At 39.2% G+C, this 559,718-nt stretch overlaps 8 protein-coding genes, 1 long non-coding RNA gene, 4 other non-coding genes and 1 pseudogene across 18 annotated transcripts; 6 read left to right on the forward strand and 8 right to left on the reverse strand.

Moving 5' to 3' along the window:
- Positions 1 to 7,080: 7,080 nt before the first annotated feature.
- LOC103011000 (uncharacterized) lies at positions 7,081 to 78,496 on the reverse strand. The gene is made up of 5 exons (XR_009009238.1): positions 78,153 to 78,496; positions 69,435 to 69,701; positions 64,721 to 64,846; positions 34,399 to 34,661; positions 7,081 to 7,250 (listed from the first exon to the last, which is right to left on the reverse strand). It is a non-coding gene; the product is annotated as an uncharacterized LOC103011000 (long non-coding RNA).
- A 268-nt stretch (positions 78,497 to 78,764) lies between these two features.
- AQP11 (aquaporin 11) lies at positions 78,765 to 91,724 on the forward strand. Its single transcript, XM_007187578.3, has 3 exons — positions 78,765 to 79,408; positions 86,767 to 86,883; positions 90,517 to 91,724. Exons 1-3 carry the CDS (start codon positions 78,790 to 78,792, stop codon positions 90,594 to 90,596), a joined length of 816 nt encoding a protein of 271 aa, XP_007187640.1. The 5' UTR covers positions 78,765 to 78,789; the 3' UTR covers positions 90,597 to 91,724.
- A 10,845-nt stretch (positions 91,725 to 102,569) lies between these two features.
- Positions 102,570 to 122,282, reverse strand: CLNS1A (chloride nucleotide-sensitive channel 1A). 4 transcript variants are annotated; one of them, XR_451464.2, is made up of 8 exons: positions 122,082 to 122,282; positions 116,460 to 116,596; positions 112,259 to 112,360; positions 111,169 to 111,276; positions 109,231 to 109,404; positions 105,748 to 105,837; positions 103,929 to 103,980; positions 102,570 to 103,316 (listed from the first exon to the last, which is right to left on the reverse strand). XR_451464.2 is itself a non-coding variant. In XM_007187579.2 (7 exons), exons 1-6 carry the CDS (start codon positions 122,204 to 122,206, stop codon positions 105,770 to 105,772), a joined length of 714 nt encoding a protein of 237 aa, XP_007187641.1. In that variant the 5' UTR covers positions 122,207 to 122,282; the 3' UTR covers positions 102,570 to 103,316; positions 105,748 to 105,769. The 4 variants fall into 4 exon arrangements, 2 of the variants coding, with proteins under 2 accessions (XP_007187641.1, XP_028023640.1); XR_009009306.1 differs by lacking the exon at positions 109,231 to 109,404; XM_007187579.2 differs by lacking the exon at positions 103,929 to 103,980.
- Positions 122,283 to 137,087: 14,805 nt separating this feature from the next.
- RSF1 (remodeling and spacing factor 1) lies at positions 137,088 to 318,031 on the reverse strand. Its single transcript, XM_057552345.1, has 16 exons — positions 317,597 to 318,031; positions 272,171 to 272,262; positions 207,791 to 207,883; positions 206,240 to 206,445; positions 185,546 to 185,700; positions 167,876 to 169,641; positions 165,918 to 166,124; positions 161,104 to 161,208; positions 159,779 to 159,858; positions 154,964 to 155,018; positions 153,893 to 154,002; positions 147,864 to 147,931; positions 146,235 to 146,442; positions 144,337 to 144,557; positions 141,762 to 141,950; positions 137,088 to 139,660 (listed from the first exon to the last, which is right to left on the reverse strand). The coding sequence occupies exons 1-16, from the start codon at positions 317,781 to 317,783 to the stop codon at positions 139,092 to 139,094; spliced, it is 4,311 nt and encodes a 1,436-aa protein (XP_057408328.1). The 5' UTR covers positions 317,784 to 318,031; the 3' UTR covers positions 137,088 to 139,091.
- Positions 142,065 to 142,137, reverse strand: TRNAG-UCC (transfer RNA glycine (anticodon UCC)). Its single transcript has one exon. It is a non-coding gene; the product is annotated as a tRNA-Gly (tRNA).
- LOC130708968 (small nucleolar RNA SNORA5) lies at positions 142,331 to 142,453 on the forward strand. The gene has a single exon (XR_009009378.1). It is a non-coding gene; the product is annotated as a small nucleolar RNA SNORA5 (small nucleolar RNA).
- A 125-nt stretch (positions 318,032 to 318,156) lies between the features above and the next one.
- Positions 318,157 to 351,836, forward strand: AAMDC (adipogenesis associated Mth938 domain containing). The gene is made up of 4 exons (XM_057552347.1): positions 318,157 to 318,315; positions 327,149 to 327,298; positions 349,785 to 349,880; positions 351,662 to 351,836. Exons 2-4 carry the CDS (start codon positions 327,167 to 327,169, stop codon positions 351,800 to 351,802), a joined length of 369 nt encoding a protein of 122 aa, XP_057408330.1. The 5' UTR covers positions 318,157 to 318,315; positions 327,149 to 327,166; the 3' UTR covers positions 351,803 to 351,836.
- Positions 320,629 to 320,733, forward strand: LOC114238556 (U6 spliceosomal RNA). The gene has a single exon (XR_003623881.1). It is a non-coding gene; the product is annotated as a U6 spliceosomal RNA (small nuclear RNA).
- A 5,123-nt stretch (positions 351,837 to 356,959) lies between the features above and the next one.
- INTS4 (integrator complex subunit 4) lies at positions 356,960 to 480,229 on the reverse strand. Of its 2 annotated transcripts, XM_007187585.2 has the most exons (24): positions 480,089 to 480,229; positions 479,328 to 479,570; positions 473,436 to 473,630; positions 458,441 to 458,558; positions 437,357 to 437,463; positions 423,582 to 423,767; positions 422,893 to 422,943; positions 419,171 to 419,259; positions 417,898 to 418,018; positions 411,789 to 411,860; positions 409,867 to 410,041; positions 405,140 to 405,345; positions 395,350 to 395,492; positions 392,616 to 392,731; positions 390,267 to 390,400; positions 388,113 to 388,270; positions 380,049 to 380,142; positions 377,126 to 377,206; positions 375,148 to 375,278; positions 369,636 to 369,695; positions 367,715 to 367,874; positions 367,346 to 367,489; positions 362,694 to 362,814; positions 356,960 to 358,260 (listed from the first exon to the last, which is right to left on the reverse strand). In XM_007187585.2, exons 2-24 carry the CDS (start codon positions 479,379 to 479,381, stop codon positions 358,082 to 358,084), a joined length of 2,895 nt encoding a protein of 964 aa, XP_007187647.1. In that variant the 5' UTR covers positions 479,382 to 479,570; positions 480,089 to 480,229; the 3' UTR covers positions 356,960 to 358,081. The 2 variants fall into 2 exon arrangements, with proteins under 2 accessions (XP_007187647.1, XP_007187648.1); XM_007187586.2 differs by lacking the exon at positions 422,893 to 422,943.
- Positions 381,944 to 383,152, reverse strand: LOC130708807 (cytochrome b-c1 complex subunit 6, mitochondrial-like; annotated as a pseudogene).
- LOC114238558 (U6 spliceosomal RNA) lies at positions 462,798 to 462,904 on the forward strand. The gene has a single exon (XR_003623883.1). It is a non-coding gene; the product is annotated as a U6 spliceosomal RNA (small nuclear RNA).
- Positions 480,230 to 487,524: 7,295 nt separating the features above from the next.
- On the reverse strand, positions 487,525 to 497,599 carry KCTD14 (potassium channel tetramerization domain containing 14). Of its 2 annotated transcripts, XM_007187584.2 has the most exons (3): positions 497,390 to 497,599; positions 492,072 to 492,656; positions 487,525 to 491,351 (listed from the first exon to the last, which is right to left on the reverse strand). In XM_007187584.2, exons 1-3 carry the CDS (start codon positions 497,459 to 497,461, stop codon positions 491,346 to 491,348), a joined length of 663 nt encoding a protein of 220 aa, XP_007187646.2. In that variant the 5' UTR covers positions 497,462 to 497,599; the 3' UTR covers positions 487,525 to 491,345. The 2 variants fall into 2 exon arrangements, with proteins under 2 accessions (XP_007187646.2, XP_007187645.2); XM_007187583.2 differs by having other exon boundaries at positions 487,528 to 492,656.
- THRSP (thyroid hormone responsive) lies at positions 497,023 to 538,152 on the forward strand. The gene is given in 6 exon segments (XM_057552346.1): positions 497,023 to 497,216; positions 499,912 to 500,011; positions 512,859 to 512,947; positions 514,420 to 514,766; positions 533,238 to 534,132; positions 536,887 to 538,152. Coding segments are annotated over 2 exon segments (504 nt in total). The 5' UTR covers positions 497,023 to 497,216; positions 499,912 to 500,011; positions 512,859 to 512,947; positions 514,420 to 514,766; positions 533,238 to 533,642; the 3' UTR covers positions 536,901 to 538,152.
- Positions 538,153 to 538,816: 664 nt separating this feature from the next.
- Positions 538,817 to 546,286, reverse strand: NDUFC2 (NADH:ubiquinone oxidoreductase subunit C2). The gene is made up of 3 exons (XM_007187588.2): positions 545,959 to 546,286; positions 540,852 to 540,995; positions 538,817 to 538,996 (listed from the first exon to the last, which is right to left on the reverse strand). Exons 1-3 carry the CDS (start codon positions 546,125 to 546,127, stop codon positions 538,947 to 538,949), a joined length of 363 nt encoding a protein of 120 aa, XP_007187650.1. The 5' UTR covers positions 546,128 to 546,286; the 3' UTR covers positions 538,817 to 538,946.
- Positions 546,287 to 559,718: the final 13,432 nt, after the last annotated feature.

A 559,718-nucleotide genomic window follows, 5' to 3' on the forward strand; every position in this document is an offset into this window, starting at 1 on the left:
AAGGATCTCATTCAGATTCGATGGAGAAATTAAAACCTTTACAGACAAGCAAAAGCTGAGAGAGTTCAGCACCACCAAACCAGCTTTACAACAAATGCTAAAGGAACTTCTCTAGGCAAGAAACACAAGAGAAGGAAAACACCTACAATAACAAACCCAATACATTTAAGAAAATGGGAATAGGAACATACATATCGATAATTACCTTGAATGTAAATGGATTAAATGCTCCCACCAAAAGACACAGGCTGGCTGAATGGATACAAAAACAAGACCCATATATATGCTGTCTACAAGAGACCCACTTCAGACCTAGAGACACATACAGATTGAAAGTGAGGGGATGGAAAAAGATATTCCATGCAAATGGAAATCAAAAGAAAGCTGGAGTAGCAATTCTCATATCAGACAAAATAGACTTTAAAATAAAGACTATTACAAGAGACAAAGAAGGACACTATCTAATGATCAAGGGATCGATCCAAGAGGAAGGTATAACAATTGTAAATATTTATGCACCCAACATAGGAGCACCTCAATACATAAGGCAAATACTAACAGCCATAAAAGGGGAAATTGACAGCAACACAATCATAGTAGGGGACTTTAACACCCCACTTTCACCAATGGACAGATCATCCAAAATGAAAATAAATAAGGAAACACAAGCTTTAAATGATACATTAAACAATATGGACTTAATTGATATTTATAGGACATTCCACCCAAAAACAACAGAATTCACATTTTTCTCAAGTGCTCATGGAACATTCTCCAGGATAGATCATATCTTGGGTCACAAATCAAGCCTTGGTAAATTTAAGAAAATTGAAATCGTATCAAGTATCTTTTCCGACCACAACGCTATGAGACTAGATATCAATTACAGGAAAAGATCTGTAAAAAATACAAACACATGGAGGCTACACAATACATTACTTAATAACGAAGTGATTACTGAAGAAATCAAAGGGGAAATCAAAAAATACCTAGAAACAAATGACAACGGAGACACGACGACCCAAAACCTATGGGACGCAGCAAAAGCAGTGCTAAGAGGGAAGTGTATAGCAATACACGCCTACCTCAAGAAACAGGAAACATCTCGAATAAACAACCTAACCTTGCACCTAAAGCAATTAGAGACAGAAGAACAAAAAACCCCCAAAGCCAGCAGAAGGAAAGAAATTATAAAGATCAGGTCAGAAATAAATGAAAAAGAAATGAAGGAAACAATAGCAAAAATCAATGAAACTAAAAGCTGGTTCTTTGAGAAGATAAACAAAATTGATAAACCATTAGCCAGACTCATCAAGAAAAAAAGGGAGAAGACCCAGATCAATAGAATTAGAAATGAAAAAGGAGAAGTAACCACTGACACTGCAGAAATACAAAAGATCATGAGAGATTACTACAAGCAACTCTATGCCAATAAAATGGACAACCTGGAAGAAATGGACAGATTCTTAGAAATGCACAAACTGCCAAGACTGAACCAGGAAGAAATAGAAAATATGAACAGACCAATCACAAGCACTGAAATTGAAACTGTGATTAAAAACCTTCCAAAAAAAAAAAAAAAAAAAAAAAACCTTCCAACAAACAAAAGCCCAGGACCAGATGGCTTCACAGGTGAATTCTATCAAACATTTAGAGAAGAGCTAACACCTATCCTTCTCAAACTCTTCCAAAATATTGCAGAGGGAGGAACACTCCCAAACTCATTCTACGAGGCCACCATCACCCTGATACCAAAACCAGACAAAGATGTCACAAAGAAAGAAAACTACAGGCCAATATCACTGATGAACATAGATGCAAAAATCCTCAACAAAATACTAGCAAACAGAATCCAACAACACATTACAAGGATCATACACCATGATCAAGTGGGGTTTATCCCAGGAATGCAAGGATTCTTCAATATACGCAAATCAATCAATGTGATACACCATATTAACAAATTGAAGGAGAAAAACCATATGATCATCTCAATAGATGCAGAGAAAGCTTTCGACAAAATTCAACACCCATTTATGATAAAAGCCCTGCAGAAAGTAGGCATAGAGGGAACTTTCCTCAACATAATAAAGGCCATATATGACAAACCCACAGCCAACATTGTCCTCAATGGTGAAAAACTGAAACCATTTCCACTAAGATCAGGAACAAGACAAGGTTGCCCACTCTCACCACTATTATTCAACATAGTTCTGGAAGTCCTAGCCACAGCAATCAGAGAAGACAAAGAAATAAAAGGAATCCAAATCGGAAAAGAAGAAGTAAAGCTGTCACTATTTGCAGATGACATGATACTATACATAGAGAATCCTAAAGATGCTACCAGAAAACTCCTAGAGCTAATCAATGAATTTGGTAAAGTAGCAGGATACAAAATTAATGCACAGAAATCTCTTGCATTCCTATACACTAATGACGAAAAATCTGAAAGTGAAATTAAGAAAACACTCCCATTTACCATTGCAACAAAAAGAATAAAATATCTAGGAATAAACCTACCTAAGGAGACAAAAGACCTGTATGCAGAAAATTATAAGACACTGATGAAAGAAATTAAAGATGATACAAATAGATGGAGAGATATACCATGTTCCTGGATTGGAAGAATCAACATTGTGAAAATGACTCTACTTCCCAAAGCAATCTACAGATTCAATGCAATCCCTATCAAACTACCACTGGCATTTTTCACAGAACTAGAACAAAAAATTTCACAATTTGTATGGAAACACAAAAGACCCCGAATAGCCAAAGCCATCTTGAGAACGAAAAATGGAGCTGGGGGAATCAGGCTCCCTGACTTCAGACTATATTACAAAGCTTCAGTAATCAAGACAGTTTGGTACTGGCACAAAAACAGAAATATAGATCAATGGAACAGGATAGAAAGCCCAGAGATAAACCCACACACATATGGTCAACTTATCTTTGATAAAGGAGGCAAGCATATACAGTGGAGAAAAGACAGCCTCTTCAATAAGTGGTGCTGGGAAAACTGGACAGGAACATGTAAAAGTATGAAATTAGAACACTCCCTGACACCATGCACAAAAATAAACTCAAAATGGATTAAAGACCTAAGTGTAAGGCCAGACACTATCAAACTCTTAGAGGAAAACATAGGCAGAACACTCTATGACATACATCACAGCAAGATTCTTTTTGACCCAGCTCCCAGAGAAATGGAAATAAGAACACAAATAAACAAATGGGACCTAATGAAACTTAAAAGCTTTTGCACAGCAAAGGAAACCATAAACAAGACCAAAAGACAACCCTCAGAATGGGAGAAAATATTTGCAAATGAAGCAACTGACAAAGGATTAATCTCCAAGATTTACAAGCAGCTCATGCAGCTCAATAACAAAAAAACGAACAACCCAATCCAAAAATGGGCAGAAGATCTAAATAGACATTTCTCCAAAGAAGATATACAGATGGCCTACAGACACATGAAAGAATGCTCAACATCATTAATCATTAGAGAAATGCAAATCAAAACTACAATGAGATATCATCTCACACCGGTCAGAATGGCCATCATCAAAAAATCTAGAAACAATAAATGCTGGAGAGGGTGTGGAGGAAAGGGAACACTCTTGCACTGTTGGTGGGAATGTAAATTGATACAGCCACTATGGAGAACAGTATGGAGGTTCCTTCAAAAACTACAAATAGAACTACCATACGACCCAGCAATCCCACTACTGGGCATATACCGTGAGAAAACCATAAGTCAAAAAGAGTCATGTAGGGCTTCCCTGGTGGCGCAGTGGTTGAGAGTCTGCCTGCCAATGCAGAGGACACGGGTTCGAGCCCTGGCCTGGGAAGATCCCACATGCCGCGGAGCAGCTGGGCCCGTGAGCCACAATTACTGAGCCTGCGCGTCTGGAGCCTGTGCTCCGCAACAAGAGAGGCCGCGACAGTGAGAGGCCCGTGCACCGTGATGAAGAGTGGCCCCCACTTGCCACAACTAGAGAAAGCCCTCGCACACAAACGAAGACCCAACACAGCCATAAATAAATAAATTAATTAAAAAAAAAAAAGCCAGTTATAAAAAAAAAAAAAAAAAAAGAGTCATGTACCAAAATGTTCATTGCAGCTCTATTTACAATAGCCAGGACATGGAAGCAACCTAAATGTCCATTGACAGATGAATGGATAAAGAAGATGTGGCACATATATACAATGGAATATTACTCAGCCATAAAAAGAAATGAAATGGAGGTATTTGTAATGAGGTGGATGGAGTTAGAGTCTGTCATACAGAGTGAAGTAAGTCAGAAAGAGAAAAACAAATACAGTATGCTAACACATATATACGGAATCTAAGGGAAAAAAAAAAAAAAGGCCATGAAGAACCTAGTGGCAAGACGGGAATAAAGACACAGACCTACTAGAGAATGGACTTGAGGATATGGGGAGGGGGTGGGGTGAGATGTGACAGGGTAAGAGAGTGTCATGGACATATATACACTACCAAATGTAAAATAGATAACTAGTGGGAAGCAGCCGCATAGCACAGGGAGATCAGCTCGGTGCTTTGTGACCACCTAGAGGGGTGGGATGGGGAGGGTGGGAGGGAGGGAGATGCAAGAGGGAAGAGAAATGGGAACATATTGTATATGTATAACTGATTCACTTTGTTATAAAGCAGAAGCTAACACACTATTGTAAGGCAATTATACTTCAATAAAGATGCTTAAAAAAAAAAAACTTATCAAATTGTACCAATGTTCATCAACAAGTGAATGGATAAACAAATTGAGGTATATCCATACAATGGAATACTACTCAGCAATAAAAAAGAATGAACAATTTATGAATCTCAACAAATTATGCTGAGTGAAAGAAGACACATTAAAAAAAGAATATATAGCATATGATTCCATTGATAAAATATTCTAGAAAATGTGAACAAATCTATAGTGACAGAAAGGAGATCAGTTGTTGTCTGGGTTTGGGAGAAAGAGTGGGAGGGAGATCACAAAGGGCACCAAAAACTTTGGGGGTGACGGATATGTTTATGATCCTGATTGTGACAATGGCTTATTAAAACTAAACTCAAGTTTATTTTATTATTAACCCTGGTTTAAAAACAAAAGATAAAGGGTATAAGACTCAACCATTCTCAGTGATTATTTGTGAGGAAAATACAATTAGGTATTTTAAATGTTTTTGTGGAGGGCCTGCTCTATGGGAAAACTCACACATTGACTTATGAACCAGAAGTATTCATCAAACCAGCCAGAAGTGGGAATGTTAATTTATGTGAGCTGATATGGTCCTGAGTTCATACTGCTCCCTAAAACATTGAGTTGATATGTGCTGCCACCACACACACACACACACCACTGAACTTTCTGGCATTTGGGGCTTTTACAGACAGAACAGACACATCCTTGTTGATGTATTTTGCCCTCTTGACTTTTTCTTGCACTCGCCTTGCAAATCCACTATCCTGCATCAGCCAGCACTTCCATTCTCTGCTTCTACACCTGGCTCTGAGAGTGACTGGAAGGCCTTTGAATGCACATGTGTAAGATAAGTGAGTCTGACTGTAAGTGAGTGAAAGAAGTTTGTTCACTTGGAAAAAGTAGCTGTAATCACTGCATAAAAGTGAAAACCTGTGAACACAGATTCTTATAGCAAAGATGAATGTATGTAATTCAGTTCAGCTGGGGACCCTCCTCTTCTGAAAGGCTGAGATAAAATTGGCTTAAACTCCTCTTCTCTCCAACTCCCTATCTTGTGAAAATCCAAAGCCCTCTTCAAGATTTCAGTTTCCTCCCAGTGATCTTCTGTTATCATAACCACCTGGCCTCTAGGCTCCTGGCTCCACACCTCTTCCACTGTTCTGCAGTGCAAGAATCCAGACTCAGTCCTATTCTGTTTCAACCCCAACTATCCTGACATCATCTATGGTGCTGCAATTTCAATTCTGACACTAAGCAACCAGAGTTATTGTCAGACTCCACAGCTGTAAGGGCACAGTCCCCAACAAGACTGCCCCCACTCCAGACACCAGGAGCAAGTGCGGGCCCAGGCCACCCATACTTCCAACCAACTGGCTACAAATCCAGAGGGTTCCTCCAACCCCCCTCAGGTTCTATAATTCAGCAGAATGACACAAAACTGAGGATAGCACTATACTTACAATCAGAGTTTTAAAGGATACAAATCAGACCAACCAAATGAAGAGACACATAGGGCAAGGTCTGGAAGGGTCCTGAACACAGAGCTTCTGTGCCCTCTCCCCATGGGATGAGGGCACCTCATCTTCCCAACATGAGTTCACCAACAAGGAACCTCCACTGAGCTTTGCTGTCCAAAGGTTTATTGGAGTTTCATTGATTAAATCATGGACCATGCACTTGAACTCAATCTCCAATCCTTCTTCCCTCCCTGGAGGTTGGGCTGGCTCAAAGTCCCAACCTTCTAATCAGTGGTTGGTCTTTCTGGTGACCAGTCTCCATCTTGAAGCTATGCAGGGTCCCACCATGAGTCCCCTCATTAGCATAAACTCAGGAGTGATCCAAGGGACTCATGAATAATAAAGACATTTTAGTCACTCAGGAAATTCCAAGGGTTCTAGAAGCTCCATGCCAGGAACTCTGCAAATTATTTTTGGAATTTCTAAATGACTTGAGCAGGGCTGACCCTATCCTATTCCAGTGATCCAAACAAGTGACGAAACCCAGATAATCGGTACATTCCATCTCCCTGGCCAGACTGCTATTCAGGGATAGGCTTGAGGGAACTCTTGGTGAGTGAAGAACTCTTACCCCTGGGGTCACTGAGCTGGTAGAAAGGTCAGCCTAGCATTGCTAGTGCCCATCTTTGCCAGCACAAGTGAAGAGCCTGCTTGAGAGTGAATCAAGACAAAGGAAAACAGAATCAAGAGATGGAGAGAAAACACAAATATGGATGACAAAGTTTGACTTCCTGAATCCAACCATGTCTAACTAGATATCTGGGTTTTCCCTTAAGCCACATTGAGTTAAATTTCTGTCATTTGCAACTGCAAGAGTGTTGACCAATACCTTCTTTCTTCCCCCTCCTTTTCACAAGCAATAAACCATATTCCTCTCTTTGTTTCATGCAAAACAGCTTCCCCTTGTCTGAGCTGGGCATCTGCTGACATCTGTGTCTGCAAGGCATTTCAAAGAGTTTTCACAAAGACATTTTCCTCCATGTGAGATACATTGGTGTCATCCATTTTTTTCACTCTGTAACAAAAATATTTATACAATCAAGACTGTACTGTATGTATAGTTTCTTATCTGCTTTTTTCAATTTTCAGTCAACAAATATTTATATAAAAACTGTACGCTAGTCATATACTAAGCAACTAACACTCTATGTTGAGAATTTTCCCACATCATTAAAAAGATTTTGTAAATGTAATTTATTATTAAACAGCACAGAATATACAAGCACATAGACAGGTTTCTTTTTTAAGATTTTTATTTTTTAGAGCAGTTTTAGGTTCACAGCAAAATTGAGGGAAAAGTACAGAGATTTCCCATATACCCCTATTCCCTTATAGATAGTTTTTAAACTGAACGTTTATTGTAGAATATTTAGCTTGTTTCCAAGTTTTATGAATAATGATAGACACATAACACCATCTAAATCTCTCATCATTTCCTTAGAATAGATTCCCAGAAGTAGAATTTCCATAAGAACTTCATTTTTTACCTCCAAAAAATGCAGAAAAAATTTACCAATCTCTGTTGTAGTAAAGCGTCTATCCCCTCTGACCCCACTTTGCCTGGAGAGATCTGGCCTAAAATGCCTTCAGATAGCACAAGAATCATGTTCCTTGACAGCTTCCTGTTTCCTCTGAGTGCCCCTCCTCAGCTGTCCTTAAAGGGCTGGGGACTGACCAGGCAGCAGGCAGCCTGTCAACCTGGCAGACCGCTGGAGGCATAGTACACATAACTGCTTTAGGAATTGCTTGAAAAAAATGGCATTCAGGGCAAGCCTGAAAGGGAGCTAGATGCCAAGACAAGAAAGTCAGCATTAATCATGACCCCATTTTCATTTTTAAGTCTCTTTTTCCCTACTTTATTTTCCTTAAGAAGCATATGTGATTTATAATGGAAAATTTTAATTTATTGGTAAAAACAACTACAAAATGAGTTTCTCAAATTCAGTGTGGGACTGGAGATAATCTTCTGGTTCCTGGAAAAGCAGTTGTGAGCTATCTAGCTTGGCAATGCTTCCTACAAATCACTGGCTGACTCAGAAAAATACATATGCACTTTAGTCACACGAAAGACAGGGTGACTCCCTCTGGGGCCACCACAAAGGGGAATTGATGACTGTCTTCCAGACCTGGAAGAGGGTTCCAAATTGCAATGTGTGAAAATAAGGGGTGGGTCTAAGAACTGTCAGTGGGAGCCTCCAAAACAAAGATTTTTGACTCATTGCAAGAACTTTCTAAGAGGCAGAGTAGCCCAAAGATAAAACCAGCTGCTCCAGGAGGTGATGACCTCCCCATCCTGTGAAGTGTTAAAGCACAGACTGGAGGCCAGTTGTCCTGGGTGGTGTGGCAGGGATCCAACTGCAAGGCAGGACAGTGGTTCTCAATCTTGTTGGTCTCAGAACTCCTTTACACTCTTAAGAATTACTGAGGATCCAAAGAACATTGTTTATATAGGTTCTATCTATCAACATTTACCATATTAGAAATTAAAACTGAGAAAATTTTAAATACTTACTAATTCATTTTAAAATAACATTAGTAATTCCTTTGTACATTAACATAAAGAAAAAGTTTTACAGAAAATAACTATATTTACTCAAACAAAAAAAATCTAGCAAGAAGAGTAGCATTTTTTAAAAAATCTTTTTACTATCTAGACCAATGGAACACAACTGGATTATTATATCTGCTTCTACATTTAATCTGTTGCAATATGTTCTTCAAGGTTGGTTGCAATGTGGAATCTGAAACCATATCAATGAACTGTGACAGAGATCATAGAGCCTGTGCCCAAAGAGATCACAACTGAACAATAATAAGGGAAAACACTTATTGGGTGCTTACCATTATCCAGGTTATATGTCAAGTATTCTACACACATTACTTCAAACAACTTTATAAAGGAAATTTACCTAATTTTACAGATGAAGAAACTAAAACATAGAGAAGCTGTATACCTTACACCAGGTCACACAGCCTGGTGAAGCCAAGATTTAGAGCAATTTAGCCTAACTGTTCTAATCTTGGCTCTAAATCCTGGCTTATTTTACCTAGCACAATGTTTTCTAGGTTCATCCATGATGTACTTCATTCCTTCTTAAGGCGGAATAATATCCCATTGTATGTATATACCATATTTCGCTTATCCATTCATCTGTTGATGGATGCTTCTTAGTATGTTTTAAATAAACAATTACTACATTCTGTAATAGAGGCAAGCACAGGTTCTAAAAGGGAGAGACAGAGGAGGAGCCACGAATCCAACTTGGGCTGAGGCAGCCAGGGGCTGGTGCCTGAGCAGAGACTTGAAGGATCAGTGGGAGACATCCAGGAAAAAGACAGGAAAGGGAGGAACCAAGGGACGTGTAAGAAAGAGAACCATAGCCAGCCCCATAGGGCTGAGTCAGGTTTGTGTGGAAGAGGGGCAAGAAGTAAGGCTAGAGAGGCAACAACATTGACATTACAGAGTATTTAAGACAGGCTGGGTGCTGTGCAAATCCTCTTAGATGTTTTACCTTATTTAAACATTACAGCACCATCTAAAAGAAAACCAGCCTTCTTGAGTATATACTGAGGACCAGGCGCTGTTCTTAGTGCCTTGTGTGCAATAATAAATTTAATCCCCATAACAACTCGAGGTCAGTACTATTATCATTCCCATTTTATAGATGGGGAAGTAAGGCATGGAAAGGATAAAACAATTTTGCCCAAGGTTATGCTGGTAAGCAGGGACGTGAACCCAGGTTTCAGCAGCTATGCTTATATCCTGACAGCCGCGAATATGAGAACAAGGTAAGGAATTTAGACTTTCACTGGACAGGTTTAGGCAGAAAGCAACTTGTCCTGATTTGCATTTTATAATCATTCTAGCGGCTGTATGGAGAGTGATAGGCAGGAAGAAGACTGGAGGCAGAGAGACCAGTTAGTAAGCCAAATGGGAAAGAATGAGAATGAGGCAGGGCAGTGCAAATACAGACAAGTGGAGGGTTCTGAGAGATATTCAGGACATGGAATAGTCAGCCGATGGTGATTTGTTGAAGCGGGGTCAGGGATGATTCCGAGTTTCTGAGAGGATGACAGTGTAATCACAGAGATGGAGGATGCATGGGAAAAACAAGTTTGAGGTTAGGGAGAATCAAGAGATGAAGATAATGAGATCATTTGGGACATCCTGAGTCTTGGTAGGCCCAGGGAGAGCGATCTGGGCTCATAAGCTCCATGAAGGCAAAGATCTCTGTCTGTTTCATTGACTGACATGGACTAGTGCCAATAACAGTACTTGACATAAGACACCCAGTAAAGACAACCCAGTATGTAGTTGTTCAATGAATGAGTATGGGTACAGAGGAGAAAAGGGTGTGACCTGGAGGTTAGGAAATTGTGCTGGGAGTTGGAGCTACAGAGATTGTCAATAGTACGTAAAGTGAGGAGAGTTATAAGGACAGAACTCTGGGGACACATGCTTACAAGACAGGCAGAGAAAAGCCAACTGAACCTTAGAGAGACTGAGGAGTGGCCACAGAGAGGGAGAAACTAGGAGAAGGGAGGCTGTCAAAGGCATCTCAGATTTTTAAGGTAAAAGAGACTTTGAAGTGCTTCCCAGTTTATAAAACATACTTTCTCAGATTCTTCTTTTTCTTTTAATTTTAGTATAACATACCTTTTACTAAATTTTTTATTGAAGTAAAAATTACTTTTATGATAAAGTGCAATCATCTTAAGTGTATATTGTGATGAATCTTTGCATCTTTATGCATCTGTGTAACCCCCATCTGGATCACAATAGAGAAACGCTCCAGCACTCAAATGTTTCCTTCACACCCCTTCTCAGTCACCACTCTCCTCTCCACTGGAGATAAGTATTCTTCTGGCTTCTATAATCTTCCATCAGTTCTTGAACTTCTATCAGTTCTTAAATTTCATATAGATAAAATAATACAGTATGTATTATTTTGTGTCCGGCTTCTTCCATTCAATATAATAGCTGTGAAGTTCATCTGTAATGTTTTGAGCATCAGTAGTTTGTTCTCAGGTATTTTCAAAAATGTAATTCTCCTTGAGGATAATAACATCTACCTCTAAAGGAATTAAACGGGATCATGCCTAGTAGCCACCCTACAAAATGAATATTTATTGATTACCTAGCTTTGGTTCAATATCAAAACAATTTAATCCTCATAGAGGAATCATTATTCCTTTTTTGCAGAATTCGGTGATATTTTAGAGGGAAGGGAAGAATGAAACAATGGTATGCTGGTAAGCCAGTTTTCTGGGGGGTTGGGGGAAGTCCTTGACTTGGAGAATCTATAATAAATAGGCATTCTTCCAAAGAAAACAGACAGATGGCCAACAGGCAAATGAAAAGATGTACAACATCACTAATTATCAGGGAAATGCAAATCAAAACCACAACTGTTATAATGGCTATTATCAAAAAGACAAGAAATAACAAGTGGTAGAAAGGATATGGAGAAAAGAGAACATTTGTGCACTGTTGGCGGGAATGTAAACTGGTGCCACCACTATGGAGCTTCCTCAAAAAATTAAAAATAGAACTACCAGGACTTCCCTGGTGGTGCAGTGGTTAAGAATCCGCCTGCCAATGCAGGAGACATGGGTTTGATCCCTGGTCCAGGAAGATCCCACATGCCACACGGCAACTAAGCCTGTGTGCCACAGCTACTGAAGCCTGTGTGCCCTAGAGCATGCGCGCTGCAACTACTGAGCCCACATGCCACAACTACTGAAGCCCACCTGCTGCAACTACTGAAGCCTCTGCACCTAGAGTCCATGCTCTGCAACAAGAGAAGCCACCACAATGAGAAGCCTGCGGACTGCAGCAAAGAGTAGCCCCCGCTCACCACAACTAGAGAAAGCCCGCGCACAGCAACGAAGACCCAGAGCATCCAAAAAAAAAAAAAAAAAATAGAACTACCATATGATCCAGCAATTCCAGTTTTCCCAAGAAAACGAAATCACTAATTTGAAAAGATATATGTGCCCCCATGTTCACTGCGGCTTTATTTACAATAGCCAAGATATGGAAACAACTATGTCCAATGATGAATGAAGTGATAAAGAAATTGTTTTATATATATGGAATATATATAAAATATATATTTTTATATATCTTCCATATATATGGACTACTACTCAGCCATAAAAAAGAATTAAAAAGAATGAAATCTTGCCATTTTTGACAAATGGATGGATCTTGAGGGTATTATGCTAAGTGAAATAAGTCAGACAGAGAAAGACAAATACTGTATGATTCCACTTATATGTGGAATCTAAAGACCAAAATGCATGAACAAATAAAACAAAACAAAACTCATTGATACAGAGAACAGATTGATGGTTAACAGAGGTGTTGGGAGTTGAGGAATGGGAAAAATGGGTGAAAGGGATAAGCAATATGGTGACAGCTGGTAACTAGACTTACTGTGGAGATCACTTTGTAGTGTATATAAATATTAAATTATAATGTGCACCTCAAACTTATATAGTGTTATATACCAATTATACCACAATAAAAACAATTTTAAACCATCTTAAAAAAATCCCTGATTTGTAGTGTTTGCTGATTTTTGTAGTGTAATACTCCCATTGTTGCTGATATCAAGCTACCAATGGCTTAACAACTGGCCTGCAGAATTCTTGGAAATTTAACACTCAGCTCTCCAACACCGATATGAGCCAGTTCCAGCACACCACTGAGTGATTTGCAGACTCTCAAGCTCAGTCCAGCTGAGATTCTTGCTCAAGGTCTCAGACCTGGAAAGACCAGCCTTTTAAGACCAGCCTTTTCTGACCCTAATCCTCTCTGCTTTTTCCCCCTATGTAAAGGATTCTTTAAAAATGAGCTGGCATCTACTGATGGATGTGAGTCTTACTGATGGGCATCAAAATGACTCCAAAATTCAAAATTTTATAAACTTTCATTTTCATTAGTCACCTACTAAGTGAATTATCCATTAATAAAATGTGATATTCATAAACTAAAATTGGGTGGCTACTAGAATTTATTAAAGAGTCTAAATTCAGTATTCCACTAAGAAGTCTGTCTGCCAGGCCAATCTTCACAGCCCCGATTTGCCTCCTGCCGCTCATTACCTCACCCAGATAGCTGGAATGCTCTTAATTTGGGGAACGGACTCTCTGTTATCAGAGTACTAAATCCTCGTTGTAGTATTGTCTTCAGTTTGTTGTGATTTTCAATTGCTGATATTCTTCCTCTTTAATTTAAAATTACTGTTAGTTTAGCTTCCCCTTTTTTGTTTGTTAAGGTTGTTAAGTGTTAGAGAACACGCAGTGACACATATTTGCACCAGCAGCATTTTTGTCCTATAATCTTCTAATAAGTAGACTTTAAGATATGTATACATCATGGTTCAATCATGACTCATCCATACCCTCATTGCTGAAGCTGATGTAAATATTATCTCTCTAAATTTCATTTCTGCACTCACAGCTCTGTGGTGATGTGTGCGGCTGCCTCTGAAGTGGTGCTGTTTAAACAACTTGCAACATACTCTCAATATAAATGCAATTAAATTACTGGGTTATTATTAATTTACAAGGTGTTGTTTATAATACAAAATTATATGAAAGTACATGTTCCCCCATATGGAAATAATAAATGTAAATCCAATTATACCTATGCCTACATTCTTATATGTGGGAACAAGAGAAACAGGGAAGTTTACTGAGGTTTAGGAACAATTTCCACATGCCATACCAGGCAGTAAGGTGATATAGTTGAAGACACAGGCTTTGGAATCAAAATGACTTGAATACATTTTAGCCATGTGACCTAGGGCAAAACATTTCTCTCTGGCTCAGTTTCCTTGAGTTTAAATGAAGCAAATGCCAACTACCACAGAAAGATATCTTAAAGATTAAATGCATAAAAACAGGCACATAGACCAATGGAACAGAATCAAGAGCACAGAAATAAACCCATGCACGTTTGGTCAACTAATATTTGACGAGGGAGCCAAGAATACTCAACAGGGAAAGGACAGTCTTTTCAAATAAACGGTGCTAGGAAAACTGGATATTCCCATATAAAAGAATGACATTGGACCCCTATGTTTACACCATTCACAAAAATTAACTAGAAATGTATTAAAAACTTAAATGTAAGACCTTAAACCATAAAACTCCTAGAAAAAGAAAAACACATGTGGACAAAGCTAGTTGGCATTGGTCTTGGCAACAATTTTTTGGATATGACACCAAAACACACAACCGACAAAAGCAAAAACAAAGTGGGACATCAGACTAAAAAGCTTCTTCAGCAAAAGAAATGATCAACAAAATGCAAAGGCAAACAGTGGAATGGGAGAAAATATTTGCAAACCATATATCAGATAAGGGGTTAAAATACAAAATATATAAGGAACTCATACAGCTCAACAGCAAAAAGACTAATAATTTGATTTTAAAATGGGCAGAGATCTGAACATTTTCCCAAAGAAGACACACAGATGGCCAACAGGTATATGAAATGATGCTCAACACTCTAATCATCAGGGAAATGCAAATCAAAGCCACAATGAGATATCACCTCACATGTGTTAGAACGGCTATTATCAAAAAGACAGGAAATAACAAGTGATAGAGAGGATATAGAGAAAAGGGAACCTTTGTGCACTGATGGTGGAAATGTAAATTGTACAGCCACTTTGGAAAACAGTATGAAGGCTCTTCAAGAAACTGAAAATAAAACTATTACATGATTCAGCACTTCTACTTATGGTGATATGTCTGAAGGAAATGAAATCACTATCTTGAAGAGAGATCTGCACCCTAATGTTCATCGCAGCATTGTTTACAATAGCCAAGACATGGAAACAACCTAAGTGTCTGTCAATAGATGAATGGATAAAGAAAATGTCACACACACACACACACACACACACACACACACACACATTTTTTTTTAAATTCAACCATAAACAGATGGAAATCCTGCCATGTGCAACATGGAGGGACTTGAAGCTCACGGAAACTAGAGAAAGCCCGCGCACAGCAACGAACACCTAGCACAGCCAAAAATAATAAATAAATTAAATAAATAAATTCATAAATAAATAAAAACAAAATAAAGACTATTACAAGAGACAAAGAAGGACACTACATAATGATCAAGGGATCAATCCAAGAAGAAGATAAAACAATTGTAAATATTTATGCACCCAACATAGGAGCACCTCAATACCTAAGGCAAATGTTAACAGCCATAAAAGGGGAAATCGACAGTAACACAGTAATAGTAGGGTACTTTAACACCCCACTTTCACCAATGGACAGATCATCCAAAATGAAAATAAATAAGGAAACACAAGCTTTAAATGACACATTAAACAACATGGACTTAATTCATATTTATAAGACATTGTATCCAAAAACAACAGAATACACTTTCTTCTTAAGTGCTCATGGAACATTCTCCAGGATAGATCTTATCTTGGGTCACAAATCAAGTCTTGGTAAATTTAAGAAAATTGAACTCGTATCAAGTATCTTTTCTACCAACACGCTATGAGACTATTATCAATTATAGGAAAAAAAACTGCAAAAAATACAAACACATGGAGGCTAAAGAATACACTACTAAATAACCAAGAGATCACTGAAGAAATCACAGAGGAAATCAAAAAATACCTAGGAACAAATGACAATGAAAACACAATGACCCAAAACCTATGGGATGCAGCAAAAGCAGTTCTAAGAGGGAAGTTTATAGCAATACTATCCTACTTCAAGAAACAAGAAAAATCTCACATAAACAACCTAACCTTACACTTAAAGCAATTAGAGAAAGAAGAACAAAATAAAACCTAAAATTAGCAGAAGGAAAGAAATCATAAAGATGAGATCAGAAAGAAATGAAAAAGAAATGAAGGAAACAATAGCAAAGATCAATAAAACTAAAAGCTGGTTCTTTCAGAAGATAAACAAAATTGATAAACCATTAGCCAGACTCAGCAAGAAAAAAAGGGAGAAGACTCAAATCAACAGAATTTCAAATGAAAAAGGAGAAGTTACAACTGATACTGCAGAAATACAAAGGATCATGAGAGATTACTACAAGCAACTGTATGCCAATAAAATGGACGACCTGGAAGAAATGGAAAAATTCTTAGAAAAGCACAACTTTTCTGAACCAGGATAAATAGAAAATATAAACAGACCAATCACAAGTGCTGAAATTGAAACTGTCATTCAAAATCTTCCAACAAACAAAAGCCCAGGACAGATGGCTTCACAGGTGAATTCTATCAAACATTTAGAGAAGCGCTAACACCTATCCTTCTCAAACTCTTCCAAAATATAGCAGGGGGAGGAACACTCCCAAATTCATTCTATGAGGCCACCATCACGCGGATACCAAAACCAGACAAAGATGTCACAAAAAAATAAAACTACAGGCCAATATCACTGATGAATATAGATGCAAAAATCCTCAGCAAAATAGTAGCAAACAGAATCCAACAGCACATCAATAGGATCATACACCATGATCAAGTGGGGTTTATCCCAGGAATGCAAGGATTCTTCAATATACACAAATCAATCAATGTGATAAACCATATTAACAAATTGAAGAAAAACCATATGATCATCTCAATAGATGCAGAAAAAGCTTTTGACAAAATTCAACACCCATTTATGATAAAAACTCTCCAGAAAGTAGGCATTGAGTGAACTTACCTCAACATAATAAAGGCCATATATGACAAACTCACAGCCAACATCGTTCTCAATGCTGAAAAACTGAAACCATTTCCACTAAGATCAGGAACAAGACAAGGTTGCCCACTCTCACCACTATTATTCAACATAGTTTTGGAAGTTTTAGCCACAGCAATCAGAGAAGAAAAATAAATAAAAGAATCCAAATCGGAAAAGAAGAAGTAAAACTGTCACTGTTTGCAGATGACATGATACTATACACAGGGAATCCTAAAGATGCTACCAGAAAACTACTAGAGCTAATCAATGAATTTGGTAAAGTAGCAGGATACAAAATTAATGCACAGAAATCTCTTGCATTCCTATACACTAATGATGAAAAATCTGAAAGAGAAATTATGGAAACACTCCCATTTACCATTGCAACAAAAAGAATAAAATACCTAGGAATAAACCTACCTAAGGAGACAAAAGACCTGTATGCAGAAAACTATAAGATACTGATGAAAGAAATTAAAGATGATACAAACAGATGGAGAGATATATCATGTTTTTGGATTGGAAGAATCAAGATTGTGAAAATGACTATACTACCCAAAACAAACTACAGATTCAATGCAATCCCTATCAAACTACCAATGGCATTTTTCACAGAACTAGAACAAATAATTTCACAATTTGTATGGAAACACAAAAGACCCCAAATAGCCAAAGCAATCTTGAGAAAGAAAAATGGAGCTGGAGGAATCAGGCTCCCTGACTTCAGACTATACTACAAAGCTATAGTAATCAAGACAGTATGGTACTGGCACAAAAATAGAAATATAGATCAATGGAACAGGATAGAAAGCCCAGAGATAAACCCATGCACATATGGTCACCTTATTTTTGATAAAGGAGGCAAGCATATACAGTGGAGAAAAGACAGCCTCTTCAATAAGTGGTGCTGGGAAAACTGGACAGCTACCTGTAAAAGAATGAAATTAGAACACTCCCTAACACCATACACAAAAATAAACTCAAAATGGATTATAGAACTAAATGTAAGACTGGACACTATAAAACTCTTAGAGGAAAACATAGGCAGAACACTCTATGAAATAAATCACAGCAAGATCCCTTTTGACCCATCTCCTAGAGAAAGGGAAATAAAAACAAAAATAAACTAATGGGGCCTAATGTAGTGAGGTGGATGGACCTAGAGCCTGTCATACAGAGTGAAGTATGTCAGAAAGAGAAAAACAAATACCATATGCTAACACATATATATGGAATCTAAAAAAAAAAAGAAAATTGGTTCTGAAGAACCTAGGGGCAGGACAGGAATAAAGACGCAGACATAGAGAATGGACTTGAGGACACAGGGAGGGAGAAGGGTAAGCTGGGACAAAGTGAGAAAGTGGCGTGGACATATATACACTACCAAATGTAAAATAGCTAGTGGGAAGCAGCCTCATAGCACAGGGAGAATAACTCGGTGCTTCGTGACCACCTAGAGGGGTGGGATAGGGAGGGTGGGAGGGAGACCCAATATGGAGGGGATATGGGGATATATGTATACGTATAGCTGATTCACTTTGTTATACAGCAGAAACTAACACACCATTGTAAAGCAATTATACTCCAATAAAGATGTTAAAAAAAAAATTAAAAAAAAAAAGATGTTAAAGAAAAAAAGGAAAAAAGAAAAAACAAAAACCAAAAACAAAAAAATCACATTAATGCCTTTTATTTTATTACACGTTAAAGTGAAAATATTTAGGTTATATTGGGTTAAATCAAATATATTATTAAATTTTTTAAAAAAAAGAGTGACGGTCACAGAGTCAAGTGACCTGGGTTGGAGTCCCAATATGTAAAATCTAGCCTTCTCTGTGCCTCAGTTTTATCACCTAGAAAATGGTGATAATAATACCTAATAGTAATAACTAATACAGTTGACATGAAGACTAAATAATTTAATATAGGGGTTCCCTCATGGCGCGGTGGTTAAGAATCCACCTGCTAATGCAGGGGACACAGGTTTGAGCCCTGGTCCGGGAAGATACCACATGCCACAGAGCAATTAAGTCCGTGTGCCACAACTACTGAGCCTGCGCTCTAGAGCCCGTGTGCCACAACTACTGAGCCTGTGTTCTAGAGCCCGTGAGCCATAGTAACTGAAGCCCACATGCCTAGAGCCCATGCTCTGCAACAAGAGAAGCCACCACAATGAGAAGCCCGAGCACCGCAATGAAGAGTAGTCCCTGCTCGCCACAACTAAATAAAGTGCACAAGTGGCAATGAAGACCCAACGCAGCCAAAAATAAAATAAATAAATAAATTTATAAAAGAAAAAAAAACATCCCCTACTTGTGATTTGGTAGGTTTTGTTTTTAAAATAATAATAATAATAATTTAATACATGTAAAGCCCAATAGAAGTACCCAGGATATAGTAAACACCCAGTGAATGTTAGCTGTTATTGTTATGCATCAGGTCTGTTCTAGGCACTAGGGCATAATGAAGTATAAGATAGACGAGGTTACTGCATTAATGAGCATAACTTCTAGGCAAGGGATGTGCCAGATTTCTTGTTTGTTCTCCAGATCCACTTTCCACACTTCTCCACTCTGCTCAGTGCCTCCAGAGCTGACTGTAAGACCACACGAATGAGTTCCCCTGTCTTCTGGCTTCTAATTGTGTGCCCATGCTACCCACATTTTTTCCCAGCAGATTACAAATTCAGGGGTTCCCACGATCCCCTGCTCAGGTTTGATAATTCACTAGAATGATTCATAGAACTCAGAAAAGTGCTATACTTTCTCTTACAGTTTATTATAAAGGATACAAATGAATAGTGAGATGAGGATACAAATGAATAGTACATAGATCGAGGTCTGGTACGTAGGAACCTCTGTGCCCAGGGAGTCAGGCTTTGCCATCCTCCGGAAACATGGATGTGCTCACCAACTCAGAAGCTCTCTCAATCTTGTAGTTCAAGAGTTTTTATAACCCAATCTCCAGTCCCCATCATCATCCAGAAAGTCAGAGAGTGGGGATGAAAGTGGACATGAAATTGGTTGCTCTTTCAGCTGACCAGCCTCTATTCTAAAGCCATTTAGGGACCTCATTCTGAGTCATCCACTAGTATAAACTCAAGTGTGGTTGAAAGGGGCTCCTAACGAACAACAAAAGATAATCCTATCACTCAGGAAACTCCCATGGTTTTAGGAGCTCTGTGCCAGGAACTGGTGACAAAGACCAAGTATATATTATACCATAGTCTATATGAAGTTGTATACACATCCAAATCAGAACTCATTTCTCATTTATTTTATTGAAACCTTTAAAAACATCTTTCCAAATTTCAGTTAAAAATGATATATTAGGAAAAAATGATACATTAGAGTTTCATCAACTTTTTGAATAAACTTTCTTCATTTTGTTTGTGTCAGGTTTCTCGTCCAAGTTTTGAAAATATATTTTAGAATCCTTAAATGTTTCTGTATCTATATTGCAAGATTTGAACAATTTTATAACGGGTAAACTCTCACTACCCTTTGACTCTTTAAAGAAAAATCCACATTAGTATGTGTGTTTAAACTACCCCAACTGCAAAACAACACAAAAAAGAAACTGTTATAATTCAAACCATTTAATTAGTATCCTCATAGAAAACAGAGCATCTACAAAATAAAAACAGGATGCTATGAAAAGGAAAAAAGATTGGAAATTAAAAATATAAATGCCAAAATTTTTAACAAAAGAGTTGTAAGATGGAAAAGACATCTCCCATAAAGATGGGGGAAAAACCTGTATAAAATGTGAGACAAAAATATGAAGTCTAACATTTGACTAACATGAGATCCAGAAAGAGAACAGAAATGGCAAGGACAAAACTGACAGAGAACTAATAGAAAAGAAATACTTGGAGCTGAAGGACATGAGTCCTCAAGTTGGAAAGTTCACAAAAGTCTAGCACGATGAGGGACTCAAAGTCCATACTTAGACAGATTGTTGTGAAATAGGACCACAAGGAAAAAGAAGGGAAAATCAGGTCACCTGCAAAGGATGACCTGGATACCAGAAGACTATTGACAATGCCTTCCAAACTCTGAGGGAATCTGACTACAGTTATACAATTTAAATTGAAAAGAGAAAATCACCGAGAATAAAATAACATCCACTTGTCCACCATTCAAAATAAATACATGTTAACATTTTTTCATTTTTGCTTCAGAAAATAAGTGAAAACAGAGCACCCCATACTCCAAAGCAACCATTCTCGTAAACTAGATGTGTACCTCCTAGTCTATGTTTTCACACTTTTACTACCTGCATGTGTAGCTATAATCAATAGATAGTGAGAGTTGTGTATTTGAAAGGTATTTGAATTGAAATCTTATGGTATATCTCCTTCTGCATTTTGTTTGCCATCTTCTCTGTTCTATCTGCAAGCAATGCACTGCCAGGGGCAAATCCAGGCTTTGTGGGGCCTGAAAGTTAGAAAATTGGTGGTGGTGTGTGGAGTCAGGAAGAGGGAGGTCTCTTTAAGAAAAGAATATTAAATTATGAATACAAAATTATATCTGACAATAAATTTTTATTTAGAGTGAGAAAAGAAATTACAACAAATTACAAGTTTTAAAAAGCTGACACACCTCCATACACTTTTTCCCCTACAACTTTTAACTGTTTACTTTTTTTTTTTTTTTTTTAATTAATTTATTTATTTATTTTTGGCTGTGTTGGGTCTTCGTTTCTGTGCGAGGGCTTTCTTTGGTTGTGGCGAGCGGGGGCACTCTTCATCGCGGTGCGTGGGCCTCTCACTGTCGTGGCCTCTCTTGTTGAGGGGCACAGGCTCCAGACGCGCAGGCTCAGTAGTTGTGGCTCACGGGCCCAGTTGCTCCACGGCATGTGGGATCTTCCCAGACCAGGGCTCGAACCCGTGTCCCCTGCATTGGCAGGCAGATTCTCAACCACTGCGCCACCAGGGAAGCCCCTAACTGTTTACTTTTTGATAACCTCTTCATAGGACAATGATCTTATAATTTTCAATAGAGAGAATAGAAAGACAACTCAGTCTTGTCTCTATGGTTGATCAAAATTCATTCCCTGTAGCTGATAGTTTAGAAAAGTTTCTTTCTGCCTCACACATCATTATCAGTTAGGTCATATAAATTATTAGGATTATTGTCAACTTTGGGAAAGCCCTGATTTTGCACGCTGACATTTTCCTTTTTAATACCAAACGGTTCTTATTTTGTGGCTGCACCATCTTCTATGAGGATACTAATTAGATGATTCTTTTAAATGTTTATTTCATGTTTTGGTCTGTTCCCCTGAGTCATCTCTGCTTCCTGCAGCATTATTATTTTATGTTAGTTTATCTTGTCCTTTATGCCTAGTCATCATTGATTGTTTATACATGCTTGAGAATGAGGAGAGAGGAGAGCTTCCTGTGACTTCTGCGTGGGAGGGTGGTTGGGAGGCTGAAAACTTTGTTTTATAATGAGCAGGCAGAGAACCAGCCATTATACTTGGAAAGTCTAAAATCCAGACACAGGGACTTTCCTGGTGGTCCAGTGGTAAAGAATCCACCTTACAATGCAGGGCATGCGGGTTCGATCCCTGGTCAGGGAACAAAGATCCCACATGCCATGGGGCAACTAAGCCTGTGTGCCACAACTACTGAGCTCACGCACCTCAACTAGAGAGCCCGCATGCTGCAAACTACAGAGCCCACGTGCCCTGGAGCCTGTGTGCCACAACTAGAGAAGAGAAAACCCACACGCCACAACTAGAGAAGAGAAAACCCACACACCACAACTAGAGAGAAGCCCGCATGCTGCAACGAATGATCCCACATGCCCCAACGAATATCCCGCAAGCCACAACTAAGATCCAATGCAGCCAAAAATAAAAATAAAATAAATAAATAAAACCCAGACACAGAGGATAGTCCTAATTCATTCTGTTTCTTTAGAATAAACCACCAACTTTCCTGCAAGCTTTGGGGAGTATCCTGGCAACCAGACACTCTGTACGCAGGGATGGCATGGGAGGATTGATGATTAAGGTTTCAGCTCTATAGCTCACTTCTATCATTAGGCTAGTGGTGGCAAAAACATTGAGAACACAGCATAAACAACATCCTCTCTTATTTACCTCTAAAACTCATCTATTTTTAGAGGTCTATTTTGCCATCTTCCTTTCAACATGTGAAGGTAAATCTCAGGAAGAGCTATGCCTCTGGAATTTTGCTTGAGAGCAGGTCAATGCCCTCAGGCACAATGCCCTTCCTCCTCCATATGCTCACAGCTCAGAAAACACTTCTCAGTGCTCATCCTACAAGAGTGTGAGCAAGGTGCAAAGATGTGACAAATACCAATGCCACATTTTTAATTTTTAAAAACTAGGTCAGTCACAGATGTTAATAGCACCAAAACACAGCTGCTTTCAAGTTTCTTTTTGGTTTTTTTTTTCTGACAAGGTCTAATTATAAGCTGCAAGAACAGCTAAATCAGAAGTGTATGTTTGATTATAATATGAGCATCACCTGTGGCAGGTGGATTTTTGCCTTGACTGTATGGCTCCCAGTTCAGAGTGGGAGTAGCCTCCAATTTGACTTAGAAACACAGAGCCCTAAATCCATAGAGTTTGCAATTTGCATAAAAAGGTGGGGTGTTCCACCATCATCCCAACACAGAGGTCAGCTCAAACTGGTCCTGTCTATTCCCACTTTGACAGCAGGGTCAGGATTTCCTTTCAGGACATCATAACCCCTCCAGGAGGCCATATCCCCTCTCCCTATGTTCTGAGGCTGACAAGAGTCAACGTTGCTAACATGTGAAAAGTCAGATGGGGAAGGAAAGCTTGCCAAGCTCTCCAGGGCAAAAGAACTCATTCCAAATCAGATGCTCAGGGGCAGCCCAATTCTGTAGGCCGTGCATGGTCCCCTCCAGACAGCAGCATGAGGGACAGCTGGTCACTGAAGCAGTTCCCACTTCATGGTTCCTCCTCCCTTCAAACCTCCCTAACTACCTCCCCCCATTTCAGATCTCTCCACATCTTCCTCTTCTGTGGTCCATGGTGAATGCCACCCCCACCCTTTTCTCATCCTACTCTGGCCTGTGGTCATTTATCTGGTCTCTGAGCAGGAAAATCTGCAAGGTTGCAAACCAAACTTCATGCCTGGAGCAGAATTTCTAGCCTTTGTAGGTAGGTGACTCATGCCTGTCATACGGGCCAGGAATGGGGATGGGAGCCACCATTACGGATGAAGTCAACAGGTTTGATTATCTCAGTGGTACTGGGAGGACATGGTGAGGGAAGGAAAGATTGTATCCTTTTTTTTTAACGATTCCCTGCTTTTTTTTTAAATTAATTAATTTATTTATTGGCTGTGTTGGGTCTTTGTTGCTGCACTCAGGCTTTCTCCAGTTGCGGTGAGCAGGAGCTACTCTTCCTTGTGGTGCACAGGCTTCTCACTGCGGTGACTTCTCTTGTTGTGGAGCACGGGCTCTAGGTGCACGGGCTTCAGTAGTTGTGGCACACGGGCTCAGTAGTTGTGGCTCGTGGGCTCTAGAGCACAGGCTCAGTAGTTGTGGCACACAGGCTTAGTTGCTCCTCAGCATGTAGGATCTTCCCGGACCAGGGCTCAAACCCGTGTCCCCTGCATTGGCAGGTGGATTCTTAACCACTGTGTCACCAGGGAAGTCCTAAGACTCCCTGCTTTAATCAACTTTTTTGATCAATTGACCAACTTCTACTTAGATAAAGGCCTCCTACTATAATATAACTAGCCACAGTTCATTGAGTACCTGTGTCAGCACTCTTACATGCTTTTCATTATTTCTATTCCTTTCATAATTCTTGCAAGGTAGGCACTTATATCTGCATGTTATAAACAAACTGAGTCTCCCAGAGGCTGATTGTCTCACTCAAGACAACTCTGCAAGTTAAATAATGGAAGAAGAATGAGTATTAGTCATTTCCACTGGAAGACTAAGAGGAGACCGTGTGCAGGGTCAGACCAATGGGCTATCCAGACTAGAGTCTTTGTGATGATAGCACAAAGAAAGTGTTGAACAAAGGCCTACTTGCAATTCCTTAGCTCATGGTTAGCTGTGTGCCCACCACATTCCTACCTACTCATATTCACTTATTAGAAACTAACATTTATTAGGTATTGACTATGTGCCAAGTACTGTGCTGAACACTTGACACTTCATCTGTTTCTTGTTACCGCCTATGAAATGAGAATCATTACCCCCATTTTTCTGATGAAGAAATTGATACTCAGAGTTATTGTGTAAGTTTCCTGAGGTCAAAGAGCCATGATTTGAACCCAACGTGAAGAAATTCCAGAGCCTCCTCCATGTGGCCTCCATGATTTGGAACCTGTTCCTCTTGAAGGCATTCCAACGGCCCCTTTATGCTTCAGGACAAATCACTTAGTGACTAAATATAAGACGATCTCTGTGCTGATGCATTCCAGGCCTTCAGGATGAGTTACTCAAATGCTAACTGAGAACTTGGATGACATAATGGTGTCAGTGTCTAAAAACATCTAGAAAAGTTTCCATTTACATTTGTGAAAATCTGCTTCAGCTCACTAAAGGGCAAGTGGAGCCAAAAGCAGGCAGAGAGTCCTGTGCCAGTCTTCAGCTTCTGGAGCCAGGGACTGTCTCATTTATCTGTTTCCATAGCCCCCAGCAAAAGAACAAGCACACCATAATTTTTGCCGTTTGTTGAGTACTTACTATAGCCCAGATAACCCCACTTAATTTCTACAACAATCCTGCAAGGTAGATATTATTATCTCTGTCTCACAGATACAGACTCTAAGGTTCAGAGAGATTAAGCAACTTGCTGCTGAGTCACAGAACTGGTAAAACTCAGGCTACCTGAGAAGGCTTCTCAGAGGAGATCGATCTGGAGGAAGCATTTGAAGGAGGAAAACATAGAAAAGAACTTCTAATTAGCAGCAGCAGGCCCAGTCATAGAGACAGAAAAGAGCAGTGGTCTTGCTCATACCTAATTCAACAGCAACCTTTTTTTGTTAATACATCTTTACTGGAGTATAATTGCTTCACAATGCTGTGTTAGTTTCTGTTGTACAACAAAGTGAATCAGACATTATCAAGCCTTTCCAAAACATTCAATTTAGTTTTCATAGAAATAATAGCTCAATCTCCCTTTATACTCATATTTCACAGATTTACACTTGATTTAATTAAATTATACCATGTGTGCCTGGCAAAAATTGGTTTGTTAGCAAACATCACTGACTCCTGGTAAGCATCTAATTGGTGCTGAGTTATTTAACTTCCTCATGCTATATTTTTCTCACCTGTAAAATGGTGGTATTGTAAGGATTTAATGACTTAATCTATATAAAAAGCTTGGTAAGCACTCAGTAAATGTTTGGGTGCAGAAGCACACAGGTATGCCTTTGTTGATAAGTTTTCCAGAAGGAATGGAGAGCATCAGTTAATCCTGTGAGTTGGTTACATGGAGGTACCTTAAGAGCTTCTCCTGTATTGGGTGTGATTTTATTAGATAAAAATGCCTGTTAGGGATCATAGAAATCTCCCCCACTCCAAATACTGCCTTTTATTTCCTGGTTTTCTAATTAAATGTGCACTTTGTCCTCAATATACCTGACACATACCTTATCCAAGAGCCTTCTTATCCACAGATCTGGTCCGAAGGCAAAAACCAGAACAAAAGCAAGTTACTCCTTCTTCAACACTTGAATGGCTGCCACAGAAATGAACAAATAACATCCTTTTTATTCTCCCAAAGAGACACTTCCGATGAATTTCTTAATCTCCCTCCACTCCAGCAGATATATTCTCAGGACTATCAGGTTGCAAGGTATACACAAATTCCAAGAGCACTGCTGTGAACAAAATATGCCACACTCTCTGGCATTAAAGGACTCCCACTGTTGGCTCCATTTCCCAGTCACTGGCAGCCAGTCATAAGCATCCTAGACATGCCACAGCTCTAGGGGAAAAGCTAGAAGGTATGGTCCTTAGAGAAACATGACAGAAAGAGGAAAGCCTTTGGAAGCAGACATGTCTGGATCCAAATTTATGCTTTGCCATTTGTTACCTGTGTGATCTGGGCAAGTCACTTAGCCTCTCTGAGCCTCAGTTCCCTCAACTATACAATAAATAATCTTTGCATTAAGTTCTTGAAAATATTTAATGTGTTAAGGCAGGAATGCACCTAGCACAGGACTGGGCACATAAGAAGCATTCAGTGAATGGTGGCCATTATTATTGATTATTCTCCAGGATAACTCCAACATTGACCTTTAGGTATAATGAAGCTCTAGAATGTTGTGGTTAAATGCCAAGCTAGTTGGGTTTGAATCGCAGATCTTCTGTTTCTGAAGTGGGTAAACTTTGGCAATTTCCTTAACCTCTCTGTGCCTGATTTTCCCTATCTCTAAAATGGAAAAAGTAACAGAACCTTATATCAAAGGGTTGTTGTAAGAATTAAGTAAGTTAGTATATATAAAATGTTTAGAATAGTGCTCGGAACATATTAAGCACTATGTGTCATCTATTATATTAGTACTGTATCATAACTGTCTCTTTAACTGTAGACACCTTGAAATAATGATTGTCTTTTTTTTTTTCCCCGTATCTCCAGGGTGTCAAAGTGACTGCAACACCTTAATAAATGTTAATGGAATGAATGAAGCATCTCACATGCCATGCTAATTAAGACTTTCCCTGGAAATGACAATAACCCAATTCAAACTAACTAAGGGAGAAAAAAAAGACAATTTGCTCATATTTAAATTATCCAGGAGTTAATCTTGCTTCTAGCACAGTTAGAACCAAAGGGTCAAACGGTTTAAGGACGACTTTCTTTTCAACTGTTTCCAGCATTTCGGTTTTGTTGGCTCTCTCCATGTGAAGGGCATTGTAACCATCAGCAACCCAAGCTTCATAGCCAGCCACTTTATCAACTCAATGCTTTTTCTCCAACAGATCTGGCTGAAAAATGATGGCTAGAATTTAATGTGCCCAGCTAGAGTTATGTGCCCATCCATGTATTAACTTCTGTGTTCAAGGAAATGGGGTAATCCGACTGGCTAAGCCTGCTCACCCCATGTAGAAGAGAAGGGGCAGACCTATGCAAACAGACAGATTTCCTCAAAGTAAAGAGTATTCTTTTATAAGGAGGAGGGAAAAGGGATGCTGGGCAGGCAAAAATGCCAGATGCCCTGACATAGGCCAAAAGATGGTGCTCAACCTCATTAGTCCTAGACCACTCCAGACAATAAGAATCTGCCCAGAATTTAAAAAAAAAAAAAAAAAAAAAGGAATTCCCTGGTGGTCCAGTGGTTAGGACTCTGCACTTTCACTGCCGAGGGTACACGTTCTATCCCCTGGTCAGGGATCCCACAAGCAAAGTCATGTGGCCAAATTTAAAAAAAAAAAAAGAAAAAAAAGAATCTGCCCAGTTTTAATAGGTCTTTTAAGAAAAATATCTTAATATTTCTAAGTAATTATTCAGAGATTTCAACCTCCTCACATGAGGCTCTTCCTCAAATCCAATCTAATCTAAATTCCTTGAGTTTCTAGTCAAAGTATTTTTCTTCTTGTTTGTAAAAGTTAAAAAATACAGCTAAGCAAATGCTTTACTCTGTAATCTAGTCTGAAGATGTTTTTGAGTAGGGGTTGTTTTGTAGCCGAGCAGGACCCCATGCGGCCTTCCCAGAACAGGACCACCCCATCCCCCCCAACATCCTCTCCCTGCCTCTTGTCCATAGAAAAACTTTAGCCTCCTTCCCTAAGTTTCAAAGAATAAATTTAATCAGAGAAGTGAGAAAATGCAGAAAGAAAGGAAAACAGTCAAGTAAGACAAAATAATAATAGTTTAGCCATTAAACAAAGTCAAGAACTTTTAGTTCCTCCTAAAGGGCTATAGATAATATTTTGAGCCATGTCCTTTGAGCTGTTTTGCAGATACTGAAACCCCCACCAGGTGGAAGAAGTTAACTGGATGCTGCCCACAAGCATGTAGACCCCAGACCAGTTGGAACCAAAACGTTGATGATGTTGATTCCCAATTACCTTACCACCAACCAATCAGAAGAATGTCCATGAGCTGATCATACACCCCACAGCTCTCTTCCCTCCCCCTGTCTTTAAAAATCTTTCCCTGAACACAAGAGGGAGGGGATATGGGGATATATGTATACATATAGCTGATTCACTTTGTTATACAGCAGAAACTAACACAACACTGTAAAGCAACTATACTCCAATAAAGATGTTAAAAAAAAAAATCTTTCCCAGAAAGCCATTGGGGAGTTTGGGTCTTTTAAGCACTAGTTGCCTGGACTCCTTGCTTGGCCCCTGCAATAAATGCTGCCCTTTCCTTCACCACAACCTGGTGTCAGTAGATCGGCTTTACTGCATGCAGACGAGTGGACCCAAGTTTGGTTTGGTAACAATTTCATCAATATGGTGCTACCTGGAGTAGTATGGCAAGCAGAGTCCAGAGAAAAAGAAATCTGTGATCAATTTGTGATGTCTGCTTGCCCCAGGTTCTGGAATGGAGAGGGGCCACACACTTGGCTGAATTTGCATCCCTGATTTTTGTAATCCTTCATCTAAAAAAAAAAAAAAATTTCTTCTTCCTTCACCCAGCACCCTTACTCAAACAGGGCAGGCATGGAGGAAATGTCAGGAAACGTGGGATATGGGCAACATGCTTGTTAAATTCTTCCAAGTTCCGATTTCAATCTTGAGATCTACTTACAGGACTAAAAGTTATTCTTCAGTGAATCAGCAAAGGAACTGAGTGTAATTAGCAGTTTTTGGATGCAAAAGAACATTGCAAACTGCTCTATACTCTGCTTGGCTGTGCTGAGGTGCCACTTCAGGTGTTAGCAAAAAAAGAGAGGTGAAAGAGAAAGAACTGTCACACCCACCAACAGCCCTTCCTTTGGCCATGATCACATCATCCAAGGTGTGATCACTGACATCAGGTTGTTTTACCACATAGTGTGAGCTGACAACTAAAGAACAGCAAGTTAGTCTGTATTACAAAAACTTTTCCCATTTATTTGCTCCATTGACTTTCAAGAGTTAGGCTGAATTATCATCCAGAAGATTTCTATTTTGCCTGTTCCCACTACCTTTTTTTAATACAAAAAATTTCAAATAAATAAAATTGGAAAGAATATTATAAAAAATACCCATCATTCAGATTCAACAATTATTAGGATTTTGCCACACTTGCTTTATCTATCCTTCTCCTTTTTCTGTGGAAGTATTTTAAAGCAAATCCCAGCCCTCAGGACTTCCCTGGTGGTCCAGTGGTTAAGAATCTGTCTTCCAATGCAGGGGGCGTGGGTTCGATCCCTGGTTGGGGAACTAAGATCCCACATAACGTGGGGCAAATAAGCCTGTGCGCTCTAGAGCCTATGCGTGACAACTAGAGAGCCCACGTGCTGCAACAACTGAGCCCACATGCTCTGGAGCCCATGCACCACAACTAGAGAGCCTGCGTGCCACAACCAGAGAGCCCGCATGTCACAACTAAAGAGCTCGCGCACCGCAACGAAGAGCCTGCGTGCCACAACTAAGACCCGACACAGCTAAATAAATAAATTAATTAATTTTTAAAAAAATCCCAGTCCTCACGTTATTTCTTCTCTAGATACATCACTTCACGTCTCTAAAATATATGAAAGGATTGGTTCAAGATGGCAGGGTAGAAGGATGTGCGCTCACTTCCTCTTGTGAGAGCACCAGAATCACAACTAACTGCTGAACAATCATTGACAGGAAGACACTGGAACTCACTAAAATAGACACCCCACATTCAAAGACAAAGGAGAAGCCACAGGGAGAAGGTAGGAGGGGCACAATCACAATAAAATCAAATCCCATAACCACTGGGTGGGTGACTCACAAACTGGAGAAAAATTATGCCACAGAAGTCCACCCACTGGAGTGAAGGTTCTGAGCCCCACATCAGGCTTCCCAACCTGGGAGTCTGGCAATGGGAGAAGCAATTCCCAGAGAATTAGACTTTGAAGGTTAGCAGGATTTGATTGCAGGACTTCGACAGGACAGGGGCAAACAGAGACTCCACTCCTGGAGGGCACACACAAAGTAATGTGCACATGAGGACCCAGGGGGAAGGAGCAGTGACCCCCATAGGAGACTGAACCAGACCTACCTGCTGGTGTTGGAGGGACTCCTGCAGAGGCGGGGGGTGGCTGTGGCTCACCGGGGGGACAAGGACACTGGCAGCAGAAGTTCTGGGAAGTACTCCTTGGTGTGAGTCCTCCCGGAGTCTGCCATTAGCGCCACCAAAGAGCCTGTAGGCTCCAGTGCTGGGTCGCCTCAGGCCAAACAACCAACAGGGAGGGAACTCAGCCCCACCCATCAGCAGACAAGTGGATTAAAGTTTTACTGAGTTCTGCCCACCAGAGCAACACCCAGCTCTACCCACCACAAGTCCCTCCCATCAAGAACTTGCACAAGCCTCTTAGATAGCCTCATCCACCAGAGGGCAGACAGCAGAAGAAAAAAGAACTACAATCCTGTAGCCTGTGAAACGAAAACCACATTCACAGAAAGATAGACAAAATGAAAAGGCAGAGGACTATGTACCGTATGAAGGACAAGATAAAACCCCAGAAAAACAACTAAATGAAGTGGAGATAGGCAACCTTCCAGAAAAAGAATTCAGAATAACAAGAGTGAAGATGATCCAGGACCTCGGAAAAAGAATGGAGGCAAAGATTGAGAAGATGAAAGAAATGTTTAACAAAGACCTAGAAGAATTAAAGAAAAAACACCTAGAAGAATTAAAGAACAAACAAACAGAGATGAACAATACAATAACTGAAAAGAAAAATACACTACAAGGAATCAATAGCAGAATAACTGAGGCATAGAATGGATAAGTGACCTGGAAGACAGAATGGTGGAATTCACTGCTGCAGAACAGAATAAAGAAAAAAGAATGAAAAGAAATGAAGACAGCCTAAGAGAGAGCTGGGACAACATTAAACACATCAACATTCACATTATAGGGGTCCCAGAAGGAGAAGAGAGAGAGAAAGGACCAGAGAAAATATTTGAAGAGATTATAGTCAAAAACTTCCCTAACATGGGAAAGGAAATAGCCACTGAAGTCCAGGAAGCATAGAGAGTCCCAGGCAGGATAAACCCAAGGAGAAACATGCTGAGACACATAGTAATCAAACTGACAAAAATTAAAGACAAAGAAAAATTATTAAAAGCAAAAAGGGAGGATTTCCCTGGTGGCCCAGTGGTTAAGAGTCCGCCTGCCAATGCAGGGGACATGGGTTCGAGCCCTGGTCTGGGAAGATCCCACATGCCATGGAGCAACTAAGCCTGTGCACCACAACTACTGAGACGTGGATGGATCTAGAGACTGTCATACAGAGTGAAGTAAGTCAGAGAGAGAAAAACAAATATCGTATATTAACGCATATATGTGAATCTAGAAAAATGGTAGAGATGAATCAGTTTGCAAGGCAGAAATAGAGACACAGATGTAGAGAACAAACGTATGGGCACCAAGGGGGGAAAGCGGGGTGGGGGTGGTGGTCGTGGGATGAATTGGGAGATTGGGATTGACATGTATACACTAATATGTATAAAATAGATAACTAATAAGAACCTGCTGTATAAAATAAATAAATAAATAAATAAAATTAAAAAAAAAAGAACCTGAAGGTTTTGGGGTTTTATTTTTAAATAAAATAAAATAAAATATATGAATATTTTCTTATATAGCCACAGTGCCAGTAATACACCTAACAATAGTAGTAATTCCTTGATATCATCTGATTCTTAGACCATTTTCACAGTTCCCTAATATCTAAAGAAATATATTTCTTATAGTTGGCTCCTTAGAATCAGGATCCAGATGAGGTCCACACACTGCACTTGATGGCTATGTCTTTTGAGTCTTTTATAATCTAGAACAGTTTCTCCCCACCTTGCCCCAAGTTTTTATTTTTCTTTATGCCATTGACTTCTTGATTAAACTAGTTCAATTGTTCTATAGACTATCCTATATTCTGAATTCATCCATTTATGTCCTTGTGGCATCACTTAAACCTGAGCCTCTACCTCCTGTATTTCATGTAAACTGGAGGTTAGTTCTAAAAGGCTTGTTAGATTCAGGTTCTGTTTTCCATAAGGGGGCATCTCAAGAAGCACATATTTTCTGGTGGTCCCACTCTTAGGGAAGTTAAGATTGATCAGCAGATTCAGGTGGTGTCAGCTAGATCTCTCCACTGTAAAGTTCTCCATAAGCTGTTTTTCTAGGGAAGTGCCAAGATGTCAGAGTAGGAAGATCCTGAGGTCACTTCCTCCCCAAGGCACACCAAATTGCCACTATTTACAGAGCAACTATTGATGAGAACTACTTGAAGACTAGCAGAAAAGATCTTCTACAACTAAAGATATAAAGAAGGAACCACAATTAGACAGGTAGGAGGGGTGGAGTCGCATTATACTCAAGACACGTACCCCCAGGTGGGAAACCCACAAATGGGAGGTTAATTACAATTGCAGAGGTTCTCCCCAAGAAGGAAGTGGTCTGAGCCCCTGCCCAGGGGTCCTGCAACAAGAAGATGGGGCCACCTGAACGTTTGGCTTTGAAGGCCAGTGGGGCTTACTTTCAAGAGAGCCAGAGGGCTCTAGGCAATGGAGACTCCGCTCTTAAAGGGCACACACAAAATCTCACATGCTCCGAAATGCAGGGACACAGCTCTACCCACCAGCAGGCCAGCTGTGCAGTTAGCTACTTAGCCTGTGAAATCCCAGGACTGGTGCCCACCAGCTGGTGGGCCCCTCCAGGTCCTGGGACTAATAAGCTATAGGGAGGACTCCAAAATGGTGCCTGCCAGCACCAGTGGCCTCTTGATAGAATGAGCTCCCAAAAAAGTGATGTGAGGAGAAAACCTACAACCAAAAATACCCAGCAAGGCTATCATTCAGAGTTGAAGGAGAGATAAAGAGTTTTACAGACCAGCAAAAGCTAAAAGAGTTCAGCAACATGAAACGGGCTTGAAGCCTTTCATCTAATGCTTTCATCCTTTATTGATCTTTGCCTTAAATTATATCATTAGGATTATAAAATGGTGATTTTTCTGATTCTGTCATTCCTTTCACATTTATTAGCTGGGAATTGTGTGTAAGGAAGAACTTTTCCTCATTAATTAGGGCTACTTGGTCATCCTGAAATGCAGATTGAATTGGAAAAGCAGGATAATGCTTACTTATTTCTCTTAAATTGCCAGTTTTCAGAGTAAGGTCTGTGACCTACTTATCACCAATGTTACCCAAGAGTTTGTTAATTTGTTAAGACACTCCTCCACCCCACCCGCCCATGAACTCATTAGGTCTTTGCATATTCTATGTATTTCAATCAAATTCAATCACTACTTTTTTACGTACTTGAATTATCCCATCTTTGACCATTTGGAGCCCCTTCATGTTGGCTCTTGAGTCCTTTTGATAAAACACACCGATCTTTGGTAACTTCATAGTTTTGGGCTCCTCAAGATGTGTAAACCTTATCTTGTACATATACTGCCCCAAACTTGGAATCAGCCATGGAAGATCCTGGTTCCTTTAAATGCCGAATGTCATTCAGGGACCACAGTCTGGGCACTAGAGTTTGCCCATTGTCCATGGGGTTTTAATGCTTCTAGGCCTTTCTGAAAAGTATAGAAATAGAAGAAAAAAATCATAAGCATATACTGATATTTCTAATTCAAATTTAATATTAAAATCTATTTAGGGACTTCCCTGGTGGCACAGTGGTTAAGATCCTCCTGCCAATACATGGGACACAGGTTTGAGCCTTGGTCCAGGAAGATCCCACATGCTGCAGAGCAACTAAGCCCGTGCGCCAAAACTACTGAAGCCTGCGCGCCTAGAGCCCCTGCTCCACAACAAGAGAAGCCACTGCAATGAGAAGCCCACGCAGCGCAACGAAGAGTAGCCCCTGCTCGCCACAACTAGAGAAAAGCCTGCGCACAGCAACGAAGACCCAACGCAGCCAAAAATAAATAAATAAATTTATTTAAAAAAAAAAAAAAAAAAAGATCTGAACTCCTCATTCTGGCATTTAAAGCCCTCCCAATCCTGTTCAAAATAAATAAATAAATAAAATCTATTTATATTAATGCCTTTGATTTTATATTTCTCTTCTCTTACACTAAAAATTTTGGTTCCTAATAACATTAACATAATTACTTATTACTTTGTGCTACACTACATAAAAAATAGTTTCAAAATACTAATGTAAAGACCTACTAGTGACATAACTATTGAGTGAAGTGTTAGATTTCTTTGCAGCTCTATTCTCCCTTAAAATATATTCCACTATGTATGTACAGCAAATATACCATATTGTAGTCACTTGAAATAATTGTCTTCTCTGTGCAGCTACATAATTAACTTCATATACAGTTAAGTTCATTGTTTTTGGTTTGTTTTAAAATCTTAGGAATTGTCCTTTTAAATTAAATTTAATTTTGAATGCATAAAACACATTTTTATGATTCCAAAGTAAAAAATGCATAATAAATATATTCAGAAAAGTCTCTTTTCCATCCTTGTCTCCTCTGCCCTGTATTATGTTGAATTGTATGAAATTGCCAAAGATTAACCATTTTATTAGCAAAAATGGCAATTTCTGTGGTTGAACCATAAATATATCCCCACCTTTCTTACAGAAAAGACAGGTGCTATACATATTATTCTCTACTTTGCTTTTTTCACTTATATATTCTAGAGATCATTCCTTCCCCTTCATTCAGGTGCATTGTCTTCCATGTGTGTATTGATGTTCCACGATTTTTATTCAACCAAACCTCTATTACTGAACATTTGGATAGTTTCCAATCTTTTGCTATTAAAAATAATGCCTCCACAAATAACTTTGTATGTCATTCCATATTATAACTCAGTCCATATTTTAATTAGAAGGTATAAGGCCACCCCATCTATAAGTGACCACTCCATGCCATACCCAGCCTAAGTCATTCATTCTGGTAAACATTTGTCCTTGTCTTGTGGTACCCACTGCCTTTTGAACACCCTTCTGATGTTAGGAGAATTTTCCCTTTCTGAGTCCCACTAAGTTAGAATGCAAAATACTCATTCCCGTTCCCCTCCTTTGCAGTTAGGACACAGGCATGTGACTTGTGCTCCTCTAATCAGATGCATTTGTGTGAGATTCTGGTGAAGAAAGTGGCAGTGAGAGGGGAAAGGCTGCACAGTGCACTCCTTTTGCTGGTGAGGGGGGTAGCAGAGCTATGTGGTTTGGGGAAACTGGAATGGTCTGTAAGGTTGAGTTCCTGGTACAGAAGTAGCACTGATGCCTTTGGCAGCAGTGGCTGCGGTCAAATTGAGTTCCTGGCAGCATATAGTTACTGAGTGGTGACAGGGCATTGGCCTCAGTGTGCTTATTAGGCCAGCTGTGCTACTAATTTGGGGGGATTTTCTTGGAAACTTAGCCTCAAAATTGTTTCCTCCAGTCTTCCCAACAATTCTATGAGTTACCCAATATCCTTTAAATAAATCCCTTTTCTGCCTAATCTGCCAGCATCAGCTTCTGTCACTTGTGGCCAGGAAATAATTTATGCAGCAGATCCTGGGAGTCAGAGAGGGTAAAGTTTTAGCTACCACAGGGGCCTGATCATCCTCTGACTTGCACTTTCACCCTTCTTCCTTCCTCCTAAGAGTGCTTGTGAGTTCAGGGACAGAAGGTCTGTGGTCTAACAAAATTAACTGGGTCATGAGGGGCCCAGAAGCTCTTCTGCAGGAAGCTCCTTTGAAAGTAGTCAGTCATAAGAAGTAGAAAGTGTTTTCCTGATTGCTAGAAGAGAAGAAGAAAGACAGATGTCAGTGGTGGGAAGGAGGTCAGCAGTGGCCCAGCAGAGCTCCTGGGGTCAACAGAGCAGAAGGATGGTGAAACCAACAGACAGAACAGAGGGACTAAATGTGAGGAATCTTACCCTCACTCTTAAAGTTTCTCAAGTGAATAATTGGGGCAGGAGATCTAGAGAAAAAAATACAACTTCCAGATCATATGATATTGCTTATAGGTGGAATCTAAAAAAATGGTACAAATGAACTTATTTTCAAAACAGAAATAGAGTCACAGATGTAGAAAACAAACTTATGGTTACCAAAGAGGAGGGTGAGGGAGGGATAAATTGGGAGTTTGGGATTAGCAGATATAAACTACTATATATAAAATAGATAACAAATAAGGACCTACTGTATAGCACAGGGAACTCTGCTCAATACACTGTAATGACCTATATGGGGAAAGAATCTAAAAAAGAGTAGATATATGTATATGTATAACTGATTCACTTTGCTGTATACCTGAAACTAACACAGCATTGTAAATCAACTATACTCCAATAAAAATTTTTTAAAAAAGAAGATAGAGTCTAAAGAATCTCGACTTGGTGTCATCTTGTGAGTGGACCCATCCGGACCCAGTGACAATCTAGACAAGACCATGTGTATTAAAGCTACTAAACTATTGTCTCTCATAGATGGTAACTATTTCCTCCACCCAGTTTATCATTTGTCCTTTCATTTTGTGTTTGTTGACCAAAAAGTTTTAACAGCATATATTTGATTTTATTGATAACTTTTCTTTGTGATATTTTCCATTGCTTTTATGCTTAGGTAACATATTCCCTTTCCAAAAATATGTTCAATATTATATTTTATTTTAGTTTTTTATGGTTTTATTTATTCATATGTAACACTTTATTCCATCTAGAACTCATTTTGGTATATGGTGTGATCACCATGTGTCTCAGTGGTTGGATAAAGCTGACAGGATAAAAAAAGGTAACATTAGACATGATTTGCAAATTAAAAGAATGTTGTGCAATAATGAGATACAGTTTTGTACCTTAAAAATTATCAGGTGTTAAAAAAAACCTAGTGAAGGTGAGCATGAAGGAAAATGGCACACTTAAAGCGCTGTTTTCAACTTATCCATTCTGTTAAGAGCCTTTAGTTAAATAAATAACAAGCAAGGTAAGAAAAAAAAAGAAAAAGAGGGAACCTATTAATTAAAGAAAACTTATACAACCCAATACAAATGTGGACTTTAACTCATGATTCAAATAAGCCAACTTTAAAAAAAAGAGACAGTTGGAATTTGAGCACTGACTGTATATTTAATGACTGTAAAGAATAAAACTCCTTATTTTGTTAGCTGTAATAATTATGGATATGTTTTTAAACAAGTTCTTATCTTTTAGAGATACATACAAAAAGATCTGAAGTCTTGGATTTACTTCAAAATAATGCAGTGGTCGAGAAGAGGAAAGGATATAAATGAGACAAGATTGGCTGTAAGTTGTTAATTGTTGACGTTGGGTGGTAGGTATATGAGGGTTTCTTATACTACCCTTTCTATTTTTACATACATTAATATTTGGATTTTTCCATAATAAAAAGTGAAAAAAATGGAGATAAAAAAACATAGTGGCAATGATGCAGCAGGGGGAATTGTTAAATATTCCCAGTTAGGTAATGAAGCTCCAGTTTCTCGGAGTGGCACAATTGGGCCAGATCATGGCCTCACCTAAGCTGACTGCAACTTACCAGTGTCCATGGAATTTCAAAAACAGCAAATCTTTACTGAGAGACTTCTGTATGGCAGGTCCAATGTCTTTCCACTTTGAAGCAGAAAGAGATGTGCAAAGTACCATTTACAAAAATAGTATAATGAAATCATTGCTCCCACAAAAAGTCCATAAGAGTCATCTAAAATAAACATATGTCATTTGTGGAATTTTTTAAATACATTTTTATTAAGAAAAGAATAAAACAATCAGACCATGTCATATTGCCATTTAAAATGGTCCACAAATTTTCTAATTGTCATCAGGACAAAGCTCCTTAGCCAGACCTACCTCAAGTCCCGACCCTGCCTCCTTCCCCAGCCCCATCTCCTGCTTCTCATCCCCACACACTTTAAACTTCAGCCACAGGAAGGAACTTGCAGTTCCCAGAACATATCTCATGGAGTTTATGCTCTCCTGGGGAAGTTTCATTCATTCATTCAACAGCATTCATTGGTCTCCTCATCTGGCCCGGGCCCTATGCCATGCTCCGTCTCATCACCACCAGGTCTGCCTTTATCCCCCATCAGTTCATTCTTCCAGCCTCAACTTACTTGTTTGTTTACATGTTTCTCTGAGAAACATTCTTTGAACCACTCAACCTGAACGAGGTACCCCTCTTCTGTACTTTCTATATATGAGGGTATATGGCGGGCAGCAGGGGAGGACAGGGGGCATGTCTTACTTCTCCCACTAGACTCTGAGGGCAGGGATAAAATCCTATTTAGGCACAGTATGTAGTTTAAGGCCTGAGTTGTATTAGAAGATCAATAAATGCTTGTGGAATGAGTGAATGAATGAATGAAGCTTCCCAACTAGCATGTAAACCCACAAAGGCAAGAATTTTTGTTGTTTTATTCTGCTTTATCCTTAGCACCTAGGACAATACCTGGCACATTAAATATTTGTCAAAATAATTAAAGTTACCTGTCAAAGAAAAACAAACAAGGAGTTGTACATTAAGTCTCATGTGCAAACTGTCCATTTGTTGTGGTCGACCCATCTGTCGTTGGCAAAAGACTGATTCAGGACTAAAAAAGGAATTAGAGACAAAAAGTGTTCTGGAGGTCAGATGCAATGAATTGAGTTAGTACCTTGTATTTAAAACCTAACTCTAAGTCCAAGAAAGACGGGGACATTTATTTTTTTTACATGCATTGTTTTAGAAGTCACTAAGCAAAATGTTGATTGTACTTCACCTAAAAAAAAAGTCAGCATTTTTGGGGCTTAAGTAGATTCTCATCTGACACAGGTCATTTTCTATGTGCCCATATCGCCTATGGAGCTGGAGAAATATATCCAGCAATGGGGTAGCACATGATCTCCTACATCTGGAACAGCTGGGACCCAAGGAAAGCCATACGTCATGAATGATATCACCCTTATTGATCTAACTTTTAAAAGACAATGGAATAATTTCTTCTTGCCCAAACCTTACTACAGTGGTTTGGACCAGCAACTCCATAGCGGGATGATGGGAGGGCTGCATGCACAAAGGACAGTTGTTGAACTCCCACAGCAGAAGGATGGTTTACAAAGTGATCTTTCTTAGGAGTTCTGCCTGGGACTATTGTACACCACATGGCAGGTGCTCTGACATAAGTAAGGCCAAATTGGATTCCATTTGGATTTCTTTTCTTTTTGAAACCATCCTTCTCTAGAATTGTCCTCTCTAAAAGTCACTAGAACAACATGGGGGGAAAGTGAGATCTTGAACTCCCCAGGGAATCAAGGCAGACATTCCTTTCCCTTTCTTTACTCATCTACTTTTCCATGGCTGCCATTCACTGAGACCTCATTTGAGAGGAGGTTTTATTTCCCTGCTTTCTCTCAGGATTCTGCCTCAAATAATGTTCACTGGCTTTTCACAAAGAAAACTAGGACTCCCATTTATTTTATCCAATACACCACTACATTCCACCTTGAAAACAGTATGCAGTGCATTATCCTCTAACAGGAACAAATAGCAGAATGGAGCTTGACTATTTTCCATGAGGCTGATTTTTGCTAATCAAATACATTTATTCTCTGAACACTTTCAGAGCCTGTTGAGAAATAAGTGGTACCAGAAAGGACATATCTTCCAGAATGCAACTTAGAAATATATAGAAAATAGATAATATTGAGGTCTTCATGTGAAAATAACTCAGTAACTTGTAGAAGGGCAGTTGGACCATTTTGTAATACCATCAAGATATGCACTACACACACTCTTCCACCTAACAATTCTGTAGGATTCTATCTCACAGAAACGCTCATACCTGGGAGTAAAGGCATATGAATGGCACACTGATTGAATCACATGTAAGCACCACATGAACTGACAAAAAGAGACACACTATATATTGTAACGTGATAAAAGTAAATTGCCAAATAATATGTAATATAAGATTCCATTTTTGTTTTAAAAAAACCCACACTGTATGTATGTAGATGCATATTCCTATATATATTTATAGATGTAAAGAAAAAGTCCAGAAAGATACCAACACCAAACTGCTAACAGTGATTCCTTCCTCTGTAGAGTAAAATTGGGGGAGTATTACTTAAATTTATTTTTAAAAAACAATAAAGGAAATAACTGGATTAGTATAAGGTAGTTAACATTCACAGAGTATTTATTCTGTGGGGCACGTGATGGACACTCTGTATATCATCTCACTTATTCTGCAAATCTTCTGAAGTAGGTATTATTATCCCTGTTTGCGGATGAGAAAACAGATTCTGAGAAGTGAGTAACTTGCCCAACCTAACAGGGTTAGTAAGTAGCAGAGCTGGAATTCAAACCCAGGACTTTCTGACTCCAAGGCCCAAGATCTTCTCATTGGTCCAACAATGCCATCTCCTGTGACATAGTCTTGGCTCAGTAGATGGGCTTATAAATATTGCCACATGGCTGTTGAATGTTAGGTTTATTCTTTACAACTTTTTCTTATGGAAATTTTCAAACATACACGAGAGGGGAAGGAATAGTATAATGAATCCATGTGCCCGTTATCATCCAGAGTCAACAATTATTAATATTCTGCATTATTGTTTCATCTACCCCAACACACAGTTTTTAGGAAGCATTTAAATGCAAATTCAAGACATCATATCATTTCACCATTAACATTTCAATCTCTGAATATAAGAACTTAAATAAAAACATAATGGTGTGTTGTAAATCAACTATACCTCAATAAAATAAAAAATAAACTTTAGAAAAAAGAACAATGGTGTGATAATCACTGTTATCAAACATAATAGTTCACAATAATTCCTTAATAATATCAACACCCAATCCATGTAAATTTTCCTAGGTTGTCTCAAAAATATCTTTTTGCTTATTCAAGATTTATGTCTCAAATCTTTGTCTCCTTGAATTCTGATTTTCCCCTCCCTTTTTCTTCATAAAACTTATTCATTGAAGAAATTGTCATTTGTCTTATAGAATTTCTCATCTTTTTTTTTTTGGCCACACCATTGCATCATGCAGGGTCTTAGTTCCCTGACCAGGATTCGAACCTGTGTCCCCTGCATTGGAAGCACACAGTCTTAACCACTGGACTGCCAGGGAAGTCCCAAATTTCCCATCTTCTTGACTTGATTTCTTATACCTCAATGGGGTCATCTAACATGCTCCTCTTTCCTTTATATTTCTCACAACATGATGATTAGAGACGTTAAATTCAGGTTCAATTCTTTCGGCAAGACTGTTTCTTAAGCAGTGTACTTCCTACTGCATCTTATCAGGAGGCAATTAATGTCTGACTGTCCCACTTTTAGTAAATGCTAAGATTGAACAGTGGATTTAGGGGCTGCCAGCCTGATACATATGTTCCTCGTCAACATTTTACCTAATAGTTTTAGCAGCCATTGATCATTTTTTGGCCTAGATCCATGATTTCATTAGGAGCTTAGGTTCATTTAAAATCTTATAAGACTTAGGTATTTTTAAAAACCATCCTGAGATAGCAATACTATACTTAGTTTTGAGTCAAGGTATCAAAAAAAAAAAATCTCTTTTTTTTTTTAAATTTATTTATTTAATTTTTATTTATTTATGGCAAAAAAATCTCTTTTTATCTATTACCTATCATGGTTTTTTTGTTTTTGTTTTTGGATTTTTTTTTTTGCAAGAGTAATTGAGTTTTTAGGCATTTTCCTAAAACCATCAGTATTCTGCAACCCTCTATCCCCCATGTGGGACCATTTTGCTAATTAGATTGACATTTTTATTAACCTATCATTCAGAATTTTTATCATACTTCAATTCCTAAATAATTCATAAAAAGTAAGAAGAAAAAGAAAAGATATCCTCTTCCTCTATGATAAATACCATAGTAGGCCAGTTAAACATCTCTGAATCATTTTCAATTCCATGCCCAGGGTAACTACCTGTTTACATTAGAAAAGGTTGTTATTTTCAGTGATTTTAAGTCTGTTCTTATTCATTCTACATTCATAGTGGCTTCTGTCCTGGGCCAACTTTTGAAGCTAAAGAGAGGAATGGCCCAGGCCCGGTCCTCCAAAGATTCACAATCACCTACACTGATAAAATAAAGAAATGTCCAGAAGGTTCTTGGGGTATAAGGGAAGAGGTACCCAAGACTATGAAATCAGGGAAAGCTTCTCAAAGGAGGAGATGTTTAGCTGAGTTTTGAAGGTTGAGTGGAAACTAACTAGGGGAAGGGCATTCCAAGAAAAGCAAAGCCATACAAAGGCAGGAAAGAATAGGCCCTTTCAGAGCACTGCACATGGTTTTGTATGGCTGGAGAAGAAGGTTTATAGGAAGGGGTGGCTGTGGCGGAGCAACAGCAGGGCCAGGACGTGAAGAGCCTTGTTTGCCATGCTACAGAGTTAGGAAGTCCCTGAAGGATTTTAAGCAGAAGAGTGACGGAGTCTGATCTATGTTGTATGTTTTTCTCCTCAGTAGATTTTTTTCTTTTTTCTCTGTTGAGGTGAAATTCATATAACATAAAATTAATCATTTAAAGTGAACAACTCAGTGGCATTTAGTACATTCACAATGTTGTACAACCACTACCTCTATCTAGTTCTAAAACATTTTCATCTCCCCAAAAGGAAACCCACACCCATTAAGCAGTCACTTCCCATTCCTCCCTTCCTGCAGACCCTGGCAACCACCAGTCAGCTTTCTGGTAGATTTACGTATTCCCTCAGTACACTTTTATTTCTAAAAATTATATAAGTAATATGGATGCATTATAGAAGAATCAAAATACAGGTGAGCAAAAGAGGAAAATAAATAATGCTCATAATTTTAGCATCTTAAGTAACTTTTGCATACTGTGTATCCTTCTAAAGAATTTTCTCTTGAGTTTCTTCATCGCATGCACTTTATGGGTCTCCCCAACCTTTGAGATATAAAAGAATTCTGCTCAAACCTCTGTCCTATGAAAGGGTGTGAAGCCCAAGTCCCTACCAATATCTCTGAGGGTTCTTGGGGGGTTTTGTGGAGGTGACAGTGGGGATATGTTTCTTTTGATTACCTCTAGCTCTGATTTTCTGCCTTGATCTCCACTGCTCATTTCACTTTCTGGGCATGAAATGTCCCTTCTACATTTCCCCAACCCCTTCTCTCCCCAAAATATGGCCTAAACAAGGTGGTGTTGGCAAACTTTTAGGGAAAATTTGGGAGCAAGAAAGGATGGCTTATATTGAAGCTCAGCTTAGAGAATAACTTGAAACTGCATGTTAAGAGAGCAGTTCTTTTAAGAGTCCATTAGTCATTCATATCACTGGAAAATTCTCATTGACCATCCCTCCAGAGGCAGTACAGCAGCAACAGCTGTCCAGCTTCTCTCCCTGAGAAGGTAATGAATATCTTTTTCATTTTCCAAATTCAACCCCCTCTAGCTATAAACTCCAAAGCAATCATTTCCAGTTTCCATCCTCTTTTGCACAAGGCAATTCAATGCTTCTTCTGCTTTATTCTAAACTACAAAGAGATACGTTATTCTGCTAAATCAAAATAGTCCCTCCCTATCAGAACTCTAGTGTCAGGTTGTCAAAGTTACAACTTCTTTCCCCCTACTGGCTGCATTTTCATTATTGCTTTGTTATTTTAAATATATTTCCTGAAATATTTTTTGTTCCTAAATATTCTTCTACATCTTTTGAAACGGCTGCATACATCCCTTGTTTTTGGACACTTAGGTTGTTTCCAATTCTTTATTATTATAGAGAGTGCCATGTTATATATTAAGGAGATATATATATATATATATATATATATATATATATATATATACCCTTAATTATTTTTTCGCTGTACATTCCTAGTAGTAGCATTTCTAAACTAAAGAATAAATCCTGTCTTATGGCTTTTATACCCTCTAGAAGAACTGTATAAGTTTATGTATCCAGTAATGTTTGAAAGGGCCTGAATCTCCAAACTCCTCTTAATTATGGATATATTTATCCTTATTTTTTTCTTTATGGTTTAAATTTGTACTTCTTGACTGATAGTGAAGTTGAACTTTTTATGTTTATTGGGCATTTGAGGATTTTTCTTGTGTCAAATACCTTTCCTGGTCAGTTGTGTATCTTCATTTTTCTTTTATTGATTTGAAGAAGGTCTTTGAACATTAAGGATACAAACCTTTGGTTAAGGATACTTTCCTCCAATGTCATTTGTCTTTTAATTTGGTTTGTGGTAAATCTTCCTATATAAAAGTTTTATACTTTATATAATCACATCTATCATCCTTTATACTTTCTGCTTTTAGTTTCATGTGTAGAAAATCATTCCTTACTCCAAAGTTTTGTAAATATTCCTGTGTATTTTCTTCTACTAACGTTAAAATTTTTAATCCTTCTGGAATTTATCTTAGTGTAGTGTGTGAGTTTGGGTTTATTTTAACAGCTAGACAGCTTTTTTTTTTTTTTTTTTTTAACTTTTGGCTGCACCGTGGCATGTGGGATCATAGTTCCCTGACCAGGGATCGAACCCCTGCCCCCTGCACTGGAAGATGGAGTCTTAATCACTGGACTGCCAGGGAAGTCCCCTAGACTGTCATCTTAACACTCCCCCCACTGAATGAGGCACTAGCTTTATTATATACTAAATTCTTATATGTACTTGGATATATTTCTGAGCTGTCTATTTTTTTACGTAGAACAGTAATATTTTAATTACTCTATCTTGCTGACTTATTTTAATATCTGATAGGAAAAGGCCTTTTCACTACTATTCTTCCTAAAGATGTGCTTGCTTTCTTCATTTGTTGATTTTTCTAAATAAACTAAAAAATAGATTTATTTCACATTCTAAAAAACTTCCAGGTGTTTTTGTTGGGGTTTTGTTAAATTTATAGGCTTAGCTTGAGGAAAATTAATATCTTTATAATATTAAATCTTCCAGTACAGTAATATAGAATGTCTATCCCTTTATTCAAATCTCCTTTTAGATTCCATGGCAAAGTTTTGAGATTGGCACATTTATCTTTAAGTTTATTACTGGGTACTTTGATTTTATTTTTGATTGCCATGATATGGACTCTTTTTTTTCATTATCTTAACTAATTGTTGTTGATACATAAGGAAACTATTAATTTTTAAATATTGCTGTCATAATTGCCAATCGTTCTGAACTCTCCCACTAGTTCTAATAGTTTTTTAAGCAACCTTATAATCTTTAAATAATGATAATTTTGTCTCTTCCTGTCAGATATTTATACCTCCTTCACTTCTTTTTCTCATTACTGCATTGATTAGCACTTCTAGGAAAATTTTAAATAATGGTAATGACACTCAAATTATTAACTTTAGGGCTTCCCTGGTGGTGCAGTGGTTGAGAACCTGCCTGCCAATGCAGGGGACACGGGTTCGAGCCCTGGTCTGGGAAGATCCCACATGCCGCGGAGCAACTGGGCCCGTGAGCCACACCTACTGAGCCTGCGCGTCTGGAGCCTGTGCTCCGCAACAAGAGAGGCCGCGATAGTGAGAGGCCCGCGCACCGCGATGAAGAGTGGCCCCCACTTGCCACAACTAGAGAAAGCCCTCGCACAGAAACGAAGACCCAACACAGCCAAAAATAAATAAATTAATTAATTAAAAAAAAAAAAAAGCTAAGTTGACAAGCCTTGTTTAAAAAAAAAAATTATTAACTTTAATGAAAATGATTCTAATGTTTAACTGCTAAATAGAATACTGGCTGTTGGTTTGAGATCAATATTCTTTAACATATTAAGATTTGCTTAAATCAAAAATATATGGTGATTGTTATCAAAATATTTTGGCATTCTGTTAAAATGATCATATGATTTTTTCTCCCACATGCTACAGAACAACTAAGCCCATGTGCCACAACTACTGAGCCTGCACTCTAGAGCCTACGAGCCACAACTACTGAGCCCATGTGCCACAACTACTGAAGCCCGCATGCCTAGAGCCCTTGCTCCGCAACATGATAAGCCACCGCAATGAGAAGCCCGCACACCGCAATGAAGAAAAGCCCACACTCAACACAACTAGAGAAAGCCTGTGCACAGCAACAAAGACCCAATGCAGCCAAAAATAAATAAACATTTTTTAAAAAAAGATTAAAGTGCTGATTATTTCTGGGTGGGGGGGTAGATACAAATTTAGGAAGGTAAAAGTGAAGAAGAAGCTAGTCAACCAATGCATGTCCTAACTGTCCACTGACAGATGAATGGATAAAGAACATGTGGCTCATATATACAATGGAATATTACTCAGCCATAAAAAGAAACGAAATTGAGTTATTTGCAGTGAGGTGGATGGACCTAGAGTCTGTCATACAGAGTGAAGTAAGTCAGAAAGACAAAAACAAGTACTGTATGCTAACACATATATATAGAATCTAAAAAAAAAAAAAAAAGGTTCTGACTAACCTAGGGGCAGGACAGGAATAAGAATGCAGATGGACACACATATCCTGGCTATTGTAAATAGTGCTGCAATGAACATTGTGGTACATGACTCTTTTTGAATTATGGTTTTCTCAGGGTATATGTCCAGTAGTGGGATTGCTGGGTCCTATGGTAGTTCTATTTTCAGTTTTTTAAGGAACCTCCATACTGTTCTCCATAGTGGCTGTATCAATTTACATTCCCACCAGCAGTGCAAGAGGGTTCCCTTTTCTCCACACCCTCTCCAGCATTTATTGTTTGTAGATTTTTTGATGATGGCCATTCTGACCAGTGTAAGGTGATACCTCATTGTAGTTTTTTTTTTTAATTAGTACATTCTTTTTTTTTGTTACTTGCTTTTCTTTTATTTATTTATTTATTTATTTATTTATTTATTTATTTATGGCTGTGTTGGGTCTTCGTTTCTGTGCGAGGGCTTTCTCTAGTTGCGGCAAGCGGGGGCCACTCTTCATCGCGGTGCGCGGGCCTCTCACTATCGTGGCCTCTCTTGTTGCGGAGCACAGGCTCCAGACGCGCAGGCTCAGCAATTGTGGCTCACGGGCCCAGCTGCTCCGCGGCATGTGGGATCTTCCCAGACCAGGGCCCAAACCCGTATCCCCTGCATTGGCAGGCAGACCCTCAACCACTGCGCCACCAGGGAAGCCCCCTCATTGTAGTTTTGATTCGCATTTCTCTAATGATTAGTGATGTTGAGCATCCTTTCATGTGTTTGTTGGCAATCTGTACATCTTCTTTGGAGAAATGTCTATTTAGGTCTTCTGCCCATTTTTGGATTGGGTTGTGTTTCCTTAATTTCTCTTTCAGATTTTTCATCATTAGTATAGGAATGCAAGAGATTTCTGTGCATTAATTTTGTACCCTGCTACTTTACCAAATTCATTGATTAGCTTTAGTAGTTTTCTGGTAGCATCTTTAGGATTCTCTATGTATAGTATCATGTCATCTGCAAACAGTGACAGCTTTACTTCTTTTCTGATTTGGATTCCTTTTATTTCTTTTTCTTCTCTGATTGCTGTGGCTAAAACTTCCAAAACTATGTTGAATAATAGTGGTGAGAGTGGGCAACCTTGTCTTGTTCCTGACCTTAGAGGAAACGGTTTCAGTTTTTCACCATTGAGAACGTTGTTGGCTGTGGGTTTGTCATATATGGCCTTTATTATGTTGAGGTAGGTTCCCTCTGTGCCTACTTTCAGGAGAGTTTTTATCATAAATGGGTGTTGAATTTTGTCAAAAGCTTTTTCTCAATCTATTGAGATGATCATATGGTTTTTATTCTTCAATTTGTTAATATGGTTTATCACATTGATTTGTGTATATTGAAGAATCCTTGCATTCCTGGGATAAACCCTACTTGATCATGGTGTATGATCCTTTTCATGTGCTGTTGGATTCTGTTTGCTCATATTTTGTTGAGGATTTTTGCATCTGTGTTCATCAGTGATATTGGCCTGTAGTTTTCTTTCTTTGTGACATCTTTGTCTGGTTTTGGTATCAGCATGATGGTGGCCTCGTAGAATGAGTTTGGGAGTGTTCATCCCTCTGCTATATTTTGGAAGAGTTTGAGAGGATGGGTGTTAGCTCTTCTCTAAATGTCTGATGGAATTCTCCTGTGAAGCCATCTGGTCCTGGGCTTTTGTTTGCTGGAAGATTTTTAATCACATTTTCAATTTCAGTGCTTGTAATTGGTCTGTTTATATTTTCTATTTCTTCCTGGTTCAATCTTGGAAGGTTGTGCTTTTCTAAGAATTTGTCCATTTCTTCCAGGTTATCCATTTTATTGGCATATAGTTGCTTGTAGTAATCTCTCATGATCCTTTGTATTTCTGCAGTGTCAGCTGTTACTTCTCCTTTTTCATTTCTAATTCTGTTGATTTGAGTCTTCTCCCTGTTTTTTTGGATGAGTCTGGCTAATGGCTTATCAATTTTGTTTACCTTCTCAAAGAACCAGCTTTTAATTTTATTGATCTTTGCTATTGTTTCCTTCATTTCTTTTTCATTTATTTCTGATCTCATCCTTATGATTTCTTTCCTTCTGCTAACATTGGGGTTTTTTTGTTCTTCTTTCTCTAATTGCTTTAGGTGTAAGGTTAGGTTGTTTATTTGACATGTTTCTTGTTTCTTGAGGTAGGACTGCATTGCTATAAACTTCCCTCTAAGAACTACTTTTGCTGCATCCCATAGGTTTTGGGTCACCTGTTTTCATTGTCATTTGTTTCTAGCTATTTTTTGAATTCCTCTTTGATTTCTTCAATGATCACTTGGTTATTTAGTAGTGCATTCTTTAGCCTCCATGTGTTTCTATTTTTTACAGGTTTTTTTCCTGGAATTGATATCTAGTCTCATAGTGTTGTGGCTGGAAAAGATACTTGATATGATTTCAATTTTCTTAAATTTACCAAGGCTTGATTTGTGACCCAAGGTATGATCTATCCTGGAGAATGTTCCACGAGCACTTGAGAAGAAAGTGTATTCTGTTCTTTTTGGATGGAATGGCCATTAATATCAATTAAGTCCATCTTGTTTAATGTATCATTTAAAGCTTGTGTTTCCTTATTTATTTTCATTTTGGTTGATCTGCCCATTGGTGAAAGTGGGGTGTTAAAGTCCCCTAGTATGATTGTGTTATTGTCGATTTCCCCTTTTATGGCTGTTAGCATTTGCCTTATGTATTGAGGTGCTCCCATGTTGGATGCATAAATATTTACAACTGTTATATCTTCTTCTTGGAGTGCTCCCTTGATCATTATGTAGTGTCCTTTGTCTCTTTTAATAGTCTTGATTTTTTTTTTTTTAATAGTCTTGATTTTAAAGTCTATTTTGTCTGATATGAGTATTGCTACTCCAGCTTTCTTTTGATTTCCATTTGCATGGAATATCTTTTTCCATCCCCTCACTTTCAGTCTGTATGTGTCTCTAGGTCTGAAGTGGGTCTCTTGTAGACAGCATATATACGGGTCTTGTTTTTGTATCCATTCAGCCAGTCTATGTCTTTTGGTTGGAGCATTTAATCCATTTACATTTAAGGTATTTATCAATATGTATGTTCCTATTACCATTTTCTTAATTGTTTTGGGTTTGTTATTGTAGGTCTTTTCCTTCTCTTGTGTTTCCTGCCTAGAGAAGTTCCTTTAGCATTTGTTGTAAAGCTGGTTTGGTGGTGCTGAATTCCCTTAGCTTTTGCTTGTCTGTAAAGGTTTTAATTCTGTGTCGAATCTGAATGAGATCCTTGCTGGGTAGAGTAATCTTGGTTGTAGGTTTTTCCCTTCCATCACTTTAAATATATCATGCCACTCCCTTCTGGCTTGCAGATTTTCTGCTGAAAGATCAGCTGTTAACCTTATGGGGATTCCCTTGTATGTTATTTGTTGGTTTTCCCTTGCTGCTTTTTTTCTTCTTTTTTTAAATTAATTAATTAATTTATTTATTTTTGGCTGTGTTGGGTCTTTGTTTCTGTGCGAGGGCTTTCTCTAGTTTCGGCAAGCGGGGGCCACTCTTCATCGCGGTGCACGGGCTTCTCACTATCGTGGCCACTCTTGTTGAGGAGCACAGGCTCCAGACACGCAGGCTCAGTAGTTGTGGCTCACGGGCCCAGTTGCTCCGCGGCATGTGGGATCTTCCCAGACAAGGGCTCGAACCCGTGTCCCCTGCATTAGCAGGCAGATTCTCAACCACTGCGCCACCGGGGAAGCCCCCCCTTGCTGCTTTTAATATTTTTTCTTTGTATTTAATTTTTGATATCTTGATTACTATGTGTCTTGGCGTGTTTCTCCTTGGATTTATCCTGTATGGGACTCTCTGTGCTTCCTGGACTTGATTGACTATTTGCTTTCCCATATTAGGGAAGTTTTCACCTATTATCTCTTCAAATATTTTCTCAGACCCTTTCTTTTTCTCTTCTTCTTCTGGGACCCCTATAATTCAAACGTTGGTGCGTTTAATGTTGCCCCAGAAGTCTCTGAGACTGTCCTCAATTCTTTTCATTCTTTTTTCTTTATTCTGCTCTGCGGTAGTTATTTCCACTATCTTATCTTCCAGGTCACTTATCCGTTCTTCTGCCTCAGTTATTCTGCTATTGATTCCTTCCAGAGAATTTTTAATTTCATTTATTGTGTTGTTCATCATTGTTTGTTTGCTCTTTAGTTCATCTAGGTCCTTGTTAAATGTTTCTTGTATTTTCTCCATTCTGTTTCCAAGATTTTGCATCATCTTTACTATCGTTACTCTGAGTTCTTTTTCAGGTAGACTGCCTATTTCCTCTTCATTTGTTTGGTTTGGTGGGTTTTTGCCTTGCTCCTTCATCTGCTGTGTGTTTCTCTGTCTTCTCATTTTGCTTAACTTACTGTGTTTGGGTCCCCTTTTCACAGGCTGCAAGTTCATAGTTCCCGTTGTTTTTGGTGTCTGCCCCCAGTGGGTGAGTTTTGTTCAGTGGCTTGTGTAGGCTTCTGGTGGAGGGGACTGGTGCCTGTGTTCTGGTGGGTGGGGCTGGATATTGTCTTTCTGGTGGGCAGGGCTGTGTCCGGTGGTGTGTTTTGGGGTGTGTGTGAACTTAGTATGATTTTAGGCAGCCTGCTAATGGGTGGGGTTGTGTTCCTGTCTTGCTAGTTGTTTGGCATGGGGCATCCAGCACTGGAGCTTGCTGACCATTGGGTGGAGCTGGGTCTTAGCGTTGAGATGGAGATCTCTGGGAGAGCTCTCGTCAATTACATGGGGCTGGGAGGTCTCTGGTGGACCAGCGTCCTGAACTTGGCTCTCCCACCTCAGAGGCTCAGGCCTGACACCAGGCCGTAACACCAAGACCCTTTCAGCTATACAGCTCAGAAGAAAATTGAGAAAAAAGAAAGAAAAAAAATGCTTTTAATAATAAGCAAAAAAAATATTAAAATAATAATAATAAAAAGAAGAGCACAACAAAACCAATAAACAAATCCACCAATTATAACAAGCACTAAAAACTTTACTAAGTAAAACATAAAAATCAGAAACAAATCAGTTGCAGACAGCAAACCCCAAGTCTACAGTTGCTCCCAAAGTCCACTGCCTCAGTTTTGGGATGATTCATTGTCTGTTCAGGTATTCCACAGATGCAGGGTACATCAAGTTGATTGCGGAGATTTAATCCACTACTCCTGAGGCTGCTGGGAGAGATTTCCCTTTCTCTTCTCTGTTTGCACAGCTCCTGGGGTTCAGCTTTAGATTTGGCCCCGCCTCTGCATGTAGGTTGCCTTCAGGCATCTGTTCTCACCCAGACAGGATGGGGTTAAAGCAGTGGCTGATTAGGGGGCTCTTGATTATTCAGGCCTGGGGGGAGGGGGGTACGGAAGTTATAACTGGAATGCAGGGCGAGCCTGCAGCAGCAGAGGCCGGCGTGATATTGCAACAGCCTGAGGCACACCATGTGTTCTCCCAAGGAACTTGTCTCTGGATCATGGGACCCTGGCAGTGGCGGGCTGCACAGGCTCCCAGGGGGGTGTGGATAGTGACCTGTGCTTGCACACAGGCTTCTTGGTGGCTGCACAGCAGCGTTAGCATTTCATGCCCGTCTCTGTGGTCCGAGCTGATAGCCGTGCTCGCGCCTGTCTCTGGAGCTCGTTTAGGCAGTGCTCTGCCTTCTTTTTCAAAGTCTGAGGTCTTCTGCCAGCGTTCAGTAGGTGTTCTGTTGGAGTTGTTCCACATGTAGATGTATTTTTGACGTATTTGTGGGGAGGAAGGTGATCTCCACGTCTTACTCCTCCGCCATGTTGTAGGTCCCCCCTACTTTATTTTCTTGAAAATTTTCTTTGATATTATCACAGCAATTTATCAATTAAAGTAAATATAGTACAGAACTAATTCTAGAGGAAAAACAAACTGATGAATACCCAAATTACTGCTATTGATTTTCATATGCTTTGTCATGTGTCCAAATTTATGATGGAAAAGCATTGACAGGAAATTTGACTTCTATAGAAAATAACAACAAAGAAATCACCCTATAAACTTAAAACTTAGAATACAACAGAGGGAATTCCCTAGCAGTCCAGCGTTTAGGACTCCGTGTTTTCACTGCCAAGGGTGTGGGTTCAATCCCTGGCTGGGGAACTAAGATCCCGCAAGCCATGCAGTGCGGCCAAAAATAAAATAAAATGAAAGTAAAAATACAATAGAGAAAATGAGGGGTTTTGGTTAGAAAGCTTGAAGAAAAGCTTGATTTAAAGCAGTATTCATTCCAGACACACTACATGAAGGGACCATGATGTGCCTTCAGCTGTCCTACGGATTTTCATGTGATGCCCACAGCATGATGGGGAGGTCTGTAACCAGAGTCCAGCTCCACTGCTTACTAGTTATGTGTCCTTGGTCAACTTATTTAGGCTCTCTAAGCCTCAGCTTCTTTCTTTTTAAAATGGAGATGTAGATAACACACATCATGAGATGGTGGTAAGACTTAAACAATATATGGCAAGTAAAGCAAGCACCTAACACCTAGCCTGGTAGGCAGTCCATATTCAGTATGTGCTAGTTCCCTTATCTCTCCATTCCCTTCTCAGAAATCTACCATATAAAAGTGGATCTACCTTTGACTAAGTTAATCATCAGGTCATTAATACAGTAATACCATTTGCCACTTATTGTCTGTTTACTAGGAAACTCAGTGCCTGGCACATGGTAGGCTCCCAGTAAAGATATGCTTAATGGTTGGATAGTTGGATAAATGGATGGATGGAGGGATGGATGGCTTAATTTCCATCTTCAGATTCCTAGAGGAAGAGATACTGTGTTTGTTCTGTATATTACTAAAGAATACAATTGGGACCAGAAAACACAGTGGCAGTCCCTATTTATTTTTTGAGCAGAAAAATTGGGTTTCGCTAAGCAACAATCTAGCTATTGGACAGGAGCCCTTGGGAAGAACAGAAGTGAAAAGGAGGCTTCTTTGAGCAAGACACATATTCTCCAGGTCTTTGGACTCTGCTGTAAAGAGTCACCCTCTTCATCCCTGGGTCTGAGAGGACAGCAGTCTGCCAGAGGTGTGTTGCTTCCTTCCTTCCTTCCCCGATGTTCTGAGGGCCAACAATGCTTAGGTCATAAGGGAGGGGCTGATGGGCAGGATAGCCCAGAGCAGTGGGGCTCCCACTGATGCCACCAACATCCTTGAGTAATCAATCTTGTGTAGAAGGCCTGACTCAGCCACAGCAGGCTTCTCACATGCCCAGGCCCAGATGCAGTGCATGTGTTGTTTTCACTTAGTTGCCTTGTAGTGAAAGCTGAGGAGGCAGAGTTTCACAAAATCAAGAAGAGCATTCTAATAAAGCTGTCCAAACATTGAAGAGGCTACCTCAGAAACAGTGGGTTCCTCATCACCAGACCCTAGGCTGGAAGGAATGTTGCTATGGTTGTTGTTATGTTGGAGAGGGAATTCTAGCTTTAGGTTGATGATTGACATGAGAAAAAGTCCTTCTAGCCTGGGATTTTGATTTCATTTGAGACTCACTCTATCAAAACTAGGCTTTCTACTGACACCTAGAGGCTTACTTATATATATTATTACAAATCTGAGCCCGAGGAAAGCTCTATTCCTTCTTAGTTCAAATTTTCAACTCCATTTGGGCCTATAGGCTCTCCCTGTCTCCAGATATTCCCAGGGGAGGAGTCTCAGAAAAAACTAAGTATTATGATCTTGCAATAGCACCATATCTTGACACAGCTACAGGACCAGGACAGAAACATAGTCAGAGGAAGGTCCTTGTTCTTCCCAGCCTCAAGGAGAAGGAAACAGGTCATATACATGACAAAATAAGTTACCATGTGAGATGGACTCACCCAAACAGCTAATGTGGGTGATCAGTGCCATGAAAATTGAGTAAATAAAAAGATGGGCTGGAAGGGCTTTCAGGGAGGGTTTGAAACTAGAGCTGGTTCTAATGGAGAAATAACTCAGGAAGGTAAGGCAGGGTAGGAACAGATGGCAGTGAGTGTAGCTCAAGAGCCTGGGCTTTGGAGTCCAACAGAACTTTGTTAAATTCTTGCTTCTCCAGGACTTCCCTGGTGGTCCAGTGGTTACGACTTCGCCTTCTAATGTAGGTTTGACCCCTGGTCGGGGAGCTAAGATCCCACATACCTCACAGCCAAAAAAGCAAAACATAAAACAGAAGCAATATTGTAACAAATTCCATAAAGACTTTAAAAATGGTCAACATCAAAAAATCTTAAAAAAAAAAATTCTTGCTTCTCCTCACTAGCCAGTAGTGCAACTAGTCTCTTAGAGTCTCTGACATCAGGTTCCTCCTCTAACAATGGGGATACTCATGCTTTCCCTGAAAGCTTGATGTATGGATTAGAGGTAACACATGTAATTTGGTTTGCTCAGTTTGGGCACATAATAAGCACTCCAATGGCAGCTTGTACTGCTGTGGATTTGACACAGGGATGGATCTGGTATGTTCAGGGAATATAACATGAGACAATTTGACTGGGACAGAGTGTTTGTGTGGAAGCATAAGAAGTGAGCCTGAGGCACGTTATGTGCTAGACAGAACCCAGGACTAGGAGTCAGGAGACCTCAGTTTGAGTTCTTGATCTCATTTCACCAGACAAGTCACTCTCACTTTCTCTGAGCCTCTCTTTCCCATCTGTGAAGTGAGATATTAGTCTAGAAAAGTATTTCTCTCCCTAGCTACATATTAGAATCATCTAGAATGCTTATAAAATTCTAATGACCATGCTGTACCCCAGACCAGCTAAATCAGAACTTGTGGGGCTGGGACTCCAGACAGCAGACTTAAAAAAAAAAAAAAAACAGCTTTATTGAAGTATAATTGATATACCAAAAAAGGTACATATTTAATGTATTCAATTTGATGAGTTTGGACATATGCATACACCATGATATCACCACCACAATAAAGGTAATAAACATGTCCATCATCTCCAGAAGTTTCCTTGCGTCCCATTATTTTGTGTGTGTGTGTGGTAAGAATGCTTAACATGAGCTCTACCCTCTTAACATTTTAAAATGCACAACATTGTGCTGTTAACTGTGGGTACTATGTTGTACAACAGCTCGCTAGAATTTATTCATCTAGCATAACTGAAACTTTTACTCATTGAACAACTCCTCATTTTCCCCTTCCCCCAGCCCCTGGCAACCACCATTCTATTCTCTGCTTCTGTGAGTTTGACTATTCTAGATACCTCATATAAGGGGACTCATACAGTATTTGTCCTTATAACACTGGTTTATTTCACTTAGAATAATGTCCTCCAGGTTCATCCATGTTGTCACAAATGGTAGGCTTTCCATCTTTTTTAAGGCTGAATAATACTCCATTCTATGTATACACCACATTTTCATTGTCCATTCACCTGTTGATGAACATTTGGGTTGTTTTCATATCTTGGCTACTGTGAATAATGCTGCAATGAATATGAGAGTGCTAACATCTCCTCGACATCTTGATTTTAATTCTTCTGGATATATACCCAGAAGTGGAATTGCTGGATAATATGGTAGTTTTATATTTAATTTTTTGAGGAATCTCCAAACTGTTTTCCATAGTAGCTGAATCATTTAAATTCCCAGCAACAGTGTACAAGGGTTTCGGTTTCTGCACATCCTCACGAACACTAATCTTTTGGTTTTTTTGTGTGTTTTTTTTTTTAAGTTTTTGGCCATACCATGTGGCATGTGGAATCTTAGTTCCCCAACCAGGGATCAAACCCGCACCCCCTGCATTGGAAGTGCAGAGTCTCAACCACTGGACGGCCAGGGAAGTCCCGTAATCTTTTGTTTGTTTGTTTTTCAATAGCCATCTTAACAGATGTGAGGTGATTATCTCATTGTGGTTTTGATTTGCATTTCCCTGATGGTTAGTGATGTTGAGCACCTTTTCATATACCTGGTGGCCATATATATGTCTTCTTTGGAGAAATATATTTTTTAAGTCTTGTCCCATTTTTCAATCGGGTTATTTGTTTTTCTGCTACCAAGTTGTAGGAGTTTCTTGTGCATTTGGGATATTAACCCCTTATCAGATAAATGGTTTGCAAATATTTTCACATTCCATAGATTGCCTTTTCATTCTTGTGATTGTTCCCTTTACCTTAAAGAAGTTTTAAAATTTGATGCAGTCCCTACTTTCTCACCCCATGCACAAAAATAATTCAAAATGGATTAAAGACATAAATGTAAGACCTGAAACCATAAAACTTCTGGAAGAAAACATAGGAGGTATGCTCTGTGACATCAGTCTTAGTAATATCTTTTTGGATATGTCTCTTCAGGTAAGGGAAACAACAAATAAACAAATGTGAATACATCAAACTGAAAACCTTTTGTGCAACAAAGGCAACTATAAACAAGACAAAAAGCAGCCTACTGAATGGGAGAAGATATTTGCAAATGATTTATCTGATAAGGGGTTAATATCCAAAATATGCAAACAACTCATACAACTCAATATCTAAAAAACAAACAACCTGCTTAAAAAATGGGCAGAGAACTTGAATAGGAATTTTTCCAAAGAAGACATAAAGATGGCCAACAGGCACATTAAAACATCACAAATCATCAGGGAATTGCAAATCAAAACCACAATAAAATATCACCTCACACCTGTCAGAATGGCAATATCTGTTATCAAAAAGACAACAAATCACAAGTGTTGGTGAGGATGTGGAGAAAAGGGAACTCTTGTGCACTGTTGATGGGAATGTAAATTGGTACAGCCTCTATGGGAAACATTATGGAGGTTCCTCAAAAAATTAAAAATAGAAGTACCATATAATACAGCAATTCCACTTCTGGGTGTATATCTGAAGAAAATGAAAACACTAATTTGAAAAGATATATGCTCCCATATGTTCACTGCAGCATTATTTACAATAGCCAAGATATGGAAGCAAACCTAAGTGCCCATCAGTGGATGAATGGATAAAGATACAGTGGAATATTACTCAGCCATAAAAAAGAATGAAATCTTACCATCTGTGACAACATGGATGGACCTAGAGGCTAAGTGAAATAAGTCACAGAAAGACAAATACTGGACTTCCTTTGTGGTGCAGTGGCTAAGAATCCGCCTGCCAATGCAGTGGACATAGATTCAATCCCTGGTCCAGGAAAAGCTGACATGCCGCAAAGCAACTAAGCCCGTGCACCACAACTACTGAACCTGCACTCTAGAGCCCGCGAGCCACAGCTACTGAGCCTGCATGCTGCAACTACTGAAGCCCGCACACCTAGAGTCCATGTTCTGCAACGAGAAGCTACCACAGTGAGAAGCCCACGCACCGCAACAAAGAGTAGCCCCTGCTTGCTGCAACTAGAGAAAGCCCGTGTGCAGCAACGAAAACCCAATGCAGCCAAAAATAATTTTTTTAAAACTTAAAAAAAAGAAAGACAAATACTGTATGATTTCATTTATATGTGGAATCTAAAAAACAAAACAAATAAACAAACAGAACAAAACAGAAACATACTAATAGATACAGAGGACAAACAGGTGGTTGCCAGAGGGGAGAGGGGAAGGAGAGGAGAGAAATAGGTGAGGGAGATTAAGAGGTACAGATTCCAGTTACAAAATAAATTAGTCAGAGGTATGAAATGTAAAGCCTGGGGAATATAGTCAATAATTATGTAATATCTTTGAATGGTGACAGATCATAACTAGACTTCTTGGTGATTGTTTTAAAATGGAGAGAGGGAGTTCCCTGGTGGTGCAGTGGTTAAGAATCTGCCTGCCAATGCAGGGGACACAGGTTCAATCCCTGGTCTGGGAAGATCCCACATGTCACAGGGTAACTAAGCCCGTGCACTTCAACTACTGAGCCTGTGCTCTAGAGCCCGCGAGCCACAACTACTGAAGCCTGCGTGCCCTAGAGCCCATGTGCTGCAACTACTGAAGCCCACATGCCTAGAACCCCTGTTCCACAACAAGAGAAGCCACCGCAATAAGAAGGTCGCACACTGCAACGAAGAGTAGCCCCCGCTCGCTGCAACTAAAGAAAGCCTGCACGCAGCAATGAAGACCCAACGCCGGCAATAAGTAAATAAATAAATTAATTAATTAAACGGATAGAAATATTGAATCACTATATTGTATGCCAGGAACTAACACAGTGTTGTAGTTCAATTATACTTCAAAAACAAACAAATAAACTTATAGAAAAAGAGATCAGATTTGTGGTAACCAGAAGTGGGGGATGGGGAGAGGGGACTTGGATGAAGGTAGTCAAAAGGACCAAACTTCCAGTTATAAGATAAATATGTACTAGGGATGTAATGGACAACATGATAAATATAATTAACACTGCTGTATGTTATGTATGAAAGTTGTTAAGAGAGTAAATCCTAAGAGTTTTCATCACAAAGAAAAAATATTTTTCTCTTTTTCTTTTATTTTGTATCTATATGAGATGATGGATGTTCACTAAACTTACTGTGGTAATCATTTCATGATGTATGTAAATCAAATCATTATGCTGTACACCTTAAATTTATACAGTGCTGTAAGTCCATTATATCTCAATAAAACAGGAAGAAAATAAAAAGAAATTGAAGATGACAAACAAATGGAAAGATATACTGTGCTCACAGATTGGAAGAATTAATATTGTTAAAATTGCCATACTCCCCCAAACAATCCACAGATTCAATGCAATCCATATCAAAATATGAATAACATTTTTCACAGAACTAGAACAAATAGTTCTAAAATTTGTATGGAAACACAAAAGACTCTGAATAGCTAAAACAATCTTGAAAAAGAAGAACAAAGCTGGAGGCATCACACGTCCTGATTTCAAACTATACTACAAAGCTACAGTAATCAAAACAGTATGGTACTGGCACAAAAACACCTAGATCAATGGAACAGAAGAGAGAGCCCAGAAGTAAACCCACACCGATATGGGCAATTGATCTACAACAGAGGAGGCAAGAATATACAATGGCGAAAAGACAGCTTCTTCAATAAATGGTATTCAGAAAACAGCTATATGCAAAAGAATCAAATTGTGCTACTTTCTCACACCATATATGAAAATAAACTCAAAATGGATTAGAAACTGAAAATGTAAGAGCTGAAGCCATAAAACTCCTAGAAGAAAACAGGCAGTATGATCTTTGATATTGATCGTAGAAATATTTTTTAGATATGTCTCCTCATGGAAGGGAAATAAGAGAAAAAATTAATAAATAGGACTACATTAAAATCTTTTCACAGCAAAGGAAACTATCAGTAAAACCAAAGGCAGACTACTGACTAGAAGAAGATATTTGCAAATGATATATCTGATAAGTGGTTAATATCCAAAATATACAGATAACTCATATAACTCAACATCAAAAAAAACAAACAAACTGATTTTAAAAATGGGCAGAGGACCTGAACAGACATATTGCCAAAGAAGACATACAAATGGCCAACAGGTAAAACGATACTCAACAACACAAATCATCAGGGAAATGCAAATCAAAACCACAGTGAGGGACTTCCCTGGTGGTCCAGTGGTAAAGAATCCGCCTTACAATGCAGGGGACGTGGGTTTGATCCCTGGTCAGGGAACGAAGATCCCACATGCTGCAGGGCAACTAAGCCCAAGCGACACAACTACTGAGCTCACGAGCCTCAACTAGAGAGCCTGCATGACACAAACTACAGAGCCCATGCACCCAGGAGCCTGTGCTCCACAACTAGAGAGAAGCCTGCGTGCTGCAAAGAAGAGCCTGCGCACCGCAATGTAAAGATCTCTCATGCCTCAACAAAGATCCCAAGTGCCACAACTAAGACCCAACGCAGCCAAAAATAATTAAAAAGAAAAAAAAACACACACAATGAAATATCACCTCACACCTGTCAGAATGGCAATATCTGTTATCAAAGAGACAACAAATAAGTGTTGGTGAGGATGTGAAGAAAAGGGAATCCTTGTGCACTGTTGGTGGGAATGTAAACTGGTGTACCCACTATGTAAAACAGTATGGAGGTTCTTCAAAAAATTGAAAAGAGAACTATGATACAATCCAGCAATCCCATTTCTGGGTATTTATCCAAAGAATATGAAAAAACTAATTTGAAAAGATATATGTACTCGTATGTTCATTGCTGCACTATTTACAATAGCCAAGTATGAAAGCAAACTGAGTGATGATGGATGAATGAATAAAGAAGATGTGGAATATATATACAATGGGATACTACTCAGCCATTAAAAAGAGAAATCTTACCATATGGGACAACTTGGATGGATCTAGAGGGTATTATGCTAAGTGAAGTAAGTCAGACAAAGACAAACACTGTATGATTTTATTTGTATGTGGAATCTAAAAACCAAAACAAATGAACAAACATAACAAAACAGAAACAGACTCATAGATACAGAGAAGAAACAGGCGGTTGCCAGATGGGAGGGAGGGAGGGAGATGTGTGAAAGAGGTGAAGGAGATTAAGAGGTACAAACTTCCAGTTACAAAAAGAATGAGTCACAGGGATGAAATGTACAGTGTGGGGAATATGATCAATAATTATGTGATATCTTTGTATGGTGAGAGATTGTAACTACACTTACTGTGGTGATCATTTTGTAATGTATAGAAATAGCAAATCACTACATGTGTGCCAGGAACTAACATAGTGGTGTAGGTCAATTATACTTCAAAAGCAAACAAATAAACTCTTAGAAAAAGAGATCAGATTTGTGGTTACCAGAGGTGGGGATGTGAGGAGGGGGAATTGGATGAAGGTGGTCAAAAGGTACAAACTTCCAGTTAGATAATTACTAGATATGTAATGTACAACACGATTAATATAACGAACACTGCCATATATTATGTATGAAAGTTGTTAAGAGAGTAAATCCTAAGAGTTCTTGTAACCAAGCAGGACCCTATGGAGCTTTGCTGGGGGCAGAGCCCTCCCCCATATCCTCTGCTTTAGCTCTTCTCAGAAGTACCTAGATAGCAGTATCTGATGCATGTTTCCTGAGTTGTTTCACAGATGTGAAAACCCCCCACCAATGGAAGGTGTTAACTACTTGATGACCATGAGCACATAGCCCTCAGGCCTAAGGATTGATAATGTTAACCCCTGTGCCACCACCCTGTTACCTCACCATCACCCAATCAGAATTGTGCAGGAGCTGATCACATACTCTAGGACACCCTTCCCTCACCTTGCCCTTAAAAATGCTTTGCTGAAACCCTTCAGGGAGTTTGGGGTTTTTTGAGCTCAAGCCACCTGTTCTCCTTGTATTAGCACCTTTACAATAAAGTTGCACTTTCCTTCACCACAACCCGGTGTCAGTAGATTGGAGGTTGGCTTTACTGCACATGGGTGAGCAGACCCGAGTTTGGCTCGGTAACATTCTCATCACAAGGGAAAAAAACCTTTTTTTCTTTTATTTTGTATTCCTATGAGATGATGGATGCTCACTAAATTTATTGTGGTCATCATTTCATGATGTATGGAAGTCAAATCATTATGCTGTACACTTTAAACTTATACAGTGCTATATGTCAATTACATCCCAATAAAACTAGAAGAAAAAATATTTTAAAAAATTATGTGCAATCATAGATAAATGTATTATAGCCATTAGCTATGATTGTATTAGGGTAATGCTAGTTCTGCCATAGGTAGGTAGGTAGGTAGATAGATAGATAGATAGATAGATAGATAGATAGATAGATAGATATTATATAATGGCTACTATTTATTGAGTGGTAAGTGTCAGGCACTTTACCAAGAACTCTTTATGTGCTATTTAGTATTCACAATGAACTTAAGAGGTAGGGAATTTACCGATGAAGAAATTGCACAATACCATGTAGCTAAAGGTGGGAGACAGCATTTTAACACAGATCTCTCTGACGTCCCAGTGGAAACTTGACCACTACATTCTACCATGTCGCATAACCCCACACATCATTGGAAATGGTTTCTTTTATCCTGCTCACTTGGAGGCAAATGTCAAGATCCCAATGCCTATCAATGGATGTATTTCTGGGAACTTAGGGACTTTTACACTATTTCTCGACAAGTATTTCTGGTTAAGATAGGTCAGTTTCTAAATATCATCTATAAGTGATATATTACTTTTTATTCAATATTTTTATAATGAAACAGTTGGCCACAGGAGCAGGAGAGGCCCCCAAACCAAGGAGTAAGACGCTGACACCTTGTGGCCTTTTTTATAAGGCCAGGTGTGTAGTCCAACACTGAGGATTGACTGCCCAGGACAAAATTCTAACCATGCCAGCCACTTTGCCATCCTTCTGTTGTCTTCCTACCTGTAACATCATTTTGTTTCTCCAAATATAATATTAGGAATGAATCAACAGAGCAACATAAGAAAATAATAAGAACTGAAGACAAAATAATAAAGTTATCCTCTCCTACTATTTACTAGTAGCTTATCACCTTTATCGAGTTACTCAATTTTTCTGGGCTTGAAATTTTCTTATCTGCAAGATGGCGACAATAACATTCATCTTGTAGTACTGCTTTAAAATAAAATTAAAATATAAATGTAAGGATCCTGGCAAATTGTGGCCATGTGACAAATATTAGTTCCTTACTCCCTCCTCCTCTTTCCTAATCCTTCTCCCTTTCCTTGATTTCTAAGCTCTTCCCATTTAAGATATCCTAGTCTTCTGTTTTCTATTCACTTTCCTAAGTATTTTCTCCATTGTTCTTTCTGTTTCTGACTCCACCCTATCCCCACCCCCTCACACACACAGAACAGTGTCCATTAGTTAACCCTTACTTGGGTAAGGTCTGGCTCGGTAAGCCTCTCTATATTATCCAGCTAATCATCACAAAACATCCCCCACTGGGTTTCACGGAGCAGTTTTCCCATTACTAACAGCATTTTATGATCCTGAGTCTGGTACCCTCAGATTCTGCTTGTCCCTTACCTCTGACTCTTTCAATCCAACCCTTGGAGACCTGACACACACACACCTCAACTCCCTCCTGACCTCACTTCCCACCACGCTCCCTCTCTCATTACTCACTCCGCTCTGCTCACTGGCCTCCTTCCATTTGCTGCTCCATTTGGCTGAAAGGCTGTCCTGGATATTCACATGGTTTAATCCCCCACTTCTATAAATTCCTGCTCAAATATCACCTTATCAGAGACAACTTCCTTGACATTCTGTATAACTATATAAAATAGCACAAACACACAAAACCCCAGTTTCCATCCCCTTTACCCTACTTAGTTTTATAGTACCTCTTACCACCCATAATATGGGTACTGCACTAGAGCAAAGGTGAGTTGGTAGCTCCTTAAAGTGTTCTTCTGTGGGAGGCCAAGGTTCACTTTGTGGGGCATTGGGTCCTCAGTATTGGATTATTCCTGGAAACATTAATTATTACATATGTTAGCTGATGATAACACATGTAAGATAAAGCTATAGAAACTCACTTTTCATTCTTGCTGCTGCCACTCCTAAGCACTTAGTCTACCTTCCCCTCCATATATCTTAGAATGCCTGCTTCTTCTGGTTTCATCCAATTTTGGCGTTTATCATTTAGGGTAGGAATTCTAAACCCAGAATTCATGAAAGGGCTTCAAAGGATCCATGAGCAACTTAAAATTATTGGTAAGTTTTGGGGATATATTTGTTTTCTGGGGCAAGTGTTCATGACATTGACAAGATTCAAGGGGTCTATGACTCCCTCAAAAAAAAAAAGATTAAAAACCATAGTCTTAGGAATGACAGCACAATATTCCCTTAACTTAATATGCATAATATTTAATCATTCTGTAGTATTATCCTCTCTTTCTCAATAGCCAAACACCAAGAGTAATGGGATAGTATCTACTCATTGCTAGCAGACTGGCTGGCACCTAACTGATTCTCAATAAATACTTATTGAATGAATGAAGACTCCATGGTGGTAAGAGCCTATTAATTAGTCATTCTGTCCATAATCTTCATTGAGCAAGACTTGTTCTGGGGTAGGGGTGTCTTGATAGATCCAGTTAGATTGTTCACCATCTACAGATAAGGGAAGAATTAATCCTACTGAAAAACACAAATCTCACTTTTAACAGGGAAGAGCCAGTCACAATACACACTGTAAGAGAAGTTGATTAAAGATGAAATAGCTAGTTGAACCTCAGAAAGGGAACAGTGAATGGGAAGTTAGGTGGAGTGAAATTCAGAGAGAGGTAGCTCTCAAAACCAGAATTCAAAGAGTTTATAATCCTGGCAAGAATCAGGCTTGTCCAGTTAAATCCAATACTAGAAATTTAGGCATATGTTCAAACCACCAGTCCCATCATTAGAGACAAAAGGAAGTTGAAAAACCAGTTGGTTGAGGTTTATATTTCTAATAGATTAAGTATAATAAAAGGGATTTCTGGTATCTGTGTATTATGTTAGTTTTTAAGCTTTATATAAAAAAATACACTCTTTGACTCAGGTCATTAAGTTGCATTTACTGTGTGTGTGTGTATTTTATAGATTTTTATATTTTGCATTTTATAGTGTACTTTTATAGCAATAAGTACTCTTATTTTGTAGACCCCCTGTTTTTCAGGCAACAGCATCCTTCACAGTAAATAAAGGGCTGCAACAACAGCTACAAAACAGTGGTTCTTTGGCTCTGCTTCCATTCATTCTGCAGGAAAGCCAAACTTCCTTATTTTCTCTCAACTTGTTCTGTGAAGTCCCAAGTTCACCTGCAGAGCTCCTGTCTTCACCATTTTTTTCCAACTTGCTCTAGCTCTTGCTCTCTGCAGAAACCCCACTGTTTCTATTGAGGCTTAAAGGGCCGATGGACCTCTGGTACCTGCCCACATGTGCCTGCCCCAAGGCTATTAAGGTCCTACTTGAGGCCTTTCCTTTCTAAACCGTTGCTGAGGACTTCACCTTCTCTTAACATTGCCAAAACCACCAGTGCCAACTCCAAGCTCTGCTGAAACTTCCTGGTGTTCCAATTCCACTTAAAAAAATTAAGAGCAACTTCTATTTTGTGTGTATGATATATTATTTATTATTTTAAATAAACTTTTTACTTAAAACATAAATTAAAAAAAACAAAAAAAGTTACAGATTTACAGAAAAATTACAAATACAGTACAGAGAGTTCCTGTATACCCTATACCCAATTTTCTCTATTATTAACATCTTACATTAATATGGAACATTTGTCATAATTAATGAACCAATATTAATGTTATTAGCTAAATCCATATTTTACTCATATTTCCTTAATTTTTACCTGATGTCCTTTAGCTGTCCCAGGATCCCTTCCAAGATACATTACATGTAGTCATCATACCTCCTTAGGCTCCTCTTGGCTATGACAGTTTCTCGGACTCCCCTTATTTTTTACGACCTTGACAGTTTTGAGGAATACTGGTCAAGTATTTTGCAGAATGTCCCTCAATTGGAACTTGTCTTATGTTTTTCTCATGATTAGATTAGGGTTATATGTTTTGGGAAGGAAACCACAGAAGTAAAGTGCCATTCTCATTACCTCATATCAAGGGTACATACTATCAACATGACATCACTGTTGAGGTTAACCTTGATCATCTGGCTGAGGTAGTGTTTGTCAGGTTTCTCCACTGCAGAGTTACTCTTTTCAGTCTTCCCCTCTCCCCCTCTTCCAGACTAGTCTCTTTGAAAGGAAGTCAATGTGCAAAACCCACACTCAACCAGTGAGGAGCTATGCCCAGCCTCCTTGAAGGCAGAGTATCTACATAAATTATTTGAAATTCTTCTACACTGGAGATTTTTATATTCCCTCCCATTTATTTATTTATTCAATTATTTATGTATATCAGTGTGGCTTTATGGATAATTAATGTATACTTTGGGTATAATCCAACACTACTTTATTTATTGTATTTCTTAAATGGTCACTTTGGTCAGCTCTTTCAGTTGGCTACCATGTCCCTTTGACATAGCTCCATCTTTTTTCTTTTATTTTTAGAACTTTTACTTTCTGGCACTAAAAGATGTTCTGGCATTACAGATGCTCCTGTATATTCCCTGCCCCAGTCCTTGAATCAGCCATTTCTCCAAGGAGCCCTAGTTCCTTTTATGGGAGAATGGTATTAGAAACCAAGATCTGGGCAGTAGGTGCACTCATTGCTATTGGGGTATTCTTCCTTCTAGGCCCTCCCAGCTGACAACGTAAGGAAATGTATGTGTGTATACTAACCCACATATATACACACATAACTATAAATATTTCTGTATGTAACATCTGTATCTATATTAAGCTACACATGAGTTCATACTGATATCTCCAACTGTAATTCATTACCATATGGAGCTTTCTAGCCTCTTCCCCTTGATTATCTGTAAACTCCCACTCCAACAGTGAGAAACCTGGCTCCCACAATCTGCCATCCATTTACTTAATTATTCAGTTCCAGTATATATATATATATATATATATATATATATATATATATATATATATATATATTGAATTCAGAATTGTTAACTTATACCCCATGGGTACACAACTTTTTCAACTAGAGTACAGTGCTGATGTACAGTTCCTTTGGCATTTAATTTTACAGACTCCACTCATTTCCAAAGTTACTTGGGTCAGTACCTTTTCTCCCACCCCCGTCAGTGAGGCTGTTTCATAGATTGATTGAATGACTTATTTATTTTAAATAAATTTATTTATTTATTTTTGGCTGCATTGGGTCTTTGTTGCTGTGTGCGGGCTTTCTCTAGTTGTGGCGAGCGGGGGCTACTCTTCGTTGTGGTGCGTGAGCTTCTTATTGCAGTGGCTTCTCTTGTTGCGGAGCACGGGCTCTAGGCGTGTGGGCTTCAGCAGTTGTGGTGCATGGGCTCAGTAGGTGTGGCTCATGAGCTCTAGAGCTCAGGCTCAGTAGTTGTGGCGCATGGGCTTAGCTGCTCCGCAGCTTGTGGGATCTCTCTGGACCAGGGCTCAAACCCATGTCGCCTGCACTGGCAGGTGGATTCTTAACCACTGCACCACCAGGGAAGTCTCATGTCTCATAGATTTATAATATAGTTAGATTATTTTGTCCCATCCTTTATTCCATCTTGGGATCCTCCAATCTCCTAAATTATTTAAAAATTTTGCATATATTAAGGTTCTATGGGTATATGCATGGTATCATATATCCATCATTACGGTATTATACAAAATGGTTTCACCACTGTAAAATATCCTCTGTGCTTTATCTATTCAATCCTCCTCCCCATTGAATCCCTACTGATCTCTGCTAATGTATTTTATGGCTCTATAGTTTTGCCTTATCTAGAATGTCCTATTAATAGAATCATATAGTTTGTAGCCTTTCAGACCTGATTCTTTCATTTAGCAATATACATTCAAGATTCATCCATGTTTTTGCTTAGCTTGATAACTTATTTCTTTAAAAAATTTTTTTTTGTTTTAATTGTAGTAAAATACACATAAAATTTACCATCTTAACCATTTTTAAGTACACTTAGTGGTATTAAATATATTCATATCATTGTGCAATTCACCATCCATCTCCAGAACTCTTATTATCTTGCAAAACTAAAACTCTATGCCCATTAAATAATAACTCCCCATTTCTCCTTCCCCCAGTCCCTGGCAACCACTGTTCTGCTTTCTGTCTCTATGAATTTGACTACTCTAGGTCCCTCATATAAGTAGAATCTTACAGTATTTGTCTTTTTGTGACTAACATATTGCACTTAACATAATGTCCTCAAGGTTCATCCAACTTGTAGCATACGTCAGAAGTCCCTTCCTTTTTAAGGCTGAATAATATTACATTGTATGTTTATACCACATTTTGCTTATCCATTCATCTGTCAATGGACATTTGGGTTGCTTCCATCTTTTGGCTATTGTGACTAGCTTATCCCTTTTTCTCAGTGAATAGTATTCCACTGAATGGGTATTTCCCTTTAGTTTGAATTTTTTTTTTTCAATTGCAGCCCTTTTACCTTATGACAGAGGCATGAATCCATGAAGGCTGAGCTGGAGGCTGATCTAAATGACAGAGACCATGATGTTTTCACCATTTCTTCTCCTTTCTGACAGTGGCTCACATCCTTGAACCAGGCTTGGGGACTCAGCTCTCTCGTAGGATGGCTTCTTTCCTAAGATACTCCAGGAGCTACATATAAATAGAGTCCTGAAGTCCTGCTCCACCAGTCCTCCAGCAATGCTTGAATCCTAAGGACATACAGCATAGGCTCCAGCTGGGACCCCTGATAGAGAAAATGGAAGCACAAAGCAGTAGTCATTCCTTAGTGGCTGTTATAGACCAAATTGTGTTCCCTCCCCCCAAATTCATATGTTGAAGCCCTAACCCACAGTGTGACTATATTTTGAGATAGGACCTTTAGGGAGGTAGTGAAGGTTAAATGAGGTCAAAAGGCTGGACCTCTAATCTGATAGGACTGCTGTCCTTTTAAGAAGAGCAGAAAACACCAAAGATCTCTCTCTTTCTCCGTGAGAACACAGAGGAAAGCCATGTGAGGACAGAGTGAGAAGGCCACCGTCTACAAGCCAGGAAGACAGATCTCACCAGAAACTAACTCTGGCACCACAGTCTTGGACTTTCAGTCTCCAGAATTGTAAGAAAATAGACATCAGTTGTTTAAGCTACCCTGTCTATGGTATTTTGTAATGTCAGTCTTAGCAGACTTATAGAGTGGCAGAACTGCACCTAGTACTCAACCTGATTCTAATTTCAGAGTTCTTTCCATCTTTCCATTCAGAAACATTTTTTTTCTTTTCTTTTCTTTTTTGATTTCTATCAGTTTACTAATCATTTATATACATTTTTTAAAAAGGCATATATGGGGCTTCCCTGGTGGCGCAGTGGTTAAGAATCTGCCTGCCAATGCGGGGGACACGGGTTCAAGCCCTGGTCTGGGAAGATCCCACATGCCACGGAGCAACTAAGCCCGTGAGCCACAACTACTGAGCCTGCGCGTCTGGAGCCTGTGCTCCACAACGGGAGAGGCCGCGACAGTGAGAGGCCTGCGCACCGCAATGAAGAGTGGCCCCCGCTCGCCGCAACTGGAGAAAGCCCTTGCACAGAAACGAAGACCCAACACAGCCAAAAATAAAATTAAATAAATAAATAAATAAATAAAAAGTTGAACCTTCTTTAAAAAAAAAAAGGCATATATGCAGAACCAATGTTTCTCAGACAGATTGCAGTGACTGTGCTTGTGCTATCTCCTAATCCCTTTCATATCCTCTAGGATGATCAGAGAATCACTCCATAGGTGTCCTCAGACTATAGATGTCAGTTCCCAACATTGACGACAGGTTGTACAACATCGACATTAGTAAGCCCTGATTTTCTGCTGTCATGATGGACTGAGATGAAAAGATTTCCCTGCTCCCAGTCTCTATTTTACTGAAAATAGGGAAGCTAATTTTATTTTTTAAATCTGAGGCTGTCTCATTTTTTCCTCAGATATGTTTTATTTTCACTGAAATTCACAAAAACAAAGTTCTAAAATAATTCCACATCAACAACAAAATTCGTATTTATTAATTATTGGAGATTGTCATATTGAATTCTAAGAAGTTACAGAAACATTGCTTTTCTTTTCTTCTATTAGAAAAATATGAAAATAGAGATACTCACCTCTCCCTCCCCCATGATACTAGATCACAGGACCTGAGCACTTCAGCTGTTTATAAGTTATCAATACTTTTTTTGTTCAAATAAATGTAGAGTTTGATGAACCTTCCCTCCACACAATGGGAAAAGAGCAACTTTACAGTATAGAACCTGGCAGACACTACCTTCATCATGAGCTCAAAAGTAATTAACATCAGTAATAGGACAAACTGAAATCATGTCATCTGATAGGATACAATGAGAAGAGCATCCCATCACTTCTGTGGTATTCCTGTCAAAGATACATAACCTGAAACTAACATCTAGGCAACATCAGACTAACCCAAATTCAGAGAGGTGCTACAAAATAACTGACCTGTAATCCTCAAAACTGTCAAGGTCTGAAAGTCAAGGAGGGACTGAGGAACTTTTCCAGACTGAAGGAGATTAATGAGACATAATGAGTAAATGCAATGCATGATTCTGAACTGAATCTTTTTACTATAAAGGACAGTGCTGGGACTATTGGCCAAACTTGAATCAAGTCTGAGGGATAGACGGTAGAAATGTAAACAATGTTAATTTTCTGATTTAGTTGATCTTATTGTGGTTACATAGGAGTATGTTGTTGTTTGAGGAAATAAACATTAAAATATTTGGGTTAATGGGACATCATAATAATATCAGCACCTTGCTTTCAAATGGTTCAGGAAAAAACAGTTCTTTGTATATACTTGCAACTTTTCTGTAAGCTTGAGATTGTTACAAAATAGTTTTTTTAATGTAATGACTCAAATCTCTTCCCTAACATTCAGAGTTTTAAAGTTTCTGTCCCTGATAACATCAAGCCGAAGTACTTGCCTTTACAAGCTCTTAAACATCCTATCTCCCTCTCTGTTTACAGATGCCACTGTAACGTAATTCTAAATTTTGGTGAGGTTTTCTTCCGCCTTCATTTCTCTTTATCTTATGTGAGGCCTCAGTGCAAAATTCATCATTACATAACTTTCATCTGCTTGAACTCCATTTTTATATATTAGACTTTATTAAGCACTAACTATGTGCTGGCCATGTACTAAGTACTTTTTAGTACTTAACCAGTACAGCATTACCTCATTTAACCTTGATGTCTTGCTACTTCCCTCTTCACACCCCAGCCTAGAGTACCCTGACCACCCTGGGCTTTCTCTCTGGGATTTTACAAACTGCAATGGCTCTGTCTCTCTTTCCTTTCTCTTGACCTTTTAGCTCCTACTTATCCTAAAGGGATCAGCTAGAATGCCTCTTTTTCCAAGGAGCCTTTCCTTAAGTCTGAGTAGGAGGCACTTCCCTGTGCTCCTACAGAGTAATGTCCTCTTTTAACCATAGTAGTTTTACACTATATTTTAGTTTTTCTTCTCTCTTTTGTTCCCTCTTGTAAGCTAGGTAAAATCAAGGACTACATCTTCACTGTTATTTCACCAAAGCTAACAGGGTATGTTACACTGAGTAGGTCCTCAAAAAAAACATTTATTGAGTGAATAACTGAATGTATAAGCAAGGCTAGATGACTGGTCTCTATTGAGGGTCACCTCGATGAATCCACCATAGTCTAGGGTTATTTCTCAGTGTTGCAGGTCTGAAAACACAAGTGGATCGGTATCCAGAGTTGAGCTCTCTCTTCTCCTAAAGTTAAACTTTATTACACTAATAAAATCCAATAAAGGCCTAAAGGAATCAATGAAAAGGGGCTCTCACTGACCTAACATAGAAATAATAGCATATCAGAAATAATAATGATTAAATGTATTGAAACATATCAAATATACAAAAATCCATGAGTTCATCATGGTAACAAGGTAATTAGTCATAATTAAAGGCTGCTGGGGCACTAACTCATTATTCTGAATATTAATAAAGGATATTGATTAAATCCTGGATTTCCTTTACAAACTGAATTTTAGAGTGACCAAATTGTTACTAAGGGAAAATTCTTCTTTATAGAAGAAATTCAGCAGATAAAGGAAAAGGAATGAGGGATTCAGAAAATCACTAATTTTCAACCCCTAATAAGTTAATAGAGCTATGAAAATAATGGATACTAAATAGTGGAAGACTGATGGTATATTTATAAACCACTTGATCAATCTTAGTATTAGCAAAAGTAGGCATACATTATATGCCTTAAGTACACAGTGACACTTATGAAGTATTTTGCCTTAAAAAAATAGAAAAGAAAGAAACTAAACTTAATTAAACATTTAAATGTAGCCACCAGTTTGAAGGAAATGCAAGGGATAGAGGAAAAAGTTAAATGACACCATGTAGAAGCAGTCAGCCAAATCCAGAATGTGGCACATTTTACAGAACAAATGACTTGGTTTCTCCAATAAATCAACAACATAGACTAAAGAAAACGAAGAGGCACAATAATTTTTAAAGAATGGGTTTTGTTTGGATCTTAAACCAAAAGACATGTTTTTAGTCAATTGGAGAAATGTGAATTTGGACTGGGTATTAAATGATATTTAGAAAGTATCGTTAATTTGTTACATGTGATAGTAACATAGTGTTTACTTTTTTAAAAATAAATCTTTATCAATTAGGGATGCACCCTCAAGTATTTATGTGTAAAATGACGTTTCAGTCAGGTTTCTAGTAGAAAACAGTAGTAATCAAATCAGGTAATTTAAAGAGAATTTAATAAAAAGGATCCTTTTCAAAGATGCAGGAAGACTGTAGGGAAACTAGAAGGGATAACACAGTACCCCTGGACTAGTAACAACAACTGTTAACACCCCTAGGCCTAGGGGTGAGGAAAGGGTGTGGTTATCAGAACCCAGAGACAGAGAAGTCTTGTGACAAGAAGTTGTGACATTTGGTCCAAGGATACACCTGGCTGCCACAAACCCTCAGAAAGGGAGCCAGAAGAATAGTACCTCAAGGTATTAAGCTCCTGGTGATACTATCCATTAGCAGAACCCAACTAGATGCTATTGGGTAAGGAAGTCCTTATGCTATTGGGTAATGCAGTCCTTATCTGCATTCTGTACAGATAAGCCTCAAGGGAATCAGAGCAGGGATGAGAGGCAGAGAAAGAGTGGACTGGGAGGGGGACACAAGAGATATCCAGGAAAAATGACAAGATGTATAGAATTTGCTTTAAAATACTCCAACCTCCTCCCCACCAAAACTTTGAATAAATGAAACAAAATTGGCAAAGTATTGATAATCATTGAATAGTATATATAGTGAAAACTATATAGGAATTTACTATATATTCCCTCTGCTTTTGTATATGTTAGAAAATTCTCATAATTAAAAGTTAAAAAAATGATTTAGTCCCTTAAGCATGAACTGAAATATCATTTAATTATTTAATGTAAATCATATTCTTTCCTGATAGTTGAAATTCTTGTATCCTCTCTCCAAGGCTCCTTTTTCCTGGTATTAAGAAGCATGGGCCAATGTTCATTGCAGCACTATTTACAATAGCCAGGTCATGGAAGCAACCTAAATGCCCATTGACAGACGAATGGATAAAGAAGATGTGGTACATGTATACAATGGAATATTACTCAGCCATAAAAAAAACGAAATTGGGTCATTTGTAGAGACATGGATGGACCTAGAAACTGTCATACAGAGTGATATAAGTCAGAAAGAGAAAAACAAATACCGTATAGTAACGTATATATGTGGAATCTAGAAAAAATGGTACAGATGAACCAGTTTGCAAGGCAGAAATAGAGACATAGATGTAGAGAACAAAAGAAGCATGGGAAGTCAAATTAGTACATAACATGAAATCAGAGCAAAAGGAAAAAGACAATCTAGAGGGCTTTTTCAAACAAGCCAACTTCTGTAAAAATCTGATCTTATCCATTATATGCTGATTCAATTAGTCCAAATTTAAAGCATTGGTGATGCCTTAAAATAATTTTAATTTACCTGCACTCTTCTTCTTCCACCATATTAAATGATATCTGCTCTATTTTTTTTTAATCCTCTCTCGACCTATGTAAAGCAAGGCTAATAATATCCAATGTTTGGCACAAAGTAGTGCTCAATAAATATCACATATTATTATAAGATTGTGTTATTGAGGCAGACTGTGTCTTATTAATGTCTGTGGCTCAACAAATATTTTTTTTAACTGAAATTAGAATTAACAGGAAGATAGGGAATTCCTTGGCAGTCCAGTGATTAGGACACGGTGCTTTCACTGATGGGCCCAGATTCGATCCTTGGTTGGGGAACTAAGATCCCAAGCAAGCAGCATAGCACAGCCAAAAAGATAAGGAAGGAAGGGAGGGAGGAAGGAAGGGAGGGAGGGAGGAAAGAAAGAAAGGAAGGAAGGAAGGAAGGAAGGAAGGAAGGAAGGAAGGAAACATATTACTGAGATAGAAGCAAAAAGTTCTCACAAAAATTTAACTGATTATATGTGATAGAGCACTAGATAAGTATCTTCCATTTTAGGATCCACTGATTGCTATGGACCTCTTTAAAATTATAGTTTGGGTTTCCTCTCCACATAGGAAGCAGTGTATATAATAATAAGTCATAACTGTTTCATATTATATTTAAATAATTCATGGCAAAGATTATAGAGACAGTTGCATTATAAATTTAGGACTTCATTTCTAAGAATCACCACTCAAAATAACTATTGATAATTTGTGGTTACACAACTTTGTGAATATAATAAAACCACTAAATTGTACACTTTAAAAGGGTGAATTTTATGGTATGTGAATTACATCTCAATAAACATTTGTAATAACTCTTTACAAAGCACTTCATCTGTATTGTCTCATTCAATCTTTACAACAAAACCCTAAATTAGTTATTTACCATAATATTATGATGAGGAAACTGAAGCTCAGAGAAGTTTAATGATTTAACAATTTCCTCAAGATCTCACAGTAAGCATAGCGTAAGATGCAAACCCTCATTTTCAAATGCTAAATCCAGTGCTTTCACCAAACCTAGTATTATGTACTTCCTGCCTCACAGAAACATGATATCTCTGAAATGCACAGAAGCAAAGTGGTTAAAATGGGGCCAACATTGCTGAGGAAGCCAGACTCTTCTAATCTTCCAACCTATGGAAGAGTCGTTCTTCCTCATGAAGACACTGGTCTTAGAACTGGAATTTTGAGATCTGGGTTTGCAAGATGCAGCTCTGTCACCCATACCAACAAACATTTATGTTGAAGGAAATGGGGTGGATTAATTAGTGATTTTTTGTTTCTGAAAACAGAGATTCATGTGATGTGAAATAATCACAAGTAATTAATTGGGTTTATTTTGGCCTTGTTCTTTAATTGAAAGAATTACCAAAATCCTTTTAATAACAATGTATATTATAGTGTTATTAAAATTTCTAATCAAAGTCCAAAAGGCTAGTTTTCTACATGGCTTGTGCTAGTAAAAGTGAATTATCAGCAGAGCAGTAAACAAAATATATTCACATTAACTAAAACTCAAGTGACTTCTAGTAAAGGGGAGCGATAAAAGCGTTACACTCACAGTATTGATTTAAAAGCAACCTCTTTCAACAGCAGTGAGCAGACAATAGTTTTAATTTACTCTAAATTCTTTCCTGGTCAGGCACCAACACAGGAAAGAGGAAAGGACTTCATCTTTCTACACAGTTTGTGTGTTTTCTGAAAGAATTTATTTTTTTAATTCAAAGAATGCCTATTGGCACCACAGAAAACTTGGGAGTTATGAAGAGAACTTTCATTAGTTATTAGAGGACAAATTGAGATTGGGAAGGAAAGCTGAGGAGAATCAGCAAGAATGATAGGGACAGAGTAAAGGGACTAAGTAGGTAATTAAATAGTTAATCCCACTAGGGGATTGTAAGTAAAGAAAAAATATGGGAGACCCCTGTAAGTTAATGATCACTCAAGAAAGCAGGTTTGCTCAACCACGAAACCAAGCAGGCTTGCGTAGCAACAAAACCATGCAGCAGAAGCAGGAGACATGACCCAAAACAATAAAACAATGGTGGCATGAGACTCACATCCTGCCCAGTGAACTCAGTAAGTTAATGACCCCTAGGACATACTCTCTGCACACATAAAAAACAATACTTTATGGAAAAGTGACATTTCAAAGTGAAAGACCCTCACTGTACTGAGACCTGAAATAATTTTTCCATAGTGCCATGACAGTCCTGGCTTGACCATGTAGGGACAAGAAAACTCCCCTGCCCAACCTGCAGGAGGAGCTGATGATGGAAGCTTGGCGTCTACTGAAGAATGAGGAAGAAGGTGGGTTTTTCCCCCTCCCCACTTTTCCTTTGATTATAAAATTGTAGCCCACTAAGTTCTCAGGGCACAGCATCCTCTCGCCTGCCCACTTGTAAGCCTCACAAGCATCCTATTCTAATAAATCACTTCTTATCTATCACTTTGCCTCTGGCTGAATTCTTTCCGTGACGAGACAGAAAGGACTCGGGCTCCTTGGAGCCCCCCAGAGATGCCACCTAGTGGTTTCAAGAACACCTTCCAAGCGCTCTATCACTTGAAGCTCGGGCTAATTATTCCTCTCATTTTAGCTCTTCTCTCACTTCTCTCCAGCCCTCAGAAATGTGGACTTGTGTCTCAGCAGAGCCCAGGGGAGGCAGAACTGAGGCTGGAGAGTGCTGAGAAATTTGCACCCCTCTCCCCCAACTAAACCATGACACCCATTCCATTAGCAGAAAACCACGACAGGTGCAAGGTCTGAGGAATCCCAGACATTCCCTCCCAGCTGCACCCACAAAGGGCCGCCCAAGGGGGGCGAGCTGTTGTGAGTGAGGGGTGGTGGCAAGATGTCCTCTTTCAACTTCAGCCTAGCACTTCTTGAACACTTCCTGTCTGCCAGGCTCTGTGCTACTTGCCTTCCATGCTTTTTTAAAAACAAATCGATGAGGTGGGTCGTCTGACCCACAACTCTACGAGGTAAACGTCACAGGCAGGTGAAAAAAACTAAGGCTCAAGAAGACCCAGTTGCCTGCCCTTCTTCACACAGGTCAAGCTCTGGTTCGCTCTGAAATCTACTCCCGCCAAACCACCACCCAGCCCCACCCCCGACCTCCGCGCTGCACCTCCGTCACTTCCCGTCTTCTCAGTCGCCCCACAAATTAAAAACGAGGTGGTTGGTGGAGATGAGCTTTAGCGGTCTTTCCAGGCTGCCGGCTTTACAGTTTTAGGAGCGGGGAAGGAAAACACCTCAAGGTTCCCACGTCAAAGCACCTGTCAAAGCGCAAGGGGCGCGCGCCCTCCCGCTCAGCGCTGGGATTAACGCGCCCGGCGTCGCCGGGGGTCCGGCGGTCCCAAGTCTAGCCTCTCGCAAAGGCGCACGGGCCGCCGCGCGCATGCGCAATGGCCTCCGGACGCGCGCCGTCCCTCCACTCCCTGCCCCACCCGCGCCTGCTTCCAGTCCCTGAGGGAAGTGGCGAGGGCGTGTGCGTGTCCGGCTCCTGCTGACCGTTGGCCCCTCAGCCGGTGCCCTCGCAGAGGTGTCCTCGTCGTCCCTCCTCCCCGGCTCTGGTAACAACACCCTAGCTCAGAGCCGGGGAGGGGAGGAGTCCTTTCGCATAGCGCCCCCAGTGCCTCCAGCAAGCCTAGAGTCGGCCCGCCCCGAGGGGCGTGAGGGGGCGGGACTGAGGACTTAGGACTCCGGCCCATACATCGCCTCCTGCCGAGCCAGAGCAGGGATCCCAGCCTGGTGTTGAGAGAGCCATGACGGCGCTGCGGGGGCTCTGGCCCGAGATGCAGGACACCTGTACCTCGCTGGGGCTGATGCTGTCAATCGTGCTGTTCATGGGGCTGGCCCGCGTGGTCACCCGGCAGCAGCTGAACAGGCCCACTGCCCACGCCTTCGTCTTGGAGTTTCTGGCCACGTTCCAGCTCTGCTTCTGCACCCATGAGCTGCAAGTGCTGAGCGAGCAGGAACCCCTGCACCCCACCTGGCCGCTGACGCTAACCTACTTCTTCTCGTTGGTGCATGGCCTGACTCTGGTGGGCACCTCCAGCAACCCGTGCGGCGTGATGATGCAGATGATGCTGGGGGGAATGTCCGCTGAGACGGGTGCGATGAGGCTGTTAGCTCAGCTGATTGGTGCCCTGTGCAGCAGGTACTGCATGGGCGCCCTGTGGAGCCTGGGACTGACCAAGTATCACGTCAGCGAGAGGAGCTTCGCTTGCAGGAATCCCATCCAAGTGGACTTGCCCAAAGCGGTCATCATAGAGGCCGTCTCCTCCTTTATCTTCCACAGCGCTTTGCTGCACTTCCAGGAGGTCCGAACCAAGCTTCGTATCCACCTGCTGTCAGCACTCATCACCTTTTTGGTCTATGCAGGTTTGTTATTCCCACAAAACACTTGGCATGTCCGGAGCTTCTATGACTTGAGGCTCTAAGTTCTTTGCCAAGATACATTTTAAACCATTATGCCTCTGTGATGTCAAAATTGGTATCTCCGTAATTCTAATCATTTTGCAGCTCATTCTTTACCGATAGGGTCGAAATATTGATCCTCCATTCAGTGCTTTTTTTTTTTTTAACACCCAGAGAAAGCCACTTCTGTGCTGAAAGTGAGATCATGTGAGATATTGCCAAGGGTTCAAATATCCTACAAAGGGATTGTTGTAATGGTAGAAAGGAAAGATAACGTCAGCTACCTCTTGCCAACTTGGTATAGATCCTTTCTGAGACTCTCACTGAAACATGATCCTGGGTGTCAAAAGTTCCTTCCAATTTAAAGCACAAGCTACCTGATTGGTTAGTAGTAAGAGTGGGAAGTAGAAATTCTGTAGTTCTATTTCTTAGTTCTTTTTCTACAAAATTACTTAAAATCATTTCTTATCTCCTCAATAATTCATCTTGAGTTATAAGTGAATTTTTAATGGCCTATCAAGAAAGATGTGTTTTAAAATCAAAACGTGCTTGAAATCAAAGATGCTTTTTAAAAACTAATAATTCTTGAGAATTTGTTGATTTCTTGTAAACCATTTGTTTACCTTGACAGATCTCAGATTTAGTGGATAATCTGAATATTCTAAATGGGACAAGAAAATCCAAAAAACAAAAGTTTGATGATGAAGTGTGTTATTTTAAATGATCACAACAAAATATTTCATTAGGACTATATCTCAATTCTAAAATGTTTTGGAGGCAGGAATCTAATAAAAGGAATTAGTAGTAAGAGTCAGTCTTCTGCCCATTGAAAGAGAAACTATGAGTAGACGCAAACCTCAAGATAAGGACTTTGAAACATATGCTCGACTTCCTAGGTAGAAATGAAAGAATTTGCAATCCATTTCAACTTCTTTAGATCTAGTACCATTTTTTTTGGAGAGACAGATGGAAATAAATGGTATAGGAGAGAAGGAAGGATTTATGCATATTTGAGGGGTTGGTGAGTAGTTTCTTATTAAAGTTTTAGGTTTGGGCCAAAGCAGAAACATCCCTTGAAAAAAGTTATGCCACAATTTAGCTCTGTACTTATATAATTAGAAGTGGTAAACATTTAAAAGATGTTTTAAGTTAATAAAATGTTATACACAGTTCCTCCTCCCTCTCTTGATTATCCTTAAATTAGTATTCTTCCTTTTGTACTTTTAATACATATTTATGATTTCATAATAATACTGTATATAATATTAGCCAATACCTATTTTATAAGTGACAAAGATTTTGAGAGAAGAGAAACAAGATAATAATTGAAGTTATACATAAATATAAGGAGAGTTATTAGAAAGAACCCATAAAATAACAATTTAAGGTGTCAAAAAACACTGCTCTCTTTCTTCCCCTCACATTATTGACATAGACATTGCTGAAATGAGGATACTAATTGGTAGGGGAGGAGGAGAGAGTGAAGGGATCACTACAGCAGTGGTTCTCAACATTCTCTCTGCGTTACAATCACCTAGGGAGTGTTTTAAACATACCCATATCTGGGTGCCAAGATTAAGATTTAATTGCTGTGGGAAGGGGCCTAGGCAATAGTAGATTTAAAATTTTCCCAGGTGATCCCAATATGAAACCAGGGCTGAGAACCACTGCTCCAGTCTAGACTTTGCTGGCCATTTCAGTAGCCACTAGTCACATATGGTTATTTAGGTATAAATCAACTAAAATTAAATATTTACTTCTTCAGTTGCTATAGCCACATTTCAAGTACTCAATAGCCATATGTGGCTAGTGGGTACAATATTGGGCAGTGCTGGAGACGGTTTGCAGGGACAGAACCTAACAATTATTTACTACTGTTACAGAAATTGATACCCTATTATGATCTTCCTTTTCTGCCAATATAAGGGAGATAAGAATATTCATTGGGCAACATGCCAAGCATGTAGGAAATTTATATGAGTTATCCTAGTTAATCCTTACAGCAACCCACTGATGAATACATTATTCCCATTTTTATGTAAGTGAGGCTCAGAAAAGTGAAATGACCTGTCCAAGGTCACACAGCTAGAATGTTCTGGAACCATGATTTAAACTGACACTAAAGCTTATACTCATTTCATTATCAGCATTTCTACAGCATATTCCTCAAAAGTAACAAAAATATATACATACAATTGAATGTTGTTCAGCCATGAAAAGGAATGAAGTTCTGATACATACAATAGGAATGAACCTTGAAAACATTATGCTAAGCAAAATAAGTCAGACACAAAGGGACAAATGTTATATGACTCCACTTACATGAAATATTCAGAACAGGCAAATTCATAGAGTCAGAAAGTAGAATAGAGGTTACCATGGGCTGGGTAGCAGGGAGGAATAGGGACCTTTTGTTTAATGGGTACAGAGTTTCTGTTTGGGGTGATGGAAAAGTTTTGGAAATAGTGGTGATGATTGAACATTGTGACTGTAACTAATGCCATGAATATACACTTTCAAATGGTTAAAATGGCATATTTTATGTTATGTATATTTTAGCATAACTTAAAAAAATTTGTTACAAAAGGATTCTGTTGCCAAATAAATTTGGCAAACACTGGATTAAACAGATTTTCTAATTTAAGACTTCACAGAGCCTTTACTATGCTACTGTTTATTGTGAAACTCCAACAAGAGGAGCATGTGGAACACAGTTTTTCAAACTTACGGAATCCATTTGTCTAGGAGTGTGTAGCAGAAGAGAACATACTTTGGGAAGTGCTGCACTAAGCCATGTCACTCCCCATTTTTTCTATGGATATAAGTCATAACTTTAGATCAGTTATTCTAAATAGAGTGAACTGTTTGGGGACTAGTTGAGTGTGTGTCTTACCCGGCAGAGGTGAGGCTTTTGTAGGAAGGAGTTAAGAATGGATAGGGAAGGAAAGTCAGGGGAAGCATCTGCTAAATCAGGCATCGTTACAAGTTACTTTGATATGTCTTTCTCTCTCTTTTTTTTTTTTAAACTTCTAAGATACTATTAGTACTGGTTTGGCTAAGTTGCATGCTGGGATATTTCTTTAATCACTTGCATTTTGAGGACACCCAGAAGTCACTAATACAGGTCACATCAAAAGAACTGATAATTTAAGATTACAGAACATAACTGTCCAGCAGCGTAGCCACAGGCTCCTTGGATAGCCAATGATCAAGCGTCTGATTGTGTATTTATTGATTTAGCATCCTGCACTTTGATGTGCAGATGGAGGCCACTGATGTCATTACCACTTATCATGTATTTATTGACTTCCCAAATAAAGTGAAAAAAACTGTGTGATTTATTAACATATTAAAGCTGTTAAAACTATTAATGCAAATTTCAAGCAAATCTTCCTTAATTTAGGTTTTGGGAGAATTTGGTGCAATGACCAGGGTAAGAGAGAACTGCATTCATTTTTAAATTAATTACATATTGGGGAAAAAATCTGTTATTTTACATATCCAGATAGGTTGTCTTTATTACTGTACCCTGTTCATTTCCTTTGTAGAATTTTTAAATTATATACTTGTTTTCTGATGTAATGCCTGTCTTCCTCCACCAGACAGTAAGCTTTATGAGTACAGAGACTAAAATTGTTTTATTCATTATAAGTTATAATCAGGACTTAGCATGGTGTCGCCTGTTACAAATAAATACTCATTATTTTTAGAATGAGTGAATGAATGAATTAGCAAATACTCTATTCATTTAAAAATAGAAAGAAGTAATACATATCTGGGTATTCCATATTTTATGTCTAAGAGCTTTCAAAATAAGCCTAATATATTGTTTGAAGTAACTGTACTTTTACTTCATTTCATTACTCCATTCAGGAGGTTTTTGTATCCTTCTAAGTCACGAAGAATTTGGGTAAGATTATTTGTCAAAGGAGAAGGGAACTAAGTCCTTTACATACGTTCATTTTTAATACAATAACCATATGAAATAGGTGCCAATTTACAAATGAAAAACAGCTTCAAACGAAGGTCCAAAACTTTTTTTTTATCATGCCAGTATAATATAGTGGTTAAGCACACAGCCTTGGAGTTGGACTGTGTCCGTAGGAGAGATAACTTAATTTAGGTCTCAGTTTCCTCATCTTTAAAATGGAGAATAATACTATCTATCTCTTTAGACTATGATGAAGAATAATGTATTCCAAGTTCTTCCCACAGTAACTGGCACAAATGTTCTGGTTTTAACTGATTTTAACTGATTTTAACTAGTGTCATCCTGTCACAGAGAATTTGATTCCCTTTAGGAGTACTGAGAAACATTAGTGCCTATAATTACCAGATTTGGGACTCAGTCTTTGTGGTAATTTCACCAAGGTCATACTGTCTTCTAAGACTCTTGGCAGTCAGCCAGCTGGATCTCCCTGTTGATACCTCTTCTTCAACATATGTTATGGCTTCTCCCCTCCAGACATCAATATATAGTAACTTATGTTTCAAAGCCATTTTCTGTAAGTTCTGTGCCTGATGGATGATTCTTACTTTTTAAATAATTCACATTTAATTACACAATACATGAATGTGTTATTTTTGTAAAAAATGGAAATATTACCAATGAGACTTTTGATTGCTATCCTTCATGCCTGTCCCCTCTCCTTCCCTGCCTACTCTTCTCACCAGTGTAGTCCTGTGCATGCATATGTGTGTGTCCTTCCAAATTCTTATGTGCATTTATTATACATATTGATAGGACCCTATAGAAACTATTATATGTGTTCATGTTAACATGAAAGGTATCATACTTTACTTTCTGCAGTTTGCTTTTTTTAGTGGTGTGGTTCAATGATATTATCTTGGAGATCTATATTAGTAAAGAGATTTCGCTTGTTATTTCAGTACTGAATGGTATTCCAAATTAATAACAAAGTTGTATATTTAGCTACCTTCTTCTGAATAGACATTTAGGTTTTTCCCAGTTCATTGCTACTATAAACAACCTTATGTGTGTCTACTAGTATACAAGTACCAGTAGTTCTCTAGGACAGTGGTTTTCAATGGGACAATTTTGCCCCCCGCCCCCCCCCCCCAGGGGACTTTTAGCAATGTCTGGAGACATTTTTGGTTGTTACAAGGTGGGAGATGGATGTGCAACTGGCATCTAGTGGGTAAAGGCTAGGAATGCTGCTAAAAATCCTACAATGCAAAGGACAACTCCCAACAAAGAATTACCCAGTCTAAAACATCAAAGCCAATGCCACATTTTGGGCCTTTTGTTGACACAATGGATTTCTGAATCAGTTAACTTATCCTTAAAATAACAGTAATTTATTATTTTTCATGACTTTGTGGATTAGATAGGAAATTCCTGAGACCATATAGCTGGACAGTTGGTATGTCTGGAAGAGCCAAGGTGCTTCACTCGTGTCCAGCAGTTGGTACCAACAGCCATCTAAGATGCCTCAGTTTTCTTCCCTGTGGCCTGTCATCCTCCAGCAGCCTAGACCAACTCACTTACATGGTCAGGGCATTGTTCCAAGAGAGTAAAAAGTGGAAACCGACGATGGCTTTATTGAGACCTGAACCTAGAATTCACTCAGTGTTGCTTCTCACACTCAGAATTCACATAGCATCACTTCTGCTGCATTCTATTTGTCAGTGCAAGTTGTAAAGCCAATCCATATCCAAGACAGGGGAATAGACTGTACCTCTGGGTAGGAGGAGCAGCTTCTACCAAGTCACACTGAGCAGAATTGGTGATGTAAGGGTTAGAAGATAAGTGTGAAGTAGTTGGAGTTTTAGAATGGTATAAAACTGACTGACAGTGTTCTTAGACCTAATGGAAATACCAAAGACCTAATGGGAAAACTGAAGCAAACTAATTATGAGGGAAATGATTCAGTCTATTTTTATTGATAAATGCCAAAAAAAAAAATCACAGGTCACTTATATTATCACAGCACATATTACATTATATTTTATTATAAAGATCTGTGTGAATCCTTATCTTTTTGTCCATGGTGTCTAGAACATAAGAACTCAATAATTTTTTGTGGAATTAAGCTGAAATGACCACATGCCAACCAAACAATTCTGTTGGCCCTTGGCAGTTGCAGGTTTAACATTCCAGGATTTGACTATTCAAGAGTGGTCCTGAAGGTCCATGATGTGATGTCATTTATAATTGCTGAGGCATAAATATAAATCATGCTGTGAGGCTGGTATGCTAAAAAGGACTCTTAGCCATGGAGTGAACTCAGTTCAGTGTCAACATCTTTACCTCAACACAGCTTCAATGTTTTCAGCCTATCAGGAGTGAAATCTCATTAGTGAAATCTTATGAAAGTGTCTCTTAATTTTCAATTTTACTTCACTGCATTTTATAAAGACAATTAACATGCTATAGTGGCATATGTCCATGTAAAATTTGTGAAGATCTCCGGATCTGTAGCTGTGGCTGAGTCACAGGCAGACAAGTGTGCCCAAGCTTCCACATGGAACAACCACCAGAAATGTCTCTATCTCAGGGATACAATTAGAGTATGTTTTGAAAAGCGGAGCCACAGTTCTGGTGAGTACCACTGGACAGGCAGTCCAACCTCTTTTGCCTTTCCTTACTTGCTGTGTAGCCAGAACTATAAACTCCTGGGCCCAATCTCAGAGAGAGACCCTGTGTGCAGAGCTGGACCATGAATCCTGAAAAGTAGTCAACAGTTAGAATTTGTGCTTATCTCTCACGACTACTCAGTGACTTCTTTTTTTATTTTTAAAAATTTTGTAACCACGTTATTGAGATATAATTCACACACCATTCACAGTCACTTCTTCAGGGCTCTGCTGCCAAGTAAAAATGGAGTCAATGATAATGCTTTGGTCCATTTTATTTTTTGTTTTCAAAGCAAAGGTACTTCTGCTCAAGAGGATCCTGGGGTATTGTACCCATTTTAAATGTACTTTCGTTTTATTTTTATTATTATTCATTTAAGTTTATGAATGTTAAGGGCAGCCAAATCTGTTTTATAAAACTGTAGGAACAATAACAGAGCAGGGTAACTTTCAATGTGCATTTTATAATATACTATAGGAAAAGCATTGGATTAAAATTCTTGATGTCCTTTGTCCCCCCACCCCCGCTTTTTTGCACCTGGCATATTATAATCTATAATCTATTTTTATTCTCTATGCCAGGTGATTCTGCAAAGGAAGATTACAGAATAAGAATACTTAAATACCTAAAATGAAATAGTTACATTTAGTAATCCCTGTATTTCTAGTTGCAAGAAAATGTAAGATATATGGTTTGGTATCATTCTGTTTAAAATGTATTACAGGAGGAAGTCTAACAGGAGCTGTATTTAATCCAGCTTTGGCACTTTCACTACATTTCAAGTGTTTTGATGAAGCATTCCTTCAATTTTTTATAGTATATTGGCTGGCTCCTTCTTTAGGTAAGCATATTTTTATTTAATATGATTAAAATATTAGAATATTTTAAATATGATATGGAATGTCACTGTAACATGTCAATTTCCAAAGCCAGAGTAGGAACAGACAGAAAAGAAAAAAGGTAGGAAATGTTATGCCTGAAATAACATTTTATTTTGTGTAGTATCCTTTAAAACGTCTTTTATCTTCAAAGAAACAAATTACCTAGTTAAGGATAGTCAGTTTGAGGTCTGATACCACTTTAAGAAGCCCTCAGATATGAGGGCAAAAAAGTGAGGAGTAATTATTTCCATTAAAAAATAATCTTTTTTTTTTGCTAAAGGAATTTGTTTTTTTCAAGTGTGTGAGCTCCAAATAAAATAATATTTAGTTCATTTGACTCATTTTACAGAAGGGCATCTCATGAAACAATGCAGAACTATAATAAATGTAGTTTTAAAATTTTCCACAAGTTGCATTCCTATTATCTCTATCTGGATCAGATATGTAAAATTCCTCTTTTCAGGTAGGTCAAATAACATAAAAAAGTTATAACTGTAATCATGATATGCATTTCCTTATGTAAGTTATCAGCATTTCTTGATTTTGTTTAGTCATTTGCTTTAAGCCTGACTATAATTCATAACTATAAATGAATATGAGGATAGCTGGCCTTCTGTTAGTTCATCCTTCTTTTTATCCAGTTTGCATTTTGTTTCTTGTTGCTCATTTCTTTTTTTTTTTTTTTTTTTTTTTTTAAATTTTATTTATTTATTTATTTTTGGCTGTGTTGGGTCTTCGTTTCTGTGCGAGGGCTTTCTCCAGTTGCGGCGAGTGGGAGCCACCCTTCATCGCGGTGCGCGGGCCTCTCACTATCGCGGCCTCTCTTGTTGCGGAGCACAGGCTCCAGACGCGCAGGCTCAGTAGTTGTGGCTCACGGGCCCAGTCGCTCTGCGGCATGTGGGATCTTCCCAGACCAGGGCTCGAACCCGTGTCCCCTGCATTGGCAGGCAGATTCTCAACCACTGCGCCACCCGGGAAGCCCGTTGCTCATTTCTTTAAAAAAAAAAAGGGGGTGGGGAGGAGGGTACTTATAGGAGAGAACATAGGCATAACAGGTTTGAATAGCCATCATACTTCACTCCTTCCATTCACCTTCCATTCCTTTCATTTAGGAATTTTCCTCACATTTAGTATCTGTTATGCTCAGCAATATCTATAGGCCTAAACATGAAGAATATCAGAGAAAACCTGTATTTTAAAATGCTAATAATGGTAGCTTTTTTTCATCTATTGATTACTAGTATTTTCCAATAAGTTCTTTAAATTTTCTCTGCTCTTAACTTTTAAGAAGTAAAAAAGGTCACTGAAGTTCATGAAGAAGTTAAAAAGGTCACTAATTGGACCAGTCTACTTGTTTTTATATGGAAAAATTCTCTTAATATGTCTTATTTGAAATGAACATATATTATTAACATTATATATTTGTTAATGTGCTCCAACTACAATTTTAACAGTAGGCCCATGATACTAAGGAATTATGTCATTCACTACTTGAAAAAAACCTAAAAAGTAGGCCTTTCCAAAATAATTTTAAAAGAAAAAAGAAACAGAAGTCATTGCCATTCTCTGTAAAAAGACCATGACTTTTTTTTCATTAAACACATTTTCTAGCCTAAATCACTTGATAACTTCTTCCTGGAAGAACATACTGGAAAAAAGTCTCATGACAGATTAAAAAAAAGGAGCAATCACTTCTGCCCCTTTAGCAAATATACAGACCAGAGAGTAGTAGGGTAGGAAAACAGACTATATTCTCTTCATGATAGTGTGGTGCAAACAGGAAGATAACATTACTTGTTGCTGTTACCAAAACATTTTAAAGAACCCCTTATCCAAAAAACAATCCAAATATGAAAACGAAAAACAAATATACTTTTATTTCTTTGCTTCCTATTCAAGGGATCTTTTAAAAATGGAATTGGGATCAAACGTTTTTGCAATTATGTATGGCCCTAATTAGCTTGTTGAAAATATACATTCAAAGATTCTTCCTTTGTTAACCTAAGGATCTCCTAGCTTTTTCTAAACAGACCCAAACAAAATTTCTGTTCTAGTTCTTCATTTAAAGAGCCACGTTCCTATACTGCTTTAAGAGGTTTGTGAATGAGAAACAATATAGAAATAATTCGATAGATGTGGATAAAAGACATGTGACTAAATGGCAGTTTTTAGAATACTAAATTCTGGCTTGCCACTGACTTTTGTCATACACTGAAATTACATTCCCACTGGGGAAAAAAATGGCCTCAAATGAAGTAGGGTCACTATTTAACTCTAAGAAGGATAAGAAAAATAAATTTTATTTTTACAAGAGTCATTCAAAGAGCTAAGAGATGAGGAGTCGAAGCAAACAAACACTAGGCAGTGCCACAGAGTGCGACAGAGGAGAGTAATCGCAAGATACCTATCTTCTTTCCCTTCCTGACCAAGCAGGGAGCCAACTATTCTTGGAAGACACGGTCCTTGTTCTTTCTTGTTTCTCTTCATAGCGGAGATAATTATAATTCCTTTAATGGGCCCTGCCATCTTCCCCAATTAATAAAATGTTAGAAATGTGACTATAAGAATGTATATAAGTTCTCTAGCTTACACATTTCATATAATAAAAATTAGCAAATTCTATTTGCTTCTATGAAACTGCAACTCCATTTTTAGAAAGTTTTAAATGTAATGTCTTATTTTCTAGCTCTGACTTTATAAAGAATATGTCAAATTTTGTGGATTTATTAACAGATTGTTTCTGACTTTTTAAAAAATCTAAAGCCTTTGGTTGCAAATCAGATTCATCTTTCAAAAATATGTTAAGCTATCCAAATGCTAGTCAAACCTTAAGGTTTCCTCTTGTTAGCAAACAGGAGTAAACTATCAAATCTGCATGTGACAAAAACACATTCTTAATCTAAGTTTAAACTGATTTAGAGCTTTAAGCCTACATACCTTCAGATAAAAACATTAACCATTGCAGACTTCTCTGTTAGACAGTGATTTGAGTCCTGTGCCTAAATCTCCTCTGTCCCTATTTCCCACTGAAAAATTTTAAATCTTAAAAAATGTTTTTAAAAAAAATCACATTTTTTACATATATATATATGCTAGTTTAGATTTATCTGGCATGACCTCAAAAATGAAGATTTGCTAATATGTGATTTTTTAAAGAACATTTATATTTAAGGTTTAAAATGTCAACTGAAGTTTTCTTTCAGATACTTTGCTTATTAATACAGCTCTAAAAGCTATTAATGGTTGAGACTAAAATGGAGACCCAAGTCCAGAGTTTCTCACTCAGCAAGTCAGTAATGGAGCCAGAACTAGAACTCCAGATCTATTTTATTTATCCTTTGAATTCATTGTTTAGATCCTACTGGTTTTTCCAAGTACATACTGTTTTTAAGGATTCATGGTTGAAGAAAAATAATATGAGAATATTGTATTTTAAAATACCTACATGTTTCATGTAGAATTGATGTAGCTAATTCTTTTAAACATAGCTCTACAAATCTCTAGGTATGTAATTGTATATAATCTTAAATTATAACCACTGAATGATTATGAACTTCCTTAGGGATTTTGTTTTTACTGTATTTTTCTTTCAGGTATATTGCTGATGATTTTGATGTTCAGTTTTTTCCTTCCATGGCTGTATAACAACCATACAATTAATAAAAAGGAGTAACTATTCTAAAAGACTAAGTTTCAGGACAGTCAAGATGGATGTGATAAAGATTTTATCACCTAATACTCACACACTGGCTGCACTGGATTCGTCAATGTTATCTTCCTTTGAAGAAACTGCCTTAGAGTTTTCATCACTGGGACTTAAAAAAAAATTACTGTGAAAATAAGGTATCCTGTGTTTTTCAGTTAAGACTTGTTCTTTTAAGCGTGTATTAAATGCTGCTAGAAAAGACTCTTTAAATATAAATCTCAAGTGATAATTGTTAATTTTGATGAAAAAGAAATTGAGTACAGGGTGAGAAGGGAAGGGAAGGTGATGGTAGGACCAAGAAAGAGTATGTGTATCATGTGTCACTTGAATGAACAAGATTTTTAACCAAAGTACAAACAGTCATGCTTACAAAACTGGAGAGAAGATACTTTTCAGCCACTACCTCACACAGTGATACCATCAGCAGTGTCATCTTTCAATAGGAAAGTTGCTTTTGGAAGTAGATTATATACCTACTCATACTCAAGGGGGTTCCTGAATTTTTTTTTTTTTAACATCTTTATTGAAGTTTAATTGCCTTACAATAGTGTGTTAGCTTCTGCTTTATAACAAAGTGAATCAGTTATACATATACAATATGTTCCCATTTCTTTCCCCTCTTGCATCTCCCTCCCTCCCACCCTCCCCATCCCACCCCTCTAGGTGGTCACAAAGCACCGAGCTGATCTCCCTGTGCTGTGCGGCTGCTTCCCACTAGTTATCTATTTTACATTTGGTAGTGTATATATGTCCATGACACTCTCTTACCCTGTCACATCTCACCCCACCCCCTCCCCATATCCTCAAGTCCATTCTCTAGTAGGTCTGTGTCTTTATTCCCGTCTTGCCACTAGGTTCTTCATGGCCTTTTTTTTTTTTTTTTTCCCTTAGATTCCGTATATATGTGTTAGCATACTGTATTTGTTTTTCTCTTTCTGACTTACTTCACTCTGTATGACAGACTCTAACTCCACCCATCTCATTACAAATACCTCCATTTCATTTCTTTTTATGGCTGAGTAATATTCCATTGTATATATGTGCCACATCTTCTTCATCCATTCATCTGTCGATGGACATTTAGGTTGCTTCCATGTCCTGGCTATTGTAAATAGAGCTGCAATGAACATTTTGGTACATGACTCTTTTTTTTTTTTTTTTTTTTTTTTTTTTTTAATTTATGGCTGTGTTGGGTCTTAGTTTCTGTGCGAGGGCTTCCTCTAGTTGTGGCAAGCGGGGGCCACTCTTCATCGCGGTGCGCGGGCCTCTCACTCTCGCGGCCTCTCTTGTTGCGGAGCACAGGCTCCAGATGCGCAGGCTCAGTAATTATGGCTCACGGGCCCAGCTGCTCTGTGGCATGTGGGATCTTCCCAGACCAGGGCTCGAACCCGTGTCCCCTGCATCGGCAGGCAGATTCTCAACCACTGCACCACCAGGGAAGCCCCGTACATGACTCTTTTTGACCTATGGTTTTCTCAGGGTATATGCCCAGTAGTGGGATTGCTGGGTCATATGGTAGTTCTATTTGTAGTTTTTTAAGGAACCTCCATACTGTTCTCCATAGTGGCTGTATCAATTTACATTCCCACCAACAGTGCAAGAGTGTTCCCTTTCCTCCACACCCTCTCCAGCATTTATTGTTTCTAGATTTTTTGATGATGGCCATTCTGACCGGTGTGAGATGATATCTCATTGTAGTTTTGATTTGCATTTCTCTAATGATTAATGATGTTGAGCATTCTTTCATGTGTCTGTAGGCCATCTGTATATCTTCTTTGGAGAAATGTCTATTTAGATCTTCTGCCCATTTTTGGATTGGGTTGTTCGTTTTTTTGTTATTGAGCTGCATGAGCTGCTTGTAAATCTTGGAGATTAATCCTTTGTCAGTTGCTTCATTTGCAAATATTTTCTCCCATTCTGAGGGTTGTCTTTTGGTCTTGTTTATGGTTTCCTTTGCTGTGCAAAAGCTTTTCAGTTTCATTAGGTCCCATTTGTTTATTTGTGTTCTTATTTCCATTTCTCTGGGAGCTGGGTCAAAAAGAATCTTGCTGTGATGTATGTCATAGAGTGTTCTGCCTATGTTTTCCTCTAAGAGTTTGATAGTGTCTGGCCTTACACTTAGGTCTTTAATCCATTTTGAGTTTATTTTTGAGCATGGTGTCAGGGAGTGTTCTAATTTCATACTTTTACATGTTCCTGTCCAATTTTCCCAGCACCACTTATTGAAGAGGCTGTCTTTTCTCCACTGTATATGCTTGCCTCCTTTATCAAAGATAAGTTGACCATATGTGTGTGGGTTTATCTCTGGGCTTTCTATCCTGTTCCATTGATCTATATTTCTGTTTTTGTGCCAGTACCAAACTGTCTTGATTACTGAAGCTTTGTAATATAGTCTGAAGTCAGGGAGCCTGATTCCCCCAGCTCCATTTTTCGTTCTCAAGATGGCTTTGGCTATTCGGGGTCTTTTGTGGGTTCCTGAATTTTAAATATATTCTAATCTAAAATATTTTCTCTAAATAGACAATCTCACTAGCTTTAGGCAAACTGTCATTCTTTAGTAGAATAAAGCACTCATACAAAGTATAAGCTTTTCACATGCTCATCTGACTGAACAGCTACCTTATGAAGTAGGTAGGGCATGTATTTTTAATCTCCATTTAACAGATAAGGAAATGAAGTCTAGAAGGGGGTTTACTGCTTTGCCCAAGGTCAAATACAGCCAAATACCATCTTTAAACTTCTACTTCAATACAAAAAAATATTCTCCGTCATCAAGACTAAAGGAAAATTGAAGATTATAAAGAAACATTAAATACTTTATAATGTTACAATCTGTTTAGGAATTAACAGCTTTTTTTTTTTAGGCTTAAAGAACCTTCAAGTTTTCCTCTATTAGAAGCTTTCTTTTATTGTATATCTACTTTTTTTTTTTTTATTCCCCCCCTGTATGTCTACTTTTTATTAAAAGTTCAGATGATAAAAGGTTAAGTATGTTTCTCTTCAAAGGAATTCCATTATCAGAGTTAAAACTGAAAGCAAAAAAAAAGGGGGGGAGGGGTGAAATAAGATCTGTTTGAGTAATAATCAATTAAGCAACTGATAAACTGCCAGGTGATCTAAGTGCTGCTTGGTGATCAGCCTGTTATAGTCACTCTCTTTACACCTGCAGACTGAACCAGACTGCTGCAGGCTACCCAACAAGGCAGCCAGTTTGATGGTCATGGACTTTGACTCTTGAACTTATGAATACATACCGTAGTATTTTCTATTTTAAAAAGCAGAGTTCATAAAATTGCAACAATGGCTAAATGCAGTCTCTGACTTGTTTTATTTGGCCTGCACAGTATTTAAAACAAAATAACAAGCTAGTTATTGTAAGTTTTTAAACCACACAAAAATCCATAGTTCTAGCTTCTCTTGAAAAAAAATCAAAAGATCAGTCAAGGGCTTCCCTGGTGGCGCAGTGGTTGAGAGTCTGCCTGCCGATGCAGGGGACATGGGTTCGAGCCCTGGTCTGGGAAGATCCCACATGCCGCGGAGCAACTGGGCCCGTGAGCCACAGCTACTGAGCCTGCGCGTCTGGAGCCTGTGCTCCGCAACGAGAGAGGCCGCGATAGTGAGAGGCCCGCGCACCGTGATGAAGAGTGGGCCCCGCTCTCCGCAACTGGAGAAAGCCCTCGCGCAGAAACGAAGACCCAACACAACCAAAAAAAAAAAAAAAAAAAAAAAGGGCAGTCAATATTAGGCCTGACTTCTGCTATTACAAGGACACAAAATGACTGGTCCCTTCAAAATAGTCCCTTTGCCACTCCCTATGTCTTCCAAACATGAAGCTGAATTTCACTTATTATTTCATGGCTGTTTTTCTTATAGGAATTTTTTTTATTCATGTCTCTTTATCATGAGACTGTGGTTTAAGAAAATTGAGCATTAATTTGTGAAAATACCCAGCCCTCTAAACTTCACTTGTCAGAATTAGAGGTTGCGACTTCTGATGACACGGCTTCCCCTGCAGCCCTCTCAAATGGTAGCTTAGCTGTTTTCTCTCTCACACCTCTTGATACCACTGGGCCTGGAGATGGAACAGGTCCCTTTCTCCTCATCTATTCTCTGCTCCCCCCATTAAAAACATGTCATCAGACCATGCCACCTTCTACCTGGGTACTTCTTATTGCAGTTATCTACCGTACAGTCCCCTCAATTCCCTCTTGATCCTTTAGGAATTTAGTTCCTGTCTCACTCTCTCTCCACAACACTACTCCAGTTATATTTGTTGGTGATTTCAATACTTACAAAGATGATCCTTCCAATATCTTGGCCTCCCAGTTCATTGGCTGAACTTGAAAGGCTCTTCAATAATTTTTCCCTTCTCTTCTGCCTCAACTACAACTTTGGTCATAACCTTGAGCCTGTCATTACCAATAACTCAAACTCTTCTCTGATCTCAAATACCTCATTCCCCAACCACTAACCCCTCTCTCCAGCTCACTCGCCCTACTATCTCATCTCCAATGATCCTTTGAACCCCCATGGGGAACGTCTGTCCACTGATACCACCATGTTTTCACATCTTTCTCCCCTCTCAATTACTCTCGTCTCCTTCAGCAGCTTAAATTACACTCTTGCATAGAATCTTAACTCCCTTGTTCCTTTATCTCATCATACTCACATGGCTTAACCACAATTTGATTAAATCCAACTGTCTGCTTATTCCATGCCTGCACCCAAACATGAAATAGAAGAAAAATTGGAGATAGCAGTAGGACAGTTCTTTCAAAGACTTTTGCTGTAAGCAAAGAAAATGTGGGGGAAATTGGGTCAAGAAAGAATTTCCTTTTTTAAGGTGGGAAAGACATCAGCATGTTTACATGCTGAGGGGAATGATGCAGTAGAGAAAATAATGATGTAGGAAAGGGAGGGGAGATTTCCCAGGTCCATAGTTTTTAATTGGCTAGCAAAGATAGAAGCAAGTGCACAACTGAAGGGGCTGGCCTTGGCTAGAAGCACAAACAAATCATTCATAGTAACAGGAGAAAAGGTTAAGAATATATGGGCACAAGAAGAGTTGGTTGAACAGATGTGATGGTGGGAGTCTGAAGAAGTTCTTCAGTTTTCCTCTTCCCATTTTTTCTTGAAGCATTCTAGTCAGCCCTTCAACTCTACCATTCCACTGAAATTCCTGCCAAGGCCATCAATGACTTCCATGCTGTTAAATCAAGTTCTCATATTCCTTACCTATCAGCAGCATTTGATACAATTTATTGCTTTCTCCTCCTGATTCACTTCACTTCCAGAAAATTGCTTTCTCAGTTTATTCTTCCTCCTTTCCCCAAACTAAATGATAGTTTCCCAGGGCTCAGTCCTCTGAGCTCTTTTCTATTTATAATTACTCCCTTGGTAATTTTATCCAGTCTTGTGGCTTTATGGCAACTATATCCTAATAACTGCCAAATTTCTATCTCCAGCTTGTACAACTGTCCTGAACTCCAGACTCATATCCATCTGTAAATGTAACTCTATACTTGGTTGTCTAACATATAACTCAAGTTAATACATGCAGCTCCAGTTAATTCAAACTGCATAGTTTATCCATTCTATTGATGGTATTTGTACTTACTATTAAATCAATGCATGTGATAAACATTCTTGTGCAGGTCTTCTTGTGTACATGTGTTTTTCTAAGGTAGTAGGCTTTCATACTTTTCATTATGGCCTACTAGCATAGTTTGGTCAAGCCTCCATTTACTTACTCCTGTCCAGATTATTGCAGTAACTTCCTGTTTCTATTACCAGAGTGATCCTATTAAAACAATCAAATCATGCAACAGCTCTCTATTTCAGACTTAAAGGCATATATTCTTCAATTTAACTATTACAAAACTGTACGCAACTGTTGGTGCAAAATATTAATGTGCTGGGAAAAACTGCACATGAACCAATGTGATTTCTGGGTTATACGGACATCACTGCCCTACTTAGCAATCATTTGTGAGCTAGTTCACATTATTTAAAAACACACTGTAGCAAAACTGTACTAGAATGCTAGGGCTAGAATAACCACACTTGAAAGCATCCTACACAAGGAATAATTCCTAGCTTCTAAAAGCACACAGGATTCCACAACTTCTTGCTTTTAAAAGACACTGTAAACAAAATGAAAAGACAAGACACAGACTAGGAGACTGGAATCTAGAATATATAAAGGACAGATCAGTAAGAAAAAAATAAAACTGGGCAAAAAATATGTATAAGTCAAATGTACAAAGCAGGAAGGTGTTCAATTTCACTAATAATCAGGAACATGGAAATTACAATCTTGATGAAATTCTACTTTCATATTCATCAGGTTGGCAGAAATTCAGGAGTCTGGAAATATCAAAAATTGATAAGGGTATAGAGAAGCATTATTCCCTAATGGTGGAACTGTAAATAGCTACAATCGTTTTGGAGAACAGTTTAGCAAAATCTAGCAAACTTTAAGGTTTACATAAGTGGGGCTTCCCTGGTGGCACAGTGGTTAAGAATCCGCCTGCCAATGCAGGGTACATGGGTTAGAGCCCTGGTCCGGGAGGATCCCACATGCCGCAGAGCAACTAAGCCCGTGTGCCACAACTACTGAGCCTGTGCTCTAGAGCCTGCGAGCCACAACTACTGAGCCCACGTGCCACAACTACTGAAGCCCGCGCGCCTAGAGTCCGTGCTCTGCAAAAAGAGAAGCCACCACAAGGAGAAGTCTGTGCACCGCAACAAACAATAGCCTCTGCTTGCTACAACTAGAGAAAGCCCGCATGCAGCAACAAAGTACCCAACGTGGCCAAAATAAATAATTAAAATTTAAAATCTTTGAAGAAAAATAAAGTGCTTAAGTAGGAAAAGCAGCAGAAAGATTCAATTAATAAAAGTTAAAAAAAACCCATGCAACCCAATACTATATAGTGTTTATAGCATACATACACATTTGGCAAAAATGCAAACACATACATAGTTATGATCAATACCAAATCTGGGATAGTGGTTACCTCTGAAGAGGAGGAAGGGGACTGGGATCTGGGGAATACAAAGGGAGCTTCAACTGTATTTGTACAATTTTATTTCTTAGCTGCATGTGAGTATATGGGTATGTGTTAACATTAGTCTTTTTTTTTTTTTTTAACTGAAGTATAGTTGAGTTACAATATTACATTATTTTCAGGTGTATAGCATAGTGACTCAGTATTTTTGCAGATTTTACTCCATTGTAAGTTATTACAAGATAATGACTATAATTTCCTGTGCTACAAAATATATCCTTGTTGCCTGTCTACTTTTCACATGGTAGTTTGTATCTGTTAATCTCATACCCCTAATTTGTCCCTCCCTTACTTCTCTCTCCCCTTTGGTAACCACAAGTTTGTTTTCTATATCTGTGAGTCTGTTTCTGTTTGGCATATACATTCATTTGTATTATTTTTAGATTCCACATATAAGCGATATCATATAGTATTTGTCTTTTTCTGACTTATTCCACTAAGCATAATATTCTCTAGGTTACATTAATCTTTTTAATATGCCAAAAAAATTTCAGAACACAAATTATTTATAAAGTTAGGTAATGATAACCAACTTTTCCTTTACCTGCAGAGTTTTGCATTTAAACAATGAATGATAATTGTAAATTTTTTAATTCTTTGAAACTGTAAACTACGATATATAGCCCAGATCCCTACTCCTCAGATAAAAATTATGACCATGCAGGAGATGTGTTAGTTTTCTAGTACCACCGTAACAAAGTACCATCAACCAGGTGGTTTAGAATAACAGAAATTTATTCTCTCACAGTTCTGGAGGTCAGAAGTCCAAGCAAGGTGTCAGCAGAGCCATGATCCCTCTTAAAGGCACTAGGGAAGCATCTGTTCCAGACCTCTCTCCTAGCTTCTGGTAGCCTCAGGCATTCCTCTGCTTGTACATGGATCACTACAATCCCCCACCTTCACGTGGCTTTCCCTCTGCCATGTCTGTCTCTGTGTCCAAATTGTCCCTTCTGATAAGGACACCAGTAAATATTACATTAGGGCCCATCCTAGTGACTTCATTTTAACTTGATCACCTCTGTAAAGATCCTATTTCCAAATAAAGTCACATTCTGAGATGCTGGAGGTCACGATTTCAACATATTGTTCTGAGGGGACACAATTCAACCCACAAACAGGGAAAAAAAACTCAAGTCTCCCTCCTACCCCAATCCCCTACTTCTCCCAAAAACAACTTTCTTATGCATCATGTATATGCACATGATACGTAAAATCCCCATTGTAACCTCCAGCCCCTTTTCTTCAATACAAATATCTCTGTGTCTTGTTTTTAATCTAATGTATCTTGGAGCCTATTCATTATTGGTACATAGTATCTAACCAATTCTTTTTAAGGGATAGTTTTCCATTGCACAGAGGTACTGTAAATAACTGACCCAGGCTTAACTATAGACATTGAGGTTGTTTTCAGTCTTTTACAAATAAAGTTGCAATTACTATCCTTGTGCTTATGACTTTCCTAATGTGCAAATTTATCTTTTCGATAAATTCCTTTAAGTGAAGTCTCTGGGTCTCTCATGTGCATTTTAAGCTTTGACAAATATCAATAGTACGTTCCTCAGTTTCTATAAAAACCTTTCTTAACTTTAATTATATACAACCCCAATTTATAGTTTTTGTTGTTGTTGTTTCTGTTTTTTAAGGTTTCGGGTTGCAGTAAACAGCTGTAAATTTTTGCAAGCCAGCATCCAAGCATCCTTTCTATTTGGGATAATCCACCACTGTGAGAATCTGGGCAGGGGCAGTGCCCTCCCACTACAGAAGCTGAAAGGGCCAGATAGTCCTGTCTTCTGGCAATACACACAGTGCCAACCAGGACCCTGTGGGGACTCAAAGACACAGAAGCAATTCAATCAGTCTAACACCCAGAGGAATCACAACATCTTATGTAAACCAATCCTAGTTCCTAACCTTTTTCTGAGCCTGGTTTATTTCAGCTTTCATGTCCATTTTGTGAGCTACCAGATAGCCTTTTTTTTTGTTTTTCTGCTTAAATTAGCCAGATTTGGATATTTACAACCAGAATTTAGGCTGATCATTTTGGTCATACTTTTATGAACATAAATTGCTACACTATTCTCATATTTGCATTACACGCTATGAAGGCTTAGACTGCTATATTTTGGGATAATACATATTTGCTTTTCTTCATAATTCTGTCAGCTGTTTACTGATGCTATTGATATGCCTGATGCAACCACCCCTTTTCTCCTTTTCTAACCTGTTACATGACTAGAAACTAGATGAGCAAGTACATTGGACCTGTTTGTAGAGCAAGGGTAGAGACCTGCAGTGAAGGCCTGAAGGTCCTTCAAGAAAAATGCATAATATTATCACATCTGTTTTAATTGCTCAGTGGAATTTTAAATATCAGGCATCTCAGATGTATTCTAAGAGCTGAGTTAATATTACATCTGTAGCTGCTTCTTTCTGTTATAGAAAGAATTAACTACTTTTGGTAATAATTAACATTTATTGCATCATCTTCTACACACTGTTGTTAGTGATTCATACAATCTTCAAAATAATCCAAAAATAAAATCCTAAGAAGAACTAGCCTGTATACACTTTTATTTATTAGCCTTCTCATCCCCAAATTATGTATTTCTATTTTATCTTCTTAAAATTGTGCTAAAAACAATTCTAAGTTCACTGCTCTCCCCAAAGTTGTCCTGATTTCTCATCTGAAGTTATTAAGTCCCCGACATTAGATACTGATTTTATCTACGTAGATATGAGCAGACAAGAGTGAGATGCTAGTGAAAGTATTTTTCAATTTCAGCTTCTTTGTCAAGGGATGGCAATAATTCTATTAGAATCCTCCTAAGGGATTTTCTCAGATTTTAATTACGATCTATTAGCCACAGAAGATGGGTACCAGATGCAGATTCACCCATTCTAGAAATACTTTAAAAATATGACTTGTATGACAATTAACTATATAGTGATTCTATCTGAAATCCTGCAGATAAATAAAATTTTATCTAAATATCTAAAATTTCTCTGAACAATGAGTAATCACACTTGTCTTCTAAAAATAAAGGGCTATATACTATGATCATCTGTGCATAATCCCTCATCTTTAACAATACCGGCAAGATCCCAACAAGATCTCAAAATACATAATCAACAAACATTTAAACAAGCCTATCTGAAAAGTATCAATATCTGACAAAGTGACCTGAGGGAGGCAGAAATCCACTGGGATATTTTAATGAATACAATTTTAAACAATAAAACCTAGATCAGACAACCACTAACCCTAGCTATGGGGGCAGAATGTCTATGTCTTTTCTTAAAATTTCCTCTACACCAAGAAACAGTAAACAATTCCAGCAACCCTAAAACTAAGTTCAAATAGAATCAAGAAATGTTGGCTTGCTGATCATTATGAATTTCATTTTTAAAAAGTGTGACCTGATCTTTTCTTCTTTCTCTTATTTCCTCGAAGCTATGGGTACACCTGCCTACTATTACTTTTGAAGTCATTCAGACTTTGAAAGTCTAGTCCTCTCATTTTACAAAGATGAGGAAGTAGGTCCAGAGAGGTTAAATATCTTGTCTGCCAAGTCAGAACTAGATGCTTGGTCTTCTGCATCTTAGCTGACTGCATTATCCACAATACCAGGCCGACCGCAGCAGTGCCTACAGGAAACAGTGCACAGAACCTCAACATTTTGTTGATATGTTATCAAAGAGCACTTTATGTTTCACTAAAAGTCATGATTACAAGTATGTAAGCATGACTTTAAAAAGGAATTCAAATAGAATTGCTAAGATTAGCCCGTAAGAATACCCGGACTGCTTACTGAAGAATGGATAAACGTCTAGCATAGAATTATGAATGCTGCTGAGATTGGTAGCAGAGAAATTTGGGAACTTCCTGTGCTGTCTATTGAAATTTTAACACTGAAAACCCTGCAGTAAAGAGAAAATGTGCTTCCTTTCAGCTGTTGGTAGATGGTAAGGCTGAATGGTATTTGGGAGCATAGGCTTAAAAATCACAGCTCCCTATCTGTGTGACCTCAAGCGTTACTTTACCTCTCTCTGTAACTCAGTTTCCTCATCTCTAAAGTGGGATCATAAAAGCACCTATACCTCATAAAGTGGTTAAGAATATTATATGCATAATGCATGTAAAGAACCCAGGACAGTACAGAGAAGGTCTCAGTAAATTTCAGTTCCCATTTCCAAGCGGTCTTTATATTTGCTTGTTGTAACAAATTCAGTATTTATGAGAGTCTGGTCAGGAAAAGGAATATTCGTTTTTTTCAGTCTACCATGCAAGATGAGGGAAACCAAGTAAAAGTGCTGAAAAGAACACTGGGCTTAGTGGTGACACACCAGTCACTAATTAGCCAAGTAATTGTGAATAGCTTTCTTAACCTCTTTTTAAGGTCATAAAGTCCAAGTATAAACCTGTAATTACAAATCAGCCTGATAACTAGCCAGGTGTCTGTGAAAACAGAAAACTGAGAGTTGAAAAGTATGCTATGAGAAAGTACTCCTGATTCAAGTGGAAGCAGAAATCCCTTTGAAATGTGTTATGACCTTGCCCTACTAAACATTTGCCTGAAGCTCTAACTATACCATTTTCTTACTTATTTCATGTTCATGTTTCAACAAAAGTCAAACAAAAATAAGACCAACAAGATTCTCAGTTTTTGCCAACACTAATTTTTTAAGAAACGTTTCTCATTAATGGTTTTAGTCAAGAATGAAAATGGGAGGGAAGTCCAAAAGGGAGGGGATATCTGTATGCGTATGGCCGATTCATTCTGTTGTGCGGTGGAGGCTAACACAACATTGTTAAGCAACCATACGCCAATAAAAATTAATTAAAAGAAAAAAGAATGAGAGCACAATAATATAGAAAACCTAGATTTATTTGTTAAGCTATTACAAAGACAAAACAATTATCTGAAGTACTTTGAGAACTTCATCCCAATTTCACTTGTTCTTTTACAGAAACTGACCTAAGAGGTTGGAAATGAAAGGATATAACCTAAGAGGTTATAAGAGAACAGACTGGTGAAACATGGTGAAAGGAGCAAAGGCTAGGCAAAAGCACTTGTGTTAGTGGTAGTATGTGTGGCTGGGCTGTTTCTGAAAAGGCTCCCTAGAGTTAATTAATCTGGGTTCCCAATTAGTAAAAAGACCTTTATCCCTGTGGAGACTGTGCCAGGATTTATCTGTTTTTCTTTTTTTAAGGAGTAAGGGTATTCTTAGGCCCTAAGGTGTATATCTTGTATTCAGCCCCTCTCTTTCCCATGCAGTCTACCTACACCTTCAAGTGCCAGTGCATTTCCACCATGTGGTCCTGCTAGGTTATGAGGATGCATATAGTAAGGCAGCAATTATAAGCCTACAGAGGGTACACCTAGACACAAAGTGTTGGAGTAAATGATAAACTACAAATACCCTCTTGGTTAAGTTAATTCACCTTTGTTAATAAAGGTCATAGTTTCTTGTGCTGGTGACAACTTGTTGTCTCAGTATAATGTGTCTCAAGAAAGAACTGGTTCAGGTAAGTTTTGGAGAAGGAAAAAGACTTTCATCAATACCCACTCCACAGTGGAAGAGGCACCAAGTTCTCTCCTACAGTTATGAGCAGAATCTGAAAAACAAAAGGTTTACAGTGTTTATAATAATAATAGCTAATTTATTAAATGCCTAGTCAAGAGTGCCAGGGATTTAGATATATTATATCTCAGTCTTTGCAACAATCCTGCCAGGTATTTACTATCATCCTCATTTTTCGGAAGAGGTAACTGAGAATTAGAGAAGTTATACGCCTGTCCAAAGACACACAGCTGGTATGTGGTAGAGTTGTGATTCCACTATTCATGTGCCTTCCCCTCCACCCTATCTCATGTATTGAGAGGTCCTAGTTCCATTATCTTGACATTTTTAATAGTTGCATATACACTCTAATTATTCCTTGTTCACTCCTCAAAAGCAAATGTAATTTTAAATGATTAAAAATTTACAGACATTGTTTGGAATTGAGGTCAATTATCCAGATGAAGAACTTATATAAACTTTATGAATAAAGTATCTCTCTGCTCCAGCTGTAGCACAAAATGAACAGAAAACAAATCATCAGCTCATTAGAAAGTCTGGGCTATTTTACAGTTATTTCACCATAGAATTGCATTACAAAGAATCCTAAGAATTCTCGGCAGGAAAATACCGTAACATCCCATTTGTGTAACCATTAGTGACGTACCAAATAAGTTTCTCAATCTTATTAGTAGAGTAGTTGGTGTTCTCTGAATAGTCTGTTTTCAAGAAGAAATATGTTAAAGCCAGATCAAAAACTCTGTTTTCCAGTTTCAATAAAAGTTACTGAAAAAATCCATATGCTATAAAGAATGTAATAAATAAGAATCTGAGAAATAAGGGAAGAAGACTTATATTGGTACTGAAAGATTTCCCATGAAGTAGAATAGTGAAATACTGACATCTGGAACTGTGAGATCTGAAAATTAATGTTAACAGAGCTCCAGCAACATGAACACATAATTTTAGCTAACTTCAGAGGAGACATTGCTGATTTTAAACTATATGGCTACCAATGACAGAAGTAAATGTTGTGGAAATAAATATTTAAAGAAAGAGATATTAAATCACAGAACTCTTAAGATTATTTTCTAATAGTTTCACTGGCATCTAAGAGGAAGGCAGAGATCCATTATCACAATTCATGGGTACTATAAGAAGCGATGTTATATTCACAATGGCAATAATCTGGAAGGTAAATGGAACTTGAAAAACAAGGGATCTTACAACCTAATTGGATGACTGACAATGGTATAAAACTCAAGCCAAAATACATAAATCTTGCCATGTTATTACTATATGCTTTAATAAAACAAAGGACCTGGGTATAAGTACTCAAAGAATGGAAAACAGCTAGTATTCAAGAAAATGTTATAAGGTCAGCAGTAGAAGGACGTTGTAAAGGGGACAGTGGAACAACAATTTAACAATGTAAAAATCTTAAGAGTTTTTTTTTTTTTTTTTTTTGGCCACGCTGTACAGCTTGTGGGATCTTAGTTCCTGGACCAGGGATCAAACCCAGGCCCTCGGTGGTGAAAACACAGAGTCCCAACTGCTGAACTGCCAGGGTATTCCCGATCTTAGAGTTTTTAAAGGAAGGGCTGCTAATTACTAATCCTAGCTCTGTATGATATAAACTAGCTACATGACCTTCAGCTAGTATTTAACATACAGTTGAGATACTCAAACTGACAAAGGACAATTTATTTCTCAGAGTAGCATGTAACAAACAGTCAGGAACAAACTTCAGGCAAAGCTCATGAGAATGTGTCAGAGGAGAGAAATCTGGCAGTGAACTCATGTCTGTCAAGAAAAGCAGGAATGAAGCAACTTGGGAAATGATAGCTTTTGGGCAACTGTACATGGACTTGATATGGTTTGGCAAATCAGCCTTTAACGCTGAAGTGCCCAGGACCTTGGTCCTCCATTATATTCAAAAAGAGGGAAACTGATACAAGATTATGATTCAAGGCTTAAACTCAGATTGGAATGACTTCTACTTCCTCCCTCAACTGAAAAGTAGTGAGCTGCAGCAAATCTCTGCTTTGTGTTTTTTGATGAGTATGGTAATGTTTCAAACATCACAAGTGGGAAAAGGTGACTGAGCAGAACAGGACATGACCTCAGGCTCTGCTGTTCCCACCTGAGCCAACCAGGGAAATCTCTGTTTCTGAACAAAAGGTAATGTCCTTCTCCTGATTCACTGAAGATGGGTGTGTCTTATTCTTCCATGTACTCTCAATGCCTAGCATAGTGCTTGGCATGTAATAAGTGCTCAATAAATGTTAACCTGAACATTACCATGTTGGCAGATCTTGATTTCTTAGGGAAAAAACCTACACAATTTTAAATAATTTCATAAATGGATAACTAACATTTTTCCACAACTGCTAATTTTATAGAGTTCTCCTCAATTACGAAAATAAAAATCAATTATTTCACATGATTTTCATGTTCAGTGACAAGGGAGACAATAAACTACTCACCCTAAAGCAGCATCAGTCATTTTCAATGATCAACATCTGCATCCTCAAACTGTCCAGCAACTGTTGGTGTAGTATCTACCTCCATCCCATCTGAAGAAAAAATTAACCACTGAGCAACAGTCTACTAAGCACTTCACATAGGTAAAGATTCAGCTCATAGTTAGACCAGAAGGAAGCTAGTGCCCCCTGCTTGTAGGAGTTGCAGTTTCTTTCTCTTTTGAAAATTAAAAGTACCAACGAACAAACTGAGAAAGAAAAATGCCACCTGTGGATTTAGGCCAAGTTAAAATTAGTCTATATATTTAACATTTACTTCGCAATTCTCAACCTGAACACTGAAAGAACACTAGGTAGGGACTTTCAAATGCAGTAAGCATCCATTGTTCTCTCTTCACAGAACAGTGCTAGGTGTTTACTGTGTGACTTTTTTTTAAGGTATGAAGTCCTATCTTCATAAGCTTACAACGTAATTCAGGAGAGAAGACTAAGTAGAGCGAGGTTCTTACTTATCTCTTTTTCTTATCTCATTGAAAAAAAAGGAGGGGGGAGGACAAGAAAAAAAAAAAAAAGCCTTCTGGAAAGAGTTGCCTAAAGCCGCTTTCCCCACTTCTTCACTTCCCACTCACCCCTCAACTCTTTAGTCCACCACAAACTGGCTTCTGCCCGCAGCCCACTGGCACACCACCACCTTGGTATCCAGCAGGGCATGCAAAAACAACACTTATCTAAAATTAACTCATCATCTTTCCACGTAGAAAATGCTTCTCTTTCCAAAGAGTCTTGCAAAAGGATACCTTTTACCTGCCCAACGCAGAAACCCCTACCATGTCTCTAACTTCTGTTGCTTCTCTTAAATATCTCTCTAATCTGTTGTCTTTTGACTTTCACTGCCGCTCCGTAATTTAGGCCACTATCTCTTATCTAATTTAAATCATAAAGTACTTAACAGGGTTTGTCTTCTTTCCTCTAGTATTTCCCTCTGCAATTAATTTTTTGTATCATAGCCAGAGTCATCTTCTGAAACACTAATCAAACTAAAATTCTTCAATAGTTTCCAAATGACCTACGCATAAGTTGAAATTCTTGAACACAGCTTTCAAGTTCCTTTAATATACAGCCCAGTTCACTACTCCGCCTTTATCTGTTGCTATAATAACTACCCTTCACACTCAGAGTTCCAGACATATGAACTTTCAGTTCCCCAAAGCTAAATGGTCTCTTGAACCTTTGCACATGACTGATCCCTTTACCTGCCTCTCTCCCCAAACTGTATGCAATCCCTCTTCACTTGGTTCATTTTTATTCATCTTTAGATTCTGGCTTAAATGTCACTTACTCCATGAAGTTTGAATCTCTCCCTGACTATCCAAGCTGAGTGACAGGCCCAGTCTCTGATTCCACACTTCCTCAAGTCTCCCCTATATCTCAATGCTGTATCACAATGTACTATAACTACCTAATTAGTTAATTTATTTTTCTCTCCACTAGATTGCCATTGATAGATATAACCGCATCTCTCTTGAGCACTCCTGTATTCTCTGTACCTGACACTGTAGCTCAACAAACACCTCTTGCATAAATAAACACACAAAGCACTGAAATGCCAGCAGTAGAAATTTCACCATGTATATATCTAAACATCATGTTGTACACCTTGAATATATACAATTTTTATTTTAAAAATAAATTAAAAAAAAGAAAATGCACAGGTCAAATAAATAAATAAATGGCAAGAGAGTGATATGGGTACCCAGGACTTTAGAAGATAGAGAATGGTACAGGCTGAAGAAGTTTTATATATAGGCAAGTCTCCATATGCTAATGTACAAGCCCAAAAATCTCACTTTAGCAACAAGTGTTTGTGACCTTAAAATCACTTGCTACAAAGCATTAAATAAGGAATTTTACAATTAAAAACAACAAAAAACCTTCAGTGATGAAAGATTTTTCAATGTCCAAGGGTACTCTTCAGTTAATCATTATAATAAAAAAATATCTTGAATTCTTTCAGCTAAGAGTTTGGCAGAGCACTAGAAATCACCTGAGCCATCTCACCCTAAAGCCTGCGTTAGAGGCTCACAATCTAAGGCTTAAAATGGAGAGGAGACATAAGGAAAAACAGTGTGACCCAAAGCCTAAGTTTTTCCAAATTAAAAATCCCAGAACTTCAGGACCCCCAGGTCCGAATTCTATGTGCATGGAGATACTGATCACAACATTATGAGAGAAACATAAATGTACCAATAAAAGAAAAACCATGGTAACCCTCTTTAAGAACATTCTGCATCACTAAAAATTAGAAGTATTAAGACTCTGCAGCAACATAAAATACTGAAATGAATACGTGTAAGATGCAAGAAATGCTCACAACAGTGCCTGGCGTATTGTTTTTGCATATTAGTTCATTTAATCCTCTTACCACTTACTAGCTATTTGCCCTCAATCAAGCTATGTGACCTTTCTGTGCCTCAGTTTCTTCATCTGTAAAATGGGGATCATAACAGCATCTACCAGAGGGCTCTTGGAAGGATTCAATGAGCAAATACATATAATGTGCTTAAATCAGGACCTGGCACATAAGAGCACTATCTAAATGTTTTATTGAGGGTAGTAGGAACAAGACTGGAGACAAGTGGGGCGGAGACAGAGCTGTCTCTTCAGAGTCAGAGAGAAGAGTTTGAACTTCATATGGTGAGTATCAGACAATCACTGAGGGGACATCCTTATACAGGGATGACACAGAGTGTTCTCAGAAGATTAATATGGCACAGTGAGCTGGAGGAAGGAATGACTGAGGCAAAAAATTTACTATTGTAAATCCACTGTGAGAAGAAAAGGGCCTAGGTTTGAAGGATAGCAGTAGTTATAGCAAAGAGATCTGAAAAGTCATTTAAAGGAAAAATCCATAGAACTCAGTACTGGACTGGATAACGGAAAAAATGGTAAAGGCTGAGTCAACAGAAATACATTAAGATTCTAATTGAAATAGGACACTTAGAAAAGGGAACCAGTCTAATAGGTAAAATATTTACAAAGCGGCTTACAAATATGAGACAAATGAAACAGTTAAAGCCACTTGTGTAAGGTTCAAATGTCTGTCACTAAAAGAAAACCCAAGTTTCTTGAATGCTGTCTAGCCCTCTTAATCAACTGACTAGTTTTGCACATAATCAAGTAGGAATTCATTTAAAAAATTAAAATGGCAGCATCAATGTGTACCTGCACATACACTTACATAAGCAAGCCAACAAAAAGACTGGAAAGATATGCAGCAGGAAAGTAACAGATGTCTCTCAATTAGAATTCTACTTGATTTTTCATTTCTTCTTTGCCTGTGCCCATTAAAAATTTTTTTGACTATGAACATAGACTATCTTTGTAGTTAGGGAAAAAAGTTAAAAAAAAAATTTTACATAGAATTCCCATTCTATGTAATTCTACTTTTGCTTCCTATGCTATAAAGAGTTAATTCTGTGTACTCACCTTCATAATCTCTTATTGAATCTTCTGTCCGGACTCCAGCCATGTTATACTGGCTGCTTACAGACTGAGAAAGCATTCCTTCTAATCTCTCCAGTGTGGCTTGGCCTTCTGCTGTTAAATGGGATAATCCTTCTTCATAGGTATAAAATGTAGGGATGTCCCCCTGCCCTTGTTCTAAATAAATAAAAAGCTTTTAAGCTACTATAAAACAATTAGAAAGAAAAAAAGATAATCAATAATGCACTTACTGAAGATAAGCTAAAATGAAAAAAGGCTTCCAGGAAAACACTCAACATTCATTTAACATACATATATCAGCCATCTGTTGAAGACAGAGATACAAAGAAAATGTCTCTACTCTCTAGAATGAGAAGAGATTCCAAGACATAACAAGCCAGTAAACAGCAATTCCCAAAGAATCAAATGTCCAGAGACTAGAAGGAAAAGAGGGTGTTCCTAAGGTTAGGAAGTCTTATATTAACCCAAGGTGGGAATTTTACATGTAAGTGTTTTTTACTGATTAAAATACATGCTCCTTTTAAAAAATCAGAAATTCTGGGGACTTCCCTGGTGGTCCAGTGGTTAAGAATCCATCTTGCAATGCAGAGGACGCTGGTTCGATCCCTGGTCGGGGAACTAAGATCCCATATACCGTGGGGTAACTAAGTCCATGCACCACAACTACTGAGCCTGCACCCCACAACTAGAGAGCCCGCATGCCTCAACTAGAGAGCTTGTGCACTGCAACTAAAGAGCCAGTGCACTCTGGAGCCCGTGTGCCACAACAAGAGAGAAGCCCACATGCCACAACTAGAGAAAAGCCCATACACCACAATGAAGAGCCCGCACACAACTAAGACCCAACACAGCCAAAAATTAATTAATTAATTTAAAAAAATCAGAAATTCTGGAAAATACAGGATTAAAAAAATTAAATTGGGACTTCCCTGGTGGCACAGTGGTTAAGAATCCGCCTGCTAATGCAGGGGACACGGGTTCGAGCCCTGGTCCGGGAAGATCCCACATGCCGCGGAGCAACTAAGCCTGTGTGCCACAACTACTGAGCCTGCGCTCTAGAGCCTGCGAGCCACAACTACCGAGCCCGCACACCTAGATCCGGTGCTCTGCAACAGGAGAAGCCACTGCAATGAGAAGCCCACGCACCCCAACGAAGAGTAGTCCCCACTCACCGCAACTAGAGAAAGCCTATGCGCAGCAACGAAAACACAATGCAGCCAAAATAAATAAATTTATTTAAAAAAAACAAATTAAATTACCCCAAAATCTCAGCAAAGATGAGAATGTATTTAGATATATAAAGGGGAATCCCAGAAATGAGTGTTCTCAGGCCAGGAAGTGGTACATATGGAGGAAAAGGCTTTAGAGAGCCAAACTTGTATACAAACTTGAGACCAGAGGGAAAAAGAAAAGAGAACAGCAGGCACCTCAAGTAACAAGACTCTACACCAAGCTAGTGCCTGCATTATGCTCTGGGGAGGTAAAGGGAGATATTCTTAGATAAATCAAGTATGGTTCTGGGAAAAAGAAATTACTTTGGCAATGAGGTGTTTGATGGACTATGTTAAAGATGTAGATGACACAGGTTCCAAGCAATGGAGAGAGAAGGTTTGTTTTCTGAGAGCAACTGCATCAACTTAAAAGACTCTCCCGACTACCCACTATCCTATCATTTTCTTTCCTTCCATTTATCTCTATCTACTTTCTCCCCTGAGTAATCTCTATTTTTTGCTCTCAAGCCTCGGAAGCCCATGAAATTTTCTAATTTGTCTTAGACATGAATTGTGCCATTCGCTTTTATTAAAAACCAAGCTATATGGATACTTAGAGATATAAAGAACTATAATCCTATATCCTATACAAATAGATGCTTAAAATGAAACACATACACAAACACTTTAAAAAATCCACTTCACTAACCATGTGCTTCCACATCATATTCTTCTCCATCGTAATCATCTGAATCTTCATCCTCAGGATCTGGATGCAAAGCCTGGCATTCACACATTGCAGTGAACATGGCCTCCACTGAACAAGTAAATTAAAAATTTCTAATTAATTTTTTTCTGACCAATGTACAATAAAAATTTAATAAAATAACCATCAGGGCAAATAAATTTAATGAGTAGACATGAGGTATACTAGGGTCACAACATTTACAAAACCTGCCAAATTCCAAGGAGAATCAATCTTGAAAAGTGCTTGATAGCAATGGACACGCCACAAAATAATTAAGAGTTCATTTCGAAACATTATTGACATCCGTTCATGCCTGGCTGGATTTTCTAAAAAAAAAGTGTCAGGGCTTCCCTGGTGGTGCAGTGGTTGAGAATCTGCCTGCCGATGCAGGGGACACGGGTTCGAGCCCTGGTCTGGGAAGATCCCACATGCCGCGGAGCAGCTGGGCCCATGGGCCACAATTGCTGAGCCTGCGCGTCTGGAGCCTGTGCCCCACAACAAGAGAGGCCGCGACGGTGAGAGGCCCGCGCACCGCGATGAGGAGTGACCCCCGCTTGCCACAACTAGAGAAAGCCCTCGCACAGAAACGAGGACCCAACGCAGCCAAAAATAAAATAAATAAATAGATAATTTAAAAAAAAAGTGTCAGTGTCCTGGTCAGACCACTGGCCTCAGGGTGGAGCCCCTCAGCTGGCAGGGCTCTTTCCAGCTATCCTGGCATCTTCCACTTTGGAATTGCCATGAGTCCTCTGTCCTCTATCCAGTGAGATTCAGTCAACAGCATCAAGTCCATAAAAATAACATATTCCTCCACTCACAAAACATACCAGGCAACATGGCATCTACTGTACTATCACTTCATTCACAATCTTTATATTAATAGTTATCTGGTCCTCAATGATATTACTATCATTGATAGTAATGCTAGATGCTAAAATGAAGAAAAAGCAACAGAACAGAGGTAATGAGGGTGAAGGTAAGTGTGTGGGGGGAGGGATGAGGGAATGCTTTGTACTTAAAGGGAAAAGAATCAACTCTACAGAATACTCACAGGCTGATCTATCACTAGGCACAAATCTAAATTCAGCAATAGGTTCAATATCATCATCACTGTCTTCCTCTTCTTCATCAGCAACAGATTCTTTTGATTCTTCTAGAAAGGGAATAAAAAAATAGCTTTTTAATGATGTTGCTTGTTTTCAAAAATAGAAGCCTAAAAGAATTTCTTAAAGGATGCTTACTGATATATCTAAATACTGCAATTTTTTACTTCAAATTATAAGAACATTGTTATTTTAGAGCTAAAAAAGACTCTGGATAGTCTCTCTGGTCTAGTCACACTGTACTTTGAGCCCTAGGGATTCCAAGCCCCAACATCATGGTGGGGGTGAGGAAACCGATACAGTCAGGCCTCTATCAAGTAGAGTTCCATTGTCATGTCTGCTTCTTTCACCTTGAAACAAGGGGTTCAGCAGCAGTTTGTAAACCACTGATGTGATTCATCACCAACAATTTACAGATGAGAAAACTAAGGCCCATGAAAGTTAACTGACCCAAAAGATAAATTAACAAAGTCTGTTGGCAAGAAAAAAATACAAATGTTCAATAAAGAGAACTAGCACATGCTGCTGGTGGAAGCAGAAATTGCTAAAACCATTCCAGACATGTTTATCCTACTACCCAGAAATTCCTCATTTAACTACATATTATGTACACAAGGAGTTTGTACGTGAATGTTTACTGAACTACTATATGTACTATAGAAAACATAAAAAATAAATGTTAATTAAAAAAAGGAAATAGATGTATTGTAACCTGGTCATACTATGTTTGAGAGATAGCAGCTGAAAATGAATAAATGTGATTTATATGTACCAAAATGAAGAGATTTTAAAATATAAGTGAGTGAAAGAGCTCGTTGCAGAATATATATAATACCACTTACATTAAAATTTTAAACACAAAAGAGAACCATTAGAGTGCTTATGGGTATATACATATTCAGTAAAAATCTAAAAGCACAGACAAGAAGGACACACACCATCTTTAAGATGAACTCTGGAGACAGAGTTAGGAATGAAATGGGGAGGGGTACAAAAAAGATTTCCATAGTATTAATACAGTTTTATTTCTTTTAGACTAGAGTAATTATGAAAAATGTTAGAATTTACACTGGATATTAAATAATGGAAATTTTTTTATTATTCTGTACTTTTCAATGTTTGAATCACTTCATAATAATAATTTTTTTAAAAAAGGTCAATAAAACACTTAAAAAGACCCCAAAACCACCAAAATATGTTAAACCAATCATCTTAAAAATATAACTTTTGTTTAGCATATTACAGTTACCATTTTGAAAAAATGTTAATTCTCCATACAGATGAAGATAAGGTAGAGAGGTATTGAAAGTATAAACTTTCTGGAAAGCAACTTGACAATATATGTTAAGAGCTTTAAAAATGTTTACCTTTAATGCAGCAGTTCTACTCATAGGAATCAATAATAAGGGGGTATCCACTAAATTTTTTTTACCTTTTATAAGTCATACAAGTTCACTGCAGAATTATGAAAAAATACAGATAAGCAAAAAAGGAAAAAAATTTAAATGGCCACTGTTAGCAGTTTTAAAGAGCAGATTTAACAGGACGTTTTCTGTCCTGTTTCTAATGTTATTAAATTGTCAAATATAATAGAGGTGTCTTCTGTAAAAACTAAAATACAAAAATACTGGAGAGTTCCAAATAATTCTAAGTAGTTGAATACATTATGGTACTACCAAACTTTTTCAATGCATTTAAAAAAACAGTAGTATCATACTGTAATTATTATTCTATAACTGAATGGATATCACTTTTCAAATTATAAAAGTAACTCAGACCCAGCAATCCCACTCCTGGGCATATACCCAGAGAAAGCCGTAATGCAAAGCGATACATGCACCCCAATGTTCACTGCAGCACTATTTACAATAGCCAGGACACAGAAGCAATCTAAATGTCTATCAACAGAGGAATGGATAAAGAAGATGTGGTACGTATATACAATGGAATATTACTCAGCCATAAAAAGGAACAAAATAGTGCCATTTGCAGAGACGTGGATAGACCTAGAGACTGTCATACAGAGTGAAATAAGTCAAAAAGAGAAAAACAAATATCGTATAATATCGCTTGTATGTGGAATCTAGAAAAATGGTACAGATGAACTTATTTGCAAAGCAGAAACAGAGACAGATGTAAAGAACAAACTTACAGATACCAACGGCAGAGCGGGAATGGGATGAATTGGGAGATTGGGATTGACATATATACACTACTATATATAAAATAGGTAACTAATGAGAACCTACTGTATAGCACAGGGAACTGTACCCAGTGCTCTGTGGTGACCTAAATGGGAAGGAAATCTAAAAAAGAGGGGATAAATGTATACATATAACTGATTCACTTTGCTGTACAGCAGAAACTAACACAACATTGTAAAGCAACTATACTCCAATAAAAATTAAAAAAAAAAAAAGTAATTCATGCTGGTATAAAAATAAGTAAAAGAGTCAAGACGGATTCAAAGGAAAAAGTCCCTACCCTCTAGTCCTCCCCCTAGAAATAACTACTATTAATTAACACCTTCTTTTATATCTGCAGGAATCTATCTTAAGGCAGTAAACAGAAATGTAATATAGCATTTTTACAATTAGGAAAAGAAAATACTACCATGACAAACACTCATCATCTCACGCTGGATCATAGTGGCTGCCACACTCTGTCTCCTTAAAACTTTCTAAATTTTCAAAAATGGGAATGTAGTTTTAGTCATTTTAAAAATAATCTCATGTTCTCAACAATAAGCTGATGGTCCACTTTAGAGGTTAATGGAAGTAAGCCAAAGAGAAAAAAAAAGTCTGAATCAGGACCAGAGGAACGAAGGCTGGGAAAATAGGATCCACACCTGTGTAACAATATAAATGTTCATCTTATATCTGAAACCATATTAAAATCTCAAATTGAAGGAGCAATAGCTCAATAGGAAAACTCATGGGATTGTCTCTTATGTGCTATTTTAAAGAAAAGCAATCCACTATTTTAAAAGCAAAAGTTTACTAAAGATGTGACAATTGTCTTTTCAACCCCTAAGTTCTTCATTTCTACAAAAGATGAACATATTAAACTAACACAATATACTATATAAACTTCTTATTTAGTTATACTTACAAAAATCAAGCACAAGATTCTATTTCGTGCCTAACTTGTTTCTCATTCAGAATTCTTACAACTTATTGTGGACAGCCTAAAAAAATGGATTTTTAAAATCTTTCTTGCTTCTTTCATCAACTACACTAGATTTTTATGAATCTTTGTATTTTATGCAAGACTTGGGAATCCTGTACCCTAGGGTTTCTCAACCTTGGCACTATTGACATTAGGACTGGTTAATTCTTTGTTGTGGGAGCCTGTCCTATGCATTGTAGGATGTTTAGTACCATCCCTGGCCTCTTAACTAGATGCCAGTAGCACTCCTCTCCACCTCTAGTCATGACAATCAAAATGTCATTGCCAAATATGGGGGGAGGACAACATGTCCACCACTGAGAACCATTTCTGTAACAAAACATGTTCTATCCTAAACTCTTAGAAGCAAAGTACACTGATCCAAGCCTCTAAGGGTGCCAAATGTAAATGTCTTTACAAAGAGAAAGAATAAACAGTTAAACTCAAGAGGAAAAACTAGAAATACAAACACACAATAGCTAAATAATTCTAAGTCCAAGTATATAGAAAATACAAGGCAGTGTCCATGAGCTTCCCTGGTGGCACAGTGGATAAGAATCTGCCTGCCAATGCAGGGGACATGGGTACGATCCCTGGTCCAGGAAGGTCCCACATGCCGTGGAGCAACTAAGCCCATGCACCACAACTACTGAGCCTGCACACCTAGAGCCCATGCTCCGCAACAAGAGAAGCCGCTGCAATGTGAAGCCCGCGCACCACAGCCAAGATTAGGTCCTGCTAGCCGCAACTAGAGGAAGCCCATGTGCAGCAACAAAGACCCAACACAGCCAAAAATAATAAATAAAAAATAAAATAAAATTTTAAAAAAGGCCAAATTATTTTACTGTGCTGAAATTTTGCTTAAGAAAGTATTATCCGAAATAAGTCAATGGCTTATTACATTGATTATGATCAGAGACTGCTTTTTGAAATATAATATACTACCAAAGGAAGCTCAAGGTTAAATAATACCGTACATACCTCCAAATTTGGCGTTCACCATAACATACAAATGCTCTCGTGGATAGGCATTTAGGTCCCTGGACACCGCATGCAAACTAATGGTGGGGTATTCCAGTGAGAATCCTAATCCAGAGCCATCTAACCAAGACAGGCGGCTGAAAAACATGTTTTAAGTAGATTATTTTAAGAACTTAAATCCTAATTTAATGTCCTAACGTTTATAAAAGTTCAGCTTGGACATTTTTATACATGTGAATAAATTCAAGCATACTGTTTAGAAATATTCCTAAAATAAGAAAATTCAACAGCAGGAATTGAATTTCTTTAAGACCAATTCTGTTATAGTTAATTTTCCTCTATTCAAACAGATTTGAAATGCAATTTTTCTTAAGTCACAGAAAAGTGACTGTGTGTTTCTATGCCTCTTTATGCTTGTTCGTATTTGGAATGTCTTCTGGCACCTTTTTTGCTTTTGCAAATCCTCTTCATCTGAATAAGTCTCAGCCTCTCCAAGAGCCCTCCCTACAATTATTCCAGTCCATAATGATCTCTTCTTTTTCTAAACTGTAATTATGCTCAGTAATATACTATTGAGCACCTAACTCTGTGGTAAAGAATCTTATCTGTACCCTGACAGAATGTGAGCTACTCGACAAAACTTGTCATATTCCTTTATTTAACATTCTTCAAAACCACTACCATAGTGCTTAGCATGTAAGTATGCAATAAATACCTAGGAATCACTAATTTCTCCACTAATCCTACATTAAATGATATATACATGAAATGGCTGTAATCATACCACAAGCTGGAAAATAATAATCACATTGAAAGGCAGACTTTATGAAGCCTTTCATTTATTCTGCAGCTTTAACAGAAAGCCACAAATAAGCAACATCTAGTTTTCCCTCAAAAGTGGTCTAATGTAAATATTTTATTGGTATAACAAAGGAAATATATCAAGAAAATCTGTACGTTGAGTTTTGAGCAAAGACTGGCTAATTTTTTGGTAATACTTCACCACTTAGCAGGAAAAAAAGTAGGAAAAAGATGCTTAAGAAACCACACAAAAAATGTTAATGAAATAAAAGTTAATGCAATATAGTGGTTGCACAGGGCTGGAGGAAAATAGAAAGTGACTGCTAATGGGTGTCAGTTTTTGCGGGGGGAATGAAAATATTCTAAAATTGATTGTGTTGGGAATTCCCTGGTGGTCCAGTGGTTAGGACTCGGCACTTTCACTGCCGGGGCCCGGTTCAATCCCTGGTCAGGGAACTAAGATCCCACAAGCTGCGTGGCGTTGCCAAAAAAAATAAATTAATTAAAAATAAATAAAATTGTGTTGATGGCTGCACAACTCTGTAAATAGATTAAAAACCATTTAATTGTATACTTCAAATACATGGATTGCATGCTATGTAAATTATCTCAATGAAGCTTTTCTTTTAAAAAGAGGTTAACGCAATAAAACCCCCATATCGTTCTATTTTCTAAACAACTCTAACAAGCCTGGTGGTCTTATTTCTCATGAAGCAAAAACAAATACAAAAGTAGAACCCAGGACTCCCTTGTGCAGGAACAATGACAGTACAGCAGTCTGAGAGCATTCATATCTGATGTAAGGCGAGGCTGAACTTTATACCTTAGTCCCTAAAGGAAATCAACGTCTAATAGCACAAGTGTGCAACACTTGACCCTCACTTATCAAAAGCAAAGGCAGAATTAGATTGTGGTAAAATTGTACAACTCTGTAAATACACTAAAACAACATAAGGAACTGTACACTAAAAAAAGGAAAGCAAAAAATATGCACTGTCATTTAGAAAGATTTCCATTCAACATGCTTATTAAAAAAAGAGAAAAAGAAAATCTGGGAAGCTTAAAGTGATAAATCTTAAGATGCTTAAAGTAGTAAAAGCTCTACAAATGATTTTCCAGAATCACTCATCCCACTGGGTCCAAAGAAATAGATTTTATTATTGTAATTGGATTGTGTGTGTTCTATGGGCCTTTCCTCCACTGCTTTCCTCTTAATGTGTAGAAGAAATAGTGCTCATGTATCACAGAAATATTGCCAGTCCCTTACTAAAACTATATTACTTTAAGCAAATAAACTCCTTTTTCTCAGCTCAATAACCCCCTGGCATTATCACAAGTCAGAAAGGAGTATTCCAAATTTCGGTGTCCAAAATGATTTGAAATACCAAAGCCATAAAACTTTCTTTAATGACTCAATTAGGAGATGGAAAAACTGAAATATAAGCATAGATTCAGTGCCTATAAATTATGGCTTTTGGGCTTCCCTGGTGGCGCAGTGGTTGAGAATCTGCCTGCTAATGCAGGGGACACGGGTTCGAGCCCTGGTCTGGGAGGATACCACATGCCGCGGAGCAACTGGGCCCGTGAGCCACAGCTACTGAGCCTGCGCGTCTGGAGCCTGTGCCCCGCAACAGGAGAGGCCGCAATAGTGAAGGGGCCCGCGCACCGCGATGAAGAGTGGCCCCCACTTGCCACAACTAGAGAAAGCCCTAACACAGAAACGAAGACCCAACATAGCAATCAATCAATCAATAAAATAAATAAATCTTTAAAAAAAAAATTATGGCTTTCACTTTAAAAAGCACATAATAATTACTCTGTAGTTCCTTACTGCTGGCAGAACACAAATGCTACCTCACCACAGCATTTCCTATGGAGCTCTCATAATCTTATGCAGGAACATGGATTATGTACTCTACAGAAGAAAGTTTCAGCTAAAAGCAACGTTTACTCTGATTACTAAGTTTTCATTTTTATTTATTCTCTTCTCATATATTCTAGAAGAAAAGCCCTCAAAACCAAAATATCTAATTAACTATACCCAGTCCCAAAGAAACCATGAGTCACATACGGGAAAATCAAGAATTAGGAAGCCAGTAAAGATGCAGAGGAATGTTTTGCTAACCTCCAATGCTTTTGCAGAAGAATATCACTGTACTTTATTCCTGGCATGGGGAGAAAAACAGGACAGAAAGGTAAGAGAGGTTTTGAATTTGGGCTGGCTTAATTATTTGGTTTTAAATTAATTTTGGAATAAGATATAAAAAGAGCATAACTTGTAAGTTTAAGATACCTAGTTTTAAATTAATTAAATATTTTATTTCACTTGTTTCAAAATGATCTATTTTGAATGATTCATGCCTCTGTTCCCTTCCTTATTTGGACAAAGTCCAAAGAAGTCAACTTTCTATGAAAACTAAGCTTTGAAAATAAGCCCAAGAGTTCTAAATCTCTCAATACACATCTGAAAAACTACCTAAAACCAAATCAGACCCTGTTCCTCTTTGCCTAAAATCCTAAAATAGTTTCTGCAAAACCTTTGGGCTATAAGCTAAGCTCATAAACATGACTCCCTCCTTCTCCAGCTTTATTATGTTTCCACTCTTTCTCCCTCGGTCCCTCAGATGAAGAACTGCTGAACTGTGTGTGTGCATGTGTGCACACAGATATATACCCTGGCACACACAATACTGTTTCTCACCATTGCCTCTGAACATCCTGTTTCTTCTAATTATAATGTTTCCTCTTAGCCCCACCTCATTCACCTGACTGTTAATCCTCATTTGTCACATCCTCTAGGAAGCCTTCCCAGTTTATTGCGATCTTGAGTCTATCAACATTTGGAAATGCTAGGTGGGAAAGAACAGAAAGGGAAAGAGACCAAGGAGGTAACGCTAACAATCAGTAGAGAGACGAACAACGGTGTCCAAGGTGCTGGTAATATTCTATTCTTAACCTGGAGGTGTTATACAGGTGTCAGTTTAATTATAATTCCTTAAACCATATATTTATAATTTATATTCTTTTTGTATGTATATTTTATAAAAATAGTTTCTTAAAGAAAAAGATTTGTTAGTGAAAAGTTGAAATAAGTAAATTTTTTAAACAGATAAGAGCTAAAAAGGAGTCTGCACTTCCTCAGAGTGATAACTGTATTGTTACTGTGGTTATACAAGAGAATGTCCTTATTCTTAGATTTTTGCTCAAGTATTTACATGTGAAGTGATGACATGTCTGCAACTCTCAAGAAGCTCAGAAAAAAAAAGAGAAAGAGGTAAATGTGGCAAAATGTTAACAACTGATGGATCTTTGCAAAGGAGCCATGGGTATTAATTAACAACGCTTGCAACTTTTCTTTAGGTTTGAAATTTTTCCAAATGGAAAAACAAGTATAGGACCTTCCCAAAACAGGATTTATATTATAGAAGAGTGAATACACAGAGAAGCCATGGAGAAAAAGGGTATTGAGTAGGGGCTAGGAACATATCTGTGTTCCACTTTCCACCCCTTAAAAGAAATTGCTCTTCCAAGATCACTGAAGGTCTCCTTGTCAATACCCAATAGGTGCTTTTCAGATATTTTATTTGACTGCTCCTCTCTTCTCAAGCCTCTTCTTCTATAACCTACCTCTTAGTGTAGATGTGTCCCCAAGGGTCTACCCTTGGTCCTCTTCTCTTCTTGCGTATCTAATCTATCCATCTTTAATACCACTGTCCCAAGAAACATGCTCATATGTGCAATTAATCCACACATATATAGACCAAACTCATTCCCCAAACTTGCTTTTCCTCCCATCCATATTTCCTATCTCAGTCACTGGCCAAAAGCCTAAGCTTTGCTCAGTGACTAGATTTCCTTCTAAACCAAGGGTTCTTTACATCTTTTTGTGCCCTCTGTGGTAGGCAGAATTTTGGCCCCCATGACTCCAATATCCCCTGGTGTCAAACCTGTGAATGTGTTATGTTACAAGGCAAAAGGGACTTTGTGTATGTAATTCAGGTTACTAATCAGTTGACAATAAAATAAAGAGATTATCCTGGATTATCTGTGTGGGTCCAATATAATCATGTGACCTCTTAGAAGCAGAGAATTTTCTCTGGACGTAGACAAAACTGATGCAGAAGTCAGAGACGTTTGAAGGACAGAAGGATTCAATGTGTCACTGTTGGCCTGAAGATGAATGGAACCGTGTATCATGGAAATGGGAACCTCTATTCTACAATCTCAACATTTAACACAAGTCTATCTGACTGTGAAAGTACAAAGTGCCCCAGGTACCCAAATAAAAGGGCAATTCCTTCTAGGAATGAAAATGAGAGTCAGGTCCCTCTGGATATAACCCCAACCTGCGTGGCGTTGAAGGTGTTCCTCTCCCCACCCATACCCACAGAAGAAAACCTATACTCCTTAACCAAACTTTAAAAATACTGCACAATCTGCTCTAAACCTACATATCCTGCCCAGGACAACACCTCCCGCTCCTGTTCATCGAAAAGGCAAGCACACTGATGACTCTAACTCAGGGCCTGGAAACTCAAAACCTTAAAATGAGACCTTGAATAAAGAGCAACACCCCACCAGACCTCGGGTAAACAGGCGGGTAAAAAGCATAATGAATGAGGAAAAAGGAAGGCTCCGAAGAGACGACACTGGAACAGTCGAATCTTACCCCCAGCAGAGGCACCCCCAAGGGAACACGGAGCACGCGCTCCCCCGCCCCGCAGCCCCAGAGGTCGTGGTGTCGCCCCGCTCCTCCGCACCGCCCGCGCCCGTGGAGAAGGAGGCGCGCAGGAAGCCAGAACTCGGGACCAGAGACCCTACCTCTCAGCGATATAAAGGGTGCCGGTGCCAAGGCTTTTCCCGTTCAGCACGGCCTCAGTATCTGGCTGCTGCTGCCGGAGCCCCTCAGCCGACCCAGGCGGCGGGAAACTTTTGAGAAAGCTCATTGCAACAAGGAGCACGGAAACACGAGTCAACAGCAAACTAAAGCACAGCAAACTCCGCTCGCCGCGTCCCGACCCGGAAGCGGTAACAATTACCCCGGAAGAGCAAAATCTTTGCCCCGGAAATTCCAGCGCCATCTACCATAGAAATGAGACGTTCTAGGGCAAACTCTTGGAGGCCTGAGAGGACCGAGTTTGTCACGTGACTCCCTTTTCTCTCTCCCTTCCATTTCTGAGGCTCTAGGCTTGCAATAACGGAGTGTTCTCTCTCCGAAATCCTACCTCAGGGTCTTCACAGCAACCCTGTGAGAGAGGAAGCACCACAAATAATAAATTACTTTTTCTGCAGAAGGGGAAACGAAACCGTGAGACAGGGAGTCCTTGCCTGAGGTTGCGTAGGAAGTAGAGACCACACTGATTTACAGGTCGGAGGTCTCCTAACTGGGTTCTACTCTTCTCACCTGCGCCCTCCTCATCTAGGCCTGTTCACGTCTCAACAGCCACGCCCCAGACCTCAGTCTAGGTCCTAAGGCCGTCCTAGTGCACGAGTCACATATCCCCTGGTCTCAGACGGGCAAACGAGCGCAAAGAGGTATTTAATTATAGGTGAAGAGCTAGTTATGTCAGTAAGCAGATGGGGCGCTGAAGGGAAAAGAATTAATCCACTAGATTTGGATTTTTTGCTTTATTTCTTCGTTAGGCACCGAAGAGCAAAGTAATAAGAGCAAGAAAAACTTCTAAAATAATCTTAATAGTAGCTAATGGTAACTGGGTGTTATGTGTCAGGCACTGTTCTAAGCACTTTACCCTTATTATTTCTTCATTTCCTCTTAGTGACAACGATGTGGCAGAGATGGAGTTGAAAGAAGGAGAGCTAGTGGAAAGTATGTACCAGGAATAGATAGATCCTGAGATCCTGAGGCTTCCTTACTGATATGCGGACACATGGTGGCTGTCAGCTAGGACCTCTGTGGGAACTATCAGCTGGAACACATTTACATAGCCTCTCCCTGTGGCCTGAGCTTCCTCACAGCACAGCAGCTGGGTTTCGAAGTTGAGTATCCCAAGAAATAGACTGATAGAAGCTGCATGGCCTCTTCTCACTTAGCCTTGGAAGTTACAGAGTGTAACCACAGGTAGGATATGCTGGATTTTTCATCTTTTTTTTTTTTTAATGAACTTTGTAGTACTATATATGCCTTGAAATGCTTGCATCCCTGGCTAAACATCTTGACTGCAGGTTTGGGACAGACTTTGAGGCAGAGGCACCCAACTAAACTGTGCCCAGATTAATGACCAACAGAAACTGTGAGATAGTAGCTGCTAGGTTTTTGTTTTCTTTTCTTTTTTTTTTTGGCCGCACCACGCGGCATTCGGGATCTTAGTTCCCTGACCAGGGATCTAACATGAGCCACCTGCAGTGGAAGTGCAGATTCTTAACCACTGGGCCATCAGGGAAGTCCCAAATAGCTGTTGTTTTAAGTCACTGAGTTTTGGGGTAAACACAGCAACAGATAATTAATACACTAACTAAAGAGAGGAGAAAGAGAAAGAACCTTGAACAGTATTAGCCACTGTGCTGCTCCTTAAACACTTGACTTGGCAAGCTTATCCATGCCCATTATTTGAATTACCCTGTGTGGATGATTCCCAAATCTGTATCTCCATCCCAGAATTGTCTCATGAACTACAGACATTTACACCCTACAGCCTACTAGACACTTGGAAGTTCCACAGGCACCTGTCATTCAACTTATCAAAAATTGAACTTATAAAGTATGGACTTTGGGTGATGATGTGTCAATGTAGGTTCATCAGTTGTAACAAATGTACCACTCTGGTGGAGGATGTAGATAATGGGGGAGGCTATCATGAGTGGGAGGGGGAGTATATGAGAATCTCTGTACCATCCCCTCAAACTTGTCGTGAACCTACAACTGCTCTAAAAGAATAAAGTCTTAATGAAAAATGTTGAATTTACAGGAGTCCCCTGGTAGCCTAGTGGTTAGGATTCTGGGCTTTCACTGCCGTGGCCTGGGTTCAATCCCTGGTTGGGTAACTAAGATTCTGCAAGCAAAAAAAGCAAAAAAAAAAAAAAAAAAAAGTTGAATTTACAATCTTCTCACTCAATTCTGTTATTTCTTCAATGTCCTGTTTTATGAAAAAATACCACCTTCCATTTAGTTGCTCAGGTTAGAAACCTTGGACTTAGCCTTATTTCCTTCCTCTCTTTCACTCTTCATATCTAGTAATAATAACAATATTTATCATTATTATTATTATTTTAACAAGAAAATAGCAACTAACACTTATGGAGGGCTTATGTGCTAGGCACTGTTTTAGGCACTTTATATGTATCAACTCATTTAATCTTCACAGCAACCCTAGGAAATAAATGCTGTCATTATTCCTATTTTACAAATAAGAAAACAAGTAAGAAGGTTGAAGTAACTTGTCCAAGGTCCATAGCCACCAAGTGGCAGAGTATGATTTAGAACCTAAGCTGCTGGGCAGCACAGCCTACACCCTTCAACCACTACATTCTAATGCCTCCGATCAACCAAGTCCTGTCATTTCTTAACTCCTATCTCATGACCTGACCCCTCACTCTTCCTCCAGCCCACTTCAAGCCATGTCACCTCTTAATTAAACTGTTGTAAGAGCCTCCAAATTGGTCTTCATTCAGTGAACCCAGAGGCCCCATAGTCTTTGGGATAAGAGATACAGGAAGGATTATAATCTTGTGTGGTAAGTGTGGTATTGAAGTCTGCACAGACCCAAGTGCCATGGGATTGCTCTGCATGAGAATCCAGAGAGCACTTCATGGAGAACTGGGACTTGAGAGTGAGGAGTTCAAAGACAGAGAAGGAAAAGGAGGAGTGGAGGTGATTCCATTCAATGGCACAAAAGAGGCATGAGATGCTTGAGAACTGCAAGAATTTGTGTGTGGCACATGATGGCATGGTGGGGCTAGAAAGTAGGCAGGGACAATCTGGGAAGGGCTATGTACAGCAGGCCCTTGGCATTCATAGATAGCCTGCCACAAATTATCCCTCAAATCTGTAACAATTTCTAAGACAGATGGTGAGGTGATAAATGAGCCCAGGTGACTGCCCTGCAATGACACTCAACTTAGCTTTCTTGCCTCTTTCCATGACTTAACCTACCTTACCACTCTCACAAAACCATACTTCATTGTGTGGGTTTCTTTCTTTTGGGGAGGGGGTGGGAGGAGAGGATATTTATTTATTTATTTATTTATTTTTGTCTGTATTGGGTCTTCGGTTCGTGCGAGGGCTTTCTCCAGTTGCGGCAAGCGGGGGCCACTCTTCATCGCGGTGCGGGGACCGCTCTTCATCGCGGTGCGCGGGCCTTTCTCTATCGCGGCCCCTCCCGTCGCGGGGCACAGGCTCCAGACGCGCAGGCTCAGCAATTGTGGCTCACGGGCCCAGCTGCTCCGCGGCATGTGGGATCTTCCCAGACCAGGGCTCGAACCCGCGTCCCCTGCATTAGCAGGCAGACTCTCAACCACTGCGCCACCAGGGAAGCCCGGGAGGAGAGGATATGATATACGCTATCATATTCTTGAATTTAAGGTTTTGAGAAGGTCTCTATTAACATACTGGGACAATGTCAGGAGTCTGGTGTGAGCTAAAGTTAACTTTTATAATGTAGTGGATGAATAAACAGATAGACAAGTAAAATTAAATAGCTGAAGAAAAAAACATGAAGGGGGGAAACTCAGGAAAAAAACTATTAAAAAATTAAAATCATAAAGTGAGAAAATAAATTAGATAAAAGAAAATAGTGGTTTTGTATTCTATGCTAACCCAGGTTAGTCTTTCACTCTTCATATCCAGGAATAATAACAATCTTTATTATTATTATAATTTTAACAAGAAAATAGCAACTAACACTTATGGAGGGCTTGTGTGCTAGGTACTGTCAGTCTTTTTCATTTTAACCATTCTAGTGGGTGTGTAGTATACCTCATTGTGGTTTTAATTAGCATTTCTCTGATAACTAATGGTGTTAAAGCACTTTTTCATGTGTTTATTGGCCATTTGTGTATATATATACACACACACACACATATATATATATTTGGTTTGGTTAAGTATATTTTCTAATCTTTTGCCAATTAAAAAAAATTGGATTGTCTTTGTATTGTTGAGTTGTAGGAATTATTTATTCTGGATACAAATACTTTGTCAGATGCCTGTGTTATGAATGTTTTCTCCCAGTCCGTGGTTTGCCTTTGGATATTCTTAATGGTGTCTTCTGTTGAGCAGTTTTTAATTTTGATGAAGCCTAATTTACTCATATTTTCTTTCATGGTTATTGCTTTTAATATCCTGTCTAAGAAATGTTTGGTTACTCCAAGGTTGTGAAAATATTATCCTATTTTTTTCTAGAAACTTTATAGTTTTGGCTTTTCCTTTAAGGTATGTAGAGTGACTTGGAAGCCATATGGGCAGACAACCCTCTTTAGAAGTTTGGCTTGAAGGAGTGCAGGTGAATGGGGTTGGTAGCTAGAAAGGAAGGTAAAGAATCAGGGTAGTAAATGGATGAACTATGTGGAATGTTAATTATATGTCAATAAAGATGTTAAAGGATTAGGGTAGAGTTTTGTTTGTTTTTGCTTTTTGTGTGTGTGTTTGTTTTAGGGATAACAAGGAATATTACAGCATGTGTGTAGGCTGATGGCAATGATTTAGGTGAGAGAGAAAGAAGGAAGATAAAGAACTTAGCAGGGATGACTGCCTGAAATGTCCTTAACAAGGTGCAAAGGAATAGGATACTTCTGAGCTTATGTAAAGTGGTTGATATTTGTCCAGGGGAGACCCATCTGGGTGAGGTGATATCTTGTGATTTTGATTTGTATTTCCCTAATGATTAGTGAGGTTGAGCATCTTTTATTTGCTTTGTTGGCCATTTGTATATCTTCTTTGGAGAAATGTATGTTCAAGTTTTTTGCCTATTTAAAAATCAGATTTTGTTGTTGTTGTTGAGTTGCAGTAGTTCTTTATCTATTCTGGGTATTAACCCCTTATGAGATATATGATTTGCAAATATCTTCTCTATTCCATGGATTGCCTTTTCATGCTGTTGTTTGTGTCCTTTGATGTTCAGAAGTTTTTCATTTTGATGTAGTCAAATTTATCTGTTTTAGTTTTCTTTTGTTGCCTGTATTTTTGGTGTTATATCCAATGAATCACTGCCAAATCCAATGTCGTGAAGCTTTTCCTCTATGATTTCTTATAAGATTTTTATAGTTTCAAGTCTTTCATTTAGGTCCTTGATCCATTTGAGTTGATTTTTGCATATGGTGTTAGGTAAGGGCCTAACTTCATTCTTTTGCATGTGGATATCTAATTTTTTCAGCACTATTTGTTGAAAAAACTGTATTTTCCCCTATCAAATGGTGTTGGCACTCTTGTCAAAAATTATTTGACCATGTATGTGAGGGTTTTTCTGGGCTCTATATTTTGTTCCATTGGTCTATATGGCTGACTTTGTGCCATGTGTATTTTTACTATGCTGTTTGATTATTGTAGCTTTGTAGTAAGTTTTGAAAGCAGGAAGGGTGAGTCCTCCAACTTTTTTCCTTCTTTTTCAAGATTCTTTAGGCTATTCAGGGTCCCTTGAGATTCCATATGAATTTTAGGATTAATTTTTCTATTTCTGCTGAAAACATATCTTAGTGTATAGTATTAACATTTTAACTGTATTAAGTCTTCCAATCCATGACATGGGATGTCTTACCATTTATCTGTGTCTTCTTTAATTACTTTCAGCAACATTTTGTAGTTTTCAGTGTACAAGTCTTTCACTTCTTTGGTTAAGTTTATTCCTGAGTAAAAAATCAGTTGTATTTCTATACATTAGCAATGAACAACCTAAAAATAAAATTAAGAAAAACAATTCTATTTATAATACCATCAAAATGAATAAAATACATAGGAATATATTTAACAAAAGAAAACTACAAAACGTTCTTGAAAAAAATTAAGGAAGACCTAAAATAAAAGGAAAGACATCTCATGTTCATTTATTAAAAGACTTACTATTGTTAAGAAACCAATATTCCTTCAAATGATCTGCAGATTAAATGTAAGCCCTATCAAAATTCCAATTGCCTTTTTGACAGAAATTAATATACTGAACCTAAAATTCATATGAAAACTCAAGGTACCTAGAATAGTCAAAATAATCTTAAAAAAAAAAAAAGCCAAGTTGGAGGACTCACTTCCTGATGTCAAAACTTATTGCAAAGCTACAGTAATCAAAACTGTGTAGTACTGGCATAAGGATGAACATATGCATAAGTGGAATCAAATTGAGAGTACAGAAGTAAACTCATACATTTTTGGTCAGTTAAGTTTTGACAAGGATTCCAAGATAATTCAATGGGGGAAAGGACAGTCTTCAATAAATGGTGCTGGTACAACTGGATAGCCACATGCAAATAAATGAATTTTGATCTTTACCTCACATCATATACAAAAATAACTCAGAATGAATCAAAGATCTAAACATAAACTTATAAAACTCTTACAAATATAAAACATAAATCTTTGTAACATTGCATTAGGCAATGGTTTCTTAGGTAAAACATCTAAAGCACAAGCAAAGAAAAAACCCAGAAAAATATTGGATGTCATCAAAATGAAAAACCTTTGTGCGTCAAAGGACAACATCAAGAAAGTAAAAGACTAACCTGCAGAATCGGAGAAAATATTTGCAAATCATATATTTGGTAGGGGTGTGGTATCCAGAATATATAAAGGACACTCAACAATTTAAAAGACAGATAACCCAATTTAAAAATGGACAAAGGATTTAAATAGATGTTTCTGAAAAGAAGATTTACAACTGGCCAGTAAGCACATGAAAAGATGTTCAACATCATTAATCATCAGGGAAATGCAAATCGAAAACACACTGAGAAACCACTTGATATCCACTAGGATAGCTATAACAAAAAAAGACTGACAATAAGTGTTACTGATGTGGAGAAATACAAACCTTCGTGCATTGCTAAAATGTAAAAAGATGCAGATGCTGTGTAAAAGAGTTTAGCAGTTCCTTAAAACTTGAAACAAAGAGTTACCATATAATCTAGTAATTCCATTCCTAGCTATGTACTTAACAGAATTGAAAACATATGTCCACACAAAAACTTGTACACAAATGTTTATTATTCTTAATAGCCCAAGAGAAGAAACAATCCAGTATCTCTCCACTGATGAATGGATATACAAGATTTGGTATATCCATAGAATAGAATATTATTCATCCATGAAAAGGAATGAAGTGCTGATTCATGCTAAAATATAGGTGAAATCATGAAAACATGCTAAATAAAAGAAGTTAGACACAAAAGGCCACATATTGTATAATTCCATTTATATCAAATGTCCAGAATAGGCAAATCCTTACAGACAGAAAGTAGATTAGTGGTTGCCAGGGACTCGGGGGGAGGGATGGTGAGTGACTGCTAATAATATGGGGTTATTTTGGGGGGTGACAACAACCTTGTGAATATACTAAAGACCATTGAATTGTATACTTTAAAATGGTGAACTTTATGGCATGTGAATTATATCTCAGTTTTAAAAACCAAGAAGAAAGATTTTAAAATAAAATTGACAAGAACTTTTATTTTGGAAACCAGTGCATAAGCACATCCAGACTATTAAAAGTGGCTGTGTCATGGAGAGGACAATCATCCTGAAGGCTGCTTCCTAGCCTTCTCTCTCCTTCCAATGTGCCTTTTCTGGTTGTGGGTCCCTGCCTTTCATCCTTGCCTCTTTGGCAGTGTCCTGATTCTGCGTATAGTATCTCCCAGTAAAATTTCAGCCTTGCCTTCTCAATCAGTCTGAATCTGAAGCCAACTTTCTGATTTTCTAGAATTGAGTCAGCTTGCTTCTCTTTGATGTTGGTAAGCCCTAGTTAACCTCAAAATTAATCCTTAAAAAAAAAAAAGATGCAATTACTGGCATCCCACTAGCAAGCAATAATGCCAAAGAGAAAAGAAAATGGACATTTCAAAAGAAAAACATGAAACAATTGCAGGGAAAAGGGAGGACCATCTCCCATATTGTAAATTTCAGCTTTCTGTAACAATTGTTCCTCATGATGGAGTTCAGGTATGTTCTTGAGAAGCCTGCTAGGGTCCTAGAGTTTCTCTTCGGAATTTCTGACATTTCAGTGAGTTTTCAAATATAGTTTAATATTTCTATAACCTATTTATTTTAAAGACTGGTAGTCAAGTAGGAAACAGATTGCATGGGAGACAGGATGACACTTGTTTTCCATGATAAGGGAGAGCTTTGTATTGAGAAAGTGAATATAGAGGGATGGAGGTCAGAGAGAAATCAATGAGATGGGAAGACCCAGAGCAGGCAAGAGGGAAGGGGCCAGATCAAGGACACAGGCAGAGGGGATGTGGCAAAAACAGAGGTGACATCTGTTCCTTGGAGACTGGAGAGAAGGACGGGTGCTCGAGTGTGGATAAAGTGGCTCTGAAATGGGCAAAGAGGAACAATAAGGAAGCTATACGTGACCTATACCATGAACTAGTAAGTTCCTAGTTGACTTTGCTTTGGGGATGACTTTATGTGTAAAACTAATGTTGCAAATATGAATTCACATTTCCTTAGAGTGTTTTTTCTTTTTTGTTCATTTTAGACTTTTAGGACCTTAAAGAGCTTATGCAAAGTGATTGAAGAATCAGAATGACACACAAGCATTCATCTCACCCAACATTTAATTTAGTTTCACTAGAAAGTTTTCATTACTTTTTATAATTCTACTGCTACTAAATGATCACAGTATAGTAGACCAATTCTCAGATTTTAAAAGAAAAGAACTCTTTTACATTCTCTGGTCTCATAACCTGAAAGGGATGTGGGTCGACAGTCATGTTCTGGACCCCACTGTCAGCTCCAGAAAAGAGCTTTGAACTCTCTCAAGGCTGCCACAGCGCTGTCACCCTTAGCCTCCAACACAGCATCTCACTCGTATTTGACCAATTCAGTTTAAGTGAACATTTCAAATAAATCACTAAGCAGCACTGTAGCTGGTCATTTCTTGCCAGCATAGATCAGTTTTCACTCCACTAAGTGAAATTCTGATCCAAAAAGTTCTTTACCTAAATAGTTTATCAATATTTTAAATGAGAACTGCAAATAATGAACTCCACTAGTTTGTTGGGGGAAAAATGAGTTCGTTGTGCATCCTACTGTATTCCAAGAGTAAGGAAAATCTATCAAATCAACATTTGTAGATGAGAATTATACTCAGGATTGGAAGGGCCCCTTAAATGTCTAACCCCTTTTTAAATGTGTTGATCTATCATAGTCCTGCCAAATGGCAGTTCAGCCTAAACCCAAACATCCCCTATTGGTGACAGTTCACATCCAAGTTATTAGAGAACTCTGTAAAAAAGAGTTTCCATAGAATAAACGGAAAGCTTTTGCCTACGGCTTCTGCCCTCTGGCCTAGTTCTGTGCTCCCACAGGGCCACACAGAACAAGTCCAAGGCCTCTTTAATGTGTCCGTTCTCCAGAGGCTAAAGATAGAAATCAAGAATAGCTTTCTAATATCTATAATTCACATCCTTGGCAAATAGCCTTAAACATTATTTTGGGGAAATTGATGCACTTGCAAATTTACTTTCTAGATAGTAAGAGAACAATTCATCTATTCCCGGGGTGATAAACATTTTCAACCTTCATCAACTTAATGAAAATTCTTAACTTTCTATGTGCTACAAAGTTTAAAATAAACTAAGTTTGCAAACACATCATGCTAAATACATCAAATTATTTAATTTTTTTATTATGACAATTGACATATATTAAGTGAAAGAAATGACAGAAGTATTATAATAAAACATTTTGAAAGAAAATTTACACAATTAGGCCAATAGCCATCAAATAGCTTTGGGCCTATCTTATAACACCAAGAGTTTTGATCAGACTATAGTGAGACACTGAACATTTCATTAACAAAAATATTGGCATGAGCCACAATGTATTCTGGTTGTCACTAACAAGGAATATTGTATTTAAACAACTATGCACTGCAATTCTAACACACTAGGTGTTCATACACTGCAGTTAACCCCTGAAGCTTTAAGCTACCAGGAATTCCTATATTTTCTATGCACAAAATTTACTTTGTGCATTATTGGAATCACATTTCCAGTTTTCAAATCTCTTCCCCCCCCGATACATGCAGTATGTCATACGTGGCAGAGAGCATGCCAGCTTCTCCTGTTTAACTAATAGCACGTTCCTTATTACTTCAAGAGTTTTATGCTAATCTTGGAGTTTCTGCTTTAGCTCTCATCTCCTAGAAACAAAATAAAGCATTCTGAGAACCTATTCCAGGAATAATTTTTTATGCATAGGAAAATAAAGCATTTCATATAAGCATGTCTGAAAATCCAAGAGGCATTCTGATTAAACACTCCCTGGATCCTAGCTACTACTTTAAAATTAAAATGCAAATCTAACATAAGCCATCTACAAATTCTTATCTGAAATTTGTATTCTTTGCCTGGAAATAAATGATTCCCAGGCTTCATTTCTGAACGGATGAGGAGAGCAAAGAAACTGACATCCTACACTAACTGACAATAGATACAGGTAACTTAGGTAGAAGTTATGGATTTAATTCTTTACAAGAATACAGTTGCGCTACAAAGGTGAGAAATTAGAATGGTAAATTATCAGATGGCAAAAAGTAATGGCACGTAAACAAAGGTGTCAATATAACTTATGGTAAAATGTGCCATATAAGGCTTCTAGAATCAGCAGATTTACAAGATTTCAAAATACTTTTTATCAAGTAAGAAGGGAATTGGAATTTGAATCTGATATCCCTTCCTGCCATGCCTCCAGCAGACAGATATTCCTGTGGAATTAAGTCTACTGAATTGAGTCTACAAGAACCAAATCAAACAATTCTAGTTTCTCCTTCTTTTACAGATTGCAAAGAAACCAAGCTCTGTTCCACTCCCAAACCCCATCCCAGCACAGGACACATCCTTTCAAGGTGTATACAAAACCTCCTGGCAGGTTTGGGCAAGCTATAATTCAGATACCATTATCAAGACTCTACTTTGATAAGAGAACAAAACATCAGACCAACACTGAGAATACCCTAGTTAGGCATCACGAAAATCACGCACTTTAAGAATATGCTGCTAAATGCCAAATTTGGGCCATTATAGCTGTTCTTAAATTGAAAATCCATTTACACTAATATAAACTAGATCTGTGTATATATGTCTACATGTGTGTATATGTGCGTATGTGTGTGTGTGTGTGTAATTTTCATGCAATGATCTTAAAGCTTTGGAGACAGGGTTATTAGCCTAATTTCAAGGCTTGTCCATATAGCAGTATTGATGTGCACCAACTCTGCTAAAGGGCAGGATAATGAAAAAGACCATGGCACAAATTTTTAAACAATTTTAGGTTTAATTACATAATGCACCTGTAGATGTTCTAGCATAAACACAATTGTAAAAATCTACATCCTATTTTAGGGTATTTTTCCACCTCCCCTCCCTTAAAAGCTGTACAGTTATAAAAAAATGTGACTCTCAAGCAAAATAAACTTTTTTTTTTTGCAACATACAAAATAAGTTAAATGATTCAGAAGGTCTTGAGCCATTAAGTTTCCCAATGATTGTGTTCTTGGCCATTCATAAGCACAACATGCAGCTAGCTCCTGGTCTAAGAACAGAACTCAATAAATACATGTCAAACAAAACCCCAAACACTTGAATTAGATTTTAGAAACTGATGAAAGTCAAGAAAATATATAGTTAGGGTTAACAATTCCATTCTTAACTTACATCATCCAGTGGCAAAATGAACAAGGCAGGTCACTCAGTCCCTAGTGCATTTTCTAGCTTGTACCAGTTTGGCAAAAAACACAAATGTAGTTCCTTTAAAAATGTTTTTTCTCATTCAAAATGTCTAAGGAGCTTAATTAATAAATTTCTACTTGTCCAATAATTTGTTATGCCCTCTCATATAACTTATGCATAGGATAGACATCTTAGTTATTAAAATAAAAATCTTTATTAACTGAAATCACTACAATGTGTCAGAATAGGGTTTGCAGCATTTCCCAGAGCGAAATGGTATAAACATGAAAGGAAAAAAAATTGAGCTTACATGACAAAAATGGAAAAATTCACTAATGGAATCATATCCTAATCAATTTCTGAGAGGGTTTATATGAATTTTTAGAAAGTGTCGAGTGTACCACCTAAAGTAGCTATATACCAAGAGCACTACATTTTTGCTTATTAATGACTGCTTGCTTGCTGGAGAATGACAATCTTCAATATATGTTACATAGTTACTTAGCAATTCTTGGCACTCAAAATGTTAATGATAATTTAAGAGTGAAATATTTTGGAAACAAATTATTAAGTATACATGTAACAAAATAACTCAGTTTAAATACACTGATAGCAAAGGGTCTTGTCTTTCAGGATTGGTATAAAAACAATGAAGTAAATCAGCAGTTAGCTTGCCACTTCCAAGGTAGGTTTACAGGTACAAACTGGGAATGGTGGATAAAATAGGAATGGAATTTATTCTAAGAAAGTTTAATAACAGATATTAAGCAGAGGACTAGGTAGATACAGAAGGTATGCAGTCTTGGCATTCTTGCTTCTTGGGAGAACCAGGATGTTAAACCAAGAAGAGGAACTTCCCTATTTTTCTCTAGGCTTTGTGTAATTAAATGATGTTCATAATTTCACATCAGTTACAATTATGTCTTATTTTTTATAGTGTCAAATAATTTCAAAGGGTTCATTTTTATTTCTTCTAACATCTAAGATATGTATATACATATTAATTTATATATATATATATATACACATACATATATATGTTTATTCCATTTAAAAAAAGATCTGGGTCTTTGAATACTTGTCCTATAGCTGTGAGGCAATGCCATGAATCAGGGACCTGTTTGTTCCACTGTGTTGGTGAAGGGCAGTTCACAACTTTTTCTGAATATTAAACTTGTAAATTCATTAGGTTCCTTTCAATTGTATGGTAGAACTAGCGAACAGTTAACATCTCTTATCCCCACAAACATAAGCTAAAAAGGCATTCCTTGTGACAGAGGAAATTCCATCAGTCCCACTTAAAAATAGCTAACATCTCCCCACCTTTTAAACTCTAAATAACAGTAAACACCTACATTTTTCTTAATATATGTTCTTTGCCCAAATGCATATTATGGGATGGGTTCTATCAATCAAAAAGTAAAAACTGGAGTTTGTAATGTCCTGTTAAAGTTAATTTGTTTAAAAATCTTTTTTTCAACAACTTCTTTAGCATTTGAAGTCCTTGATTCTTTGGTAGATCATTTTTAAAAAATTATCAGTAGACATGAATTTATTCTAAATGAAACTCCTTTTAATTCTCGGAATCTGCAACCTTGACCAACTGGAAAAAGACGTGCCAAGGAAACCCGACCTCAATAAATCAGATATATTCTTGAGAATGTCGCTGCCGTCATTCTCTAGTAATGTGCCAACAACAGAAAACGTTTACACGAAACACTATTTCATCAGCACAAGTCTACAAAACCAAAACATGTTATTTTCAGTCTGAGTTCTTTTCACGTATTTTAATTCAAAGTTTCTGCTTTGTGAAAATTTGTCTAGTTTTCAAACCTTTACAGAAACTGCAAACTAAATATTCTGAGTACTAAACTACATCTCCCCTTAATATATTTGCTATAGACTGTGGAGTTTGATAATGGGAGTCCAATTTGTATTTCCAAAAAGGGGGTTTAAAGTATTAAAGGGCTCTGTTACATAGCAGCTATTGGGAGCCTAAATCCATGGTTAGTACTCTAATTACAAGGATCCAAGATGTTCTAAACTCTAGATGAATTGCTGCTTTCCTATACTCTGTCCAGTTCCTAGTGACTGAATTATGTCTTTGGAAATAGAAAATGCACTTTTTCCTACATTTTGTTCTTTTTTAACTTCTTCAAAGCATGTTCAGAGTTAGTATTTCAGCAAACACAGACTCTCTGAGGGACTGAATCTAAACACCAAGCAGCAGAATTGTTTTTGAACTGTTCAACATTTAATCAGCCATAATTAACCTACCTGCAATGATAACAATTTGTAACTATCAGGTGCTTAGATTGCACTCTTTGTAGATGAAGCGTAGTTAACTGGTTTAATCAGAATGTGAAGGGAATTTTCAAAGGGAAACACTATCAAGTTCACAAACACTGAATTCAAGTTTGGTAAATAACAGGCAGCAAAAATGGTATCAATGTCAGTGGGACATTTGCTAAATAGAATACTCAGTCCTTACTAAGATAAAAATTACCTTTTGCTCTCTATAGCAGAAGAGTAAAAAGAACTCCTTATTTCACATTAGGCATCCTGTAAAATAAATAATCTACCCATTTAATACTTCTTCTTGTCATTTGCTTAGCTGAAGAAAACTAATAGGCTGAAGCAGAAGCTGGTGTGTCCAGAGGTAGAGAGAGGGTACATGGGAGTTTCTGCACCTTAGTGGCTTTACCCAGCTGTGGGACTAAAATGGTAGCAGGAGACGGGGGGCAGGATAGGCCACCTGCACATTCTAACCACTTACCTTGCATTAATAGGAATCCTTCTATTGCCTGCCTGTTTTAGATAGTTAAAAAGGCCAACATTCTTAACTGACTTTCAAATAAATGAAACAAACCTAGCCAGAAAGCAGGCCTGGTAAGTGAATGTGGCTCCTTACATAGCCTTACTTACTGTCTGTGAATGTAAGCCCTTCCCTCCCTTCTGGTGGAACACTGTCTCAAAATAAAAATCACAACTTGCTTGGAACCACATGCTGTTGGTGCATCCTATTTTTAGGCTGCTTTCATTCTTTTATTTTTTATACAGATACATGTACACTGCTAGAATCAAAGCAAAAATGTTAATGGGTAGGTACTACAGAACTAAAGTGAAACAAAACAAAAAAAACCAAGAACCAACAAGTGAAAAACAACAGCTATAAACTTTCAAGGCCAAAAGATAAGATTTAAGGGCAACACCTGTGGAGGGAGGAAAAGGAGTATAAAGTTTCTAGAGAGGTATTTATAATGCAAGTCTAATGCCAGCTTTTTAATAATAAAAAAGAGAAGTGCTTTACTACGCACTGACTAGCACATATAATGCTTAATGGAAAGAAAAATTAATGAAGTTCCTTGGGCCAGCAGCAGATATGGTGTGTCCATTGCCGGCAACAGACACAACACTGGAACAGAAAACCCAATCCCAGGGCAAAAGTATTCACAGAAGTAATGGCTGAAGGTTTCAGAATTTGACAGGCAAGGTTTAATCACAAGTGCTACACTCTGTACAATGTTATTTATGGCTCTGCCTGAAATTTTACAGCTGTAACAGAAACTAAGACAAGTTCATATTTTAGTGTCAATTACACGTTAGATATTTAGTTAGTTACAAACCCCTTTTTCTTGAAACAAAGGGCTTATCTTTCTTTAAAGTGTTGAGATGTTTGAAAAGGATGTCATACCTATTAAGTACATTGGCGGTTTTCAATCAATTCTATATTGGTCGTGTGACTATTAATGAATTTTAATAGAAGTCTAATGGCCAAAGGCCAAAACTACATTCAAACCCTGCTAATATATCCAGGCAGATAGGAAATTCCAACACACACATACACACACACACACACACATAAACACACACACACACACACTAAAACTCAAACTAAAAACCTCCCAAAGGAACTGCTTTGTTTGTAGACTTCAATTTGAAGTAGATACTAAGGGCAAGAATAGACCAGTTAAAATTCACCTGAAAATCCTTTCCCCTTCTACAAATGTGCTAAAATACTGCGGTCAGCTTAGCATCCATCTCTTCATGTATGTTATGTATAGATGTACTTCTTTTAAAATGGTATTTCAGATATTTAAATATTAAGTGGCCAGAAGACAAGAGTTACACTATCTGCAAAGTTTACAGTCCACCTGGGCCTTATGAAAGACCACACTCATTTCACTAGTAATTCTCCATGATAGTATATTAAAGGCCACCTCATCACCACTGCATAAAGCTGTTTTAAAAAATTTTTTACTAGCACAATCTGGTTGTCAAAGCTTCATTATACATTTTACTGTACAAATGCTTTTCAGATGATTTTTTTTTTTTAAACAACAAACTCCGCTATAAGAGAAACTTAGGTTAGAGTTTTTTACGATGGTACTTTTTCAGTCTCTTCTTTATTAAGTGTGGTTATCTCCAATAGTAAACAAGCTGATTTCATGAATGCTGTTACTAAATGACTTATGTATGATGTTATCTACAATTCTCAAACTGCAACAATACAGACTTGAACTTTTAAGCAGTCTGTTAATCATCATCTATGCCATGAATGTTTAAATATAATATATATTTAATATGAAAAAGCTAAAGCACAAGTGCTTTCTCCCACCCCTAATTCTGTTTTTGGGCCCTCACAGATTCGGAATGCATTCTTATCCACCCTTTTCACAAAGTCAGGAGAGCTCAGGAAATATAAAGTCAAAAATATACAAATCTTTGTTGTTACAATAAGATTCTTTTCCCATGACTGAAATTACCAAGGACCATGAACTTGGAAAAAGAAAATCAAAAGGAATTTACAGCAATTATTTATCTTCAAAGTTCAAAACTGGTCACTTCACAGAAAGACTTCAAGGTCTGTTGAAATTTTTCTTCTAAAAAGTCATTCTGTAGTGGAGTTTTCTAGGAAAAATAAAACAGCTTTTAATAACTGGCCCGCTGGTGTGAGAGCTACCGTGGAATAAATTAGCACAAAAATGGAAAAAAGTCTTATAACTGTTCACTGTTACAGACATAATCAACAAGGTCAGTCACTCTCAAAAGCTCATCTTCCTCCTCTTCTGGTGCCCCTGCCTCCTGCCCACCACTTGTCCCATTGGGGGCCAGGCTTGCACTGGCCGTGCTGTTGTCCTTGGGGGTCTGAGGCTTCTCAGTTGGCTTGCCAATCAAGTTCTCAATGGCTTTGCCAGGACTCTGTCCATTGGTGGAAGGTAAGTCCACTAAGCTATAGTCCAAAGGGCTCCCCACCTTGCCTACATTTTCAAAGTCCTCTTCCTCATCACTGTCTATCCGATAGGGCTTTTTGGTGCTCTCTTGTTCTGAGGGCAGGACCCTGGGCTGGCTGTCATGGGCAGGCTGATCTGCATCTCCATGAGCATTGTCACAACTCTCCTCTTCGTCTGTCTCGATCCGGTGTAGCCGTTTTCGGGATGGTTTACCTTCCTCTTCCTCCTCATCTGCTTCTGAATACTCATCTGTGCTTCGACCCCGCTTTCGAACTGACCGCTTTGATTCTTTAGCTAGCTCATCATCTTCAGAGTTCTTGGATATATAGCTCTCTAGAATAAACAGCACATTTAAGCCACTGGCACAGTTAACCATTAACAGAGTTAAGTAATTCTCCTTTAACAGATTTAAGTAATTCTCCTTTTCCTCCCCATATTCATCCCATGTCCTGCTTTCAGACTTGCTTGTACGTAACTATTTCCCTTCAATAACTGGCCTTATTTCTCTCTCCTCTCAGTCCCACAACAATGCCCAATGTGATTCACAGTATACTTTGCCTGAGATTTTAGGAAAGAGCAGAATCCTTAAATTAAATGAAGATAGGCTGGTCACAAACTAAGCAACTCCTTCCCACTAGCCCTCAAATTAGGGAGTCATGTAAGCAAACCGATACGGAAAGAAACTAAGCACCCAATTCAGGACATCTGAAATACTGCGCTAACTCTCATTCCATGTTATTCAGTGTCCTTGGTGGTCTTGAAACGTCTTCTCTTGTTTATACTTGACTCACCTGGTCTCATGGCTTTGCATACCATCCATATGCCAGTGACTCTCACATTTTTTTTAGGCAACCAATCCATAGGTTCCAGACTCATGTATCAAACTGCCTGCTCAACATCTATGCCTGGATTTCTAAACAGGCAGAACCAAGCTCCTAAACTTCTTCCTCAAACCTGAGCCATTCTGGTCTCCACCATCTTCGTTATTGGCAACTCTATTCTTCCAATCGCTCAGTCATCCGTGATTCCTTTCTTTCTCCCATCTAACCCAGTAGTAAATCCTATGGGTCTACTTTCAAAGTATATCCATAATTTGACTGCTTTTCACCCCTTTACTGCTACTGCTCTAGTCTCACCCACCATCATCATCACCTGGCCTATTTCAATGGCCTCCCAACTAGATTCCTAGATTACCTCCCTGTCCCCTTCAATGTACTCATAACACAGATACCATAGCAAATTAAAATGTAAGTCAGATCATATCACTCCTCTGCTCAAAATCCTCCAATTATTTCTCATCTCACACAGAATAAATTCCAAAGTCTATACAATGGTCTACTGCACTATCTAATATGGTACCCACTAATCACATGTGGGTATCAACATTTCTTTCAGGTCTTTACTCAAATGTTATCTTCTGAGTGAGGCATTCCTTTGGTACCCTATCTGAAATTTCACCTATGCTCCTTTTCTCCTTTACTTTTCTCTGTAGCATTTATCTCCACCTAATATATATTCTACTTATTTATCATGTTTATTGTCTCTCTTCCCCCAACTAAAATAAGAGTTACATGACAGAGTTATATGTTTTTGGTTATTCTTTTCACTCTTCTATTCCCAGTGCCGAGGACAGTGACTAGTTCAGTAAGTATTTATTTTTAATAGTTGAATTAATTAATTTATATCTGTCTTTAATGACACATGAAGATAAATACACATTCACCCAGATGTTTACCTCCCTTCTTTAGTCTCCCATATCCAAACATTTTTTTCCCTTGCTCTCCTGGCTTGGGCTCAAACTTAAATGACAAGGATCTATGAAAGCAAATAATCTTCAAAACAGACCATAAACAATGGAGAATTAAATATATAAAAAAGAAATGGGGGAAGGTAAGGGTTAGACTCATTTAAAATGAACTTGGGAAGAACTCTGGAATAACTACAAAGACTAAATGGATATCACAAGTTCATATTTTAGATCTTTTCCTGTACTTCTGGTATGGGGCACAGCTAAAGCTATTAAGAAATAAAAGTTTACCAAGTAAAGCTCATTGTTACGGTGGAGAGAGACAGTAGGCACCCTTGGTTTGGAACTGTTCAGGTATTCAGGACATAGGAGGTTATTTCAAAATGAGGGCCATAAATAATAAGGGAGCAGAAGAAATCTTGTTCAGATCACAATTTTCTGATACTCTTCCAGTTTCAATGAAGAATTTAATTATTACAATGAAGACCTTAAAAGTTAGTATCTTATCAAGTATCAGTTATTTAAACTATAAGTTGACCAGGCATAAAATAATGGGTTTTGTCTCAAAGATATTACGGGTTTTATTAAATTTCTAAGAAATGGTACAGAATCATCATCCTGAGTCCACTTTATAATTTGTACTGCTGTCTTGTCCAAACTTCTGTAAACTGGAGAGCTATTCCTTACCTTCACTCTCTGAGCTGGAAAGCCTACGCTTGTGAACTCGTCTGATTTCTTTACCACGTCGTAAACTCTTCTGGGAACCATCACTTTCTGAATCTTCTTTATAGTTAATTTGTCTTTTCTGGTTCCTCCTTGACCGCCTTCGCCGAGTTTCTACAAAATCATCACTAAAACCATCACTAAAATCACTTTCTGTTAAAAAAAAAAAAAAAAAAAAAAGAGGAGAAAGGAAAAAGAAATCAAGCACAATTTTTTTTTTTTTTTTAATTTATTTCTGGCTGTGCCGTGCAGCATGTGGGATCTTAATTCCCCGCCCAGGGATTGAACCTGGGACTCCTGCATTGGAAGTGCAGAGTCTTAACCACTGGACCAGCAGGGAAGTCCCATCAAGTACAAATTTTAATTCCACTAAATAGAAAAGTAGTTAGCTTAGGTTATAAAAATATAAAGCTATTAGGCAGAGTTCAGTCATAACTTTTAAATGAACAGTAATCATGTCTCTCATTTTCTTCTTAATAATATGAGTACATCTGGGGGGGCTTTAATGCCAAACCTCACAAATGTATCCTATTAGCAGTCAACCCTCAAGATTAAAAAATGTTTTACACCAGATGACTGCCACAGCAAGTTCCACAGCTCATGGGCCCCGGGTCCCCTGCCCTGGGACCTGGGGATAAGTTTGGCTGCGGACATGGAAAAAAAAAAAAAAAAAATGTTTTACAGGGAATTCCCTGGCAGTCCAGTGGTTAGGACTCCACACTCTCACTGCCAAGGGCCTGGGTTCAATCCCTGGCGGGGGAACTGAGATCCTGCGGTGCAGCCAAAAAAAAAACAAAAAAACTTTTTACATAATCCTTATCTCATACAACCTAGAGCTACCCAGTGAGCTGCATGGCTGCCACAACTGCTCCTCTTGGTGGAGAGTTACTACGTTGCCGCATGATAATCTGCTTTTCCTATGTATGTAGCTATATGGCTACAGTCATAGCTTCACAATGTACTGCAGAGGTTAAACTTTCTAACCACAAAAAACTGATGCGCCTGTTTCAAATAAGTACAGAACTGGAGTTATATTTTTGCCTTTTTTCCATGCGGAATTAAAATCTGCTAAATACAGCTCATGGGGCTACTTTAACTTTCAAAGCACTGCTAAATAGCACTATTCTTGTCATGTCACCTCTGATCAATAAACCAAAGTCAGACTATGGCATTGTGTCAGAGCAGTTTTTCAGGAATGCTAACAAATTCCACTGAATCATCATATCTAGCTTTGTTTTCTAATGGATTTCAAATATTTCAAAACAGCTAGCCAACAGTTTAAAGGGGTCCCCACTGGCCAAATCTAGGGCAAAGTGTGTCAAAATAGTGATGGTAACATATATCCACCGACTGAAATAAGAATCTGTTAAGTCTACACTGATACAAAGAAATAAATATATAGGGGAGAAGAGAAAGCTCTTCCTTACAGAACACCAAGTATTAAATATAAAAGGAAGGAAGGAGTTAGAAAACTCATGAATAAATGCTAAAGCTAGTGGGTGAAACATCTGATATGGAACAGGATATTTACAGTCTCAAAATATCTTCCTATGAATTATTTATTAATTACAAAGGGAAAATAATAGAGAGACCTGGAGGACATACATTAACTCTGTGATATTCTTGCCGAAAATGTATAACTAGAATCTAATCACAAGGCTACAAAAACCCAAATGAGGTATGTTTTACAAAATAACGAGTGTGTATTTTTCAAAAATGCTACATTCAACAAAGTTTGAGGAATATTACAGATTAAAGGAGACTAAAGAGACGTGAATAAATGCAATATGTAATTCTGAACTATATCCTTGACCAGGAAAAGATGTTTATATAAAGGACAATATTGGGACACCTGATAAAATTTGAATGTATACTGTTGATTAGATAATAGTATTTTATCAATAAAATTCCTGATTCTGATACTGTACTGTGGTTATGTAAAACTCCACAAGCCTGGCCTAAGTTGGGGATATAATACTCCTGTCTGTGGCACTTCCTCAGGAGGATGACAGCTACCTATCTGCCAATCCCATAAAGCACTCCTATCTGTTCTTTTACCTGCTGTGCCTCTCATTATTTATTTAGTTAACAGAGATAAGCATAAGCTATAATAACATCAACGACTGATAATTTATAAAAACTAACAATCATAATCACCGATCATGATCTAAATGTTAGAGATAATTGGTAATCTTTCTCTAATAGCTAGACATCTGAGAAAAATGTTCTCAGATTATTAAGAATGATTCCCAAGAAACACTATGAAGGTAAAGTCTAGGCATGGAAACACTTGGCACCAAAAGGATTCATCACAATCCTAAATGAATCTGGCATGAAGTTAACATATCCATCTGTATCTATCTTCTCAGATGTGCTTTATGTGAAAGATTTAATTAGTGGTGAATCACAAGAACAGAACTCAAAGTTTCATCAGAAAGCTTATATTACAATTGAATGGAATTTTATTTTAAGAAATCTTAATTCCAGAAGTCATAAGAATTTACTGACTTCGTGAGATGTGGATACAAATTATTTTTACCAGAGTCTCTACTATTCTCCTCGGATTCCTCCTCTTCATCATCATCGGAGTACTTTTTCTTTGGAGTCTTTCTCCGCAAACGCCTGCTTTGCCTCATAGGCCGGGAGGGATGTCGCCTTAGTCTTCGGCTACAGAAATCAGTGTCGCTGTCATCATTAGATGGTGGGTCTTCTTCACTTTCATCTGGGTTCTCATCAGATACAACAAACTCATCTTGAGATCTGTCCAAGAGAAACCAAATGAATTATGATGGTACACTCAAAACCGTGAACCCGTTTTTGAGTTCTGAGTTCCAATTCTAACAAGTCCAGTGAATTATTAAGTAACGTTTAATGTAAAATATCCAGTTAACTGTATCAGTTTCCCTGTTTATAAAATGAAGAGATGTTTTGCCCCCTCTCCTTTTTTTAGAAGGAGTTATGAACATGAACTGATGCTGATTTTTGTACGTAAATTGCTTTGGCCTCTTGGGAAGTCCCCCACATACCTCAAATTCAACATGCCCAAAAGTGAACTCATTATTTCCTAACCTACTCCTCTCTTCTGTTCCCTAGCCTGGTATTTGGTACTGTCACCCATCCAGTAATTCAAAGCAGAAACCTGGTATTTATCCTAATTTCTTTCTCCCTTTTCATTTCTCACATCTAATCAATGACTCATTCCTCCGGAGTCTACCTCATAAAGGTAATATCTCAAACCTGATACCTCTTCTCAGTTCAGGCTCTCATATCCCATCTAAACTACTACAGCAATTCCCCAAAGTCTCTTTAATCTCTACACTCATTTTCCCTCAGTAAATCCTCCGAATGAATGCCAGGATGAATCTTTCTGAAACATAAACCTCATATTAGTCTGGTATTTTAAACCATTCAGTGGGTTTTCATCATCTTCAGGAAAGAGTCCAAATTCTTATGCATGACAAACAAAATACTCCATCATCTGGTTCCTTTTTATGTCTTGGCCACATTTCCAGCAGGGCACTTTCTGCTGCTTCCTCAATTCTTCTTATCCTGACACACCAGGAGTTTCCTAAATATTCTATGACGTTTTATGCCTGGCTGCCCTGGACAGGATTTCTCTGCTTAGAATACTTTCTTTCCTTCACTGCTTCTAATCTCAAATTCATCAATCTGCCCGATTCATTCTTCACATTTCAGATAAAACTTTATTTCTACTCTGAGGCTTTCCTTGACCTCCCTGGATTGATCTGGCCCTTCTCTGTACCCTGACTTATGTTTTAGTAGCTATCATATCATGCAGAATGACTTTTTTGTGGTTTATGTTTGTTTCCTCCACTAAACAATATGAGAGGAGAAACTTTGTGGTATTCTTTCCATACCTGCTCTGCAGGGAAGCCTTTCCTGATCTTCCATACTGAATTACTTGCCCCAACCCAAACCCCTATGGGTCACCAGAGAACAGTTTCTAAATACTCATACCTGTCCATTTCTCACATTTGACTGGGAACCTCTCATGGTCATGGTGGCAGAATGTGGCACAGAGGTACACCACAAATGAATGCTAAATGCTGTTCATGAAACTTAAATACAATGTTGAATATTAAACCAACAAGCATAGGGACTTCCCTTCCCTGGTCCAGTGGTTAAGACTCTGCACACCCAATGCAGGGGGCACAGGTTCGATCCCTAGTTGGGGAACTAAGATCCCACATGCCGCATCGTGTGGGCCCCCCCCAAAAAACAAACAATAACCCATAAAACTTCGTTTTAATCTAGAAAGAACCAAAATCAGCATCGCTGAATTTGTTTAAAGTATCCTGAAAACAGATTGTCTATGTGCATGAAGAACAAAAGCTCCATCAGAGCAGGGCCAAGCTCATCTGGTAGGCCTGTTCAAGCCTGGACCTAGAGAATGGGATCTACTGACAGACCACGCACCCATCACTGATCTTGAATTCATCCTCGCTCTCTTCTTCATCCAGGTTGCTGTCGCTGTCCAGATCATTTAGTCGCCGGCGTTTCTTCCGGCGAGCAGCAGCTGCCCTCTGGGGTCGTTTATTTTCTTTCCTTTCTTCATCCAAAATAGTAGAGATATCTTTTCCACGGTGGCCTGTGATAGTGGAGATATCTTTTCCTCGGCCAACTCCTGAGTCCAAGGGGAAGGGTGTAGGGCAGGTGAGGGGAAGAGAGGGAGGGAAAGAGAGAGAAAACTATGTTTATTAAAAGCTTCCCTTTAATATCTACAGATTGTCCTTAGCAGATTTTCATTTCTTTATTTTCTTCCTACAGATATGCAATTTTCTCACAACTTTAGCTGACAGAGCTCTCTTTTGTTTATCCTACTAAATAGAAGTTTACTATGTAGAGAACTTGCTTCTTCAAAAATTTTGAGGGCTTCCCTGGTGGCGCAGTGGTTGAGAGTCTGCCTGCCAATGCAGGGGACACGGGTTCAAGCCCTGGTCTGGGAAGATCCCACATGCCACGGAGCAGCTGGGCCCGTGAGCCGCAATTGCTGAGCCTGCGCGTCTGGAGCCTGTGCTTCGCGACGGGAGAGGCCGCGATAGTGAGAGGCCCCGCGCACCGCGATGAAGAGTAGCCCCTGCTTGCCACAGCTAGAGAAAGCCCTCGCACAGAAATGAGGACCTAACACAGCCATAAATAAATTAATTAATTAATTAAAAAAAATTTTTTTTGATATGATTCATGTACCATAATATTCACCCTTTTAAAGTGTATAATTCATAGGTTTTTAGTATAGTCACAAAGTTGTGCAACCATCACCACTAATTCCAGAGCATTTTTATCACCCCAAAAAGAAACCTCATACCTATCAGCAGTCACTCAAGAATCTCTTCTTGAAAGCTGTCTTTTGGACATGGCTTTATAGAAAGAGGCCAATCCATTTTTAAATTTTTTTTTTAAACTGTGTTTGCAGGGCAGAGAAAGTGAGAATTCAGCAGCAAAGATGTAAATAAGGCACACATGTCTGGAAAAGCTAGTGACTTCTTCAGTTTCACTACAAACAGCCTACTTATTATTAATCCTTTCTAGAGCTTTCATAATAACACTGTAGCACTGGTGATTTCCTACATAGCTCTTTAATTAAATTATCTTCAAATTCTTCTATTTTAATGTCACCCATTAAAGACTATGAAATTAATAAATTGATTTTTAATTGAAAGCAATCATTTAGATTCTGATTATCCATAATTTTTGTAACTTTGTAGCAGTAGTGATCTAAAAATGGAAAGACAACAGCAAAGTTTTCTGTTTGGAAGCAGAAGAAAATTTTTTAATCTAGGGAGGAACATTTAACCTAGGGAGGAACATTTATGTTTCATATCAGATTATAAAATAATACTACTTTTAAAATAATTAGAAGCTCTGAGTCTATACATTGACACCGTGTCCAGAGATTATTTTGAATCTCAGACAGTTAACATCAGTAGTGATCGTGATACATACTGAGGAGAGTAAGAAAATATGCTTGCTCACTGCTCTAATCAGGGCATCTTAGTTAACGTATTGGCCGAGTTAGATGAAAAAGAGAGAATGATAAACACATACCTCCTCCATCAGCCTCTTTGATATCATCTTCTATAGCTTCATCAATTGCTTCGTCAAACTCATCAAATCTAAAATACATACAACAATCACATTACAGCCTGTCCTGGCATATGGGTTAGGAAAATTGCCTCTGAAGTGAAAAAGGGCTGAATGTGAAACTGCTCTCTGCTACTTTGGGGCTGTGGGACTTGGATTAGACCACCTCAGTCCTGTTAACCTCAATTTCTTTGGTAAAACAGAGATTTATAAATCAGTATCTAATTCTAAGTTGTTTTTTCATTTTCAAAGATCATCTATACCAGGCAGCAACAAATATTTTTGTAATGGGCTTTGTAGACTGTACAATCTCTGTTGTAACTACTCAACTCTGCCATTGTAGTGCAAAATCAGCCACAGACAATTTAAGTGAATGAAAGTAGCTGTGTTCCAATATAACTCTATTTATAGACACTGTGATTTGAATTTCATGTAATTTTCAAATAATTTTATCCTTCTGGTTCTTTTTTCAACCATTTATCAATGTAAAAACCACTCCTAGGTCACGTGCTATACACAAACTGGCAGTGAGCTGGATTGGCCCACAGGCCAGTTTGCCAACCCGATTATACAAATCATATGACAAGGTAAACTGAACAAAATTCGTGTTCCAGAAATCATACTAAGTGTGAGGAGTATACTATTGTTGTTATTAAAGATTATATTATTATTATTACTGAAATTCATATACAGATGGTCAGAATTTTAAAACTAGCTAAACATACTTTTTGTCACAAGGGCTATTTCCTCCAACTTAAAGCAAAAAACCAAGACTAGATGATTCCTAAGATTTATTCACATACAAAACTCCTTTCACTTTAGAACTGAGGTGACCAAAAGATAAAGTGACTTGAAGATCATGCTAAATATGGTAATTACTAGCCACATGTGGCTATTTATATTTAAAATAATTAAAATAAAAAATGCTGTTCCTCACTAGCCATATTTCAAGGGCTCAACAGTGACATATGGCTACTGATTTCCATACTGGACAGCAAAGAAACAGAACATTTCCATAACCACAGTAAATTGGACAGCATTGGATTAAAGTTACACAGTGATTAACAACAGAGTTAAGACCAATAGCCAGGACTTCCCTGGTGGCGCAGTGGTTAAGAAATCCGCTTGCCAATGCAGGGGACACGGGTTTGATCCCTGGTCCAGGAAGATCCCACATGCCACGGAGCAACTAAGCCCGTGTGCCACAACTACTGAGCCTGTGCTCTAGAGCCCGCAAGCTACAACTACTGAACCCGTGCGCCACAACTACTGAGGCCCGCCAGCCTAGAGCCCGTGCTCCGCAACAAGAGAAGCCACCGCAATGAGAAGCCCGCACACGGCAACGAAGACCCAACGCAGGCAAAAAGAAAAAAAGAATAAAATCAAAAATCAAAAATCCTTTAAAAAAAAACAATGACTAATAGCCAAATATTTTGCCTTTTGAGTTGAGAAACTCATTACAGCTATAGATTTCCTCTCTAGGAAGATATATATACCTACACAAACATAACATTTTACATATAATTTCAGAGGATTCATAAGTTTCAGGTTAAGAACTTTTCTTCTACAACATATTTTTAAATGCAACAGTTTACTTCCAATTTTTTCATGATTATAAACAATGCTATGAAAAACATCCTTATAGATATAGCTTAGCTTTTCCTTAAGATAAATTCTGAGAAAGTAAAAATCTGTGCATCTATTCATCAGGCTAGAATAACAGATTCAGATAAAGCCGGATACAAAGTTAATGGAAAACAGGATTTCTCCCAAGGACAAGATGCAGCTGTAAAGTGCCGTAACAATCTATTTCTTTGAGCCACTACTACTTTCTTACTGAGACACTCTGTTTTCTAAATTCAGAGACCATCAGAACCCTTGGACAAAGGAAATTATAGCAGTAAGAATGAAACACCCACCCCTGCCTAGAGGATCTAAGTCACTTTTAACACAAATAAGCAGCCTTGATTTACATCCCAGATTCAGAGTTTGGATAAGGGGTTGGACACAACACTCCACACTCTTATCTTCATTGTTTTCAAGTAAATAGGACCCTGTGTCTACCATGCTGTCCACATATGATACTGACCCTTTCACAGTCCTGCTTTGCTTTGAGCCTTACTCTTCATTTAAATTTCATCTAAACTCTACCCTTCCTCAGTATCTTTTCATAACTTTATCTTTTCTTTTGTTTGGTGAGATGCCCCTTGGTTCCACTATGAGATTTTGTTGGATTATAGGTTTGTTCCTGGTATTCTTGCTACAAATAAAATTGTTGGCTTAAAGGGCATACAAATTGTTCTTCAAGGGTTGTAGCAATTTAAAATACAACCATGAAGTGAATTTTACCATTAAGATTTTTTTGCTAATATGGAAAAACAAAATTATTTTGTTCCTTAATTTTAATTTGAATACCCAGTAAAGCCAATATTATTTTCATGTTTACTGGTCATTTTTACTTTTTCATTTGCAAGTACTGGTTTGTGTCCTTTCCCCATTTTATTAGCCAGTACATTCATCTTTCCTTACAGATCTGTAAGAGCTTTTTATGTATTAAAGATTTTAACATCTTTGTCATATGTTGCAACTATTTCTATCCAAAGTGTATTCCCCACCCCCCCCTTTTTTTGGGCCACGCCATGGCATGCGGGATCTTAGTTCCCCAACCAGGGATCAAACCAATGCCCCCTGCAGTGGAAGTGCTGAGTCTAAACCACTGGACCACCAGGGAAGTCCCCAAAGTGTATTTCCCCTTTAACCTTTGCTTATTTTTTCAAGTTTTGAGACAGGAAAACTGACATTTTGTCCTGCTATCATTACAAATATGTGCCCATCACATCTCCAGTCAGCCTCCCTCCCAAATAAACAAACAAAACAAATCATGCTGTCTACTTCTAGTCTTCAAAATACATGGAAACTTAATTTTTCTTAAGGAACTGATTTCCTAACAAAAATGGCTTTTTATCCTTGACTTCAGCAATGTTAATGTCTGAAGTATGCAACAGTCTTTGCAGACACCATGTGGAAAAACTATTTCCACTATGAAAAAAACTATATACTCACTGTTATTTTAAAAACTCATAAGCCATTCCTTTTGAATTTTAACTCCTTTACAAAATTTCTTTGCAAGCAAACATTTTCTTTTGTAAATGCTTTTTGTCTGAGTCTTTCTTAATTTTATATAATCAAATATCCTTTTCACTGTTGTTTCTGTGTTTGGTGTTATGCTTAAAAAGTTGCTCCTTACATAAGAATATATATCTTCCTTACCTCCTTTTGGGAACTAGGCAGGGTATAAATAAATGAATCACAATACATATTATGCTAAAAAACATAGTTTATATTACTGTTATATAATTTTAAGCTGAAGGGATCATCTGGGTTAGTTCACCATCATAGGTATGTCAACCAAGACCCAGGGAAATGGACTAACCACTCAAAGATACATGGCTAATTAGTGGCGTGGTGAGGGCTATAATCTGAAGTCTTCTGGCCCCCAATCCAATGCTCCTTCTAGTCAACTTTGACATCATCCTCTGTTAGGAGCTATAAGAATCCGACAAACAATTATTAAATGATAGTAGTGATGAAATTTTTGGGGGGGGGGTTTTCTGTGTTGATATATTAAGTGCTTTAGATTTTATCCTCACAACAGTCCCATTGCACCCCATGTATAAAGTAAATTCTAGGTGTATTTAGAGCTTAAATATGACGAATAAAACTTTAAAAAATTAGAGCATATGGAGGACTCTATTAAATCTCTTTAAAAAGTACTAAGAAGCAGAAGGAAAAAAGAAAAATTGAGAAGAGACATACAAATGCCCAACAAGCACATGAAAAGATGCTCAACATCACCAACCATCAAGGAAATGCAAATCAAAATCATGAGACATCACCTCACATCTGCTAGGATGGCCGCCATGAAAAAAACAAAAGCCGACAAGTGTTGGTAAGGACGTGGAGAACCCAGAAACCCTGTACACTGTTGGTGGGAATGGAAAATGGTGCAGCTGCCATGGAAAACAGCATGGCGGTTCCTCAAAAAAACAAAAACAGAACTACCATATGATCCAGCAATCCCACTTCTGGGTATATACCCAAGATGAAATGCTAATAAAACAAATTTCTTCTCCCATTAAAAACCACAATTACATCAGGATTGAAAGACAATACAGTTCCCCTATGATGCTTGTTCTGATAATGTAAATTTGTTCCAACATAACTGATATATTAGGAAATAATTCAAGCATAACATGTATTTCATACTTGCTTATATGTAATTTTCCTTGTGAGAAACACTAGGTAAATGTAGAAAACTGCACCAGCTGCGTAGGAATACACAAAACAAACACGTGCACACACCTTACAAACGTTTACCAGCTACCCAAGCTCATCATGTGTGTTATAAGCTATAGCCATCTGCATCTGGTATTACAACTTTCTGGCTGATTTCAAATAACCCTCCTTCTACCACTACACAATAATTTACAAATTGCAACTCTCCTCACAATCACTTCCACAGACAAGCTTCAGGTCTTTTTTCAACATAAAATGTCGTATTTATTGTAGTATTTATGTTATTTCTTAACCACTTAAGATGTGTCAAATGGTACTACCGTTGTTATCTTTTTTTTTTTTAATGTGTCACTAATGAAGTTTTTGAGTGTGTGGCCCTAACTCCATATTTCCCATAATCCCTATAGTTTTTGTGCAATTTTGCACACAATGGCAATTTTTAGGAATGCATTTGTTGTGTTTTAGTAGAATTGACTTTAACACTTGCACTTTCCATTAGTAGGTTTTTACTTCACTAGTTTTAATGATTTTATAAAAAAACGGTACTTTTTCAAAGTTTTTTTTTTTTCTTAAGCAATAAGATGGACACCATTCCCATAAATATTAAGGATTTTACTCTTACTGATCCTACTGCATTTTATTTTATTTATAACATTTTATGGAAAAACCCAAACAAACTTTTCGGCCAACCCAAAATAAAGTTTTAACAATAACAACAGAAACTACACAAGGGGAACTCTTTCATGATCACTGACAAAAGTTTATAATCAGGAAACAAGCTTAAAGTTCTATAAAATCAACTCTGTTTTTCATCTCCAGTTATTCAAGTTAAAAGACTGTTTTGGTGTTGTCTAACAATGGTCTAAAATAACTAAAATATCATTTATTTATTATTTGAGTGAGACAGGGTGGTTTCGTGGAAAGAACACTAGATGAGCAAACAATTAGAAGATAAGGTTTTAGTCTAGGTTTAGCTACTAACAGAGTGACTATGGAAAAATCTCTCTCTGATATTTCTGGTGGCAGATGGTAAACCAGACTATATTTATTGAGTCTCTCAATAGGCACTGATGGAGCACTATGCTAGCTGTAAAGAACAGAGGGATGCATAACACGGACATGGTACTTACCTTCATGTTAACAGTATAGTGCGGGAGAGCAATATTAATCAAAAAATTAAAATCACGATTGTTACGACTATAGAAGTACTTTCAAGAAGACAAACTGGTTGCTATGAGGGCATATAATAGAGGGGTTTGATTAAGAGAAGACTGTTAACAAGGTAAAAAACAGGAGAGAAATTCTAGGCAGAGTAAACAGTCTACACAAAGGGACCAAAAGAAGACAGTGTGGCTAACCTGAGAGAGTAAGGAAAAACGTGGATGAGGTGGAGCTGAAAAGCTAAGTGCAGGGCAGGCTATGCAGTGCCTGTGGGCCTTGGTAAAGGCATCGGTTCTTATCCCCAGAGCTACAGAAATTGGACAAAGTATGTTAAACAGAAGAGGATAACATGAGCAAATTACATTTGGAAAAGATGATGTTGGCTGCTCTAAAATTCTATGATTCTAAAGACGGTAAGTAAGAAATATATATACAACTTCTAATCATCACTGTCATTGTAATGGGAAAAGCATATACTTTGGGGTCAGGTTGTTTCAAAAACATTTTCCACTCCTTCATTCTCACAGATTTCATACCTATAACTTATACATTTCCGTGTTCTTGTTGACCTCCTTTCAAGCAAGTTTGCTTTGGATTTTTTAGAATCTTTTTTCTTTTCTTCATGATCTTCAGAAAAATCTGGCTCCTGGTTTAAAAATATGATAATAAGTATATAGGTTATTACTCACAACAGAACAAAGTTCCTTGGAATTAATAGCTTTCTAATGTCCATCTAGGCAGCACATGTGAAAGGTTTAAAAAAAGTGAAATGATTCCCTCAAAACTGAAGAAACATGGCAACACTAAGTACAGAGATTAAAAAGAATATTGGTGATCAAAGGATGAAAACACTTCTGTATTAAACTTACGCTTTTGTGAGTTTATAATTACCTTTTTTAAAACAATCATGATGAAGTCTATCCACCGATAATGAAACTTAACACACATAAATCAAAAGATATGCTGAATAAATCTAATGGATTTAGAAGAAGAAAGGGGCATGGTGCTCCAGAAAAATAACTAACCAAGACAGGTTATTTCAGTGTGTGATTTAATTAAGCCTGAATGAAACTGCATATGAAACTAAGAAAATTTCTTCATTTCAAATGAATATCATGTTACATATACTTTCACTCATGAGATAGCTTTCTCAATTATAAATTAGATTAATAAATGCAAAACAATGGTATCCCTTCAAAGAAACTGAACTGTAAGAACACAAATTGAAGTTTCTGATAACCCCCAAAGCAGGGAATTAAAAACCAAATCTCCCTGAACTATTTTTTAGTCACTTTACATAAATAGCACATAAAGAAGCTAAAAACGAATTACCCAATTTAGGTTAAAAAAAAAAAAAAATAGAACATAAACTCCGTGGGGTGAGCTTTAAGCTTGGTTTGGATGTGATATTACATTTTGGGGCTATCTGCATACACGTAATTTCAATCATGAGGGAAATGGGTGATTTCTTTAAGGTGCTAAATTTTCATTTTTAATAAAATAGGTATACTATATATTTAAAAACACTCATGTTATATAAAGTGAGTTAAATTTTAGAACAATTTTGGCAGTCTCCTCTTTAAAAATACTATAAACCAGAAACTTACTTGTGGAGGAATGATGTTTTCAATACTGATACCCACATACACCAAGCGTTCTTTCCTTTAAGTAAAAAACAAAAAAGCACACAGTGAGATTTGCTAAAAATGAAATTGTAATGAAAACATTACTAACACAGATAATACTAAAATTATGATTCATGGTAACAGCAGAAGCTAGGTCACAGACATGTTAGTTATTATCCATGAAACTTATAATATTGGTATCTGTGGCAGGCACAAAACTTCCTAAAGGTATGAAAACTTAGCTTTAGAAGTGACTTATGCCAGGTAAAATAAAACCTGTAAGTGAAACAGACAAGGAAATCTGATGAAAAGAGTCATGCTTGTGACTCACTGATGAAGTGATTAGATGGAACACCAACTCTGGACAAACTGGATCTTTGTTATGCTGGAAGTTCTCAGTAATATTTTATGTGAATGATTCTAAGACCATCCACTTCTTGTTTGCAGAGAAGAAAAGCAGCAATACAGCCATATGTCTCTGCACTCTAGGATGCTTACAACAAAGATATCTTCAGAGCCAGTTAAGACTTCTCCAGAAAATGTGGATTTATGGACACTAATGACATAGAGTTTCATTTCAAAGAAATCTTTGTTGATTTTAATTCAACAGATTTTACACAACGAATTGCTATATAGAACAGAAGCTTTCTCTGGTTCTCCCAAAGTTAATTCAATTCACCAAGAACAGCTGAGCTTTTACATACATGCCAGTGTATGTTCAACTAAACAGAAATAGTAACCACTCTTCCTCCCTTTATTTGTGATGTCCCATATAGGACATTAATGATCCAGTTGTGTGGGTCCTTTAGAACACAGCCTTTATTGCCCCATAAACCCTGGGCTAACAAGAATTTTATACTCTTTTTAAGAGATGGGTTATGAAGCTATTAAATAAAAACTGGCATGTAAGAAAATAATAAAGTTATTTTAATCAAAACTTGTTTAAAAAAATTAGTACAGTTAATGAACTAAAAACTAGGAAAGGAAGAACAGTACTAGCTGAAATTAATAGGGAAGGCTACGTGGATAATTCAAAACTTCAGCTCTCTGTTATTAAATATGTTTGACATGTCTCTTTACATTAACCAAGTTTATTGTGGTATCAGTTTCCTCTTTCATACCTCAAAAGCTCTATTTTCACTTGACCATTATTTCTTTTCTCAACTCAATTGAAAAAACACTTAGTCATGTTCTACGTTAGGTCTTGACTTGTGTCAGGCTTGGAAATCGAAAGGTAAATGAGACATGGTTCTTGCCCTCACAATTATTTAACAACTAACTGTAGTCCATTATGAACAGGTATAATGGAAATGAGAAAAAGGAATGGATTTTCTCTGAAGAGCTGAGAAACTCAGGAAGGCTTTAAATAGGTGGTAATATCTGAGTAAGATCTTGAAGGTAGGTATGACTTCTCATCAAGGCATTCTCTTGCTCAGTAATCTTATGAAAGTTACATCTTCCATTCTATCTCACCACCTAGCTCAATGATCATATTGGGCCCAGACCTTATTATTACCAATAACCACACCCTTTTTAAAATTTCAATTTCAAGGAACCTGTTCTCTGACTTCTACTGACTCACTTTCCAGCTCACTCCCTCTGTTACACTGATCTCAACCATTCCCTGACTCCAGTGGGACCTCTATCCACTGACCCTGCCCTTTTTTCACTGTCCAGCACTCCCTTTGTGTCCTTACTTTCCCCCTTACCTGGCTTAGACTCCATGGTCCATCATTACAAATACTCCTTTGCATACACTCTCAAATTCCTTGTCTCTTTCTCTCCTTCCCTCTGTTATATTACCTGGAAAATTCCAACCCTGATTAAATCCAACTCTCTGCTAGCAAAGCACTAGTAATAGTACTTTGGAAGTACACAGCTGTTTGAATTCCCAATAATTTCTGGCACCAAGTCCAGGAAGGGACATTTACATATCAGCTGGATGGACTTCTGAAACATCAGATTTCACAGAGCATCACAGCTCCAGCTCTATAGACAGTTGCTGGCTAGTTACTAATTACTCACTGACACATCCTTCTTTTCCACCATACCGTAGAGCCACATATCATACACCTCATGTTGATTACATTGCCTGGCATAAAGCAGGTGCTCAATAAATGTTCATTAAATGTTGACTAAAAGAACAAACAAGGGGAAAGATACTCTAGCACTATGACATAGACAGTAAGCAAGGCTCTAAGTTGTTAGGATGAATGCTAGAGAAATTATTTCACAGATTTGAAACAGGATGAATAAAAATGCTCACTTTTAAAAAGAGATGAAGTCACCTGAATTTACAGGTAATATATTATTTGCTTTAGAAACATACATATTTTGCTATTTAGAGCTCCTAATGTATACATATATTAGGAGTTATAAATAATGAAAGCTTTGTTAACCAGATTTTTGGGGGAATTAACAAACAACACTAACAGTTAACTTGCCTTGTTAGAATGGTCTCATATAGGATTTAGTGTGTGATGTAAAGGCACAATTACAGATGTCCTCTTAAAGGATGACATTTAAGTAAAGAGGATTACCAAGGATAGAAGAGAAAGTAGATGAACTAGTAAATGGGAGACCAATAATATAAACAAATGTTGTGGCACATTTTAACATAAATTTCTAAAACTGAAAGTATTTCTTAACTGCAGCAGCATATTCTAAAGTGTGTGAGGCAAGAGTAAAATAAATGTTCACCAATCTTTCCACATATAAAACGTACAAGCATCACAGGCCTCCAAAGAATAAACGGATATAAGGTAAGTATGAGACAAATTCTTAGTGGTTTACATTCTTGGCTTTTAGAGAGAATCTACTTTCTTCCAAGTCCTTAAAGGGTGAGCCTATTAGCTATCTACACTGCTAAGTCAGATCAGCTTCAGAACATGAACTCATTTCTCAGAAGGGCAGGCAGATTGCAGGAAGACCGAGTCTAATTTTTAATTATGATTTAATTTGAAGCATCTTTAGTTAGATCTTTTCCAGTGTCAAAAATTAAGAAAGGAGCAGTTTGCACATCAAAATAGTCCTAATAACTGTATACAGGACTGTTAGTTCCTACATATAAAGGTATTTAGACAACTGATTAAAAAAAAAGTACTACTTTTATCTCCTAGTGAACTTCAGAGATAAACTTTGCCTTTAAACTAAGCAGCATACATTATGAGCCAGAGAGAGCTCAAGGTGAGCAGTAAAGAGGAAAAAGGATCTAGAAGCTGAACCCATTTTTAAGGTTCAACTTGGCACAGAGTAAAGTGTGTGGACTATGGAATGAGCAGACTGTCTCAACGCAAACTGAAGTTTTGAGGGGAACACTATGTGACGGAGGTAAAAGTTAAAGTAGCAGCAAATGAAGGGGCAATCAGGAGACACTGCTTAGATTTTTCTCATACCATGTACAGATGGGCATCAAGTCCTACTGATTAATCCTCTGAAAATTCTCTTCAACCTCTCTACTTTATTATCATGATGACTGCTCTAGTTCGGCCTCACTGGCTCTCATAGACTTTATTCCAACAGCCTCAACTCTAATTCCTTCTTCTTACTGTTACCAGGGCATTTTTTCTGAAATAAAAGTCTGATTATGCACATCCCTCCTTTGATGGCTCCCCCATGCCTCTAGAGAATAATTCAAATTTCCTAGCCAGTTATGCAAAGCTGTTCACAATTTGGCCTCGGTTTCCTTTATAGCTTCATCCCCCGCCACTCTTTTACTCTCACATTTACACTCTCTTTGCTTGTACTGTGCTCTTTGCCTGAAATATCCTTTCTCTGCATGTCCACCTATATAACCCCTAGTTATCTTCCAAGGACTTCCCTGATAACCCCAACTCCTAGGAGAACTAAAGTGCTCCTCCACAATGTTCTAGTATTGCTCCAAATATACCTCGATTTGTCTACTTTACTGAATCACTGGTTCATACATCTGCGTCCTCTGGTAGAAGGTGAACTCCAGGTAAGCAAGAGCTTTGTCTTACTCATATTTTCTCTTCAGTTTGGAACACAGTAGGAATGAATGAATGTTTAGCAATAGACTAATCAACAAAGGTACATATAAACATAAATAAATACAAACTTACTGTCTTGATTTTGAGCCCCCTTTAAAGATTAAGCTCAACTCCAATCTTACCTCCTCCAAGAAGCCTTCTTCAACTGCTTTAGACCACACTGCAGTGGCATATTGAAAAGGGAGGCATTGCTTACAGTCAGTAGGACACAGTTCAGTTCAGCATTTAAATGCTCTTTATTTCACCAGTGTTAATTCTGCCCACCCAAAGAGACGACATGGGTAACTAAACTGTAGACCAGTTCTTACAGTTTTCTTGTACTCCCTACATACTTAGCTACATATCCTCCACAATACTTGGGCCAATACTTATTCAGAGTAGGTTCTGATAAATATTTTAGATCAGGGATTGGCAAACTTTTCCTGTAAAAGGACAGATAATAAATTAGGTTTGGGTAATGAGGTCCCTGTTGCAACTACTCAACTCCGCTGCTATAGTGCAAAAGCAGTCACAGGCAACATATAAACCAATGAGCATGGCTGTGTTCCAATAAAACTTTATTTATGGACAATGAAATCAGAATATACAATTTTCATGTGCCATGACATATGATTTTTGATTTTTTTCTAATCATTTAAAAAAGAAAAAACCATTCTTAGCCGGGCCGTATTTGGCCCACAGGTCAGAGTTTGCCAAACCCTGCCTTAGACAGACACATTAGTCTACACTGGAAGACAATTCTGAGGTCAAATTCCCAAGTAAAACATTAACACATGTATCACAATACCTGCGTTCAGCACGTTCCTTCTTCTTTAAGGCAACATCCAAATCCTGCAATTGTTCCTCTAATTTTTCACACAGTAGTTTCTGAAAAAATAAAACAGATGAGTGTCATTTTACACACCTTTCCACAATAATTTTATCTTGCCTATTAGCTATAGATACCATGCTATGAGAGCTGATAAGGGGCCACGCAGTGAACACTGAAATGTTCCTTGTATTTAATTAAATAAAGACATGCCGCTTCAGTTCATCCACTGAACTGAAGATGAGCAGGGTATCTTTAAACTAACACACATGTTAAAGAAACTTATAGCTTTGCCAAGAAACATGTTCAATGCTTATCTTGCTGGCAGTAATCAATGTTTAAAATAGCATTTGGTTCACTGTATATACATGACAGTGATTAAAAAATTTTTTTAAATCCTAAGACTTTTTTAAGGAAGAAGGTTTATGTACAATAAAATACAATGGTGCCAATCACTATTTTTTAAAAAGAGAATGGAAAAAAATTTACAAAACCATGCCACATGGTTACTGGGTCAAAACAGAGCTGAAGAATGTAATTGCTAAAATGACGCTAAGCCAAAAAAATTCCACTTTACTAAGAAATGCAATAAAGGCCATCTTTTTTTTTTTTTTGGCTGTGCTGTGCGGCTTGCGGCATCTTAGTTCCCCAACCAGGGATCGAACCCATGCTCCCTGCAGTGGAAGTGCAGAGTCCTAACCACTGGACCGCCAGGGAAGTCCCAAGGCCATCATTTTTAAAGTAAAATGAGACTGGGCTTGTGAGAGAAAGGACCTCTTGGATGCAAAAAAATATCCTGTTCTTCATTTTTAAAAGAAATCCACCTGAATCGAGATACGAGAGAAACAGAATCCATGTTTCTATTCAAAGTACCATTATAATGGTGCATAATTCATAATATCATCTATAAAACTGACAAAAAGAAGGTAGGCAGAAATGAAAAAGAGAATGAAACAAAGGGATAAACAAAAGGAAGAAACTTATTTCTTCCCTTGTATATTATCTTAATTTGGGGGTTTTTGTGCCTTTAACGAACGTGAGAAAAAATAAACCAGAGATTATAATTTTACAAAACCCAGAGGTCTTCTAAGAATTGCTTTGGAAAAAAAATAAAGGGAAGACCTAAAAGATACTAATAAAAAGTAGTTTTTATCAATAGTCTCTTAATTTCACAGAAATTTAAACAAGAGATGAACAATATCTACAAATTGAAGATTAAAATGTTTAGTGGCTGTCAAGAAATATTATTAATTTAAATATAAAATCAAAGACTGGAAAAACAGAACTGTGCTGGGTCATCATACATGTTGGCAAGGGGGGCAGAACCATTCTCCATCTGGGATGATCATGAGAGGAGGGCGAAGGCAGGCAGTGTGGTATCCACTGTCACAAGAGTCGCACAGGAGAATCTGAAAAAAACCACAGATTAATAGTCAACCTAACTCTATGACTAATATTCAATGACTCAAGTTAAAATAAGGACATTTCTATATTTCTTAGCATAAAACTAAGTAATATACTACACTATACTCTTTATCTGCATAAAGCATAATAATAAAAAAGCTCTGATAGGGGCTTCCCTGGTGGCGCAGTGGTTGAGAATCTGCCTGCTAATGCAGGGGACACGGGTTCGAGCCCTGGTCTGGGAAGATCCCACATGCCACGGAGCAGCTGGGCCCGTGAGCCACAATTGCTGAGCCTGCGCGTCTGGAGCCTGTGCCCCGCGACGGGAGGGGCCGCGATAGAGAAAGGCCCGCGCACCGCAATGAAGAGCGGTCCCCGCACCGCGATGAAGAGTGGCCCCCGCTTGCCGCAACTGGAGAAAGCCCTCGCACGAACCGAAGACCCAATACAGACAAAAATAATAAATAAATAAATAAATAAATAAAAAAGAAAATCCTTTAAAAAAAAAAAAAAAAAAAAATCTCTGATAATTAGGAACCTAACATGTCTTTTTTTTTTTTTTGGGCCTCACTGCACAGCTTGTGGGATCTTAGTTCCCTGACCAGGGATTGAACCCGAGCCCTTGGCAGTGAGAGTGCGGAGTCCTAACCACTGGACCGCCAGGAAACTCCCCTCTAAGATATAATTAAAAAAAAAAATTTAAGAACCAAAAAAAATAAAATGTTAAGCTAACAAATTAAGTGAAAAATAAGTCTTTTCTGAACTAGAGTTACAATCCTTTTTTTGTATGCCATGAGGAATATGACAACACATTCTTTATAACAGAGTTTTATAGCTGAAGTACCATAAACTCCCCTACCACACAAAGGACTTTTAAAATACAAATAATTTCCACTGTAAATAGCATTTCAATTACCTATCTGTAAGAAACACTCATGGCTCCTTTTATCATGTAAATTCAAACATGAGAGGAATCGAACTACACTAAGGACAATCATGTTCAAATAAAAAAGCTACGAATAATTAATCTTAAGTTGATTATTTTTTGCTATTCGAGTTTCAGATGACCAGTTCTCTAAAACTTAAAATGGTACACACTCATGAATTAAACTTAAAAAAAATCCTTTATTTTAAAATAATTTTTGATTTATGGAAGAGTTGCCAAGATAGGACACTAACGTTAATATCTTACATAACCATGGTACATTTACCAAAACTTAAGAAATTAACATCAGTATAAAACTATTAACTAAACAACAGACATTATTCAGACTTCACCAGTTTTTCCACTATTGTCCTTTTTTTGATTCTAGGATCCAATCCAGGATATTACACTGCATTTCATCATCTCTTCTTAATTTCCTCTGATCTGTAACAGTTTCTTGGTCTTTCTTTGTTTTCCATGACTTTGACAGTTTTGCAGAGTACTAGTCAGATATTATGCAGACTGCCCTCAGTTTGGGTTTGTCTGATGTCTTCTCATGATTATGAAGTTATGGGTTTTTGAGAATACCATAGAGGTGAAATGCCCTGCTCACTACATCATATCTGGGGGTACATGATAGCAATATGACTTATTACTGGTGACATTAACTTTGATCACTTGGTTATAGTAGTGTCTGTTGTTTTTCATTACTGTAAAGTTACTTTTCACTTTCTATACTCTATTCTCATTAAAAGTGGTAACTCCAGCCCATACTCAAGGGGAAGGGAATTAAGCTCCACTTTTTGAAGAGAGGAGTATCAAAGAATTTGTAGAGATAAGTTAAAATCACCACAGTAATTAATAAATATTTGGGGGGAAGATATGTTGAAGTTATGCTATACCCTGTTTTTCCTTACAGTTTCACCCACTAGTTTTAGGACTCATCAGTGGATCTTGCTGCAATAATTATTACTGGGAATTCCCTGGTGGTCCAGTGGTTACGACTCTGTGCTTCCACTGCTTGGGACCTGGGTTCGATCCCTGGTCTGGGAACTAAGATCCCACAAGCAAAACAAAACAAAACAAAACAATTATTACTACAGTGTTCTAATGGTGATTTTCTGTTTTCCTCATGCCCTCAACATTTGCTATTTGGAATTCTTCTATAAAAAAAAAAAAAAAAGTCCCTCCCCCATTACCCCATTTTTTTGTTTATTCAATTATTTATTTGTATCAGAATGAACTAATGAATATTATTTTATTCTTTGGGTTGTAATCTAAAACAATTATTTAATTTATTGTTCAAATTGTTCTAGCTATTGATATACTAGGAGTTTTCAGGTTGGCCCCTGTGTCCTTAGGACTCATCTGCATGCTTTTATTTTTTTTTAAAGCACTTCCTTACTTTCTGGTAATACAGAATACTCTAGGCACATCTTATATTTTCCTTGCCCAAGCCTTAGAATCAGCCATTTTCCCCAGAAACACTGGTTCTTTTATTGGAGAATGGTATTTAGAAATCGAGATCTGGGTGCTGAGTGCTCACTGCTCCTGGGTATCCCTGATTCTAAGTTCTCACAGAGGACAGAGCTAGGAAATACATATATGTATAGCACCCCATGTATATACATATATCTATATTAAAATAAGCATGAGTTCATACTAATAACTCACCATCTAATCCAGCACCACAGGGTTCATTCTAGCCTTCAGCCTTATTTCTAACTTCTTTAACAGTGAGAAAGCTGGCTCCCATTATCTACACTTCATTTATTTGTATATAGTTTTATTTGTATATAGTTATATATAGTTTCTGAATTGCTAACATGTACCATGGGGAGGGTTTAGAGTGGGGAACAGAATGTGCACACATTTTAAAAGTGAAAAACTCCCTTCTCCATTTGCTACCAATAGCCAGAATTCAATTTAAGTTATATTAACATTATACTTCAGTTATGTGATTGATTGCTTACATAGGCATATGTGGACTAACCTGGGCACCTGATTCGATTTATCACATCATTTCTATCTTAAAATATAATCTAAATTTCAAATAACAAAATTAAAAATAAACTTTTAGAATTCAGTTTACTTCTAAAATGATGATTGTCTCTATTCTTCAAGAAAGGTAAAAACCCATTAAAATAAATACTACTACGTGAGATTTCCAAGCTTCAGGCAACGATCCCACTTATTTTCACTAAAGCATCTGAAAAACCCGATACAGTTCTATACTCATCTATGAATTTATTGCTTTTCTGCTGTAAGCTCAAAGAGAACAAGGACCACATCTAATTCAGCATCATTTCCCTACCACTTAACACACAACAGCTGCCTAACATTTTTATTTGAGGATTATGCTTAAATATCTAGCATAAGAAATCCACCATATTTGGGATCTTCAGTTTCCAATGTCATTCTCTTTGCCACAATAACCAGCAATGGGATTTTCAGAGCAGTTATTAAGATAACCAAATAAAAATCCTATGTGTGTTCCAAGAAGGGTGCAACTTTCTCTATCTCCTGGATGTCATTTCTGCTCACCTCATTTTACTTTTCATTTCTTCACACCCCTTTGTCATTGACGTCTATTGCTGCCTCAGTCAAAATGCATTCTCTCAGTATAAAAAAATATTAGGAAATGGTAGGGAAAGAACACAAATATTGATTTTTACTTGATTTAGGGGGCAGAAAAGACCACTATGTCAATCTTCTCTTTGCCTTTCTCCACACAAAAGTCTTGACCTAACTTTTATAGTTTGATGATCATAAAAACGCTTAGAAGGGTCTTCTCAGTGTAATTTTGACAACTGTTCTTCTCGGAGCTAAAGTTATTCTCTGGGTCTAAGTTATATCTTTTACTTGAACCCTCTGAAACTACTGGGATTTGATAAACTTCACTGATTTGGTTTCCAGATATAATTTTCACATTTAGGAAGAAAACTGCAAGTAAACCACAAACAGCTTAACCCCGGCACACAACAGATATCAGGAACTGTGCTTGGCAACTTTACATAACTTATTTCTGCTCCCATACAACTCAACCTATGTGGAAGTTTCTTTCTTTATGTCTCTTTCTACTTAATAGGTGGAGCTCGCTTTTAAAGTCAAATCTATTCCAAAGAACAGAACGGTTGCATAGAATTGAGCATAACAAGAGTGTTTCCTCAATAGGTTCTTTAGAAAGCACTTATGAACTGCAAAAATACATATATAGGTTAGGAACTGGTTTTCCTGATTTAGGCAATCTTTGAAGAACTTACTTCCTAAATAAGAAAGTCCCATGTAAATCTGTCACTATTTTTCTGAATATATCTGGTCTATAATTATCCTCCTAAATTTTTTTTTTTACAACTGTCCACTTTCTAAAGTTTAAAGCCCTACTAGGTTACTACTTGACTTACATGTTTTTACAGAAAGGCAACAGGCCCTTTAGGTCTTACTTATTTAAAGCTGCCACTTCAGAAATATCATTATAAAGTAACTTAAAGGAAAAGAAGAAAACTTTAAAGGAAAAAAACAGAATAGAAATATTTGAATAAACTAATTGATCTGTGAGAAGAGATTATAGGAGTGCATGCTTAAGTAGAGGAAATATCAATATAAAGCCAGGTAAGAATGAAAGCAAGATCCTAATCCTCCCTACAGTTGGGTTATTATCTGCGAAACAGAAATAAAGGCTATTTTGCACACATAAAACTGAAATCATGATCAAACCCAGAAGTTAGGCTGCTTCACACCACAGCATGCCAATAATTTGAATACTGTCCATTTAGATCAGGTACATACTAGTTCAGGATGGTTTGGAAGGCCACATTTTTTGCATGGTTCATCATCATCTGCTAGGATGGCATCTTCACTTTCCTTTTCTTCCTCCTCTTCCGAAGCTGCAGATGATTTTTCACTGTCAGACCCTTCACTTTCATCATTGCTGGAATATTTCCACCTGCCACGTGTTCGAGAACCAGTCCATCGAACTTTGCCTTTGGGTTTTACCTTGTATAAAATAAAACATTAGGATAATCTGATGTAATAAGAATGTTAAAAAAACAGTTCTGATTACATATGCATTGTAGAATATTTAGTGAATATACAAAGAAGAAAAGAAAAATTATTGTAGCTTCATCCACAGATATACCTACTATTAAATTTTGGTATATATTTCCATTAATTTTTTCTACTTTTTGGAAGGGAGAATTATAATGAACATTCTGTCTTATAACTATTTTCCCTAGTTATAAAATAGTCTCCTAACATCATGTGTGTGTGTATATATATGTATAAGCCATCACATAGCTATATTTATCCAATCCACTACTAGACAGACATTTAGGTAGTTTTCCATTTTTCACTTTCATAAACAATGTATCCTTGCAAATACAAACTTTTACACACACTTCTGTGGTTAGGATAAATTCCTTGAAGAGGATTCTGGGTCAAAGGTCATGCGCTTTTCAAAGGCTCTATAATAGAGCGCTGACTATATTCTCACATATTGTTACATAAAAAATTTAATTCCCATATTAGTGATGAATTTAAAAAATTTAATGGGTCAAAAATACATACAAAAATCCTGACAAACTTAAAAAATATTATTCAGAGAATAACTTTATAATGTTGGGAACTGCTTTTTATTGGCTGGCTTCACAATATTTTAAGTCATATTTCTGTTCACTCCTACAGTGTAAGTCCCCACCAGAGACCAAAATAATTCTAACAACAGAAGGGGAAATTTTTTTTAAGTAAAAATTCTAAAATTTAGTATTTCAGGGAACAAAGGATCACTTGCAATTAAGAACAATCTGACCACTTAAATATATCAAAAACAAAAGTAGCACTTTTAATTACAACAAACTCCCATAGGCTAGCCAAAGACTTGTACTAGATTTTGCTTAAAATAAGAGGGTCATAGAAAAAAAAAGTTCTGGCTCTATGACTAATGATTAAAATGGGGACACAGAGGCACTCTCAAACACTGGCAATGAGAGGGTACATTAACTGGGCCTTTTCTGGAGGGCAATATAGAGAAAGCTATCAAACCTTAAAACACATATGCCCCTTGACCCAGCAATTCCAATTCTAGGGGTCTATTCTAAAGAAATACTCACTCATGTCCAAAAGGATCTTCAGTGCAGCACTGCCTGTAATAGTGAAAAATTGGAAACGACCTAAATGTCAATCAAGCAGGGAGTGGTTAAATAAACTGAGGTACACCCACGCTATGGAATACTACGTGGCCACCAATAACCAAAAAGTACACTATATCTACTGATATGTAAAGAGTTCAGACACACACTGTTAAGTGAAAAGCTCATAGAAAAATACTTTGATTCGATCTATTTTTTAAAAGAATGGGAAGTATTTACGAACATGGACATGAATATATGGAAAAAGGACTGCAAAGAGATGTAGCCCAAACTGTTAATAGTGTTTCTAAGGAATTTTCATTTTTCAATCATACAGGTTAGGTATTACTTGGATAGTTTACAATACAGAGAATATATTTCTATATTGCCTACAACAGAGAAAAAGTTTAAAAGATGACAGGATTATACAGTCTGAAATTTAATGTCTGGAGATAACTACTAAGAAAAAACATCTCAGATATAGGAAGAGAGGCTTTTTTGTGGTTGTTGTTGTTTTAGTTATCTTTGAATGAGCTGATTTAGCCAAAAGCAAACAGGTACAAACACTCAGAGCCAAGTATTTCTAAGAAAAATTAAAACTCAGAGTAGAAGAAATTTTACCTTGGTTACTTTAGAATTTGTATCCTTCTCTGTTTTTTTCAAACTTTCTTTTTTCTCAGTTTTTTGCAAAGCTGCTGACTCTTCTTCTACTTCATCTTCTCCTTCCCCTCTTTTTTTATCAGCTTTCTGATCTCTGATTTCAGCTATTTTTGCTGTGGGTCTAGATATTCTTGGAGACCTCCTTAAAGTACGACCCACATTTGTTTTCTCTTCTTCCTTTTCTGTCTTCTCTTGCTTGGTTTCTGGCTCTAGAATTTTAGGAGGAGAATCTGGCTGCTTCTTCCTACTGGATATCCTAATTGTTAATTTGATGCCCTCTTTCTGCCTTTCAGAGGTTATTTCTGTGTTTTCTGAGGCAGTGGTTTCTTCTTCAGGAATCAACTTATATTTAAATTTGCTTTTTTGCATAGAACCCTTTGTCTGAGAAGGATCACCTGTGCCAGAGGTCTGGGCATTGTCCATATCATCCACTTCTACCTTTGTGGATTCAGAATCCACTTTTAAAATTTCTGGGTCTATTTTCTCCAAGGACTGACCTTCAGTGGAACTGGTATTCTGACACTCTACCACTTCTTTTTCTGAGGCTAGTTTCTCACAGTGCACAGTCACGTTAGATGATGGAGAAGTTTCAGCTGTCTCGGGAGACCCTGCGTTTACTGATTCTACAGTACTCTTTGGAACCTCCTCTGGTATTGGACTCAATCTTTGTGTGTCTTTATCAAGAAAAGTCTTTTTGGACTTCTCTAACTTTTCAAGACATTCTAGGACTGGTGTGCGCTTATCCTTCTTACTTTTGGGAGACCTCTCTTCAACTCTCATGCTACAGGATTCAGCAGTAGATAAAGCAGATTTTAAAGAGAGATCCTTTGCTATTTCAGTAGTCTCAAGAGAGGTTTCCATTTCTGGAGGACCAGTTTCCTCTATGTGCCCTTTGTGACTCTGTGTCTCTAAGGCTGATATTGAACTATCTGCATCTTTCCCTAAAGTGACCACTTCTTTCTCAAGATCACCTATTTTCATACTCGTTATGACAGAATTTAAAGACTCTGCTCCATTTCCCTCCATGATGACACTTCTGTCCTTAGAGGGGCTACAGCTATCTTCCTTTGTATCATAAAACTTCATCTCCATCTGTTCTGTCTTAAAATTTGGAGTTACCCTTTCATCACTAACTTCTCCATTTACCAGCTGTTTCCCTTCATGACCAAAAGTAGTGATTGTAGAGATCCTTTTACAAGTCTCTTCCTCTTGTTTTATTTCATCTTTAAAAAACTCTTTTGTTGGAGTAACTGATTTACACAAAGGTCCTTTGATTGGACTGTCAAAATCATCACTCAGTTTAATTTCTCGTTTTTTTAGTGGTATCTTGGCCTGCTGGTCATTTTTAAGTTTCTCGGTTTCCTCAGTAGACTTCTCAGTGATTTCTTGAGAAGATTTAACATTGCCAGCAAAATCTAGCCTCTCAGGCTCTAGCTTCTCCATGCTACCTTTGATATCTCTAGGATCTGCTCTACATTCCTTCACTTCGACTTTTATGGGTTTGACATTTTCCTTGAAGGAATCACTTTCTTCTTTGATAATCTTTTTTTCTTCGCTTTCTGGCAAAGGTTTTTCTAGCTTCACTATGACTGGCAGTTTTACAAGTTCCTTTTCATCTTCTTTTTCTATTTTCACAGTAGTCTCTTCTAGAGCATTGGGTGTAGAACAGTTTTCTGAATCTACTGGCTGCTCTTCACTTTTCATCTTTTCACTTTCCTTCTGTTCCTCTAAAAATCAGAAAACGTTCACATGAATCTAAGCATTCAAGATTATAAAATATATAAGGCATAACATAAAATATATTAAAATATATTTCCATTTGAAGTTTCTCTCTTAAAAGAGGTGGCTTCTGTCACTGGACATCTGACAATAAAAAATAAAATCGGACAGTAAAGAAAATTACCAAACTCTGAAGTACAACTTTTAGATATTAAAAAAACTATTGTTTAGAAAGACTCAGGTTTCTGCTTTATACTTTTAGCTTCAATGTTCTCAATGAAATATAAATATTTATACAGCTCAAATAATTTATTCAAGCTCCAGTGATGGCTCAAAAATATGAAACTAAGAATATATCATAAAACATTTCCAAAAGACCATATTTGTTTTAAAACCTGACAACTGTTCTTCTTTGCAAGTCACTGAGCACTTCATTTCACTGAGGTAACATGAGCAAGGCAGTGGGAAAATGTTTTATGTTTTATTCAGGTTATAAAAGTAACAATTCTGTACAGAAAATGAAAAACAGAGAAACAAAAAACATGCCCATAATCCAAATACCCAGAGGCAATCACTATTAATATTTTATTTTAGGTTACTTCCTTCTAGTCTTATATATTTTTGAGAATGTTGGGATCATGCTGCCCCATTTTTCTCACTGAAACATTAGCATTTTCTTATGATATTAAATGCCTTTACAGAAATTGGACTTAATTATGTAACATCTCTCAATATGGTTATATTACAATTTACTTTATCAAATGCCATTACTGAACATTTCAGAAGTTAGTATTTTATAAGGAAACTATTTGTGTTTATCTATCAACTCCTCTTTTTACCTTATCGGCTATATATTTCCAACTTTCACGGAGTACCTAATAGTGCAAATTTAAATATAACAAAAGTATGGGGCTTCCCTGGTGACGCAGTGGTTAAGAATCTGCCTGCCAATGCAGGGGACACGGGTTCGAGCCTTGGTCCGGGAAGATCCTACATGCCGTGGAGCAACTAAGCCCGTGCGCCACAACTACTGAGCCTGCGCTCTAGAGCCCGCGTGCCACAACTACTGAAGCCAGCGTGCCTAGAGCCCAAGCTCCGCAACAAGAGAAGCCATTGCAATGAGAAGCCCACACACCACAACGAAGAGTAGCTCCCGTGCACCACAACTAAAAGAAAGCCCGCGCTCAGCAACGAGGACCCAACGCAGCCAAAAATAAAATAAATAAATAAATTTATTAAAAATAAATAAATAAATATAACAAGAGTCATATTTAGTAAATATCATAATCTTTGAATGGAATTACAGAGAATGCATATATGCTTTAAACTTGTGCTCAGGGAATCTGAGCAGTGTTTTCAGAATTCTTTAACTACTAATTTTACCTAAATTTTCCTCACCCTATCCTTGCAACTGAAAAACCTCAATTCTAAACGAAGTTTTAGCAAGATAGGAATTAAAAACTTTTTTCTGAACAGATTCTTGCCAAGTTGATACACCAGACAGAGTTTCAACGTTTTCGTGGGAATAAAATATAATAGACAGAAGTGAGATGAAGTAGGACATATTCTTTAAAGTGATAATTCAACATTTCTTTTAAAAAGTTAAGTACTTTTATTACAAACCACCATTTCTTTTATGTTCAATCATACTGCAAATAAAAAATTCAAGAACCACTGATAACTACTGAGAACCTGAGATTAGAGTATTGCACCTCCCTCTTTAACTGTCATATACTTATTTAACATATGCATGTCACTAAGAAAATTAAAGACATGACAGAAATTACCTAGTTTGAATGTCTTCCCTTTCCCATTGATTAAGTAGGTTTAGTAAATTCCTATTCATTGAAATTGGTTAATGTATCAGGAAGTCTAATTAAATAAATATCTTGGTTAACAATTAAAATACAGATTACCATCTTTATAAATAACTTTAGCCTAATACAAAGAGCATACTAAACACAATTTCATATTTTTTCTATATATTTTGGTTCAAAAAGCAACTCAGGATTCTCACTGTGACTCCCACCCAAGCTAAAATGACACTTTGCTTTTGGGGTGGTAAACGAATAAGTCCTTTAAACTGATTTTGATTTGAGTAACAACGTGGCAAAATAAAATGAAGAGTAACATTAGGTTCAAGACTCCTAGATTCAGTAATCCTAATTCAGCTAGTGGTGTATCTTTAGATATGTCACAAACTCTCTGATCCTCATTTCTTCATGTATAAATAAAGCAGCTGGACTAAGCGACCTCAACAATTATTCTTCACTGGCTTATATTTCTCTTAACCCCAAAATATTCAATATTTTTTTTTGGCTTAGTTCTTATAAGAGAAAAACATAACAATTATAACTCTAGCTCCTGTAGATCACATGGATGTATCCCTAAAACCGAAGACACAAAAACCATGACATGAAATGAAACTTTAAGCACAATCATAATTGGTAAAAAGGTCATTCAGTTATACAAGCATTTTCAACAAGTTCTGTCAAAAGGAAACTAACTATAAAGGAAGATCCAAATGAGTTTAAGAGACATGAAATTTGAAGTAACAAAACTCAAGGAAAAATTTACCTCTAATATCACAATGCAACAGCAACACTGCTTGACAAACTTAAGGTGATTCAAGACAAGTGTTACTTACTGTGGGTTTTTAAAGCACATTCATTCATCTACTCAACAATTATCTATTAATCACCTATTGTGGGCTTTCCCACCCATCCCAATCACTATGTAATGAAACACTGAATGTTCTATGTAAGTTAACACTGAAGGACATTGCTAGTTACCTATCCAGTATCAATCTCCTCTTCTTTCTTACTACTACAACTCTGATTTTGTTCAAGAAAGTACTTGCCTCTTCAGACACCTTATAGCTAAGGGTCATGTGAACCAATTCTGGCCAATGAGATGCATGAGGAAATCTACTGGGTGAGACTTACAAGGTTCAGTTGACCTATGCCTTCTGCCCCTTCCCCTGCTTTTTGTCCAGAGTCTGCACACAATACCTGGAGAGGGAACAATCAAAGCCACGTGCTAAGGATGGCAGATTAGGAAGGGTACTTGACGGCTTCATGGAGCTGCTGAACCAGACCTGAACTGCTTACCACATGACTTTTTTTTTTTTAATTTATTTATTTATTTATTTATTTCTGGCTGTGTTGGGTCTTCGTTTCTGTGCGAGGGCTTTCTCCAGTTGCGGCGAGCGGGGGCCACTCTTCATCGTGGTGCGCGGGCCTCTTACTGTCGCGGCCTCTCCCGTTGCGGAGCACAAGCTCCAGACGCACAGGCTCAGTAGCTGTGGCTCACGGGCTTAGTTGCTCCGTGGCATGTGGGATCTTCCCAGACCAGGGCTCGAACCCGTGTCCCCTGCACTGGCAGGCAGATTCTTAACCACTGCGCCACCAGGGAAGCCCCCACATGACTTTTTATTACAAGAAAAAAATTTAACTCACGCTTGTCAGAATGGCCATCATCAAAAAGAAAACAAACAAATACTGGTGAGGATGTGAAGAAAAGGGAACCCTCATACACTGCTGGTGGGAAAGTAAACTGGTGCAACCACTGTGGAAAACAGAATGGAGGTTTCTCAGAAAACTAAAAGTAGAAATACCATATGACTCAGCAGTTCCACTCCTGGGTATATATATCTAAAAGAAACAACAACACTACTCTGAAAAGATACATGCACCCAATGTTCATAGCAGCATTATTTACAATTGCCAAGGTATGGAAGTAACCTAAGTGTCCATGAACAGATGAATGGATAAAGAAGATGTGGTAGATATATGCAATGGAATACTACTCAGCCATAAAAAAGAATGAAAGTTTGCCATTTGCAGCAACACAGATGGACTTGGAGGGCATTATGCTAAGTGAAATAAGTCAGAGAAAGACAAATACTGTCTGATGTCACATATATGTGGAATCTAAAAAATACAACATATAGCATTATTGATATATATCAATAAATTTAAAAATCTTTTATTTTATATTGGAATATAGTTGATTTACAATGTTGTGTTAGATTCAGTGTACAGCAAAGTGATTCAGTAATACATACACATATATCTATTCTTTTCCAGATTTTTTTCCCATTTAGGTTATTACAGAATATTGAGTTCCCTGTGCTATACAGTAGATCCCTGTTGATTATCTATTTTATATATAGTAGTGTGTATATGTTAATCCCAAACTCCTAATTTATTCCCCCCCCCACCTCTCCCTTTTGGTAACCAGAAGTTTGTTTTCAGAGTCTGTTTCTGTTTTTTAAATAAGTTCATTTATATCATTTTTTTTTAGATTCCACATATCAGTGATATCATATGATATTTGATCTTTCACGGTCCAACTTACTTCACTTAGTATGATAATCTTTAGGTCCATCCATGTTGCTGCAAATGGCATTATTTCATTCTTTTTCGTGGCTGAGTAATATTCGATTATATATATATGTGTGTACCACATCTTCTTTATCCATTCATCTGTTGACGGACATTTAGGTTGCTTCCATGTCTTGGCTATTGTAAATAGTGCTGCTATGAACATTGGGGGGCATGTATCTTTTTGAATTACAGTTTTCTCCGAATTTATGCCCAGGAGTGGGACTGCTGGATCATATGGTAGCCCTATTTTTACTTTTTTAAAGGAAACTCCATACTGTTCTCCCTAGTGGCTGTACCAATTTACATTCTCACCAACAGTGCAGGAGGGTTCCCTTTTCTCCACACCCTCTCCAGTATTTATTGTTTGTAGACTTTTTGATGATGGCCATTCTGACTGTGTGAGGTGATACCTCATTGTAGTTTTGATTTGTGTTTCTCTAATACTTAGCGATGTTAAGCATCTTTTCATGTGCTTTTTGTCCATCTGTATGTCTTTAGAGAAATGTCCCTTTAGATCTTCTGCCCATTTTCTGATTGGGTTGTTTTTTTTTTATATTGAGCTGCATGAGCTACTTGTATATTTGGAGATTAATCCCTTGTTGGTTGCATCGTTTGCAAATATTTTTTCCCATTCTGTGGGTCGTCTTTTCGTATTGTTTATGGTTTCCTTTGCTGTGCAAAATCTTTTAAGTTTAATTAGGTCCCATTTGTTTATTTTTGTTTTTGTTTTGGCCACACCCGTGCGGCATGAGGGACCTTAATTCCCCGACAAGGGATCGAACCCATGCCCCCTGCAGTGGAAGCAGAGTCTTAACCACTGGACTGCCAGGGAAGTCCCTGTTTTTATTTTTGTTACTCTAGGAGGTGGATCCAAAAATATATTGCTGGATTTATGTCAAAGAGTGCTCTGCCTGTGTTTTCCTCTAATAGTTATATAGTTTCCGGTCTTACATTTAGGTCTTCAATCCATTTTGAGTTTATTTTTGTGTATGGTGTTAGAGAATGTTCTAATTTCATTCTTTTACATGTAGCTGCCCAGCTTTCCCAGCACTTGTTGAAGAGGCTGTCTCTTCTCCATTGGATATTCTTGCCTTCTTTGTGGTAGATTAATTGGCCATAGGTGCGTGGGCTTATTTCTGGGCTTTCTAGCCTGTTCCATTGATCTGTATTTCTGTTTTTCTGCCAGTACCATACTGTTTTACTGACTGCAGCTTTATAGTATAGTCTGAAGTCAGGGAGCCTGATTCCTCCAGCTCCACTTTTCTTTCTCAAGATTGCTTTGGCTATTCGGGTCTTTTGTGTTTCCATACAAATTTTAAAACTTTTTTGTTCTAGTTCTGTTAAAAATGCCATTGGCAATTTGATAAGGATTGCACTGAATCTGTAGATTGCCTTGGGTAGTATAGTCATTTTGAGAATATTGATTCTTTCAATCCTAGAATATGGTGTATCTTTCCATCTGTTTTGCATCATCTTCGATGTCTTTCATCAGTGTCTTACCATTTTCAGAGTACAGGTCTTTTGCTTCCTTAGGTAGGTTTATTCCTAGGTATTTTATTCTTTTTGATGCGATGGTAAATGGGATTGTTTCCTTAAATTCTCTTTCTGATCTTTCATTGTTAGTGTACAGAAATGCAACAGTTTTGTGTGTATTCATTAATGAGCTCTAATAGTTTTCTGGACTCAAAATATTGAAATTATCATTTGATATTACCAACATGTATCTAATGGACAAATAATATGAGCTGCCTTCACTAAAACATCAGTACTATCATTTTATTGCATGTTAAAGGGATATGAACTGGTGCCAATCCTTTTGTAACTTATTTAAAAATTACATGGTAGATATCTGCCAAAAAGGTATCAAGAAGTTTTTTATAATTAAGTATAACAAAATAAAGCCACAGGGGACTTCCCTGGTAGTCCAGTGGTTAAGACTCCACGTTCCCAATGCAGGGGGCCCGGGTTCAATCCCTGGCCAGGGAATTAGATCCTACATGCCACAACTAAAGTTCCCACATGCCACAACAAAGATCCCACGTGACTCAACTAAAAGATCCCGCATGCCCCAACTAAAAAAAAAAGATCCCGCATGCTGCAACGAAGACCCTACATGCCACAACTAAGACCTGGTGCAGCCAAATAAATAAATAAATAAAAATTTAAAAAGTAAAGCCACCCACAGAAAACAAATGAACCACTTAATAAATTATTAGAAGGCAAACAGGAAATAGAACCCTGTCAGCACCCGAAAAGCCACACACAAGCCTTTTCCCGATAGTAATTCCTTCTTTAACAAGTATAACTATTACCTTGACTTTTATATTAATCACTTCCTTATTTTGCTTTATAGTTTAGTTTTACCTTTTATTTTCTTTTTTAGGTCTCTTTAACCTACTATTGTTCCTCCATCCTTTATTTTTTTTGCAATTTATTTGAGTCACCAAATCAAGTAATTTGATGGTGACTCAATTCTATAATTTCTGGATTTTGCTGACTGCATTCCCATATTCCTCTGTCCTTTTTTCCCTGTAAATCATCACTTTAATCTATAGCCTGCATCAGATTCAGGTTCAATTTCTGTGGCAAAACTACTTCAGTGGTGGTATGTTCTTTATCAAGAGGCATTAATGTCTGATCATCTCTTCATGTGATGTTAAGAGATGTTAATGCTGAGTATCTAAAACGTTTTCTCATTAGGGATTACAAAATGATATTCCCATTCTGTCAATCTTCCATCAGTGATTATAAACCCTATAAAAATAAACTTTACTAATTTATTGTTTTGTTATACAGTGGTACAGTTAATACTGAAAAGTCAGGATTAAAGTTCAATTCTTTTTGTTTATTTAACAATTTTCAAAATAATAATTTGGTCTCCACTGGCATCCTCCAAAGGTAACCAGTTTTTCTATTAGTATTATGATGAAGTCATAGGTTTAAGACATATTCAATGTGTTTTAATCCACTACAGTTATTTTCCTTGTGATGCTTAAATTGTCCCATCTTAGACAATGGAAACCTTTTTAAGTTGGCTCTTGAGTCTTTCTGAAATGACTTTGATACAGTCCATACTACTTGGAATGACAGGATGTTTCTTGGCTCATTATGCCCCAGAACTGGAATCAGCCACTTTTCCAAGACGCCTTGGTTTACTTTAATGGGAAACTGTATTTCAAGACCACGATCTGGGTGCTAAAGGATGCTCACTGCTACTGGGTTGGCCACTGTTTTTAAGTCTTTTCAGTGGACGGTGCTAGAAAATAATAAAATTAACCCATGAGTTCATAATGATATTTGTTTTTCCTTAACTTTTCTGTCTTACATCTTATTTCTTTTTCCCACACTGAGAATCTTGGTTTTCAAGGACACCACAGATGATATAATTAGAACATCAGTTATTTTTTCCTCATATTATGCACGTTTTCAGAATAACAATGACACCACCATCACCAAAGTGATTTAATGAAAGGTTCACAAGTTTTTTGCATGTACTCTTCCCATTCTTTCTCCATTTGTTTTGTCTTACTATAGCTCCACTGTGAAAACACATAGCCATTAAAGACTACATGTTCTCTGTATCTGTCATTTAGGTTTAGTTACATGTAACTACCAAGTTAATGCTCACCCAACATTCTTTTTTAAATCTTTATTTTGAAATAATTTTAGACATATAGATGTGTTACAAAAATAGTTCAAGTACATCATCACCCTGTTTCCCCTAAGTTAACAACTTACATACTCACAGCACAATTATCAAAACCAGGAAATTAACATTAGTAAAATACTATTAAACATAAACAGATTTTATTTAAATTTTGCCTTTCCTCCCAACCAACCCCCCATCAGATCCTTTCCGTTTGAGGATCCATGTCTCATTTTGTTCTTGTGTTTCCTTAGTCTCCTCCAATCTGTGACCATTCCTCATTCTTTCCTTGTCTTTTCTGATCTTGACAGTTATTTTGTAGAATACCTCTCACTTTGGTCTTGTTTGATGTTTTCTCTAGATTAAGATATACATTTTTGATGAAAAATTTCACAGAAGAATTGTTGTGCATTATATCAGAGGGTACATGATGATGTAAATACCTTGATCATTCGGTTACAGTGGTGTTGTTGGCTGCTCATTCCACTGTAAAGTTAACCATTTCCCCCTTTGTAACAGGTAAATGTCTTGGGGAGATACTTTGAGATTATGCTAATATCCTGTTTCTCCACAAATTTGCACCCACTAATTTTATTGTCTGTCAGAGATCTTGCCTGCAACAATTACTACTGCAGTATTTCCCTAATGGTAAATTTGTTATTATTCTCATTCCTTCTACACTGCAGGGAAATGTAATCCCTGCAGTGCAAAAGGAATTAATTGATATTCACCTGCAGGGAAGACCTGTCCCTTCACCTCAATTTATTTATTTATTCAATTAGGTACTTATATAAGTAGGAACTCATAGGTATTTCTTTTATTCTAAGATTTAAAGTCTATCATCATATAAATTTGTTGCTAAAACAGTTCTGCTTTCACCACTGAGAGCTCCTTCCAGTTGGCACTGTGTACTACTGAGATGCCTAAATTATTTTTTGAATATGTCCTTCATTTCTGTCATTCTAAGATATTCTAGGTTTATCCTGTATTTTCCCTGCCCATCTCCTGAATCAATCTTGTCTTTAAGGGGCACTAATTCCTTTTAATGGAAAACAATATTTTGAAATAAAAATCTAGAAGCTAACAGTGCTCATTGCTACTGGGGTATCATTGTTCTTAGATTCCTCTCATGAACAGAGGTAAGAAATACATGTATGTATATTAAAATGTACAAATGAATACTTTTATATTTATTTCTATATCACCCACCATTGAGGTTTTGTTAGTCTTTTTGGCTATCTGAAGCTCATTCACTAGAAGATCCCTATAAAAAGACTCATGGGGAGTTAGGTCTTCGATAGCAGTTTACCTGTAGTCTCTATCTAAAAGTCAGTTTGGCTAGACATAAAATCTCTGGTTCACATTTTTCCCCCTTACATATGTTATGGCATTTTCTTCTGGCATAAGTCATTGCTTTCAAATATAGTGATGGCAGTCTTATATTCTTTCCCCTATAAGTTACCTGGTCTTTTTGTCAGGATTGCCAAAGTACTTTCTTCAAAGCCCAATAATTTTACTAGAATATGTCTTGATGTTGGTTGTTCTGGGTTGATTTTCCAAGGTACGCAGTGTCTTTTAAATACGTAGTCTCATATCCTTTTTTTATTTCAAGAAGTTTTGTTAAGCATAGTCTTTAGCATTTTTGTCTGTTCCCTTACTTTGGTTTTCTTTTTTATGGACCTCTGTTGGATTTTCACTGCGTATCTTCAAATCCTTATCTCTTTCTCTCAAATCTTTATCTCTTTATTCATTTGCTTTTGTTTTTAACTTTTTAAAAAAACACACACCTTTCCATCTGCTATTTATTAAGGTCAATAATTCTTGTGTTTGTTGACTCAGATGTTATTCATAGATTTTTGAAAAATCATAACTCTACCACCTATTAAGTTTTCATATGTTTAGTAAGAATGTCTTTTGGGTAAGCTTTCATTCTCTGCAGTGATGTTATTCTACCTCTTATTCTCTTTTGTTATTATAATTCTGTGGGATTTGACCTGGATCTTTTTTAGTTGCTCATTTTCATGGCAAGTAGACAGTTTTTCTAATTCCACAGCTATAGAGCTCTGCATTTTTTATATTAAAAATTAAAGTGGGGGGCTTCCCTGGTGGCGCAGTGGTTGAGAGTCTGCCTGCTAATGCAGGGGACACGGGTTCGAGCCCTGGCCTGGGAGGATCCCACATGCCGCGGAGCAGCTGGGCCCGTGAGCCACAACTGCTGAGCCTGCGTGTCTGGAGCCTGTGCTCCGCAACGAGAGAGGCCGCGACGGTGAGAGGCCCGCGCATCGCGATGAAGAGTGGCCCCCGCTTGCCACAACTGGAGAAAGCCCTCGCACAGAAACGAAGACCCAACACAGCCAAAATCAATCAATCAATCAATCAATCAAACATACGCATCTGATTCAAGATCCTCATTAAAAAAAAAAAAAAAAATTAAAGTGGGGCTTCCCTGGTGGTGCAGTGGTTGAGAGTCTGCCTGCTAATGCAGGGGACACGGGTTCGAGCCCTGGTCTGGGAAGATCCCACATGCCATGGAGGAACTAGGCCCGTGAGCCACAACTACTGAGCCTGTGCGTCTGGAGCCTGTGCTTCGCAACGGGGGAGGCCACGATAGTGAGAGGTCCGCGCACGGCGATGAAGAGTGGCCCCCGCTTGCCGCAACTAGAGAAAGCCCTAGCACAGAAACGAAGACCCAACATAGCAACCAATCAATCAATAAAAAAATCTTAAAAGCAGAAACCTACCATTAAAAAAAAAAAAAAAAGAACTACCAGATTTTATTAAAAAAAAAAAATTAAAGTGATTTACTTTATGAGGTCACCTAACTCTAGCCTTCTCCCATACTTTTATTTGCACCTTCTTTTCTGCTTGTCTCCATTGTCCCTATTGTACTTAATTTAGATCCTATTCCCAGCAGATTGCACAAAGCTCTGTGTGGAGTTTAGTCCTGGAAGGGAGCTTTGGCTGGAGAAATTTGAGAAGTCATAAGGCCCAGAGTACCGAGTCCCTTTAAGATCTTAATTTCACATACTGTTAACAGTTTTTTATTTTTGCCATCAAAATGTTCCTTTTATAGGGGAATCTGTAGAGAGTCAAAAACCACGCCACTGACATTTTCAAAAAATTATGAATGATAACTTAAATTATCACCTTCTGATTCTAGTCACAACAAACTCAATCAGAAAAGAAAACTTCAACAGTTTCTCTAATCGTGAAATGTTTTTCTTTTCTTCTTCCTCCCTTCTCTCCCTTCCTTCCTTCCTAGAGTGGAATGAAGAGCTAGTATAATACTAAAAACTAAATAATGATGGTATTCAATTACAAAAATTGTATGAATATCCTGAGCATAGATGCCCTGTATACAAAACTATTCTTTAAAATTCTATCAGGCATTTTCAAATTGATAGAATTTTAAAGAATGGTTTTGTATAAATAGGGCATCTACACTCAGGATATTCACATAATTTTTGTAACTGAAGGTCATCATTAAGTTTTCAGTACTGTACTAGTAAACTTTGATTTAGTAATTTATCCTGTAGCTATTCTCTCCACTCTGTCAGTATTACTTCAGGAAGGCAAAGTAAACAATATTAATTATTCTCCTTAAGACTGAATTCAGGGCTTCCCTGGTGGCGCAGTGGTTAAGGATCTGCCTGCCAATGCAGGGGACACGGGTTTGAGCCCTGGTCCAGGAAGATCCCACACGCTGCGGAGCAACTGAGCCCATGCACCTAGAGCCCATGCTCCGCAACAAGACAAGCCACCGCAATGAGAAGCCCGTGCACTTCAACGAAGAGTAGCCCCTGCTTGCCGCAACTAAAGCAAGCTCACGCGCAGCAAGGAAGACCCAATGTAGCCCAAAAAAAAAAAAAAAAAAGACTGAATTCAGAAAACCTATTTCGGAATGCAGGCCATAACATCCATTTCTAGACACCAAATGCAGTATAGGAAAGTGTGCCAGATTATCCCTTAACTGCTACATTTCCTATTGAACCAATTTCACAAAAAATGAATAAATCAACTCATAAATTGCAATATCAAAAATGTTTCCATTGTATCACCAACCCAATAAATTGGAGTCTTTGGGAAAATATTAATTGATAAGGTAAAGATCCTTCCCTGAATGATATTAAAAGTTTTAATCCCTCCCCCCACCAAAGCTTCTTAGCAGCACACCATGACTAGGCCATCTATGTGCCATGGGCTAAGAAAAGCTTTTTTCCTTCTCCTGAGAACTTGACTGTTGGTTAAGTTCTGCTCCTCTTGTAAACCAAAAATTGGAATGTCAACTCAATCACTAGGCCACAGAGCTCATGTTATCAATAACTTCTAACGGACGAACTACATCTGGATTGAGAAAAAAAAAAAAAAATGTAAAGCACTGAGAACAGTGTTGGCACATTGTGATGATATACGTGTCAGCTATTTTATCCACTACAATGTAAGCTTCACGAAAGCAAGGATTTTACTCTGCTTTGTTTACTAAATTCCCATGCCTAAAATCATGTTTGGCACATAGTAGGTGCACAATAAGTATTTGTCAAATGAATGAATAAGAATCATTTTGCTGTTAGAATAAGAGAAACAGAAGAGACACTATTTAAGAGAAAGAAAAAAACCAGAGAACTAAATGTCTTGCTCCTCCCCTCCTTCGCTTTTTCAAGAGATGTCCTCCCTTACAGACTTTCTTTTAATTGTACTGAGAGTCAGAACATCAGCATTCACTGAGGAATATTTTCAGAAACAGCTGTATGAAAGCCATTGTTGTCCAGTTGGCCCTCTGCATCCTCAGATTGAAAATATTCAGAAAAAAAATTCCAGAAAGTCCCAAAATGAGAAACTTGAATTTGCCACACACAGGCAACTATTCACATAGCATTTAGATTGTATTAGGTATTATAAGTAATCTATGGATGATTTAAATGAAGTATACGGGAGGATTTGCATAGGTGATATGCAAATACTATTCTATTTTATATAAGGGACTTGAGCCTTCTTGGATTTTGGTATCAGCAGAGGTTCTGGGACCAATCCCCAGAGAGACCAAGGGATGACCATATTTGTTTTCAAGGTTAGGAGAAGACTGCCTTTATATCCTTGATACTCAAACTGTGGTCCTCTGACCAGCAGCCTCAACATCAACTTGGCCTCTGTAAAAATGGTGAATCAGGTAAATCAGGTAAATCACTAGGTAAACATCATGCATATTAAAATTTGAGAAGTACAGTTCTAGATCACTCTAGTTAAAGGCATAGGCTTTACAAGAATCAGAGTTCAAATCTAGACTCTGACACATTATTATCTATATGACTTGGGCAAGCTTATAAACTTCCAAATTCCTTCATCTGTAAAACTGAAATAATAATAGTACCTCAAAGAGCTGCTAATCCTTTTATTAAGAGGATTAAATAAAAATGCACATGAAGCATTTGGTAGGCTCCAAAGAAGCAGGACATGCCCAATAAATGTTAGTTGGTGTTATTGTTGAAATTCCACCCCCCGCCTATAAGGCCCCCAACAGTGAAATTTTAGAATTAAATACAAGAAAGAGCTTTACTTTATTGAGGAAATAGTTTGTTTTTCTTTCTAATTTAAACTATACAATGACTCCCCCTTCAAAATCAGTGTAAAATTTAAGTTCACTTAATAGGAATAATTGCCTCTTAAATTTCTATTGCCTTGACCTCTTTGGTCTTGATTTAAATACATTGGAGAAGAAGCAAACAGGAATGAATGACCAAACTGAATGACCAAATGAATATTAAGTCTAAACTCAGAACTAATCCTTAGGGATGCTACTAAAAAAATCTGGAAAATTCAGTAACATTATATAGTAAACTTGAAAATTGCTAAGAAAGTAAATCTTAATGGTTCTCATCACAAGAAAAAGTTTTTTGTAACTTTGTATGGAGACAGATAATTACTAAATTTATTGTGGTGATCATTTCACAAGGCATACAAACGTCAAATCATTATGTTGTACCCCTGAAACGAATAATAATGTTATATGTCAATTATACTTCAATTTAAAAACATCTTAAAATTCAATAGTGGGTTTAGACTACTTCAAAATTATTAAGTTTTACTGATGTAGGCTACAAACTGAATTTTAAGATATAGAAAAGAATTTTTCAAATCAGAAATATGGCTTATGAGTAAGACCACCAAAGATATTTGAAATCATATAAACACTGGTCAAAGGAGGACAATAAGCAGGATTTTTGCTAAAAGCAATGCTTAATATGTACGAACATTATACCCTACATTAAAAGGCATAATTACTTGTTTTTATGCAATGCTTGCAGCTAGGGGATGACTTTATGGTTAATTCCCTCAAAGCAGCAAATAAGGTAAAAACATATTGCTTTCAGGTTCTAATCAAAACAGTAAAGGAAAACTAACAGTAGAGGAAGAAAGCATAATAAGGAGAGCAAATTCTCTCCCCTGTCATTAAAAGGTATGTTATCAACAAAAAGTATTAACTAAAATGATGTTAGACAAAATTTCAGTTGGTTTCTCTGCTTCTAGAAAAGTTAGGACTTGGTTCTGTCCTTCTAAAAAGATTACGATTTGATCTGCTCAGTTAAGCATACTAGGAAACTCAATCAGGAAATCAAGTTTAATAATTATAATTCTTGTAGACTTAAGGATTTGCTAAGGGCAACCCAGAACAAAACAAATAAAGAAAACCAATCCACACCACACACACACACACACACACACACACACACACACACACACACACACACACAATTAAAGAACTGGCAAAGGACTTGAATAGATATTTTTCCCGAGAAGATATACAAATGGCTAAGAAAAGGTGTTCAACATCATTATAGCCAATATGAAAAGGCAAATCAAAACCACAGATACCACTTCACATACATTAGAATGGCTATTATTTTAAAACAAAGAAAAGAAAGTACAAGTGATGTGTAGCATGTGAAAAAATTGGAACCCTTATGCATTATTGGTAGGAATGTAAAATGGTGCAGTGGCTGTAGAAAACGGTACGGCAGATCCTCAAAAAATTAAAAACAGAACTATCATCGGATGCAGTAATTCTACTTCAGGTATATACCCAAAAGAAGTGAAAGCAGATATCTATACACCCACTTTCATAGCAGCATTATTCTCAATAGACAAAAGGTAGAAGAAACCCAAGTATCCAGTGACAGATGAATACATAAAATGTGGTAGATACACACAATGGAATATTAGCCTTAAAAAGGAAAAATTCTGATACTTGCTACAATATGGATGAACACTGAAGACATTAAGCTCAATGAAAATGAGACAGTCACAAATGGACAAATACTGCCATGATTTCTCTGAAATAAGGTTCCTAGAGTTAGTCAAATTCATAGAGAAAGAAAGTAGAATGATGGATGCCTGGGGCTGAGGCGAGGAGGAAAGGGGAATTTGTGTTTAATGAGTACAGAGTTTCAGTTGGGGGAGCTAAGTCTGGAGATGAATGGTGGTGACAGTTGCACAACAACACAAATGAACTTAATGCCATAGAACTGTACACTTAAAAATGGTTAAAATGATCAAATTTTATGTTATGCATATTTTACCACAATAATTTTTTAAAAGTTCACTAATATCTTGTACTCTTAAATTAGTAACAGATATTATGTTTTGATGATATGAACATTTTTTATTTAAATTTTTTAAATGTTCAATATAAAAGACCAAAGTCCTCAATGGTTTTTTTGCTGCTGCTTTTTTTTTTCATTAAATAAAAGGAAAATGTACCTCCTTTTACAGGAAGGGTTAAAAATTTTCAAATTGAGGGAATTTCAATTTATATAGCTGGGAAGAGGAGTAGAAAAGAGAAGAAATTACAAAACAAAGCAAAACAAAACACACAAAAAAAACCTTGTTTAGGTGTTTCTTCCTCCTTTTTAGTCTCCTCATCCTCTAAGCTGGGACTTTCCCGGGAAGAGTTGTCCTGTTGGCTAGAGTTTTTCAATAGTACAGGATCAATTTGTGCTTTCAGGAGCGCAAGAGTCTCAGCCAACTCGTTTCGATTTCTAAAAAAGTGGAAAAAAAAAAGACAGCATAAAAATCTTTCTTGTTTTCTAAGACCTGTGTTGCCAGGGGTTGGTGGGGGGAGGGTCGGAGAATTGGGAGCCTGGGGTTAGCAGATGCAAACTAGTATATATAAGATGGATAAACAACAAGGTCCTACTGTATAGCACACGGAACTATATTTAATATCCTGTGATAAACCATAATGGAAAAGAATATGAAAAAGAATATGTATAACTGAGTCACCTTGCTGTACAGTAGAAATTAACACAACACTGAAAATCAACTATACTTCAATAAAATTTAAAAAATCTTTCTTCTGTTCTAAAGAGATTTCAGAATATATCTATTAGAAATTAAAATTTTAAAAAGAAAAACATATTAAGAACATCCAAAACACTAGTACAGCTAACCCTAATTAACCTTAAATTTTAAAATTACTTACTTAGGAATGAATACATATTAAAATAAACTCTTCCCCAGAGAGGAATCTTAAGACTATTCTATTGATTTGAATGGCAATGCAAATGTCTTTGGTTAAAAAAGAACAGTAGGAACAAAAATTAAACAAAAAGCAAATTTTGATAATTTTTTAAAATACTATGCAATGTCTAGGGAGTACAAAATCAACGGAAACCTTGCTTGAAGAAGAATTTTTTTTAAACTAAATGATTCAAGTTTTTGATTCATTTGGGAATAAGAACTCTTTTCCACCTACATAGAGAATAATATTTGAAACTGCTATGGAAGTCTACTAACACAGTTCAAAAACCCCAAAATTTAGGTTATGGATGCTGCTTTGTCAATTAGAGTTTACAACTACAGGAAGGGAATTCATTTTGAATAAAAAATACAAGAAAATTCCAAATAAATAAGATACCAATCTACAAATCAGCTGTTTTTACTACCAAATCCGCAGGTGTAGTATGGTCAATTTTAATGCCACTTACAAACAAGAAAACTAATTTAAATATTTTCCTGCTCAGATAAACAAGGTGTAACAGTGAAAATAAAAAGGAAACCCTGGACTAAGAGTTGAGAAACTTAGTTCTAGATCCGCCACTAAGTTAATTAAACAGCACCATGATCTTCCCATCTGTGTCATCAAAGCACTGTACATGCACCTCTAATTCTACGTAGTTAGTATTAAGATGAAACTACTTGTTTTCTTATCTGTCATGCCACGTATGTCCTCTATCCTCTGTTTCCACCTCTGTGTCCGATTCCACCTCCATCCCACCTAGCTGCCTTATGAAGTAGGCTCTAAAAAGATGTTTAATGAATGAATAGAATCCCTGTTCCTAAACTAAATGGCAATGTACCCCTGGACAGGTCATATATCTTCATTAGCCCTGAGTTTCCTTATCTATAAAAGACTGGATTCTCTCAAGTATTATTAAATTGTCTTCCAAAGAAAGTAATAAAATTGCCAGTGACTGACATCTTTCAGAAATTAAAATGACAACCATTTTGTCATTGTGTATGACAATGAACACAGGTTTATACATATTATAAATATTGTGCATGGGAATGAATACATGTTTATATATATTATAACTATCACATTAGCATATACAATAAAATGAATAGTTTTAGAATTTTAATTATCTAATAGTAGAAGGTCAGAGTAGATGCACTTTCAAGATCATGTCTGGTACTACATCCACTTTACAAAAAAGGAAAATTAAAACCTAGATATGTTAAATAAATTAATTTTTGGCTAAGTTTCTATCTCTGAACTTCATTAGACCAACCTGATTCTAACCTAAGCCTCTATCCACTTAATGTTATTACTATGATGTTTCACTGAGAATTCCATTTGTTATTTTTTGAGGTCATGCTGGGAACTGCATGACCTCAACCCATTTGTTATTTTTTGAGGTCATGCTGGGAACTGAAAAAAATATTGAAGTATTTCACTATACCTATTTTTAAAAGCTGCTGAACATTAGAAGAGTGCCAATATTGCTAGAAAATCCATGTCAATTACTTCCACTACTCTAAGCAACAAAAAAATTTAGCAGAAAAATTAATTAAAAACTCCCCTAGGGCTTCCCTGGTGGCGCAGTGGTTGAGAATCTGCCTGCTAATGCAGGGGACACGGGTTCGAGCCCTGGTCTGGGAAGATCCCACATGCCGCGGAGCAGCTGGGCCCGTGAGCCACAACTGCTGAGCCTGCGCGTCTGGAGCCTGTGCCCCGCGGCGGGAGGGGCTGCGGTAGTGAGAGGCCCGCGCACCGCGATGAAGAGCGGTCCCCGCACCGCGATGAAGAGTGGCCCCCACTTGCCGCAACTAGAGAAGGCCCTCGCACGAACCGAAGACCCAACACAGCCAAAAATAAATAAATAAATAAATAAATAAAGTAGCTATAAAAAAATTAAAAAAAAAAAAAACTCCCCTAAAGGCTTTTAACCTGACTACTGTATTAAAATGCAAACCTAAAATAGCCATTATTATATGAAAACAGAAAACTACCCATCTGGATTTCTCCCGTTTCGATCTTACAATTAGATTTAGTATGCTAAATAATTTTTTAAAAACCCTAAATTAGAACTAGAGGATATTTTAATAAATATACATATATTAAAATTATATCCAAATTTCTTACTTCTTACAGGACCTTTTATTTTTAGTACGATTTTTAAAGGTTACTTTCCATTTACAGTTATTACGAAATACTGGCTATACTCCCCATGTTGTACAATACATTCTTGAGTCCATCTTACACCCAACAGTCTGTACCTACCCCTCCCACTGGTAACCACTAGTTTGTTCCCTATATCTGTGAGTCTGCCTATATTTTGTTTTATTCACTAGTTTGTTGTATTTTTTAGATTCCACGTTAGTGATATCGTAAAGTATTTGTATTTCTCTGTCTGACTTATTTCACTTAGCATAATGCCCTCCAAGTCCATCCATGTTACGGCAAATGGCAAAATTTCTTTAAGACTGAGTAGCATTCCATTGTGCATATATATGTGTATGTGTGTGTGTGTGTATAAATATATGTAAACCACAACAGATCCATGTATGTTAATTTTGTTTCCTGCAACTTTTCCAAATTCACTGCTGAACTCTAGTAGTTTTCTGGTAGCGTCTTTAGGATTTTCTATGTACAGCACCATGTCATCTGCAAACAGTGGCAGTTTAAGGCAGTTTCCTCCTTTCCAATTTGGATTTTTAAATTTCCTTTTCTTCTCTGATTGCTGTGGCTAGGACTTCCAAAACTATGTTGAATAAAAGTGGTGAGAGTGGGGATCTTTGTCTTGTTCCTGATCTTAGAGGAAATACTTATAGCTTTTCACCATAGAGTATGATGTTAGCTGTGCGTTTGTCATATACAGCCTTTATGATGTTGAGGTACGTTCCTTCTATGCCCACTTTCTGGAGTGTTTTTATCATAAATGGACGTTGAATTTTATCAAAAGCTTTCTGCATCTATTGAGATTATATGGTTTTTATTCTTCAATTTGTTAATGTGGTATATCACACTGATTTGCAGATATTGAGAAATCCTTGCATCCCTGAGATCAATCCCATTTGATCACAGTGTATGATCCTTTTAATGTTTTGAGTTTTTCTTTTTGGCTGCGCCACATGGCATGTGACATTTTATTAGTTCCCTGACCAGGGATCGAACCTGCACCCCCAGCAGTATAAATGTGGAGTCTTAACCACTGGGCCAGAGAAGTCCCCTTTTAATGTATTACTGGATTCGGTTTGCTAGTATTTGGTTGAGGATTTTTGCATCTATGTTCATCAGTGATATTGGCCTGTAATTTTCTTTTTTTATGATATCTTTGTCCAGTTTTCATATCAGGGTGATGTTGGCCTCATAGAATGAGTGTGGAAGTGTTCCTTCCTCTGCAATGTTTTGGAATAGTTTCAGAAGGATGTGTTAACACTTCTCTAAAGGTTTGGTAGAATTCATAACTGACTCACTTTGCTGTACAGCAGAAACTAACACAACACTGTAAATCAACTATACTCCAATAAAAAAAAATAATTAAAACAAACAAACAAAAGGTTTGGTAGAATTCTCCTGTGAAGCCATCTGGTCCTCTACAGGACCAGGATATTTATTTATTTGGTTGCGTCAGGTCTTAGTTGCGGCAGGCAGGCTCCTTAGTTGTGGCATGTGAACTCTTAGTTGCAACATGCATGTGGGATCTAATTCCCAGACCAGGGATTGAACCCGGGCCCCCTGCATTGGGAGCATGGAGTCTTAACCACTGTGCCACCAGGGAGTTTTCCCTACAGGACCTTTTAAAGTAGACTGTGGATTCTAACAACAGTTTAGTCGTTTTGCCCTCCCTCTCTCCATTGTTTTCTTTTCTTTAAAACATTTCTTCACTGAGGCATATTAAATCAGAAATATTCCTCCAAAATGCCATGTTCTCTTATGATCTCAGGTGTTTACATTTCTGTTCTCTTCAGCCCAAAGTGCGTTTCAGACTAACTCCAATCATTATTTCAAAGACAAACATAGAATGGACAAACGTGGTATATCCATACAAGGGGGAATATTATTTAGCCATAAAAAGGAATGTAGTACTGATTCTTACTACATAGATGAACCTTGAAAATATCATGCTATCTGAAAGAAGCCAGACACGAAGGCCACATATTGTATGATTCTATGTATATACAGTGTCTGGAAAGGCAACTTAGGGAAACAGAAAGTAGACTGGCAGCTGCCGTGGGCTGGGGAAAGGGAAAATGGTGAGTAAATGCTAACGTACAGGGTATGGGGTTTCTTTGTGGGGTGAGGAAAATGCCCTGGAGTTAGATAATGGTGATAGCTACCCAACCTTGAGAATATACTAAAAATCACTAAATTATATTTTTAAAAAGTGATGGTGACTTGGACAAGAATGTAGTTATGAAAGGAATGAGGAACGTTTAAACACTGGATACATTTTGCATAGAGAGCTGACTGGATTTGCTGCAAGAATGGTTGGGAAGTGAGAGAAAAAGAAAAGTTAATGATGTGCCTCTCAAGTTTTGGATCCAAGCAAACATGGATGTCATTAACTGATGGGAGAAACATTGAAGTGGAAAGGCTGGAAGCTCAAGTTATGGGCAGATTGACTGACTTTGACTTAATGGATTCTTAACTATCTGTACCTAAAGTTAATCTAGACTTGAGTGAAGTAGAACATATCATTCTAATTATTATAATGTGGAATATGATTTTTCTTAGTCTAAGGGATGTTCAGAGTTAGAATTAGTGGTAGGGGTAAACCGTTCAGAAGCAATTGACCTGATAGCCCAATTCAATTAAAAAAAAAAAAAAGACAAAACAAAAACACAGCCAAGCATAGGTATCATCTTCTGCCAAGTATGGGTTAGGTATCTGGTTCCTCCATAGCACACTGGAGTGATCTCCATCACAGATCACATTTATGACATTATATTACCATTTACTACTTCCCTGTATCTTTCTCCCACAATATGGAGAGCTTAGGAATGGAATCATGTCTTTGTACCTCCAGAGCACAGGACAGTTAGTTATACAGCAAGTCTTTAGCAAACACCTGTAATATATGGTTCCAAGGTTTACCAATAATCTTTTTCATGTAAGTCCAAATTACTGAGTAGACAAAAAGGAAGATAATTGAGTATGACAGTATTCCTTAAGGGGGCCAAGAAACTGAAGGAAGGTATTAATGAGTGATATCAACAGCAGTACATTAATAACAGAAGTTAACATTAGTGAGTGATCACTATGCTCCAGGAATTACTCCAGAAGCATTACATGAATTAATTCATATAATTCCAATATAATCTGATTAAATAGGTACTATTTTATAAGTACCTATTAAATAGGTACCATTTTATAAGACTAGGAAAGTGAGAACATGCAGAAAGGTACAGTAATTTGCTTATGGTCACAGTTAGTACATATTAAAGGCAGAACTAAATTATAGACAGTCTGACTTCAGAGACCATCTTTTCAATCACTGTGCTATATTAGCAGCAGAAATGTCTTAACAGATTTTCTAATTATGGGTTCATGAAAACTCTGTATACTATTTAGAAATCAGCTCTTTGAAAATGATTGTCAAACCACTATCAATACTTAAAATATTTTTATTGAGGTATAACTGACATCCATTGAAATGAACAGATCTTAGGTGTTCAGTTAATCAGTTTTGACAAATGCATACATCTGTGTAATCCACACCTCCATCAAGATAAGGAATATTACACATCACCCCAGAAAATTCCCCCCTGCCCTGTCTTCCTACTCAATCCCTCTCCTCCACCAAAAGCGAAAATGAATTACAGTTTTGAACACTGTAACCACAGATCAGTTTGGTTAATTCCAGAACTTAAATGGAATAAAACAGTATGTACTTTTTGGCTTCTCACACATGATAATGCCTTTGAGACAAATCCATAGAGTTGCATGCATTATAGGTCATTTCTTTTTATTGCCTAGTAATAATCCATATATGGGGACTATTATGAACAAAGATGCTATGAACATTATTACACAAGGTTTTTTGTAAACATTTGGTTTCATTTCTCTAAGATAAATACCTAGGAGTGAAATCACTGGGTTATGGGGTAACAGTTTGTTTAACATTCGAACAAATGGCTGAAGTGTAAGTGGTTATACCATTTTACATTCCCACCAGCAAGGTGTTTAAGAGTTCCAGTTGGTCCACATTCTTGCTAACATTTGGTACTGTAAGTCATTTTCATTTTAGTCATTCTAGTGGAGGTAAAGTAGTATCTCATTATGGTTTAAATTGGGAATTCTCTGATGAATAGTGGTATCAAACACTTTTTCATGTGAATATGGGCCGTATATTCTTTACAAAGAAACTGTTCAACAGTCTGCATAAAACTTTATCTTTCTTAGCAGACCTAGTATAAAAGCACTTTCAGCAGTCCCTTTCTGATTTTGAAGAATCGCCTAATGAAGTCTGGTCTAAGATGTGCTAAAATTCTCTGATCGTTAATAACCAATAACTACCACTTCATGGTATTCATATTTTTTGCTCATCTTTTACATTCCTAAAGAAAATTGCTTGACATATCCCCTAGCATAAATTAATATCACTTATAGCATGTTATTTCATCAGACATAGAAAATATTTTTCTGTACTTTATCCTCTTTCATTGAGGACTAAAGTAGTGATGAAATAACTATAACAAATACTATTATTTCACATCAATTATGTTTTGAACATTAGTTGAAATGAGTGGGACACTAGCTAGAGCTCAAACATTTTTGTTTTTGAAATATAATACTTGGTTAAGCCATACATAACTGCCTGTTTTCTAGGTTAAAATGTTCAAATGTTGGTAATTTCATTGCCAATGTTGGTTCAATGAAACTTGAACGATTTTTACTATTTTGTAAGTAACTTACTAAATCTAATTGTTCAAACTTAAAATACAATTATATTTCAGTTAACCACTTCCTATCTATCCATCTCATATATACTTATATAATAAATTTTACACAAACAGAAATGGAAATTGCAGAAGTTTTAAATGTTATATGATGTTATAGCATTAAATTTTAAAAAAACTTAAGAACTTAATTTTTTAAGAGCAGTTTTAGGGTCTAAGCAAAATTGAGAAGGTACAGAGATTTCACATGTATTCCATGCCATTGCACAGTTTCCTCCATTCTTAAAAGTATGTTTGTTAGAATTGATGAACCTATCCTGACACATAACTACCACCCAGAGTCCATAGTTCACATTACGGTTACCCTTAGTGTGGTACATTCTACGAGTCTGGACATATATATACCAACACTCACCCATCATTACAATAGTATCAGACAGAGTAGTTTTACTGCTCTAAAAATTCTCTGTGGGGCTTCCCTGGTGGCGCAGTGGTTGATAGTCTGCCTGCCAATGCAGGGGACACGGGTTCGAGCCCTGGTCTGGGAAGATCCCACATGCCGCGGAGCAGCTGGGCCCGTGAGCCACGATTACTGAGCCTGCGCGTCTGGAGCCTGTGCTCCGCAACAGGAGAAGCCGCGATAGTGAGAGGCCCGCGCACCGCGATGAAGAGTGGCCCCTGCTTGCCACAACTAGAGAAAGCCCTCGCACAGAAACGAAGACCCAACACTGCCAAAAGTAAATAAATAAATTAATTTAAAAAAAAATTCTCTGTGCTTCACCGATTCATCCCTCATTCCTCTCTAAACCCTGACAACCACTGTTCTTTTTACTTTCTCCATAGTTCTATGTCTTCCAGAATGTCATATAGTTGAAATCATACAGTTAATTTCAGACTGCCTTCTTTCTTTTATTAATATGATTTAACCTCCGTGTCTGTTCGTGGCTTGACAGCTCATTTGTTTTGTTTTAGACAATATACCATTGTCTGGATACACCTCAGTTTATCCATTCACCTACTGAAGGACATTCTTAGTTGCTCTCAAGTTTTGCCAAGTTTTGAGTAAAGGTGCTATAAACATTCATGTGCAGGTTTTTGTATAGATGTAAGTCTTCAACTTCTTTGGGCAAATACCGAGGAAGACGATTGCTGGATCATATGGTAATGTTTAGTTTTGTAAGAAGCCAGCAAACTGTCTTCCAAAGTGGCTGTGCCATTTTGCATTCCCATCAGCGATGAATCAAAGTTCCTATTGCTCCACATTCTCACCAGCATTTGGTGTTATCAGTGTTCTTGATTCTGGCCACTGTAATAGGTGTCTAGTAATACCTCACTGTTGTCTTAATTTACATTTCCCTGATGAAATAGGACATGGTACATCTTTTCCTGTAATGATTTGCCATCTGTCTGATAAGGTCTTTGGCCCATTATAAATCAGGTTGTTTGTTTTCTTACTGTTGGACTTGAAGAGTTTTTTGTATATTTTGAATAACAGTCCTCTATCAGATATGTCTTTTATAAATTACTTTCTGCCATTCTGTGGCTTATATTTGCTTTATGTTGACACTGTCTTTCACAGAGCAGAAATTTTAAAATTTTAACAAAGTCCAGAATATCAATTCTTTCTTTCATGGATTGCACCTTTGGTATTGCATCAAAAAAGTTATCATCAAACCTGAGGTAATCTAGATTTTCTTCTATGTTATCTTCTTGGAGTTTTATAGTTTTGCATTTTACATGTAGGTCTGTGATTCATTTTGAGTTAATTTTTGTAAAGGTTGTAAAGGTCTGTGTCTAGATTCAATTTTTTGCATGTGAATGTCCAGTTGTGCCAGCACCATTTGTAAAGACTATCTTTTCTCCACTGTATTGCCTTTGCTCCTTTGTCATACACAAGTTAACTATATTTATGTGTGTCTATTTCAGTGCTCTTTATTCTGTCCCACTGATATACTTGTCTATTCTCTTGCCAATACCACACTCTCTTCATTATGATAGTTTTATAGTAAGTCATGGACTCAGGTACTGTCAGTACTTCAACTTTGTTCTTTTACAACACTGTGTATTCTAGGTCTTTTGCTTATAAATTTTAGAGCCAGTTTGTTGATATCCACAAATAAGTTGCTGGGATTTTGATTGGGATTGCAGTGAAATCTACAGATTAAGTTGGGAAGAAGTGACATCTTGACAATAGTAAGTGTTCTTGTCCATGAACATGGAATATCTCTCCATTTATTGATTCTTCTTTCTTTCATTAGTTTTGTTTTCCTCATATACATTTTTTCATATTTCGTTAGATTTATACCTAGGTATTTCAGTTTTAGGGGAGCTAAAGTAAAGGTACTACTATGTTTTTAAATTCAGATTCTGCACATTCACTGATGGCATATAAGAAAGTGATTGACATTTGTGTATTAACATTTTATCCTGCAACACTGCTATAATCACGAATTAGTTCCAGGAGATTTTTTGGTTGATTCTTTCAGCTTTTCTACATAGAAAATGATGTCATTGGCAAAAAACGACAGTTTTATTTCTCCCTTCTCAATCTGTGTATCTCTTATTTCCTTTTCTTATCTTACTGCATTACTTAGAACTTCCAGTATGATGTTGAAAAGGAATGAAGAGAGCAGATACCCTTGCATTGTTCCTGATCTTAGTGGGAAAAACTTCAAGTTTCTCCTCATTAAATAGATGTTACGTGTAAGTTTTTGTAGATTTTTAAAAAAATAATTTTTAATTAAATACTCAGCTAACAAATCTATTAGATGCTCCTTCACTTTTGTTGAAAGCCAAGTACTGGAAATCCTCCAATTTTGTATAGGATTTATTCTCTGCCTCCATAGCGAATCAGTTTGTTTTTTGGGTTTTTTTTGGCCGCGTTGCATGGCTCGTGGGATCTTAGTTCCCCATCCAGGGATGGAACCTGGGGCCCCAGCAGTGGAACTGCAGAGTCCTAACCACTGGACGGCCAGGGAATTCCCAATATATATATATTTTTAATCAAGGAAGTTTCCATCTCTTCCTACTTTACTGAGAGTTTTAATCATGTAAGGGTGTTGAATTTTATCAAATGATTTTTCTGTATGTATTGACATGATCATGTGATATTTTCTTCTTTAACCTGGTGATGTGTGAAAACTCGTTTTCAAATATTGAACCAGCCTTGTATACCCGGGATAAATCCCACTTGGTCATGGTGTATTATACTTTTTATGCATTGTTGGATTTAATTTGCTAATATTTTTTGAAAATTTGTCTTTATGTTCATGAGAGATATTGGCCTATAATTTTCTTTTTTTATAATATCTTTGTCTGGTTTGCGTATTAAGGTAATGCTGGCCTCATATAATTAGTTAGGAATTATTCTCTCTCCTTCTATCTTCTGAAAAAGACTGAAGAAAATTGGTATAATTTCCTCCGTAAATGTTTGGTAGAATTCACTACTGAACCCATCTGAGCCTGGTGTTCCGTTTTAGAAGGTTAATTATCAATCCAATTTCTTTCATAGAGACTTGTGCATATTATCTATTCTTCTGTTGTGAGACTTAGCAGATTGTCCCTTTCAAGTAATTGGTCCATTTCATCTAGGTTATCAAATCTGTGGGAATCGAGTTATTTACAGCATTCCTTTATTATCCTTTTAATGTCCATGGGATATACAGTGATGTCCTCTTTTTCATTTCTGATATTAGTAATCTGTGTCACCTTTCTTTGTTTTCTTAGCCTGGCTAGAGGCTCATAAATTTTATTGATCTTTTCAAAGAACTAGCATTTGCTTTATACATATATATTCAGTACTATAAATTTCCCTCTAACCACTGTTTTCGCTGCAAACTTTCAACTGCAAATTTTGGTAATTTGCGTGCTTATTTTCATTTAATTCAAAATATTTTAAAATATCCTCGAGATTTTTTTTGACCCATGTGTTATCTAGAAGTGTACTGTTTAATGTCCAACTATCCGGAGATTTTACAGTTATCTTTCTGTTATTGATTTCTAGTTTAACTTCATCGTGGTCTGAGAGCAGACACCGTATGTTTCTAGGTATTCGATTTTCAGACGATCAAATATATAAAATCCTCTCTTTTTTGATGTATTCCTATTTTTTCAAGAAATATTCCATTTGATTTTTACATTGCAAAGTTCAGTTAATTTATACATTTATCAATCATTAAGAAGAGTTAGAGCTTAAAAAAATAGAATTCTAAATACTAGATAATTTTTGTTACATTGTTTTCTTTTAGTGATTAGGCAGAAACGTGTTTCCAACACCAAAATTTCCGAGAAACTAAGTTTTACTTTAAACAAACAGCTTTAAACAAGAGAAGTAGGCTTTTTATTTCACTAGTAAAAAATAATATTCACTAGTAAAGAAAAACACCCAAGTGCAATCTATTAAATTAAAAAGTCAAAATTCTATTTGCTTTACTTCTCTTAACTTACTACCTCAATTTCTAAAGGTATTTCTTGCTAAAAAGATGACTGCCTCCTCATAAACTCTACTTAACATAAACCTGCAAGTTTAGAAAATGTTTTTAACAGTATCTGTCAGCCTTAAGATAATTATTTCTCTGCAATATAGGAAGAGCAAATGTTCTCACTTCTATAAGCTCAGTTCTACTACCCCATAATTTGTATCCACTGATGCTGGCTCAGCCCATGAAAGAAATACTCTTACACAAGTCAATTCTTTAAATGTATACAGACAGTTATATCTCCCCTAAATTTCTGCTAGATAAAGTATTTTCATTTCATTAAATCATCTTCTTTGTGGTTCTCCTCATAAATAACTCATTATACTATATTAACATTCTTCTTAGAGTTTGGCATCCCAATCTAAATACTATACTCCAGGAAGAATCTCATCAGTGCAAAATGAAATGATACCCTACATTATTTTGGGTACCTAATGTATTTTAAAGACAACTAAGATTTCAACTTTCAGGAAAGGAAAGAATAACAACATAATGCTTTTGCATTCAACCTTCAAAAAATGAGAGACCTGTATGGATAAAACGGTTCACTACATTTGTCCAAAACAGTACTAGTATGTCAAGTTAAAGCTAACTGAAATACCCTCGTGTCACAGGACACATTGAGAATCTATCGAAACTATGGTACTTACCCAGAAAATACACACATTAATTACAACTAAGAGCTACTACTTAAAATATAAAGGATTCCACAGGTGCATGAAGCTCATCTAGAGATGTCAGAGCTGTTCTATTCACTACCATATCCCCCATTGCTCAGCACAGTGCCAATTACACAAGTAAGCATGTGATAGAAATCTATTAGTTTAATGAAATAAAGGAACATTAGTGTGACAATCAGGTGTTTAGAATTTGGCTTTAATTACCTGAAATCAGAGTCAAAAACCCAATGTTTTATTAATGATCCCAAACATTACTGCATATTTGGGAAAAGTTGCCCGGCAAATTTGCCCTTTTCTCTTCCTGCTGATAAATATTTCTTTTATGAAGAAACTAAGTTTCAATCTTTGGGGATAGAAGTTGTTAAAGTAAATTAATTAAATTAAATTAATTAATTATTGTTAGTTGTTACTTGTTAAATTAAATTAATTAATTAAGAAAAGACAATAGTTTAACTGGGAGAAAAGGAACAAATTTTTATCAAGCATGTACTATGGCCCTAGTATGATTTCTCTTATAGTTCTCAGAACAACTTAACACAGAAGTATTATCATCTTCATTTTAGGAAAGAGTATCAGAGAAATTAAGTAACCTGCCTACAGATGATAAGCAGAGGAACCCAGATTCAAACAGTTATTAACTATAAAATCTATGCTCTTTCTCTCACATCATGCATTGGGGTATAATCTACTTAAAACAGTGTAAACTAGAAGTTGTTTTAAGCGTGTATGACTGATTAATAATAACCATAATAATTTTTCTCTGTCATATGTTCTTCATCTACAAAGCAGAAGACAATATGTCTTAAACAACTATGCAAGCTTGATATAGGAATTAGAAGTGGTGGTAAAACAGAATGAACAGAACCTCATTTAATGTATGTACTCATAGGGAAAGATGGTGAGTATATTTTATTTCAGGAACATTTTGTTGATCTTAATTTAGTAAATTAACTACATGGAAAACCATATCATAATATGAGGAAAGGATGATTATAAAACAATCCCCCAACAGCTCATTTAATGTTTATCCTTAGGGCATGAAAGTTGAGCTTCCCTGACCCAAACAATTATTATGAATTTCTATGAATCATCTCTTCGAAACATTAATAAATGACCACTAACAAAAATCTGCTAAATCTGAGCAAAAACAAAGATGAGTTACAGTTAAAAGTTTTTCGTAAGCCAGTGGATATATATCTATTAGTTATCCCTACTGTAGCTATAAATCCCCTGATATTTTCAAACTTAATATAAATTGTGAGAATTAAAAGAATAAATTCTAAATAATTAATTTCCAAAAACAGAAAATTTGAGACACAAAGATTCTGAATAACAGTCCCAGTCACTTATCAATTTAAAAGAAAGTTTTATTTTAAGGTTTTACATTAAATGTTTCCATTCAAATATATTTGTCAATACAAATGTAAGAAATCAAGGTTTTTTCAAAAAGATTTAGGGCAAAGAGTCCATGATGTTGGACCACCAGAGACCTCCTGGCCCCATGTAATATTAATCAGCGAGAGCTCTCCCAGAGATCTCCATCTCAACACTAAGACCAAGCTCCACCCAACGGCCAGCAGGCTCCAGTGCTGGATGCCCCATGCCGAACAACTAACAAGACAGGAACACAACACCACACATTAGCGGAGAGGCTGCCTAAAGTCATACTAAGTTCACAGACACCCCAAAATACACCACCAGATAAGGCCCTGCCCACCAGAAGGACAAGATCCAGCCTCATCCACCAGAACACAGGCACCAGTCCCCCTGCAAGAAAGCCTACACAAGCCACTGAACCAATCTAACCCACTGGGGGTAGACACCAGAAATAAGAGGAACCATGAACCTGCAGCCTGCGAAAAGTAGACCCCAAACACAGTAAGTTAAAAAAAATGAGAGGACAGAGAAATATGCAGCAGATGAAGGAGCAAGGTAAAAACACACCAGACCAAAGAAATGAAGAGAAAATAGGAAGTCTACCTGAAAATGGATTCAGAGTAATGATAGTAAAGATGATCCAAAATCTCAGGAATAGAATGGAGAAAACACAAGAAACATTTAACAAGGATCTAGAAGAACTAAAGAGAAAACAAACAATGATAAACAACACAATAAATGAAATTACAAATACTCTAGAAGAAATCAACAGCAGAATAACTGAGGCAGAAGAACAGGTAAGTGACCTGGAAGATAGAATAGTGGAAATAACTGCCGCAGAGCAGAATAAACAAAAAAGAATGAAAAGAATTGAGGACAGTCTCAGAGACCTCTGGGACAATATTAAATGCACCTACATTCAAATGATAGGGGTCCCAGAAGAAGAAGAGAAAAAGAAAGGTTCTGAGAAAATATTTGAAGAGATTATAGTCGAAAACTAGTCAATCAAGCCCAGGAAGGTCCAGGAAGTGCAGAGAGTCCCATTCAGGATAAACCCTAGGATAAACATGCCAAGACACACATTAATCAAACTATCAAAAATTAAAAACAAAGAAAACATATTTAAAGTAGCAAGGGAAAAGCAACAAAAACCTACAAGGGAATTCCCATAAGGTTAACAGCTGATCTTTCAGCAGAAACTCTGCAAGCCAGAAGGGAGTAGCAGGACATATTTAAAGTGAGGAAAGGGAAAAAACTACAACCAAGATTACTCAACCCAGCAAGGATCTCATGCAGATTCAACAGAGAAATTAAAACCTTTACACACAAGCAAAACTTAAGAGAATTCAGCACCACCAAACCCACTTTACAACAAATGCTAAAGGAACTTTCCTAGACAGGAAACACAAGAGAAGGAAAAGACCTACAAAAACAAACCCAAAACAATTAAAATGGTAATAGGAACATACGTATCGGTAATTACCTTAAATGTAAATGTATTAAATGCTCCAACCAAAAGACATACACTGTCTGGATGGATACAAAAACAAGACCTGTATAGATGCTATCTACAAGAGACCCACTTCAGACCTAGGGACACATACAGACTGAAAGTGAGGGGATAGAAAAAGTTATTCCATGCAAACGGAAATCAAAAGAAAGCTGGAGTAGCTATTCTTATATCAGACAAAATAGACTTCAAAATAAAAGACTATTACAAGAGACAAAGAAGGACACTACATAATGATCAAGGGATCAATCCAAGAAGATAAAACAATTGTAAATATTTATGCACCCAACATAGGACCACCTCAAAACATAAGGTAAATGCTAACTGCCATAAAAGGGGAATCGACAGTAATACAATCATAGTATGGGACTTTAACACCCCACTTTCACCAACGGACAGATCATCCAAAATGAAAATAAATAAGGAAACACAAGCTTTAATATCAGTTAAGTCCATCTTTATCAGTTAAAGATGGACTTAACTGATATTTATAGGACATTCCATCCAAATACAACAGAATACAGTACATTCTCAAGTGCACACGGAACATTCCCCAGGACAGATCATACCTGGGGTCACAAATCAAGCCTCAGTAAATTTAAGAAAATTGAAATCGTATCAAGCATCTTTTCCGACCACAACACTATGAGACTAGATATCAATTACAGAAAAAAAAAACTGTAAAAAATACAAACACATGGAGGCTAAAGAATACATGATGAAATAACCAAGAGATCACAGAAGAAATACAAGAGGAAATAAAAAACTACCTAAAAATAAATGACAATGAAAATACGACAACCCAAAACCTATGGGATGCAGCAAAAGCAGTTCTAAGAGGGAAGTTTATAGCAATACAATGCTACCTCAAGAAACAAGAAACATCTCAAATAAACAACCTAACCTTAAACCTAAAGCAATTAGAGAAAGAAGAACAAAAAAACCCCAAAGTTAGCAGAAGGAAAGAAATCATAAAGATCAGATCAGAAATAAATAAAAAAGAAATGAAGGAGACACTAGCAAAGATCAATAAAAGTAAAAGCTGGTTCTTTGAGGAGATGAACAAAATTGATAAACCATTAGCCAGACTCATCAAGAAAAATAGAGAGAAGACTCACATCAACAGAATTAGAAAAGAAAATGGAGAAGTAACAACTGACACTGCAGAAATACAAAGGATCATGAGAGACTACTACAAGCAACACTATGCCAATAAAATGGACAACCTCAAAGAAATGGACAAATGCTTAGAAAAGTACAACGTACCAAGAGTGAACCAGGAAGAAACAGAAAATATGAACAGACCAATCACAAGCACTGAAGTTCAAACTGTGACTAAAAATCTTCCAACAAACAAAAGTCCAGAACCAGATGGCTTCACAGGCGAATTCTATCAAACATTTAGAGAAGAGCTAACACCTATCCTTCTCAAAGTCTTCTAAAATACAGCAGAGGGAGGAACACTCCCAAACTCATTCTACGAGGCCACCATCACCCTGATACCCAAACCAGACAAAGATGTCACACAAAAAGAAAACTACAGGACAATATCACTGATGAACATAGATGCAGAAATCCTCAACAAAACATTAGCAAACAGAATCCAACAGCACATTAAAAGGATGGTACATGAAGATCAAGTGGGGTTTATCCCAGGAATGCAAGGATTCTTCAATATATGCAAATCAATCAATGGGATACACCTTATTAACAAATTGAAGGAGATAAACCATATGATAATCTCAATAGATGCAGAAAAAGCTTTTGACAAAATTCAACACCCATTTATGATAAAAACTCTCCAGAAAGTAGGCATAGAGGGAACCTACCTCAACATAATAAGGGCCATATATGACAAACCCACAGCCAACATCGTTCTCAGTGGTGAAAAACTGAAACCATTTCCTCTAAGATCAGGAACAAGACAAGGTTGTCCACTCTCACCACTACTATTCAACATAGTTTTGGAAGTTTTAGCCACGGCAATCAGAGAAGAAAAAGAAATAAAAGGAATCCAAATTGGAAAAGACGAAGTAAAGCTGTCACTGTTTGCAAATGACATGATATTAAACACAGAGAATCCTAAAGATGCTACCAGAAAACTACTAAAGCTAATCAATGAATTTGGTAAAGTAGCAGGGTACAAAATTAATGCACAGAAATCTCTTGCATTCCTATACACTAACAATGAAAAATCTGAAAGAGGTATTAAGGCAATGCTCCCATTTACTGCAACAAAAAGAATAAAATACCTAGGAATAAATCTACCCAAGAAGACAAAAGACCTGTATGCAGAAAACTTAAGACACTGATGAAAGAAATTAAAGATGATACAAACAGATGGAGAGATATACCATGTTCTTGGACTGGAAGAATCAACATGGCAAAAATGACTATACTACCCAAATAATCTACAGATTCAATGCAATCCCTATCAAACTACCAATGGCATTTTTCACAGAAGTAGAACAAAAAATCTTAAAATTTGTATGGAGACACAAAAGATCCTGAATAGCCAAAGCAATCTTGAGAAAGAAAAATGGAGCTGGAGGAATCAGACTCCCTGACTTCAGACTATACTACACAGCTACAGTAATCAAGACAGTATGGTACTGGCACAAAAACAGAAATATAGATCAATGGAACAAGATAGAAAGCCCAGAGATAAACCCACACATACATGGGCACCTTATCGTTGACAAAGGAGGCAAGAATAGCCAATGGAGAAGAGACAGCCTCTTCAATAAGTGGTGCTGGGAAAACTGGACAGCTACATGTAAAAGAATGAAATTAGAATTCTTCCTAACACCATACACAAAAATAAACTCAAAATGGATTAAAGACCTAAATGTAATGCCAGATAGTATAAAACTCTTAGACGAAAACATAGGCAGAACACTCTATGACATAAATCACAGCAAGATCCTTTTTGACCCACGTCCTAAAGTAACGGAAATAAAAACAAAAATAAACAAATGGGACCTAATGAACCTTAAAATCTTTTGCACAGCAAAGGAAAACATAAAGAAGATGAAAAGACATCCCTCAGAATGGGAGAAAATATTTGCAAACGAAGCAAGTGACAAAGGATTAATCTCCAAAATACACAAGCAGCTCAATATCAAAATCAAAAAACCCAGTCCCAAAACAGGCGGAAGACCTAAATAGACATTTCTCCAAAGAAGATATACAGACTGCCCACAAACAAATGAAAGTATCCTCAACATCAGGAATCATTAGAGAAATGGAAATCAAAACCACAATGAGGTATCACCTCACACTGGTCAGAATGGCCATCATCAAAAAATCTACAAATAATAAATGCTGGAGAGGGTGTGGAGAAAAGAGAACCCTCCTGTGTTGTTGGTGGGAATGTAAACTGATAGAGCCACTGGAGAACTGTATGGAGATTCCTTAAAAAACTAAAAGTAGAACTACCATATGACCCAGCAATCCCACTACTGGGCGTATACCCTGAGAAAACCATAATTCAAAAAGAGTCATGTACCCCAGTGTTCACTGCAGCACTATTTACAATAGCCAGGACATGGAAGCAACCTAAATGTCCATCGACAGATGAATGGATAAAGAAGATGTGGTACATATATACAATGGAATATTACTCAGCCATAAAAAGAAATGAAATTGAGTTATTTGTAGTGAGGTGGATGGACCTAGAGTCTGTCATACAGAGTGAAGTAAGTCAGAAAGAGAAAAACAAATACCGTATGCTAACACATATATACGGAATCTTAAAAAAAAAAGGCTTCTGAAGAACCTAGGGGCAGGACAGGAATAAAGACGCAGACGTAGAGAATGGACTTGAGGACATGGGGCAGGGACGGGAAGCTGGGACGAGGTGAGAGAGTAGCACTGACATATATATACTACCAAATGTAAAACAGATAGCTAGTGGGAAGCAGCTGTATAGCACAGGGAGATCAGCTCGGTGCTTTGTGACTACCTAGAGGGGTGGGATAGGGAGGATGGGAGGAAGACGCAAGAGGGAGGGGATATGGGGATATATGTATACATATAGCTGGTTCACTTTGTTATACAGCAGAAACTAACACAACATTGTAAAGCAATTATACTTCAACAAAGATGTTAAAGAAAAAAAAAATAAATTAAGAATAGAAGGACTTCCCTGGTGGCACAGTGGTTAAGAATCCACCTGCCAATGCAGGGAACATGGGTTCGATCCCTGGTCTGGGAAGATCCCACATGCCGCACAGCAACTAAGCCTTTGCGCCACAACTACTGAGCCTGTGCTCTAGAGCCCGCGAGCCACAACTACAGAAGCCTGCGCGCCTAGAGCCTGTGCTCTGCAGCAAGAGAAGCCACTGCAATGAGAAGCCCGTGCACCACAACAAAGAGTAGCCCCTGCTAGCCACAACTAGAGAAAGCCTGCATGCAGCAGTTAACACCCAATGCAGCCAAAAATAAATAAGTAAAATAAATAAATAAATAAATGAAAGAAATTAAGAATAGAAAAAAAAAAAAGATTAGGGCAAAAAAAGTAGAACGTTCCTCAGATTTCTTCAGACCTCAGTAAAGAAATGTATGCACAGGAAAAACTGAAAATATAGTAAAGTGTCAGATGAATTAGCCACATTCATGAGTAATAAACAAATAATGCCTAACAGAAAACTATATAGCTAAATAAAAATCAAGTAATGTTTTTCTGGGAATTTCTTGGCAGTCCAATGGTTAGGACGCTGGGCTTTCACTGCCGAGGGCATGGGTTTGATCCCTGGTCCGGGAACTAAGATCCCGAAGCTGTGCAGCACAGCCAAAATATATATATATAATGTTTTTCTTACATTTCTTTCTAACGGTGAGTTTCTGTGTGCATATTACCTATGCATCATTATTTTTCAGATTCCAGCTTTCCAAAGTACAAGGTATTTGTCCTGATATGGACCACACTGCTAAACATATTTATTTATTTGACAAATAATTGAGTGCCTGCTATGGGTATTAGGCTGGGCACTAGGCTAGGTCCTGGAAATTCCCAACCCCATAAAAAGAAAAGGATCACCCAGTTTTAGAGATTATATTCCAGTAGAGAAGAGATATAAGTAAGAGACATGCAAATAAACATTAAAAAAATTCCAATAAAAGATACCTGACGATGCATTTCCATGAAGAGCCATCTTGATCATCTTGTTCTTCTATATACATTCTGACATTGTGATCTTGATCCAACTGGTACCAGTACATGAGGCCATCTTTGTCACGGCCAATTGGCTGGAGACGCATGGTATCGGCATCCTCCTCATTGATAATATTCTTGAATTTGAGATTGTCATCAAACTGACACTCACAGAGGTACTGGAAAATAGTCATAACATGGTTTAAAATACCCCATAAATGTTTCTCCATCAAAATAAATGTGATATGTTCAACCAAGGAACAGATTTGGCGACAGGAGAAAGAATACGTGTAGTTTTATCCATCTTTCACTTTCCTCTCTCCCCTTTTGTACACTTATTTTTCAGTAACCAACTTTAAAACATAAATTTCTAAGTTAACATTTAATTTTTGTATTACAGAAATTTATAGGTTTAACCCAACCAATGACACAAAAGTGATGTTATATTTTAAAGCGATGAGTCTGTTTGTATTAAAGTTTCCCAAATTTGTTCATGGTATAAAATTTTCAATCACTCCTTCTCTCTTAAAGCTTTTAGATGAACTTTATTCTTGAAATGGCTATCTATTTTTGAAAGCTTGAGGCATATACAGTTTTTAAGGAAGGCAGTCTTATTGATAACTGCCTCTGCGGAATTCTCTTTAAAAAAAAATACTGACATCACCAAATTGGAAGAACTTTAATTTTTTATTAAAATTTTTGTGTATGATTAGTGTATAAAGTCAGATTTCTTCCCTGAACCTATCTGCCCAGGCAGAAAATACATGACGTTCCTATCACAGCCTCTTTGCCTTTGCCTGTGGTGTCTACACCCGTAGACTCTCTTCTATAAAGGTAGTTTTCCCCTTCATTATGCTGACCACATTGCTAATAATTAGGGCCAACACTCTGAAGCAAGCAAGGAGAAAACGGGGAACTCAAACTTGAAAATAAATCTATACTTTGAGAAGACCTATTTTAATTAAGTAGGTTTGGTTATGTGAGACTTTTATTAAGTACACACTGGCATGCCCCTAGTCATCTGGAAAACTAATGATCAAATTACTAATTTAGTAAATCAGTAAAAGATTAACCACAGTTTACCATATTTGTTAACAATGATTGTGAAGGCTGCAAATAATGCATAAAATGAATGTGGGGTTTACCCATTCTACTATTGTCCCTACAAGCAGAGATCATTAAACCTAGATATACTTGTATATTGAAAAACAACCAAAACCAGTAATTTAAAGAACAGTTTTATCACCAAAAAATAAACAAGAAAAAGAAAAATCTATTGTCCTTTTCCACTAACAGTAAAAATGTCTACTTGGGCACTTCCCTGGTGGTCCAGTGGTTAAGACTCGGTGCTTCCACTGCAGGGGGTGCAGGTTCGATCCCTGGTCGGGGAACTAAGATCCCACATGCCGCAGGCGTGAGACCCCCACCAAAAGTCTACTTTCTAGTTATTTCCCAATTCAACCAGAAGGAGTCAAAAGTGAATTTTTTAATTAAAATAACTGTAACAAGTAATAAATTTATTACCTTTAAGAGTGCTAACTTGCATTCAACACTCATTTCAAGATAGCCTTTCTTCTCCATCTCCCATGCCCAGGTGCTGTTAAACTCTTGACATATCTGTCAGAGAAAGTTAAAGTCTTTTATGTAAAAGCAATTTAAATTTACATTGGTAGTTTTGTTGTATAATTATGTTAACTGTTTTGTTAATATATAAAGGAAAAAGTTTATACCAAACACAACTGAATCCAATCCCACCCTGAAATGCCTACTACTTAAATATACCAGAAATGTTTACTACTGTCTGATGATTGAATTTAAGGTAAGCAGTGATCCCTGCAGCTTTCTCCTCTGCTCTCAAGAATTTTATATACATTTTTGTGGCACATTTTCCCAAATGCAAGTAATTATCTGATTCCATCTCTCCAAATAGCCTAGAAATTCCTCAAGGGCAAGGACAATAGTTTATTCATCTCTATGCCTACAATAGAAGCAAGCTAAAAAAAACATGCCAAATTGTAGGCACATTTTTATTCAAGTAACTCTCCAACTCAAAGTCCCCCTAATTATGGGTAAAGATTCCACTGCTTGGCATTTGAGACCTTCTATAATGTGGCATTAACTTAAATTTCTAGGCTTCTCTTCTCATACAAGCATTGCAAGCAAACCAGAGACACTTTAACAGGATGAGGAAAGAAGATTTGGATAACCATTCCACTTATCAGGAGATGCACGATGGGCTTTATGACCTCTGTGAGCCAGTTTCTTCAGCAACAAAAGGGGAGCAGTAATAATACTGACCTTAAAGGTTGTGAAATAGGCATAAAAAATGATATAAAGTGCCTAGAAACTTCATGCTCTTTTTCCAATCCAAGGAACAAAGAGTACAATGAAGGCCAAGGGAGAAGAACCAATACAAGGCACAAAATTATCTGGGAGCTTGGGCAATTAGCTAGAAACGCTGGCAGGAGAAAAACAAACAGGCAAGTGAAACTGCTTATATAACCACCTCAACCTAGGAATAAGACCAGGCTGGCCCTCCTGGGAGGGCTACCCTTTTCCTCTCCTGTACTGGTGTCATCTTTTTTTTTTTTTTAACCAAGTCAGGATAGAATGCAGTATGGCCAGGAACTATATCATGGGGGATCTTCAAAGGCAAAAAGGAAGAATGAGCTCTCCATTCTCTGGAATACCATACTTCCTCTGACTGATAGCACTACATTTTGTAGAGAAAAAAAAATGAGATATACAGAATAAGGGGAATTTCTGGAATACTATACAAGGAAGACCTCAAATGATTATATCAAAACCTAAAGGTCAAAATGTGAATAGACACTTTGCCAAAGAATATATATAAATGGCCAATAAGCACAGGAAAAGATAGTCAATGTCCTTAGTCATTAGGGAAATGCAAATCAAAACCACAATGAAATACTACTTCATACCTGTTAGGATAGCTGTAATCAAAAGAAGGATAGGGGCTTCCCTGGTGGCGCAGTGGTTGAGAAACCGCCTGCCAATGCAAGGGACATGGGTCCAAGCCCTGGTCTGGGAAGATCCCACATGTTGTGGAGCAACTAAGCCTGTGCGCCACAACTACTGAGCCTGCGCTCTAGAGCCCACGCGCCACAACTACTGAGCCCACGCGCCACAACTACTGAAGCCCACGTGCCTAGAGCCCATGCTCTGCAACAAGAGAAGCCACTGCAATGAGACGCCTGCGCACTGCAACGAAGAGTAGCCCCTGCTCGCCGCCAACTAGAGAAAGCCCGCGCAGCAACGGAGACCCAACACAGCCAAAAATAAATAAATTAATTTTTTTTAAAAAAAGAATAGCAAATGATGGGAATGTAAAATGGTGCAGCTGCTTTGTAAAAAAAAGTTTAGCAATTCCTCAAAATGTTAATACCGAGTTACCACATGACTTAGCAATTCCACTCTTCGGTATGTACATCCAAAAAATGAAAACATATACTGTACAAACGTTCATCACAGTACAATAGCCAAAAGGTGGGAACAACCCAAATTTCCATCAACTGATGAATGAATAAAATAATACGTGGAATATAAATACAATGGGATTTTATGCATCCATGAAAAGGAATGAAGTAGTGATATATTGTACAGCACGGATGAACATCAAAACACGATGCTATGTGAAAGAAACCAGACATAAAAGGTCACAAATTTATGAAAGTTTGTATATGGAATTTCCACAGGAGTCAAATCCATATAGACAAAATTCATTAGCAGTTGCTAGTGGGTAAGCAGAGGGAGGAACAGACAGTGGTGGCTATGAGCAGACTTCGTTTCAGAGTAACAAAAATGCTCTACAATTATGATAGTGTTCTACAGTTAAGATAGCGCACATCCTTGTGAATATGCTTAAAAACCCTGAATTGCATATTTTTAAAGACTGAATTTCATGGTATGTGAATAATATCTCAATTTAAAAATATCAGAGGGACAGCCAACAACACAGAGCCAAGGTTATGACTTGGATGAAGCATTTCTTGAGTGCTCTACTGTATACCACACCCCTAGAAGAAGATATAGGCTAAAGCTGAGTGTGGGGAAGTTCAGTTTCACCAAAGGGGCTGAGAATGACACAGCTCCAAAGCATGGCCAACAGCTCACGGCGTCAGACACCAAATACAGCTGAACAACTGTTGATTATCATTTACTGTGTGAAAGGGGAGGAAAGAGAAAGAGAGATAGATACAAAGATAATTAAGATATAAGCCTCTGCTTCCTCAGTACTTAGCTTCAATTTACTGACCTTCATTTACAATGCTTAGGGTGTAAAACCTCTGTTGTGCTGATATTCAGAGATAAACATGCTATTCATTTTCTGTTTCTTTAAGGGCAATGTAGACATACTACTGTGCCATTTGAGGTACTCCCCCCCCCCACCAAAGGCACATTAATTAGATTTGTCCAAATAGCCCTAACCTATTGTTACCACAAAGTAAATACTGCAAATAAAACCTGCAAATAAAAAAAGTACTCTAAATGACACTTACAATAATTCTTATGCAGGACTATATAATCTCACCAAGAGTCAGCAAACTTTTTCTAAGTGACAAACAGGAAATAATTTAGGCTTTGTGACCATATGGCCTCTTTTTCAACTATTCAACTCTGCTGTTATAGTGCAAAAGCAGTCACAGAAAATACATAAACAAGTGAGCTTCACTGTATTACAATACCACTTTACAAGGAAATTTGAATTTCATATAATTTTCATGTCAACCATTCTCCCAACCATTTAAATACATAAAACCATTCTTAGTTTTCAAGCCATACATAAACAAGCAGCAGGCCAGATTTGACCCAGGAGCCACAGTTTGCCTAGAGAACCAGAAATTAGCTTTGTTTATCAGAGACTGTCTAGACAGTTATTCTTGGGACCTTAAAGCAAGGGGATCCCTAGCAGATTGGTAATTCACATTAACTCCCCATGTTCCAACTTGATTCTAACCAAGCAGCCTTGTATCAATATATAATTATAATTTGGTTTTGCATGCAATTCCTCTTTAGAGAATGTTCCAATATCCAGAACATTCATATTTATCACCATAAGTTATAATTCCGTAATACTGGTTTTTTAAGTTTGACTCTCTCTAAATGTAGTTAATGAGCGGTCACATTTGTTGCGTCCCCTGTATGGTGCCTAAGGAACAGTCTTTCTAATATACACACAAAATCAAATGTCCCGTGCCTGCAAGGCTGAATGCCATTCAGCCTGGGAGACCTCTTGGCTGGCTGCCTGCTGTCGCTCCAAAACTCCCTGTGTCTATTCTTCCTAACTTCTACACAGAGAAAAACAAGGTTGAGGATGGAAAATAAAGGGGAGGGGGCGTGGGGGGGCATTTAAAAGTTCACATCAGCTCAATATTTATAAGAAAGGTAGTTTCACATGCCTACATAGCAAATACACAGAATTTATCTCAGTGAGATCATTAACATATTAATCTTAGATTCATATACACAATGGAAGTACCAGTAATTCTTCTCTTTTTGGCAGTTCGAAAGATAAGGCATTAAAAAGGAGGAGGGGTATAGAAAAACTGCAAAAACTCTCAGCATGAATATCCAAACACCTGCACTGAGAGACCAGACCAAACTCCAGCATGGCTTCTATCAGCCTAAGGACACGTCCCTAGCACAACCCTGCTCCTCCCTCACTGCTGTCTAGAAAACTCAAGGTTGCCAAAAGAATTTATTGTTTGTTCCAGCCAATACCTGATCTAGGTCCCTCACCTCCTTTTTTTCTTTTTGGCCATGCTGCGCAGCTTGCAGGATCTTAATTCCCGACCAGGAATCGAACCTGGGCCACCGCAGTGAAAGCGCCAAGTACTAACAACGAGTCTGCCAGGGAATTCCCCCATTAATTTTAAAAACAAACATAAACTTAAAATTGTAACTCTTTCTTCTGTCCCTCTGAGATGTGTATGTATCTCCTACAAGACAGGGTGTCCTTCTCAAGGACCTGAAAGCCATTCCTTTTATATGTAATCATCAGACTCTGTGGGAGGGTAGAAGTCTTGTAACTTGCAGTTAGCAGGCACAAAAGCCCTAATCAAGCTAACTTTGACCAACTCTCATACCAGGTGTTTGTGATTTTTGAATTCCCTAACCCTGCTCGACCCCTTTACTCCCTCATTATCATCTCCCCAACTCCCTCATTCTCCCTTTAAAACACCAGCCACCTCTGGGCAAACTGAAATCAAGCTCAAGCTCCATCTACTACTGTAACCAAGCAGGACCCCATGGGGGCCTTCCCAGGACAGCCCTTTCCCCCATATCCTCTGCTTTAGCTCCTCTCTGAAGTACCTAGGTAAGAGTATTTGATGCACATTTCCTGAGTTGTTTTACAGATGTGAAAACCCCCACCAAATGGAAGATGTTAACTACTTGATGACCATGAGCACATAGGCCCAGGCCTCCTGGAGCCTAAGGGCTGATAATGTTAACTCCTGTGACTCCACCGTTCCCTCACCACCAGCCAGTCTGAGAATTGTGCATGAGCTGATCACATACCCTGAGAACCCTACCCCCAACCTGGCTTTTAAAAATGCTTTGCTGAAACCCTTCTGGGAGTTCGGGGCTTTTTAGGGCTTGAGCCACCTGTCTACTTGCGTGACCCTGCAATAAACCTTTCTCTGCTCCAAACTCCGATGTCTCGGTGTGTTTGGCCTCACTGTGTATCGGGCACACGAACTTGCGCTAACACTACCACCGTAGTTATTGAATAAAATCAGTCATTACAGCCTTTAACTGGTGTCTGCCATTGTTTACCTTTGATGGGGGAGTCCCTGAATATCATTCAGATGAAAACCTTTATTTTACCACTGAGAGACATGAAATTTAAAGAGATTCATTTATCCAGCGATTCCACAAATATTTATTGAGTACTTGTTCTATGGCAGGAACTAGTCTAGGACCTGGAATACCAAGGTAAAGAAAACAACCAACCTGCCACCATGGAGCTTATATTCTAGGAGGCAGTCAAATAGGTGAACATAAGAAAATATCAAGTAGAAACAAAGGCTATGTTGAAAATAAAATAGAATACTGTGAAAGAGAAAAGTCTGAGTGCTACTCTGGATTGGGTGCTCAGGGGAGGCCTCATTAAAAAAAGCTGACATTTGACACAAAAAGTTGAGACATGACTGATAAAATAGAAATCAGCCACATGAAGACCTGGCATAGGAATGTTCCAGGTAGAAGAAACAATAAGCACAAAGCCTTAAGGTTTGGCATATTATAAAACCACAAAAAAAGATCAGTGTAAGTGAAGTAGAATTAAGAGGGAGAGCAGCAAAAGATAAAGTTGAAGAGGTAACCAAAGGCCAAATTTATGTAGGCCAGGGTAAGAAATTAAAATCTAATTTCATATGTGATGGATTTTTTACAATCTTTTTTTTTTTTTTTTTTTTTGGCGTGGGGAGAGCATAGCTCATACAGAATATTGTGTTAAATGGTGGAGAGGTTGTGTTGAAAAGGGAACACTCCTACACTGCTGGTGGGAATGTAAATTGGTGCAGCCACTATGGAAAACAGTATGGAGGTTCCTAAAAAACTAAAAATAGAGTTGCCATATGATCCAGCAGTCCCACTCCTGGGCATATATCCAGAGGAAATTCTAATTCGAAAAGATACATGCACTCCTAATGTTCATAGGAGCACTATTTACAACAGCCAAGACATGGAAGCAAGCTAAACGTCCATCGACAGATGAACAGATAAAGAAGATGTGGCACATATATACAATTAAATACCACTCAGTCATCAAAAAGAATGAAATAATGCCATTTTGCAGCAACATGGATGGACCCAGAGATTATCCTACTAACTGAAATTAGAAAGAGAAAGACAAATACCATATGATATATCACTTATATGTGGAATCTAAAATATGACACAAATGAACTTATCTATGAAACAGAGACTCACAGACATAGAAAACAAACTTAGGGTTACCAAAGGGGATAGCGGGAGGGATAAATTAGGAGTCTGGTATTAGCAGATACAAACTACTATATATAAAATAGATAAACAACAAGGTCCTACTGTATAGCATAGGGAACTGTATTCAATACCCTGTAATAAACCATATGGAAAAGAAGATGAAGACTATATATATATATATATATATATATATATATATATATATGAGAATCACTTTGCTGTACACCAGAAGCTAATACAACACTGTAAATCAACTAAAAAATTAAAAAATATTTTGTTAGTTTCAGGCATATGCCCAGGAATGGGATTGCTGGATCATATGGTAGCTCTATTTTTAGTTTTTTAAGGAAATTCCATACTGTTTTCCATAGTGGCTGCACCAACTTACATTCCCCCCAACAGGGTAGGAGGGTTTCAATATGACGGGAGGATTTTACATGGGGGAATAATTAGATCGGATTTATGTTTCAAAAATGGCTGCTGTGTGTAAAACAGACTGCAGAGGGAAAAGAATGGAAACTAAGAAACCAATTTTAAGGCAAGAGATGATGATGACATGGACTATGGTGGTAGTAGTGGGAACAGAAAGAAGTAGACAGCTGTATTTTGAAGGTAGAATCATCAGGACTTCCGAAAGAACAGATATGGAAGGTGAATGGAAAGAAAAACCAAAGGTGACATCTAAATTCCTTGCCTTGAACAAATGGAAGGATGAAAGTGCTTTTAATGAAGATATAAAGGAATACCTGAGAGAAAAGAGATCTCTTTCGTACCTCATACATTTGAGGTATGTATTAGACATCTAAGAAATGTCCTTCTCAAAGTTAGTGACTGAGCTGAATCTTGAAGCTTATGACTCCTGGCTCAGAGATCTTTCCACTGGATCATATACAGTCTTAACTTAAACCTTTTCAAATCTGAGTCAAGAAGAATTTTTTGGCTGAGCTCTGAGAAGTCATCTTTGTATCCCTAGCTTGTGACAAAGTATGAGACACACAGCAGGTACAAAACACAAATATCTGATGAATAAACGAAAGACATAGAAAAACAATGTTTTTACCTTAAAGTATTATTATTTTAAGATAACCACCAGTAACTTCTATAGGCAACACAACACATCTTAGAGAACATTATAAATTCTTACCAGGATAATAATAGCTAACATTTATTGTGTTTACCATGTGCCAATACTATTCCAATTGCTTTAAAATATTAACTCAGTCAATTCTCACAAGCCTGAGAGGGGTGTACTGTTATCCTTAGGAGGTTCTGTGATTTAGCCAAGAAATGAGAGAAATAGGAATTAGTATCTCTAGGAATTTATGGTGAAATCAGTAATATATTTAAGACACCAATGAGGCCAGTTATCACCAACCAAGCTATGGAAAAAAGCTAGACTGAGAATTAGAAATCATTCAGCTCCTTTATTATACTCAAATTACACCTCACCAAGTCCCCCTGACCTAATACTTAAATATGTCCGACTATTTTGTATATAATATTCTTTCCAGAGGACTAAACGAAACATTTACTGAGCACATTTAGTATTTGGAGGGCAAAGATGAATTAACAGACAGTCTCTGCTCTAAGAAGTTCAGAATTCAGAGAGCGAGATGGTCATGAAAACAAATAATTATAGAGGTGGAAAGCAGTCAGAGTCATCTACAAACTGAGTAACTGATGTATCTATGAACTACTATGAAAATACAGAGGAGAGAAACCCTTATTCAGCCAATGGATGAAGGGAGATCAAAGAAGGTTTTATTCAAGTGGTGACATTTATGCTAGGACGTAAAGGATGAATGAGGTTTTACCAGAAAAAGAGGTAAATAAAGAGTATTTCAAGAAAAACAGAACAATATGAAAACCATTGGGGATGTGAATATTTTGGTATGTTCTGTCAATGTGAAGGCGAATAGAGGAGCTCTTTATGCTGAACCCTTAGAATCCTAGATCATGAGTGTTGGGGGGTGGGTGTGGGTAGAGACAAGGCCATGAAAGTAGGTCGTGGCTCATAAATATGAGGACTCAACAAGCATTTGGAAGTACTGATGAAAAACAGTTCTATTGCACCACACAAGACAGACAGGAGGATAGATTCTGAGGTCAAGGAGACCCACTAAAGCCTGTTTTGCAATAATTCATGGGAAAGGTGATGAAGCTGGAGCTAAGCTTGGAAGAGGATACTCAAGAGAAGGCAGATTCAGATTGTTAGTACACACATCTTACAAACCAACAACAAGCTTTATGCCTAGTATATTACATAGTAAATGTTTTACTATTTACAGTAGAACTTTCACAAACATTATTTCATTTGGAGTGGATGTTCTGTAAAACTACAAGATTTTTGAAAGCAAAAACAAAGTCTGATTCATCTTTCTATTTCCTACAGTATCTCCCAAGTTCAGGGCCTTGCTAATAGTGGACACTCAATATTTACTGTATCAATGTTCTCTGATATAACTACAGAGTCAACTTACTATTATGATGGGCTATCTGGGAACACTGCCTATAAGAATGTATATTAAGAGTTATATACAATGGATGTTTCTTTAATTCCTTTAAAAATATACAGGAAATAAAAGACTGTCACTTATTTCAAGCTGGAAGGTGTTGAACCACCATGGAGAAGACAACTGTTTTGCCTGTTTGGGGGCTGGGATGGGTGGGTGGGTTACTGTATACTTACTTCGGTGCTGACTGTATACGGGTAAATGGACAAGGTCTGTCGTCCGTTTAGGGACCTGTTTTGTATTCTCCCAACCCTACACCCATTTTTCTTTTCTTTTTTGAATGTATTTTTTTTTTAAACAAAGGTTGTAGAATTCCAAATTTTTTTTCAACCTTGGAACCTTAAGTAGAATGCCCTCAAATGGACGGATTTTAGTCCTTAGACAGTCAGTGTGTGTGTTGCTGCTTATTTAAATACAGTTCAGGTGGAGCCCCAGGAGTGCCAAGGTCCTCCCTATGCTTTCCAGATGTGCTTCTTCTTCCTAAAACCAGGAGAGGTGAGCACCTGAGCAGGGAATCTCAGGTGACTTAATTTAGTTCACCGGTGCCTACTCTGAAGCGCTGGGTGTCCGTTCTTGAAGAAACAAACTCACCGGAAGGGCATGTTTCCTTATTATATACTAATAACTTCTTATACTGATTTGTACCAGAAGTTCCTTGACTGTGACTTATGCCAAGTAATCATGAGATTTTTTTTTCCTGAGTATTGCATGAAGGCTACCAAGTTGGAACAGGCAAGTCCTGGATGTGAAAGCTTTAATTTATCTACGTCATTCATGTGTTATTTTTGTAGCTATAGTCTCTATTTTCTTATTTGATGACCGCTGAAGTGTTCCTAGGCCCTGTCGTAAACCTAAGAGTTGATGTATTGGTGCGAGCAGTTGGAAGTTCAAGATGTTGTGATTCTTTTTTTCTTAATCCCCCTTTTGTATATGTGATATTAAGCAGACGATGAAGCGTTACTCTTGAGGATTTAACAAGGAAGGAGAAAGAAAGACCCACATTTCTGGGTGAAGTCTTTGCCCCTCTATGTGGAAAAGTGGATTGCAACTGTTCTCAAGTCTCAGGTAATTGCACCTGACTTTAGGATCCAAAAAAAATTTTTTTTTGTTTTGCCAAGTTGTGCCTTTCCTTCTGGAAATGTAAGTGAACACAATAATAGTACCTGTTTACACGGTGAAGTGGATATTGTTACGGGAAACACACCAGAGGCTTTCTCACTTGTTAAGCTAATAATGCCTTGTGAATGTATCATACACAAAATTTATTCTCCGACAGACAGCATCAGCAGGTACGGAGAAATCCCTGTAGTTTTTACCTGCTGATGCTGTCTGTCGGAGAATAAATTTTGGATGGTTCTTTTTTTCACCAAAAAAAAAAAAAAAAAAAAATATATATATATATATATATAAATACACAGGAAACATTTCGATGGCAAGATTTCTCTAACAACATGGTTTTGAAAATCAAAAGAACACAAAAACCCCAACAACTGACCAGAGCACAGGTATGTATCAGTTAATTAGCTCATTCCACAAACAGGATAAACAGTCCTTTATCAGGACTTTATTGTATGCCAGACACTGTGCTTGACATCAGGATAAGTAAGACACTACAACTCCTGCTAAAGGAACTCTTAGTGGGACAGGCAGCTGGAATCTGTTAACCTATAAATTTGGCACATTTACACATGTCAAAAATTTCAGAAGCTACCTCAAAAGTAGTCTATTCTGAAGTCTTAGTTAAGGAAAAGGTACCTTGCAAGTATCTGACAAAAATCCAGCAAGAAAAATAAGATCTCTACCATAGCTATTTTGTATCATGGGTAAGAGTAACCATATACCTAAACTAGGCCTAAATGGAAAGTGTGTGATAGGTAAGTACCTCTTTCCAAGAGATCTACTTTATATCAATAATCTAAATAGAAAGGGAAATAAGGCTTTAGTATAAAATAGATTGAGATTCAAATCCAGGCTCTATCAGCAGTGTGATCTTGTCAAGGTCAATCACCTCTCTGAATTTCAGGATCTTCATCTGTAAAATGGAGGTTTTGTTGCTAATAAAAGAGATGAGATTAGGAAGATCAGATACTCACAGTGCCACAGCTACTTATATAAATGCAAACCTGAAAATGGATCCAGAAAAACACCACAAGAACCAACTGGAACACAGCAGAAAATACACAGAGAATTAAGAGCTGGTAGGAAGTATATTGGTATTCTTCAAACTGTACATAAACATTGTTTCATGACACTTTTGTTTCAGATATATTAATAAAAATGTCATATTTAAACAAAATTATTGGTGACTGATTTAGTTCCCTACTCTTATTTTCTGAGTAATTAACCCTATATTATACTGAATGGCTTGCCTTGTTATACTCTGTATCCAATATGATAGTATGTTGAAGCTAAGATTACTGCCAGATCTAGAGAAAATTCCCTAACTGCTGCCTTTTTAAATACTGTGAAATATATACGAATTTAATATAGAGATATAATGTTTACATATAAATAAACATAAAATTTGCAATTTTAACCATTAAGAGTATAATTCAGTGGCATTTATCAATCACATTCACAATGTTGTATAACCATTAACACTTTTTATTTCCAAAAGTTTTTTTTATTATCCAGACAGAAACTCTTTTTCTTTTCTTTTTTTTTTTTTTTGGACATGCCATGTGGCTTGTGGGATGCTAGTTCCCCGAACAGGGATTGAACCCTGGCCCTCAGGAAGGGAAGCACAGGGTCCTAACCACTGGACCTCCAGGGAATTCCCTCCAAACAGAAACTCTTTAAACTTTAAGCAATAACTCCCTATTCTCCTCCCACCCTGCAGCACGTGGTAATCTCTAATCTACTTTGTCTCTATGAATTTGCCTATTCTAGATAGTCCTTTTTTTTTTTTTTTAAGGTGGTATGGGACTTTGGTTCTTTTTTTTTTTTTTTTTTTTTTTATTTATGGCTGTGTTGGGTCTTCATTTCTGTGCGAGGGCTTTCTCTAGTTGCAGCGAGCGGGGGCCACTCTTCACTGCGGTGCGCGGGCCTCTCACTGTCGTGGCCTCTCTTGTTGTGGAGCACAGGCTCCAGACGTGCAGGCTCAGTAATTGTGGCTCACGGGCCCAGTTGCTCCGCGGCATGTGGGATCCTCCCAGACCAGGGCTCGAACTCGTGTCCCCTGCATTGGCAGGCGGACTCTCAACCACTGCGCCACCAGGGAAGCCCTAGATAGTTCTTATAAGTGGAATCATCCAATATTTGTCCTTTTTTGCCTGGCTTCTTTTACTTAGTGTAATGTTTTCGAGGATTGCCCGTGTGGTAGCACATATAAGAACTTCATTCCTTTTCAGGGATGAAAAATACTGCATTGTATGAATACACCACATTTTGTTTATCCATTCATCTGTTGATGGACATTCGGGTAGTTTCAACCTTTTGGCTATTATGAATTACGCTACAATAAACACTGGCATACAAGTATCTGAGTCTCTGTTTTCAATTCTTTTGCGTATATAGCTAGGAGTAGAACTGATAGGCCCCACGGCAATTCTATGTTTAGCTTTTTGAGGATGCGCCAAACTGTTTTCCACGACAGCTGCACCATTTTGCATTCCCATCAGAGTTTCAATATCTCCACAATCTCACCAATACTTATTATTTTCTTTTTAAAAAACAGTCATCCTATTAGGTATAAAGTAATATCTCATTGTGTTTTTGATTTTCACTTCCCCAGTGACTAAAGATGTTGAGCATCTTTTCATGTGCTAATTATTAATCTTTGTATATCTTTAGAGAAATGTCTACTTAAAAATTTTGCTCATTTTTAAACTGGGTTGGTCTTTTTGTTGTTGAGTTTTAGGAGTTCCTTATATAGTCTAGATATTAAGTTCTTATCAGTCATACGATTTACAAATATTTTCTCCCATTTTGTAGGTTGTCTTTTCGCTTTCTTCATAATGTTATTTGATGCACAAAAGTTTTTAATTTTGATAAAGTCCAATTTATCTATTGTTTTTCTGGTTGCTCACATGCTTTTGGTGTCAGATCTAAGACTCTACTGCCAAGGCCAAGGTCATGAAAGTTTATCCCTATATTTTATTCTAAGAGGTTTATGGTTCTAGCTCTTTTCATTAGGCTGTTAATCCATTTTGAGTTAATTTTTGCAAATGGTATGAGGTAGGGTATCTACTGCATTTTGCAAGTTGTTAAATCTCAAGAAATACATATTTCATACTATAGGCAACAATCAAAAGAAGTTCTAAAAACACTACAATAAATTCTCAATACATCTTATATACTCCATCCTCTCATTTTCAGCTCAGACAAGAATCAAGACATATACACATCGGGCTTCCCTGGTGGCACAGTGGTTGAGAATCTGTCTGCCAATGCAGAGGACATGGGTTCGAGCCCTGGTCTGGGAAAAATCCCACATGCTGTGGAGCAGCTAAGCCCGTGCGCCACAACTACTGAGCCTGCACTCTAGAGCCCACAAGCCACAACTACTGAGCCCACGTGCCACAACTACTGAGCCCACGTGCCACAACTACTGACGCCCGCGCACCCAGAGTCCATGCTCTGCAACAAGAGAAGCCACCGCAATGAGAAGCCCATGCACCGCAACGAAGAGTAGCCCCTGCTCATCGCAACTAGAGAAAGCCTGCGCGCAGCATGAAGACCCAATGCAGCCAAAAATAAACAAACAAACAAATAAATAAATAAAAAGAGACATACACATCATTATCATATTCTTCAATGGGTTCCTAAAGCTTCTTATACATAGGAAATTTTAGGAGATTTTATTTTTACTTCCCAGGTTTATCTGCTTAGTAGCTGAAGTAATGAGATATAACTTTAAATTGGTATTTTTATGTAACTTCTTTCAAAACACACTAATACTAGAGTTACAGGTATGTTTACTAAATAAACAAATGTGGTTATGAAGGAGCAGTACTCCTGAGTATATAATTGAGAGGTTATGACCAATACAAGTGTGCACACTTGAAAAAAAATCTCTGGAGGGGAAAAGCGCGTTTCTTAAGTCACCTACAAGGGCACTCTTGCCACAGGAGACTTCCCAGCCATAATTAAGGCACTGATCCCTTCTGACTGGAAAAGCCTGCAGGTATATTATCAACATAAAACATTCACTGGACCATCTGAAGTTCACTAGAAAACTAAAGAAAATGCAACCCAACATTTCCATATCCACAAGTATAAATAATTTGGCCCAAGTTGCTATCAACTTCCAAAAGAATGCCAGACACAGGAAAAAAAAAAGTAAAACTGCCACTGTTTCTCTGATAATTTATTATTAATATTTAAACAACATTTGCTGAGTTCCAACTATTTGACAAGACTATGCTGAAAAGTATTCACATATACTTGCATGAGAAAACAGAGGATCAAAGAAGTAACTAAACTTACGCACCTAGTAACTAGCAGAGTTCAGGTTTTTCCCCATTAGAAATCCAGTGCTCTTTCTACACCACCGCATGCAATTCATTTATGAGGGTAAATTATGGCTACTTACACATTACCACAGAGTAAATGGTACTCTTTAAGGAACATTTTGCAAAGTTAAAAGTAGGTGAAAATGCTTTCCAATAAATAAAGCATTAAGTATTCATTCTGTGGCATCAAACTTATGTTCAACCCTTGCTTCATCATCTACTATCCATGTGACCTCGGGAGTTATTTATTCTCCATGATCTGGGTTGTACTATGAATTAAAAGATAATGTACGTAAAATAGCATAGGATCTAGTATATAGTAAGTTCTCAAATGTTAGCTCTTATCATTATTATTAAAATATAAGCTTTGGAGAATTGAAACCCTCATAAATTGCTGATGGGAATGTAAAATAGTATAGCGACTATGGAAAACAGTTTGGCAGTTCCTCAGAAAAATACCGTATGACCCAGTAATTATACTCCTAGGTACATACAGAAGAGAAATGAAAATACATGGCCACACAAACACTTGTATACCAACATTCATAGCAACATTACTCCTAACAGCCAAAAAGTGAAAAAATCCAAATGATCATCAATTGATGATGAATAAATAAAATGTGGTATAAACCAAACAATGGAACAGTGTTTGGCAATAAAAAGGAATGGAATACTGATATATACTATAATATGAATAAACCTTGAAATCATTATGCTAAGTGAAAGAAGACACAAAAGGCCACTTATTTTAGGATTCCATCTATAAGAAATGTCCATAATAGGCAAATCCATAAAGACAGAAAGTAGATTGGGGGCTGCCAGGGGATTTGAGCAGGAAGGGGTTTGAACGGAATGGATTGCTAATGGGTACAGTTTCTCCTTGGGGTGACGGAAATGTTCTCAAATTAGATAGTGGTTATGGTTGTACAACAGTGACTATACTAAAACTCAATGAATATACTAAAAATCAATGAATATATTTTAATATGGCAAATTTTATGTTGTATTATTATTTTATGTTGTATGAATTATATCTCAAATAAAGTAAAACAAATTAATATTAACAAGGCAAATAAAAATGAAAGATAACAACCTTAGTTTACTTTTGAAAACAGTATTTATTGCAGTAGAGAAATATCTAACCCTTGTCAAAATATATCCAAATTAGCAAATGATAAAAGATGACCCTTATGACTTGCTAACACATGACCAGCTTCCTAAGGAGTAAAAGGAGTAAAGGCAATGGGCAATGGGCTTTACTGAAATTGTCATTTAGGTTAAACGCATCTATTGCCAAATTTATTCACTTTCCAAAGAGTTCTAAACCTGTTACTAGAAACCAAAGGACAGAGATTATCTCTTATCTTCCCTTTACTTTTGAGGGATAAATGAGGTCATTTTCTGTTAAGTGGTGGATAGACATCCCAGAAGAGACACATTAGGTTATTTTCTACTGAAGGTCATTATCTCTCAAGTATTGAGCACCAGCAAATACTCTTTGCTTATTCTAATAAGCATATATTTTTTAATATGTTAACATTTCTTAAAATCAAGAGCCTTTTAAAATCCATGGTAACATTCAATGTGACAGTATTTCTTTTTTCATTGAAAACCTGTCTCTAAATCACTGGTTGTGGCATGCACTGAAGAAATCACAAAATTGAAGAAAAATAGCTATAATAAATTACCATCTGTCTCTTAGAAATAATTCTGAGGCTAAAGGAAATCAACTCCTTTAAAGGATAATTTATTAAAAATTAGCTTTCCCATTAGTTTTTAGGGCCTCTTTATTGTTGTGTTTGGGAAGGAGGCAGGGCAGTAGGAAAGCAGAGGCACAGATAATGAATTTGTTGAAGGTACATATCTGTTTATTGACATGGTGGTATTCATTATCCATGGCTAAGGTGTCTGAAATTGCTTACGTGGTATCTAAAGTCATTAACCACCACAGGAAATAGAGGAGTTTCATGGAGGCATAAGAGTTCACTGGCAGAGAAATTTCTTTGTGACTCACCAAAAGGAATCTGAAGCTCAATAAGGCCAAGGCCTATCCAATGAAGCAAGACGTTAACAGGTCGTCGCAGAACTGCTATTTTAAATTTCTACTCACTGGGTTTCTTTTAGGAGGGTAACTCCACCTTAAAAGTAAAAAGTTACCAGCTAGATTTTCAGGTTCCTTTACATTCTGGATGAAATTGGGAAATATATGTTAGCAAGTGCAGGATATAGCACAACAATGATGCCCTTCTTGAGGTGAGCTGCCAGACACCTCTCTCTTTCCCTCTCTATCAGTTACAAAGACTTATTGACTCTACCTTCCAAATAGCTCTCACATAAACCCTTTTCTTTCCATACTTACTGCCAAAACCTTAATTCAGGCCTCTTCATTGCTCGGTTGGATTACTACAGTAACTTTCTTTCACGTGAACCCTAGGCCTCCACTCGCTGCCATTCTCTCTGGTGCTTTATATTATAGTGAAGCCAAGCTATTAGTAATTTCCTAACAAGTTTCTGCTCATTCTACAGGTCTCAGTTCAACTGTTTTAGGGAGACACAAACAAGACAAGACAAACAGATGCCAGTGCTGATGATTTGTGGTGGCAGTGTAGTCTGCTAAATCTAGACTTGGCAGGAAAAGCTTAGACTGGTAACATCTGCTATGAGCCAAGGAACAAGGCATAGCAGATGTCAGATATTTGCTCTGGATTTAAACATAATTTTATATTAATTATGTTCCACTGACTTCAAAAGGAAAAGAAAAAGCTCTCCATAATACATATGCACAATGGTACCACTAGGAAAAAGATAAAAGGTCAAGAGGCATGTTAACAGGGAAGGTAAAAATTCCACTAGAAAACTAATGTAACCAACTAATACAACTAAGAAGTAAATACAGAGTTAAGCTTATTAGCAGCCAAATGAAAGAAAACTGAAATCGTTTAAGTGATTAATTCATCTAATACTGATGCATAAAAGATGCAAAAAGCAATCAAGATGCTTAGAATTTACAACAAAGACAAATATGAGGGGCAATACTAGCGGTGTTTTAAAGCACTGGATTCACAAAGTCCTGGGCTTCAATGCTGGCTCTGCCATTTCTAGCAATTAGAGACTGGTCCAGTTATTGTTTCTTAAAATCAATTTCCTTGTGCATAAAATGAGGATAATATTTACTTCAAGAGTGAACTATATAAGGAAAATATTAAACACAGTGCCTGGTACATAGTGAACATGCAATATAAAAAACATACAGTAGTTTCTAAAATGGAATTACACATAAATCCATGGAGGAACATCTTCCTGAGAGAAGAAAGGTCTCAAGAAGAAAGTAATTCTTGAGGTGAAAGCTAAAGGATAAATGTTTGCCAGGAAAACAAGTTGGTGGGAAGGCATTCTAGGCAGAAGATACAGTATATGCAAAAACTCTGAAGAATGAAAAAGATAGTATTTTCTGTGAATGACTCAGAATGTGAGTCAAGTAGCAGGGTACACAGGAGTGAATGTTGTTAGATGTGGCTAAAGAAAGTGGCTAAATCATTAAGAGCTTTGAATGCTAAGACATAGTTTAGATTTTTAAAAGAAAGAGAATCACTAAGTAACTCTGTAAGTGATATAACAGTTACTTTTAAACCTTTGTGTTTAATGACAGAATCATGGCTTGGGCTCACCATGCTGGTGGTGATGTGAAATACATCATGGATTCAGTATGTATCAGAGGATTGAGGAATAACAGAATTTAGCTTTTGATATATGTTGAGTTTGATTTGCTTACATGAAACCAGTTCACTAAGCAGTCAGTTGGATATAAATATAGATGTTTGTAATCTGGTATAAGGGATATATGTATACATATAGCTGATTCACTTTGTTATACAGCAGACACTAACACAACATTGTAAAGCAATTATACTCCAATAAAGATGTTAAAAAAAAAAAAAGCCTGAGCTACAGCTAGAGCTTTGGGAGTCAGCGTTTGCAAAACTTTTTCTAGTAATCAACTCTCAAGGAAACTTATTGCTTAGACTCCATACAAATACGTTTGTTCAATCATTCAACATGCTTAGAGCTGGGTAAATTGTGGTCCAAAAGGTAGACATAGTTCCAATCTGCTTATGAACCAGCAGACAACTAATATGAGAGATAATAAAAACAGGCAAAAGCAGTTCTGCAGCAGGTACAGATGTGTTCTTTGGTCATCCTTATCCTTTTTCTCTATCCAACACCAAGTGGCTTTCTGGTATTCTAATTTCATAAACGACAGAATTAAGAGAAATAGAGAAATAGGTGGTTAATGTGCTTTCTAGACCAGGTGTCCAACTTTTTCTATCAATGGCCAATACTAAGAATTTTAGGCTTCGTTGGCCATACAGTCCATTAAACAGACCACTGAACTTGGCACTTCAGCATGAAAGCAGCTGCAGATCACCTGTAAACAAACAGATGCAGCTGTGTTCAAATACTACTTTTTCACAAAACCAGACAGCTAACTGGCTTTGGCTATAGTGCGCCAACTCCTCCTCTAGACTATCAATAGCTCTCTTAACAATGCAGAAAGAATGGCTAAAGAAAAAAATTCCTGATATAGCTTTTGGCCACAATAAAACTTGTACTTTGATTTTTAAATTATATTTTTAGAAAAACTATAATGTAACTTATAACTTTACATAAATAAAGTTTATTGTCAAGTACTTATCAATTATACCCAGTATCCATACTATTATCAGGTTTCACATAAAATGTTCACTCCTGGTGATTTAGAGAAGAAAATAATATACGCAAATAATTACAATGCTCCTTTTTAAAAACAACTTAAGGGACTTCCCTGGTGGTCCAGTGGGTAAGAATCCACGCTCCCAATGCAGGGGGCCAGGGTTCAATCCCCAGTCAGGGAACTAGATCCTGTATGCATGCTGCAACTAAGAAGCCCGCATGTTTCAACTAAAAAAAAAAGTCCCGCATGCCACAACGAAGATCCTGCATGCTGCAACTAAGACCCAGCACAGCCTAAATAAATACATAAATATTTTAAAAAACAAAACAAAACAAAAACAACAACCTAAGGATTTCTTTCTTTTTGCCCATAAAGAGAACTTTATTGGGGGTCTGGGCAAGATGGCGGAAGAGTAAGACGCGGAGATCACCTTCCTTCCCACAGATACATTAGAAATACATCTACACGTGGAACTGCTCCTACAGAACACCCACTGAACGCTGGCAGAAGACGTCAGACCTCCCAAAAGGCAAGAAACTCCCCATGTACCTGGGTAGGGCAAAATAAAAAAGAAATAACAGAGACAAACGAATAGGGACGGGACCTGCACCAGTGGGAGGGAGCTGTGAAGGAGGAAAGGTTTCCACATACTAGGAAGCCCCTTCGCGGGTGAAGACTGCGGGTGGCAGAGGGGGGAAGCTTCGGAGCCACGGAGGAGAACGCAGCCACAAGGGTGCGGAGGGCAAAGCGCAGATTCCGGCACAGAGGCTCGGCGCCCAACAGCACTCACCAGCCCGAGAGGCTTGTCTGCTCACCCGCCGGGGCGGGCGGGGCTGGGAGCTGAGGCTCGGGCTTCGGTCGGATCACAGGGAGAGGACTGGGGTTGGCTGAGTGAACACAGCCTGAAGGGGTTAGCGCACCACAGCTAGCCGGGAGGGAGACTGGGAGAAAGTCTGCAGCTGCCAAAGAGGCAAGAGACTTTTTCTTAGCTCTTTGTTTCGTGGTGCGCAACGAGAGGGGATTCAGAGCGCCGCCGCCTAAACGAGCTCCAGAGACGGGAGCGAGCCGCGGCTATCAGCACGGACCCCAGAGACGGGCATGAGATGCTAAGGCTGCTGCTGCCGCCACCAAGAAGCCTGTGTGCAAGCACAGGTCACTCTCCACACCGCCCCTCCTGGGAGCCGATGCAGCCCGCCACTGCCAGGGTCCCGTGATCCAGGGACAACTTCCCCGGGAGAACGCACGGTGCGCCCCAGGCTGCTGCAACAACACGCTGGCCTCTGCCGCTGCAGGCTCGCCCGCATCCGTACCCTTCCCTCCCCGCCCCCGCCTGAGTGAGCCAGAGCCCCCGAAGCAGCTGCTCCTTTAACCACGTCCTGTGTGAGCGAAGAACAGACGCCCTCAGGCGACCTACACGCAGAGGCGGGTCCAAATCCAAAGCTGAACCCCTGGAGCTGTACGAACAAAGAAGAGAAAGGGAAATTTCTCCCAACAGCCTCAGAAGCAGCGGATTAAAGCTCCACAAACAACTTGATGTATCTGCATCTGTTGAATAACTGAATAGACAACGAATCATCCCAAATTCAGGAGGTGGACTTTGGGAGCAGGATATACTAATTTTTCCCCTTTTCCTTTTTTTGTGAGTGTATATGTGTATGCTTCTGGGTGAGATTTTGTCTGTATAGCTTTGCTTTCACCATTTGTGCTAAGTTTGGTCTGTCCTTTTTTTTTTTTTTTACTTAAAGAATTTTTTTTCTTAATAAATTGAAAGCTTTCGACAAAATTCAACACCCATTTATGATAAAAGCCCTGCAGAAAGTAGGCATAGAAGGAACTTTCCTCAACATAATAAAGGCCATATATGACAAACCCACAGCCAACATTGTCCTCAATGGTGAAAAACTGAAACCATTTCCACTAAGATCAGGAACAAGACAAGGTTGCCCACTCTCATCACTATTATTCAACATAGTTTTGGAAGTGTCAGCCACAGCAATCAGAGAAGAAAAAGAAATAAAAGGAATCCAAATCAGAAAAGAAGAAGTAAAGCTGTCACTGTTTGCAGATGACATGATACTATACATAGAGAATGCTAAAACTGCTACCAGAAAACTACTAGAGCTAATCAATGAATTTGGTAAAGTAGCAGGATACAAAATTAATGCACAGTAATCTCTTGCGTTCCTATATACTAATGATGAAAAATCTGAAAGTGAAATTAAGGAAACACTCCCGTTTACCATTGCAACAAAAAGAATAAAATATCTAGGAATAAACCTACCTAGGGAGACAAAAGACCTGTATGCAGAAAATTATAGGACACTGATGAAAGAAATTAAGAAATTAAAGATGATACAAATAGATGGAGAGATATACCATGTTCTTGGATTGGAAGAATCAACACTGTGAAAATGACTCTACTACCCAAAGCAATCTACAGATTCAATGCAATCCCTATCAAACTACCACTGGCATTTTTCACAAAACTAGAACAAAAAATTGCACAATTTGTATGGAAACACAAAAGACCCTGAATAGCCAAAGCAATCTTGAGAACGAAAAATGGAGCAGGAGGAATCAGGCTCCCAGACTTCAGACTATATTACAAAGCTACAGTAATCAAGACAGTTTGGTACTGGCACAAAAACAGAAATATAGATCAATGGAACAGGATAGAAAGCCCAGAGATAAACCCACACACATATGGTCACCTTATCTTTGATAAAGGAGGCAAGCATATACAGTGGAGAAAAGACAGCCTCTACAATAAATGGTGCTGGGGAAATTGGACAGGTACATGTAAAAGTATGAAGTTAGAACACTCCCTGACACCAAACACAAAAATAAACTCAAAATGGATTAAAGACCTAAATGTAAGGTCAGACACTATCAAACTCTTAGAGGAAAACATAGGCAGAACACTCTATGACATAAATCACAGCAAGATCTTTTTGACCCAGCTCCTAGAGAAATGGAAATAAAAGCAGAAATAAACAAATGAGACCTAATGAAACTTAAAAGCTTTTGCACAGCAAAGGAAACCATAAACAAAACCAAAAGACAACCCTCAGAATGGGAGAAAATATTTGCAAATGAAGCAACTGACAAAGGATTAATCTCCAAGATTTACAAGCAGCTCATGCATCTCAATAACAAAAAAACAAACAACCCAATCCAAAAATGGGCAGAAGACCTAAATAGACATTTCTCCAAAGAAGATATACAGATTGCCAACAGACACATGAAAGAATGCTCAACATCATTAATCATTAGAGAAATGCAAATCAAAACCACAAGGAGATATTATCTCACACCAGTCAGAATGGCCATCATCAAAAAATCTATAAACAATAAATGCTGGAGAGGGTGTGGAGAAAAGGGAACACTCTTGCACTGTTGGTGGGAATGTAAACTGATACAGCCACTATGGAGAACAGTATGGAGGTTCCTTAAAAAACTAAAAATAGAACTACCATACGACCCAGCAATCCCACTACTGGGCATATACCCTGAGAAAACCAGAATTCAAAAAGAGTCATGTACCACAATGTTCACTGCAGCTCTATTTACAATAGCCAGGACATGGAAGCAACCTAAGTGTCCATCATCGGATGAATGGATAAAGAAGATGTGGCACATATATACAATGGAATATTACTCAGCCATAAAAAGAAATGAAATGGAAGTATTTGTAGTGAGGTGGATGGAGTTAGAGTCTGTCATACAGCATGAAGTAAATCAGAAAGAGTAAAACAAATACAGTATGCTAACACATATATATGGAATCTAAGGGGAAAAAAAAAAGGTCATGGAGAACCTAGTGGCAAGACGGGAATAAAGACACAGACCTACGAGAGAATGGACTTGAGGATATGGGGAGGGGGAGGGGTGAGATGTGACAGGGTGAGAGAGTGGCATGGACATATATACACTACCAAATGTAAAATAGATAGCTAGTGGGAAGCAGCCGCATAGCACAGGGAGATCAGCTTGGTGCTTTGTGACCACCTAGAGGGGTGGGATAGGGAGGGTGGGAGGGAGGGAGACACAAGAGGGAAGAGATATGGGAACATATGTATATGTATAACTGATTCAGTTTGTTATAAAGCAGAAACTAACACACCATTGTAAAGCAATTATACTCCAATAAAGATGTTAAAAAAAAAAAAAAGAGAACTTTATTGTTTTTAAGGCTATAAAGTCAGAAAGACCTGGGTTGGTAACTTGGCTTTGTGTCCTTTGCAAAGTTATTTATAATCATAATTCATTCATTCATTCAACAAATAATTATTAAGCACCTATGTGTCAAGCACTGTGCTAGGCATGATGTGTATCAAGGGTCAGCAAACTTTTTCTGTAAAGGGCCTGATAGTAAATATTGATATTTAGGCTTTGCTGGCCAAGAGGCTAAATCAAGGATCTTATACAGGCACCTATGTAACAAGAGAGAAAAGATTTCCACAATATGTTTTTTTTAATTGTATTTTATTTACTTATTTATATAGCAGGTTCTTATTAGTTATCCATTTATATATATTACACAATATATATATTTTTTAATCTCCAACTTTTTATTGGTCTTGCTCCATACCACTGATGCAGCTATATACTGGTGATTTTTGAGTGTCCAGATTAAGAGGGGAAAATGTGTTTGATTCAACCCTACAGGCAGGAGGCCACGAGGAGAAGCAGCTATTCAACGGAAGCAGATTCACTTTCTGACAGTCAGTGAGGACTCAACAGTGTCCTTGGCCATGCCTCGTGCCAGCTCCTGAACTGTTTCTTCTCTGCCTTGATTGAAGTTCCAGCTTATATTACAGCCTGGCTGCTACTTCGAACCCCACCCAGGCGTTATGTCATAGCTGGAGTACTGTTCTTGGGAGGAGGTGTGCTTCTCTTAATTCAATTGGTACCTTAGCTGGGTGGTTCTGGCTCATGGTTTCTCATGAGGTTGCAGTCAAGCTATTGGCTAGGGCTGCAGTCATCTAAAGACTCAACTGATGTGGAAGTTGCCGCTCACAAGCTCACTCACATCAGGTCAGAGCGCCTCAGTTCCTCACTGGCTGTTGGCAGGCGTCTTCATTCTTTGCCATCACCTGGGACATTCAAAGGGCTGCTTACAACATGGCAGGCAGCGTACTGAGCCTAGCTTCCAGCTTGCCCGGGTTCCGCGCTGGGCCAGCAAACTTGGCCTCAGACGCTGCCAAGGTCACGAGTCTTGTGGCCTTCCTCAGCCCAGCCAGGGCTCCTTCCGATGTAAACTCAAGGATGGGCCCACGGAGGCCCGCCGAGGCAGACTCTGCCAGGGAGCTGCCTCCACAATATTTTTGATGAAATTTAAAATATAATAACTACATGTGAAATGTGATATACTATGTAGTATATCATATACGCTATATGTTATGTGTAATATATAATAATTAAGTATAATTTTTTTGTAATACAGGTGTACTAATGAGAAGAAGAGAACTATTTGGGGGATAGATAATAGTTCACTTAATTGGAATTAAAGCAAGTACTCCCTCCAACGAACTGATTTCAAATGTTCTTTGCAAAAAAAGTATTCTTGGCTCACAAGCCTTATAAAAATAGGCAGGGGGCCATAATTTGAGGACTTTTGATATACATAAAAGTGAATAAGGCACACAGGGTCTAGCTCTTGTGAATTCTGGTGAGGGACAGAGATTTTTAGAAAGGCAATTACAGTTTCCTAATCTGTAAAATGGGGATATCAATATATGGATCTACTCTGCAGGGTCTGGGTAGGAATTTGCATATGCATATAGAAGGTACTTTCTCCTCCCTTTTTAATAAAGGACTGTATTTAAGGGCATTAAAATGTGAAGACTAAAGTGGCCTAGACAGCCAACCAACAGATACAACTTTGATTCCCTAGTCATTAGGGAAAGGACACTTCCATGCTGAACATATCTTGATTTGTCTTCCTGTTTCATATAAAGCCATCTATTTTTACCTTCAGAATTTAGTAACAACCTACCATTCCAGTAAATACTTTAAGAGTTTTTGTGGTGTGGTACCTTCTGTTAACTAAATTACCTTAATATTAGCTTTTATATATCTTAAAAATTAGGTAATAATGTAAGCTTCAATAGTACCTTCAATATTATATTATCTTCAATAATAGTTTTCTTCTTGAAGCCAATATGTGAAGATAATAGTTTTGAGTGCATTTCATACATTACTTCATTAAATTCTCACAATTCTGCAAGATAAATTGTTAGTTTCTCCATTTAATAAGATTGCATTTTCCCAGCTTTACAGATCAGTCAGCTTGGGTTCAGACAAGTGACAAAGTTTCCTGACATCAACAGTGCTGAGGAGCCAAGAATGGAGCCCAGATTTTCTAACATCAAAACTCTATAACTCTTTCCAGCTAACCTATCGGGTTGGCCAAAAAGTTCAGTCGGGTTTTTCCGTAAGAGGCTATGGAAAAACCCGAACGAACTTTCTGTCCAACCCAATAATACCTCATTTAGTACCAAAAAGTAAATCTGTTTAATGTTTAGCATCAGGTTAGGTTTGCAGTAAATAATTAAATGCACTAATCTGAGAATTTCATGTTCTATTTCTGGCTTTTACAGGAAAAGAGCACATTTTTGATGAAAATGAAAGATGTAAAAATACTTTTGCAAGGAATTTTTTTAAACTTCCAATCATACGTGAGTTTTTCTCATCAAATTATAAATCCTTCATTCATACAATAAATCTGTATTAGGTTCCTACTGCTGCATAATAAAATGCCACAAATTTAACATTTTAAAACAACACCTATTTATTATCTCACAATTTCTATGGGTTAGAAGTCCTGTGTAGTCCGGCTTGACTGGGTTCTCTGCTTCATCTCATGAAGGTGATATCAAGGTGTTAGCAGGGCTGCGCTCCTTCTGGGGGCTCTGGGCAAAGAAAACCACTCAAGCTCATTCAGATTGTTGGCAGAATTCATTTCCTTCTCATGCTTTCCACATAACCCTCCACCTTCAAGCTGGCAGAAGTATGCTGAGTCCTCACACTGCATTTATCTTTGACTTCTGTCTACCTCTTCTGCTTGTAACAGCTCATGTAATTTACATTGGGCCCATCTGGATAATTCAGGAAAATCACCCTATCTTAAGGTCAACTGATTAATAAATATAATTATATCCATGAAGCCCCCTTTGGCAAATAACATATTAAAGAATGTAACACCAAGGAACAAAGGCCATAAGGGTCAAACTTTTGTCCACCATACAACCCATATCAGCTGTTCTAAATGCCTTCCATAAAAAAACCACTGAGTGACCACTTCTCGAAGTATGCTTTCATGTCGGACACTTCCTATCTCACAACTTCGGTCTACTTATATCTTTCACATTATTTTCATAAGCATTGCTCTTTAGAAAGAAGGAAAGCAATCAATGATTATCTATTTTTTATGAGTCAATCTTTACTACAAACACTGAAAAGATGAGAAAATTTTAAGTATTCTGCATACCCTCAGATGACTTTATTCCTGATACCACACTGCACTTCTGCTTGGCACTTTATGCATTTGTGTATCTGTTATTTTCTTCCTTCACTGAACTCCAGACTCAAGAACATCAGTGTCTTACACATCCCCTGTAATACCCTACTGAGTCCCTAACAGAGTAGGCCATCAAAAACTATTTACTGATTAGGTGGGTGAAAATCTGCTAGCTTTAGTAGCTGTGGATTCTTAGCTAACCACATTTATGGTTAGAAGCCGCATTTAAATGACTTATTTTAAGGAATCTTCCAGCTTTTCTATTAGATGATTCTGTTTTGTGTACTACTCATGAAATGTTCAGGGGTCAAAAGAGCCAGCAAAAGAAAATAAGAAACCACACAACCAGAGGAAGAAATCAAGAAAAGCTGAGAGAGATTAAAAAAGGTTCAAATGTGGAAGACTGATAAAATATTTACTGAAGAAGAACTAAATAATGTCCACTGGATTTGATAACACAAGGCTCATTTTGACAAGACTTGGTCTTGGTGGCATGGTGGGGTCAGAACCAGACGGGGAAGATTCAGTAGAACTGAAATACTGAATACAGCACATGTGGGCAATTCTTTCTTTTTTTAATCTGTTTTAGATTCTATACATTTTTTAAGTGATAGAAGGGCCTTTATTTCGTTTTTATTTATTTACTTTTGGCTGTGTTGGGTCCTCGTTGCTGTGCACGGGCTTCCTCTAGTTGCAGCAATCCAGGGCTACTCTTTGTTGAGGTGCGCGGGCTTCTCACTGTGGTGGCTTCTCTTGTTGCGGAGCACGGTCTCTATCTAGGTGCACAGGCTTCAGTAGTTGTGGCACACAGGCTTAGTTGCTCCGTGGCATGTGGGATCTTCCTGGACCAAGGCTCGAACCCATGTCCCCTGCATTGGCAGGCGGATTCTTAACCACTGCGCCCCCAGGGAAGTCCCTGTGGGCAATTCTTAAGAAGCTTGACTATAATAATACAATGAAGTTATAAATTCAGGATTACTATTTTTAAACAAAATGTTACTCAAAAGTTTCCAAATGGACACTCTATAAATTTTAACAGAATAGCATTTTATTTCAAAGAATAGCATGGAAGTAGCTGTTATTATTACCACAACAATCATGATGGAGTGGAATTTCACATTATGTTAGAAGTCATCCCATCAATAGGGACAAGAGAAAAATTACCGCATGGTTTCTCCTTCTAACATTTTTATTTTGGAGGTAACCACTTACCAAAAACTATGCAATAATGGGAGTAAATGGGATAATTTTTCTTGCCAACAGAGTTTTAACATACATTGAAAATAAAATAAATCTTTTGTTTAGCTGAGAAATTCAAGCAAATTACTGGTGAAGCTCTCAATTTGCATTTCCATGAAGTTTACTTTTCAAAGTACTTTCACACCTATGATTACTACATGATGATTCCCAATATTGAGATTTGGGGCATTCTTTTTTCTCCGTATTCTTTTATGTTCTACTTGGAAGTGCCAAGTCACAGAAATGTGAAACTTATTTATCCAGCAGAGCTGGAACTCTTTGATTTCTTTTTTTTAATTGAAGTACAGTTGATTTACGATGCTATGTTTTAGTTTCTGGTGTAGAGCAAAGGGGTTACACACACACATTTTTAAAAAATTATTTATTTTTGGCTGCACTGGGTCTTCATTGTTGCACACAGGTTTTCTCTAGTTGCATCGAGTGGGGGCTACTCTTCTTTGCAGCGTGTGGGCTTCTCACTGCAGTGGCTTCTTTTGTTGCAGAGCACGGGCTCTAGGTGTGTGGGCTTCAGTAGTTGAGGCATGTGGGCTCAGCAGTTGTGGCTCACGGGCTCTAGAATGCAGGCTCAGTAGTTGTGGTGCACGGGCTTAGTTGCTCCACGGCATGTAGGATCTTCTCGGACCAGGGCTCAAACCTATGTTCCCTGCATTGGCAGGAGGGTTCTTAACCACTGTGCCACCAGGGAAGTCCCACATATTCTTTTCTATTATGATTTATTATAGGATATTGAATATAGTTCCCTGTGCTATACAATAGGACCTTGTTGTATATACAGTAGTATCTGCTAATCCCAAACTCCTAATTTATCACTCCTCCCCCCATCCCCGGCTATCCCCTCTGGTAACCATAAGTCTGTTTCCTATGTCTGTGAGTTTCTTTCTGTTTTGTAGGTAAGTTCATTTGTGTCATATTTTACATTCCACATATAAGTGATACCATACAGTATTTGCCTTTCTCTTTCTGACTTACTTCACTTATCTCTGGGTCCACCCATGTTGCTTCAAATGGCATTATTTCATTCTTCTTTATGGCTGAGTGGTGTTCCATTGAATATATATGCCACATGTTCTTTATCCATTCCTCTGTCGATGGATATTTAGGCTGCTTCCATGTCTTGGCTATTGTAAATAATGCTGCTATGAACACTGAGGTGCATATATCTTTTAGAATTAGAATTTTCTCTGGATATATGCCCAGGAGTGGGATTGATGGATCATAAGGCAACTCTATTTTTAGTTTTTTTAGAAACCTCAATACTCTTTTCCATAGTGGATGCATCAATTTACATTCCCACCAATGGTGAAGGAGGGTTCCCTTTTCTTCACACCCGCTCCAGCATTTGTCATTTGTAGACTTTTAAATTATGGCTATTCTGGCCAGTGTGAGGTGGTACCTCACTACAGTTTTGACTTGAATTTCTCTAATAATTAGCAATGTTGAGTACCTTCTCATGTGCCTGTTGGCCATCTGTTATGTCTAGTTTTTTTGGTTTTAAAAAATATTTATTTATTATTTATTTGGCTGCATCTGGGCTTAGTTGTGGCACACGGGCTCTTCATTGCGGCGCGTGGGCTTCTCTCTAGTTGTGGCGCACAAGCTCTAGAGCACAGAGGCTCAGCAGTTGGGGCACGCAGGCTTAGTTGCCCCACAGCATGTGGGATCTTAGTTCCCCGACCAGGGATCAAACCCACATCCCCTGCATTGGAAGGCGCATTCTTAACCACTGGACCACCAGGGAAGTCTCTGTATGTCTTCTTTGGAGAAATGTCTATTTAGGTTTTCTGCCCACTTTTTCACTGGGTTGCTTGTTTGTTTGTTATTGAGTCGTATGAGCTGTTTGATTATTTTGGAAATTAAGCCCGTGTTGGTCACATCGTTTGCAAGCATTTTCTCCTAGGCCATAGGTTGCTTTTGGTTTTGTTCATAGTTTCCTTTGCTGCACAAAAGCTTATAGGTTTGATTAGGTCCCATTTGTGTATTTTTCTTTTATTTCTATTGCCTTGGGAGACTGACCTTAGAAAACATGGGTACTACTTATGTCAGAGAATGTTTTGTGTATGTTCTCTTCTAGTAGTTTTATGATGTCATGTCTTATATTTAAGTCTTTAAGCCATGTTGAGTTTATTTTTGTTTATGGTGTAAGGGTGCGTTCTAACTTCATTGATTTAAGTGTGGCTGTCCAGCCTTCCCAACACCACTTACTGAAGAGACTGTCTTTTCTCCATTGTATATTCTTGCTTACTTTGTCGAAGATTAATTTACCACAGGTGTGTTGGTTTATTTCTGGGCTCTCTATTATGTCCAATGATCCATATGTCTGTTCTTGTACCAATACCATGCTGTTTTTTTTAAAAATTATTATTTATTTATTTATTTTGGCTGTGTTGGGTCTTCGTTTCTGTGCGAGGGCTTCCTCCAGTTGCGGCAAGTGGGGACCACTCTTCATCGCGGTGCGCGGGCCTCTCACTATCGTGGCCTCTCCTGTTGCAGAGCACAGGCTCCAGACGCGCAGGCTCAGTAGTTGTGGTTCACGGGCCCAGTTGCTCCACGGCATGTGGGATCTTCCCAGACCAGGGCTCGAACCCACGTCCCCTGCATGAGCAGGCAGATTCTTAACCACTGCGCCACCAGGGAAGCCCTACCATGCTGTTTTGATTATTGTAGCTTTCTAGTATTGTCTGAAGTCTGGGAGGGTTATGCCTCCAGCTTTGTTCTTTTTCCTCAGGATTGCTTTGGCAATTCTGGGTCTTTTATGGTTCCATGCAAACTTTAGGATTATTTGTTCTAGTTCTGTGAAAAATGTCATGGGTAATTTGATAGGGATCGCATTAAATCTGTAGACTGCTTAGGGCAGTATGGCCATTTAAAAAATAATAATTTGTCCAATCTAATAGCATTGGAAATCTTTCCATGTCTTTGAATCATCTTCAATTTGCTTTATAAATGTTTTATACTTCTCAGCATATAAGTCTTTCACATCCTTGCTAAGGTTTATTCCTAAGGTGTTATTTTGATGCAATTTTAAAAGGGATTTTTTTTTTAACTTTCTCTTTCTGATATTTCATTGTTAGTGTAAAGAAATGCAACAGATTTCTGTATGTCAATCTTGTAACCTGCTACCTTGCTGAATTCGTTAATCAATTCTAGTAATTTTTGTGTGGAGTCTTTAGGGTTTTCTATATATACTATCAGGTCATCTGCATATAATTACAATTTTACGTCTTCTCTTATAATTTGGATACCTTTTATTTCTTTTTCTTGTCTGACTGCTGTGGTTAGGCCTTCCAATACTATGTTGAATAGAAGTGGTGAGAGTGAGCATCCGTGTCTTATTCCAGATTTTAGTGGGAAGGCTTTCAGCTTTTCACCACTGAGCATTATGTTGACCATGGGTTTGTCATAAACAGTTTTTTTTTATTATTAAAAAAAATTTTTTTTAAATCTATTTTTGGCCACGTTGGGTCTTCGTTGATGAGTGCGGGCTTTCTCTAGTTGTAATGAGCAGGGGCTACTCTTCATTTTAGTGCACGGGCTTCTCATTGCAGTGGCTTCTCTTGTTGTGGAGCACGGGCCCTAGGGTGCGCAGGCTTCAGTAGTTGTGGTGCACGGGCTCTAGAGCACAGGCTCAGTAGTTGGGGCACACGGGCTTAGTTGCTCCGAGGCATGTGGGATCCTCCCAGACCAGGGATTGAATCCATCTCCCCTGCACTGGCAGGCAGATTCTTAACCAGAGTGCCACCAGGGAAGTCCTAAACAGCTTTTAGTACATTGAGATATGTTCTCTCTCTACTGCTTTGGTAAGAGTTTTTATCATGAATAGATGTTGAATTTTATAAAATGCTTTTTCTGCATCTATTGAGATGATCATGTGGTTTTTGTGTTTTCTTTTTCTAAAAAAAAAGTTTTTATGTATGTATGTATGTATTTCTTTCCTGCAACAGGTCTTAGTTGCAGCACGCAGGATCTTTCGTTGTGGTGAGCAGGCTTGTCTCTAGTTGTGGCTCATGGGATCCAGAGCAAGCAGGCTCATTAGTTGCAGTGTACAGACTTTCTAGTTGTGACACATGGGCTCCAGAGCATGTAGGCTCAGTAGTTGCAGCACGCAGGCTCTCTAGTTGTGGCGTGTGGGCTCCAGAGTACATGTGTTCTGTAGTTGTGGCACATGGGCTCTCTAGTTGTGGCATGCAGGCTCAGTAGTTGTGGTGCACGGACTTAGCTGCCCCGTTGGCATGTGGGATCTTACTTCCACGACAAGGTATCAAACTGGAGTCCCCTGCATTGCAAGATGGATTCTCAACCACTGGACTACAGGAAGTTGTGGTATTTGTCTTTTCATTTGATGATGTGGTGTATCACATTAATTTGCATATATTGAACCAAACTTGTGACCCTTGGATGAATCCAACTTGATCATGGTGTATGATCTTTTTTTTAAGTGTTGTTGGATTTGGTTTACTAATATTTTGTTGAGAATTTCTGCATCTACATTCTTCAAAGATACTGGCCTGTTTCTTTTTTGGTATTGTCTGTCTGGTTTTGGTATCACAGTGATGGTGGCTTCACAGAATGATTTTAGGTGTGTTCCCTTCTCTTCAATCTTTTGGAAGAGTTTGGGAAGGATCAGTACAAGTTCTTTGTATGTTTGGTAGAATTCCCCAGTGAAGCCATCTGGTCCTGAACTTTTGTTTGCAGGGCTTTTTTTTTTACAGATTCTATTTCACTTCTAGTGATTGGTCTATTCAAATTGTCTGTTTCATGTTGATTCAGTTTTGGTGGGCCATATGTTTCTAGAAACTTGTCTGTTTCTTCTAGGTTGTCTAATTTGCTGGCATATAATTATTCATAGTATTCTCTTATGGTTTTTTGTATTTCTGCTGTATCGGTTGTTAATTCTCCTCTTTCACTTATTTTGTTTATTTGCTTCCTCTCTCTTTTCATCTTGGTGAGCCTGGCCAGAGGGCTGTCAATTTTGTTTACCTTTTCAAAGAACCAGCTTTTGGTTTTACTGATTTTTCTACTGTTTTTTAAATCTCTATTTTATTTATTTCCTACCTGATCTGTATTAGTTCCTTCTTTCTGCTGACTTTAGGTTTTGTTTGTTCTTCTTTTTCTAATTCTTTTAGGTGGTAGGTGAGGTTGTATATTTGAGATTTTTCTTGTTTTCTGAGGAAGGCCTGTATTGCTATTAACTTCCCTCTAAGAACTACTTTTGCTACATCCCATAGATTTTGTATGGTGTTTTCATTGTCATTTGTTTCGAGGTATTTTTTAATTTCCTCTTTGATTTCATCATTGACCCACTGGATTTTAGTAACATGTTGTTTAGTCTCCATGTAATCATTTTTTTCTCGTTTCTCTTTCTGTGACTGATTTCTAGTTTCATGCCATTATGGTCAGAAAAGATGCTCAAAATAACTTCTATCCTCTTAACACATTATTGGCTGGGGGATTTCTGCAGAAACTAACGCTTGTGGCCAGCAATTTGTTATGTAAGTGAATACTGAAATACCACATCTGAGTAAATATCAACAACTTTTTTTGTACTTAATGTATTTATTTGAAACTTTGTATATGTTGTAGTAAAGCATTCTAATATTTTGTTAGAGTGTGATAGGCAGTATAGCAGGCAGTATAGCAGGCACCTCTGTGCAGGGGAACAGAACATCTATTATAAATATACCATGACTGGGCCCGTGAGCCACAACTACTGAGCCTGCGCGTCTGGAGCCTGTGCTCCGCAACAAGAGAGGCCGCGACAGTGAGAGGCCCGCGCACCGCGATGAAGAGTGGCCCCCGCTTGCCGCAACTAGAGAAAGCCCTCGCACAGAAACGAAGACCCAACACAGCCAAAAATAAATAAAAATAAATAAATTTAAAATATACCATGTATCACCATGCTTTCCCCTGGAAGAGCAGGCTCTACACTTCCTGGCGGCAGTTTTTTTTTAATCCTGTAGGTATTATTTTCTCTAGAATATGTCCTTTTAATTTACCTGATAGTCCACAAGATGGATCTTTGTGGGGGGCTCTTTTAGAAACGCCACAAGAAGGACCAGGTGTGGGACTAACACTACATTCACCAGAAAAGTCAGTTACCCATTCTCTAGCAATTGCTAACAAAAATTGCTTGTAAGTCATTTTATTCTGTGCATTAAGGCTGCAATAAATTTTAAACGCATTGAATAAACCGCAACTACTCAAAGAGAAACCCACTTTCTTATACCACTTTTGAGTTTTCCAGAGGATACTGAAGTTTGCCAGATATTGATTGGATCAATTAACTCCTTTCATATATTTATTATACTCTAATACACAAGTGAGCTTAGTTATCTGATGGCCAGTCCTCCCGTCTTCCTTTCCTGTAGATGCTATGGAGGCATCGTGAATAGTTGTCACCATGCGGACTAGCCTCTTGTCTTTCCATATGAGAAGAATCACTTCTCCTTCCGTAAGAATGTCATTTCTCCCCTCTGTAGATTTTTATATTTCTCCTTTAATTGGTTTGGTAGCCCACGATTCTCTCTTACAGTCCCACAAACTGGTTTTATTTTTCAACAATGTTTCAGATGTGGACACACTGTTGTAATAATTGTCTTGGTAAGTATGGTGCCATGAACCAAGATAAGGTTGTAGGACCAATAATACTGTTTCTTGCAGTTTCTTTCCTTCACCTGTGTAAATCGCAAGGTTGCATATATATATATCCAGTTTCACTTTCACTAACCATCATGACCAAAATTCCATATTTTGTAAGTTTTCTAGGATTATATGTTTTGAATCTGAGTTGTCCTCTTCACTTACATGTTTTGAATCTGAGTCGTCCTCTGAGTTCATGAGGCAATGAACTCAGATTCACTGCCTCATCAAATGATAGCTCTTGTTTGGGTATACAGATTGATTCCAATTTTGGGAGAAAATATTCCAAAAGAGGTTTAACTTTTGAAATTCTGTCTGCAGGAAGTGGAGTTAACCTTCATCTCGTCAAAATCTTTGGGAACATAGGTGTTTCAAGTAAGGGATCAGTCAACCAATATTCTTTCCAGTGTGACTTTCTTGTTTGTCCCATCAAAATTATTAATCCAAGAAACTTCTTCATGCCACTATTGGTTACATCAGTCCATTTTAAAGCCTTATCATACTTTTTATATGATTTTTCATTCTGTTGGTGATACAAGTTTGTCTGAGAAGCGACCAACTTGAAAAAGTCGTTACCAAAAATTATTTCTGTTATATCACAATCACTTTGCAGGTTATTACATTCAATAGTTACACCTGACACACCTGTAAAGCCTTCTAATTTTCGTGAAATGCTGTCTTCAACCTACTCTTCTGTAGCAGCAATGGAGAGTTCTCTAGCACCATGAGTTTCATTTTCACTTTCCTTATCAGAATCAATCACTAAGGCTTTGTCTTTCTGTTGGTCTAATAGTTAGATTGACTATTGAATTGAAGTCGACTATTGATCGACTGAATCAGAACTATATTGTAAAGAACTACCATTTCCTGAGACACTAGTATACATGTCGCTCAGACAATCACAGAAAGTATCTGCATAAAATTCACCAAAAAATTCTTCTTCACTTAAATTTCGTGATGCATCGTTTTTGAAATTTTTATGGTAATAAACTTGCGTTTATAATATACACAAGGTTGGACCAAAAACCTAACGGAACAAAATGTTTATGATAATGACAATTATAAGTTGTATAATGAACGCTTGATCAATTTTAAGCTCCAACAACTTCACATGGTGATGTTAATTGTACCACTCTGTAAAACGATATTGATACATCTCTGGTCAATAACGTTCAGGTAACAGAAGATGTCTTAACACATCTCCAGTCAATCATGTGTTAAAATGCTGAGGCTTGTTTTGTGTCCTAGCTTGTGGTCAATCCTAGGGAATGTTCCATGTGCACTTGAAAAGATTTTTTGGATGTAATGTCCTAAAATCAACAACTAAGTCGCACTATTCTATTGTATCATTTAGGATTTCTGTTGCCTTACTGATTTTCTGTCTGGAAGATCTGTCCATTGATGTAAGTGGGGTGTTAAACTCTCCTACTATTATTGTATTTCCACCAATTTCTCCCTGTATGTCTGTATTGATTCACAGGTGCTTGTGTGCCCCCAGAGGTTGCAGAGGCAGAGTCGTGCCTGCTGTGAGCACATCGAGGATGAGGCAGGCCCTGCCCTCCCTTAGAGGGTTCACATTACCAATGCGGCTTCAATGGCAGACCTTGGCTCCTTCCTGTGCAAACCCCCGGTTGTGGCTTAGACCACACTCCATTCCCTTCAGGCTGTTTCTGCACAGCCAACCCCAAGCCTCTCCCCATGTCTGTCCTCTGAAGCCCAAATTTCAGCCCCCAGCCCCCATGCACACCAGCAGACATGTGTCTCAAGCTGGGGAGTGCAGCAAGATGTCCAGGATCTGTTCTGTGCAGGTCTCTCTCTGTTCTGTCTGCCCCAAGCTAGCTGCTGCACTCTCCTCTGAGCCTCTGAAGCTCCCTTTCTGTCATGGCTGATCTCCACACTGGTGAACGGGCTTCTTAGGGTGAGGAAACCTTTTCTTTTTCACAGCACCCTCCAAGGAGTGCACGTCCTGTGCCAATTCCCTTTTTTTCCCTTTGGTCCTACCCATTACATGGTGATCTTTCTTGCCACTTTGGTTTTATGAGATCTTCTGCCAGCCTTCAGTAGGTATTCTGTGAGAATTTTTCCACATGATGATTATTTCTGATGTATTTGTGGGAAGAGGTGAGCTCCACATCCTTCTCTTCCACCAGCTTGATCCAGTCCTGAACTCTCTGATTCTTTTTTTTTTTTTAAATTAACTAATTAATTAATTTATTTATGGCTGTGTTGGATCTTCGTTTCTGTGCGAGGACTTTCTCTAGTTGTGGCAAGCGGGGGCCACTCTTCATCGCGGTGCACGGGCCTCTCACTATCGTGGCCCCTCTTGTTGCGGAGCACAGGCTCCAGACGCGCAGGCTCAGTAATTGTGGCTCACGGGCCCATTTGCTCCGCGGCATGTGGAATCTTCCCAGACCAGGGCTCGAACCCGTGTCCCCTGCATTGGCAGGCAGATTCTCAACCACTGCGCCACAAGGGAAGCCCGTCTCTGATTCTTAATTCAACACTTTTTAACTTTAGTCTAGAAATCACTACAACCAGACTCTACAATAATTTACTGAAGCATACCGTACTGTAATCAAAATTTTAATGACTCTCAAGTCAATGGGAACTCCTGACTGTTTGCATCATTTAAGATTCTATAAATCTAAATTACTAAGAAATTAAGAGAGATCTAGAATCCCAGGAAAGACAGTTTATAGGGGTGAATCTCCATTTCACTAAATAAATAGGTTCCTGAAAAGTTGTACATGAATGCAATAAATTCTTATGTTGAAGGAACTACATAATGTATGAGTAGTTTTCAACCCTCCTTCCCTTTTTATTAATCACCATAATCACTTTCTTCCAACAAAATATTTCATTAGTTTTTATGAACTGAATTGTGTCCCCTCAAAATTAATATGTTGAAGCCCTAACCCACAAGGTGTCTGTATATGGAGGTAAGGTCTTTAAGGACATAATTAAAGTTAAAGGAGATCTTAAGAGCAGGGCCACCCTAATCCTACAGGACTGGTGTCGCTGAGACCAGAGATTCCACCTCCCTGAGCACACCCACAGGAAAGGCCATTTGAGGAAACAGCAAGAAGGCCTAATACAAGGTAGGAAGAGAGTGCTTACTAGGAACCAAATTTGCCAGCACTTTGCTCTTGGACTTCCAGCCGCCAAAACTGTGAATAAATTTTAAGCTACCCACTCTGTGGTATTTTGTTATAGTAGCCCTAGTGGACTAACACTTGGGCCCAGAAGCAATTCTGGGGAAACCCTATGGCTTTATGAAAAACAAGTTGAAAACTGCTGTGCTAAAAGGAAGTTCTCAATCTAATTAATGTTTTATGTGCACAGACCACAAAATTCTCAAAGAAAACGAAGATTAAAAGCATGTCTATACTTGTTCTGTAATCTCAAAACATGGCCTATTTATACATTAAAACTAATTTTTAAAAGTCAAATCACTGCAACTACAATAAAACTCCAAGTCGACAAATGTATCAATGGCTAAGTAGATGAGGGTACCTGATTATCAGTAACAGAGATGTTTGTCATTTTGTCTGTAAAAGCTAATTGCTTAGTGTTGCAAAGTAAAACTAACAGACTTTTAGGCAAAATGTACAAAAGTGCTCTACGAGTTAACAGACTATATATATGTTCACTAACATAATTAAAAGTTGGAATATTTGCCAAAAAATAATGATAAAGTGGGGACAGATTTCACATTTCATGAGAAGTACTATCTAATTCAAGTTAGTAAAAATGTGAAAGGACTAGTAAAACAGAAAAGCATTAATTCTGAGTGGCAGAAATATGGGCATTATATTATCCTTAGTTTTAATCTATGCACTCTACATTTTTTTTTTTTTCTGGAGCATCAAGTTTATTAACTATAATTGGAAGAACCAAGGAGTTCTTGGAACAAGAACTATCCCCCTCCCCCACCAACACGGAAGACAGAAGAGTAGGGGAGGGGAGACGTGCCCCAGGAATGACAGTCCAGTCTCTCAAGTTTCACCCAGGTGGGGGTTGAGGGGCAGACCTGCAGCCACGGTGGCCTCGCTTTCGGTCTCCCGGGCTGCTCCGGACCATCCTCTGAGCTGGCCAGGGTCTTGGATACGATGCTTCTGAAGGCCGTGCAGAGAACACGCTCCTCTTCCCCTGCAAAGGGCCCCAGGGAGCGCGGCGGCCTGACCTTCCTGCCTCGGTCATCCATGGGGTTCACATGGGCTCACTTTATTATGATGCCTCATGCTGGGCAGCTTGCAACAAAGATGTTTCAAAATAAAGTTCCAGATTCTCCCAGCCACCCCTTGCTTTTTCTGGCTCTGGCCAGAGACAGTGGATGAGGACACACTCTCAGGCTGCCCAGCGTGGGAGGACCTTCCAGTGTTGGACACACCCAGGGGGCAGCTGCTTCCCTCTGGGGCTCCAATCCTGCTGCTGCTGCTGGAGGTGGATGTCCCAGTGCCACACTGGGGGGCTGGGCTGGGGGTGGCAGTCCTCGCCTCCAGGCTGGGTGGGGGACAGGTAGACTCACCGGTCTTCTGCCCTGCCTGCTGGTCTTCCTGCAGCTGCACATTTTTTCTGTGGTAGAGCCACCTGGTTTGCAGGGAGGACACCACAGGGCTTGGAGAAGGCTCAAGTTCACTGCCACAGAGGTCCCCGCAAGAGAAGGGCTTCAGAGTTATGATGGAGACCTCCACCTTGGGTTTCTTGGAGCTCACACTGCCTGTCCCAGTGTCCTGGGTCTGGTCGCAAGTCAAGCCAGGAGTCCTCACCATTGTCACCTCCAGGTCCTCTTCACAGGGTGGCTGGAGTGGCTCCTTCTGGCCCATGTTGACCCATGGATGCCTCATGAGGTCAGGTAAGGTGCCTCTGTCACTGGGGTTGAGGGCAATCATTTTTTGTAACAGATCCCTTATCTTCAAAGACAGATAAGGTGGGATGGGGTATTGCCCTTGTAGGATTTGCTTCCGCAGCTCCTGGAAGTCTTTTCCCACAAAGGGCTGGGACCCAGTTACCATGGTGTACAGCACTACTCCCAAGCTCCACACGTCCACCGCAGGGCCGCTGTAGCTCTGCCCCAGGAAGAGTTCCGGGGCAGCATAAGGGTGTGTGCCGCAGATCGTGTCCAGTTGGACAATGTCATCACACTTGTTGCTGAGGCCAAAGTCTGTAAGTTTGATATTCATGTTGGAATCAAAGAGGAGGCTCAGTGGCTTCAGGTCTCGGTGCACGATGCCCCTCCAGTGGCAGTGCTGCAGGGCGGAGACCAGCTGCTGGAACGGGCCTCGGGCCTCCGCCTCTGTCATACGGCCATGGGTCTTCAAATAGCGGTACATGTCCCCCCCACTGAGGTACTCCATCACCACGAAAAATGTCTCCTCTGTGTCAATCACCCACAGCAGTTTTACAATATTGGGGTGATTCAGAGCCTTCAGACTGCACACTTCCTGGAAAAGTGCCTGAGAAGCTCTGACGCCTTTTCTTTATGACCTTCACAGCCACCTGTGTCCCGGTCAGAATGTGCCGGGCCAACTTCACTTTACCGAAGGTGCCTTCACCAATGGTGTGGAGGATCTCGAAGTCATCAATATGAGCCTCCTTGCCAGCAGATTTGGCTGTGAGGCCCTGCATCATGGTGATCTGCTAACTACACTGACTGACAGCACTACCTAGCAACGCTAACTACGCTAACTAACAATGCTAACTGTACTAACAGGGCTAAGTATGCTGTCTCTACTAACAACGCTAACTACGCTAACTGTACCAACAGCACTAACTAGTACTAACTACACTAACTATGCTAATCAAGTATTAACTATACCAACAATACTCACTATGCTAACTGTAGAAAGAACAATGACACAAATAAAAAAGAGTAGAGAAAGGAGAAACGAAAATCAACAAAATGGCAGAAACAAGGAAAACACAAGCTAACTGTAGGTCCAAGGCCGTCAGGTCACCAAAAGCAGCTTCCTGGGCTCTAAGGACCAAAAACCTGGGCCCACCTTTCTCTTTCATAGGGCTTTGTGAAGTACATCACAATGGTGCACTCTGAGGTCAGAGCAAGAAATGGACCCATCACCACTGGGGATACACCACAGTGGTTTTCTCACTTTTTGAGTTCAAGGCCCCTTTACACTTAGGAAAAAGGATCCCAAAGAAATTTTTCTTTACGTGTGTTATTAGATATTGGTATTCACTTTGTTATAAATAAAAATCTGCAGGATACTTCAGTGGCCTTTTTATTTCTAGTTTGAAAATGTGTAATAATTTTAGAGACCTCATAATGTCTACACTTGAAATGTTCAATTCCTTTTCCTTAAATTCTGGTCTCAAAATAACGTTACAACTTAACTGACTTCACGATACTATACAAAATGTTCTGTTGCATAAGACATGATACAGTACATTATGAAAGTCTATGAAGCTGAGAGAAGGTTTGCCAGGAAGGTCATTGAGCAGATTTCTTATCAGGAGCCTCGGAGGCCAGATGGCATGACTCAATGTACTTGAAGTGTTGAAGGAAAGAAACCGTCAACCAAGAATCCTATATCTAGCAAAACTTCCCTTCGAAAATGAGGGAGAAATCAAGACATTCCCAGTTAATCAAGAGTTGAGAGAGTTCTTAACCACCAGACCCGCCTGCCACAGGGAGTTCTTCAGGTTGCAGTCAAGGACCCTGGACAGTAGCTCAAAGCCTTATGAAGAAATAAAGACCTCTGGTAAAAGTAGACAGACGGGCGACGAGAAACGCTAGTACTGTTGTAACTTTGGTTTGTAGCTCCACTTTTTGTCTTCTATTTGATTTAAGAGACTAGTATATAATAAAACACACACATACAAATCAAAAAAAAAAAAAAAAGATCACCTCTTCACCTAGAAAAGTTACTTCACCCCCACTTTAGCCTAACTTTGGGAATTCCCATCAACAACATTCTTCTTTCCACTGTAGGAAGCAACGCTGCCAGAAGCTATGGCAAGCAGAGCCTCTTCTAAAATGCCTTTGATGACTGCAGCAACATGGATGCAACTAGAGATTATTAAGTGAAGTAAGTCAGAAAGAGAAAGACAAATACCATGTGATACCACTTACATGTGGAATCTAAAGTATGGCACAAATGAACCTATCTATAAAACAGCAACAGACTCACAGACATAGAGAACAGACTTGTGGTTGCCAAGGAGGAGGGGGGTGGGAGAGGGAAGGGCTGGGAGTGTGGCATTAGCAGATGTAAACTATTATGTACAGGAGGGATAAACAACAAGGTCCTACTCTACAGCACAGGGAACTAGAGTCAATATCCTGTGATAAACTGTAATGGAAAAGAATATAAAAAAAGAATGTCTATATGTGTATAACTGAGTCACTTTGCCATACAGCAGACTGGCACAAGATTGTAAATCAACTATACTTCAATAAAAACAATAAAATAAAATAAAAAATGCCTCTGATGACGTACACAGCCCCTGCTCCTGCTGACTACCTCTCTGCAGCACCCAACACTGTGAAACCCCACCCCCAGCTGAGGTCACTCCAGTCCTGTGTCTCCTTCCTTTGTCCTCTGTCTCCCACCAGTGTTTCTCTAACAGAAACACAAAGAACTGCTGTGTTTTCACTTAGTCTCACTGTTCACGTTCCCACGCTTGATTTGGGCATCAGACCTGCAAGAGTTCAAAACTTACTGGGTGGTAGAACTGCAATTTCTCTGCCTGTCTCTCATTATAAAGAACTTCTCTGAAATTCTGAATTCACTGGTCTGGTCATCCATTCACCAACAAGTATCTAGGTACTGGGGTTAAGAGCTAGGAATGAGATACAGTTGTTAGTAAAGAAACAACAAACCCCAAATGGAGTCACTTGTGCTAAGTCCCACGTCAGCAAACCAAGACTTAATAGCTAACCTAATTGCAGTTTCAGCCTCTCTCAGGAATGGGACCTTTCACCAATAGATCTGGAATTACCTGGTCAGCACTAGAGGGGTGACCCCCCCCACCTTCCCCCAAAAGGAAGGTGACTCTGCCTGAAACAATCCACTCTTAGCTAGAAACTTCCCTTTTCTGCCCCCTCCTGCCTGTAAAGTTCTTGCATTTTTTACAGCTCCGCAGAGCTCCTTTCTACTTGCTCAATGGGATGCTGCCCAATTCATAAATCATTGAATAAAGCCAATTTGATCTTCAAATTTACTCAGAATTTTATGTTTTTAATACAGTGACGAGCAAAACAAATAAAAAGAGAGGCATCAAACTCTTCGGAGAGTGTATCCCATTATCCCTCACACTCTTGGAAGCCTGGGTCAGCAGAAATGGAGGAGAGCCAGTGACAAGAAAAAGCCTCTTGAAAACCAAATCAGACGTCCTGAAATACTACAGACTTACTTGTACAAGTGGGTGGGAACAAGCAGAGAGTAGCAGTTGTTTATTACTGTACACTGTAATCGAGGGAAACATTTGGAGTTCAAGAATAGAGATTTAAAGATGAGATGCTAAAATTCATAACAACTTGTCCAAAACAGGCCAGAAAACCTTAAGTTTTCGCCTTGTTTAAAAGAAGTCCTAAGTAAAGGGAAAACCAAATATAATAAAAATTTTGGAGACATCTCACACACCAACCTTCCCTTTATTTGAATTACTTCATTATCATTACTTTAGAGTTATGTACACTCATAAAAGTTCATTTATTCTGAGTTGAGAAGTCCATTTTATCATCATGTGTATTGTGCTTACATTTTAAAATCAGAAACAACTTCCCCAAGATAAAACTGATTCTTCATCTCTTTTGGTTTTACTATTCCAAAATAGATTAGGTGACTTGGGGTATTATTTTTACCCTATGTTGATTTGCCTACCTTGTAAAGGAGCAAGGAACTTTTCCTTCAACCCTTATTTTCCTAGTGATTTGTTTAAAATGAAAGGTAAATATGTGTGTGTGGGCATATAAGTGTGTGTGTGTACAATCATTTTTATATAGAGATTTATTATCTCTCAATTTATTTTGTACAAGAGGTTTGTCTCAGAAAATCAGTGTCTTTTTTTTTCACAATTCATATCTTTAATACTCTCTGAGAGGCAAGTGAAAAGCAACAATGGATTTTTAAAAGGACTGACATATGTCTGACAACACTGAGAGTGGGGGAGGAGGGAAGTTAACCAGCTACCACAGTGCCTTGCATGTAGTAAGCACTGCAATATTTGTTAAATTGAAATGACTTGAAGTTGAAGATCATGATATATATATATATATATTTTTTTTTATCCCAGGGATTTATCCCAGGGATGCACGGATTCTTAAATATACGCAAATCAATCAATGTGATACACCATATTAACAAATTGAAGAATAAAAACCATATGATCATCTCAATAGATGCAGAAAAAGCTTTTGACAAAATTCAACACCCATTTATGATAAAAACTCTCCAGAAAGTGGGCATAGAGGGAACCTACCTCAACATAATAAAGGCCATATATGACAAACCCACAGCAAACATCATTCTCAATGGTGAAAAACTGAAAGCATTTCCTGTAAGATCAGGAACGAGACAAGGATGTCCACTCTCACCACTATTATTCAACATAGTTCTGGAAGTCCTAGTCACGGCAATCAGAGAAGAAAAAGAAATAAAAGGAATACAAATTGGAAAAGAAGAAGTAAAACTGTCACTGTTTGCGGATGACATGATACTATACATAGAGAATCCTAAAACTGCCACCAGAAAACTACTAGAGCTAACCAATGAATTTGGTAAAGTAGCAGTATACAAAATTAATGCACAGAAATCTCTTGCATTCCTATACACTAATGATGAAAAATCTGAAAGAGAAATTATGGAAACACTCCCATTTACCATTGCAACAAAAAGAATAAAATACCTAGGAATAAACCTACCTAGGGAGACGAAAGACCTGTATGCAGAAAACTATAAGACACTGATGAAAGAAATTAAAGATGATACCAACAGATGGAGAGATATACCATGTTCTTGGATTGGAAGAATCAACATTGTGAAAATGAGTATACTACCCAAAGCAATCTACAGATTCAATGCAATCCCTATCAAATTACCAATGGCATTTTTTACGGAGCTAGAACAAATCATCTTAAAATTTGTATGGAGACACAAAAGACCCCGAATAGCCAAAGCAGTCTTGAGGCAAAAAAATGGAGCTGGAGGAATCAGACTCCCTGACTTCAGACTATACTACAAAGCTACATTAATAAAGACAATATGGTACTGGCACCAAAACAGAAACATAGATCAATGGAACAAGATAGAAAGCCCAGAGATTAACCCATGCACCTGTGGTCAACTAATATATGACAAAGGAGGCAAAGATATACAATGGAGAAAAGACAGTCTCTTCAATAAGTGGTGCTGGGAAAACTGGACAGCTACATGTAAAAGAATGAAATTAGAATACTCCCTAACACCATACACAAAAATAAACTCAAAATGGATTAGAGACCTAAATATAAGACTGGACACTATAAAACTCTTAGAGGAAAACATAGGAAGAACACTCTTTGACATAAATCACAGCAAGATCTTTTTTGATCCACCTCCTAGAGTAATGGAAATAAAAACAAAAATAAACAAATGGGACCTAATGAAACTTCAAAGCTTTTGCACAGCAAAGGAAACCATAAACAAGACCAAAAGACAACCCTCAGAATGGGAGAAAATATTTGCAAACGAATCAACGGACAAAGGATTAATCTCCAAAATATATAAACAGCTCATTCAGCTCAATATTAAAGAAACAAACACCCCAATCCAAAAATGGGCAGAAGACCTAAATAGACATTTCTCCAAAGAAGACATACAGATGGCCAAGAAGCACATGAAAAGATGCTCAACATCACTAATTATTAGAGAAATGCAAATCAAAACTACAATGAGGTATCACCTCACTCCTGTTAGAATGGGCATCATCAGAAAATCTACAAACAACAAATGCTGGAGAGGGTGTGGAGAAAAGGGAAACCTCTTGCACTGTTGGTGGGAATGTAAATTGATACAGCCACTATGGAGAACAATATGGAGGTTCCTTAAAAAACTAAAAATAGAATTACCATATGACCCTGCAATCCCACTACTGGGCATATACCCAGAGAAAACCGTAATTCAAAAAGACACATGCACCCGAATGTTCATTGCAGCACTATTTACAATAGCCAGGTCATGGAAGCAACCTAAATGCCCATCAACAGACGAATGGATAAAGAAGATGTGGTACATATATACAATGGAATATTACTCAGCCATAAAAAGGAACGAAACTGAGTCATTTGTTGAGAAGTGGATGGATGTAGAGACTGTCATACAGAGTGAAGTAAGTCAGAAAGAGAAAAACAAATATCGTATATTAATGCATGTATGTGGAACCTAGAAAAATGGTACATATGAGCCGATTTGCAGGGCAGAAGTTGAGACACAGATGTAGAGAATGGACATATGGACACCAAGGGGGGAAAACTGCGGTGGGGTGGGGATGGTGGTGTGCTGAATTGGGCGATTGGGATTGACATGTATACACTGATGTGTATAAAATTGATGCCTAATAAGAACCTGCAGTATAAAAAAACAAACAAAACAACTAATACTAAACTTTCATTGGGTTATTTGTATGGAAATATGTTACATTTTTTAATATTAAAAATAAAAAGAGGCTGTGGGAAACCTTTTTCTAACCTCATTTCATGGGAATACCACAAAGTCCTCCAAACTGAGGAAATCCAAGAGCAATTTCTGACTCGCAAATGAATACAAGTTAGTACAAGGACACATGTGAGACATAATTATATGCAGTGTAATGTCTCTCAACCTTAGCTTTTCTAACCTAACCTTAGGGCCACCTGAATTAGGAACAGTGGGATTCTTTAAGACAAATGTGTTAAAGTTTTGCTGGCATCGAAGAAAGCTAAAAGTATAAAAGTACCCTTAAGGGGGCGGAGTCAAGATGGTGTACTACGAGGACATGGAATTCGAATCTCCACACAACCAGGGCACCTACCAGGCACCGGTGGGGAACCATGGACACCTAAGGGGACGGGAGGAACCCCTAGCGACCGGGTAGGACATGGGGCGTGGGGGGAGTGAAGGGGGAGAAGTGGAGGTGGGACAGGACTGTTGCCCTGAAGGGTCGCTGGGGGAGGGGAAGGGATCCCACGCATGAAGGGGGAAATTGGGGGACCACTGGGAGGGCAGAGGATAAAAAGGGAGCATGGCCAGGTTTCCCCTGTCTACTTGGACCCCCAGGAACCTGTTGAGATCCCAGGCCTGATCCTCTGCCCACCTAGGCCCCCTCCAGCAGAGCGGGTCCTGAGAGAGTGGGAGGGAGCAAAAGTAAAGGACGGACTTTGGGACCAGCATCCCTGAAGGGTGGCTGGGGGAGGGAAGGAGTTCCTACACCCAGCGGGACCCACCCACGGTTAGGGATCCAGTGGCCACAGGGGAGACCCTGGGGGAGACAGTGGGGAAAGGGCAAGAAGAAAGGGTACGGAATGGGGCCAGTGCTTTCCCAATCCACTTAGGCACCGGGGAGCCTGTTGGGCTCCTGGGCCTCATCCTCTGCCATCGGAACCTCCCTCCTGAAACACAGAGCCCAAGCCTCGCCCTAAACCCCCACCCAGGGCCCTACCTCTACACTCGGAGACCACCTCCAACGCGCTGGGACTAAACCCCACCCACACACACTCACTCAGGGCCCTACCTCCAAACTCCGGAACCCCACACTCGAGAGGCCCTCCTTTCAACCTGCTGCCTCTCCCCTTCTGCACAGGTCCTAGACAGAGGCCCTGCCCCACGCTCAAATGTCATGCCACCAACTGCCTAGGTCTTGCCCCAGCCTAAACCACACCTCTGCCTAAGTTCCACCCCCTGCCTAAACTCCGCCCCCATAGCCAAGGCTCTTTTCTTTTTCCTTTTCTTTTTTCCTTTTAGATTGGGGTTCTGTTTTACCTTGTTGATTCACTGTTGTTGATTCATTTATATTTTTATTTTTCCTAGTAAGTCTCTTATTTTTGTAATTTTATTTTATTCTTTATACTTTGTTAGTGATCTCTCCTTTTGGCTTGTTTCCCCACCGAACCCCCACTTTTTTTTCTTTTTTCTGTCGTAGTTTTATTTTACCTTGCTGAGATTGCTTCAATTACAGTTTTATTTTTCCTAATATATTTTTTTATCTTTCTAATTTTATTTTGTTTTTTATTCTTTGATATTGTGCTGCTTTTTTTCTTACTTTTTTTTTTTTTTTCTTTTTACCGCGCCACGAAGCTTGAAGGATCTTGGTACCCAGTCCGGAGGTCGGGCCCAAACTCCTGTGGTGAGAGCTCCAAATCCAAACCGCTGGACTAACAGAGAACCTCAGACCCCAGGGAATATTAATTGGAGTGAGGCCTCCGGGAGGTCCTCATCTCAGCACCAAGAACCAGCTCTATCCAACTGCCTGCAAACTCCAGTGCTGCATGTGTCAGGTCAAACAACCAGTAAGACAGGAATACAGCACCACCCATCAAAAAAATAAAATAAAATAAAATAAAAAGACAAAAAAATATGTTGCAGACGAAGCAGCAAGGTAAAAACCTACAAGACTAAATAAATGAAGACAAAACAGGCAACCGACCCCAAAAAGAATTCAGAGTAATGATAGTAAAGAGGATCCAAAATCTCGGAAACAAAATGCAGAAAATACAAGAAACATTTAACAAGGATCTAGAGGAACTAAAGAGCAGACAAACAGTGATGAACCACACAATTACTGAAATTAAAAATACTCTAGAAGGAATCAACAACAGAATAACTAAAGCAGAAGAACGGATAAGTGAGTTGGAAGATAAAATGGTAGAAGTAACTGCCAGGGAGCAGAATAAAGAAAAAAGAATGAGGATTTGGCTCAAGATGGCAGAGTAGAAGGATGTGCTCTCACTCCCTCTTGTAAGAGCACCAGAAACACAACTAAATGCTGAACAGTCATTGACAGGAAGACACTGGAACTCACCAAAAAAGATACCCCACATCCAAAGACAAAGGAGAAGCCACAATGAGATGGTAGGAGGGGCACAATCACAATAAAATCAAATCCCATAACTGCTGGGTGGGTGACTCACAAACTGGAGAACACTTCTACCACAGAAGTCCACCCACTGGACTGAAGGTTCTGAGCCGCACAGCGGGCTTCCCAACCCGGCGGTCCAGCAACGGGAGGAGGAATTCCTAGAGAATCAGACTTTGAAGGCTAGTGGGATTTGATTGCAGAACTTCGACAGGACTGGGGGAAACAGAGACTCCACTCTTCGAGGGCACACACAAACTAGTGTGCACATCAGGACCCAGAGGAAGGAGCAGTGACCCCACAGGAGACTGAACCAGACATACCTGCTAGTTGGGGAGGGTCTCCTGCAGAGGTGGGGGGTGGCTGTGTCTCACCGAGAGGACAAGGACACTGGCAGCAGAAGTTCTGGGAAGTACTCCTTGGCATGAGCCCTCCCAGAGTCCGCCATTAGCCCCACCAAAGAGCCCAGGTAGGCTCCAGTGTTGGACTGCCTCAGGCCAAACAAACAACAGGGAGGGAACCCAGCCCCACCCATCAGCAGACAAGCGGATTAAAGTTTTACACAGCTCTGCCCACCAGACCAAAAAACAGCTCTAGCCACCACCAGTCCCTCCCATCAGGAAACTTGCACAAGCCTCTTAGATAGCCTCATCCAACACAGGGCAGACAGCAGAAGCAAGAAGAACTACAATCCTGCAGCCTGTGGAACAAAAACCACATTCACAGAAAGACAGACAAGATGAAAAGACAAAGGGCTATACACCAGGTGAAGGAACAAGATAAAACCCCAGAAAAACAATTAAATGAAGTGGAGATAGGCAACCTTCCAGAAAAAGAATTCAGAATGATAGTAAAGATGATCCAGGACCTCGGAAAAAGAATGGAGGCAAAGATCGAAAAGATGCAAGAAATGTTTAACAAAGACCTAGAAGAATTAAAGAACAAACAAGCAGAGATGAACAATACAATAACTGAAATGAAAACTACACTAGAAGGAATCAATAGCAGAATAACTGAAGCAGAAGAACGGATAAGTGACCTGGAAGACAGAATGGTGGAATTCACTGCTGTGGAACAGAATAAAGATAAAAGGATGAAAAGAAATGAAGACAGCCTAAGAGACATCTGGGACAACATTAAACGCAACAACATTCGCATTATAGGGGTCCCAGAAGGAGAAGAGACAGAGAAAGGACCAGAGAAAATATATGAAGAGACGAGAGTCGAAAACTTCCCTAACATGGGAAAGGAAATAGCCACCCAAGTCCAGGAAGCACAGAGAGTCCCATACAGGATAAACCCAAGGAGAAATACGCCAAGACACATAGTAATCAAATTGGCAAAAATTAAAGACAAAGAAAAATTATTGAAAGCAGCAAAGGAAAAAAGACAAACATACAAGAGAACTCCCATAAGGTTAACATCTGACTTCTCAGCAGAAACTCTACAAGCCAGAAAGAAGTGGCAGGACATACTTAAAGTGATGAAAGGGAAGAACCTACAGCCAAGACTACTCTACCTGGCACGGATCTCATTCAGTTTCGGTGGAGAAATCAAAAGCTTTACAGGCAAGGAAAAGCTAAGAGAATTCAGCACCACCAAACCAGCTCTGCAAAAAAGGCTAAAGAACTTCTCTAAGTAGGAAACACAAGAAAAGTAAAGGACCTACAAAAACAAACCCAAAACAATTAAGAAAATGGTAATAGGAACATACATGTTGATAATTACCTTAAACGTGAATGGATTAAATGTTCCAACCAAAAGACACAGGCTCACTGAATGGATACAAAAACAAGACCCATATATATGCTGTCTACAAGACACCCACTTCAGACCTAGGGACACATACAGACTGAAAGTGGGGCAATGGAAAAAGATACTCAATGCAAATGGAAATCAAAAGAAAGCTGGAGTAGCAATACTCATATCAGATAAAATAGACTTTAAAATAAAGAATGTTACAAGAGACAAGGAAGGACACTACCTAATGATCAAGGGATCAACCCAAGAAGAAGATATAACAATTATAAATATATATGCACCCAACATAGGAGCACCTCAATACATAAGGCAACTGCTAACAGCTATAAAAGAGGAAATTGAAAGTAACACAATAATAGTGGGGGACTTCAACACCCCACTTTCACCAGTGGACAGATCATCCAAACAGAAAATTAATAAGGAAACACAAGCTTTAAATGACACAATAGACCAGATAGATTTAGTTGATATTTATAGGACATTCCATCCAAAAACAGCAGATTACACTTTGTTCTCAAGTGCTCACGGAACATTCTCCAGGACAGATCACATCTTGGGTCACAAATCAAGCCTCAGTAAATTTAAGAAAATTACAATCATATCAAGCATCTTTTCTGACCACAACACTATAAGATTAGAAATAAATTACAGGGAAAAAAACGTAAAAAACACAAACACATAGAGGCTAAATAATATGTTAGTAAATAACCAAAAGATCACTGAAAAAATCAAAGAGGAAATCAAAAAACACCTAGAGCCAAATGACAATGAAAAACACAACGATCCAAAACCTATGGGATGCAGCAAAAGCAGTTCTATCTAAGAGGGAAGTTTATAGCTATACAGTCCTACGTCAAGTAACAAGAAATACCTCAAATAAACAATCTAACCTTACACCTAAAGGAACTAGAGAAAGAAGAACAAACAAAACCCAAAGTTAGTACAAGGAAAGAAATCATAAACATCAGATAAGAAATAAATAAAAAAGAAATGAAGGAAACGATAGCAAAGAGCAATAAAACTAAAAGCTGGTTCTTTGAGAAGATAAACAAAATTGATAAACCATTAGCCAGATTCATCAAGAAAAAAAGGGAGAAGACTGAAATCAATAGAATTAGAAATGAAAAAGGAGAAGTAACAACTGACACTGCAGAAGTACAAAGGATCATGAGAGACTATTACAAGCAATTATATGCCAATAAAATGGACAACCTGGAAGAAATGGACAAATTCTTAGAAAAGCACAACCTTCTGAGACGGAACCAGGAAGAAATAGAAAATATAAACAGACCAATCACAAGCACTGAAATTGAAACTGTGATTAAAAATCTTCCAACAAACAAAAGCCCAGGACCAGATGGCTTCACAGGTGAATTCTATCAAACATTTAGAGAAGAGCTAACACCTATCCTTCTCAAACTCTTCCAAAATATAGCAGAGGGAGGAATACTCCCAAACTCATTCTATGAGACCACCATCACCCTGATAACAAAACCAGAAAAAGATACTCAAAAAAAAGAAAGTTGCAGACCAATATAACTGATGAATATAGATGCAAAAATCCTCAACAAAATACTAGCAAACAGCTAGAATCCAGCAACACATTAAAAGGATCATAAACCATGATCAAATGGGGTTTTTCCCAGGAATGCAAGGATTCTTCAGTGTACGCAAATCAATCAATGTGATACACCATATTAACAAACTGAAGTAGAAAAACCATATGATCATCTCAACAGATGCAGAAAAAGCTTCTGACAAAATTCAACACCCATTTATGATAAAAACTCTCCAGAAAGTGGGCATAGAGGGAATCTACCTCAACATAATAAAGGCCGTATATGACAAACCCACAACCAACAACGTTCTCAATGGTGGAAAACTGAAACCATTTCCTCTAAGATCAGGAACAAGACAAGGATGTCCACTCTCACCACTATTATTCAACATAGTTATGGAAGTCCTAGCCACAGCAATCAGAGAAGAAAAAAAGATAAAAGGTATACAACTTGGAAAAGAAGTAAAACTGTCACTGTTTGCAGATGACATGATAGTATACATAGAGAATCCGAAAGATGCCACCAGAAAACTACTAGAGCTAACCAATGAATTTGGTAAAGTAGCAGTATACAAAATTAATGCACAGCAATCTCTTGCATTCCTATACACTAATGATGAAAAATCTGAAAGAGAAATTAAGGAAACACTCCCATTTACCACTGCAACAAAAAGAAAAAAATACCTAGGAATAAACCTACCTAGGGAAACAAAAGACCTGTATGTAGAAAACTATAAGACACTGATGAAAGAAATTAAAGATGATACCAACAGATGGAGAGATATACCATGTTCTTGGATTGGAAGAATCAACATTGTGAAAATGACTATACTACCCAAAGCAATCTACAGATTCAATGCAATCCTTATCAAATTACCAATGGCATTTTTTACAAAACTACAACAAAAAAATCTTAAAATTTGTATGGAGACCCAAAAAACCCTGAATAGCCAAAGCAGTCTTGAGGGGAAAAAACGGAGCTGGAGCAATCAGACTCCCTGACTTCAGACTATACTACAAACCTACAGTAGTCAAGGCAACATGGTACTGGCACAAAACAGAAATATAGATCAATGGAACGGGATAGAAAGCCCAGAGATAAACCCACGCACATACGGTCACCTTATCTTTGATAAAGTAGGCAAGAGTACACAATGGAGGAAGGACAGCCTCTTCAATAAGTGCTGCTGGGAAACTGGACAGTTACATGTAGAAGAATGAAATTAGAACATTCCCTAGCACCATACACAAAAATAAACTCCAGATGGATTAAGGACCTAAATGTAAGGCCAGACACTATAAAATTCTTAGAGGAAAACATAGGCAGACCACTCTATGACATAAAACACAGCAAGATCCTTTTTGACCCACCTCCTAGAGAAATGGAAATTAAAACAAAAATAAACAAATGGGACCTAATGAAATTTAAAAGCTTTTGTACAGCATAGGAAACCATAAACAAGACAAAAAGACAAACCTCAGAATGGGAGAAAATATTTGCAAACAAAGCAAGTGACAAAAGATTCATCTCCAAAATATACAAGCAGCTCATGCAGCTCAATATGAAAAAAGCAAACAACCCAATCCAAAAATGGGCAGAAGAGCTAAACAGACATTTTTCCAAAGAAGATATACAGATTGCCAACAAACACATGAAAAGGTGCTCAACGTCACCAATCATTAGAGAAATGCAAATCAAAACTACAATGAGGTATCATCTCACACTGGTCGGAATGGCCATCATCAAAAAATCTACAAACAAATGCTGGAGAGGGTGTGGAGAAAAGGGAACCCTGCTACACTGTTGGTGGGGATGTAAACTGATACAGCCACTATGCAGAACAGTATGGAGGTTCCTTACAAAACTAAAAATAGAACTACCATATGACCCAGCAATCCTACTACTGGGCATATACCCTGAGAAAACCATAATTCAAAAAGAGTCATGTACCACAATGTTCCCTGCAGCACTATTTACAGTAACAGGACACGGAAGCAGCCTAAGTGTGCATCGACAGATTAATGGATAAAGATGTGGCACATATATACAATGGAATATTACTCAGCCATAAAAAGACACGAAACTGAGTTATTTGTAGTGAAATGGATGGACCTAGAGTCTGTCATACAGAGTGAAGTTCAGTCAGAAAGAGAAAAACAAATACCGTATGGTAACACATATATATGGAATCTAAAAAAAATGGTTCTGATCAAACTAGGGGCAGGGCAGGAATAAAGACACAGACGTAGAGTATGGACCTGAGGACACGTGGAGGGGGAAGGGTAAGCTGGGATGAAGTGAGAGAGTGGCATGGACATATATACACTACCAAATGTAAAATAGATAGCTAGTGGGAAGCACCTGCATAGCACAGGGAGATCAGCTCGGTGCTTTGCGACCACCTAGAGGAGTGGGATAGGGAGGGTCGGAGGGAGACGCAAGAGGGAGGGGATATGGGGATATACGTACGCATATAGCTGATTCACTTTGTTATACATCAGAAACTAACGCAACACTGTAAAGCAATTATACTCCAATAAAGATGCTTAAGAAAAGAAAGTACTCTCAGAAGAACTAAAATAATAGGTGCTAAAAATTGGTATCTCATAATAGTATCCTTTTAACATGCTTGAGTACCTACAATTAGCAAGGCATAATATTAGATGAAAACACTGAAAAATATGCACACTTCCCTGATTTCAAAGAACTTGCATTTTAATGTGTGGGGGTGTGTGTGGAGCAGGAGCAGGGGAACAGCGAGCAGACAGAGACACACAGACATACATACATACATACACAAACACACTCATGTGGCTGGCTTCTGCTAGGAGAGTGTTCATTCATTTATCCAATTATTGATTCAACAAATATTGACTGAGCAATCGCTATGTGTTAGGCACTGGTTCAGGTGCTAAGAATATAGTAGAGATTGATAAAAATCCTTGCCCTCACTGAGATTTGGTTTTTGTGGAGGAGACAGACTTAAATAATAAACTTGGGATTTTTCGTTCTATGAATGAAGTAAAACGAGGTGATAAGATGAGATTGAAGGACAAGGCCTACTTTAGTTATACACAAAAAAGCAAGGAGCGGGCTTCCCTGGTGGCGCAGTGGTTGAGAATCTGCCTGCTAATGCAGGGGACACGGGTTCGAGCCCTGGTCTGGGAGGATCCCACATGCCGCGGAGCGGCTGGGCCCGTGAGCCACAACTGCTGAGCCTGCGCGTCTGGAGCCTGTGCCCCGCAGCGGGAGGGGCCGCGATGGTGAGAGGCCCGCGCACCGCGATGAAGAGCGGTCCCTGCACCGCGATGAAGAGTGGCCCCCACTTGCCGTAACTGGAGAAAGCCCTCGCAGGAACCGAAGACCCAACACAGCCAAAAAAATAAAAAAATAAAAGAAATAAATAAATAAAGTAGCTATAAATATTCTAAAAAAAAAAAAAAAAAAGCAAGGAGCAAGAAACAGCATGACCATTCTGGAAACCAAAAGTATTTCCTCATGGTAGAACTACTGTACTGTATATACTACCACACAGAACATACTGATGTGGTAAAGAGAATAGCAAGAAAAGAATCCAGAGAAAAAATACCAAGGACCATCACATAAAAAACTTTGTTCCCATGTTAAAAAATGTATTTTCCATTCAGAAGACAACAAGGAGTCATAATTAAGGGCTTAAAACAGAAGAGAAAGATCATTCAAATTTTCGCTTTACCATTTTCACTGTGGTAACTGAAATAGACATGGAAACCAATCTGCAGTTCCCACATTAATCCAGGTGAGAGACAATGACTGCAAGCAGGGTAGAAACAAAGAGGGTTGAGTATACTGAGTTGAGAGAGATTTAGAAGGCTAAATCAAACAGGGCTTGGTTGATGTGAAGTCCAGAATGACCAGCAGCTCTGAATATATAATAGTACCATTTACCAAGTCAAGGAACAATAAACTCTAGACTATTAAAAAAAATACTATAAAAGTAGCAGATCTATCCAAGTTCTGGTTCTCTTTTACTAACTTGGATACATGGCCAAGAATAAGTTATCTCTCTTTGGTTCTTAATATCTTCATCTGTTAAAATGAACAGTTCAGAGAGAGAGGCCAAGATTTAGTTTGGGAAATGAAAAAGGAATCAAGGATGATACTTAGATTTCTGGTTTGAGAAAGTACGTGGTATTGATTCTATTTAACCAAGTGTATCAGTCAGGATACTAGGGTTATGCTGCAGTAACAAAGGACCCCCAAATCTCAATGATTTACAACAATGGGTGGCAAACTCTGGCCCACAGACTGAGTGCTTGTTTTTGTAGATAAAGTTTTACTGGAACACAGCCATATCCATTTATTTAGAAATTGTAGTTGTGAAAGAGAATATAAGGACCACAAGCCTAAAATATTTACAATCTTACCCTTTAAGAAATAGTTTGCTGAACACCTAGGTTTACAGCAAAAAAGTTTATTCCTGGGCTACACTGTATCTTGATAACAGGTTGGTAGTGGCTCTGCTGCACATTATCTTCACCCCCAAATGAGCAGCATTTATCTAGAAAATTATCAGTCATCATAGCAAAGGGAATAAAGCACATGGAGAATATACATTACTCTTAAAGCTTTTTCCCGAAAGTGTAACTAACATACCACTTTTCCTTCATTTCACCGACCAAAGCCAAATCACATGACCATGCCTGAATTTACCAGCAGGGGGATGTATAGTCCTCCCAAAGGGAAGGGAACCAAATATTTTGCAGTTGTCGCACACAAATCTGGCCACCCTGTTCCATTTTCCTGAGTTTGTGGCCACTAAAGAAGACCTGACATTTTCTAACCTCTTTTACAAATAGGTATAACCATGTGACTGTGTTGTTTCTAATGGAATAACAGAAGTAACATACGCAACTTCTGCTTCACTTATTAAAAGAAAACTGCATGCCCTGAACTTACTTTCTTTCTCCTTTCTGAGGCTGAAGTACGTTGTACAACACAGAAAAGCAAAATGTCCTAGGGTACAACAGTGAAATAAAAGAAACCTGGGTCTCTGAATAACCTCATGGAACACAACTGTCTCAAGAGTCTAGACCAGTCATTGTTATGATAGAGAGAAATAAACTTATTGCTTTTTTTTTTTTTCCTTTTTGGCTGCGCTGTATGGCATGCAGGATCTTAGTTCCCCGACCACTGGATCAAACCTGTGGCCCCTGCATTGGGAGCTCAGAGTCTTAACCACTGGACCACCTGGGAAGTCCCAAGTTATTGCTTATTTAAGCAATTATATTTTGGAATAATTTTGTTACAGAAGTTTAGTCTCTACACTGACACAGATTCACTTTATTTTTTGAGTAAAGATGTTCGTTCACTATGTAATTGAGTATACTGGCCTTGGAACTAAGAAGATTCAGGATGAAAATATGACTCATTGGCATATGGGGTTTAAAGCCATGGGAATAAATAAGATCATCCACAGAGAGTATATAAAATGAGACTAGAGGAGGGTCTAAAACAAAACTCTGTAGTACAAAAACCTTCAGGAGCTTAGATAAAAAGAAAGATCTGGCAAAGCAGACTACTAGGGATAGAAAGGAAACCAGGGAAGTACTGTAGGAAAGAAGGCAAAAGAAGAATGTTTGAAGGAAAGAACATGTAGAGAAACTGGGAAGATATGTAATAAATAGTGTCACTTGAATTTAGTAATAAGGGACACTGTTCAAACGCTTGAACTGAAAAAGAAATTTTACTGGAATGGAATTATGCAGAAGAGGAAATTTTCAATGGACTAAGGAGTGAATGGGAGGTAAAGAAACAGACTAGCAAATAAAGAAAATTATTTCAAGAGGTTTGTAAGATAGATAGCTTCTACGTGGCCCATAATGATCTTCACCTCCTGGTATTCATTCCCCTTATGTCACTCCCTCCCTTGTTCCTTCACCCCACCCCCTTTTGTTATGAGCCAAATCTAGTGATTTCATTCTAACAAACAAAATATGGCAAAGGTGATAGTATGTCATTTCCAAGATCTGACTACAAAAAGACCATGAGTTCCATCTCAGGCACTCTGTCTCACTCACTGGCTCTGTTGCAATATTTTAAGCTGCCTTATGAAGAATCCATGACAAGGAACCCAATCCTGTCAACAGCTATGTGACTGAGCTTGGAAGTGGATCCTCTTCCAGTTGAGCCTTCAGAGAAAACTGCAAGGCAAGCTGACAGCTTGACTACATACAGCCTAATGACAGACACTGAGCGAGATTCCTAACACACAAAAATTATGAGATAATAAATGTTTGAAGTTCATTGTTTTAAGCTGCTCAGTTTGGGGGTAAGTTGCCATGAAAGCAATAGATAACTAATATAAAGGGGAAGAAGAGCAGATGTGGCAGCTGAAGGGAAATAAAGAGTTAATGGAGAGTTTATAGTTCTTTACTAAAATAGTAGAGACTTTAGCATATCAAAAAAGATAAGGGAAAAATACATATTTATACATAAGAGTGTATTTACAGGGCAGTGAACGTCTTAAAAAACAGGAAAAAAAGGACTGTAAATATACATATGAAGTTAGCAAATCTCTATAAATATCTAAGTAGAAAAATTATTTTTTAATATTGAAGAAGGACATGATATATGTTAAATAAGGGCAAAAAAAAGTCTCAACAAAACTAGAGGGATCAAAATCAAACAAAGTATGTTCTCCTACACTATGGAATGAAATTAGAGATCAAAAACAGGAAAAAATTGGTGAAATTCACAAACATGTGGAAACAACACACTACTAAATAACCAACGGGTCAAAAAAGAAATCACAAGGGGAAGGAGAAAATACTTAGAAATGAATGAAAACAAAAGAGAACATACTAATTTATGAAATGTAACTTAGCAGGGATTAGATGGAATAGCTGAAAATGCCTATATTGAAAAAGAGGAATACGTCAAATTAATAAACTAAACTTCCACATTAAAAAAGAAGAGCAGGGGGCTTCCCTGGTGGCGCAGTGGTTGAGAATCTGCCTGCTAATGCAGGGGACACGGGTTCGAGCCCTGGTCTGGGAAGATCCCACATGCCACGGAGCAGCTGGGCCCGTGAGCCACAATTGCTGAGCCTGCGCGTCTGGAGCCTGTGCCCCGCGACGGGAGGGGCCGCGATAGAGAAAGGCCCGCGCACCGCGATGAAGAGCGGTCCCCGCACCGCGATGAAGAGTGGCCCCCGCTTGCCGCAACTGGAGAAAGTCCTCGCACGAACCGAAGACCCAACACAGCCAAAAAAAAAAAAAAAAAAAAAAAAAAAGAAGAGCAGGGACTTCCCTGGTGGTGCAGTGGTTAAGAGTCCACCTGCCAATGCTGGGGACACAGGTTAGAGCCCTGGTCCAGGAAGATCCCACATGTCACAGAGCAACTAAGCCGGTGCGCCACAACTACTGAGCCGGCACTCTAGAGCCTGCGCTCTAGAGCCCGCACTCTAGAGCCCGCGAGCCACAACTACTGAAGCCTACGCGCCTAGAACCCCGTGCTCTGCAACAAGAAAAGCCACCGCAATGAGAAGCCCGCACACCACAACGAAGAGTAGCCCCCACTCACTGCAACTAGAGAAAGCCTGTGCACAGCAACAAAGACCCAACGTGGCCAAAAAACATTAATTAATTAATTTTAAAAAAGAAAAACAGAAATTCAATTAAACCACAAGTTGGTCCTTAAAAAGATAAAATTTTACAATCCTCTAACTAGACTGACCAGGAAAAAAGAGAACACTAAATCAGTAAAATGAGGAAAGAAAGAAGGAACACTACTACTGACTTTGCAGAAGTAAAAAGAATTATAAGTGAATACTATGAACAACTGTATGCTAATAAATTAGATAAGCTAATAAAATGGACAATTTCCTAGAAAGGCACAAACTACTGAACTTGACACAAGAAGAAACACAAATCTGAATAAATCAATGACAATTAAAGAGACTGAATAAACAAACAAAAAATTTTCAACAAAGAAAAGCCCAAGTGCACCTGGCTTCCCTGCTAAATTCTAATAAATACCTCACAAACACTTGCAAAAAAATAAAAGCAGAGGAAACACTTCTCAATTCAACATATGAGGCCAGCATTACCCAGATACCAAAACCAGACAAAGACACCTCAAGAAAAAAAAAAACAAAAACGGATATCCCTTATGAACGTAGGCACAAAAATCCTCAAAAATAAATTAACAAACCAAATCTAGCAACAGATAAAAATGATTACGGACCATGACCAAGTGGGATTGGTTACAGGCTTGCAAGGTTTCAACATATGAAAATTAATCAATGTAATACACCACATTAATAGAATAAAGGAGAAAATTCACGTGGTTAACTCAATAGATGCAGAAAAAACATCTGACAAAATCCAACAGCTTTCATGATAAAAATACCAAACAAACTAGGAAAAGAAGAGAATTTCCTCAACCTGATAAAGGACATCAATGAAAAACCCTCAAATAACACCATACTAAAAGTTGAAAGGCTGAAAACTTTCCCCCTAGGATCAGGAACATGACAAGGATGTCTGCTCTCACCATTTCTATTCAACAGTGTACCACAGGTTCCAGTAGAGCAATTATGCAAGAAAAAGAAATAAAGGGTATCCGAATTGAAAAGGGGGAAGTAAACCTATCTATGTTTGCAGATGACATAATCTTGTCAATAGAAAATCTTAAGAATTCACAAAAAAAGCTATTTGAGCTAATAATGAGTTTGGCAAAGTTGCAACATACAATCATTAGTCATATTACTACACAATAGCAATGAATGATATGAAAATGAAATTAAGAAAATTCCATTTACAATACCATCAAAAACAGCAACATACTAAGGAATAAACTGAAGAAAAGTATAAGACCAGAGTCAGAAAACTACAAAACATTTTTGAAAGGAATTAAAGACCTACATATTTTGAAAGACATTCTATTTTCATGGATCAGAAAACTTACTATTGTTAAGAAGCCAATACTCCCCAAATTTATCTATAGATTATATACAATCCCTATGCAAATCCTAACTGGCATTTTTGCAGATACTGATAAGCTGATTCTCAAACTCGTAAGGAAATGAAAGTGATGCAGAACAGCCAAAACAATTTTGGAAAAGATGAACTATTTCAAAATTTACCACAAAGCTGCAGTAATCAAGACTATATGGTACTAGCATAAATAACAACATGTAAGTCAACAGAATGAAAACTTCAGAAATAAACTCGCACATTTATGGTCAATTGACTTTCTACAAGGATGTCAAGGCAATCCAGTGGGGGAAAGAATAATTTTTTTTTTACAAATGGTAATAGAACAAACGGATATCTATGTGCAAAGAATATAGTTGGACTCCTATCTGAGAGTATATTCAAAAATTAAATGGGTTATAGATCTAAATTTAAGAACTAAAACTACAAACTCTTAAAACAAAATATAGGATTAAATCTTCATGACCTGGCTTGGGCAATGGTTTCTTATATATGACACCAAAGCACTAGCCACATTAGAAAAATATTGGACTTAATCAAAATGAAAACTTCTATGCATCAAAAGATATTACACAGAAACTGAAAAGACAACACACATAATGGGAGAAAATATTTGCAAACCATATATCTGGTAAGAGTCTAGTATGCAGAATATATAAAAAACTTTAAAAACTCAAAAACAAGAAGACAACCAATTAAAAAATGGACAAGGATGTGAACAGACATTTTCCAAAGAAGATACACACAAAGTCCAACAAGCCCATGAGAAGAAGGTTCAACATCCTTTAATCATAAGGAAAATGCAAATCAAAACCATAATGAGATAGTACTTCATCCCCATTGGGAGGGCTAAAATCAATCAGTCAATAATAAGTGTTGGTAAGGTGGGATGTGGAAAAGTTGGAGCCCTCATAGGTTCCTAGGGGAAATATAAAACGTTGAAGCTGTTTTGGAAACAGTCTGGCAGTTCCTCAAAAAGTTAAACAAAGAATTACCATATAACCCAGCAATTCTACCATAGGTATATACTCAAAAAATTGAATCACCTGTCTACCCGAAAATCTGTACACAAATGTTCATAGCAGTACTATTTGTAATAGCCAAAAGGTGGAAACAAGGCAAATATCATAAACTGATAAGCAGATAAATAAAATGTAATATTATCCACACAAGGGAATATTATTCAAGCATAAAAACGAACAAAGTTCTGATACATGCTACAACACAGATGAACCTTGAATATATTATGCTAAGTGAAAGAAGACAGACACAAAGGCTACAAGTTGTGATTCCATTTATATGAAACCTCCATAATAGGCAAATCCATAGAGTCAGAAAACAGATCAGTGGTTGCTAAGGACTGGGGGACTGGGGGAAAGGGGAAGTAATTGCTAATGGGTATGAGGTTTCTTCCGGGGGCGATGAAGATGTTCTGGTTTGGATACTGGTGATAGTTGCACAACCTTGTGAATATACTAAAAACACTGAATTGTACACTTTCAAAGGGCAAATGTTATGTTATGTGAATGTATCTCAATTCAAAAATACTGAGCTGGGGGCTTCCCTGGTGGCGCAGTGGTTGAGAATCTGCCTGCCAATGCAGGGGACATGGGTTCGCGCCCTGGTCTGGGAAGATCCCACATGCCGCAGAGCAACTAGGCCCGTGAGCCACAGCTACTGAGCCTGCGCGTCTGGAGCCTGTGCTCCGCAACAAGAGAGGCCGCGATAGTGAGAAGCCCGCGCACCGCGATGAAGAGTGGCCCCCGCTCGCCGCAACTAGAGAAAGCCCTCGCACAGAAACGAAGACCCAACATAGCCATAAATAAATAAATAAATAAATAAATAAATAAATAAATAAATAAATAAATAAATAAAAATTTAAAAAGGAAAAAAAAAATACTGAGCTAGAACCTGTAGTTATGACCATAAAACTTAAGGGGTTTATAAAATCATCTTGTCTCAATTCTCACATTTTATAAAGAAACTGAGATACAAGGGGGCAAAAGCAGATTATCCATGGACCCAAATTTTGTTAACAGTAGAGTTGAGATTAGTATACAAGATATTTCTACCTCAGTTCTCAGAACATATAAAAAACAAACAAACCCACTTTAATAAACAGATTTACAAACAACTACACCCTTTAAAATGTTATGTTAAAAACTACTGTCTTGAAATTCCAGCATCTCTTTTTAAGGTCCAGACCTAGATTGTTAATAAATACTTTGTTAAAGGCAAAGCAGCAACTTCACTGGTATCCACCCCTCGCCCCACTGGTATTTTTAAAAGGACTTTAAACAGTTAAAAATTTGCTCATTTATTATCCACAGTTTAATATAGTTCAGAGATTTAATTAAATATTAGTTAATCAAGGCTTTTAGAAAATCACACAGCATCAGATTTTTGAAATGCTGAGCCAACTTTCCAGGGCTTCAATTGTGCAAAAATATTGAAATATTATCTCATATTGGGCTTTTCAAAAGTTAAGACACTCCTACCACTTGCTGAGCATTCAGGTCTATGCCTCCTCTCCCTGAATCTGGGGAGAACTGTGGTTGCTTCAACCAACAGAGTACAGTGAAAGTGACCTTTCCAAATTCCCAACCCAGAGAGTCACTGAGCTGATTAAAATGATTATTGTTTTATGTCACTTAATTTAGAGTGGTGTGTTACGCAGCAAAGATAACTGGAACAGCACATGTGATTTTTTATGATAAGAACAAGCAACTCTTGTTCCCTGATGGTTCCTCTTTTCATAGCACTCTACAATCATATACACACCCTTGCAAAAGCAGATATGAAAATACATGTATACATAAACATACATTTTTAAAAAGACGATAAGAAAATTACACAGTTTTTCAATCGCCTAAAAATATAACCTAATATTCTAGTATGTTAGAGTTCAAAATATCACCCCCGATCTCAAAAGTTTGGATGCAATTCCATCCAGACAATTTTTCCTGAATGGTCGTGCCCTTAATAGGGTTTATCCTAAAGCAATCATTTTCTGATTACCCAGGTCGTTCTCATTAAGGATAGGTTTGGCCTACTGTTAACTTAGAAGCCTTCCATACTGACCTAAAGGTCTTTGGACATTTTACTTTTTAAGTAAAAGACAAATTTTGGCTCTGTCTATACATACTATGTGATCTCAAAGAAAAATGACAACTTTGTTGGGTCTTATCTGTATCTTAACTGAGTTGATCAGGACGATTTTAAGAAATCATGAAAGAAACTGAGAAAAAACATGAAAAGTCCTGAGCACAGTGTTTGGTACAAAAGATAACACCTCTGAAATCTACCTTTGGGACTCTAGACTATTGCTTAGTAGCTGCAAAAAAGAATCACATACCAGTAGTAATCATATAGATTTCTGAGTCATATTTTGCAACTTTTAGGAGACCATTTTAAAAATCAGAGCATATTATGAAACATAACATCGATTTATGCTAGATAGAATATAGAGAAGGTGATTTACAAATATTTACCTTGATCAAATATTTTTCCCATCTATCTGCTGTAACAGATTTGCCAATCTTCCTCATCAACTTCAAATGGAGCTCCACCAATTCTTTAGGTACTTAAAAGGAAGAAAAAATACTGTTAGCCAGCAAAATAAAACATTTGTAAACATTTAGGATCATAAAAAAAGAACTTTCTCCAATGCTGAATACTTTCTCAAAATAGATGTTGATTTAGTTATCTTTTAGAACTCTGAATCAGAAAAGACTAAACTAGGGCAAGAAATAACTGAAAACTACTTTTTTAAACATGAACAAGAATATTCATGTTTTCTTTCAAAACATCAACAATTAAGAGTGAACTCAAATGTAAACTGTAGACTTTTGGGTGATAATAATGTGTCAATGTAGGTTCATCAATTTCAACAAATGTACCATAGTAGTGTGGGATGTGGACAGTGAGAGAGGTTGTACAAGTGTGGAGAAAGAGGGTATATGTGAACTCTCTATACTTTGTGCTCAATTTTTTTTTGTGAATCTAAAACTGCTCTAAAAAATAAAGTCTATAAAAAATACCATAAAGTAAAAGCACTTAACTATACAACTAAAATTTCTACTGTGTTTCTCATACCACATATTTGGTTTCTTGACTGAGATTGCAGACCAAGACACAGATTCACAGAATTAGAAAGGAATCAACGAATATAAATTCCAAATTGACAGATATCTCAGAAACAGAGTCTAAGTGGTTTTCAAGCTGTTGAAGAAAACTACTCTTCTGATCTATCCGTTATCTAGTGTGCTGAACTCCTCTATAGCATCCCTACAAGTCTCTGCTTGACAACCTACAGGGACAGAAAATTTACCTAACCTTCCAAAATTCTAATTATTAGAAAGTTACCCTTATACAAAGTAAAAAATCTGCCTCCCTACACCCTACACCTTCCTCCCCTGTTTCTTGCTCTTATTCTCTAGTTTGAAAGAAAATACTTTCAATCCCTCTTTTATTGGAACCTTCAAATATTTGAAGACAGCTATATCTTCCCTCAAGTTTTCTCTTCCAACTGTAAACAACCAGAGTTCCTCCAAATATCCTTTGGGCATCATCTGATTATATGGTATAACTGTATTAATTAGACCGGAGGGAAATAAAGGACACACACATTTAGCATTTCCCAAATACTAAATACTGCTAGTAACCTAAGAGAAATTACATTTATACTATCTAAAAAGTTTCCATAATCAAATACATTAGGAAAATATATATTTATTTTTACCACAGAGCTTCCTGAAGCCTTAATTGATTAGTCTTATATCCCTATCTTGGATATAATCTGCAGCATTCCCTAATATATTTGATCATGGAATCTTTTTCTGTGAAACACACAATACCTTGTAGTATACAAGTGCTCTCAAGTACAGGTTGGGAAGTGATGGACTAATTTTTTTTATTCATTCTTTCAGATTCTTTACTCTCCACTAAAGCCACTTCTAACTTGAAATGACCCTGAAGCATAAAAACATTTCACTATTCAACAAATTTCTGTGGGCCCACTATTAGTAAGCAAGAAATAGCCTCTACCTTTAATGAGCCTACTTAAGGGAGTCTTCTCTGGGGCGGGGAGGGGGACGGTAAATGGCGGGTGAGTTGGAGGTAAAGGAAAGAAGCACGGGAGGGATGATTACAGACGAGTAAACAGACAATTAAACTAAGCCAAGACCAGAATACATGGGATTGAGGGTGGAGTGGAGAAAAGGGGGAAAGGACACTGCTTATGAAAGTAACAGCAGATACAAAAGGCTGAAAAACAAAGTGAGCATGGAACTGGGAGCACTCAGAAAAGGGGTATGATCATGAAGAATCTTGTAAGAACAGGCTACAAAGTTTACATTTTATTAAAAAGTTTAAGCAAGAGAGTGCTCTATAATTTAGAAAGATCTCAAAACCTGAACTGTAGGAAAACAGCTTTTATTTGCTTATTTGTTTTAGGAGGTAGTGTGCAGGGTAGAGACTAGATATAAATTCAGGAAAATATCAATCCAGAAAGATGGGGGTAACCTGAACTAAGGCAGAGGTGGTACCAAGAGAAGTGGGGAGATTTGAGTTATGTTTAGGAAACAAATAATAAAACTTAGGGACTGACTGACTGAGCAAAGTGAAAGCATCAAGAAAAACTGAGGCACTGACGTAGGCAACTGAGTAGATGCCAAAGACAATACATCAGGAAGAAAAAGACCTGGGCTCAGTTCTCAGCTCTACTACTTAAGAAAAGGAGACCATGATTCTGGTCAAGTTCTTTAAACAATGACTCTCAAATTCCTCGTCTGTAATAAAGGGTTGAACTGGCTATCTTACAGTTTTAAAAACAGAAAACATTATACAGGGCTTCCCTGGTGGCGCAGTGGTTAAGAATCCACCTGCCGGGGCTTCCCTGGTGGCGCAGTGGTTGAGAGTCTGCCTGCTAATGCAGGGGACACGGGTTCGAGCCCTGGCCTGGGAAGATCCCACATGCCGCGGAGCGGCTGGGCCCGTGAGCCACAACTGCTGAGCCTGCGCGTTTGGAGCCTGTGCTCCGCAACGAGAGAGGCCCGCGCATCGCGATGAAGAGTGGCCCCCGCTTGCCACAACTGGAGAAAGCCCTCGCACAGAAACGAAGACGCAACACAGCCAAAAAATCAATCAATCAATCAATCAATCAAAACATACGCATCTGATTCAAGATCCTCATTAAAAAAAAAAAAAAAAAAAAAAAAGAATCCACCTGCCAATGCAGGGGACATGGGTTCGAGCCCTGGTCCAGGAAGATCCCACATGCTGCAGAGCAACTAAGCCCATGCGCCACAACTACTGAGCCTGCGCTCTAGAGCCCACAAGCCACAACTACTGAGCCCGCGTGCCTAGAGCCCCTGCTCCACAACAAGAAAAGCCACCGCAATGAGAACCCTGCACACCACAACAAAGAGTAGCCCCTGCTCGCCGCAACTAGAGAAAGCCCACGCGCAGCAACAAAGACCCAATGCAGCCAAAAATATATAAATTAATAATAATAAAAAAAGAAAACATTATACAAAGCTAAAATACCTTTATTTTCACTTCTGTCACATTTGGGGAACCAAGGTCACTTTCAATTTCTCCTTTTTCCTTTTCCCCACACACAGTAGTCTTAATGATTCTACCTTCCTACATCTCAAACCTGCTCCCTATCTCCCCCAATTTCTCTATGATATCATTGCACCTTCTCACTTCTCTCAAAACAGGTATGGATACTCTCCTGTAACCAAACCAATTTAAAAAAAAAAAATACTGCTTTCATGTCACTTCCCAGTTCATAAATATCTTTGATGGCTCCTAAATACTTATATAAACTCATCTAGATTCCTCACCCTAGCCAAAGAGTCCCAATATTCAGTTTCAACCTAATTCTCCAATCCTTCCCTCTTACTCCTGCACTGAAATGCTTGATTCAAGTCATTCTGGCCTGTTCACTATCCACTAAGCATACCCAGTCTACAACCTATCTGGGCTTTTATTCAAGCGCTCCAGTTTACTGTTTTCTGCCACTTGAATCATATTCATCTCTTAATGTCTGGTCAATAAAAGTCTCTGAGATGGCTTTCCAATGATTCCAGCAACATCTTTGTCCTTGGAATGGCCACAGTATTCATATTATCTACATCACTCATTTATCAGTTAGGTAAAACCTCTGCACCTGTGTTTTATGCATATCCTCCACATCACAGACAAATGAAATCACAAAAAGTTTTGATGCAATTGGTACTATTTTAAAAAATCCAAGAGGACAAAAGTAAATATATGCAATAAATATGTTTTTCAACCCACTTTGCAAATATAGTCATTCTTGATTTAGGCATGTAGAAGTAGATTTCCTTATTAGAGTATTGGCTCTTACACAGTACTATCCAATAAAAATATAAAATGAGCCACATAATTTCAAATTTTCTAGTAGTTCATTCATAAAAGTAAAAAAAAAAGTCAAAATTAATTTTAACAATTTATGTTATTTAGCACTATATATCTCAATGTTATTTCAAACATACTATCAGCATTTAAAATTTCAGACTTTTATATTTTTTAGACATTTTACTTATTTTTTAAATTTATACCTCAATTAAAATTATACATCATTGACCTATGACAGTATTACTTTCAGGTGTACAACATAATGATTTAATATTTGTATACACTGCAAAATGATCACCACAATAAGTCTAGTTAACACCCACCACCATACATAGTTAAAAATTTTTTTTCTTATGAGAACTTTTAAGATCTCCTTGATTAGCAACTTTCAAATATGCCGTACACTATTATTAACTGTAGTCACCATTCTGTATATTACCTCCCTTTATAACTGAAAGTTTGTACCTTTTGACTGTCTTCATCCATTGTACACTTTTTGGGGGATACTTAGTATTCAAAATATATCATTTTACCCTTACAGCATATCTCAATTCACCCTAGCCATATTTCAAGTGCTCAAGAGCCACATATGGCTACTGGCTACTGTACTGGATCACACACAGCTAGCACATTTAAAACTAAAATTTAGAACACACAATTTACTTAATTTTTTTTTTGTGGTGATACAACTGACATATAACACTATATTTAGTTTCAGGTGTACAACATAATGACTTGATATTTGTAAATACTGCAAAATGATCACCACAATATGTCTAGTTAACATCCAATTTACTTATATTTTTTTGTTACAAATAGAACTGACAGGCTAATAACCTTATGGACACTTGTAGCTCTTAATATTTTGCCAGTCAATAAGAAACAGATAAAAACTTCAATAGAAAAGTTAAATTGAAAATATTACAATTCCCATACTTTGCATTCTCTAAAACAGTGCTGTCTATATCTGCACTTTTCAAAACAGTAGCCATTAGCTACATGTGACTATTTAGCACTTGATATGTGGCCAATAAAACTAAGGAACTAGACTTTTAATTTTACTAATCTTTAATTAACTTAAACAGCCACATGTGGCAAGTGGCTAGGGTTTGGGGCAGTGCAGCTATAAAACATCAATCATATTTTTAAAACACATGATCATTTTCTATGACACGCACTGACGATCTATAAATTCACTTGTTTATCACCTGGAACATTTCCTAAATAATTTCATTTCGAGAACATTAGGTAATTATTAACTTCCTTCTAAGAATTATCTATTAACCAACTTCATGTCATTCTGAAAATTACAGGTTTTGTCCCAATTGAACCAAGATCTCTACCTTTTCACATGACAGATTTGATATATAACCTTTAACAGACCCGTTTCTTTCAGAAGGCCTCAAGAAGGTGAAAGATTCTGAAGCAGAAGAAAAGGTCAGATGCTCTCTGAATTCATGAAGGGCCTGCCAAAATGATGCAGGTATGAAACAGCAGTAAGTGGTAGGATCCCAGAATGTATTACTGATCCAATCACCCAAAGATGTCCTATAGTTTTACATTTTTCTAAGCATCTTTCCAGCACCAAGCCTTAAGAATGCTGCTGCTTCCGCAATTCTAGTTTTATTACGTACAATTCTGCTTTTTTAATGGTAGAAATTTACAGCTGCTCATAATAACTAAATGACATAATTCCTCTCATTTCTCAATGAAGTCTTTTACTTAAACTTCCTCTATGGTTGTAAGCAGAGATACACTTAGAATCACAAAACAGTTGATTTTATGTAGGCCATTGATAAAAGAACACTGATTTCAGATACAGGGATTTAAGTATAAGCTTACAAAAAGCTTTTACTTACTGTCAGTTTCTACAAATTCTGTTGGGGGAGCACAGTTTTAACCATAATGACACTGGTCCCACAGTCCACTTGATCCTTGAAATAACTATTATGTTTTTATATACCTTATTGGCAAAAAGTTCATTTAATCAATCATCTTAAGTTTTCAGAAAAGCAAAAAACAAAAAAAAAAGGTTCAAGACTATGAACTATAACTTAGGTCATTATCTGAAAAGGTATAGTTTACAGATGCGAGATGCCAGGTAAGTGTAATATAAATCACTAAGCTCAACTTTCCATTATTACCATAATGGAAAAAAAAAATCCAAGAATAGGTGTTATGTAAGCAGGCAAACCAAGAGGTTTCTAATGCTCCATTTAGGTTTTGGGTTTCATTTAGAATCATACTGCTATTCCCACATAGGTAAAGAAACACACCAAACATGGCTCAGATTATTTCAGTACCAAAGCCGTGAAAACAACTCTGCTACAAAGAAAGTAATCAGTGTACTACTATAAACATCAGTATGGCTGGAGGCTCTAATAACCAGCATTCAGCACCTCTTCCTGAAGAAGGTAGATGTTTATGGGGAGGAAAGACCTCTAGGTAAGATGATGTGAGCCACCCTCACATCAGTCAGTCTTTAAAGGGTTACTCTTTCCTTATATGTACTTGACAAACAGCATCCTGGCAGAGGGAATCTGAGGTACTTGAGGCAATGGCTTCCAATAACATACGCCTCCAACTCTAATCAGATAATTCTATTTCCCTTCTCTCTTTTCTCTCTACTCAATTTAATAATCATGGGGGGTGGGGGGATGGGTAGGGAAGGAAGGAAAGAGAGACCCAAAACAAATTTTAAAAGAAAGAAATAATGATATAGTATTTAAGGAAGAGGAGGGATCTTTTCCTCCAATAATTTTAAATCTAGTGAAAGGTTGAAAGACTAGTACACCCTTCACCTAAATGCACCAACTGCTAACATTTTAGGTAAACATTTTTATACAGGATAAAACCATCAGCGAAAGGCTCTCTAATAAAAAAAAGAATGAAGAGCAGCAGTCAACCAAGCCAAGGAAGGGAAGAACATGCCAGGCACAAGGAAATGCCTGTAGAGAAGACCTGAGGCAGCTAAAAGCTTCCAGTGTGTCAGGAAAGAGAAAATGGTAAAAGATGCCACTGAAGAAGTAAGCAAAGGTCATGTCTTATAAAGCCTTGAGGTCCGTGTAAAGAGTTCTGATTATATTTTGAGTGCAATGAGAAATCAAGGGAGGAATTTAGGAAAGTTTCCTGATCTAAGTTTTTAAAAGATCATTCTGTGTCTAGGATCTGCTTCATAACAACCTAAGCAGCAGAGGACAGATGAAGTTACAGATGAAACAAAATTACAAAATTTCACTGAACCTAGGTGATGAGCATGTGAAACTTCATTATACAACTTTCTAATTTTGTATAAGTGGGGAATACGACTAGACTAACTAGGAGGCTAGTGCCATACTTCAGGCAAGAGATAATGATGGCTTGGACTAAGGTGGGAGCAGTGGAGATTTAGAGAAGTACCCTCAAGGAAAACTGCAAAATCTAAAAAATTTCAAAATTTCTAAAATATTTTCTAACAAGCACCTTCACCAATCTCAATCTGAGAAAGTAACTACTATATATATCGGTCTTCTATGTGATTCCTATTGATTTGTTCATTTTTAAAAGCAGAAACCACGACTTTTTGCTTGATTAGTCATGATTTAGAAAGGCAACATATACACAGACATTTAATAATAAAGTTAAATAAATTTATGTGTACCATGTCTTATTTCTCATACTCTTCATCATTTCAAATGTTCATATTGCACTTAAAAGCCTGCACTTAGGGCTTCCCTGGTGGCGCAGTGGTTGAGAATCTGCCTGCCAATGCAGGGGACACGGGTTCGAGCCCTGGTCTGGGAAGATCCCACATGCCACGGAGCAACTGGGCCCGTGAGCCACAATTACTGAGCCTGCGCGTCTGGAGCCTGTGCTCCGCAACAAGAGAGGCCGCGATGGTGAGAGGCCCGCGCACCGCGATGAAGAGTGGTCCCCACTTGCCGCAACTAGAGAAAGCCCTCGCACAGAAACGAAGACTCAACACAGTCATAAATAAATAAATAAAAGAACGTGAATTTAAAAAAAAAAAAAAAAAAGTCTGCACTTAATATTTCAACTAGGTATTCTTTAGAACTGCGTTACATGTATATTATGGAAAGCACTAGAAAGAGTCAAGAGAAAGAGGTGCAAACCTCAATTTTCTCATCCATAAATGGAGTTGTACCAGATGATCTAAAGTCTTCCAGCTCTAATATTCAATGTCCAAGTCTAAGTATTGAGGCAGGTATTTATTTGCCTTAGAATAACACAGCAGTTGTCATAGGATTTAGCATTTTTGAACTGAAAGCACACTCTCTGATAAACTAGAAAACTTAGCAACTAAGATGTGATGTCAATTGCTCAAGGTCGAAGAGAGCCCAAGCAAGATCTCAGACCTCTGGCCTTCCAATCCAAGGCTCTTTCTAATGTTTCTTAAAGTATCAAATGGATGGAGGAATAGTTCAGAAGACCTAACTTATGAATCAAGCCACCCTTTCTGCATAGCTCAGTATCTGGGTTTTTATCTTTTACCTTGGGTTGCTCCTGCCTATGCACTGAGGCATTAACCATTTCTAAAATGTAATCCAGCTTTCTGTAACAACAGAAAGACTACTACTACTCCTCCCAATCCATTCTTTCTTTTTTCAACAGCTTTATTGAAAAGTAATTTACATACCATACACTTCATCCTTTTAAAGTATACAAATCAATGGGTTTTGGTATGTTATATGATTAATGTTTAAATTGTGGTAAAATACAAATAACATAAAATTTGTCATCGTAACCATTTTAAGTGTACAATTCAGTGGCATTAATTACATTCACAAAGTTGTGCAACCATGACTGCTGTTGCTGTTTTCCTATCCGTTTTTATAGTTAAAAGTTTTGAAACAGTCACTTCACTTCCAAATTGCTTTCTGGAAAATTTACAATTATAAAAGTAAAGTCCACTACAGTATATATTCTCCGTGGGAGCAATACCGCACCCAAGGGGGCAAAAACTGATCCTTGAGGAGGGCAAAAAATCTCAGATATGGTTTACGGTTCTCAGCAACTTAACCCTATCTGACAAAATCTTACTCCTTAGTATTTAAATTCTCTTGCTAGGGAGAAATTAATTTTAAATTAAAGTTTTCTCTTTAGGAGTGTGATCATGGGAAAAAGAAAAAAAAAAAGGTTGAGAAACACTGTGCTTTAGAATTCAAAAGCAAGCATTGTTACTCAAAATGTAAAGCACTATCTTTAGACAATGCTCAACCTGCAAAAGAGGCTGTATCCACTGAAACCAAAGCCAAGATGCAAAATGCCTTGCTACCCCACAAGAATTGATTTTATCCATAATGTTAAACACAATAATGGGAAAAATTATGTTACAATTTTAATATTTAAATAAAGCAGAAAATCAAGCAGGGTAGGTAAAAAATTGTTTTAAATTTATCCCCAATGCTGATAATTAAGAGAGAGTAAGAACTAAGTATAAAACAGGAAAAGAGATAGAAAATAAAGGTAGGCTCTTTGACATCATATAGTCTTAACTACCTTTACAGTCTCACTTTGTAATTACCTATCATCTATCTCCTCTTCTTCCTCTTTGCCACCCTTAGATGTAAGCTCCAAGAAGGTAAGGGTCAGATCCATCTGCCTTTTTCATCATGTAGTCCCTCCACCAAGCACAGTTCCTGGCTCATTCAACTATTTGATGAACTAGAATAGGGACAAGAAAATAAAGGAGAAGGAAAGCAACAGGGAGAGATGGAGTGAGGAAATTTTAAAAGTTCTCAGACAGCTAGAAAAAAAGAAAGTTCCTTTAGGTGTGAAAGAAAAATTATCTGAATAGTATGTAGGAAAGTGATGAGGGAGATGAGATGAAAAAGATGGCAAAAGTGGCTTTAGAATTTCAGTTCACTAACCCAAGTTCACTTGGGTTAGTGACATCACTAACCCAAGACAACTTATTGGCAGGGTTTTATTTCCCCTTTTCTCTCCCTTTTGAGGGAAGGGATGGAAGATGTGAATGCTCCCATGGACATTTGTATACAGGATTCAATAATGAAGTCCACAAGTTTAATTAAATAAATACCTATATAGTGATTTCCTAACACCAGACCTCTATAAAGTGCCAGATTTCTATCCCCATCATGTATGTTCCGTAGTATTTAAAAACTTAAAAGCACACTAAAAGATGCCTTTATGACTCAATACCATGATTTTAGGTGTTAGGAAATCAGTTTGCTGTTTCTTTTAAAGACCATTCTGCAGATCTATGAACTTAAATTAAAAGAACTCTATTTCTTGGGACTTCCCTGGTGGCGTAGTGGTTAAGAATCCCCCTGCCAATGCAGGGGACACAGGTTCAAGCCCTGGTCCGGGAAGATCCCACATACCGCAGAGCAAGCCCGTGTGCCACAACTACTGAGCCCACGAGCCACAACTACTGAGCCTGCGTGCCCTAGAGCCCGTGCTCCACAACAAGAGAAGCCACCACAATGAGAAGCCCACACACCACAACGAAGAGTAGCCCCTGCTCACTGCAACTAGAGAAGGCCCGTGTGCTGCAAGGAAGACCCAATGCAGCCAAAAATAAAATAAATAAGATAAATAAATTTTAAAAAAATAACTCTCTTTATGAAATTTATGTCATCTTTATTCCTTGCTAACAAGTGATCATGCTTTTCTTTCAACCAACATTCATTTGACAAGCGGAGATAACTATATAAGAAACATACTATGTCATCTTACAGTTTCCTAAAATCTTGGCAGAAAGCATAACAAATGAATTCACTGTAACTTCTACAGTTATTTCAATAAATGAGAAAATGTACATGAAAACACTTTATAAACCATAAAGCAATATACAAACCAAAGTTACTGTTATTCACCACCAGATGGTGATCATGTCTTATTTAAAGCAAATGCTGACACCTTATTCAGGGGCCAGCCAACTGACTATTAAAAATTATTAATAAGCAAACCAGGTTGTCTGAATAAAATACTGGTGATTTAAGTATGTTCAACTGAAACATCAGCAAAACACAATCAATAAAAAACAGGTTCTGCCTGAAGATTTCTAAAGGAGCTGATCTGTTCTTATTAACATTTGATAACTACTGATACAATTTAAAGAAAAAGACAACAGGGCATGTTTTCTGGCAGTCTTATATGGGTTATTTAACCATTCATACCACCTTGATCCACCCTAACGTGTTATTTTAAAGCAAATTCCAGATACCATGATTTCATCCACAAATATTTCACTGTGTATCTCTAAGGGATGAGGACTCTTTAAAAATAAGCATAATAGGGCTTCCCTGGTGGCGCAGTGGTTGAGAATCTGCCTGCCAATGCAGGGGACACGGGTTCGAGCCCTGGTCTGGGAAGATCCCACATGCCACGGAGCAACTGGGCCCGTGAGCCACAATTACTGAGCCTGCGCGTCTGGAGCCTGTGCTCCACAACAAGAGAGGCCGCGATAGTGAGAGGCCCGCGCACCGCGATGAAGAGAGGCCCCCGCTTGCCACAACTAGAGAAAGCCCTCGCACAGAAACGAAGACCCAACACAGCCATAAATAAATAAATAAATAAATAAATAAATAAATAAATAAATAAATAAATAAATAAATAATTTAAAAAAATAAGCATAATATTATTACCACCTAAAAACTAATAAGTGTTTAATGTCACAGAATTTCCAGTCAATTAAACAACTTTAAAACATTTTCAATTAACCAAGAAATAAAATTGCATTTTTTTGTTACCTCTGTAGCAGATGCTGGCAGCACCTCACCTTTATCCCCTCAGCACTTATGATTCCATTACAACCCAACCTGCAAGCATGTGCAAGTCTTCACATGAGGGTTTTTTCTGACTACAGGGCAGTGGAGTTAAGCATTCCTGAGGGCATCCCTAAACCAATAACTGACAGAGCTCCTTAACCTCTTTGCTGGGATGAATCTGAAGTATAATCTACACTGTCTTTCAGCTCAACAGAGGATTTAGTCCCAGTAGCCTATAAAGTAACATACTTGAAAACACATCCCATATTGGCTTTTTTTCCCCTTTCCAGTATCACTTCCCCTGCCCTTGTCAGTGTTTCCTAGCATCAGTTTCCAAATAAACTATTTGCACTCACATTTCTGTCTCAGGGTCTACTGCCTGGGGAATCCAACATAAGACAATCTCTTAATTTTGAATGAAAGCTATGGCCATCCTAAGAAAATGTAAACATAAAAATTTCTGTAAATATGTTCAAAGAGTTTAGAGACAACCCAAAAGACATACAAATATCCCAGTTTAAAGAACCCTTTCTCCTACAGGTTCAGGATAGTCGAGATCTTAATGTGTTCCATTGAGATTGTTCAGTTATGCTGAAAACTAACATCCCCACCCCTTACTCTTCATTGTTGGCGAAGAAGCATCATAATCTCAATCCTCAGTTCTTATGTGCATAAGAATCTAACTGAAAGTACACCAACTGTTGGCTTAAACTCTACACTTTAAAGAAAAAAAAATGTTCCTATAAGGAATGGCTTACTAAGACTGGGTCCCTTGAAAAGCCACAAAATGTGATATTTATGAGTATTTTCATTTATATATGACTTTCAACGGATTTTGCTGCTGGCCTAAAACAATTCAAGTTAAGAGTAAAGGACTTGCGAAGATTTCTTTTGAAAAATCAGCTTGGGAGGGGGGGTACTTCCCTGGTGGTCCAGTGGGTAAGAATCGGCGCTCCCAATGTAGGGGGCCAGGGTTCGATCCCTGGTCAGGGAACTAGATCCCACATGTATGTCACAACTAAGAGTCTGCATGCTGCAGCTAAGAAGTCCACAGGCTGCAACTAAGAAGCCCGCATACTACAACTAAGAGCCCGCATGCCGCAACTAAACATGCTGTAAGGAAGGTCCCACGTGCCACAACTAAGACCTGGTACAGCCTAAATAAATAAATAAATATTAAAAAAAAAAAAGGAATCAAAAAGAAAAATCAACTTGGGGCGGTCATACAAATAGTATGATAAAGTCGCCTCTAGCTAACACACACTCCTCCTCTACCCTTCTGAAAAAAGTTCTATGCACTCAGTTTCCATTTTCTCACCTGTCCCATTTGCTCCAAACCCACCACAATCTGACTTCCATTAGTTAAATTAAATGGATGCTTTAGTCTTTGTCTTAATTTGGCAGCATATGACAGCAGTGACCACAACTTCATTTTTGAAACCTGGCCATCCTGTGACACCACTTTTCTGATTTCTCCTCTTATTTCTTTGCCCTGTTTTGGATTCATTTGCAGGCCCACTTCTGCCCTTTCCTTGAAAGCTGGTTCTATTTTAGGATTTCATTTCTTTTGTTCCTAAGACATCTCATCCATCCTTTCATTTCAACTTAAATATGTTGTCTCACTCTACTGGTTATGGATATGTTCAAGTAATAGAAAACCTTACCAGAGTGGCTTCACAAATATAATGGGTTACTTTTTCTCATATAGACTTCTCTAGAAGTCCAGACTAATGAGTTGCTAGTTTTGGTTTAATGGCTCAACAAATCCACCATATTCAACGTCATGGAATACCCAAACATTCCATGCTGTTTCTAGCCTTTGTACCTTAGCACGTGCAGCTCCCTCTATCATCAACCCACCTCTATTCATCCTCAGAGTTGTTTCATTGTCACTCCTTAGGAAATCATTCTTTTATCCATTCTTTGATTACTCTTTTATCTTCAGGATTAAGTGCCCCTGCTGGATATTCCAAAATGATTCTGCTTATACATCACACTGTATCATAAATGCCTGTCTGATCACCTCTATCCCACATTAAATAGGCCTTTATCTTCAGCACCTAGGACAGTGCCTAGCACATACCATACATTCAATAAGCACTTATTGAATGAATAGATGATGTGGCCTTTAAAAAAATCAATTTTATTAGAGAAATGCTAATCAAAAACTACAATAAGGTACCACCTCACACCAGTCAGAATGGTCATCATTAAAAAGTCTACAGGGCTTCCCTGGTGGCGCAGTGGTTGGGAGTCTGCCTGCTAATGCGGGGGACGTGTGTTCGAACCCTGGCCTGGGAGGATCCCACATGCCGTGGAGCAACTAGGCCCGTGAGCCACAACTATTGAGCCTGCGCATCTGGAGCCTGTACTCCGCAACAAGAGAGGCCACGATAGTGAGAGGCCCGCGCACCGCGATGAAGAGTGGCCCCCACTTGCTGCAACTGGAGAAAGCCCTCGCACAGAAACGAAGACCCAACACAGCCAAAAATAAATTAATTAATTAATTTTTTAAAAAAAAGTCTACAAATAATAAATGCTGGAGAGGGTGTGGAGAAAAGGGAACCCTCCTACACTGTTGGTGGGATTGTTAATTGGTACAGCCACTGTGGAAAACAGTACGGAGGTTCTTCAAAAAACTAAAAATAGAGTTAGTATATAATCCAGCAATCCCACTCCTGGGCATATACCCAGGCAAAACTATAATTCAAAAAGGTATATGCACCCCAATGTTCACAGTAGCACTATTTACTGATACAATAACCAAGACGTAGAAACAGCCTAAATGTCCACTGACAGATGAATAAAGAAGATGTACTACATATATACAATGGAATACTACTCAGCCATAAAAAAGAATGAAATAATGCCATTTGCAGCAACATGAGTAGACCTAGAGATTATCATACTAAGTGAAGTAAGTCAGAAAGAGAAAGACAAATACCATATTATATCACTTATATGTGGAATCTAAAATATGACACAAATGAACTTACCTACGAAAGAGAAACAGACTCACTGACATAGAGAACAGACTTGTGGTTGCCAAGCAGAGGGTGGGGGAGGGATGGATTGGGAGTTTGGGATTAGCAGAGGCAAACTATTACATATAGAATGGATAAACAACAAGGTCATACTGAACAGCACAGGGAACTACATTCAATATCCTCTGATAAACTATAAAGGAAAATAACATGGAAAAGAATGTGTATATATATATATGTATAACTGAATTACTGCTGTACAGCAGAAATTAACACAACATTGTAAGTCAACTATACTTCAATAAAATAAAATTTTAAAGTAATTTATTCATAAACATGAACTCATAACCCAAGCAACTGACTGATTAGCAAATGAATAAACAATAATATACGTTTCTTGCTCATACTTAAAGAAGCAGACAGAAAAACAGATAAGTTTCTAAAACCCTTAAAGGAAACATGTAAAATAGACTATCCACTTTGGCAATGTGCCTTTATACCAAGCAATCAACTATACCCATGCTTATCAATTTACAAGTTGCCAACCATAAACTTGCCTTTATGAATGATTAAGTTTCCTAATGTGACAAGAGAAGAAACTAAGATAAGCAAAAAACAAACAAACAACAAAAAAAAAGAAGAAACCAGAAGAGACTATGACTAAACAAATGGTTGCCTTGTGACCCTCTTCCTAGACAGTGACCCCACTTTTAACCTGAGGCAACCACTGATCTGCTTTCTGTCACTAAGAACTGCCTTTTCTAGCATTTCACATAAATGGAATCATATAGTATGTACTCATTTTGTCTGGCTTTTTTAGCTCAGCATAATGTTTTTGACATTCACTCACGTTCTGCACATATTAGCAGTCCACTCCTTTTTTACTATAAGTAGTATCCCATTATATGAATATATTGTTCATCCAATCATCTGATGAACATTCGGGTTATTTCCAGTTTGGGGCTATTACAAGTAAAGCTGCTATGAACATTTGTGTACAAGTCTCTGTGTGGACATATATTTTTATTTCTCTTGGGTAGACAGTAGTGGAAACTGATAGGCTGTAGAGTATATGTAGGTTTAACTTAATAAGAAACTCCCAAACATTTTGCCAAAGTGGTTGCACTATTTAATCTTCCCACCCTTATTGTATAAGAGTTCCAGTTGATACACATCCTCACTAACATCTGAGGTATAGTGGGTCATTTCAAAAGAATGTATCTTCTGCCATGCTGGGTAGTGTTCTAGAAATGTCAGTAACATCCAGTTTGTTGATAACATTGTTCATGTCCTATACTCTATCTAGTTGCACTATCACTTACTGGGAGGAGTGCTGAAATTTCCAATTATAACTTTAGATTGTGTATGTATCTTTCAGTTCTGTCAATTTTTGCTTCACGTATTTTAAAGCTGTTACTGGGGGAAAAGACACTGTCAGAATCATCACATCTCCCTGATAAATTAACTCCTGTACCATTAAACTCCTTGCTCTGAAGTTTCCATTTTCTGATATTAGTACAGCTATTCCAGCTTTCTTAAGATTAGTTTTGCACAGTAGAGCATTTTCTATCCTTTTATTTTTCATCTATAACTTTCTAATTAAAGTGGATTTTTGTAGCATATAGTTGGGTCTTGCTTTTTTTTATCCACTCTGACAATCTCTTTTATTTAACTTTAATTTTAACTAAAATACCACAGGTGGCTAGTGTACAGCTCGTGAACTAAGAATGGTTTTACATTTTCTAAGGGTTGGGGGTAAAATAAATAAATAAAAGGAAAAACAGTATTTTGCACACATGACAATTACATGAAATTCAAATTTTAGTGTCTATATAAAGAAAGTTTTAGTGGAGCACAGCCATACTTATAAATTTATGTAATATCTATGGTTACTTTCATTCATGCTACACTGGCAGAACTGAACGGTTTCAAGAGACACTGTACTGATCACAAAGCCTAAAATATTCTTAATATCTGGCTTTTTAAAGAAACTTGCCAAACCCTGGTTAAAACCATTTATATTGGGCTTCCCTGGTGGCGCAGTGGTTGAGAGTCTGCCTGCTAATGCAGGGGACACGGGTTCGAGCCCTGGTCTGGGAAGATCCCACATGCCGCGGAGCAGCTGGGCCCGTGAGCCACAATTGCTGAGCCTGCGCGTCTGGAGCCTGTGCCCCGCGACGGGAGGGGCCGCGATAGAGAAAGGCCCGCGCACCGCGATGAAGAGCGGTCCCCGCACCGCGATGAAGAGTGGCCCCCGCTTGCCGCAACTGGAGAAAGCCCTCGCACGAACCGAAGACCCAACACAGCCAAAAATAAATAAATAAATAAATAAATAAGAAAATCCTTAAAAAAAAAAAAACCATTTATATTTAATGCAATTATTGATATAATTGGATTTAAATCTACAATCTTACCATTTATATTCTGTATATTCCACCATTTCTTTGTTCCTCTCTTCTATCTTTTCCTGTGTTCTTTTGGATTAACTGGGCACACTCTAGCATCTCATTTTATATCTACTATTGGCTAACTAGGCATACTTCTTTACTTTAATATTTAGTGGTTGCTCTAGGTTTTACAATATACATCTTTAACTCTATACAGTGTACCATCAATGATATTCTCTCACTTCACAAAAATGTGAACACTTGTTACCCTTACAACACCGTAGTACTTCTATTTCCCTGCTCTCATCCTTAATACTATGGATGTGATACATTTTACTTCTACATATGTTGTAAAACTTACCATAAATTATGATTTTTGCTTTAAACAGCCAATTATCTTTTAAGATGTTTAAAATTAGGGAAAATGTATTTTATATTCAAACATATTTATCATTTCTTGCACTCATCATCTGTCTAGATCCAAGCTTTCATCTGATCCATTTTCCTTCCATCTTAAGATGTTTCTTATTGTATATTTCAACTAGCTAGTAATAAATTCTCTGGTTTTATTTCTCTGAAACGGTTTCTATTTCACCCTTGTTTTCAAAGGATATTTTCCTGAATATGTAACTATACGTTGACAATTTTTTTATTCAGTACTTTAAAAGTGTTCCATCATCTCCTAGTTTGCATACTTTCTGACAAGAAATCCTCATTGTTTCTCTGTGCATAATGTCTTTTTCTTTGGCTGCCTTCAAAATACTCTTTTTTATCACTGGTTTTTAGGAACTGGTTATATCATGGTACTTTTGTGTGGGTCTACCCTGCTTTGGGTTTGTTGAGATTATTGGACCTTGTGAATTCAGAATTTTCATCAAATTTGGAAAATTTTGACCCATTATTTCTTACAATATTTTTGGTTCCATCCTTCTTCTAGGATGTCAAATACACTTTGTTGAGCCAACTTCGTATTGTCCCACAGACCAATAAGCCATTGACTAGTTTCAGTTCTATTTCTCTACTTTAAGTTTAAATCTACTGCTGTTTCTTCAAGTTTACTGGTCTGTTCTTCTGCACTGTCCAATCTGCTGTTAAATCTGTTCAGTTAACTTTTTATTTCAGATACCCCTTTTGTTCAGCAATAGAAGTTCCATTTGGTTCTTGTTTATATCTTCCATTTCTCTAGCCATTATGTTCATATTTTTCTTTAAATACACTTATTAATTATAATAGCTATTTTAAAAATAAATTTATTTATTTATTTTTGGCTGTGTTGGGTCTTTGTTGCTGTGCGTGGGCCTCTCATTGCAGTGGCTTCTCTTGTTGCGGAGCATGGGCTCTAGGCACGTAGGCTTCAGTAGTTGTGGCTCCTGGGCTCAGTAGTCATGGCTCGCGAGCTCTAGAGCACAGGCTCAGTAGTTGTGGCGCATGGGCTTAGCTGCTCCATGGCATGTGGGATCTTCCCAGACCAGGGCTCGAGCCTGTGTCCCCTGCATTGGCAGGCGGATTCTTAACCGCTGTGCCACCAGGGAAGTCCCTATAATAGCTATTTTTAACATCCCTGTCTGCTAGCTCCATCACCTCCGTCACTTCTAATCTGTTTCTTTGGGTTGATTTTTCTACTGGTTATAGGTTACCCTGGACGTGTTTCTTGCAATGTCTAGTGATTTCTGCTTAGATGCTGGAAAATATCAAAGTCACACTACTGTTTTTGAGTATTTGCAATCACTCCAGAGAGAGCTGGGATTTGTTTTGGCAGGCATTTATTTACAGATCCATTTGATCCCTCTGAGGACTTTCCTGTCTTTACTACATGACGAATCCAGTGGGTTCTCCACTGAATGCCTTGGGTGCTCCAAAAGACCTTTCACTCTGGTCAGAATTAAATGTCTCCTGCATAAATTTGGTAAATGTTCTGCTAGTAGTTCCCTGGATGTTCACTGCCTAGCCTTATAGCATTTTACTTTATGCATTCATGACCTAGTATTCAGCAAAGATTCAACGTGGCCCCTATAAACATTTCTGGAGTTCTTTTGTTTGCATAGTTTCTATCTTTTCAGAAACTAGCCATGCAACTTCTAGCTGCCTAAGTCTCTCCAAAATCCAATCTGTGCCTCCTCAACTGAGTGAGGCTTGCAGCCTCATTAGGCTCCCTCTCCCTGCTTCTTCAATCCCAAATTTGCTTCCAGACAGGAAGCCATGGTAGTTGTAGAGCTCATATTCCTTATTTCCCCTCTCTCAGGGACCACAGTCCTACTCTGCCCTATCTAATAAGAGACAGTTCCTATATTTTGGTCCAGTTTACTATTTGCGACAAGGGGATAAAGACTCCTTATTGCTCCTTCATGGCCGGAGATGAAATTCCTCATTTTTTAAAACAAAATGGAAGACATATGTATCTGAGCAGATCATACAAATTTAAAGAAGAATGAATTATAAATGAATCTATTTTTCACATGTTAAGTACCTAAAAAGAAACAATAGGGATATCAGATACTGGTTTGTAACATTTCCAAAAAAAGAAAAAGGGAATATTGGATCCTTAAAACAACTTTAGACATGAATATTATTGTCTCCATTATGAAGAGGCTCACAAATTAATAACCTGCCCAGGTCACACAAACATCAAGTGGCAAGGCTAAGATTCTAACCCAGCTAACACTAAATACCATGTTTTCACTCTACACCACATTGCGTCCCATTATCTCTCAACACAGATACTACATTTTAAGAAATCTGGTTTGCCAAACTGAATTTATTAAAATCTCCTGTGTTTTACTTAGCAAAAGTTACTATTAACTATCAGTAATAATATCTGATCAATGTGGGGAAAAGATATTACCACAGGAAGTTGAGAATATTTCATATAAAAGCAATGACAGGACTTCCCTGGTGGCACAGTGGTTAAGAATCCGGCTGCCAACACAGGGGACACAGGTTTGGGTCCTGGTCCGGGAAGATTCCACATGCTGCAGAGCAACTAAGCCCGTGCTCCACAACTACTGAGCCTGCACTCTAGAGCCCACGAACCACAACTACTGAGTCCGCATGCCACAACTACTGAAGCCCGTGCACCACAATTACTGAAGCCTGTGCGCCTAGAGCCCATGCTCCACAACAAAGAGAAGGCACCGCAATGAGAAGCCCATGCACCATAACAAAGAGTAGACCCCACTCACTAGAGAAAATCCTGCACGCAGCAATGAAGACCCAACGCAGCCAAAAATAAATAAATAAGCAATGATACAAACGACTGAATTTAAAAAACATTAAAAAATAATGAAACACTGTATAGCATAGGGAACTCTACTCAATACCCTGTAATGGCCTATATGGGAAAAGAATGTCAAAACAGAAAAAAAATAAGAGTGGATATATACATAACTGATTCACTTTGCTGTATTCTTGAAACTAACACAACACTGTAAACCAACTATACTCCAATAAAATTTTTTTTTTTTTAAAAAGAAACAAATAGGGCTTCCCTGGTGGCGCAGTGGTTGAGAGTCTGCCTGCTAATGCAGGGGACACGGGTTCGAGCCCTGGTCTGGGAAGATCCCACATGCTGCGGAGCAGCTGGGCCTGTGAGCCACAATTACTGAGCCTGCGCGTCTGGAGCCTGTGCTCCACAACGAGAGGCCGCGATAGTGAGAGGCCCGCGCACCGCGATGAAGAGTGACCCCCGCTTGCCACAACTAGAGAAAGCCCTCGCAGAGAAACGAAGACCCAATACAGCCATAAATAGAAATAAATAAATTTTTTTAAAAATCATTAAAAAAAAAAAAGAAACAAATAAAAATAAAACAAAAAATAAAAAAGAAAGAAAGAAAGAAAAACAAGCAATGATACAATGTCATTTTTAGCCTATGTGGCATTTGGACAAATAGATATGTATTTATTTAAATCTAAAATTGGCATTTAAAAATACCTTAAATGATTTCTGGACCTTTGGTTATGATTCACCCAAGCTAGTAAATCCCTAAGGAACACATATATTTCCTATTTCATAGGTGGACATTATGTTCATTATCCAATGTTGGAGACCCCCCTAAAATGTAAATTCTTTTAAAATTTTATTCATAAGACCCAGAAAAGGGGTTAACATACAGTAGACACTCAATGCACACTTGGGGAATAAAAGGTCCCCATATTTCCATTCTCAAAATGATGAAGGTACATTACACCAAGAAGATGGGCTGTCCCTCTTCCACAAATCCCTTAAAATGACAGTAAAAAACAAGCAAACAATAAAAAACAAAGAGATAGAAAAAAAGTAATAGGCTTGTGTTTCCAATAAATATGAAGTAACAGAAACTGTATTTACCTTATGCCTAAAACAACTAAACAACAGAACAAAATATATGAAACGATGGTACTCAAGACATTACATAAGAGGTGACAAAAGACAATAAACAATGATACATGAAAGATTAGAAACAAAGACGATAAACACCACAATTGCTCCAGTGTATTACTTGGGTAAGGAGGCAAAGAGGGAGGACCCAGTCAAAACCTCGCAATTTCCCTCTGTCAAAGAGGTGAAGCTGGGAGTTAAAAAGGCAAATTAGAGATATGAACTAGCGTTCATGGAGTAGAGTGACAAAGAGGTGAGAGGTGCAGAGACCACTCTGGAAATCCACAAACAGTCCCTTCTGAGTCTGCAGCAAAATACTAATCAGTGTATGTAGGTGAGGAAACTACCCAAGGTCAAGGAAAGAAGCATTAAAAGGAACAGAGGGAACAATGCCCAACATCCATACAAGTCTTATGAGCAAGTTCTATTCCCCAACAGCCAAAATGGAAAAAGGTCATATTTCAAATAGCATTGGCTGGAACAGAGGTCAGCAAATTACATCTTACAGATCAATCTGCTCCTCCTCCTCTTTTTGTACAGCCCAAGAACTAAGGATGGTCTTTACATTATTAAACAACTGAAAAATAGTCAAATGGTAACATTTCATGACAAATGAAACTACATGAAATTCAAATTACAGTGTCCCAGAATAAAGTTCACAATATGCTCATTCATTTAAATACTCTCTATGGCTGCTTCCACACTATAACAGAAGGGATAGGTAGCTGAGAAAGAGACTGAGTAGCCCACAAAGCCTAAAATATTTACTGACTCTTTACAGAAAAATGAGTCTTGTGTCAGTCGGAAGAAAACTAATCCTAGAATAAACACATATCCCAACCCACCTAACAAAGCTTAGAGGGAAGATATTAAATAATCAGTTCCCAAGTAACTGAATCACATCCCAGAGTTTAAGAATACTATAGGTGTACAAAAATACCTGGTATCTAGCCTAGTTAAAATGAACAATGTCTAGTATCAAATCAAAAATTACCAGACACAAAAAAGAAAGCAGAAAAATTAAACACATAATGAGAAGGAAAAACCAACTGAATCTGACTCAGAAGTGACCAAATAATAGAATAAAAAGGGACCTGAGAATTTATTCTATGATTATAAATTACTATAATACATGTGATTAAGAAGCCAGAGGAAAAACTGAACATGTTAAGTGAAGACATGGATAATATTAAAAAAGACATAAATGAAAATTCCAGAGAGGAAAACTACAGTGTCTGATGTTAAAAATACACTAAATAGCATAGAGGCTAGACTGGTTATCCTTACTACCCACCCCCCCATTAGTGAACTTTAAAACACAGCAATAAAAAACAAACAAAATCATGGTGAAAAAGGACTGAAAAAAGATGCAAAGAGAATCAATAAACTGTGAGGCAACTTCAAGTGGTCAAACACACACATAATTGGGAGTCCCAAAAAACAGAAATAAAATTATTTGAAGAAATGATAGTGAAAAAGAAAAATTATGAAAATACATGTAAGTGTTGTGGCATGCAGCTGAACAAGTACTTATACAGAACTTTATAGAACTAAAAATCATTAGTGTGTGTGTAAAACCAAACAAACAAACAAAACAGAAACAAATTCACAGATACAGAGAACAAACTGGTGGTTGCCAGAGGAGGGGAATAGTGGGATGAGCAAACAGGCAAATAGGTGAAGAGAATTAAGAGGCACAAACTTCTAGTTATAAAATACATAAGTCATGGGGATGTAAGATTCAAAATACAGAACATAGGCAATATTGTAATAACTTTAAATGGTGACAAGTGGTAACTAGACTTATCGTAGTGATCATCTCATAATGATATAAATGTCTAATCACTATGTTGCACACCTGAAACTAATAAAACATTGTATGTCAATTATACTTCAACTAAAATTTTAAAAAAAGAGCAAACGGAAGAGGCCAGGTTCAAGATGATGATGTAAAAAGATCCTCAACTCACCTTCTCCCACGGAAACAACAAATCCACAACCACATATGGAATAATTCCCTCTGAAAGGGACCTGAAAACTGGATGAAAAGAGTCTCCACAACAAAGGCTAAAAGGACAGCACTGAGATGGGTAGAAGAAACAGAGAAACGGTGACACCAAAGGAAAAAACACACCCCAGCCACAATCCACAACTGGGAAGGATCACAAAGGTAAGGTTATTTTCCCTGAAGAGTGAGGGATTTGAGTTCCACATTGGGCATCCCAACCCTTAAATCCTGAATAGAAGAGCTCCCAGAACACCTAGCTTTAAAAACCAACAAGGAATAGGTCGAGGAAAACTACAGAACTACAGGGAACAAAAAACTTGCTCTTAAGGGGATTGCACACAGACTCAGACAACTGAAAAACCAGTGCATAAACACAAGCTTGAAAAGTACCTGGACCAGAGGGGAAGGGGACCCACTTACTAATTTTAAAGCATCTACCTGAGAGGGAGGAACCACTTGGGATGCTTCCTAGGGACTGAGACAGTGGCAGGAGCCATTTTGGAAATCTCCACCTAACCTGTTAGTGCCAGTGGGCATGGCCCACCAAGAGCCTCACCCACCTCTTGTGCCTTCTTCAGGCCTGAAACCCAGCTAGATGAAAACCCCTCCTATCAGCACCCAGCAGCCAGTCCCCACAGCCATTCTCAGGACCAGTGCACCAAAGCAGCATCTGCAACTCTGACACAATGGGAGGGTGCAAGCAGCCCACACAGGGGTACCCACTGAGTGCTGGGATCTGAAGGCCAGGCAGGACTGCGCTTCTGAGCCCCATAAAATATCTCCTACGTAAGGCCACTCCTTCAAGACTAGGAGAAGTAGCTGATTCACCTAACATATAGAAACAAACAAAGAGAATCAGAGAAGACAGAGGAATTTGTTCCAATCACAAGACCAAGACAAATCTCAGAAAAAGAACTAAACAAAATAAAGATAAGCAATCCACCCAATAAAGAGTTTAAAGTAGTATTCACAAAGGTACTCACTGAACTTGGGAGAAGCATGTATGAACAAGTGAGAACTTCAACAAAGAGAAAGAAAATATAAGAAAGTACCAAACAAACTTTTTGAAAAAACTTATAACTGAACCAAATAAATAAATAAATAAATACCCTACAGAGGTTCAACAGCAGACTGGATAGGTAGAAGAACGAATCAGCAAGCAAGAAGAAAAATGATGGAATTCACCCAGACAGAGCAGAAAATGAAAAGAGAAAAAAAATTTAATGTAAATTGGTGCAGCCACTATGGAAAACAGTATGGATTTCCTCAAAAAATTAAGAATAGAATGCCACATGACCCAGCTATTCTACTCCTAGGTATTTTTCCAAAGAACATGAAAACACGGATAAAGAAAGATATATGCACCCCTATGTCCACTGCAGCATTATTTACAACAGCCAAGATATGGAAACAACCTAAGTGTCCATCAATGGATGAATGGATAAAGAAGATATGGTATGTGTATACACACACACACACACACACACACACACACACACACACACACAGAATACTACTAAGCCATAAAAAAGGAAATCTTGCCATTTGTGATAACATGCATGGAACTTGAGAGTATTTCGCTAAGTGAAATAAGTCAGACAGAGAAAGACAAATACTATATGATTTTACTCATATGTGGAATCTAAAATAAAACAAAATAAAATCCAACAAACAAACAAAACAAAAACAAATGCATAGATACAAAGAACAGAACAGTGGCTACCAGAGGGAAAGGTGATGGGGGGGGCAAAATGGGTGAAAAGGGTTAACTGTATGGTGATAGATGGTAAATAGACTTGAGGTGGTGATACTCTGTATTGTACACAAATGTTAAAACTATAATGGTGTACACTTGAAAGTTATATAATAAAAAAATGAGAGAAAAAAATAAAACAAAGCCCTATTTTTAAAAAGAGAGAAAGGGTTTACCTGGTGGCACAGTGGTTGGGAATCTGCCTGCCAATGCAGGGGACCTGGGTTCGAGCCCCGGTCCGGGAAGATCCCACATGCCACGGAGCAACTAAGTCTGTATGCCACAACTACTGAGCCTGCGAGCCACAACTACTGAAGCCCACATGCCTAGAGCCCGTGCTCCTCAACAAGAGAAGCCACTGCAACGAGAAGCCCGTGCACCGCAACGAAGAGTAGCCCCCATTCGCCACAACTAGAGAAAGCCCGCACACAGCAACGAAGACCCAATGCAGCCAAAAATAAATAAAATAAGTAAATTAAAAAAAAAAAGAATAAGCAGAAGAAAGGAAATAATAAGCAGCAGAAATCAATGAAACCAAAAGCTGGTTCTTTGAGAAAAATGAAAATAATTGATAAACCTCTTGGGACTTCCCTGGTGGTCCAGTGGTTAATACTCGGAGGTCCCAACGCAGGGGGCCCGGGTTCAATCCCTAGTCAGGGAACTAGATCCCACATGCCGCAACTAAGATCCTGCATGCCGCAACTAAAGATCCCACATGCCGCAATAAAGATCCCGCATGCCACAATTAAGACCCTGCGTAGCCAAATAAATATATTTAAAAATTTAAAACTAAAAAAATAAAATAATTGATAAATCTCTATCCAGACTGAGCCAAGAGGGAAAAGGAAACACAAATGGGAAAAGGAAACACAAATTAACAGTATCAGGAATGAGATGCATTACAGACAGGAAAAACATAAGTATACTATGAGCAAATGTATGCTGATAAATTTTGTAACTTCAGGAAAACGGAAAAATTCTTTTGAAGAAACAAATTACCAAAGCTCATCCAAACAGAAACAGATAACATGAATAATCCCACATCTATTAAAGAAACTGAATCTGTAGTTTAAAGCCTTACCATAAAGAAAACTCCAGATCTAGATGGTTTCATTGGCAAATTAAGCCACAGATTTAAAGAATACCAATTCTATACAAATAGTTCCAGAAAACGGAAAAGGAGGAAATACTTTCCAATTTCTTCCATGAGGCCAGTATTACCCTGATATCAAAATCAGAAAAACACATCAAAAGAAAGAAAACTACAGACTAATATCACTCATGAACATAGACGTAAAATTTCTTAACACAATTTTAGCGAACATATAAAAAGGGTAATTGATAATGACTATCTTAGTCTGCTCAGACTGCCAAAACACAATACCATACAGACTGTGTAGTTTAAACAACAGAAATATATTTTCTCACTGGTCTTGAACCTGGAAGTCCAAAGCAAGGGAGATAGCATGGTCAGGTTCTGGTGAGAGTTCTCTTTCTGAAGACAACCACCTTCTCACTGAATCCTCACATGGCATAGAGAAAGAGAGGAATCTCTCTTCCTCTTCTTGTAAGAGGTCACAGTCCTATTAGGGCCCTACTCTTGTGACTTCGCTTAACCTTAGTTATCTCCTAAGACCCTACCCCAGACACAGTCTCATTGGGGGTTATGGCTTCAACATATAAACTTGGGGGAGACACAATTCAGTCCACACCAATGACTTAAATGGGGTTTATCCCCAAAAATGCAAGATTAGTTTTAAAAAGTCCATCAGTGTAACTCACCACATGAACAAACTTAAATGAAAAGATATAATCATCTCAGTATATGCAAAAAAAAAAAATTGACAAAATCCAACAACCACTCTTGATAAAGCAATCTAGAAATAAAAGGGAACTTTCTCAACCTGAGGAAGGGCATAGTGAAAAATCTGCTATCAACATACTTAATGGGGAAAGACTAAGTGCTTTCCCCCTAAGATCAGGATGAAAGCAAGCATGTCCATATATAACCACCACTTATACTCACAACTCTACATGTAGTTCTGGGAAGAAGTAATCAAAGCCATGTGGGGTGGGATAGGGAGGGTAGGAGGGAGACACAAGAGGGAGGAGATATGGGGATATATGTATACATAGAGCTGATTAACTTTGTTATAAAGCAGAAACTAACACACCATTGTAAAGCAATTATACTCCAATAAAGATATTAAAATAAATAAATAAAACAAAAAATCAAAGGCATGCAGATGGGAAACAAAGAAGTAAGACTTTCTTTACAGATGACAGGATCATGTAAGAAGAATTTTTAATGTTTAAAAGCTATTAAAAATGAGTTTAGTAAGGTTGCAGAATACAAGATCAACATACAAAAAATAACTGAATTTTTATATATCAGCAATGAAAAACTAGTAAATAAAAATTTTAAACAATACCATATAGATTATCATAAAAAAACATAAAACATTTAGGGATAAAAGTGATGCAAGATGTGGAAGACATGTATATTGAAAATGAAAAACACAGCTAAGAAAAACTAAATAAAAACCTAAATAAATGGAGCAATGTACCATATTCATCTATCAGAAGACCAGTATCTTTTTATTGAAATATAGTTGATATACAAAATTATATAAATTATAGGTATATAATATTATACAGTGATTCACAAATTTTTAAATGTTATAGTCCATTTATAGTTATTATAAAATATTTGCTATATTCACTGTGTTATACAATATATCCTTATAGCTTATTTTATACTAATAGTTTGTAGCTCTTAATCCCCTACCCCCCTTCCTCTGGTAGTCTGTTCTGTATATCTGTGAGAGAAAACAATATCTTAAGGTATCAATTTTTCCCAAATTCGTCTGTAGATTCAAGATAATCCCAATAAAAATTCCAGGGAAACTTTTTGTAGGAATTGATAAGCTTATGTTAAAATTCATATAGAAATTCAAAGGACCTAGGATAGTTAAAACGTCTTTGAAAAGAATAATAAAGGGAGTTCCCTGGTAGTCCAGTGGTTAAGAATCCGCCTTCAAATGCAGGGGATGCGGGTTTGATCCCTGGTGCCACGGGGCAACTAAGCCCGCGCGCCACAACTGGAGAGCCCACGCGCCACACTAGAGAGAACCCTGCACGTCACAACAAAGAGCCTGTGCCACAACTAAGACCCGACACAGCCAAAACTAAATAAATAAATATTTAAAAAAAAAGAATAATAATAAAGGTGAAGGGCTTAAACTACCTGACTTCAAGACTCATTACAAAGCTAGCGTTGAGTCAAGGACGAGTGGCATTGGCCTGTAAACAAATATATTACAGAAACAGAATATGGGGTCCAGAAATAAACCCATACACATGTAGTCATATAACTAAAAAAAATTGGGGGACTTCCCTGGCGGTCCAGTGGTTAAGACTCCACGCTTCCACTGCAGGCGGCGCGGGTTCGATCCCTGGTGGGGGAACTAAGATCCTACATGCCGTGTGGTGCGGCCAAAAAAAAAAAAACTTTATTGAAATAAAGTTTATATAACATAAAATCCATCATTTAAACCATTTTAATGTGTACTATTCAGTTGTTTTAGTATAGTCACAATATTGGGCACCCATCACTACTATCTAATTACAGATCATCTCCATCAATCCAGAAAGAACCTACATCCCCCTTCCAAATCTCCCCCCACCTCAACCCAGGCCAATCATAGATCTATTTTCTGTCTCTATGGATTTGCCTAATCTGGAAATTTAATGTAAGTGGAATCAAAATCAATGAAACCAGAAGCTGACTGTTTGAAAGGATGAAGAAAATTGATAAACCTTTAGCTTGACTGATGAAGAAAAAGAGAAAGGACTCAAACTACGAAAACAGGAATGAAAGCAGAGATATTACTAATGACTTTACAGAAATAAAAGGATTGTTAAGAGAATACTATGAACAACTGAACATCAACATATCACATAAGCTAGATGAAAAAGACAAATTTCTAGAAACAAACTACCAAAACTTACTCAATACCCATAGGGGATTCAAGTAAAGAGATTCAAGTAACGTAAAAAAAGTTAGTAATCAAACAACTTCCCACACAAAGAAAAGCCCAGAACTCAATAGCTTCACTGGTGAATTTACCAAACATCTACAGAATTAACACCAATCCTTCTCAAACTCCTCCAAAACATAGAAAAGGAGGGAATACTCCCCAACTCATTCTATGACTCCAGTATTATCCTGACACCAAACCAGAGAAAAATCACAGGAACTGCAAAGATGAGTATCCTTTATGAATATGGATACAAAAAAAATCAACAAAATACAAGCAAACTGAATCCAGCAGCATATTAAAGAAATAACATATCATAACCAACTGGGATTTATCCCAGAAATGCAAGGGTTTAGGATAGGGGCTAGTCATGCCAGAAAGACCAATCACGTGATTAGACAGTTGGGGCTTTGAGTCATGTGATATCAGCCCCACTTCCATGGAGGGGTAAGGGACTGGAAATTGAGTTCAATCACATGGTCAAATCTCCAATTAAAACTCTGCTACACTGAAGCTCAGTGGCACTTGCTGACTGGTGAACACACCGATGTGCCAGTAGGATGAGGCACCCTGATTCCACAGGGAGAGGGCATGAATGCTCTACGCTGGGACCCTCCCAGACCTTGCCCTATGTATCTCTTCATTTGGCTGGTTCTTAATTGTATCCTTTAAAATAAAACCATAATCACAGGTATAGCAGTTTTATGGGTTCTGTGAGTCAGCCTAGCAAATTTTCAAACCTGAAGCAGGTCATGGGAACCCGCAGCTGGCATCTGAAATGGGGGCAATCTTGCTGTTGACCATGCCCTTCAACCTGTGGTATCTGACCTAGTTCCAGGTGGTTGGTGTCAGAATTGAATTGTATTGCAGTACAGGCATACCTCGTTTTACTATTTCACTTTATTGCACTTTGCAAATACTGCATTTTTTTAAACAACTTTATTGGAGTATAATTGCTTTACAATGGTGTGTTAGTTTCTGCTTTATAACAAAGTGAATCAGTTACACATATACATACGTCCCCATATCTCTTCCCTCTTGCATCTCCCTCCCTCCCACCCTCCCTATCCCACCCCTATAGGTGGTCACAAAGCACCAAGCTGATCTCCCTGTGCTATGCGGCTGCTTCCCACTAGCTATCTATTTTACGTTTGGTAGTGTATATATGTCCATGCCACTGTCTCGCTCTGAATACTGCATTTTTTACAAATTGAAAGTTTGTGGCAACCCTGCATGGAGCAAATCTGTTGGTGCCATTATTCCAACAGCATTTACTCATTTACTGCCTCTGTGCCACATTTTGGTAATTCTCACAATATTTCAAACTTTTCATTATTATTATATTTGTTATAGTGATTTTTAACCAGTGATCTTTGACGTTACTATTGTAATTGTTTTGAGGCAACATGAAAAGCACCCACATAAGAAGGCAAACGTAATCGATTATTGAAATGACAAATAGGGATGCAGAATATTACATAAACTCAGTTGATAAAGCAGCAGCAAGGTTTGAGAAGATTGATGCCAATTTTGAAAGAAGTTCTACTGTGGGTAAAATGCTATCAAACAGCTTTGCATGCTACAGAGAAATCATTTGGGAAAGAAAGAATCAATCGATGTGGCAAACTTCATTGCCTTATTTTAAGAAATTGCACAGCCACCCCAACCTTCAGCAACCACCACCCTAATCAGTCAGCAGCCATCAAAACTGAGGCAAGGGCTTCCCTGGTGGCGCAGTGGTTGAGAATCTGCCTGCCAATGGAGGAGACACGGGTTCGAGCCCTGGTCTGGGAAGATCCCACATGCCGCAGAGCAACTGGGCCTGTGAGCCACAATTACTGAGCCTGCGCGTCTGGAGCCTGTGCTCCGCAACAAGAGAGGCCGCGATAGTGAGAGGCCCGCGCACCATGATGAAGAGTGGCCCCCGCTTGCCGCAACTAGAGAAAGCCCTTACACAGAAACGAAGACCCAACACAGCCAAAAATAAAAATAAATTAATTAATTTAAAAAAAAAAAAAAACTGAGGCAAAACCCTTCACCAGCAAAAAGATTACAACAGGGACTTCCCTGGTGGTCCAGCGGTTAACACACCGCGCTTCCAAAGCAGGGGACATGGGTTCAATCCCTGGTTGGGGAACTAAGATCCCACATGCTGTGCAGTGCGGCCAAAAACAAAAACAAAAAGATTACAACTTGCTGAAGGCTCAGATGATGGCCAGCATTTTTTAGCAATAAACTATTTTTAAATTAAGGTATGTACATTGGTTTTTTAAAGATATAATGTTATTGCACACTTAAGAGACTACAATATGGTGTAAACATAATTTTATACGCACTGGGGAACCGAAAAATTCATGTGACTCACTTTATTGCAGTGGTCTGGAACCCAATCTGTATCTCCAAGGTAAGCCTGTATACCAGCTGGTATCAGAAAAAAATCCAACCAAAGATTTTTGTGAAGTTTGACATGCCAATTCTAAAATTCAGATGAGAACATAAAGGGCTAAAAATAACCAACAGCATTTCCAAAAGAATATGGTGGGGAACTTGCCTTAGCAGATAAAAGGACTTACTTTAAAGCTATAGCAAGTAAAACCGCGTGAAGGATACACCAATGTAACAAATAAAGAGCCTAGAAATACACCCACGTATATGTGGAAACCGGTATACAAGATGTGGCATTACCAATTGGTGAGGGGAGGAAAAAAAAATTACATTATACAAAAATAAATTCCAGGAGGTTTAAGACTACAGTTTGAGAAACAAAACTTTTAGAAGAAAATACAGATGAACACCTTATGCCTCAAAATCATAAAGAGAAGGGTTTCTTAAATGAGATATAAAAGTATAAATGTATAAATAATTAACAATTATACTATGCTAAAGTTTTAAAGCCTGGATCAACAAGATACTATAAAAACAGTAAAAAAGATAAGCAGTATTAAGATAAAAATTTTAAAATGACAAAAGATTGACATCTGAAATACATTAAAAAATCGCTACAAATCAATGAAAACAACAAAGAAAATGGAGAAATGATATAAAAAGGCAATTCACGCAAGAGAAAAGTGAATGGCCAAAAAAACATGAAAAAAATGTTCAACCTTATCAGAGCAATAATAAGAATCTAATTCACAACCACATTATCAAATATTTAAAAAGTCTGACAATGCTACGATTTGATTACCTGGATAAATGGGAACCTTCATACACTACTGGCAATGTATAAATTGATAAAGCTAAGTTGGAAATCAATCCAGCTATACCAAGGCTAAAAGGAAGACAATGGACCTTTTGTATCCCTGGATGCAGAACCTGCAGATATGGACGGCAGACTGCACTAAGCCATTTAAATAAAGGACTTGAGCATCCTCGGATTTTGGTATACAAGGGGGTCCTGGAAACAATCCCCCGTAGACACCAAGGGATGACTGTATACCCTTTAGCCCAGCAATTCTACCTCTAGGCAAAGCTGCTAGAATATTCATTACAACATTACTCTTAATAGCACAAAAACAAACCTAAATATCCACCAATTAAAAAAAACTAAATTACAGTATTTTCATGTAATAGAATACCATACAGCAGTTAAAAGTAAATAACTAAAACAGCAATGCATTAACATGGATATGTTTCAAAAATAGTGTTAAGAGGGAATAAAGGAAGCTGTAGAGGAATGCATATAGTGTTATATTGATTATATATAAAGTTTTAAAGCATATAAATCCAGGGCTTCCCTGGTGGCGCAGTGGTTAAGAATCCACCTGCCAATGCAGGGGACACGGGTTCAAGCCCTGATGTGGGAAGATCCCACGTGCCACGGAGCAACTAAGCCCGTGCACCACAACTACTGAGCCTGCGCTCTAGAGCCCACGAGCCACAACTACTGAAGCCCAGGTGCCACAGCTACTGAAGCCTGCACGCCTAGAGCCAGTGCTCCACGACAAGAGAAGCCACCACAATGAGAAGCCTGCACACGGCCACAAATAGTAGCCCTCACTTACCGCAACTAGAGAAAGCCCGCATGCAACAACGAAGACCCAATGCAGCCAAAAACAAATAAACTTATTAAAAAAAAGTATAAAAAAAAAAATAAATCCATACCACGTATTGTTTATGGATACATAAATATATACTCTTAGTATAGAAGTGTTTATGGGAACAATAAACTCCAAAATTCAGAACAGTGGTTGCCTATGGGAACAGACGAAAGAGAATTAGAACAGGAGTAATATACAGAGAACTTCAAATAAATCTGTAATTTTATCGTCTTAAAAAGTAAAAGTAAGGGAATTCCCTGGCGTTCCAGTGGTTAGGACTCCGCGCTTTCACACACACACACACACACACACACACACACACACACACAAAGTAAAAGCAAAAGCAAGGAAATTGAAAGAAAAAAGCACATCCTAAAAGATCTCAGAACTCTGGGGATTAAGAAAAAAAAAATCATAAAAATCAGGAAGAGAAAGAAACTCATAAAGGAAAAGAATCAGACTGACAGATTTCTCATCAGCAACAGTGGATCCTAGAAGACAGAAAAGCAGTATCATCAAAGCTCTGGGGGAAATTATTTGTGAATACTAGAATACTGTGTTCAATCTAAACGGGCAGTCAGAACAGAGAACAAAATAAATATATTTTCAGACATGCAAGAACTCAAAATTCACCTCTTAGAAATCCTGTTTGAAAAAGAATGTACTACAGCAAAAGAATGAATCTAAAAGGAAAAATGTGGTAATCAAAAACAGTGGTGAGTGAAAAAAACTAGTAAAACATACAGTTTAATTTAAATAATTGTTGAGAAACATAAATATAAATGAATTACAAAGACTTCCCTGGTGGTGCAGTGGTTAAGAATCCACGTGCCAATGCAGGGTACATAGGTTCAAGCCCTGGTTCGGGAAGATCCCACATGCCGTGGAGCAACTAAGCCCATGCACCACAGCTACTGAGCCCCAGAGCTACTGAGCCCACGCACCTAGAGCCCATGCTCCGCAACAAGAGAAGGTGCTGCAATGAGAAGCCTGCGCGCCGTAACTAGAGAAAGCCCACACGCAACAATGAAGACCCAATGCAGCCCAAAAATTAATTAATTATTTTTCTTAAAAAGAATGACAATATGGAACTAAAACCCCAGCTAATTAAAACATGGCAGGTTGGGTGTGGGACAGGCTCAGGGAGGAAGCCCGTTAAGATTCTTACATTGCTTGAGTTATTAAAGCAACTTACTGAGGACACAGGGAGGGGGAAGGGTAAGCTGGTATGAAGTGAGAGTAGCATTGACATCTACACTACCAAATGTAAAATAGCTAGTGGGAAGCAGCTGCATAGCACAGGGAGATCAGCTCAGTGCTTTGTGACCACCTAGAGGGGTGGGATAGGGAGTGTGGCAGGGAGACGCAAGAGGGAGGGGATATGGGGATATATGCATACATATAGCTGACTCACTTTGTTACACAGCAGAAACTAACACAACATTGTAAAGCAATTATACTCCAATACAAATGTTAAAAAATTAATTAAATAAAATATAAAAAAGGCAACTTACTGTGCTCTAGTATCAACCTCAGAAAAAAATGGAAAAAATCTCCCAATATTAATTTCCTTGTAGATACAATTATTTACATTATTGATAATTCTAGCTTAAGAAGTATATATAGTAACATTTTTCTTTCAAGATGATGGAGCTATCTTTCACTAACTAAATGGCATGAGACAAGACAAACTATAACTCAGGTAACAATACAGGTTTGAGTTACCACATGGTGTCTAATAGCATGTGTAATAGTTGGAGAGTCACTCCTAAAAAGGAATTCAACTCAAAATTTCTGTTAAAGAATCTTTCAAGATTAATCAAGAATTACTCATCAACTATCAACACACACAAAGGACATACATTTACTTAAGTATTCTCATCTATATAATGGACTCAATCCACACTACATATTTAACATATTTATTTATTTAGAGTGGCATTTCAATTTATTCGAAGTTCCATCTCTTTATTTGTGGGGAGGGGGGAACAGAATGTCTAACAACAAACCTTTACCCAGCAGAACATAGCAATCTCTAAAATTACAACAAATTTTTTTTGCAAATGAAAATGACAGAATATCTCAGTTAAAAAAAGTTTTACTTATAAGAGAATACAATTGGGCACCAATGCCAAGATATTTTAATAAAGCTAATTTTAGTTACCTTAAGTACATAAATTAGGCTCTCTATAAAACTGTCCTTAACAAAATGTTAAATGTATATTTAACATATGTATAGCACATACATGTAGAGCAACTTCAATAAATCACAAAAAACAAAACAGCTGTAAAATAAGATATACTGCCATTATCTGTTTATTCAGAGTAAGTTTTTAGTAAGCTATAAAATTAATATGGCTAGTTCCTCAAATAGTGCTCATATATGTTATTAGAATTCTGAATTTTTAAAAATAGGGAATCACACCATTCCCACATATACCCTGGGTCTTTTTAACCATTTCTTTCCTCAGTAATGAAACTATTAATTACCCACTCTCTAAGCCAGAAACCTGGGAATCATACTAAATTCTTTTTACTCAAAGACCCTTCACATTAATCCGTCCACTAAGTCCTTATCAATTCTAACTGCAAAACCTTTCTCAGATCTAGCCTTTCTTACTCCCCACAGCCACTGCCTCAATTCATATCTCACCAATAATATTATATTCTCTAGCTGATTTCCCTACTCTCAAGCCTGCCCACTGCCTTTCAACAACTCAAAAAATTTTAGTTTTAAAAATAAGAATTTCAAGTTACCCTGGTGGAGATGATATAAAACAATTCAGAGAAACTGGGCTGAGAATTTTTTTTTATTTAAAAAGTAACTAGCAGAGAAGTAATAATGACTTTTCCCTGAGATGACTTCAGAAAGGTAAAAGAAAAAGTGGATTTTAAAACTATACTCTGAGGATTCCTATAAAAAGTAATAAGCTTAGAAGACAGAAGTTAACACATATGCTTTGGCATGCACTTAAGACCTGGTACAACCAGGACTTCCCTGGTGGCGCAGTGGTTAGGAATCCGTTTGCCAATGCAGGGGACACAGGTTCATGCCGTGGTCCGGGAAGATCCCACATGCCGTGGAGCAACTAAGCCCACGTGCCACAACTACTGAGCCTGCAAGCCACAACTACTGAAGCCCGCACGCCTAGAGCCCATGCTCCACAAGAGAAGCCACTGCAATGAGAAGCCCACACGCCACAACGAAAAGTAGCCCCCACTCGCCACAACTAGAGAAAGCCCGTGTGCAGCAATGAAGACCCAACACAGCCAAAATAAATAAATAAATAAATATATTTAAAAAAATAATAATAATAAAAGTATACTTCCAGTTTAAAAATAATAATAATAGTAATAATAAAACCCAAGATGGAGAGGACCTGGGAGGAAAGTTGGAAGGAAGGAAGGAAGGAAGGAAGGAAGGAGGGAGGGAGGGAGGGAGGGAGGGAGGGAGGAAAGGAAGAAGGAAAAGGAAGAAAGAAAAAGAAAAAAAAAACAAGTGGACAGAGGGGGATTTAGTAGTACAGTGGACCCTTGAACAACAAGGGTTTGAACTGCATAGGTCCACTTACAGACAGATTTTATTCACTACAATACCACACCACCTACAGTTGGTTTAACTATGTGATATGCAATTGGTTGAATCTGCCAATGCGGAACTCCATACAGAGACAGCCGGATGGCTGACTGTGAAGTTATATGTGGATTTTCCACCACACTGAGGGTGGGCATTCCTAAATCCCCTGTTGTTCAAGGGTCAACTGTACGTATCTGTATAACCAATACCCAAAATGAAAAGGAGAGTTACACCATGACAAATCTCTAGCAAGCAAAGGATAAAAAGAAAAACTAAAAGTACATCAAAATAGCCATCATTATTAACCTGAAATATGTGACATTTATTCTTTCAACCAACATTTGAGCATTTACTATATGCTAAGTACTATGCTAGGAACAAAGTGAATAAAGCAAAATGAATTCTTTATGGAGCTAAGTCATTGACAGGTTGCCTTTATTTCATGTGCTTTTTTTTTTTTTTTGCTTTAAAGAAAAAGAATATATTTCTAAGGAGCTTATAACTCATGTGTCCCAATTGATTTTCTCACCTGGTCTGAAGTTCCTCAACCACAAATCTTTTGGAAAGCTAATGCCTAAAGTTAGGTTGCAATTTCCTAGACACACCATATTATTTCACACTTCTATGCCTTTTCCCATGCTGTTCATTACCTGGAATGCTCTTCCATCTCCTCTTCAATCATCAAAATTTCCATAATGACTACAGTGATGTTATGCTATCCCCTGGGAAAAGTTAGGTATTTGCTCTTTTATATTCCCAATGCACCTCCTCTCTCAAAGCAATGAGAAGCCCACGCACTGCAATGAAGAGTAGCTCCTGCTCGCCACAACTAGAGAAAGCCCGCATGCAGCAACAAAGACCCAATGCAGCCAAAAATAAATAAAATAAATTTTTAAAAATAGTTTTTTAAAAAGTTAACTTTAACTAAGATTTAATTCTAAAAAGAAGTTTTAGAACAGAACATGGCATTATAATAAATTGGGAAAAAACTATTCGTCTCATTAACGTTACCCATGCCCTCAAGGAGATTAAAGTCTCATAGGCTAGACTATAAGTGCAAAAAGTGTTATGAGTATTTATTTATTTATTTATTTTTGGCTGCGTTGGGTCTTCGTTGCTGCACGCAGGCTTTCTCTAGTTGCAGCGAGCGGGGGCTACTCTTCATTGCTGTGAGCAGGCTTCTCATTGAGGAGGCTTGTCTTTGTTGCAGAGCAAGGGCTCTAGGCGCGCGGGCTTCAGTAGTTGTGGCTCGGGGGCTTAGTTGCTCCACAGCATGTGGGATCTTCCCAGACCAGGGCTTGAACCCGTGTCCCCTGCATTGGCAGGCAGATTCTTAACCACTGCGCCACCAGGGAAGTCCCTGTTATGAGTACTGTGATATAAAATCTACACAGGACACTGTGGGGTAAAATGGCAGAAATGGTTAATTTAACTTGAGAGACAGAGAAAGCAGGAAAAATTTCACATGAGCAGTTGGTGCTTAAAGAGCAGATTAATGATGGGCAGGAGTACAGTGAGCAGGCAAGGGAAGGAAGGTGGAAAGAGAATATTCAACTCAGGGAGAAGGATGAAGAAAACGCATAAAGATGTGAAACAACCTTTCATACCTTCAGAGACCTGCAAGCAGTTCAGCTTGACTAAAGCAGAGTAGTAATGATGATAGAAAAGTGAGGTTGAATATAAAATGGGATAAAGAAATAGACTCAAGACATGGAACAAAGAATGTGAGAGACTGAGGTCTAAGTTGGCTCCTTGGTTTCTGATCTGGGTGACTTGGGTGGATGATGGTAATATTCATGGTGAAAGGTAATTCAAGATTAAAAGTAAATAAGGCAGCAACTCAATTTTTCTTTTATAAAGCCTCTTAGAAAACTAGTTTTCTTTTTTTTTTTAAGTGAATTTTTCTTACCTTTTTTTTTTAATTTTTATTTATTTATTTGTTTTTATTTTTGGCTGTGTTGGATCTTTGTTGCTGCGCACGGGCTTTCCCTAGTTGCGGAGAGCGGGGGCCACTCCTCGTTGCGGTGCGCGGACCTCTCATTGCGGTGGCTTGTCTTGTTGCAGAGCACTCGGCTCTAGGTGCGTGGGCCTCAGCAGTTGTGGCACATGGGCTCAGTAGTTGTGGCTCCCGGGCTCTAGAGTGGAGGCTCAGTAGCTGTGGCACACGGGCCTAGCCGCTCCGCGGCATGTGGGATCCTCCCAGACCAGGGCTCGAACCCGTGTCTCCCCTATTGCCAGGCAGATTCTTAACCACTGCGCCACCAGGGAAGCCTGAAAACTAGTTTTCTTAATTCTTTTTTTTGAGATATAATTGACATATTAGTTTCCGGTGTACGAAATGATTCAATATTTGTATACATTGTGAAATGATCACCACAATGAGTTAACATCCATCACCACATAGCTATAATTTTTTTCTTGTGATGAGAACTTTTGAGATTTATTCTCTCAGCAACTTTCAAATACACAATGCAGTATTATTAACTATAGTCACCATGCTGTACATTATATCCCTACCACTTATTTATTTTATAACTGGAAGTCTGTACCTTTTGACCACTTTCACCCAGTTCACTTCTTGGTATACGACTACTTTTAAATAATTTGTTTTTGTGATTACCAAAGAGATACATAATTAGTATTGAAAAGGAAATGTGAAAAAATATGATACAAAGAAAAAATAAAAACTTATAATCCCACCATCCAGAAAATTATTAAGATAAACTTGTACAAATACAGGAAAAAAAGCATACAGATAGGATAAATACAAAGCTAAACAAATTATAAAACAAAGTTCACTAAAAATATGTATCACTACAGTGTACAGTATACTTGCCCATATAATAACATTTTTTTTAAAAATCACTGCTTCATTGTCTATCTTTGCTGCTAAACTATGAGCTCCATAAGGACAAGTATCTTATCTATCTTGCTCACCAATGTATCCCCAGTGTATAGTGTACCTGGCACACATTAGGTAATCAATTAACATTTGTTGAAAGAATCAATCTTTTTTTTTTAAATGAAGCCCCACATTACTCTCTCAAGCAGTATTTGATACTTCAAAAATTCTAACATGAAAAGAAAACAGAAAACACGTTGATACCCTTTGTAATGGGATCTGCCACACAGTAAAAACAGAAAAACAAAACAAAATCACCCAGGCACACTATGTTAAGACTATATCCATCAGGTAGAGAGCCAAAGAAATTTTCTCAAATCCAGGAACACACATAAATACCTTCCTTGAATACATGATTCAGGCTAAAATGTACTTTGGGTCTGAATTGTTCTTACTTTCCCACACTGTATGAAGTTGTACATCCCACCATAAAGTTGTCATAGAAATAATTTTAGTCTATTAACTTATAGACTAGAATTCATAGACTACTAACTCCAGTTGACAAAAATCCCCAGAGAGGGGACTTCCCCGCTGGTGCAGGGGTTAAGAATCCGCCTGCCAATGCAGGGGACACGGGTTCGATCCCTGGTCCGGGAGGATCCCACATGCCGTGGAGCAACTAAGCCCGTGCACCACAACTACTGAGCCTGCGCTCTAGAGCCCGCGAGCCACAACAACTGAGCCCACGTGCCACAACTACTGAAGCCTGTGTGCCTAGAGCCTGTGCTTCGCAACAAGAGAAGCCACCACAATGAGAAGCCCACTCACTGCAACAAAGAGTAGCCCCTGTTCTCCACAACTAGAGAAAGCCTGCGTGCAGTAATGAAGACCCAACGCACCATAAATGAATTTATATATTAAAAAAAATCCCAGAGAAAAAAATAAGCATTTGAATGGTGATAGTAACTCAAGCTCAGCCTTGCTACTTCTTACTAGATTAGGAAATCCTTAAAAGAAGGGCCCATGTTTAATGTCTTTTTAAAATAATCACCGTAGGGAATTCCCTGGTGGTCCAGTGGTTAGGACTCTGTGCTCTCAATGCCAAGGGCCTGGCTTCAATCCCTGGTCCGGGAACTAAAATCCCACAAGCCACATGGCCAAAAAAAAAAAAAAAAAAAAGGGTATTTTAAAAAATACATAATCACCATAATGTTTACTGTACTTAGAATTTAGCAAATATTCAATATACAAATTAAGTAAATGAAGTAGCTAATAAATGCTTACCTTCCTTACTAGCTGAGAATTTAACAACACAGGTAAATTTCAAGGCAAACTTCTTAGTAATTTAAAAAAGAAGAAAGTCATTTTTCATTAACAGGCCCAATTTAGCCAGAAAACTCCTGTCCCTATTACCTCCAGTTCTGGGACAATGCCAACAACCTCCCTCCAAGCGTCCATAACTTTTGGTTACCTCAACTCTGTGATATACCAAAAATGATGGAAAAGAAATACCATTCTCTCCTTCCCTCTAATAAATGTCTAAAGAATATTTCTTCTTTCAAAGGTGGAAGAGCCAAAACTAGACATTTTCGGCCAAACGAGGTTCTGGTTCCAGCAATGCTACCACCAACAGTCTACCACTGTAGATCCATGCAACTCCTGGCACATGTACCTGGTAAGATCTTTTGCTCAAAGCAACAGATGGTGACTCTAGTTATGGTAAAGTCACCTTTCTACTTTATGAATGAACCTAAAAACTGCTGTCACACAATTCGATTATCACCAACAGAAGAGAACATATTAAGTTACAATCACAAGTCCAGTTAAAAAAATAAGGTATATCCTTTTATACTTGACATTTTGACCGCAAGAGTTAAACTTCAATTCATTTAAAAATGCAAAACACAAATCAAACCTAAAATTACTCTAAAAATTAAAATTAAAAAACCAAACCAAAAAACTAATGATTCAACTTGTTTAATACTATACAATAACTCACTCAACCTTATCCATACACACTATCTTAATAGACTGTTATTAGATACATATAACTTCTCAATCAGTACCCATACAAAGACTATGTTTAAAGAATGAAAAAGTATATTTTCCTCTTGAAGAAGAATGCTCTCTGGAGGAGAGGTAATATACTTGGGAGCCTTGGATGTTGGTAATTCCACAAAGTCAATGTCCACTTTTGTTTACAGCCATACCTCCTGATCAACCACCTCCCATCAAGAGGAAGCTGGGGAAGTCCATACAGAGCACAGAATTGGGAGGGCTACAGTAGACTGAGGGAGAGGGAATAAAACATACCTGCAGTTGGCACATTCTTTTCCTATTCTAACTAATATCAATAACAAATCTAAGATTCTACCAAAAACTGTATAATCTTGGGCACTGGACAGCTGAATCAATCTCTTGAACCTAGTTTCTATGCCTGCCAAATAGGAATAATAGTACCAACCTCAGGGAATAGTTGTAAGAAATAAGGAGATGATGTTTGCACATAGTAAATGCTCAATAAATGGTAGCTTATATCCTTAAGACTAAACAAGTAGTTTATAAAACCAAATTTAAAAATTGAGACTGTAGGGGATGAAGGAAGCTGAAGCCATAATGTCAAATTAAGACTTATAAACAAAAATTTAAGGGAAAGATCATAAAGGGCCCAAACAAGGATAATATAGAGAAATACAGTCTTCTCCAAAGATGTCATAGTGTCGATATAGCTACAACAATAAATGTCTAGGTAAAAAAGAATTTAACTGGCAACTCAGAAGAATATACTTTACAAACCTTTTAAGGACTAATCACACTAGGAAAAACCAAAAGTTTTATAAAATAGGATTATTTAAATGGCACTAAGAACTGCCTTTTAAAAATACTAAAATGTATATAGAGCAAAACTCCTTTGATTATAACAAAGACTTTTCCCCAAGAGCACAATAGCTCAACATTATACTGTGCTTAAATTCCTTTCTCACTACATGCTAAGAATTTAACATTTTCATTCCAAATGTACTTTTGTGTCTTCTACCTCACAAATATCTTTAATAAAATTTGTAATACAAGAATATTTAAGGAATTCCCTGGCGGTCCAGTGGTTAGGACTTGGCGCTTTCACTACCAGGGTCAGGGTTCAATCCCTGGTCGGGGAACTAAGATCCAGCAGGCAGTGAGGCATGGCCAATAATAATAATAATAATAATAATAATATTTATAAGTACTTGGTTTATGAAACGATTTTTGAAACATTTCATTTGATCCCCAGATATTACCTCTATTTACTCAAGAAACTGAGGTCCATAGAAATTAAGTAATTTGCCCCTACAAACTACATATTATTACACTATTCAAGAGGTTGATTCAGCTGTCCAGAGATTATCAGCAAAATATTTAGTTCAACTAAAACCAATGTCTTAACTCTTTCTAGTACACCACAACTCCTTCCCCAAGACTCAGTCCAAATCTTCTTAGTTGAAGCAGTATTATCAACTACTACAAGTAGGTTAACCATCACCAAAGGCCTAAAAATCTTTTCCCTGCACAGTAGCAGAATTTCACCTGCAGCGACTTTTCACTTGCCAAGGGTCTTGAGCTGTGTAACATTAATTATTATTCTTGGATCACCTTATGACAAGATCTATTATTATAGTTGAAACTATACCAACAGTAATGCATGGCTGAACCCACTGTATAAGCTCTCAACTCGTATTACTTCTCATTTTTTACTCAGCTAGTCGCCCATCGTTCAATCCTAGATAGAAAAGTAACATGAAGTATTAGACTGACCCTGATATTTTTTCTTGTTACTAACAGAAGTCAAATGCAGTGGCCAAAATACTTAAAAGGAATGGAGAAGCAAGCAATCTTATATACCACCCAAAATATGCCATGACAGAAAATTTATGCCTGCATTCCAACTTGGTCCAAATACATTCTAAAAACAATTTACCAGCAATCCCTTTCCTCAAATTCCCACACTTCTCTCTTATAGATACATTACCATCATTTTCCAAGGTATCCTAAAAGTAACTTATAAAGCACTCTCCTTCATAATGACCATTTCCGTAAAAGAAATATAAATACAATTTGATAGTCATCAAATTGTAATTGAAATTACTATACTGGGGAGTTTAACTTTTCAAGAAATTCTGCAGGAAGTCTTTATATAAACTTTTATTTGCCAGTTTATGAATGGTAGACGAGATTTGGGCAGGTAAGAAGAAATATATGCCTGTACCATAACTGCTGTATTAATTTGAGTCTTTGGTAACCATAATATAATTTTCTCTATACGTAATATTTTGAACAACTTCACACTTGGGCTCTTCCTAGCTATGTAATTATATTCTGTTAACAGAAACTTCTCCATTTCCATGGAGAATTGAAGAGCGGCCCTGATTTCTTGTAAAGGAAATAGCTATCTGTTTTGCACAATACCCAGTCCACTGTGGCCACCTAATACGGACAAAAAGGGGGAAAAAAAAAAAGACCTATTTGGAAACGTTTCTTCTCCAGCCAAGGGCTGTTCCCAGATAAAGGCAATGCTCAGAGTACAACAAAAATCCCTTCTCTGAAAAAAGAAATGTGCCAGAAAGCAGAGGCATGGATCGGGAATAAATAGGGAGTGAGTGATGCGCTCAATGAGGGTTGGAGGCAGCAGGCGCAGCGCGGAGATGCTCCAGCGAAAAGAACCACCAGCCGCCGCCGCCGCCGCCGCCGCCGCCGCCGCCGCCGCCGCAGCACCAGCAGGAAGTTTCAATGGGGCCGGGCAGAGCATGCGCCCTGAAGCCGCGCGGTGGCCTTATGTGGAAGGAGCACCACTTGCGAACACCAATAATAGACCGGCGGCACCAGAGAGAGAAACATGAGCAACAAGCACCTTCTTCAACTGTTTCCCCTCCGTCTGAGCCCCTCCTCCACCCTACATACTAACCACCCCACCCTACCCTGCAAATGGGAGGGCGACTTCTTCTTCCCCTAAGCCTTATGCCAGGATGAAGGGGGAAGGGACTGGAAAAGTGGGGAGATGCTCTTCTATTATTTGGGGGGAGGTGGGGAGGAGGAGGAAAACTATGGGGGGGAGGAGAAATTAACCCTCTACCCTCCAAAGTGGAGAAGCTGAACCGACTTCGCCCCCCAAAGCGAGAACGGAGGAGGACCCCCTCCTAAGGAGGAGGAGCAAACCTCCCGACTCAGAGGAAGGAGTTTGGGGGGTTAAACCAGCCCTGGAGGGGAAAGGAAAAGAGACCAGAGCCGACTCTCTCGGGGGAGTTCCCACTAGAGGGAGGGAGAGATGAAGTGTCCGCTGGCCCCCGCCCACCCAGGTGGAGGGAGAGAAAGGGGCGCCCCGAGAAGATGAGCCCAGCCTCCCCGGAGATGGTAGCGAGGATGGTGGGAGGAGGGGAGGGAGTGAGGGAGGAGTAGAGGAGAAAAGCGCAAAGCTGGCCGGAACCTGCGCTCCCCTTCCCCCGCCACCGAGAGGGAGAAGGATTGGGGGGCCCGGCCCCCGCCGCGGGATAGCAGTCCCAGGGGCGGCCGACCAGCACAATGACCCCTCCCCGCCCCCAGCCCAGACCTAGCCCGCGACGCCCCCACCTCTAATGGGCGTCGGGCGGAGTGGCCCTACGGGGCCTCCGCCCCGCCTCCCCACTGCCCAAGAGCCCGGGGGCTGGGAGGAGAAGACCGGCCGGGCGGAACTGCGCCCCGGCGGGAGGACAGAACCTCGGAGGTCCCGGGTGTCTGTGAAGAGCGGAGAGAAGGAGCGTGCCAGGGCCGCTTCCCGCCGGGCGTTCGGGCCCCTAGCTTACCTTCTCCGTTGCCGACGTCGGGCGGCGGAGCTTGCAGCACCCGCTCCAGCTCGGGGAACGGCAACTCAGGCAGGTCGAGCAGCGGCCCGTAGCGCTCCAAGAAGGAGCAGACTACGGCGAAGTTGGGGCAAGAACCCGGGCAGCCCGGAGGAGCCATAGCCACCGCCGCTGCCGCCGCCGCCGCCATTTTGAACTGGAGGATGGAGGAGGAGGCGATAGGGGGGTGGGGGGAGTTGGGGTGCCGAGGAATGGCAGGGCAACCTTACAGACGACAGGAGGCGCTAGCAAGTGGGCGCCCCTGCGGATCCGAGCGTCTCAGGCACGGCGCAGCGATCCCACAATACAACGGCGGCCCGGAGCAGTCGAGAACCGAGTCAGACGTAGGAAAGAGAGGCGCCCCGTGCCTTTCGCTTTCCGCTCTCTTTCCGCCCCCCTCCCTCGCTCCTCCCACTTCGGGTTCGCCACTGCCTCGTGTGACAAGGGGAATGAAAACAAGGGCTGCAGGGCAGGGAGGCGGGCTGGAAGCTGGAGAGGCGGGAGTTTTAGGAGCGGTGACCAATAGGCTTGAAGGGGGCGGAGCTTCACTCGATAACAGGCCAAAAGACTTTTCCAGGGCCGGGCGAGTCGCGGGGATCGCCTAAACGGGTCCGCCGGAGCAAAGGTGAGAGGTAAAGCAGGGAGCCGTTCGAGATCGCTGCTCCTCGGAGAGAGGGCGTTGGGTAAGTTTGGGGGGGGGCACTCCCGAGACAGAAACTGGGGCACCAGATGGTGGGGGAAGTTGAGGAGAGTGAATAAGAAGCAACAATAGAGCAGAATAGGGGGGAAAAAAACGATTCTGAGAAAAAATTGGAGAGGGGAAAGGTGGAGAGGTGCCCTGAATTAGGGGTTGGGATGGAACCTTTGTATGGAGATGTCTCAGTGAACGTTTGCTGAGGAATACTGCTAAGGTACAAGAACCGCACCTGTGCTGGAATGCGTGTCTGAAAACTCTGGGGGACGAGGGCCTGATGGAACGAGGCTCTGCCAGGATCACTGTCTGAGGAGTTGGGGCCCTGCTAGGAAATCAGGGTATAAAAGGACCAGGCTCTTCACAGGGACCAAGGTGTGAGAGGACAGGGCCCTGCTGTGGTTGCCAGCGTGTGAGGGGGAGGGGCTTTGTTGAGTCGCGAAGATCTGGGGACCAGGCTCTGTAGCGGCCCAAGATAAGAGGGTGCACTAGGACTACACTGAGGGTGGACATGGTAGGAAACTTTGTGCAAGGGCAAAAAGTTTGTTACAAGACAGGGTTCCGCTTCGTTGGGAGAAGCAGTGAGCATTCTCCCACAAAGAATCTCAGAAAAACCATCAGTAATGCAGAGTAGAATGTGCAGCTTGGGATACAATGTGCATTTTGGTTAAGAGCCTGAGCTTTGGAGTTCGGCAAGACTTGATTCCTAACGGAACCGCCTCAGGACATTGCGGAAGATTTTTTATTTCTCTGAACCTCTGTGAAGTCGGGGTGATAATAGTACCTACAACATAGGATTTTACTAGATAATTCACAGTAAATTGATTAGCACAATGCCCTGGCACACTGTAAATACTTTAAAAATATTAGTTGCTACTATTGAAGAAAATTCCTAAAATTTAGATTGAATTCAGCTATTTGTAATTGATAGTTTACTACTCTGAGCCAAAAATTTCAGTGCGCATTTAAAATTTATATAGTATCTACTTACTAAAAAGAATTTCAAAGTATAATATAAACCATTTAAAATAGGACCATTTATAATTAAAGGAAAATAAATATATAGTCAAGTAATTATATTGGGAACAGAGAAAATGATTACCACAATTAAAAATTGAATTTTGTTCTGCATTTCTAGGTAAAAAAGGGGAAAACTGTAATGGTCTATATCAGACTTACTATCTAAAGAAAGAAAGAATACTCGTTTATCAAGAGAAAAAAATTCTATATTATAAGAGGAGTTTATTACCTAGAACACTGATTCTTAATCTCAAATAATATACAAACCCTTTTTGGGACTTCCCCAGCAGTCCAATGGTTAAGACTCTGCCTTCCAATGCAGGAGGTGAGGGTTCAATCCCTGGTCGGGGAACTAAGATCCCACATACCAGTGGGGTGCAGCCAAAAACTTTAAAAAAAAAAAAATGCAAACCCTTTTTATTAATTTATTTATTTTAAAATTTTATTTGTTTATTTTTGGCTGTGTTGGGTCTTTGTTGCTGCGTGCGGGCTTTCTCTAGTTGTGGCGAGCAGCAGAGCAGCGGCTACTCTTCGTTGCAGTGCGATTGTGGTGGCTTCTCTTTGCTGTGGAGCATGGGCTCTAGGCACGCGGGCTTCAGTAGTTATGGCACGCAGGCTCAGTAGTTGTGGCTTGCGGGCTCTGGAGCGCAGGCTCAGTAGTTGTGGTGCTGGGGCTTAGTTGCTCCACGGCATGTGGGATCTTCCCAGACCAGGGCTCGAACCTGTGTCCCCTGCATTAGCAGGCGGATTCTTAACCACTGCACCACCAGGGAAGTCCCTGCAACCACTGCACCACCAGGGGATTCCCTACAAACCCTTTTTAAAGGAAAAAAATGTTGTTTTAAAATTTACAAATACTGGGAGGGGGAGGAATTGGGAGATTGGGATTGACACATATACACTATAGATACTATGTATAAAATAGATTACTAATGAGAACATACTGTATAGCACAGGAATTGTACTTAATGCACTGTGGTGACCTCAATGGAAAGGAAATCCAAAAAAGAGGGGATATATGTATATGTATAGCTGATTCATCTTGCTGTACAGCAGAAACTAACACAACATTGTAAAGCAACTATACGCCAATAAAAATTAATTTTAGAAAATAAAATAAAATTTACAAATACTCTTGAAAATTTCAGTTTAAGAAATACTGATGTAATTAAAGTCTATACAACAATGTGAATGTACTTCATGCCATTGAACTATACACTTAAAAATGGTTAAAATGGTAAGATTTATGTTATGTATATTGTGCCACAATAGAAAAGTTAAAAAAGTGCTCGCTTCGGCAGCACGTATACTAAAATTAACGATACAGAGAAGATTAGCATGGCCCCTGCGCAAGGATGACACGCAAATTCGTGAAGCGTTCCATATTTTTATGGGGATATATGTGTATGTATAGCTGATTCACTTTGTTATAAAGCAGAAACTAACACACTATTGTAAAGCAATTATACTCCAATAAAGATGTTTAAAAAAAAAGTTAAAAAAAAAAGAAAAGTCTCACTTTAGGAAAATGTGATGAATTATAGCAAAAGAGAAGTCTTAATTTAATGTGTAGTAAAATATTTTAAACAACACTGAAATGAAACAGAACTAAACTAAAACATATATTGTACAACACAGGGAATATAGCCAATATTTTACAATATAATGGATATAAATATAGTATAACCTTTAAAAATTGTGTTTTAAAAGTGTGAATCACTGTGTTGTTGTACACCTGAAGCTTATATAATATTGTTCATCAACTATCCCTCAATTAAAAAAAAAAAGTAAACTGAAATATGTTGGTAGAACTCTCAAACTCCCAAGTATATATCTCTATACCTGGGGCCCTGAAGACCCCAGTTTAAGAAAAATTTGACCCAGAACTTACCAGTTTTGCAAAGATACAAAAATCTTCATAAGATCATAACTTAATTGACCTTAAATGAAAAGCAGGTACACAATATTAAATAAAATCATATCTTTGTGAATGAATTTTGATGGAAAAAAACCCTTCAAACCAAAAGAAAGATTTAGTTATATCATTTTCTGAACACTACCCGCCTGCCTCTTTCCTTTCTCTCTCTTCGCTTTTGGCTTTTCCAGCACCTCACCTGCTCTCCCATGGGACTGTAAATATAACTTTCTAAAAAAAAAAAGCTTTATATAATTTTTTTCTTTTCTCAGTGCTGACATTGTTACTCAAAGCGGGGACTGATAAATAAGGTTAGAATTTCTGCTTTTCTGATCAAGATTGGCATTAGAACAAAGTCCATGGGCATCAAAAGTTATATCCACCCAAAAGATGAGAGATGTTGTACTACAAAACAAGGTTTAGGTCATACATTCACTAAGTCTGTTCTTGGAAAAAAAATAAATGATAAGCACTGTCTCTTCTTGGCTTGGGCTAAGAGAATTTGTGGGTTACAAGAATTTAATCCCAATTTATGTAGTTAAATAATTGCGTTATAGGGCTTCCCTGGTGGCGCAGTGGTTGAGAATCTGCCTGCTAATGCAGGGGACACGGGTTCGAGCCCTGGTCTGGGAAGATCCCACATGCCACGGAGCAGCTGGGCCCGTGAGCCACAATTGCTGAGCCTGCGCGTCTGGAGCCTGTGCCCCGCGACGGGAGGGGCCGCGATAGAGAAAGGCCCGCGCACCGCGATGAAGAACGGTCCCCGCACCGCGATGAAGAGTGGCCCCCGCTTGCCGCAACTGGAGAAAGCCCTCGCACGAACCGAAGACCCAACACAGCCAAAAATAAATAAATAAATAAATAAATAAATAAGAAAATCCTTTAAAAAAAAAAATAAATAATTGCGTTATATATATCAGACTAAAAGGTAAAGATAGAAAAAAAAAGTAGCTTTAAAAAAAAACTGAAATTTATTGCTACTGCCATAAAGAAGCCTTTAAATAAGAATTAAATTACCTACACTCAGTCTTTATTTATGAATAAGAAATTTCTTAAGATAGTTCAAATTTCACATTCTCTTAGGGGAAAAGACAAAATAGTTTTGCATTCAGAATTAATGACTAGTTTATTCAAAATACCAAAAAGAAACAAACAAAATGCTCATCAGAAGAAGAATGGGTTAATAAATTGTGATACAGTCTTTCAACAGACTACTACTCAGACTGATACACACTTGATATATATTACAACATGGGTGAATCTCAAAAGCATTTTGGGGCTTCCCTGGTGGCGCAGTGGTTGAGAATCTGCCTGCCAATGCAGGGGACACGGGGTCGAGCCCTGGTCTGGGAAGATCCCGCATGCCGCGGAGCAACTGGGCCCGTGAGCCACAACTACTGAGCCTGCGCGACTGGAGCCTGTGCTCCGCAACCAGAGAGGCCGCGGTAGTGAGAGGCCTGCGCACCGCGATGAAGAGTGGCCCCCGCTTGCTACAACTAGAGAAAGCCCTCGCACAGAAACGAAGACTCAACATAGCCAATAAATAAATAAATAATAAAAGTTGTTTTTTTTTTTTAAAAAAGCATTTTGAGTGAAAGAAGAAAGACACAAAAGAGTAGGTACTGTAAAATTCCATCAATATGAAGGTCTAGCTAATATATGGGAATAGAAATCAAAAGCTTCTTTTGAGCTTGGAAGGGGATTGACTAGAAAGGTGCACAAGGGAAATTTAGAGATACATTCTGTTTCATGACTGGCAAGTTTATACATTTGTGAAAACTCTTGAACTCTAAAAGATATTTCTGCATTTAATTGAATGTAATTATGCTCTGATTTTAAAATTTAATGGCTTAGCCTTCAATTTTGTCAAATTACATTGATAACAGTCTGCCTTATATTGGAATAATTTATACATATTTCTGTCTCCCCAACATATTATCTTTGCATTTGTCACACAATCTTTTTTACAGATATTGTAAGCCTGGCAAATGTATATTGAAGTGAATTCGATTTAATTGTGGAGCCAGTTTGGGAATTCCTAATTAGTGATGAGCAAATTTACTTAGGTTTGTTTAAAACTCACTTTTACAAGAAATACTTCTAGAAGTATGTGGATATGTTATATGTAGTGAAAAAGCTGTTGTGTCAACAGAAGTAGGAATCTATGGTCTTCTAAATAGTTTTATAGGAAAATATATGAAAATAAAAAGAAGTAATAAAAACAAGATTTAATCCAGCCATTTTCTGGTTCTTTCTCTTAATGATAACTGAATTCTCTGTTGCAATAGAATTCTATTCATTGAAGAAACACTTTTAGAAGTGTCTTACCATCTTTTTTCTTAAGAGTTATGCATCAGTCTATTCTTATTTCTTAAGAACATGGCTGAAACCAATCTCTGATGAAATAATTATTTTTACTGAAAGAAAAATTATGTTGGCTTTTTTGTAGAAATGTGTAAGTTGGTCCTAATATTAATATGGAAGTGCAAGGAACCCAGAATATCCTCAACGGTTTTTTAAGTGATGAACAAAGTTGAAGGTCTCACACTTCCTGGTTTCAAAAGTGACTACAAAGCTACAGTAATCAAGACTGTGTAGTACTGCCATAGGATAGCTACTATGGACCAAACTGTGCCTCCCCAAAATTCATATGTTGAAGCCCTAATCCTCAATGGGACTATATTTGGAAATAGAGCCTTTAAGGAGGTAACTAAAGCTAAATGAGGCCATGAGGACTGGGGCTCTAATCCCATGGGACTGGTATCCTTATAAGAAAAGGAAAAGACATCAAGAGTGCTCATGAACAGAGAAAAGGCCATGTGGGGACAAAGCAAGAAAGAATCCATCTGCATGCCAGGAAAAGAGGTCTCACCAGAAACCAGCCCTGCTGGCACTTTGATCTTGGACTTCCAGTCTCCAGACTATGAGAAAATAAATTTCTGTTGTTTAAGCTACCCAGTCTGTGTTATTTTACTATGGAAACTCTAGCGGACTAGTACAGAAGTCTTTCTCAACCCTCATAACAATTCATTACAATTTCCTTATACCACTTTTCAAGTTACCTTGTAATTTTTAAAAGTCACCTTTAAAAAATTGTTACAGTTATTTGCATATGTCTTCTCTCCTCTAGTGTAATATTAACTTCTCAACAAGAATCATGTTTTATAAATTTGTGTCTTCCTCCCATAGCACCAAAGATAGTGTGTTTATGTCCTTTGTTATATTCCACATTTTAAAAATGGGTTAGTAGTTATTAATATTAGGGAGAAATATCACTTTGTTATTGTCTTTATTTGGAGATTAAATACAGTTTAAGGACATGTATATAGGTACCATATTAACAAGGGGTGGACTGTGAAGGTTAATTTTATGTGTCAGTTTGGCTGGGCTATAGCACTCAGTTATCCAACCAAACACTAATCTAGGTGCTGCTGTGAAGGTGTTTTGTGGACCTAGTTTACATCTACAATTAGTTGACTTTTAAATAAAGAAGATTATCCTCAATACTCTTGGAAGGCCTCATTCAATTAGTTGAAAGGCCTCAAAAGGAAAAGTGAGGTTTCCTTGAGGAAGAAGAAATAACACGTCAATACTGAAATGACAACTCTTGCGTGAAAGTTAGCAGCCTGCCAGCCCGCCCTGCACATTTTGCACTAGGCAATCCCCACAATTGCATGAGCCACTTCTGTGAAATAAATCTGTTAATATATATAGTCTATTGGTGCTGTTTCTCTGGAGAAACCTGAATCAAGCACCTTTTACTTAATTGTACTTATCAATGCTAGAATTCCCATTTGATTCTTTTTTGAAATGTCTAGCTCTTTATTGAGATTCTATATTCATTGAGTCATTGTCATCATAATTTTTACATTGAAGTATAGTTTTCTTTAAATATTTATTTATTTATTTTTGGCTGTGTCGGGTCTTAGTTGTGGCACACGGGCTCTGTAGTTGTGGCATGCAGGCTCTGTAGTTGCAGCACACGGGCTTCGTTGCCCTGCGGCATGCGGGATCTTGGTTCCCTGACCAGGGATGGAACCCACGTCCCCTGCACTGGAAGGTGGATTCTTAACCACTGGACCACCAGGGAAGTCCCTGAGGTATAGTTGATTTACAACATTACATTAGTTTTAGGTATACAGCATAGTGATTCACTATTTTTACAAATTATACTCCACTAAAAGTTACAAGAACACTGATGGCTATAATTCCCTGTGCTATACAATATAACCTTGTTGCATATCTATTTTATACAGAGCATTTTGTATCTCTTAATTCCATCCCCCTAACTTGCCCTTCCCCTGTTTCATCATAATTTTGATTCTTCATGAATAGTTTCCTTTAGTTCTTTGAACATATTTAGAGTAGCTTCTTTGAAGTCTTTGCTAAATCAAATATATGGGAGTGCTCAGATACTGTTTCAACTGATGAGTGTGAGTCACATTTTTTTGTTTCTTTGCATGTCTTGTAATTTTTTATTGAAAACTGGGTATTTTAGATAGTGTATTATAGAGTCTGGATTTGGATTTTCCCCCTACATTGTTGTTCTTAGTTTATTTGTTTCTGTTTAGTCACTTGCCTAAACTAAATCTGTGGATTCTGTCTCCCATGCAATGTGTGGCCACTGAAATCTGTATTAAGGGCTTTTTTTTTCTTTCTTTTTTCGTCCGTGCCACGTGGCTTGCGGGAACTCCCCAACCAGGGATTGAACCCTGGTCCCAGAAGTGAAAGTGCCAAGTCCTGATCACTGGACCGCCAGGGAGTTCCCCTTGTTTTCACTTTTAAGCTTGGCTTCCTAGGGGGTCTCCTCTGTGCCTATATATCTTAGCGTACAGCCAAAGATTGTGTTCAAACACCTCAAGCCAGTAAGACTTACCCTCTCTACTGATGGGTCAGTGTGTGTGCTGGGGAGTACATTCAATGTTCAGATGTTTTCATCTCTTCCCTGGCTCTTACATTCTTCTGAGTCCTCCTGAGCCCCCTCACCTCTTCACCTTGCATGTTCTACAGGCTCCATTGGCCCAGAACATTTCCATGACTTAGGCCTATTCCTGTCTTTGATGCATATGCTCACAGCCTTTGCTCCACTCTGGATAGAGAGCTTATCAAGCACCTCTTGGGAATTCCTTTTAAATCCCTGTCTACTCTGACAATCCACTGCTTGTTCCAAACAGGCTTAACAATATTAAGGAAGCAGAGCCACCTGCCATCCATATTTACTTGCCACTGAAATCACCAGGTTAACTGAAAATGCTCTAAATCAAGTGAGCCTCCTCTGCCTTAGCAGCAAGACTGTTGGTTTTCATGCCCTGCCCCAATCAAGTTGAACCTCTGTGCCAACAGAACTGTTGTAGGGGCATGGGAGTAATCCCAGGCAAGAACAAAAAGACATCTTACTGTTCTTATCTGAAATTCAGTGGTTTTCATGAATAAGCATTTTTCAGTTTGCAGTATGTCTTTAATATTATTTCCAGAGTGCCAAATTGTTATTTTGACAGTTTTTCCAGCTTTATACCTGCTTTTTGGGAAAGGATTTGTCAACTTCCTCACTCCATCATGCTGAAGTAAATCTCCACCTTTAATTTTATCTCTCAAAAATATCCTGAGAATTCCCTCCAGAGTCTGAGAAGTAATTGTAGTATCCAGTTTCCATGGTTGGATGATTCAGGATCCCAAGAAAAACATTTCACTTTTTAGACCTCCGGAGAAGAAGTGACAACCACATAAATGAGAAAGATGCTTCTTAACTCATAGAGGACCAGGGCTTACTATATTTTGTATACAGCATTATATTTTGAAATACATTCTGTTTATAGTATAGCTCCTGTATTTTGGAGCTGTTTCAACCTTACTTTAAAACTGATTTAGTATATTTTTCTTTTAATTTCAGAGTTCAATTAAGTTCCTTATGTCTTCCCCTGAAATTGCTTCCCTCTCATGGGGGCAAATGAAAGTACAAGGCTCTACTAAAATCTATAAGGACTGCAAAGTGTGGCCAGGGGGAAGTCGGGCTTGGGATTGGCGAGAAACAGGAACTGAGGTAAGCTATTAGTGTATGGTTGACACTGCATAAGGTTGACCAAGTGATTTTCAAACTCCTAAGCCATAATGACAAAGTTCCAAGTAAAAAGTAACTATTTCTTTCATTTTCTCTCTCTCTCTCTCTCTCTCTCTCTCGATATAATACACATACCAATTAAACTCATCATTAGAGTTTTAAAATATGCAATTCAATGGACTTTTTGGCATAACCTTGTACAATAGCTACCACTACTAACTCCAGAATATGTTTATCACCCCAGAGGAAACCCCATAACCGTTGGCAGTCACTACCCATTCTTCCCTCCCTCCAGCTCCTGGCAACTACTACGTTCTGTTGCTATAGATTTGCCTATTCTAGATGTTTCATATAAACAAAATCATTCAGTTCTCTTAAGCACATACCTAGGATTGGAAACTCTGGGTAATATGGTAACTCTATGTTTCACCTTTTGAGGAACTGCCAGACTGTTTTCCAAAGTAACTGCACCATTTTTTATTATAGATGTTAGAAATGTATGATGGATCCAGTTTTTCTAAATCCTTCCTCATCAACTCTTACTCTTATTTGTTTTGCTTTGTTTTTATTATACCATCCTAGTTGATGTGAAATGTTATCTCATTGTGATTTGAAATTTCATTTCCCTTATATTGAAGCTCCTCAAGTATTCTCAGTGTGCCATGCCCAAAATAGAGTCTCCATTCCATGAGTGGAGGTTGGGTAAAAGAAGGGAGCCCCCTACCTCTCCACCACACTCACTTGGGACTTAGCTTCAGCAATAGATAGCTGCAGGCAGTATGAGAAACATTGATGTCCTGATTCTCCCAGGAAGAAAGCCTTACAGCTGGTAGCTGAAAGAAGAAATAGCCCTATGTTCTTGGCTGCAGCAGTCTGGAGTGGAGTTTCCACCTCACTGAACTAGGAGGAGGGAGGCAGGCAGCAGTCTTTCTTGAAATATCACAGATTTTCACCTTTCCTACCAAATATTTATATTTTTTCTTGAATACGTATTTCTTAATTTGCTGTTTCCTCTTTGGACCTTTTCCAAAGTCTTTGAATGATTAGGGTTAAAAAAAATTTTTTTAGGTTATGTTTGTTGGTTTGTTTGTTTTAATAATTTACACTTAGGTGCGAGTAATGGAGCTCTTCGTCCTGTAGTGATGGAAGTTGATCCTTCCATTCTGAAGGATAGTTTTGCTGGATATACAATTTGTGATAGACAGTCTTTCTTTCAATGCTTTGAAAATGTCATCCCACTTTTTTTGGCATTACTGGTTACTAATGAGAAATCAAATGTTATTAAGATTTCTTTGGATTTGACAAGTCACTTCTCTCTTGCTGCTTTCAAAATTCTCTCTTTATATTTAACTTTTGACAGTTTGACTATGATACATCTACATGTGGATCTCTTTGAGTTTATCCTACTTGGAATGTATTGAGCTTCATAGATGTGTAGATTGTTGTTCATCATCAAATTTGGGACGTTTTCACCGATTATTTCTTCAAATATTCTTTCTGCTCCTTCTATCTCTTCTCCTCTGGGAAAACTGTTAGGGAGTATGTTGTGTGTGTGTTTTTTTGTTTTTTGTTTTTGTAGGGGTTTCAGGTGTCCCACAGGTCTCTTGAGGCTCTGTTCATTGTTTTCATTCATTTTTCTATCCTTTTTCTCAGATTGGATCATCTCAATTTACCTATCTTTCAGTTTTGCTGATTCTTACCTGCCATTGTACCCCTTTAGTGAACTTTTCAATATTGTACTTTTCAGCTCCAGAATTTCCTTTAAAAAATAATTTCTATCTTTTTATTGTTATTCTCTATTTGGTTAGATACTGTTCTCACACTTTCCTTTAGTTCTTTAGATATGGTTTCCTGAAACAATGACAGAAGTTTCCCTATATGTCTGAAACCAATAGGTGTTCCACTTTATGGTAAGGGGCTCTGTATGCAATTTGGGGTATGCAGTCAGCACTTAGCCAGACAGTTTAAAACTCTGCTTACTCCTTGCTTATGCAGACTCTCAAGGGTACCCAGAATTGTGATCTTAGGGCCTTTTCATGTCATTCCTGAGCATGTGCACAATCCTGGACATGTGTATGGCCTTTTCAATACCAAGGTTCATACCTGAGTTTTTCAAAGCCCCCATAAACATCTCATTTATTATTTTTTTCATTTTAGTTTATTGGAACCTCTCATTTGCCCTGTTGTCTACTGCCTCAGGCAGCTGCACTGTTAAACAATTGTCTTTGACTGTTTTTGACAAGCTTCTCTGGGAGAAAAGATGGTTTGCACTGGCAAGCTCCAAGTCAGATCAAATAAAGACAGCCTATGAGTGGGGCCTTCCAAGGAACCACCAGACAGGTCAAATAATGACAGTTCTCTGGGAATGGGCATTTGAAGGAGCTTTAATCCATTAGGTGATTGCACAGCTGGTGGTTTTCACTGTGATTCCAGGTTGTTGCTTTCCAAGGCAACCACAGAAGTGGGGATGGGATAGTGGGGTGTGTTGAAGTCCCCCACTATTATTGTGTTACTGTCAATTTCTCCTTTTATGTTTGTTAATGTTTGCTTTATATATTGAGGTGTTCCTAAGTATTTACAATTGTTATAGCTTCTTCTTGGATTGATCCTTTGATCATTATGTATATTTCCTTCTTTATCTCTTGTAACAATCTTCATTTCAAAGTCTGCTTTCTCTGATAAAAATATTGCTACTCTGGCTTTGTTTTGATTTCCATTTGCATGGAATATCATCTACCGTCCCCTCGCTTTCAGTATGTGTCTCTAGACCTGAAATGAGTGTCTTGTAGGCAGCATATATACAGGTCCTGTTTTGTATCTATCCAGCCAGTGTATATCTTTTGGTTTGAGCATTTAGTTTGTTTACATTTAAGGTAATTATCAATAGGTATGTTACTACTGCCATTTTGTTAATTGTTTTGGATTTGTTTGTGAGGTCTTTTTTCCCCTTTCTTCTTTTGTTCTCTTCTCTTGTGATTTGATGACTATCTTTTTTAAAAAATTTTATTTATTTATTTATTTATTTATTTTTGGCTATGTTGGGTCTTTGTTGCTGCACACAGGCTTTCTCTGGTTGCGGTGAGCAGGGGCTGCTCTTCGTTACAGTGCACGGGCTTCTCATTGTGGTGGCTTCTCTTGTTGTGGAGCACAGGCTCTAGGCACGCAGGCTTCAGTAGTTGTGGCGTGCAGGCTCAGTAGTTTTGGCGCATGGGCTTAGTTGCTCCGTGGCATGAGAGAAGGTTATTCTCTCAGTAGTTGTGGCTCGCAGGCTCTAGAGCGCAGGCTTGGTAGTTGCGGCGCATGGGCTTTGTTGCTCTGTGGCATGTGGGATCTTCCCGGACCAGGGCTTGAACCTGTGTCCCCTGCATTGGCAGGTGGATACTTAACCACTGCACCACCAGGGAAGTCCTTGATGAGTATCTTTAGTGTTATGTTTGGATTCCTTTTTCTTTTTTGTGTATATATCTATTAGAGATTTTTGTTTACAGTGAGGCTTTTGTGTAGCAGTCTGTATATATATATGTTTAAGTTGCTGATCTCTTAATGTCCAATGCATTTTAGATAACCTGCATTTGTACTCTCTTCCCCTCACAATTACTTTTTTTTTTTTTGGCCATGCCACACAGCCTGTGGGATCTTAGTTCCCTGACTAGGGATCGAACCCACACCCCAGCAGTTGAAGCACAGAGTCTTAACCACTGGACCACCAGGGAAGCCCCACAATTACTTTTTTTGATATTATATTTTACATCTAATTGTTTTGTGTATCCCTTAACCACTTATTGTGGATACAAATAATTTCACTACTTTTGTCATTTAACCTCCCTACTAGCTATCTGTGTGGATGATTTCCTACCTTTTTTGTATGTTTGCCTTTACCAGTGAGCTTTTCCATTTCGTAATTTTCTTGTTCCTAGTTGTGGCCTTTTCTTTTCTGCCTAGAGAAGTTCCTTTAGCATTTGTCATAAAGCTGGTTTGGTGGTGCTGAATTCTTTTAGCTTTTGCTTGTCTGTAAAGCTTTTGATTTCTCTGTCAAATCTGAACAAGAGCCTTGTTGGGTAGAGTATTATTTGATCGTGGATTTTTCCTCTTTCATCACTTTAAGTGTATTGTGCCACTCCTTTCTGGCCTGCAGAGTTTCTGCTGAAAAATCAGCTGATAGCCTTATGGGAGTTCCTTTGTATGTTATTTGTTGCTTTTCCCTTGTTGGTTTTAATATTCTCTCTATCTTTAATTTTTATCATTTTGATTACAACATGTCTTAGTGTGTTCCTCTGTGGGTTAATCCTGTATGGGACTCTGCGCTTCCTAGACTTTGGTGACTATTTCCTTTCTCACGTTAGGGAGGGTTTCAGCTACTATCTCTTCAAATGTTTTTTCAGGCCCTTTCTCTCTTCTTATGGGATCCCTATAATGCGAATATTAGTGCATTTGATGTTGTCCCAGAGGTCTCTCAAACTGTCCTCATTTCTTTTCATTTTTTTTTCTTCTTTCTGTTTGGTGGTGGAGATTTCCACTACTCTGTATTCCAGCTCACTGATCCATTCATCTGCTTCATTTAGTCTACTATTGATTCCTTCTAGTGCATTTTTCATTTCAGTTATTGTATTTGTCAGTTCTGTTTTGTTGTTCTTTATATTTTCTAATTCCTTGTTAAAAACTTCTAATTTCTCACTCTGTGCATCCATTCTCCTCCTGAGTTCTTTGATCATCTTTATGATCATTACTCTCAACTCTTTCGTGGGTAGATTGCCTATCTCCATGTCACTTAGTTCTTCCTCTGGGGTTTTATCTTGTTCCTTCATCTGAAACATATTCTTCTGTCTCCTCATCTTTTCTAAATTGCTATTTGTATTTTTATGTATGTGGTAGGTTAGTTATGTTTCTCCACCTTGGAAAAGTGGTCCTCTGTAGGAGACATCCTATGTGTCCCAGGATTACACTCCCCTCTCATCACCCAAGGGCCAGGGGCCAGCTGGCCCCAGGGTGGTGTCTAGCCTGCGGCAGGCTGCAGAACTGTAGTTTTCTTAGTTCTGATGTCTGCGCCCTGGTTGGTTGAGCTGGGTCTTGGCCCTCTGGTGGGCAGGGCTGTGTCTAGAAGCTGTCTAGAGGTGGCTGTGGGCTCAGGAAGTCTTTAGGCAGCCTGTCTGCTGATGGGTGGGGCTATGTTCCCACCCAGTTTGTTATTTGGCCTCAGGCGTCCCAGCACTAAAGCCTACAGCCTGTTCCGTGGGGCCAGGTCTCGATGTGCCAAGGCGTGCCAGCCTCCAGGAGAGCTCATGCAGATGAATGCTTCCTGATGTTTCTGCCACCATTGTCTATGTCCCCAGGGTCTCCCCCACCCCAGGAGACCCTCCAAGACCAGCAGGTAAGTCTGGGCCAGTCTTCTATCAAATTACTGCTTTTACCCTTGGTCCCAGGGTGTATGAGATTTTGTGTATGCCCTTTAAGAGTGAAGTCTCTATTTCCATCAATCCTGAGGAGCTTCTGCGTTCAAGTCCTGCAGGCCTTCAAAGCCAAGTCCTCTTCATGGTGCCAGACCCCTGGGCTGGAAGGCCTTACGTGGGGCTCAGAACTCTCACTCCTGTGTGAGAACCTCTGTAATATAATTAATCTCCAGTTTGTGGGTTGCCCACCCCGGGGGTACAGGATTTGATTATATCGTGAGCCCACCCCTCCTACCGGTCTCATTGTGGTGCCTTTGTTTTGAACTGCATACACTCATTGTTTTGATCCAGACACCTAGTTGCTTGTTAGCTACCAACCTAGATCTTAAAGAAAGGAATATACCTTTCTTTACAAAAAGAAAGGATTGGTAAAAGAAATGAGAGGGCTTTGAGATATAGAAGGGACAGAATGAGAGAAGGCTGAGGAATAAGAAGCTGTAATGCTTGTGAACCAAATTACTCCATTGGATTGTTTCATAGAGTAAAGCTAGTGTGGTGTAAGAATAGGCAGTGGTATGGTTGAGGGTGTCGGGTGTCTGCAGAGCTCAGTTTACATTTTATTCAGTAGACAAGACATAGCCACTTCAGATACTTAAGCAGGAGATTGATTTGACTGACAAAGATTATCCAGACTATGGGTTTAAGATATATTGGAGTACCAACTTATGAGTGTGCCACAATGGAGAGATTTTTTTTCTTCAGAAATGGATTTAACACTATATATTTTTCCCATATAAGACCACATGAGTTAATATTACCCTTAACCTCATTCTGTATTTAAGGAAACTTAATAAGCACAGAGTTTAGAGCTAGAAAGCTAGAAAAATGTGAAATCAAATAGTAAATTCAGGTCAGATTCTAACTTTCTTTCCTGTTCCTTTCTACAACATCATGATTCCTCTTATAAACTTCAACACTAAAGACTACAAAACTGTGAAGTTGCCAGTGATGATAATAGGAAAAGTTTACTGTAGGTTTAGTTTTCATCTTGTTAAGTTTCATTTGTCAGTAGAATAAACAAGAGGAGGTGTTCTAGAACTAGTTGGAGAGAGAAGAACTAGGAAAGATGAGAGGGAAAGCTGAGCTGTTGACTAGAACTCATCTGTATAGAAGCAAAAGGACATCAAATCAAAGCTGTTAAGCCTCAGAGTCCTCATCTATAAAATGGAGATAGTAACATTACCCACCTCACAGAGTTGATCTAAGGGTTACTGTACTGTGCTAGATATGGTGTAGGCACTCAATAAATGAAGCTGTTATTGTTAAGTTAGTAGTAGTGTGGGTGGATATGAAACAGCAAATATGAAAACTATTAAGAAGGTGAGAGGGACGGATTGGGAGTTTGGGATAAGCAGATGCAAACTGGTATATACAGAATAAATAAACAACAAGGTCCTACTGTGTAGCACAGGAAACTATCTTCAATATCCTGTGATAAACCATAATGGAAAAGAATATGAAAAAGTATGTATATATATATGTATAATTGAGTCACTTTGCTGTACAGCAGCAATTAACACAACATCGTAATTCAACTGTACTTCAGTAAAAAAAATTAATTTCAGAAAAGAAGGTGAAATTGGCAGGATAAGGCAGTTTGTTAGATTTAGCAGGCAAAGGAGAATTCTAGCATGGATAAATGGGTACCTGGTGGTGCCATTTATTGAGATTGGGTATGTGAAGAGGAGGCACAGATGTGTTTGTGTTTGGGGCAGAGGCTGGGTAGAGAAAATGATTAATTCTTTCGGAACATGTTGAGCTTGAACTTACATTAGGGCATCAAGAGATATCTAGTAGATATTTAGATTTATAGGTCCAGGCACTGTCACATTTTAACTAGATACCTTAACCAAGTTATATAGCCTGACTGTGCCTCAGTTTAGCCATTTATAAAAGGAGAATAATAATGTCTGTTTGTTATGGCTTGATGTAAGAGTAACAAATGAGTTGGGAAGAATAAATTTGAAAAATGCATGCCACTTGCCATCATGCAAATTCATTCTTTCTCTCACTCAGTATTTCTCAGTGCGATTCATGGATCTCTTGCATCACAATCACCTAGAGGCTTGTTTAAAATGCATGTTCTGTATCTCCTGCACTCCTCCCAACTACTGAATCATAATCTCTTGGGGGTGCGACCTGGAAAATAATATATTTCACGTGGTTGCTTTGAATACTAAATATGTTCATCTTTGTAAAGCATCTACCACAGGGCCTGTCACATAGTAGATACTTGATCTTTTATTTTCTTTTCTTCCTTAGTTACCTAGCACAACGCCTAGCACATAATACTGCTCTACAGTATGTTTCTCAACTATAGAAATGACTGAATTAATTCTTTTAAAAGTCTTGGACATGAAACACTCTGATTTGTACATCAAATGCTGCTTAATAGGGAATCCTTGAGGGAATTAAGTGCCTGAGAGTGTTAGGGGATTTCTTTTTACTTTAGACTACTACAATTGTTTATGCCGTGAACTGATGGAGTATTATCTCTAGTTACTTTTTATGCTCTAAATATATAGTAGTATTGTTCAGCTATTCTTTTTTTTTCTTTTTTTTTGGCTGCATCACGCAGCTTATAGGATTTTAGGTCCCCGACCAGGGATTGAACCTGGGTCCACAGCAGTGAAAGCATCAAGTCCTAACCACTGGACTGCCAGGGAATTCCCTTGTTCAGCTATTCTTTTTAATGAACTACCCAAAACTTAGTGATTTACAATAATAAGTGTTTATTATCATGCTTATAGGTCTAGCTGGAGCAGCTCTACTCCAAGCTGCAGTTGGCAAGCTGGCTGGGTACTCCATATGTCTCTTATCCATCTTGGACCAGTGAGCTAGCCAGGACCTGATCTTCTCACGGTGTTATCTGAAGCTCACAAACATAAGCCCCACTGAGCAAGTATATTTCAAGGCTTTGCTTGCCCCAGGTTCACCAACATAAGTTCCCACATCAGTTGGGCATAGAAGTATATTCTGCCCACAGTAAGAGTGAATATTTGCTGAACAGTTATCCAAACTATCAGAATATTCAATCACATGTTGTACATCTGCATATGAGTTGTTCCTTGGGCAACTTAAACTGAACATATCCAAAGCTGATTTCATTTCCTTTTCCCTACCTCCCCACCCCCCCAAATATCCAGGCACTTTCTTGTGTTCTCCGTCTCCATTAATGGAATCACTATCCACCCAGTCACCTAGAAGAGAAACATCAGACAAAATTTTTATTTCTCCAATTTTCTCCTCCACCATATCCAACAAAGTACATTTGTTGACTTGGCCAACATAAAGCTAGTCATGTCACTGCTCTGCTTAGAAAATTTCAAAGGCTTTCCATAGACCTCAGAATTAAGCAAAACTCCTTAGGACAGTGTTCAGGGCCATTTTTTTAAAAAAATGGTACAGTTCCAAATTTTTCCTTCATTCTCATCCCCTATATTTCATAACACATCTGACGACCTAGCTATTCCATAACAAATACATATTCCCTTGCAAACCTACCATGATCTTTCATTCTCTGTACCTTTGGTAAAACCATTTCCTTTTATTTATTGTTATTTATTTATTTATTTATTTATTTATTTGGTTGCGCTGGGTCTTAGTTGTGGCAGGCGGGCTCCTTAGTTGTGGTTCGCCAGCTCCTTAGTTGCAGCACGTAGGCTCCTTAGTTGCGGCAGGTGGGCTTCTTAGTTGTGGCTCCAGGCCTCCTTAGTTGTGGCATACGAACTCCTAGTTGCGGCATGCATGTGGGATCTAGTTCCCTGACCAAGGATTGAACCCAGGCCCCCTGCATTGGGAGCGCAGAGTCTTATCCACTATGCCACCAGGGAAGTCCCTAAAACCATTTCCTTTACTTGAAATGACCTGCTCCCCTTGGTACCTGTTGAAATCTTATATATCCTTCAATTCCTAGCTTTTGTTTTATCTCCTCTATGAAGCACTTCCTGATAATCCTTGTGAGAATGAGCTGCTTACTCCATTCTCAGTATTCCTATAATACTTTGTGCCTCTATTTTAGCACTTAGTGCAGTTCACCTGTATTGTACTGAGTTTGTATTTACGTGTTTCCCTTACTAAGTGGTGAACTCCCTAAGGGCAAGAACTATGCATTTAGCACAGTGCCCATAAAGTATGGGCTCAATAAATGTTGGCTGCATTGAATTTTTAATTATAAATGTTGTTAAAAAAATTTTTTTATACTTTGTGACATTCCTTCTGAGGTAGGTTAATGTTGTGATTCCTTTTTTATCAGTTTAAGGGTGGGAAGGGGCAGATGATATAGTGATTGCAGAATGGAAATATCAAGAAAATTTACTGTCTTCAACCAGTGTCCTTGAAATAATAATTACTACTACCTACTCCCAAATCTCTACCAATCATTAAACAACTGCTGTGTGCCTGATCAAATATAGCTTTTCCAGGGTCACACCACTAATAATTTTTGGAACCAAGATTTGCACCTGAGTCTTACTATAAAGCCTATACTTTTCTACTATTACATACTGTCCTCACTCATTTCTATCCTAAAGCAATAACTGTCTTATTGGAGAAGAGTTTTCTATGTGGAAACATGCATAGGTCTTTCATTTATACATCCTTTTGTTAGGCTGAAAGGGGACAAGGAGGAAGATATGACAAAAGTGTAAATTTAAAAGAAAGCCAAACCAATTAGCAGGCACCTAAAGAGAACCGAAGGAAATGTGGAAACTTTACCCCACCTATTTAAAAAAAATTTTTTTATTGAAGTGTAGTTGATTTTAGTCCCACCTTTTAATTTTAAACAATATTAAACCTATGAAACAGTTGTATGAATATGATAAATAGCCACACACCCTTTTTCAAAATCTTCAAGTTGTTAATACTTTGCCATGTTTGTTTTTTCTCTCTAAACACACACACACACACACACACACAAACACACACACATTTTCCCCCAATCATTTGAGTGTAAATGGCAGATATTTTAGCATTGCTTTCCTAAGAACATAAACATTCTCCTACATAGCCACAATATCATTCTCACAAATAAGGATATTATCCTTGATACAATATTACTATTTAGTATACAGCCTATCTTCAAATTTCCCCCAAAATGCCCTCTATAACTATCACCGATTTTGTGGTTTTATTTTTACATATAATACAGGCAATAGGTGTAAAGTATAACATAATTCTCAGAGTCTTGTCCATTTGATCAGACTAAAGGTTCTTGTACTTAGGACACTGCTATAAAAGGAAAGATAGATGAGCTGAGCTGTCCCTAACCCTTCTGCATTTGTGTGTGTTTGTTTTTGCTATTGTTTTCCCATTCACCTTCTAAACCTGGTTGACCTGGAAAGCCTATGTTGAACTTCTCCCACCCCTTTTTCTATTTTGAAATATTTTGAACCTATATAACAAATTGGAAAAAAATAATAAACACTTGTATACCATCAGCCTAGATTTACCAGTTTTTAATATTCTGGCACATTTGCTTTATTTATCTCTCAGTGGCTTTCTCTCTCTCTCTCTCTGAATAACTGTATTTGCTGAATCATTTGGAAGTAAGTACTGACATCATGAGACTTAGCTCTAAATACTTCAGCCTGTATCTAATAAAACAAAGGCATTCTGCCTTACATAATCATAATGTTACACTCAAGAAATCCAACATTTATATAATATTAAATAGCATCAACTCCATAGTCAAATTATAACAATTGTTCCAATAAAATAATATCTTTTATAGCTGGCTTTCCTTTCCAACCCAAGATCCAGTGAGGGGTCATGCATTGCATTTTGTTGTCGTGTTTCTTTACTCTATCAATAGACAGATTTATTGATTGAAGTATAATTGACCTACAATACTATGCAAGTTTCAGGTGCACAACATAATGATTTGATATTTCTATACATTACAAAATGATTGCCACAGTAAGTCTAGTTACCATCTGTTATCATACAAAATATTTACACTATTATTGACTATATTCCCCATGCTGCACATTTCATCCCTGTGACTCATTTCTTTTGTAACCGTTAAGTTTGTACCTCTTAATCTCCCTCACCTATTTCACTCATCTCCCCCACCACCTCCTCTCTGGCAACCACCTGTTTATTCTCTATGAGTCTAATTTCTGTTTTGTTTTACTTGTTTATTTGTTTTTTTAGATTTCACATATAAGTGAAATCATACAGTATTTGTCTTCCTCTGACTTATATCACTTAGCTTAATACCCTCTAAGTACATCCTTGTCGCAAATGGCAAGATTTCATTCTTTTAGTGTTTTCATTTTCTTTGCAAAAATACACAAGTGGAATTGCTGGATTGTCTGGTACTTCTATTTTAATATTTTGAGGGACCTCCGTACTGTTTTCCATAGTGGCTGCACCAATTTACATTCCCACCAACAGTGCACAAGGGTTCCGTTTTCTCCACATCCTCGCCAACACTTGTTATTTGCTATCTTTTTGATAATAGCCATTCTGACAGATCTGAGATGATATTGCATTGTGGTTTTTATTTCTATTTCCCTGATGTAGCTACATCAAACTAAAAAGCTTTTGCACAATGAAGGAAACTAACAACAAAACCAAAAGGCTTTGGAAGAAAATATTTGCAAACAATGTATCTAATAAGGGGTTAATATCTAAAATATAAAAAGAACTCATACAACTCAACACCAACAAACAAATAACCCAATTAATAATTGGGCAGAGGTCCTGAATATACATCTTTCCAAAGAAGACATACATATATCCAACAGACACATGAAAAGATGCTAGTAGCTTTCCTCCAAGAAAAAACAATAAGATTTCCGTAACACTGATATGTTATGGAAAGCCTCTTAAAGAGGAACAGAATCAGACACTCACTAAGGGCAGAGAGCCTTAGTGGTTTGCCGGGAGGGATTGGAAGAAGCAGAGAGGGAGCTGATGGCAGGGTGAGGACGCCTCAATAACAGGTTGATGCTCCAAACACAGACCTATGCACAAGGCTGTAAGTAATCACCCACCAGGGCCTGGATCCACAGGCTGTTGCAGTTATCTTTCATGGCTCTGTACGTGACACCCTGGGCCTGCAGTAAAGCACACAACAGCCAAATTGAGTTCCACTGCTCCAGCAATTCTGATGGGCTCCTGCTGTCTGCAGTCTCTGAATCTTGAGAGGATTATGCTTTTGCACTCTTTTATGACCTTTCACTTCATTGAGCAGTGGCCTTGTTTCCTTATACTAGAATGTGAGCTCTTACAGCCTGGGGATCATGGTGCTCCTCAAAGTAGATGCTATTCTTTGGGGTTTTTTAAAATAAATTTATTTATTTATTTTTGGCTGTGTTGGGTCTTCGCTGCTGCGCGCAGGCTTTCTCTAGTTGCAGCTAGCGGGAGCTACTCTTCATTGCAGTGCGTGGGCTTCTCATTGCGGTGGCTTCTCATTGCAGAGCACGGGCTCTAGGCGCGTGGGCTTCAGTAGTTGAGGCACGAGGGCTCAGTAGTTGTGGCTCGTGGGCTCTAGAGCGCAGGCTCAGTAGTTGTGGCACACGGGCTTAGTTGCTACGCAGCATGTGGGATCTTCCCAGACCAGGGATCGAACCCGTGTCCCCTGCATTGGCAGGTGGATTCTCAACCACTGCGCCAGCAGGGAAGCCCCTATTCTTTGTTAAATGAAGGAATCATTCAGTATTTCAGATAAATGCATTTACTTAAGACAGGTGAAGCTCTCCAGCCCTGATTTGTAATTCTGTTAAATATTTACCTTGGTTGTTGTACCAGAAAAAAAAAAAGTTAAGTTCATACCATAGCTGTTCAGCTCAGGGTGGTTCTAGGATTGATCACAGAGCTGTGGAACTAAAAAAGCGTCTAATCCAATCGTTTTATCAATACATTCTTTAAGAACCAATTATTGTATAATCAAATGAAAAAATATCCCCATTTTTGTTTTGCCTTTTAAAAATGTATAAACCTAGGGACTTCCCTGGTGGTCCAGTGGTTAAGAATCTGCCTTCCAATGCAGGGGATGCAGGTTCAATCCCTCGTTGGGGAACTAAGATCCCACATGCCACCGGGCAACTAAGCCCGCACGTGCCACGACTACTGACCCCGCACACCACAACTAGAGAGCCCACACACCGCAACCACTGAGCCCACACACTCTGGAGCCTGCGCGCCACAATGAAAGATCCCACATGCCACAACGAAGATCCTGCATGCCGCAACTAAGACCTGATGCAGCCAAATAAATAAGTAAATAATTTTTAAAAATGTATAAACCTAAATGACTTTAGAGATAAAGAATCTAATCTCCCCCCAATCTCTTCTGATCTTTGTGGAGAATAGGGAAAGCTGGAGGCAGAGATACTGTTCAGAGCCACCTGGGCACTAGCTCTGCATCCCCTCCCACGATGAGGAAGTACCGTTGCTGCTGATCAGTTTGGTTCACTCTTTGACGTGCAGGTGTTCTAATTTAGAACACTCTGATATTCCCTTAAGTGTAAGCTCATATAGTCTTAGTGTAAATTCCTTAAGAAGATGCTGATGAAGTAAGTCAGAATATAAAAAGGTGTTAGTGTGAGAGACTGGCTATGTTATCAGCTCTGGAACACTCACTGACTGAGTGAAGAGTGTCAGCAGTAGCTGTACACCCCACAGGAAATCAAGAGACATGGATAAAGCCAGCAAAGATGTGCTGCATCTGCTCCTGCTTTGTGTAGCCACCTGGCTTCTGCTAAACTTTGTTTCCTTGGCTAAATAAATCAGGAAGTAGTGAGTAGGTATGTGTGCCTATATGTGGTCTCTTCCTGCTAATCTATAACCTGCCAATACTTTAGGGTTATTTTTTAAGCTGTTTATTTTGAAATAATTTCAGACTTACAGAAAAGTTACAGGAATATAAGAATTCTCATTTTTACCCAGACCCAAATGTTACGTTTATCATATTTTCTTTATCATCCTCTTCTCCAATAGACTTTTTTCTGAACTGCTGTAGATACCCTGCTGTAGATGTACCCCTTTGCTCCTAAATACCTGTGTGTATTTCCCCAAAAAACAAGGACATTCTCTTACAACACAGTGATGGAAATCAGGAAATTAACATTGATACAATACTATTATTTAATAAACAGACCTTATTAATATTTTGCCAATTGACCTAATACACGTTACATTTATTTGTCATACTAATGGAATCATACAGTATATAGTCTTTTGAGACTTGCTTTTTTCACTCAGCATAATACATTTTAGATTCATCCATATTGTCATAGGTATCAATAATTTGTTCCTTTTTTATTACTGAGTAGTATTCCATTGTTGGATTATAACCCAATCTGTTGATGAACATTTGGGTTGTTTCCAGTTTGGTTTACTACAAGTAAAGCTGCTACAGATGACTGTAGTTAGCAATGCTATATGATATATATGAAAGTTGTTAAGAGACTAAATCCTAAGAGTTCTCATCACAAGAGAAAAATGACTTTTTCTTTTTTTCTTTTTTTGTATCTGTGTGAGATGATGGATGTTAACTAAACTTATTGTGGGAATCATTTCATGATATACCTAAGTCATATGCTGTACAGCTTGAACTTATACAGTGCTGTATGTCAACTGTATCTCAATAAAACTGGAAAAAAAATCTAGAGTAGGATATGCTGCTTCTAAGTTTAGGAAATGAGTTAACAACGCCTCCCCCCACCCCCAATAGAAAGCTGCTATGAACGTTCATGTACAGGTTTTTGTGTGAATGTGAGTTTTCATTTCTCTAGGATAAATACCCAGGTATGTGATTGCTGAATTGCGTAAGTACATATTTAAGAAAATGCCAAACTGTTTTCCTGCTAGAACATGAAGAAAGTGATATGCGGTAAGACTGGTGAGGCAGCTGGGAACTTATAGACCATGTTAAGGAGTTTGGCAGTTATTTTAAGGGCAATGAGAAGCCACTGAGTGCTGTTAAGCAGAGGAGTGACTTGAATGGATTTGTGTTTTGCAAAGATTCCTCTAGCTACGATTTGAAGAATGGTTAATTGGAAAGGGCTAAAGTGGTTTTATGGAGACCAGTTAGAAAGTTACTGCAACAGGCTAAATAAGATGTAATGGCAGCTTAGACCAGGGTAGTGGCAGTGGAGATGAAGAGGAATGGACAGGTCCAAGAGATAATAAGGAAGTAAATTATTATGTCCAATCTTTTGGGGAAAATGTTTAACATTTCAACATTATACTTAATCTTTAGCTGTAGGTTTTTCTTAGATGTCCTCTACCTAAGGAAGGTTCCCTTCTAGTTTATTTTTAAAATATTAATAATAATTATTTATTTATCTTTATTGAAGTATAATTGACCTACAACGCTATGTTAGTTCCAGGTGCACAACGTAATGATTTCATGTTTCTATACATTACAAAATGATCACCACGATAAGTCTAGTTACCATCTGTTACCATACACTATTATTGACTATATCCCCCATGCTGTATATTTCATCCCTGTGACTCATTTGTTTTTTGTTTTTGTTTTTTAATTAATTATTTATTTTTGGCTGCATTGGGTCTTTGTTGCTGTGCGCGGGCTTTCTCTAGTTGCTGTGAGCAGGGGCTAGTCTTCATTGCGGTGCGTGGGCTTCTCATTGTGGTGGCTTCTCTTGTTGCGGAGCTTGGGCTCTAGGCACACAGGCTTCAGTAGTTGTGGCACACGGGCTCAGTAGTTGTGGCTTGTGGGCTTTAGATTGCAGGCTCAGTAGTTGTGGTGTACGGGCTTAGTTGCCCTGCGGCACGTGGGATCTTCCCGGACCAGGGCTCGAACCCATGTCCCCTGAATTGGCAGGCGGATTCTTAACCACTGTGCCACCAGGGAAGCCCAACTCATTTATTTTGTAACTGTAAGTTTGTACCTCTTAATGTCCCTCACTTATTTCACTCATCTCCCCCACCACCTCCCCTCTGGCAACTACGTGTTTATTCTTTGTATCATGAGTCTATTTCTGTTTTGTTTTGTTTTTTAGATTCCACGTATAAATGAAATCATATAGTATTTATCTTTCTCTGACTTATTTCACTTAGGATAATACCCTCTAGGTCCATCCATATTGTCACAAATGGCATTATTTAATTCTTTCTTATGGCTGAGCAATATTCCATTGTATATATGTACCACATTTTAAAAAAATTTTTATTTATTATTTATTTTTTATTTTTGGCTGCATTGGGTCTTCGTCACTGCACATGGGCTTTCTCTAGTTGCGGCGAGTGGGGGCTACTCTTCGTTGCGGAGTGCGGACTTCTCATTGCGGTGGCTTCTCTTGTTGCAGAGCACAGGATCTAGGCACACAGGCTTCAGTAGCTGTGGCACGCGGACTCAGTAGTTGTGGCTCACGGGCTCTAGAGTGCAGGCTCAGTAGTTGTGGCACCTGGGCTTAGTTGCTCTGAGCATGTGGGATCTTCCTGGACCAGACCTTGAACCCGTGTCCCCTGCATTGGCAGGTGGATTCTTAACCACTGCGCCACCAGGGAAGTCCTGAACTTTTTCAATTAAATTTTATTGGAATATAGTTGCTTTACAATGCTGTGTTAGTTTCTTGCTGTACAACAAAGTAAATCAGTCGTACATATACATATATCCACTCTTTTTTGGATTTCCTTCCCATTTAGGTCACCACAGAGCACTGAGTAGAGTTCCCTGTGCTATACAGTAAGTTCTCATTAGTTATCTATTTTATACATAGTAGTGTATATACATCAGTCCCAATCTCCCAATTCATCCCACCCTTCTTCCCCCCTTGGCAACCATAAGTTTGTTCTCTACATCTGTGACTCTATTTCTGCTTTGCAAATAAGTTCATCTCCACCTTTTTTCTAGATTCCACATATAAGCGATATTATCCTATATTTGTTTTTCTCTTTTTGACTTACTTCACTCTGTATGACAGTCTCTAGGTCCATCCACGTCTCTGCAAATGGCACTATTTTGTTACTTTTTATGGCTGAGTAATATTCCATTGTATATATGTACCACATCTTCTTTATCCATTCCTCTGTTGATGGACATTTAGGTTGCTTCCAAGCCCTGGCTATGGTAAATAGTGCTGCATTGAACATCGGGGTGCATGCATCCTTTTGAATTATGGTTTTCTCCGGATATATGCCTAGGAGTGGGATTGCTGGGTCATATGGTAGCTCTATTTTTAGTTTTTTAAGGAACCTCCATACTGTTCTCCATAGTGGCAGTACCAATTTACATTCCCACCAACAGTGTACAAGGGTCTCCTTTTCTCCACACCCTCTTCAGCATTTATTGTTTGTAGAATTTTTGATGATGGCCATTCTGACCAGTGTGAGGTGACACCTCATTGTGGTTTTGATATGCATTTCTCTAATAATTAGTAATGTTGAGCATCTTTTCATGTGCCTGTTGGCCATCTGTATGTCTTCTTTGGAGAAATGTCTATTTAGGTCTTCGCCCATTTTTTTGATTGGATTGTTTTTTTTTCTATATTGAGCTGCATGAGCTGTTTTTATATTTTGGAGATTAATCCCTTGTCAGTTGCTTCATTTGCAAATATTTTCTTCCATTCTGAGGACTGTCTTTTCATTTTGTTTATGGTTTCCTTTGCTGCGCAAAAGCTTTTAAGTTTAATTAGATCCCATTTGTTTATTTTTGTTTTTATTTTCATTACTCTAGGAGGTGAATCAAAAAAGATCTTGCGGTGATTTATGTCAAAGAGTGGTCTGCCTATGTTTTCCTCTAAGGGTTTTATAGTGTCCGGTCCTTAATCCATTTTGAGTCTATTTTTGTGTATGGTGTTAGGGAGTGTTCTACTTTCATTTTTTTACATGTAGCTGTCCAGTTTTCCCAGCACCACTTATTGAAGAGACTGTCTTTTTTCCATTGTATATTCTTGCCTCCTTTGTCATAGATTAGGTGGCCGTAAGTGCGTGTACCACATCTTCTTTATCCATTTATCTCTCGATGGACATTTAGGTTGCTTCCATATCTTGGCTATTCTAGTTTAGTTTTCTGAGAGTTTTATTTTTTTTTAATCATAAATACATGGTGAGGGCTTCCCTGGTGGCGCAGTGGTTAAGAATCCACCTGCTAATGCAGGGGACACGGGTTCGAGCCCTGGTCCGGGAAGATCCCACATAAAAAAAAAAAATTAAAAAAAAAAAAATACATGGTGAACTTTGTTAAATGCTTTTTCTGCATCATTTGACACGACTGTATAATTTTTCTTCTCTACTTTGTGGTGAACTACGTTGATTTTAAAAATATTGAACCAACCTTGCATTTGCTAATGTTTTGTTGAGTATTTTCATTAAATGTTTAAAATAGAATTCACCACTGAAATCATATGTGTCTATAATTTTTTCTGTGGGTTTTAAATTATAAATTCAATTTCTAACATCTATAGGACTATTCAGATTTTCTTCTTGTATTTTAATAAGTTGTGTCTTTCCAAAAAAATCTGTCCATTTCTTCTAAGTTATCACATTTATTAGTGTAAATTTATTCCCAAATTTTAAAATTTTTCTTCTGCTATCTGTATGATCTATAGTGATGTCCCCTTCATTCCTGGTATTTATGATTTGTATCTTCTCTTTTTTTCCTGATCAGTCTTACAATGGTTTCAATTTTATTAATCTTTTCAAAGAACCAACTTTTGGCCTTGTTGACTTTTCTCTATCATTTCTTTCCCATTTCATTGATTTACACACATATATTCATTATTGTCTTCTGCTTACTTTGGATATGATTTGCTTCTCTTCTCCTAGCTTTTTAAGGTGGGGGCTTACACCATTGATTTTAGACAATGATTTTTCTATTATAAGTATTTAAAGTGATAAATTTGCCTATAAGCATTATATAGCTGTATTCCACAAATCTTGATGTATTTTTCCTTTACCCTTTAGTTCAAAATACTTTGTTGCTCAATTTCCAATTATTTGTCTTTTCTAAATATCTTATTGTTATCAACAAATCTATTTTGTCATATATCATATTCTCTGTTATTTCCTTTCTTTGAAATTTACTGAGACTTATGTCAGCATAAGGTCTTAGTGACTGTTCCATGTACACTTGAAAAAACAATGTGTATTCTGCAGTTGTTGGGTGTAGTAACCTATAAATGTCTATTAGGTCAAATTAACTGATAGTGTTGCTAAAAGCTCCCATTTCCTTAATTAGACTCTTTGTCTATGTGTTCTATCAAATACTGAGAGAAGGTTTTAAAATTTCCAACTATAGAGCTGGATGGACCTAGAGTATGTCATGCAGAGTGAAGTAAGTCAGAAAGAGGAAAACAAACACTGTATGCTAACACATATATATGGAATCTAAAAAAAAAAAAAAGGGTTCTGAAGAACTTAGGGGCAGGACAGGAATAAAGACGCAGACGTAGAGAATGGACTTGAGGACATGGGGAGGGGGAAGGGTAAGCTGGGATGAAGTGAGAGAGTGGCATGGACATATATGCACTACCAAATGTAAAATAGATAGCTAGTGGGAAGCAGCCGCATAGCACAGGGAGATCAGATCAGTGCTTTGTGACCACCTAGAGGGGTGGGATAGGGAGGGTGGGAGGCAGATGCAAGAGGGAGGAGATATGGGGATATATGTATATGTATAGCTGATTCACTTTGTTATAAAGCAGAAACTAACACACCATTGTAAAGCAATTATACTCCAATAAAGATATTTTTTAAAAAATCCAACTACAGTGGTTTCGTCTCTTTCCTTAGTTCTGTTATTTTTATTTGTTTTTTTAAAAATATTTATTTATTTATTTATTTATTTATTTATTTTTGGCTGTGTCGGGTCTTAGTTGCGGCATGCAGGATCTTTCCTTGCAGTGTGCGGGCTTCTCTCTAGTTGTGGCATGTGGGCTCCTCTCTAGTTGTGGCTCCAGAGTGTATGGGCTCTGTAGTTGTGGCACAGGGGCTCTTTAGTTGTGGTGCACAGGCTCAGTAGTTGTGGCACATGGGCTTATTTGCCCCGCCGCATGTGGAATCTTAGTTCCCAGACCAGGGATTGAACCTGCATCCTCTGCATTGGAAGGCGGATTCTTAGCTGCTGGACCACTAGGAAAGTCCCAGATCTGTTATTTTTGTTTTCATATATTTTGTAGCTCTTTCACTAAGAGTGTACAGATTTGGGTTGTTATGTTTTTCTTAATGAATTGGTCCTTTAAGTATCATGAGATGAAACTCTTTATCTCTAGTAATACTTTCTATCTTGATATTAATATAACCACACCAGCTTTCTTAGTGTTTGCCTTTTTTATCTTTCTTTATCCTTTTACTTTCAACTTATGCCTTTATATTTCAAGTATATACCTTGTAAGTAGTGTTTAGTTGGGTCTTGCTTTTTAACTCAATCTTTGCCTTTCATTAAACTATTTAGTCCACTTAAAGTTAATTACTGCTACAGTTATGTTTAAGTGTTAACATATTGCTATTTGTTTTCTGTTTGTCCTCATGTTTTTTATTCCTGCATTTTTAGGGGGGTTAATCAAGTATTTTTTAATACTTCAGTCTGTCTCCTTTATTGGTTTTTTAGCTCATGTGTGTGTGTGGGTGGCAGGCAATTGCCTTAGGGAAGATTCAGGTTACACTTAAAGTAACAATTATTGTGTGCCTACAATGGGCCAGGCACTGGGCTTAAGCAGAACTCTGTGGTCATTAGGGCTAGTTCTTTCAAGTTTCAAGGTTGCTCCCTAGGTTACAGTATTCTAATAAAGTGCATTAAACCAAAGGTGAACATGTTTCTGTTCAAATCCCAACTCTGCTACTTAGTAATTGTGTCATCTTGGCTAACGTGTATATATTTTGTGAGCTTCAGTTTCTTTATCTATAAAACAAGGAGAATGGAAGCTTTTGTGCTACTATTAATGCAGATCACATGGAATAATTTCTATAGCTGTATTATGAAAATTGCAACTATAAACATGTAAGATATTATTATTCCAGGATTTAATAAAAATACTCATTTGTTCTTCTTATACCTTTTATAATAAATTTCAATCCTATCTTCTCTAAACCATCAGCTTTTTAGACTGAAAAACCCTTCTTTCTTTGGTACATTTGTTGTTGTCTTGGTATATTCAGCAGCTCTTTCCCTAAACCATGTCTAACTATGATTAGAATGTACCCCTTCTACAACCACTGCATCAAGGCATACTCCTAGTTATACTTCAAGACGCAGTTAGAACAGCATGTCTTCCATGACAATTTTCCACTCTTATTCACTCCCCAATAGTTGGGCTGGTATTTACCAAACTCTAACTCTTGTATCCCCTTTGCTGATGTGGAAGCAGTTCAGAAGCCACCATCCTTTAACGTTGGATTAATGTTCATTAAACACCTTACCTTAAATATCCCTGGGAGAATCTGGGAAGACTTTACAGAGTGATAGATAGGTTTTAAAGCATCAAAGTTTTCCTGGAGTTAAGTGGGAAAGGGGATCACAAAAAGGAAACAGTATGGAGCTTTCCAAGTTTTGGTATGGTGTGCAGGTGCTTTCTTCTCCCACTTTATCTCTTTCCACTCACTTGTCACTTACACTTCAGCCATATGGAACTAATTGTAGTTCACTAGGTTGCTCTTTCCTCTGAGCCTTAGTTCATGCTATTCCCTGTATTTGGTATGCCTTGTTCCCCTGATTTCCTTTAACCTGGCTAATTCTTGTTTGTCCTTTAGGTGTCAGCTTAAAGGTCACGTCCTCTGGGGTGTCTTCCCTGACTCCCTGCCCTGACTCCCCAGGTCTGAATTAGGTGCCCTTTCTGTATGTTCTCACTACACCCTGAACGTACTTCTTTGTAGCACTTGTAAAACTACTGAAATATCTTTGTAGTCTTCTATATTTTTCACTAGACTTAGAGCTCCATAAGGGCAGTACTGTATCTTCTGCTATTCCCAGGGCCCTAGTGAGGCTTGGCATAGAGTAAACCTCAGTAAACATTTGTTCGGTGAATGAATGACTCTAACAGGAATGCTGATCGCAAAGAAAGATGAAAAGAGCAGGTAGCTGGTATACTTTCTCTTTCCATGTCCAGCATTCTCCTGGTGTGCAGCCTGCAGATGTGGAGGAAGTTGTCGAGAAGGGTGTGCAGATCCTTGTCATTGGCCGAGGGATGAGTGAGGCCTTGAAGGTAGGTATTGGTGAGCACAGCATTCCTGAGGACTTCTGGTAATCTCTTGGATCTTTATGTTAGAGATATGTCCTTCTTGGAAGTTCATCTCTATATATCATGCACCCTCATTTTGCTGAGCCAGTGGACGGCCCAGGATAAAATAGTGGCTGTGCACTCTTCTTCCTCATCAGGGTTGGACTCTCCAGTCTCTAATCATAGGCCTGTGCTGTTTCAACTATTTTTCAGAAATTCCTCAATCCTGGAATTTCTTTTAAGCTCTACAGCTATCAATATTTGGCTCTTTAGATTTTTACATTACTTTCCATTTTTACAGTACTTTTAATTTTTCTTTTCTTGGGCACATTCAAGTTAAGCCGTTTTCCCCTTTCAGAAAAAGAAAGTTTATTTTTATTGTACTTATAGAAATAGTACATGCTTGTTGTAAAAGAGTCAATGCAGAAATGTAGAATTAAAAAGGTGAAAGATTTCCCCTTCCCAATCATAACTGCTCCAATGCTCTCTCTATGCATCTGCAAATATATATACACTTACACATACTGATATACATGTTTTTACATAAATAGGATCACTCTATACATATTGTTCTGTAACTTTTTATTCACTTACATTATTGCATTATGGACAGCCTTTCACATAAGTTTATAGAGATCTACCTCATTCTGTCCTTTATACAGATGTCCTAAAATCCAGTTCCCTACTGATGGAGGTGCCCTTTATTTATATTTTTTAGTTTAACCTAGTTTTTTCCTCCATTAAAATGATCCCTATCTGTAAGACTACTGTTATTATAAAATTGTTCAAACATATAAAAAAGTAATGCAGGGCATTTTAAAAAACATTTCACTCAGAGCTCCTTCTGACAAGGCAGAGTCTAATTAAAATCTATTTAAAATAATATTGAAGACAAGCCAGAGTTGAGAAAATATCCAATAATAGCTGCCACTCCTGAGAATCTTCTATATAAATTCATTTACAAATATTTATTCAGCACCTTCTATGGGGCAGACACTATTCTAGGTACCAGGGACAAGCTAAACAAGGCAAACAAGGTTCATGGCCCTCATGGATAATAAAAATGTAGACAATTTCAGGTCATAGTAAGTGCTGTGAAGAAAATGGTGACTTATGAGGGGCTGCTCTAAATGGGGTGTTCAAGAAAGGCCTTTCTGAGAAGACATTTGCATTTGAGCTGCAGTGTACGTACATTCATAAAACTTCATCCTCACACCAACCGTTTGATTGTAAGTAGTATCATCCCCGTTTTATAGGGGAGGAAACTGCAGTTGAAAGACTTTCAAAAGGTCTCTTGGTTAGTACACAGCAAAGTTAGAATTTAGACTCAGGTTGGACTGACTCAAACATTTAACATTTTACATACCTTAGCTGAATTCATTCTCATACCAACCCTGTAAGCAGGTTTTGCTATCCCTATTTACATACATGGAAACAAAGGCTCAGAGAATTTAATTCACTTACCCAAAGTCACACTGCTGGTAAGGACTTAAATTCAAGACTGTCTGACTCCAAAATCCATGCTCTTTGCAGTTTCCATTTCACCTGAGCTGTTTGCACATGTTTCACGGTACTTCTGTTAACTTCTTAGAAGCCTTTTTGACTCCTTGGGACTCACTGCCAAATTCTGGACTGGTGACACGCCGGGTGATTGAGGAGTGATAGTTGTCACTGTCCAGTTCTGTAGAATATACTTGCCTCATAGCAGGAAAGGGAATCCTGGGGGCCTTTCCCCCTGATTTACTCATCTTTTTCCTTCTTCCCAGGTACCCCTATCAACCGTGGAATACCTCAAGAAAAAAGGCATTGATGTGCGGGTCCTCCAGACAGAGCAGGCAGTGAAGGAGTATAATGCCTTGGTTACCCAAGGCATCAGGGTGGGAGGGGTCTTCCATTCCACCTGCTGATGGAGCCTTAAGAGAATAAATCACTAAGCAATGATGCCTGTGACTGTCACTCTTACCTCTGTCCACTCCAGCCTCCCCAAGCATTTTTGAACAGCTGCTTGTGCCAGGTCCTGTGCTAGGCTTTGGGATGCATGGATGACTTAGGCAAGGTCCCTGTCCTGGGGGGTGGGGGGGTGGTGGCTGAAAATCAGGGGAGGAGACAGAAGTTTACCAAAGTTTAATATTGTGGCAAATGTTAGGCCAGAAGTAAGCGAAAATAAAGGCAAAAATAAAGAAAGCCTTCTGACTTGAAGTTTGAAAGCCAAAGAAAAGTTTCAGTGCATTAAAATCACATTGCAATTGATGCTTTGGAATGTCTAGTCATCAATTCAACCAATTTTTATTAAGTACCTTATATGCCAGGCACTGCTATAGGCTCCAGAGAAACAGCAATAAAAGTCTTGTGCTCATGAAGCTTATATTCTAGTGGGCAAAATAAACAAGTAAACAAATACATAATATAAGTAGAATGTTATGAAGAAAAATAAAGCAAGATAAGAAAAAGAGTGATGGGGCTATTTCAGATGTGTGGTCAGGGAAAGTGTCTTTGTGCAATGACATATGAGTAGAGCCCTGAATGAACTGAGGCAACACTTCAATAACAGTAAAAGGAGCTATGCCTTGATACTAGGGTTCTAGGCAGGCTGTTCTACTAACTAAACCTGAGCCTTGCCAGACAGTTCTCTCTGCCTCAGATTCCCTCACTATAAAATGATGGGGCTGGACTAAATGCCTTTTAATGGTCCCTACTGGCATGGATAGCCTTTGCTCTTTTAAATACCAGGTGGCCTTTGTGAAGCCTTAGAATAGACTGACAGAATTATAATAGTAATCAGCATTACCTTATTTTTCAATTTCCCCCTCTTTAAAGAGTTATGAGTATCAGCTTTGGTGTCAGATAGCCTTGACTTTGAACTGTGGCTTTCACGGCCACTCACTGGTTGGGCATTTATTTAATCTCTCAGAGTTTCACTGTTCTCATTTGTCAGATAGGGATCATATCAGTACCTGGAGTTATCATAGGTGTTAAGTTGGGTAATTCATAGAAAGTCTTGGCACATTGCCTGGCCTGTAGTAAGGACTCAATAAATTGAAACCATTGTCAGTATCTTTCTCCTAATGGGGCTGCTGTGTAAAGCTAACTGGTTTCATTTTATGGTTCTTAATATATCAGCTTATAACTTCATAGATTCATAGAATGTTGGAGCCCAAAGGAATTATCTACTCTATTCTCTCATTTATTCAGTAATTCTCTTTTATATTCATTTACGAGAGTCTCTTACTAATATTCTTATGACCAATTATTGCTGGATCCTAGGGGTACAGGAATGATACAGTTCTTGCCCTCAGGAGTTATGTGAGAGAGAAACAAATAAACAAGACAGTAATGATACAGTGTGTTAACATTATACTAGTTACAAGGTCCAGTGGTGGCACAAAGGGTGGACTAACTTATTCTACCAGAATGGGAGGAAAATTAGGGAAGACATCACTAAGGATGTAACACAAGTCTTAAAGGACAAGAAGAGGTTCATTTATTCACCAAACATTTGGGAACTATTTATTAGGGATGGTATCTATCATGGTCATAACTAAATAAAATTGCTCCACCCCAGCCCTTGTTGAAGCCACAGCCCAGAAAGCTGATCTTTGCTCCACATGATCCTGTTGCCTGACTGGCCCCACTGGGCATCTGACCTCAGGACAGCCAATCCGTAGACTGAACAGCAACTTAAGATGTGGCCTGGCCAGAAAAGATGAGCTAAGCCCATTGGAATGGAAAGTGATCTAATTTCTAAGCTTACCCAGCAAGAAAGTGGCAAAGGGAGGATTAGAACCCGATGCTGTGTCTTGATCTCTTTCTACCACCTTAGGAGGCCCGTGGGAGAGAGATCCTCACAGACCTGAGACTCAGCCTAGAGGTCTGAGAAGGTCTTGCTCAGTGCCCTTTCTACAACCAGCCATTTGTCAGATGACAGGATGTTTCTAGATCTCAGTTCCCTCAGCTCATAAAGCCAGACACATATATAGCTAGGAAGGATGTTTGATAAAATTTAGACTGTTTCTCTGGTTGATGCAATAAAAAATTTTTTTTGTCAAATGTAAGATGAGACAGCTCCAGTGGGTGTTGAATTAGGTGTGGGTGTAATCAATGTTCCTAAGTGAGTTGTCTCTACATTAAACAGAACTTAGTACAAACTTCTTTGAGACAGAAGTACCTGACAGTGAGGTTATTAAACTTTGTACAGAACCTGCTGATAGCCCCTACTTCTGAATCTGTTCTGCATGGTCAATGCTGGCAATTTGCAGAGCCTGGAGAGAAGCTCTTTTTCCATGACACTATACTTAGTCCCATGTCTTAATCATTAAACCCTTTGATTCAATTTGTAAGTTGCTTGCACAGCCCTCACTCTGCCCACATTTAATTTCTTCTAGCTTGAGCGGTTCCTAAGACGAGCAGTCTGTCAAGTGCTAGGTGTGTACCTTCTCCATAATTGTTTGCTGAGGTCAATCATGTCAAAGCCAAATATAAAGTCCTTTCAGAAACCCGACTCTCAGGGCTGGGTTTTGCAGGCAAGTCATGGTACTGCTAAACTTGCTCTGGATTCACGGACTCATTCCTTCTTTCCTTGCCTGGTATGTGCCAGGAGCTATGCTGGGGATACAACACAGACATTCTTACAGTCTAGCTATTCACAGAGTGGTTGGAAGAAACAGACATGTAAATATGCAGTGACGATGCAGAAGTTTCAAACTGGCACAAATCTACCTGGAGACAGGTTTTGTTTGTCTCAGAGTAATTTTAACATTTACTTTATTTAGTTACCAAAATTTTTAATGTGGTTATTTTTCACATGAAAATGCAGGTTTCTGGCTTTTCTGGAAGAATCAGAAAATCTGACATCACCAGGCCCATACCTATGAACTGACTGGAGCTGAATAGCAACTGCCTTCTTCTGACAGAGAATGTGCTGATTCCTCAAGTCTCTGTTATCTTCTTCCAGGTCACTTGACAACCCCCCCCTTTTTTAATTTGTACAAGGATTATTATTTTTCATAATTTTGAAAAATACATTCATGAAAATTACCTAGGATGCATTTATTAGATTGACAAAGCCACTTGACCCCTTTTTTTTCCCTGCCTACCTGCTTCAGAGGTTGGCATTTGTGAACCTGCAATAAATATCATGCTTGAAGAATGTATAGGAGGCTGTGCAACGCACCAAGCCCACAGGAGACATAGATAGGTTCCAGAATGAGGCTCAGTCCTGAAGAATGAAAAGAAAAGAACCATAGGAGACAATCTGAAGAGGACATTCCAGGGCTCAGCAAGTGCAAAGGTGTGAAGCAAGAGAGAGCATGGTTAAGTATTGGGAATAACTACAGATAATCCTCTACAGCTGGAGAAGTAGAGAATGTTTGGGGCACAGAGTATGAGGCTGGAGAGGACACAAGGGGCATAAAGAGCCTTCAAGGAGAGGAGTTTAGACTTTATCCTGGGGCCAGAAGTGACCCACTTAAAGGGGTTTAAAGCAGGGGAATGGTGTGATCAGATCAGGGTTTTAGAAAGATTACTCTGGCAGCTGTGTGAAGAGTAGACTGAAGGGGGCAAGATTTGAAGCAAGTAGCTCATTAAGAAGCTAATCCCATACCTTAGGAGTGATGATGAGGCTGCATCAAGACAGAACCACCAAATCAAGAAGAGGATTGAAACATTTAAGGAAGCAGAATCTAAAGGACTTGATGGCTGGTTTTATATGAGGCGTAAGGATAGAGTCCAATGTGACACAGTTTCTGGCTTTGACAAGGTACATAGTTGGCCACTGAAAAGGCAGAACAACAGATCCCTGTCATGAAAACCGTATTAGACTGAGAGGCCTGGGTTCCAGACTTGCTTCTACTAACTCAGTCTTTCTGGGCTTGCACATTCACTTATAAATGAGCGTGCCACACCGGAGCCATCTTTATGCTCCCTTCCAGGTTTCTGTCAGAAAAATCAAGATTCTCATAATTCACAGAGAATTCAGAGTAAAAGGAATTTAAAAGGTTAAGCCCAACCGCTCATATGATACTTGAATTCCTTTACGACAAACTTGTCAGGAGCTTGTTCAACCTCTGCTTGAACACATCCAGCATGGAAAACTCCTTATCTCCTAATGCAGCCCATTCAATTCTTACGCTCATTAGTGTAAGAATAAGGCTGCTCCTAATGCAGCCCATTCAATTCTTAAAAACTCATCCTGATACTAAGGTAAATTTTGCCCCTTCGTGTTTCTCCACCTTTGGTGGGAAAAGTACTATTTTGGGTTTTAAGACCTAGGATCAAATCCCACCCTTGCCCCTTAGGAGAAAGACATTACCTCTAAGTCTCCGTTTCCCCACCTGTAAAATGGGGAATGACCCAGAAGGATTTTTATAAAAGGAGTAGTGTATCTGAAAAGGATTCAGCATATTCTTCCCTTGGAAGGCTTTCTACAGCTATGGCATCAAAGGCTCAGTTGGCAGCGATGGGTCTTGATGTTTTCATCTGTGCTTCAACTCAGTAATCATCATTAGGGGCTTTGTGTCAGGGCCATGGTATGATTCAGCCTAGCTTTAAGCTTCACTTTATCTCCAAGGCAGGCTATTTTCTTTAGGGCATCTGTTGACACACGAGAGCCCACTGATGGCGCACCACTGAGATGTACTAAACAGGCGACGAGCACACTAGGAAAGTAAACCCCATGGAGGTGATCTTCTTCCCTTCGTCCCTCTACAGCAGTTATAACCTCCCAGAGCCAGACTGCCTGGGTTCAAATCCCAGCTCTGTCATTTACTAGTTGTGTGTCCTAGGCCAACTAGGCAGCTCCAACACTGCAGTCATCAGAGATGTAGTTCACAATATTATTTCTTATAGTGGATCCCTCTTTCTCATAATCCTGGTTTCTTTAAATTCTCTGAACTTCAACTGCCTTGTTTATAGAATAAATGTAACAGTACCTACTTCATAGGGTAGTTTTGAGGATTAAATGAGTTAATTCATGTAAAGGGCTTACAACACTGCTGGGCACACATTAGGTATATTAAACCAAAAGTCAAACATGCTTGAATTCAAATTCCAGCTCTGCCTCTGAGTAATTGTATGCTCTTGTTATTTTTATTAAGCTTTCCAAGTACCAAATATGATCAAGACTGGCCAAAGATTCAGATTTGCCAAGCATTACTTAATTAAACCCATTCAACAACCCTTAAGGTATAATTACCTCTGTTTTACAGATGAAAAAACTGAGGCACAGAGAGAAAATCTGAAGGTTCTTTTCCATATGGTATAGCTCAGGCCTTTGGAATCATCTTGGATTTGAATGAGTAAAGGCGTTATTACAGTTTTCCTACCAGTGACTTAACCTCTTAGTCTCACTTGGCTGTTGCAAGGATAAAATGACAGGTAAAGAACATAGCACAGGCCCTCACGTGGTTCACATCTCTGGAGCCTTTACTGTTCTTAGACCCCCGCTGCACCTTCAGCTCACATGCAGCTCCAGCGCTGGAGTCATCAGAGAAGTAGTGGGAAATGACTTTGTTTCTTACACTGGGTCCCTCTTTCCCATAATCCTGGTTTCTTTTGTAAAATATGGCCCTTCTCTCAGATTTTTGTTCTAAGGATAATGGCAGGCAAGATCAAGAATTTCCCTGAGGGATGAAAGTGATTCATTCTTCAGCTGTTCATTCAGTCCTTGGCCAGCTATTGCCTGAGTTAAGGAAGGAGACTCTCAGCAAGATAACGAAAGTCTAGGGCCCTTCAGGAACTGTCGGTGGTGAAAAAGTACAGCTGTGAAAGCTGCTTTGGAGTTGGCCCTGGCAAACAGACTATTGCTTTAAGAAATAAGATTATGGCTCCAATAACTGGTTCTTTGGAAGGGGCTAGAAAATTGGATCTTTTTGTTTCACACCTGAAGAATGTAGGCCTGCCGTATAAATGTTGAACCTATAGCTACACAGATTTCTAGAACAGCTTGGTGTCTCAACTTTACTGGGGGCAAGGCTAGGGAGGTAGGGGGTGGGGGATGGGATAGACTTGAAGGTTTTTGTTTTCTTAATGCAAAATAATTTATCCAATGTTCGATACCAGATGAGACTATAAGGGTCACATGTTCTTCCTTATGCCTATATACCATGTCCAGGTGAAATGCTCCAGGCTTCTGGCTCACTCTGATCCCAAAAAGGGCCTTTTAGGCCATGGCTGTAAAGACTACTTGTGACTCAGCGCCTTGCGGGTTTAGGCATTATGTAAACTTTTACAGACTTGCTGAAGGGGATGGTGCCCTCGATGCTGGTTTCCACCTGGGATGACATCTCACCACCCTCAATCCAGGGGGATTTTGGAATGCGTGAACTGGAGTTGTAGGCCAGCAGCAGTCTCACTTCCACCTGGCACGGTTCTAGAAAAAAAGACAAAAATCCTCTTTGATGGGGCAACACCTAGGAATTGGGATGAAATGTCAAGTAACAGCAACATCAAAGATAGAAGCAGTAGAGTTTCAAGAACATTTCTTCATCTGTCTGCATCCCTCCCTTCCCCCATCAGCATACAAAAACACTTCTCCAGCCTGAATATAGTGAGGCTGTTCCTAAGCCTGCAGATTTACTGCTGCTTCTCTGCCACTGCCACCTCCTCCTCCAGTCTCTTGGGCTCCCTGCAGCTCAGAGCCATGCTGCTGAGATGTTCAGAAAGCAAGCTAAAAAGGCCTCTTCCACAGAGGCCTTCCAGCCTCAAGACAGAGGGTCACAAAGTACAGGCATGTGGCCAATTCTTGTACCCAGATAATCATGCTCTTTCTGCACAGCTGATCTCAGGCCTGAGGGCTACATGCACAGTGGACTCTACCGCATTAGCGGAGAGGAAGCCTTTCATTAGGAAATAGTTTGGACAGAAAACTCTCACTACTGAACAGGAATATATTTCAGGGACCTAAAATCACGTCACTGAACCTTCCATTCTTTCATGACATGACATTACAATACTGATCTGGTGTCTTCATGTGGCAGGCCCCAGCAAAAATAAGTAAGACCTCCCTCAAGTTGCTGTTTGGCTGAGGAGGCAGAGACAGTTGCACTGGAGCACAGTGCACACTCTAGTCCGTAAGAGGTACTGAGGAGGGAGCTCAGGAAGGCTTTGGAATGGAACACCTGCTCTGTGCCAAGCATATAACCCCAAGAGTTCTTACCCTGCCACACCATGAAAGAAAGACTGTCACAATCCCAAAAAAGTCCCAAGACTCTGAGAGGTTCTAAGTGACTACCCAAATCCACACCAGTGACAGAATTTGAGCTCAGTTCATAAACTGAAGCAACTAATCTTTCTTTCTTTTTTTTTTTAAATAAATTTATTTATTTATTTATTTATTTTTGGCTGTGTTGGGTCTTCATTTCTGTGCGAGGGCTTTCTCCAGTTGTGGCGAGCGGGGGCCACTCTTCATCGCGGTGCGCGGGCCTCTCACTGTCGCGGCCTCTCGTTGCGGAGCACAGGCTCCAGACGCGCAGGCTCAGTAGTTGTGGCTCACAGGCCCAGCTGCTCCGCGGCACGTGGGATCTTCCCAGACCAGGGCTCGAACCCGTGTCCCGTGCATCGGCAGGCAGACCCTCAACCACTGCGCCACCAGGGAAGCCCCGCAACTAATCTTTCTATTCACCATGTGGCTTCCATAAAGAAGGGGGAGAGGATTTCAGAAAAACATAAGGGCAAGTGCAGAGGCCAAGAACACCGCTAGCTTGGGTGTCCTCCTTGATTTTGTGTGACTGGGTAATCTCATGAAAGGTGCAAGTATTAAAGATGAGCCCAAGGCTAAGAGGTTTACAGGGCAGGAATGAGGGCTGGATGGATCTAAATGAACAAGGGCAGAGGTCCCAGGACTTCTCAATGCCTCCCCAGATGTGTTCCTGGTTACTTCCAGACTTCTCCCTAGGGATCAGAATACAGAGTAGATTGCTGTCCTCCAGGAAGGGAAAGGCTGGCAGGCAACCAGAGCAACCTAGCCAACCCCAGAGAGCAACCTCAGCATCACCTTTTCACATGGGGCCTTTTACCAGCCTGGAGTGTATCTGTAATGAAACTAGCACTGCTTTCTGGTACTAGGCTCCAGTATCAGCTCTCCCACTATGCTCTCCTTTCTTGTCCTAGATGGCTATTGCCAACCCCTGAACCACAATCTAGCCCTGGCTCTCACAGCACTTTCAGGAGCCAAATACTGGTAAGGTCAGAGGACTAAACCCCATCTGGTCATTATGCCTTCTCTCACCAGCACGTGGGAAGACTGGCAATTCAAGCCACTGCCAACAGCTGAAAGGAGCAGGGAGAAGAAACAAGAGGGAAAGAGACAGTGGGAAAAAGAGACAAAAGATCATCTGGGAAAAATCATGCTACCTATTTATCGTGCTTGGAAGAATATGTCTTTATGAGGTATATATTATTACTCCAATCTTAAAGGAAAATGAGATAGAGAGGTTAAATAACTTTCTCAGGATCACACAGCAAGTAAGGCAGAATTTGGAAACTCGTCTATGTGACTCAAACCTTGTGACCTGGCAGCATTCTGTCTCCCAAAGGAGAGGCCCTTGGTAGGGAGCTGAGGGACTAGATGGAGGGGCCCCTTACCAATACCAGGCACCATCTCCTGGATTAGGAGAAAGAGGTGCTGGCACCTTCAGAATGAGAACACGTTTCACTTTAGTGTCCCAGGTCAGATGGGAGGATGGTACAGTGAAAAAACCAAGGGATTTAGGAGTTAGGAACTCTGCGTGCCAGCCTCAGTGCCATTACTGTTCAGCTACATGGGCCTCCACTTATGCATCTACAAAATTAAGAGCAGAATACTAATTCCCACCACAAAGTTGCCTAAGAATTAAATGAATTTTAATTGCAAATTTAAAATCCTATATTCAGTTTTCATTATTTGTTGAGCACCTACTCCATGTCAGGCACTAGGGACACAGAGGTTAAAGATGACGAGCAAGTTCCCTGTTCTCAAGGAGCCTACATTCTAATTGGAGAGAAAGTCAATAAACAAATGAGAAAACATCTGACACTAATAAGTGCAGAGCAGAGAATTAAAATAGAGATTTGTAATTGTGACTAAGTAGCAACCTCTCAGAGGAGGTGATCCTGGATGAATTACAATTCTTCAGGCTCAGGACAGCCCGAATTGTAGGCCTGGTTCAGGCAATGACCTGCTGTGTGGCCAGGGGCAAGTCAATATGCCCCTCAAAACCTTTCAAGCTCTTCTGAGCTCTAACATGCTGTTTTGCTTCCCTCAGTCTTAACCCTGCAAAACAACGCTGTCCTACAGCATTTCTTTCCCCATATCTAGGATCCCTTCACCACAAGAGATTAAAATAAGGAACTCTACGTTTCTGTGGACTTGCACTGTGGCAAGCAGCAAGGATATGGATTGAGGGACACTCAGAGAGGCAGATTCTGGGTAAGGGCATTGCTGGATCTGCTCCCTCAATTTTGCCAGGCCTGCTGGACCCCCGAAGGGGCTGCCCTGACACTCAACAGCACCACCTCCTCTTTGTGAAAACTTTATAAAGTCATCTATACCTGCCTAACACCCTTGACAGAGGAAAACCATTAATAATGGCAATAAACAGTTACTCATGTAGGGCTTCCCTGGTGGCGCAGTGGTTTAGAATCTGCCTGCCAATGCAGGGGACACGGGTTCAAGCCCTGGTCTGGGAAGATCCCACGTGCCGCGGAGCAACTAGGCCCATGAGCCACAATTACTGAGCCTGCGCGTCTGGAGCCTGTGCTCCACAACAAGAGAGGCCGCGATAGTGAGAGGCCCGCGCACCGCGATGAAGAGTGGCCCCCGCTTGCCACAACTAGAGAAAGCCCTCGCACAGAAACGAAGACCCAACACAGCCATAAATAAATAAATAAATAATTAAAAACAAAACAAAACAAAAAACAGTTACTCATGTATTCAAAAATACAGTGAAAGAAAATTCCAGAAGGCATCCACCTATTTCTAAAATAAACCAAATTTGGTGGTATTGAACACCTTCTCCAGTAACAACCATGCTTCTGAATCACCTTCGGTGATTTACGCAACACCACCGAGGCCAATTCTCTCCCACATTTTAGGTTCTGCAGACTGAGTCTTTTTCAAAGTTTCCAAAGCAGCCTTACAGGCTTTGGAAGTGTAATGTCATTGCACTTGTATTCTCTCGTTTTATTCTTTACAAATGAAAGAAAAATACTTATGTAACCTCCATGTCTCTTCTCAAATTATCAAGGTCCTACTCAGTTGCTGTATGGCAGGGTAAAATAGGAATAGATCACCTTACTTTGCATTACCGCACAAACCAGCCCATGTGGGAAGGGAAGGCAGGAACAGTTGTCATTTTACTTGTTCTGGGGGAATGAACTGAATTGTTCATACACAAAAAAGAGTGATTGTAAATTTCTGGTAAGAAATATAAAACTGTTTAATTTCCAGACAGAGTAGTCCTCAGAATTAAGTAGTAAAGAATTGTTATCTTAATTTGGAAGGTGAGGAAACAGATTCAGAAGGGAGAGTAGCTTGTCCAAGTGTACACAGCAATTCAGTGGCAGTGTTAGGATAAGAAAATAGTCTCCTGGTGTCCAGCCCATGGTTCTTTCAATGAGACTCCATTCTACTGTAATCTCCTTTTCATCTTTTGAAAAAATCTTGTGCTGTGTATAATCAAAGCAATGCAGCAAATTAGTCTAAATGTACCCAGTTTGAGCTTTCAAGCTCCTTAAGAAATCAAGTTCAACCCTCAGCAGGCCTGGTTCAATCACGTATTTTTCAAACTACAAAAAAACCAATGCCTTGGCCCACTGACTCCTTACCTGTCCAGGCAGTGTGGGAGAGGTACACCTGAGTGATAAGCCGGTGCCGCCCTGGGCCAGGATTCCGAAAGTCTGCCGGCTTAGGGTGGATCATCTGAGCTTGGCCATCTGGATATGAGACCTAAGAGGTGACAGAAGTGAGAAAAAGAGGCAGAAGAGCTGTGAGCTTTTAACAGAATTGCTGGTGACATCTGCTGTGAACCCCAAAACAGGAGGAAAAGAAGACACTATCCTTCATACGAAACTGCTCCTGGAGGGGAGGACAACACTGTCGAAATCTCTCTACCCCCCTCCCCAGTACAAAGCAGTATGTGATAAATGTTTCCTGAAATCATGGTGAATGAGTGACAGGAATAAAGTGCCTCTATTAAGTACATGGATAGGTTAAAATATTAATCCTGATGTGAAAAGCCTTCTCAGACACCCCCATCAGGATGACTCTCCTTCCTCTGGCTCCAAATCATATCATGGCCCAGGATCCATCACCAACTACCAAGGATTAAGAATAATTCTGTAACTCTCCACTAGATCATAAGCAGCTAGGAAGCTGTTTATCTATCTCCTTCTACAGAGACAGTGCTCAGTGCTCAAATCACTGGCCAGTTCTTCAAATCTTACAAGCTGCCAAAGAACTCTCCTCAACACCCAGGGGGACCTCACAGCTATCTGTGTAGAGGGCCTATTATTATATACTGCACAGTGTACAAATGAGCTAAATGAACAAATGAAGCATATCCTAGAAACACACAGGTCCTGGGCTACGGGACTACACTGATAGGGGTAAAGTAGGGACCACACAGGTCTTTCAGCTTTGAAACTCTGGGGAGGCATGTCTCAGCCCACCTGCCCCAGAATCTCATCTGTCCGGAAGTGTTGGGGCATGGTAGCTGAACTGGACAATGCTTTCCTACTGTCAGGGCTGTCCCATGACTGAGCAGCGAGTTCCCCATCTCCCAGCCTGCAGAGGTATCCAAACAGTCTGGCCATGCATGTAGTAGAGCTACTCTGAAGGTGATCTTTCAGTAGAGTCTAGCAGATGATCCTTAAATAATCTATACCTGCAATCTCATTTATGCTCAATTGGTCAGCGAACTTTTTCCAAGGACAATGTGAAACAGGGGTTCTCAACCCTGGCTGCACATTAGAATCACCTATGAGCTCTTAAATAAAAAATACTGGTAGTCATGGGCCCTACTCTCAGGATTCTGATTTAACTGGTGTAGGCTGAGGCCCCGTGCATCAGTACTTTTTAAGACTTTCTGTATAATTCTAAAGTGCAGCTAGGGTGGAGAACCACTAACGTTGGGGCTGAGAAATAAAACATTGCCCACCACATCAGTAAACAAAGGATTTCGGGCCATCAGCAACCGCAGCCGCCCTCCAGCGGTGAGCCCTGAGGGATCTCAGGGAGGAAACAAGGAATGACCGCAGTCATCAGACTGCAGCCACCCCAATGGTACAGCTTGAGGAAACTCAGGAAGAGGAAACAGGATACTGGTCCCAGAGAGCTGAGGTGCATATCAAAGGAAGGATTTCAATGAGTCCAGACTCTTGCATCTTCCCTTATGTAGAAAAGTGCTAAATTCCTTAACTTGAGATATCTAGTTTTCTTTTATTAACAGTAGTCTTTTGTTCCGACTACCTGGTGTTGTTGCAAAAACTCCTATATATCCTGGTTTCCCCCTTCCTCTTCCGAACAGTTTTCTCAGCATTTATCTGAGATGCTGTCTCCCAGGCTTGCGACAATCTATACCTGCAATCTAAGAATGTCTGCCAAAAAAAACATAACTCTCAAATTCTAGGTTGTGCATTTATTTTTGGTAGACAGGGGAAAACAAACCAACAAACAAAACACTGCCGCCCAACAAAACTGCAGCTCAGAGTTAGTTCTCTGTAGGTCTCATGATTTATAATAATTCCTGCTGGGAAGCCAGAAGATTTTTTTCCTCTACTGTCACCATAGGCAAATATTAACCGACTTCAGGGCCTGATTCATCCTTACTCTCTTCCAGGAAGCCGACCCTGCCTGCTCCAGGCTATTTTTCTGTACTTACTGCAGGTGATTGCATCCCTAACTTTTATTCATATTCCTTCTGTTTGGAATACCTCTATCGCTTGCTCTTAATCATCCTTTATCTCATCCATGTAACAGTATCTCCACAAAGTCTTTCTTTTCCTTAGTCACACTCTACAAATTAAGGGCTTCTCCATAGTACTCTTTATAATTTATACACACACACACACACACACACACACGTATATATACACACATATGTATATATTTGTGTGTATATATATAAATATATATATATATATATTTAAAAGTATATTGCAGAATGGTTTTATAGTAGCCAAAATTGGAAATAACCCTGTAGGGGAGAAAAATTAATTTCCCCTCTACCTTTCTAGGTTCTTGGCTGAGACCCTGCTATAATAAAAGGCAGATTAACAGGAGAAAAACAAATAGAAGTTAATAACAAATATGTCTCCTCTATATAAGGAAGAGACCTAGGAAAACTGAGTAACTCCCTGAAACTAACCAAGCCATCACCTTAAATACCATATTCAGCTAAAAACAAAAGAAAGATGTTGAAGAGGAAGGGAGCCTGTTATGGGAGGTTATCAGGTAAAACACAATAATCAAGGGTACGAGTGTTATGCAAATTTAAGTTGGCATAGTCTTCACTGATGAGTTTCTAGACATTTAGTCTTGCTTCCCTTTTTGGAACTGAGAGGGAGATACCTTACAAATGGAGATTTCCCTTATAAATGTAAATTTCCCTCACAAAAGGGCAATTCTACTCTGTTTCCAGTCTACAGCCTCTCAAAAATAATCATCCTAAAATAATCCTTAGGCCAAAAAGGCTTATTTTGGGGTGGTGTATTATGTTCCCCTTCATTCCTGCCTTTGAAACTTCTAAGAAGCTTCACAATCCAGAAGCTAAGTCGGTAGATCGGTCCATTATCTCACTGAACCAGTCTCTTAGTCTTTTTTTTTTTTTTTTTAATCTTTATTTTCTTTATTTATTTCGTTCATTGGTTGGTTGGTTGTGCCAGGTCTTAGTTGCGGCAGGTGGATTCCTTAGTTGCAGTACGTGGGCTCCTTAGGTAACAGGGAAGAGCCAAATCTGGCTACATGTTGGACCTGTTTCTTTTACTTTAACCTTTGCTTTCCTGCTCTTGTTCACTAAAAGGATACTGTCTGTACATAATGGCCTGCCTCGGGGAACCCTGTCCCTCTGCCTGAATGTTAAACCAAAGTGCCTTTGTTGGGGGAAGCAACCTGACCCTGTCCACCTGTGGATGGCTGCAAGAAAGAAGAAATTAACACATCCCCTCCCTGAGGCTAGCCATTCCAGGGGACATTTGCAAAACTTATGGCCTTTTTACTATACTTCCTCATCTCCTCCCCCTCTCTGTTCTATAAAGGAAACTGGCATCCAAACCCAGAAAAGATGGTTTTTCGGAGACACTACTAGTCTGCCATCTTCTTGGTCTGCCGGCTTTCCGAATAAAGTCGTATTCCTTGCCTCAACACCTCCTCTCCCGATTCACTGGCCTGTCATGCAGTGAGCAGAGCGAGCTTGAACTCAGTGACACTTAGTTGCGGCAGGTGGGCTCCTTGGTTGCGGCATGTGGGCTCCCTAGCTGAGGCACATGAAATCTTAGTTGCGGCATGCATGTGGGATCTAGTTCCCTGACCAGGGATCAAACCCGGGCCCCCTGCATTGGGAGCGTGGAGTCTTATCCACTGCACCACCAGGGAAGTCCCAGTCTCTTAGTCTTGAGAAGAGGTCAGGTTATTTAAAACGTTAGGTCTCATTTCAGGAGGCAGTGTTGCAAGTGGCTCCCAAAGTTGGATCTATGTTGTGTGAGCAATCTGGATTTAATAAGAGGCCATAACATTCTTAATTCATCCTGTGCCTGTCTGAACTGATGACTGAACTTCTGTTTTACAACTGCCTGTCCATTTGTCTGTCTCTCACTGAAACTAAGCATCCTGAGGGCACGAATTCTGACATGTCTGCCTAGCACTTAGCATGTGCAGTAGAGTAAGCATGGACGGATGGAAGGGAAGGAGGGAGGGAGCGGGGGTGGGGGTGTAAATGGGTAGGACTCTTAGTGGGGCTTAACTACAGACTATTAAATTGATTAGTGTCTATACTGCATCTCTCCTGTCTCTCTAGTACATCTATCTAACTTGGAAAGAATACTCCCTAGTGACTGCTTTTTCCCACCCATAAACTGTATTCACCAAGCTGACCCACCCACAACCGGAAAAGGACTTATTACAGTTTGCTTATAGCCCTGAAAACACCAAGTCTTAACTTTACATTATAAGAATAGAAGCGGCCCTGTCATTTAGTGAACACTTACTGGGGATCAGGAACTTTATACACATCACTTCATTTCAATGTCAACTATTGCTATTTGTCAGTTGCAGAATCTAAGGTTCAGAGTTTAAAGTAACTTCCTCCAGACCATAACCAGCAGTAGAGCTGGGATTCACGCCCAGGCTCTTGTCCATAAAAACTTATCTCTTCTCTCTCCCCAGTTTCTGTCCCTCAGGTAGAGATTACAGGGGTGCTAAAGTTAAAAGTTCCAACACAAAGTCAGTTTAGAAGCTCCATGGGGACCAAAACCTGACAGACCTGGACCTTCACAGTGCTCTGAGGATCCTGCACATGTTCCAGGGTTGCATCGACATCCAGGGCCACCACCAACCCAGATGTAAACCGCAAAGGGTTGTCTGACTCGCCTGCTGGCTCAATAATGGTGGCTGAGGCTTTGTGGATCTGTAAGCAAGAAGAAAATATGATTCTAAAGCCAGGTCATCTCTAGGTAACAAAACATGATCCTTGCCTTTCTGTCTCCTTATCTAATGGGTGGACATATGTTAGTCAATCAGAGGAAAGGCCCTAACCCAGCTCCTCCACTGGTCAAAGAAGATCACCAAGATGAGCAGTTTTGGATGCTCTCTGGATGGATTTCGCCTGAAGGGGTATGACACAGACGCTGACCTGCTCTGGAAGGGGGAGGTGTAGGAAGGTACTCTGCCGCAGCATGGTATGTAGAATTTTGACCACTTCTGCAGGTTTGGATGTCATGAGTCGGGGCATGAGGTCAAGAAGTTTGTCCACAAAGCTGTCCTGCAGGTGGGGCAAATCAGCGATGAAACACCTGAAGGAACAAACAGAAGCAACTATGCATTCATTCACCACAGGCTGAGTCCCAAACTTCTGCCAAGTCCTGAGGTAGGAAAAGTGATGAACTGGAGGAGTTCATGGTTACCGAGGAAAGCCATGCACCTATGTAATTATGCTGTAGTGACATGACCATCATAATAGCCTTGCTTATTAAATACCTATATATGCCAGGCATCCTCTTGTTTTACACTATCTTATTTAATCCTCCCAGCAATCCTGTGCATTATTAGAATTATTATTGTCATATTACAGATTCATTAATTAATATAATAAATATGTCTTTAGGCCTTACCAAGTAGTATTCTAGACACTGGGGACATGACACTGAGCAAAATAGAAGAAAAAGCCTGTCTTAATGGAGCATCACTGATAGGAACATTGAGACTCAGAGAGGATAATGTTGTACTGAGGCTTAAAAAAAGTTAAGTAACTTACTCCCAGCTCTGAATGATTCCACAGTACTCTGCTTTGTAGAAGGAGATAGTCAAAAAATATTTCACTGAGGGGTGATTTCAGTACAGGGACTCAGAGGCTGAATTAAGAAAGAATGTGCAGCTCTTAACAACAGATCCTCATCTGTGGCAAATCAGAGCTGTCATCTTTCCAAAAATCTCTCCAACCCAGCTGTGCAAAAACAGACTCTCCACCTTAAAGAATCTAAAACCATGTCTAACTAAATCAGTTTGCTGTACACCAGAAACATATACAACATTGTAAACCAACTATACTTCAATTAAAAAAAAAATCTAAAACCAAAAGTAAGGCATGGACTTCGTAGAGATTTGAAGTCAGGATCTAAAGAGTCAAGCTAGATTGTACCATTTACTACAGAGCAGCTCCTATTGGTGAAGAGTAGTATTGCAACTCAGCCCTATAGGAAGCTATCATCACCCAAATGAAAAAAGCCTGAAAAGTGTAGAGTCATACAAACCCGTAGAGTCAGGTTTGGTAAAGTTCATGGGGGTAGAAGCAAGGAGTGAAAAAATGAAATATTAGACTTAATACATATTAGATTTTAAAATCCTATAAATGCCTTCTTCCCAGTATTGTATCGCCAGCATACCACAGGTCACAGTCGAGGTCACTACCTCGACCCCCACTGTTTCACCAAGCATTCCACTCATCGACTGCATCTGTTTTAGCTGATTTACTTCATAATGAATCCTGAGAAAACATATCTATGCTACAAAATAAAAGCTACCTATAGAATGATGGAACAATTTTTGTAGATTAGAGAGAAATACGCAAGTTTAAGAACCATGGTGCAAAAAAATAGAAACGTGGTTTTTCAACAAGAGTTTGAGTTTTCCCACATAATATTTGTCTTTTTCTGGCCCAGCTGAGTGCTGAATCAAAAAAATTCCTGGTGTTTTTATTATTATGTTGTATGTTTAGCTAACTTAAGAAGTTTATATACCAGTAAAGAAAATACAGTTATCTCTCAGTATCTGTGGTGGATTGGTTCCAGGACCCCTTGCAAATACCAAAATCCACGGATGCTCAAGTCCTTTATATAAAATGGAATAATACAGTCGAACCCTCCATATCCATGAATGCAGAACCCATGGATACTGAGAGCCACCTGTATACAAATTAGGGCACACTGCATGTATAATAATAGCTTGGCTGCATGGGCTAAACCAAAGATTCTGGCTTGTGATTGCTCTTGTTTCCCTGTAAGTGCGATCTCTACATAACCAAGATTTAATAAGCTAGAAGGTGATGAAATACTTACCTCTGAAAAAAGTCCACTTCCTGTAAAAATTTTTCACACATCCCAAATAAGGGGTCAACTCTGTAGAAAAGAAAAAACAACAAAACAAAACAAACAAAAAAACCCATGTAATTTGCTTGTGAAATCTGAGAACTGAGGAGTAAAGACCAAAGTTCCAGAAACCTGAGCCCACAAGAAAAGACGATAAGCATATTATACTATAAAAATTATCTGTGAGAGAAATAGAGGACTCCTAATGGACCTAGGGGGAAATATTTGTCAGGATCCCAAGACCTAATTAAAACACTGCAGTGCCCATTAGGCTCAATGTACATTCAAAATCAAAGACTATCACAGGCCACACTTGGCACCAGATTCAGTAAGGATATAGCACAGGAGCACAGCTTACAGGCAGTGCAATGTCATATTCCTCCTCTGCAGGAGTCCTTGCAGCAGCCCATTCAGCCATCTACATAGCTGTCTGGGAGCTCTGACCTTGCCACTGATAGCTCAGGTTCAAGGAGATGAGATCTACATCAGGCGAATGTGGAGACCATCTTCACTTAGAAGCCTCATGCTCCATAGGTGCTAATATCTCTTGAAGTAATCCAAAGGCATACCTTCCAGGGTCCCCACAGGGATATGCTCAGTTACAAGAATCACTGCATTCAATGAAGCCCAAAGCTATGGTGTCTGCATTAGGTAATTATAGTTCACTGATAGTTCCTTCTAGTCTACATGTAATTTTCTCAGAGATCATTTTTACCATAGCAGTGTCACCTAGTAATAGAGTTGTTGCGATCAGCTTTCCAGGAAATAGACCTGGAAACCAAAGGTCAAATTCTCATGCAGAAGGGGAAAAGGTTTTGTTACTACTTTGCACACAGACACAGACTATATGCTTTCTTCTCTATCTTGGCTTCTTTGGTCCCGCAGTACTTAGACTATTTCATTTCTGTAAAAACTTAAATGTATACCTAAATAAGCCAGGCAACATGCCAGGACAAATAACTTACTAATCACACAACAGATTTTTCCTTTGATCTTTGTGCATTTTATTTCTTATAATTTCTGCAGGGAATGTTCCACTTATTTTCATTAATATATTATTAATTGAAGGAGTAAAGTTCCAGTGAAGAAAAAACAAATACTCTTTCCTTATATAAAAACATGTGAGAGAATGGTATCAAGGTTCTTAATAACCGAGTCAAGTTTTTCCACTAAGCTGTAAGCTCCATGAAGAGTAGGGACTTTGTATCATTCATCATGTATTTCCTGACACAAGCAGCTATTCAATAAATATTTGTTGAATGGATAAATAAATGATAAATGGCAGATGGAAATGTACTCTACAATCAACATTAATTTGAATTATTTTCCTAAAAAGCAGGTAGCACTTGAAACTTTCTTAACTCTGACAAACTATTAGAAGTGGAGCTGAAATTTACTGGTGAGGTTAACCAACCAAAGACCACCTAGGATGAGAGGGCTGGAAGGGAGAACTCCAGCTAAGCAGAGATTGAAATGAAAGCAATTTGGCCAAGTAGCACCTTTTTTGGCTTGCTCACATACAACCAACTTGGAGAATTTCCAAGCAGTAAAATACAAAAAGATTTGGGAACTCTTCCCCAACCCCCAAACAGAGTAGGTAGCCTCACCTACATGGTACGTACATGAAGTAGGCCTCTAGCACTCTAAGAACCCCCACTTTCAATGTAAGAGTGAGGCCCACTAGGGGAAACCAAACACTGACCTATAACTGTTGGGGAAGCCTATACCAGTTACCAATTTAAACTAGTCTAAACTTTCACTTGTAAGTATTCAAAGACAATGAAAAATTATTAGATGTTATAAGGATGATAAGGAGCTGTAAAGGAGACCAAGCAGACCTCAATGAGGTAATGTCAAGGGAAGAAAGCGCAGAAAGCTTTTTTAAAAATTCTAATAAACAACCTGATTAAGATTTAAGAGGAGATTTGAAAGGATATTGCATTGATAAAGCGAGAAAAACGGCTACAAAAAAGGTACACAGAAGAAAGCACACTTGGAAACAATAATAATGAAATCAACTCAACAACTGAAGAACACTAGAACGAAAAATGATGAAAACTGAAATGGTAAATTAAAAGAGTATGTTGAGGAATTTACTCAGAATATAAAGTAGAAAAAGAAACTGAAATTATGAGAGAAAAGATAAGATATAGGGAAAATAGATCCAGAAGATACAATATCCAGTATGGTAGACTGGAGTGGATGGAAGAAGTAGTAATTAAAGAAATAACAGAGGGAAAAAATCCCTGAGATAAAACAGAGCTGAGACTTCGAAGTCCCATTAAAGGTCAGTAAGAATAATGAAAGGAAACACATAACTAGACATACCCTGATGAAATTTCTGAATTAGAAAAAGAAAAAGTTTACAGCTTTGAGCCATGAAAAATAAGCTAACTACAAAGGAAAGAGAATCAGACAGACATCAGACATCCTAACTGTAACATTAAATACTAAAAGGCAACATAGCAATACTAACAGAGTTCTGAAAGAATTCCAATTATGTATGAGAGCAAAAGAAAGGCAGTTTTAGATATGCGAAGTCTCAATGAGTATACTACTTACATACTTACTCTGAAAAACAATACTAGCGAATGAGTTCCAGTCAGATAAATAGTGAATTAGAACAAGGAATTTTAAAAGGCAATTGTGATACATAAAGAACAGTGGTGGGTAAGCTGGAGCTAAATTATTTTGATAATGTACTTATAAAGAGTAATGCATATTTTAAGAAAGAATTCTTAAAATAAGAGATCCGTTAAAAACCATAACCAATATATTGTACAGCACAGGGAATTATAGCCATTATCTTATAATAACTTTTAATGGAGTATAATCTGTAAAAATGCTGAATCACTATGCTGTACACCTGAAACTAATATTGTATACCAACTATACTTCAATTTAAAAAAAGACAATCTGAAACTAAATTCTAAATTATTTAACAGCATGAAACAATCAAATAAAAGTACACTAAAACTTTCATTTTGATTAGATGTGGTCTTGATAGAGATGATCATAAATTCTATTTTTTTTTAAATTTATTTATTCATGGCTCTGTTGGGTCTTCGTTTCTGTGCGAGGGCTTTCTCCAGTTGCGGCAAGTGGGGGCCATTCTTCATCGCGGTGCGCGGGCCTCTCACTATCGCGGCCTCTCTTGTTGCGGAGCACAGGCTCCAGACGCGCAGGCTCAGTAATTGTGGCTCACGGGCCCAGTCGCTCGCGGCATGTGGGATCTTCCCAGACCAGGGCTCGAACCCGTGTCCCCTGCATTGGCAGGCAGATTCTCAACCACTGCGCCACCAGGGAAGCCCCTAAATTCTATTTTTTAATGCTGAAAAATATAAGGTCAATCTGTTTATTAAAAATATAAGGGTAGGGATTCCCTGGTGGCGCAGTGGTTAAGAATCCGCCAGCCAGTGTAGGGGACACGGGTTCGAGCCCTGGTCCGGGAAGATCCCACATGCCGTGGAGCAACTACACCTGTGTGCCACAACTACTGAGCCTGTGCTCTAGAGCCCATGCTCCGCAACAAAGAGAAGCCACTGCAATGAGAAGCCCGCGCACCGCAATGAAGAGTAGCCCCCGCTCGTTGCAAAAAGAAAGCCCACACACAGCAACGAGGACCCAACACAGCCAAAAATAAAAAAAATTTTTTTAATATATATATATAAGAGTAAAAATACTATTTATACAACTAAAATGAGCTAACATTTGTCAAGTGTTTACTCTTAACGTGTCAGGCAGTATTTTAAGGGCTTCACATATAATAATTCAATAATCCTTACAATAACCCTATGACAGAGAGGCAAGTACTATTATTATCCCAGTTTAACTTATGGGAAACAAACTGAGACAGAAGTTCTTAAGTAACTTTTCCAAGGTCACTAAGTTTGCAAATGGTGGAGTCAAGATCGGAATCAAAGCAATGAGGCACCCCAGCCCTCTTAATCATTATGTTCTACTGCCTCTCACTTGAAGAGGTTAAAATTAGGGTACAGAACTTTCAAACCCCTGGAAGAAGAAAAAACCAAAAAGAAACAAAACAATCAAAAACTTCCAGCAAAAATCAAGGAAAAAGAAAAAGAAGCAGGAATGCATACAAATGGAAAATATAAAATAATATAGCATGAGTAAAGACCAAATATATTGGAATCTTTATATAATGACATGGAAATACGAAATATTAAATTGTTGGATGAAATGAAAATATGGCAGAACAGCCAAGTATATTATGATTCGATTTACACTAATAAATACACACATTTATAATCTACACTTTTAGTCATTTGTTTTACAAGGGGTAGATTACCAGAGAACAGAATGTTCACTTAATCTGCAATACTTAAATTTTTACAATAATCATATATAAACTGAAAAAGATATTTATTTTCTTTAAATAAAAATGTGTAGATGCCATCACAAGCACCAATCTTTTCTCAGCTGTGACTGGCACATGGCAGGGATTAAACATTTGTTAAATGAATGTATGGCTATCTCTAAGATTAAATCACTACCTGAGTTTATCAGGTCGCTATCAAGATAAGCAAAGAAATAAAATAACACAATGTTCGTTTTAATGTATTTTTCAGTGCTTACTTAAACACTCATATTTATTTCTCTACACTATTTTTAGGCTGCCACAACTGGTGGACTGAGCATCAAATGTGTCTCCTGTCTGATAACGAGTTTCCTAAGTACTATATTATATTAAATCCGTGCTGCCATTATTCTTAAGATGCACCTGTATTTTATGAAACACCAAGAAACAAAAACACTTTCAATCAAACTATGGCACACCATCAAAATACCTGATTTCAGAGAAGTAAAATTTTTAAACGTGCATTTTAGAATCAATGAAATATAGCAATTCTCATTATCAGAAAGTCTAACAGCTACCATTATAATGAGCTCTTACTATGTACTAAGTACCATGCTAAGTGCTTTTACACGTATTATCCCATTCATTTTTCACGGAAACCCCATGAGATAGATGCTGTCATGGTTCTCATTTTACAGACAGGAAAACAAGGCACAGAGAGGCTAAAAAAACCTGTCTGTAATCAAACAACAAGTAAGTAGAGAGGTCAGGATTTGAACAAAGTAGTCTCACAGCACCATACATTCTCATAATTTGTCTTTACTGCCTAAGATAGAGCACTAGTCTCATCAGAAGAGAAAAAAAGTGGTTCTGGCACTATATTCTTAAAGAAATCTGTCAAGGACTATACAGAATGCCTTGTTGCCAGATGAAGCCCTATGCTGTGTTGTAGGCAAAGGAGAGCCACCAAAGGGTTTTTCCAGGGATCTAATCTGATCCAAGAATGTAACTTGGAATATCTGAAAAAATGAAGAGCTTGTATACCCCTTAGGAAGTCTTTCTTAAATATTATTTCAGGCATCATTAACCTTGGTGAGATCTCTGAATGCAGTTGTAAGTGCCTTAAAGACTCAGCCACCCTTTTTCACCAACCACACATCTTACCCTCGAGCAGTCCGTGCTGTTACTATAAGTTGCAAGGCTTTGGCCTGCAGCCTCATGTGATGGATAATCACCACCTGCTTGTTCTCCACGCCACTATACATGAACTCCATTTTGTAGGTTTCTTCCATGATCTATAAGGAAAAGGTAAGTAATAAGCAGCGAAAATATCATTATAGTCTTACATAAGAGCAAAGAGCAGCACAGGATTCTAAGTGAAACCAGATCTGAACAGAGTGCTTTTTTTAATGCCTATGCTTTAATTCTGAACTGAGATTTTTAAGTGCCTATGTTGAGAGAAATTAGTGTAATTTGAGAGAAATTAATATACATGTTGAGAGAATACATTATTCTGTCAATTAAAAAAACAAACTTTCATCTGGTAATATCATCTTAGTTGATGATATAAAGATATGAAAATTTAAACACTGATAAAACTGTAAAGCACTGCTTGTAACTAAAGCAAATTCACTGTGATGTGGTGGCAAATGAATACGTATGGAAACGTAATCCTCAGGAAAAGTCCTCAAGAACTTAGTATTAGGAACCATTGACCGCCTGTTAGCCATCCAGACTGTTCTATGGGCCTGGTCTGTCAGAGGGACTTTAGGGAGGGAATCAGTGCAGAAAACAATGTCAGTGACCTCAGCTCAAGCCCAGTGCATCTTAAGCTCTCGCTCTATTCTATCCAAGTCAGCGACTCCCCCCTGAATGATGCTTCTCTTATCCTTCCCTTTCTTCAATGGGAGGCAAGCAATGACGGCAGGCAATGATGCTTGCCTCCCATTGAAGGCTTTGGAGTCAGAGCCCTGTCAGTTGTCTTCTACAACTGACAGTAAGGTAAGTTTCCTAATTACATGGTGCCTCAGTTTCCCTATCTGTAAATGCAGAAGAAACAGCACCAACATCACAGAATTTAAAGGATTAAATGGGGTATGGACGGTGCTTAGCACAGTAACTGTCACATAGCAATGGTAATTCCTTTCTCTCTCTTCCAGACTACTGCTCCCTGTCCCATCCCTCCCAACATGGCCCATTGGTGGTCTGTTGTCATTAAGTTCTACTCCCCTACAATAAGCCACATGGCAGGTCTGAGAGGGAGTCTAGATTAGATGAGAGATGAAGCAGAGTAGTGGAAAGAAAACAGACTGGGTATCAGAGTACCTGAGCTCAAGTCCCTGACTTACTACCTATAGCTCTATGAATATAACCTTGCTGAGCATTGTTTCATCTGTAAAATGGACTTAATACTTATTCCAACCTAATGGGATTATCATGAGGGCTAATTAAAATAGACTTTAAATCATTTAGTGAACTGTAATGTAACAATCATAGTCACCATCATTATCTTCCTACTGGGTTGTAATTAGTCATATACAGACTTACTATTGGGAAGACATGACCCAGAAGAGTTCACCAAATCCCAGTACCCAAGAATGAAGGGAAATTGCTCAAAACTAGAAAGAAATAAACTTAAGGCAAGTAAAATTAAAGGCTACTTAATGAACTGAGGAGGAACAAAAAGACCTTTAAATATTCAAGAGATGGTTAAAGAAAAGAGAGAGAAAGAGAGATGGTACAGGCTAAAAATATAAACCACCTCAAAATGAGTTCAGCTACATTTTCAGATGAAAGATTCATGATAGTATTTATTGGATTTTAGTATATCTGAAATACAAACTAATAATATTTTAGAACACAAAAGAAATCTTAGAAATCAGGGAGGTTAAGGAACCAGCTCAACACCACCCAACAAATTAGAGGCAGACATGGGGACAGAACCCAAGTCCCCTGACTCTAAAGCCAGTGCTGTGTCCCCTAATTATGCTGCTTCTCATATCACTAACTTCTGACACAGGCTGAAAATGGGGAGGCCACAGCAGAGCCTTGTGAAGGCCTCTGACTCTAACTTAGACAATGCAATTTCTGGACAGAGATCTGGACAGAGATCCACCTGAGGAGAAGGTCTCAATAAGCTTACCTGTTTTGCTGCTGCTGAGGCCAAATCACTCTGCTTCACATACAAAGGGGCAGCCACGTTCCACAGCTTTTCCTGCAAGGCCTAACAAATCAGGAGAGGACAGAACACAGAGGTCAGAAAGACTGCCATATAATTTGAGACTTAAGTGTCTGTTTTGCTTTGAGAATTTACCGTGATCAAGACTTCCTCTCATTCTTATTCTTTTAGGCCAATAAGCCCTACCTATTATGGACAGAGAGGAGACCAATGATTTGGGCCAAATGAACTCCTCCCCATTCAATTCTTGGCCCAAAGACCCTATGTTCCAGACCAGAGCTTGCAAGCAGAGTGCAGGAGCCATGAAGGCCTCACCAAGAATGTCCAGGCAAGCCAGGCTTCTGAGGCTCTGGGACCTCCTTGATCCCAGAGTCACTGGACTAACCAGACTGCCTAGACCCTTCTTCCCTGACTTAGTTCCTTTTTCTTTGCTCCATGCTCACTATCCTTTGAACAGTCCCATCACCTTACCAACATACTCAAACAAGAAATCAAGAAGCTTTCCTAGATTCCTCCCTCTCTCAATCTCTCCACATTCAAAACTATCACTTAGAGCCACGGATTTTACCTTCCATCTCCCTCCTCGCCTATCCATCCATACGGCCATCTCATCTAAACCTCTGCTACAGTCTCGTATTTTCACAGCCCTTCTTAATTACAGACATAATGACATTACAGAAAACCTAGACTAACACTGTACAACAGAAATATAACATAAGCCATGTATGTAATTTTACATTTTAGAGCAGCCACATCTTTAAAAGTAAAAAGAAACAGGTGAGATTAATTTTAACAATATAGTTTATTTAACCCAGTATAAATAAGATATTATTTCACTATGCAATCAATATTTTTAAAATTATTAATGACATAGTTTACATTTTTTCATACTAAGTCTAAGAAATCCAGTGTGTATTTTACACTTACAGTACATCTCAATATGAACATTTATTTATTTATTTTTATAAATTTATTTATTTATCTTTGGCTGCGTTGGGTCTTCGTTGATGGGAGCGGGCTTTCTCTAGTTGCGGCGAGCGGGGCTACTCTTCCTTGCGGTGCACGGGCTTCTCACTGCGGTGGCTTCTCTTGTTGCGAAGCACAGGCTCTAGGCGCGCGGGCTTCAGTAGTTGTGCCATTTGGACTCAGCAGTTGTGGCTCACAGGCTCTAGAGCGCAGGCTCAGTAGCTGTGGCTCACGGGCTTAGGTGCTCCGCGGCACGTGGGATCTTCCCAGATCAGGGATCAAACCCGTGTCCCCTGCATTGGCAGGCGGATTCTTAACCACTACACCACCAGGGAAGTCCTCAACATGAACATTTAAAGTGCTCAATGGTCACACATACCTAGTGACTACTGTATTTGACAGTGGCAGGTCTAGACTATAGATATAGAAATTCTTTAATAACTTAAATCATACTACCACTAAGAGTTATTATTTTTGAATATTTGCTTCCAATCATTTCCTATATGCAAGTTTTTTTATATAGTTGTAGTCAGAAAGCAGAAGTAATTTTGTATGCTTCTTTGGGTACCTAACATTATGTCATATTTGGTCATGTTCTTATATAATTCTTCATAAAGATCATTACTGCTACAGAATATACTGTTGAGTAGATGTGCCACGATTTATTTAGCTCCTCCCCTGTTATCGAACACTTGCCTGCCTTGGGTTCTAAGTCTGGGTCCCTCTCCTACACTTCTGCTCCATGACGCTGAATAAAAAACATAGTTCTGTGTTCTTTTTAGGAGTAATCTCTTCTCTTTTCCTACTAAAGGAAAGTGGATTCTTTTCAAAGGCCTTCTTGTATTCCTATCTAGGAGACAACAAGCCAAGGAAGAAGGAAGCAGACCAACACTGACATGGCACTCACTATGTACCAGACACTAGACCAAGGGTTTTCACATGCACTGCTTGCTACCAATCCTTACCTGGGTAGAGTTATTAGCCTCGTTTCATAGAAGCTTGGAAAAGCCAAATAACTGTGCAAAGGGACATGAAGGAACTTTTGGGGGTAATGGAAATCTTCTATATCTTAACTGTGGTGGTGGTTACACAGGCATATATATTTGAAAGTATCTAGCCAAATAAGGACTGTTTAAATCCCAACCTACTTCAGTGTACACACTCATCTTTACATGCATACACACACCTACACAACCCTAAGCTCACATATCTTACAGTGGCAAATAATTTCTGACGCCTCCATTTATTCTGACTTTGGTCAAATATCATTAATAACTTTGAAGACTAACCACATTTAGAACTAAAGCCAAGTAAGTCTTATCAAGTTAGAAGGGCTCTTCTAAATTCTAAGCCTAAATTTATAACAGAACTCTGCTGCAGAAGCTGACAGCTATTGAGCTAGTTTAATTGGTTTTCAACTCAGTGAACTGAAACAGCTTTTGAGTACCAATTTTGCGTGTGTATATATATGTACTCTAACTACCTAGTATGAAATGACAGCAAGTCATTAGCACTCTTAAGAGCAATGAAATCAACCTTTGACTAATCTGACTTTGACCAAATGAAATTAGCATTTAGAAATATATAAATATATAAAATACAAATGTTTATACAAGATCTTTGCTAATCAAATTATTAAAAAACAATTAAAATCCTTGGGATTCTAATGCAAATGGTTATCCAACCTGCTCTAATTATATGATAAAAGAATTCTCCCAAATTAAAAAATTCAAATTCCTATATGAGCTAACAATTCTTTAATTAGAGGCAAATATAATTATACTGCAGAGTACATAATTTCCCCATTGCTAAGCGGTTGCAGAAAACCATTTATTTTTCTACTTATGGCCTCAAACACTGCTGGATCCATTAAACTGCATTCTTAGCAACACATTCATGAACAAAATGGATTCAAACCAACCTTGATGAGAAGAAGTTGACACCTAAGATAGGTAGCAGAGAAGTCAGCTACTCCTGCCAATTCAGACTGAAGTTCTCCAAGTCTTTGCAGATCCCTGTAGTAAATAAAAACCCAAGCCAAACAGAATATGGATAATAACACCAATTAACGATCATGTCAAAAGCTTTTTACCATTTTATACCTAGTAAATTGGTAAAAAATTTTTAAATGACAGCACTCAATGCTGAAGTGGTTATAATGAAACTGGTTCACTTACACTTTGATAGCAGTTTATGCTGCTATAATTCTTCTGGAAAACAAAACTGTACTACGTTATAGAAGTCACACATATAGTCAAAAGTTTTGATCAGTAGCTTTATGCTAAGAAGTAATTCTAAGGGAAACATTCAACAGAAATGAAATGCTTTATGCCCCACAATATTCATTGTCATGTGGACTATTATAGTAAAACCCAGTAACTACTTAAATATTCAATGGTAGAGGAATTATTAAATTATTGTACATACAGTCAATGGAATATTCTACAACCATTAAAATATAATATGGTAATAAGTTATATGATCTCAACTATGTAAAAACCATATATATATATATATATATATATATATATATATATATATATACCCACACACATATATGAAATATGAGAAAAACACAGCAACCTGTTTTCTAGATAGAGGTATTAGGGTGTTTTTTAGTGCCTTCTCCTAACTATGCTTTATTTTCCAAGTGTTTTATACAATGGGTAAGTATGTTTTATATCATCAGAAAAAAAAATTTTAAGGTATCATAGTGGGCTCCATTGGCTGCCTACCTAGTTAGTAATTTTCCACTTTTTCCTTACTAAGTGAACCCTGATTTTGTTCAAGAGAAGGTGCCCCAAACCTAGTTCCAGGTAGAGTCCGACTGGACTAAGCTAATTAGTACACATCATCTCCCTGGTTAGGTTACCTAAGTTGGCCTTATGAGTCCTAATGGAAGGACTTACATTCAATGCTTGAAGCAGGTCTGATGGTGGTCTATGAATCACTCATACTCTCTTTTCTTTCTCTCTCTCTGTCTCTATCTCTCACTAGACTGAACAAGAATATTTTATAGTCCTGATTACCACTGGCAGTCATACTGTAACTCTAAAAGAAAAAACACCTTGGGATAAAGCAAATGTTGAGGACAAGAAAAATCCAAAGAGACAGAGAGAAACTGGGTCCTTAATGATATAAATGAACTACTTAACCATACCATACTAAGAAATGCCTCTGATTTCTGTTCATATGAAGAAATAAATAGCCATTATAAGTTAATTTGAGATAAGGTTTTCTGATACTCACAATTAAAAAGCATGCTAACTGGATATAGGTATAGACAAAGTGATTGCAACCATATTAAATACATCTGCCTGTGGACAAGAAAACAGAAAGTGGTACACACACATAAAATAGTTGTGTTCAGGGCTGGGACTACTGATTTGAAACATTTAATTTTTTTAATAGGTTATACATACCTAGCTATAGAATTACAACGATAAGGACTAGAATTCAAAAGATACTAAAGGACAGACAATTAAATTAGTCCACTTTCCTATACCTGTGTGCTGCTAACCAGTAATCTTTTCCAGAGGCAACTACCATACCAGTTTCTTTTAAATTCTTCTGGAAATATGCTATACATCTACAAAAAGTAATGTTTTTCTTTTCTTTCTTCTTTTTTGGGGAGGAGAGAGAGGGAGAATGAGAGAGAGCGTGAGCAAGCAAGCTAACAATCTCAGAAAAAATTCGTAGAAAGCTGCTTGGTTTTTTAATGTCAGTATCAAAATTTCACATAGAAATGATAACTGTGGGAAACCTAAAGATCTGGCTCATGAGGGAAGTTAACTGTTTCAGGGCTGGGATACTATATCAGGTTTCATAGCAGCCTGTGCAAAATTGTCCATTGGACTAAGCCCCTCCCTCTTATTTCAGGCAACTTTCTGATAGCTAATGCCGCCTCCTGAGAACCTTGATACAAGAAAGGAGATGCCCTGGAAAGGGGCAAAAATGAATTATTTCCAAAGTGACTGAAGAAATTAGGGTCTGTGGCTTATATACCGTTTCTTTTGAGTTTTGGTGATTTGAGCTAATCCTGGAGAGCCTGCTCATGTGTGGGTATCAAGCACAATAAAAGGCAAGACCCTGTACTAGCTAACCATACCTGTAAAATCCTATTTTGGCGGCCAGCTGGTCTCTCCCTTTCACATCTCTGATGTCTCTCTTGCAAAAGATGGCCCTGAATCATTCTACGTCTGAACCATTTCATCTCCAGAAAGATTCTGCCTTCTGCTACATTATAGAGAACACTGACCAGCTGACTATACATTAGCTGACTGCCCCCAAGCGTTAAGTCATTCTACCACCCTTGCCCTGTAGCATTTGTTCTAAATTGCACAAAACAAGATGCAACCCAACTAGCCATGGGAAATCTGAACTATTATACAAACAAAAATAGAAACTTGCCAGCCCTGCTCAAAACGCTCTGTGTCCCAGTGTTTCCTCTCTGTATTTCTTTTTTTTGCTGACCACTGCACTTTAATAAGATGGAATCACTGATAATTACACAGAAGCTACCTGCCTAAGCCAAAATCCTTGAGGTTCACATGAACCTAGTTATACAAATTAAGAAACAAATGGCATGTTCAAAACCATAAGGAAATATCCCGAAGCTCAGGTGATGAAGGCTGGGGTGAATGAATCGGCACACTTATTTCACACTGTTAAAGAGTTTGTGGGCCACGCGGTGGTCCCTTGCATGCAAGAAGTCAAAGAGCTCCTCTGTGCATCCTCCTCTGTCAGTGACCTGGAGGATACATGCTCATCACAGAGCTCTAGCCGCTCCCAAGCCTTTACACATTTCTCCAGCTGCTCGCATTGCTCTCTCACTGTTGTTAGGGGATCCACTCATTCCTCCTCCTCCTCTTCCTTCTCCTTGGGAACTCCGGACCCAGTCAGCATCCTTTGCTCGTCCTCCAGCCCCATGTCCGGCTGCTGTTGTGGACACAACATGAGCAGCAACAGCGGCACCTATTCTCTGTATTTCTTTATGCCCACAATCCTCAGGAAGCCTCAGTTTGGACATCCATCAGGAGACTATGGACTCTTTAATGAAAAAGGTACAAAAAAGCATCTCCTATGTGCACTGTACTAGGTGTGCTAGGTGTTTCCTTATTTGAGCTCACTTAATCCTTACAATGTGAACTGCAATTATAGGCATACTTTGGAAAATTGCGGGTTCAGTTCCAGACCGCCACAAATAAAGCAAATATCACAATAAAGCTAGCTAGGCACGCAAGTTTTTTGGTTTTCCAGTACATACAAAAGTCATGTTTACATTACACTAGAGGTTATACTGTTCTCCACAGTGGCTGAACCAATTTACGTTCCCACAAACTGTAGGAGGGTTCCTTTTCTCTATACACTCTCCATCATTTAGTATTTGTAGACTTTTTGATGATGGTCATTCTGACCAGTGTGAGGTGATAGTATCTCACTGTAGTTTAGATTTGCAGTCTCTAATAATCAGTAATGTTGAGTACCTTTTCATGTGCCTGTTAGCCATCCGTACGTCAAACTATGTTGAATAAAAGTGGTGAGAGTGTGCATCCTTCTCTTTTTCCTGATCTTAGAGGGAATGCTTTCAGCTTTTCACCACTGAGTATCATGTTGGCTGTAGGTTTGTCATCTATGGCCTTTATGATATTGAGGTATGTTCCCTCTATGCCTGCTTTCTGTAGTGTTTTTATCAGAAGTGGATGTTCCATTCTACCAAAAGCTCTCTGTTATCTACTGAGATGATCATACGGTTTTTATTCAATTTGTTAATATGGTGTATCACATTGATTGATTTGCAGATATTGAAGAATCCCTGCATGCCTGGGATAAATCCCACTTGATCGTGGTGTATGGTCCTTTTAATGTGTTGTTGGATTCTGTTTGCTAGTGTTTTGTTGAGGATTTTTGCATCTATATTCATCAGTGATATTGGCCTATAATTTTATTTTTTTGTGATACCTTTTCTAGTTTGGGTATCAGGGTGACGGTGGCCTCACATAATGAGTTTGGGAGTGTTCCTTCCTCTGCAATGTTTTGGAATAGTTTCAGAAGGACAGGTGCTAACTCTTCTCCAAATGTTTGATGGAGTTCACCTGTGAAGCCATCTGGCCCTGGACTTTCATTTGTTGGGAATATTTAAATTACTGGTTCAACTTCAGTACTGGTAATTGGTCTGTTCATATTTTCTATTTTTTCCTGGTTCAGTCTTGGGAGATTGTACCTTTCTAAGAATTTGTCCATTTCTTCTATGTTGTCTATTTTGTTGGTGTGCAGTGGTTCGTAGTAGTCGCTCAGGATCTTTTGTATTTCTGTGGTGTTGGTTGTTAACTTCTCCTTTTCATTTCTGATTTTATTGGTTTGGGCCCTCTCCCATTTTTTCCTGATAAGTCTGGCTAAAGGTTTATCAATTTTGTTTATTTTTTTTAAAGAATCAGCTTTTAGTTTCATCAATCTTTTCTATTGTTCTTTTAGTCTCTTTTTCATTTATTTCTGCTTTGATCTTTATGATTTCTTTCCTTCTACTAACTCTGGGTTTTGTTTGTTCTTCTTTCTATAGTTGCTTTAGGTGTAAAATTAGGTTGTTTGAGATTTTTCTTGATTCCTGAGGTAAGCTTGTATCGCTATAAACTTCCCTCTAAGAACTGCTTTTGCTGCATCCCATAGGTTTTTTTAAAAAATAAATTTATTTATTTATTTATTTATTTTTGGCTGTGTTGGGTCTTCGTTTCTGTGTGTGGGCTTCCCCTAGTTGGGGTGAGCGGGGGCCACTCTTCATCGCGGTGCACGGGCCTCTCACCACCGCGGCCTCTCTTGTTGCGGAGCACAGGCTCCACACGTGCAGGCTCAGTAGTTGTGGCTCATGGGCCCAGCCGCTCCGTGGCATGTGGGATCTTCCCAGATCAGGGCTCAAACCCGTGTCCCCTGCATTGGCAGGCGGATTCTCAACCACTGCACCACCAGGGAAGCCCCATCCCACAGGTTTTGGATTTTCGTACTTTTGTTTTCATTTTTCTCCAGGTATTTTTCTGATTTCCTCTTTGATATGAAACAAGTCTTTGGATTTTAAATCTCACTATACCAGATCCTTCATGTCACACAGACTGTTTATGCAGAAACAGAGCAGTGTGACAAGATGGAAGGGCTAGAAAAACCTATGTTCTAGTCCAGGGCTTTGCTGTTCCTTGTCTTTGACAGTCTTTTCCCTTCTTCACTTGACTAATTTCTATTCATTCTACTGGTCATTGCTTAAACCATGAAAGGAAGGGTTAGGTGCCCCCTTCCGTCTTCTAGAAAACCCTGTACTTAATGTATTGTGCGGAAATCACAATACTGCATTGCCTGTTTACCTAGCTATTTCCCCAACCAGGCTGTAAGATCCCTTGCAGCAGAGACTATGCCTTGTTTACTATTGCGTCCCTTCTGCCTAGCACAATGCTTGGCGCTAAAAAACCATATAACAAATTAATGAACTCCAGCTCCCTCACTCATTGTAAAAGTTGGATAATTCTCATGGAATTGTTTTCAAATTCAATGAAATAATGTACATAAAACAGAAGAGTGGGCACTTAATAGACAGCAGCTCTTGCTATGATCAAGGATAGTGGAGCCTTACAAAAGATTAAATCCATGGAATTGAAGGTGAGGTATGACCAGAAGAAAATGCCATCTATAAAAATATTAAAAGTCTTCATTCCTGGTTAAGCCATCATAACCAGAGTTTTCAACAAATATTTACTAAGCTCCTAAATAAGGCACCCAAAATACAGTGGTGAAGACAAAGTAGTTATGTCAAGTTCTAAAAACAAACCAAAAAAATCATCCCCCAGGGTCCTCACTGAACTACAGCAGTGAGATGAAATCTTATTTGGGTGACATGGTTGCTTAGATTACAACAAAGGACAATGTGTTTGACGGTGAAGTTTGTTTGATACTAGTACTAACAAGTAAACGGCCAGAGTCCTAATCAGAGAAACTTCTGTATGAAATTCTGACTAACATTTCACTTTTCAGCAACTACAGAAAAATGTAAATTCTGAAGAACCCCAGGGATCATCTGACGTACCGCCACTGATAAAAGAATCCCCTTCACTGCTGCATATCAGAGAGCAACAATTTTAGAGTCAAACAAAGCCAGATTTAAATCCCATTTGTGCTACTTCCTAGCAAATTGCTTCATTTCCCCAAATTTCTATTTCTTCATTGTAAAATGGTTAACAACATCTAACTGCAATAATATTTGTAAAACACAGTAGGTCATCAGTAACTGCTGCACCATCTGCTTTCCTTTTCGGATCTTTCACCATCCTGGCCACCTTTCTCAGAATGCACTTAACTAGAAACATAGTGCCCAGGACTGACCACAGCACTAGAACCGTGGTCTGACCAGCCCAAAGCCCAACAGGACTATCACCTCATAAAATCCAGATCATCAGAGTGACTCAAACCTGGGTGTTTATGGAGTACCTACTAATAGCCAGCACTGCAGCTGATGACCAAATTGGCTTGCTTTTGTGCATTTTGTACCTTCTCAGTGCCAACTGGATAGAAAACTGTCAAGGACAAAACTTAAATGTTTATTTAGGTGTGGCTGAGTGGGGAAGTAGAGCTTATTTTCCTGGGCTCAGGGTCAAAAACTTCAGTAGCAGCTTCTAAATTTAATCACCTTGGTGAGGGAGCAGATGAGAAAGAAAATGTGATCCAGGCATCACTTCAGGGTCAGCAAACTTTTTCTGTAAAGGGTCACATAGTAAACATTTTAGGCTTTGTAGTCCATATAGTCTCTGTGGTAACTACTCAATCTACCACTGCAGCAATGAAAGCAGCCATAGACAGTACCTAAACGAATGAGTGTGGCTGTGTTTCAATCAAACCCTATTTACAAAAGCAGACAGATATTGTCTTTGCTAAAGGAAAATGGGGGGCTTCCCTGGTGGCGCAGTAGTCAAGAATCCTCCTGCCAATGCAGGGGAACTGGGTTCGAGCCCTGGTCCGGGAAGATCCCACATGCCGTGGAGCAACTAAGTCCATGTGCCACAACTACTGAAGCCCACGTGCCTAGGGTCTGTGCTCCGCAACAAGAGAAGCCACTGCAATGAGAAGCCCGCGCATCGCAACGAAGAGTAGCCCCCACTCCCTGCAACTAGAGAAAGCCTGCGCGCAGCAATGAAGACCCAACACAGCCAAAAATAAATAAATAAATAAATAAATTTATTTTAAAAATTAAAAAAAATAAAGGCAAATGGGTTTCATTTCTTTTCAAATCATTCAGGACATACTAACAGGGCCTGGCAGAGTCTGCTGATTGTTCTCGATATCCTTCCGTTCTTCCTTAGTAACAGAGTCACCAAGTGTTAACTAAGCACTGGTCACCCAGAACAAAGACTCCCTTTCCTAGCTCCTTACAGCTAGATATAGCCATATGACTTAAGTTCTAGTCAATGGGACACAAGTAAAATTAGAACATGCAACTTTGGGGAACTGTCTTTAAAAGGGAGTGGTTGTAGAAAAGATGCCCTTCTACTCTTTCCTTTTTCCTAGAGGCTGGATTACAAAGGGGATAGTTAAAGTTTGGATCTTCAGGCAAAGGCCACTTGATGCAGAAGATGGAGAAATAAGAAAGAATGAGTCTAGGTGATCAGCCATCTCAGCTCTGTCCGCCTATGAGAAAGAATTAATCTTTTATCCTGTTTAAGCCACTGTTAGTTGCATTTTCTGTTACTCTAACTAATATAAGGTAAGAAAAGTTGAAAACAGCTTCTTTGTAACTCTTTCTAGTTCTGTACTAATCATCAATCTTGTCATGAACACAAAGCTTTTCTTTGTAATATGCTTAAACTACAATCTAATCCAAATAAAAACATCATAAAATCATGTCAACACAGTCAGAAAAACTAGCCTATAACCAACATTAGAAATCAAAAGGATCAAGCCAAGCATAACAACGTTAACTTTATCAAAGGAAAGGGATGATCAATCACCTCACCTGATGGTGAACTCTAGCAGCTCCTGAGTTCCTTGAGGGTCCAGGTGTTGAAGACTGTATACCCTTTCAAGGCTCTGCTGCAGGAACTGATGGGAAGGATCCTCATGAGGCATGATATTGGGAGAAAGAGCTGATGACACTAGTTTTCTACCTGGTAACTAAGCAAACACAGTGGGGTTACAGTGCCATCAAATTCTGTGGCTTAAGAAAAACAAAAACAAAAACTTCTGTGGCTCAGTTTTTAGTAACACGAAGAAACCAGGAAAAAAATGTGAACAAAACAAAGAAATGGAAAAAAAAAGCTAGACAATTTTGTAAACGACCTTTTTCTCCTTCCTCAGCTTAAGTGGGAGAAAGGGAAAGAGAGAGAGAAAACGAACGTGGTCTACCGAATATAGCCACAGCTGCAAGGAGAAAAAGAAAAGAGAATGGTATAACATTATTTTCTATTGTTAACTGAAATAAATGGGCTAACCACAGAAACAGGACTAAAAATTAATCTGTAATCACATTTATTTTTAACCTTTATTTGATCATTCACTTCATAGAAGAGTGATGATTTATTCCCAAATAAGTATATATAGCATGTTGTAAAAATGTTTTTTATGATGATAATTATAATCCTTGTTCTTACTGTTAAAAGTGGTTACCTTTCAAGAAAGGGATGAGGAAGGGAGAGCAAAAAGGATTTTACTTTTAACTTTGTATCTTCTATATAGTTTAAATTTTCTAACCATGTACATATATTATTCTAAATAAAGTCATTTAGAGTTACTTAAGCAGGGATGAGTAAATACAAATAAAGAGCTTAGAAAAGTGCCTGCACACAGCATTCAGTAAGTGTTTGCCATTATTATCGTTATGGTTCATTAAAATTTTTTTCTTTCTATATCTCTCAGTTTAAAAATAATAAAGAGTTTATTATTAAAAAATAAACTTGGGAGTTCCCTGGTGGCGCAGTGGATGACACTCTGCGCTCCCAATGCAGGGGCCCTGGGTTCGATCCCTGGTCAGGGAACTAGATCCCACACGCATGCCGCAACTAAGGAGTCTGCCTGCTGCAACTAAGACCCACAACCAAAAAAAAAAAAAACTTGTTGAGAATCATAGCTTTATGTAATTATTAAGATATAACACAATCTTATCCTTGATTTAAAATATGTTGTTCCAGATTTCTTCTTCTTGCCTAATATAATCAATAACCCAGGGACATTTTTTTTTAACATCTTTATTGGAGTATAATTGCTTTACAATGGTATGCTAGTTTCTGCTTTAAAACAAAGTGAATCAGCTATACATATACATATATCCCCAAATCTCCTCCCTCTTGCATCTCCCTCCCACCCTCCCTATCCCACCCCTCTAGGTGGTCACAAAGTACCGAACTGATCTCCCTGTGTTATGTGGCTGCTTCCCACTAGCTATTTATTTTACATTTGGTAGTGTATATATGTCCATGACACTGTCTCACTTCGTCCCAGCTTACCCTTCCCCCTCCCCGTGTCCTCAAGTACATTCTCTATGTCTGCGTCTTTATTCCTGTCCTGCCCCTAGACCCAGGGACATTTAAACAATGAATCTTCTTAAAAGGTTCAGAGCAGGGACTTCCCTGGGGGCACAGTGGTTAAGAATCCACCTGCCAATGCAGGGGACAAGGGTTCGAGCCCTGGTCCAGGAGGATCCCACATGCTGCAGAGGAACTAAGCCCATGCGCCATGACTACTGAGCCTGCACTCTAGAGCCCGTGAGCCACGACTACTGAGCCTGTGCTCTAGAGCCTGCGAGCCACAACTACTGAGCCCATGTGCCACAACTACTGAAGCCCACGCGCCTAGAGCCTGTGCTCTGAAACAAAAGAAGCCACCGCAATAAGAAGCCCGCGCACTGCAATGAAGAGTAGCCCCCGCTCTCTGCAACTAGAGAAAGCCCACGCACAGCAACAAAGACCCAAAGCAGCCAAAAATAAATAAATTTATTAAAAAACAAAAAAAGATTCAGAGAAAAGTACAAAACAATAGGAGAAAGCCCAAGAGAGAAAGAGAATTAATGAATGTGTTTTCAGAGAATATATAGTCTGCTTTCTGCTACTTAACAACCACATGGGACTAAAAATCAAAAAACCAAAAACAAGGACGAAAGATGTTTTCAACATACCCTCAAGGCAGGAACAAGATGAGAAAGACTGTCTCGGAGGTAGGCATAGTGTCTGAAGGTATGATCTGAGAACAATGCAGGCATTGTTGGACAGGTTTTAGCAGCATTGAAAATAAGAACCAAAACTGCAATGTCTGATGAATAAGCGCGTTAAGTAAAGTCGGAGGTATAAAAGGTTGAGCTTGGCCAGAATTTGGTGCCTCTACTTCTAACCCCCCAAATTCCTGTTAAATGACTACAATTTTCTAACAAAGAAATGCAAATTCAAAGAGATACATTACCTCACTCCAAATTACCCCAATTACCCCTCCAATTACCAAAGAAAGGTTTTTTAAAATAATGCCTGCTGCCGAGAATACTAACAAATAAGAACTTCTGGTACAATGCCTACTAAAGTATATACTGGCACAATCCCTTTGAATAATAATTTGGTACTAGATATGAGTCTTATGAATGTTGAGTAATTCCACATCTCAAAATCAAATAGCAGAGAATCATTTACAATAGCAAATAATCAGTAACAACCTAAATGTCCAAAAACAGGAGAATGATTAAATAACTTGTGTTTCATCTACTTGATGGAGTATTACACAATCGTTAAAAATTATCTTTATAAAAGATTTTTAATATTGTATCATAAGCATTTTGTCATAAGTGAAAAAAGCAGACTCTAAAATGTATAGACAATATGACAGCAGCTATCTATCATCAAATGTTTGTTGATGAAATAAAATGTTAAAAAATAAAATGACAGCAAAATCCCAAACCCAAGCTTTTAAAAAGGGAGGAGGAAACACACCAAAATATTAAGTCAATTACATTGGCTAGTAAGACTCTGGGTGTTACATATGAAATTTCCTCTTTCTACTTTTAAAAGTTTTCTTTCTATGTATATTAATTTTGCAACAGAGGGAAAATCAGAAATTAAAAATACAAGATAAACATACCTTCCAATCTTCTGTATGTATCTCTATGGCAGAGCGTGCTATTTGCCTACCCAGTATCCATTGTTCCCTTTTTCCTTACTAATAGAATATTGATTTTATTCCAAATATCCTCTAACTTCCTGCCTACAACCTGGACCTGATGACTGGAGCTCTAGCAATAATTTTGGACGACCGAAAATGGCAGAACAGAAAAATGGAAGGAGCCTAGATCACCAAGAATAATGTGGAACTACTATACCAGACTGCTCACCTCCAGACTTCTTTTACATTGAGGGAAAAAAAAAACTCTAATTAACATTTAAGATACATTTGGGGGTAATCTCTGTTATTCACAGCCAAACATATTTCTTAAATAACACAATTCTCGAACTACCCAGAAAAATATCTTAACATTAGGCTTCCAAAAATGTTTAGTATTTTTTTTTTAACATGAAAGGGGCTTCAGATTTCAGGGCACTTTAATATGTCCTGTGTGATTTGTAATAACACCTAGCCCACAAGTCTCTCTCTGATGAGCTGAATTTCAAATAGTCATAGTATTGCACCTTTAGAGGTAAGGTCAGGGACGTGCCTTTTTTAGACGTAAACACAGTCAGGCACTGGTTAGCACATCAATTACACAGATCTTTTAAAAAATTCTCCAAATGCCCTGTGAAAATAAAAAAAAGAATTAAGAGAGAATACAATGGTCATCACAAAAGCCAGTTATTTGGCTGATCCCTGTATCTCAATAAATACCCCCCTAAACCTCACCAAGGATGTGCTATAGAGTGAAAAGAACCACGGGAGAGTATGGATGTACTGATGTAAATGTATTCCCATTACTGGAAAACAACCCGACGGCATGGAATGCTGCCCAAAGCTATCACAACCCCCCTGAACTTGTATCAGAGCTAGAGTAATCATGCAGCCTAGCTCAGCCCATCCCCTCCTTCAGGCTGCAGATCAAATTAAGCATGGAATAAGACATAGGGAAAAGTCCACAGGCTTTAAAACCAAAGATGTCTGTCTGGCTTTGAATCCCAGATTTGCTGCTTAGAGAGTTACTTAGACTCTCTGAGCCTCAGTTCCTCATCTGTAAGCAGTGAATAATACCTCCTTCCAGTGTTGTTTGCAGATCAGTAATAAAAATGTATGAAGTACTTAAACAGTATGTGGAATATAGCAGATGCTCAATAAATGGTTAAAAAAATTAGTATTAGTATTAAATGGCAAAGTTGAATTACTGTGAATATAAGAATAAAAGCTAAGGAAAATAATCATTAGGCTCCCTCAGGATATACTTTTAACTAAAAGAAATGAGAAAGAAAAATAACAACAAAACAAAACAAAACCCTCAGACCATCCAAGCTACACTGCAGAAAAAGATGTCAAAATTCCCTGCTAAATCAGCAGAGGATACAAGCTGGATCATCCATGTCTGGTTCAGCTGTGTCAAAAAACGGGTGGGTGCTCAGGAGCTCAGGCACCAAGGGAAGCACCAGGGTTGGATGCCGACTTCCCAGAAACTTCAAGCATCTGAAACAAGCAAAATGAGAAACAAGCAAACCTGTTTTTAAAAAAGTACTGGGAATTGGAATCAGAAAACCTGACTCAGAATTACAAATTCTCAACCATTTACTTTTGTTAATTCTATGACTTCAGATAAGTCATTCAATTATTCCGGAACTCAAGTTAATTCATCTAAAAACTTGGTTATTATGAAGATAGAAGAGCTGATATGACAGATATTACTACAGGTTATTTAACTAACAACCATTTCCCCCAACTTCCTTGCCAAGAGAACCATGATTTTACTCAGGTATCAGGTAAGTAGCAAAGTGCTCAATGAAGGTAGGCCTAGCCCAAGGGCTCAACCACAACTGGTCTAAACTCATCATGGCAATCCCAAGCCCATTTTACAGAGACTGCTTTGCAGGTAGTCAAGTAACCCAGTTCTGGTCAATGGAACAAGAGAGGAAGTCTGTTGGGGAGCTTCTCAGGAATGTTTTCCTAATCAAATGAAGTGCATACACATGAACATATCTATGAAACGGAAACAGACTCACAAATACAGAGAACAGATTTGTGGTTGCCAAGGGGGAAGGGGGGTGGGGGAGGGAAGTATTGGGAGTTTGGGATTAGCAAATGCAAACTATTATATATAGGATGGATAAACAAGGTCCTACCGTATAGCACAGGGAACTATACTCAATATCCTGTGATAAACCGTAATGGGAAAGAAAATGAAAAATAATATACATATATGTATAACTGAATCACTTTGCTGTACAGCAGAAATTAACACAACATTGTAAATCAACTATACTTCAATAAAATTTTAAAAAAAGAGAAGTGCATGGAGGGAATGTCCTTTCTTTGTGTCTTAAGATACTGTCTTATGAGGTAGCCATCTTGCAACTATGAGGAGAAAGCCAAGAGAACTGCAAAGAAATCAACCAGAGTACTAGCCCTGTTAAGCTGTTGAATGACCAATCCTGAAATCAACTTTCTGACTTCTTGTTATACAAAAAAATTAGACCTTACTGTTTAAGCCACTTTTAATCAGATTTTCTGTTACTTGTAGACAAAAGCATTCTAACTGATATCCTGGGTGAAGTTCTAGAATCAGAAGAGATCTGATCTGAAACAGGAAACTTAATAACTCTGTGGCCTTGAGCAGATATATTTTTACCTACAAATGAGATTAAATATAATTACCTCATACAGTTGCTATAAGGGTTAAATGAGATAATGAATGAAAAGTACTTAGCAAGGTGTCTGCCATTATATAATAAGAACTTAATTAACTATTAGTTAGCTATTATTAATTGGCTATTAGTTAACTACTATGACTACATGAAGGCCCTTTATAAGTTATAAAGAACTACATGTGTGCTTGTATTTATGCTTTTTTGTTATTTTTAATTAAGTTCTGGTGTAGAAGGTGTGGTGAACTGAAAATAAATATAAACCTTAATTTAATGTTCTCACTGAGTTTATAATCTAACTGAGGCAAAGATGACTAACACTATAAGGTAATGAACTATCAAATGAATGATACCCTGCTTTCTACCTGTCAAAGGTAGAAGGGATCACTATGATCGGAGAAAGCTGCACAAAGAAGATGGGACTTCACCAAGGACTGGAGAACAAGAAGATCAGCAAAAGAGAGAAAACAAACCCCATGAACAAACTGAAGGCTATATGGGGTATGAAAGGCATCACATTTAAAACACTTGATACTGTTAGGAAAGTACACTTTTCTCCAGTTCTGTCTTAAAGAACTTAATTCACTAGTTTTTTGACCTCTCTCAGCCCATTTACTCACTGTGCCTCAGGGGACATTGTATCCCCACATCCCAAATGACTGAGTGCTCCTTGAAGACAATCAATAAATGTACAATGAATTGAGCTGATTTGGACTGAACAAACATGAAGAAATGGCAAAACAGAAAACCAGGTATCAAAAATGTTACCTAGAGCAAGATTCCCTGGCATTTTTAGTTCTTAGTATGTCTTCCAAGCACCTGATTTGACCCACAGTTTTTCAACTTTTAATAACAATTTTTTTTGAAAATAAATAAATCATATATTTGCAGTGATCTCATCACATAAGCTCATTGAAATATGTGGAGTACAACAATGGACATTTTATATTAAATGTATGCAAGTAGCTCCTCAAACAGCAATTCATGAACAGTGTTAAGCTTGACTCTAGCCAGTAAAGCTAGAGGTAATCAGGGGAAAATATGATTGTGATTTTCCATCTGAAGACCAAATACTTACCCTCCCTCTAATCTCTACAATGATGGAAACAGACAAAGAGTGACTAACACTATATAAAAGGAAAAGGAAATCTAATCGACTCATCTCTGTACCTCCAAAACTTACCACAGGGCTTGGCACATAGTAAGCACATAGCAGGCACATAATATTTGCTAGGTGGACGGATGGACAAATGAATAACCTAAAATGTGATATTCAATTTAGGAACCAGACTCTTGAGAGTATAGTTATGTTGAATCAGGTTTCTAAATTGAAGACAAAATTGAAGGCCATACCCCAATCTATGATGATCCACTAAATAATGTCAACATTGTACATTTACCATATTATCAGACTCAGCGAACAAATGAGCAAAAAAAAATCCTTACTTCCATATGGAGTCCCTATCAGTAGGGTACTTGGTTAAATTTTTCAGCAGCTCCACCAGTGCAAGATGAATCCCTTCTTTGGTTGAAACATTAGTGCAGCATAAGAGTTCATGAAGAGCCTCTCTAATATCTCTGGATGAATCCTTAAAAAAAAAAAGGTAATAATAATAATAGCAGTCACTATGGATTAGCTATTATGGAGGAGTATACAAGTTAAAGTGGGAGTACAGGGTAAAGAACTTCTCAATTTTCAGAAAGGGGAGGGGCTAGTATTCACAGAGGAGGAAAAATATGAAATGATTATTTGAAGAATTCATTCATTTGTTCATTCATTAATCTGTACACTCAACATTTACTGAACACTTATTAAACAGTCAACATTTATCAGCACCTACTATGTACCAAGTGCTAGGGGTACAGCAGTAATTAAAATTGAATCCCTGCTCTCAGGAGTTTCCTCCTAGTGAAAAGACAAAAATGAATAACTAAATATATAGGTCAGATATGAGAAACTATAAAGCAGGTTAAGGTTAAGAGTGCTAGGATAGGTGGGGTATTTTACATGGCATAATCAAAGGGAACAGCAAACATAAAGGCCATGAGGTGAAAGCATGTTGAAAAATAGCAGCGTGGTTACAGCAGAGTAAACAAAAAGAGAGTAGGTACCAGATGATGTCAGAGAGTGGCCTCTTCCCTCCCCAACACTTTCTGCTCAACCTCACTAAAATGATTAGAAAAGCTCACCAACAACTTCTTAATGCTAATGTAAATGAAAACTTATCAGTTTTACTCTTATGTGATATCTCCATAGCACTTTTTGCCAGTTCTTTAAAACTTTTTAATATAGACAATTTGAAACATATGTAAAAGTAGAGATAATTCCCCAGTTTCAACAATTAACTCATAGCCAATCTTGCCTCATCTATACCTTTACCCACTCCTCCCAGATTATTTTGAAGCCAATCAGAGAAATCATAGCATTTTGTTGGTAAATATTTCCATACCTCTTTTTAAAAATGATTATTTTTTTTAAAAACACACAAAACCAATATCATGCCTAAAATTTTAATAATTCTTTAATATCAAATATCCACTCCATAATAAAATTTCCCTGACTCAAAAAGTTTTTATTTGTTCTAATCAGGCTCCAAGAACGTCCGCACATTGCAATTGGGTAATATGTCCCTTAAGTATCTTTTAATACGTAAAATCTCTTTACATCTCACTTTTTTTTCCCCTTGCAATTTCTCCCCTGTATATCCTGAGATGGTAGTTTGATTTAGAGGCTTAATCACATTTAGGTTCAATTTTTTTATAAGACCACTTCATAGGTAGTACTGTGTGCCTCCCTCAGGAACTATATTTTTCTTTTTGTGATATTAGTAACCACTGAAGATCACTGCCTAGATCTAGTAATTCATTAAAGTTGTAAAACAATGATATATAAATTCTATCATTCTTCTTCATTCATCAACTGGAATACTTCTACAAAGAGAAACTTCCCCTTATCAACTAGCTGGTTGTCTTGAAGTTCTATCTGCATGGGAAAAGGAAGGATAAATGCTTGATTCCTTAACTTACCAGTTTTCAAAATAATGAGTTGATTACTAAGCATCTTCTAAAGGTGACTAATGCAGTGTTTTGTTTTTGAATTATTATAAAATCATGGGTTTCAACATATTTGCAGTTGTAATCCTTAATGATATGTTTCACCTTTAGCCAGTGTGAGTCTATTTAAGTTATCTCCTGGGTCTTTTTGATATAAGCCTAGAGGTCTTTGATAGCTAATGTTTGCTTTCTGTATGACAAGACAGTACAAGGTCATCTTGTTACGTTTCCTACACCACACTTGGAATCAGCCATTTCTCTTTGGAATTTTGGTTCCTTTTAGTGGGAAATGGGATCTCCAAAGCATTTTTTAAAAAGTCAGGTTTGAGAATTCCCTGGCGGTCCGGTGGTTAGGACTCCACGCTCTCACTGCCGAGGGCCTGCGTTCAATCCCTGGTCAGAGAATTAAGATCCCACAAGCCACATGGCTTGGCCAAAAAAAAAAAAATGTCAGGTTTTACTGACATATAATTTACATTCTGTAAAATTCATCCTTTTTAGTGTACACTTCCATGAGTTTAACAAATGCATATAGTTATGTAACCACCATGACAATCAAGATATAAAACACCTGCATCACCCAAACACTTCCCTCGTGTCCCTTTGTAGTCTACCCCTCACCCCCAGCCTCTGGCAACCACTGATACATTTCCTGCTACAGTTTTGTCTTTTCCAAAATGTCATATAAATGAAATCACAGAGTATGCTGCTTCTTGTGTCTGGCTACTTTCACTTAGCATAATGCATTTGAGATTCATCCATGTTGTTATGTGTATCAGCAGCTATTCTTTTTTATTACTGAGTAGTAATCCATTGTATAGATGTACCATAGTTAATTTATCCATTCACCAACTGAAGGATTTTGTGTTGTTTCCAGTTTGGGACTACTATAAATAAAGCTGCAATAAACATTTGCATACAGGTCTTTGTGTGAACATGAGTTTTCAGTTTTCCTTAGTAAATACTTCAGAGTGGGACTGTGGGGTCATATGTTAAGTGTATATTTAATTTTATAAGAAGCTGTCACAGTAGTTTCCAAAGTGGCTCTACCATTTTGCATTTCCATCAGCAGTATATGAAAAGTGCCAGTTGTTCCCCATCTTCACAGCACTTGATATTGTCAGGGTTTCTTTTGTTTGTTTGTTTTTACCCATTCTAACAGATGTGTTGTCGTAATTTCTCACTATTGTTTTGTTTTTTTGGGTTTTTTTGGCCGCGCGGTACAGCTCGCAGGATCTTAGTTCCCTGAACAGGGATTGAACCCGGGCCCTCAGCAGTGAAAGCCCAGAGACCTAACCACTGCACTGCCGGGGAATCCCCTCACTACTGTTTTAATCTGCATTTCTCTAATGACTAATGATGTTAAGCATGTTTTCACATGCTTATTTATTATTTGCCACTGCTATCTTCTTTGCTTAAGTGTCTGTTCAAATCTTTTGTTCATTTTTTAATTGGGTGGTGTGCTTTCTTATTATTGAATATATATTCTTTTTATTTTTCTATTTTTTTTGGCCGTGCCGCATGGCTTGTGGGATCTTAGTTCCCCCACCAAGAATTAAACCCGGGCCCTTGGCAGTGAAATTGAGGAGTCCCAACCATTGGACTGCCAGGGAATTCCCTGAGAATTTTTAATATATTCTTTATCAGATGTGTGTTTTGAAAATATTTCCTCCCAGTCTGCGGTATGTCTTTTCAAAAAAAAATTTTTTTTTGGCTTAGAAAAACAGAAATTTATTGTCTGAGCTCTAGAGGCTTGACATCCAAAATCAAGATATAAGCAGAGTTGGTTCCTTCTGAGGGCTGCGACACAGAATCTATTCCACAATCCCCCTCCTAGCTTGTAGTAACCTTACATTCCTTGTATGGCCTTGTAGATGGCATTCTCTCTGTGTCTTCACATTGTCTTCCCGCTATGTGTGTTTCTGTATCCAAATCTACCCCCTCCCTTTTTTTGGTACAGTTTACATATCAAAGCCATTATATGTGTTTGATTTGGTCCCATTATCTCTTTACTGTGGTCAAATATATATAACATAAAATTTACCACTTTAAGTAAATGTACATTTTAAGTGTACAGTTCTATGGCACTAAGTATATTCACACTGTTGTGCTATCTTTAAAATTTCTTAAAGGTGTCTCTTTGAAGAATTTTTTTTATTTGATAAGTCCAGTTTATCTAGTTATTTCTTTCATAGATTAAGTTTTTGGTGTCATATCTAAGAAATCTTTGTCTAAGACAAGGTCACAAATATTTCTCCTAAAAGTTTTATACTTTTAAGTTTTACTTAATACATGAAAGAAATCAAACTAAAAAATTTAAAAGACACATCCATAACTACATAACAAAATCTAAGAATCAGAGGACTCTTCCTTGAAGCTCAGTTGGAGACATGCCTTCTTTATTCTCCAGGCACCCTCTTTTATCCTGCAATTCTCTCATTTCTTTACCCTATACAATTAGGGGGGCCCACTTCTCAATAAACACATCTGACCATGTCATCCCCCCATTTAGTAACCTCATTTGGCTTCCCGCCACCCCTAGGATAACACTGAGGCTCCTCAGCATAGCACACAGGCCCTTTACAATTGGTTCTCTACTGACCTCTCCTGTTTCACCTCCCACCCCTTCTCCCTCACAGCCACATGTGAACTTCTCAGTGTTCCCTGTCCAGGTCATGCCATTTCACACCCCACCCGCCCCAGCCTTTACCTGCGGTCATATGCTATCCTTCTGGTGAGAATGTCATCCTTTACCTTACTTTTGATACGATCTTGTAATTATGGTTTATATTGCTGTCTTCTCTATAAAACTGAGCAACTCAGAGGCAAGAGGACTGTCCATCTCAACATCCTCAGCACCTAATACAGAACCTGGCTCAGGAAAAATCAGTAAATGTTTCTTGAATGACTTTCTGAGGCATACCTGAGAGACACTGCCAGTTTGGTTCCAGACTACCACAACAAAGCGAATATCACAGTAAAGCAGGTCATAAATTTTCTGGTTTCCCAGTACATATAGAAGTTATGCTTATACTCTACTATAGTCTAGTAAGCATGCAATACCATTATATCTAAACAAACAATATACATACCTTAATTTAAAAATACTTTATTGTTAAAAATGCTAACCATCAACTGAGCCTCAGCAAGTCATAATCTTTTTGCAATAGGAACATCAAAGATCACTGATCACAGATCACCATCACAAATACAATGATAATGAAAAAGTTTGAAATACTGAAAGAATTACCAAAATGTGACACAGAGACATGAAGTGAGCTGTGGGAAAAATGGCACTGATAGGTTGGGGGTGCAGGGGGAAAGAAAAAAAAAACAGGACCGACAGACTTGCTCCATGCAGGGTTTCCACAAACCTTCAATTTGTAAAAAATGCAACATCTTCAAAGTGCAATAAAATGAGGTATGTCTATATTATGAACTACTACCATATGAAGCACTTTATATGAATTCTGTCATTTAATTTTTAAAAGAAACATAAGAATATGTGAAATTATCCTCACTTTAGAGATGAGAAAACCAAGAACCAGAAGGATTAAATAATTTGTCCAAAATTGCAAGGCTGCTAAAATCCTTTAATAGCTTTTAGTTGTTCTAAAGGCTCTGCATGAGCTGGTCCCACCCACCCCCTCCAGCCTAATCTCATACCACACACTAGCTCTGTTACTGCCAGGCCCTCTTTTGGTCCCTCAACTGTGTCATGTTTCCACCCACCACAGTTTCTACACTTCCTGCTCCTCTGCCTGAAATGTCCTTACACCTCACACTCCCAACTCTTCCTGCCAAGTTAGTGCCTTATTCCTCCTTTAGAGCTCAGGTTCAGAAGCTTTTCTTGATTGCTGTACCCCCTCAACTCCTAAAGACCAAGTACCTCTATGATATACCCCCATGGAACCTCACTCCTTTCTGTCGTGAGCTCCTTATTTCAACTTATATTACACCTTCATTTGTGTCTTATTTGTCTGTCTACCTCATACCTAAATTCTAAGGTCCATGAGAGCAGGGCCATGGCTTTTGCTCACTACTGTGTCCCCCTTCGCACAGTGCCTGGCACATAACTGATGGTCAATAAATAATAAAAACAAACAAACAAAGGGAAAAAGGGACCAAAGAGAAGAAATGACAGGTTGATTTGGATCTGTCTGGCTCTGTATGTAGCAGACTTAAATAAGATATAATGCTTCCCATATGAACAAATCTCCACCACTGATAGGAGGCAGCTATATGGATGTACTGGAGAAACAACTGTCAAGTAATAAGAAAACAATTTTGACTTGTGTGTTTCTTAAGAACTTCCCAGTTATACAATTAACCTGTGTAGATTTGTTTTAGGAAATGTTTACTAAGCATCCTCTATGGGTAAGTCACCACATTAAACCCTGAAAGGATACAGTAAAGGGTACAACATGGTCACTCTCCTTAAGGACTTCACAATCTCATCAGGGAGATAAGACAAACATACTAAATCTGACATAAATGGATAAAGTGTGAAAACTACAGTAAGAGACACACGGGCTTGGTACTCAATAATTATGGCTTAAATGAAGGAATGAGGGAAAAAGTCAATTTATTTGATATGAACTTCAAGAAAACTTCAAGAATGAGATATGTTGAAAGCAGTAAATTATTATGTTATCCTTCTGCATAAAATTTTCCAATGGTATCCCATAATACTTAGAATAAAATCCAAACATCTTACAACAGCCTCCAAGGTACTCTACCTGCTCCACCCACCTCTCAGACCTCATCTCATATCACTTTTCTACTATCTATGTTCCACCTACCAGCCTTCTTACTCCTGTTCTGGAAGCACATCAAAGCTCACCTATGCCTTAGAGCCTTTCTACCAGCTATTGCCTCTTCCTGAAGGTCCTTCCTCCAACTTTCACATGGCTGGCTTCCTTCTGTCATTTAAGACTCAGCACAGGCCCCAGCCGCCGGGTCTACCAGCTGTCCCGGTGGACTTGCATTCCACGGCCCCAGCTGCCTGCTCCTTGTTTGTGTCCTGAAGATTAGTGTGCCGAGTTCGTCTGTTTATTAAGATTAAACATGTAAACAAGAACCAAAAAAAAAGACTCAGCACAGGGACTTCCCTGGTGGCACAGTGGTTAAGAATCCGCCTGCCAATGCAGGGAACACAGGTTCGAGCCCTGGTCTGGGAAGATTCCACATGCCACGGAGCAACTAAGCCCATGTGCCACAACTACTGAGCCTGTGCTCTAGAGCCCATGAGCCACAACTACTGAAGCCTGCGCACCTAGAGCCCGTGCTCCATTACAAGAGAAGCCACCTCAACGAGAAGCCCGTGCACCTCAACGAAGACCCAACACAGCCAAAAATTAATTAATCAAAAAAAAAAAAAGACTCAGCACGAACACTGTCTCCATAGAAAGGCTTTTACTAATCCTTAACTTTACAGTGAAACTTCCCATTCCTCCATCACTATTTACCTTCTGTATAAGACTTATCACTCTCTGAAATCATTTTGTTTACTCTACCTCTCTTTAGAATATATGTCCCATGAGAGCAGGGAACCTGTTTTTGACCACTACACCTCCAGTACATAGACAGCACTTGTTGAATTCAGGTAGTAGCTCAATGTAAAAGAAAGGAAGAAAAGAAAGAAAGAAAAGTAAAGGAAGGAAAGGAAGGAAGGAAGGAAGGAGAGAAGGAAGGAAGGAGCAAAGAGACAAATTGAGGCTGGAAGGGTCAGGTAGCTAAATCTCAACACAGTGAAGTACAGTGGCACAATAACTATATAGAGCAGTGAGCAGTAGGGTAGAAGAACAGACAATGAGTTTATGTAAGTCTAAAATTCATGGACAGAACTCCAAGTCAAGGAGTTTAGACCTAAACAAATTCTTTGTGAGTTTTATACAAAAGTGCTCACAATAAGCCTATCATGGCCCTATGAACAATTAAGTATGTCAAATTATAGCTTGTGATATAGCTCAGCTACTTAACGTTTACTGAGCATCTACTTGTGCCCGACACTACAAAGCACTGCGAATTAAAGAACGAAAAAATTAAGACTGGCGCCTTGAGAAGCTCACAGTCTTGTGGAATAAAGAATTAAACAAACAGAACACCTACTGATAAATGCTACAGTAGCATAAACAGGGTGTTACAAAAATACAGATGAGTGCTATTTAGCCCACTCAGCAGTACAGTTAGTTAAGGAAGGCTTCCTAGATATATTACCTAATGCAGATCCTGGGAATAAGCAGAAGTGTGCTACGTGAAAAGTGGCAGTTTTGCAGGCAGAGGAGAATAAGTTACAATGAAGGCAAAATGGTGAAGAAAAGCAGGATGATTAGCAGAGTGACTACAGCATAAAGTTCAAGGTGAGGAATGATGGGAACGAAAGCTAAAAAGGAAAGAAGGGGCTAGGCTATAGAGACCAACCATAGAGAACAATAGACAAAATGCAAACTTATCTTCTTAGGAAAAAATACGAGGGACTTAGTTGGTGGTGCAGTGGTTAAGAATCCGCTTGCCAATGCAGGGGACACAGGTTCAATCCCTGGTCTGGGAAGATCCCACGTGCCGCAGAGCAACTAAGCCCGTGCGCCACAACTATTTAGTCTGTGCCCTAGAGCCTGTGAGCCACAACTACTGAGCCCACGCTCCTAGAGCCCGTGCTCTGCAATAAAAGAAGCCACTGCAACGAAAAGCCCACGCACCACATCAAAGAGTAGCCCCTGCTCACTGCAACTAGAGAAAGCCTGCGCGCAGCAACGAAGACCCAATGCAGCCAAAAAATATAAATAAATAAATAAATTTATTTTTAAAAATACATGAAAAAAATTATAAAGATTTATAATTCAGGAAAAATCTTAAGAGAAGTGCTAAGCAACTGAGAGAATGATAAAGACCTTCAAAATCAGAGCACCTAACCTGTTTTCCAAAGTATGTAGCAGAAATCTGTAACAAGTGCTAATATGTAAACATCAAATTGTTATCCCTTTCACAATATCTAAAAAAGGGGGGTGGGGAACCAAAGCCCAACTCTCATTTATTAATATTCTGAAAAACTTCAGGGACTTCCCTGGTGGTCCAGTGGTTAAGAATCTGCCTTCCAATGCAGGGGACGGGGGTTCGATCCCTGGTCGGGGAACTAAGATCCCACGTGCCATAGGGCAACTAAGCCCACGCACTGCAACTACTGAGCCCGTGCACTCTGGAGCCTGCATGCCACAACTAGAGAAAAGCCTACGTGCTGCAACGAAAGATCCCGCATGCTGCAACAAAGATCCCATGAGCCGCAACTAAGACCCAATGCAGCCAAATAAACAAATAAATAAATGAAAAACTTCAGAGCTCGCAAATAAAATCCAGACACTTTAGAAAAATAATTGAAGAACCACAAAGAATTGTACAGCCTGGGAGGCAAATCTGTGTTCGTATCCTGGCACAGACACTTCTTACCTGTACAACCTCAAACAAATTACCTTTTTTCTGAAAACTCCAAGGTTGAATGAATTAATCCCTAAGAGCCCTTCCTGCTGTCTATGATTCACTAGAAGAATTAAATCAAATCAAGGCTGAAAAGAATTCTTCATTATTTAGCCCCTGCCTTATCTATAGGCACTTCCCTTCCCTCCTCTATCTCTCAACTCTATGTTATATTACAATGAATTCCTCCCAATTCCTTGAATATATCATATCCACTCTTACTTCTGGATCCTTAGACACTGCTCCCTCTGTTTGGTATCCTTCCACCCTACTACTATCAGTGCCACTCCTTCCCAAGAAAATGTTTCATACACCTAAATCTAATATAATATAGTAAGTCAGTTATACTTCATTAAAAAAAAAAAAATGAAAGAAAGAAAATGCCTCATTAAGTCCTACTCCTTCAAGTATCCACTACAGCATTCCTTCTTTCTTCCCTATCTCCCCAACCTTACCCCAGGCAATTCAGGTTAGATACTCTGCATTCCCAGAGCATCCTATCCTTCCCTGATCATAGCAATACTAAGCTTTATTCAAATTTCCTGTTTAATAGTCAGTCTCCTCCACCACGAAGGAGTTGTATGATGAGAAGGCAGAACTGTGCTGCCTCTACACTATTTTATCATCAATGCCTGGTTTAAAAAAAAAAAAAAAAAAAAAAAAAGTGGTGCTCAGTAGGTATTGATGAAGAAATGCATAACAAACTCACCTCTAACACAGCAAGGACAGTGTCAAGCTGATCCTCTCGAAGGGTGATATTGTTAGAGATTTTTCTCATGGTATGTATGGACTGTAGACGTACCTCCTCAATTTCATCATTAAACATGTCAACCAGGAAATCAAGGCACTTCTCAGCAAAAGAAGGTGAAGACTGGGCCAGCATGCAGAGCGCCTCTACAGCAGCAATGCGGACCTCTAGAGAAAAAGGGACAAACAAAACTGCACGTCAAGTTAAGATCCATGGGAAAAATGTAAGAAGGATTCCTTCTCATTCAGGTTTGTGTTTCCCTCTCTACTCCTGTTACTTTACAAACTCTCTCTGGGAGATCTCCTCCATGCCTGCAGATTCTGCTACCACCTTCACATAGACCTATGAACAAGGATGTTGGTACCACAGGGACTGAGGTTTAGATCCTGACTCCTTGAAAACTCAGTTGTCTTATTATCTCAGTAGTCCAACCACAGTAAAGTACTTTTTAAAAAAAGCACTTTTAAAATAACATTATTAAGATTAAAACAGGCTCGATATGATTATTCTCATTCTACAGATAAGAATCAGCAAAGTGGATAAACTTGCCTCAAAGTGAATGAGAGCAGAGATAAGACTAGTACCCAGGTCTGCTAATTCTAGACTAGCATCATATAGTATGGATACATGCTTGTTTTGTTCCAGCGGTTCCCACAATAAAATGTACAGTTTCAAAAAAGAAAAGAAAAACACTCAAATTGTGGTTTGGTTTTTGTATACTTTGGTTTTTGTATACGAAAGGTTTTATAGACAACTTAAAAGCAGAGTTACTACATTAAAGGGAGATGACTCAGATTTTTCTTGGTACTTATAAATTCCTCTTTTTCATCAGAAGGGAAGGATTTGCTCTACATCACAACAATGTAATTTAAACAGGAAATTGCTAATAATTACAAAGCAAGCCAGAGATGGACCCAAATGTTTTAACTGCTAACCCTGCTTCTTAGGGCTTTATCCATTACATTGCATTGACTCATGTGTAACTCTTGCAAGTGTATCAAGGGAATCACAGAGAAACTTCAGATCAACATGAGATAATCAGTATGACCTGACCTGATGCAATTCCAAGCAGAAGCAAAGAAGCTTGGTTTTTTACTTTGCATGCACAGCCTGGCTACAGGTAGCTAAATTAACAATTTCTACTGGACTTTTTGGAATGTTGAAAATATATAACAGTCTCCTTAAGGGTCCAGGGCAGAGAAAAGGAATTAGCCTGCTCAAGAATAAAAAAAAAAGACCGATCCTCTGGTGTCTTAACATATGTAATCAGATCCTACTTTTGCTACTTTATGCTTAGTACTGAAGATACAAAGATGAACAAGAACAAGACTATGTCCCAGCCACTACAGACTAGAATAGTTAATTGCATTACAGAGTGATGAATGATACAATGGAAGAGCACACGTAGTATTAAGAAAATGCGGAAGAGGCACATAGCCTACTCAACAGGATCAGAGGCAGCTTTTCAGAAAGTGACCCCTAAAATAATACTTGAAGGAGTTGTTAGGCCAGAGGAAAGGAAAAAGGCCTTTCTACGCAGAGGAACCACATGTAAAGGCCCAGAAAGGAGGGAGAACATGGAACAACTAGAGGACTAGAAGTATGTGTGATACTACACTACAGTCTATAGCCAATGAAATAAGGCTCCATTTCACTCCCAGCAAATGTGTCCCTAAAATCCTGATTTACCCAGAATTTTATAGGTATGATTAAATTAGAGAGCTGCCATACTTGATGCTGGTTATGATCTACTCACTTTCCAAAGTTAAGTTCCTTTAAGTAAACCTTAGTGACAAACTAAAAACTGTAGAAATCAACCACATAAACATTAACAGTGATTAAATTCAATTGTAGAAACTAAACAAAGCAAAAATGCTAGGAGAAACAAAAGAAAATAGGTTCTAGTTACCTGTCTTAGGATAAAATGGGTTTTAATAACTGGAATTCCTTATTATCTAACACTATTTAAATTTTTAATTCATATATCAAGTTCATGGAGGACATAAGCACAGGTAGATTTAATTAATTTCCATATATACAGAAAATTTTACAGCAAATTGAATAGGGTAACCCAATTTTTATATCTCCTAATAGAAAAACTGTCTTTCAAAAGTAATTTTCTTGCCCTTCTAAGAAGTTCTATTCTGAGGTATCATTTTTATAGGCATTTTGAAGACCTGAGTTCTAATCCTCTGACACAAATTTACTATAAAATTTGGACAATCTATATTATCTCCCCACGTCTGTTAGCCTCACTGAAAATAGGAGGTTGGAGTCAATCATCTCAAGGCACTGACAGTCTGTGATCTACGTGAGATGGAGAGCATCATACTGTGGAAATCGTAAGAGCTTTGCAAGGACTTCTATTACTGGCTAAAATGGAGTAACAAGGGCTAGATTTATCTTTCTATCTGAAACAACTAAAAACAGAGACAAAATATGTGAAACAAAAGTATTCAACACACTATACAACAGGCAATAAAAGGTAGTGATCCCTGAGAGACAGGAAATAAATGAGGTGAGCTTTACGATTATACCAGTTTACTGTCTGTAGAGTTTCCAGGTTGTAGGTCTCCCTGAGTTTAGAAGACAGAGCTGGGAGTCTGGAAAGGCCAATGTGGCTAGAGTTCATGGGGCAAAGTACCAGAAAGGAAAGACGTGCACAGAGAAAGCAAGCCTAGGAGATCTGCAGAGGGTCCTCCTCAAGTCTTCAGCCAAGTTCTGATCTGTGAAGAAACTATCCAAGGCCTGAGAAAGAACCACTCAAGAGGATTCGAGAGAACAATCTCCAAAGCTCACACATGGTCAACAATAGTTTTTTCAGAAGAGTTTGTTTCACTAGTGAAGAAAAATAACCCCTAGACTAAATGTTACTTGGGTCCACCTAACAAAGCTTAAAAATAAGACCTGAAATAACTGCATTCTAGAACAAAGCTCAAGAATACTTATAGGAATATAACAATGTTCAGCACCCAATAAATTAAAATTCAGAGTGTCTGGCATCCAATCCCAAGTTACCAGGTATGCATAGAAGCAGGAAAATATAATCCATAATGAGGAGAAAAATCAATCAATCAAAACCAACCCAGATGGGCTTCCCTGGTGGCGCAGTGGTTAAGGATCTGCCTGCCAATGCAGGGGACACGGGTTCGAGCCCTGGTCTGGGAAGATCCCACATGCCGCGGAGCAACTAAGCCCGTGAGCCACAACTACTGAGCCTGCGCGTCTGGAGCCTGTGCTCCGCAACGGGAGAGGCCACGACAGTGAGAGGCCCGCGCACCGCGATGAAGAGTGGCCCCCGCTCGCTGCAACTGGAGAAAGCCCTTGCACAGAAACGAAGACCCAACACAGCCAAAAATAAATATAAAATAAATTAATTAATTAAAGAAACGTTTAAAAAAAACCTAAATATTAACATTTAAAAAAAATTAAATGCTGATTTAAAAAAAAAAAAAACCAACCCAGAAATCACACAAATAACAGAGCTAGGAGACAAGGACATTAGGATAGTTACTGTAAATACATTCTCTGTTGACAAAGCTAGAGAAAAGATTAAGCATATTAAGTAGCGATACAGAAGATACTAAACAAACGCAAATTCTAATCAAACTTCTAGGGATGAAAACTACAATGTCTGAGATGAAAAATATACTGGATGGAATTAACAGCACATTAAACACTGCAGAAGAAAAGATTAGTGAACTCCAAGACAAAGCAATAAACATTATCCAAAATGAAACAAATAGGAAAAAAAGATTACATGGAAAAAAAAGAATAGAGCATCTGTGAGCTACAGGACAACCTCAGTAGCCTAATATATATGTAATTGGGAGTCCCCAAAGGAGCATGGGGCCAGAAAAATATTTAAAGAAATAACAGTCAAAGATTTTCCAAATAAAAACCACAAACCCATAGATCCAAGAAGCTCAACAAACTCCAAGCATAAGAAACATGAAGAAAATTATACCAAGGCACATTATAATTAGATCGTTTAAAACCAGTGATAAAGAGAAAAGCTTAAAAGCAGCTAGAGAAAAAAAGATAAATTATGTATGGAAGAACAAAGATTTAAAATGACAGCAGAGTTCTCAACAGAAAAATGCAAACTGAAAAACTGTGGAACAAGATGTTTAAAGGACAAAAAAATAAACAAATAAACCACTATTAATCTAGAATTTCATTCCCAGTGAAACTATCTTTCAAAAATGAAGGCAAAATAAAGGCTTGATTAGTCATTAGTTAGTCAGACTAACCTGGGTTTAAATCTTGCTTCTGTCTCTTACTAGTTGAGTGACTAATAAGAAAGTACAATTGTTATCAGTATAAATATCAATTTTTACTACCATTTATTAAGTGCTTACTATAACTGGGTCATGTATCATGTCATGTATATATATAATCTCATTTAATTATCACAATTCAGAAACACTTGCTATTAACCTTGTTTTACAAAAATGCTAGAATTTGAACCTAAATTGACTGAACCCAAAGTCCATGCTCTTAACCATTGATCCATACCACCTGAGCCTCAACCTCTTCTGTTTATAAAATTAAAATAATAGTAGATACTTCACTGAGTGACTATGAAGATTAAGTGAGGCAACCTGTGTATATCACTCAGTACAATGCCAGATACATAGCAGTCACTCAGTAGATGGGCACTGTTATTGTTATGAAGTCATTCTTACCATACATCTCATCTTCCAATCCATGAACAAAGGCTCCACAAGCTCCTGACTCAATCAAGTTCACAGCCCCCGTATCTACTTCTTCCTTGGGAGCATCATCTCCCCACTTCCTGCCGCTGGAAAACTCTCCCGAAGTGTAAAGTTCCTTGGCACGTTCATGTGCAGTGCGTTTCCTCTATAGAAGACAACAATTACCACTTGCTAGAGATTCATGAGAGAACAGTAAGTTGCACCTTGAGAACATGAGAAAGTAGAAAATAAGACTGTTCTCTGAGAGTTACATTTTTAAAAAAAATACTCAGTAGATCAGAGCAGAGAAATGCAAATTCAACTTGAAGTTAAGACCAAGGTTCTCAGGTCATCAATAGCTGATAGTAACCGTATTAAAGATAGTAACTTCGTTAAAGATAGCACAAGAATGTTGACTGGACAGGTGGTTATGTTTGCCATGGCAACACAGGAAAGGGAGAACCAGAGAGGTAAATAATGGCAGTGTCCTTCCAAGCACCATCCTGGGTAGACAATACACTGGTCCTAGAAAATAATTTTTTTCATCCCATAGAAGTAAGTGTCTATTTGACAACACTATGCTCACCAAGCAAGTGTCTAGTTAATTTACTTTCTTCACAGATTGCCTAAGGGGGACTATACTAGTCAGCTAAAGTAAATATTGAGTCTACTTGACAGTTACAGTTACCTTCATAAATGAATAAACTGGCATAGATATCAGCCTCTATGAACCTTCCTGGTGTGAGCCCACATCCTCATGGCTGATCATCTCAAAGGCACTGATGAAATATAGCACCTGAGCCTACAAGGACGTGGGTCAGACGCAGAAGTAAAGTTTGTACCTTGCGAAGTGTCTTAGAAACCCTTGCATTACCCATCCCTCACAATTCACCATGAGTGTGTCCTTCTTTGCACTTCCACCCCAGTATACACAAAGAACACTTAAGCAATCACTGACCTCAAATGAAGGGAATGCCCTTCAAGAAAGCCATATGGCAATGTTTCATGAAGCACAGATATTAACTCCCCAACCATTCCTAAGAATTCATCTTACGGAATAAATCAAAACAAGAAAAGATCTAATACCCATGAAGGGGACACTCTACATGTGATTTATAATGGTGGGAAAATTAAGGAGAAACTGTAAATGTATAATAAAGGGCTAAAAAATGATGGCACATCTACTTAGCAGAATGGTATGCTATCAGTAAAAATCCTAAGTATGAAGCTAACAATATGAAAAAAAGCGTATGAGGTAGTGGTAAATATAAAAAGTAGACTACAAAATTATCTGTATATAATGATTCAATGTTTAAAACATGCATAAGAAAAAGAGCTGGAGAGAAATATACCAAAATGATGAAAGTCACTGTGTTAGAGTAGTGGGAATATGGGTAAACTGTTTCTCTTTTTCTTCTACTTATCAGAGATTCTGATTCCTTATTAACACTTTTATAATTTAAAAATTAAGATACTGACAATGAATGTTCCTATCATATTCTCAGACTCATATTTGTTCCTGACAACTATGTCAGAGAACTATCACAGTCAAAGCTTAAGGGCATTCTGTTACTGTTCAGAGAAAGGATTTACTCACTCTTCCATGAGAACTGCTGTTGAAAGGAGTCATAAAATAAGACCAGACCTTTGTAGTTTTTAACAAATAGAAAGTTAATCTTGCCTCTTATTTGTAAAATACAATCTGTGCAAAGTATTTCATTATAATAATTTAAAATCTAATGAAGTAACTTGTAATTTGGTTCAATTTACTAAGATTTTAAATTAAAATGTAACCTAGTCATCCTACATTAACAAATTCATGGGCTGTAAAATTAAATCAACATAACTCGGCATATAGCTACACTGATTTTGGTTTCAGAAACCCAGTTTAAACAACAAAGAATTCAAGTTACCCTCAGATCTGACATCAGCTTCTTGTCAAGCGTCTGTTCCAAGAAATGAGAACTGACTTGCTCCATAGAGCCCTATAAAAAGGAAGAATCCAGAGCAATTAAACAACTTTTAAGACCTGAACAATATCTTCAAATTCAAAGTTTGTCGCCAACTTAAATGCATAAAGATAACATTATTCTTTTTTTTAAATTTAATTTTATTTATTTTTTATACAGCAGGTTCTTGTTATCTATTTTATACACGTCAGTGTAGACATGTCAATCCCAATCGCCCAATTCATCCCACCCCCACCCCCCACCGCCGCTTTCCCCCCTTGGTGTCCATACATTTGTTCTCTACATCTGTGTCTCTATTTCTGCCCTGCAAACCGGTTTATCTGTACCATTTTTCTAGGTTCCACATATATGCATTAATATACGATATTTGGATAACATTATGCTTGATAGTAAAGATCCCTATGGGTTTTGAATCATCAGGAAAATAATAAAACCATTAGCAGCAGCAGCTAGCACCTGTATAGAGCTATTAGGTGTCATGCACTGTTCTAAGTGCTTTATACATATATTAATTCATTTAATCCTCACTACAACCCTATGAAGTAAATACTATTATTAGTCACGTTTTATATAAGGGGAAAAGAAGGCACAAAAAGATGAAGTAATTCATTCAAGGTCACAAACAGTATAAATTACAGAGCTGGGCTATAAACCCAGGCTCCAGAATCCTCTGCCTTAACTACTACTCTCCACTGCCTCTCCATTCCTTTTCATTCCATCCTTTCCATTCATTTGTCCATTCATTCATTAAACAAATATATACTTAGTAACCATTCCATTATATGCCTAGAGTTACCAGGAACAGGTACACAAAAATAAAAAGACATCAATTCTACACTCAACAATCACACACTAGTGAGGGAAATTGACAAGTAAAGAGATTACTGCATTATGGTATGAAATTTTACAATGTACATTTATAAAGGGTGCTATGGGAACTTAAAGAAAAGCAGTATGGGGTGGAGGCAGGGAGAGGTATATCTGGGGAACTGGAAATCACAATTAAATGCATAGAGAGAATGTCATGTGGGAAACATCAAGTGGTTCTATGAATAGAACATAGGATGGGGGTACCGAAAATGAGGCAAGACAGGTAGGTAGAAAGCAGATCATAAAGGTCTTTGTTTGCTATGGTAAGGAGTTTGCCTTATGAATAATAACTCTATAGATAATTTCTATTAAATATTGAATGAGCTAAGTAATGTACAAAGACTTGCATTTTAAAAATTTATTCCTCCCAATAATCCCATGAAGAACGCGCATTATCCTCTTTTTTTTTTCCCCTCACTTTTTATTTATTTATTTTTTACGAGAAATTGAGGCTGAGAGATTCAGTAACTTGCTCATTTCAAATAAGAGAGAAACATAATCAGATTTATACTCATAAACATCATCTTGGCAGCAATGTGGCTAATGGACCAGAAGGAACCCAAAACGAAGCAGAGACACAAGTTAGGAGGCTATTTAAAGCAGGTCCTAGACATTCTTAAGGAATACATTGGAAATCTTCTCTAATTCCCAAGGTAATAAATATGGAAATGTTTATACAGGCTCAGACTTTTTCTCCAATCACATTTTCCATAGTAAGTTACATGTTCTTTGGGAGTACTCTTACCCAAGTTAACACCTTTCCTACAACTCTAGAAGGGCAATTGTACTGTTCACCTTAAGTAGTTTCAAAACCACTTTTTCTTATCTCTACATGGTATATAGTTTGTTACATAGGTCTGAGCCAATACCAAATCTAACATTCATTTTTTTAATGTAAAATATCAATTTCATGAATAAAAACTATACATTTTTAAGAACTCCTCACTTTCTCTTTAGTCTTACCACCAACATTAACAGTTGTCTTTTTTTTGGCCACACCGTGAGCCACGTGGGTCTTAGTTCCCCGACCAGGGATTGAACCCGTGTCCCCTGTATTAGAAGCGCGGAGTCTTAACCACTGGACTGCCAGAGAAGTCCCCAACAGTTGGCTTTTTAACAGGCACTTTGTTTTTCTACAAAGAATGAAAGTTTTAATGACTTCACAGTAAGTTACTGGAACCCACAGTCTCAACGTCCTTCTCCAAAGCCTTCAACTGAGCTCTCTCCCAACACAGTAGCAAAGAGGGGGTACTATTCAAATTCTAGCCTCAAAAAATTGCATATCATTGTTTGTAACAAGTTTCCAGTGTTATGTAAGACTAGCTGAAGCTTTCCATTTTAAATCCACAAATAGCAAGAACCTTACAGCATAATCCACTTGAAAAACAGTGAAACTTGAACTGTTACAAGCACAGTGGAAATAGAGAAGGGATAGATTCAAGGTATGTCAAGAAGGTAGTACTGATAAAAGCTGATGACTCAGTGGATACGGCACACAGAGGAAGAATTCTCAAATGCCTCTGGGTAAATGATGGCATCATTTATGAAAGCACAGAAGGAGGAAATCTGGAGCAAAAAGATAATGAGTTCATCATAAAGTGCATCTCACCAATCAGAAAAACATCTACATTCCTGTATACTTTGACCAAGACACATATATTCAGGTAAAAGCTCTCCAACTATACTACTACCCCTACTTAACAATCTATAACACTAAGAAAACTGATATTTAACAAACAAGTGCGTCAAACCTGCTCTCAGAACAAAACCTGCTCAACTAGTATATAACATAAGTCTATGCATTGTTTGTCTATTTCAATTTTAAGTTCCTAGCCTCTATTCATTAGGTGATGAAAAAGAGAAGCAGACCAAAAAAAAAAAAAAAAAAGATGGATTACTATGTGAGACATAAAACTGCCACTGACTAGGACAGCTACATTTGCCCTGGGAAAGACTAGCCCTGGGCAGAGTTACAAACATAAAAACCTACAATCTACAATCTAACTGTCTGAAAATGTTATAATTTTTAAGGTCAAAGACTTTTGGAACCTTACAAATAAGGTTTAAATTATTTAACATCTTAAAAAGAAATCATTAAACTAAGGACCCTATTCTAGATAGGATGCCAATTACCATAATTAATTTCAAAGTAGTGATTGTATTCTAAATAGTCCCATGGAGCTATATTCCTGAAAATCAAGTTTCTTTGCTCCATCAGGTAAGTTACAGATAACTGAAAACCAACCCTTTACATGGTTTTGAATTTTCTGATACATCCCATATCTGAAATTTTTCATCCTGCTATAAGCCAAGGAGAATGGACTCTATTCATTTTCTGTACAAGATGGACTTAAGTCTAAAGTCTTATCATTTCATCTAAGTTCTTGAAAACCTGGCTTCTGCATTCCTCCCGAGCTTAATCTTTTCACACATCACCAAATCGAACATTATCCCCCATACCAAGAAGTACCAAACTGCTTGTAGTTTAACATGATATTGTAGTTTAGTACGATATTAGCATGCATGATAGTGTACTCATGTATCTCTGCTCATATTTTCTCCTTCTCTACTTCTTTACCTAGCTAACCCATACTCATCTTTCAAAGTCAACTGAGAAATCACCTCGTCCAAGAAGCCTTCTGTGCGTGTGTTAGGTGCTCTTTCCTAGGAGTACCAGTATTGTAACTGACTGACTGCCTATGTCAACCTACCTGACTATCCACTCTTTTGAAGACACAGATTATGCTCAGAGTTTGCTGAATTGATGAATATGTAGTCTAAAGACCATATATGGTTTACCTGATCACGGATTTGTCTACTCAAGAATTGGAGCAGGGGAGTTTACCGCTTAGCTTGCACAGAGGAACTAGTAAACCAGCAGGACCTTAGCTGCACAACCGCAGCTCCCAATATATAACTGGACCCGCACTAGGAAGGAATTCTACATGGGCTTTAGAGCATGAAGTATCATTTACAATCTATGTGGCCTTGGACAAATTATACTTTTCTAAACCTTAGTTTTATTATTTATAAAATAAATAATATAATATCTACCTCAAGGAGTTTAAAAGAATTAAAAATGAAAAACAAAAAGTGAGTATGTATATAAGTGTATGTATAGGCATATATTTACGTGTGCCTGTATATGAGGAAATGGGTGTATGTGCATGTGTATGCATGTGTGACTAAAAGTGCCTAGCTTAGTGGGCTAGGAACTCTATAAATAGTAACAATTATTATAATTAGCAAGATTAGATTATTAATTACTTTTGAAGTATAATCATACTTATGTAATTTAGAGTTGTTTGGATTTGAAATCACTTAAATAACATAAAGCACTTGAGTCAAATTATAGTCATCTAAGTGAAAATCTTTTCAACTCACCACTGTAATTCATTATTCATACAGCTTTACATAAATGAATTTTAGATTCTATGGGGTACAAAACTAAAAAATTTGAATGACTCTGCTTTAAGGATTACTTTTCTAACTGCCTACTCAGATGACAATATATCATTGAATTATTCCTCTAAAACATCCCCTCACACACACACAGCACACTGTAGATGCTCAGTACACGCTGAATGAAGGAATCTGATGAATGGTTAGATTGTTCTGAATTTTAAAATATCCACAAATCAAAACAAGGCTTTAAAATGTGAATTCAAAAATAAAATCACTAACAGCTGGCTTGTTTAACTCTATATTTTATTATGGACAAGCAATATAATCTGTAAGCAGGAAATATTGAAATCATCCAAATTCCTTATTTTTCCATGAAAGTGCTTCACATAGGTTTCAGCAGTTACCCCCAAAATACTGGTCAAAGGACTAGGGGTATCACAGGATCTGTGTCCAGTACAATCAGGTCCAAACTTTTTAGCCAACAATCTTACTAAGACTGGCATAGTTGGGGGCCCTCAAAAGAGAAGTTATCAAAAAGAATTTCAGATATTCTTGCTGTGACATTAATACAAATTTTTATAGATAGTTATATATGTATTTATATATTATAACAACCCCACCACCTTGCATAGTGTAGTACTTCACAGTTTATACACATATTCACAGACAGGATCTCATTTGAGTGTCATGACAACCCTGTGAGGTAAACATGAGAGATATTATAAGCCACTTAACAGATGAGGAAATGGGACTAAGATTAAGTGACATGTCCAAGACAACACAGGTATAAAATAAGGCTGAGTATTACGCCAACACTCCTTCTTCTATAAGACGGTTCTATTTCTGAAAAGTTAAAATTTTTCTTACAAATATACTAGAGTCCCCAAAGGCAAAACAGTAGGAAAGAATAAGGCTAAAAGTTAGATTAGCATCTGAATCTCATTCTACAACTTCCTATCTGTATAAATTGAATAATTTACTTAAATCCTCAAAGCCTCAGTTTTCTCACCTGGAAAGTAGGAATAATAGCACCTACCTTGCTGGCTTACTGTAAGAATAAATGGGATAATAAAGCAATTATACTCCAATAAAAAAAAAAAAGAATAAATGAGATAATTAAGTGGCCTCATAGCAAAGTATCTAGGCCATACCAGGTGCTTAGTAATGGTAACAATTATTTTTATTATTATGTTCCTTTTTCTCTAGACTTTGGTTGTCTAATATGCTAATGAGATTAAATAGGATTATCTTTAAAATTCTTTCTAGTTCTTTTTTTTTTATAATTTTTTTTTCCCCTACTTTATTTATTTATTTATTTATTTTTGGCTGTGTTGGGTCTTCGGTTCGTGCGAGGGCTTTCTCCAGTTGCGGCAAGCGGGGGCCACTCTTCATTGCGGTGCGGGGACCGCTCTTCATCGCGGTGCGCGGGCCTTTCACTATCGCGGCCCCTCCCGTTGCGGGGCACAGGCTCCAGACGCGCAGGCTCAGCAGCTGTGGCTCACGGGCCCAGCCGCTCCGCGGCATGTGGGATCTTCCCAGACCAGGGCTCGAACCCGTGTCCCCTGCATTAGCAGGCAGATTCTCAACCACTGCGCCACCAGGGAAGCCCTCTTTCTAGTTCTAAAAGACTACTTCTCTATGGGAAAGTGAACAATTTCTTTCTATTTTAAGAAACACTAAGGTTTATAAAAGCGCATTACACCTATCCCTATCTAGTTTCTCAAAATGTTTTACAAGTGTAACAGGTAATATGTTCATTAAAGAAGATGTAACTTACCAATAGCTTTGCAGCTTGAACTCGAACCACCCAGGAGCCATCACTGACCATGTGACAAATTTTTCCAAACGCATCATCAACTAAGCGAATTTCTTCATTAGAAGAAGGGATTGGGACAATGCTAAATTAAAAGAAAAGAAACCACAAGTGACAAAACATGAGCCTAAAATTGCAGGTTCAATAAACTGAGAATGACCAATGAAAATTAGCACAAATAGAAATGATAATTGAATAATTCAAATCCTATAATGATGAAATACATTTCAGAGTAACCAAATCACTCTGGGATTTGTCTATTTTTAGTTGCAATGCAAATCTGTGTCTTCAGTAAAAAGTATTTAACACTGAAGATTCAAAGATTTATGAGATACCAAAAACAGCTACCACAGAGTATATCTTTAAGTTTATTCTCCCTTATAATTGCATTGCTGTCAATATAGCAAGTCTCAGAATAAACCAATATAAAACATACTTGCAAATCTGGTCCTAAATGAAAAGACAATTTCCAGCTAGTCTTTTTTTTTGAGGGGGTGGGGGGTGGTGTCTATAGCTTTATTAACTCATTCTGGTTTTTCAATTTCAGTAGGTAGCTTAATGAAGAGGAAAAAACACTTCTTTTTCCTATAAAAGGAGTTCTTCTATAAAACAGAATAAATAATATCTGTCTCTCCACCTCAAAGGATCACTGTGAGATAAATTATTTAATTACTGTGAAAAAAAAAATTTTTTTTTTGGCCGCACCGCACAGCTTGCGCAATCGTAGTTCCCCGACCAGGGACTGAACCCAGGCTCTCAGCAGAGAAAGCACCAAGTCCTAACCACTGGACCACCAGGGAATTCCCTATGAAAATATTTTTAACCAGGAAAACACTACATAAGGGATCATTATTTTCAAATTCACCTGGTATCTTTAGCTGGCATTTGTATTTACTAAAATGTGCCCCAAACCATTTTAAAGACTTTTTTTTAAGGGGTGGGCAGAGGTGGAGTGGATAGCATTTGAGAAAGACCATCCAATCTTTTCATCTATAGTTGAGGAGGTTGGGACCCAGAGAGGCGAAGTGTCTTTCCCAGCATACACAGAAAGTTCAAGGCAGAGCTGAAAAACAAGGACCAAGCATCCTGATTTTCAGGGTCCATGCTTTTCCCCTATTCCATACTGCCTTCCAAAAATCTAGCCAACATTCCTTTTCTGGAGGTGGGCTTTCTGCATGGTGGGAGGAGAGAGAAATGGCTTAGCAATGAACAAAAGCTGGCTCACACCCACACTGACCTTTCAGGATAGAGCTGACTGACAACCCAGATGAGCTGGACTGCAGCACTGCGCACTTGTTCATAGTCATCAGAGAGCAATTTACAAGCCTGCAAACAAGGATTCCAAAAGTCTGTTAGTTCTGTGTCCTCCCAGGTGATGTCCAAACTATTTTCAAAATGAAGATAAGGTGGCTGGATAAGGATACCAATCAAAACACATATGGGTGATTTTAACTTCTTGAACCTTTGCCCAACAAAGAATTCTTGGCCTCTGCCAGCTGCTCTGGCTGTGTTCTGACTGTGTACCCTCCCACCCCATGTCTGAAAGGAGAACCAAAGATTGATAGATAGCACAAAAGCCATCTAGAATAGCATCAATCATAGCAAAGCTTGCTGGGAGTCCACAGTGCTACCCTCACAGGCTCAAACACCAAAGATGAGTTTTTTCCCTATATGTAAAACTAGAGCACAAATTTCTGACTGACAGTCCATCTGAAAATTCAAGCACTCTAAATAAATGTACATTTTTAACGCTAAGCTGCCAAAAAGAGGCCAAATTTTCCTTTTTTACTTTAGTCTGAAATGGAATATCCCTACTCCACCCACAGTCATAGCTACACCCTAGACTTCAACAACACCCAGAAAACGGTTTTTGAAATTTTAAAATCTTATATTCCATGCTTTGACCATATATGCTACTCTACCAGCTCTTCCATCGTCATGACTGAACCCATCACACCTGCTCTTCATCCCACTTAAGTTACCTATCCGTTTAAGCAGGGTCTCTCAACCTTGCTATTATTGACGTTTTGGACTAGATAATTCTTTGTTGTGAGGGGCTGTCCTGTGCAATATAAGATATTTAGCAGCATCCCTGGCCTCTACCCTCTAGGAAGTTGTAGCACCACACCCTCTTCCTCTCCCCAGCAACTGCAATAGTCAAAAATACCTCCAGACATTGCCAAATGTGCCCTGGAGGGCAAAATCACCTTGGTTGAGAACCACTGCTTTAATTCTACCCTTTCTTTCCAAATAAACCACCTTTTCCTTGCTCTATACCCGTCCTTACTTCAGTCTCTTGACAGCATTGTCTGCATCATCATACACAAGCCCCTCAGGATTTCTGCTACAGCTGCTCCAAAAACCTAAGACTTTCTCTAGTCTTCACAAGGGCAGCAGAGCACTGGCAAAGAAGACCACACTCTCTAGGGGATTGGTGATTCATGATCTCAAACCTTATTAGTCCTACTCTGAAATCCTTTACACTCCTGCTTTCCACTTCCATTTCCCAAGGCAGCTTTTCTTTTTTTCAGAAAGGTGGCTAATGAGCCTTTTTTTTTTTTGGACTGTGTTGGGTCTTCGTTGATTCACGCAGGCTTTCTCTAGTTGCGGCGAGCGGTGGCTACTCTTCGTTGCAGTGCGCGGCCTTCTCATTGCAGTGGCTTCTCTTGTTGCGGCTCACAACCGTAGTTGTGGCTCAAGGGCTCTAGAGTGCAGGCTCAGTAGTTGTGGCACACAGCCTTAGTCGCTCCACAGCATGTGGGATCTTCCTGGACCAGGGCTCGAATCCGTGTCCCCTGCACTGGCAGGCAGATTCTTATCCACTGCGCCACCAGGGAAGCCCCAAGGCAGCTTTTCTTAACCTTTTCCTCAGGACTTCTATCCCACTACCAGCTATAAGGCGACCTGTTTATCTGAGAAAAATCAAGGTTCTCAGGCACAAACCCACTCAACTACTCCACACCAGTTATAAATTCATTTATTCCTGTATTCTCCCACCCCTCGTTTTCTCAATATCTGAGGGAAAAGGGTCCTTTCTAGTTCCTAATCCTTCTAGTTTTGCTATGGATCCCATCACTTCCTCACATGACCATCCCTTACCATCCTCCAAAATAGATCCTCTTTGTGATTCTCTATGGTAGCATCCTATTGATTTACCTCACAGCAATACTCATATGCTATAACTGTATTTGCTTATTTGTTAATTGCCTGTCTTACCTATGACAATGTGAAGGGCATGGGTCCTATCTATTATAACATGCTTGGGATTATAAAGCCAGCATTAGGTACTCACTAACATTTGTTGGATGAATCAGCTCATGAATCTGATTTTCTGCCTCAAGGAACTTACTCCAGCATTTATTCTCCTTTGTCTCTTCTATCATAACACTAGCTCTCCCAAAACAGTAGCTCTCTCTTCAACATATAAACATACTTAGCAACTGTCTTTAAAATACAGGAAAAAAAAACCCAACAACCCTTAATCCTATGCCCCCTTCTACCAACTTCTACCCCACTTTCCTATCATAGTCAAGTTTCTTTAAAATACAGTCATAGTCAATAGACTTTAAATGCCTCAACTCAAAAGACCCTGATCTGGCTTCCCCCAGTCCCAGCACTCTACTGAAATTGCTCTCTTTAAACTCACTAATGACCACTTTGTTGCTAAGTCCCATGACCAGATTTCAGTGCTATCCTAAATGACCTTTCACCAGCATTTGACACTGCTGACTATGAGAATGCCCTCCTGCCTTTTTTGGAATATATTTTTCCTCCTCCTCCATCAAGCTGCTCCTCAGTTCCATTCTAGGGCTCCTTTCTTAAACGTTGGACCTCACCCCTGGCTCCATCCTCATCACTTCCAATCTTCTTACTCTCCCTGGGTATCCCCATGACCCCTAGATATTGATGGTTCCAAATATCCACCTCCAGCTCTGATCTTTCCTGAGTTCCAGACCTGGAATTCTCCTCATGAGTATCCCATCAATCCTTCAAACTCAAGATAATCAAAATGAACTCATTATAGTAACTAATTCTACCTCATTTCTCAAATCCTCCCCCATCATTCCATCCTCACTCCCTCGAGGTCCACAGCATTGCTTGCCTAACCAACTGACACAGTCTTATGTCACTAAACATCTGAATCATCGGACTAACTCTTTTTCCTTTGAGTCCTTACTCTACAAGCTTCCTTTAATTATTTGGTTTCCCACACAGTTTTCCTATAGGTCACACCAACATAACCATTCTGAACTCATTCTACTTCATTTGTAAAAGAACGTACTTGGTTTACACATCAGTCATAGGGGCTAATAGTTTGGCTAATTATCCTCTTCCTCTAAAAGCTAAAACCACTCACAGTAGGCTAACAAAAACTGGTCTCTGAGCGTGGATTTAGATTTCTTGTCTCTAGATACATCCAATTATTCTACAAGAATAACTGTAAGGGCTTTCGGTTAGACACTCAGTCAGCTTCTCCTAATGATACTATAACTTCATTGTGCTTTTCCTTACCAATGCTATAACAATCATGTGATATCTTTTCATATGATCCCATGGTCTTGGTCATCCTCCTCCAGAAATACTCCAGTTTCTCAAGTGTGGTGCCCTGAATTGACTTCAGGTTTGAAGTCAATCTCAGTCAACCAAGCAGAGATCAGCAAGACTACCACTTTCCTTACTCTGAACACTACACTTCTCTTTGTATACTCTGGTATTCATACTGAGCTACCTAAATCCTCCCAAATGCCCTCCTCACATGCACTAGTGCTATTCATTACATATTCCCCATTCTCTTCTTAGAATGTATGTTTTGGATACAACTGCACATTCATCACAACACTGCCACTGTTAGCCAGCTGAAGCTCTATGTTTTCAAATTCTGACCACCAGCATGCCACCCTCCCAGTTTCATGATTTCTCCACCTCCCTCCTCTTCTAGACAGCAATCATATAAGGTACCTGAGAATAAATTGTTTGGTATAATTTCAGTCCTCTTTCATGGAGCTGCAACTAGATAATAAAGATACAGTTTAAGTATTCCGAAAAAAAAATCAATATTTCCAATGTCTCCCCACAATCTCATATATTTTTCCCCATTATATCACATTAACATGGTTCCCTTTGGCCAAAATCAGTGCTATATAAATAAGAAACCTGGACTTTTCAGTAGAAACACTCAAACACTTAATGAATCTAACCCGTGGACTGTCCCAAGGGGATATCAGAAGAAATATGAAATAATGATAAGGAGGCTGAGGAAGAAATGGTTAACACCATCTCCCCCTAAAGAGCAACCCTCCCCCATAACTTTCACCTATACTTCTGAAATACAAAGGTATAACCTGTACCAATTGTACTATAATACCAAGTAACATCTCTCCCATGGACCTGGGATACAAGTTGTACCTTCCATGTTTCAGAAATGCAGGTGAAAGCTACCAAAGAAGCCCAAAGATAAGCAACTGTTGTAAAGGAATGTGTGCCTTTGAGTTCTGTGATGCCACCAACACCTTCCTGAAAGTGTGCATAAAGTATACCCTGGGGGGATTCAGAATGTATCCAAGGTGGCATTAGCCATTAACTTAAAAAAAAAAAGAAAAGAAAAAAAAAAAAACCTATCTCCATTTAGTTTCCATGATCACGTTTACCATGGCTTTTATAGCTGCTGTTCTGACACGTGGATCCTGGTCACTGAAGTAATCCCCTATAATCTTCTGGACGTCTCTGACAGCTAGGCCTTCTGCATCTTTTGTGACACTTTTCTCCAAAGAACCCAGATTGCCAAGTAATTGCAGGCACTTATTTCTTACACCATGCGAGGTATCTGTCAGGTGCTAGAAAAGAAAAAAGAGAACAAAAGGACATGATTAAGATATCTTAAAAATAAACAAAAACACAGAAACAAAAGCACTGTATCAACTTTAGGAATGACTTCAAACAGTACATTCTCACTAGTCTGTCTAGTCTCATGGGTTTTTTGTTGTTGTTTTTTGGTTTTTTGGCCATGCTGTGTAGCTTGTGGGATCTTATTTCCCCAACCAGGGATTGAATCCAGGCGCTGGCAGTAAAAGTGCCTAATCCTAACCACTGGACAGCCAAGGAATTCCCTTCATGTTTTTTGAGTATGTGTCTTCCAAAAAGAATCATGAGTCCTTAGAAAATAAGACTCCCATTTATTCAACATTATACTCCCAACAGCAAGCACCTGGCCTTGTAAAGACTAGGTACTTTAAAAGTGACCCCTTAAATTGCATTTTATTCACTATCAAATCTAAAAACAGAACAAAAATTCATAAATTTAAAAAATTTTAATATTCATACAGAAATATGTAAAAATATTAAATGTACAACTCAATGAATTTTCACAAAACACACACAAATAAGAAGCAACCAGATAAGGAAGTAAAACATGACCAACTCTCACAGTAACTACTCTACCACCATCAAAAATAGCCACCATCAGGCTTCGTCCTCCCCAGCAGGAAGCTAAGCCCTTCCTCTTGGGAGCTGCTGTGGTATCCTCTCAGGCATCAAATTGTACTGCAATGTCTTGTTTTCACAAGTCCATCTCCTCTAAGACTATGCTCCTGGGCTTCCATGGTGGTGCAGTGGTTAAGAATCCACCTGCCAGTGCAGGGGACACAGGTTCAATCCCCGGTCCAGGAAGATACCACATGTTGCAGAGCAACTAAGCCCATGCGCCACAACTACTGAGCCCATACACCACAACTACTGAAGCCCACGCGCCTAGAGCCTGTGCTCCACAACAAGGGAAGCCACCTCAATGAGAAGCCCGCGTTTCTCAACACAGGCTTGAGCTGAGCTTGCCACAACTAGAGAAAGCCCATGTGCAGCAACGAAGACCCAATGCAGCCAAAAAAAGAAAAAAAAAGACTGTGCTCCTTTTAGAATCTTTTATACATTGAGCACAGAGTACAGAAACTAAATATGGATTATAAAGGGCCTTCTCTTGGGGGTTCTAAGGAGAACTGAAAGTAAATTAATTTAAATTAAGTGCATGCAAAGCATCTGCAGTGTTGTGAGAATTCCATAAACATTATCAGCTATTGTTACTATTACAATTATTATTAATAATAAAATTTGCTTCCTTCCACCTAAAAAATAAAATAAAATAAAAAGCCACCATCACCAAAGCAATCTTGAGAAAAAAGAACAAACCTGGAGAAATCATGCTCCCTGCCTTTAGACTATACTACAAGGCTACCATGATCAAAACAGTATGTTAATGGAACAAAAACAGACACACAGGACTTCCCTGCTGGCGCAGTGGTTAAGAATCCACCTGCCAACACAGGGGACATGGGTTCGAGCCCTGGTCCGGTAATATCCCACATGCCGTGGAGCAACAAAGCCCATGCACCACAACTACTGAGCCTGCGCTCCAGAGCCCGCAAGCCACAACTACTGAGCCCGTGTGCCACAACTACGGAAGCCCACGTGCCTAGAGCCCGTGCTCCGCAACGAGAGAAGCCACTGCAATGAGAAGCCCACGCACCGCAACAAAGAGCAGCCCCAACTCACCGCAACTAGAGAAAGCCTATGCACAGCAACAAAGACCCAACACAGCCAAAAATAAATAAATAAACAAATTTTTAAAAAAACAGACACACAGATCAATGGAACAGAAGAGAGAGCCAAGACATGAACCCACACACTTATGGTCAATTAATCTACAACAAAGAAGAAAAGAATATACAATGGGGAAAAGATAGTCCCTTTGATAAGTGGTGCTGGAGAAACTCTACAGCTACATGTAAAAGTATGAATTAGAACATTTTCTCATACCATATACAAAAGTAAACTCAAAATGGATTAAAGACCTAACTGTGGGGCTTCCCTGGTGGTCCAGCGGTAAAGAATCCACTTTCCAATGCAGGGGACGCAGGTTCAATCCCTGGTCAGTGAACTAAGATCCCACATGCTGCAGGGCAACTAAGCCCGCACGCCACAACTACTGAGCCCGTGTGCCTCAACTAGAGAGTCCTCGAGCTGCAAACTACAGAGCCCACACGCTCTGAAGAACAACTAGAGAGAGAAAAACCTGCACGCCACAACTAGGGAGAAGCCTGCACGCCGCAATGAAAAGCCTGCATGCCACAATGAAGATCCTGTGTGCCTCAACTAAGACACAACACAGCCAAAAAAAAAAAAAAAAAGACCTAAATGTAAGACTAGAAACCATAAAACTCCCAGAAGAAAACATAGGCAGAACACTCCTTGACATAAATCATAGAAATAGTTTTTTGGATCTCTCTCCTAAGGCAAAGGAAACAAAAGCAAAAATAAACAAATGGGACCTAATTAAACTTAAAAGCTTTTGCACAGCAAAGGAAACCACTGACAAAAAAGACAACCTAGTGGATCGGAGAAAAATATTTGCAAATTACATGACCAATAACGGGTTAATATCCCAAACATATAGACAACTCATATACCTCAATATCAATAAAACCCAAACAACCTGCTAAACAATACACTAAACAATACACTACTAAATAACCAAGAGATCACTGAAGAAATCAAAGAGGAAATCAAAAAATACCTAGAAACAAATGACAATGAAAACACAACAACCCAAAACCTATGGGATGCAGCAAAAGCAATTCTAAGAGGGAAGTTTATAGCAATAAAATCCTACCTCAAGAAACAAGAAACATCTCAAATAAACAACCTAACCTTACACCTAAAGCAATTAGAGAAAGAAGAACAAAAAAACCCCAAAGTTAGCAGAAGGAAAGAAATCATAACGATCAGATCGAAATAAATGAAAAAGAAATGAAGTAAACAATAATAAAGATCAATAAAACTAAAAGCTGGTTCTTTGAGAAGACAAACAAAATTGATAAACCATTAGCCAGACTCATCAAGAAAAAAAGGGAGAAGACTCAAATCAATACAATTAGAAATGAAAAGGGAGAAGTTACAACGGACACTGCAGAAATACAAAGGATCATGACAGATTACTACAAGTAACTATACGTCAATAAAATGGACAACCTGGAAGTAATGAACAGATCCTTAGAAAAGCACAACCTTCCGAGACTGAACCTGGAAGAAATAGAAAAGATAAACAGGCCAATCACAAGCACTGAAATTGAGACTGTGATTAAAAATCTTCCAACAAACAAAAGCCCAGGACCAGATGGCTTCACAGGCGAATTTTCTCAAAAATTTAGAGAAGAGCTAACACCTATCCTTCTCAAACTCTTCCAAAATATAGCAGAGGGAGGGACACTCCCAAACTCCTTCTACGAGACCACCATCACCCTGATACCAAAACCAGACAAACATGTCACAAAGAAAGAAAACTACAGGCCAATATCACTGATCAACATAGATGTAAAAATCCTCAACAAAATACTAGCAAACAGAATCCAACAGCACATTAAGAGGATCATACACCATGATCAAGTGGGGTTTATCCCATGAATGCAAAGATTCTTTAGTATACGCAAATCAATCAATGTGATTATTAACAAATTGAAGGAGAAAAATCATATGATCATCTCAATAGATGCAGAAAAAGCTTTCGACAAAATTCAACACTCATTTATGTTAAAAACCCTCCTGAAAGTAGGCATAGAGGGAACTTACCTCAACAAAATAAAGGCCATATATGACAAACCCACAGCCAACATCATTCTCAATGGTGAAAAACTGAAACCATTTCCTCTAAGATCAGGAAGAAGAAAAGGTTATTCACTCTCACCATTATTATTCAACAGTCCACTCTCACCACTACTATTCAACATAGTTTTGGAAGTTTTAGCCACGGCAATCAGAGAAGAAAAAGAAGTAAAAGGAATCCAAATCGGAAAAGAAGAAGTAAAGCTGTCACTGTTTGCAGATGACATGATACTAAACATAAAGAATCCTAAAGACGCTACCAGAAAACTACTAGAGCTAATCAATGAATTTGGTAAAGCAGGATATAAAATTAATGCACAGAAATCTCTTGCATTCCTATACACTAATGATGAAAAATCTGAAAGAAAAATTAAGGAAACACTTCCATTTACCATGGCAACAAAAAGAATAAAATACCTAGGAATAAACCTACATAAGGAGACAAAAGACCTGTATGCAGAAAACCATAAGACACTGATGAAAGAAATTAAAGATGATACAAACAGATGAAGAGATATACCATGTTTTTGGATTGGAAGAATCAACATTGTGAAAATGACTCTACTACCCAAAGCAATCTACAGATTCAATGCAATCCCTACCAAATTACCAATGGCATTTTTTCAGAGAACTAGAACAAAAAATTTCACAATTTGTATGGAAACACAAAAGACCCCAAATAGCCAAAGCAATCTTGAGAAAGAAAAACGGAGCTGGAGGAATCAGGCTCCCGGACTTCAGACTATACTACAAAGCTACAGTAATCAAGGCAGTATGGTATTGGCACAAAAACAGAAATATAGATCAATGGAACAGGACAGAAAGCCCAGAGATAAACCCATGCACATATGGTCACCTTATTTTTGATAAAGGAGGCCAGAATATACAATGGAGAAAAGACAGCCTCTTCAATAAGTGGTGCTGGGAAAACTGGACAACTACATGTAAAAGAATGAAATTAGAACACTCCCTAACACCATACACAAAAATAAACTCAAAATGGATTAAAGAGCTAAACGTAAGACCAGACACTATAAAACTCTTAGAGGAAAACATAGGCAGAACACTCTATGACATAAATCACAGCAAGATCCTTTTTGACCCACCTCCTAGAGAAAGGGAAATAAAAACAAAAATAAACAAATGGGACCTAATGAAACTTAAAAGCTTTTGCACAGCAAAGGAAACCATAAACAAGATGAAAAGACAACCCTCAGAATGGGAGAAAATATTTGCAAATAAAGCAACTGACAAAGGATTAACCTCCAAATTTTACAAGCAGCTCATGCAGCTCAATATCAAAAAAACAAACAACCCAATCCAAACATGGGCAGAAGATCTAAATAGACATTTCTCCAAAGAAGATGTACAGATTGCCAACAAATACATGAAAGGATGCTCAATATCACTAAACATTAGAGAAATGCAAATCAAAACTACAGTGAGGTATCACCTCACACCAGTCAGAATGGCCATCAAAAAATCTACAAACAATAAATGCTGGAGAGGGTGTGGAGAAAAGGGAACACTCTTGCACTGTTGGTGGGAATGCAAACTGATACAGCCACTATGGAGAACAGTATGGAGGTTCCTCAGAAAACTAAAAATAGAACTACCATACGACCCAGCAATCCCACTACTGGGCATATACCCTGAGACAACCATAATTCAAAAAGAGTCATGTACCACAATGTTCATTGCAGCTCTATTTACAATAGCCAGGATATGGAACAACCTAAGTGTCCATCGACAGATGAATGCATAAAGAAGATGTGGCACATATATACAATGGAATATTACTCATCCATAAAAAGAAGTGAAACTGAGTTATTTGTAGTGAGGTGGATGGACCTGGAGTCTGTCATGCAGAGTTAAGAAGTCAGAAAGAGAAAAACAAATACCGTATGCTAACACATATATATGGAATCTAAAAAAAAAAAATGGTTCTGAAGAACCTAGGGGCAGGACAGGAATAAAGCCTCAGAAGTACAGAATGGACTTGAGGACATGAGGAGGAGGATGGGTAACCTGGGACGAAGTGAGAGAGTGGCATGGACATATACACACTACCAAATGTAACATAGATCACTAGTGGGAAGCAGCCACATAGCACAGGGAGATCAGTTTGGTGCTTTGTGACCACCTAGAGGGTTGGGATAGGGAGGGTGGGAGGGAGACACAAGAGGGAGGAAGATATGGGGATGTATGTATATGTACAGCTGATTCACTTTGTTATAAAGCAGAAACTAACACACCATTGTGAAGCAATTATACTCCAATAAAGATTTTAAAAAAAAAAGACCCAATGCAACCAAAAATAAATAAAATAAAATTTTAAAATAAATAAATGTATACAATTTATGGATAAATAAATATACATATACAGTATTGGGGAATAAAAGACCCAACACTGCCAAAATTATTTATTTATTTATTTATTTATTTATTTATTTATTTATTTAAAAAAGAAAAAGACTGATGAGATATGTTGACAATCAATGCAAGATGCGATTCTGAACTGGATTCTTTTCCTATAAAGGACATTGGAATAAATACTGACATTTGAATGAGGTTTGAGGATTAAATGGTAATACGTTGATGTTAGTGTCCTGATTTTGATGGTCATATTGAGGTTATGAAGGAGAGTATCTTTGTTTATAGGAAACACAAACTGAAGTATTGAAGAGTAATGGGGCACCATGTTAGCAACTTACTCTAAAATGGTTCACAAGAAAAGAAAGTTCTTTATTACTGTGCTTGCAATTTTTCTTCAAGTTTGAGTTTTTTGTTTTTTTTTAAAAGGCCACACCACATGGCTTGGGGGATCTTAGTTCCCTGACCAGGGATTGAATCTGGGCCCTCGGCACCGAAAGCACCAAGTCCTAACCACTGGACCACCAGAGAATTCCCAAGTTAGAGATTTTTTTAAAAATGAAAGTTTAAATATACACAAAAAAGAATAAACTAACCATACTGTTTCATAAACATTAGAAAAATATTATATTATCCATAAGAATAAGTGTACTTTAAGACCATAAAAAGGGGGTAGCTATAGCATACTCATACCCACAGAGGTGCAGAGAATACCTGGAGGAGTTGTAGGCGGCTTTGCAAAGAAAGTGGATTTCATAACTTGTTTCCCCTCTTGTCTGAGAGGCAAAGAAGCATAGTGGAATGAACACAGACTGGAACCAGACCTAGGTCTGATTGCTGGAGCTGCCACTTAGTATCTATGTGGTCTTCACCAAGACCCTTTTTAGAAATCCTTACTTTGTAATGATAGGAGTAATATCCCCTACCATGAAGTTTTATGGTGAGTGGATTAAAATGAATTCATTTAATAATTATTGTATGTAAAATCAGCTAATAGTGTCCCAGATATAATAGATATTCAGTAAGTACAAATGCCTAGCATAGTGCCTGGCACTTGGCATGTACTTTTAAAAAAACAACCTGCTTAAGAAGAGAAGGGAAACAGGTGGGGAAAAGAAGGACAGGTGGTGGCAAAAAATAGAAAACAGAGAAGGGTCAGAGGTAAAAGTGGGCCAGCTGGATGAAACAGCCCTGCTGATCTGGAACACACAAGCATAAACTTTCTAGTGATAGCTGTCTAATAAGAGGGCAGTCTGTCAGGAAAGGTACTGAGCACCTGTTAATGGTTCACATCAGAATGCTCCAAGGGGAAATTCCTGAACTAAATGGACCTGAACTTTCTGTGTGAAGCTATGTTCTATGTGAAGTTAGACTAGGCAGGTAGGCTTACTTAGAGGAGAGAACAAAGGAAACCTGGAGAGAAAGCTCAGGTGTGGAGGGTGGGGCTCTCAGAGAGGGACTGTCTCCTTATAAAAATGTCTCAATCAAGCATTTTAGATCAGAGTTAGTTCATGCCTCCAAGTTATTTAAGCTACAGAAATGTGAAACACATACTTTTTTTTTTTCTAAGTATTTGTTTATTTATTTATTTATGGCTGTGCTGGGTCTTCGTTTCTGTGCGAGGGCTTTCTCTAGTTGCGGCAAGCGGGGGCCACTCTTCATCGCAGTGCGCGGGCCTCTCACTATCGCGGCCTCTCTTGTTGCGGAGCACAGGCTCCAGACGCGCAGGCTCAGTAATTGTGGCTCACAGGCCCAGCTGCTCCGCGGCACGTGGGATCTTCCTAGACCAGGGCTCGAACCCGTGTCCCCTGCATTGGCAGGCAGATTCTCAACCACTGCGCCACCAGGGAAGCCCTGAAACATATACTTTTTAAAAAATTTTTTATTTATTTATTTATGGCTGTGTTGGGTCTTCGTTTCTGTGCGAGGGCTTTCTCCAGTTGCGGCAAGCGGGGGCCTCTCTTCATTGCAGTGCGCGGGCCTCTCACTATCGTGCGTGGCCTCTCTTGTTGCGGAGCACAGGCTCCAGACACGCAGGCTCAGTAATTGTGGCTCACGGGGCTAGTTGCTCCGCGGCATGTGGGATCTTCCCAGACCAGGACTCGAACCCGTGTCCCCTGCATTGGCAGGCAGATTCTCAACCACTGCACCACCAGGGAAGCCCCCTGAAACATATACTTTTAAGTGATCACAATGTCATGTAGAGTAAGGGCTCAAAATTATCCAACAAAATAACACACTAAAACTGAGAAGTTAAGAGAAATTTCCAGATACGAAGCTGACAATGACTCTGTCACAGTTAATACAGCAAAGTTGTTCTTTTTTTTAAAACTATTTTTATTTAGTATGGAAGCATCATTTGTCATAACTAAACTGGTAACTGAACCACCAGCCCCTGGAAGATTGCTGCAATTGTTACAAATACTTCATTTGATTTTCAAACAAACTAAAACATTCTAGTTCCTATTAAGGTAACCAAGGCAACACTGACGCATAACCAGCCTATTACTGCACACTGAGTGTTAGCCCAAAAGAGATCATAAGTCTAAATCACACCCTCAGGGCAGCAATTACAGTTTTATGATGTCCTTCCCCCACAGGTCACTACTTACATCACGGCTATCATCACTAATAGCTGCCTAGTCTCTGCTCTGCAGATGATGTTATTTTGGTGTTATACCCAGGCCATTAAAGTGCCATCATTTCTCTATTAATGGAGTGAGTAAGCAAACCACATCCCTGATAATAAGAGCAATCCACGTCAAAAATAAAATAAGCTAAACCAATCGGTTTAAAACTATTGCTACAGGAAAAAAAATCAATGATTAAGTATATCAAGAAAATCTGAGACTGAGGTTAAATAAGACAAAAATACCTTACTGACTCATTCAGTTTCAATATGGATATTTTTTTCTTTTTTGGGAGGGGGAGGGAGGCAGCACACTGCACGGCTTGTGGGATCTTAGGGCCCCGACCAGGGATTGAACCCCGGCCATGGCACTGACAGCGCTGAGTCCTAACCACTGGACCGCTGAAGAATTCCCATCAATATGGATTGTTTTTAAGGACAGATAAAAATTCAGTGTACTTAGCAATGGAAATGATTCTAACAGACAACCTCTCCTAACAAACACACATAATATCTGTTTGGGTAGTATTTAATAAATCTTAAAATGCTGTCTGTTTCTATCTTTTGCCTTAAGAGCTTAATGTTTTGATACTTTTGCCACAGAATTAAAGGAACAGAAAAGAAACAGAGAGAATGGAAGAGAAGGTGAGATGGAAACAGAAAAACAAAGAATTAAACTAGGCTCTAAGGAAGACATATAAGCAAAAATGACAAGATATTTATTCTTCTAGAAAAATCTTCACAGATAGGAAAGAAAGCAGAAGACCTCTAATTTCAGTTGTGCGAATCCTACACAAGAAAAGAGTTAGTAATTTCCTGGCCAAATCTAAATCTCTTCATCTCTCAAATGAGGACTAGCTGTACAATGTACCTCAAAGGATTACTAACAGGATAAAATGAGATGAATTTTGAAACGTTAAGAGTACCCAAAAGCATGACTTTCTTTCTACTGTGAAACAAAAAATATGGCAGATTCACACCTTACATTTTAAAAATATATAAAGGAGCAACATAAACTTCAAAAAAATAATAAGGATAAGGGACTTCCCTGCTGGTCCAGTGGTTAAGAATCCGCCTTCCAATGCAGGGGACATGGTTCAATCCCTGGTCGGGGAACTAAGATCCCACACGCCGTCGGGCAACTAAGCCCATGTGTCACAACTACTGAGCTCCCATGCTCCTTTTCTTTTCTGTCAGGTCAGCAGAAATAGCCTCTTTTCACGTCTGGTTCTAGTAATTTGAGCCTTCTTTTCTTCCTTTCCAAAACTAAAGGTTTATCAATTTTGTTGTCAAATAACAAGCTTTTGGTTTTCTCTAATGTTTTTCTACTCTTGATTTCATTAATTTCTCCTCTAGTTTTTCGTATTTCCCTCTTTCTGCATGCTTTATATTTATGTGCTCTTCTTTATACAGCGTCTTAAGGTGGAAGGTTAGGGTACTGGTATGAGATCTTTCTTCTTTTTTACTATAGACACAAATTGCTATAAATTTCCCTCTCAGCATGCATTAGATGCAGCCCAGTTTTGGTATGTTGTGTCTTCATTTTGACTCATCTCAAAGTATTTTCTAATTTCCCTACTGATTTCTTCTTTGACCCTTGGTTAAATAGGAGTATGTTGTTTAATTTCCACATATTTGTGCTTTTCCTAATTTTTTTCTGCTACTCATCTAATTTCATTCCATTGTAGTTGAAAAACATACTTTGCATTATTTCTATCAAAAGAGTGAATGTTATTGTATGTGAATCATATCTCAAGGCACATTGTAGGGCAAAAATCACAGACAAAATAGCATTAGGCAATAGAAACAGTAACTGTAGCTATGAATCATAGTCTTTATTTATGTGAATTTGCAAAACTTTGTGACAGATCTGCCATTTCCAGGTAGTTGAAATTTTCATCCTATTACAAATGGTGAAGAAATGCACAAAAACTCCATATGAGAAACTGGAAAAGAACATGAAAAGCTCATTCTTAAGAGAGAACATATAAATGAAGAACAAATATGTAATCTTTTAAAAAGGAAATTTTAAAAAAATGAAATGCCATTTTCCTCCTACCAAATTAACAGGTTTATCTCTTGTTTAATATCCAATGCTAGAAAAACAGGTGAAATTAGGCACTCTCATATACTATTGATGGGCATATAAACTGGAATACTTTGGAAAACAATTTGGCAAAAGTATCAAAAGCCTTACAAAAAACTCTAAATGCTTTCATCTAGTAATTCTACTGTGACAATCTATGTTTAGGAAATAACCCTAAATACAGAAAATACTTTAGACTAATCACATTCACTGTATTATTATTTACAATTTTAAAAAATGGCTACAATATAAATGTCCAATAATAGGAGAATAGTTAGGACAAACTATGGTTTAATTACTGGACAAAATATCATGCAACCATTAAAAATATTTCTAAAACATTTACAATATAAGGAAAACACTTTTGTTACGTTAGTGAAAAAGCAAAATTGAACATAGAATATGCTTACAGCTACGTGTGTAAAAAGAAAAGCAATCAGGCTTCCCTGGTGGTGCAGTGGTTGAGAATTCGCCTGCCAATGCAGGGGAACACAGGTTCGAGCCCTGGTCTGGGAAGATCCCACATGCCGCGGAGCAACTGGGCCCGTGAGCCACAACTACTGAGCCTGCGCGCCTGGAGCCTATGCTCTGCAACAAGAGAGGCCGCGATAGTGAGAGGCCCGCGCACCGCGATGAAGAGTGGCCCCCGCTTGCCGCAACTAGAGAAAGCCCTCGCACAGAAACGAAGACCCAACACAGCCAAAAATTAATTAATTAATTAATTAATTTAAAAAAAAAAGAAAAGCAATCAATCTGTATACAGAAAAAAAATCAGAAAGCATACATCAAAAGACCAATAATAATGGTTGCCTTTATAATGGTTGAGTGTAGTTCTTTCTTTATACTTTTTAGTATCTTTCCAAAGTTCCATGAGTATAAATTTTTATAATAAAAGGTTTATTTCAAACAAATTTAAGAAACTGTTACTTCAAGCAGAACAATCCACTGAGTACGACGCCTCTCTCACAAACACAACCTCCCAGGTATATACTCTCACATGGGAGATACACTTACTTTCTCAAACACATAATCCCTAGTTTTTTCCACTTAAGCTTTTAATACTGTACTTCTCAAAGTGTTCTGGGTTTGTTTATTGTTGTCATTGTTTATTAAGATAAATGAAATACTCTTTCCTGGGGTTCAGAAATGGCTTTCTAATTCCATGAATATAACCCTTCCACAATTCAAACATATGTCTCCTTATATTCTCAAAATAAATTTATCAAAAAGATTAAAACTAAAGCCAATTGTCAGAACACTCTTTGACATAAATCACAGCAAGATCCTTTCTGACCCACCTCCTAGAGAAATGGAAATAAAAACAAAAATAAACAAATGGGACCTAATGAAACTTAAAAGCTTTTGTACAGCATAGGAAACCATAAACAAGACAAAAAGACAACCCTCAGAATGGGAGAAAATATTTGCAAACAAAGCAACTGACAAAGGATTACTCTCCAAAATATACAAGCAGCTCATGCAGCTCAATATCAAAAAAACAAACAACACAATCCAAAAATGGGCAGAAGATCTAAATAGACATTTCTCCAAAGAAGATATACAGATTGCCAACAAACACATGAAAGGATGCTCAACATCACTAATCATTAGAGAAATGCAAATCAAAACTACAATGAGGTATCACCTCACACCAGTCAGAATGGCCATCATCAAAAAATCTACAAACAAGAATGGACTTGAGGACACGGGGAGGGGGAAGGGTAAGCTGGGACGAAGTGAGAGAGTGGCATGGACATATACACACTACCAAATGTAAAACAGATAGCTAGTGGGAAGCAGCCGCACAGCACAAGGAGAGCAGCTCGGTGCTCTGTGACCACCTAGAGGGGTGGGATAGGGAGGGTGGGAGGGAGACGCAAGAGGGAGGGGATATGGGGATATATGTATGCATATAGCTGATTCACTTTGTTATACAGCAGAAACTAACACAACAATGTAAAGCAATTATACTCCAATAAAGATGTTAAAAAAAAAAAGTCAATTCTACAAAGTTTAGGAACTGGTGTTATGCACAAAAGACAGCTAATAAAAAGCTCCAAATTAAGTCAAAAGGCACAACTAATGTACATACAATTTTTTATAATCAGATCAACAAAAAAAATTTCCGAAACACTTGTTTGTGTCTAGTTGGTCTGTTAATTGAGGCAACAAAGTATCATAAAAAGAATATGGAAAAAAAAAAAAAAAAAGAATATGGGCTTTGGAATCAGAAAAAGGAGTTTATGCCCTGGTTCTGCAACTTCCTAACTGTGAAAACTTGGGGAAACTAAACGTCTCCAACCTCAATTCCCACCTTAGTAAAAGAGGTATAATAGCACTTCCCTAAAGGACTATGAGGAACAAATGAAAAACTGGGTACAAAGTACCATAATAAGCAGAGTGCATATATTAGGTACAGGATACATGGTAGTTCCTATGATTATTTTCATTTCTTTTGGGAGGATGAGGAAGTTCATTTTATAACAAGTTACTCAACTTTATTCCTAATCCAACATCAAGAAACAAAAAAAATGAGGCAGCTCTTAAAACAATTAAGAGTCCTTGGCAATTCTCAGTTATAGATTTAGGATGGAGGCAAGAAGATCTTACAGCTCATATCACCTCTCCAGATAATGCAAAACTGTTCAAGAAAGATGCAACCCTGTGTCTAACGATTATATTCTTACCTTGCAGGCTACATCAACTAATCGCATCTGGATAGCTTGATTGTCTGGGAGTTTAGTGCCAATTGCAAGCAAAGTGTCCAACAGCTGAGCTAGGACTTGATGAGACTCTAGAAAGGAAGATGGAAAGTTGGGTTTTAGAATTTCAAAAGGAGATCACTATAGAAACTAAATTTACTTGGGTAAAGAATGTAGATTTTTGTCTGCTGGGTTCTACTATTTGATCCCTGATTCCCTTCAACTAAGTTCCTAAAGGGATCATGTCTAAAAATTTGAGTCCTCCACAGCATGGCGCATAGTGCTCCAAAAATGTTTAGTGCTTGACTAATTCAAGGGCTTTTCATTGCCTTCAAGATAAAGTCTAAATTCCTTAGCAGGGCATGCATACATACATACATACATACATATATACATACATACATACATACCAGTCCCGCCATGATGTCTAGCCCTCCCTACTTTTCTAGCCTCATCTCTTTCAGGTCTCCTCTAGCACCCTTTTCCGCAATTACTTATAATTTCATGTCCCCCTACCTTTGCTCAGGCCAACTTCCCTACCTAGAATGCCTTCATCTACATCCAACTCCATTTTCAACCTTACTCCCCAGGGAGCACCTACTAATCCTGAAGTGTCACCTCCTGTATAGTGCTTTTCCTTCTTCCCCTAAAACAACTGACCATTTCTTCCTCATGCTTCCACTGAATCAGCTATAACACTTAACGATACTTATTTATTTGCATATCAGACAAAACCAGGAGACTGAAAGATCCTTAAGGACAAGGACTGTGTTTTACTCACCTTTGTATTATCAGAATCTAGCGCGACTCATTATATGCCCAACAGATGCTTAATAAATGGGCAAACAGCCAATTCTAAGTGAATCACTATCAATCACCTTAGCCAGATTCTCTTCTTTGTCTAAATTCTCTTTGTTCCAAAATACAGCTCTTATAATGCTAGTTGTATACAAGAGGATTTAGGTGGCATTAGGAAAATCATTTTTATATTAATAACCTTGTACAGGCATACCTTGTTTCACTGTGCTTCACTTTATTGCACTTTGCAGATACTGTACTACATTTTTTACAAATTGAAGGTCTGCCTCAACCCTGCATCAAGCAAGTCTATCAGTGCCATTTTCAACAGCATTGCTCACTTCATGTCTCTGTCACTTTTTGGTAATTCTTGAAATATTTCAAACTTTCATTATTATATTATGGTGATTTGTGATCAATGATCTTTGATATTACTATTGCAAAAAGATAATGACTCACTAAAGACTCAGATTATGGTTAACATTTTTTAGCAATACAGTATTAAGGTAGTACATTCTTTTTAGACATAATGCTATTGCACACTTAATAGACTACAGTATAGTGGAGACATTACTTTTATCTGCACTGGGAAATCAAAACACTTGTGTGACTTGCTTTATTGTGATATTCACTTTACTGTGGTGGTCTGGAACAGAACCTGCAATATCTCAGAGGTATGCTTGTACATAGTTTAATGAACAAAATAAAAATTGCAGTTATTATGTTGATGACATTAATTTCCTTTTACCTTTACTAATATAGTCTCTTTAATTTTATTTAACTAAAAAATAATTGTCCACTTAAGAAAAACATTAAGTAAACCATAATATAGATGTGAAACAAATATGTCAAAAATGGTATGATATATAAATGACTAAAGCTCAGAAAACACTGGTTAAATCACCTCTTACTAAGACTTCCAGTAAAACACAATAGATTGAACACATCTGTTTATCACTAATTCTTTCCTAAAACCTCATTAACATATAAGCGTAAAGAAATTTAAAAGGTATAAACTTACAAGGACAAAGAAAACAGGAGAAGAAAGGTAAGCAGATGAGAAAAGTCAACAAATTTTTCAGAGATGGAAAGCAGTTAAAAAGTCTATGGCAGCTCGGTGCTTTGTGACCACCTAGAGGGGTGGGATACGGAGGGTGGGAGGGAGGCACAAGAGGGAGGAGATATGGGGATATATATATATGTGTAGCTGATTCACTTTGTTATAAAAGCAGAAACTAACACACCATTGTAAAGCAATTATATTCCAATAAAGATGTTAAAAAAATACTTTGTATGTCAAAAAATAAATAAATAAAATCAAAAAAAAAGTCTATGGCAGAACTGAGAAATCTAATACTAAATGCCTACTGAGGAGGGTGTCGTGACAGAGCAAATAAATTCTAGCCATACGCCCAGAAAGATTCAGGAATGGTAGATTTAAAAAAAACAACCAAAAAACACCCCAAAACAGGGATGAGGCAGGGATTTGTTTGAAAGGTCTATAAGAAGTAGTTGGACCCCTGCCTCCTTCCCTATCCTATATAACCAAGTGACCACTGAAATAGGAGGTTTGTTCTCTATGAAAATTAGGACAGAAAGGATCTAATTTGGGGAATACCAGGTGAGGACAGGGAGGAAATATAATGAAGAAGAGAAGATTAAGAGATAATCAACATATTGAAAATGAGACTCCCTCCCTCTCCCTAGCTCTCTTCAGTTGCTTTGGCTAAAAAAAAAAAAACATGGCAGCCGGGCATTTCTGTCTTCCTAGCAGGAGAGTCAAAAGCTGATGGATCCCACAGAAAAACAGCAAAAGACACCAATATTTAACAGCCCTCCAAAGACATAAAGGATCATCTTAGAGTGAAGCCTACCAGCTGACAAGCCCCATCCATTCACACAGAACTACCAATCAGCTTTTTATTGCCTCATCTTAAATTTAAATGCAATGCCAAGGATCATCAAGAAAAGTCTCCATTAATACAATACTGTAAATCAACTATACTTCAGTAAGAATTTTTTTAAGTTGAATAGATTAAAAAAGGAAAGAAAAGTCTCCAATATGAAAGAGGCCACAAAGAGATAAGAAGGTGCTAAGAGAAAACGGAAGAGAGGTGAAGAAATCTCCAACACCACTACACTGCCCTGTAATTTATTTCTTCAAAAAGATGATTCTGCATGGCAACCATGAAAAGCTAGTCAAACATTTTTGAACTTAACTCTTGCCTCCGATAAATCACAAATCTAATCTAAATCTTAAATCCTGGTCTCTCTCCCAAGTTCCAGACCTACATTGTAACTCCAGGTTAGATGAATATCACCACATGAATAACTTAATCCTCAACATCTCTTCTCTAAACTACCCAGTTCATCAAAGCAAATTCCACACAACCACCAAAATATCTTTCCAAGACTAGACTTGATCATTTCATGCCTTGTTCAAAAAGAACAAGGTTCCCACTGCCTGCAAAATAACATTTAAAATCCTCAGCACTCAACACTACCTACCCTTTGGCTTCAAAACATTTTACCAGTGTTTTTCTTCCAAAAGCCCCTTACTTCCTGCTGATCTCTCAAGAAACAATTCAGTTCTTCAAACATCTCTTATACTTTCCCAGTTCTCTACCATCTATCATATTGTTCCTTCTCCTTGGCACCACTTTTAACCAAATTTGAGGGATTTGGACTTTCCAAATCTACCTCTTCACTAAGCCTTTCTAGATCCCACCAGTCAGCACTGATCCCATTCTCTCCTCTGCTGCTACAGTATTTTAATTATACCTTCTCTAAAATGAGCTTTGTGTTATCATTAGTGGTATAATATGTACTGATACTAGAGAAGCAGTGCTTGCCAAGGAGTTACAAAACTCATACATCTGATGAACTGAAATGAAAGACATCTGGTCCAAAGTGTGGACCACAGTCTTGGATTTGAAAGTGCATAGTAGACTGATAACTGGGAAACTCTTAATTTTAAGCTGCAAATACAGAGTGACTTTAGCAGTCACTTTACTTCCCTGGAATTCATGAGCTCTGAAATAAAGGGTTTGAACTAGATGATACTAATGGTCCCTTCCAATTCTATCTTGTATGAATCTAGGTAGGCCAGGAACAGGAAAATAGGAAGAGTCCTAGATCAGCTCTCTTAGAGACAAGTAACAAACATTAGAATACTTAACAAAAAGTTAAAACAGCTATTTCCATGAATACTGCATAATTTGGCTAGGATGAGGTTTGAATCAAAATTAACTCTCTCTTGTAATGTTTCTATTTTAGAGGTAAGTGTTCTTGGTTAAACCATGGTCCATAAGAAAGAGCACTGCACTAAGTTCTCAGTCCTGCTACTTCTTTTAGCTAGATCAACTCACTTCAACTCATTTCATCTCTCTGGGACCTAGAGTCCGTCATCTGCAAAATGAAGGAATTACACAAGATGGTCCCTATAAGGCCATTTATAGCTCAAAAAGTCTATGGCTTTATGAAATCCCCAATCATAAAGTATGAAATTCTTCCAAGTAGAGCTTCTATAAGAATTTTGCACAGAAAAAAAGGATACTTCTACACTGACACAATGTAATTGTTTTGGTGCTTTTAAGACTTTTTTTTTTAAAATAAATTTATTTATTTATTTATTGGCTGTGTTGGGTCTTAGTTTCTGTGCGAGGGCTTTCTCTAGTTGCAGCGAGCGGGGGCCACTCTTCATTGCAGTGCGCGGGCCTCTCACTATCGCGGCCTCTCTTGTTGCGGGGCACAGGCTCCAGACGCGCAGGCTCAGTAGTTGTGGCTCACAGGCCCAGCTGCTGCGCGGCACGTGGGATCTTCCCAGACCAGGGCTCAAACCCGTGTCCCCTGCATTGGCAGGCAGATTCTCAACCACTGCACCACCAGAGAAGCCCAAGACTTCTTTTTTTTGATATGGACCATTTTTAAAGTCTTTGTTGAGCTTTGTTACAATATTGCTTCTGTTTTATGTTTTGGTTTTTTGGCCCTGAGGAATGTGAGATCTTAATTCCCCAACCAGGGATCCAACCCACACCCCCTGCACTGGAAGAAGAAGTCTTAACCACTGGACCACCAGGTAAGTCCCTGTTTTGGTGCTTTTAAAAGAAGTATTTTTTTTGCCATTTTCCCACTCTCTACAACAGCAAAAACATACCTGTTAGTATTTAATATATTATCAACACCCTAATTTTTATGAAGGTAATATATAAAAATGGGAAAATTACATGTGATATTAAGTAAATACACTAAAACACAAAATAATACATTCCCTATAAGTACAACCATATAAAACTTACATAAGTAAAAGGTAATATGTAAAACAAATTTTTTTTGTCTTTGTTTTTGTTTATTGGAGTATAATTGCTTTACAATGTTGTGTTAGTTTCTGCTGTACAGTGAAGTGAATCAGCTGTATGTATACATATATTCCCTCCCTCTTGGACCTCCTTCAACCCCCCATCCCACCCATCTAGGTCATCACAGAGCACCAAGCTGAGCTCCCTGTGCTATACAGCAGGTTCCCACTAGCTATATATTTTACACATGGTAGTGTATTTATGTCAAACCTAATCTTCATCCCACCCTCCCCTTCCCCCTCTGTGTCCACACGTCTGTTCCCTACGTCTGCATTTCTATTCCTGCCCTGCAAATAGGTACATCTGTACCATTTTTCTAGATTCCACATATATGCGTTAATATACAATATTTGTTTTTCTCTTTCTGACCTACTTAACTCTGTAGGACAAACTCTAGGTCCATCCACAACTCTACAAATAACCCAAATTCATTTCTTTTTATGGCGGAGTAATAGTCCATTAAATATACGTACCATATCTTCTTTATCCATTCATCTGTCGATGGACATTTAGGGGTTTCCATGCCCTGGCTATTGTAAGTAGTGCTGCAATGAATATTGGGGTACATGTGTCTTTTTTGAATTATGGTTTTCTCAGGGTATATGCCCAGTAGTGGGATTGCTGGGTCATATGGTAGTTCTATTTTTACTTTTTGAGGAACCTCCATACTGTTCTCCATAGTGGCTGTATCAATTTACATTCCCACCAACAGTGCAAGAGGGTTCCCTTTTCTCCACACCCTCTCCAGCATTTGTTTGTAGATTTTCTGATGATGTCCATTCTAACTGGTGTGAGGTGATACCTCATTGTAGTTTTGATTTGCATTTCTCTAAAAATTAGTGATGTTGAGCATCTTTTCATGTGCCTCTTGGCCATCTGTATGTCTTCTTTGGAGAAATGTCTGTTTAGGTCTTCCACCCATTTCTTGATTGGGTTGGTTGTTTTTTGATATTGAGCTGAATGAGCTGCGTGTATATTTTGGAGATTAATCCTCTGTCCGTTGTTTCATTTGCAAATATTTTTCCCATTCTGCTATTTTCATTACTATAGGAGGTGGGTCATAAAAGAACTTAATGTGATTTATGTTAAAGAGAGTTTTTCCTATGTTTTCCTCTAAGAGTTTTATAGTGTCCGGTCTTAACATTTATGTCTTTAATTCGTTTTTCTTTTTTAACATCTTTATTGGAGTATAACTGCGTTACAATGGTGTGTTAGTTTCTGCTGTATAACAAAGTGAATCAGCTATACATATACATATAGCCCCATTATCTCCTCCCTCTTGCGTCTCCCTCCTGCACTTCCTATCCCACCCCTCTAGGTGGTCACAAAGCACCGAGTTGATCTCCCTGTGCTACGCGGCTGCTTCCAACTAGCTGTCTATTTTACATTTGGTAGTGTATATATGTCCATGCCACTCTCTCACTTTGTCCCAGCTTACTCTTCCCCCTTCCTGTGTCCTCAAGTCCATTCTCTGTGTCTGCATCTTTATTCCTGTCCTGCCCCTAGGTTCTTTTTTTTTTTTTTTTTTTTTTTTTTTGACTTATTTTTTTTTTTTTTTTTTTTATTTATTTATTTATTTTTGGCTGTGTTGGTTCTTCGGTTCGTGCGAGGGCTTTCTCCAGTTGCGGCAAGCGGGGGCCACTCTTCATCGCGGTGCGGGGACCGCTCTTCATCGCGGTGCGCGGGCCTTTCTCTATCGCGGTGCGCGGGCCTTTCTCTATCGCGGCCCCTCCCGTTGCGGGGCACAGGCTCCAGACGCGCAGGCTCAGCAATTGTGGCTCACGGGCCCAGCTGCTCCGTGGCATGTGGGATCTTCCCAGACCAGGGCTCGAACCCGCGTCCCCTGCATTAGCAGGCAGATTCTCAACCACTGCGCCACCAGGGAAGCCCTGCCCCTAGGTTCTTCATAACCTTTTCCTTTTTTTTTTAGATTCCATATATATGTGTTAGCCTATGGTATTTCTTTTTCTTTCTAACTTACTTCACTCTGTATGACAGACTCTAGGTGCATCCACCTCACGACAAATAACTCAATTTCGTTTCTTTTTATGGCTGAGTAATATTCTATTGTATATATGTGCCACATCTTCTTTACCCATTCATCTGCTGATGGACACTTAGGTTGCTTCCATGTCCTGGCTATTGTAAATAGAGCTGCAATGAACATTGGGGTGCATGTGTCTTTCTGAATTATGGTTTTCTCTGGGTATATGCCCAGTAGTGGGATTTCTGGGTCATATGGTAATTCTATTTTTAGTTTTTTAAGGAAACGCCATACTGTTCTCCAGAGTGCCTGTATCAATTTACATTCTCACCAACAGTGCAAGAGGGTTCCCTTTTCTCCACACCCTCTCCAGCATTTATTGTTTGTAGATTTTTTGATAATGGCCATTCTGACTGCTGTGAGGTGATACCTCATTGCAGTTTTGATTTGCATTTCTCTAATGATTAGTGATGTTGAGCATCCTTTCATGTGTTTGTTGGCAATCTGTATACCTTCTTTGGAGAAATGTCTATTTAGATCTTCTGCCCATTTTTGGATTGGGTTGTTTGTTTTTTTGATACTGAGCTGCATGAGCTGCTTGTAAAATTTGGAGATTAATCCTTTGTCAGTTGCTTTATTTGCAAATATTTTCTCCCATTCTGAGGTTTGTCTTTTCGTCTTGTTTATGGTTTCCTCTGCTGTGCAAAAGCTTTTAAGTTTCATTAGGTCCCATTTGTTTATTTTTGTTTTTATTTCCATTTCTCTAGGAGGTGAGTCAAGAAGGATCTTGCTGTGATTTATGTCATAGAGTGTTCTGCCTATGTTTTCCTCTAAGAGTTTTAGAGTGTCTAGCCTTACATTTAGGTCTTTAAGCCATTTTGAGTTTATTTTTGTATATGGTGTTAGGTAATGATCTAATTTCATTCTTTTACATATAGTTGTTCAGTTTTCCCAACACCATTTACTGAAGAGGCTGTCTTTTCTCCACTGTATACCCTTGCCTCCTTTGTCATAGATTAGTTGACCATAAGTGTGTGGGTTTATCTCTGAGCTTTCTATCCTGCTCCATTGATCTATATTTCTGTTTCTGTGTCAGTACCATATTGTCTTCATTACTGTAGCTTTGTAGTACAGTCTGAAGTCCAGGAGCCTGATTCCTCCAGCTCCGTTTTTTTCCCTCAAGACTGCTTTGGCTATTCAGGGTCTTTTGTGTCTCCATACAAATTTTAACATTTTTTGTTCTAGTTATGTGAAAAATGCCACTGGTAGTTTGATAGGCACTGCATTGAATCTGTAGATTGCTCTGGGTAGTACAGTCATTTTCACAATACTGATTCTTCCAATCCAGGAGCATGGTATATCTCTCCATCTATTTGCGTGATCTTTGATTTCCTTCATGAGTGTTTTATAGTTTTCTGAGTACAGGTCTTTTACCTCCTTAGGTACGTTTATTCCTAGGTATTTTATTCTTTTTGTTGCAATGGTAAATGGGAGTGTTTCCTTAATTTTTCTTTCTGATCTTTTGTTATTACTGTATAAGAATGAAAGAGATTTCTGTGCATTAATTTTGTACCCTGCAACCTTACAAAATTCACTGATTAGTTCTAGTAGTTTTCTGGTGGCATCTTTAGGATTTTCTATGTATAGTATCATGTCACCTGCAAACAGGGACAGTTCTACTTCTTCTTTTCCAATTTGTATTCCTTCTATTTCTTTTTCTTCTCTGACTGCCGTGGCTAGGATTCCAATATTATGTTGAATAACAGTAGTGAGAGTGGACATCCTTGTCTGGTTCCTGATCTTAGAGGAAATGCTTTCAGTGTTTCACCATAATGATGTTTGCTGAGGGTTTGTCATATATGGCCATTATTATATTGAGGTAGATTCCCTCTTGGTCATTTTCTGGAGAGTTTTCATCATACGTGGGTGTTGAATTTTGTCCAAAGCTTTTTCTGCATCTATTGAGATGATCATATGGTTTTTATTCTTTAATTTGTTAATATGGTTTATCACAATGCTTGATTTGCATATATTAAAGAATCTTTGCATCCCTGGGATAAATCCCACTTGATCACGGTGTATGATCTTTTTAATGTGCTGTTGGATTCTATTTGCTAGTATTTTGCTGAGGATTTTTGTGTCTATGTTCATCAGCGATACTGGTCTGTAATTTTCTTTTTTGTGATATCTTTTTCTGGTTTTGGTATCAGGGCAATGGTGGCCTCACAGAACAAGTTTGGGAGTGTTCCTACCTCTGCAATTTTTTGGAACAGTTTGGAAAGATAGGTGTTAACTCTTCTCTAAGTGTTTCACAGAATTCCCCTGTGAAGCCATCTCGTCCTGGACTTTTGTTTGTTGTTAACATTTCTACTTTTTCAATTTCAATACTTGTGATTGGTCTGTTTATATTTTCTAATTCTTCCTGGTCCAGTCTTGGAAAGTTGCACCTTGACAAGAATTTGTCTATTTCTTCCAGGTTGTCTGTTTTATTGGCATATAGCTGCTTGTAGTAGTCTCTTAGGATCCTTTGTATTTCTGAGGTGTCAGTTGTAATCTCTCCTTTTACATTTCTAATTTTATTGATTTGCGTCCTCTCCCTTTTTTCTTGATGAGTCTGGCTGAAGGTATCAATTTTTTTTATCTTCTCAAAGAACCGACTTTCAGTTTTATTAATCTTCGCTATTGCTTTCTTCATTTCTACTTCATTTCTTTCTGCTCTGATCTTTATGATTTCTTTCCTTCTACTGACTTCAGGTTTTCTTTGTTCTTCTTTCTCTAGTTGCTTTAGGTGTAAGGTTAGATTGTTTATTTGAGATTTTTCTTGTTTCTCGAGGTGAGCCTGAATTGCTATAAACTTCCCACTTAAAACTGCTTTGGGGGCTTCCCTGGTGGCGCAGTGGTTGAGAATCTGCCTGCTAATGCAGGGGACACGGGTTCGAGCCCTGGTCTGGGAAGATCCCACATGCCACGGAGCAGCTGGGCCCGTGAGCCACAATTGCTGAGCCTGCGCGTCTGGAGCCTGTGCCCCGCGACGGGAGGGGCCGCGATAGAGAAAGGCCCGCGCACCGCGATGAAGAGCGGTCCCCGCACCGCAATGAAGAGTGGCCCCCGCTTGCCGCAACTGGAGAAAGCCCTCGCACGAACCGAAGACCCAACACAGCCAAAAATAAATAAATAAATAAATAGAATCAAGTAAAACTTTAAAAAAAAAAAAAAAAAACTGCTTTGGCTGCATTGCATAAGTTTTGGATCTTTGTGTTTTCGTTGCCATTTGTTTCTAGGTTTTTAAAAATTTCTTCTTTGATTTCTTCAGTGATCTCTTTGTTATTTAGCAGCGTATTGTTTAGCCTCTATGTGTTTGTATTTTTTACAGTTTTTTTTCCTGTAATTGATATCTAAGCTCATAGCGCTGTGGTTGGAAAAGATACTTGATATGATTTCAATTTTCCTAAATTTACCAAGGCGTGATTTGTGACCCAAGATGTGATCTATCCTGGAGAATGTTCCGTGTGCAGCTGAGAAGATAGTGTATTCTGTTGTTTTTGGATGAAATGTCCTATAAATATCAATTAAGTCCATCTGTTCTAACATGTCATTTAAAGCTTGTGTTTCCTTATTTATTTTCATTTTGGATGATCTGTCCATTGGTGTAAGTGAGGTGTTAAAGTCCCTTACTATTACTGTGTTACTGTCGATTTCCCCTTTTATGGCTGTTAGCATTTGCCTTATGTATTGAGGTGCTCCTATGTTGAGTGCATAAATATTTACAACTGTTATGTTTTCTTCCTGGATTGATGCCTTGATCATTATGTAGTGTCCTTCCTTATCTCTTGTAACACTCTTTATTTTAAAGTCTACTTTATCTGATATGAGTGCTACTCCAGCTTTCTTGTAATTTCCATTTGCATGGAATATCTTTTTCCATCCCCTCACTTTCAGTCTGCATGTGTCCCTAGGTCTGAAGTGGGTCTCTTGTAGATAGCATATATATGGATCTTGTTTTTGTATCCATTCAGCCAGTCTGTGTCTTTTGGTTAGAGCATTTAATCTATTTACATGCAAGGTGATTATCAACATGTATGTTCCTATTACTATTTTTTTAATTGTTTTGGGTTTGCTTTTGTGGCTCTTTTTCTTCTCTTGTGTTTCCTAGAGAAGTTCCTTTAGCATTTGTTGTAAAGCTGGTTTGGTGGTGCTGAATTCTCTTAGCTTTTGCTTGTCTGTAAAGCTTTTGATTTCTCCGTCAAATCTGAATGAGAGGGGCTTCCCTGGTGGCGCAGTGGTTGAGAATCTGCCTGCTAATGCAGGGGACACGGGTTCGAGCCCTGGTCTGGGAAGATCCCACATGCCGCGGAGCAGCTGGGCCCGTGAGCCACAATTGCTGAGCCTGCGCGTCTGGAGCCTGTGCCCCGCGACGGGAGGGGCCGCGATAGAGAAAGGCCCGCGCACCGCAATGAAGAGCGGTCCCCGCACCGCGATGAAGAGTGGCCCCCGCTTGCCGCAACTGGAGAAAGCCCTCGCACGAACCGAAGACCCAACACAGCCAAAAATAAATAAATAAATAAATAAATAAGAAAATCCTTTAAAAAAAAAAAAAATCTGAATGAGATCCTTGCTGGCTAGACTAATCTTGATTGTAGGTTTTTCCCTTTTATCACTTTAAACATATCCTGCCACTCCTTTCTAGCCTGCAGAGTTTCTGCTGAAAAATCAGCTGATAACCTTATGGGGATTCCCTTGTATGTTATTTGCTGTTTTTCCTTTATTGCTTTTAATATTTTTTCTTTGTATTTAATTTTTGATAGTTTGATTACTATGTGTCTTGGCGTGTTTCTCTTTGGATTTCTTCTGTATGGGACTCTCCGTGCTTCCTGGACTTGGGTGGCTATTTCCTTTCCCATGTTAGGGAAGTTTTCGACTGTAATCTCTTCAAATATTTTCTCAGACCCTTCCTCTTTCTCTTCTTCTTCTGGGACCCCTATCATTCGAATGTTGGTGTGTTTAATGTTGTCCCAGAGGTCTCTGAGACTGTCCTCAATTCTTTCTTTATTCTTTATTCTGCTCCTCTGCAGTTATTCCCAACATTCAATCTTCCAGCTCACTTACTTAATGTTCTGCCTCAGTTATTCTACTATTGATTCCTTCTAGTGCATTTTTCATCTCAGTTATTGTGTTGTTCATCACTGTTTGTTTGTTCTTTAGTTCTTCTAGGTCTTTGTTAAACATTTCTTGTATTTTCTCAATCTGTGCCTCCATTCTATTTCTGAGATTTTGGACCTTTACTATCAATACTCTGAATTCTTTTTCAGGTAGGTTACCTATTAACTCTTCATTTATTTGGTTTTGTAGGTTTTTACGTTACTCCTTCGTCTGTAACATATTTTTCTGTTGTCTCATTTTTTCTGATGGATGGGGCTGTATTCCTGCCTTACTGGTTGTTTGGCCTAAGACGTCCAGCACTGGAGTTTGCAGGCAGTTGGGTAGAGCCAGGTCTTGGTGCTGAGATGAGGACCTCCGGGAGACCTCACTCCAATTAATATTCCCTGGTGTCTGAGGTTCTCTGTTGGTCTAGCAGTTTGGACTCGGCACTCCCACCAAGGAGCTCAGCCCCAACCCCCGGTCTGGGAACCAAGATCCTGCAAGCCATGCAGCATGGCAATAGAAAAGAAAACCAAACACACACACACAAAAAGGAGCAGTACAATAACAGAAATAAAAAATAAAATAAAATTAGAAAAACCAAAAAATATATTAGGAAAAATAAAAATATAAGTGAAACAACTACAACAAAGTAAAACAGAACCACAACAGAAAAAAGAAAAAAAAAAAGGGGGGGCTTCCCTGGTGGCGCAGTGGTTGAGAATCTGCCTGCCAATGCAGGGGACACGGGTTCGAGCCCTGGTCTGGGAAGATCCCACATGCCACGGAGCAACTAGGCCCGTGAGCCACAATTGCTGAGCCTGCGCGTCTGGAGCCTGTGCTCCGCGACAGGAGAGGCCGCGATGGTGAGAGGCCCGCGCACCGCGATGAGGAGTGGCCCCCGTTTGCCGCAACTAGAGGAAGCCCTCGCACAGAAACAAAGACCCAACACAGCCATTAATAAATAAATAAATAAATAAATAATTTAAAAAATAATAATACTAATCAGCAAAAAAAAAAGGGAACATGCCAAAAGGAGCAGAATAACAAACTATAAAGAATAAAATAAAATTAGAAAAATAAAAATATAAATGAATCAATAACAACAAGGTAAAACAGAAACACAACCTAAAAAAAAAAAAAAAGACCCTTGGCTGTGGGCGGCAGAGTTTAGGCAGGGGCAGAACTTAGGCAGAGGTGGGGTTTAGTGTGGGGGAGCCTAGGCGTACCACCTGTGGGGAAAGGCAACACAGCCTGAGGGGGGCCTTGGTGTACAGACTTCAGAATTCACAGGTAAGGCCCTGGGTGGAGGTGTGTAGACAGAGCTTAGGCTCAGCACTGATGGACCTCCGAGGGTGGAGGATTAGGCCCGGGACCTCAGCAGGCTCCCCATGGGCCCAAGTGGGCAGGGAAATGCTGGCTGTGCTCCCTTCCATTCCTGCCCTCTCCCGAGGGTCTCCCCTGTCCCTGTTGATCCCCTAACCATGGGTGGCCCCCACCTGGTCTGGGAACCCCTCCCCTCCCCAGCAGCCCCTCAGGGGCGCTGGTCCCATCCCATCTCCACTTCTCCTTTCCCCTCACTCCCCCACATGTCCGACCCAGTCACTCAGGGGTTCCTACCGTCCCCTTCGATGTCTGTGGTCCCCCACCAGTGCCTGGTAGGTGTCCTAGCTGTGCAGAGATGCGAACTCTGCGTCCTCCTAGTCTGCCATCTTGACTCCGCCCCCCTTAAATTGTTTTATGGTAGTAGTAGAAATATCTTTTAAATTTCTCCCTAATGTCATTATATTGGCATTTCAATAAATGCCAAAAAAAAATTTTAAAGATATTTTGATTGTTTCCTGTGAATTAAAAGTCTTGGGTCAAAATTCAATACAGGTGAGCTCTACCCACCACCAGAGCCTCCCATCAAGCCTCTTAGATAGCCTCAACCACCAGAGGGAAGACAGCAGAAGCAAGAAAAACTACAATCCTGCAGGCTGTGGAACAAAAACCACATTCACAGAAAGACAGACAAGATGAAAAGGCAGAGCGCTATATAGTAGATGAATGAACAAGAAAAAACCCCAGAAAAACAACTAAATGAAGTGGAGATTGGCAACCTTCCAGAAAAAGAATTCAGAATAATGATAGTGAAGATGATCCAGGACCTCGGAATAAGAATGGAGGCAAAGATCGAGAAGATGCAAGAAATGATTAACAAAGACCTAGAAGAATTAAAGAACAAACAAACAGAGATAACCAATACAATAATTGAAATGAAAATTACACTAGAAGGAATCAATAGCAGATAAATGAGGCAGAAGAACGCATAAGTGACCTGGAAGACAGAATGGTGGAATTCACTGATGTGGAACAGACTAAAGAAAAATGAATGAAAAGAAATGAAGACAGCCTAAGACACCTCTGGGACAACATTAAACGCAACAACATTCGCATTATAGGGGTCCCAGAAGGAGAAGAGAGAGAGAAAGGACCAGAGAAAATATTTGAAGAGATTATAGTCGAAAACTTCTCTAACATGGGAAAGGAAATAGCCACCCAAGTCCAGGAAGCACGGAGAGTCCCATACAGGATAAACCCAAGGAGAAACACGCTGAGACAAATTGTAATCAAATTGGCAAAAATTAAAGACAAAGAAAAATTATTGAAAGCAGCAAGGGAAAAACGACAAATAACATACAAGGGAACTCCCATAAGATTAACAGCTGATTTCTCAGCAGAAACTCTACAAGCCAGAAGGGAGTGGCATGATATATTTAAAGTGATGAAAGGGAAGAACCTACAACCAAGATTACTGTACCTGGCAAGGATCTCATTTAGATTTGATGGAGAAATCAAAAGCTTTACAGACAAGCAAAAGCTAAGAGAATTCAGCACCACCAAACCAGCTCTACAACAAATGCTAAAGGAACTTCTCTAAGTGGGAAACACAAGAAAAGAAAAGGACCTACAAAAACAAACCCAAAACAATTAAGAAAATGGTCATAGGAACATACATATCAATAATTACCTTAAACGTGAATGGATTAAATGCTCCAACCAAGAGACACAGGCTTGCTGAATGGATGCAAAAACAAAACCCATACATATGCTGTCTACAAGAGACCCACTTCAGACCTAGGGACACATACAGACTGAAAGTGAGGGGATGGAAAAAGATATTCCATGCAAATGGAAATGAAAAGAAAGCTGGAGTAGCAATACTCATATCAGATAAAATAGACTTTAAAATAAAGAATGTTACAAGAGACAAGGAAGGACACTACATAATGATCAAGGGATCAATCCAAGAAGAAGATATAACAATTATAAATATATATGCACCCAACATAGGAGCACCTCAGTACATAAGGCAACTGCTAACAGCTATAAAAGAGGAAGTCGACAGTAACACAATAATAGTAGGGGGCTTTAACACCTCACTTACACCAATGGACAGATCATCCAAAATGAAAATAAATAAGGAAACAGAAGCTTTAAATGACACAATAGACCAGTTAGAGTTAATTGATATTTATAGAATATTCCATCCAAAAACAGCAGATTACACTTTCTTCTCAAGTGCGCACGGAACATTCTCCAGGATAGATCACATCTTGGGTCACAAATCAAGCCTCAGTAAATTTAAGAAAATTGAAATCATATCAAGCATCTTTTTTGACGACAATGCTATGGGATTAGAAATGAATTACAGGGAAAAAAACGTAAAAAAGACAAACACATGGAGGCTAAACAATACGTTACTAAATAACCAAGAGATCACTGAAGAAATCAAAGAGGAAATCAAAAAATACCTAGAGACAAATGACAATGAAAACACGACGATCTAAAACCTATGGGATGCAGCAAAAGCAGTTCTAAGAGGAAAGTTTATAGCTATAAAAGCCTACCTAAAGAAACAAGAAAAATCTCAAATAAACAATCTAACCTTACACCTAAAGAAACTAGAGAAAGAAGAACAAACAAAACCCAAAGTTAGCGGAAGGAAAGAAATCATAAAGATCAGAGTGGAAATAAATGAAATAGAAACAAAGAAAACAATAGCAAAGATCAATAAAACTAAAAGCTGGTTCTTTGAGAAGATAAATAAAATTGATAAGCCATTAGCCAGACTCATCAAGAAAAAGAGGGAGAGGACTCAAATCAATAAAATCAGAAATGAAAAAGGAGAAGTTACAACAGACACCACAGAAACACAAAGCATCCTAAGAGACTACTACAAGCAACTGTATGCCAATAAAATGGACAACCTGGAAGAAATGGAGAAATTCTTAGAAAGGTATAACCTTCCAAGACTGAACCAGGAAGAAACAGAAAATATGAACAGAGCAATCACAAGTAATGAAATTGAAACTGTGGTTAAAAATCTTCCAACAAACAAAAGTCCAGGACTAGATAGCTTCACAGGTGAATTCTATCAAACATTTAGAGAAGAGCTAACACCCATCCTTCTCAAACTCTTCCAAAAAATTGCAGAGGAAGGAACACTCCCAAACTCATTCTATGAGGCCACCATCACCCTGATACCAAAACCAGACAAAGATACTACAAAAAAAGAAAATTACAGGGCTTCCCTGGTGGCACAGTGGTTGAGAATCTGCCTGCTAATGCAGGGGACACGGGTTCGAGCCCTGGTCTGGGAGGATCCCACATGCCGCGGAGCAACTAAGCCCGTGAGGCACAGTTACTGAGCCTGCGCGTCTGGAGCCTGTGCTCCGCAACAAGAGAGGCCACGACAGTGAGAGGCCCGCGCACCGCGATGAAGAGTGGCCCCCGCTTGCCGCAACTAGAGAAAGCCCTCGCGCAGAAATGAAGACCCAACACAGCCATAAATAAATAAATAAACAAATACTTTAAAAAAAATGCATTAAAAGAAAATTACAGACCAATATCACTGATGAATATAGATGCAAAAATCCTCAACAAAATACTAGCAAACAGAATCCAACAACACATTAAAAGGACCATACACCACGATCAAGTGGGATTTATCCCAGGCATGCAAGGATTCTTCAATATATGCAAATCAATCAATGTGATACACCATATTAACAAATTGAAGAATAAAAACCATGTGATCATCTCAATAGATGCAGAAAAAGCTTTTGATAAAATTCAACACCCATTTATGATAAAAACTCTCCAGAAAGTGGGCATAGAAGAAACCTACGTCAACATAATAAAGGCCATATACGACAAACCCACAGCAAACATCATTCTCAATGGTGAAAAACTGAAAGCATTCCCTCTAAGATCAGGAACGAGAGATGGATGTCCACTCTCACCACTATTATTCAACATAGTTTTGGAAGTCCTAGCCATGGCAATCAGAGAAGAAAAAGAAATAAAAGGAATCCAAATTGGAAAAGAAGAAGTAAAACTGTCACTGTTTGCAGATGACATGATACTATACATAGAGAATCCTAAAACTGCCACCAGAAAACTACTAGAGCTAATCAATGAACTTGGTAAAGTTGCAGGATACAAAATTAATGCACAGAAATCTCTTGCATTACTATACACTAATGATGAAAAATCTGAAAGAGAAATTATGGAAACATTCCCATTTACCATTGCAACAAAAAGAATAAAATACCTAGGAATAAACCTACCTAGGCAGACAAAAGACCTGTATGCAGAAAACTATAAGACACTGATGAAAGAAATCAAAGATGATACCAACAGATGGAGAGATATACCATGTTCTTGGATTGGAAGAATCAACATTGTGAAAATGACTATACTACCCAAAGCAATCTACAGATTCAATGCAATCCCTATCAAATTACCAAAGGCATTTTTTACGGAACTAGAACAAATCATCTTAAAATTTGTATGGAGACACAAAAGACCCCGAATAGCCAAAGCAGTCTTGAGGGAAAAAAACGAAGCTGGAAGAATCAGACTCCCTGACTTCAGACTATCCTACAAAGCGACAGTAATCAAGACAATATGGTACTGGCACAAAAACAGAAACATAGATCAATGGAACAAGATAGAAAGCCCAGAGAAACCCACGCACCTACGGTCATCTAATCTATGACAAAGGAGGCAAAGATATACAATGGAGAAAAGACAGTCTCTTCAATAAGTGGTGCTGGGGAAAGTGGACAGCTACATGTAAAAGAATGAAATTAGAACACCCCCTAACACCATACACAAAAATAAACTCAAAATGGATTAGAGACCTAAATGTAAGACTGGACACTATAAAACTCTTAGAGGAAAACATAGGAAGAACACTCTTTGACATAAATCACAGCAAGATCTTTTTTGATCCACCTCCTAGAGTAATGGAAATAAAAACAAAAATAAACAAATGGGACCTAATGAAAGTGCAAAGCTTTTGCACAGCAAAGGAAACCATAAACAAGACGAAAAGACAACCCTCAGAATAGGAGAAAATATTTGCAAACGAATCAATGGACAAAGGATTAATCTCCAAAATATATAACCAGCTCATTCAGCTCAATATTAAAGAAACAAACAACCCAATCCAAAAATGGGCAGAAGACCTAAATAGACATTTCTCCAAAGAAGACATGCAGACGGCCACGAAGCACATGAAAAGATGCTCAACATCACTAATTATTAGAGAAATGCAAATCAAAACTACAATGAGGTATCACCTCACTCCTGTTAGAATGGGCATCATCAGAAAATCTACAAACAACAAATGCTGGAGAGGGTGTGGAGAAAAGGGAACCCCCTCGCACTGTTGGTGGGAATGTAAATTGATATAGCCACTATGGAGAACAATATGCAAGTTCCTTAAAAAACTAAAAGTAAAATTACCATATGACCCAGCAATCCCACTACTGGGCATATACCCAGAGAAAACCGTAATTCAAAAAGACTCACGCACCCCAATGTTCACTGCAGCACTATTTACAATAGCCAGGTCATGGAAGCAACCTAAATGCCCATCGACAGACAAATGGATAAAGAAGTTGTGGTACATATACACAATGGAATATTACTCAGCCATAAAAAGGAACGAAATTGAGTCATTTGTTGAGACGTGGATGGATCTAGAGACTGTCATACAGAGTGAAGTAAATCAGAAAGAGAAAAACAAATACCGTATATTAACGCATGTATGTGGAAGCTAGAAAAATGGTACAGATGAACCAGGTTGCAGGGCAGAAGTTGAGACACAGACGTAGAGAACAAACGTATGGACACCAAGAGGGAATACTGCGGCGGGGTGGGGATGGTGGTGTGCTGAACTGGGCGATTGGGATTGACATGTATACAGTGATGTGTATAAAATTGATGACTGATTAAAAAAAAAAAAAAAAAAAGAATTACCAATCACAAAAAAAAAAAAATTGAATACAGGTAAAATTTAAAGTTGCTTCTAACAAAATAAAAAATTCTCAACTTCGGGCTTCCCTGGTGGCGCAGTGATTGACAATCTGCCTGCCAATGCAGGGGACACGGGCTCGAGCCCTGGTCTGGGAAGATCCCACGTGCTGCGTAGCAGCTGGGCCCGTGAGCCACAATTACTGAGCCTGCGCGTCTGGAGCCTGTGCTCCGCAACAAGAGAGGCTGTGATAGTGAGAGGCCCGCGCACCGTGATGAAGAGTGGCCCCCGCTTGCCACAACTAGAGAAAGCCCTCGCACAGAAACGAAGACCCAACACAGCCATAAATAAATATAAATAAATAAATAAATAAATAAACAAACACTTCGGCAGGATGTCACTCCATTTCTGACCTCCTCCGATGTCATTTAAAAATAAAAATAAAAAATTCTCAACTTCAACCCATGGGCCACTTATATTTGTTATCATTAAACAGTTGTACGATAAGTGAATTTAGATTGTCTCTTGAGTTCACTGGACCTTTATTACTCTCATAACCTCAAGTTGATAGACTAAATGTTGTCTAATATTTAAATAATCATATTTGTTTAAATATGTATACCCTAAAATGAAATAAAACTATTTTTTGAAACTACAAACAATTCAAACAAAACTATAGTACTTTCAGAAACAGCCACAAAGGATTTCATTTTATTTAATTTTAGAATAAATATCAAGGCAATGAGGCACTAACCCTATAAGAAAATCTTGTACATAAATAAAACTAGATAATCAAAAAAACAATTTTTTAAGGTAAAATAGTTTTCCTTTTCACCTAAACACTGAGAATAATTTTAGTGGGCATCAACAAGGAACAAACAGAAAAGGCAACAACATATGAGACTTGGGAGATGTTGCCTTTATAGGAAGTAAATTGTGGGTGATCCCATGACCAGGGCAGCACCTCCCACAGTTTCTGAGTTAGTAGGCACAGTCAACAAAACATCAACTCTGTCACATACTATGTAACCCTGAACAAGTTAGTTAACTTCTCTGAGCTTCAGTTTCCCAACCTATAAAATAGGGACAATAGTATCTATCTTATGTCATACGTAAACTACCTTAAGTATATGGCACTTAGTAGAGATCAATAAATGATAGCTATTAAGAGACAAACCTGTATTTTAACTCTAGTGTAAATATATGTACATGGTTTTATTGAATCATCCTCAAATTCCTTTTCAATAACCACCAACACAACAAAATTTTGTTCTACGTTGTATACAAAAGGAACTAAAGATTTCTGGTCTAATTATACAGCTTTTTTTTTTTTTTGTCTTTTTTTTTTGGCCACGCCGTGCAGCATATGGGGTCTTAGTTCCCCAACCAGGGATCAAACCCATGCCCCCTGCAGTGGCAGCTCAGTCCTAACCACGGGACAGCCAGGGAATTCCCTATACAGCTTTTAAATTGCAACTTACTTTCATTCTGCAGGATGTTAATGGCATCATCCATAATGCAGTCTGGTGAAAATCCTGCAGTCTTTGACAGTAAACCCAACAATGATGCAATTTTCAGTCTCACAGATGGATCATTCTCCTGAAACAAAAGAAGCTATTGTTACATTGATGCTCTACTCTCAGGAACATGGGAAACTAATATCTCAAAATAGAGTCAACAAGTATTCTTAAGCTTTATTTCTGAAAAATTAACTTTATATGCTTTGGGGGCAGAAAGTTTTTCTCAATCTGTATGTTACACCTAAATACTGCAAAGTGAATGGGAATATTTTATGCCTTCCTGATGTCATTAATGTCTAATGAGATGTGTGCTTTTGGGATTAAAAGTACCTTTCCTCCACTGTGCAGTCATATTAGACAAGAGTTGCAGCAACTTGGACCACCAACACTGCCAGCACTGGGCACTCAACATTGCTATCAGCACCACTGTTTTTGGAGCCCCCAGAAATTGGGTGCTGCAGCTACCACTGCTATCACCAGAAAGAAGTTTTCGTTCTACCTGTGTTTTTTTGAATCACCAGATCCTGATCAGAAGTCTGGGGCAGGTGATGGGACTTCCCAGGTGGTCCAGTGGTTAGGGCTCTGTGCTCCCAATGCAGGGGGCCCGGGTTCAATTCCTGGTCAGGGAACTAGATCCTGCATGATGCAACTAAAAATCCTGCATGCAGCAACAAAGATCCCGCGTGCCACAAGTAAGACCCAGTGAAGCCAAATAAATAAATAAATAAATAAATATTTTAAAGAAAATTCTGGGGCAGGTGAATCATTGTCTGGGTCTAGGTCCTGGGTCTGGGGCCCAGGGCAACAGGGACTAAGAAATGAGTTAGTGTGGCCCTTTTAGCTTCAATATCGGGAGGTGGTCTCTAATTTGCACCAAGATTCCTATGGTGAGAAATTTCCCCCAAAGACAGAAAGGAACTTGTCTCTTTGTTCATTACCATATCGCAAGTATGTAGCACAATATCTGGCACTAAGTAGACAGAAGTTCAATAAACATAGGTAAAATGAAAAAAAAAAAAAAACGTACCTTGCCAACGCTAAGATTAAGTAAGCATTTCTGTCCCAAGGACAAAATTACTTAAATGTATGCTCAAAAGATGAAGTGCCTTCTAGATGTGACCCCAGTTTCTAAGGAAGTAACTGGGCACAACAAGAAGGCCTGAAGCAGGAGAAGGGACAAAAGATATGCAGTCAGAAGACCCTGAATCCTGGCACACCACTTACCATACGTTCAACCTTGGGAAAGTCATTTTCTTGGGAACTTAAGCTGTGGAGTGCAGCAGAAGGAGAAAGGGCTTTGAAATTGGCCAGATTGAGATGTGAAGCCTGGACTCACTATGTAATAGCTATATGTCTTGACCAGGCTAATTAACTTCTTAAGCCTCATCTGTGAAATGGGGCTAATAACCTCAAACGGCTACTGAGAGGAAAACAACTCACACAGAAATGGGCATACAGAAGGCAACCAAGTATTAATGCCCTTCCTTCCTTCCTCTCTGACCATCAGTCCTTTCATGTGGAGGGTAATAAAACCTGAACTGAATCCCTATGGATATGGTACTCCGATAGGTACCATAAAGAGCAAATAAAAAACACGTGAAAAATAAGGATGCAATCACCAAGCCCAGAATATGGGAAATTCCACAGGGTAAAATGCCTGGTTTTTAAACAATAAATAGCATGGGAAAGAAAAGGTGGTGGTGGGCTTCCCTGGTGGCGCAGTGGTTGAGAATCTGCCTGCCAATGCAGGGGACATGGGTTCGATCTCTGGTCTGGGAAGATCCCACATGCCACAGAGCAACTAGGCCCGTGAGCCACGACTACTGAGCCTGCGCATCTGGAGCCTGTGCTCCGCAACAAGAGAGGCCACGATAGTGAGAGGCCCGTGCACTGCGATGAAGAGTGGCCCCCGCTTGCCGCAACCAGAGAAAGCCCTCGCACAGAAACGAAGACCCAACACAGCCAAAAAATAATTAAATAAATAAATAATTTTTTAAAAAATTAAAGAAAAGGTGGGGGCGGGAGGGAATGCTATAGATTAAAAGAAACTGAAAAGGACAGCTAAACTAACCAAATGCAATGTGTGAATCCTGCTCAAACAAACCAACTGTAAAAAGACTTTAAGACAATCAGCGAAAACTGAACATGGACTAGGTATTATATACACTATTAAGGACTATTGTTAAGTGTCATTTTTTTTAAGTCCTAAAAAAACTCCTAATTTGTTAAACATAGATAATTGTTTATAGGTAAAATGATATGTTGCCTGGGATTTGCCCCACCCCCAAAAAAGTAGGGGAATGCACCAAACAAGAACAGCAAAATGTTGATAATTGTTGAAGCTGGATGAGGAACACTGGAAGGCTCATATTATTTTCTCTCCTTTTGTGTATGTTTGTAAATTTACAAAAAAAAAAGTTAACGTTTTAGAAAAATCACATGAAAGTACTTATTCTATCTAAAATGGAAATTAATTTACTCATTCAACAAACATTCAAGGAGTACCTACTATGTGCCGAGCATCATTCTAGCTGCTGGGGATACAACGGTGAATAAAACAGAAGCAATCCCTGCTCTCATAGCGCTTATATTCAAGTGGATAAGACTGGCCAAAGAGGGAATCCTCTGGTGGTCCAGTGGTTAGGACTTGGTGTTTTCACTGCCATGGGCCCAGGTTCAATCCCTGGTTGGGGAACTATGATCGTGCAAGCCGTGTGGCTTGGCCAAAAAGAATAAAAAATTAAAAAATAAAGACTGGCAAAAGAAAATATGTAATTTCAGATGGTAAGCATTCTGAAGAAAAACGACATGTGTAAGAGGTTAAAGAGTAATGTGGAGAGGCTATTATAGACAGGACAGTGAGGAAAGTCCACTCTAAGGATATGACTTTTGAGCGGATACTTAACTGAGTGAGTCAGAGAGCAATAGGAAGTTTTAGGGAAGCAGCATTCCAGGCAGAAGAATGTCGCAAACCCAGAATATGGAAGATTCTAAAATGCTGCATTTAAGAATGCATACATATCTGTTACAGTGATTCTCTTCAGAGTAATCTCTGGAGAGTGTGTTTTGTTTTCTAACTTTTTTATTTGCAGAGGCAAGTCTCATTCTTTATTTTATACACTTCTATACTGCTTGAATTTGTTACAATAAATGCTACAGTTGGGGTTTTTAAAAGAATGTTAAATTTAAAACGCCACACAAACATTCATAACCATTCAAAAGCTTCCAGTTTCCTATGGAAAGAAGCCTGAGGTGCTGAGCACGCCACAACAGCCTGCCAAGACTGTCCCGTATGTCAGCTCCCACAATTCCCCAGCAGTGATGCCATGAGGCTTCAAGCTTCTGTACTTCTGCTCAGATTGCTCCTCTGCCTAAATTGCTCTCCCTGCCTCCCACAGCCACTCCCTCCTGCCCCTCAGGTGTCAGCAACCCCAGGAAGTTTGTCTCTGATGCCTGAACTGGACAAGAGTGCCCTTCCCCTTGGACCACCCAAGCAGCCTGGTGCAACCCTTTATCATGCCCCTCACCAGTGCACTGTAATTATCACAGTGTATTATGTGATTGTGTCTGTTTCCCCAACCAACCTGTGAGCTGCTAAAGTGACAAGCAGAATGCCCAGAAAGCACTTCGTACATTCTGATAAAAATAAAAGGAAAGTATAGTTAAAGGAAAAGCCAAGTGTCCTACTTAATTCACTCGGTGAATTAAATAATTCATCCATCATCTGTTCAACAGGAATTCCTGAGTACTTACAAGGAGCCACTGTGTTTGGCCATGGGGATACACTGCCCTCATCGAACTTTAGGTTTTAATGGGCAAGGCAGACAGTTGTCAAGTAACGTCCAAATACATAATTACAAAGTTGTACTGTAAAGGAAAAGTACAGAGTTCCCTGAAAGCATATAATATAACAAACACAGACTTTAATTTGAGGCAGAGAGAAAAGAATAAATGAATGCTCTCAGTCATGAAAGAACACCACAGCTTCCAGAACTGAAAAAGGGGGCAATGTGGCTAAAATGTAGACTACCATGAAATGCGGCTACAGAGGCAAGCAGGTGCCACAACTTTCTGAGAATTATGGCAAGTGCCTCTGATAGTGCCCAGAATGTAGCAGGAATTCAATACATATTTGTTCACTGTTGAATAAACAAATGAATAGTATTTGTCCTAAGAACAATAAAAATCCTTTGAAAAACTACAACGAGGAGAGTGACATAAACAGATTCAAATTTTTGAAATACCAAACCAGCCTCAATATAATGATTGGATTGGAAGGGGCAAAAGTAGCCAGAGAGACAAATTAAGAGTAATCGCAGTGCTCACTTTGGCAGCACATATACTAAAACTGGGACAAAAGAGAGAAAATTTGCATGGCTCCCACACAAGGATGGCACACAAATTCATGAAGCATTCCATATTTCTGAAAAAAAATTTAATCCTTTGAGCGGCAAAAAATAAAAAAAGGAGTATTTGATTAAAAAAATTATAGAACAGCAAAAGAATTTGAATGGTTCCAAAGAATTATTCATCCTTCCATTCCTTCTTTTAATAAATTAAATAAAAATTAATACGCGGAAAAAAATAGTCCAGCAAAAGACAATGGCAAGACTCCCACTTACATTAGGGGCAGGTAATACAGAACAACCTTCCCGCTAAGGAAAACTAGACTAGTACTATGGATGCCAAAAAAGAAAAACATATGTGTGTGTACATGCATGTAATACACATGCACATATACAAGTGTGTACATGTATATACACATACGTATGTATACATGTATGTGTATATGTGCATATATACTTGTGTGTGTATTTGAAGATATTTGAAAGAAAAAAGATAAATAAGAATTAAAGAATCAGGATCATGCAAGGAAGGTCACAGACCCAAGAAGGTTCTCCAAAGCAGTTTGGGCTGCTTTTTCTGGAGACGTCTGTCAACTGTGGGAGGTGAGGGGATAGATATATAAGAGGCAAAGTAAGCAGTGCTTCCAACAGCCAGGTAAGGGTAAGGGCACAATGGCTAGTGTATAAGGCTGAGAGTAGGAGAATGAGCAGGGGTAGCCTAATAAACCCGATCACTTTGGATTAGGATCCCCAAATGCTACAATAATATAAGTGAGAATAAAATAAAAATACATAGACTTTGGTAGAGACTGCAGCTCATCTTTGAATCACCTCAATTCCTAAAACAAGAATAAGGTCTTCCTGGATGAATAGACAGAAACAAATCCTCTCTGGACAAAAATTAAGTCATCCTAAGCCTCAAATTATTTTTACAAACAATTTTAGAAATACACTGCCTAATACAATAAGAAAAAAGGCATACTAGGGGATCAGATGACATGAATAAAAATGATAAGACATAGCCACAGGCACTCCATTTACTGAAGTAATCAGACACAGACTTTAACTCTGCTTAGTATGTTCAAAGAGATAAAAGTCAAAATTGGGAATTCACCAGAGAACTAAAACTTTTTTTAAAAAAGAAAATTATAGAAATGATAAAAAGCAATAAATGAAATTAAGAAACAACAGATAGGTTTAAGAGCAGATTAGACAAGGTCAAGACAGAATTAGTGAACTGGAAGACAGGTCCAGAATTAAGCACCAAAAGACAAAAGAAAGAAAATTCAGAAAAGAAGGTAATAGGATAAAATGAGATGGTTATCATACATATAATTGGAGCCCCAAAAGGAGAGGAGGAAGAGAATAAGAGAAAAGCAAAATCTGAAGAAATAATGGCCAAGAACCTTTCTGATTAGAACTACAAAGCCACATATAATAAAACAAACGCTATGAACCCTAAGTAGGATAAATGAAAAGAAATCCACATTTAGGCACATGACAGAAAAATTGCTGAAAACCATAAGAAGCAAAAACTCCTAAAAGCAGACAAAGAAAAAGAAGACAGATTACTCTTCAAAGGGATAAATAATGACTGACATGTGACTTCTCAATGGAAACAATACAATGATATATTTAAAGTACTAAAAACGAACAAACAAATAAAGAAAAACAGCCAATCTAAAATTCTACACACAGCAAAAACATCCTTCAAGAAGGGAGGTAGGGGCTTCCCTGGTGGCACAGTGGTTAAGAATCCACCTGCCAATGCAGGGGACACTGGTTCAAGCCCTGGTCCAGGAAGATCCCACATGCCGTGGAGCAACTAAGCCCGTGCACCACAACTACTGAGCCTGTGCTCTAGAGCCTGCGAGCCACAACTACTGAAGCCCGAGCGCCTAGAGCCCGTGTTCCACAACAAGAGAAGCCACCGCAATAAGAGGCCCGTGCACCACAATGAAGAGTAGCCCCCACTCGCCGCAACTAGAGAAAAACCTATGCACAGCAACAAAGACCCAAAGCAGCCAAAAATAAATAAAATAAAATAATTTTTTTTAAAATAAAGAAGGGACATAAAGGGAATTCCCTGGCAGTCCAGTGGTTAGGACTCAGCACTTTCACTGCTGTGGCCCAGGTTCAGTGGCTGGTTGGGGAACTAAGATCCCACAAACCATGCAGCATGGCCAAAAAAAAAAAAGAATGGACGTAAAACTTAAAACTTTTCCATACAAACAAACACAAAGAATTTGTCACTGAGTGCCACCAGTAAACTCACAATAAATGGAAATATCAGAGGGTATTCTTCAGCCAAAAGGAAAATAATCCCAGGTGAATAAATAGTCACAGATACAAGAAGGAAAGAAAAGCAATGATAAATACATGTGGGTAAATGATAAATACATAGGTAAACCTAAATGAATATTGCCTGTAGAAAATAACAATGTCTTCCAGAGTGAAAAATGGAGAATTAAAACATAAAATTGCATTCACACATGTAAGTCAGGAAGGTGGATAAATGAAGTTAAAGTCCTTGCATTGTTCAAAATAGAAACTGTACCATTTAACACTTTGATCAGTCGAGAATTCATGTAATATCTAGGTTAAACAGTAAAAGAAGTGTAAAAGAATGTATAACTCCCAAGCTAATAAAAAAGGGGTGGAGGAGAGAATTTTTTAAAAAGAGTCAATGCAAAGGATGGCAAGAAATGAGAGAAAAGAAAAGAACACTGAGCAGGTAAGACAAATAGAAGGCATTTAATAAGAGGGTAGATTTAAACCAGCATATATCAATAAACACATTAAATGTAATGAACTAAATGCTCCAGTTGAAAACCAAACACTGTCAAGTGAAATTTTTAAAAAACTAACTACATGTTTTTTACATGGGTCATAAAGTAAAGTTATAAAAAAGATGAAAATAAAAAGTAGAAATAGGTATACCATGAAAACCTTATCAAGAGATAGTTGGTATCATAATATTAATATCAGACAAAGCCATTATATGCTGATATGATTATTTGTAAAGAAACCAAAATCTACACATAATTTATTAAAATTGTTAAATGAGCCTAGCAAGGTTGTTAGATATAGTATTTAATAAACAAAAATCAATTCCATTTCTGAATATCCACTATGTATTGTTAGAAAATAAAATTTTTTAAACATATCATTTACAATAACACAATATTAACTATCTAGGAATAACTAACAAAAAGATGTACAAAAGGACTTCCCTGGTGATGCAGTGGTTAAGAATCTGCCTGCCAATGCAGGGGACACGGGTTCGAGCCCTGGTCCGGCTCAAAATTTATATAGAAATTAAAAGACCAAGAACAATTAATATATTCTTAAAGAAGAGCAAGGTGGGAGAAGTTGTCCTACCAGATGTCAAGATTTATTATAATGCTATGCTAAGACAGCATGGTATTGGCATAAGAATAGACAAATAGACCAGTAGAATAGACAGCCCTGAAACATACCACCCATAAACAGACACTTAATTTACCACAAAGGTGGTACTGCAAAACAATGGGGAAAGGACATTCTTTTCAATAAATGGTGCTGGGACATTTGGACTTCCATACACCAAAGCATCACACACACAAATCAATTCCATGTATGAAAAACAAATAATAAGCTTCTAGTAATAATGTAGCAAAATGTCTTAATGAACTAGGGTAGGCAAACCCTTCTTATATCAATCAAACAAGAAAAGCACAAAATATAACTGAAAAGACTGTCAAATTGGGTTACATTAAGAACTTATTTTCATCAAAATACAACATTAAGGGACTAAAAAGGGAGAAGATATTTGTAACATGTATAACCAAAGAACTTGTACCCAGAATATAAAGAATTCCCACAAAGCAATAAGGGAAAAAAAAAAAATTTGTAAAAATAGGCAAGAGACATAAATAGGTATTACCCAAAAGAATATCAAGTTAAACATATTAAAGTTGCTCCCCTTTATAGTAATCTAAGGAATGCAAATTAAAGCCACAGTGACTACACATCCACAGGAATTGTCAAAATGAAGAAAATCAATTCCAGCTATTGGAAAGTATGTGGAACAACTGGAACTCTCACACAGTGCTAATACGAGTGTAAATTGGTATTACCACTTTGGAAAACAGTTGGCTCAGTAATTCCACTCCAGGGTATATACTACACAGAAATGCAAGCCATGGACACCAAGAAACTTGTACAAAAATGTTTGTGGCAATATTTCTTATAATAGCTAAAAACTGGAAACAGTCTAAATGTCCATCAATAATAGAATGAATAAATAAATTATGGTATATTCATACAATGAAATCTTATACTGTAGTAAAAATGAATGAACTACAGCTACAGTTAACAATATAGATAAATCTCACAGAATTCTGAGCAAAAGTCACACATAAAGATACATACAGAGAGGGAGGGAGGGAGGGAGGAAAGAAGGAAGGAAGGAAAGGAGTGTTTTTTTTTACCAAATAAATCTGTATTTAGTACAAGTTTAAATGGTAAAAAATTTTTTAAAAGGCAGTTTTTACCCCGAAAGTCAGGAGAGTAGTGGTTATCTTTGGGAAAAGGGGGAGAAATAATTAGAAGGAGTTTTGAGGGGGCCTATGGGAGGCTGATTATATTCCATTTCTTGACCTGGATGGTAGTCACATACTGTGTTCATGTTGATCAATAGGCTATATGAGGTTTTTCTACGTATTCTTTACATGTTATATTTCATAATAAAGCTTAAAAATATGATAGTTGGGACTTCCCTGGTGGTCCAGTGGTTGAGACTCTGCACTTCCACTGCAGGGGGTGCAGGTTCGACCCCTGGTTGGGGAACTAAGATCCTGATGCTGTGTGGTGCAGCCAAAAAATTAAAAAATAATAATAATAAATTAAAAATATGACAGTTGTTTATATTACTGAAGTAATGGAAACAGAGAGGTAGATGGACTTAAGAGATATTTAGAAGGTAAAATCAACATGAGTTGGTGAGGAAGGGAATATGGAAAGAGGAAAGGGTGAGGGTTATATATAGGATCCTTCTTGGGTTTCTGATTTAAGGGTCTATATTGTTGGTGGTACATTTCTTGCTATAAGGTAGACTGGAGAATGAAGGGAGATACCAAATGCAGTTTTGAACACAAATAAAAGCCAATTCTTTACGGACTTCAAATCATTAAAATAACATCATCAAATCAAGTAATTGTCTTTCAGAGACAATAGATTAGTCAAATACCCTAATTCTGCAGTGAAAGAGGACAGAAAAGATACATAGCCTTTCAATGGTCTGGAATGGAGTCACAGACCTCCAAACACAAGGGAGCAGCAGAGAAAACAGAAGTACTAAGTCTAGCAGATAAGAGGAAGGCAAGGAGGCAAGAGAGTATCTGACCTAGTAACATTCTTTCTTCATCTAGGTACTTCACTCAAGTTCTTCTACTTTCTGAAATTATCCCCTGGTACCCTTCATGCCTAAGCTTAAAACTGCCTCGGGGGAAGGCCTCTCTAATAACTGCTCTTCTCACTATTAAAATTGTCCTTGTTCAGGCTTTCCTCATCTTGCTGTAGACTTATCAGTCTCCTAGTTGGTCACACTAACTCCCGTCTTGCCCTCATTCAGTTCCTCCATCCTCCATACCGCCCCCCAGAGTGACATGTCTAAAACAAAAACCCCCAAGGTAGAATACAAGAACCTTCCATTAGACAAGATTTCTAGTCTAATCTCTTAAAGAGTTCTCAATCTAAAATCTACACCAGGGACTTCCCTGGTGGCGCAGTGGTTAAGAATCCGCCTGCCAATGCAGGAGACACGGGTTCGAGCCCTGGTTCGGGAAGATCCCACATGCCACGGAGCAACTAAGCCCGTGTGCCACAACTACTGAGCCTGAGCTCTAGAGCCCACAAGCCACAACTACTGAGCCCAAATGGCACAACTACTGAAGCCCGTGGGCCTAGAGCCCATGCTCTGCAACCAGAGAAGCCACCGCAATGAAGAGTAGCCCCCGCTCGCTGCAACTAGGGAAAGCCCACACACAGCAACAAAGACCCAACGCAGCCAAAAATAATTAATTAATTAATTTAAAAAATAATAAAATAAAATAAAATCTACACCAGCCAAACTACCTGTATTTCTTCTAACGTGACAAGTTATTTCACATCTCAATGCCTTTGCTCACAATTGCTCCTTCTTTCTAAAACGTCTTTCCTCCTACTTTCCAACTGCCCAAAATCTGATTAAGATTCATCTCAAGCATCACTACTCTATAATGCTCTTCTAGGCCCATGCTCCCAAGTAAAACTGATTACCCTCTTCTTTAAAGTTATATCATAACCTGTCTCAGATTTCATAGCACCTATAATATTGTATTATTATCCATTTTTTGTTTAATCTACCCAACTAGACTCAGATCAGGGATCATATATTAATCTCTGTATCATCAACATGAAGCACAAGGCCTGGCATAGAATTAGTATTCAGGGGCTTCCCTGGTGGCGCAGTGGTTAACAATCTGCCTGCCAATGCAGGGGACAAGGGTTCGAGCCCTGGTCTGGGAAGATCCCACATGCCGCGGAGCAACTGGGCCCGTGAGCCACAACTACTGAGCCTGCGTGTCTGGAGCCTGTGCTCCGCAAGAAAAGAGGCCGTGACAGTGAAAGGCCCGCGCACGGCGATGAAGAGTGGCCCCCGCTTGCTGCAACTAGAGAAAGCCCTCGCAAAGAAACGAAGACCCAACACAGCCAAAAATAAATAAATAAATAAATTAAAAAAAAAAAAAAAAAAAAAGAATTAGTATTCAGAACACTTAGAGTGAATGAAAAAAATAAATAAATGAATAACTCAAGCCCTTACCATCTATATATCACATATATTATTTGATCTACCAACTATACTACTGGCCCTTAAAGGACAAAGAACATGTCTCACAGTTCTTCAACATCCTCCACAGCAACTAACACAGTAGTATAAGTGAAGAACCCCTCATGTGAAATATAACAAGTTCAACTACAGAAAACCTTGGATAAGAAAAGTAGAAGCCAAAGTAGTTATCTACTAAAATACAAGATACCACATTTCCGGATAAAATAGAAGAAAGAATAAAAAAACACTATGGTCATCAATCGAGAACTCGACCCATTTGCCATCCCTCCTCCTTTCCTTTGGGGCTAGAATCTGCTAGACTAATGCACGCAGCATGGCCTGGTTAAAGAGCTTGGGGTCTGACATCAGAATGCCTGAGTCCAATTTTTCTTTTAGACATGGTAACGGTATTGTGATTATGCTTTTAAAAAGAGTCTTTATTGTTTAGAGATATAAACTGAAATTTATGAATAAAATGATACGATGCCAGGAATTTGTTTCACAAGAATCCGGTAGAGGGTGAGAGTGGAGGAAATGGAAGTGGACAGTAGGAGTGAGGGTGGGAATAAAACAAATTTGGACATAAAATGATAATTGTTGAAGCTGGGTAATGAGTACATGGGAATTAAACAATTCTCTCTAATTGTATATATATTTGAAATGTTCCATAACAAAAAGTTGAAAACAAAATTCCATACAGTCCAGCAATTCCACCCCTGGGTATTTATCAGAAGAAAATGAAAATACTAATTCCAAAAGATATACGCACCCCTATGTTTGTTGCAGCATTATCACAGCCAAGATTCGGAAGCAACGTTAAGTGCCCATAAATAAATGTATGGATAAAGAAGACGTGATTCATATACACAATGGAATATTACTCAGCCATAAAAAAAGAATGAAACCTTGCTATTTGCGACAACATGGATGGACCGAGAGGGTATTATGCTAAGTGAAATAAGTCAGAGAAAGACAAACACCGTATGATTTCACTTACATGTGAAATCAACAAAACAAAACAAATGAATAAACACAACAAAACAGAAAGAGAGTCATAGATATCGAGATACACAGGTGTTTGCCAGAGGGGAAGGGGTTGGGGGGGAGGAGAGAAATAGGTGAGGAAGATTAAGCGATACAAACTTCCAGTTGCAAAATAAATGAGTCATGGGTATGAAAAGTACAGGGTGGGGAATATAGTCAATAACTATTTAATATTTTGTATGGTGACAGATCATAACTCAACTTATTGTGGTGATCATTTGAAATGTATAGAAATACTGAATCACTATACTGTGTAACAGGAACTAACATAGTGTTGTAGGTCAGTTATAGTTTAAAAACAAACCCATAGAAAAGGAGATCAGATCTGTGGTTACCAGAGGCAGAGGTGGGGGGAGGGGAACTGGATGAAGGCAGTCAAAAGGTACAAACTTCCAGTTATAAGATAAATAAGTACTAGGGATGTAACATACAACATGATAAATATAATTAACACTGCTGTATGTTATATATTAAAAGTTGTTAAGAGAGTAAATCCTAAGAGTTCTCAACACAAGGGAAAAATTTTTTTTTCTATTTCTTTAATTTTGGATCTGTATGAGATGACGGATGTTCACTAAACTTACTGTGGTCATCATTTCATGATGTATGTAAGTCAAATCATTATGTCGCAACTTTAAACTTATACAGTGCTGTATGTCTATTATATCTCAATAAAACTGGAAGGAAAAAAAAATCCCATATTGCTCAAGAGGAGCTTATATCCTAGTACAGGGAAATGGGCAGGAACAAAATAAATGAGAAAATTATATACAATATTAGAAAATGGTAAGTGCTACAGAGAAAACAAAATCAAGGAAGGGGCTAGAAAGTGCTGGAGTGGGATACAGAGTTTCAAACAGAGGGATAAAGGAAGGCCTTAATGAAAAAGTAACATTTGAGCAAAGACTTGAATGAAGTGTGGGAAATACACATATGAACATCTGAGGGAAGTGTTCCAGGCAGAAGGAAGCATAAGTGGAAAGACTCTGAGGAAAGAATATACTTGACAGAGAAAATGGCAGACCAGATCACAGGGCAGTGGCTGAGGTAACAACATGTGAAAAGACACTGATTTCTGAAAACATACAAAGTCTTTGGAAAACTGCAAGCATTCTGATTAAGCTAGAACATTATATATGTAAAGAAAGACTAAAGGGAAAAAGATAGGAAGCAAGGTGGACTTCAAGACATATGCATCCTGACCGATGCAAATATGAAGTACAAATCATCACCTATAAAGTATTCTTAAAATTCTCAAAAATATGCTTACCTGGGATCTAACGAAGTCTATAGATCTAACTTTCAGTTCACAGTAAATAAAGGAGATAGAGGAGCAAGTTAACCAAAAAGTAAATAAATTCAGAAAACAAGGCATTTTACAAAACAACTGACCAAATTTCTTTAACAGGTCAATGTCACCAAAATAATAAAAATTGTTCTAGATTTTCAAAAAAGCAAATGCCATGTGTGGAGACAGTTTGCATTTCGATTTGAACAAATCAACTATAACAAGATATTTGGGGAACAACTAGAGAAATTTGAATATGGACTATTTGTTAGATGACGTTAAGGAGCAATTTAATTTTACTTGAGGTGGTGAGATGGTTATATTTTTTAAGTGTCCCTTTTTAAGAGGTATTTACTGAACTATTTAGGGAAAAATATTATGATACTTTAAAAAAACTTCAGGAAAACAAATTGAGCAAATCTGACAAAATATTAATAACTATTTAATCCCAAAGATGGGTATTTGGCAGTTCATACAGTATTCTCTACTTTTCTATAAGCTCAGTAATTTTCATACTAAAGTTTAAAATTCGAAGTCATCTATGATTTAAATATTTGAAAATTATTTCTTCTTTTACTTCAGATCTTACTTACAAATAAAAACTGAAAAATAAACGCATTTTGCAAATTTCATTTTCTGCTTAAAATATTTCCTGTATTTAACTATGCATGAACTGATGTTTTTTTCTAACCCATGAAAATAGAGAAATAAAATGCCACTTAGCTAAAAAACAGTTAAAAATTTAAAAATGGCTATTGCAGTTAGATATGAGGGCCTTGAATTAAAGCAGTAACAGCAGGATGAGAGGACTGTATGCCAGAGACAAATCTGGTTACAGAAGGGTCATGGTTGAAGTTAACTCCTCCTTTGTGCTCCAATGCACTCTCTCAGTACTCTGAGCAATTTGATGCATTTTATCTTCACATCTGTTTCCATCTAGATACTGTAAGCTTCTTTTTTTTTTTCCTTTTTTTTTGGCGGGGGGACTGCATTGGGTTTTCGTTGCTGCCTGTGGGCTTTCTCTAGTTGCCGCAAGTGGGGGCTACTCTTCATTGCGGTGCGCGGGCTTCTCAATGCAGTGGCTTCCCTTGCTGTGGAGCACAGGCTCCAGGTGTGCGGGCTTCAGTAGCTGTGGTGCACGGGCTTAGTTGCTCCACAGCATGTGGGATCTTCCTGGACCAGGGCTGGAACCCGTGTCCCCACTCTGCCACCAGGGAAGCCCCTGTAAGCTTCTGATGATAGGATCTTTTTGGATCTTTTTTATCTCTGTATCCACAGTGCCTAGCACATGGAAGACACTCAGTGAAAGACTGCTGAATGAACATTATTATTTATTTTGCATATTAACCCATTCTGCAGACACATGATACAACTCTTATACACACTCCCATACACACTCCCATCAGGTCCTCAAGACATTCTTACCTTGTAATAATGTTCCAAGAGAATCCTGACTACTCCCTCCACACTTTCTGCCTCCACAGGCTTCCTGGCAAACTGAAGTAGGTACTGCAAAGCATCTGCTGGGGAGGTAGCCTTACACAGATCTATGTGGAGTGCTGCAGATTTACTTGGTTTTGTCAGTCGGAGTTTCTTAGTAGCAATTTCCTCCTGCTGTTGCTGCAAGAGGGTAGAAAAGATAAAACATGAAAACTTGACTGAAAACAGAAAGTTTGCAAATTTAACTTTACCTTGTTTGATGGAAATAATTTTTCCTATACCAAAATAATGTATTTACGTAACAGACCCAGCCTAAACAAAGAGCAGTGTTATGAACTGGGAAAGGAGCCAACTGGAGACAAAGCTATGAGTCCCAATTTTGCTTTTCACTAGCTCCTACAGTTTTGGGCAAGTTATTTAACTTCTCTAAGTCTCAGTTTCTTTCTCTGTAAAGCAGGTCCACGAATATTTTGTTCTGCCTTTCTCTTAGGATTATTGTAGCTTTAGGGTTAAGAGGACAACAAAGGATCTGCTCCACTCCTTATTAGAAAAGAAATCTCAATTCGACAAATACATTCAGACTGTGCTGAGGCACTTACTAGGCTCACCTTGCCTCCTAAGAAAACTAGAACTGATGGGAATGGTCTGCAGCTTACACTGAGGAAAAAAATCTTCCTCTCATAACAGATGACTATTTTCACCCAAATCATTCTACCTTTATTAGACGGATGGTCAGTGTAGGAAAAAAATACATTGCCATATGCCTAGCAAACTGCAGCTACTTAACAAATATTTACTGAATGATTGATTTGGAATTTAGAAGTTGTCTCTGATTCCAACTCTGCTGCTCTATTCTAAGTACGTCATGATTCACATTTTTATCATCTGTAAAACAGAAATGATGACCTACCACTAGTCTATCTCAATCAGGGATCCTCATCTGAACCACAGAACACACAAAATTAGCTGAGTAACTATTTTCTCAATTTTCCCAAGGATGGTGCATAACTAGAACTATTCTAGATGCATCTGTTACATATGATGAGTGCCAAAAAGTTCATGTAAAAGGGAACCTGTTACTCCAGGGCTTATGCAAGGCCCTGGTGTGTAGATATACAGAGGATCAAAACAGAAGATAAAAGTTGTAATCAATAGTAATCATCAGAAAACTACTAGAGCTAATCAATGAATTTGGTAAAGTCGTAGGATACAAAATTAATGCACAGAAATCACTTGCATTCCTATACACTAAAAACGAAAGATCAGAAAGAGAAATTAAGGAAACAATCCCATTCACCATTGCAATAAAAAGAATAAAATACCTAGGAATAAACCTACATAAGGAGGTAAAAGACCTATACTCAGAAAACGGCAAGACACTGACGAAAGAAATCAAAGATGACACAAACAGATGGAGAGATATACCACGCTGTTGGATTGGAAGAATCAACATTGTGAAAATGACTATACTACCCAAAGCAATCTACAGATTCAATGCAATCCCTATCAAATTACCAATGGCATTTTTCACAGAACTAGAACAAAAAATCTTAAAACTTGTATGGAGACACAAAAGACCCCGAATAGCCAAAGCAGTTTTGAGAAAGAAAAATGAAGCTGGAGGAATCAGACTCCCTGACTTCAGACTATACTACAAAGCTACAGTAATCAAGACAATATGGTACTGGCACAAAAACAGAAATATAAATCAATGGAACAGGATAGAAAGCCCACAGATAAACCCACGTACCTATGGTCAACTAATCTATAACAAAGGAGGCAAGGATATACAATGAAGAAAAGACAGTCTCTTCAATAACTGGTGCTGGGAAAACTGGACAGCTACATGTAAAAGAATGAAATTAGAACACTCCCTAACACCATACACAAAAATAAACTCAAAATGGATTAAAGACCTAAATGTAAGACTGGACAGTATAAAACCCTTAGAGGAAAACATAGGAAGAACACTCTGACATAAATCACAGCAAGCTCTTTTTTGACCAACTCCTAGAGTAATGGAAATAAAAACAAAAATAAACAAATGGGACCTAATGAAACTAAAAAGCTTTTGCACAGCAAAGGAAACTATAAACAAGATGAAAAGACAACCCTCAGAATGGGAGAAAATATTTGCAAACAAATCAATGGACAAAAGATTAATCTCCAAAATATATAAACAGCTCATGCAGCTCAATATTAAAAAAACAAACAACCCAATCAAAAAATGGGCAGAAGACCTAAATAGACATTTCTCCAAAGAAGACATACAGTTGGCCAAAAAGCACATGAAAAGCTACTCAACATCACTAATTATTAGAGAAATGCAAATCAAAACTACAGTGAGGTATCACCTCACACCAGTTAGAATGGGCATCATCAGAAAATCCACAAACAACAAATGCTGGAGAGGGTGTGGAGAAAAGGGAATCCTCCTGCACTGTTGGTGGGAATGTAAATTAACACAGCCACTATGGAGAACAGTATGGCGTTTCCTTAAAAAACTAAAAATAGAATTACCATATGACCCAGCAATCCCACTACTGGGCATATACCTGGAGAAAACCACAATTCAAAGACACATGCACCCCAATGTTCACTGAAGCACTATTTACAATAGCCAGGTCATGGAAGCAACCTAAATGCCCACAGACGAATGGATAAAGAAGATGTGGTACATACATACAATGGAATATTACTCAGACATAAAAAGGAACGAAATTGGGTCATTTGTAGAGACGTGGATGGACTTAGAAACTGTCATACAGAGTGAAGTAAGTCAGAAAGAGAACAACAAATATCGTATATTAACGCATATATGTGGAATCTAGAAAAATGGTACAGATGAACCAGTTTGCATGCAGAAATGGAGACACAGATGTAGAGAACAAATGTATGGACACCAAAGGGGGAAAGGGGTGAGGGGTGGTGGTGGGATGAATTGGGAGATTGGGATTGACATATATACACTAATACATATAAAAAAGATAACTAATAACCTGCTGTATTAAAAATAAAATAAAATTCAAAAAAAAACTTTTCCTTAACGCTTCATGCATCATAATGATACCTTGAGCAATCACCTCTTTACAAATTTTCACTTCTACAGAGAAGAGACTAGGATTATTCTAGACAGGAACATGGCATGGCATGATAAAAAGACCAAGGACTTTGAAGTCAGAGGAATTTGAGTTCAATTACCACTTACTAGCTAGAGGAGGCCTTCTCCTTCTTCTATGAAAAGGAATACAATACCTACATCATAGGGATATTTAAGAAGTCTAAAGTATAATGTCTTTACTGTGCAAACACATAATAAGCACTAGATACATATCAGTTCTCTCTCCCTCATCTTCATAGCAGAGCAAAAATAACAGAAGCAGTAAGATCTCATTTCATCACTCCATGGTAACCATGCATGAACAATGAAGTGAATAAATGAGCTCTTCTCTTAAAATCTTTACCCATTTCCATCCTATTCCACACAAATTTGGTCTTCAGTGTTATCTGGGCTGCACTTAGGTCAAAAGATTGTAAAGATTTTTTTTCCCTAGGGAGTATATAAGGAGAAGGACAGACCAATATCTGCTATCATGCAACCATCAATAACATTTTAGTGAGCCAGGCCTTATGGTCTATCGAGGGAACACAGATGAACCACGCATCATCTCTGCCCTCAAGGAGCCCAAACTGGTGGGGAGATATGTACACTAGTAATTATAGTAGCACTGAGTGAAAAGTACAAACAGATGAGTGCTACAGAAGCAGGGGAGGAGAGACTAAAGCAAAAATATAAGTCCACTGGGTGGAGAACAAAGAGAGAGGGAAGCATGACATCCGTTCTATGTAAAAGAGACAATAGATACAAAAGTTTGGAGAGGTGCAAACACGTGGCATGCTGGAGGAGGGGTGAGTAGTCTTGGTAAGGGGGAACAACGGAATACTGGAAAGAAAGGAAGTGACACTGCACAACAAAGTGAAAGTACTTAATGCCACTGAACCCTACACTTAAAAAATGGTCAAAATGATAAATTCTGTGTTATATATATTTTGCCACAATTTTTTAAAAAGGGGGTCAAAGGAAACAGAGTCAGGAAATCCCAAAAAGCAAGCCACAGAAGAGGGAGCTCTGTGAAGCCAAAAAGCTTTCCTGAATGTTGACTCATTTTAAAAGTTGAGGAAAACTAATTTCACATAAAAAGGAGCAACAAAAGAGTGTCAAGGTAAATATCAAGGTTATTTTCAGAAAAAAACAAGAATAAGAAGCAAACTAACCTCCCTACACACAATGGGAATATGTCACAAAGTGTCCACAAAACAAAAAAGGCAGTGATACAGATAGAAGGAATACTGTTAAATCACAAAGAGCTAGGGAGTTTGGCTAGGGAGTTTTTACAAAAAGAAGTAGCTGTTAAAAAAAAGGGGGGGGGCTTCCCTTGTGGCGCAGTGGCTAAGAATCCGCCTGCCAATGCAGGAGACACGGGTTCGAGCCCTGGTCCAGGAGGATACCACACGCCACGGAGCAACTAAGCCCGTGCGCCACAACTACTGAGCCTGCTCTCTACAGCCTGCAAATCACAACTACTGAGCCCGTGTGCCACAACTACTGAAGCCCGCGCGCCTAGAGCCCGTGCTCCGCAACAAGAGAAGCCACCACAATGAGAAGCCCGCGCACCGCAAGGGAGTAGCCCCAACTCGCCGCCACTAGAAAAAGCCCGCGCGCAGCAACCAAGACCCAACGCAGCCAAAAATAAATAAATAAATTTATTTTAAAAAAACAAGTAGCTGTATAAAGAGGAAGACTTGATTTGTCGATGCAATTACCTCTTTGTACTATAATCACAGATATGCCGTTCCGCATCTCCCACTCGCCTGTGAGTTCCTAAAGGACAGGGACCCTAATGTGTATTGGACTTTGTAGCTCAGCACCTTTTACCATACCTAATACGTAGTAACCACTCTTTTACTCAGTAAACTCTTGTTGAAGGAATAAATGAAATGTTTAAGGATCAGTGTCCTGCTGGATGGTCTAAAGCTTGCTACTCCACAAGTCTATGGACGGAAGGACGCTACTGACTGGCATCAATTGAGGGCTTCTCAGAAATGATGATTATTGCCTCACCTCCCCGGCCCGATTTACTTACTGAGTAGAATCTATATTTTAAAAAGACCCCAGGTGAATTGGATACACAAAGTTTGAGAAGCACAACACAAGGTATGACGTGGGATCAACCACTACTTCAGCTATATCTATGAGGAAATGCAAGGAGAATCACTGACTGCTGACACCGGTTTGGCCCACCAGTCCTTAAACAACTCTAAAGGAGGAAGGTATTACCCTCCTTCCTAGGTGAACTGTTCTACCAACAGAAAGTTCCACCCCTATGAAGCCTGTGACCCTCGCCTGCTCTGACTGGGTCTTGAGGATTTCTATAGACTCCTCTTCCAATCCCTTAGAGCTCTGCATACAGCCAACTTATCCTTGGGCGCTTTTTTTGTAACGGGAGTTGGGAGGCAATTTGCCACTAACTGGCTCTGTGTCCTCATACTCCACCGGAAGCCTCAAAGTCCTCATCTGTAAAACGAGGATGCTAATGTAATACAAATAAAATGAAGTAACGAATAAGATATTTTCGTAGATTGTAAAGCGCTGTTTGTTTCTTCTAATAATTTTTTAGTGTCAGACTGCACGTATTAATGCTGACAACAGCAGCGGCAAACGACACGCCCACTAAAGTGTAGCCTCAGAGAGGCTGCCTACCAAAGCAGTAGGCACTCAACCCAGCTTTGTGGCGCCTGGTCTGGCAAAGTGCCTGGGGCGTGGAGAACCTTCCCCTACCCCAGACCGGTCCCGGGACCTTTCCTTCCAGAGCTTACCTGAACCACCTTAGTGAATTCCTCGTACACCCGCTTCTTGAGGTGCGCCGCCATGGCAGTCCTCACACCCTCTCAGCTTCCGTACCCGAGGAGAGAGGTGGAGCGGAAGAGTCCGGAAAACCTGCCCAGGCCGGAGGAACCAGCAACGGTCCCACAAGGCAGTGGGGTTCCGGGAAAGAGAGGCCGCTTCCGGCTGCTCGACTGCCCTGCCGCTGTGCCGCCGGATTTGGCCGCCTACGCCACCTGCGCCGGAGGAAGGTAAGCCAGAGCGAGAGCATAGCGCAGGGGGCTGGGCTTCTGGTGGGAGGAGCCGGGTCGGAAAGGCTAGAAGAGCCAATGGGGGATTTGGGGAGCTTGCTCTTGGTCTGAGTGACGGAGAGACTGGCGGGGGAACTGAGCCCGGGGAGGGAGGAAGTACTTTCCGGTAAAGGGCAGAGGTGGAGCTTTCCAGAGCTAGAGACAAAACCTGGAGCTGTGTAAGGATTTTGACTCAGGAGATAAGGGAAGGTCAAACTGACGTTCGCATCATCCATTGCTGGTCACAATATTTGCCATCTGTATGTTGCCTGCACTCTCCTCTTGGTCAAGCCGTTACTGGAAAACTGGTTCACCTTAGTGAACCCAAAAGACACGACTAAGCCAAAGTTCGGAATAAGGAAGGATATATTACTTGCAGCAAGTAAGGAAAACAAAGAATCTTCCCCAATGCAGTATCTCTCCAAACAGGAAAATTGGGGAGGCGTTAAGCTAAGGGAGCGTACCTATTCATGAAGGGGCTTGAGCAGAGGAGAATTCATCGTAGAATTGGGGCAGAGGTCAACAGAGTCCAGGATTTAGTTGATTGAAGTCATGACGGTCGACATCATCATTCCATCCTCCACCTGGGTGGGGAGTCTTAGTTCCTGTGGAACCCAAAGACATGTATCAGATTGTTATGTATATGCCTTGGGGAGAAACTTGTTTCTTTCTTTCTTTCTTTCTTTCTTTTTTGCCATGGCTCATGGCATGCGGGATATTAGTCCCCCAACCAGGGATCCATCCTGCACCCCCTGCAGTGGAAGCTCTGAGTCTTAACCACTGGACCACTGGGGAAGTCCCAGAAACTTGTTTCTTGACTGCTTTTCCTTTGTTCCTGCATTCCCTCACTTAATTAATTACCAAGACCTATTCAAGGACAAACGTGGTCAGGCTTAGGTCACAAAATGGCTTAGGCTAAAAATTGCTTCCCTTATGTCAAGAAAGCCATGCCTGATTCTTTCTCTGGAGCCCCCCTACCCTACCTGCTTACAGGAAGCTGGATGCCACCACCCCCACCCCTGCCCCAGCCTAGAGTACTTCTCCTTGCTTTCTCACTCCAGTTGTTCAAAAGCTACCTATCCTTTAAGGGCTCAAGCCATCCTCTGACAGCTAAGGGAGAGTGGAAAGAATTCTGAGGCCAAGGGTTAAGCAACAAAGCTTCAGACTGCACAACTCAGATGGGATTGAACCCAGCCGAAACTCACACTTGGATTTGAACCCATGGGCTGGGACTTTTACTCAGCCAAAACTCTGACTGGGACTCAAACCCACTGTCTTTTAATTAAAATTGCTCACCTGGTGTCAGGACTTACTGAAGCTCAGGTTCTTTATGTCTCAGCGCAGAAGGAATTCAGCGAGAGGCAATGCGATACGGAAGACATGGATTTTTTAGAGAGATACAACATCCCATAGACAGAATGCAGTCCATCTCAAAAAGTGAGAGCGGTGGTGGGAGAAACACACTCCACAGAGTGTGAGCCATCTCAGAAGATGAGAGGCCCTGAAATATGGGGTAGATGGTTTTTGTGGGCTGAGTAATTTCATAGGCTAGTGAGTGGGAGGATTATTCAACTATTTGGGGGAAGGGATGGGGATTTCCAAGAACTGGGCCACTGCCCACTTTTTGGCCTTTTGTGGTCTGCCTTGGAACTGTAGGCGCCTGTAGGTGTGTCATTTGGCATATGCTAATGTATTACAATGAGCATATAATGAGGCTCAAGGTTTACTGGACGGTGAATCTTCTGCCATCTTGGACCTAATTGATTGTAACCAGTTTATGTCATATCCTCAATGGCTATGTCATTCTTTTTGTTTGTTTGTTTTTTGGCTGCACCACACAGCTTGCAGGATCTCAGTTCTCTGACCAGGGATTGAACCCAGGCCACAGCAGTGGAAGCCCAGAATCCTAACCACTAGGCCACCAGGGAACTCCTGGCCATGTCATTCTTTTAAAGGTTGTGCCCTGCCCCCTTCCCTCCTATTTCACTACGACTAGCACTTAATGAACAAGTAGCCTCAACTACAATTGCACTAACACCTAGCCTGACAAAGATGTAGTGACAGTGGAATGAAATAACGCAGAAACATTTTGCACAGTAAAGTATGGTTCACGTGCTAGTGTTAATAAATCCAAGGTCAAGGTTTACATCCTGCACTAAACTTTAGCCTGTTTGTTGTTTCATTCTTTGAAACAAGTTAATATAGGATGCTTAGAAAAAGAAGCAGACTGTGGTAGGTACAGAAGACCCCAAAACACGGAAAAAATGGTCTTTACCCTCAAGGTTCTACAGTCTAAAAGGGAAGGGAGACACCCAGACTGATCAAACCTAACTTCAGGATGCCTCAGGGAAGTTTTACAGAGGAAACAATTTTTAATCTGGCTTTGAAATAGTGAATTTTCCAGAAAGAAAGAAAGGCATCCCAGACCAAAGAGACTACCACATATACAAATGTGTCCAGCGTAATTAAAGGGACTTAGCAAACAGTGCCTTTAATAAATGTTAGCAGCTATTATTATTGTTACCATATTTTATCAAAAATAAGCTGCCAGCAATTGTAAAACAAGCCATTATTTTATGTACAACATTAAGAACAAATGCTGAAATTAAAAACAATGGTTTCGGGCTTCCCTGGTGGCGCAGTGGTTGAGAATCTGCCTGCCAATGCAGGGGACACGGGTTCGAGCCCTGGTCTGGGAAGATCCCACATGCCGCGGAGCGGCTGGGCCCGTGAGCCACAATTACTGAGCCTGCGCGTCTGGAGCCTGTGCTCCGCAACAAGAGAGGCCGCGATGGTGAGAGGCCCGCGCACTGCGATGAAGAGTGGTCCCCACTTGCCACAACTAGAGAAAGCCCTCGCACAGAAACGAAGACCCGACACAGCCATAAATAAATAAATAAATAAATTAAAAAATAATAATAAATAAAAACAATGGTTTCTTATTGCTTAGATTTAGGTATACTTACTGAAAATAGATAATTTACACTTCTTTAGACAAAGATTTGTATCCTATGTCATACTGCTGTACTCCCCATACCTTTCTGTGCACTTAAAAACTTTCTGTTTCAATGCAAATTATAGGGAAATCTTTTTTTTCTTTTTTTTTTTTTAATTAACTAATTTATTTATTTTTGCTGTGTTGGGTCTTCATTTCTATGCGAGGGCTTTCTCTAGTTGCGGCGAGTGGGGGCCACTCTTCATCGCGGTGCACGGGCCTCTCACTGTCGTGGCCTCTCTTGTTGCGGAGCACAAGCTCCAGACGCGCAAGCTCAGTAGTTGTGGCGCACGGGCCTAGTTGCTCCGCGGCATGTGGGACCTTCCCAGACCAGGGCTTGAACCCGTGTCCCCTGCATTGGCAGGCAGATTCTCAACCACTGCGCCACCAGGGAAGCCCGGGAAATCTTTTTAAGATACCTTGAATGACAATTAAAGACAACACATTCCCAGAACTCGGTTGAAGTCATGACAATGTGAATTGCTATGGCCCAGTCTACACATGAACAACTGGCCAACAGCAATCTTAAGATGCGTCCTGATTTCAGAGATGGTACAAAGTATTATCATTGTTATTATTAGATACAAGGCTGTAGGAAGGAGTTTGGTGCATTCAGAAAAACAAAGGAAATTCAGTTCATATTGAGAGAAAAGTGCATACAGGAAACAGAGAAGAGTGATAGAAATAAAGTTGAGAAGCTAAGGCCAGATTGGTATAGAAACAAGAATATTCCACTTTCTTTAATTTTGAAATGAAAAACTGTCTTTATTAAATTGATGACCTTTGGGCTTCCCTGGTGGTGCAGTGGTTAAGAATCCACCTGCCAATGCAGGGGACACGGGTTTGAGCCCTGGTCTGGGAAGATCCCACATGCCACGGAGCAACTAAGCCCATGCGCCACAACTACTGAGCCTGTGCTCTAGAACCCGCAAGCTACAACTACTGAAACCCGCGCACCTAGAGCCCACGCTCCGCAACAAGAGAAGCCACCGCAATGAGAAGCCCATGCACCGCAATGAAGAGTAGCTCCCGCTCACCGCAACTAAGGAAGGCCAGCGTGCAGCAATAAAGACCCAAAGCAGCCAAAAATAAATTAATTAAATAAATAAATTTAAAAAAAATAGTAAAATAAATTGATGACATTTTCCCTTGACCTGCATTATTGTACATGGGAATACGAGATGCCACACTGAATCCTTTGGCTTCAAATAAAGTGTTCCCTGTCCCTATTGTATAACATCAACCCAGTTTCCCCTTGGAAATTGGGGTCAATTACTCAGACTGGTATATTAACCCCTTCTCTGCCTGTTGGCTCAGCAAGAAAAGCCCAAAATGACGAGGGGCAGTTTCATTACATGTTCCAATGTAATGAAACAGTGACTGTGTTCTTTAGTGGAACTACTCCTCCTTTGAGGACTAAATACTCCAAACCCACTGAACACAAGAATTCATAAATGAGTTATTACGTGTAAAAGTGACAAGAACCATTCCTATCTCTTGGTTTCCAGAATCGTGTATTCTAACTGTGGAAGAAACCAGTACATATTTTAGCTGTTGATATGAGGCATATACCACATATATACCGTAAGACAGCACCACAACTCATAATATGTTGTCTCTCAGCTCCCACCATAACTGAGTCTGCAAAAGCTCATTATACTGTTTATTATAGCTACATCTGAGTGAATGGGGTAACTGGCAAGACCAAGAAGTTTCTTTGCTGTACTTTTTTCATCATAAAATAAGCTCCTTATTGATACAGCCACTATGGAGAACAGTATGGAGGTTCCTTAAAAAACTACAAATAGAACTACCATATGACCCAGCAATCCCACTACTGGGCATATACCCTGAGAAAACCATAATTCAAAAAGAGTCATGTACCAAAATGTTCATTGCAGCTCTATTTACAATAGCCAGGACATGGAAGCAACCTAAGTGTCCATTATCGGATGAATGGATAAAGAAGATGTGGCACATATATACAATGGAATATTACTCAGCCATAAAAAGAAACGAAATGGAGTTATTTGTAGTGAGGTGGATGGAGTTAGAGTCTGTCATACAGAGTGAAGTAAGTCAGAAAGAGAAAAACAAATATAGTATGCTAACACATATATATGGAATCTAAGGAGAAAAAAAAAAAGGTCATGAAGAACCTAGTGGCAAGATGGGAATAAAGACACAGACCTACTAGAGAATGGACTTGAGGATATGGGGAGGGGGAAGGGTAAGCTGTGACAAAGTGAGAGAGTGGCATGGACATATATACACTACCAAACGTAAAATAGCTAGTGGGAAGCAGCCGCATAGCACAGGGTGATCAGCTTGGTACTTTGTGACCACCTAGAGGGGTGGGATAGGGAGGGTAGGAGGGAGGGAGATGCAAGAGGGAATAGATGTGGGAACATATGTATATGTATAACTGATTCACTTTGTTATAAAGCAGAAAGTAACACACCATTGTAAAGCAATTATACTCCAATAAAGATGTTAAAATAAATAAATAAATAAAAATAAGCTCCTTAGTCAGAAGCAATGTGTGAGATACCATGAAAATGAATAAGGTATCCATGAATGCTAGGGCTGGCAGAAACATTGCAGTTAGGTATTATTAGGGTTCTTCAGGAAAACAGAACCAATAGGATACATAGAGATATTAGGATACTATAACAGAATACCATATACTGAGTGGCTTATAAACAACAGAAATTTATTTCTCACAGTTCTGGAGGCTGGGAAGTCCAAGATCAAGGTGCTGGCAGATTCAGTGTCTGGTGAGAGCTCACTTCCTGGTTCATAGATAGCTGTCTTCTCTCCGTGTCTCACATGGTTGAAGAGGCAAAGGGGCTCTCTGGGGTTTGTTTTATAAGGGCACTAACCCCATTCATGAGGGCTCCATCCTCAGGACCTAATCACCTCCCAAAGGCCCGACCTCCTAATACCATCACATTGAGGATTAGGATTTCAACATATGAATTTGGAAATGGAGTTGGGGGGGTGGGCAACACAAACAGTGTCTATAGCAGTAGAAAAGTCAAATCTGAATCTGGGATATGTATCTATTCCTATGTGGTTAAATCACCACTCCCTCCCTGATGGAAGGGATAAAGCATATGGTAGCATATGGCCCCAATTCTTCCTCTCTGTATGTAAATCCCTTGAAGTGTAGCTCTAGAGCTGCTTCCATTAAGAGATGGAATCTGTATCCCCACTCTTTGAATTGGGCTGGCCTTGTGCCTGGCCAGTAGAATACAGCAGAAGTAACAGTGTGCTAGTTTTTTTTTTTTTTTTTTTTTTTTAAACTTATATAAATGTATATTGCACTGTCTGATCAAGCCTAGAGCTTTCTTTTTTTTTTTTTAATTAATTAATTTATTTATTTATGGCTGTGTTGGGTCTTCGTTTCTGTGCGAGGGCTTTCTCTAGCCGTGGCAAGCAGGGGCCACTCTTCATTGCGGTGCGCGGGCTTCTCACTATCGCGGCCTCTCTCGTTGCGGAGCACAGGCTCCAGACGCGCAGGCTCAGTAATTGTGGCTCACAGGCTTAGTTGCTCCACGGCATGTGGGATCCTCCCAGACCAGGGCTCAAACCCGTGTCCCCTGCATTGGCAGGCAGATTCTCAACCACTGCGCCACCAGGGAAGCCCCAGTGTGCTAGTTTTGAACCTAGGCCTCAAGGTCCACCCACATACCAGTTCTTCAGGTCTTTTGTTTGATTTTGGAATGCTACCATTGCCATGAGAATAAGTCCAACTTAATCTGCTGGAGAGTGAATGACTACATGGAACAAAGCCAAGTTGACCCAGCTGAGGCTATTTCAGACCAACCCCACCCCAGCTGATCCCCCATCTGACTACAGATGCATGAGTGAGACCAAATAAGACCAGAAGAACTGCCCAATTTATAGGCTATGAGAAATAATTAATGGTTATAGTATTAAGGTATTAAGTTTGGGGGTCAAGAGGTTGTCATGTGGTTAGACAATTCCTAAGCTGCTAACTTCCATAGAGTCAGCTGGTAAGGAGAAAACAAGCCCAAATAGATTTAGGCAGCTTATCATTCACAGCATAGCAGGCAGCATGAACTTCATGTTTGTATTAGTTCTCCTTGCCCCCTAAACACCATGGGGGTGATGCAGGTGAATGCCATGCACAGTAGATCTGTGACACAGATGAAGAACACTGAGTTTAGGAAACGCTCAATCTTAAAGGAGGAGTGCTAGCAAACCTGCCCTCTGGAGAGAGACAATATCGTTATTTTTTTTCCCCAACATTATCTTTATTATACTGGTCAGGAAACAAATTTTCCTGCCAACCCAGTGGGAAACATTTTTATCACCCTGAAATGTCTCCAGGATTGGAGGGTGAAACTAGCTTTATTACCCTGTAATGAAATAAATCTGCACCCTAACCCTAGGCAGCTTTGCAAACATCCTCAAAGCTGTCAATGCCATTTGCTTAGAAATGCCAGCATTTCTCCCAACAGTCTGTTACAGTGCAATACAGCTAACTGATTTGCAGGACTATCTACCTACCACCAAGAAGTATCTAGTCCCCCGGTGGGAATAATACCATATCAGGGAGTCAGTGTTGGTCTCTGCTGTTGGACATCCATCATTGACCAGATCAGCTTTGGTGAGAGGAACTATATCACAGAGCCCACGCACCGACTCCATCCCTACCATCATGGCCACCTTTCTCATGACTTCGTTGAGCTCTGGGGAAAGAGGCTGACTGGCATGCACAGTTTTTTTGTTTTGTTTTTTTAAAATATTTATTTACTTAGGTTGCGCCAGGTCTTAGTTGTGGCATGCAGGACCTTTTTTTAGTTGCAGTATGTGGACTTCTTAGTTGCGGCATGCATGCGGGATCTAGTTCCTCGACCAGGGATCGATCTGGGGTACCCCCCACATTGGGAGCGCGGAGTCTTACCCACTGAACCACCAGGGAAGTCACAGGAATGCACAGTTTGGATCATTGTGTCCATTTATTTTTTGAAAGCCTCTTCTAGAATGGATGCCCTCTGGTGGGCATTCATAGGAAACACAAATATTTTCACCATTCCAAGACATTCATCCACATACCAACATCCCAGGCCGTCTTGTCCCCAGTCTTCCACTCTCATACTTTCCAAGGCTTTGGCCAACCAGGAAGGGGCCTGGACATGCAGTACCTAGAGATCAGTCTTCCAGGACACTGAGCACAGCAGAAAAGGGAAAAGAATGCATGGAAAGGGGGGCAGGGAAGACAGGGAAAATAAGTAGAAAAAAAAAAAGAGGTGCTCTAAGAAAACAATGAGACCTGAAAACCTGGCACAGTGCTATGAAGTAGGGTGTCTCCATGAGGGCAACCTCAAAGGTTTTACTGTGTGTTTTTCCTTTGGATTATAATAACAGTTATATTTAGCATTCAGTTTTAAGTTTTTCTCCTCTGACTCTATAATTTTCTTTAGTTAATCCCAACAGATCTGAAAAGCCACATATACCCCTACAAATGAATAGAGGTGGTGGGTTTTTTTTTTTATTGAGGTATAGTTGATTTACAATTTTATATTAGTTTCAGGTGTACACCACAGTAATTCAATACTTTTATAGATTATATTCCATTTAAAGTTATTACAAAATAATGGCTATATTTCCCTGTTGTACAATATATCCATGTTGTTTATTTATTTTATACATAGTAGATTTTACCTCTTAATCCCATACCCCTTTTTTTTTTTTTTTTAACTCTTTGGCCACACTGCACAGCATGAGGGATCTTAGTTCCCCCAACCAGGGACCAAACCCACATCCCCTGCAGTGGAAGCAAGGAGTCTTAACCACTGGACCACCAGGGAAGTCCCTCCCATACCTCTATCTTGCCCCTCCCCCTTCTTCTCCCCACTCATAACCACTAGCTTGTTCTTTATATCTGTGAGTCTGTTTCTGCTTTGTTATATACATAGGTTTGTGCTAGTTTTTAGATTCCACATATGAGTGATAACAGAGTATTTGTGTTTCTCTGTCTGACTGATTTCACTAGGCATAACACGCTCTAAGTCCATCCACATTGTTGCAAATGGCAGAATTTCAGTTTTTTATGGCTAAGTAGTATTCCATTGTATATATACACACATATCTTCTGTATCTATTCATCTGTTGGATACGTAGGTTGCTTCTATATCTTGGCTATTGTAAATAATGATGCCCTGAATATTGGGGTGTATGTATCTTTTGTTTTCTTCAGATATATACCCAGGAGTAGAACTGCTGGGTCATATGATAGTTCTATTTTTAGTTTTTTAAGGAACCTCCATATCGTTTTACATAGTGGCTATACCAATTTATATTCCCACCAACAGTGTACGAGGGTTCCCTTTTCTCCACATCCTTGCCAGCACTTGTTATTTGTGGCATTTTTGATGACAGCCATTCTGACAGGTGTGAGATGATATCTCATTGTAGTTTCGATTTGCATTTCTCTAATAATTAGTGATGTTGAGTATCTTTTCATGTGCCTGTTGACCATCTGTTCATCTTCTTTGGAAAAATGTCTATTCAGGTCTTCTGCCCATTTTTTAATCAGCGTGTTCAGAGATGGTATTTTGAACATTACTAATGTGCCTTACTTATTTTGCTATTTCAGAGGAAGGGAGGAGATGGTATTATTGGGAAGGCAACCAAGCGTGTCAATTTAATTTATGTATTTCTAATTTATATCTTTTTTGATATTTCTTTTTTTCATAGCCCTGTAAGCCCCACCACCTTAAATCCTTTTTAGAGCAAAGATTTAATTGTACTGAATTAAATTAAATTAATCTCCTCCCCAATAATTTTAAGCCATCTATAAATGCAATTTTGCTGTATAACATTGCATTATATAGATGTAACTAAGCTGGCTTATTTCCAATTGTTTTGCTATTGTAAATTAAGTGGGATAAAAAATAGTATGTTATCTTAATTGCATTATGGATTGGGAGTGGGGGGCGGGGGTATTGGAACTGCTTTCGTTTAATAAAATAGTTTGGTAAATTGCTAAGGAAGAGAGTCAGATCCAAAGGGATGCAGGCTAGAGCCAGAGCGATAAAAGAGGTAGCTAAACTGGAACATGGCCTTTTGGCAAATGACAAGACCACAAGGGGGCTGGTGGAAATTTGGCATGCCTCGAAAGCCTCATTTTGGAACTGGCACACTGTCACTTCCACACGTATACCATTGGCCAGATTAAGTCATGAGGCCAAGCACGAACTCAGTGGGGTGGGGAAGATTACTCCCACCTACAGAGAAGCATGGCAGGAATAGAGAGGGAAGAAAGAATAGGACACAAATACAATCTACAAGCGAAAAGCCCCTAGTGATGGGGGTGACTAAGGCACTCTTAGGAAAAGATATGCCCAATATTCAATTTGAAGTTGTTGGCATTTCTGTGTGGTAAACTCCCCTCATTTGCCTGCATTTGCCACCGTCTGCTATGTGCACAAATAGCTGATGGGAGTGGCATTTGTAAAAATTAAGAAAAAGATCTGAGTGTTAACTCTGGGTAAGCATTGCGTAGAACAGCACAACAGGTTTAAGACATCTAGTTGATCCCTATGCTGAATGAATCTAGCAGAAACAGAGAACCAGAGCTGACCATAAGAAGACAAGCCCTCTGGGAATGTGCAGAAATCTTGGGGAGGACATTGATCTTTCCATAATTCATGAAACTGAGATTTTAAGTAATCCTATTTATTTATTTATTTATTTATATTTATTTTTGGCTGTGTTGGGTCTTCGTTTCTGTGCGAGGGCTTTCTTTAGTTGCGACGAGCGGGGGCCACTCTTCATCGCGGTGCGCGGGCCTTTCCCGTTGCCGAGCACAGGCTCCAGACGCGCAGGCTCAGTAGTCGTGGCTCACGGGCTCAGTTGCTCCGCGGCATGTGGGATCTTCCCAGACCAGGGCTCGAACCCATGTCTCCTGCACTGGCAGGCAGACTCTCAACCACTGCGCCACCAGGGAAGCCCTAAGCAATCCTATTTAGATCTTATGCAGCAGGGTATCTCCTTGGAATCAAATCTCAGAAGTGTAATTACTGATCAAAGGGTATGAACTTTTTTCAGGCTCTTGAGGAGTAACGTTGAATTGATTCATGATGTTAAGTTCAAATAGATATTCAGGATTTTTCCACTTTAAATTGTGAGCCATATTAAATACCAAAAAAAGAAAAAGAAAATATAGAACAAGCTTTGAAAATAAGAAAAAAATATACAAGCAGATGCAGTTACTGAATTAAAACGCTCACTGAAAATAACTATGTTCTGAGCAATTTTATGTTTAAATTTGAAATTCTCTGATTCAGTGTTAATTCCTTAAAGCTTCACAGTTAAACCTGACCTTCAGTCCCAGGGAACCCAGGATGGCTGGTAATCCTACTAGGTGGGGAACGGGGGCCATCTATCCCAGACCTGAACTTGGAGAAGGATGAATGTGTCCTCCTTAGAGTCACTTAATGTCTTTGGTTGAGAAGCAGAACCTGAGAGAGTCTCTTGTTTAAGTCGTTTATTGAGGATGTGTTCTCAGGTGAAGGGGAGGGAGGGAAGCAGGTTAAAGCAGAGAAAGACCACTAAGCAAGAATGTGGTGTTCAGTGAAGACTGACTTCAGCCTGATCCCACGAGGAGCTCTAGAACAGGAACTGCACCTCCGTGAGGTGAGGGATCAGTCTTCTGTACCTCCACACAAGCGAGACAGCAATTCTTTTCTTGATCAGATCTCAAAATTAAAGTGCATCAGAATTACCTGGAGAACTTCTTAAAACAGACTGCTGGGCCAACTCCCTGTTTCTGATTCAGTAGGTCTGAGGTAGGGACTAGAGAATTTGTATTTCTAACAAGTTCCCAGGTATTGGGGATGCTGCCGGTCTAGGGACCACACTTTGAGAACTACTGCTCTAGATAAGAGGACACCTGTGAGGCTTTAGCAGCCAATACCCACCAGGGCTAGAAGATTGGACCACAAGCTGAGGCTGGGTAGATTACGTTTTTATGTCTGTCTAGATTCATGACATCCTATTATTTTCCTGTTGTCATCCCGCATCTCCAGCCAAAGCATTGTTGACACATTCCGATTCACCTCTGCCTTGCTATTGGACTTCAAGGGAAGGGTCTGGCAGGTACATGAGGCTTTAAAGAGGAAACAGCTGCACCTCTCTAGGCAAGTACAGTGGAGTCAGTTGCAATGAGTGGAAAGTCCTCAAAGGGGAAACACATATTTGGGGCAAGACTCAAGTAGACCACCTTGGAAGTTTTTGATGTCTGTTTGTTTTTAAAATTAAAGGAAGATGGCTTTGGAAGGCAACCTTTAATTTCTTAAGTCCCACCAGAGCCCATAACAAACAGTCCCCGCCCCTAGGGATCACCACCAGCTGAAGCTGAAGGTATAGAAGTAGTCGGAGACCTTGGCCGGTAACGGACTGTTGTGTGAATAGCGTACCTGGTACCCTTGGGCCTCAATGTCCATGTTCATGCAGTCCAGGAGGTCCCTGATATCCAGGGCTGCCTTCCAAGGCCCGAATTTGACCACTGACCTCTTGTCCGCCTCCAGGGAGCGCAGGGCGTCCGCGCAGTTTGCGTCATCCTTTTCGTTCTGTACCAGGCACACCAGAACACTAGAGCAGCGCGCCGCCACGGCCTCAGCACGCGCCAGGCGCACCATAAGCTCCAGGTTCTCACCGTAGCCTGGCACCTGCAGCAAAAACTGCTTCCGAGCTACCTGCTCACCAAAGATCTGTGGCATGTCCTCCAAGAGTTTGATTAAAGGCTTGATTTCGTAGAACTGAGCCTCACGGTACACCTCGAGGATGTGCTGTGTGGGCAGCTGCCCACTGCGCAGATATTCCAGGATGGGTCCAAAATAGGTGCCACAGCGATCGATGAAGAAGCGTCCCTCCGCGTCCAGGCAGGCCTTGGTGGAGCTGGAGAACATCTCTGCCAGCTTTGAGCCTGGGAGTTTTCTCAGGGTGCCCAAGGTGGTGGTATAGAACTCACCCCCAACGTTCAGCTCCACTACAGGAGATTCCTGGGGGCACAAGAGGCAGAGTGAACCCACAGCGCCATCTCCAGGGAGCTCATCATCCAAAGAACAATACCCTACAGAATTTAGGGGAGCCATAATGATTGGCTTCAGCTTATTGGAATGTCCATCTTACTGAAGGGGGTTATATTTATGCTGTATAGCTACAGAGAGTAGGCATTTTAAGGAAGAAAAATATTTTAGTTTGATATAAGAATACCCATTCAAGCATTTGAATTTTCTCATTTAGGTCACAGAATATTAGTGGAAGCAAGTCACAGCGACAATACCTCTAAAGTGTGTGGCCTGTGGCAAGGTTTTTTCCCTCCCTAGGCCTCAGTTTCCTTGTTTATAAAGTGAGGATATGGGGACTTCCCTGGTGGTCCAGTGGTTAGGACTCTGCGCTTCCACTGCAGGGGACACGGGTTCAATCCCTGGTCGGGGAACTAAGATCCCGCATGCCATGTGGCATGGCCAAAAAAATAAATAAATAAAATAAAATGAGGATATGGAGCTATTGTGAAGTCAAGAGTTCCTGACAGGGATGCTTAGATATAAGATACAGTAAAAAAAAAAAAAAAAAAAAAAAAAAGGGGGGGGGTGTTGTGGGGGGCAAAACATTTTCAACCTTTCAGAAAGGCTAAAGAAATCACACATGTATTCATTCAGGAATCATTTCTTTGGTACTTACTGTGTGTCCACATCCGTGCTGGGAGTGGGGATAAAAATTCTTATTTCATATAGAGCAGAAGTTCTGATTAGCAGTTGGCATGACTTTGATTAACAAATGTAATTTGTTTGATGGGTATATTTTTCAAAATATGGGCCCATGGGATTAAATAACAGGAATATCCTTGGTGGTGACAAGGTTGGTAACACCAAATACAACAGGCGTAAAACTGCCTCATAAATGGTAAAGTATGGTGCAAATGTAAGTTAGATTTAGCTGTTCATCAGAATTTTTAGAGGCCTCTTCTCTAGATCAGACCTTGGGCTGAGCACTAAGGATGTGGGTGAGACCCATGTGATATCTGCCTGGAGATGCCCACAGGCGAGTGCAGAGAGGGACCTGGAAAGAGACTGAGAGTCGGGCTGCATCTGAGGAATGCTGCCACACAGACCTAACAAAAATACCAGAATACTCTATAGCGGTTATTACACATGAGGTGATACACCGGTTGTTATCCTTACAAACCCAGCTTCCTGAACAACTTTCATCTTTTAAAATTCACTCTCTCATTCAATAAAACATGTATGTGCCTATTTTGTGCCAGGTAGCTGGGACACAGTGAGGAACAAGCAGGACACAGAACCTCCCCTCACAGTCTAGTAACTGTGTAAAGTGCTTTACATACACTCTCTAACTCAACCCTCATAGTAATCCTATGATGAATGTATTAAATCCCCATTTTCCAGATGAAGAAACTAAGGCTTAAGGAGGTGAAGTTCAAGTTGCTTAAGACCAACCAGCTATTAAGCAATAATGTCGGGATTTGAACTCAGGTCTGATTTACCACTTAGTCATTACATAAATTAATTTTCAACCTTCAAACACCTCCACTCTTCAATCCCTATTCATCCAACAAAATGTAGGGAGGACCTATTCCACCCAAGCCTCCTCTGAAGCAGATGGACAGGACACGGTCCCTGCCCTTGAGGAGCTCATAGGGGAGAAAGGGAAACAGATGGCTTAAATGTGTAGGTGCTGAGGGGGAAGACTCAAAGGTAGAAGGGATTGGCTCTTTTTGTAGATGTGTGTTGGAGGTTGTCAGGGAAGGTTTCCTAAGGGATGTGATGGCTGCTGCTGTGGAAAAGATCTACAGTATTAGGGGGAAGGCTGGATTTCCAAACTGGAGACTCCACTACAGGTCATTACAGGGCCAGGGATAGGGACAGGACTCAGGAATGTCCTTCAGTCAGATTTAGGTGTGACTTCCTTTTCAACTTGTCTGTGGGCTCTACCTCTAAGATTAAAGTACTGGAATTAAGAGAACTCAAGGCAGCCAAATTGCTGGGGAGAACTGAGTTGCCATGGCAACAGCTCCTACCAAGGGACAGTTCTGCTAGCTGGAATGGAGAAGGGAGAAAAGAGGTTGCAGTCTGACGGCAGCCAAACAATACAGCCCTGAGAAAAATAAGCCCAGAACCTGTGACGCCCTCTTTCTCCCATAAACCTCAAGGCTCCTTGGCAAGGCTGTTTGATTAACCCTAAGGTGGCTCTGTAAAGCAGGCAGTTAAATGTGAATTTGCAGACTTTAACCCCTGAATGGATCGATGATGGACTCTCATCACTCCTGTACCACTGAGAGCTCTTAACGTCCCCACATTACAGGCGAGGAAAGCTCAGAAAGAGGGGTCACACAGCTAGGAGGTGAGGAAGTTGGAGCTGGGATCAAATCCGTATCAGTCTGACTTCAGGACAGTATGGATGACCTACCCCCACCCTCCCAACATCCAGTCGCACTGCTGCTAGTAATTAGCTATGTTTCTAGGGCGTCACACTTCCTTCTCTGGGCCTAAGCTTAGTCATCTATCAAATAGTGAGGCAAAATCGATGAAGAGAACTCTAAGACTCTCCAGCTTTGAAAGTTTAATGAATCCAATCACTTCAAATGTTGTTTCTGAAGCTCATTTCCAGATGCTACACAAAATAGTCCCCTGCCCTGATATTTGCAGTCCCATTTCTTTATCAACAAAGACCTGGGCCCTGTTCCCAAGCTTCCTAATTATGTCCCTTTTCCCTCCGTGTTTTCTAAAAACTCCAAATCTCTTTGGAAATCTCAGACCTCCTACCCATCCATAAATACTACTGTGTGTGTTTCTAGCAGATAAAGACTTCTTTTCCATCCCTCTTCTGGACCACCTGCCCTTCCTCATGGCCCCTCCTCCCCACCTGTTCTACCAGTCACCCTGCTGAAGCATTCCTGGGTGAGCAAGCATGACCCAGGCCCTGTGTGCACAGGCTGGGGAAATGTGGTCTTTAGGAGGCTCTGCTGGGTACCAGGCTAGTGCTGGCCACGAGGACACAGGGATGAATCAGGCCCAGCTCTCATCCCACCAAACATTCATACATTTCCTTAGGTCACACTTAGTCTAGTCAGTGGAGGGACACCCCCATTCATATGTCTCCCAAGCCCAAGATCTCTCCCCACACCACAACTTTGATCTTTTCCCACTGTACCCTATCTCAGTCATCTGAGCCAGAAACCTAGACTCTAATCTTGCATTCTGCTCCTGTCCTCAACCTCCCCCCACACAGGTAATCAGTCACCAAGTCCTGGCCATTCTAAATGGCTGGTCAGTTCCATGGCTCCCGGCTCCCTCGAATATCCTCCCCCAATCCAATCTCTATTCTGAAACCAAAGCAGTTTCTCTGAAGCGAAAATCCGATCTGGTCACCACCTGCATTAAACACTTCAGTGATCCCACATTTCTTTACAGGTTAACTCGAGACTCCTTAACAAGGTTTACAAGGTCCTGTGCAACCCTGGCAATCAACTACCAGAGCCAACTACTGCTCCCCAACCCCAACCCATTCAGAGCAGGCTGGGCCCCACTGCCCCCAGGACTTCACTCATTTAACACCCCCAGTCCCTTCAGTCAGCCCACTCATCCTTCAAGTTAATTCCTCCGGGAATTTTCTGGATGTGTTGTCTCCTTGTGATTTCAGAGGGCCATGTACTTCCCTTGTCATGGTAATTCTGTTCCTTCATCTGTATCCCCCACCAGACTGGAGGGAGGACTATCCCAGATTCATCTTTATGTTACCAGTACCTACTACAGTGCTCAGCACACCAGGGATGCTCCATTAAGTGTCTGCTGAATTGAACTGCACTTACCCTCAGCACTGACTTACAGGAGCACCTAGTATTCTGATAAAGGCCAATCTTGCCCTACTTGGCATCATGCACGGTGCTGGCTTCCTCCTTTGCCCGGTAATTAATTCAGACATTTATTGGGTACCTTGAGTGGCCCCTGCCTCTGAGCAGGTGACATTGTCAATAGCCAGGAACAATGAGGTTATCATCATCCTATAGAAAAGACCACAGTCGCCCCACTGCTGGATCTGCTTTCCCTTCCTACAAGTCTTCAGGATGGCACGTAGCCGGGGAGAGGTTAAATGTTCTGATCCTTGAGTGCTCTGGGCTTTTTCTTGATCCTCCCCCCCCACCCCCCACCCCCGGTCCGCCCACCCAAGCCCTGGGAGGGAACGGGCAAGCAGGAGGACTCAGGACCCAGCCAGAGGTCAGGGACAGGCTAGAGAGGGTGGGTGTCCGGGGTGGGGGTGGTGAGGGAATGAATGATACTCTAGCCAGCCCTCAGTTGGGTCTACTACCACCTGCAGGAGGGGAAGGGCAGGGGAAGAGGAGGGGCAGAGGAAGAGCAGCAGACTGGGGCAAGCCAGGGGACTGAGAGACGAGACGCAAAGAGAAGAAGGAGGAGACAAAGGCAGCCAAGCAGGAAAGAGGGCATAGAGGAGAGGCTGGACTGAGCCGGAACCGGAACCGGAACCGGAACCGAGGCTGTGGCGCGGAAGGAGAGATCAAAGCGGCAGGAACTGACCAGGTGAAAAGAGAGCGCCTAGCCGCAGGCCGAGACGGGCGCGCCGGAAGCAGGGGAATTCAGACCCGCGGGGAGGAAAGGACGGGAGACCCTGGAAGGAGTGAAAGAAGGGAGAGGCGCGGGGCCGGAGCCGGAGCCGGCCGGGTCTTCTCGCCCGCCCCGGGCTTCGCACTCACCGTCTGCCGGCCCGCGGGGGTCACGGCCTGGCGCAACGGCCGGGAACCGGGCGCCGAGGTCAGGCTCATCATCCCGGCCCCGCAGGCGCTGGCGCTGCGCAGCCAGGCTGCCGCTCGCCGGTGCCGCACAGCCCGCCACGTGCGCGGTACTTGTGGCTGGCGGAAGTGCTCCTCGCTCCCGCCCCGGGGTGGGGGGAATCCGTACCCAGGGTGTGGTTAGAACCCTGATTGGGCTGGAGTTGGCGGCCTTGCGGTGAAACCTTAGGCTAGTCACTGTCCCTCTGTTGCCTGGTGTTGCGGGACAGCCAAATGGAGGAGGCAGAGGGAACTGACATTGACGACCTTGAGACTGTCTCCACTCACTACAGTCCTAGGGGTAAAGGATGAGCGACACCCACTTTACAGGTGAGGAGGGTGGGCCTCCAGGAGATAGGGCGGCCAGTTATTCACCTCAGATCAGCTGCTGAAAGTACAGAGCATGACCAGTGATGAGAAGAGCTAGGTACCTGTTGTGTGAGTTATTTTGCTTGTTAAAACATGATCCTTATGAAGGGGGGCATTACTCTTCTGTAGTATGGGCCTGCATAATGACCTTACAGAGAGGACAGTATGGAAAGAGGAGGGGAAGAAGAGTAACCATACAGTGGAGAAAATGACAAACACAACTTCAGCCAGGTGATCAAGATCAACATCAGAAGTCATAAATCATGATGATAGTATGCATCCTTGATCTGATGTGATGAAAATGGCACTTTGCCTCTGTGATCTTCCTCCCCAAAACCCATAACCCCAGTCTAATCATGGCAGTTCCTCAAAAAAAAAAAAAAAAAAACACTAAAAGTAGAACTATTATATGATCCAGCAAATCTACTTCTGGTTATATATGCAGAAAATTAAAAGCAGGACCTCCAAGACATATTTGCACACCCATTTCATAGCAGCATTATTCACAGTAGCCAAGAGGTGGAATATCCATCAATGGATGAATGCATAAACAAAAGTGGGATATATGTACAATGGAATGCTATTCAGCCATAAAGAGGAAGGAAATCCTGTCACATGCTACAGCATGGATGACTCTTGAGGACATTAAGTGAAATAAGCCAGTAACAAAAAGACAAATACTGCATAATTCCACTTATATGAGATACCTAAAGTAGTCAAATTAATAGAAACAGGAAGTTGAATAGTGGTTACCAGGGGCTGGGGGGGAGAGGGAAAAGGGGAATTGTTTAATGGGTAGAGAGTTTCAGTTTTACAAGATGAAAAAGTTCTGGAGATCTGTTTCACAGCAATGTAACACTACTAAACTATACCCTTAAAAATGCTTAAGATATAAATTTCATCTTATGTGTTTTTTAACGCAATTTTTTAAAAATATGACTTTTGGTCATAAACTAATGGTACAGAAACTTGGAAAAAATAATAACAATAATAACCAGACAATATCTGGTGAAAAAAAAAATAGAGCTTTGGAGTGTGACAACTGGGAATGGAACCCTAGACCTGTCATTTACCAGCTGTGTCATCATCCATCACTTCCCCTCTCAAAAGAGCCCAAATTTCCTCTTTGTAAAATACATGCAAATACTTACTTTCTGGGTTGTTGTGAGAATTAAATTAAGAGGAAAAAAATCTATCATGTTTCCCAAACTTCCCTGTTGCTAAGACTCTCTCAGAATGCTTGTTGAACATCATTCCAGAGCCCCACCTCCAGAGTACTAAAACCAAGTTACCAAGGAAGGGCCTGGGAACCTGCATATTTAACAAGCATCATGTCATCTTGGAAATTTGGGAAAAACTAGAATGATGCATTTACTGGCCTAGGAAGGATGGGACTCAGTGAATGTCAGTGCCCATTCCCCCTGACTCTATGACACCACCCTTCCAACATCATCCCATCCAGCCGTGGATAACTTTCCAATCTCTTCTTCTTCCTCCCCATGTGGGTTGTCACTCCATTTAATGTTCACCCAAGAGTTACTGATACTGACCTTAGCTAGGGGTTGGGGGCTGCAGACACAGGTGCGCAAGACATGTCTTTGTTCCAAAGATATGAACACAAATAACTTTAATGAAAGAGTAAATGAGCATATGAAAATATGCTGGAAGTCCATGTTACTGGAAATCCTCCTACTAAAAAGCATCTCAAAATATTGAAAATACTGAATATATGTATGTCTATATGTCTGAGCTCTCAAGAAAGTCAAGGAACTGCTCTGAGATGTTTGAACACCAACTCCATGGACTTCCCTGGGATTATCTCCAACCCTGAGTAACCTAGAACTTTTATTTTCAGGGGAGAGAGAGTAGGAGACAAAGTCTGGGCCACTCACAGGGTTGGATGTCAGATCAGAGACTATAAAAGGGTAAATTATTAAAAATCCACCACTCAAATGTGAATGCTGTGGAAACATCTGTCTCATTCCTCTGTTCTGGGTAGAGAAAAGTCTCCCCTGAAAAATTCTGGCAATAGGCTAGAGCTCAAATAGATCCAGGGTCCAAATATTCTTTTTTTTCAGGATCAACAAGAGCAACAACAACAAGGAACTTAATTTAAAACGGACCTGGATTGGTAATGCCCCAGATGTCTGACAAAGAAAATGAAAACCCTTCCTGGAGGTAAGTGCACAATCAAACCAAGCCTCAAAGAATTCACACAGCAGTCCAACAAATGCAAGCTCAGAATCAAAAGTCACACACCACAAAAGGACACAAGGTACAGTGAGCAAGAGTCAGTAGATCCACAAGCACCTCAAATACTGAGATTACTGGGTATAGAATATAAAATAAGTGTTTACTGTGCTTAAATAACTATAGAGAAGGGTGTATTTAAAACCTGAGTGAAGGGACTTCCCTGGTGGTCCAGTGGTTAAGACTTCGCCTTCCAATGCAGGGGGTGAGGGTTCGATCCCTGGTTGGGGAGCTAAGATCCCACATGCCTCGTGGCCAAAAAACCAAAACATAAAAAAAGAAGCAATATTGTAACAAATTCAATAAAGATGTTAAAAATGGTCCACATCAAAAAAACTCTTTTTTTAAAAAAAACAACAAAAAACCTGAGTGAAGACCAAGAAGATCTGATCAAAAATGACCAGGCAGGTCTTCCGTGGTGGCTCAGTGGTTAAGAATCTGCCTGCCAATGTAGGGGACACGGGTTTGAGCCCTGGTCCGGGAAGATCCCACATGCCGCGGAGCAGCTAAGCCCATGCGCCACAACTACTGAGCCTGCGCTCTAGAGCCCACGAGCCACAACTACTGAGCCCACGTGCCTAGAGTCCGTGCTCTGCAACAAGGGAAGCCACCACAATGAGAAGCCCGCACACCGCAGTGAAGAGTAGCCCTTGCTCGCCGTAACTAGAGAAAGCCCATGCACAGCAACAAAGACCCAGTGCAGCCAAAAATAAATAAATAAAATAAATAAATTTATATTTAAAAAAATGACCAGGCAGATTTGAAAAAAGCCAAATAGAACTTCTAGAAATGAAAAATAAAATAATTGAAATGAAAAGTTACTGAAACTTAACTATGGGTTGAGAAAATGCAATCAAAGGAGCAATGTTGTACTATTTTTCATCCATCATTTTTGCAAATATTGAGAGGAATAACAATGTGCCAGAGGGGGTAAGGATGTAAGAAAAGAACTCCTCAAACTTCACTGATTGGAATGTGAACTGCTGTGATCTTTTTTGGAAAACAATACGGCCATAGCTACTAAAATTTAAAAAAAAAATACAGATATCATTTGACCCAATATTTCCACTTTTGAGAATCTATCGAATAGAACTAAAAGCACTTCTCTGAAAGGATATATGAACAAATATGTGTATTACTGTTTTGTTTGTGGTGGCAAAAATTAGAAATATAGAGGTATGGTTGAATAAACCATGGTTTGTCCATGGCATGGAATTGTATGCAGCTATTTAAAAGAGTGAGGTAGATCTACATCTGTTCACTCATCTATGATTTATTAAGCAATTAAAAATAAATATCAGAGCACTGTATACTATGGAAATTCAGTAAAGACATAAACCTTCTTATATAAATTTATATTTATGTGAGCGTATACTCAGAAAAGTGTAGAATGATACACAGTGGGTGTTACCATTGGTTATTCAGTAGGAACGGGATAGAAATGAAGAGGGGAAATTATTGATTAAGAAATGTTTTTCTTAATACATGTTTGTATTATGTCACTAGTTGCAGTGAACATGAAAAAGTGTAAAAGAGCAAAAGAAAGAAAAAGAAAAGGCAATAACATAACACAAGCAGAAGGCATTAAAAGAGGAAGTTAGCTTTTCAGTTTGGGGGTCCTGGAAAGGCTTCGTGGAAGCGGTGGCACATAAGCTGGGTCTTGAAGGGGGGAGAGATTTGTTGAGAGAAGCCTGCGGGGGTTTCCTCCCAGCAGAGGGGTCAGCTGTGCCAAGAAAAGGAGGAAAATGAAAGGAAAATGATCATGTGTTGAACACCTGCACTGAACACAGACTCTTGTATCAATTCTTCAAGCTGTTAGACTTACTGTACAGACGAGGGAACCAAGGCTCAGAGAAGTTCAGTGAATGGCAAAAAGCCACACAGCTGGTAATTGGCAGAACCAAGCTTAAACTGCATGTCTTTCTCACTCCAGAATTGTTTTTCTGTGACTGGAAAGAATTGCTTTGTATCTGGCTGCTATGATCTGAATGTTTGTGTCCCCCCAAAATTCATGTTGAAACCTAGCCATCAATGTGATGATGTTAGGAGATGGGGCCTTTGGGAGGTGATTAAGTCATGAGGGTGAAGCCCTGAAGAATGGGATTAGTGCTCTTATAAAAAATGAGACCCCCAGAGAGCTCTCTAGCCCCTTCCTTCCACCGTATGAGGACATAGCAAGAAGATGGCCATCTATGAACCAGAAAGCAGGTTTCATCAGACACCGAATCTACCAGCACCATGATCTTGCACTTCCTAACCTCCAGAATGGTGAGAAATATATGTTTGTTGTTTATAAACCACCCGATTTACAGTATTTTTGTTACAGCAGCCTGAGTAGATTAAGACACTGGGCAAAGTGTGTACCTTGAACATTATGACTTGCAGATGGGATTGAGCCATGGGGAGGCAGCTGTGATCTCCTCAAAGCAGGCGTCCCTGCCCACTGCATCCGGGTTAGGGAGCCTCCCGTGGGCCGGCTCCACACGGCACGTGTTCCCCCTTGCATTGTCTGGCTCCTCCCAGAGGGTTGATCAGCTGCATGGGCCAGGATGATTCCATGGGGAGGCTGAGTTCTGAAGGGTCATCACCCCAGAAAGGAGGGCTGGACAGCTGGAGGGACACTGGGCACTTCTGACAGCACCAAGAACCCTGGGCCCCATTTCCTGTTTCTCCCCCAGCTCCAGCTGCCCTGAAACAACCTGCACTCCTATGCTTTCTTGCTTTTGTTTATGCTGTTCCTTGTGCTCAAAATGCCTTTCCCCACCAGCTCCTTCTCTCTGGAAAACTCCTACACAGCTTTCAAGACCCAAGTCAAATGGTCCTCTTCTTCCTTTTATATCCATTAGCACATTTGACCCTCACCATTCAAAATAGGAATTAGCACCTCCATTTTATGTATGAGGACCCCAAGGGTCCCAGAGATGAAGTGCCTCTTTCAGAGTCCTTCAGCACTGGGAGACAAGAGACCGACTGGGGTTCCAGTTTTGGCTCTACCATTCGTGTGTAACTTTGGCCAAGTCCATGTCCCTCTCTGGGCCTCAGTTCTTCACCTGTAACGTGGTGGGGGTTGGGATATAGTTTGAGATGGTCTCTGGGAAACTGTCTGGCTTGATGCTATGGCAACAAAAGAATTCAAACAGTCCCTTGGTGTTGCCTAAAACTGGATCTTGTTTCCCTTTGGCCTGAATCCAAGAGCAAGCACTGCTTCCCTCTGCCCTCCTCCCACGCACCCTACTCTTTGTTCTTCTTCCTGAGACAAAGCTGCCAGCCCCTCTCCTCTCCGGGCTGCTGGGCTTTGGGCCAGCCAGCCAAGTGGCAGCTGGGACTCAGATGAAAGGGCCCTCAGAGGGCTGCCTGTGGCGGAGTGCCCAGCCCAGCCCAGCCCAGCCCAGGCCTGGCAGCCCTGGGCCCAGCTGTCGCTTGAAGCATCCTGCTGCCACTCCCACACAAGGCTCCCTTTGTGAGTTCCACAGTGGGGGAGACCCCTGCCAACCCACAAGGACCCTCTTCCCTTCCCTCTGCTCCATGCCTGTTTGAGAAATATCCAGGTCTTTATAGAATGGTCCAGGACCGAACCAGACTGGTCTGACTTTGGGCCAGGTGCTTTGGAGAGTTTTGTTCCATTTCACCTTCAGAACAAATAGCAGGTAGTGCTATTCCCCTTTAGAGATGGGGGACATAGATACCTGAGGGCCTACTATGTATCAATCATGGCATCAGGTACCGGGATTTGGACAAGAGCATGTGTTTCTCCCTCCCTTCCTCCCTCCCTCTCTTTCTTCCTTCCTTTCTTTCTTTCCTTATTCCTTCCTGTCTTTCTTTTCCAAACACTCTCTAGGGGTGTTTCTTATTTCTTTTTTAAAAAAGAAGTCATGGGACTTCCCTGGTGGCGCAGTGGTTAAGTCTCTGCATTCCTGATGCAGGGGGCCTGGGTTTGATCCCTGGTCAGGGAACTAGATCCCACATGCATGCCGCAACTAAGAGTTTGCATGCCACAACTAAGGAGCCCTTGAGCCGCAACTAAGGAGCCCGCCGGCTGCAACTAAGGCCCGGCACAACCAAATAAAAATAAATAAATAAATATAAAACTAAAACTTAAAAAAAATAAAAAAGAAGTCATGGGACTTCCCTGGCAGTCCAGTGGTTAGGACTCTGTGCGGCCATGCGGCACAGAGCCATGCGGCATGGCCAAAAAAATAAAATAAAATAAAAAATAAATTTAAAAAAATTAAAAAGAAGTCAGGTATGGAGGACAGATTGTGTGGCCTGGGTTTAAGTCCTGGCCTTGACATTAACCGCATGCTCTTGTGTAAAACCTTTTGCTACCTGTCAAGTGGGGTCACTAGGCTAGGTAATCTTCAGGTCCCTTAAGTGAGAGGTGGGAATGGGTGGCCCAGAGACATCTACATTTCCCCAACAGGCCACACTCAAACAGAGGAGACTGCTCACCCTGGCCCCAGTAGCAATCCCTGTCACCCGAGTTTATGAGCACCCTGACATAAACTGTAGTGGGCATGTGTAGTGTTTCCACCCAGCTTCTATTCTCCTTCCTTCTTTATACAGAACTACAGTTTTCCTCTGGGGACCACCCCTCCTTTACTCTCTACTGCCACTCTCATCTTGCCACTACATACAGCTTGAGAATGAAGCTGACATATGAAGGCAAATAGAATTGAGAGACGAGATACCTGTTCCTGGCCATCATTTGAGCACTGATCAAGCTATGGCGAAGGCCCTACCCCTGGAGTTTCTAGTTAGGTGACCTGACGTTATTCCCTTTTGATGTAAGTCATTTTACTTTGGATATATCTGTCACTTACATTCTAAAGTGGCCCAACGGTGGCGGGTTCTGTACTGTGTCTCTGCCAGTTGTCCCTCCAGATCCTCTCCACCCTTCCCCCCACCGGCTCTCCACCCTGGGAGGCTGATCCTAATGGGCTATAGGCACAGGCTCCCATGCCCTCCAGCTTCCGTCTGAATTTGGCCAACGCGAGGCCTAGCAGGAGGTCAGAGGGAAAGGGGAGGCTGAGATCAGACTCATTACTCCCTGGCCGTCTCCCTGCCCAGTCCCTGTAAGTCAGCTGCATCCCTCAGGCACCCGCTCCACACAGCTATTCTCTGTGGTTCTGGTAACCACTGTGTTCCTCACCCTTTTAAGTCCCCACAGTTAGCTGCCCTGAAGGACTGCACTATTTCTTGCTTCTCTCCCCAATCCCTGCCATATCTCTGTAGAGTCTTTTCATGAACCTCTCCTCGAAACCCCAGCTTGAGGAGGCACCTGTGTCCTGCCTCTGTGTGTTCTTGATGGTGTATGTACTGCGCATGCACGTGTGTGTGTGTTTGAATGTGTACATGCGTCATCTCTGTGCCAGTCTCTCGACAATTAATCAAGAGCCAGTAGAGGAAGGGAACTGATTTTTACTGAGAGGCTCCAGGCAGGACACTTGATATACATAGTTGGGTTTCATCGTCACAATTCTATAAAATAAGTGTTTTTAGCCACATTTTATAGAAGATAAAACTGAGGCCTTAACTGGTAAAGGGACTCACCTAAAGTCCCACAGCTGAGTAACTAGTGGTCCCAAGATTTGAAACCCATCCACATCTGGCTCCTAAACCTGTGCCTTTTTGCCACTCTGGGTCCTGCTTTCCAAAATGCCTGGTTCATTCTCATCCTTTAGGTCTCAGCTTATGTGTGTCACCTCTCCCAAGAGGCCTTCCCTGACCACTCAGCTGGAAGGAAGTCACCACTGATATTCTTTTTCATAATACATTGTGCTTCTCCTTCACGATGTGTATTTGTTTGTTTATTTAATGTCTGTCCCACTGCTTAGATTCTAAGCTCCCTGAGGGCAGCCAGTCTCCATACTTGTTTTGTTCACCACTCTCTTCCTAGTGCCTAGCACAGCTGCCTGCTCTATACCAGGCCCCAGATAAATATTTGTTAAATGAAAAAAGGGCTAAGAAAAGGAGCAAGCATTTATTAAGGGCCTGCCCAATGTCAGGCATTTTATGTGTTTTTTTCTCGTTTCTTCTTCACAACTATCTTATGAGGCACAGGTTGTTGTCCCATTTTGCTGACCGAAGTTAGAGAGGGAATGTGACTTTTCGAAAGTCACACAGCCTAGAGCCGGGGTTCAAACGCAGGTCTCCCTGATGTCAGAGCTGTGCTTGTCCCCCATGCCCCTCTGCCCTTGGCACAGGAGCTCACAGTGGGGCAAGGAGGAGGAGGCACTGATCAGTGGAACTCACATGAATCATTCTTGGACAAACAAACGGCAGAGAGCAAATAGTGGCTGCTGCAGCCACTCCCCTGGGACCAACCATTCCTAGACCCTCCCAGCCCAGCCCAGAAGCAATCGTCTTTCCTGTTTGCCCTCAGGCTCTCAGCCCAGTCCTACCTGGTCTGTGATCTCCAAACACCCTGTTGCTTGCCTTTCTTTGCAGGGCTGCCCATGGCTCACCAAGTTCCCAAGGGACGACCCTGAACTTCCGGGTGTGTGTTGTGTCCCGGAGCCCTGCCTGCAGGCCAGTTCACTTGTCAGTCAGGTGGCACCTGGGAGGATCTTTTCCTTCCTTCCTCCTTTGCTCTCAGACCCTGTCCACTTTCCTCTCTAAAACCATTGCTACCCAAATGGGGGGCTTCTGAGACCCTGAGTAATGTTTTTTTGTCTTGGCCTGGGTAATGGTTACACAGGTGTGTTTACATCTTGTGACAATTACTTGGGTGCATTCCTCTGTACTTAAGTTATACTTCAATTAAAAGTTTTTTAAAAAAATCATTGCCACCCACTCTTGCCCCTGGCTCCCCCTACCAGACCAGCTGTGAAATAGGGATCATCTTTCCAGCTGTTCTCCCTGAATACTCCCCAACACATACCCAGAGACCCTTTTCTTTTTTTTCTTTCTTTTTTTTTTTAATTTATTTTTTATTTTTGGCTGCATCGGGTCTTCGTTGCTGCACGCGGGCTTTCTCTAGTTGCCTTGAGCGGGGGCTACTCTTCATTGCGGCGCGCAGGCTTCTCATTGCAGTGGCTTCTCTTGTTGCAGAGCATGGGCTCTAGGCACACAGACTTCAGTAGTTGTGGCACATGGCCTCAGTAGTTGCGGCTTGCGGGCTCTAGAGCGCAGGCTCGGTAGTTGTGGTGCACGGGCTTAGTTGCTCTGCAGCATGTGGCATCTCCCCGGACCAGGGCTCGAATCCATGTCCCCTGCATTGGCAGGCGGATTCTTAACCACTGCGCCACCAGGGAAGTCCCACCCAGAGACCCTTTTCATCTAAGGGTTTCTGACTGAATCCTGCCCAGCAAAGATAGTATAGGTCAACATAGCTGACATGGGCAGTGCCCCAAGTCCTGGGACCTCCAGAGTCCTTGGGTTCCTGCTCCTGGTGGGCAGCTCCTCCCTCTCTGAGCCATCACTTGGAGCCCCAAAGGCCTCTCTCCGGCCTAGCCTGAGTGAGAGCTTGGATGCCCTCCCAACTCCTCCCCAGACCCTCTTTTTCAGGTCATGCTGGCAGCTCTTGGCTTGCAGGGCCAGTTTTCAGGTGCCCAGGCACCACGTGGGGCTGGTTACTGTTTACCCCTTGTCACTGAGAAGAGCATGTCCCATGGCCTGTACTCGGGACCTCTGCCAGCTCATCCTCCTTGGACTCCTGGAGAGGAATTAACTGCATCCCATCCACCTCCTCGTTCACTGGCTGCCCAGCCCCAGTGTGCAGACCCCAGTTGATGACCCCAGATGGACACCTTCTCACACAGCCCCAAGACACCCTAACCCAAGGAAGGGAGGGGCCCTGCCCACCAAGTGGGTGGTGGTAGCAGAACTTCCTGCAGCTGAACACAGTGAAAGTGTCAGACCAGGCTTCTGGTGGCCAGTAGCAGAGGCCAAGGCCAGCTCTTTAAACCAAAAGGAAATTTCCACGATTACCAGTGTTCCTAGGGGATGGGCACCAGGAGCTCAGGGGGCCCAGTGGCAGGAGCCTGACTGGGATTACACTGCAGAACTGAGTGGCTTCTGCTGCTGTGGTCACAGGCAGGCCCCTGGCTATACCAGGGGCAGGTAGAAGAAGAAGCCAATCATTTGGGCTTCTGCAGTGGGAGCAGGGACTAGGAGTTACCTACCCTGGCAAGACTTGAATGGGAATTTCCCCTAAAGGGAGAGCATGGGGCTAGTGGGGAAGGGGTAGAGTCTAGACATCACATTGCCAAAAACAAAAACAAAAACAAAACGACTATCTCTTAGCACAGGGCTGAACTGAACTCGGAGAAGACTTTGAGTTGGGCAGAGGCAATGCCACCCCCATTACACACATATCCACTAACAACATTTGAATCATACCTTTTCTTTTTTTTTGGCCGCACCCCACAGCATGTGGAACTTCCCTGACCAGGGATCAAACCTGCGTCCCCTGCAGTGGAAGCGTGGAGTCTTAACCACTGGACCACCAGGGAAATCCAAATCGTATCATTTTAAAGATTAATTTGAACATGCATGTATTTTTTTTTTCATCTAGTATTGTGAGGATTTCTCCCATTTTATTAAGGGCTCTGCTATACACCATTTGTATATAATGGCTACATCACTGTGTGTTGTAAGAATGTATCATAAATCTATTAAGCCAGTGGTCCCCAACCTTTTTGGCACCAGGGACCGGTTTCGTGGAAGACAGTTTTTCCATGGACATGGGTTGGGGGTTGTGGTTCAGGCGGTAATGCGAGCGATGGGGAGCGATGGGGAGTGATGGGGAGCGATGGGGAGCGATGGGGAGCGACAGATAAGCTTCGCCTGCTCACCTCCTGCTGTGCAGTCCGGTTCCTAACAGGGCACGGACTGGTATCAGTCTGCGGCCTGGGGGTTGGGGACCCCTGTATTAAGCCACACTTCACTTCTGCCTTCTTTCTTTCTTTTTTCTCCTTTACTGCAACTAGCACTGCAAGGAGCGTCCTTCATAGCTGAGACACTGAGCAAGGAGTACGCACCTTTTCCGAGGATCTATTCCCTGTTGCCAAATGACTAGCAAGGCTGTGCCCACCATCCAGGCACACAGGGTATGGCTGCTCCTTAGTGTGTTTTTGCCCCCGCTCAGAGTCTGACCCCCACCCACCAGCCCCCAGGGGGCTGCCGAGGCTGCAGGCGAGGCTGAAACCATGAGGTGGCTTATAGGCGGGGCCTGAGAACCAAGGCAAACCACCTCCACCATCGGAGTCTTCCTGAGATCTGATGAGCATCTTTTTCTGGGGTGATCCAAAATACCAGCTAAGGAACTCACCCCACGTCCTGCTCCATGTTGTCTTTTCTTTCTCCCGTCTTCTCTTCCTTCTTGCTTCCCCCTCCCTTTTCTCTCTTTCCTTTCTGTGTCTTCCCTCTAACTCTGGTCTTTTTGCTTTCCCTTCCTCTCTACTCTTTTTCCTTCACCTTTTAATTCCCCCCTGCCCCGGAATTCAGCCTTGTTTCTGTCTGTTTTCTCTTCTCCTCTCCTCTCTGTCCTCCACCCACCACTCCTGTTGTGTGAGTCATAATTTCCCCAGAGAGATAAGGCAGCCTTTCCCTTCATGGGCCTTGATTTAAATGAGGGGTGAGTTTGCCTCCCACAAAAGGCAAAGCTAACAGATCACAAAATTGGGAGCTGCATGGTACACCAGGGTGACTCAGGGCTTCCAGGTTGGGAGACACACAATCCATCAAGATTTCCTTAGAGGCTTTGTCACCCCAGGGGCCAGCATACTGTGCCCGATGACTCATCAGGGCAGCCTCGGTGTATTGGCAGCAGGCTGTGCGTAGGGACATCAGTTTATGATGTTGCTCCAGGGAGGAAACCCGCTCTCTGAGGGCGGATGCTGGGGACCCAGGAACTCAGCAGATCCAGGCCCCATGGCCGTGTTTCTCATTGTGTGTTCTCCCATCACAATGATCAGGTAGGATTTTATAAAAATTCAGGTTGCTGGGCCCCTGTGCATTCTTATTAAACCAGAATATCTGGGAATGGGGGTCAGAAACCTTCATGCAAAATGTGATGCACAGGCTGATAAGTACCTGTTAGATTTTTGAATGCACACACCCTATGTCAGCAACCCCACTCCTCAACTTTCTGCATGAGGATATTTGTTGTAGCATTGTTTGTTATCCAAACTTGGGAACACCCTAAGTGTCTATTAGTAGAGAATGGTTAAATAGATGATAATGTTTCCTACTGTAGAGTAATATTCAGTCATTTTTAAAAAATGGGGCATTTGGGACTTCCCTGGTGCTCCAGTGGTTAAGACTCCACGCTCCCAATGCAGGGGGGCCCAGGTTCAATCCCTCATCAGGGAACTAGATCCCGCATGCCACAACTAAAGATCCCACACACGACAACTAAAGATTCTGTATGCTGCAACTAAGACCCGTGCAGCCAAATAGATAAATAATTTTTTTTTAAATGGGGAATTCATAGAGACAGAAAGTACATTAGAGGTTACCAGGGGTTATGAGGGGAGGGGCAGGGGAGCATGGAGAGTTATTGCTTAATGGGTACAGAGTTTCTGTTCGGGATGATGAAAAAATTTTGGAAATAGATAGTGGTGATGGTTGCACAATATTGTGAATGTAATTAATGCCACTAAATTGTACACTTAAAAATAGTTAAGGGCTTCCCTGGTGGCGCAGTGGTTGAGAATCTGCCTGCCAATGCAGGGGACGCGGGTTCGAGCCCTGGTCTGGGAAGATCCCACATGCCGCGGAGCAACTGGGCCCGTGAGCCACAACTACTGAGCCTGCGCGTCTGGAGCCTGTGCTCTGCAACAAGAGAGGCCGCAATAGTGAAAGGCCCGCGCACCGCGATGAAGAGTGGCCCCCGCTCGACGCAACTAGAGAAAGCCCTCACATAGAAACGAAGACCCCACACAGCTAAAAATAATAAATAAATAAATAAATAAATAAATTTATTTTTAAAAAAAGTTAAAATGGCAAATTTTTTGTTTTATATATATAAATAAATAAATAAAATACACACAATTTTTAAAAATGAATGAGGTAGAATCATATGCAGTAATATGGAAAGATACCCAAGATAGACTGTTAAGTGAAAATGGAAATTGTAGATGAAGATGATAGTAAGAATTATAAAATTGTGTGTGTGTGTGTGTGTGTGTGCATTTGTGTGCCAGGAAAAGGCAGTAAAGAGTCATATCACCCTCTTAAAAGTGTTTGTCACTGGAGGTGAGATTGGTGGGACACACAGGAGAAGGAAGATTCTTTGTCTTTTCTGTGATATCAAAAATAAGTGCTGGATGGGCTTCCCTGGTGGTGCAGTGGTTAAGAATCTGCCTGCCAATGCAGGGGACACGGGTTCGAGCCCTGGTCTGGGAGGATCCCACATGCTGCGGAGCAACTAAGCCCATGAGCCACAACTACTGAGCCTGCGCGTCTGGAGCCTGTGCTCCGCAACGGGAGAGGCCGTGACAGTGAGAGGCCCGCGCACCGCGATGAGGAGTGGCCCCCGCTCTCCACAGCTGGAGAAAGCCCTCGCACAGAAACGAAGACCCAACACAGCCAAAAATAAATAAATAAATAAATAAATAAAATTAAAAAAAAAAAAGTGCTGGGCACTGGTCAGAATGGCCATCACTAAAAACTCTACAAATAACAAATGCTGGAGAGGATGTGAATAAAAGGGAACCCTCCTGCACCCTCCTGCACTGTTGGTGGGATTCTAAGTTGGTACAGCCACTATGGAAAACAGTATGGAGGTTCCTCAGAAAACTAAAAATAGAGCTACCATATGACCCAGCAATCCCACTCCTGGGCATATATCCAGACAAAACTCTAATCCAAAAAGACACATGCACCCCTATGTTCATAGCAGCACTATTCACAATACCGAAGACATGGAAACAACCTAAATGTCCATCAAAGAGGAATGGATAAAGAAGATGTGGTACATATATACAATGGAATATTACTCAGCCATAAAAAAGAATGAAATAATGCCATTTGCAACAACATGGATGCAACTAGAGATTATCATACTAAGTGAAGTATGTCAGAGAGAGAAAGACAAATACCATATGGTATCACTTATATGTGGAATCTAAAATATGACACAGGGCTTCCCTGGTGGCGCAGTGGTTGAGAATCCGCCTGCCAATGCAGGGGACACGGGTTCGAGCCCTGGTCTGGGAAGATCCCACATGCCGCGGAGCGGCTGGGCCCGTGAGCCACAAATGCTGAGCCTGCGCGTCTGGAGCCTGTGCTCCGCAACAAGAGAGGCCGCGATAGCGAGAGGCCCGCGCACCGCGATGAAGAGTGTCCCCCGCTTGCCACAACTGGAGAGAGCCCTCGCACAGAAACGAAGACCCAACACAGCCATAAATAAAATAAATTAAAAAAAAAAAATACAGATTTAAAAAAAAAATAAAAAAATAAAATATGACACAAATGAACCTATCTGTGAAACAGAAACAGATTCATGGACATGGAGAACAGACTTGTGGTTGCCAAGAGGGAGGGGGTCAGAGGAGGGATGGAGTGGGAGGTTGGAGGCAGGAGATGTAAGCTGTTATATGGAATGGATAAACAACAAGGTCCTACTGTATAGCATAGAGAACTATATTCAGTATCCTATGATAAACCATAATGGAAAAGAGTATTTAAAAAAAGAATGTATATATATGTATAACTTAATCACTTTGCTGTACAGCAGAAATTAACACAACATTGTAAATCAACTATACTTCAATTTTAAAAAAGTGCTGGGATTATAGGTGATTTTTACTTTCTTTTTGGTGTTTTTCAGATAAAAAATTTAAACATACTCAGCAAAACAAATATCATCCGTGTTCTCAAAGAGCTCAGGATCGAGTGGGGAGACAGATACAGATACAGGTAATCATAACAAAACACTATTTGTGGCAAGGGCTGTGGAAGCACAGTGGAGGTAGTGGAAGGCTTTCTGGAGGAGGTGACATTTTGACTCTGGTCTTCAAAGACCTCAAGGAATCAGCCAAGTGGAGAAGTGGAGCTAGAACTCCTCTGGTGGAAGGAAAGGCAAAGTTGCGAGAGAAAGCGTGAGGTTTGGGAAGCGTCTGTAAAGCTCAGGAGCTGAAATGCAGCTTGCCTGCTGGGAGTAGCTGGAGAATGAAGAGTTTTACCAGGGGAGTGACAGATTTGTATTTTGGGTGGATCCTCTGGCGAGGTCTTTTCTGGGTTGAGGTTAGAGACATAGCTCTCAGGCAAAGGCTGGAACCTAATAAGATGTAAACAAAGACTTTCCCATTCACCTCGGAATTTCAGCTGAGGCCCCAAAGGCCAGAGCTGCTGAACTTAAAGTGAGAGGCTGAACCACCCATGCAGAACTCCGGAGGAGGAGAGAGGGCAGGACTAAAAGCCATTGCTCAGCTAACCTGCCTGCCACGGAGAGAAAGTCAACATCCCCCAGGAACCGCCGGAGAGAAGACTCTTCCGAGAGAGTTGTCAGTGCATTCACTCTGCCTGTCCCCCAACCACACCTTACCAGGGAGGGGAAGGAGCTCTCCCCCGTCACCTCGAACCAGGGGAGAGAGGCTTTGGGAGAACTATTTGGGGAGCCTTGGAGGGGGTCTGTGAGGTCTGGAATCTGGTGAGAGCTGGCGAGTGCGGGGGCGGGGGTGTGGCGCTCCTAGGCAGGGGGCTGTACTTCCAGCTGTGTGTTTCTCTTAGGGCACCTGTAGATCCCACAGTAAGGAGTAGAATGAAACCTTCTTGGAAAGCACCCCGTGGAAGAGGGCTTCCGCTCAGGGGAGAGGGGACTCCCGCAGAATGAGGCTGGAAGTGTGAGGAGGGATGCAGAAGCCAAGGGGCTGTAAACAGCCCCAAAGAGGAAGCACCCCCTTTTTTTAGGGGTACTGCAGCTGAATGGTATGGTAGGTCTCCCAGGAGCCTAACAGAAGTGCTCCTGAGAGAAAATGTCAGCATCTGGAACCTGCCAAGACCAGAGGGCTCTATCGTAGGTAGACCTTCCTGGCTGAGACTACCCCACCCCCTCCCCCCAGCTCTGGAGTGCCAGAGGCAGCCGGGGCAGGGGCAGGAGGAGCAGAAAAGCGAGGCGAGAGAGGCTGCCCAGTCCCCTCCCCAGCCAGCAGGTGTCCCAGCCAGAGGTGGCCAGAACAGGGGCAGTTTTGCTTTAACATTGGCCTGCACGTAGAGTGCCTAACAATAAACGGGAGGCTCTCGGAAAGCTAGGGGACCTGCCGAGATTTCATCCGGGAAAAGTAAAGCATGAGTCCGCAGAATCGGTTCGAAAGGGCAGTGGTAGGAAAGAAAGAAATCGGCTCCGTGCTTTCCAGCTGCTGAGTCAAACCCCTTTCTTTAATAAACAGCTACGGAACATTAATGACGCCTATCTGGTGAATGCGGTCTTAAAACGATGAGAGGATTTTCCTCCCACTGTCTCCCGCATCGGCCAACCCTTTTTATCAAAGCGAGACGGACAATTACCGCTTGGAAACTCGTGTGTTTCCGCTGGCGACGTGTCTCGTCGCGCTGGCGGGGGCTCAGGGACGCAATAGCTGGCTCGGGCGGCGGCGGCGGCGCGGGCGGAGCACCGGTCCTGGCTTGCCCTGCAGCGCCCCCTGCTGGCCGAAGCTGCAGCGGCCGGCCCCCCGCCTTGCGACCCAGCTTTGGGGCTGGAACCCACCCTGCCCTCCTGGAGTCTGCAGGCTTTGAGGTGAGACAGTCATTCGGGAATTGAACGGTCAAACGAGAGGTGTACACTTGCCACTGGGATGAGAGCCTATCCGATAGGGGAGGGGGCTGATCTGGTCAGAAAGGTCAGCCGCGGAGGGTGAGGCTGGGCAAAAGGGCTGAGGTGGGAAGTGGGGGAGTGAAGATTTGGAAAAGCTAGTAGTGGCCTTTGGGAGAGTGCGGCATGCTGAGGAGTCACCGGTATTCCTGCTATTTCGTGTCTCTGGGCATTTGCTTAAGCTGGTACCTCTACCTGGAAAACATTTCCCACTTTCCTTTTCCTTTTCCTTTTTTTTGGTTCTAATTACTTAATGTATTCAAAAATATGAGAGAATGAATATATAAATATCCATGTACCCATCACTCAGCTCGAGAAATAAGACCTAACAAATAGAAAGTACCCATGTACTCCTCCCTTTCACCCTCCTTCTTCCCAGAGCTGGCTCCTTAAGTTGATGTTTTCATTCCCATGTAAGTTTTTATTTACTGTGTATGTATCCATAAGTAATATATAGATGCATGAAATCAGGAAAATTGTAATTTATTATATTTAGAATACAGATATAGAATGTATGCTGTATGTGTATACTTTAATATAGTATATGTATGGGGCTTCCCTGGTGGTGCAGTGGTTAAGAATTCACCTGCTAATGCAGGGGACATGGGTTCAATCCCTGATCTGGGAAGATTCTACACCCCGCAGAGAAACTAAGTCTGGGCACCAAAACTACTGAGCCTGCGCTCTAGAGCCAGTGAGCCACAACTACTGAGCCCGCCAGCCTAGAGCGCATGCTCTGCAACAAGAGCAGCCATCACAATGAGAAGCCTGCGCACCGCAATGAAGAGTAGCCCCCACTCACCACAGCTAGAGAAAACCTGCGAGCAGCATCGAAGACCCAAAGCAGCTGAAAATAAAATTAATTAATTAATTTTAAAAAGCGAAAAAATCTTTTAAAAAATATAGTATATGTGTTATAGTGTTGTATAGTATATTTACATATATAGTATATAGTGTATGTACTGTGTTATAGAGAATATATTGGGTTGGCCAAAAAGTTCGTTCGGGTTTTTGTACCATCTTAGAGACAAACCCGAACGAACTTTTTGGCCAACCCAATATGTATATAAAGAGAGGGAGAGACACATTTTTCTCCTCACCATCCTGCATTTAAGATTATTCCCACATCTTTCTGCCTTACTAACTTCACATAGTTGTTACTCCTTCCGGAAGCTTTGCCAAGCCCCTCTCCTCTCTGCTCCCTGTGCTCTTGTGATAGTTACCCAGCTAGGTTGAAGTGGCCTGCTTGGTTGTCTGTCCTCCCTCATCAGGCTCTCAAGCTTCCTGGGGGCCAGAACTGTGCATCCAGGTTGGGTGTCTCTCCTGCTCAGCCCAGAGTCTGGCCCACAGGTGGGGCCTGAAGGCAGAGAATAAGGCCAGAAAGGCTTGAACACCAGGATAAGACATTGGACCTCATCTTGGATGGTGGTTTTTCAGCTGGGCTCTGTGGAGTCTCTTGAGTTCTCTGGAGGTGACTTCAGGGCTAAAGAAAAGTGGTCAAAGGATGCAGCTATAGCCCACCGTCATCCTATTAGTCAAATCAATTTCTTCTCAATCTGTCTCATTCATTGGGCTTCAGTGCAAAATTTTACTTAAAGAAATACGGTACATGTTAAAGAATGAAATTAGAACACTCCTTAACACCTACACAAAAATAAACTCAAAATGGATTAAAACCTAAACGTAAGGCCAGATATAAAACTATAAAACTCTTAGATGAAAACATAGGCAAAACACTATCTGATATAAATCACAGCAAGACGTTTTTTGACCCACCTCCTAGAGTAATGAAAATAAAAACAAAAGTAAACAAATGGGACCTAATTAAACTTAAAAGTTTTTGCACAGTAAAGGAAACCATAAAACGAAAAGACAACCCATAGAATAGGAGAACATATTTGCAAACGAAGCAACCGACAAGGGATTAATCTCCAAAATATACAAACAGCTCATGCAGCTCAATATCAAAAAAACAAACAACCCAATCAAAAAATGGGCAGAAGACCTAAATAGACATATCTCCAAAGAAGACATACAGTTGGCCAAAAAGCACATGAAAATATGCTCAACATCACTAATTATTAGAGAAATGCAAATCAAAACTGCAATGAGGTACCACCTCTACATGGTCAGAATGGCCATCATCAAAAAAATCTACAAACAATAAATGCTGGAGAGGGTGTGGAGAAAAGGGAACCCTCTTGCACTGTTGGTGGGAATGTAAATTGGTACAGCCACTAGGGAGAACAGTATGGAGGTTCCTTAAAAAAACTAAAAATAGAGCTACTATATGACCCAGAAATCCCACTACTGGGCATATACCTGGAGAAAACCATAATTTGAAAATATACATGCACCCCAATGTTCATTGCAGCACTATTTACAATAGCCAGGACATGGAAGCAACCAAAATGTCCATCGACAGAGGAATGGATAAAGAAGATGTAGCACATATATACAATGGAATATAACTCAGCCTTAAAAAACAATGAAATAATGCCATTTGTAGCAACATGGATGGACCTAGAGATTGTCATACTGAGTGAAGTAAGTCAGACAGAGATGGACAAATATCGTATGATATCGCTTATATGTGGAATCTTTAAAAATGGTACAAATGAACTTATTAACAAAACAGAAATAGAGTTACAGATGTAGAAAAATCTTATGGTTACCGGGGGGAAAGGGAGAGTGGGATAAATTGGGAGATTGGGATTGGCATATACACACTACTATATATAAAATAGATAACTAATAAGGACCTACTGTATAGCACAGGGAACCCTACTCATACTCTGTAATGACCTATATGGGAAAAGAATCTAAAAACGAGTGGATATATGTATATGTATAACTTATTCACTTTGCTGTACAGCAGAAAGTAACACAACCTTGTAAATCAACTATACTCCAATAAACATTTTTAAAAATATATCATGGCATGTAAAAACAAAATTGAAAGGGATGAGGAGTGTGATGGGCTCAATAATGGCTCCCAAAGATGTCAATGTCCTAATCCAGGGCACCTGCGAATATGTTAGGTTATGTGGCAAAGGAGGATTAAGGATGGAATTAAGATTGCTAATCAGATGACCTTGAGATGGGAAGATTATCCTGGATTATAATCCAGGAGGGGGCCTAACATGATGACAAAATCCTTGTAACTGGAAGAAGGAGAACCAGAGAGATGGCTGGATGAAAAGGCCTTGCTAACTTTGAAGATGAAGGAAGGGCCCATGAACCAAGAAATGCAGGCAGCCTCTAGAATCTGGAAAAGGCAAGGGAATGGATTCTCCCCCAGAGCCTGCAGAAAGGAACACAGCACTGATGACACCTTGATTTTAGGTCCATGAGATCCATTTTGGATTTCTGACCTCTAGGATTGTGAGATAGTAAATTTGTGTTGCTTTAAGCCACTGGATTTATGGTACAGGCACACCTTGGAGACGTTGTGTGTTTTGTTCCAGACCGCTGCAATAAAGCGAATATTGCAATAAAGTGAATATCACAAAAAAGCAAGTCACACAAATTTTTTGCTTTCCCAGTGCCTATAAAAGGTATGTTTACACTATACTGTATTCTAAGTGTGCAATAGCATTATGTACCAAAAAATGTACATACCTTAATTTTAAAATACTTTATTGCTAAAAAATGCTAACCATCACCTTCAGCAAGTTGTAATCTTTTTGCTGGTAGGGGGTCTTGCCTTGATGTTGATGGCTGCTGACTGATCAGGTTGGTGGTTGCTGAAGGTTGGGGTGGCTGTGAACAATTTCTTAAAATAAGACAATGAAACTTGCTACATCGATTGACCCTTCCTCTCACAAACGATTTCTCTGCAGCGTGCAATGCTGTTTGATAGCATTTTACCCACAGTCGAACTTCTTTCAATCCTCTCAAACCCTGCTGCTGTTTTATCAACTGAGTTTATCCTTTGTTGTTATTTCAACAATCTTTACAGCATCTTCACCAGGAGTAGATTCCATCTCAAGAAATCACTTTCTTTGCTCATCCATAACAAGCAACTCCTCATTCATTAAAGTTTTGTCATGAGATTGCAGCAATTCAGTCGCTCCCATCAGGCCCACTTCTAATTCTAGTTCTCTTGCTGTTTCCACATCTGCAGTTACTTCCTCCACTGAAGTCTTGAACCCCTCAAAGTCATCCATGAGAGTTGGAGTCAACTTCTTCCAAACGCCTGTTAATGTTGATATTTTGACCTCTTCCCATGAATCAAGAATGTTCGTTCTTTTTTTTTATAAATTTATTTATTTATCTATTTATTTATTTATGGCTGCATTGGGCCTTTGTTGCTGCACGTGGGCTTTCTCTAGTTGCGGTGAGTGGGGGCTACTCTTTGTTGTGGTGCACGGGCTTCTCATTGTGGTGGCTTCTCTTTCTGTGGAGCACAGGCTCTAGGCACATGGGCTTCAGTAGTTGTGGCTCACGGGCTCTAGAGCACAGGCTCAGTAGTTGTGGTGCACGGGCTTAGTTGCTCCGCGGCATGTGAGATCTTCCCGGACCAGGGATCGAACCCATGTCCCCTGCATTGGCAGGTGGATTCTCAACCACTGTGCCACCAGGGAAGTCCAAGAATGTTCTTAATGGCCCAGATCCATCAGAGGCATCACTACTTGTGGCAGCTATAACCTTAGGAACTGTGTTTCTTAAATAATAAGACTTTAAACTCAAAATTATTCCCCAAATCATGGGCTACGGAATGGATGTCACGTTAGCAAGCATGAAAACAATCTTGTTGTAGATCTCCATCAGAGCTCACAGGTGACCAGGTGCGTTGTCAATGAGCAGTCATATTTTGAAAGGAAACTCTTTTTCTGAGCAGTAGGTCTCAACAGTGTGTTTAAAATAGTCAGTAAACCATGTTGTCAACAGATGTGCTGTCATCCACATTAGAGCACAGGCAGAGTAGATTTAGCATACTTCTTAAGAGCCCTAGGATTTTTGGAATGGTAAATGAGCACTGACTTCAACTTAAAGTAACCAGCTGCATTAGCCCCTAGCAAGAGAGTCAGCCTGTCTTTTAAAGTTTTGAAGCCAGGCATTGACTTCTCTCTAACTATGAAAGTCCTAGATGGCATTTCTTTCCAATATTAGGCTGCTTCATCTATATTGAAAATCTGTTGTTTAATGTAGCCATCTTCCTTAAATCTTAGCAAGATCTTCTGGATAACTTGCTGCAGCTTCTATATCAGCACTTGCTGTTTCACCTTCTATGTTATGGAGATGACTTCTTTCCTTAAACCTCATGAACCAACCTCTGCTACCTTCAAACTATTCTTCTGCAGCTTCCTCACCTCTTTCAGCCTTCATAGAGTTGAAGAGAGTTAGGACCTTTGACTTAAAGGAATGTTGTGACTGGTTTAATCTTCTATCTAGACCACTAAAACTTTCTCATATCAGCAAAGCTGTTTTGCTTTCTTATCATTCGTGTGTTCACTGGAGTAGTACCTCTAATTTCTTTCAAGAACTTTTCCTTTGCAGTCACAGCATGGCTAACTGGTACAAGATGCTTAACTTTTGGCCTATCCCAGCTTTTGACATGCCTTCCTCAGTAAGCTTAATCATTTCTAGCTTTTGACTTAAAGTGAGAAATGTGTAACTCCTCCTTTCACTTGAACACATAGAGGCCACTGTAGGGTTATTAACTGGACTAATTTTGATATTGCTGCATGGCCTGAGGAGAGGGAGAGAGATGGGGCAATGGCTGCTTGGTAGAGCAGTCAGAACACATGCAACATTTATCTATTAAGTTTGCCATCCTATATGGGCACAGTTTGTTGTACCCCAAACACATTGCAATAGTAACATGAAAGATCACTGACCACAAATAACCACAACAAATATAGTAATAATGAGTGACTTCCCTGGTGGTCCAGTGGTTAAGACTCCACACTTCCACTGTAGGGGGCGCAGGTTTGATCCCTCATCGGGGAAGTAAGATCCCGCATGCCGCGCTGTATGGCCAAAAAAAAAGAACAAGAAAAAATTGAAATACTGCAAGAATTACCAAAACTTGACACAGAGACATGAAGTAAGCAACTGATGTTGGAAAAACGATCCTGATACAGATTCTGAATAGCCAAAGCAATATTGAGAAAGAAGAACAGTCCTGAAGTTATCATGCTCCCTGACTTGAGACTATACCCTAAAGCTACAATAATCAAAACAGTATGGTGCTGGCACAAAAACAGACACATAGATCAATGGAACAAAATAGAGAGCCCAGAAATAAAACCACACAATATGGTCAATTAATCTATGACAAAGGAGGCAAGAATATGCAATGGAGAAAAGACAGTCTCTTCAATAAGTGGTGCTGGGGAAACTGGACAGCTACATGTAAAAGAATGAACTTAGAACATTCTATAACACCATATACAAAAATAAACTCAAAATGGATTAAAGACCTAAATGTAAGACCTAAAACCATAAAACTCCCAGAAGAAAACATAGGCAAACACTCTTTGCTATATATCATAGCAATATTTTTTTTGGATCTCTCTCCTAAGGCTCCCTGGGGGGAGCCCAATAAAAGTGTACTGAATGAAAACAACAGAGGAAGGAGTGAAGAAATATTTGGGAAGCACACCAAGGATAGACAGGTCTCCACAATTTTCATTCATTCATCCTTTCAGTCAACAAACTGAGGAAAATTTCCTGAGCTCCTGGGGTCATAGGGAAGAGGTAGACCTGTCTCTTGCCCTCAAGGACTCCTAGGTAGAAGAGAGACAGACATGTTTTCCGTATGAGTGACTAGTTTTTTCTGGTCACAGAATTTTGAAATATAATAACTTTATAGTAAGTGATATATATGGCAGGTGAAGTCCTTCCAGGAGAGTGAACAAAACATGGTTGAAAATATAATTTGGAGTCCCAGGTTTCTCATCAATAAGGTAGAGGTTGAGTTGCAGGAGTGCTAGAGTATATCCAGCTCTGATAATCCAGACCTTTGTGACTGACTGACTAGGGAGCACTTTGTTGTCCTGTCAACCCCTCTCTTTACTACTCAGCAAGCTCAGAAACCTGTAGGCTGCCCCGGGAGCCAGTTGCATCAGCTGGAGGAAGGGCTGGGTCTTCCCAGAACTGGGGGAGGGGTATGATAGGGAGAAAGACCAGAGTGGAGGCTGGTCAGGAAGAGCTGCCAGCTTCCTGGGTTGACGGGGGTCAGCCATTCACAAGGAGCCTTTGTAACAGTGGAGTTTGCAGTGGATTCCCCAAGCAGAGATACTTCTATTCCCAAGGGACAGAAAAGGCCTGGGCCTCTTAGGGTAACCTGAGGACTCCAGGGCCCTGCTACTCCCTCAAATAGCTCTTTCTTAGCTGGTCATTTGACTCTTCTATTTTTTTTTATTTGTTTTTTTATTTTTGGCTGTATTGGGTCTTCGTTGCTGGGCGCGGGCTTTCTCTAGTTGTGGTGAATGGGGGCTACTCTTTGTTGCAGTGCATGGCCTTCTCATTGTGGTGGCTTCTCTTGTTGCGGAGCACGGGCTCTAGGCACGAGGGCTTCAGTAGTTGTGGTGCATGGGCTTAGTTGCTCTGCAGCATGTGAGATCTTCCCAGACCAGGACTTGAACCCGTGTTCCCTGCATTGGCAGATGGATTCTTAACCACTGCGCCACTAGGGAAGCCCCAGGTCATTTGACTCTTGATGACTCAAAATCCTCAGAGGATTGTAGTTTTTTAGTTTGAAAGAGCCTGTATTGAGTTCAACTCCTCGATTTACCGGTTGGAAACTGAGGCCTAAAGAGGTAAGATGACTTGCTTAAGGTTCCCTAGCGAGTTAGTTGTGCCTTTAAGGAGACTATTTTATGATTGGTAGCACCGGCTGTTCCCTCCGCCTGCAAGACAGAGCTTCCAGAAGCTGAGAACATTTACATCTCAAATGTTTCTTTTTTCCCTGGGGTAATTACCATGCTTGGAGTGAATTCCTGACCCCCTAGTCATAGGCATCCCCTGAGGATCTTGTTGAAATAGAGATTCAGGAGGTCCTGGGCAGGGCCTGAGAATCTGCATTTCTGATGAGCTCTCTGGTTATTGGATGCTTCTGGTCTGCAGATGACACTTGTAGTAGCAAGGCTCTAGCTTATTAATTTACTTTATTTCCTTCCTAGTACATGTCACGATGTGATATTATCATATTTATCTGTGCATGTGTTCATCATAGCTTTCTTCTCACTAGATATAAACTGTCTGAGTGGGGCACCTTGACCCCCTCGTGCCCTGTTACATCCCCAGGCCCAGCACAGCACAGACACACTGCAGGCTCTCAGTACATGAAGTCCCCCCAGTGACAGAGGGAGTCTGGTTCTGGAGGGCAGGGACTTTGTCCAGTTTTCTCTTGACTCCTCTTGGCACAGCAGGGGGTCAAAGTACACAGCAGGGGATCAGTGACTCTTGACCCCCTATGTTCTCCAGTAGCCCAGGACTGGAGTGACAAACAGCCTGAGGCCCATGGGCATCAGGTGACATGAGTGTGCGTATATAAATCATTTTTAAAACTAGAAAACTTGTCACAACCTAGGTCTGAGTCCATTCTGTAGCTGCCTGGGCTCAAGCTCAGCCAGGGTTACTTGGAGTCTGGCTTCCCCAGGGCACGACTTGATCAGCTTGCCCCTGGCACCGCGTTCACATGGTGTTCCTGGCCTGGACCTTGGGGGCCTTGACCCCAGTCCACCTGGGACCAGTTCACTTTTTCCAACTTGGGGCATTCAGATACCTTGAGGGTGAGGTCACAGGCAGCTCCTCAGAGGCCATTCCAGTAAAGTGCCTCATTCAGTGTCAGTTTCCCCACCTAACGGTGGGAGGGAAGTCTGGGGAAACTGAATGATGCTTGAAGTCTAGCCCAGCTTCTGCTACTTCCCTCTTCTCCATTGCTACTTCCACCTGCAGTGGCCCAGCTGGACAAGATAACCTCCCAACCCTGAGACGTGGCAACTTGAGAGCAGGGACACCTGAATTCAGTGGGCCCTTCTGAACCAAGGACCACCTCTCCTGCCTCATCGCACCCCCTGAGAAGACCTCACGTCCTTGTCCTTTCTTTCCTGCCTTCCTCCTCTCCCCACTCCTAGAACTTGTCTGAGCGCAGCCTGTGCCCTTAGATCCCTGATAATTGGAGCCAGCTGGCAGCTGCTGATTCAGCAACATTTTATCTTTCATCTGCCAGGTGGGCCTGGAGGCAGTCTCAGTCTGTAGCCTGCTGGCTGGATGACCCTGGCCATGCAGACCTTCCTGTCCCTCCTTCGCAGGACTACTCCGTCTGTTCTGCACTTGTTTACTCACATCGCTCATTTATTCCCCCAATTACCAATTGGCGCACTCACTCACTCACACTTGCAGCGCCCCCTCAATCCCCGGGGCCGGGGCCAGGGCCAGGAGCATTTCTGGGAAAGGACTGGCCTGAGATGGGATTACGATGCACACACAGAGGCAGAATGACACAGCAGGACACAGGGGCCCTGTGCTCAGCTGGAGTCCCCCAAAGTCTGAGCTGGAGAGGACTTAACAAAGATCAGCCCCCTTGTTGAATAAATTCTGTTTATTCAAAGGTGAAGGTAGGCCCAGGAGGCTGCTGATGGGGCACTCCTGACCTGCCCACCACGCCGGGTCAGCTCTCCTGGCCCTGTCTGCAAGCAGGACATCATGTTTTCCAGTTCTGAGTCAGTGACTCTGGAGCTGGGTTAAAAATGAGAGAAGTAGAGCAGGGTAATAATATCCTTAGTGACCCAAACATGGATTCAGAGGGAGTTATACAACCAGGGCTGGAAAGGCCTTCTCTCAGAGATTTCCAAACCCTTCACTTCATACTCGTGGATGCTGGAGCCCTGGAAGCCTGGTCACAGGTGGACCTGGAAGCAGCCCCAGAACCTAAACCACAATGTCCAGCCTACTGGTCTCTGGCTAAACCCACTGCCCAGCCATCCTGGATGTTTAAATACAAAGGAAGCCCCATTTTCCTGAGGAGAAAACATTTTAAGAACGTTTTCCCTTCCCTGGCGGTCCAGTGGTTGGGACTCCATGCTTTCACTGCCAAGGACGCAGGTTTAATCCCTGGATGGGGAGCTGAGATCCTGCAAGGTGCATGGCGTGGTGTTTTCCCTAGTAAAAGTCAAAAACAAACAAACACAAAATGTTTTAGGGCTGGAAATGAATTAATCAGATGTTTACTTAAGTAATCTATTAAAATTAAATTTTTTCACTTAATCTATTAATTTAGAAAACCTGCTCTTTTCCACTCATGGTTTAGGATACAATTTTATGAAAATTCTTCTCCCAGCTGACTGGTGGGGAGGTAATATTGGGCTAATGCACCTTGCTAACAGTTTGTCTGCAGTAACATATTGAGGAAAGCACCGTGCATGATGAAGACTGTCAGGACAGAGAATGGCACACGTCTCCTTCTGGAATTCTGGAAAAGAGCTTCACCTTAGAGTCAGGCCCATGGGCTGGTTTTGAGCACCTGCTGTGCCTTGGCCATGTGTGGCTGCAGCCACTTGGGGTCCCTTGCCGAAGTGTCAAAGTCCTCACTACTTCCTCCTGCCAAGTCAGGGACCCTATTTTTCAGGGTGACTGGACATTACAACCAAAGACCCTAGAGTGTATCAAAAAATGAATCTAATGGTCATCATTCAGCCAGCATCTACTGAGCATTTGCAGTCCTGGGAGACAGGACAGGTACAAAAGGAACTGAACTGTGTGTAGCAAGTCCTAGAATGGAAGAATAAAGGAGGAATTGGGAGCATAGCATAGGAAAGGGGAGTGGCCAGGAGGCAGTGCGTGTTTATTGAGGTCTTGCAATATACCAGCTATTTCACAAACACCATCTCTAATCCTCATAACTACTGGTGGGTAGGATTTAGCACTTGTTCCAACTCCTCCTTGCCTGAGAACTAACAGTGTGTGTTTTAAGGTTAATTTCTTGACCTTCCTAGGCTTCAGTTTCCTCCTCTGTGAACGAGGACTATCTACCCCATAGGATTGTTGGAAGGATTGAGTTCTGCTCTAAGCACTTTGCATATATTAACTTAGTTTAGAATAGCAAGCCCTCAGTCAATGTTTGCTCTTATCATTATTACAACATAGGAGGAAGTTGAAGCTCAGAAAGGAGCAGTGACTAGCCCAGGGCCACACAGCCAGAGGGAAGAGCTGGCCATGTTCTCTGTTCCACTCTGTGACCTGCAGTACAGAAAGGGTTAAAAGGGGAAGCTTTGCCCTCACAGCAGGTCCATGGCTGGACTTGGCTGCCCTCTGTACCTTGGAGAGGCAAGGCCAGCTGTCTAATGCAGGATGACCCCAGGTCACCTGCGGCTGTGTGCCTGGCCAGCCCATGAAGGGGACTTGGAGAGAGGGACAACTGTCACTTTCTTCTGAGGTCTGGGGAGCTGGCCTGAGTCTCTTCCTGTCATGTCTGAGACCTTAGGCAAGTACCTCCCCTTTCCTGCATCTCAATGTCCTCATCTGAAAAGGGGGAGACTAATGTTTTTCTGCCTCATAGGGCTGTTGTGGGACTGAGCAAGTTAAAGGCTGGGAGATGGGTTTTCACACTACCCTGTTGTGCCAATATAAGCAGAGTTAAGGCCCGTGACTTTAGGGTGGGGTGAGTATTTTCATTTAATGGGGAGGGGCCATAAGGAGTTAGAATCCAGTTCAACATAAAGATGAACTTTCTCATAGCTCTGGCCATAGGAGTGGAAGGAAGTGGTCCAGCGGATGATTATCAGTCAGGAGGGTGCAGAGGGGGCTCCTGCTCTGGAGTGGGAGTGAGGGTGGCCTAGGTGAGAGAAGATCCCCTCTGATGCTCTCCTCCTCTCTCCGCCAGGTACCTAGTAAATCTTTTCCCTCAAGGTGGTGTTACAAGCAGGTAACTGAACTAGAACTTGGAAGGTCTTGTTCACTTGACTCTGCTACTAACTTGTGCAGCTATGGGCCTCTCATTGGGCCTCATTTTCCTAGTTATTAATAAATATAGCAAATGCAGTTTGTCAACTGTGATAATGTGGCAATGCAAGGGATTATTATCTTCCAAGAGTGTTGGCCAGAAGACTAGGTCAATGGTAAAGAGGAAGCATTATAACTCATGGAATTACGGACTAGAGTTGAGAGGGACCTCAGCATTAATCTAGCATCTGCACAGATGATATATCTGGGGACTATGCTTTGTCTCCTAACACCTCAAATTTACAGATAAGGATATGGATCCTGTTACCTTGTATAACTTCTCTTTTAAAAAAAATTTTAATTTATTTTTTTATACAGCAGGTTCTTATTAGTTATCTATTTTATACATATTAGTGTATATATGTCAATCCCAATCTCCCAATTCATCCCACCCCACCCCCCTGCCACTTTCCCCCCTTGGTGTCCATATGTTTGTTCTCTACATCTGTGTCTCTATTTCTGCCTTGCAAACCGGTTCATCTGTACCATTTTTCTAGGTTCCACATAGACACGTTAATATACAATATTTGTTTTTCTCTTTCTGACTTACTTCACTCTGTATGACAGTCTCTAGAGCCATCCATGTCTCTACAAATGACCCAATTTCGTTCCTTTTTATGGCTAATTAATATTCCACTGTATATATGTACCACATCTTCTTTATCCATTTGTCTGTTGATGGGCATTTAGGTTGCTTCCATGGCCTGGCTATTATAAATAGTGCTGCAAAGAACATTGGGGTGCGTGTGTCCTTTTGAATTATGGTTTTCTCTGGGTATATGCCCAGTAGTGGGATTGCTGGGTCAAATGGTAATTCTATTTTTAGTTTTTCTTTTTTTAACATCTTTATTGGAGTATAATTGCTTTACAACGGTGTGTTAGTTTCTGCTGTATAACAAAGTGAATCAGCTATACATATGCATATATCCCCGTATCGCCTCCCTCTTGCATCTCCCTCCCACCCTCCCTATCCCACCCTTCTAGGTGGACACAAAGCACCGAGCTGATCTCCCTGTGCTATGTGGTTGCTTCCCACTAGCTATCTATTTTACATTTGGTAGTTTATATATGTCCATGCCACTCTCTCACTTCGTCCCAGCTTACCCTTCCCCCTCCCTGTGTCCTCAAGTCCATTCTCTAGTAAGTCTGCATCTTTATTCCCATCTTGCCCCTAGGTTCTTTATGACCTTTTTTTTTTTTTTTTTTTTTAGATTTCATATATATGTGTTAGCATACGGTATTTGTTTTTCTCTTTCTGACTTACTTCACTCTGTATGACAGTCTCTATGTCCGTCCACCTCACTACGAATAACTCAATTTCATTTCTTTTTATGGCTGAGTAATATTCTATTGTATATATGTGCCACATCTTCTTTATTCATTCATCTGTCGATGGACACTTAGGTTGCTTCCATGTCCTGGCTATTGTAAATAGTGCTACAATGAATATTGTGGTACATGACTCTTTTTGAATTATGGTTTTCTCAGGGTATATGCCCAGTAGTGGGATTGCTGGGTCGTATGGTAGTTCTATTTTTAGTTTTTTAAGGAACCTCCATACTGTTCTCCATAGTGGCTGTATCAGTTTACATTCCCACCAACAGTGCAAGAGGGCTCCCTTTTCTCCACACCCTCTCCAGCATTTGTTGTTTATAGATTTTCTGATGATTCCCATTCTAACTGGTGTGAGGTGATACCTCATTGTAGTTTTGATTTGCATTTCTCTAATAATTAGTGATGTTGAGCATCTTTTCATGTGCTTCTTGGCCATCTGTATGTCTTCTTTGGAGGAATGTCTATTTAGGTCTTCTGCCCATTTTTTGATTGGGTTGTTTGTTTTTTTAATATTGAGCTGCATGAGCTGTTTATATATTTTGGAGATTAATCCTTTGTCCGTTGATTCGTTTGCAAATATTTTCTCCCGTTCTGAGGGTTGTCTTTTCATCTTGTTTGTAGTTTCCTTTGCTTTGCAAAAGCTTTTTAGTTTCATTAGGTCCCATTTGTTTATTTTTGTTTTTATTTCCATTACTCTAGGAGGTGGGTCAAAAAAGATCTGGCCGTGATTTATGTCAAAGACTGTTCTTCCTATGTTTTCCTCTAAGAGTTTTATACTGTCCAGTCTTACATTTAGGTCTTTAATCAATTTTGAGTTTTTTGTGTGTGTATGCTGTTAGGGAGTATTCTAATTTCATTCTTTTACATGTAGCTGTTCAGTTTTCCCAGCATCACTTATTGAAGAGACTGTCTTTTCTCCATTGTATATCCTTGCCTCCTTTCTCATAGATTAGTTGACCATAGGTGCATGGGTTTATCTCTGGTGCATGGGCTCTATCCTGTTGAATTCATCTATATTTCTGTTTTTGTGCCAGTACCATATTGTCTTGATTAATGTAGCTTTGTAGTATAGTTTGAAGTCAAGGAGTCTGATTCCTCCAGCTCCGTTTTTTCCCCTCAAGACTACTTTGGCTATTCGGGGTCTTTTGTGTCTCCATACAAATTTAAAGATTTTTTTGTTCTAGCTCTGTAAAAAATGCCACTGGTAATTTGATAGGGATTGCATTGAATCTGTAGATTGCTTTGGGTAGTATAGTCATTTTCACAATATTGATTCTTTCAATCCAAGAACATGGTATATCTCTCCATCTGTTTGTGCCATCTTTGATTTCTTTCATCAGTGTCTTATAGTTTTCTGAGTACAGGTCTGTTACCTCCTTATGTAGATTTATTCCTAGGCATTTTATTCTTTTTGTTGCAATGGTGAATGGCATTGTTTCCTTAATTTCTCTTTCTGAGCTTTTGTTGTTAGTGGATAGGAATGCAAGAGATTTCTGTGCATTAATTTTGTATCCTGAAACTTTACCAAATTCATTGATTAGCTCTAGTAGTTTTCTGGTGGCATCTTTAGGATTCTCTATGTATAGTATCATGTCATCTGCAAACAGTGACAGTTGTACTTCTTCTTTTCCAATTTGTATTCCTTTTATTTCTTTTTCTTCTCTGATTGCCGTGGCTAGGACTTCCACAACTATGTTGAATAATAGTAGCAAGAGTGGACATCCTGTCTTGTTCCTGATCTTAGAGGAAATGCTTTCTGTTTTTCACCATTGAGAATGATGTTTGCTGTGGGTTTGTCATATATGGCCTTTATTATGTTGAGGTAGGTTCCCTCTATGCCCACTTTCTGGAGAGTTTTTATCATAAATGGGTGTTGAATTTTGTCAAAAGCTTTTTCTGCATCTATTGAGATGATCACATGGTTTTTATTCTTCGATTTGTTAATATGGTGTATCACATTGATTGATTTGTGTATATCCTTACATCCCTGGGATAAATCCTACTTGATCATGGTGTATGATCCTTTTAATGTGTTGTTGGATTCTGTTTGCTAGTATTTTGTTGAGGATTTTTGCATCTATATTCATCAGTGATATTGGTCTGTAATTTTCTTCTTTTGTAGTATCTTTGTCTGGTTTTGGTATCAGGGTGATGGTGGCCTCATAAAATGAGTTTGGGAATGTTTCTTCCTCTGCAATTTTTTGGAAGAGTTTGAGAAGGATGGGTGTTAGCTGTTCTCTAAATGATAGATAGAATTCACCTGTGAAGCCATCTGGTTCTGGACTTTTGTTTGTTGGAAGATTTTTAATCACAATTTCAATTTCACTACTTGTGATTGGTCTGTTCATATTTTCTATTTCTTCCTGGTTCAGTCTTGGAAGGTTATACCTTTTCTAACAGTTTGTCCATTTCTTCCAGGTTGTCCATTTTATTGGCATACAGTTGCTTGTAGTAATCTCTTAGGATGCTTTGTATTTCTGTGGTGTCTGTTGTAACTTCTCCTTTTTCATTTCTAATTTTATTGATTTGAGTCCTCTCCCTCTTTTTCTTGATGAGTCTGGCTAATGGTTTATCAATTTTGTTTATCTTCTCAAAGAACCAGCATTTAGTTTTATTGATCTTTGCTATTGTTTTCTTTGTTTCTATTTCATTTATTTCTGCTCTGATATTTATGATTTCTTTCCTTCTGCTAACTTTGGGTTTTGTTTGTTCTTCTCTCTCTAGTTCCTTTAGGTGTAAGGTTAGAGTGTTTATTTGAGGTTTTTCTTGTTTCTTGAGGTAGGCTTGTATAGCTATAAACTTCCCTCTTAGAACTGCTTTTGTTGCATCCCATAGGTTTTGGATGGTCGTGTTTTCGTTGTAATTTGTCTCTAGGTATTTCTGATTTCCTCTTTGATTTCTTCAGTGATCTCTTGGTTATTTAGTAACGTATTGTTTAACCTCCATGTGTTTGTGTTTTTTACATTTTTTTTCCCCTGTAATTGATTTCTAAACTCATAGCGTTGTGGTCGGAAAAGACGCTTGATATGATTTCAATTTTCTTAAGTTTACCGAGGCTTGATTTGTGACCCAAGATGTGATCTATCCTGGAGAATGTCCGTGTGCACTTGAGAAGAAGGTGTAATCTGCTGTTTTTGGATGGAATGTCCTATAAATATCAATTAAATCTATCTGGTCTATTGCATCATTTAAAGCTTGTGTTTCCTTATTAATTTTCTGTCTGAATGATCTGTCCATTGGTGTAAGTGAGGTGTTAAAGTCGGCCACTATTATTGTGTTACTGTCGATTTCCTCTTTTATAGCGGTTAGCAGTTACCTTATGTATTGAGGTGCTCCTATGTTGGGTGCATATATATTTATAATTGTTATATCTTCTTCTTGGATTGATCCCTTGATCATTATGTCGTGTCCTTCCTTGTGTCTTGTAACATTCTTTATTTTAAAGTCTATTTTATCTGATATGAGTATAGCTACTCCAGCTTTCTTTTGATTTCCGTTTGCATGGAATATCTTTTTCCATCCCCTCACTTTCAGTCTGTATGTGTCCCTAGGTCTGAAGTGGGTCACTTGTAGACAGCATATATACGTGTCTTGTTTTTGTATCCATTCAGCAAGCCTGTGTCTCTTGGTTGGAGCATTTAATCCATTCACGTTTAAGGTAATTATCGATATGTATGTTCCTATGACCATTTTCTTAATTGTTTTGGGTTTGTTTTTGTAGGTCCTTTTCTTCTCTTGTGTTTCCTACTTAGAGAAGTTCCTTTAGCATTTGTTGTAGAGCTGGTTTGGTGGTGCTGAATTCTCTTAGCTTTTGCTTGTCTGTAAAGGTTTTAATTTCTCTGTCGAATCTGAATGAGATCCTTGCTGGGTATTTTTCCCGTTCATCAATTTAAATATGTCCTGCCACTCCCTTCTGTCTTGTAGAGTTTCTGCTGAGAAATCGCTGTTAACTTTATGGGAGTTCCCTTGTATGTTATTTGTCATTTTTCCCTTGGTGCTTTCAATAACTTTTCTTTGTCTTTAATTTTTGTCAATTTGATTACTATGTGTCTCAGTATGTTACTCCTTGGGTTTATCCTGCCTGGGAATCTCTGCGCTTCCTGGACTTGGGTGGCTATTTCCTTTCCCACGTTAGGGAAATTTTCGACTATAATCTCTTCAAATATTTTCTTGAGTCCTTTCTCTCTCTCTTCTCCTTCTGGGACCCCTATAATGCAAATGATGTTGCATTTAATGTTGTCTCAGAGGTCTCTTAGGCTGTCTTCATTTCTTTTCATTCTTTTTTTAAAATTCTGTTCCACGGCAGTGAATTCCACCATTCTGTCTTCCAGGTCACTTATCCATTCTTCTGCCTCAGTTATTCTGCTATTGATTCCTTCTAGTGTAGTTTTCATTTCAGTTATTGTATTGTTAATCTCTGTTTGTTTGTTCTTTAATTCTTCTAGGTGTTTGTTCTTTAATTCTTCTAGGTCTTTGTTAAACATTTCTTGCATCTTCTCCATCTTTGCCTCCATTCTTTTTCCGAGGTCCTGGATCATCTTCACTATCATTATTCTGAATTCTTTTTCTGGAAGGTTGCCTATCTCCACTTCATTTAGTTGTTTTTCTGGGGCTTTATCTTGTTCCTTCATCTGGTACAAAGTCCTCTGCCTTTTCATCTTGTCTGTCTTTCTGTGAATGTGGTTTTCCTTCCACAGGCTGAAGAATTGTAGTTCTTCTTGCTTATCCTGTCTTCCCTCTCTACCTTGTATAACTTATGCAACCTCACACATCAGTCTAGAGCCCTGACTGGAGGTGAGAGAGAGGTGGTCCCAGGCTGGAATCCCAGCCCTAAGGGCACCATGGGCAAGTTACTTTAGCTGTTTGCACCTCAGTTTCCTCACTGGTAAAATGGGAATACTAAAGCATTCATCGTAGGGTTGTGGTGAAAGAGCTTAGTATAGAACTTGATGTGAAGTGGGTGCTCATAATTGTTAGTCAGCAAACAATGACAACTCATGGCTAGGAAATTGCAGCAGAAGTGGGCTTCTGGCTCCCACTTGAATGCTCTTTGCCCCACACTAAGCCATTTCATTACATGACCCTCTTCCCTTGTTCATTTCACAGCTGAGACACCCAGGTTGAAGAAGTGAGCTGTGCATTAGGACACAGACAGCCAAGAGGCAGCTTGGTCTCAGGTGACCTGAAAGAATTAATTACTGCCCTGGTTTCAAGTGCACCAGTTGCCAAAGGGAAAGGCCGCCCTCTAACTGACCCGGTGAGCTGATGAAGGAGGAGCCAGGCTCTTGCTGAGGCAGTCACGGAGTACTGAAATGACTGACAGAAGTCTGGCAGTTCTATCCCTGGGCAGATGGATCGCCTGATACAGATGTTGGGACCCAAGCCCTGGGATTGGCCTAAAAGAGGGCTGTGTTGACCCACCAGCTGGGCCTTGCATTCTGTCAAACTGCTGTGCATCCAGACAAAAATAACAGCCTGGAAATAGTGCTGAGGCAGTCTGCCAGCCTCTGTATGGAAGCTAAAGCCACCATGCAGATGCTGACCAAGTGCTACCGCAGGAACTGCCTGCTGACTGTCATGGACCAGTACTCGGCCATGGTGTGCAACATGAAACAGCTGGTGATGATCCCCAGCCTTCTGTGGGATGTGCAGCTGAGTGTTCATGGACGCCAGGCCTAGGCAGGGGCTCCCTATCTCTACAACTACTTCACCATGCTCAAGGCCATCTGCGTGGATGTGGAACATGGGCTGCTGCCCTGGGAAGAGTGGAAGGCCAAGGTGGCAGGTGGCAAAGCCGATGAGGCTGAGAATGAAGCTGCAGAGCCAGAGGAGGCCGAGGAGGAGAGGGTCTTCGGGCAGCTGGACCTGGAAGCCTAGTTCCACCTGCACTTCTCCAGCCTTCCTCATATCCTCACCCACCTTACCCTGAAAGCTGAGGAGGTGACGAGGAAATACCAGGAAATAATGGGACAGCCCATAGAGGCCTCGGACTCTAGGAAAGGTAACGGTGGCCATGCTAGTGGGTGTCAGAGTCCACTGAGGGACATCCCAGGGGAGGAAATAGAGCAGTGGTGAACCCAGTGTGAGAGGGAGAGCCTGGCTCTCAGACAAAGCCACCCTCACTTTGGGATATTGGGACCATGACCTGGGAAGGTCCAAGGCCAGGCCTGCCTTACTCTCCTTCTGACCCAGAATTGGTGAGTAATGGTGGTGAACTGTCATGGAAACATAAGGAAAAGTGATTGGTGAGTGCATACCTTACGTGCACTTATATGTATTTGTGCAATTATTAGTAAGTATGTGAATATTTGGAGCTGTACGAACTGAACAGGTGTGCTCTCACCATTGACTTCTTTAAGAATCTGATTAAAGCCAAGGACTCTCTCTCTCTCCAGAGTCTAGGCATAAAGACACATAACTGTACATGCAATTTCAGGGGATATGCCATCTACTAGGGCCTATCCATGAATTCTAAAATAAGAACCCCTGATGTCACATATAAATGATAGCTTCTATTTGAGCACATAATGAATGCCAGCATAGTCCCTAAATGCTTGAGATAGGATTAACTCATTTAATCTTCATAACAATTCTAGGAAGATAGTTTTTTTTTTTTAAATTAATTAATTAATTAATTTTTGGCTGCTTTGGGTCTTCATTGCTGTGCGTGGGCTTTCTCTAGTTGCAGTGAGCAGGAGCTACTCTTCATTGTGATGCACGGGCTTCTCACTGTGGTGGCTTCTCGTTGCAGAGCACAGGCTCTAGGCGCACAGGCTTCAGTAGTTGTGGCACACGGGCTTCAGTAGTTGTGGCTCGCGGCCTCTAGAGCGCAGGCTCAGTAGTTGTGGCGCACAGGCTTAGCTGCTCCGTGGCATGTGGGATCTTCCTGGACCAGGGCTCGAACCTGTGTCCCTTGCATTGATAGGCGGATTCTTAAACACTGTGCCATCAGGGAAGTCCAGAAGACAGGTTTTATTTTTTCTATTTTATAAGTGAAGAAACTTACCCAAGGCATGTGTTTACTCACGTGTAGAACGTGAATTCTATGTGTGTGTGGCACTGCTTCCAACATTTTTTCAAGTTATGAAATATGGAGAATTATATGGCACATGGGGGTACATAGGTGAGGCTGCTCACAGTAGTCCTGCAACTAGCAGGGGTACTCTTGCCATCCCAAGTGGCAGCCAGCCAAATGGAAAGCTAAAGGACCACTATGTGGGCACTCAAATCTGTTCCGGGGACACCAGTGTGGAGGCATGCCTGTTGGGAAGCCCAGTTGTGAGGACGTATACATACGTGTTGGAATCTGAGCACAGAAGGGCTGGGGTTGTGAGGTGTAGATGAGCAGGAAGCTAGACTAGCAGGTGGTGGCACAGGGAAGGAGGTGGGAAGGGGATCTGGGACAGTCATGGATGGGTCACTCCTGGGTAATGATTGGGAGAAATTTGGCCACGGCACATGCCAGTTTTGATCCTGTGCCACCTGTCAGCCCTGCTCCCACAAACTGGCTTCATCGGTAATAAACCATGTCCAAGTCCATGTCCATGGGAATCTCAAAACCACCCGATGCAGGTATTTGGGCAGAATCTTTATCCTCATTTTACCTGTAAGGAAATTAAATCCAGAGAGATGAACTGACTCACCCAAAGTCACATAATTAGTAAGGGGATTAAAAAAAAGCAAGAATGGCCCCAACTTTGAGCTGGGTGTTCTTTCCATCAGATTTACTCTCTGCTATATTGTGTTATCTTCATGATTTTCCTGAGGCCACTCTATAATGATGGGAAATACACATGGATTCTGAACACATAGCCTATAAAGAGCTCTGCTCCTGGTATTTTCTCAGCCATTTTCCCTTCCCCTACCTCAAACCCAAACCCAAACTGCCAACTTCAACCCGCTTCCCTCTCCCCTTGAGGCTCCCTGGGTGGCCTTTCAGAGGTTCTTCTTGAATGTAATGGGGCTGGGTCAAGAGCTCTGGGTTCAAGTCCTGATTCCATCACTAATGAGCTGTGAGGCCTTGTTTTCACTCACTTCTCTGGGTTTCAGTTTATTCACTGAATAATAAAAAAATTAATAAAAACAATTAGCACTTGAATAGTCTTGTAGTTTAAAATCACTTGCCTATCAATGATCTAATGGAATTATAATCCCCTCTTACAAATGGAAAAACTGGAGGTCTGAGAGATAAAATGAGTCCGAGGTTACTCAGGAAATGGCAGAGCCAAGATGTGAATGGGCCCTGGCCTAGCTCACATCTAATTCCTTTCCTCTACACTACTGGATTTCCTTATCACCTTAGAATTCTGCAGCTTGGGCTGGAGGTGGGAATTAGGGATGGCAAAGCGGTGAGAAACCCCACTCCTTGGTCAGCCAAACCACTTCAAAGACAAGAGCAGCCAATTCTACATTGCAACGCTTCAACGCACCCTAGCTTGTTTTTTGTGGCAGCTGTACAGAAGTTAAAAAATATCTGGCCTCTTGTCCTGGCTCTTCACTGATCTCTCTATGCCCTGGACAACTTAGTTCACCTTTCTGTAGTTTTCCTGTTAGTAAAATGTAGAGATGAAACTAGGTGAGATATTGCAGCACTGACAACCGGATTCTTCTTGTAGCGCTATAATGCCACCAGAGTTTTCCTACAGCAGCACCGCTGTGCTTTTTCAGTATTTTTCCTACTTTAATAGGCATGTGACAGTACCTTAATGGTGTGAATTTATACTGACTGCTTTCTTAAAATTTCTGCACTCCACAGCTTACTCCACATGATAGAAGGCAGACTCTGTGATGAGGACATGGAGCAGTTCGCTAGCCTGATGATGATAAGACCAGAAAGACCTGGACCTGCAGCTAGAAGTGAAGGTGACTTGGATGTCTGGGATGCTTCCCTACCTGCCTCTGAGAACCAATTCGTGGACTCATCACTGGGTCACCTTTAGGTTGCTTGTTGCTATTCACAACTCTCCTTGCTCCTCTTACCAGCTTGGGGTGGTAGCCAGTGGTTCACAAGGGACCACATGTCACCTGGCCAATGTGTTACAGGAGAAAGAGAAGTTTTAGCATCCGACTAATTGAAGTTCACATCCTTCCCTCTTGGCAGTCATTCACTGTGATCTTGGGCAAGTTATTTAACCCACTGTAGCCTAAATTTCCTCATCTATAAAATGGGGAAAGTGTTACCTACCTCATAAAGTTGTTATGAAAATTAAACACGACAATAAGTCAAAAGCAGCTGGCATGTGAGAGCTATTATTATAGGTGGATTTTTTTCTCCCACCCTCACCTTGTCTTTGTTCTAGCCCTCCCTTACTTTTTAGCCTCCAGAACTAAGAAGTAGCAGAGTCCTAAACTCTGAGTGAGTGGTTCACACTCTTACTCCTGCTGAGCACAGGTGAACTATAAACTTATTTATTGCAGTAGCAATAAAAAATAATACCTTGTATTTGTACATATCTTTATTAACCTCTACTTTCTCAGACGCGATTTCATTTTTAACAAGTAGGACTCAAGAGAAGAGAGATGGAACCATCTGATTTGCCCATCTGCTTATATTCAGACTGCCACCTAATTTGAAATCACATGTAAATAAACAGTTTTATTAATCTCCAAAACCTAATCTGATTATAAAATCTGACCTTGGAAACAAAAACGTTTTGGACAAGCATTTGGACTTGATAAGCCATAAAGAGTAACCTCATTCTAGTTAGGTGGGATCTTTTACTTCTAATTGCACCAAGCTCCACTGTAGACAGCCTTAGCTACTGAGCCCACTTTCTCCAGGATGATCCATCTAAGAGCTGAGACCCCTTTGCCGTATCAGCTGTTCTCCTGGTCTTGAGTTTCCTCCTTCTCAACCACCCTCTACGTTGTTGCAGAGAGCTCAGTAATACAAACATGATCATGTTATTCCTATTTAAAATCCTTTAGTGACTTTCCACTACCTACAGAATCAAGTCAAAATTATTCTGCACGACTCACAAAACCTACCATAATCTGGCTTGCTTGGATTCACTTTGCATTAGAACTGGAGCAGGCAAAACTCTTCTGTAAAGGGCCATATATTAAATATTTTAGGCTTTGCAGACCATAAGGTCTCTGTCACCACCATTCAACTCTGCTGCAGTAGCATGGAAGCAGCCATAAACAGGTAAACAAATGAGCTTGGCTGTGTCCAATAAAATTGTATTGGCAGTGAGCCAGATTTGGCCCACAGGCTATAGTTTGCCAACTCTGAACTAAAACTAAACCCCATTTTTAAATCTGCCAGATGTCTTCTTAAAACTAGGTAAATGGAGGGCTTCCCTGGTGGCGCAGTGGTTGAGAATCTGCCTGACAATGCAGGGGACATGGGTTCGAGCCCTGGTCTGGGAAGATCCCACATGCCACGGAGCAACTGGGCCCGTGAGCCACAGCTACTGAGCCTGTGCGTCTGGAGCCTGTGCTCCGCAACAAGAGCGGCCGCGACAGTGAGAGGCCCGCGCACTGCGATGAAGAGTGGCCCCCACTTGCCGCAACTAGAGAAATCCCTCGCACAGAAACGAAGACCCAACACAGCCATAAATAAATAAATAAATTTAAAACCAGGAAGGATGAAGATTTAAAAAAAAAAAAACAAAACTAGGTAAATGGAAACTGACCATTCTCCGATGAACTATTTTTCTTATGACAAAAAGGAGTCAGAGTGCTTATGATTACCATTTTAATCACAAGGTGTTAATGTATAGATTACCATACACTTCAGATGTCATAGAAACAGTTCCACAAAATTCAGAAAAAACCGGTATCAGTGAAACCAGAGCAAGCATTTTGAAGACTTCAACGCACTGGATGGAATTCTTCAAGAATTTCACCATAAGTTTTCTTATCTATAAAAAGAGAGATCACAAAAGATTTTTAAATTGTGTTTAAAAAATCATATTTCCTAAAGAAAAATTAACACTTAATATTCTTTTAAGAACTGCCTTATTTTCTAGTCCTCAGCCATGGCTTGGCAATCACTGAGGCATTTTGTTCCACTGAATGAAGAATAACTTTGGAAGAATCTGTGGTGACATCCAGATGGTTATCTGGAGGGGCAAAGTGCTGCCAGGGGAATCCTAGCTGAAGGGGTAAAAGAAGGAATGAATAGGGAGGGGCCAGGAGCCGAGGCAGTCAAGCTCTCCATGCCTGCACTGTCCATGCAGGAGGCTCTGGGCACACCTGCCAGTGATCTGCTGCTCAGAGAGAATGAGCCTGTGAGGCTACACTCACTGCCAGAGGGCTAGTGGAAATGCAGAGGCAAAGAGCCAGAGGTCTGGGACTGAGGACTAACTGCCACTGGGTCTCCCTCTTAGAAATCAATATTCCCAAGATTCCTTTCAGCTCTAACATCCAGCAGTCCTGAGTATTTCCCATCCCTGATACATCTACTATTCAGGGCTTTGTACTAGTCTTTGAGCTCTTCATTGGCAAAAAAAAGCTGCCTTTCTGATCCACCATAAATATCACATATGTGACTGAAGGCTAGGGAAATGTTAGAGTAATATAATTTCAGAGCTAAATAGGACCCTACACATCATCATTCAGTCTGATGAAATTTAAATGCTTAATACTACACTTTTACATAAATAGGAAAATCTAAAAATACATTTACAAAATTTTCAAAATTTCAAATATTTCCTACACTCATTCACTCATGTATACACACATCTATATTGTGTATCTGTATAAAATGTGAACAAGAAAACAGCAGTATTACAGTTATATTCACAGCTGCACAAAGATAAGTAGAGTGTGCTAAGGAAATTCCTGTCTATAGCTGGATGAAGGCTTCATTGAGATGATGAATCTTGAGCAGGAATTTTGTTAGGTGCATAGAGTGGAAATGGGGCAAGAGGAGGACTAAGGAGGTATAGCATGTACAAAGTGATATAGGGCAGGTTCAGGACAGCATTTCATGAGGCAGGAGATGAGGCAGGGCCCTATGTAGTTCAGGCCAGCCATTATTTATTTAAGTGCCTACTACGTGTAGGCTCTGTGCTGGAGGCTGGAGAAACAAAGATGAAGCTACAGTCCAGTGAGGGACACAACACACCCTGTGTGTGTTAAGGGGTGGATAAGAGGTATGAGTTAAGTGTTTCTACCAGGCAATTAGCTCAGCCTGGGAAAACAAGCCATCCTAGGGAGTCTTGATTTTATCCAAAAGGCAATGAATAGCTATTTTAAGCACATTCATATTTATCCACAGAGATGTGATTTTCGGTAAGACTAAAGGCAGAGGCAAGCTAGAGGCAAGTGCAAGCGTCCACACAAGAGGTTACCAGGGCCTGAACCAGGGTAGTGACAAGGGTAGAGAGGAGAGTGCAGGGTTGAGAATTATTTAGGGATTAGAACGGTAAGACTTGATGACTAATGGGAAGTCAAAGACACAGACTTGAAGATGATTCCCAGGTTTCTGGCTGGAGAGCCTAGGTGGACAGTAGTGCCATTCACTGAAGCAGGACACAGAAGAACAGGAGGTCTGGGCAAGCAGAGGGGACATGAGTTCTGTCTGCTGTCTGAGGGACACAGAGGTACTCAGCCAGAAACTGGATATATGAATTCAAGAGAATTCTGGTCTACAGACAAAGATGTGGAAGTCAACAAAATACAGAAGGCACTGAAGCCATAGGCATGAATAAGATTAACCAGGGAAAATGATACAGAGTAAGAAAGAAGTTTTCTGCAATTAACTTGAAATACCTTTTCCAGGAAAATCCTCTGGATGTGACTTTACATATGCAAACATATCGTGGTCCGTCAGAGCATACATACAGTCTTGACGTTTTAAAAGATAATATCCGACAAAAATAAAGGAAGTAACATATAGAAGCTGGCGATGCAAACCTGAAATTGAAACAACAAATCCCAAAGAAAGCAAAAATCAGTCATTGTATTAAAAATCACATTTTTAATGTTTCAGATATATAATTTATTTCTTTCGACATTCTTTAAAAAAAAAAAGGCTTTTGTATATGGGTATTCTTTGGGACATCTTCCTAAGGATATCTGGCAACTATGAAAAGCAACATTAAGTCTACAAATATAACTATCAACAGAACCCAAGATTTTTTAAATTCAGGTTTTATAAGTTTCTTCAAGGAAAAAGGTGGGTAAGTACAAAAACTTGAATGGCAGACTGAAACAGAAAAAAAAATTTTCCTTTTTCAATAAGTTAACTTTAGACCTACACTAGCTTGTATTCCAGGACATGTTCAGGAGATGACAAGTAGAGGTAAAGTACTCTACAGATGGTCTAAAAGCAATTTGGTTTGTCTCCATATACTGATTTATTTTTGCATATCTAGTGGTTACTAAAACAGTACACTGTACGACAAACATATCTCAATTCTCTTTTGTACCTTCTAAATTTTGTAATTTTGCATGTATTTCTTATTCAAAAACTATCTTTAAAAAATCATCCTACTGGGATTTCCCTGGCGGTCCAGTGGTTAAGACTCTGCGCTTCCACTGCAGGGGGTATGGGTTCGATCCCTGGTTGGGGAACTAAGATCCCACATGCCACGCAGAGCAGAAAAAATAAAAATAAATAATAAATAAATAAAATCATCCTACCAAAAAAATCATCCTATTATAATAAGACTGGAGAGGATCAAATCACATGATCTAGGAAAGCCAAAATTTATAATGTGAAGGGGAGATGCAAAGGTATAAACTTTATATACAAAAATATTTTTTTGCAAAAGGCTAAGGGCAGGTTTTCTAGCTATGCCTCAGAATTCTATTCCCAGCCCTCTTCTTATCCCGTACATGTTCCTTTGGAGAACTTTTTATTCCTATAGTTTTATCTATTATCATCTATAAGTAACATCCAACTCAGGCACCCATGCTGAACAGCAAATATGTCCAAATATTTGACAGATACGTTTACCTGAATACCCCCAAACAAACTCAGTTCCTTCCTATTCATACCTCTTTTTCTTAATTCAGAGAATAAGACCATTTACCCAGGAATCCATGTCCTGGGTAATAAACACAGTAATTATCTTTTTTTTCTACCCTCTTCCCCTACATCCAGTCACTGTCAATTCTACCTTATAAATATTTCCTTTCCTCACTTCAGGGAACTTATGCTTATTTACACTAACTGGTCTCCCTTTCACCTCATTTTCTACTCCACACTGATCCCAGCTTTTACCCTGTCATTAGAGGAATTTCTACAAAAACACAAACTAGTCTGTCAGTCCCTTCTTCAATTATGGTCAACAGGACCCTAAACTCATGCATATGATCTCCCAGGCCTTTCACGAGCTGCCTCTTCCACCTTCATCTTCTGACACTCCCTGATATGCACATTGTGCCCAGCAATACTGAACTACTTTTAATTCCTCACATGAACTAGGCTCCTTCATGCTTCTATATAGTGTGCACTGATTACTTCTCTGTCCAGCAACTTCCTGATCCTTCAAGATTCAACTCAGACATCACTTCTGCTAAGAAGCCTTCCTATAACTTTCCTGGAGTTAAAAGGATGAACTCATATCTATTAATATGTAAATTGCTATAGTAATTATTTCTCTCTCTACTACCAGGCAAAGTCAATGTTTGATTCATCTTTGTATACCAGCACACAGACAGCACTTAATAAATATATAATAAATGGATGAATGGCCTTGGGAAAATCAATTTACTACCTCTAAAAGATAATACCTAACCTATCTTTTTCACAGTAGTTATTACAGTGTTTTGGAAAAATTGTAAAACAATAAAAATACAAAGTATCACTATGACCTGGGACTGGACAAGGCCCAGACTCTTCTGCATTCTCCCTTACCCCGAACAGCCACTGCTTCCCCTAATGGGCCACCTGTAATACAGCAAACCAAAATGTGCTGGGTTCTCCCGTGTGCCACTGGACAACACAGATACAAAGACTCAGACTCTCTGTGCTTACTCATATCCTTCACAGAAGATTTAGATGATATCAGTGTCCTAGCCCTAAAGGCATGGCTTGGCCTCTTCCCAAGTCCTCATTTCCCTAGCCTCTTCTCTTTCAGCAGTGGTCTCCCTTTCACCACATACACAACCCTCCCACAATTATCTTCCCCTTCTTTCCTTTACTAAGTGAACCTAAACTTGAAAGCCATGGTGCTCTTTGCAGAATGCCATAAACTACTGATATATTAAACTAGAAATCAATAAACATTTAATTTTGTGGATTACACTTAGATACCAACTAACTCTAAATTTAGGGCAGGTAAGTGGTAACCAGAAACAAGGGTTTAAAAACAGGTGATGGGAGAAAAGCTTAAGAAAAAATTGTATTTAATATTTTATGCTAACTTGAAAAAGATCTGCACAACTTGATTTCATTGATAGAATATTCCAACTACCTACAGAATGCCAGGTACTCTCCATCCACAGTTGGAAAATCCACCATATGTTTCTCCTTCCCCACTCCTCCTATGTGCATAAAGTTGTACCACAGTTCATCTTTTTAATAGATATGCCCATCTGGTTTGTAAATCTTTGGATGGTTGGGACAATGTTTTATATTTCCTTGTAATCTACACATTCATTCAATAAATACTCATTGAACATTACTATATGCCAGACATTGAACTAGATAAACACAGTATGCATTCAATAAATGCTGCTGAGGAAAACTATTTCAATAAAGTCCTCAAGACCTGAATTTTCCAAAGCAACTAAGGGGAAACCCAGGGAACTCAGGAACTCTGACCCCTAGGCCTGGGCTAAGTGCTTTACATCCATTATCTCACCTAGTTCTCACAGCCACACAAAGAGGTAGACACCATCCCTATTTCATAGATGAGGAAACTAAAGCTCACAGAGATAAGTAACTTCTTCAGAATCAAATGGCTAGTAGGGAGGAGGTGGTGTCAAATGCAAAAGCTTGTGCTCTTAACTACTATGCTCTTCTGTCTCCCAGAAAAGGCACAAAACATTGTTTGACAACCATGAGGTGAGATTAAGTGATACATACTTCAAATCTCAGCCAACCGTTTCTTCCTCTGGAACAGGATCCCTCTGATCTGAACCTCCTTTATGCTCCCAAAGCACTCTCTGCTCACCCACCTCTATCAAAATACCTGTCTGTCACACCTAGACCCAGATCTGTTTGTCTCCCGGACACAATTAGGAGTTCCTCAAGGGCAGGTCAGTATTCCTCCCCCTATACAGCCAATGTGTAACACTGCCTGGCACAGGGAAAGAGCTCAGTTAAGATTGAACAAATATATGGTAAACTGTTTGCATAACAAGAGCTAAGGAAAGGGAAACCTGTTAGGCACCTTTCGTGTGCCAGGCATTTGCCTATAGAATCTCACTTAATTCTCACAAAAAAATATGCAAAGATGAATTATTCTCACTTTATAGATGAGGAAACTTGAGCTCTGACCAAGTAACTTGCACAAGATGACATGGCTGGGAAGCAGCGGAGCAAGTCCATTTAATTCCAAAATGGAGCTCTTTCCATTACACCAAGTGACAGGCGTGGGCAAGTGTGGAGTGGTGATAAGAAGGGAGAACACTCCATAGTTCCTAGTGGCAGAAATGGACAAAGATCACTCCTTTCTGTGGAGTGGGGTCCTGTCCAAAGCAGATAGGATCTCAAGTCTATTTGAGCACTAGAAATGCCGAAATTTGGTGGGTTGGGAGTCGACCTCCAGACATACATACAGCTGGAAGAAGGCAAAAGAGGCACAAGTAGGTGATTCCTGCTTGCCTGAACCACTGTATTAGCCTTCTTCCTAGCTGGGCTCCTTGGCTCCAATCAGTTTCTAACAAAGTTGACCTTTTAAAACACAGGTCCAATCACTGAACTTCCTCTGATAGCTTTGATAGCTTTCAAAAGCATGTAAGGATCCCATCTGCCTAGAGAATAAATTTCCACCATCCACCTAAATCTTTGTTGCCTTACCGCCCTACTCTGCACTCACTCATCACCAACTGCCCCCCATTCAGGTGCTCTTGCCCCCATTCACTCCCACTAGCCTCCCATGGGCCTGGAAGGCTCTCTCCAAGTATCTGTCTGACATATCAAAGCTAAATTGAAAGACACGTTTTACAAAGTTTCCCTCTCTTCCCTTTGGAAATCCATAGACTTTAGCACAGCTGCGTCACTTACTATCACTGTTGGTCTCAGACAGGTGAACACTGATCTACTAGGAAATACAGCCCAGTGGTTTAGAGCCTCCTACTCAATGTGAAGTCCCCAGACCAGCAGCGTCTGGGAGATTGGGAACATCAGGCCTCTCTGCAGACCTAATGAACCAGCATCTGCATTTTAACAAGATCCCCAAGTTATTAGTATGCACATTAAATCTGAGAAGTGCTGGTTCTGAACATAGACTCTGAAGTTTAAAAACAGACTGTGCTACTTACGACCTTGGGCAAGCTGCTTTAATCTAAGGCTCTGTTTCCCCACTATGGATAATACCTCTCCCCCACCTCACCACCCAAGGTGTCTGAAGACTAAATGCTATAATGCACACAGTGTTAGTAGTGCATTGCATCGATTGATCGCTCATTTTTGCACACCCCACAGCGCGAACTGAGAGGGGAGCAGGCAGTTCAGTCCGGGGTCCTTCACAGACTCACTGCGAGGTCGTGGGCTGCACTGTATCTCAGTTTCCTGAAATGACACTCTGGCCGGCCCGATTCTGAGAAGCCCACGGGGCGCGGATACCTGAGGGAGGCGAGGCGGGGCCTGTTAACGCGAAAAGGCCCGGAAAAGCGGAGGCACCTCAGGCAGCCTAAGGCAGAGCCGGCCCTCAGCCCTACGGCCCCCTCTCCTCCCAGCCCATCCCGCCCGCGCAGCCCTCACCAGCCGACACCATCGGCCGCCGCCGGATCGCGTTATCAATCAGGCCGGAGCAGTAACCCAAGAAGCCGACGTAGACGAGCCGCGGGTCGGTTAGCTTGGGCGGCGGCAGGCTCCGGGCCTCATTCGGCAGGAACTGTAAGGGCACTCGGCCCGGCCGGCCGTTCATCATGGTGAGGCCGTTCCCACTTGAGGCCTGGCCTCTGACCTCCAGCTACAAAGAAAATCACCAAGACCACGGCCGGGGCCCAAGCCACGAGCTTTCACCTCCGAGCGCGGGGCTGAAGGGCATGGCGCGAGGCGGTGCAGCGCCCAAACACTTCCCCTTGAAGCTGCTGCCGGAAACGCGCACGCGAGGTTCCGGGCTACTAAGTGTCCGGCCTTGCTCGCTTGCCGGCCGGCGCTAACTCCACGGAAGGGGTGTCGGGGCTTGGTAGCGGGGGTCGAGGGGTACGGGAAACGAGCCATCCTGCTAGAAGACTAGGAGACATTGATTTTTCTCGCCCAACCTCCCCCACCCACAATTGCCTATCCTTTTCCCGCCCCAGAATGTTCTTTCAGCAAGAATTTATCTTCGTATCCAAAACCCACAAGTGGGCTTGATGGATAGTTTTAAGAAACGTAATTAATTGAAATAAAATAAAAGCTAGTTTTCATTTCCTGCGTTTCCTGTCGTTCGTTCGCACAGGCACACCCTCCACAAAGCCTAAAATTAAGGTCCAGCCAGCCATAAAGAATTCGGAGAATCCCAGGACTGGATCATTTAGCTAAACTCTAGAAATTCAGCCTGGGTCTTCAGGTCCTTGCACGTCGCTGAGGGACGAGGTGTTTCCTAAAGATTTGAGGAATGAAATAAAAGAAGGAATCTATAACATTCTGCCAAGTAATTGTCCAGTCTCTGCTCACCTGCCTCCAGGACTGAGGAGCTCCGATCTTCGAACAGCTCTCTGTTTAGACAGCCCTTCCTGATAAGGAGCTAAAATGTCTTCAACATTTTATCTAGAGGAATGCTGATTAAACTAGAGGTTAATGCGAAGCTATATGCATCAGGTATTGATCTACAAAGTGGAAGAATTAAGTTTCTGTTAATAAAGGATGAGGCTTTTATGCCTACAAAAAGCACTCCCAGATCCATAACATTTCAAGTTAGGATTTTCCAAAGGAACGTATACTGGAACAGTTTCCTGGAAGGCAGCAAATGTTTCAGAGGTTCACACTCTTTGACCCAGTAATTACACGTCTGAGAATCTGTCTTATGTAAATACTAGTATGACATAGTCACAGTCTTTTTTTTTTTTTTAACCACAGTGTTCCTTTTAAAATTATAGCAGAAGAATGAAAACCATCAAAAACCTACCTTAGGATTATGTTAATTTTGAATACTAGATGAACTGTTAGGCAAACACAAATATTTCAATGATGCTTACACATTCTCCTCACGTTCTTCTGGGTCCAGTCTCTCTCTCTCTCTTAAGGAACTTAAAAAATACAAAGAACAGTATAACAAATATGCTTATTCTGTCACCCAGAGTTAACAATTGTTAATATTTTGTCATTTATTTTAAAAGGAAATAAAACACTATAAAGACCCCTTTCCCATCTTCCTCAGAGACAAACACGATCACGAGTTTACTGTGCACACTTCCAGACCACTTTTTATATTTTTACATATATTTAGTATTATGTTTTGTGTGCTTAAAATTTTTTTTTTTACCTAAATAGTATGATTCATTGTTCCTGTTTTCTCTCACTTTCATCATTCTATATAACGTTTTTGAGATCCATCCATGATGATACAGAAAGATCAGGTTCATTCCTTTTGATTACTGTATGATATTCCATTATATAAATGTCACATTTTATTCATCCATTACCCTTTTGAGAGATGCTTAGGTTGTGTTCAATTTCTTTTTCATTTACTTAAATCTATACTCCAGAATCTAGGGTCAAGAGAAGCTTTTGGACATGTGTACCAGGACTAAGAGACGTACAAGAAGATTCACAGCAGTAATACCCATTTGTAGGAGCCCCAAACTAGCAACATCTTAAATGTCCATTAAGAACAGAATAGAAGATAAATTGTGGTGTTTTCATTCAAAGGAATATCCAGTATGATGAATCTCAAAAAAGAGGTTCATGTTAAAAAAAGAATAAGAGATCAGAGAAAAAGAGATAAGTTACAAGAGGATAAATGATTCCATATATAAAGTTCAATATTAGGCAAATATATGTTATTTAGAGATATCTCATATTAGTGGTAAAACTATAAAGAAAAGTACGAGAAGGATTAGCACAAATATTCAGGATAGTTACCTCTAGGGAAGGAGGGCCTCAGAGAAGACCTCTAAGGTATTAATAATATTCTATTTTAAGTGTATAGTTCAGTAGTGTTAAGTATTGTATACTCATATTGTTGTACAACAGATCTCTAGAAATTTTTCATCTTGCAAAACTGAAATTCTCTACCCATTGAACACTAATTCCCTTTCCCTCCTACCCCCAGCCCTTGGTAACGACCCTTCTATTTTCTGTTTCTATGATTTTGACTACTTCAGATTCGTATGAGTGGAATTATGCAATCTCTGTTCTTTTGTGACTGGCTTATTTCACTTAGCATAATGTCCTTGAAGTTTATCCATGTTGTTGCATGTGACAGGATTTCCCTTTTATTTATTTATTTTTGGCTGCACCACATGGGTTGCAGGATCTTAGTTCCCCAACCAGGGATTGAACCTGAGCCCCAGCAGTGAAAGCGTGGAGTCCTAACCACTGGACCACCAGGGAATTCCTAGGATTTCCTTCCTTTTTAAGGTTGCATAATATTCCATTGCAAAATGTATACACTACATTTTATCTATCCATCCATCTGTTGATGTTCACTTGGGTTGCTTCCACCTCTTAGTTATTGTGAAATAATGCTACAATGAACACAGGTGTGCAAATATCTCTTCAAGATCCTGCTTTGAATTTTTGGATATATACCCAGAAGTGGGATTGATGGTTCATATGGTAATTATATTTTTGATTTTGGGGGGAACCTCTATACTGTTTTCCATAATGGCTGCACCATTTTACATTTCCAGAGTGCTTATAGGTACTTTCTCCACATCTTTGCCAACACTTCTTATTTTCCGTTCTTTTGATAGTGGTCATTCTACAAATGTGAGTGTGGTCTTGATTTGCATTTATCTTGTGATTAGTGATGTTTAGCAACTTTTCATATGCTTATAGGTCATTTGTGTGTCTTTGGAGAATTCTCTATTCAAGTCCTTTGCCCATTTTTAAATTTTATTTATTTATTTATTTATTTATTTATTTATGGCTGTGTTGGGTCTTCGTTTCTGTGTGAGGGCTTTCTCTAGTTGCGGCAAGTGGGGACCACTCTTCATCGCGGTGCGCGGGTCTCTCACTATCGTGGCCTCTCCCGTTGCGGAGCACAGGCTCCAGACGCGCAGGCTCAGCAATTGTGGCTCACGGGCTTAGTCGCTCCGCGGCATGTGGGATATTCCCGACCAGGGCTTGAACCTGTGTCCCCTGCGTTGGCAGGCAGATTCTCAACCACTGCGCCACCAGGGAAGCCCCCCCCATTTTTAAATTGGGTTATTTGGTTCTTTTTGTTGTAGAAGTTCCTTATATATTCCAGATATTAATCCCTTATCAAATATATGATTTGCAAATATTTTCTTTCATTCCATAGGTTGCCTTTTCATTTTGTTGATTGTTTCCTTTGTGGTGTAGTCCCAATTGTCTATTTTTGCTTTTGTTGCCTATGCTTTTGGTGTCATATCCAGGAAAATCACTACCAAATCTAATGTCCTAAAGCTTTCCACCTATGTTTTCTTCTAGGAGCCATCTTCCTGGCTCTTACAAATCTCTAGCCACTAGAAAATAAATTTTTGAGTGCAGGAATATGTCTTTCTTGTTCACCTTTGATCTCCATCACCTAGCACAGTGCATGACACTCAATAGAAATTCAGTGAATTTTTTTTTGAAGCAATAGTGAATTTGTTTCTCAAAGTTTTAGGAAGGATTAAAAGAGATAATGCCTGGCATAGTACCTGACATATAGTAGGCTCTCAGCAGAAAGGACCACAATGTGGGACTTCCCCTTTGTGTATCACTTGAAGGGCTGTCACAAATGGGAATAGAACCTCATTATGTATAGTTCCAGAGACCAACTGGTAAAAGTAAGAGGAAGAAAAATATTAATTCAGCATTAAATGCCCTAAGAAACAGCTGCACATGTGGGAGAGGCTGCTTTATGAGATGGTGAACACCTCGACACTGCCTAATCAGCTACCTATTCATTCAGGAAAACTGTAAAAATTAAATCCTCCTTGAATGCTGTTCTGAGAGTCTCTAGGATTCTAGGATTCCATGATGTTGTACATAGGTATATTATGGGTCCTGTCCTTTTCACAGTTGTTTCTGTATATATTATACTGTTTTTATTTCTGACTCCTTTAAACAAAGAAGAATAGGGAGTGTTGCTCATTGACCAGTTGTGCAAGGACTAACCTGCTGCAGTCACTGATGGACAGTACACTCTCTGCTTCAGGCAGAGGAAATTAAGACAACAGGATGCTCTGGGCTTTGGACAACCCGTTCCCTTATAGTTAGATGTATATCTTACGAAGAATTATTATTTTTTGGATGACTTGAATAATATATATATATATATATATATATATATATATATATATATATATATTTCTATACAGCAGGCTCTTATTAGTCATCAATTTTATACACATCACTGTATACATGTCAATCCCAATCACCCAATTCATCACACCCCCACCCCCACCCCCCCGCCACTTTCCCCCCTTGGTGTCCATACGTTTGTTCTCTACATCTGTGTCTCAACTTCTGTCCTGCAACCCAGTTCACCTGTACCATTTTTTTAGGTTCCACATACATGCATTAATATACGATATTTGTTTTTCTCTTTCTGACTTACTTCACTCTGTATGACAGTCTCTAGATCCATCCACGTCTCAACAAATGACCCAATTTCATTCCTTTTTACGGCTGAGTAATATTCCATTGTATATATGTACCACCTCTTCTTTATCCATTCATCTGTCGATGGGCATTTAGGTTGCTACCATGACCTGGCTATTGTAAATAGTGCTGCAATGAACGTTGGGGTGCATGTGTCTTTTTGAATTATGGTTTTCTCTGGGTATATGCCCAGCAGTGGGATTGCTGGGTCATGTGGTAATTCTATTTTTACTTCTTTAAGGAACCTCCATACTCTTCTCCATAGTGGCTGTATCAATTTACATTCCCACCAAAAGAGCAAGAGGGTTCCCTTTTCTCCACATCCTCTCCAGCATTTGTTGTTTGTGGATTTTCTGATGATGCCCATTCTAACTGGTGTGAAGTGATACCTCATTGTAGTTTTGATTTGCATTTCTCTAATAATTAGTGATGTTGAGCATCTTTTCATGTGCTTCTTGGCCATCTGTATGTCTTCTTTGGAGAAATGTCTATTTAGGTCTTCTGCCCATTTTTGGATTGGGTTGTTTGTTTCTTTAATATTGAGCTGAATGAGCTGGTTATATATTTTGGAGATTAATCCTTTGATTCGTTTGCAAATATTTTCTCCCATACTGAGGGTTGTCTTTTCATCTTGTTTATGGTTTCCTTTGCTGTGCAAAAGCTTTGAAGTTTCATTAGGTCCCATTTGTTTATTTTTGTTTTTATTTCCATTACTCTAGGAGATGGATCAAAAAAGACCTTGCTGTGATTTATGTCAGAGAGTCTTCTTCCTATGTTTTCCTCTAAGACTTTTATAGTGTCCGGTCTTACATTTAGGTCTCTAATCCATTTTGAGTTTATTTTTGTGTATGGTGTTAGGGAGTGTTCTAATTTCATTCTTTTACATGTAGCTGTACTGTTTTCCCAGCACCACTTATTGAAGAGATTGTCTTTTCTCCATTGTATATCCTTGCCTCCTTTCTCATAGATTAGTTGACCGTAGGGGCGTGGGTTTATCTCTGGGCTTTCTATCTTGTTCCATTGATCTATGTTTCTGTTTTTGTGCCAGTACCATATTGTCTTGATTACTGTCGCTTTATAGTATAGTCTGAAGTCAGGGAGTCTGATTCCTCCAGCTCCGCTTTTTCCCTCAAGACTGCTTTGGCTATTCGGGGTCTTTTCTGTCTCCATACAAATTTTAAGATTTTTTTGTTCTAGTTCTGTTAAAAATGCCACTGGTAATTTGATAGGGATTGCATTGAATCTGTAGATTGCTTTGGGTAGTATAGTCATTTTCACAATATTGATTCTTCCAATCCAAGAACATGGTATATCTCTCCAACTGTTGGTATCATCTATAATTTCTTTCATCAGTGTCTTATAGTTTTCTGCATACAGGTCTTTTGTCTCCCTAGGTAGGTTTATTCCTAGGTATTTTATTTTTTTTGTTGCAATGGTAAATGGGAGTGTTTCCTTAATTTCCCTTTCAGATTTTTCATCATTAGTGTATAGGAATGCAAGAGATTTCTGTGCATTAATTTTGTATCCTGAAACTTTACCAAATTCATTGATTATCTCTAGTAGTTTTCTGGTGGCATCTTTAGGATTCTCTATGTATAGTATCATGTCATCTGCAAACAGTGACAGTTTTACTTCTTCTTTTCCAATTTGTATTCCTTTTATTTCTTTTTCTTCTCTGATTGCTGTGGCTAGGACTTCCAAAACTATGTTGAATAATAGTGGCGAGAGTGGACATCCTTGTCTAGTTCCTGATCTTCGATGAAATGCTTTCAGTTTTTCACCATTGAGAATGATGTTTGCTGTGGGTTTGTCGTATATGGCCTTTATTACTTTGAGGTAGGTTCCCTCTATGCCCACTTTCTGGAGAGTTTTTATCATAAATGGGTGTTGAATTTTGTCAAAAGCTTTTTCTGCATCTATTGAGATGATCATATGGTTTTTATTCTTCAATTTGTTAATATGGTGTATCACATTGATTGATTTGCATATATTGAAGAATCCTTGCATCCCTGGGATAAATCCCACTTCGTCATGGTGTATGATCCTTGTAATGTGTTGTTGGATTCTGTTTGCTAGTATTTTATTGAGGATTTTTGCATCTATATTCATCAGTGATATTGGTCTGTAATTTTCTTTTTTTCTAGTATCTTTGTCTGGTTTTGGTATCAGGGTGACGGTGGCCTCATGGAATGAGTTTGGGAGTGTTCCTTCCTCTGCAATTTTTTGGAAGAGTTTGAGAAGGATGGGTGCTAGCACTTCTCTAAATGTTTGATAGAATTCACCTGTGAAGCCATCTGGTCCTGGACTTTTGTTTGTTGGAAGATTTTTAATCACAGTTTCAATTTCATTACTTGTGATTGGTCTGTTCATATTTTCTATTTCTTCCTGGTTCAGTCTTGGAAGGTTATACCTTTCTAAGAATTTGTCCATTTCTTCCAGGTTGTCCATTTTATTGACATACAGTTGCTTGTAGTAATCTCTTAGGATGCTTTGTATTTCTGCGGTGTCTGTTGTAACTTCTCCTTTTTCATTTCAGATTTTATTGATTTGAGTCCTCTCCCTCTTTTTCTTGATGAGTCTGGCTAATGGTTTATCAATTTTGTTTATCTTCTCAAAGAACCATCTTTTAGTTTTATAGATCTTTGCTATTGTTTTCTTTGTTTCTATTTCATTTATTTCTGCTCTGATATTTATGATTTCTTTCCTTCTGCTAAATTTGGGTTTTGTTTGTTCTTCTTTCTCTAGTTCCTTTAGGTGTGATGTTAGATTGTTTCTTTGAGATTTTTCTTGTTTCTTGAGGTAGGCTTGTATAGCTATAAACTTCCCTCTTAGAACTGCTTTTGTTGCATCCCATAGGTTTTGGTTCATCGTGTTTTCATTGTCATTTGTCTCTAGGTATTTTTGGATTTCCTCTTTGATGTCTTCAGTGATCTCTTGGTTATTTAGTAACGTATTGTTTAACCTCCATGTGTTTGTGTTTTTTATGTTTTTTTCCCTGTAATTCATTTCTAATCTCATAGTGTTGTGGTCAGAAAAGATGCTTGATATGATTTCAATTTTCTTAAATTTACTGAGGCTTGATTTGTGACCCAAGATGTGATCTATCCTGGAGAATGTACCGTGTGCGCTTGTGAAGAAAGTGTAATCTGCTGTTTTTGGATGGAATGTCTTATAAATATCAACTAAATCTATGTGGTCTATTGTGTCATTTAAAGCTTCTGTTTCCTTATTTATTTTCATTTTGGAGGATCTGTCCATTGGTGTAAGTGAGGTGTTAAAGTCCCCCACTATGATTGTGCTACTGTCGATTTCCTCTTTTATAGCTATTAGCAGTTGCCTTATGTATTGAGGTGCTCCTATGTTGGGTGCATATATATTTATAATTGTTATATCTTCTTCTTGGATTGATCCCTTGATCATTACATAGCGTCTTCCCTTGTCCCTTGTAACATTCTTTATTTTAAAGTTTATTTTATCTGATATGAGTATTGCTACTCCAGCTTTCTTTTGATTTCCATTTGCATGGAATATCTTTTTCCATCCCCTCACTTTCAGTCTGAATGTGTCCCTAGGTCTGAAGTGGGTCACTTGTAGACAGCATATATATGGGTCTTGTTTTTGTATCCATTCAGTGAGCCTGTGTCTTTTGGTTGGAGCATTTAATCCATTCATGTTTAGGGTAATTATCGATACGTGTGTTCCTATGACCATTTTCTTAATTGTTTTGGGTTTGTTTTTGTAGGTCTTTTCTTTTCTTGTGTTTCCCACTTAGAGAAGTTCCTTTAGCATTTGTTGTAGAGCTGGTTTGGTGGTGCTGAATTCTCTTAGCTTCTGCTTGTCTCTAAAGCTTTTGATTTCTCCATCGATTCTGAATGAGATCCTTGCTGGGTAGAGTAATCTTGGTTGTAGGTTCTTCCCTTTCATCACTTTAAGTATATCATGCCACTCCCTTCTGGCTTGTAGAGTTTCTGCTGAGCAATCAGCTGTTAACCTTATGGGAGTTCCCTTGTATGTTATTTTTCATTTTTCCCTTGCTGCTTTTGATAATTTTTCTTTGTCTTTAATTTTTGCCACTTTGATTACTATGTGTCTCGGCGTGTTTCTCCTTGGGTTTATCCTGTATGGGGCTCTCTGCGCTTCCTGGACTTGGGTGGCTATTTCCTTTCTGATGTTAGGGAAGTTTTCGACTATAGTCTCTTCAAATATTTTCTCTGGTCCTTTCTCTCTCTCTTCTCCTTCTGGGACCCCTATAATGTGAATGTTGTTGCATTTAATGTTGTCCCAGAAGTGTCTTAGGCTGTCTTCATTTCTTTTCATTCTTTTTTCTTTATTTTGTTCCATAGCAGTTAATTCCACCATTCTGTCTTCCAGGTCACTTATCCATTCTTCTGCCTCAGTTATTCTGCTATTGATTCCTTCTGGTGTAGTTTTCTTTTTTTTTTTTTATAAATTTATTTATTTATTATTTATTTTTGGCTGTGTTGGGTCTTCGTTGCTGCGCGCGGGCTTTCTCTAGTTGCGGCGAGCGGGGGCTACTCTTCGTTGCGGTGCGCGGGCTTCGCATTGCGGTGGCTTCTCTTGTTGCAGAGCACAGCCTCTAGGCGCGCAGGCTTCAGTAGTTGTGGCACGTGGGCTCAGTAGTTGTGCCTCGCGGGCTCTAGAGCGCAGGCTCAGTAGTTGTGGCACACGGGCTTATTTGCTCCGCGGCATGTGGGATCTTCCTGGACCAGGGCTCGAACCCGTGTCCCCTGCATTGGCAGGCGGGTTCTTAACCACTGCGCCACCAGGGAAGTCCCTCTGGTGTAGTTTTCATTTCAGTTATTTTATTGTTCATCTCTGTTTGTTTGTTCTTTAATTCTTCTAGGTCTCTGTTAATCATTTCTTGCATCTTCTCGATCTTTTTTTTTTAAAATTAATTAATTAATTTATTTATTTATATTTTTGGCTGTGTTGGGTCTTCGTTTCTGTGTGAGGGCTTTCTCTAGTTGCGGCAAGCTGGGGCCACTCTTCATCGCGGTGCGCGGGCCTCTCACTATCGCGGCGTCTCTTGTTGTGGAGCACAGGCTCCAGATGCGCAGGCTCAGTAGTTGTGGCTCACGGGCCCAGCTGTGGCACGTGGGATCTTCCCAGACCAGGGCTCGAACCAGTGTCTCCTGCATGGGCAGGCAGATTGTCAACCACTGCGCCACCAGGGAAGCCCCATCTTCTCGATCTTTGCCTCCATTCTTTTTCCGAGGCCCTGGATCATCTTCACTGTCATTATTCTGAATTCTTTTTCTGGAAGGTTGCCTATCTCCACTTCATTTAGTTGTTTTTCTGGGGTTTTATCTTGTTCCTTCATCTGGTACATGGCCCTCTGCCTTTTCATCTTTCTATCTTTCTGTGAATGTGGTTTTTGTTCCACAGGCTGCAGGATTGTAGTTCTTCTTGCTTCTGCTGTCTGCCCTCTGGTGGGTGAGGGTATCTAAGAGGCTTATGCAAGTTTCCTGATGGGAGGGACTGGTGGTGGGTAGAGCTGACTGTTGCTCTGGTGGCCGGAGCTCAGTAAAACTTTATTCTGCTTGACTGCTGATGGGTGGGGCTTGGTTTCCTCCCTGTTGGTTGTTTGGCCTGAGGCAACCCAATACTGGAGCCTACCTGGGCTTGTTGGTGGGGCTAAATGCGGACTCTGGGAGGGCTCACGCCAAGGAGTACTTCCCAGAACTTTTGCTGCCAGTGTCCTTGTCCTCATGGTGAGCCACAGCCACCACCACCCCCCCGCCTCCCTAGGATACCGTCCAACACTAGCAGGTAGGTCTGGTTCAGTCTCCCCTGTGGTCACTGCTCCTTCCCCTGGGTCCCGATGCGCACACCACTTTGTGTGTGCCCTCCAAAAGTGGAGTCTCTGTTTCCCCCAGTTCTGTCAAAGTCCTGCAATCAAATCCCAGTAGCCTTCAAATTCTGATTCTCTTGGAATTCCTCCTCCCGTTGCTGGACCCCCAGGTTGGGAAGCCTGACGTGGGGCTTAGAACCTTCACTCCAGTGGGTGAACTTCTGTGGTATAAGTGTTCTCCAGTCTGTGAGTCACCCACCCAGCAGTTATGGGACTTGATTTTACTGTGATTGCGCCCCTCCTACTGTCTCATTGTGGCTTCTCCTTTGTCTTCGGATGTGGGGTATATTTTTTGTTGAGTTCCAGTGTCCTCCTGTCGATGATTGTCCAGCAGCTAGTTGTGATTCTGGTGTTCTCGCAAGAGGGAGTGAGAGCATGTCCTTCTACTCCGCCATCTTGGTTCCAATTGGAAGAATTTTAATGTACCCAGATTCTTGCATCTTCCTTTACATAGAAAAGCACTAAAATCATTAACCTGAGATATCTGTTCTTTGTGACTTGCAGTAATCTTTTACCAAGATGTATACTTGATTGTATGTATTCCCTAGCCCAAAAGTCACATATATACTTGAATCTCCCCCTACCTCTTCAGAGCTGTTCTCTCAGAGTTACTGAGAGGCCGTTTCCTAGGCTAGAGACCTTGGTAAGGTCCCTGAATAAAACTAAAACAACTCCTATGTTGTGTGTTTTTCTTGCAGTCAACACTCCTGAGACTGAAAAAAAAAATTTTAGTACATTTATTGACATTTCTATAAAGTGGGGATGCTGAATATGGGACTTTATTGTGAGAAACTAATGGCTATATTGATTCAGGTTTTTGAGGTTCATAAAATTGTTCCAAGTTCAGTTGCCATTAGCACAGTAGCCCATTTCTTCTTTTTTGGCTGCATCAGGTCTTAGTTGCAGTGCATGGGCTCTTCGTTGCAGCACACAGGCTTCTCTCTAGTTGTGGTGTGTGGGTGTTCCCTCTAGTTGTGGTGCACCGGTGCCAGGGTGCGCGGGCTCTGTAGTTTGCAGCATGCTGGCTCTCTCATTGAGGTGCACGAGCTTGGTAGTTGAGGCGCACGAGCTCAGTAGTTGTGGCATGCGGGCTTAGTTGCCCCACAGCATGTGGGATCTTAGTTCCCCGACCAGGGATCGAACCTGCGTACCCTGCACTGGAAGGCGGATTCTTTATCACTGGACCACCAGGGAAGTCCCAGTAGCCCATTTCTTTGAAGCACAAAAAAGGGGGTGAAAGATGGGTGAAAAGAATTTTTTTTTTACCATGATCATACTGGAAGATTAATTTTATCAAACTACTTAAGAGTAAAACATCTTTTTCAAAGGTTATATTTTAATAGAATTTTTTTTCTCCCATTAACTGCAAGCAAGCTGCATGGACTATACATAGGGGGCAATTCTCTCTGACACTGAAGTGCTTCCTCCACAAAGAATAGTTTCTAGGTGGAAATCATTAACAAGGAAAACTATGACGGTGTTGGGCTGGAAAGATTGCATCTTCCATAGTTCCCTCCCAGTTCTGGCTCTATCCCCTCGACCCAGGGAAAGATACGGTGACCAAGAATACCAAGTTCCTCTCACTTTTCTTTTCCTTCCTCTTGTTAAATTTGGGTACATAGAAAATAAATTAAAACCAGGTAAAAAATGGGTTTCTTTTATATCTTATTTGTTTAAATTTTGATAGTAACCTTTGCTTGTTCTTGACTTAATTCTAGATTTCAAAACATTTTGAAATGGCACTTTCATTTATTTAGTTAACTGCTGAAACCTAGGAAGTTACTGTTGAAAACCACTCATGTTTTTGCAAAGTTTAAATACATGAATACAAAGTATAGTGCTTGGGAGAGTCCCGGGCTGTAGGGAGAAAGTCTGTGTTGGCATCAACAAGCTTTTCCTCAGTCTCTGGAGCCATTGCCCTCCTGGTAATATAAGGGGTTGAATTGCTTTAAAGACTATATTTAGACTTTGAATCCTTAAGTCAAACAAAAACTTACATGATGCCTAATATATAATAGATCAAAGCATATTTGCTTTGGTTGAAGATGCTTCAGGGCCCAGAGCCTCTGAGGCAGCTCTCAAGAACCTCCAGGGCTCTGCAGAACATTTTGGAAACCTCTGCACCAGATGAGCTCTTCCAGTTCTGACATCACATCACTTTGACAGTTAACAACCTACAAAGCATAATTAAATTTGGCCTTGTTGAGAGGCATCCAAATTCATCTTTTTTTGTTTGTTTGCATACCAATTGGCAAAGATATGAGGAACTACGTTGGGTCCCTTGTGTTACTGCTGGTGCTACTAAACATTTAGATTTTAATCATGGCCTGTGTGGTGTGCTTCATTCATTCAACTGTGCCAAAAACTGGGACTATCAAGACAAGTGTGGTGTCTGCTGTCAAACTGTTAAAGTCTCCTGAGGAAAACAGATAAAACAATTATTACAGCCGTTAATAGTACAAGTAGACCCCTGGCCTGGCAGCACATGGTGGGGTACTCAATTCTGGGGGAGTGGGAGAGAAGGTAGAGGGAAAGGACTCGTAAAAATATCAGATATTTATTTATTGGCCGCACTGCGCAGCTTGTGGGATCTTAGTTCCCCGACCAGGGATTGAACCTGGGCCCTCAGCAGTGAAAGTGCAGTCATAACCACTGGACCGCCAGGGAATTCCCTTAAATGATATTTATTGAACACGTAATATGTGCTAAGCAGGGTTCTAAATTTTTTGTGATTTTAGAAATGAGGACATTGAGGCAATGGATGGTTAAATAACTTGACTACAGATTAAAAAAAATTCATGGAGGCAAGATCTAAAATCAGGCTGTGTGATTTCAGGGACCCTACTCTTTTTTTGTGTGTGTGTCAGGGAATTCCCGCAGGGCCGCT

Source organism: Balaenoptera acutorostrata, chromosome 9, assembly GCF_949987535.1.
Source record: "Balaenoptera acutorostrata chromosome 9, mBalAcu1.1, whole genome shotgun sequence".
Taxonomy (NCBI): Eukaryota; Metazoa; Chordata; class Mammalia; order Artiodactyla; family Balaenopteridae; genus Balaenoptera; species Balaenoptera acutorostrata.

Excerpts from the sequence above, each read along its gene's own strand:
- AQP11 (XM_007187578.3), top strand. The coding sequence starts at position 78,790 with ATGACGGCGCTGCGGGGGCTCTGGCCCGAGATGCAGGACACCTGTACC. Across the intron at positions 79,409-86,766 it reads CACCTTTTTGGTCTATGCAG|GAGGAAGTCTAACAGGAGCT; the intron begins GTTTGTTATTCC and ends AATGTATTACAG. Across the intron at positions 86,884-90,516 it reads TTGGCTGGCTCCTTCTTTAG|GTATATTGCTGATGATTTTG; the intron begins GTAAGCATATTT and ends TTTTTCTTTCAG.
- CLNS1A (XM_007187579.2), bottom strand. The coding sequence starts at position 122,206 with ATGAGCTTTCTCAAAAGTTTCCCGCCGCCTGGGTCGGCTGAGGGGCTC. Across the intron at positions 112,361-116,459 it reads GGTGAACGCCAAATTTGGAG|AAGAATCAAAAGAATCTGTT; the intron begins GTATGTACGGTA and ends TTCCCTTTCTAG. Across the intron at positions 105,838-109,230 it reads TTCAATAAGAGATTATGAAG|ATGGGATGGAGGTAGATACT; the intron begins GTGAGTACACAG and ends TTTTTTCTTCAG.
- RSF1 (XM_057552345.1), bottom strand. The coding sequence starts at position 317,783 with ATGGCGGCGGCGGCGGCAGCGGCGGTGGCTATGGCTCCTCCGGGCTGC. Across the intron at positions 147,932-153,892 it reads CGGAAATGTATAAGTTATAG|ATTTGATGAGTTTGACGAAG; the intron begins GTATGAAATCTG and ends TATGTATTTTAG. Across the intron at positions 146,443-147,863 it reads CAAAGAGGCTGATGGAGGAG|GAGTTGGCCGAGGAAAAGAT; the intron begins GTATGTGTTTAT and ends CCTTGGACTCAG.
- AAMDC (XM_057552347.1), top strand. The coding sequence starts at position 327,167 with ATGTCTTCCCCTGAAATTGCTTCCCTCTCATGGGGGCAAATGAAAGTA. Across the intron at positions 327,299-349,784 it reads GGCGAGAAACAGGAACTGAG|CATTCTCCTGGTGTGCAGCC; the intron begins GTAAGCTATTAG and ends TTCCATGTCCAG. Across the intron at positions 349,881-351,661 it reads GGATGAGTGAGGCCTTGAAG|GTACCCCTATCAACCGTGGA; the intron begins GTAGGTATTGGT and ends CCTTCTTCCCAG.
- INTS4 (XM_007187585.2), bottom strand. The coding sequence starts at position 479,381 with ATGGCGGCGCACCTCAAGAAGCGGGTGTACGAGGAATTCACTAAGGTG. Across the intron at positions 405,346-409,866 it reads ATTGGAAGATGAGATGTATG|AGGTCCGCATTGCTGCTGTA; the intron begins GTAAGAATGACT and ends CTTTTTCTCTAG. Across the intron at positions 367,875-369,635 it reads GAAGTGGACTTTTTTCAGAG|GTGTTTCATCGCTGATTTGC; the intron begins GTAAGTATTTCA and ends TTGTTCCTTCAG.
- KCTD14 (XM_007187583.2), bottom strand. The coding sequence starts at position 497,461 with ATGATGAGCCTGACCTCGGCGCCCGGTTCCCGGCCGTTGCGCCAGGCC. Across the intron at positions 492,657-497,389 it reads CCCCCGCGGGCCGGCAGACG|GAATCTCCTGTAGTGGAGCT; the intron begins GTGAGTGCGAAG and ends TTGTGCCCCCAG.
- NDUFC2 (XM_007187588.2), bottom strand. The coding sequence starts at position 546,127 with ATGATGAACGGCCGGCCGGGCCGAGTGCCCTTACAGTTCCTGCCGAAT. Across the intron at positions 540,996-545,958 it reads GCGGCCGATGGTGTCGGCTG|GTTTGCATCGCCAGCTTCTA; the intron begins GTGAGGGCTGCG and ends TTTCAATTTCAG. Across the intron at positions 538,997-540,851 it reads AGAGGATTTTCCTGGAAAAG|ATAAGAAAACTTATGGTGAA; the intron begins GTATTTCAAGTT and ends CTCTTTTTATAG.